The sequence below is a fragment of the Saimiri boliviensis genome, chromosome 4 (genome assembly GCF_048565385.1).
Source record: "Saimiri boliviensis isolate mSaiBol1 chromosome 4, mSaiBol1.pri, whole genome shotgun sequence".
Taxonomy (NCBI): domain Eukaryota; kingdom Metazoa; phylum Chordata; class Mammalia; order Primates; family Cebidae; genus Saimiri; species Saimiri boliviensis.
Genome location: NC_133452.1, coordinates 145,440,881 through 145,925,283, shown reverse-complemented (window position 1 = coordinate 145,925,283; position 484,403 = coordinate 145,440,881). Strand labels below are relative to the sequence as shown.

The window sequence follows — 484,403 nt, the reverse complement described above, 5'->3', positions numbered from 1 at the left end:
CTAACCCTTCCATCCCCATCCTTCTTCCTGTTTTTTTCTGGAATTCAGCTCATATTTTCAACGAGTAGGGGAAACAGATTAACAATTCAGTACAAAATATGATCCACAAACAGCAACCCACTACTTCCAGACAGCCCAGACAATCCAAGTTCTGGCGACTTTTAGCAAAGCTTGTCCTCCTTAACTCTCCCAGGAGTATCTGATCTCTCAGGTTTTGTTTCTTACAGGGCCAGCACCCTTTTGGAAGACCATTGACTCAGGTTGTAAGACTCAGTGTTTCTCAAACTTAAATGTGCATAAAAGTCACGAGGGATCTTGTTAAGCTGCAGCACCTGATCCAATCGGTCTGGGAGGAGCCTGAGGTGCGGATCTCTCCGAGACTGCTGCTAGTCTATGGACCACACTTTGAGTAGAAACGAGCTGGACCTAGGAAGCCACCTGTAGACAATACTCTTCTTGATAAATGACATCTGGAGCCTGACAGTTTCTTCCCTCACTTTCAGCTTTCTGTTAACTAAATTATTGTGCACCTTTAATTATTCCACATATAATTCTTCTGACTCTTTTGAGTTTTGCAAACCACCTAATGTTAGCACATCACAGCCCTGTGTAGAGGTAAGAAAATCATGCTTGTTTAAAAGCCTGTACTAACCTGGGAGACAGTATTATCTCTGATTGCACTCCACATAATTAATAGACATGCTTCTTTAAAGAGTAGTGCCAAATATAATTGTTTGCTAAGCAACATTCCAATGTGATAGACTGAAAAAAGAACAAAATTTATAGGAGGTCATTTGGGAACAAAAAGAAAAATTACCTTTCAAAACAACCATACCATATGTCTCAAGTACATAGTCCAGGCATCTAAGAGGTTTTACAATATAGTTAGTGTCTGATATGACCTTTCACCTCCACCACGTTATTTATTGGCCCTGTGGTTGTCATGGTAACACTGATAACCAGCTTCTCAATGCCCAAGGAATGCCAGAGTCATCAAAGCAATCTCAGTTTTTAAGTCTTCCAGCCTGTCACCCTATAAACTAAGAGCAGTTGAGGCTCTGAGGCACACTTTCTAAATAAGAGGGTAAATGGCAAAACAGGAGCCTCCCCAGAGTGAAGACCTCAAGGTCCGGGACAGGAGACCATTACCAAAGGAGGAGCCTTGGTTGTGCTTCTCTGGTCCAGACACCAACTGTGCCGCCCCTAGGATGAGGACAAAGTTTGCATCCGGCAGCATCTTACTGCCCACCAGCACCTCCCTGGATGAGTCTGCATGGTGAGGACCATGAGACGGGGCTGTTAACTCATCCATCATGTTCCACCCTAGGGTGGGTGGAAGAACAGGAGGAGGCTGAGGGGTGAGTAAGCAGCTCCCTTGGCTCTGGCTTCCTCTGTGCAGCAGATTTTCATTCTCTGCACAGACTCTCCTACAGCCTGACAACATAAAACTTCGCTTGGTTCTTTAGTATTGGGAAATATTTCACCTGTACTGAAAAGTGCAGCTAATATTGCAAATATGTCTGTTCCAGCTTTATCAAACATCAACATTAATTTTGTTTAAAAGAAACAAACCTGTAAAGGTATTGTTAATATTCTCCGGGTGCTCCTCCCAATCCTCTTTCTGTTCCTCTTTCCAGAGCTAACTACTATCTTGACTTTGCTATTTATCATTCCCCTGCATATTTTATGCTATTGCTTCATATGTTATATGATAATAAAAATGTTATTGTTTTGCATGTCTTTATAGAAACAGTGTCACACTGTAAGCATCCACTTGCAAACTTGAATTTTTTCACTCAACATTGTTTGTGAGATGTATCCATGTTGACACGTGCAACTCTAGTTCATTCTTTTTTTTTTTTGAGATGGAGTCTCGCTCTGTGGCCCAGGCCACAGAGCAGTGGTGCGATATCTCAGCTCACGGCAACCTCTGCCTCCCAGATTCAAGTGATTCTCCTGTGCCAGCCTCCAGAGTAGCTGGGATTATAGGCACCCACTATCATGCCCAGCTAATTTTTGTGTTTTTAGTAGAGATGGGGTTTCACCATGTTGGCCAGGCTGATCTTGAACTCCTGACCTCCAGTGATCCACCTGCCTTGGATTCCCAAAGTCCTGGGGTTACAGGTGTGAGCCACTGCACCCAGCCGAATTCATTCATTTTTTTCTTTTTCTTTTTTTTAAAGTCATTCATTTTTACTTGCTGAATAGTAATCCACTGTATGAAGAAAAACAATTTACTTGTTCATCCTCCTATCCAAGGGCATTTAAATGTCTGACTCTTTGGAGTCTAATTTGCAAACCACGCTAATGTTAGCACATCACAACAACACTGTATAGAGGAAAGAAAGTCATGCTGGTTTAAAAGCCTATATAAACTAAGGAGACAGTATTAACTCTGATTGCACTCCACCTAATTAATAGGCATGCTCTAATAGATAAGTAAGTTTTTGCTTAAATGTTTCACTCTTTAAAATAAGGTGTTCACGAACATACTTGTAAATGTCTCCCTGTGCCCATGTCCCCAGGTTTCCTACCTAGGACTGGAATTGTTGGGACAGAAATTAGGCGTATCTTTAACTCAGCTAGATGCTGCTGCCAATTAATTTGCTCTTCCAACATGTGCCAACTCACAATTCCGCCAGCACTGAAGTGAGTAACTGTCTCCTATCTCTCTACATCTTCACCAATACTTAGAATAGTCAGACATTTTATTTTCTGGTAGCCTCGTGGAAAGGAAATGATAACCCTACCCCTTTTACTCATTTATGTATCTTCCTTCTTTCTTTCTCTCTCTCTCTCTCTCTCTGTCTCTCTTCTTTCTTTCTTTTCTTTTTTTGCTAGGGTCTTGCTCTGTTGCCCAGGCTGGAGTGCAGTGGAATGAACACGGCTTCCTGTAGCCTCAACCTCTCACGCTCAAGCAATCCTCCTGAAGTAGCTGGGACTGCAGATGCACACCACCACATCCAGGTAATTTTTGTATTTTTTTGTAGAGACAGGGTTTCACCATGTTGCCCAGGCTGGTCTAGAACTCCTGAGCTCAAGTGATCTGCTTGCCTCAGCCTCCCAAACTGTTGGGATTGCAAGCATGAGCCACTGTGCCTGGCCTATTTATTTCTTTATTTTTAATTTTTTCACCTTTATACTTTGTCAAGGCATATGTGACAAAAATTGTCTATATTTAAAGTGTGCATCATGATATATATATATAAATGATTACCACTTTCAAGCTAATTAATATATCTATCAGCTCACGTTGTTGCCCTTGTGTGTGTGCTGAGAACACTTAATATCTATTGCCACAAATTTCAAGTACACAATATAGTATTAACTATGCCACCATTCTGTATATATGGTCTCCATTCACCACTTTTTAAAAACAGCTTTATTGAGATATAATTTATATACCATACAATTTACCCACTGAAGGTGTATAATTCAATGACTTTTAGTATATTCCCAGAGCTGAGTGTCATAATCAATTGTAGAATATTTTCATTACCCCCAAAAGAAATTTCATTCCTCTTAGCTGCCACCTATAATTCCTCTCTTCTCTCTCACCATCTCCCCTGCCTGACGTAATCACGGATCCACTTCCTATTGCTATAGATTTGCCTATTCTGGACTTTTTATATAAATAGAATCATACTTTCATTTTCTTCACAAATTCCTATAACCTGAAATGTAACACTTCACATCTTTTTTTAAATATTGAAAAATATTTCAATATTTTATTGGTACCTATTTTAAGTTTCCATTTCCCTAATTGCTTGTTAAGTCTAGCAGTGTTTTCGAATGTTTATTGGCTACTTGGGATTCCTTTTTTTTTTTTTTTTTTTTTTTTTTCTGAGACAGGGTCTCACTCTGTCACCCAGGCTGGAGTGCAGTGGCGGAATCTCGGCTCACTGCAACCTCTGCTTCCCAGGTTCAAGCAATTCTCCTGCCTCAGTCTCTTGAGTAGTTGGGACTACAGCTGTGTGTCACCATGCCCAGCTAATTTTTGTATTTTTAGTAAAGACAGGGTTTCACCATGTTGACCAGAATAGTCTCTATCTCTTGACCTCCTGATCCACCCACCTAGACCTCCCAAAGCACTGAAATTATAGGCTTGAGCCACCTCACCTGGCCTTCTCTTCCTCTATAAGTGCCAATTGTCATTATTTCATCCAATTTTTGTTAGGATTGCTTATCTTCTCCTTATTTGTAGGAATTCGCTAATTAATTATATATTGATCCTTTTTGGTTATATATGTTGTAGTTCTTGTTGGACAGCCATCCTCCCTAGAGTTCTGTGTTCCTGAAACTTCTGGACCTTTCTGAGCAACCGCGAGTGACACGCTAAAAAGATAAAGAATGCCTCCTTCCCCCGCCCCCCAACAATTGCCTTGCATTCCAAAGAGTTGTAAAATCCCAGAGGTCTTCCTCTCCTTTCCCCCAAGTGGATTTGTGTATTTGCATTGAGGATCAAAGGTCTCTCCGTCCACATCCGGTGTGGGAGGGAGGCACAGAGGTGCCAGCAGTATCTGGTTGTGCTCTGAGATGCATCATTTCCAAGCTCTTGTCTATGGTACAGATGCCTATATGTGCAGGGTATATCTGTGTCACACTGTGCTGCCCTGTGGGAAATTGAGGCATGGGGAATTGGCAATCAGACTGCTAGTCGAGCAAATAATTGGTCTGTTTTCTGATCCAGAAACCCTGTGTTTCCAGACAGGATAAATAAATGAATATAGATATAAAAGCCAAACAGATGTCTTCTACTAGTTTGTAGCTTGTCTTTTCCCATCATTTGTGTTGTCTTTTTAAATATATTGTGGTATCATATTTTTATATACATAAATTTTGCATACATGAAATTTACCATCATAACTTTTTTTCCCTCCCGAGACGGAGTTTCACTCTTCTTGCCCAGGCTGGAGTGCAATGGTGCAATCTCGTCTCACTACCACCTCCGCCTCCCAGGTTTAAGCGATTCTCTTGCCTCTGCCTTCGGAGTAGCTGAGATTACAGGCATGTGCCACCAAGCCCAGCTAATTTTATATTTTTATAGAGATAGGGATTCTCCCTGTTGGTCAGATTGGTCTCGAACTCCCAACCTCAGGTCATCTGCCTGCCTCGGCCTCCCAAAGTGCTGGGATTACAGGCATGAGCCACTGTGCCCAGCTCATATGACCTATTTTTAACTGCACAGCTCAGTGGCATTAAGTACTTTCACAATTTTGGGCAACCAGCACTAAAATCCATCTCCTGAATTTCTTCTTCTTCACAAACAGAAACTGTCCCCATAAAACACTAAGTCCCCTTTCTCCCCTCCCCACGGTGCCCTGGCGACCATCATTCTACTTTCTATCTCTATGAGTTGTACTGCTTTAAGAACCTGATCTAAGTGTAATGATAATATTTGTCCTTGTGTGTCTGGCTTATTTCACTAAGCATAATGTCCTCAAGATTCATCCATGTTGTAGCATGTGTCAGAATGCCCTTGTTTTAAAAAATTGTGGTAAAATACATATCACATAAAATTTACATCAGGCCCAAGGCAATGGTTCATGCCTGTAACCCTAGCACTTTGGGAGACCAAGGCAGGAAGATCGCCTGAGGCCAGGAGTTGGAAACCAGCCTGGGCAACATAGTGAGACCCCCTCCCCTACAAAATAAGAAAAATTAGCTGAGCATGGTAGTATGCCCCAGTGGTCCCAGTTACTCAGGAGGCTGAGGTGGCAGGATCACTTGAGCCCATGATCACACAACAGCACTCCAGCCTGGGCAAGAGAACATGACCCCGTCTGAAAAAAAATTTTTTTAGGCCGGGCGCGGTGGCTCACGCCTGTAATCCCAGCACTTTGGGAGGCTGAGGCGGGTGGATCACGAGGTCAACAGATTGAGACCATCCTGGTCAACATGGTGAAACCCCGTCTCTACTAAAAACACAAAAAATTAACTGGGCATGGTGGCATGTGCCTGTAATCCCAGCTACTCAGGAGGCTGAGGCAGGAGAATTGCCTGAACCCAGGAGGCGGAGGTTGTGGTGAGCCGAGATCGCACCATTGCACTCCAGCCTGGGTAACAAGAGTGAAACTCCGTCTCAAAAAAAAAAAAAAAGAAAGAAATTTTTAAAGCAGAGTCTTGAAGAGATATTTGTCCACTGATGTTCACAGCAGCATTCTTCACAGTAACCAGAAGATAAAAACAAGCCAAGTATTACATATGGATAGTACAATATTCAAACCTAATATTGAAATATTTCAGGCTATAAAAAGAAGGAAATTCTTATAGTCTACAACATGGACGAATCTTGGAAAACGTTATGCTCAGTGAAATAGGTCAATCACAAAAGGACAAATACTGTATGACTCTACTTATGTGAGATTCCTAGAATAGTCAGATTGATAGACACAGAAAGTAGAATGCGCGCTGTCAGGGGTTAGAGGGAGGACAAACGGGGCGCTATTGTTTAATGGGTACACAGTTTCACTTTTAGAAGATGAAAAAGTTCTGGGCCGGGTGCAGTGGCTCACGCCTATAATCCTGACACTTTGGGAGGCCGGGGTGGGTGGATCACCTGAGGCCAGGAGTTCAAGACCAGCCTGGCCTACGTGGCAAAACCCCATCTCTACTAAAAATACCAAAATTAGCCGGGTTGGTGGTATGCACCTGTAAGCCCAGCTACGTGGGAGGCTGAGGCAGGAGAACCTCTTGAACGCAGGAGGTGGAGGTTGCAGTGCCCTGAGATTGTACCAGTGTACTCCAGCCTAGGTGACAGAAAGAGATTCCATTTAAAAAAAAAAAAAAAAAAAGTTCTGGCAGTGGAGGGTGGTGATGGTTATATGACAGTGTGAATGTACTCAATGCCACTGTCTTGTGAGAACCACAAAAACGCTGAGCCAGAAAAACTTCATCTAAACCCCTCTCCTGAGAGCCCTGTCCAAATTCTCACATGGCTTCTAGCAGCCTACAGCCTGACCCCGGGGAAAATCCAGCCTCCCTTGAGTTCCTGTCTGGAAAATCTCAAGGCTGACAACTGATCTGACTGTTCCAGGCACCTGATGATAGGCCCCTGACCTCCATTTCTTAGTGCATTTACTTTGAGAAAAAAAAAAGAAAGAAAAGTTTACAACTGTAAATAAATCTTCCCTCACTCCTCTTTTTTTTTTTTTTTTTTTTTTTTTTTTTTTTTTGCGACAGAGTTTCTCTCTTCTTGCACAGGCTGGAGTGCAATGGCGTGATCTTGGCTCACTGCAACCTCTGCCTCCCAGATTCAAGCGATTCTCCTGCCTCAGCCTCCCAAACCAGCTGGGATTACAGACACCTGCCACCACACTCAGCTAATTTTGTATTTTTAGTAGAGATGGGGTTTCACCATGCTGGTCAGGCTAGTCTCGAACTCCTGACCTCAGACGACCCACCTGCCTTGGCCTCCCAAAGTTCTGAGAATACAGGCATGAGCCCCCATGCCCGGCCTCCTCTCGCCCCTTCCCCCTTTGCATTCCTAGTCCTTCTCTTCTCTCCCTCCTACGGAACACCTTTCTTTATTCCTTTACCATGCATTTTTTTTCATTCCCTGTTTGCCAAGGTGCACAATCATCATTGCCAAATTAACTCATCCTGGAAAAAATTGAAAAGTTGGCCTACCCAAGCTTAATTTGAATAGTCATTTTTGCCATGAGGTTTATTGAAACCCTCCCTGCCCCCAATCTTGGGGAAGTGTGAAGCTGTGGTATTTTTCAAGCCCTGGCATACTGAGCTCAGGAAGCTCAATCTCTCTCTCTCTCTCTCTTTCTCTCTCTCTCTCTCTCTCTCTCTCTCTCTCTCTCTCTCTCTCCCTTTTTCTTTTAAGACTAGTTGAAGTTGGTCAAGTGAAGCGCCAGGAGTAGAGAAACGAGACTCTCTTAACAGAGATTAGAATCAGCAGCAACTGGACAATGTTTAGCTCCAGGTTAGATCTGGAGGAGCAGCCTGGCACGGTGGCTCATGCCTGTAATCCCAGCACATTGGAAGGCCGAGGCTTGCAGATCACAAGGTCAGGAGTTTGAGACCGGCCTGACCAACATGGTGAAACCCCGTGTCTGCTAAAAATATAAAAATTAGCCAAGTGTAGTGGTACATGCCTGTAATGCCAGCTACTCAAGAGCCTGAGGCAGGAGAATCACTTGAACCGGGAGGCAGAGGTTGCAGTGAGCCAAGATTGTGCCGCTGCGTTCCAGCCTGGGTGACAGAGGAAGACTCCATCTCAAAAAATAAAAAATAAAAAGATCCAGAGGAGCAGGACATCTAGGAAAAGTCATACACAAGTGCAGACACACAACACACACATATACATGTACATGCATGCGCCCTCCCAAGGAATCTCTGCTGGGAGTTTCTCCTGAGAGTCAGAGTAAACTAAACCAAATCATTAACACAAAAGATAAGGGCTCTCAGTCTTTCACTGCCATTTGATTTCTAGAGAGAATTCCACTCACAGGGGAGAGAAGGCTGAATTTACAAGAATGGCATCCTTAGGCGTGAAAGGTCAATTTCAGATCAGCTCCTGTTTAGAATATGAGGCCATTCTACTATGGCCTGAATGAAACTCATGTGGGTTTTAAAATTATATGTGGCTGCTGGTCATGGTGGCTCATACCTGTAATCCTAACACTTTGGGAGGCCAAGGCAGGAGGATCGCTTGAGACCAGAAGTTGGAGACCAGCCTGGCCAACATAGTGAGACCTTGTCTCTATAAATAATATAAAAGATAGCTGGGCATGGTGGTGCATACCTGTGATCTTGTCTACTTAGGAGGCTAAGGTGGAAGGATCATACAGCTGAGGCTGCAGTGAGCCGTGATGGTGCCATAAGCCATGATTGTACCACTGCACTTCAGCCTGGGCAACAGAGCAAGATACTGTCTCAAAAGAAAAAAACTAACAAAAAAATAAATTATACATGTCATTGCCCTATCAGTGGCTATAATGTTCTTTTTTATTTTTTGTTTGATTTATTTTTTATTTACTTATTTTTTTGAGACAGAGTCTCACTCTTTTCACCCAGGCTGGAATATAGTGGTATGATCTTGGCTCACTGCAACCTCTGCCTCCTGGGTTCAAGCGATTCTCGTGCCTCAGCCCCCCAAGTAGCTGGGATTGCAGGCACCTACCACCATGCCCAGCTAATGTTTATATTTCTAGTAGATACGGGGTTTCCACAAGTTGGCCAGGCTGGTCTCAAAGTCCTGACCTCAAGTGATCTGCCCACCTTGGCCTCTCAAAGTGCTGGGATTACAGGTAGGAGCCACCACGCCTGGCTGACACATTTTTTAAACTGCATCTTCTGCTTTGAGAGTAGCCGTGTCATCCCCCCCGGCACTATTGGGACAGTCCTAATTGGCCTCCCCTCCTCTCATCTAATCCACTCCAGTCCACCCGACACTGCAGTGCAGGCTGTCCTTTCTCCCACATTGCCTTGTCAGAACCCTGCTCCAGAACATTCTGTGACTCTCTGATACCGACAGGACAAAGTCCCAATTCTCAGCCTAGTGTGTGGACAGACGGGACATGCCACAGTTGGGTCCCTGGCTATCTCTTCACTGTCCTCCCACACACACCTGACTCCAGCCCAACAGGTTGACTCACTTTCGTCTGAACACCCCAAGGCACGCAAGCACCACACTCTCCACTGTCTGTCTAGAAGACTCTTCATTTCCTCATTCAACAAACATTCACAAAGTCCTCACTGTGTACCAGGAGGTACACTTCACAATGACACAGCTCGTGAGGGTGGTGGGCCCGGAATCAGGCAGCTGTGACCCCCGTGAGAAGTGATATGAGGCTGGGGGCTGGAGAGCAGAGTTAGGGGTTAGACAGAGAAAAGTAACTTCAGCCACGCTTGCCAACCACTTTCTAACAACTCTGTTAGGAATAGATATTGGTGGTCTGAAAAGGAGACAGAGAGCCAGGGAGTGACCAAGGTCTGAGGCAGGAAAATAGGGTCTGAGTCAAGGGAACATAAGGCCCATTCACACTTCCGCTATGAGTGTGACAGAAAATATCCTCTCCATAATAAATGACTTTGCAACCTTCGTTCGTCCTCTTCATTTACATAGGGCATACCCCAAGTCCTCTAGAAGATATTCAAACTCCTAGAAATTCTGTAACAGGGCCTTTGAGCCCCTATGCTCAAGCCCGCTCCCACACTGTGGAGTGTACTTTCATTTTTTCTCTTTTTTCTGTTCTGAGACACAGTCTCGCTCTGTCACCCAGGCTGGAGTGCAGTGGTGCAATCTGAGCTCACTGCAACCTCTGCCTCCTAGGTTCAAGCGATTCTCCTGCCTCAGCTTCCTGAGTAGCTGGGATTATAGGCACCCACCACCACGCCCAGCTAGTTTTTTTTTTTTTTTTGAGACGGAGTTTCGCCTTTGTTGCCCAGGCTGGAGTGCAATGGCGCGATCTCGGCTCACCACAACCTCCGCCTCCTGGGTTCAGGCAATTCTCCTGCCTCAGCCTCCTAAGTAGCTGGGATTACAGGCACACGCCACCATGCCCAGCTAATTTTTTTTTGTATTTTTAGTAGAGACGGGGTTTCACCATGTTGACCAGGATGGTCTCGATCTGTCGACCTCGTGATCCACCCGCCTCGGCCTCCCAAAGTGCTGGGATTACAGGCTTGAGCCACCGCGCCCGGCTTAATTTTTGTATTTTTAGTAGAGATGGGGTTTCACCTTGTTGGTCAGGCTGGTCTCGAACTCCTGACCTCGTGATCCGCCCACTCAGCCTCCCAAAGTGCTGGGATTACAGGCGTGAGCCATGGTGCCAGGCACTCATTTTCAATAAATTCCCTTCATTCCTTCCTTGCTTTGTTGGTGCATTTTGTCCAATTCTTTGTTCAAGACACCAAGAGCCTGGACACCCTCCACCAGTGACAGGTTTATATGCCATAGTGCACCTCACAAGGCCACCTCCACGCAGAACCTTCCCAGATCACCACCACCCTAAGTGACCACTTCTGGGGAACAGGGGCTCTTCCGTTCTGTGTTTCCTTCGGCCAGGAAAGGCATGTGGCCTTATTTGCAGTGTTTCTAAACCTTTGCATGCATGCGTGTTCCGTCTTGCTCCCCAGCTGGACATGTTCCTGTGGGCAGGGCATAGTTTCATCCACACTAATTTGTACAGTGTAGGCAGTCAATTAAAATATCTGCTGAATGAATAGTGAATGAATGTACTCATAGTGCCTGGCTATCTACCCAAAGCCATCCATCCAATAAATAACTACAACACATGGTAATTGTCTTTCTCACTTCCCAGGACTGCTGGTTCGATCAATTCATTTGTGTCCATAATAAGAATTGAACTCTTGAGATGAAAAACACTAAATTTTCCTGGCTGAAGAAACAAAGGCTTACAGCAGGGGTCCCCAACACCTGGCTGTGGACCAGTATCGATGTGGCCAGTTAGGAACGGGGCCGCACAGCAGGTGAGCGGAGGATGGGTGAGCATTACCGCCTGAGCTCCACCTCCTGTCAGATCAGCGGCCACATTAGAGTCTCAGAGGAGGGCAAGCCCTATTGTGAACTGTGCATGGGAGGGATCTAGGCTGCGTGCTCCTTAGGAGAATCTAACTAATGCCTGATGATCTGAGGTGGTACAGCGTCATCCTGAAACCATCCCCACGCTCCCATCCATGGAAAAAATTGCCTTCCACCGAACTGTTCCCTGGTGCCAAAAAGGCTGGGGATGGCTGGCTTACAGGCTACATTTCACCCGGTAGTAGAGGCTCCATGAATCTCTTCAATGTGTGTATAATGCCTCCTTTAAACTCAAAATATAAGCCGTGGAGAGCCCAGAACAAGGGAGAAAAACCCATGTTTCCTCTTGAAGTATCTTTGCCTTCTTGCAGTGTCTAAATGATCTCTGAGCACTGCATATGTTTCAAAAAATCAGAAGAAAAATCAGAGGAAATGTACAAAGTAATGTACAGCTCTGAGTTGGCCTCTCTCTGCAGGGTGGGGCTGGTGGCTCCTCCAACTCGTTCTCCAGGACACCAGAGGATGGAGGAGTGCCTCACTCAGCAATTAGGGCTCCTGGAGCCACACCCAGGCCCCCAGCACCCTCCTGCTTTTGTCCCTGGGAGAAAATGCTGCTGAGCACTGACAAAATCTGCAAAGAGATTAAAAATAATTGAGGGAGATCCTTGGTTTTGCTCCCCTTGCCCTTCCCTCGGGGCTGCAGCTGCCTGCTCCCAGGAGGTGCAGTGCAGGGTGGGAGGTGGCTTTCGGGAAGGGCAGTGGGCCTGCGTGACCACACCCTTCTTCTTTAAGGCTGTCCTCCTCCCCAGTTTGGGGATACTGCGTGTTTTCCTTTTCCTCCCAACTCTCCTCCTTGCCAGTTTTCTGACCCTACCACCCTCTCCCACCCGCCCCATGCTCACTGTCTTACCTACCTTGAAGGTTGACAACGTCATTCTCTTCCATTCTGACTCCTCAGCTTCTGTCTGGGTGACTCACTTATTTCTACGATGTTCAGTAACACCCCATAAGGGGTGACCCCCAAATCTTCACATCTGTTCCCACATCTGCCCCCTGATAGCTCCCAAAGGATCTCATTCTGTCTCCAGTTCTGCTCCTCCACTGATTTCCCATCTGGATGGGTTGGGCCACTGCCAGTTGCTGTCACAGTCCAAACCTGGGTGCCATCGACGACTCTGCCCCCCTCACTACAGCTACACGACCACCGCATGCTGTCTGGTCTTATGCTTCCCATCCCAGCTCCCACAGTCTCACCTCCTGTCCCCACTTCCTCACGAGCCTCCCTCCCATGGGGCTTCCCTGCCTCCAGTCTCTCTCTCAGTCCAATTTCCACATTTTGGCCAAAGGGATGTTTCTGAAACGCCAATCTGATGATGTTCTCTCCTACTCGTGTTCCTTCAGTGGAATCGTACTGCCCAGAGAAGTGACTTCTAAGCCTGATTGATACATCTGGGAGCTTTAAAAAAACAGAGATTCCCGCCAGGCGCGGTGGCTCACGCCTGTAATCCCAGCACTTTGGGAGGCCGAGGCGAGTGGATCACGAGGTCAGAGGTCGAGACCATCGTGGTCAACATGATGAAACCCCATCTCTACTAAAAATACAAAAAATTAGCTGGGCATGGTGGCGCGTGCCTGTAATCCCAGCTACTCAGGAGGCTGAGGCAGGAGAATTGCCTGAACCCAGGAGGCGGAGGTTGCGGTGAGCCGAGATCGCGCCATTGCACTCCAGCCTGGGTAACAAGAGCGAAACTCCGTCTCAAAAAAAAAAAAAGTGAGAGATTCTGAGGGCCTAAGAAGGGCTGAGTGGGGATCTCCAGGGACTCTTAGTGTAAGGTCCTTTAGGCTGACCGATGGCGCCATGGACACTATGTTAACCTCTGTGACCTGCACAGACACTCCAGATGAGTTCCTGGAGAATCTGAAGTAACTGGAAGACAAGAGGAAGAAATGAGGCCGGGTGCAGTGGCTCACGCCTATAATCCCAGCACTTAGGGAGGCTGAGGCAGGTGGATCACGAGGTCAAGAGATCGAGACCATCCTGGGCAACATGGTGAAACCCTGTCTCTACTAAAAATACAAAAATTAGCTGGGCATGGTGGCGCGTGCCTGTAATCCCAGCTACTCAGGAGGCTGAGACAGGAGAATTGCCTGAACCCAGGAGGCGGAGGTTGCGGTGAGACGAGATCGCGCCATTGCACTCCAGCCTGGGTAACAAGAGCGAAACTCCGTCTCCAAAAAAAAAAAAAAAAGAAAAAAGAAAAAAAAACCACAGAGATTCCCACTTGAACCCAGGAGATAGAAGTTGCAGTGAGCCGAGATCGTACCATTGCACTCCAGCCTGGGCAAGAAGAGTGAAAGTGTCCCAAAAGAAAAGAAAAGAAAAAGTGAGAGATTCTGGCCGGGCGCGGTGGCCCAAGCCTGTAATCCCAGCACTTTGGGAGGCCGAGGCGGGTGGATCACGAGGTCAAGAGATCGAGACCATCCTGGCCAATATGGTGAAACCCCGTCTCTACTAAAAATACAAAAAAAAAGTAGCTGGGCATGGTGGCACATGCCTGTAATCCCAGCTACTCAGGAGGCTGAGGCAGGAGAATTGCCTGAACCCAGAAGGCGGAGGTTGCAGTGAGCCGAGATCGCGCCATTGCACTCCAGCCTGGGTAACAAGAGCGAAACTCCGTCTCAAAAAAAAAAAAAGTGAGAGATTCTGAGGGCCTAAGAAGGGCTGAGTGGGGATCTCCAGGGACTCTTAGTGTAAGGTCCTTTAGGCTGACCGATGGCGCCATGGACACTATGTTAACCTCTGTGACCTGCACAGACACTCCAGATGAGTTCCTGGAGAATCTGAAGTAACTGGAAGACAAGAGGAAGAAATGAGGCCGGGTGCAGTGGCTCACGCCTATAATCCCAGCACTTAGGGAGGCTGAGGCGGGTGGATCACGAGGTCAAGAGATCGAGACCATCCTGGGCAACATGGTGAAACCCTGTCTCTACTAAAAATACAAAAATTAGCTGGGCATGGTGGCGCGTGCCTGTAATCCCAGCTACTCAGGAGGCTGAGACAGGAGAATTGCCTGAACCCAGGAGGCGGAGGTTGCGGTGAGACGAGATCGCGCCACTGCACTCCAGCCTGGGTAACAAGAGTGAAACTCTCTCAAAAAAAAAAAAAAAAAAAAAGAAAAGAAAAGAAAAGAGGAAGAAATGATAAACCCCTGCGGCACCTAATTTACTTTGAGACATTCTTCTATTGTTCCTTACTCCCGCCCCAACTGATACACTGGACTCTGTAACCAACCTTGGTCAATCTCATGACTCCAGACCCTAGGACCCGCGCCCCCCTCCCCCGCACCCCAGCTTGCAAACCTACGACTCCCTCCCAGCTTGCAAAAAACCACCCTAAACTGTAACTTCTGTAACTTTCCACTGCCCACCACCGACCTATAAAACCAACTCCTATCCCACCGCCCTCCACTGACTCTCTTTTCGGACTCAGCCCGTCGCACCCAGGTGAATAAACAGCCATGTTGCTCACACAAAACCTGTTTGGGGGATCTCTTTATTCAGAGCGTGCATTTTAACATTTGGTGCCAAAACCCAGACAGGGGTACTCCTTTGGGAGACTGATTCCCTGTCCCTGCACCCCTTCTGGGAAGAGGCCCACCTGAGACCTCAACACGTCAGACTAGCGCAGATACTTTCGCTTCGTGTGCCAAACAGCTCTCTCGTCACCTCCAGATCCTGTAAGCAGCCTCTCTCTCCCCATCTTTCTCTCTCTTTTCCTTTAGAGAAAGGGAGACACTTAGGAAGTTATTTCTGCTGTGGAGTGGATTTTAGAAATCACTTGCCTGAAGAATCAGCTTCAGATCCCTTCAAAGGCCCCTTCCCCAGCACACATCCTACTCTGAACACTGAGTGATTTCATCTCCCCACTCTCTGCAGGAGCTGTTCTGCTCTCTGACGACCTCTCCAACTGAAGGCTACCCTGATGCCCCCAGGCCAGATCAATTCCACCCTCCTTTGGGCTTCTTTTGTAGCTCATAGTCAAGAAAACTTATGCTGTTCCTCTCATCACGCTGTCCCTGTATTGCAGTTTTTAAAAAGATGTCTCTCACCCAGGCTCATGCCTGTAATCCCAGCACTTTGGGAGGCCAAGGTGGGTGGAGCACTTGAGGTCAGAAGTTCAAGACCTGCCTGGCCAACATGGAGAAAACCTGTGTCTACTAAAAATGCAAAAATTAGCCAGCTGTGGTGGCTCGTGCCTGTGATCCCAGCTACTCAGGAGGCTGAGGCAGGAAAATCGCTTGAACCTGGGAGGCGGAGGTTGCAGTGAGCTGAGATTGTGCTATTGCACTCCAGCCTAGGCAACAAAGCAAGAATCCCTAGCTAGACTATGGACACTCCCCAAGGAAAGTCTTTTTTTTTTTTTTTTTAGACAGAGTTTTGCTCTTGTTGCCCAGGCTAGAGTACAATGGTGCAATCTCAGCTCACTACAACCTCAGCCTCCCAGGTTCAAGCAATTCTCCTGTCTCAGCCTCCCAAGTAGCTGGGATTATAGGCATGTGCCACCACACTTGACTAATTGTTTGTATTTAGTAGAGACAGGGTTTCACCACTTTGGTCAGGTTGCCCTTGAACTCCTGACCTCACGTGTTCCACCCATTGCAGTGGCTGACACCTGTAATCTCAGCACTTTGGGAGGCCAGGCAAGAATTAGAGACCAGCCTGACCAACATGGTGAAACCCCATCTCTACTAAAAATACAAAAAATTAGCCAGGTATCGTGGTAGGTGCCTGTAATCCCAGCTACTTGGGAGGTTGAGGCTGGAGAATTGCTTGAACCAGGGAGGTGGAGGTTGCAGGAGCTGAGATCATGCCACTGCACTGCAGCCTGGGCAACAAGAGTGAACTTCTGGGCTTCATCTGCCTCCCACTTCAGAGCTGATAATGTTCTAATTTCTTTCTTTTTTTCTCTCTCTCTTTTTTTTTTTTTTGAGACTGAGTTTTCGCTCTTGTTACCCAGGCTGGAGTGCAATGGTGCGATCTCGGCTCACTGCACCCTCCGCCTCCTGGGTTCAGGCAATTCTCCTGCCTCAGCCTCCTGAGTAGCTGGGATTACAGGCACGCGCCACCATGCCCAGCTAATTTTTTTTGTATTTTTAGTAGAGATGGGGTTTCATCATGTTGAACAGGATGGTCTCGATCTCTTGACCTCGTGATCCACCCGCCTCGGCCTCCCAAAGTGCTGGAATTACAGGCTTGAGCCACCGCGCCCGGCAATGTTCTAATTTCTTAAGACTTCAGGCTCCCTCTGCTAATTTATAAGGCAACTGGTGTGTCCAAAATGTTAGCATTCAATATGGGAGCCCAAGGGCTGAGAACTCTTATTTTCATAAAATGCAATTATTTGATGACAAGATCTATTTCCCCTACATGCACAAGTAAGTGGTAAATTCTTTTTTTTTTTTTTTTTTTTTTTTTTTTTGAGACGGAGTTTCGCTCTTGTTACCCAGGCTGGAGTGCAATGGCGTGATCTCAGGGCTCACCGCAACCTCCGCCTCCTGGGTTCAGGCAATTCTCCTGCCTCAGCCTCCTGAGTAGCTGGGATTACAGGCACGCGCCACCATGCCCAGCTAATTTTTTGTATTTTTAGTAGAGACGGGGCTTCACCATGTGGACCAGGATGGTCTCGATCTCTTGACCCCGTGATCCACCTGCCTCGGCCTCTCAAAGTGCTGGGATTACAGGCTTGAGCCACCACGCCCGGCATGGTAAATTCTTAAACAGTAAAAGAATACCCACCAGAGACAGGAGGGAGCTGACCAGAGAACTCTAACCCTTTTAGTATTAAAAAGGAGGGAGGAAATGATGGGCAAGGTGTGGGGAAAGCTGTCAAGCATACTCTTTAATTAGGAAAGGGAGGGATCTGCCCTTTGGAAGAGAGTGGAGATAAGGCAGAAGGCAGAGGAGACAGATGAAGGGGGCTGTCTGTCCAAATACCCTGGAGTCTTAGAAATGCATTCCTTCCTGGCTGTCAGAGGCAGAAATGGACATGAGGGTCAGGGGCTGGCCTCTGAGTTATGCCACAGGGCCTGCCAGCTTCTGCTGTGTCCTGGCTTGGATTAATCATGGACTCAGCCAAAACTAGGCAGCTCCAAGAAGTGGTGAGATGGTTGAGGGGCAGAATCCCCTGCTTGACATAACCAGCCTGTTTGAAGGTTTCTTGGCAATGCTGAGCCCAGTGTGTTATTAAAGGCTACATGTCTTAGTCCATTTTGTGCTTTCATAACAAAATATTTGAGACTGGTTAATTTATAAAGAACAGAATTTGATTTCCTCACAGTTGTGGAAGCTGAGAAGTCCAAGATCAAGCAAGGTGCTGGTGTCTTGTGAGGGCCTTCTTGCTGCATCTTAACATGGCAGAAAGCATCACATAAAGGACAACGAGAGAAAGAAAGAGAGAGAGAGAGAGAGAGAGAGAGAGAAACTAACACCTCTTTCCCAGCACCTTCTAACACTTTCACTTTGGGGATCAACACTTAAACTTTGGGGGACACATTCAAACCACAACACTACTTCTTCTTTCTGAAGTGACCAAGTCACTCTGTGCTTTGGTATAGGTAAGAGTTAAAGGCGCCGGGCGCGGTGGCTCAAGCCTGTAATCCCAGCACTTTGGGAGGCCGAGGCGGGTGGATCACAAGGTCGAGAGATCAAGACCATCCTGGTCAACATGGTGAAACCCCGTCTCTACTAAAAGTGCAAAAAATTAGCTGGGCATGGTGGCACGTGCCTGTAATCCCAGCTACTCAGGAGGCTGAGGCAGGAGAATTGCCTGAGCCCAGGAGGCGGAGGTTGCGGTGAGCCGAGATCGCGCCATTGCACTCCAGCCTGGGTAACAAGGGCGAAACTCCGTCTCAAAAAAAAAAAAAAAAAAAAAAAAAAAGAGTTAAAGGCAAGGCACATTTGACAAAAACACAGAAACAATTTTATCTGGACACTAAATGCTAACAGAAATAACACCATGATTACTCTAATGGTTTTACTAATTAAGTCCAAGTTTCTCCACTTGTCAATAAAGGCTTTTTTTTTTTTTTTTTTTTTTTTTTTTTGAGACAGAGTCTCGCTCCCTCACCCAGGCTGGAGTGCACTGGTGTGATCTTGGCTCACTGCAACCTCTGCCTCCCAGGTTCAAGTGATTCTCCTGCCTCAGCCTCCTGAGTAGCTGGGACTACAGGCACCTGCCACCACACCTGGCTACTTTTTTGTATTTTTAAGAAAGACAGGGCTTCACCCTATTGACCAGGCTGGTCTCAAGCTCCTGACCTTGTGCTCCACCCACCTTGGCCTCCCAAAGTGCTGGGATTACAGGCGTGAGCCACCTCTTCCCCACCCCACCCCCATCCCGCCAATAAAGGCCTTTCATGCAATGGTTCCATCGTCATGTGACCTAGCTAGGCAGACACTGTTGGTTGCCTAACCAACCCCATTTTCTCTCTCCCCCTGAGGGAATCCCAAGTTTTTCCAAGAATGCATCCTTCTCTGGATGCTATATATTTCCAAGGAAGTGGCTCATTCCTAGTCCCAAGGGGATAACCATGATTAATCCCAGACATGCCTGAGCCAGTGACTGAATGCAGTGCAATTCCTGTGGATATTTGCAGGGAGGCTTCTCATATACATATTCCTGGCTGATAACAAGACAAATGAAGAGAGGGAGTCATTTTCTCCACCTCTGGGTATTGTCACAAGAATGTGATGCACTGAGGAGGCAGGAGAAAGCAATAAAAGGAACCAGGTCCTTGATAAAGTCCAATAATTCTTAGATTTTCTTTCTTTCTTTCTTTTTTTTTTTTTTTTTTTTTTTTGAGACGGAGTCTTGCTCTCTCTCCAGGCTGGGGTGCAGCGGTGCAATTTTGGCTCACTGCAACCTCCACCTCCCAGATTCAGGCTGTTCTCCTTCCTTAGCCTCCCAAGTAGCTGGAGCTACAGGTGCGTTCCACCATGTCCAGCTAACTTTTTGTACTTTTTAGTAGAGACTGGGGTTTAACCATGTTGGCCAGGCTGGTCTCGAACTCCTGACCTTGTGATCTGCCCACCTCAGCCTCCCAAAGTGCTGGGATTACAGGCATGAGCCACCGCACCTGGCAGATTTTCCTTTTAAGTAATCTTCTAGATTTCCTGTAATGCACTGCTGAATTAATTTACCTCTGTTCTAACTACCAGAATAGTACTACCTCTAAACTTCCAGTGTGTAAGGTATGTTTGCTTTATTTAGGGCTCATATTCAGCAGGTATACGCTGGCCAGCCAAACCCGTTGTTAACATATTGAAATATTTCTGTGCTGCTCTGTTAATATCTGCACTCCTGAGCCCCCTGCATGCCTCCCCCAAAAAATCTTATAGATATAATAAGTTATTCTAAAAAGATGACAACTTAGATCACAAAGAATAGAAATAATGAAGAAAAAAATGCCTACTCTGTAACTCCAGCCTCCCTTAAATTTTGACTTTCAGTTGTCTCAATTTACTTTCTTTTTGAGATGGGGTCTTGCTCTGTTGCTCAGGCTGGAGAGCAGTAGCACGATCTTGGCTTACTACAGCCTCAAACTCCTGGGCTCAAGCAATCCTCCTGCCTTAGCCTCCCGAGTAGCTGAGACTGCAGGCACACACCACCAAGCCAGCTTAATCTGTGTGTGTGTGTGTGTGTGTGTGTGTGTGTGTGTGTGTGTGTGTCTGCATGTGTGTGTGTGTTTTAGGGGTGGGGGATCTCACTATGTTGCCCAGGCAGGTCTTAAACTCCTAGCCTCAAGTGATCCTCCCACTTGGCCTCCCAAAGTGCTGAGATTATCAGTGTGAGCCCCCATGACCAGCCGATTTAATCTGGTTTTTTGTTTTTCTGTTTGAGACAAGGTCTTCCACTGTTGCCTGGGCTGGAATGCAGTGGCACAATCAAGGCTAATTGCACCCTCAAACTCTTGGGTTCAAGTAATCCTCTCACTTAAGCCTTCCAAGTAGCACAGACTACAGGCGTGTGCCACCATGCCTGGCTAATTTTTAAATTTTCTGTAGAGGCAGAGTCTCACTATGTTTCCCGGGCTAGTCTCAAACTACTAGGCTCAAGTGATCCTCCTGCCTCAGCCTCCAAAAGCGCTGGGATTACAGATGTGAGTCATTGCACCCAGCACATATTTTTATATTATGTATTGCTTAAAAGGTTGAGGTAGCTATTATTATTTTTGATAGGTATGCCTTTTGGGCTTCATACTAGTTATGGGAGGGTTGCACACTGTTGGGGTTCAGGGGTTCAGGGGAGCCCTCAGTTCCCCTGAGAGGATGTTTCTCCAGGTTCTTGGTCTCTCACTATCTCAAGAATAAGAGAGGAGACCATGGTGCAGTGCGCGCGTAAAGGTAAATACCAGACTCCAAAGTGTTTGTAGAAAGTGATTTATTTAGGTAGAGAAAAAGGAGGAGAGAGAAACAGCTAACTCTCACGCTGAGAGAGAGAAAGAAAAGCCGTTGTCACACTGAGTGAGGAGGGTTCCCGGAAGGGGAAAACCAGAGAAGGAAAGCTCCTCCCACACTGAGTGAGAGAATCCAGAAAGGTGGAACCCAGGAGAGGAAAGCAGCTTCCACACGGAGTGGAAGGGAATTGAGAGAGAGAGATGGCGTTTAGGAGAGGAAAGACAGCTTCCACACTGGGTAGAAGGGGACCCCAGAGAGGAAATCCAGGAGGGAAAAAGAGAGCTCCCACTGTGTGGGAGGGGAGTCTAGAGAGCTGGAAATCCCATGTGGGTGAAGGAGCGGGGGAATTTATCCTGGGAGAAATTCCCACCTCCCAAGTTCCCTGGCCAATGAAAGGAGTTTCTTTAAACTTCAGCTGGGGTGATTGACTCTTAGTTTCTTCCCAGAACAAAATTTAAACATAAACCATTAAATTTCTGGATGAAGAGGAATGGGAGGAGGAGAAAATACGGTGCTGGGAAGTTCTTACCCTAGAAACTACGCCCCCTTGTGGACCCGGAAAGAGAATACATTCCCTCAACATCAAATTACATTAGAATATTCTAGGTTTTTCTTTTTCTTTTTTGAGAAGGAGTTTCACTCCTGTTGCCCAGGCTGGAATGCAATGGCGTGATCTCGGCTCACCGCAACCTTTGCCTCCCAGGTTCAAGCAATTCTCCTGCTTCAGCCTCCGGAGTAGCTGGGACTACAGGCGCATGCCGCCACGCCCGGCTAATTTTTTGTATTATTTTATTTTATTTTGATTGGAGGATGGACCTTGGGAAAAGAATCTAAGCCACATAAGTCTATGTTTAACATAAACATTTACTTGTAGCTTTCAAACCTCGGTTGCAACCTCCAACCAGGCTCCATGTAGTAAGTCTCTTTATGAATGCAGCATGAGGCCAGTCACGGTGGCTCATGCCTGGAATCCCAGCACTTTGGGAGACTGAGGTAGGGAAATCACTTGAGCTCTGGAGTTTGAGACCAGCCTGGGCAACATGGCAAAACCCCACCTCTACAAAAAAATTAAAAATAGCCAAGTGTGGTGGTGTGTGCCTGTAGCCCTGCTACTTAGAGGGTTGAAGTGAGAAGATCCTTTGTGCTCGGGAAGTTGAGGCTGCAGTAAGCCATGTCTACACCACAGTACTCCAGTTTGACTGACCAAGACTTTTCCTCAAAAAAAAAAAAAAAAAAAAAAAAAAAACGTGGCATAAAAGCTACATAAAAAGAGCCCAAGGAAGGAAAGAGTCCATTAGCCCCTTTATGCCTGGTGTTCCATTATTGGAATGCTAGGCTTGTGGGAGTTATTTACATTCTACTGCTTGAGGTCGTAGCCAAGGTCTGATTTTCCACAAAAAACAATTTTGCAACCTCTGGCATAATTGGGTTAACTAGATGACATTTTATTCTGCTGTTAATGTTTTCTACTTAGAAAAAAAACAAACTACAAAAATCTTTGCGGTTGGGTGCAGCGGTTCACGCCTGTAATCCTAGTACTTTGGGAGGCCAAGGTCGGCAGATTACCTGAGCTCAGGAGTTCAAGATCAGCCTGTGCAATGTGGTGAAACCCCATCTCTACTAAAAATACAAAAAATTAGCCAGGTGTGATGACACTCGCCTGTAATCTCAGCTACTCAGGAGGCTTAGGCATGAGAATCACTTGAACCCAGGAGGTGGAGGTTGCAGTGAGCTTCGATGGTGCCATTGCACTCAAGCCTGAGTGACAGAATGAGACTGTCTCAAAAAAAAAAAAAAAAAAAATCAGAGTAGACTCATGGGAAGCCGAGAGGCTTTGCAGTTCTGCGGCTTGTGGGTGCAGGAAGCAGCCCCAGAGCCGCACTGGCCACTCCCAGGGAAGGACGGACTGTCGACTTCGGAGCTAGGGCAGGATGCTAACAGTGAAGGCCACCACTTTTCAATGTCCCCTCCTCTTCTTGGAATTGTGTGTGACAGAGAAAAGCCCTAATAGGCCTTTCAGAAAGTGGATCCCATTTCCACATCTAGGGCACAGATCAGATGACAGTCCTGCCCCAAAACTGAGGAACAACCAAAGGAGCGGTGGCCAGGAGGTGCCTCCAGGCTCCTCCAGGGGCCTGGACCTCTGCGCCTTCCTTGTTCTGCTTCCAGGTGGTGAGCTGAGGCAGCCGTTCAAGGGGCGGAGACCATCAAACCCAAGAGCTGCGTTATTCTCACCCGCCCTCCCAGGGGCAACCCAAGCTGTGAGGTCTGACCTCTTGGTCCATCCACAGTTTCCACTCTGTGAACATGTTTTAACACTGGCCATCCACATTCCTAAAAGCCACAGGGTTCCCATGGCGTCAGCACCCACCCCTGTTCCCACACGCTGAGCGGCCTTCTTTCTTATCTGAATTTGTAGACACTTCCTTTTCCATCTAGGACAGGCGGTGCCTGCGCTGCCTCCACGCCCCTGCAGCCCCACCCGTACCCAGCCTCCACCAGCGGGATCGAAAGCCCCCCATAGAGTGCTGAATATGATCCTTCCCCTCCGAAACACGGTTCTGGAAAACCAGCGCTGTGCTTGCTGGGATGCTGACAGTGGCTGGCACAAAGCCCACACAAAAAGGGGTGAGGCCCCCCCTGGAGCAGGGAGAGCCGGCAGAGGCTGGGGTGGGGCTCCCTTTGGCTGGAAGATAGAAACAGCTGAAATTTCAAACCCAAAATATAATCATGCAGCGATCTTTTCTGGACCTGCCTTCTCGCAGGGGCTTTTTTCTTTGTTACAAAAAGGTTCTCCCATTGTTAACCTGTTTGAAGTTTTGTTTTTGTTTTTTCCCACAACTGCCTTGTCTGCAGTAAGCCCATCTAGTCAGAGGGCTGGATTTTTGTCTCTGCGACACCTCCGGAAACTTTGCCTCTCACTCTGGAAAGCCGTCCCCAGAGAATGTGCTCTGTTCCCCAGCCCCGGCCTCCAGAGCCAGGCGCATGTGAGCCCACTCCGCCACCCCAGGACTCAGAACCGCTCCCAAGGTCACCGGTATTTCAGAGAGACGCTGGGAGGGCAATCCAGCGAATGCTTCGGGACTGCCGCTGATTTTGTGGCCAAAACACTTTCTTCCCGGGCCACAGGCCGAAGGCAGCAAGCACCCGGTGTGCTTGTTCAGAAACCACCGCAGCACAGTCGCTACCTAAGAGATCCTAACGGGAGCCGGCCTTCCGCAAAGCCACAGCCCGGGCTTTCCACGCTGCACCAAGCTGGGCAACCAGATGCTCCAGGAGGCTGCCACGAACCGAGAACAAACGGAACAAAACAAACACAAGCACCCAAATCCACAGCCTGGCTCTCCGCCATAGTCCGAATGACCACTTGGCTTACATGCCGGAGGAAGTCTGGGATCCCAAGTGGAGCGGGGTCCGGAGCCCGGCTGGTGCCACAGCCCCCGCCCTCTGGGTGAGCACACACCTTTGCCTAACTGGGAAGGACAGCAAGACCTATTCAGGCTGCCAGGTGTGGGCCGGAACTCCGGTCCCAGCTCCACCTGAGGCCAGAAGCTGTGCACTGGGGTCCCCTGCCCCAGGTAGGGCGTGGCTTCCTGCCGCGATGAGGAGGCCCTGAAAGCGAACCAGCTCCTCCCGCTGGCTTAGGTCAGGGCAGGGCTGGTCCGGGTAAAACTGTAAAGTCAGTAAGTTTGGCTTTTGGATTTCTCCACCCCTTCCTTTCTGGACTTCTCTCTGGACTCCTCACAACGCCCCTTCCACTGCCCTCCACCCATCACGGTTTGTTCTACCCCTATGAGCCATTTACAAGGTAGTGTGAACAGATCTGCCACTGAAGTCAAGGCCCTCATCTGCCCTTGAGACCTCTTCCCAGCAGCAGTGTGGGAGGTGAGGATGGTATACATTATTTTTTAAAAGTTCAAAAGGATTAGCAGATCCTGGGCTAGAATTCAGGTTCTCTTAACTCAAATCTGGGACTTTTCAATTATAGCACATGCCGGCCTACTAACATTTGCATCAATATTAACAAAACTGTAGGCTGGGCGCAGTGGCTCACACCTGTAATCCCAGCACTTTGGGAGGCCAAGGCAGGTGGATCACCTGAGGTCAGGAGTTCGAGACCAGCCTGGCCAACATGGAGAAATCCTGTCTCTACTAAAAATATAAAAATAAATAAACATATTTATTTTTATTTTTTTACAATAGTCAAGACTTTCCATCCAGTAACAAGAAGAGAATAATTAAAATATTCCTAAGAAAATATAATTTTTTTTTTTTTTTGAGACAGAGTCTCGTTCTGACCCCAGGCTAGAGTACAGTGGCACGATCTAGGCTCACTGCAACCTCCGCTTCCTGGGTTCAAGCAATTCTTGTGTCTCAGCCTCCCGAGTAGCTGGGATTACAGGTGTGTGCCACTATGCTCGGCCATTTTTTTTTTTTTTCTTTTTGTATTTTACTAAAGATGAGTTCTCACCATGTTGGCTTCGCTGGTCTTGAACTCCTGACCTCAAGTGATCCGCACGCCTCGGCCTCCCAAAGTGCTGGGATTACAGGCATGAACCACTGTGCCTGTCCTAAGATAAAGATTTAAGGTGATAAATATCCCAATTGCCTTGATTTGACTATATGAATGTATCAAATTATCACATGTACCCAAAACATATGTACATCTAATATGTATCAATGTTAAAAATAATTAAAATTTAACAGGAATTTAGTATGAAGTGGAATGAAAAATTCACATGGACTTTTTTTAAGCTGAAACAAGAGGTTTGAAAGAAATGCCAGGCCTGGAAGTGGGGTGGAAACAGCTCTGGTGATGTTCTTCCATCTTTGGCAGAAAAGTTTGAGGAACAAACTAATAAGCTAACAAATACTGTTGGGGAAAAAAGAACAGATATTTTATGTCTCCTTTAATTTATTCTTAAGCAGTTAAATTTTCCCTCATGCTCTGTATATCATCTGTATTTAAACCAATTGGAATGACAATTTTCACTTTTTGTTGTTTTGTTCTTCAAGATTCATATCCCTGAATATGAAATCTTAAAGAACCTTTGTGTGTGTGTGTGACAGGGTCTCACTCTAACACCCAGGTAGGAGTGCAGTGGCGTGATCACCGCTCACTGAAGCCTCAACCTCCTGGGCTCAAACCATCCTCCCAGTAAGTAGCTGGGACTATAGGCATTCACTACCACGTCCAGCTGATTTGTAACTTTTGGTAGAGGTGGTGTCTCTGTTACCCAGGCTGGTCTTGAACTCTCGGTCTCAAGAGATTCCCCATCTCCCAAAGTGTTGGGATTACAGGTGTGAACCACAGCATCCAGTCAAAAAAAGTATCTGATGTAAGTTTTCTTACATACTGATTTAGGATTAACTCATTAGGAAAGGATCATGGCAATGTCACTGTGGGAATTTGTCAGGCTGTCAAGTAGGCAGATTCTGGGGGAAAGTCCCTTCCTTTGTATGTTGTTTTACCCTATATATCACATATCCACTAATGGAATTTAAGTTTTCTATCCCACAAAAAGGTAGTAAATAGGTGAAATTAATGTAAATATTTGACCCAATATATGCAAAATAGTATCATTTCAACATGTACCCAACATTTAAAAATTATTTACATTGTTTCTTTCATACTCTCTATCTGCAAGACCCAGTATGTATTTTATACTCACAATCCAAACTAGCCACATGCAAATGGTCAGTAGTCACATGTGGTTCCTGGCTCCCTACTGAAGAGGGCAGCTCTAGACCTGTCAGAGGCTTTAGCTGTTCAACATCTTCATTTTACAGATAAGGAAGCTGAGGTCCAAAAAGATGACGTGAGCCTCAGCAAGTTCACAGCATGCACACTACCAGGCGCAGGCCCTTTAGATGTCTATTTTTGGCATTGTTATTATTAAAGCATGTGTATTATTTACTATTATTGAGACAGAGCTTTGCTCTTGTTGCTCAGGCTGGAATGCTGTGGCATGCTCTCAGCTCACTGCAACCTCTGCCTCTTGGGTTCAAGCGATTCTTCTGCCTCAGCCTCCCAGGTAGCTGGGATTACAGATGTGTGCCACACACACACACACACACACACAGACCCTGCTAATTTTGTATTTTTAGTAGAGACACGGTTTCACCATGTTAGTCAGGCTGGTCTCAAACTCCTGACCTCAGGTGGTCCACCTGCCTTGGCTTCCCAAAGTGCTAGGATCACAGATGTGAGCCACTGCTTCCAGCTTCTTTTAAAGTAAACCAACTCCTGATTGGATGAACTACAACTTCTGAAAATGTTACTGAGGAATTAGTTCCTTGGGAGTTCTTTAATGAGGATTAATTTTTTAAATCAGCCACCAAACATGCACCACTCAACAGTGTCCGTTGATGTAATCCTTTTTTGAGGGGAATGCCTGCTGTTCCCACACAGTCTACAGTTCTGGCCCTCAGCAGCCTCTTCTCCGCTTGCTTGAGTACACACTAATAATCGGAACCCAAGAGCACACCTCCCTCTAGAGGAGCAAACGACATTGCAAGGCCAATGAACAATTCTGCCACAAAATTAAAATAGCAGAGTAAAAGTTGCCTTATGCGATTATGATTCATAGAAAAAGCAAACTTGACCTGTGTCATCATCGACACTTTCAACCATTTTATTTTTATTTTATTTATTTTATTTGAGACAGAGTTTTGCTCTTGTTGCTCAGGCTGGAGTGCAAGGGCGTGATCTCGGCTCACCGCAATCTCTGCCTCCTGGGTTCAAGTGATTCTCCTGCCTCAGCCTCTCTAGTAGCTGGGATTACAGTTACCCACCACTACATCCAGTTAATTTTTTGTATTTTTAGTAGAGATGGGGTTTCACTGTGTTGGTTATGCTGGTCTCGAACTCCAGACCTCAGGTGATCCACCCGCCTCAGCCTCCCAAAGTGCTGGGATTACAGGCATGAGCCACCGCACTTGGCCATTTATTTTATCTTTAATGAACAAGCCCTTTCAGGAGATAATTCCAACCTGGCCATTCCAAATCATTTCTGTTAAAGAAGAAATGTTATGACCATCTAGACCAAGTTGGACTAGAGAGTCTAATTCCCTCAATTCACAGATGAAGAATTTCCCCTGAAAGGAAAGAGGCTTGCCCAGTTCCATAGCCGGTTACCAGCAACAGCCAAGAGAGGGATCTTGGGCTAAAGTTGGCAACCCCATTTCCCTTGAACAAGTTTGACGATGTTTACATGCAGAGGCAGCAGGAGAAAACCTCCCAACATTGCTGTCATATTGATACCATTTAAGGAAACATTAGACTGGGCAAGACCAAGTACCCACTAACAATTGCACCAGTCCCCTGGGGCTGGGGCACTATTTCATACCATGTTGGAGGAAAGGATCATGGCAGTGTCACTGTGGGAATTTGTCAGGCTGTCAAGTAGGCAGAGGTCTTCTTTAAACTCAGGACCATCTCTTGGAATCAATAACTCTTTAAATTTTTCAGCCTATAACATTTGGGAAGAGATGGTGGAGTGTCTCGATTTCAAAAAGCCTCCCATTTTCCCATTTTCCTTTTTTTTTGAGATGGAGTCTCACCCTGTTGCCCAAGCTGGAGTGCAATGGCACCATCTCGGCTCACTGCAACCTTTGCCTCTTTGGTTCAAGCAATTCTCCCTCCTCAGCCTCCCGAGCAGCTGGGAGTACAGGCACCCACCATCATGCCCGGCTAATTTTTGTATTTTTGTAGAGACGGAGTTTCACCATGTTGGCCAGGCTGGTCTTGAACTCCTTATCTCAGGTAATCTGCCCACCTCGGCCTCCCAAAATGCTGGGATTACAGGAGTGAGCCACCGCACCCGGCCCATTTTCTTACATACTGTGGTGATTTAGGATGAACTCATTAGGTAATCTTTTTTCCGCTCAGCCCTTTTTCCGTGATAATCAAATGGTCTCACATGGTCAAGATTAAAATAGCAATATTCCTCAATTATCTTAGTCTAATTTAATCTTAATCAGTTCCATTGACTTGAGTGCCATCTACACCAAGGGCTGATGACAAAACAGGCTCTGCTGAAGGGCACAGCACTTGAGCCCACAGACCCAACTCCGGCTGCCATTGGAAAACATGGCCACTTGTCACAGGGCAGATGTGACTCCAGGGCACAGATCAACCCACATCGATTTCTTATTTTCATTTTTATGAACATGAGGGGTGTGATCCATGGATCAAATAGCCTCATCTTTGTTTAGGAAACACAACATATTATTCAGTTAAGTATTTATTGGGCAGTGACTGTATTTCAGGCACCATTCTAGGAGCATGGATATAAAACCGAACAAAGACAGAAATCCCTGCCATTGTGGAGCTCACATTGTTGGCAGAGGTGGAGGGTGAGGAAAGAGATGTGATATGAATAAGTAAATTCAACACGTGAGTTAGCTTGTTAGAAAAGCTATAGAAAAATAATGCAAATGAGCTGACGAGGCATGTGGGGCCTTCGGGAAGCGGACAGCACCTGCTATGTGCAAGACACTACGCCAGATGCTGAAGGCAAATATGGTCTCTACTTGTGTGCTCTTTATAGTTCATCAGGAGGACAAGAAAAAAAAATGTAACCACAGTAGCACTATCATATCCAATAAAATGAACAATTCCTTACTACCATCTGATACACATTACATTTTTAACTTTCCTTATTTTTAAAAAACCACCCCAATGTTTTACAATTGATCTCATCAGGATCCAAATGTAGTACACAGCATTGGGACATGTGGTCTGAGACCTCTTGTGCTTTCTATAGTGGTTCCCCACTCCTTTTTTTTCTTTTTCTTTTCTGTTTTAAATGAATGTCAAGTTCTTATGTTGCCCAGGCTGGCCTCAAATGCATAGCCTCGCCTCCTCAAGCGCCAGGACAACTGGCCTGAGCCATTGCGGCTCCCCTTTTTTTTTTTTTCTTATCAACTCTCCTTATTCCAGATTAGGTTGTGTCCTCATAGGATCATTTATCCTGTTCCTGTGTCCTGTATTTCCTGTAAACGGCTAGTTACATCTAGTGGTCACATAGTTCAGGTTCAATGGTTTTGGGGGCAGGTGAGGTATTTTATAGATGGCTCTATGTACTTCCTTTTACATCACAACAGGAGCACCTAAGAGGCTGGCTGCTCCACTTTTAATGACCAAGCAAAGGGTTCAGGTACTATCAGCCTGATCCATCCACTGCAAAGTTAGCCACCAGCTCTTCTCAGCGTCCTTCACAATAACCGATGAGGGAGGTACTACTATTACTTCCACAGTGGTTACAGCATTTGCCTTCTTAATAGCGTCAGGGTCTAAGATTCTGATGCACGCAACCCCACAATGTGTGCTGCACCTGGGGTCCAATAAAAAACAGACCTCTCAGCCGGGCACAGTGGCTCAAGCCTATAATCCCAGCACTTTGGGAGGCCGAGGAGGGTGGATCATGAGGTCGGGAGATTGAGACCATCCTGACCAACATGATGAAACAACCATCTCTACTAAAAGACAAAAGTTAGCCGGGCCTGGTGGCAGACGCCTGTAGTCCCACCTACTCAGGAGGCTGAGACAGGAGAATTGCTTGAACCCGGGAGGCGGAGGTTACAGTGAGCCCAGCTTGCGCCACTGCACTTCAACCTGGCAACAGAGTGAGACACCATCTCAAAAAAAAAAACAGACCTCTCTTCTCACCTTTCCGATTCCTGAAACACTCCCACAGTGCCCTTTGAAAATCAAAAAACAAACCTTTATTCCCAACTTCTCTTGAGGGTTCCCTTCTCACCGCATCTTCACTCTGGTTCTCCTCGTGGGCACCTCTTCCCTGCTGCCCTCTTCCACCCTGTGTCATCAGACGCCACTCACTTCCCCTCCATTGTGGGCATGGGTGACGCCCCCTACTGCAGCGCGCCACCTCTCACTCTGAATATTTTAAGTTTGTCTCCGACACTCTCGCTTTTTTTTTTTTTTTTTTTTTTTTTTTTTTTTTGAGATGGAGTTTCACTCTTCCTGCCCAGGTTGGAGTGCAACAGCATGATCTTCACTCACTGCAACCTCCACCTCCCAGGTTCAAGCGATTCTCCCGCCTCAGCCTCCCAAGGAGCTGGGGTTACAGGCATGTGCCCCCACACCCAGCTAATTTTGTGTTTTTAGTAGAGACAGGGTTTCTCCATGTTGGTCAGGCTGGTCTTGAACTCCCTACCTGAGGTGATCCCCCTACCTCAGCCTCCCAAAGTGGTGTGATTACAGGCGTGAGCCACCACACTCAGCCTCTCCAACACTCTCAAACATGCCCATCAGAACTCAAGTGACTCTCTACAACTCTACCACAGTCTTTACCCTTCTAGCCTTCAGTGCTTTTATTTGCTACGCTACTGCAGCCACTCACGTCCATGGCTGTACCCTAGACACCTCCAGCAAGGGCAACCTCCATACTACAACTTCCAATACCCCATTCTCTCACTGCAGCCTCTCCAGCTTAGCATTCTAGAATCCTGACTCCAATAATGTTTTGGCCCCAAAAGGACCTCCCACTACTTTTTCATTGCCAAGTTATATGACCTATGACAGATATATACTATACAGATTTTGTAATGGCTAAAAGTTCACCCAAAGATGAATGTTGACCAGCCTTTAAACAAACCCAATAGCACCAATAAAAGGTGATGGAAACTAGTCTCCGAGATCTGGAGATGGCTCTGCTTCATGCCAGAAGAAACTCAACATTCTGGAGAAAAAAAAAAAGAAAGCAAAAGGATTTTGTGGCAGTGAGGCTACTCTAGCTGCAAGGGCCACCTCCTCATGATCATGACCAGCCAGCAACCAAGGCAGGACCTGCAGTGACACAGAAAATGAAGGAAAGCTGAAAACCAAAGTCAAGAATTCCACAAAGGGAGTCTACAGTCTCCAAATTCAGAGGCTTCTACAAACCATCAACTGGGACTAACAGATGCAAGATAGTAGTAATTCTTTCCTTACAAAACTGGCTTTAATGATTTCATACCAATATTACGGTTTCCCCAGAAACACTTTAAAAAAACCTTCACGTCCACGGCAACACAAACCCAAAGGATATGAAAGTTAAAAACTCCAACCAAAAGGTAGGGAATGTGATACCCTGATCCCATTTAGGAGACAGGATGTAGAGAGTTCTTGGTTTTGATCCCTGTGCTTGAAATCTTCATGGGAAACTACATTTGAGGGGAATCTGCTCACGTTGTGGATCCTTTTAGCTCTTCCATCAAAGAAGTAAACCTCAGAAATCAAAGTAAAGCTCTGAATGTTCAAGGTCTTTATTTGCAACGTGTATGTATACATCACTAGAAATTAGAGTTATCAAGCTTTTGAAAAGGAAATGGATTTTTTAAGAGATATCATTCAGAGCTTGACATTTGAGATGTCCTTAAATTCCATTTTTACCTGCATCTGGAGGAACTTTTATTTAATCTCCTCATTTTCTGAGCCAAAAGGTTAATGAAATCAGTACAAAACAGGATGGGCCCACAGCCAAGAAACAAGCTGCCTGGACAGAATCAAATAGAATACTCATGAAAAGCAAAGATCTGGCCAGGCGCGGTGGCTCATGCCTGTAATCCCAGCACTTTGGGAGGGAGAGGTAGGCGGATCACGAGGTCAGGTGATCAAGACATCCTGACCAACATGGCAAAACGCCATCTCCACTAAAAATAACAAAAATTAACTGGGCGTGGTGCCACACACACCTGTAGTCCCAGCTACTTGGAAGGCTGAGGCAAGAGAATCACCTGAACCCGGGAAATGGAAGTTGCAGTGAGCTGAGATTGCGCCACTGCACTCCAGCCTGGCCACAGAGCAAGACTCCGTCTCAAAAACAAAACAAAACAAAACAAAAACAAAAACAAAAACAAAAAAACAGAAAAGGAAAGGAACAATTCTTAGTACCAAGCTATAGTATTTTTCAACATCTTGGGTCTGTCTTTGTCAAGTTAGAAGTAAAGCTAAAGAAAAATTGATGCTAGCCAAAAACCATGGATTCATATTTGACCAGACAGAGCTAGGCAAAGGGCTGCCACCATTCCTATTTCTTCACTAAAAGACCACACTCAAATGGTGGTGCTGGCCAGGAGTGATGGCTCATGCCTGTAATCCCAGAACTTTGGGAGGCCAAGGTGGGCAGATCACCTAAGGTCAGGAGTTCGAGACCAGCCTGGCCAACATGGTAAAACCCCATCTCCACTAAAAATACAAAAATTAGCCAGGTGTAGTGGCGGGCACCTGTAATCCCAGCTACTTGGGAGGCTAAGTATCACTTGAACCTGGGAGGTGAAGGTCGCAGTGAGTCAAGATCACACCACTATGCTTCAGCTCGGGTGACAGAGCAAGACCCTGTCTCCAAAAAACAAACGGTGGTGCTTTCAGGCTGAGAAACATTCTATTCCTAAACAGCTTTATCAAAGGAAGAATGAGGACAGCAGCACAGGAAAGAGCTGTGATTTGTGCTTCAAATAAGTTATCCAGATTTCTCATAGAAAACTTTACAAACATCTACATTATTCTGATAGATGAGAAAAATCAACAAAACATGAAATCAGATATATCTACAACTGACAAAGTAATGTCCACAGCTTTGGGTCAAGAGACCCAAACTTACCTTTCCAAATAGAAAGTAATCGTACAACCAATAATCCATTAACACTAAAACCTGCCAAACAATTAAAAGTCAACTGTTATCAAAGTCAGCAAACAGCCCTGCTAGTTGTTTGCCTAAGATTAGGCTCCTTGTAAGCCTTCTGATGATGACGACAATTTCAGACAAGGTTGGCAAGAATACGATGAGGGGCTGGCTATTAACCAGCCACAACCTTATGACCCAGAATCCAAACGAGGACACAGCCACATCAGGGAGAGGGGTATCAAAACAACTTTTCTGAGGTTAGAATCTTCCTGCATTACTAAATCTTGATGCTTTAGAAGTCACTTCCTCCCAGTAGTAATGTAAGAGAAAGAACTGCCCCACAATCCTGCTACTGCTACATCTGGCCAAGTGGCACCGATTCCAAACTTGGAAACCACGTGAGAGACCGCAGAGATAGCGCTGAGGAGCTTAGCCTCCTAAAGCACACATGCTGTGTCGGAGAGTAAGACCAGAACACACACGAGAATTGGAAGATTCTGAAGATGAACTCCCCAAATGTGTATAGGATTGATATCTGCTTTTGCTTTTGTTGTGCTAACTGTAGACTATTTTAGAGGGGCTATTTTTGTGTTTCATTGAAATTATATTTCATATTTTGAACTTTACAGTCAAAATATACATAATAAAGAGCTCAAATGATTTCCCCCAGTAACCCACTGTCAAATAAGCAGGGGTAAGCTTCAGTTTAAGTGAAAACTAGGGGTTGAATTATAGAAATTGTTTCTTAACGCAATGACTACAATAGTCACTTCTAACATAAAGCATATTATTTTTAAAAATAGTAATTTCTTTTAGCATCTGTGCTTTGTTGCAATATAAGCTTTCATTTTATCTCACCCTCCCACCCTCCCCAAGCCTGCTCCTACCCACGGTCCTTCTCATCACAGTAAGTGGCAACTCCAGTCATCTCAGTTGCTGCTTAGGTCGGAAATCCTGAAGTCATCCTTCACTCCCTGCAATCTCATCTCTTCCCTTAGAAAACGCAACCACTTCTCACGTCTGCTACCATCCTATACCAAGCCATTAGCATCTCTTGCTTGGGTGTACTTCAGTGAACATACCCACTGGTCTCCCAGCCCTACTTCTTGGTCAATTCTCCACAGAGGCCAGGGTGATCCTTTTAAGACAGAAGTCAGATCATATCACTCCCTTGCTCAAAACCCTCCCATAGCCTTACACTATCCGATTGCATCTAGTACTTTCTCCCTTGATGAGGATGTCCCAGCCCTGTTTCTGCAAGATGTTACGTATAACTCTGCCTCAAGGCTTTGCAACTGCTGTTCGCTTTGCCTGGCATGCTCTTCCTTCCTGATATGCACACCATTCACCTTCTTCAAGTATTTGCTCAAATAGTGCCCCTCAGTAAGGTCTTTCCAGGAACACTATTTTAAACTACAAACTCCCACATCTATTGACGCTCTCACATCTCTGCATTATTTCTCTCCATAGAATTTACCACCTGCTTATATGCTGCTTTTTACTTATTTTGGTTAAGGTCTTATCTTCCTATCAAAATGTAAACTACCCAAAGATAGTAATTCTTGTCTATTTTGTTTTCTGCTATAGCCCTAGCAACTAAAATTCTCAAATTTTTGAGGAATGAACATGCCAAATGATTGAATTTTGGAGCTAGGAACTGAGAAGTCCTAGCTCCAAAAAGATCATTAAAGATGAAGTGTAGAGGGAGGGAGGGAGGAGAAAAAAAAAAAAGACGAAGTGTAAGAGCATTACAAATGATCACCAATACACACAAGGGCAGAGCTGCAGTGAATGATTAAATCAACAGCTAGCTGAATTGTGAGTGAAATTCCCATTATATAAACATGGCCTTCTAATCAGATGACCTCAGATGGGTCTCTGGTGCATACAGAGAAAGCAAAACCAATTTTCCCATGAATGCCTCTGGACACTTATGTAAGAGTTACAGATGCTGTCTACATTTAAATATTGATCACGCTTCCAAAAACATATTTGTAGGAGAAAATATATAAAAATAAAAATGTATGAAGTTCTTAATTAAAATAATAGCTTAAATAAATCCTCTGTCAACACCAGACAGAGTCAGTGACTGGATCTAGACTCTAGAGCTTACATAATTACATGAAAACATTTGAATCAGTCTTCACAGACAGTGCTGTGAAGACAATCTGGTTAAAATCAGTAAGCCATCTTCCAGATGCAGCTTAGGGTTCAGGCAAGAAAAGTAATTGATGAAAATGACTGTACATAATACAGTTCTCATTCTATTTGCCTTTTTTCATCTTGGCTGTCTTCTCTTTTCTTTTTTTCACATGTTTAGGAATTTTGTTTTTTCTTTTCTCTCTCTGGGCTTCCTTGACCATCTTTTTTCTTTCCTGTAAAAAACAAACAAACAAAAACAAATTTCATTCATTTGAAATATGCATTTTTTGTTTTTTTGTTTTTTTCCTTAGACAGGGTCTTGCTCTATCATCCAGGCTGGAGTAGTAGCGTGACCATGGTTCACTTCAGCCTCCACCTTCTGGGCTCCAGCAGCCCTCCTACCTCAGCCTTCTGAGTAGCTGGGGCAACAAGTTTGCACCACCACACCTGGCTAGGCTTTTTTGGGGGGTATTTTTGGGAAGAGATGGGGCTTCACCAGATTGCTCAGGCTGGTCTTGAACTCCTGGGCTCAAGTGATCCACCCACCTCAATCTCCCAAAATGCTGGGATTACAGGCATGAGACACTAGGCCCACTGGAGTATTCTTATTATTATAACTAAATAAAATATATATGAAGAATAAAAGTGGATATAATGTAAAAAAAAAAAAAAAAAAAAGAAAGAAAAGAAAATGATTATGGGTTGGTAGAGAAACTTGAGGTGAAAACTGTCTTTGAGCTTTTTCTTTTTAGAGACAGGGACTCAATCACTCTGTCGCCCAGGCTCGAGGACAGTGGCATGATCATTGTGCACTGCAGCCTTAAGCTCCTGGGCTCAAGCAATCCTCTTGCCTCAACCTCCCTAGTAGCTGAGACTACAGGCATGAGCCACCATAACTGGCTTTGAGCTTCCTTAATAGAAATTTGAAGACAGCCAAACAGAAATATCTCTAAGAATGTTATTCAACATTTGCAAATACTTTTCTTTACAAGTTCCATATTCTAACAGAAATAAACACTGGAAAAAGACAAAATATTTGTTTCTAATAGACATACAAGAAAATATGCTAACAGCTGAGTATGTTTCTCAGGAGTCTTGGGACCCACATTGCATAAGGTTTAAAGGATTAGACTAAGATGGAAGAATAATAGTTACACAGCATTCAGTTAGCAGTGTCTCTTATGTCTATGGCTGGAGATTAAAGAAATACAAAAGTCCCTTCTTATCCATGGGGGATATGTTCCAAGACCCTCAGTGGATGCTTAAAACCAGGAATAGTGCCAAACCCTATATATACTATGTTTCTTCCTACATACATACCTATGATGAGGTTTTAGGCACAGTAAGAGATAATAACTAATAATAAAGTAGAATAACAATATAATAAAAGTTATCTGAATGTGGTCTCTCTCAAAATTTCCCACAATATCATACTCATGTGACAGTAGCTTATTAATTGGCAGATGCAGCCTCTCCAGTAATTTTTCTATTTTTTAGTCCAAATCTATTCCTGAATCTGTGTAGCTATTCCGATAAATGGTCTGGTGTCACTCATTTCAGGGGAACTCTTGCTGAAACCTTAGAACCTTTGTATAGGCTCAATGCTTTCTGGTACAACATGGTGCCATCGAATGCTTGAAGATGTTTTTGTTTACATGTTTCACCCATAAATTTAATGCCTTTTCCATCTTAACCAAGCAATTATCACATACTATGGCCCTAACTTTTCCAGTTTGGGATAAGCAAAACCAGCACAAACATCTTTTTCCTTCTTCACAGTTTCACAGATAAATGACTCTAACCACAGGTCTCAGCAACTTCAGCATATGATTCTTTTCCTTTCCTTATTAATTTGAGTCAGAATCTCACTCTGTCACCCAGGCTGGCATGCAGTGGCATGATCAGTTCATTATAACCTGAAACTTCTGGGCTCAAGGGATCCTCTTGCCTTAACCTCCCAAGTATCTGGGACTACAGGTGCTCATCAGCAATGTTTTAACAGAGATGGGTTTCACTTTGTTACTCAGACTGGTCTCAGAGTGATCATCCCTCCTTGGCCTCCCGAAGTGCTAGGATTACAGGTGTGAGTTCCTTGTTAAGAATGGTCACTTTTTTACTTAAAGGAAGAACTTTATGGCTTCCCTTAAGCATATCTGAAATTCCAACATCACTACTCTTGTAATTTATGGCTGTTATTAAGCAAAGTAAGAGTTACGCACACATGCACCACAACACCACAGCAGCTGAACTGAGCGCCAAGAGGACTACTAAATGACTGAGAGGGGAGTGCTGACAGTGTGAAGACGCTGGACCACGTGATGATTCACATCCCAGATGGGACAGAGGAGGACAGCATGAACTTCATCACACTACTTAGGACAGTGTGCAATTTAAAACCTACAAATTGTTTACTTCTGGAATTTCCTATCCATTTAATATTTGCAAACAATGGCTGACTACAGGGAACTGAAACAGCAGAAAGTGAAAGCATGGGTGGGGGGATTATTATATAGTCGTTCAGATTCCAGAAGCATCGAGCTGGGCTATAAATCTCCCTGAAATGAGCCAGGCGCGGTGGCTCAAGCCTGTAATCCCAGCACTTTGGGAGGCTGAGGCGGGTGGATCACGAGGTCAGGAGATCGATACCATCCTGGTCAACACGGTGAAACCCCATCTCTACTAAAAATACAAAAAATTAGCTGGGCATTGTGGCGCGTGCCTGTAATCCCAGCTACTCAGGAGGCTGAGGCAGGAGAATTGCCTGAACCCAGGAGGCAGAGGTTGCGGTGAGCCGAGATCGTGCCATTGCACTCCAGCCTGGGTAACAAGAAGTTTCGAAACTCCGTCTCAAAAAAAAAAAAAAATCTCCCTGAAATGGCTCTTCAGTATTTTTAGCTCTAACATCACTTGTGCTTCATGTGAAATATATTGAATTTAGTGTGTGCTCTCTTTAGGTAATGACCAAGGTGCTCCGATGAGCAGCCCAATCTCTAGATAATGTTACCACTAAAAGTCAAGTTCACACTTAGGTATTAAAATTTTAATTAGAGGTACTTACCAATAATGTTTTCAGCCATCATGATCTAGCTAGATCCTTGAGCAAAGAAACATGAGAGCGGCTGTGCTCCCACACTAAAGAAAAGGGGAGGTTGGGCGTGGGGGTTCACACCTGTAATCCTTGGGAGGCCAAGGCGAGCAGATCATGAGGTCAAGAGATCGAGATCATCCTGGCCAACATGGTGAAACCTCATCTCTACTAAAAATACAAAAATTAGCTGGGCATAGAGGTGCTCACCTATAGTCCCAGAACTCGGGAGGCTGAGGCAAGAGAATCACTTGAACCCGGGGGGCGGAGGTTGCAGTGAGCCGAGATCGTGCCACTGCATGCCAGCCTAGATGACAGAGCACGACTCCGTTTCAAAAAAAAGAAAGGAAGAAAAGAGGAATGTACTTCATTGCTTACCTTTTTATCAATGTCGGGGTCAGTGGTGTGTTTCTTGGGGTGGGCATGATCTCCCTGCTCTTCAGAGTCTGTGTCTGAGCACTCAGAGCTTCCAATATCTTCTGAATCAGAACAAGTCTTTTCCTCCACTTGATTTTCTAGGAGTGCAGGGACCTTGAAATTATTAAAGAAACATGTTATTCTAAACCAATTAGTTATGTTGTTGTTAAATGTGTTAATGCCAGAATTCAGATTTTCAGCTCACAAATAATATGTTAAAACTAACATCCTGTACTGAAACATCAAAACACCAGAATGAATATCAGGAGGGAAACATGAAAGTAGCCATTCCAAGTGAGGTTCAAGAACATACCCAAATGAAGGAACCAGGCTTGACTGGGGGACCTAGACCAATGACACAGCTGTTCTGCTACTTTCAGCTAATCGGGAGCCTTTAGTTGGGATTGGCAAAGAGGCGAAATACACATAGAGGTAAAAAATAAAGATTTATGCCGGGCGCGGTGGCTCAAGCCTGTAATCCCAGCACTTTGGGAGGCCGAGACGGGTGGATCACAAGGTCAAGAGATCGAGACCATCCTGGTCAACATGGTGAAACCCCGTCTCTACTAAAAATACAAAAAATTAGCTGGGCATGGTGGCGCATGCCTGTAATCACAGCTACTCAGGAGGCTGAGGCAGGAGAATTGCCTGAACCCAGGAGGCGGAGGTTACGGTGAGCCGAGATCGCGCCATTGCACTCCAGCCTGGGTAACGAGAGCGAAACTCAGTCTCAAAAAATAAATAAATAAATAAATAAAGATTTATACAGATAATTTCACAGCTGTTTTCCTGTGAACCACATTTCTAGCAATAAACTAATCCAATTGAGAGGGAAAACAATATTCAGAGACGAGAAATTTTCATTACTTCCTGAAATTTAGCAGTTGTCTAATACAGTGCTTCCTAGTAGTTTTTAAGAGTGAGGATTTCCTTTTTATAAGAAAAAAAAGCATATCTTTTTTTTTTTTTTTTTTTTTTTTTTGAGACGGAGTTTCGCTTTCGTTACCCAGGCTGGAGTGCAATGGCACGATCTCGGCTCACCGCAACCTCCACCTCCTGGGTTCAGGCAATTCTCCTGCCTCAGCCTCCTGAGTAGCTGGGATTACAGGCACTCGCCACCATGCCCAGCTAATTTTTTGTATTTGTAGTAGAGACGGGGTTTCACTATGTTGACCAGGATGGTCTCGATCTCTTGACCTCGTGATCCACCCGTCTCGGCCTCCCAAAGTGCTGGGATTACAGGCTTGAGCCACCGCGCCCGGCCCAAAAGCATATCTTTAGAAGTCAATTGTACACAAGATTGTCTAGCTAGCTGCAATAAAATCTTCATGCTCTGGAATCCAAAGTATAACTTCCTTATGACACCTGCTATAACTCAGAATTACAAAATACCAGAATTCCCCTAATTAAATTCATTCCACAGTTTGAACTAAATTCAAATCACATTTTGATTTTAAGAAAGCAAACTGTGATCCTTTATTTTAATCTTCAATTACGAGGATTTTAAAAAGATAAAGATTGCTTTTATGACTGCGTAAGTTAGAATTACTAAATCCCTACCCTTCTAAAATGTAAAACAAAACAAGATTGTTTTAAGAAAAAAGAACATTACAGGAATCCAGCACAGCAGGACTGCTGAACTCCTGAGACTGCTTTTTAACAAGTAATATCCTGGTAGGAGGCCACATTCTATACTGTTTTCCTAAGCTGGTTGTAAAAACCATCAAGAAGCACAATGGCTATCATTAATAACCCCACAAGTGACGACTAGGATACAAAAAGATAAACACCTCACCTGCAATAACAGAACAATTCAGAGACAGAATGAAAAATAAATCAATTTGTGTTTAGAAAGAACACAAAAAGGGCATTTCGGAAGATGCCCATGGACTTTGAAAGCAATGATAAAATTTGAACAACATAAAATAGCATTAATGTAGTTCTAATGATATCAGATAAAAAATAAATAATACAACTAGAGTTTTATAGTCTTTAAAAGTGTTTTCACATAAACAAACAGTAACACATGTTCTCCATACCTTCTGAACTCCTGACAAATCTTTCTTCAGTCCTGTGACAGTTTGGTATAGAATCTTGTAACCAAATGGAAAAAAAAAATAACGATCAACATAAAACTACACAGTGAAATATGCATATTGCACTATTAAGAACAATGCGGGCTAACTAATATCTCCTATGACTATAAAAAGGCATCTAAAATTAATCTCACTGTAACACAGGGAGTTTATAATATGGACACTATTTCTGTCTACCAGATGTACTGGACAAATCCAACCAGCCACCTGGTACTTAGCTAATTTTTGTATTTTTAGTAGAGATGGGGTTTCACCATGTTGGCCAGGTGGCTCTCAAACTCCTGACCTCAAATGATCCACCCACCTCGGCCTCTCAAAGTATTGGGATTACAGGCGTGAGCCACTGCACCCAGCCTACCTGGTAGTTTTACAGATAAATGTTTGCAACCAATTTGAAGATAGCAAACAAACTTTGAGACCCAACTAAGCAAAATATTATCTGCCCCCCATCGAATAATTCCATTCTTCTCTGGTATACCTGTATTACACAAAACTGTATTCAGTTATTATTAAAGTATTTCTAATTTCACAAATAAAAATTGAGGGTTTTTTCTTTTGTTACATAAGGACCTACATAATCACCTCAATTTTGTTTCTTGGCTTGCAAAGTCCGAAATATTTACTGTCTGGCCCATTACCAAAATGAAATTTTTCCTGAATTATGTACATTAAAGAAATATATGTAAATGAACCTAATATAATAACCATTAATAGCCTAGACTTCTATCTGAATCATCTTATTTCTATAATTATAGCTTGTTGGACTCATTCAAATGTGTTACCTCCTCTCATAAATTCCAATGAATTCCCTTTAAATTCAATGTGCACGCAAGTTAACGCAGATGGAGCTGGTCATCTCACTAGTTCAGAAGCCAATATTCAAGATTAGGGGGGCCGGGCGCGGTGGCTCAAGCCTGTAATCCCAGCACTTTGGGAGGCCGAGGCGGGTGGATCACGAGGTTAAGAGATTGAGACCATCCTGGTCAACATGGTGAAACCCCGTCTCTATTAAAAATACAAAAAATTAGCTGGGCATGGTGGCGCGTGCCTGTAATCCCAGCTACTCAGGAGGCTGAGGCAGGAGAATTGCTTGAACCCAGGAGGCGGAGGTTGCGGTGAGCCGAGATTGCGCCATTGCACTCCAGCCTGGGTAACGAGAGCGAAACTCCGTCTCAAAAAAAAAAAAAAAAAAAAAAAGATTAGGGGAACTTAAAAAAGGCCCAAATAGGTTTGGGACAGTCCCCTACTACTTTGAAGAGCTGCTTGCTACCTACAAACCATGCTACTTACATTGTCTTGTTGGGCATTCATGGCCATGTCCTCTTCCTTCAATTTCATAATTATGTCCATATCCCTCTCATAATTTTTTACTTCATTCAAGGTTCTAGGAATATATGCTCGCTTAAACACCTAACAGAGAGGAAAAGCAAAATCAAAACTGTTATTCATACATTTCTCACATTCACACAGCATACTCATCCATCAGGTTACAGGGGACTCTATATATTCATTCATACCCAACACTGATGTTGGGCCATGCTGTCTGCACACACTGGTGTCCCATCTGTGCTGCGGTGTCCCAAAAGTAATGCTACTAATGATAGAACACTAAACTTTGCATACGATTTATTTTAAGGAAGAGGGCAAAAAAACGCTAGAGCTGATTCACGGCTATCCTTAGAATAAACACTTCTCCTTCATTTGTGTTCCAAAAACCTTTTCTGAGCAGGAGGAAAAGGGGTAGAATTACAGTTGGCAAGCGCTGCCTGGCTATGCCTTACAAAACGTACCCAGCTGCTACAGTGAAAGAGGTGGAGAGCTGCCAACAAACACAGGGCACCTCACAGTCAACCACTGAGAGCTGTGAGAATTTTTTTACAAAGCCTACTATGGCTCCTTCACAAAAAAAACACCCTGACTCATTTTTATCAAAGCATAATAGTTAAAATCTACAACATTTCTAGAATCAATACGTAAGTCATTTAAAAACTCACATTTGCAAATTAAAAACAGGCTTTTCCTTCTTGACTCCTATATCCTAACAGGCTCTTTAAAAATTTTCTCCATCTAGGACAACAGTCTAACAAGTTGCTGAGTGGACCAATACAGTGAAATGTAAACTATCCAACTTGGCTCACTTAAATCATTTACCATAATACATCTCAAGGAAATATTATTACCATCATTTGAAAAACCTGCTTATCTATTTAAATCAAGTTTATGCTCTAGCAACATTTAAAAAATAAAAAATAAAAAATAAAAAAAGACCTAAAAACACGAGTATTTCCAAAGGCTGTAAAATGATAACAAATCCTACCTCTTCATCCACATGATCTTGGCTAGACCTTTCTTCCTTGGTCCTTTGAGATGCTATTTCCATGGCCTCGGAGAGAAAACAAAAATGACTTTCTTTTACATTCAAACTGCAGAAGACACATCCTGCCCTGGTTTTGGTATAAACTTGTTCCAAAGTTTATACCAAACTTTGGAACTAAGTGCTCCATTAGAGCACTTAGTGAGCTCTAATGGTAAAGGTTAGCTTTCTAGCACAGACCTCACCAAAAAGGCTGCCATCAACCCAAAAGTAACAGAATAAACCAAACTCTTCTAGCCTAAGAGTATTCCTAGCCCCCCTTTTTCAAAAGTTAGGCTACTTTTACTAATTTCAAATAATTAGCAAAAGCATTTACTGAGGAATACAGAGACCTAAAGAAAGAATCAATCCTTAAATCCTAAGCAGTCAGTGAAGGCAATTGCAAAGTAGGCTGGCTGGCTGTCAATCTTGAGCGACATGGCTCTATTGCTGCTGCAGTATGAACCACCAAAAACAGCTCTCTGAGCAAACAAAGACTGAAACAAAGGTGATAAAGATTCCAAAGGTTTCTTTTGGCTTGTAAAATTGAGAGTCTGTTCTCTTCTCTACATAGAAAGAAAGAAAAAAAGTGGGAGCAGAGTTTTTTATTTAAGTTTAAACATAACAGTCAGGCTGACCTGGGCATAGTGGCTCATGCCTGTAATTGCAGCACTTTGGGAGGCTGAGGCAGGTGGATCACCTGAGGTCAGGAGTTCATGACCAGCCTGGCAGCAGAGTGAAACCCCATCTCTACTAAATATACAAAAAATCAGTCAGGTGTGGTCATAGGTGCCTGTAATCCCAGCTCCTAGGGAGGCTGAGGCAGGAGAATTACTTTAACCCGAAGGTTGCAGTGAGCCGAAATTATACTCTGCACTCCAGCCTAGCCGACAAGAGCAGAAAATCTGTCTTTAAAAAAAAAAAAGAGGTTGGGTGCAGTGGCTCATGCCTGTAATCTCAGCACTTTGGGAGGCCAAGACAGGCAGATCACCTCAGATCAGGAGTTTGAGATCAGCCTGACCAACATGGAGAAACCCTATCTCTATTAAAAATACAAAATTAGCCAAACATGGTGGAGGGTGCGTACAATCCCAGCTACTTGGGAGGCTGAGGCAGGAGAATCACTTGAACCCAGGAGGCGGAGGCAGGTGGATCACCTGAGGTCAGGAGTTCAAGACTAGCCATGATCATCATGGTGAAACCCTGTCTCTACAAAAATACAAAAGTTAGCCAGGCATGATGGCAGATGCCTGTAATCCCAGCTACTCAAGAGGCTGAGGCAGGTGAATCACTTGAACCCAGGAGGCAGAGGTTGCAGTGAGCCAAGATTGCGCCATTGCATTCCGGCCTGGGTGACAGAACACTCTGTCTCAAAAAAAAAAAACAAAACAACAACAAAAAAACCTGTGTAGGGGTATACATGCCATGTGTTCAAAACTCTATGATGCAGAGACAAAAATAAAAATAGATAAACTGGATCACATCAAAATTTAAAACTTCTGTGCATCAAAGGATGCAATCAACAGAGTGAAAAGACAAATCACAGAAGAAATACTTGCAAATCATGTATCTGATATATCCAGAAAATACAAACAACTACAACTCAACAACAACAAAAAACCCAATTAAAATAAAAGACATGGGGCTGGACATTGTGGCTTATGCCTATAACCCCAGAACTTTGGGAGGCTGAGACGGGAGGACTGCTTAAGACAAGGAGTTTAAAACCAGATGAAAACACAGTGAAATCCTATCCCAACAAAATGAAAAAGAAAAAAAAAATTAGCTGGGAATCATGGTGTGCACCTATAGTACCGGCAGGCTGAGGAAGGAGGACTGTTTGAGTCTAGAAGGCTGAGGCTGTAGTGAGCCAGGATCGTACCACTGTACTCCAGACTGGGTGACACAGAGACCCGGCCTCTTTAAAAAGAAAGACATTTCTCCAAAGAAAATATATAAATGGCCAAGAAGCACATGAAAAGATGCTCAACATTACTAGTCATCAGAGAAACACAAACCAAAAACCATAATAACATGCACTCATTAGGGGGTCTCTCATTGTCAAAACAAAACAAAACAAAACAGAAAAATAATAGGTATTGGTGAGGGTATGGAGATTAGTAAGTGCTGGAGATGATGTGGAGAAACTGAAACCCTTGTGCCCTGTTGGTAGTAATGTAAAATGGTGCAGCCACTACAGTAAACAGTAAGGTGGGTTACTCAGAAACTTGAAAATAGAAATATCATTTGATACAGCAATTCTACTTCTGAGTATATATTCAAAAGAACTGAAAGCAGGGTCTTGAAGAGAGATTTATACATCCATTTTCTTTTTTTTTTTTTTGAGACGGGGTTTCGCTCTCGTTACCCAGGCTGGAGTGCAATGGCACGATCTCGGCTCACCGCAACCTCCGCCCCCTGGGTTCAAGCAATTCTCCTGCCTCAGCCTCCCTAGTAGCTGGGACTACAGGCATGCGCCACCATGCCCGGCTAATTTTTGTATTTTTAGTAGAGACGGGGTTTCACCATGTTGACCAGGATGGTCTCGATCTCTTGATCTCGTGATCCACCCGCCTCGGCCTCCCAAAGTGCTGGGATTACAGGCTTGAGCCACCGCGCCCGGCCTATACATCCATTTTCATAACAGCATTATTCAGAATAGCCAGAAGGCATAAGCAACCCATATGTCCATCCACAGATGAATGGATAAACAAAACGTAGTATATGCATACACTGGACTATCATTCAGTCTTAAAAGAAGAAATCCTAGGCCAGGCTCAGTGGCTCATGTCTGTAATCCCAGCATTTTGGGAGAAAAAAACAGAGAGAGAGACCTGGCTTTACCATTGGCCGTTGGCTGTTTTGCTCTATTTTTGATTCCTCATCTGCTAAGTAAGAAGGAAAAGGTCTCAGGAAGCTGTCAAAATGAATAAACTACAGTGTGCAATCTGAGTCCCTCAGAAGTGTCAAGCAAATGCAAATTATTACTGGTTAGCATCCCAAATCCAAACATCAAAAATCTGGAACACTCCAAAATCCAAAACTTTTTGAGCACCAATGTGATGCCCAAATGAAATGTGAAAAGAGCAGTGAGGAGTTTGGATTTTGATATTTGGGATGCTCAACTGGGGGAAGTTCAAAGCAAATATTTCAAAATTTAAAAAAATTCAAAATCCGAAACACTTCTGGTCCCAAGCATTTTAGATACGAGATACTGAACCCGCACTGCTATTTTCTATTCCTCCTTCCTTTCCCCATCTCACCTTTGAGAGATAAGCATCCATGTTCTCCTGTGTAATGGATGGATCTGTGACAAATTCAAAGAGCTCCCGCACAGTCATGACAGCAACACTGTGCTTCATAAAGAAATCTGTCAGAAGGATAAACATTAATGATAGCTTTTATTAGGAAAAAGGTTATTAATCCAACTACCTTTTAGAGAAACAAAGAGAGAAAATTATACACCATCTCCCAGCAAATGGTTTAAGTATCACTGCATCCAACAAGTTAGTGAGAAAATTTTATGCCAACAGTTTAAATGAGTACAAAACCAAGACAGACCAACAAGCTGTTTCGAAAATGCCCATTTCTACTCACCATTGACATTGGCGCAGTCCTTTCTCAAGAACTCCAAGGCATGTGGGTGGTCGTGCTCCACCGACTGAGAAACATCAATAATATACACGCCTCCACCGTGGTACCTGTGGCCAGAGACACAGAAGCTGTGGGATGCTACTACTTTACTATGTTTTTTGTTTAAAATAAATTCTACTCTTAAGAGCAAGGGAAGTAATTTACAAAATGACCAAGGTAGATAAGATGAGGCCATCTTGACCAACAGATGAAAACTGGGGAAATTTCCAAAGTCCATTCACTGTTAATGATCTAAGCGGTCAATTCCATGACTAAGGTCACTGAAAAAAAGGAATATTATCTTACACCATTTGGAAGCCAACAATAAAACTTCAGAAGGTAGTGTGACTTCTTGGATTGTGATTTTGGTTATCACTTTAAAGGACACAAAACAACTTACAGGCAGTTCCTAAGAGACAAAAATACACTCACAGCATGTTAAATTCACTGAGATCTGCATGGACGAGTCTGGCATCCTGATACATTCTTCTCATGTATTGAATGACCTGCAGGTACAACTCCCGAGCCTTGGATTCTGATAACTGGACATTTTTCAAGAGTGGTGCAGGCCTTGAATTAAAAGAAAATGAACTAAGATAAAATGACCGAGAACAAGTTTTCTCGCTTCTTACTATACTGCTACATGCCCTTCTCTTCTACAACTCATCATGTGAGCTGTATATGGGACAATTTGTCTCAATGCATATACACCAAGAAGGTACCAGCAAATAGATGCTTTCCCAACACACTGTATAAGACATCCCTCCAACACAGGACTAACTTGCTCCTCATTCTGAAGCATTTTCATACTTAAAAAAGTAGAATAAATTGATAACACTTACGCACTAATACAGTGGGAAAGATTCATAAAAGAAGCTATTCAAATAGGAAATACTCAGAGTGGATAAACTCAAAGCACCTAAAAATACATTTCTGAGAATGCAGTTATTAGGCATTCCCTGTACTTACATGTCATCTTTACCAATGAAGCTCATGAGAAGAACATGACTTCTTAACATTATTGGTTCTGGACATGGTATCTCTGCTGTGTTTAGCCTGTGATATAACAAATAAAAGGACAACTGAAAAGTTGAAAATGCATCTAAATAAATTACAATGACTGCAGGTCATAAGATTAATATTGCTGTTAAAAAACAGCACCAAGGCCTCTTAAGTATATTATTTCATAAACTCTAACATGATTTTAAGTGGCATCATTATGTACCACTGAGAATGACAAAAACACTAGCAATTAAGCTATTACATCCTATAACCTGTAATTCCCAAACCAATTCCAGAGATGTAAAATTGAGAAACGTGCATCTTACAATGGAGGAAATAGAGGAGATATGTCCAAAATATCTTTTGAGTTGATTAGCCTGAAAAATAGCTGGACTCATACCTAATAGCTTGTTGAACACAAAAGATTTTCAAAACGAGCAGTACTTGCTCAGTACTACACTATCCAATGCATCACCTGTGTACAGCATATAAAGTTATGACATTTTAAAAACTCCGTAATTTTCAGAAACCTTAAATCTCAACTAGATGAGGCCTTTACCTGATAAAAAGGTGTCAGTGAAAACAAAGGATATACAAAAGTGTCCAAAACTGGACTGAAATAAGACAAGAAAACTATGATAAACAAAGAGTTCACGACCTAACAAGATTCGCCTAGAACTCCAATACCTATGAAAATGTGACAGAGCATTATCATCATCTGATTGTTTCACTTTCCTGCTTAAAATCCTACAACAGGGCCGGGCGCGGTGGCTCAAGCCTGTAATCCCAGCACTTTGGGAGGCCGAGGTGGGTGGATCATGAGGTCAAGAGATCGAGACCATCCTGGTCAACAAGGTGAAACCCCATCTCTACTAAAAATACAAAAATTAGCTGGGCATGGTGGTGCGCGCCTGTAGTCCTAGCTACTCGTGAGGCTGAGGTAGGAGAATTGCTTGAACTCAGGAGGCGGAGGTTGCGGTGAGCCAAGATCGCGCCATTGCACTCCAGCCTGGGTAACAAGAGCGAAACTCCATCTCAAATAATGATAATAATAATAATAATAATAATAATAATAATCCTACAACAGTTCCTTATTATCCTCAGTACAAATTCTTTTTTTTTTTTAGTTATACTTTAAGTTCAGGGGTACATGTGCAGAATGTGCAGGTTTGTTACATAGGTATACACGTGCCATGGTGGTTTGCTGCATCCATCCCCCCCATCATCTACATTAGGTATTTCTCCTAATGCTATCCCTCCCCAGTCCCCCAATCCCTGCGATCCCTCCCCTAACCCCCTCACTTCCCAACAGGCCCCAGTGTGTGATGTTCCTCTCCCTGTGTCCACATGTTCTCATTGTTCAACACCCACTTATAAGTGAGAACATGCGGTGTTTGGTTTTCTGTTCTTGTGTCAGTTTGCTAAGAATGATGTAAGTACATGTAAGTACAGCTTCATCGATGTCCCTGCAAAGGACATGAACTCATCTGTTTTTATGGCTACATAGTATTCCATGCTGTGTATGTGCCATATTTCCTTTATCCAGTCTATCACTGATAGGCATTTGGGTTGGTTCAGAGCATTTGCTATTGTAAGCAGTGCTGCAATAAATGTTTTCAATGGCTTACAAGGCCTTCCAAATGATCTAGCTTTGTGGAATAAATATGAATTGTGGCAGTAATCTTCTGTAATGGATGCTCAGAACAGGAAACAACAGAACAGCAAACAATCTCTATTTGTCCAGAAATGTGTTTCTTCTGCTTCCTTCAGCAGATCTAACAAAAATGAAGCCCTAACAAGTCCCTACATTTGGGCAGAACCACACTGGGATCTGCCGGGAGGAAGGGCTGATGTTCATGTGCAGAGCACAGGACAGACAGACACACACCCCAGACAGTCACCTGATTAAGTTCCTCATTTCTTTTTCTGCCCAAGTTTTCACCATTTTCCTAGGGTTTCCTTTACAATAGCCATGACGAAATCTTGAATAAGAAAAATATTTATTATTTAAATCATTCCATTATTGTTTTAATGTTTTAGGAAATAGAAGTTAAACCAACTGGAGGGAAAAATCTGAACTTACCTGAATTCCCCACTTACATACTTATCCCGATCTTTGAACACCAAAATAGAAGTTTTATAAATTTTGATTGCTCTGCTCTCTCCATTGGCTGTGCTAGCATGGTATACATTAGCCTATTTTAAGACAAAAACCAAGAAAATGAAGTTTATGTTAAATAACTACTGTTACTTTTTCTATCAATTTGATTCTAACCTCAAAAGTCAAGTGAACTGGCCTTTTGAACATGTTAATTAAAATATGAAATATTATATCAAAAGGACAGTAAATATAGTTCCAATATACAAATATAGTCATGTGCCACATAACATTTTAGTCAGTGGCAGGTGACAGACTGCATATATGAGGTGATCGCGTAAGATTATAATAGGCATTTTTACTGTAACTTTTCTATGTTTAGATAAATATTTACCATTGTGTTACAACTGCCACAGTATTCAGTACAGAAATCTGCTGTACAGATTTGTAACCTAGGAGCAATAGGCTATACCATATAGCCTAGGAGTGCAGTAGCCTATACTATCTAGGTTTGTTTGAGTACACACTACAATGTCTGCATAATGACAAATTTGCCTAATGATGTATTTCTCAGAAAGTATTCATTAAGCAGTGCAAGATTGTACAGTAAAATCCAATTTAAATATATGGGAGAAGTGGTTTCGAACTTTTTTTATATCTCAAGTATATGCAAAATAATTAAAGACATTCTTAAATCCAGTGATTTAGGCCAGGTGTAGTGACTCACGCCTGTAATTCCAGCACTTTGGAAGGCCAAGGTGGGCGAATCACTTTAGGCCAAAAGTTTCAGACCAGCCTGGCCAACATGGTAAAACCTTGCCTCTACTAAAAATACAAAAATTAGCTGGTGCAGGCCTGTAGTCCCAGCTAGTCAGGAGTCTGAGGCAGAACTGCTTGTACCCGAGAGGCAGAGGTTGCAGTGAGCTGAGAACATACCACTATACTCTAGCCTGGGAGACTGTCTCAAAAAAAAAAAAAAACACTCTGTCAAGACTCTGTTTTAAAAATAAAATTTTTTTTAAAAATCCAATGATTTATAAATTGAATTTTACTGAGAACTGCTTCCAGCAGAATGGGTTTTACACTTTTAAAGAATTGCTTTAAACAAAAAGTCAATAAAAACTATATGTGAGCTACAACACTCACACGTATTTATTAGTTGGCCCTTTCAATGGTCTACAGACCCCCGCCATTATAGATGAGATAAGTAAATCATGATAAATTTCCTTCAAGCCAGAAAAGTCAATTTTGAGTCAAAAGGATTTCAAAGTCTTCTCTAACAAACAGAAAGCAGTATATCCATATGTAAAGAAAAAAATAAGAAAGATTTGCTGACTCATAGAAACATAACCATAAACCCCTGGCCCCATGAGTAATTTATTTTGTTAGAACTCAGGCCTATAATAATCTGAGCATCTCAACTTACTACTGGGGACAACTAGTTAGACTCAATGATACAATGCAGCAGCAGTAGTGAAAAGGCTTAGTTATATGTACGACTTCCTCTCTAACCATAAATATTAATGTGTATCACTTTGTTTTTCTTTCTTTTTAAAGGCATAATGTAGTACTAAGTGCCATAGTTTCATTTGGTATCTGAAATAAGAAAACTAAATATTCAATCATCCAAAGAAGAGCTCACTTCTTTTCCTGTGCTAATGCAGCCATTTATCTCTGTTATGATTCCTCTAGTCAACATCTTGAATAAAATCATTCTTGTTCTGGGATCCAACACCTAAAAAGAAATGCAAAAATTGAAAAGTTCTGAAAGACAGTACCAAATCTTTCTCATTAAAACCTGTGATAATGAATAAACAGCAGAGCTTAACTGTACTACACTATCCTGGTTGACCAAATGAGAGTCACTATTTGGAACTTTTATTCACTCTAATTGTTAATCAGTAAAATGTCAGGTAAAGGCCATAGGAACCAAAGGCAACCAAATAGCAAGTTCATCCAGTCATGGAAATCAAAGGTTACCAAGTCCAAGGGAAGCAGAAATGAATACTAGGCTATTAGCTAGTAAAAATATAATGCAAACTACATAAATAGTATTACATGTTCTAGTCACTACACTGAAAGTAAAAATAATCAGGTGAAATTATTTTAATATATTTTTTAACTCAAAATATCTAAAACAGTATCATTTCAATCTGTATTAATATAAAAAATCATCAGTGAGATAATCCTTGTTTTTGACGCCAAGTCTCCAAACTCTGGTGTACCTTTTGCATTTATAGCATATCTCAAGTGCCCAGTGGTTACTGCCATGGACAGGCAGCTTTAAATTAGGGGTTAGCACTCTCTGACCCATGGACCAAATCAGGCCACAGCTTGTTTTTCCTTAGCCTGCAAGCTAAGAATGGGTTTTACTTTTAAAGGATTGCTTTGAAAAAAAAAAAAAAAATCAATAGAAACTCATGTGAGCCACAACGTTCACATGTATTTACTAGTTGGCCCTTTCAAGAGTCTGCAAACCCCTGCCATTATAGATGAGTAAATCATGGTAAGAGTCTCCTTCAAGCCAGAGTAGCCAATCTTAAGTAAAACGGATTTCAAAATCTTCTCTAACAAACAGAAGGAAGTGAATTTAAAGGCTGTTCTAGTTCATCTCAGAAACTAAAGCAGCCAAATATTTGTATGCAATTTCTAAGGATACCAATCAGTAGCTCCTTAAGGCTCAGGGAGGCCCCCTAGCCCCATGGGGCGAGACAGTATAAACTAGCTAAACTCAGCTATGCTTTACAGTCCACCTTCAGTGAAGTGGCTGGGGTCACACCAAATATATTATATTTGGTTAGTATAAACAAAACCACCTGGGCAGACTACAGGACTAAAAGCCAAACCACAACCATTGCAACTAGAGAAGAATGAAAAGGCAGTAATTTCCATTCCTTCTCTACTGCACAGGTAAGCAAAGAGGGGAAGTCAGCTGGCTGAGCCTCTAAGTACAGAACTGTGCATCTGCAAAGTTGGCAGTCACACAAGGGGCATAGGAAGTAAGAACAAAACAGGGAAAAACAAATGTTAAATTTATACACAAGCATATATTTTATATAGACCTGGAGACTCAAGCTATGCACTTTATCATTCAAAATTAATTTTGAAAGAAAAAAAGAATTTTCTGCCAAAAATAACCCTAAAGTTATCAGGGTCTTCAAAACTGAAAGCTATCTCATCTTTCTGAGGTAAACCATACTCTGTTTTCAATTATGGAAATAAATCACAAAATAAGCTAGAGGACAATGAAGACACAGACCCCAGGCCCTGCTTCTGTCTAATGGTGGAATTCAGAACATATGTTTGTGTACATGGGTGGGGGAGAGGAGTGGTAAGTGGCAGAGGCAATGTTCTGACTCTTTTTATCATTTCTTTGAATCAAAAATCTGGGCCAAGGCTAACATCCAATCACATTCTTTCGTATGTGGGAAAATTAGGGGCCAATTTTTCCCCATTCTTGAATAGAAAAAATAAAACAAACATAATTTCTAAGCAAAGAAAGGATTTCTAATTGGAAATTTGAAGACATTATCTGACCCTCTCTCTTTCACACCCACCCTTCCTGCTTTGTGGCAGATAACCTACCCATCTTCTGGGAAAGCTCACAAAATTCCTATGGACCATTCCTGAAAGACTGATGGTCTGATAATCTCTCCAAGAAGGGGAAAGCATCATATGGTGGCTCTACAAGGCCACTGAAGGACCATGACTCTAATTCATCCAATAGTCCTATAAAAGCAAAATGTGCATCTCTAAACTCAAAACTATAAAAGGAGTAACTTTATATAGGAGTAATTTTAACATTAGCATTAAGCGAAATGGATAAAAAGCAAACTACAATTCAAAGAGAAAAGAAATGCTAATTAAAAAGAAGAGTTTGCAACACATTTAAATTGTACCTGTTCTACAGTTGCTCTGTCTGCCTTATCTTTGATGCGATACCTAACCAAAAACAAAAACGTATAGTTGACACATTCAAAATTCAGTCAGAAGCCAAAATAAAAAGCTTCTAAATGTAGGTAATTCCATAAAAATTCCTAAGTAAGTCGTTTCTTTAAATAACAGATTTTATGACATGACTGTAGATTTTTCACTACTCAGTGAAACTTCCTTCATTTCCTCTGAATATGCAAAATTCAATTCTGTATTTTGGCAAAAGGAGTATGTATGCAGTGAAAAGAAAAATCTAATCATATTTCAGAAGCATCAAAGAGTGCCAGGGTAAAGTGAACTATGCTGGAAAAGAGAAAACATTTAGAGTATATGTGTACCGTCCTTCAAATCTTTAATGATTCTATTAGTACAGAATTAAAGTCTTGCCTTTTCGTTTTTTAAAGAGATAGCATCTCACTATGTTGCCCAGGCCAGACATGGACTCCTGAGCTTAAGTATTCCTCCTGCCTTAGCCTCCACATAGAATTAGTCATTTACAAGCCTTTCTCTATAGTCATTTTCTAAGAAGACACAAGCTTTTTGTTTTTTAAAATCATTTCAAGACAGTCTTCTAATGCAGACTCTGATTTGTTTCTGCTTATACACTGAGTGTAACTCCACCTAGCACACTAATCTAAACTAATAAAGGTTTAGACACAAAGATTCAGACACCGATGAAATAACAAATGACTATAGTATATCTCAAAAAGCTGATACTTCTTGGACATAGCAATAAATCGGAAGAAAGTTGGCTTTTAAGTTCACTTCTCACAGTTAGTTGTATGATCTTAGTGTCATTTTCTATAATATAGTGATAATACTTTAGAGTTATTAGCATATCAGAGAAGTTAGCCAGATCTTAAACAACTGGTTTTGAGAACTGAAGTGTAAACAGAAACAGTTCTCAGTTATATCATTATTTAGTTTACAGCCTTCCCTTAAATTTTTAAAAATACTTGATGGGAAAGAATAATTCTTTATACATTTTAAGGGAATATTTTTGCACATTTTAGTTTAAACTGAAATCCACAAACACTGTTCCCCTCATGAGAACACATTTGTAAATTTCATGAGATTATAGTTTTACTATGTATTTTTAAAAATTCATTAATTTTTATTTTATTTATTTATTTTTGAGACAGAGTCTCACTCTGTCACACAGGCTAGAGTGCAGTGACACAATCTTGGCTCACTGCAACCTCTGCCTCCCAGGTTCAAGTGATCCTCATGCCTCAGCCTACCAAGTAGCTGGGATTACAGGCATGCATCATCATGTCTAGTTAATTTTTGTACTTTTTGTAGAGACAGGGTTTCACCATATTGGCCAGGCTGGTCTCAAACTCCTGGCCTCAAGTGATCCACCCACCTCAGCCTCTCAAAGTGCTGGGATTACAAGTATGAGCCACTACACCCGGCAAGATTCATTAATTTTCTTTTTTTTTTTTTTTTTGAGACGGAGTTTCGCTCGTTACCCAGGCTAGAGTGCAATGGCACGATCTCAGCTCACCGCAACCTCTGCCTCTTGGGTTCAGGCAATTCTCCTGCCTCAGCCTCCTGAGTAGCTGGGATTACAGGCACGCGCCACCATGCCCAACTAATGTTTTGTATTTTTAGTAGAGACAGGGTTTCACTATGTTGACCAGGATGGTCTCGATCTCTTGACCTCGTGATCCACCCGCCTCGGCCTCCCAAAGTGCTGGGATTACAGGCGTGAGCCACCGCACCCGGCCGATTCATTATTATTTTTAATTTACAAAGGCATAGGCTAACCACTAAGGAAAAAAAAAAACCATATACACATATACACTGAAAGATTGGTTTAAGTATACAAATGAATAACCTCTGTAAAAGAATTATGATCAAGATGCTGCTTAATCTAGATTAGTCTCTGTCATCCATGCTTATTATTAAAATATTACTTACATATCTGCTTCCTTTTGTCTAGACTTTTCGGTGACTTTATTTATGACAGAATCAGTAACATTTAGCTTATCTAAAATACAAGAAACCCACAATGTAAACAACATGTAAGACAAAAAGACATTAACAGAGTTGCTGAACAGGATATTTCTCCCCTCTTCCTTCTCTTCTATACTTTCTAAATATTTTATTGTAGATAGAATACAGTTTAATAATGAAAACAGTTTAATGTTTTTAAAGGTAGGCACTAAATTGTGTTTCCTTCATAAGTGCTGTCACTGTCGTCACTACAGCTGTAATAACTGAATTCTAGATGCAGAAATTCTTCAAAAATACTATATTTGCATAATAAAGTTCAGACACTTGCCAGTATTCCACATGACTAATATAACTGCCTGAATTTAAAGTTTAATTCTAAAAACTTGTTTCACTTCAAGTTACAAGTCTATCATAGGCAAAGATGATCCTAAAATACTTACATTAATTTAGCATGCATTGACAGCTTATATGAGAAACACTGTATTAGGTTTAGAGTGAAGATGCCCAAGAACAGAAAAACAGCCTTCCTTCCTTCCTTCCCTCCATCCCTCTCTTGCATTTTCTAAGAGGTGATAATTCAAATCAACATACTGATGCCTGGCATTGAACAGGTTACTAAATAATTAACACCTATATACAAAGTCTCTAGTGAAACAAAATGTAACTATATTAAATACCCTAATATTTTCAACATCCTACTATAAGATAATCCTATTACAAAATCTTGGCCGGGCGCGGTCGCTCAAACCTGTAATCCCAGCACTTTGGGAGGCCGAGGCGGGTGGATCACAAGGTCAAAAGATCGAGACCATCCTGATCAACATGGTGAAACCCCATCTCTACTAAAAATACAAAAAATTAGCTGGGCATGGTGGCGCATGCCTGTAATCCCAGCTACTCAGGAGGCTGAGACAGGAGAATTGCCTGAACCCGGGAGGCGGAGGTTGCGGTGAGCCGAGATCACGCCATTGCACTCCAGCCTGGGTAACAAGAGCGAAACTCCGTCTCAAAAAAAAAAAAAAAAAATCTAAAACAGGGTGGACACAGTGGCTCACACATGTTATCTCAACACTTTGGGAGGCCAAGGTAGGCGGATCACTTGAGCTCAAGAGTTCAAGACCAGCCTGGTCAACATGGAGAAACCCTGTCTCTACAGAAAATACAAATTAGCCCAGTGTGGTGGTGTGCACCTGTGGTCTCAGCTACTTGGGAGGCTGAGGTGGGAGGATTGCCTGAACCCCAGAAGTGGAGGTTTCAGTAAGCCAAGACTGTGTCACTGCACTCCAGCCTGGGTGACAGAGTGAGACCGTGTCTCAAAAAAAAATAGAACAGACAATAACTTACATGGGTTTTTGTAACATTATATTCCTACTAGTGGGAAAACAACTAAAATAGCATAAGCTAAAGTCTTTTCCTAAAGTTATGTTTTTAAATCACTAAGATTTAAATTTTCTCTAAACAGTATTGAGTCAGTAACACTTGAATACATTCATTTTTTCTTTTTCTTTCTTTTTTTTTTTTTGAGACAAGAGTTTCACTCCTATTGCCCGGGTTGGAGTGCAACGGCACAATCGCAGCTCACTGCAACCTCCGCCTTCCAGGTTCAAGGGATTCTCCTGCCTCAACCTCCCAAGTAGCTGGGATTACATGCATGCACCACCACACCCAGCTAATTTTGTATTTAGTAGAGATAGGGTTTCACTATGTTGGTCAGGCTGGTCTCAAACTCCTGACCTCAGGTGATCCACCCACCTCAGCCTACCAAAGTGCTGGGATTGCAGGCGTGAGCCACTGTGCCCGGCCTTCATTTCCTGATCTGATAAAATTATACAACACTTCATGGTTTTTGAAAAATGTCCTCTTAGCGCAGGGAAAGAATATATTTTGTAAACTCACCTAAATTAATTTTATTCTCAAATTTCCGTAAGACTTTGTCTGCTGGAGTAGACATTTTGGCTGAACTGCTGTTGGAAGTCTGTCGATTTGCCTAGAAGAGATGAGTTCCAGAGTCTTAGGTACTAGTTGTAAACACAAACCTAAGGTTCACCATCACATTTCCTTAGTTCATAGTTAGCTATTAAAGCATCAATACTTAGAGGGGTACCTTAAGGAAAGCTAAGAGTCAATCTAATTGGCTCAAAAATTATTTTAAAGAGCATTTGAAACAAAAGGTTAAAGTTACTGACTAAAACAGAGTCTGATTATTTTTTTAAACTTCTCTATGATTCCTCTTTTTAAGTAACAGACTAAAATTAAATGTATTTTTTCTAATTTTTTTTTTTTTGAGACAGAGTCTTGCTCTGTTGCCCAGGCTAGAGTGCAGTTGTGCAATCTCAGTTCACTGCATCCTCTGCCTCCCCAGTTCAAGCTATTCTCCTGCCTCAACCTCCCGAGTAGCTAGGATTATAGGCACCTGCCACCGCACCTGGCTGATTTTTGTATTTTTAGTAGCGACAAGGTTTCACCATTAGCCAGACTGGTCTCGAACTCCTGATCTCATTATCCACCCTCCTCAGCCTCCCACCAAAGTGCTGGGATTACAGGCATGAGCCACCACGCCCAGACTATTTTCCTAATTTGACTGGTTTATAGATTTAAAATTTGAGAATGTTCATTTACCCCCAAAGTATATAATAAAGAGCTAAGACCAATATTAAGCTGGTTCAGAATTTCATTTTGGGTCCAATGTCTCAAGAAAGAGAAAGATTAAGTAAAAGGCTTAGCACTTAGACTGGTGCTATGTACAAACTTAAATAATGAAATTGCTCAAAGCCTCACTATGAATCAATGAAGGAGTCACTAAAACAAGACGATCTGAAAATGCGAAATTTCTTGTTACTTACAAGATGGTTATTTAAAAATGCATGCATTCTGGTCCATGATACAGCCATTTTATTGTTGTTGTTGTTTTCTGAGGCAGAGTCTCACTCTGTTGCCCAGGCTGGAGTTCAGTGGTGCAATCTTGGCTCACTGCAACCTCCGCCTCCTAAATTCAGGTGATTCTCCAGCCTCAGCCTCCCAAGTAGCTGGGATTACAGGCACCTGCCATCACCTGGCTAATTTTTGTGGTTTTAGTACAGACAGGGTTTTGCCATATTGGCCAGGCTGGTCTCAAACTCCTGATCTCAGGTGATCCGCCCGCCTCAGCCTCCCAAAGTGCTGGGATTACCAGGGTGAGCCACTGCGCCCAGCCGATACAGCCATTTTAATAGTCAAAGGAAGACTGTTGGATTAACCTTTATGCTTTAGGAAGATGTACATTTTAATCCTATGGCCCTACAAACTCCTAACACACTCAGTACTTACAGTGTGAGAAGCAGCTGTACATGGTTTGGTAACTTGTTTTTTGCATATGGTAAATAATCATAAACATATTCCTATCTCATTAATAGTCTTCCATTACAACATCTTTTATGGCTGTATCATGCCTCATTGTGGGAATCAGTCCCACAGCACGTTTGATCCAGTTCAAGGTTGTTTCCAATGTTCCTCTACCATAAACAATCCTGGAGGATCATTCTTGTAATTAAGTCTTGGCACGCTCATAGAATTGCTAAGTCAAAGTATTCGGAAGTTTTTAAAGTTTTTATCACATATTAGTTTATTTCACAAGTAAATGCACCTATTTACTTGACCATCAATGATATATTTTGTCTTTAACAGTTTCATAGGTGAAAAAAATGGCATCTCTACAAATTGAATTTGCATTTCTTTAATTACTAATGAGGCTAAACTTTTTTACCATGGTTCCCAATCATTTGTAGTAAACTGCCAATTCATGCCCTTTCCCATGCAGATTTCAAGCTCACAATCTCATGAAACCTTAAAAAACTCTTTTTAAATTTATAGATTCTGGAAAGAATCCACACCCAAGAAATTATCAGAAATATAGAAAGGATGAAAAGTGAAAATCAGTAAAGGCTGAAGCTACAGGACAAGATAACATGAAGAAAATATTTTAGTTATTCAATTCCAGAATCACAAAGCAGCCTTTTAAAAAAGACGACATAAGCAGATTATATAAGGATGTGCAGAATCCTTTATAAAATACCTGTGGGTTGCTTCCTCCATTCCAGTCATAACCCTTAGTAAGTTTTCCAACTCCTTCATCCCAGTCCCAATCATCATCATCATCATAACCCTCCTCCTCCTCCTCATCTTCTATTTCAGCTTCACCATTCTCATTCACATTGTCTTGAAGGTCTTCAAACAGAAGGTCATCCTTCCCTTTGACTGTCTTCAAGTCTCTGTTTTCACTAGAAGTAATAATGTTTCATTATTTCAAAACAGAATTTACACATACCCTAACAGAACTCACGTATTTAATTACTTATGATGTAAGAGTTTAAAATATTGATAAAGCCAAAATAGATTATATATTTATATACAATACACCTTGCATCTTCTTTTTTTTTTTTTTTTTTTTTTTTTGAGATGGAGTTTCGCTCTTGTTACCCAGGCTGGGGTGCAACGGCGCGATCTCGGCTTACCGCAACCTCCACCTCCTGGGTTCAGGCAATTCTCCTGCCTCAGCCTCCTGAGTAGCTCGGATTACAGGCATGTGCCATTATGCCCAGCTACTTTTTTGTATCTTTAGTAGAGACGGGGTTTCACCATGTTGACCAGGATGGTCTCGATCTCTTGACCTCGTGATCCACCCGCCTCGGCCTCCCAAAGTGCTGGGATTACAGGCTTGAGCCACCGCGCCCGGCCAAGCTCCATCTTCTTAAAACCACGTCTCCTGTTTTCCCGTTCTGTTGCAGTTGTTTGCTCATTCTCCATGCCCAAATCCTACTAGTCAAGAAGCACATCACGTGTTAAATCTGGTTCTGCCTTAGTGAAGTTAGAATTTACATTGTTGTCTTCTCTGCTAAATAAACAACACAGGCCGGTATACCAGACTTGACTCTAGGAAAATCATTCACAGAGCTGCTTTAAGAAGAGGAAAATTTTTCTGTAAAAGGTAAAAAAAAAAAAAAAAAAAAAAAAAAAAAAAAAAAAAAAAAAAAAAAAAAAGACAGGGGGGAAAAAAGGCTGGTGCCGTGGCTCGAACTTTTTATCCCAGATAGTTGGGAGGCTGAGGCCATAGGATTCGCTTGAGCCCGGGTGTTCACGGCTACAGTGAGCCATGATTGTGCCGCTGTACTCCAGCCTGGGCAACAGAGTGAGACTCTGTCTCTTTAAAAAAAAAAAAAAAAAAGCTTTCTGACGAAAAATTTGGGAGTAAGTCTAAGGCAGCCTTACTTTGAACTCGGTAACACTTTGCAACAAAAGAAGTCACATCGGCCGGGCACGGTGGCTCGCGCCTGTAATCCCAGCACTTTGGGAGGCTGAGGCAGGTGGATCACGAGGTCAAGAGATCGAGACCATCCTGGTCAACACGGTGAAACCCCGTCTCTACTAAAAATACAAAAAATTAGCTGGGCGTGGTGGCGCGTGCCTGTAATCCCAGCTACTTAGGAGGCTGAGGCAGGAGAATTGCCTGAACCCAGGAGGCGGAGGTTGCGGTGAGCCGAGATCGCGCCATTGCACTCCAGCCTGGGTAACAAGAGTGAAACTCCGTCTCAAAAAAAAAAAAAAAGAAAAGAAAAAAGTTACATCAAGCTTCATGTTCCACGAAGAATTCCAAATCATCCTTGTTCGTGACGGGAAGAAATGGTGAATACAGAGGCCAGGCACTATAAATGAGTGAAGCAGGCTGCACGATAGAAGCGGGCACTGGCAAACTGGGGAAAGAGGTCTAGGGTAAAGGGAGCACAACTAGCAAGGACTTTCTTTTTTTTTTTTTTTTTTTTTTTTGGCCATATGAGGATTCAGGCCTAGTGTTACCAGATTTTAATTTTTCAAGAGAAGCTAGAAGTCTGGACTTCTGTGTAAAATCTATCCCTTAACTGGCATAGTCAATTTTTACAAATAACTGCATACCAAACACAACATGTCTGCAGGCCAAATTCAACAGGGAACTATCAGTTTTGACCTCTCCTGTACAGAATAAGGACAGAAACCATTAAAAAAGCAGCTGATAATATGAGCTACCAGCTGAAAAACAGACATGAGTTTAAGTAAATTCAGATTATCAATCCCAATTTATTAATTAGCCGTGGCTCCGAGGGCTCCCCATGGACACATGGAAGAAGAGAACAGATAATCATTAAACACTTGCTATTTACCAGGACTTCATACATATGCTTCATAGATTGATAGTATAATTGCCTAGAGAGGCATGTTAAAGTTATAACTTTGCCAGATAATTCTTCATTGTGGGAGACTGTCTTCTGTACTGTAGGATGTTTAGCAGCAAACTTCTGGCCTCTACCTACCAGATGCCACTAATGCACCACAGCCCCCAGCTGTGACAAATAAAAATGTCTCCCGAAATTGCCAAAAGCCCCTGGATAGAAGTCGGGATGCAACATCTTCCCTGATGGAAAATCACTGGTGCATCCTTACAATACCCTGGGGTGGATGGTAAATTAGCGCCCTCTTATTACCATTAACTACCCACCAGCTGTGCTGGCTGTGTTTCTTCTGCTGCTTAACTTCTTCCCTAAGGCTTTCTGTACACTTCTCCGGAACCATAAAAGTGGAATGCCCTTCCCCTTTCTCTGGCTAGCCCCTACTCATCCTTCAAGTATCAGCTCACTATCACTTGCTTAAGGAAGCCGTCCTTATTTTTCACCCACTTCTCTTTTGTATTACTTACCCAAATTCTAATACAAAATTTGTCTAATTATTTAATAATTTCGGTTTCCCCTGCCAGGATGCAAGCTCTGGGTCATGCAGGATGGTGTTTACCAACGTCTCCCTGCCACCCAAGACTAGATCTGACACACAGAAAGCAGTCAACATACATATGTTTATTAAAAACATCCCCAATAATCCATAAAATCTACATGTAATGAATCCTCACTGTAAACATAAAGTACAAACAGTTTTCTTGGAATTCCAAAATAACTCCAATATGTTTCATTTTGCTTGTAGGCAGGAGTTATCCTTCATTCCTCTTTTCCCCAGACCCCACGTCCAAACTACCACCAAACCCTGCCACTTCTACCTCCAAAACATATCTTTAGGATCCGAGCTCTAGTCCCCACCATTTTGAATCTGATTACCTTATTACTTTGAACTGGTCTGCTTCACTCCCGCCCTCCATGAACATCATCTACATAGAAGAATGATTCTTCCTTTAAATCGCAAATCAAATAATGTCATCATTCTGCTAAAATCCCTCCTATGGCTTTCCATAAGACCCAGATTAATATCTGAACTTTTCACCATCGCTTGTAAGGGTCTCCATGATCTGGCCCCCTTCTTACTTCTCTATCAACACCCTACCAATCTTCTCAACTACCTTCTCTGCGCTCTAGGCACTCTGGCCTTGGGGCCTTTGCTCTTGCTGTCCCTTCTGTGTGAAATATAGTTCCCTCTGCTCTTGCCAAGATTAGCTCTTTGTCATTAAAATCTGGACTTAACCTTTCCCTACCCATTCAGTCAGCACTTAGTATATCAAACGATTTGCATAGTCTAATCGTTATTTGGTTTTTTGTTTTTTTTTTTTTTTTTTTTTTTGAGACGGAGTTTCGCCCTTGTTACCCAGGCTGGAGTGCAATGGCGCGATCTCGGCTCACCGCAACCTCCGCCTCCTGGGCTCAGGCAATTCTCCTGCCTCAGCCTCCTGAGTAGCTGGGATTACAGGCACGTGCCACCATGCCCAGCTAATTTTTTGCACTTTTAGTAGAGACGGGGTTTCACCATGTTGACCAGGATGGTCTCGATCTCTCGACCTCGTGATCCACCCGCCTCGGCCTCCCAAAGTGCTGGGATTACAGGCTTGAGCCACCGCGCCCGGCCTCGTTATTTGGTTTTTAAATGGTGTGCCCTCCCTTTCATGTAGAAGGCAAAGTTCCAGGACATCACGAACTTGGTTCGTCTTATTCATCACTATCTCCCGCGCCCAGGACAGAACGTGATACATATTAAGTATTTATTGAACGCTACATGTGGTTAAAACGCAAACACCTGTGTTTCCTAATCGCTATCCCCAGTTCTGCCTCCCAGTGACGCTAACCAACCAACCTGGGAACCGCAGACTCCCTTGACAAGTAGCTTTCACTAACTCTGCGATGAACTGGGAAAAAGATCCGGCTGGGATGCAGACACAGGCAAAATGTTGTCAAGACGCTGAGTGATGAACCGCTAGTCTTCCTCTAAACCACACACAGGAGTCCACTGCCCACGGGGGCGGACAAGGAGACAGCAGTAACCAGACCCAGTGCACTGTACGGTCGCCTACCTGTCGGAGGAGTCCGCGTCGTCGAACTGCCCCGGGACCACCCTGCTCATAAGCAGCCGCCGGTAGTCCATGATTGAAAGGCGCCGCCGGAGGCCGCCGCTCTGCACTGGGACAGAAACGGCTCAGACGGATGTACCCGCGACCGATCCAACGGCTTCGGCGTGGATCTCCGCCTTACAAATCATTCAGAAGCCAACAGTAGCCACCATGTGCGACGGGAAAACCTGACCTACAGTTAAGCCGCCGCCAAGCCGCCCTGGCTCCCCGACCGGAAGCCCCGCCCCGCCCGGAAGTCTGACTTGAGCGGAAGTCCCGCCCCTGAGCCGGGCGGCGAGTTCCGAACTCTGAATGGAACGTTGTATGGGCTCCGTGGACGCTCCACGCTCCGAGGTAGGCGTGTTGAGTAGCCGGCACTGCGAGGCCGGTGCTGGCAGTTTCTTCCCGAAGTTTTCGTTTGTGTACTGTATTTTGTGTTTACTGCGGCAGGAGGCGCCAGCTAACTCACAGTGTTCGGCCTAGGGGGTCGTACCCTCCTAACTTCACTCTAGGGAGACGGACCCGGGGTCGCTCGGGTCTCGCGGGCTGCGCCTGTCCCCGCCGAGATCCGCCGGCGCGCGCGGACGTCACACTGGGGCGTTCCAGCGCCCAGGGAGCCCGATTGCGAGTTTGTGAGAGTCCCCGGTGGAGGAGGTTGGAAAGCGTTCTCTCTCCCGCGAAACCCGGTGCAGAGGGAGGAAGCGCCGAGGCTGTAGCGTGCGTCCAAGAAGCTCTGGATCCTGAAGTGAGCACACTTCTGTGTGTTGAAAAGTTTGGTGCCTCATTTTGAGGTGAAAATGTATAAGTGCTTTTTAAAAAGGTAAAGTTTGTTGTACGATGAAAAAACTTTTAAACAAAACTGGGTTTTGCCAGTAACGCCTATCTTAAAACAGCTGTAGAATGTCTTTGGAACATCTATACAAACATTTGATAAATATGTTAAAAGTCCACTATAAACCTGGTAAGGACAAATGAAAGATAGAAAAATAGAAAAAAATCGCCTTTTTTTTTTTTTTTTAAAAAAAAAAACAGAGTTTTGCTGTTGTTGCCCAGGCTGGAGTGCAATGGTGTGATCTCGGCTCACCGCAACCTCCGCCTCCCGGGTTCAAGCTATTCTCCTGCCTCGCCCTCCCGAGTACCCGAGATTACAGGCGCCCGCCACCACGCCCAGCTAATTTTGTATTTTTGGTAGAGACGGGTATCTTCCGTGTTGATCAGGCTGGTCTCGAACTGCCGTCCTCAGGTGATCCACCTGCCTCAGCCTCCCAAAGTGCTGGGATTACAGGCGTAAGCGCCCAGCCAAAATAGCCTAACTTTAAATTAAAAAGGTAAACTGGCAGATTGTGCAGTGCTATATGAGGGATGAACAAAGTTGTAGAAATGTAAGTGCTAGGTTCACAAAGAAAAAAAAAAACTAAGAAACAAGGCCTTTGCGCTTTTTTGCACTGGGCAAACAAAGCAAGAATTTTTCAGATCTCAACGCAATCCAGGCAGCATTATTTGAAAGACAAAGAAAAGGTGAGCATAAAGTTGAGCCTTTCACTGATCCTAACCTGCTTGACTTACTTTTTTACATTTTACCGAGTGATGTCCTAGGTTTGAAAACAACTAATTTTCAATAAACTATCCATTCAGAAATTCAATAAAATAATCCAGGCAGATGAGTCATGACTATAAATTGAGAGAGCTTGATAGAAATAAATCATTAGAATGCCGGATTCAATCAATAATTTGCTCTGTAGACAGCACTCAGCCATTTGCAGTAGTGGATATTGGTAAGCCACAAGTTGACTCCTCTCAAGGCATTTATGATCTGTAAATACAAGCACTAACACCCTTGAAACAGTGGTGAAGCTCTAAAACAGTAAACGAAGTCACTAAGTGCTGAATTGTAAGAGATTTAGAGACTGCAGACATTGTAGGAATTTAAAAAATAGATGAATGGGTAGGTGGGAAGGTTTTAGGAGAGAAGGACGTGCTAGGGCAGATGACTGAAGCTTAAGTCGTAAGGAACATAGTCTGTCTGCAGGGAAATGAGCCTGATCTGAGTTGAGCAGAGGAATACTGGGTAGGTAATGTCACTGCAGGCTGTGGATGGATTGGAAAGACAAGCAGGAGAAGTTAGACTCAATGTGAGTGGCCATCTTTTCCACTCTCTGCTCCAGACAGGCCTGAGGGACTCAGGAGAATGTGGACCGGTGTGGCAACATGGGATGGAAAGCAAGCACAGGTCACTGAAAGGCATTTTTAAAGGAGAAATGGATGAGACTTGGTATCTGAAGAGGCATGGATGATGAGGTAGAGGGATGCCAAGACAACTCCAGTTTTCAAACACAAGTTCTTGAGAGTGTAGGAACATGAGGAGGGAAAACTGATTTACAATGCTGGATTCGACTTGCTGGTGAGGTGTGCAAGTGGAAGGTATCAAGTGAACAAAATACAGCATTTTGTGGAACCTAATAGGTCTCTGATAATATTTTGTAAATATCCTTTGATTAAGTAACATAGAGATTCCTTCACCTTCTAGGTCCAAAGCCTTTTAAGGAATTATTGGATAGTAGCCAATACTGTTGTTTTCCAAATTAGTATTTTCTACCACACTAAATTTTCATGGTATGCTTAGACTAAAGTTTTTAATTTTTCTAATAACTTGACAGATGACATTTTAAATAACAGCAGTAAACTTTGCTACTCTGTTAATGAGAAGACGGATAGGGAAAAAACTTTTTTTTTGCACATACTAATAGGCATACTTTTTTTTTTTTAAGGAAGGCTTTTATTATTCAACAGTTATGAACAAGGACTATCAGAAATTTGGGGTGTCACCTTCAGATCCTGTACATTTTGAAGTGGATAGCATGTCAGAATCAGATACCATGAATGTCAGCAATCTTTCTCAAGGCTTAACGCTTTCAGATTCTCCCATCTGTATGGAAACCACCAGTACCACTTGTGATTTGCCTCAGGTATGCATTGCTTATAAGTTCCAGGAGGTTCAGATGTATTCAGAATTCACATTGTCTTCCATATGAAAACTTCTTCAGGTATATAAGGAACAATAAAAGAATTGTCAGTGGACACATAACAGGGGAATACAAGGTCTGGTTTTCCCAGTTTCACTGGTGTAAGATATATTTTGACCAACCTGGGCAACAATGGTAAGACCCCATCTCTGCTAAAAATATAAAAATTAGCTGGGTATGATAGCGAGCACCTGTAATCCCAGCTACTCTGGAGGCCCAGGCAGGAGAATTGCTTGAACCCAGGAGGCAGAGGTTTCAGTGAGCCGAGATCATGCCACTGTACTCAAGCCTAGGTGACAGAGCAAGGTACATTTTTACACATGGTGTTAAAATCCTTTCTAACCTCACTAAGTCCCAGGAGTGCAGCCAGGGGACATAACCACAGCAGTTCAGTTACATAGCCAGGACAAGAGCACAAGGAAACTGACGTCTAGTCTGATGCGTCTTCCACTTAAGTCAGGAGGCAAATGATTCAGTTATCCCTCATAATGACATTGACAGCACCCTGCATGTAAATGACAACTTTTCTATCTTCATGAAAATGCCTAGTTCCCTTTCTTACAAAATAAAAGATTGTAATATCCTAATAGCTTCATGAATGTTGTTCTAAACATTTGATAGTCAGTGACATGTGATTCCACTAAATAGGAATTTATAATACGCCTGTTTTATATATCTTCAGTGTTAATAGACTGGAATAACAAGGATCTTAATGCTGTTTAGACTAGATTTAATAAACATCAAAGAATTATCAATAAGAAAAATATGCTAACACATATCCCTAAGTTTATAGTCACATGATTTGACTTACCAAAAAACCAAAATTTTAAAATAGCAAGCTATGTGACATTTTTGTTTAATATTGTGACTCTGTTAGCATAGTTTTACGAAAAGGGAGCCAAATATACGGTGGGGAAAGATACTGGAAAGCACATTCTACCACATTCATTACAATGAAATATTCTAATAGAATTACATAGCAATGTGCAAATACCTTTAGAAGAAGCTTATGATGTTTGCTTAAAGTATTAATATTAATACCTTTTTTATTAATACAGAATGAAATAGAGAATTTTGAAAGGGAAAATGAGTACAAATCCACACTTCGTGAAGATGCTTATAGCACACAAGACAATTTGTTAGGCGGTAAGTATCTATTTGTTAGCAATATGCAAAAGTTTGAAAACTTTTTTTATGATCTGTGGTAATAACAATAGCCAGGTATTGTGCTAAGTACCTTATATACATTCTCACACTTAATCCACAAACAATCTTATTGAAATAAAGATTTTTAAAAATTGAAGTAAGGGCTCCGGGCACGGTGGCTCAAGCCTGTAATCCCAGCACTTTGGGAGGCTGAGGCGGGTGGATCACGAGGTCAAGAGATCGAGACCATCCTGGTCAACATGGTGAAACCCCGTCTCTACTAAAAATACAAAAAATTAGCTGGGCATGGTGGCGCGTGCCTGTAATCTCAGCTACTCAGGAGGCTGAGGCAGGAGAATTGCCTGAACCCAGGAGGCGGAGGTTGCGGTGAGCTGAGATCGCGCCATTGCACTCCAGCCTGGGTAACAAGAGCGAAACTCTGTCTCAAAAAAAAAAAAAAAAAAAAATTGAAGTAAGGGCTGTTTTTAATCTTCATTTTACAGATGACTTAAATAAGACTCAGAGAGTAACTTGCCCAGGATTGTGTAGCTTTAAATGAATGAGCCATGATCAAGTCCCAGTCTCAGACACAAGAATTTTTTTTTTTTTTTTTTTTTTTTTGAGACGGAGTTTCGCTCTTGTTACCCAGGCTGGAGTGCAATGGCGCGATCTCGGCTAACCGCAACCTCCGCCTCCTGGGCTCAGGCAATTCTCCTGCCTCAGCCTCCTAAGTAGCTGGGATTACAGGCATGCACCACCACGCCCAGCTAGTTTTTTTGTATTTTTAATAGAGACTGGGTTTCACCATGTTGACCAGGATGGTCTCGATCTCTCGATCTCGTGATCCACCCGCCTCGGCCTCCCAAAGTGCTGGGATTACAGGCTTGAGCCACCGCGCCCGGCCAAGAATTTTCTACTATACAAGTATCTTTAAATGTGTGTTGAAGTTGGATGTGGTGGATCATACCTATAATACCAGTGCTTTGGAAGGCTAGGTGGGAGGATTGCTTGAGCCAGAAAGTCCAAGGCTGTTATAAACTGTGATCATGTCACTGCACTCCAGTGGGCAATGGAGAACCTATCTCTTGAATAGAAAGGGGGCGCCAGTTGCAGTGACTCATGCTTGTAATCCCAGCACTTTGAGAGGCCGAGGCAGGTGGATCACCTGAGGTTGGGAGTTTGAGACCAGCCTGACCAACATGGAGAAACCCTGTCTCTACTAAAAATGCAAAATTAGCCAGGCATGGTGGCGCATGCCTGTAATTCCCAGCTACTCGAGAGGATAAGGCAGGAGAATCGCTTGAACCCTGGAGGCAGAGGCAGTGAGCTGAGATCGTGCCAGTGCACTCCAGCCTGGGCAAAAAGAGCGAAACTGCATCTCAAAAAAATAAATAAATAAAATAAAAGACCAGGTGCAGTGGTTCACGCCTATGATCCCAGCACTTTGGGAGGCCAAGGCAGAGGATTGCTTGATTCCAGTAGTTTGAGACCAGCTTGGGCAACATGACGAACCCTGTCTCTACTAAAAATACAAAAAATTAGGCCGGGCGCGGTGGCTCAAGCTTGTAATCCCAGCACTTTGGGAGGCCGAGGCGGGTGGATCAGGAGGTCAAGAGATCGAGACCATCCTGGTCAGCATGGCGAAACCCCGTCTCTACTAAAAATACAAAAAATTAGCTGGGCATGGTGGCACGTGCCTGTAATCCCAGCTACTCAGGAGGCTGAGGCAGGAGAATTGCCAGGAGGCGGAGGTTGTGGTGAGCCGAGATCGCGCCATTGCACTCCAGCCTGGGTAACAAGAGCGAAACTCCGTCTCAAAAAAAAAAAAAAAAAAAATACAAAAAATTTTCCGGGCATCATGGCATGTGCCTATAGTCCTAGCTACTCAGGAGGCTGAGGTGGGAGAATCACCTGATCCCAGGAGGCTGAGACCACAGTGAGCCAAATCACACCACTGCACTCCAGCATGGGCAACCACAGTGAGACCCTGTCTCAAAGAGATGTGTGTTGATGTAACCCCAAATCTGTACAGTGAAAAAAAGTACTGGAACATTAAAGTGTCACAAAATGAGGAAATCTGGGAACTTTATTCTTTAGGAATGATTATGTTGATTATATTATTTAGGATACATAAGTAGTAAAAGTAAAACAACAATGGGACGAATGAACACATATGGGCTTCAGTACAGTGGTTGTCTCTGGGGAGGAGGAAAGTTAGATTAAAATGATCATTAATTTGTAACATTTTGTTTTCTTATTCGCTTCTGATTTTAAAAAAATAAATCTGCATAATTTGTCATATTCAAAAATAGTATAGTGTAGCATTTAGAAGTAGTAGTCTAGAATCTCAGCTCTGTGACCTTAGACAAGTGACTTTAACATCTCGTACACTTCAGTTTCCTAACCGTAAAATAGAGATAATAACAGTACTGACATCTTGGGATTTTTGTGGGATTAAGCAAGTTTATATGTGTTTTCTATTATACTATCTCTGTCCTTTTGAAACATTTTATAATTTGAAACATCTTAAAGTTACGACAAAAGAATTTTGAAGACGTCTTGAAATGTGTTGTATTTGACCAGAATTACATATAACAAGCTTTGTTGTAGCAGTCATTTGGGAACTTCTTTCCCCCATGTAAAAAGTTGTTTTGGGCCGGGCGCAGTGGCTCACGCCTGTAATCCCAGCACTTTGGGAGGCCGAGGCGGGTGAATCACGAGATCAAGAGATCGAGACCATCCTGGTCAACATGGTGAAACCCCGTCTCTACTAAAAATACAAAAAATTAGCTGGGCATGGTGGCGCGTGCCTGTAATCGCAGCCACTCAGGAGGCTGAGGCAGGAGAATTGCCTGAACCCAGGAGGCAGAGGTTGCGGTGAGCTGAGATCGCGCCATTGCACTCCAGCCTGAGTAACAAGAGCAAAACTCCGTCTCAAAAAAAAAAAAAGCGTTTTGTTTTGTTTGCTAGCACAAAACCATGCTAAAATCCACACAGTAAGTAAGGTTGAAATGATACATATTTCTAAGTGGCTACAGCAGTTCATTTGATAAATATAAATACAACTGTTACTGCCCAAGTTTATGGTCTGCTCATTTTTATTTCCTTCTTTTTCTTTCTTACGAGATAACAACATTGAAAATTACTCAAAGAATATACTAATTCAGCCAGTTGACACTATCAGCATATCTTCCTTGAGACAATTTGAAACCGTTTGCAAATACCACTGGGTAGAAGCGTTTGATGATGAAATGACAGAGAAGCCAGAATTTCAAAGTCAAGTATATAATTATGCAAAAGACAACTATATAAAGCAAGACTCATTTAAGGAAGAAAATCCAATGGAAACTAGTGTTTCTGCAAATACAGACCAACTTGGTAATGAGTATTTTAGACAGCCTCCTCCTAGAAGCCCGCCTCTAATCCATTGCAGTGGAGAGACACTGAAATTTACGGAAAAGTCACTGGCTAAAAGTACTGCCAAGGAATCTGCCCTCAGCCCCAGTCAACCTCCAAGCTTCTTATATAAGGAAAGTGTACACGATAATATTGTGAAGCCATTTTATAAAGAGAATAGTTTTAGTTCATCTGAAAGTTAATTATAAAGCAGAGGAGTAAGATTGTGATGGTCAGTAAAGCCTATGGAGTATTAAAAGGATACATTTAAAATATATATATATATAAGGCTGTGCGCGGTGGCTCATACCTGTAATCCTAGCACTTTGGGAGGCCGAGGGGGGCAGATCACCTGAGGTCAGGAGTTCGAGACCGGCCTGACCAACATGAGGAAACCCTGTCTCTACTAAAAATACAAAAAAAGTTAGCCGAGCCTGGTGGCAGGAGTCTGTAATCCCAGCTACTCGGGAGGCTGAGGCATGATAATCGCTTGAATCCAGGAGGCAGAGGTTACAGTGAGCAGAAACCATGCCACTGCACTCCTGCACTCCAGCCTAGGCAACAAGAGTGAGACTTCGTCTCAAAATAAATGAATGAATGAATGAATGAAAAAATTTTAAATGTATACACACACACACACACACACACACACACACACACACACACATATATATATATATATATATATATATATATATATATATATATATATATATAAATCTGAGACTTTTTCCAGTAGTGTTAAATCACCTAGTTAATACAAGGGACTTTGCTTCTCCAACGAAAATGCATTCTGAGATAGCCAATTCAGAAATAAATTTTTCTAATAAAATCAAGTTCATACTTGAGGATTAGCTCTACCAAATGGTAATTTCTCTGAGGATCAGGACTCTGTCTTACTCACCCTTTTATGCACCATTGCATCTGAATGGTTCCTTGAATATAATAAGCTTTTTTCACTATAATTTTTTTCATCGAAAGCAATTTTATTAGAGAGGTAAAGAAAGAAAAGAATGGCTACTGTGTAGACAGAGCAGCCTGAATATAATAAGCTTTTGTATTTGTTGAATCAAACTGGCTGGAAGTAGCAGCGTTTACAGTAATGGAAAGGTTGAGAAGAGGAAGGAGTGCAGAGGCACTAATTAATTTTTCAAGAAAACAAGATTTCTCTGTCATACTGGATTTCTGTTGACAACCAAAAATATTAATTTTTCTGTTAAAGTGAAAATACTAGTTTATCCTTTGGTTTATTGATTCTGAGCATACATGTAGTATCCTAAGAGCACTGAAGATACCAACAGTATATATTCTATGTACTTTCTGTACTTCCTGAATCCAGGAAGATACCAATACTATATATTCTATGTACTTTTTTTTTTTTTTTTTTTTTTTTTTGAGATGGAGTTTCGCTCTTGTTACCCAGGCTAGAGTGCAATGGCGCGATGTTGGCTCACCGTAACCTCCGCCTCCTGGGTTCAGGCAATTCTCCTGCCTCAGCCTCCTGAGTAGCTGGGATTACAGGCACACGCCACCATGCCCAGCTACTTTTTTTGTATTTTTAGTAGAGACGGGGTTTCATCATGTTGACCAGGTTGGTCTCGATCTCTCGACCTCGTGATCCACCCGCCTCGGCCTCCCAAAGTGCTGGGATTACAGGCTGGAGCCACCACGCCCGGCTGTTTTGTTTTGTTTTTGAGATGAAGTCTCACTTTGTTGTCCAGGCTAGAGAGCAGTGGCATGATCCTCAGCTCACACCAACCTCTACTTCCTGGATTCAAACAATTCTCCTGCCTCAGCCTCCCAAGTAGCTGGGATTACAGGCATGTGCCATCATACCTGGCTAATTTTTTTTTTTTTTTTATATTTAGTAGAGACGGTGTTTCACCATGTTGACCAGGCTGGTCTTGAACTGCTGACCTCAAGTGATCCACCTGCCTTGCCTCCCATAGTTCTGGGATTACAGGTGTGAGCTACCACACCTGGCCAATAATAACTTTTCAATGTGAGTTTGGTGGGAAATGCTATGGCTGTAATGTTTTATTTACAAGTATGAGCAGTTTTTTCTTTTTTTGAAAGTAGATGACAGCATTTAAAAGAACTTTATTCGTTCATGTTGATTTCTGGAAAACAACATTTAAAAAATAAGCTTAAATAGGGTTTCTCAAGATTGTTCTTTCCTCTTTCCATTGCATTTAGCCATTTTTTATGCAATCAATAGATACCTTTGGGCATCTGTTACATGCCAGGTCTGTACTATGTATTAGTTAGGTAATGGTTAGACAAAAAGGTGTAGTTCTTGTCCTGATGAAAACAGCATCCTACTAGAGGAAATAGTCATTAATCAAATAATCCCACAAATAAATATAAACTTGCAACTATGGTAAGTTCAATAAGTTCTGTGAATAAAAGTTACATATAAAGTGTATGTAGAGCAGGTATAATGCTATATAAAGTTACATACCAACTTGCAACTATGGTAAGTGTTATAAGTAGGATGGGCATCTATGATAAAAAACTACCCTGATCAGGAAGTCTGGGGAAGGCATTCCTGAAGAAATGATCACTGAGCTGAGCTCTAAAAGATGAGTAAGAGTTAATTAGGCAGCTATGGGTGGGAGATCATTCCATACAGAAGAATGTCTACAAATCCTCTGGCCACAGGAAGGATGGTACCCACTAGGACCCGAAGGAAGCCCTGAGTCCAGGAATATCAGAGTTGGAGGGAGCAGGAGGGGCATAGCAGATGAAGACAGAGAGGTGGTGTGGGTCAGATACTGTTTTAGTTCATTTCTTACTGCTGCAACTGTATCACAGACTGGGTAATTTATAAGGAATAGCAATTTATCTGGCTCACAGTTCTGGAGTCCAGGTCTATGGTGCCAGCATCATGTGAGGGTCTGTGTGCTGTCATTCCGTGGTGAGAGGTGGAAGGGCAAAAGAGGGTAAGACCAAGGGAGCAAGTGAAGGCCAAACTCACTTTTGTAACAAATTAACTTGTGATAAGTAACACACTTCTGCAATAACAACATTTAGTCATTTTTTTTCACTTCTTACTAGGCCCCCTCTTCCAACACTGTTACACTGGGGATTAAGATTCTGGCACTTGCACTTTAGGGGATCCATTTAAACTATAGCAGATATCAAGAGCAAGATATCAGGGCCTTATAGGTCTCAGTGATAGTTATCTTTATCCCATAACAATGAAAAACCATTAAGATTCAAGGTTCTGCAGAAGAGTGAATTTGAGAAACAAAATGCAGAACATTGTCTCTAAATTCCAGAGAATTATACAGTGCACCACTACAGATACCTTTTGCTGGGTTTTTATTTTTTATCTTTTTTAGATACAAGGTCTTGCTCTGTTACTCAGACTGGAGAGCAGTGTGATGATCACTCACAAGCAATCCTTCTGCCTCAGCTTCCCAAGGAGCTAGGACTGGAGGCATGTGCCAGCATGCCCGACTGATTTTTAAAAGGTTTTTTGTAGAGATAGGGTCTCACTACATTAACCAGGCTGGTCTCGAACTCCTGGCCTCAAGGGATTCTCTCACCTTGGGCTCCCAAAGTGTTGGGATTACTGTGCCTAGCCTGGGTTTTCAATGTCATATTCATTTCACCATTTCTTACCAAAATGTACTGTCTTTAAAAATTCTTATTTATTGTTATTATTTCGAGACAGAGTCTCACTCTGTCACCCAGGCTGGAGTGCAGTGGTGTGATCTTAGCTCACTGCAACCTCCACCCCCTGTGTTTGAGCAATTCTCCTGCCTCACTCAGCTTTCTGAGTAGCTGGGATTACAGGCATGTGCCACCATGCCTGGCTAATTTTTGTATTTTGGGCACAGACAGGATTTCACCATGTTGGCGAGGCTGGTCTTGAACTCCTGACCTCAGGTGATCCACCGGCCTTGGGCTTTCAAAGTGCTGGGATTACAGGTGTGAGCCACCTAGCCTGGCCTATTGTCTTTTTATAAAAACTTCCCCAAAATCTATATTGTGGGCATAAAGTCAATCATGAGGCATGTTCTTCTGCCATTCTAATGTTCCTAAGAGTCACAGCATAATGAAGTAATGGTCTAAATGTGGAATAAAAAAATATTCAAAAGAGACCATTCCTCCCTAAAAATCTAAACTTTTGGCCCAGTAATAACATGTAAAGAAAGAGACCTTGCAGTCTGTAAGGTATTTGATACATTTATTTGTCTGAGTTCATTTGAAGTCGAACATCTTATATATGTGCAGAGAAGTTTGCTTGATAGAAAATGGTAAGAATATAAAAGTTTAATCTTCCTTTTGTCAAAGTCAGTGGGATATTTATCTGTCATCTACCTACTGCCTGTGCTCTGCTGTGCTATTAGGTGCTGTATGAACATTTAGCAATTAATACATAGGTATTACTTTTTGGGAATAGGCATTATTATTGGAAGTAGGTACTATTGCAGAGGAAACCAAACAGGGAATCTATTAATACAATTCAAGGCCAGCTGTATCTGACTTGAAAGCTTATGGCTTTTCTACTCATTCACACTTACTTTGTTTACTGTAATTTACAGACTTCAGTTCCTTCAAAAGAAATACAGAATTATGGGGAGATTTCTGAGATGTCAGTCAGTCACCAAAAGGAAGTCACAGCAGAGGGTATGGAGAGGCCAGAAATTGTCTCAACTTGGTCTCCGGCAGATATCTCCTGGAGGAGTAAAACATCTCAGGAGAACTGCAAGGTGCCTGACATGGAGCAAAGCATTGAAAGTTTACAACCTTTGGAAGAGGACATGGCTTTAAATGAAGTCTTGCGGAAATTAAAACATACTAACAGAAAACAGGAAGCGCGAATCCAAGAACTCCAGTGTAGTAATCTGTATTTAGAGAAGAGAGTTAAAGAACTACAGATGAAGATTACCAAACAACAAGTGTTTGTTGATGTCATCAATAAGCTAAAGGAAAATGTTGAAGAATTAATTGAAGACAAATACAAAATAATCCTGGAGAAGAATGATACTAAAAAGACATTGCAGAATTTGCAAGAGATTTTAGCTAACACCCAAAAACATCTTCAGGAATCCAGAAATGAGAAGGAAATGTTACAGCTTCAATTTAAGAAGATCAAGGCTAATTATGTGCGTTTACAGGAAAGGTACATGACTGAAATGCAACAAAAAAATAAATCTTTAAGTCAGTATTTAGAGATGGACAAAGCCTTAAGCAAGAAAGAAGAAGAGGTAGAGAGACTGCAACAACTCAAACAAGAACTAGAAAAGGCCACAGCTTCTGCTTTGGACTTGCTGAAACGAGAAAAAGAGACCCGAGAACAAGAGTTCTTGTCTTTGCAGGAGGAATTCCAGAACCGTGAAAAGGAAAACCTGGAAGAAAGACAGAAACTAAAATCTAGACTTGAGAAATTGCTCACTCAAGTTAAAAATTTGCAATTTATGTCTGAAAATGAAAGAGCTAAGAACGTAAAACTTCAGCAGCAAATCAACGAAGTAAAAAGTGAGAATGCAAAACTTAAACAGCAGGTTGCAAGGAGTGAAGAGCAAAATTATGTCCCTAAATATGATACAACTCAGTTAAAAGAGCAATTAGAGGAAGTAATGAAGTCAGATATTACCAAGGTATCAATGCACATTCTAAATCTCTACTGTGGAATCTCAAGAGTTTCTAGTGGTCTGGTGATGTATGTTTAGACATAGACTTACTTAGATTTGTTTGCAGAAAGAATTGTTAAAGAAACAGATCTCAGCTCTTTGGGAAACTGAGGTGGGAGGATCTCTTGAGGCTAAGAGTTTGACACCAGCCTGGGCAACATAGACCTTATATCTACAAAAAATTTTTTAAATCAGCCAGTCTACCATGCATGGTGGTATGTACCTATAGTCCTATCTATTCAAGAGGCTGGGACAGGAGGACTTCCTGATCCCAGGAGCTTGAAGCTGCAGTGAACCATGATTGTGCCATTGCACTTCAGCCAGGGTGACAGAGCAAGATCCTGTTTTAAAAAAAAAAAAAAGAAAAGAAAAACAGGTACGGAAACAGCACAGGTTTGAAGAAGTTTCTTTTGGTTCATGAATACTCAAGATTAACAACTATTCCTGCCTTCTGTGATTATTTTGGTAGAGGTGATAGTTAACATGGCGGTTTTGTGGGTACTCATTGCCAATCATCAGAAGCATCTCCCAGCACTTCCCTTTTTTTTTTTTGAGACAGAGTATAGCTGTCACCCAGGCTGGAGTGCAGTGGCATGATCTTGGCCCACTGCAACCTCTGCCTCCCAGGTTCAAGCGATTTTCTTGCTTCAGCCTCCTGAATAACTGGGATTACAGGCGTGCGCCACCACGCTTGGTGAATTTTGTGTTTTTAATAGAGATGGGGCTTCACTATGTTGGCCAGGCTGATCTCAAATTCATGACCCCAAGTGATCCACCCGTCTCAGCCTCCCAAAGTGCTGGGATTACAGGTGTAAGGCACCACACCCAGCCCCAGCAGTTACCTGTGAGAAAAGATTTTCTAGGTTGTCTCTCAGTCCTATTCATCAACAAAACAAAATAATATAATAATATGTTTAGTTTATAAGACAAAACCTATATCATATACTAGTTTTATACATTTAAGAACAGCATCAGAACCATATCAGTATGTTTGGAGAAGCAGTAATCTTTTATTATATGTAGTTCAAAAGGCTTTTTTGGCAGCCAAAAACCTGGAAACACATTCTGGAAGTGATAATTTTCACAAGACAGAGCACATCTATTTCAGTTGTGTAGGCCTGCCTTAAAGTATGTATAGTAAAATCTTATTAACTGACTACTTGGAAAGAAGACTAATCTGAACTAGAAAAAAGTGTAAGTTTATTTTTTGTATTTGTTTTATTTATTTACTTTTTAAGATGGAGTCTCACTCTGTCACTCAGGCTGGAGTGCGGTGTTATGATCTCTGCTCACTGCAACCTCCACCTCCCAGGTTCAAGCAGTACTCCTGCCTCAGCCTCCTCAGTAGCTGGGATTATAGGTGTACACTACCACACCCAGCCAATTGTTTTTGTATTTTTAGTAGAGACAGGATTTCACCATGTTGGCCAGGCTGGTCTCAAACACCTACCTCAGGTAATCCACCCGCCACAGGCTCCCAAAGTGCTGAGATTACAAGCGTGATACACCACACCTGGTCTATTTTTGTATTAGTTTTAATAACTTGAACTGAGCTAATGTTACCTTAAGATGCCTTTAGTGGACCCTCTTTTATGAATCTATAATCATTTTAAGTTATTTACAAGTAAATGATTCTATTGTTTTTAAGGATGCTTAGGAAAATATTCTTTCCTAAATTAAAAAAAATTCTAAGATCTAAGAAAAGAGAATTATCTAAGCCAGTGATTTTCAAACTTGAGCATTCTACAAAATTCCCTGAAACGTTTGTTAAAACACAGATTGCTGGCTCTACCCTAGAGTTTTCCGATTCAGTAGTCTGGGGTGGGGCCTGAGAATGTGCATTTCTAGCAAGATCCCAATTGTTGTTGATGCTGCTGGTCCTGGGACCACACCCTTAACTTGAGCTCCTAACCAAATCATGATGAGTTTTGAATTGGTAAGCTCTGAATGAATTCGTTTAATTGTACAGAAATTTGGCGTGGATATACTTTACTTCTTGAGCTTTTTTTTAAGTTCCTTATTTTATTTTGACCAATTTCTCTAACACTCTTAATTCATATTTACTCTGCTTATAGTTTCGCTTTTCATGAACTCTAGTTCTCTTTTCTCTAAGTATGGTCTGGGAGTATCTGTGAAATCAAAAGTAGTTTTATGGTAATATTAAGATATTACCGGCCGGGCACGGTGGCTCAAGCCTGTAATCCCAGCACTTTGGGAGGCCGAGGCGGGTGGATCACGAGGTCAAGAGATCAAGACCATCCTGGTCAATATGGTGAAACCCCGTCTCTACTAAAAATACAAAAAAGTAGCTGGGCATGGTGGCACATGCCTGTAATCCGAGCTACTCAGGAGGCTGAGGCAGGAGAATTGCCTGAACCCAGGAGGCGGAGGTTGCAGTGAGCCGAGATCGCGCCATTGCACTCCAGCCTGGGTAACAAGAGCGAAGCTCCATCTCAAAAAAAAAAAAAAAAGACATTACCTTTTTTACTCTCATTTTTTCACAAGTGTATAGTGGAGTTTTCCAGAAGCTACATGATATGTGATGATGTAATTGCTCTCACGACTGATGGAATGTGTGAAGCAAATATGAGAATCCAGCTGTCTTCAATTAAGCCAGCATTAAAAATATTTACAAAAAACATAAAACAGTGCCACTCTTCACTAACTTTTTTGTTTTAAAAAATGTGGTAATTGTTTTATTTAAAAATGGTTATTGGTTGGGCACTGTGATTCATACTTGTAATCCTAGCACCTTGGGAGACCAAGACAAGAACATTGCTTGAGCCCAGGAGTTTGAGACCAGCCTGGACAACATGGCAAGACCCCACTTCTACAAAAAATTTGAAAAATTAGCTTGGTGTGGTGGCATGCACCTGTGGTTTTAGCTACTGGGGAGGCTGAGGTGGGAGGATCATGTGAGCCTAGGCATTTGAGGCTGCAGTGAGCCATGTTCCCACTACTGCACTCCCACCTGTGCGACAGGGTGAGACTCTGGCTCAAAAATCAATAAATAAATTGTTATTTATATTTATGCATAATAGATTTATTGCTGCTTTAAAAGAATTAGTAAGCAAATATTTTAAAATATCTTCAGTTTTAATTTCTAAAGGGAACCTAAGATAAAAAGTTTGAGAACTATCACCCAGTGTTTTTAAAAGTGGGGTTTCATTCATTCAGCATTTTACTTAAAAGATATTTCAGGTTCTTCATCTTTATTTTGACAAATATGAATTATGTGCCTGTAGGATACAAAAACGACACAGTCTAACCTGCTCCCGGATTGCTCACCTTGTGAAGAAAAGAGCCTGAATCCTGAAGATAACAAAATATCTTCTCAGCTGGCCTCCAAAATGCACAGTCTTCTGGCTCTGATGGTAGGACTTCTTACGTGCCAGGTAATAAAACATATATATCAGATATTTTAGTAGGGGAGGAATAAATACTGGAGTTGGACTAAAAGAGAGGAAAAAAGGAATTAAGTTGTGGAAGAAAAAAATGAAGAATCGAAGATAAAATACAGACCCCTAAGCCATTCAGTTAGCCCTTCTTTGCCCATATGTCTTCTTTCTGTTTATCTCTCTTGAACACCTAATTTTCACAAGTGTACAGAAAGAGAAAATGTAATAAGATAAAGAGAACCCCCTTTATTTAGTACTTCCCACATTTCAGGGATGCCCTCCCAGAGCAGTAGTCTTGTACTCTGGGTCAGTCTGTGCCTAGTGATTAGTGATTGTTCACATTAATGAACTGTTTGCCCAATCTAAAATATTGCTTTTGGTTATGAGTGGGGGAAGGGCAGTGTAGAGTTGTGTACATTAGTAGAATAAAAAGTGAAGATGCTGTCAGAGGAGTTGAGATGCTGGCTTCATCATTTCCTTGCTATGTAACTTGGCCAAGTAACCTAACCTGTACCTCAGTTTCCTCATCTTTAAGATGGGGGAATGATACTGCTGTCCTCAGACCCTATAAACACTGCATTTAATGAAAATAACAAATTAAACAACATGCACGGCCAGGTGTGGTGGCTCACACCTGTAATCCCAGCACTTTGGGAGGTCGAGGCAGGTGGATCACCTGAGTTCAGGAGTTCAAGACCGGCCTGGCCAAAATGGTGAAACCCCATCTCTCCAAAAATATAAAAATTAGCCAGGCGTGATTGTGTGTGCCTGTAATCCTAGCTACTCAGGAAGCCGAGGCAGGAGAATCACTTGAAACCAGGAGTCGGAGGTTGCAGTGAACCAGGATCAAGCCACTGCATTCCAGTCTGGCAAGAGTGAGACTCCATCTGAAAAAAAATAATAAAAATAAATAAATAAAAGACATGCATTCAATAGATTCTCAAACTGGCTAGCTCTCTTTCTTCCTCTTCTATTATTGTACATTTCTTAGATCTTAAATGCACTCATCTGAGCCAGAAATTGGGGGTGTGGGTTTGTTATGTTCTTGATCCAACACAAATCCTATTTCCGTTTTATACTAGCTAAAATTTATTGAAAACTAGTATGTATTGCATGCTGGAAACTGGACCAAACATTTTATACAGAGATCACAAAGTGGTAGCCCACAGGCTATGTCCACCTAAATTTTGTTTTTTTAATATTTAAATTTTTTATCTTTTTTAAAAAATGTTTTACCTTTCCTGTGGTGCTGATAGTATTTGAATTTTGATATGGCACAGATTATTCTTTGCTGCAAACTTCTCCACCCCACCTTGTCCCTGTAGACATTTGCTTATTCACCGTATTTGCTCGGGTTTCCTCTGTCTCTGTGCTGGCTGCTTTTCTTTCACAGTCTTGTTTGCCGGTTGCTTCTTTTCTCCAGACTTTTCAGTGATAGGCATGTCACCAGCCTTCTTAGATCTCATCCTGCCCCAAGGAAATATTCTCTGTTTCCTTATTCTGTACCTCCTACCCCCACTGGAACAGAAGACTTCAAGATCAGAGGCTTGTATATAACCAGGCATATTAGCCATGCCTAATACCTAATATAGGTTTAATTTCATAATGGGCACTCATCAGGTATTTACTGATTTCCTGATCTTTTCTTGGGAGCACTTAACTTTCCTGTCCTGATTTTCATGTATTATCTCATTCAATCCTTACATCATTCTTTGTATTCTTAGGCTTTTTTTTTTTAAACACAGAGAAACAAACCAAGGGTTAGAATAGTTGGGTTTTTTTGTCCAAAGTCTCACATATGATTAAGTCACATAACTGAACCTATGCACTTTTGACCCCTAGGTTATATTGGGACAAGTACCCTCATTCAGGGTACCCTTAAAATACCTAGAGTTTTAGTACTGTTGAGATGTCTGATTGTTCTGGTGTCAGGTATAACAATCTGTTTAAATTTGAATTTGTAAACTGACTAAACTAAGGAAGGGAATGTATGTATTAATATGTAAGCATGCATAGTTATTATAGATTAATATTAGCTTCCCAGCAACTGTATCGGTCTGTTTCAATAATAACATGTACAAGTGAGAATCAATATGAAGTCTTGGGCCAGCCGCAGTGGCCCACACGTGTAATCCCAGTACTTTGGGAGGCTGAGGCAGGTAGATCACCTGAGGTCAGGAGTTTGAGACCAGCCTGGCTAACATGGTAAAACCCCATCTCTACTAAAAATACAAAAATTAGCCGGGTGTGGTGGTAGGCACCTGTAATCCCAGCTACTTGGGAGGCTGAGGCAGGCAATCGCTTGAATTCAGAGGGTGGAGGTTGCAGTGAGCCAAGATTGCACCACTGCACTCCAGCCTAGGTGAAAGAGTGAAATACCATCTAAAAAAAAAAAAAAAAAAAAAAAAGTCTTTCCATACTAATCCTGTGTTAGATGCCTTCTGATGAGTAATTGAAAAATGCAGTATACTATGATTTTACCTCTTTGGATTTGCTTGTTTATTGGAAGGTTTTTTGTTTCACGTGCATTTTTTGGCCTCATTTTAGCTTTTCTGAAAACTTTTTCATCTAGTTTCTGTAACTCTTACCCTTAGGACATCACCAACTCTGATGCTGAACGTTTCAAAGAGAGTGAGAAGGTTAGTGATACAATGCTGCAAAAACTGAAGAGTCTCCATCTTAAAAAGAAAAATTTAGATAAAGAGGTACTATATTTATTCTTCATCTAAAAATTATATTATTTTCAGTGAAAAAATAGTTTAAAAGTAGTGAAGAAGTAACTCTTAAAGTTGGAATCATTTTAAACATTATTTTGGGGGCCCAGATTGGTTTTACTGTGCCCCTCACTAAAGAGAGAAGATGTTCAACATTTGACTTATTTTATTATTTGTCTCTATTGGAAAATCTCATTCACCTAAAAATATTTAGTATGATAATTTTTTTCATTTTTGCATGGTACTGCTGATTCCTGAAGCGTAGTTTAGTTTAACTTTTTTATCTCAATTTCAAACTCCATCCTTTGGAATAATAGAAACATTGAAAACAATTTTATTTCTCAGGTGGGTGAAGAGTAAGGGCAGAGGTTCTTGAATTTTCTTTAGTTACTCTTCTCTTTCCTTTCCTTTCCTTTGCTCTTCTTTTGAGACAGAGTCTTGCTCTGTCACCCAGGCTGGAGTTCAATGATGTGATCTTGGCTCACCGCAGCCTCCACCTTCCATGTTCAAGAGATTCTCCTGCCTCGGCCTCCCAGGTAGCTGGGATTACCAGTGCATGCCACCACGTCCAGCTAATTTTTGTATTTTTGGTAGACAGGGTTTCACCATGTTGACCAGGCTGATGTCAAACTCCTGACCTCAGGTGATCCACCTGCCTTGGCCTCCCAAAGTTCTGGGATTACAGGCATGAGCCCCCACACCCGGCCTCAATTACTCTTCTTAGTGTGGTGGTTTAGAGATTGAAAGATAAAATGAAGAGAATTAAATAGGGAAGGTTATAACAGGATGTCGAATTGTACCATTTTGAATCTGAGAGGAATGCAGAAATGACAACTTTGTCTGGTTAAAGGAATCAAAACAAATTCAAACCTGGAATCTTGGGTCATAACACATTCGGTTCTGTAGCACTTGTCTGATGTTGCAGAGGTTCCTGGGGAATCTCTCTGCCTCCTAGCCAGCCTGTGGAGGACAGGGCCAAGGTATGAGCGCAGCCATGCAGAGAAACGACTGGCTTCCACTTCTGTAAACAGCTTTCAAAAATAAGCCCAACTGAGAATATTACAAAAAATAACATTTCAGGCTGGGCACAGTTGCTCACGCCTGTAATCCCAGAATTTTGGGAGGCTGAGGCAGGTGGATGGTCTGAGCCCAGGGGTTTGAGACCAGCCTGGACAACGTGGGGAAACTGCGTCTCTACAAAAAGTACAAAAATTAGCCAGGACACAGGTGGCACCCAGCTATTCCAGAGGCTGAGATGTGAGGATCTCCTGAGCCCAGGGAGTTCAAGGCTGTAGTGAGGCAAGTCTAAAACCCTGTCTCAAACAAACAACAAAAACAACAAAAGGCAAAATATATTTACTTCAAAATGCTTACTCAAAAATATTTACTTCAGATATTTATATTCTTTTGGCTAATTTCTGTGTAATTACTGAAGTACTGACAGGTGATAAGATGTCTGCAGTTTGATTCAATGAAGGGGAATGGAGGGAAGAGGGCAGTGATTGAGGATATAAATGACATTGACCATTAGCTACTAGTTATTGAAACTGAATGATAGTTACATGGGGTTTATTAAAGTTTTTTCTCTATTTTAAATATTGAAAAGTTTTGTTAACCAAGAATAAAAAATATTTTGTGGGCCGGGCGCGGTGGCTCAAGCTTGTAATCTCAGCACTTTGGGAGGCCGAGGCGGGTGGATCACGAGGTCAAGAGATCGAGACCATCCTGGTCAACATGGTGAAACCCCATCTCTACTAAAAGTACAAAAATTAGCTGGGCATGGTGGCACGTGCCTGTAATCCCAGCTACTCAGGAGGCTGAGGCAGGAGAATTGCCTGAACCCAGGAGGCGGAGGTTGCGGTGAGCCGAGATCGTGCCATTGCACTCCAGCCTGGGTAACAAGAGTGAAACTCCGTCTCAAAAAAAAAAAAAAATATTTTGTGCCCCACACTTCACTAATCATTTTGGAGAAGTTTGAATATTGGATATTATTATTATACGGAAGGAACAAATAAGAAATGATTATAAATTACACCTAGATTTGGCTCATTTTTTTTTTCTTTAAGGAAGAATTTTAATAGCCTGACTGTAACAACAGTTGTATGTTAGGATAACTCCTTGGAGACCTCAAGACCATCCCAGGTTTGGTGATTCGCTGAAGGACTGTGAGTCGTCCTCACTGCTGTGACTTAGCACAGCAAAGGGCACAAAGCAAAATCAGCCAAGGGAAAGACACAGGAGCATCATCCAGAGGAAGTGAGACTCAGTCTCCCAAGAGTCCTCATACAGTTACATGGGATGCATTTCATTCCCCCCAGCAATGAGTTGTAACCACAGATGCAGAAGTGTCAGCTACCAGCGAGGCTTCTTAGAGATCCAGTGCCCTAGGTTTTTATCAGGAGCTGTTCACATAAGCACCCTCTGCCTAGTGTGTATGAAAATTCCAGTCCCCTGGAAGGAAAGCAGATGCTCAGCTTAACTGAAATGCTTTGGGCAAGTAGGTTAAGCACCATAAGCCATTTACATCAGAGAATGGTGGAAAACTTCCCACAGCCCTTTTCCAAATGCTAGTCACGGGCAGCTTTGCCAGCAGGCCTCTCTAAGCCTAGGAGTCTTAGACCTTCTGTGTGAATTTTTCCTAATGAGAGCTGTAAAAATATATTTTTCATATGTTTTTTGAAGACTAGAGGTTAGACTGTGCATGGTTTGATTATTTTATTATAAATATTATAGTTGTATTTCCTCTCTAAAATACAAAATGTTTTTCTTTTCTTAGCTACTCAAACATAAAGATAGAATCACAACCTTCAGAGAGTTAATTGCTAATGAAAAATCATTTCAAGATCATGCTGTTGAGGTGAGTTTAATATTTACTATATACTGTCTTTAGCGCAAAAATACACAATTTCAGATATTTATGTTCTTTTGGTAAATTTGTTGAAGTCCTTCTAGTTCTGAGTTCTACAGTTTTATGATTCCAGCCACTGGTAATCTCTTTGATTTTTAGACTAATAAAGTACTTACTGTCAAGTATTCCAAGGAGTATGAAACTACTGAAAGTGAGAGGACATGCTGGGCGTGGTGGCTCAAGCCTGTAATCCCAGCACTTTGGGAGGCCGAGGCGGGTGGATCACGAGGTCAAGAGATCGAGACCATCCTGGTCAACATGGTGAAACCCCGTCTCTACTAAAAATACAAAAAAATTAGCTGGGCATGGTGGCACGTGCCTGTAATCCCAGCTACTCAGGAGGCTGAGGCAGGAGAATTGCCTGAACCCAGGAGGCGGAGGTTGCGGTGAGCCGAGATTGCGCCATTGCACTCCAGCCTGGGTAACAAGAGCGAAACTCCGTCTCAAAAAGAAAAATAAATAAATAAATTAATAAATTAAATTAAATTAAATAAAAAGAAAGTGAGAGGACATATATTTAATCTCAGGTGACAGACTGTGATTCAGATGAAGCCAAGAGTGTCCGAGATGTACCTACCTTGCTGGGAGCTAAACTGGATAAGTACCACAGTCTAAATGAGGAGCTTGATTTCCTGGTAAGGAAGACCTTTTGTTGCCTTACTATTATTTTTATACACCGCATTATTTTACTAACAAGTTTAAGAAATTATCATCCTTCAAAAAATTGGCCTTATTAAAATGGTCACACATTGGCATTACCCACAAGAATATAGAATTGAAGTTTGCGTTTTTGGATTTTGAAATTTTAAATATTTTTCTACCTCGCTTCTATTTAACCAGATTTATTTCTTTCCAAATGCATAAATAAAAATATGCGTGCTGTTTTTTCATAGTAGATGAAGTACACGTAATACTGTTGCATATGCTACATATAGCTGTGTACAACAACCATGTTTAAGGTATGCTTTAGGAACTAACACTCATAGTTTACTTTAGATGGCATTGTAAAGATAAAGGCAGATAAAATAGAAAAAATATGTTAGAAGAAAATGAAAATGTGATCTTACAATCTAGATAGTTACAGACCAATTTAGGAATTCAGTTGGATCTCATAAAATGAAAACGGCTAATTAACATAATGAATTTTTATAGGAGTTAATTAGCTAAGTCTACCATCATATTTTTTAGATGATTAAAAAGCAGCATTCTCTACTAAATTCATTAGATATATATTCACCTTTAATAGAAAAGAAAGTGTCTAATAATGTGAAGGTTCAAAGCTTTCCTCTTTTCTAATTTTTTTTTTTTCATTTAAGAAGCAATTACTGACTTCCCAGAAAAGATTAAACAAGCTAATCACTAAGGAGATAGAAAGTGAAACAAAACATAAAACCTGCTACTGGCTGGGCGCGGTGGCTCACGCCTGTAATCCCAGCACTTTGGGAGGCCGAGGCGGGTGGATCATGAGGTCGAGAGATCGAGACCATCCTGGTCAACATGGTGAAACCCCGTCTCTACTAAAAATACAAAAAAAAATTAGCTGGGCATGGTGGCACATGCCTGTAATCCCAGCTACTCAGGAGGCTGAGGCAGGAGAATTGCCTGAACCCAGGAGGCGGAGGTTGCGGTGAGCCGAGATCGCGCCATTGCACTCCAGCCTGGGTAATAAGAGCGAAACTCCGTCTCAAAAAAAAAAAAAAACAAAAAACCTGCTACTAAGAAATCTAGAAAAGAAATATTAAGAAATTATCGTTTATTTTAATAGATGTGATAGTGGTATCATTGTGTTTTAAAATCCTTATCTGTTAGTATTACATTTGTTTGTTTTTTGAGACAGAATCTCCCTCTGTTGCCCTGGCTGGAGTGCAGTGGCACAATCTTGGCCCGCTGCAACTTCTGCCCCTCAGGTTCAAGTGATTCTCCTGCGTCACAATCCTAAGTAGCTGAAATTATAGGCACCTGCCACCATGCTTAGCTAATTTTTGTGTTTTTTAGTAGAGGCAGGGTTTCAAGCTAGTCATGAACTCCTGAGCTCGGGTGATCTGCCTGCCTTGGCCTCTGAAAGTGCTGGAATTACAGGTGTGAGCCACCGCGTCCAGCCTGTTAGTTATTACATTTTGAAAAGTATTTATGAGTGAATTAATATGATGACAAGTTGTGCTGTAAAGGATTCCAGTAGAACAAAAAGGTGGCATAGTAGGGATAGAAAATGTGGATAGTTGTTGAAGTTATGTGATAGAAATATGGAGGTTTATTATGTTATTCTTTAGACTTGTGTGAAAATTTTCAAGACAAAAAGCGTTTTGTATACTTTATAGTTTGCCGGCCTCTCTGCCATTGACCAGTCTCCTAAGGAAGAGACTAGGATCATCACTAGAACTTGGGTCAGACAGGTGGAAGGGCTGTCCAGCCAGATGGAATCTGACATCTTTAGTTTACATAGGAAGATGTCAACCTTACCATCTGTTTTCTTGTTCTCTAAAGCATCCTGGCATTTTACAGTAGTTCTTCTAATACTCTGACCCTATTCCTCACCTCCCTGGTTCTGATGTTCCTAATTTTCATTCTAAAGCAAGTGTGGGAAACAATGTTTGCACTACTGCACCTTGCTGAAGGATATCACATCAATCTATTTCCTGACCAGCTCTTAGCAAGAGCTTTTTTAAGAGCTCCTGCATCTCTGAAGCATTATCTTTGCAGTTTTTTCATTCCTCTAGTAGTAATACTCAGTTTAAGAAAAAATACATTTTACATCTTGATGAAATATTTATATGCAAAAAAATACATTTTGCATCTTGATTAAATATTTATATGCAGACACACACACAGCTGAAACATTGGGTTTTTAAATTCTGTTTTGTTCTGTTCTATTTCATTTTTTTATGTTGGTCATAAATTCATTTTTCCACTTAAGAAAGAGTCATCAGGGCCGGGCGCGGTGGCTCAAGCCTGTAATCCCAGCACTTTGGGAGGCTGAGGCGGGTGGATCACAAGGTCGAGAGATCGAGACCATCCTGGTCAACATGGTGAAAACCCATCTCTACTAAAAAAAAAAAATACAAAAAATGAGCTGGGCATGGTGGCACGTGCCTGTAATCCCAGCTACTCAGGAGGCTGAGGCAGGAGAATTGCTTGAACCCAGGAGGCAGAGGTTGCAGTGAGCCGAGATTGCACCATTGCACTCCAGCCTGGGTAACAAGAGCGAAACTCCATCTAAAAAAAAAAGAGTCATAACCTGAATCATGTTCATGATCTGAAAGCTACTGCTTGGAGCATACTATCTTGGCCCTCGCAGAGTTGCTTTTACTGAGTTGTGCTTTGGTGTCTACCTTGACATACTTTCTTTCTAAGTTGGCACTACCAGAATGTAAGACAACCCTATATGAGGAAAGTGTGTTAATGTAAGTAAAAGCCTCTTGGGAAACCTTGAATTATGACCTAGATAGAGCTAAATACACTGGCTTTGCCATATGGCCAGGCCACCTGCATCTCAAATCATGGAAGGCCTCAGTGATCCTCATAACGGGTGTGTGGTAGCAGGATAATGGCAACCCCAAAAATTTCCACACCCTAGTCCCCAGAACATGGCAAAATGGACTTTGCAGATATGATTAAATCAAGGACATTGCAATGCACCAGTAGATTATCCTGCATTATCAGGGTTGGTCCAATGTAATCACGAGTTCTTCAAAGTAGAGAACCTTTCTCAGACGTGTCAGAGGGAGATTTGACTGCTAAAGAATATTCACAGTACAACACTTGCTGGCTGTGAATATGAAGAGAGGGGACCTAAGCAAAAGATGTAGGCAGCCTTTAGAAGCTAGAAAGTCTCCCTTAAGGCCTCCAGAAAGGAACATAGCCCTGTTGACACTTTGACTTTAGCCCAGTGACACCTGTGCCAGATTTCCCACCTGCAGAACTGTAAGATAATGACTTTGTGTTGTGTGAAGCCACTAAGTGTGTGATAATTTGTGATAGCAGCAACAGAAAGTAAATACAAGATGTGTTGACCTAAATTTTTTAGTGATTTGGATTTCAGTGCCTCATAATATATTGAAGCAACTTAATACGTTAAAATGTTACTAACTTGGAACTGTGTCCACCAATCAGGATACAGAGAGGACCAAACCCAGGATATCTTTCTCTGGAGGGTTGATGACTGAGCAGTCCCACCTGGACTGAGTGAACCTCATTCTGGCTTCTCTGCCTCTTGGTGGCTGTCATCCACACTGCTCATGTAGTAGCAGCTCTCCAAGAGGACTTCCTCCTCTATTGTGTCAAATGTCTGTTGCTGTGGACATGACCTGACGTGGGCATTCAGCCTCTGCCTAACTCATCCCTGACCTTAGGACCTACATCTTCAAGGCAGTCAGTGAGGCCCATCACCACTTCTGTGGGTCTGTGTCTGTGCTCTGTGCTGCAGCACACATGGGCAGGCCACACAGGAAAGGAGGTACTGAAGAGATGGGAGAGATAGCATCATTAAGATGCAAGTTAAAACCACAGTGAATACCACTGCACCCCTTCTAGAATATCTGAAATTAAAAAGACTGACTGTACCAAAGCTTGGAGAGAATATGGAGCAAATACAACTCTCATTCACTACTGGTTGGGATGTAAAATGGTACAACCACTTTGGAAAACATTTGGCAGTTGCTTTAAAAGTTAAACACACACCTACCATTATTCTACTCCTAGTTTTTTTTTTTTTTTTTTTTTTTTCTTTTTTGGTTATTGTTCTTAAGAGATAGGGTATGGCTCTGTCACCCAGGCTTAAGTGTAGAGGCACAATCTTGGCTCACTGCAGTCTCCCTCCTCACCCTCCAGAATACCTGGGACTACAGGTGTACATCACCAGCCCTAGCCAATGAAAAAAAAAATTTTTTTTTTTGTAGAGATGGAGTCTTGCTGTGTTGCCTAGGCCAGCCTTAAACTCCTGGGCTCAAGCAATCCTCCCACCTCCCAAAGCACAGGATTATAGGCATGAGACACTGTGCCTCTCCTACTCCAAGATACTTACCTGAGAGAGTGAAAGCATATGTTCATACAAAGATGTATGAGGTCTTTGTAGCTTTATTTATAATAAATAGCCCAAATCAGAAAACAACAAGGATATCCAGGACTTGAACTCAGATCTGGACCAAGCAAACCTAATAGACATCTATAGAATTCTCCACCCCAAATCCACAGAATATACATTCTACTCAGCACTACATCACACCTACTCTAAAATCGACCACATACTTGGAAATAAATCACTCTTCAGCAAATGCAAAAAAAAGTAGGTCACTAAGAACTTGCTTTATGTACCTGGGTGCTCCTTTATTGGGTGTATATATAGTTAGGATCATTAGCTCTTCTTGATGCATTGATCCTTTTACCAATATGTAATGCCCTTCTTGTCTCTTTTGATCTTTGTTGGTTTAAAGTCCATTTTAACAGACTAGGATTGCAACTCTTGCTTTTTTTGGCTCTCCATTTGCTGGATAAATCTTCCTCCATCCCTTTATTTTGAGCCTATGTGTGTCCTTGCACATGAGATGGGTTTCCTGAATACAGCACACCAATCGGTTTTTACTTTTAATCCAATTTGCCAGTCTGTGTCTTTTGATTGGGGCATTTAGCCCATTTACATTTAAGGTGAGTATTGTTATGTGAATTTGATCCTGCCATTTTGATGCTAGCTGGATGTTTTGCCCATTAGTTGATGCATTTTTTTTCATTGTGTCATTGGTACGTTTTTGGAGTGGCTGGTACTGGTTGTTCCTTTCTATGTTTAGTGCCTCTTTCAGGAGCTCTTGTAAAGCAGGCCTGGTGGTGATGAAATCTCTGAGTACTTGCTTGTTTGTAAAGGATTTTATTTTTCCTTCACTTATGAAGCTTAGTTTGGCTGGATAGGAGATTCTGGGTTGAAAGTTCTTTTCTTTAAGGATGTTGAATATTAGCCCCCACTCTCTTCTGGCTTGTAGGGTTTCTGCTGAGAGATCTGCTGTGAGTCTGATGGGCTTCCCTTTGTGGGTAACCCAGCCTTTCTCTCTGGCTGCCCTTAGCATTTTTTCCCTGATTTCAACCCTGGTGAATCTGATGATTATGTGCCTTGGGGTTGCTCTTCTTGAGGCATATCTTTGTGGTGGTCTCTGTATTTCCTGGACTTGAATGGTGGCCTAGCTTGCTAGGTTGGGGAAGTTCTTCTGGATAATATCCTGAAGAGTGTTTTCCAGCTTGGATTCATTCTCTCTGTCAAATTCAGGTACACCTATCAAGTGTAGATTAGGTCTTTTCACATAATCCCAGATTTCTTGGAGGCTTTGTTGGTTTCTTTTTACTCTTTTTTCTCTATTCTTGTCTTCTTGTTTTATGTCAGTGAGTTAATCTTCAGTCTCTGATATCCTTTCTTCTGCTTGGTCAGTTCAGCTATTGAAACTTGTTATGCTTCATGAAGTTCTCATGCTGTGTTTTTCAGTTCCGTCGAGTCGTTTATATTCTTCTCTAAGCTGTTTATCCTAGTTAGTATCTCATCTGACCTTTTTTCTAGGTTCTTAGTTTCTTTGCATTGGGTTAGCACATGTTCTTTTAGCTCTGAGAAGTTTGTTATTACCCACCTTCTGACGCCTTTTCTGTCAATTCATCAGATTCATTCTCCATCTGTCCTTGATCTCTAGCTGGTGAGGAGTTGTGATCCTTTGGAGGGGGAGAGGCGTTCTGGTTTTTCATGTTTTCATCCTTTTTGCACTGGTTTCTTTCCATCTTTGTGGATTTATCTACCTGTGGTGTTTGTAGTTGGTGACTTTCAGATGGGGTCTCTGAGTGGATGTCCTTTTTGTTGATGATGAAGTTTTTTCTTTCTGTTTCTTAGTTTTCCTTCTAACAGGCAGGCCACTCTGCTGCAGGACTGCTGCATGTCCACTCTAGACCCTGCTTGCCTGGGGATCACCCACAGGGGCTGCAGAACAGTAAGGGTTGCTGCCAGTTTCTTCTTCTGTTATCTTCGTCCTAGAAGGGTACCTGCCAGATGTCAGTCTGAGCTTTCCTTTATGAGGTGTCTCTTTGGGTATACGAGGTTGGGGAGCTGCTTGAGGAGACAGTGTGTCCCTTATAGGAGCTCAAGTGCTATGCTGGGAGCTCCATTGTTCTATGTAGAGCTGTGGGCAGGTACTTTTAAGTCTGCTGCAGCTGAACTCATAACCTTTTTCCCAGGTGCTCTGTCCTAGGAAGATCAGCTTTATTTATAAGTTCCTGTTGTGCTGCTGCCTTTTTTCATAGATGCCCTGCCCTGCACAGAGTAGTCTAGTCACAGTCTGCCAGCAGGGTTGTCACTGAGCTGCCACAGGCTCTGCCCCACTGCTGTGTGAACTGCCTCAGTAATGGTGGTCACCCTTCCTCCCACTAAGCTGGACTATCCTGTGTCCAGCTGTACTTGCTGCAAAACTCTCAATCCAGAGCATTTCAGATTGCTTGTTTTGTGGGGGTGTTATCCACTAAGCCAGGTCACCTGGCTCCCTGTCTCTGCCCACTCCCTATCAGTTGAATGGGTGGTTCTGTCTCTCAGGCGTTCCAGGTGCCAGTTAAAACCATGCCCAGATTTGTGTGAGTTTCCATGAGCCAACCCAGCACCAGATGAAACCGCCATGCTGAAAACTCATGGTGCTTTTCGGCCCGGGATTCTCCTGGTCTGTGGGCAGTGAAAGTTTGTTTGGAAATGCGGTGGGCACTCACCCTCTGTGTTGTTCTTGCTGGGAGCTGCACTCCAGAGCTGTTCCTATTTGGCCATCTTGAATCTTCCCCTTGCTATTCTTTCTTTAATCTGAGGTTAGCAAGTTTTAAAAAATCAATCTGCAGCTTAAAAGGGTTGTTACTTTGATCTTGAAAGCTATTAAAGAATTAAAAGTGTGCTATGAAGTCTGTAATGAAAAACAGGAACTGAGAAGGAATTCCACATTGCTTCAGTCAAGTGCCATGAAGCATGTGAAGCCAAGAGTAGAACTCCCCGCTCCAGTGAGGAGATGCAATGAGAAGAGCCAACATTAATAGCTGAGAAATATGGATTCTAGCATTTTCTACCTCAAAAATCTTTTACATGCTCTTTACTTTGGTTCCATCTGTTAAATTGAGGTAATAATAACTGCATTAAGTACCTTAAATAATGTATGTTGTTTGAGAAGTAGGACCACTGATTTGATTTTGTCCTCATTAGTTTATTCATATAAGAGAAAGAAAGTTGCTATTTCTGCCTCAAATTTGCTCTGCCATTGATTCCTCTAGGGTTCTTCTTGACAGACACTTAAATGTATTTAAAACATTAGGCCAGGTATGGTGGCTCACGCCTGTAATCCCAGCATTTTGGGAGGCTGAGGTGGGAGTCTCACCTGAGGTCGGGAGTTCAAGACCAGCCTGGCCAACATGGTGAAACCCCGGTCTCTACTAAAAACACAAAAATTAGCCAGTCATCATGGCATGCACCTGTAATACCATCTACTCAGGAGGCTGAGGCAGGAGAATCGCTTGAACCTAAGAGGTGGAGGTTGCAGTGAGCTCAGACCACTCTACTGTACTCCAGCCTGGGGAACAGAGTGAGACGCCATCTCAAAAAAATAAATAAAATAAAAAATAAAATATTAGTTGATTGAAAGTCATTTAACATTGTTATTTCATGGAAAAATTTCTAATTTTTCTTCTATAACTGCTCTGAAAATTAAGGTAACTGCTAGGGGAACTTGTGAATACCATTTCCTGATAATTTTAGATGTCACATAATTTTTCACTTTTAATGGCTTTCTTACAAATAAAAATTGGACAGTAGGTCAGAACATGAACTACATTAAGCCGAACCTTTTTTTTTTTTTTTTTTTTTTGAGACGGAGTCTTGCTCTATCGCCAAGCTGGAGTACAGTGACGCAGTCTTGGCTCACTGCAACTTCCGCCTCCTGGGTTCAAACAATTCTTCCACATCAGCCTCCCGAGTAGCTGGGACCACAGGCACATGCTACCATGCCCGGCTATGTTTTTGTATTTTTAGTAGAGACAGAGATTCACCATGTTGGCCAGGGTGGTCTCGATTTCTTGACCTTGTGATCTGCCCGCATGGGCCTCCCGAAGTGCTGGGATTACAGGCGTCAGCCACCGCACCCGGCCCCTAAGCTGAACCTTTTTAAAAACTTGCAGTCATTTATGCAAGGGAGAGTATTTCTCAAACTTGAAAACATCAATGCTTTACTTCATATAGAATCAAATATGTCTATGCATTGGCTGTATATGGTAAGACAAGAATTAAGATTTGGGGCTGAAAATATTTGTATGTACCAATAGGTGTTCAGTTATTTGAAAAGCTTTTCATAGTATAAAGAGAAAAGATAAAACCCCATTATAATTTTTGTTTATCTGTTCTAAGTGGAATCTAACCATTATCTGGTTCATAGCATCTCATGCTTCACCTACGGTTTGACTTGGTTTAGGATAATACTGGAATAAAGTGTTGCTCACTTTTCTCATTTGTTCTTGGCATCCATATGTAGCTTTCACAGCAGGTTCCAGGTTAGTATTTTTACATGTTTCTCCATAGATCACAAAATTGGAACATCTCCTAGAGTCAAAAGAAAACCACTGCAACAGACTCATTGAAGAAAATGACAAGTATCAAAGACATTTAGGCAACTTAATAAATAAGGTACATACTTTTTTTCTTTTGGTTTTTGAGACAAGATCTCACTCTGTTACCCAGGCCGAAGTACAGTGCAGTGCAGTCATAGCTCACTGCAGCCTCAACCCCCTGGGCTCAAGCAAGCAACCTGCCTCAGTCTCCTGAGTAGCTGGGATTACAGGCATGTGCCATCACCTGGCTAATTTTTTTTTAAATTTTTTGTGGCGATGTGGTCTCAGTATATTGCCTAGGCTGGTCTCAACCTCCTGGTCTCAAGCATTACTCCTGCCTCAACCTCCCAAAGTCCTAGGATTGTAGGCCTGAGACGCTGATCCTGGCCTGGTACAGATTGTCTTACAGAAGTATTTGTGCCTTTTAAAAACTATGCCAAATATTAATAGAATTTTAGAGCTAAAAAGGGTCTATGGGATGATGTAGCACATTTATATTGATCCCTTTTACTTCATAATGACATTATAAAACACCTCCATTATCCTTTTAGCTGAAAGCCATCAAAGATTGTCGTGTGTGTCTATTCATTCTGCTGTTGGTAATTTTAAATCTGAGTATTGCTACTTCACTTTCAGGATAATTCTAAATCTTGCCAACTTAGTGTTCTAGTTTACCTTATTAAAACGGCATTAACTTTAACCAAATAAACTATAACCCTTAGTTGATGAATATAGTACTTATTTGGAAGACAACTGGATTATAGTTGACTCACTACTGTTGTCCATTTTTTGGCACTTCACATTTTCTGCGTGATGAATGGGCATGCTATAATTCTTTTTTTCGTATTCCTAATTTCAAAATATAAGGAAGGTGTTTTGCCTATTGTGAAACTTTCATTAATAGTCAAATAATTAAACTTCAACTTATAGTAATAAAAAAGGAAAAAAAATAAAACTCTAGAATGAAAAATAATTAGTTTAGCTTATTTTTTTCCAGGTTACATCATATGAAGAAATCATTGAATGTGCTGACCAAAGGCTCACAATATCCCACTCCCAGATTGCACAGTAAGTTGAAAAAAAAAAAGGAAAAAGGAATCTTTAATTTTGTGAATATTTACTAATTTCTTCTTCTCTGGATTCTAAACTCTTTTTTTCAGACTCCTAGAAAGAAGAAAAATGTACAGTTTTATGAATTAAGACTGTTCTTTATTAATATAGCTGGACTGCTTAATGTCTGGACTACTTGAACAGTTAAGCAACCAGATTTTCATCTAAGTTTCTCAGAGCTCCTTTGATTTAAAGGGGTGATGAAGGAATTAATAAGAAACATTCAAAAATTTTAGAGGACGTTATCATAGTATTCAAGTAAAATCTTGGCGTGCTTAGAATTTACTCATGAAAAGTTATTGAATGCACACCAAATTAAACATATTCATATATATATCAAGAAGGAAATAAACTCTCATGAGAATGCGATTCAGCATGAAACACTGCAAAATTTGTGTTTTTAAATTCTGCATAGTTCTTAATTCATTATCCTCCTTTCTAATATGCTGCTTCTTCCATCTTCCCCGCAATTTCGTTTATGCTGTGCTGGCTATTGCTTGAGCTTAACAAAAGATCTAATGTTAATATGAGCTTTCTATAAGCGTGACTCACCCAAAATAATTTAAAGTGCATGCATTTGTATCTTAGAAAGTTTGCTTTTGGTTTTCACAGTTGTTTCGCAGCAGAACAAATGACAAAACAGTTACGTCTTTTTTTTTTTTTTTTTTTTTTGAGACGGAATTTCACTCTTGTTACCCAGGCTGGAGTGCAATGGCGCGATCTCGGCTTACCGCAACCTCCGCCTCCTGGGTTCAGGCAATTCTCCTGCCTCAGCCTCCTGAATAGCTGGGATTACAGGCACACGCCACCATGCCCAGCTAATTTTTTGTATTTTTAGTAGAGACGGGGTTTCACCATGTTGACCAGGATGGTCTCGATCTCTTGACCTCGTGATCCACCCGCCTCGGCCTCCCAAAGTGCTGGGATTACAGGCTTGAGCCACCATGCCCGGCCGGAGTTTCGCTCTTGTTACCCAGGCTGGAGTGCAATGGCGCGATCTCGGCTCACCACAACCTCCGCCTCCTGGGTTCAAGCAATTCTCCTGCCTCAGCCTCCCGAGTAGCTGGGACTACAGGCGTGCGCCACCATGCCCAGCTAATTTTTGTATTTTTAGTAGAGACGGGGTTTCACCATGTTGACCAGGATGGTCTTGATCTCTTGACCTCGTGATCCACCCGCCTTGGCCTCCCAAAGTGCTGGGATTACAGTCATGAGCCACAGCACCTGGCCTAAAATGGAATATTTTTTTTTTTTTTTGAGACGGAGTTTCACTCTTGTTACCCAGGCTGGAGTGCAATGGTGCGATCTCGGCTCACTGCAACCTCCGCCTCCTGGGTTCAGGCAATTCTCCTGCCTCAGCCTCCTGAATAGCTGGGATTACAGGCACACGCCACCATGCCCAGCTAATTTTTTGTATTTTTAGTAGAGACGGGGTTTCACCATGTTGACCAGGATGGTCTCGATCTCTTGACCTCGTGATCCACCCGCCTCAGCCTCCCAAAGTGCTGGGGTTACAAGCTTGAACCACCATGCCCGGCCGGAATTTCACTCTTGTTACCCAGACTGGAGTGCAATGGCGCGATCTCGGCTCACCACAACCTCCGCCTCCTGGGTTCAAGCAATTCTCCTGCCTCAGCCTCCCGAGTAGCTGGGACTACAGGCGTGCGCCACCATGCCCAGCTAATTTTTGTATTTTTAGTAGAGACGGGGTTTCACCATGTTGACCAGGATGGTCTCGATCTCTTGACCTCGTGACCCACCTGCCTCAGCCTCCCAAAGTGCTGGGATTACAGGCGTGAGCCACCGCACCTGGCCTGCCTCTTTTTTTTCAAACTAATACAGGCAAGTTTTAAATTTGAAGAGGGAAGAGGATATTGTATACTCAGGAGATGTAAAATTTGATTCCTCTTCAGCTTATAACCAAGGAAATTCAGCCAACACTCAATAATCACAAGTTAATGAAATACCAAAATTTAAAAATTGATATTTTAAAAATAATATTGCGCTATCATTTTGGTCATAATGCTTTGCCTCAGTTATTTTTATATTTTCAATTTTTTTTTTATTTTTTTCCGTCGGTTATTTGGGAACAGGTGGTATTTGGTTAGATGAGTTCTTTAGTGGTAATTTGTGAGATTTTGGTGTACTCATCACCCAATCAATATACACGCAGCATATTTGTAGTCTTTTATCCCACGTCCCCCATCCATCCTTCACCTCAAGTCCCCAGAGTCCATTGTATCTTTCTTTCTTTTTCTTTTTCTTTTTTTTTTTTTTTTTTAAGACAGAGTTTTGCCCTGTCACCCAGGCTGGAGTACAGTGGCGCGATCTCAGCTCACTGCAGCCTCCGCTTCCTGGGTTCAAACAATTATCTACATCAGCCTCTCCAGTAGCTGGGATTACAGGCGAATGCCACCATGCCCAGCTATTTTTTGTATTTTTTAGTAGAGGAAGGGTTTCACCATCTTGGCCAGGCTGGTCTTGATCTCCTGACTCTGTGATCCACCTGCCTCGGCCTCCCAAAGTGCTGGGATTACAGGTGTGAGCCACCATGCCCGACTCTCATTGTATCGTTGTGATGCCTTTGTGTCCTCATAGCTTAGCTCCCACATATCAGTAAGAACGTAACAATATTTGGTTTTTCATTCCTGAGTTACTTTACTTAGAATAATAGTCTCCAGTCTCATCCAGGTCACTGCAAATGCTGTTGATTCACTCCTTTTTATGTCTGAGTAGTATACCATCATATATATATGTGTGTATATATATATACCAGGGTTTCTTTATCCACTCGTTGATTGGTGGGCATTTGGGTTGCTTCCACGATTTTGCAATTGTGAGTTGTGCTGCTGTAAATGTGCGTGTGCAAATATCTTTTTCGTATAACGACTTATTTTCCTCTGGGTAGATACCCAGTAGTGGGATTGCTGGATCAAATGGTAGTTGTATTTTTAGTGCTTTAAGGAATCTCCACAATGTTTTCCATAGTGGCTGTTCTAGTTTACATTTCCACCAGCAGTGTAGAAGTGTTACCTGATCACCGCATCCACACCAACATCTACCATTTTTTGATTTTTTGATTATGGCCATTCTTCCAGGAGTAAGGCGGTATCACATTGTAGTTTCAATTTGCATTTTCCTAATCAGTAGTGAGGTTGAGCATTTTTTCAGATGTTTGTTGGCCATTTGTATATCTTCTTTTGAGACTTGTCTATTCATGTCCTTAGCCTACTTTTTGATGAAATTTTTTATTTTTTTCTTGCTGATTTGTTTGAGTTCTTTGTAGATTGTAGATATTAGTCCTTTGTCAGATGTATAGAGTGTGAAGATTTTCTCCCACTCTGGGGATTGTTTGTTGACTCTGCTGACTGTTCCTTTTTTCATGCAAAAGCTCTTTAGTTTAATTAAGTCCCAACTATTTATCTTTGTTTTATTGCATTGGCTTTTGGATTCTTGGTCATGAAATCCTTTCTGCTTAGGCTTCAATGTCTAGAATAGTTTTTCCAATGTTGTCTTCTAGAATTTTTTGTAGTTTCAGCTCTTAGATTTAAGTCCTTAATCCATTTTGAGTTGACTTTTATATAAGGTGAGAGACGAAGATCCAGTTTCATTCTCCTACATGTGGCTAGCCAGTAATCCCAGCATCATTTGTTGAAAAGGGTGTCCTTTCCCCACTTCATGTTTTTGTTTGCTTTGTTGAAGATCAGTTGGCTGTGAGTATTTGTGTTTATTTATGGGGTTTCTATTCTGTTTCATTGGTCTGTGTGCCTATTTTTATACTGGTACCATGCTGTTTTGGTGACTATGGCCATAGAGTATAGTTTGAAATCACGTAGTGTGATCCCTCCGGATTTGTTCTTTTTGCTTAGTCTTGCTTTGATTATGTGGGCTCTTTTTTCATTCCATATGCATTTTAGAATTGTTTTTCTAATTATGTGAAGAATGATAGTAGTGTTTGATGGGGATTGCATTGAATTTGTAGATTGCTTTTGGCATTATGGTTATTTTTACAATATTGATTCTGCCCATCAAGCATGGGCAGAATCAAAGAAGTCATCTATGATTTCTTTCAGCATTGTTTTGTACTTTTCCCTGTAGAGGTCTTTCTACTCCTTGGTTAGGTGGTTTTTGTTTGTTTGTTTTTTGCAGCTATTGTAAAAGGGCTTGAGTTACTGATTTGATTCTCCACTTTGTCACTACTGGTGTATAGAACTACTGATTTGTGTACATTTATCTGGTATCAGAAAACTTGCATATGTTAAACCATCTCGGCCGGGCGCAGTGGCTCAAGCCTGTAATCCCAGCACTTTGGGAGGCCGAGGCGGGTGGATCACGAGGTCGAGAGATCGAGACCATCCTGGTCAACATGGTGAAACCCCGTCTCTACTAAAAATACAAAAAATTAGCTGGGCATGGTGGCGCGTGCCTGTAATCCCAGCTACTCAGGAGGCTGAGGCAGGAGAATTGCCTGAACCCAGGAGGCGGAGGTTGCGGTGAGCCGAGATCGCGCCATTGCACTCCAGCCTGGGTAACAAGAGCGGAACTCCGTCTCAAAAAAAAAAAAAAAACCATCCCTGCATCCCTAGTGTGAAACCCACTTGATCATGGTGGAGTATCTTTTTGATATGTTGTTGGATTTAGTTAGCTAGTATTTTGTTAAGGATTTTAGCATCCATGTTCATCAGGGATATCAGTCTGTAGTTTCCTTTTTTGGTTATGTTATTTCCTGGTTTGGGTATTAGGGTGATGCTAGCTTCATGAATGAATTATGGAGGGTTCTCTCTTTCTCTGTCTTGTGGAATATTGTCAAAAGGATTGGTGCCAATTCTTTGAATGTCTAGTAGAATTCTGCTGTGAACCCCTCTCGTCCTGGACTTTTTCCATTGGTAATTGTTTAATTACCATTTCAGTCTCACTGCTTGTTATTGGTCTGTTCAGCGTATCTGATTCTTCCTGATTTAAGCTAGGACTGTTGTATTTTTCCAGGAATTTATCCATCTATTCTAGGTTTTCTAGTTTATGTGTGTAAAGGTGTTCATAGTAGCCTTGAATGATCTTTTGTATTTCAGTGGTGTCAGTTGTAATATCTCCTGTTTCATTTCTTAATGAGGTTATTTGGATTTTCTCTCTTCTTTTGTTGGTTAGTGTTGCTAATGGTCTATCAACTTTGTCTTTTCAAGACAGCTTTTTGTTTCATTTATCTTTTGTATTTTTGTTGTTGTTGTTGTTTCAATTTCATTTAGTTCTGCTCTGATCTTGGTTATTTCTTTTCTTCTGCAGGGTTTGAGTTTGGTTTGTTCTTGTTTCTCTGATTCCTTCAACTTAGACTGTCAGTTTGTGCTCTTTCAGTCTTTTTGATGTAGGTGTTTCGGGCTATAAACTTTCCTCTTTTCGCCGCCTTCACTGTATTCCAGCGGTTTTGATAGGTTCTGTCATTATTGTTGTTCAGTTCAAATAATTTTTTCATTTCCATCTTGATTTCATTTTTGACCCAAAGCCCATTCAGGAGCAGGATATTTAATTTTCATGTATTTGCATGGTTTTGAAGGTTCCTTTTGGAGTTGATTTTCAGTTTTATTCCACTATGGTCTAAGAGAGTGCTTGATATAATTTCAATTTTCTTAAATTTATTGAGGCTTGTTTTATGGCCTATGATATGGTCTATCTTGGAGAAAGTTCCATGCATTGTTGAATAGAATCTGTATTCTGTGGTTATTGGATGAAGTATTCTGTATATGTTAAGTCCATTTGTTCCAAGGTATAGTTTAAATCCATTGTTTCTTTGTTGACTTTCTGTCCTGCTGACCCATCTTGTGCTGTCAGTGGAGTATTGAAGTCCCCCACTATTACTGTGTTGTTGTCTATCTCATTTCTTAGGTCTATTGGTAATTGTTTTATAAATTTGGGAGCTTCTGTGTTAGGTGCATATATGTTTAGGATTATGATATTTTCCTGTTGGACAAGGCCTTTCACCATTGTACAATGTCCCTCTTTGTCTCTTTTAACTGCTGTTGCTTTAAAGTGTGTTTTGTCTGATATAAGAATAGCTATCCTTACTCACTTTTGGTGTCCATTTGCATGAAATGCTTTTTCTACCCCTTTACTTTTAAGTTTATATGAGTCTTTATGTGTTAGGTGAGTTTCCTGAAGGCAGCAGATAGTTGGTTACTGAGTTCTTTTTTTCTCTTTTTATTTTCTTCTTTTGAGACAGAGTTTCATTCTTATCACCCAGGCTGGAGTGCAACAGCACCATCTTAGCTCACCATTTTACTATCTTTTAAGCTCACTGCAGCTTTGCCTCCTGGGCTCAAGCAATTCTCCTGCCTCAATCTCCTGAGTAGCTGAGATTACAGGCATGCACCACCACACCTGGCTAATTTTGTATTTTTAGTAGAGATAGGTTTTCACTATGTTGACCAGGCTGGTCTTGAACTCCTGACCCCCAGTGATCTACCTGTCTTGGCTTCCCAAAGTGCTGGGATGAGAGGCATGAGCCACCGTGCCTGGCTGGTGAGTTCTTACCCATTCTGCAGTTCTGTATCTTTTAAGTAGGGCATTTAGGCCATTTAGATTCAATGATAGTATTGAGATGTGAGGTACCATTGCTTTCGTCATGCTATTTGTTGCTTGTGTACCTTGGTTTTTTGTTTTCGCTTTTTACGTTGTATTTTTGTTTTATAGGTCCTGTGTGATTTATGCTTTAAAGAGGTTCTGTTTTGATGTGTTTCCAGGATTTGTTTCAAGATTTAGAGCTCCTTTTAGCAGTTTTTTTTTGTTTTTTGTTTTTTTTGAGACGGAGTTTCGCTCTTGTTACCCAGGCTGGAGTGCAATGGCGCGATCTCGGCTCACCGCAACCTCCGCCTCCTGGGTTCAAGCAATTCTCCTGCCTCAGCCTCCTGAGTAGCTGGGATTACAGGCACGCACCACTATGCCCAGCTAATTTTTTGTATTTTTAGTAGAGACGGGGTTTCACCATGTTGACCAGGATGGTCTCAAATCTCTTGACCTCGTGATCCACCCGCCTCGGCCTCCCAAAGTGCTGGGATTACAGGCTTGAGCCACCGCGCCCGGCCTCCTTTTAGCAGTTTTTGTAGTGGTGGCTTGGTAGTGGTGAATTCTCTCAGCATTTATTTGTCTGAAAAATACTGTATCTTTCCTTTATATATGATGCTTAGTTTCACTAGATACAAAATTCCTGGCTGATCATTGTTTTGTTTGAGGAGGCTGAAGATAGGACCCCAATCCCTTCTAGCTTATAGGGTTTCTGGTGAGAAATCTGCTGTTAATCTGATAGGTTTTCCTTTATAGGTTACCTGGTGCTTTTGTCTCACAGCTCTTAAGATTCTTTCCTTTAGGAGGCTGTGGCAGGAGAATTGCCTGAACCCAGGAGGTGGAGGTTGTGGTGAGCCGAGATCGCGCCATTGCACTCCAGCCTGGGTAACAAGAGCGAAACTCTGTCAAAAAAAAAAAGAAAGAAAAAAAGATTCTTTCCTTCATCTTAACTTTAGATAACCTGATGACAGTGTGCCTAGGCAATGATCTTTTTGCAATGAATTTCCCAGGTGTTCTTTGTGCTTCTTGTATTTGGATGTCTAGGTCTCTAGCAAGGCCAGGGAAGTTTTCCTCTATTATTCCCCCAAATATGTTTTCCATACTTTTAGATTTCTCTTCTTTCTAAGGAACACTAATTATTCTTAGGTTTGGTTGACTTCTTTTTTTTTTTTTTTTTTTTGAGGCAGAGTTTCGCTCTTGTTGCCCAGGCTGGAGTGCAGTGGCACATTCTCAGCTCACTGTTGCAACCTTCGCCTCCTGGGTTCAAGTGATTCTCCTGTCTCAGCCTCCCAAGTAGCTGGGATTACAGGCATGTGCCACCACGTCCGGCTAATTTTTTGTGTTTTTAGTAGAGACAGGGTTTCACCATGTTGGCCAGGATGGTCTTGATCTCTTGACCTTGTGATCCACCCACCTTGGCCTCCCAAAGTGCTGGGATTACAGGCGTGAGCCACCGCGCCCAGCTAGGTTTGGTTGACTTCTAAGCCTCCCAGACTTCTTGGAAGCTTTGTTCCTATTTTCTTTTTTTTTTTTTTTTTTGAGACGGAGTTTCACTCTTGTTACCCAGGCTGGAGTGCAATGGCGCGATCTCCGCTCACCGCAACCTCCGCCTCCTGGGTTCAGGCAATTCTCCTGCCTCAGCCTCCTGAGTAGCTGGGATTACAGGCACACGCCACCATGCCCAGCTAATTTTTTTGGATTTTTAGTAGAGATGGGGTTTCACCATGTTTACCAGGATGGATGGTCACGATCTCTTGACCTCGTGATCCACCCACCTCAGCCTCCCAAGGTGCTGGGATTACAGGCTTGAGCCACCGCGCCCAGCCCTATTTTCCTATTCTATTTTCTTTGTCTTTGTTGGATTGGGTTACTTCAAAGACCTTGTCTTCTAGCTCTGAATTTCTTCCTTCTACTTGTTCAATTCTATTGCTGAGACTTCCCAGAGCATTTTGCATTTCTCTAAGTGTGTCCAGTGTTTCCTGAAGGTTTTCTTGTTTTCTTTAAGCTATCTATTTTCTTGAATATTTCTCCCTTCACTTTTATCATTTTTTGAATTTCCTTGCATTGGGCTTCACCTTTCTCTGGTGCCAGCCTGATTCGCTTAATAACTAAATTCCTGAATTCTTGTTCAGATAAATTAGGAATTTCTTCTTGATTTGGATCCACTGCTGGTGAGCTAGTGTGATTTTTGGGGGGATATTAAAGAGTCTTGTTTTGTCATATTACTAGAATTGGTTTCCTGGTCCTTTCTCATTCGGGCAGGCTCTGTCAGAGGGAAGGTCTAGGGCTGAAGGCCGTTGTTCAGATTCTTTTGTCCCACAGGGTGTTCCTTTGATGTAATACTCTCCCCCTTTCCCTATGGATGTGGCTTCCTATGGGCCAAACTGCAGTGATTGTTCATCTCTCTTCTGGGTCTAGCCATCCCGCAAGTCTCTCTGGCTTCAGGCTGGTACTGGGGGTTGTCTGCACAGACTCTTGTGATGTGAACTGTCTGTGGATATCAGCACAGATATCCTGTTCCAATGGAGGTGGCAGTGGGGTAAAATGGACTCTGTGAGGGTTCTTAGCTTTGGTGGTTTAATGTTTTATTTTTGTGCTGGTGGGCCTCCTGCAAGGAGGTGACACTTTCCAGACAGCATCAGCTGTAGTAGTGTGGAGAGGAACCCGTGGTGGGCAGGGCCCTAGAACTCCCAAGAATATATGTCCTTTGTCTTCAGCTACCAGGGTGGGATAGGGAAGGCCCATCAGGTGGGGGCAGGGCTAGGCGTGTCTGAGCTCAGACTCTGCCTGGGTGGGTCTGTCTGCAGCTGCTGTGGGGGATGGGGATAAGATTCCTAGGTCACTGGAGTTGTGTACCTGGGAGGATTATGGCTGCTTCTGCTAAGTCATGCAAGTTGTCAGGGAAGTGGGGGAAAGCCACAGTCACAGGCTTCACCCAGCTCCCACACAATCCCAAGAGCCTGTCTCACTTTCACCATGCCCCCTCTAACAGCCCCAAGTCTGTTTCCAGGCAGTGGGTGAGCAGGGCTTGAAAACTTGCCCCAGGCTACCTGCCTCCCAGTTGTGAAAGAACAGGGCTTTGGTTCTTTTCCTATCTATGGAGTCTGCAAACTGGATTCCTGCCCTCCCCCAAGTTCTGGAATAGCGGCCTCTTGCTCAATTCAAATTTTTACCGACTTCAGTTGGAGACTTCCTTCTCCCTGTGGCGTTCCCCGCCCCCTAAGCCTCTGGCTGCCCTCCCAAAGGATTCCTGTGGTGCCAGGGAGAAATGGCCTGCTTGGGGACCCAGCAAGCTCTTAAGGCCTTTCCCGCTGCTTCCTCTTCCCCTGTGTTTCGCTCGGCTCTCTAAATTGATTCAGCTGCAGGTAAGGTCAAAAACTTCTCTTGCAAACTAGACCTTCATTTTCTTCAGTTGGTGTATGGGTTTGGGAGAGGAGGGTCTCCCTTTCCCACTTCATAGTTTGGGTCCTCACAGTATTTGGGGTGTCTCCTGGCTCCTGCAGGAGCAGTCCGCTTCCTTCAGAGGGTCTATGGGTGCTCTCAGGATTCCTAACTTATTCTTGCAGTCATTCTGGAGCTAAACTTCATGATGTGAGCCTCCACACACTGCTCTGTCGGTCCTAGTTGGAGCTGCAGTCTAGTCCTGCCTCGCATCCACCATGAAGATGCCCCAGTTGTTTTTAAATTAAAAAATGAATATGTTCTGCAGGGCTTGGGTGGAAAGAAAGAAAAATTTTTTTAAGTATATTTCAGTTGAGTGGTTGATCCAATTTGTGTTGAAGAAGAGACCATAGGCTTCAGATATCTGAATTCTATAGGCTTTATCATAAGCGTTGTCAACTGTGGCTGCTTATTAGAATTTCCTTCCTTCCTTCCTTCCTTCCTTCCTTTCCTCCTTCTTTCCTTCCTTCTTCCCTTTATTTCTTTCTTTCTTTTCTTTCTTTCTTTCCTTCCTTCTTTTCTTTTCTTTTCTTTCTTTTAAGACAGAGTCTTGCTCCGTTGCCCAGGCTGGAGTGCAGTGGCACAATCTCAGTGTCCCAGGCTCAAGCGATTCTCCTGCCTCCGCCTCCTGAGTAGCTGGGACCACAGGCATGGGCTACCACACCTGGCTTTTTTTTTTTTTTTTTTTTTAAGACAGGGTTTTGCAATCTTGGCCAGGCTGGTCTTGAACTCCTGGCCTCAAATGTTCCACTTGCCTCAGCCTCCCAAAGTGCTGAGATTACAGGTGTGAGCCACTGCGCCTGGCCAACTTTTTTGTTTTTTGAGACAGGGTCTGGCTCTGTTGCCCAGGCTGGAGTACAGTAGTGCAATCTTGGCTCACTGTAATCTCCATCTCCTGAGCTCAAGTGATGCTCCCACCTCAGCCTTGCAAGTAGCTGGGACTACACGCATGCACCAGCATGCCTTTTTTTTTTTTTTTTTTTTTTTCCCCCCTGTATTTTTTTTTAGAAACGGGATCTCTCTGTGTTGCCTAGGCTGGTCTTGAACTCCTGGACTCAATCCTATCATCATGGCGTCCCAAAGTGCTGGTGTTACAGGCGTGAGCCACTGCACCTGGCCCTGATTTACTTTATAAAAAATCAAATCTAGTCTGTTATATCCATGAAGAACAGTCTTTCTGTTTAATTATAGTGAATTAGCTTTAGTCTCATTAAAAGGTATACGCCGGGCACGGTGGCTCAAGCCTGTAATCCCAGCACTTTGGGAGGCCGAGGCGGGTGGATCACAAGGTCGAGAGATCGAGACCATCCTGGTCAACATGGTGAAACCCCGTCTCTACTAAAAATACAAAAAATTAGCTGGGCATGGTGGTGCGTGCCTGTAATCCCAGCTACTTAGGAGGCTGGGGCAGGAGAATTGCTTGAACCCAGGAGGCGGAGGTTGCGGTGAGCCGAGATCGCGCCATTGCACTCCAGCCTGGGTAACAAGAGCGAAACTCCGTCTCAAAAAAAAAAAAAAAAAAAAAAGGTATACACTGCTTCAAAAATTATCAGATTGCTCTGCCTATGGAGTAGCCATTCTTTTATTCCTTTACTTTCTTGATAAACTTGCTTTCACTTTATAGATTTACCTAAAATTTTAAAAAATCATCAAATACACACATCATCAGAACAATGTTCTCTTAAATTGGTGCTAGTCTATTGACTCTGCTAAAATTTAATAGAGTTTGAGGTATTGTTCTTCAAATGTATTCATAGACTATACTATAATTTTTCTTTTTTTTTTTTTAAGACGGAGTTTCGCTCTTCTTACCCAGGCTGGAGTGCAATGGCGCGATCTCGGCTCACCGCAACCTCCGCCTCCTGGGTTCAGGCAATTCTCCTGCCTCAGCCTCCTGAGCAGCTGGGATTACAGGCACGCGCCACCACGCCCAGCTAATTTTTTGTATTTTTAGTAGAGACGGAGTTTCACCATGTTGACCAGGTTGGTCTCGATCTCTCGACCTCGTGATCCACCCGCCTCGGCCTCCCAAAGTGCTGGGATTACAGGCTTGAGCCACTGCGCCCGGCTGACTATACTATAATTTTTCAATTCGTAGGCCTTGGACTTTAGAAACGACTGTCTACTACAAAAGCTATTAGTGACATTTTATTTTTCTAAAAGACTAAAAGAAAAATGGTTGGTGAAGTCCATTCTGTATATGCAGCCAGAGTGATCTTTCTGAAATATAAATATGAGTATGCCATTTCATATCTTAAAAAACTTTGATGATTTTCCATCACCTTAGGTAAAAGCAAAAAATCCTTAACATGGCCTACAGGTTTCTTCATGATCAAGCTCCTCCCTGCCTCTCTGATCTCATCTTACCATTCCCTGACTTGCTTTTGCCACACTTGAAATACTACACTTTTTCAAATGTACCATATCCCTTTTGCCTCCAGGTTTTAGCATGTTGCTCTGCCTGGAACGCTCAGGCTGGTTTCACCCCCTTTATCCTGAACCGTCTTCACATCTGCTGAAATGTCATTTCCTTAGAGATGCATTCACTGTCCTCTGAGTCTGAGTCAATAGCTTTTCCACAGTTCTAGAGATTCGAGTAGCCATGCATCTCTCATTCCCGAATACCACTTTCTCTCTAACGCTCATGTCCAGATCTGTATGTTTCAGATGTAGAAGTCCCTGCTCTAAACATTTCTGGTTCTGAAACACCTTCCTACAAAATTTGAGACTTGTTCTTTCTATCGTAGTCCCCATCACAGCCATTACATCATTCTGGTGAGAGGTGGATCTTCTCATAAAAATGTCCCAGTTCTTTTCCTGTCCTGGACTCCATTTTATCAAGCCCTGCTACCTTGTTATTCAAGGTGATCATCTATTCCATTCCTACCCATCGTGTGATCTCTGATCATAATCTATAGGTTTTTTGTTTGTTTGTTTGTTTGTTTGTTTGGTGAGGCGGAGTTTCGCTCTTGTTACCCAGGCTGTAGTGCAATGGCGCGATCTCAGCTCACTGCAGCCTCTGCCTTCTGGGTTCAGGCAATTCTCCTGCCTCAGCCTCCTAGTAGCTGGGATTACAGGCACGCGCCTCCATGACCCACTAATTTTTTTTTTTTTTTTTTTTTTTTTTTTTAGTAGAGACGGGGTTTCACTTTGTTGACCAGGATGATCTCGATCTCTTGACCTCGTGATCCACCCGCCTCGGCCTCCCAAAGTGCTGGGATTGCAGGCTTGAGCCACCGCGCCTGGCCAATCTATAGTTTTTGAAGCCACTCATCAAAGTCTTCCACATTAACTTATTTACTATTCACTATCCACAGAGTGCCAACAGAGTCCTAGAAGAATACTTCCAGTGCCATATCTCCTACAGGCAACAATGAATTAATAAATGACAGCTCACTGCCCTGTCATAGCAACTGTGATTTCTCCTCACATGAAAGCCCTGTAAATGCTTTTCCATGCAAAACCATATCAAAAATCACAGAAGATTTTAGAGTGTAAATCCACAACTTTTCTTTCTAAGTTTCATTCTAGTTTGCATAAAGGATGATCAAAAAGTTTGATTGGATTGAACATTCTTTTAAAAATCCATGCGATTTTATACCTTGATCACAGAGAATAAGGTGAACATTTATTTACCCCTAAAACTTGTAAACCCCACAAGAAGCTGCATTTCAGTATATAGTAAAAATAATATTAGTGCTGCCTTTATTTATAGTCACAATCCTATTGTATTTCTTTGACTTCTTTTTCTTGTTTAATGAAAAAGTGTTGGCATAGATACAGCCAACTGATTTTCAATAAAGCAAACAAAAACATAAAGTGGGGAAAGGTCACCCTGTTCAACAAATGGCACTGAGATAATTGGCAAGTCACATGTAGAAAAATGAAACTGGATCCTCATCTCTCACCTTAAACAAAAATTAACTCAAGATGAACAAGGACTTAAGTCTAAGACCTGAAATCGTAACAATCCTGGAAGATAACATGGGAAAAACCCTTATAGACATTAGCTTAGGCAAAGACTTCATGACCAAGAACCCAAAAGCAAATGCAAAAAAAAACAATGATAAACACATTCATTGAGGAGGGGGGCAGTAGAGCAGGTCCCTGAGCGCTGACAGTCAAGGACGGTTTGCTCAGTCAGGCTTTAGGCTGGAGAGAAGATGAGTGGAAACAGACAGAGGTGCCAGCCAGCCTGCGGGGGACAGTAGAGATACCCGGAGTCTGAGTCATCAGTCAGACACCCTTCCTGTGCCCTCTGGCCAAATGAGAGGCCAGGTCCTCCTAGACCAGAGCATCCACACCTAGCTGTTGGAGATGATGCTGCACTTGCACTTGATGCAGCTGACAAGCAGGCAGGGCCTGCCGCTGGAAGAACAGAAGCACACACAGGCCATCCATGAGCAGGAAGCCCTTCTGGGTCACTTAATGTGCCAGATGATCAGCTCCCCTATAGTCTAGGGCCACAATCGGCCTGGAACTCCCAAGTACCTCTTCCTTCCCAGGACTCTAGGGGCAATGTCAGATTGGGCCCCCCCATGCAGGGGGCCCAATTGTTGGGGCAGTCTGATCCAGTTCCCCAACTGAGTGATTATGAAGCTGTCTTTGTCAGCCGTGACCTATCCAACTGTGGGATTAACATCTCTGTCTTCTATCAGTCAAGCTTCCAGGACTACAGTGCCTACCAAAAAGACAGCTATTGTAAGGACAAGAACACCTTGGGCACCAGTCAGAACAAGCTCTGCATTGATCTGACGACTGAAAGATTGCAAGAAAGTGACATGACCTGCATTGAGGACGCCTTGCTACAGTACCTTGATTGGAAAGGGCAGCTGTTCCTACGAGAGGACATGGCCCAGTTCCTGACCTGCTACTGCAAGTCACCTGGCTGACTCGATCCAGGAAAATGTGGTTGTTCTAAATGGCTGCTGCTCTGTCTTCTTGCCCTCGCCATGGTTCTGTGTGATCCAGGCGAGGCCTTCCTGGTCCCTGCCCCCTTCTATAGTGGCTCTGACTTTAGCCTCTGCCTGTACATGAAGGTTGAGTTGTCCACCTGGAGAGTGAGATCACTGATACAAACACCCATCCTTTCCAGCTCACTGTGAACAAGTTAGAGGAAGTCCTGCTTGAAGCTAGGCTTGAGCAGAAAAAGTTCCAAGGCGTTGTACTAATCAACCTTCAGAATCCTGTGGGTAACATCTACTCTCCAAACTTGCTGATGGAATACCTGGAATTTGCCAAAAGGTATCACCTACATATGATCATAGATGAGATTTACATGCTCTCTGTGTTTGATGAAGCCATCACATTCCACAGTGTCCTGAGCATGAAAACTTTGCCTGATCACAATAGGACCCATGTGATCTGGGACACCAGTGAGGAATTTGGCATCTCTAGCTTCCTCTTTGGTGCTCTGTACACCCACAAAGGAGGTGACCTTTGCTATAAGCACCTTCAGCTACCTCCACAGTATATCTGGCATCGCCCAGCACAAGCTGCGTCAGCTGCTCCAGAACACAGAATGGGTTGACAAAGTGTACCTGCCCACGAATCACTACCAGCTCTGAGAAGCTCACAAGTACATCACTGCCAAGCTGAAGGCCTTGAGAATCCCCTTTCACAACTGCAGCTCTGGCCTCTATGGATCAACTTGAAAAAGTACCTGGATCCCTGTACATCTGAAGAACAGCTCCTCTCACAAGCTGCTGTTACCCTGTGGCAAAGCTTACATGCATAAGGAACCAGGCTAGTTCCACTGCGTCTTTGCAGATGAGCTCCCCTGAATAAAACTGACCATACATCAGTTCCATAACGTGCTGCAGAAGCAGAAGCGCGCTTTGATAGTGAAGCAGTTGGAGGATGTGTTGAGGGAGTAGATTGTCTGCCTCGCAACCAGCCACTCCAGCACGTCACTTGCTCAGGGACCCCCTAATGTCAGCCTCTGATTCAGAAGGCTAGGGTGTCTTTGTGTCAGTGCTGCAACTGAGAAAATGGTGGGCTCCTCCGAGAAGATCTTATCTGACCCAGTCATCACCCTCCTTAAGCTGGGTGCCTGCTATCTTTGGAAGCTTTGCATCTTTTTAGTCTTTGTTAGCCATTGCATATGCAAAATGTTTTTACTGGAGTTGGGGTGGGAAAGCCTGGAGGCACCAAGAGAAATAAAGGAAGCTCTCTGGGCCCCTATTTAGATGGTTTATTTTTATAGTCAATATCTAATAAATTATATATTTTCTTTCTAAAAAACTGATAAATAGGTGGAACTTAATTAAACTAAAAAGTTTCTGCACAGCAAAAGAAGTAGTTAGCAAAGTAAACAGAAAACCCACAGAGTGGGAGGAAAGCTTCACACTCAATACAGTTGACAAAGGACTAATATCCAGAATCTACAAGGAATTCAAACAAATTAACCAGAAAAATCAATCCCATCAAAAAGCGGGCTAAGGACATGAATAGACAGTTCTCAAAAGAAGACATGCAAATATCTAACAAACACATGAAAAAATGCTCAACATCACTAATGATCAGAGAAATGCAAATCACAACCACAATGTGATGCCGGTCAATCAATGAGTGGATAAACAAATTGTGGTATATATATACCACAGAATACTATTCAGCCATAAAAAGGAATGAAATAATGGTATTTGCAGCAACTTGAATGGAACTGGAGACCATTATTCTAAGTGAAGTAACTCAGGAATGGAAAACCAAACATCATATGTTCTCACTCATAAGTGAGAGCTAAGCTATGAGGACTCAAAGGCATAAGAATGATACAATGGACTTTGGGGGCTTGGGGGAAGGGTGGGAGGGGGTGAGGGATAAAAGACTACATATTGGGTATAGTTGTATACTGCTTGGGTGATGAGTACACCAAAATCTCACAAATCACTGCTAAAGAACTTATTCATCAAAAAATAAAGAAATAGGCCGGGCGCGGTGGCTCAAGCTTGTAATCCCAGCACTTTGGGAGGCCGAGGCGGGTGGATCATGAGGTTGAGAGATCGAGACCATCCCGGTCAACATGGTGAAACCCCATCTCTACTAAAAATACAAAAAATTAGCTGGGCATGGTGGCACGTGCCTGTAATCCCAGCTACTCAGGAGGCTGAGGCAGGAGAATTGCCTGAACCCAGGAGGCGGAGGTTGCGGTGAGCCGAGATCGCGCCATTGCACTCCAGCCTGGGTAACAAGAGTGAAACTCCATCTCAAAAAAATAATAATAATAATAATAATAATAAAGAAATAAATTAAAAAAAAAAAAAAAAAAGAACTGCCAGGCGCGATGGCTCAAGCCTGTAATCCCAGCACTTTGGGAGGCTGAGGCGGGTGGATCATGAGGTCGAGAGATCGAGACCATCCCGGTCAACATGGTGAAACCCCGTCTCTACTAAAAATACAAAAAATTAGCTGGGCATGGTGGCACGTGCCTGTAATCCCAGCTACTCAGGAGGCTGAGGCAGGAGAATTGCCTGAACCCAGGAGGCGGAGGTTGCGGTGAGCCGAGATCGCGCCATTGCACTCCAGCCTGGGTAACAAGAGTGAAACTCCGTCTCAAATAATAATAATAATAATAATAATAATAAATAAATTTTAAAAAAAAAACTGCCAGGCGCGGTAGCTCAAGCCTGTAATCCCAGCACTTTGGGAGGCCGAGGCGGGTGGATCACGAGGTCGAGAGATCGAGACCATCCTGGTCAACATGGTGAAACCCCGTCTCTACTAAAAATGCAAAAAACTAGCTGGGCGTGGTGGCACGTGCCTGTAATCCCAGCTACTTAGGGGGCTGAGGCAGGAGAATTGCCTGAGCCCGGGAGGCGGAGGTTGCGGTGAGCCGAGATCGCGCCATTGCACTCCAGCCTGGGTAACAAGAGCGAAACTCCGTCTCAAAAAAAAAAAAAAAAAAAAAAGAACTTACTCATGTAACCAAACACCATCTGTTCCCCAAAAACCTATGGAAGTAAAAAAATAAAGAAAAGTAAAGGAAAAGTGTTGGCATAAGAAAAATGGTAGGTAAAAGTAAATGGCAAATCCATGTTCTAATCCCTGGAATCTGTGAATGTTACCTTACATGGCAAAAAAAGGGCCAGCTTTATGTGTAATAGCAATTGTATCTATCAATGTTAGCGTATTAAAAACACTAAAAAAGAAAAAACATATGATAATGTCTATAAGTAGGAAAACCATTTGACGAAATCCAACGTCATTCTTAATGAAAAAAACCTAAACAACCTATGAACAGAAAGGAACTTTCTCAATAGGGACAAAGAGCACCTACAAAAAGCCTACCAACCTTATACTTACTAATGAAAGACTAAATGCTTTCTCATAATCAGGAACAAGACATTTCAGTAAATTCACATTGTACTAGAAATTCTGTCTAGGACAGGCAGGCAAGAAAAAGAAAACTCATCCAGACTGCACATGAAGCAAAAAATGAATTTATTCACAGACACATGATTGTCTATGTAGAGAATCTGATGGATTCTACAAAAAAGTTACTAGGACTATTAAGATTAGCAAGGTTACAGGATCCAATATCAATATGTTAAAAGTCCACTGTATTTTATTGTATATACTAGCAACAGACAATCAGAAATAAAAAAAAAAAAAATCTGATAGCACCAAAAATATGAACTACATAAGGGTAAATTTGGCAAAAGTATGTAAAAGACTTGTACACTAAATATTACAAAACACCATTGAGAGAAATTAAGAAGAGTTAAATAAATGGAGAGGTATATCCCTTTCATTGGTCAATTTTGTTAAGATTTTCCCCAAGTTTATTTATTGATTCAGTGCAATTCCAATTCTAAATATTTTTTAGAACTTAAGCTGATTCTAAACTCATACAGAAATTCAAAAGGCACAGAATAGCCAAAAGAACTCTGATAAAGGTGGATAAAATGGGAGAGAAACTTTTTATAGAGCAACAATAATCAAAACAGTGTAGCATTGTTGTAAAATATAAAAATCAATGGAACAGAGCAGGCAATGCAGACTTGGACCCACATGTATATGGACAAGTGATTTTTGGCCAAGTTACAAAGGCAACAAGGTGGAAAAAGGATAGCCTTCTCAACGAATGGTGCTGAAATCATTACCCATTTTCAAAAAAAATTAACTTTGCTTTATACAGTCCACCACATACAGAGTAAACGCAAAATGGATAATATACCCAAAGATAAAGGCTAAAACCATAAAACACCTAGCAGGAAATGTGAGGAAATTTCTGTGACTTCGGGTTAGGCAACAATTTCTTAGACATGTCACTAAAAGCATGATTCATCAGAAAAGATTTTGATAAATTCGACTTCATCAAAATTTTAAAACTGCTTTTTTATTTGTTTGTTTGTTTTTGAGACAAAAATCTCACTCTCTTTCCCAGGCTGGAGTGCAGTGGTGCAATCTCTGCTCACTGCAACCTCTGCCTCCCGGGTTCAAGCCATTCTCCTGCCTCAGCCTCTTAAGTAGCTGGGACTACAAGCGTGTGCCACCAAGCCTGGCTAAATTTTTTTGTTCTATTTTTAGTAGAGACAGGGTTTCACCATATTGGCCAGGCTGCTGTTGAACTCCTGACCTCATGGTCTGCCCACCTCCGCCTCCCAAAGTGCTGGGACTATAGGTGTGAGCCACCTCACCCAGCCTAAAACTGCTCTTCTAAAGACGCTGTTAACAAATGAAAGGACAAGCCATAGTCTGGAGGAACGTATTTGCAAATAATGTATCTGATAAAGAACTTCTATCCAGATGTAACAAACTCTCAAAACTCAGTCATAAGAAAGCAAGTAACACAATAAAAATGGGCAAAGATTTTAGTAGAGAGTCCACCGAGAAAATATATGGATGGCAAATAAGCACATGAAATATGTTCATGTCAGCTGGGCATGGTGGCTCATGCCTGCAATCCCAGCACTTTGGGAGGTCAAGGTGAGAGGCTCACTTGAATCCAGGAGTTCCAGACCAGACTGGCTAATATGGCAAAACCCCATGTCTACTAAAAATACAAAAATTAGCCAAGCATGGTGGTGCACACCTGTCATCCCAGCTACTTGAGAAGCCGAGGCATGAGAATCACTTGAACCAGGGAGGCAGAGTTGCAGTGAGCTGAGATTGTGCCACTGCACTCCAGCCTGGGTGACAGATCAAGACTCTCAAAAAGAAAGAAAGGAAGAAGGAAAGGAGGGAGGGAGGGAGGAAGGCAGGAAGGAAGGATGGAAGACACTCATGTCATCACATGCAAATCAAAGCACTCATTACACTCCATTCAGTGGTGCTGCTTTGCTTGCCTCTAGCTCTCAGCAGTTCTCTCATTCTCTCTATGGAGGACATGACTTCCTCCAAAATAAACCAAGGACTCCATTTAGGTAGGCTTAGGTTATAGCTTTTTGCCCTCAGCTCTACACACAGGAGCACAGGATCAATATATTCCACTGTTGCTTTGTTGCACACTTGGAAACACTTTGCACTTTCTTTCCTTGGGTATCTTCCTCCTTCAAGAGTTGTGCTCATTTTTTTCAATTCTCGAAATACAAAAGATTTATTCCATGCTATTTCTCTACTAATAAAGCATGATAGACTCAGGATTTTGGTATATACAGTCTGTTTCACATTATCTTCTGTTCCTGGGTTTGACAACTTCTCTTTATCTCTTTAAAACAAAAGCGTGATATCTCTAAAAGAAAGAGTATAGGTTTCTTTTTTTTTTTTTTTTTTTTTTTCCTTGAGACAGAGTCTCGCTCTGTCACCTAGGCTGGAGTGCAGTGGTGCGATCTCATCACACTGCAGCCTCTGCCTTCTGGGTTCAAGCAATTCTCCTGCCTCAGCCTCTTGAGTAGCTGGGACTACAGGCATCTGCCACCATGCCCAGCTAATTTTTGTATTTTTAGTAGAGACGGGGTTTCGGCATATTGGTGAGGCTGGTCTTGAACTGACCTTGTGATCTGCCTGCCTCAGCCTTCTAAAGTGCTGGAATTACAGGCATGAGCCACCGCACCCAGTCAAGAGTATAGGTTTCAAAATGACAACCTGCAAGTTACATTCTGGGGCATTTGTGTTTTGTCCATATAATATTTAAAATGTTTTTGAAATTAATTGCCAAATTGAAAACGGAAGATATTTTGTAAAAATCTAGATTTCTATCTCATCTTTAAAAACAAGTAAGCTGGACATGGCGGCTCATGCCTGCAATACCAGCACTTTGGGAGGCTGAGGCTGGAAGATAGCTTGAAGCCAGGAGTTCAAGACCACTCTGGGCAACATAGTGAGACCCCCGTTTCTACAAAGTATTAAAACAATCAGGTGTGGTGCATGCACCTACAGTCCTAGCTACTCAGGAGGCTGAGATGAGACGATTGCTTCAGCCCAGGAGTTCGAGGCTGCATTGAGCTGTGATTGCACAACTACACTGCAGCCTGAGTGACAGAGTAAGACTCTTGTCTCTAAATAATAAAAATTCAAAAACTAAATAAAACAAGAAGATCTGATATCATGGTTGCAGCATTCTCATAGGGCAGCATTTGCCAAGAGCTAGGTAGCAACTTCTTTTAGGCAGGGCCTAGGGGTGTATGCTCTTTGGTTTGTCTGAATCACCATTCAGCTGGCTTCACTTATTTACCTCGCTGACCCTTCTATAGGCATTTGAGTTTAGACCTCTGCAGTAGAATTTCATCTCCTCTCAGGGTCTGTTTATCCTCTACAGTAGGCTAAGGAATGGCCCCAAAGATATCCAAGTCCTAATCACTAGAACCTGTGACTGTTACCTTGCATAGCAGAAGAGACTTGCAGATACGATTACATCCTGAGTTTTGGAGATTATTCTGGATTACCCGAGTGGGCCCTAAATGCAATCACAAGGGTCCTTATAAGAGGAGGGGTCAGAGAGAGAGTTGATGACAGAAGATGAAGAGTCAACCTGACAGTGGAAACTGGGAGAAAACGTAGTGTAATGTGGGGCCATGAGCTCCCTCAGGAATGAGGACAGCCTCCAGATGCTGGATGAGGCCAGGCAAAGGATTCTCTCAAGTTTCCAGAGGCAGCACCTCCCTGCCAACACCTTGATTTCAGTCTGGTGAAGCTGATTTTAGACTTCTGACCTCCAGAAGAAAATAAATGGGGTGTTTTAAGCCACAGAATTTGTGTTGATTTGTTGCAGCAGCCACAGGAGGCTCATACAACCTCCCTGGATGGAAAAAGGGATTTGTGATGGACCTGTAATGCTATCACACATTTTCCCATGTTAAGCCGTTCCTAGCTCAGGGTTTTTTGGTTTTTTGGTTTGTTTGTTTTTTTGCTTTTTTTTTTTTTTTTTTTTTTTTTTGAGACGGAGTTTCGCTCTTGTTACCCAGGCTGGAGTGCAATGGCACAATCTCGGCTCACCGCAACCTCCGCCTCCTGGGTTCAAGCAATTCTCCTGCCTCAGCCTCCTGAGTAGCTGGGGTTACAGACATGTGCCACCGTGCCCGGCTAATGTTTTGTATTTTTAGTAGAGACGGGGTTTCACCATGTTGACCAGGATGGTCTCGATCGCTCGACCTCGTGATCCACCCGCCTCGGCCTCCCAAAGTGCTGGGATTACAGGCTTGAGCCACCGCGCCCGGCCTGTTTTTTTTTTTTTTTTTTGAGACAAGAGTCTGGCTCTGTTGTAGGCTGGAGTGCAATGACACAATCTTGGCTCACTGCAACTTCCACCTCCTGGGCTCAAGCAATCCTCCCACCTCAGCCCCGAAAGTAGCTGGTATCACAGGCATGCACCACTACACCTGGCTGATTTTGTATTTTTAGTAGAGATGGAGTTTCTCTATGTTGGTCAGGCAGGTCTGAAATCCGAACCTCAGGTGATCCACCTGACTCAGCCTCCCAAAGTGCTGGGATTACAGGTGTGAGTCACTGCGCCCAGCCCAGGAGTTTTGTTTATAACATGTTACCCCTAGGAGCATTTTGGATCTACTCATACAGAGGGATCAGTCTGAGTATACCACTATGTAAGCAAATGGGAGAATATCAGAATGCTGCTTTATATCTGCTACTGTCTACTTTCCTTCGTCACCACTGGAACCTATAAAGGGAAAAACTGATAAAATAATTTTGAGTTGCTAGGAAAGAACCCCAAGTTTCTTTATGGTTAGGTAGTTAGATACTGTATAGATAATTAGATTACTTATTTTTATCTACTCAAATCCTCCAGTGAATCTAACAAAATATTGGTCTAGAAAAATCAATTTTAGTCATAAAATTCACTTGTTTCTTCTTTCAGTTTGGAAGAGAGAAATAAACATTTAGAGGATTTAATTAGAAAGCCCAGAGAAAAAGCCAGAAAACCAAGGTAAGTTTTCCTCTCTTTTTAAAATTAATAATGTCTTTAAAATATAAATAATATGCCCGGACTCAGTGGCTCACACCTGTAATTTCAGCACATTGGGAAGCCAAAGTGGGTGGATCACTTGAGGTCAGGAGTTTGAGACCAGCCTGGCCAACATGGCGAAAACCCTGTCTCTGTTAAAAATACAAAAATTAGCTGGGCATGGTGGCTTGTGCCTGTAATCCCAGCTACTGTCGGGGCTGAGTCAGGAGGATCACTTGAACCTGGGAGACTGAGGTTGCAGTGATCCGAGATTGTGCCTCAGCACTCCAGTCTAGGCAACAGAGGCAATCTCGCGCGCTCTCTCTCTCTGTGTGTGTGTGTGTGTGTGTGTGTATGTGTGTGTGTGTATATATATATCTTTGTGTGTATATATAGATCTGTGTGTATATATACACACACACACACACACACACACACACACACACACACACACACACAGAGAGACTTTTAAAAAAAAAACCTTTTTCTTATCTCAAGGTAAACAAGGCCGGGCGCGGTGGCTCAAGCCTGTAATCCCAGCACTTTGGGAGGCCGAGGCAGGTGGATCACGAGGTCGAGAGATCGAGACCATCCTGATCAACATGGTGAAACCCCGTCTCTACTAAAAATACAAAAAAAATAGCTGGGCATGGTGGCACGTGCCTGTAATCCCAGCTACTCAGGAGGCTGAGGCAGGAGAATTGCCTAAACCCGGGAGGCGGAGGTTGCGGTGAGCCGAGATCACGCCATTGCACTCCAGCCTGGGTAACAAGAGCGAAACTCCGTCTCAAAAAAAAAAAAAAAAAAAAAAAGTAAACAAGATAAATTATATGAAAGTGCTTCGTGTTTTGCCTATCATAAAGTAGTTGCTTGATTAATGTTTTTTGTAGAATCTGAAATGGAAAGCCTGATTCCCTGCTCTCATGGAATGTACAGTCCCTCTAAGGAAGAAACTATAAAGATTATGAGCTAAGATTTTTGTCTACAACAAAGCTACTTGCCTTGCTCCGTATTTTATGACCAGATTTTCTTACACACTAACACTAAGACTTGCAGTCTACTAGTTTAGAAGAGGGTCAATATCTGATGCTACAAGGTGTATGCACAAATCCTGTGGGGTTGATTAAGAACATAGCAATATGGGCAGGGTGCGGTGGCTCATGCCTGTAATCCTAGCATTTTGGGAGGCTGAGGCAGGTGCATCACTTGAGGTAAAGAGTTCGAGACCAACCTGACCAACATGGTGAAACCCCATCTCTACTAAAAATACCAAAATTAGCCAGACATGGTGGTGGCACCTGTAATCCCACCTACTTGGGAGGCTAAGGCAGGAGAATTGCTTGATCCCAGGAGACAGAGGTTGCAGTGAGCTGAGATTGTGCCACTGCACTCCAGCCTGGGCAACAGAACAAAAACTCCATCTCAAAAAAAGGAAAAAAAAAAAAAAAAAAGAACATAGCAGTATGTTAAAATCGTATTCTTTCTAGCCCAGTTCCTTAGGTGCTAATAAAACTGTTACCAGTTCCCAAAGTGAGAGGGGGTTTGTCCCATGTGCAGAGTTTCTGTACTAAATTATTTCAGAGAACCCATTCCATGACTCCTATCTCTTGGCCAGATCCAAGATATTAAAGTATGGAGAGTAGGGAAGACTGGAGAAGGATTTCTCCGAACCTGTCATCTCATGAGTTCCTGCTTCCCAAGTAATTCTACCTCTCTTACCTAAAGCCTTATGAGGGATTTCCAGGGAATCACTTAGAGAGCTTTGAAGTGTGTTCCCTAAAAGTTGGGAAACACAGAGGACTGGTAACTCATTCATGCCCGAGAAAACAGGCAAGCTTTGGCAGCTCAGCAGAGAGGCTGTGTTGGGTAGCTTTTCTCTTTGAGCTTGTGGAGACAAAGGATGGGTATGATAATCTCTTAAGGACCATGTAGTTGAGAGATGAGTTCTTGGGCTCTGCTCAAGGAGGCCTGGAAGCAGCAAGAAACTAGAAGAGAATGCCAGATTCTTCAGGGCTGATGAAGGAGTATCAAGTGATCCCCTAGAAGAGAAAGGAATCAGCCTAGGTCCAGGGAACTGCAGAACAGAGGTCCCTAGCAATGGCAAGCTCCAAAGAGAAAGAATCAGCATTAGCCATTTGCCAAGCCAGGACTCTGAAGCCACCCAGCCAAGTATGAGCTGTCCTGTGGCCCTTCACCTGTCTCCTACAAATGGAGAGGGAAATGAGCAAAAAGAGGAAACTGGCCTCCAAAGACAGTGGTGTCCATTAGCTACAGACCTGACCTGTAGAGGGGGAGGAGAAACCCTGCTTTTGAATTAAGATTAAAGGATTAGCCAGGCATGGTGGCTCAAGCCTGTAATCCCAGCACTTTGGGAGGCCGAGGCGGGTGGATCATGAGGTCAAGAGATCGAGACCATCCTGGTCAACATGGTGAAACCCCGTCTCTACTAAAGATACAAAAAAATTAGCTGAGCATGGTGGCACGTGCCTGTAATCCCAGCTACTCAGGAGGCTGAGGCAGGAGAATAACCCAGGAGGCGGAGGTTGCGGTGAGCTGAGATCGCGCCATTGCACTCCAGCCTGGGTAACAAGAGCGAAACTCCGTCTCAAAAAAAAAAAAAAAAAAAAAAAAAAAGATTAAAGGATTGATTAACATTAAGACAGGACAGTATACCTACTAAATTGAGACTGTTTATGCCCCGCAGTGAAGACTGACTGTCACCTTAGAGTGAGCAAAAAAAGCATTGAGCCTGCTGTGTATTCATCCAAGGAAGGGCAAAAGAAAAGCTTCTTTGAGTGCAAAAAGCTTAAAGTAGAAATGGAAGACCAAAATTAAAGTTGCATTTTGTTGTCATGAGTCATGTTTGTTCAACCTACCATTTGCAAATACAACTATGTTTTGAAAATCGGAGGCCCATTCCTTCCACCTCTGCTGCCACTGCTGCCAACAGTGCTGCCACTGCCACCTCCCGGGAAGAGAAGAAGCGGGAGAGAAGCCCAAGTTGCCTGTCACCCAAGGCCTCCAGCTGCAGCACCCCAAAGAGTTTAAGACGTTTGCCCGCACCAAGCTCTGCACCCCTGCTCTGAAGTTCTATCTTAAAGTCCATAGAGTTGCATACAGACCAATTTCTGCATCAGTGTTATCTCCACCAGAGGCAAGGACTGGAGAGGGCCCTGCAGTATTTAATGAGGCCCAGAATGGTGTGTCTCAACTAATCCAAAGGGAGTTTCAAACCAGTGCAATCAGCAGAGACATTGAGACTGGTGCCAAATGTATCAGTGCAGGCGCTGCAACAATAGGAGTGGCTGGTTCTCGTGCTGGTATTGGAACAGTCTTTGGCAGCCTAACCATTGGTTGTGCCAGAAACCAGCCTTGCCATTGGTTCTCCCCTTCACTGAGGTAGCAGCTGTTCTCATATGCTATCCTGGGATTTGCCTTGTCTGAACTTACGGGTCTCTTTCGGTTGATGGTTGCTTTCTTGATTGTCTTTGCCATGTAATATATTACTGCTTGACGTGGACATCCATATTAATTATGGATGTAATTTGGTGTATCTTACTGTGATCCCAAAAACTCTAGTGTTGGTGTCATGGAAATGTACGTTATTTAAAGATGAAAACAAGAAAGAAAGAAGGAGAGAAAAATGAAAGAAGGGAGGAAGGAAGGAAGGAAGGAAGGAAGGAAATTTTTTAAAAAGCCTTGGTAGATTTAAACTAGCATTTCCAAGTGACAGGTCAACTATGACTTTTTCTCCAAGATGAAAGAATGTGATCTGATCCTTGGCATACCACAGATGCTCAGTAAATGCTAATTTACACTGAAGATGGATCTTCTCTGAGTTGTTGAGAGAAACTATGGATTTTTTTTCCTAGACTTATTTTAAAATAAAAACATTTAAATGTGAACTTACATGTGTTTCACCAGTTCAGACCTCAGTATACTTATACTTGGCCTATTTTCTTTTTTTTTTTTTTTTTTTTTTTTGAGACAGAGTCTCACTCTGTCGCCAGGCGCCAGGCTGGAGTGCAGTGACACAATCTCGGCTCACTGCAACCTCCGCCTCCCAGGTTCAAGCAATTCTCCTGCCTCAGCCTCCCAAGTAGCTGGGACTACAGGTGCACACCATCATGCCCAGCTAATTTTTGTATTTTTAGTAGAGATGGGGTATCACCATGTTGGCCAGGATGGTCTCCATCTCTTAACCTCGTGATCCGCCCACCTTGGCCTCCCAAAGTGCTGGGATTACAGGCTTGAGCCACCACACCCGGCCTACTTGGCCTATTTTCACAATGAATTCTAGGCTCATTTATATAGATTTAAACTGGCCTAGAAGCCAGGGGGTAAAATGGGCAGAAGAGCTCTCAAAGCCCTGTCCAGCCAAGAAGGACGTTTGTTAGAAAACTCCAGACTTACGTCAGATTTCAGCCATCACCATCTGTGAAGCCTCTGATGATTGTCCCAATTGATCTCAGTATATTTGGCATGCAAAAAGCTTCAGCTTACCTCTGCAGGCTCTCAAAATTATGGCATTGCTTTTGCCAGTTGTCTTCAGTAGTGAAAGTAATGGGAAATAGGGATATAAAAGCAAGTAACTTCATAGCCTCAGATGTCTTATTTTTGCCTCTAGTTCTTGATGACTTTCAAGGAAATTCTTTAAGTTTTCAAGTGATAGAATTGTATCCTAAGTAAATGTATGAGACTGTTAAATGTAATGAGAGTGTGGCTCATGATTATTTAATTTTTATTTATTTATTTAATTTATTTGAGATGAAGTCTCGCTCTGCTGCCCAGGCTGCAGTGCAGTGGTGCAATCTTAGCTAACTGTAGCCTCTGCCTCCTGGGTTCAAGCAGTTCTCTTGCTTCAGCCTCCTGAGTAGCCGGGATTATAGGTGGGTGCCACCATGCCTGGGTAATCTTTGTATTTTTGGTAGAGACAGGGTTTAACCATGTTGGCAGGGCTGGCTTGAACTCCTGACCTCAAGTGATCCACGCACCTTGACCTCCCAAAGTGCCGGGATTGCAAGTGTGCGCCACCGCGTTCCACCTCATTATTTTAAATACTGTGAGAACGAGCCACATGTTACATACCGAAAAGCTTGATCTTAATCTCTGAGGGTCTCATGATTCTATCTTAAATGATCATTTCTCCTTGAAAGTGAGGGGAAAATGTGCTAAATAATGGCATACTTGCTCACCATGTTCACTATTTCAGTCCCCCATTTCTCCTTTGTACATTATTTTCTTTCTATTTCTTACAGATCGAAAAGCCTAGAAAATCATCCAAACTGCATGACTATGGTAGGTCACCTTGGTGATCATGATAAAGAATCTTGTATTTTCATGTAATTTGACAGTAACACAAGATTAAATATGAGTTCCTGAAGTCACATTTCCATACTGTGCAACGTAGCCTTCCCTGCCTCCTCAAATGAGGGCTGGTGCTGTAATTGGAAGCCCCTCCCTCTAACCTTGTAGGGCCCCCTTCACTCCATGCTACTGCTACTGCTTCATTGTAAGCCCCTGTTATTTCTTGTCTGACCTTTTGCACTTACCTGCTAATGGGTGTTTCTGCTTCCAGTTTTGGTCTCCTTCATGCCATCCTCCAGACAGTAGACAGAGTGATCTTTCAAAAGCAAAATATTGTCATGCCCCTCTCTTGCATAAAGCCCTTTAGTGGTTCACAATCACATTCTTGGTCGAATCCGAGCTCTTTAGCATGGCATGTAAAGTCCTCTCTGATCTGGCACCAGCCCTCCTATCCAGTCTTACCATTCACCGCTTTCTCCTTCTCATCATGCATATCAGCCATGTCTAACCAATTGCAGCTTTCTAAAAAGGTGATTTTTTTTCTTTTATTTTTAGTTGGCATATTAATTGTACATATTTATACGATACAGGCTGGGCGTGATGGCTCATGCCTGTAATCCCAGCACTTTGGGAGCTCAGACAGGTGGATCACTTGAGTTCAGGAGTTCAAGACTAGCCTGGCCAACATGGTGAAACCCTGTCTCTACTAAAAATACAGAAAATTAGTGAAGTGTGGTGGTGTACGTCTGTAATCCCAGTAACCTGGGCAGCGGAGGCACGAGAATAGCTTGAACCCAGGAGGCGGAAGTTGCAGTGAGTCAGGATCTCACCACCACACTTCAGCCTGGGCAACAAAGAGAGACTCTGTCTCAAAATAATAATAATAATAATAATAATAACAATAAGCACATATATATGATATAGAGTAGTATTTTCATGTATGTATACAATATGTGATGATATTTGATCATTCTGATTTCAGAATGATTAACCAATCTATCACTCAGACATTTATCAGTTGTGTTGGGAGGATTCAAATTCCTCTCCTCTAGCTATTTGAAAATATCCAATAAATTGTTCTTAACTATGGTCAGCCTGCAGTGCTATAGAACACTGGGACTTACTCCTCCTATGTAGCTGGAGTTTGTATCCATTCACCAACTTCTCCCTGTCCTCCCCTCACTACCCTTCTCAGCCATTAATAACCACTGTTCTACTCCCTACCTCTCTATGCATGGTGTGTTATTTCTGTGCCTTCCTGCTATTGCCCATGCAGCTTCTCCTACTTGGTATATTCTCCCTGACTCCTTTTCTCTCACTTACTCAGTTCCCACTTCACAAACACCTGTCAGCTCAAGCTCTGCCTCCTCTCTGAAGCCTTTCCTGCCCTGTCTCCCAGATGGAACTGACTTGCTTCCTCCCATGTGCCCACACTGTACCCTTTGACATAATGACATAATGGTACCTATGACACAGCATTCCACTTCTCTGTTTACATGTCCTTTCACTTGACTAGAACTCTTTGACTTCAGAAATTGTCTCATATTTATTTTGATATCCTCAAGTGCCTATCATAAAAGGTACTGAATAAGAATGAATGTTAAGACTTGGGACCAGGACCAATGCTACACTTGCTGGAGTGATCCCAAACAGCAGACACAGCTGCTGCCACCTCTGTCCCATTTTAGGCCATGGGTATGTTCATAAATGCCGTGGCCTATTTGTAACAAAGCTTTGTGGATGAGGAGACACTCAGTAGGACATGCCTCCATATGCTGCCATTGAGACCCAGCTTTTCTCATAGTCAAATTAAGAGGGTGCCTTAATACCATCAATTCTTAACTATGCCATGCTGGTAAGTCACATTTGGATTATTCAGATTCTTGCTTCTATTACTTTTTCTACATTCTGTCAGTTGCTAACCAAACTAAGGAAGACGAAACTCAATCCACCTTGTTCCTCATGGTGTTCCTTAGTGGGAGAAAGGTTGAAACAAACAAAAATATAGCGTTGGAGGCCAGGCATGGTGCTCACACCTGTAATCCCAGCACTTCGGGAGGCCAGGGCAGGCAGATCACTTAAAGTCAGGAGTTGGAGAGCGGCCTGGGCAACATGGCAAAACCTCATCTCTATCAAAAATACAATCCCAGCACTTTGGGAGGCAGAGGTGGGTGGGTCAAGAGTTTGAGACCAGCCTGGCCATCATGGTGAAACCTTGTCTCTACCAAAAATAGAAAAATTCGCCAGGCATGGTGGCGAGCACCTGTAATCTCAGCTACTTGGGAGGCAGAAGCAGGAAAATCACTTGAACCTGAGAGGCGGAGGTTGCAGTGACCCACTGTACTCCAGTCTGGGTAAGAGTGAGACTCCATCTCAAAACAAACAAGCAAACAAAATATAGTGTTGGTATTATCTGTGAAGTTCATCTATCTGTATGCTTACTTTGTACCCCTTTTCCATATGTAATAAAAAATTGGCTGTTTAGGAGTTCTGTCACTGAATGGTAGTCTTTCCCCAAAACTTATGAAACATTTTTCCTTTCCTATTTAGATGCCAGATATTTTTAAAGAAAATAGAAATGATTTACATTAAACAAGCCTGAAGATTCTTCAATAACCATTTTTGTCAACCTTTCCAGGAAGAGTCATTACTACATATGCAAGCCAAATCAATTCATGCAGATAATATATTAAAATCTGTATAAATGGTGAAGTCTTACATTCCAAAAATGTGATTAATTTTATTCTAATTTCTTCCTGTGAATAATTAAATATATTCTATTTAACATAAACAGAAGAATACAGCGACTTTTTTTTCAAATATTCTCACAGAACACCACTCCCATATTATCAGGCCTTTAATGACACATAAAATAGTCATAGATTTCACTTCAACTTTCTATTTCCGCAGAACATCCTTTTTCTGTCCAGGCTGGCAGACTCTTCATAATACCAACCAAATTTTAAAAGACACCAACTCTGAAATCCTTTGGAATTAAAACCCAGGTAAAAGAGCCTGGGCAACATAGGAAGACCTCATCTCTACTAAAACTCAAAAACATTAGCCAGGCATGCTGGCAAGCACTTGTCCCAGCTTACTGGGTGGCAGGGGAGGGAAGTGTGGTGGAGGGTAGGGGGGTGTGAATAGGGAGTTGCTAAGGCAGGCAGGAGGATGGCCTGAGCCTAGGAGGAAGCCACGGTTAGCCATGATCACACCACTACCACTACACGCTAACTTAGACAACAGAGTGAAAACAAAAACAGAAAAACCTGGATGAAAGGAAAGACTGGTCTCTTAAGACCTAACCCTTATCATTTCCACTTTCACATAGTTTTGAGGATTTAGTTCTGAATTTAAACAAAGGAGCCAGAGATAGCTGATTTTGTGAGATGCACCAGAAAAATAAACGTATATAACATACATATTATCCTTTTGATAAATCCCAGAACTAGACTGGAGGTATAGCTATTGATCAAAATATGCCTTAAGGCTGGACACGGTGGCTCACGCCTGTAATCCCACCACTTTGGGAGGCCAAGGTGGGCAGATCACTTGAGGTCAGGAGTTCGAGACCAGCCTGGCCAACATCTTGAAACCTTGTCTCTACTTTAAAAAAAAAAAAATACAAAAATTAGCCAAGTGTGGTGGTGTGCGCCTGTAGTTCCAGCTACTTGGGAGGCTGAGGCAGGAGAATCGCTTGAACCTGGGAGGCAGAGGTTGCAGTGAGCCAAGATTGCGCCATTGCATTCCAGCCTGGGTGACAAAAGCGAAACTCCATCAAAAAAAAAAAAAAAAAGGAAAGTGAAGCATTGAAAGCTTTGGAAGTTATTCACATTTTAAAAAGAGATACTATTATTAGTTTCATGGGATCTTCTGGGGAAAATTAAAATATGATAGGAGAAGGATGGCTAATGCAGCCTCAGACATCTGCACACAAATGTGATGAAACAGATAGAAAGGAAGCACCAACATGTTGTCTACGAGCAGGACTGTGTGCATGAGTGTTGTATGCAGTGTGTGTATTACGAAACACCTGTGGGGTTTTACCTAGAGGTTATCTCAGAATGAATGTGCCTGCCTTGGCTCAAGGATGCAGAGTTTAAGCCAGTCTTTCTTTCAATAAACATTTAATGACTTGCAATAAACACTGTGAGAGTCTCTGTGTCAGTCAGATGCCAAGGATACAAAGAAAAATGAAGGGACGATCCCAAGGAGGTGATAAATAAGTAGAGTATTCCAGAACAGAGCAAGATGTAGCAGTGAGAGGAAATGGCCCTGGGCTATGTGAGAAAACCTCAGGGAAGGGTTTACAGAAATGATGGCGCCTGAGCCAGATCTTCACAGTTGACGAGTTATCCCAAGACACAACAGGAAAGCAAGAGCACACTCAGAGCATGGAAGCCTGAGATGCCGGTTACGTTCCCTGAAGTACAGTTAGTGTCCAACACTCAAGCTCTTTAGAGGGTCAGAGAGTAAGATGATCATGAGAAGTCTGTGCTGTGCTAAGAAATTTGAACTTGGCCAGGCACAGCGGTCACACTTTTAATTCCAACACTTTGGGAAGCTGAGGCAGGAGGATCACTTGAGCCCAGGAGTTTGAGATCAGCCTGGGCAACATAGTGAGACCCTTATCTCTACAAAAAAAATTTTTTTTAATTAGCTGGGTATGTTGGTGCAGGCTTGTAGTCCTAGCTACTCAGGAGGCTAAGGCAGGAGGATTACTTGAGACCAGGAAGTCAGGGTTGGGAAGGCTGCAGTGGGTGGGAATTGCACCTCTGCACTGCAGCCTGGGCAACAGAGTGAGACCTTGTCTTTTTGTTTGTTTGCTTGTTTAGTTTTTCTTGTTAGACCTTGTCTTAAAAAAAAAAAAAGAGAGAAATTAATTAATTTGAACTTTATTCTGACAAGAGGCCCTGAAAGATTTTTTAAGTAGAGTAGTGAGGTGGTTGGGGTGTGCATTTTTGAAAGATTGCCCTAATAGTGATAGAAAGGATAGGCTGGTGGTGAATGAAGCTAGAATCAGGAGTACCAGTGCTATAGGCAAGAAAAACAGACTAGTAACTAAAATAGTGGCAGTTAAATAAAGAGGAAGATGTGGATGCTGAGTGATTTCAAAGGTAAAATGGAAAAGATGGAGTTATTAGTTAGCTAATAACTAATGTGTGAGTGGAGAGAGAAGGATCTGGGAAGCCTAGCAGAGCTCTGGATGAATGACATAGAAAAGACAAAGAGGGACAGCTGGTTTGTAGGAAGAGATACTCTGAGTTTGAGGTAGCTGCGAAGCATCTGAGTGGAGCTTTTTAATAAGCAGTTACATATATGCTGAGAAGGCTCCAGTGATCAGGGAAGAGACTGAAGATCAAGGAGAGAGGAGGGATCATTGATGAAGCAAGGTGTCAGAGGAGAAAAGAGGGACTGGGCTCCACAGCACAGCCTAGGGACGGCGACATCTCTTCCTCTGAGGCTGGAAGATAGGAAATCATAACAGGCATGTTCCGCGCAAACATGAGCAGTGGCATGGTAAGTTCAGGGAGCTCATGGCTGAGAGTCTCATTCTGTTTTCGTAGTAGGGGGACAGAGGAGAGAAGTGAAAGTTGGAAATAGCCACAGCTTCTGCCTTCAGAGTAAAGCTCTGGCTCTCACCACAGGAGACTGCATGGGGGCTCAGTTTCCTCTCCTGACTGTGGACTTACCCACATTCCTCTTTTTTTTTCTGTGGTCTGTTTAGTCTCTTGTCCTCTTGGATCTCCTTGAGGAATTGCTCCGTCAATCATTTTTATCTTCTCACACCTTACTTTATAACTCTTCTTTGAACCCTACCCTAGTCTGAAAAAACCCTTCCTGCAACCCTTTTCTTTTCTAAAGTGATCATGGTTCCTCTCTTTTTCACTCCCATCATCCCTTCCAAAAGATTGTTATTTGCAGTTTACAAGGCACTTTTTTTTTTTTTTTTTTTTTTTGAGACGGAGTTTCGCTCTTGTTACCCAGGCTGGAGTGCAATGGCGCGATCTCGGCTCACCGCAACCTCCGCCTCCTGGGTTCAGGCAATTCTCCTGCCTCAGCCTCCTGAGTAGCTGGGATTACAGGCACGCGCCACCATGCCCAGCTAATTTTTTGTATTTTTAGTAGAGACGGAGTTTCACCATGTTGACCAGGTTGGTCTCGATCTCTCGACCTTGTGATCCACCCGCCTCGGCCTCCCAAAGTGCTGGGATTACAGGCTTGAGCGACCGCGCCCGGCTACAAGGCACTTTCATATAGTATCCTAAGTAGGTCATCTGAACTCAGTGTTTCTGACAACTTCTTTCCTGTATCTCCAATCTTCATAACTCTGATTTTAAAAGGCTGTTTATTTCAAGGGGGATATATGTCATAATTCACTCCATTTTATACACAGGTTTTCAAATCCTTACTCCATAGTCACTGTTCATTGCCTTCCCTGCTCTGGGTCCAGACGTCTGTGCCTTTCCCCATATTGTTTCCGTTTTGGGGAATGCACTTTCCTTGTCCCCTAAATGTTCTCCTTTCTTCACCCCCACCATCCAGTTCCTCATGTTTTAAACATGGACCCTTTAAACATTTGGACCCTTTGAGGTCCAATTCAGATATCTCCCTCATCCTCATCTGAAATGCCTCTCTCCTCTGTTTTTATCTTTTTTTTTTTTTTTTTTTTTTTTGAGATGGAGTCTAGCTCTGTCACCAGGCTGGAGTGCAGTGGCACAATCTTGGCTCACGACAACCTCCACCTCCCGGGTTCAGGCGATTCTCCTGCCTCAGCCTCCTGGGTAGCTGGGACTACAGGTCCCTGCCAACATATCCAGCTAATTTTTGCATTTTTAGTAGAGATGGGGTTTCACCATGTTGACCAGGATGGTCTCAATATCCTAACCTCATGATCCGCCCTCCTTGGCCTCCCAAAGTGCTGGAATTACAGGCATGAGCCACCGCACCCGGCCTCTTGATTTCTTTAATTGCATAAATTTAGCAATGCTCTTGTTGGGTGCCCATCTATCTTGCATTTAGGAAGGTTTTTATTGACTATTACCGTAGCTCTCTACAGGTTACTCCCCTTGCCCATTCCCCAGCCCCTCTCCCCTATTCTGACCCTGCAGCTCATTCTGAGCAGTGTGCCCACATTGTTGCTGCCCATTAGGTGATGCCATCTGGCCTCCATTCCCATCCTCACTCCCACTGCTACCAGTGCAGTTCCGTAACAGCATCACTTGCCCTGAGGCCAGACCTCTGGAGCACAGCTGACCCAGGGTCTTCTGGGCCCCTCTCACCAGTGCATTTCTCACTGCTTTGTAAATGGAGTGTCCTCTAAGCCCTCTTACAGAATATAAGCAGGTGAATTTCCCAGCCTTATGTAGTACAGTTATCCCTCAGTGTCCAAGGGGACTGGTTCCAAGACCCTCAACATATACCCAAATCTGCAAGGGCTCAAGTTCCTTAAAATGACATACTATTTGCACATAACCTACACATACCCTTCCATATGCTTTAAATTATTTCTGGATTACTTATAATACCTAACTGAGCATGAATGCTATGTAAATGGTTATACTATATTTTTAATCTGTATTTTTTACTTACTTATTTTCCAATATTTTTGATCTGTGGTCGGTTGAATCCAAAAATGCAGAACCCATAGACACAGAGAGTAGACAGTATGCTCATTCTAGCAGGCCTGTATTTAGGTGCTAAGCAAAGAAGAAGGAGGGGTTGCTGAGGTGGAAGGAAAACCAGAAGCGTATGGTTGTCGCTGAGCCCAGAGAAATAAGTGCTCAAGAATGAGAGGAGGAATGGCTCATGAGGGCCATTAGACCTAGCACATTCTAGTGAAGTGTTAAAAATGAGAGCACAGCTGTAATAGACTGAGAAGAAAATGGAGGGGTGAGATACTGATGCTTTTCTGTGTCAAGGGGCAGAGAAATGAGACTGTTGCTGAAGGAGAACTGAGGCCAATGGAGAGTTTTTTTTTTTTTTTTTTTTTTTTTTTTTTGAGACAGAGTTTCGCTCTTGTTGCCCAGTCTGGAGTGCAATGGCACGATCTCGGCTCACCGCAACCTCCGCCTCCTGGGTTCAGGCAATTCTCCTGCCTCAGCCTCCTGAGTAGCTGGGATTACAGGCACACGCCACCATGCCCAACTAATTTTTAGTGTTTTTAGTAGAGACGGGGTTTCACCATGTTGACCAGGATGGTCTCGATCTCTTGACCTCGTGATCCACCCACCTCGGCCTCCCAAAGTGCTGGGATTACAGGCGTGAGCCACCGCGCCCAGCTGAGAGTTTGTTTTTTTAAGACAGAGAATATTATAATATAGTTGTGTGTTGATGTTAGAACAATGAGAGAAGTAGAAATGTATTGTGAGGAAGAAGAGAGGGGACTATTTTCAGAATTACATGTCCTTTAGCAGGAGATGGGGTCTAAGCCACAAGTGGTGGTTGGCCTTTGATAGGCCTGTAGATATCCTTTTATTGTAACTGAAAGGACTGGTGGCTCACACCTGTAATCCTAGCACTTTGGGAGGCCAAGGTGGGAGGTTCGCTTGAGGCCAGGAGTTGGAGACCAGCCTGGATAACATAGTGAGACCCCGTCTCTACAAAAAGAAAAAATAGCTGGGCATGGTATATGCCTGTAGTCTCAGCTACTTGGGAGGCTGAGGCATGAGGATCACTTGAGCCCAGTGTAAGGCTGGTTGCCTCACTGGGAGTTCGGAAACACCCATCTCCCTCTCCGCTTGAAAATCAGAATATGTCAATCATCTAGCCCCGCCTTGGAAATCCCCTCTGCACTCGGCACCTAACCCCACCCTTGGAAATCCCCTCTGCACTCAGCACTTAGCCCGCTCACCAGATGTCCCACCTACCTACCAATAGCAGCTCCCGCTGTCCACATCCTGTCTCTCCAAATCCAATTGAACGCCTTCACTCCCTATAAAACCCCACTCCTGAGAGGAAGCAGCGCAACTTCCCTGGCCCCTCTTTCTGGGACCACAGAACCTCGCCCAGGTGCTAAATAAATTGGAATTGGCATCTAATTTTCTTGTGCTGGCCTCAGTTTCCTCTTTTTAACTCGGCGATTCTCTGCAGAGAAGAAACTTTACACCCAGGAGTTCAAGGTTACAATGAGCTATGATTATTTCACTGCACTCCAGCCTAGGAGACAGAGCCAGACCCTATCTCAAAAAAAAAAAAAAAAAAAAAAAAAAGGCAGCAGAGCCTGAGCATAAGGATGTAGGTAAGTCGGTGGGGGTTTTGTGGTGAGTGATCAGGTAATTATGACTTCATCTGTTCTTTTCTATGAAGTACGGGCTGGGGAAGGACTAGAGGCCTGCTTAAGTGAGGAGGTGGGCTGGAGAGAGAGCCCTCCCTTTAAAGCCATCCTTATTTCTTGTTTCCTTTCCTGTAATATGCTTTTTCATAAGGATCATAAAGGAATTTTTTTCTTTGGAGGTATAGTACAAAAAAAGCTATTTTTTTTCCCTTGCTACATGAAAGAATGCTTAAACTTCTGCTTACATACAATAAACATAACTTTGGGGGTTTTTTTTGTTCAGTGTTTTTTTATTTCTTACTAGGTTTACAATCAAATGGGTTCAAATTTATGGAGGAAAGATGTGACTTGTGACAATACTATACCTTCATTGATTTGACAAATAGTTCACACTGGGTTTTAGGCACCCTCCTATAATATTAGGACACAAACTCCCTGGCTACAAGATGTTCACAGGTGACGGTGACAGACAGGAGACAGGTTGAACTATATTGTGAGGGAAGTAACCAGTGCTTATGAACAAGAGGAGACCAGAGGGAATGGAGGCAGGAGGGTTGGAATTTTATAGCAGAGGTCACGATAGGCCTCACTGAGAAGGTGACAGTTGAGCAGAGATTTAAATGACCTGAGGGGCCAGGTGCAGTGGCTCAGGCCTATAATCTCAGAACTCTGGGAGGCCGAGGCGGGTGGATCACATGAGATCAGGAGTTCCAGACCAGCCTGACCAACATGAAACCCCGTCTCTACTAAAAATACAAAAATTAGCCAGACATCGTGGCTGGCACTTGTGATCCCAGCTACTCGGGAGACTGAGGCAGGAGAATTGCTTGAACCCAGGAGGTGGAGGTTGCAGTGAGCTGAGATTGCACCACCACACTCGCAGCCTGGGTGATAGAGCAGGACTCCATCTCGAAAATAAAAAATAATATAAAATAAAGGACATGAGAGACTTTCTTGGCCACACAGTTACTTGGGAGAGTATAAAAGAATAAACACCAGTGCTTAACAAACCCATTTGTTCATGATGTGGAGGGAAATCTTAAACGATCAAAGAGAAGGAATGCTCTGCTTTCACAAATTCTAAGGGAATGAAATGACAAATGTGGAGAATCAACTATGGATTTGTCTGAGCTCTAGGAAGGAGAGTCACCAGGATGTGGAATATTCCCTGAAAAGGAATCCCTTTAAAGAGATTGCTGCAGGCCGGGTGCAGTGGCTCACGCCTATAATCCCAGCACTTTGGGAGGCTGAGGTGGGCGGATCACGAGGTCAAGAGATCGAAACCATCCTGACCAACATGGTGAAAGCCCGTCTATACTAAAAATACAAAAATTAGCCGGGTGTGGTGGCACACGCCTGTACTAGCTGCTCAGGAGCCTGAGGTGGAAGAATAGCTTGAACCCAGGAGGCAGAGGTTGCAGTGAGCCGAGATTGCACCACTGCACTCCAGCCTGGCAACAGAGCAAGACTCCATCTCAAAAAAAATAAAAATAAAAATAAAAAAAAAGATTGGTGCAGACATGAGAGTGAGAGAACATGGGGAAAGATTTGGAAGGACTTAAATAAATTAGTAGACGGAATTCATAATTCCATACATTAAGGATAGGAACCAATTAGGACAGAGAGCTCTGGGTGGGTACCAAGGAAAAGCTGCTTATGATGGGGAGCATGTGGGTCACAGTGATGTAGAAATGGTGAGCACACCGGTCAGGGCAAGCCCCTTCCCTGATCACAGCTATCATTTTTTATACTAAGTGAACAGACACACAGATCTTCTGTTTTTGTTTACATGTTCTTCTTTTTCCTAAATTCATCCCATCACTAATATCTAGAGTAGGGACACTTTATTTTTCCTGCTGCACTAATAGTAGCTGGTTGTGTAAAATTCAAGTCCCAAGTAAAATCCATTAGTAATCGTTTGAGGACATCATCATTGGAGTGGACATTCCAGCTTAAGCCTAAACTAAATTATCCTTACACGTTCAGGCTATATCTAAACATCTCCTGAGAAATGGTGAGACAGACCTAGGAATCTCTTTACCATAAAGAAAGACATCCTCCCCTTCAGAAATCAGTCCTCTGAATACGGGAAAGCAAGCCAGTAAGACACCCTGGTGCAGTGATGGAGAGCAGGTGTGATTTTGAGTACAGCATGAAGTCTATAACTTCACCACCTACTACAGTCCTCATCAGTTTGTTTCTGGTGTTAGGAGAGAGTAGCAAGTTAAATAGAAAGATGTATTTGTCAGAACACCCATCAGAGCCCAACAAGCTGAGAGAGGGTCTCATTTGAAACTCATGAAATGGTGCCTCAAAGTAGGGGAGGGAGATTCTTCCAAGTCAGTGTTGAACTCAGCAAGATTCAGTCACCTCAAAGCAGGGTCAGCGGCCCTGGTAGCTCTGACGTAGAATGGCACCATTGGTAGCATTTGCAGGAGCAGAGACAGCAGCAAAGTGGGAGGAGGCCCTCCACTTTTGCTGGGCACCCTAGTAGCAGCAGCAACACAGCGGTGGTGCCACTGGCTGCCTGGCAGAGTGGAGTTGATTCAGCCAAGCACTATCAGGCTGTGACATTAGCAGACAGAAGTAGGTAGTGGGAGCAGTGGCTACAAGCTGCATTTACAGCAACCCTGGGACAAGGAAACCTTAAGCAGAAACAATGCAGGAGTAGAACAGCAGATGTCCTAGGCCAGTAGTGTATGGAATCTGGAACCGGATTGCCGTGTTCAAATCTTGCATCTGCCATTTGCTAGCTTTTGGAAGCCTTGAGTAAACACTAACATCTTGTGGGGAACACTCCTGTGTGAAGCTCCCAGTAGACTGGGCTACACGATACGGTGGGCTTGAGCCCAGACACAGAGTCTCCAGTTGAGGAAAGTCGAGCTATGGGAAAGCAGGAACAGAAAGAGGATCTGAGTTAAAGATAAGCATTTGCGGACAATCGTCAGGTGGTCATGAGGTCATAAGATGCATTGTGTCCTTTAACTTAGTTCTTTCTCAATAAATATGTGATTACCTTTACTAACCCCCTAAGAATGTAATGACTAACTTCTTGTACTAACCCCCTAAGAATGTAATGGCTAACTTATTGTACTAACCCCCTCAGAATGTAATGGCTAACTTCTTGTATAAGATAATGAGACCCACCTGCCTAGTTTGATGGTCTAGCTGGCTCTTCCATTGTATAAGATAATGAGACTCACCTGCTTAGTTTGATGGTCTAGCTGACTTCCATTGTATAAGATCATGAGACCCACCTGCTATACCCATTGTATATCTGATCTTTCTGTTTTGCCCCTTTGATGATGTTCTAATTTGTTTTTCAACTTTAAGACTTTCTGTTCCCTTTATCTCAGGAAACTATGCAAGCAAGTACCCAAAAAATGTATATAAGCTGACCCTGAGACAATAAAGTGGTTGGTGAAGCATCAGCTTCTCAACCCTCTAGACCTCGTCTGTTCTGTCCTGTCGTTCTTTTCTTCTGCACACCCCACTATCCAGGTTGGAACCCTCTTGCTGGACAAGAGTTCCTGGCAGAAGTGCTACCCAACAACAACATCTCTGGGTCTGTTTTCTTCTCGGTAAAAAATATCCAGCTCATAGAGATGTTTAAAAAATTAAATGAAGCTGGCTGGGCGCGGTGGCTCAAGCCTGTAATCCCAGCACTTTGGGAGGCCGAGGCGGGTGGATCACGAGGTCGAGAGATCGAGACCATCCTGGTCAACATGGTTAAACCCCGTCTCTTAAAAAAAAAAAAATTAAATTAAGCACAGTTCTGAGGAGATGATTGGCAATAGTAAGCACATGATTTATTTCCTCATCTTTATGACATCTCACACTGGTCCAGTCCAAGATTACCTAATATGCAGATTAATTTCATGAACTAGTAGTATATTACTCCAGCAACACAAATCCAAAATAGACGAGAAGAAAACTAAAGAAAACTGGACAGCCATTGCTGCGCCTATTGTATAGTTAAAAATAATGACTATATACCCAGCACTGTTCTAGGTGACATAATTCTGGAATGTCGTATAAGAATTTAAAAATTGCTGGCCGGGCGAGGTGGCTCACGCCTGTAATCTCAGCCCTTTGAAATGCCGAGGCGCGTGGATCAACTGAGGTCAGATTAGCCTGGCCAACATGGTGGAAACCCCGTCTCTAATAAAAATACAAAAATTAGCCGGGCGTGGTGGCGAGTGCCTGCAGTCCCAGCTGCCCGGGAGGCTGAGACAGGAGAATCGCTTGAAACCGAGAAGCGGAGGTTGCAGTGAGCCACGGTCGCGCCACTGCACTCCAGCCTGGCTGACAGAGGAAGACTCCGTCTCAAAATAAAAAAAGAATTTAAGAAATGTCATTACTTAAACCATGGGAGAGGGTGTGGGCAGACAGGGGACAAAGATTTTCCACTATTTTCATGGTTTTTCCTTCGAACGATGTCCTCTCCACCAAAAAAAATTTTTGCTTTTAAATGCCACATAAAGACCGCTTATGTTCCTTATATCGCCGTTATGAAGTGGATCGTCATTCAAATAAAGTAACCGCCGACGACGCTAATTCATTGGGATAAAAGGGCCGGGCGGAGCGAACCGTCAACCACTGGCGGCCGCCCTCTTGCTGCAGCGGGAGGCCGACTCTCGCGGGAGCCCTGGAGGAGCCGGCAACCGGCCACGTGACTTCCGGCCGCTGAGGGGCCACGTCGGCGGCGTTCCCCGGCCCGGCAGGGGAGAAGCGTGGCGACGGCCCGTGCGTGCTACGTGTCCCGCCCCTCGCCGCCCGGAGCCCGGATGAAGAGTAACGCCATTACCGCTGGAGCCTCCGAGCGCCCTCGCGGACGGAGCCTGGATACTGGACCGGCAGCACCATGAGACTCCTCCCCCGCTTGCTGCTGCTTCTCTTGCTCGTGTTCCCAGCTACTGTCTTGCTCCGTGGCGGCTCCAGAGGTGAGGCTAGGGGGAGTGTGCGGAAGGGGAGCGCCGGGAACGAGATGCCAGCGACCGCAATTTTGAAGTTGGAGGCGGTGGCCGCTCGGGTCCTGGGGTTCGCGTCCACCCCGCTGGTCTCTCTCTGCCTCCTCCCTACGCCTAGGCTCGTAGCAGCAGGGGCCGCCCCGCGCGCTGGAGACCCCGCTGCGGCCTGCCCCTTGCAAACGGAGCGCGGGGCCATGCCCGGGCGGCCTTGCTTCGTGGCCGGCCGAGGGCTGGGCTTGCTCCTCTGGCCCTGGACCCACGTCTGCAGGAGCGGCCAGAGCTGGAGGGTCCTCGGCTGCGGCAGGAGGCGAGGGGGCGCTGGACACCGCTGCGCTCCGAGCGCGCCGCGGCCGGGCTGTTTCTTTTGGCCGCCTCTGGCTCTGCTCCACCCCCAGCCCCTCGCGCTCAGGGCTGACGTGTCTTTAGCTTCTACTGCGGGAGTTTGCTTTCATTCATTTACTAAAACCCTTGTTTTCTACACATCTAAGCCATCAAGAGTGCGGTTTTCAATGATTATGTGCCTCTTTCAACCCCTCCTTAACCCGTATGTGTTACTAGGCGGCTTGATTTCAGAAAAACTCCCCCACGGTCACCGCCGTTATCCGCCCCTGATGCCAAGCGGACTGAAGATTCCCTACGGGATGTCTCCCTTACTTACTTCTGCCTTCTATCTCTCCTTTTCTTTTCATGGATCCATTTTTTGTTTGTGGAAGCATCGTATTGGGCTGAAAAAAATGTAGTCTACTTCGAGTTTTTTTAATAACTAGATTTACACTTTGCAACAGTTAACCCAGTGTGAAAATAACTGAGCAGAACGTAAAAATGTGGCAACTTCCTGCCCGGAAGTTTTGTCATGAGCTTCGACTTTCTAATTTGTAAAGTGAAATAATTAGTTACTAAATATCACTAGCATTCCCTTTCATTCTGTAAGTTTAAGCAAGCCGTGTGTCTTAATGGTAGTGGCAGGTATCCAGTTGTTTTGCAATGAAAAGTGAAGTGACTGGCTTGTTTAATGGTTAGAAAACCAGGTGGGAGAATTAAACAGATCTATTAATGAGTTCATCTGCAGGTTCAACGAGTTTATTTTACTTTGGGCGTTGTTTGCTGGTTCTCTTTAAGCTTTTTAAAAGAAAACTTGACAAATCTAGATTTAGTTTTAGAACTATTTAGAGCTATTTTCAAGTTGTAAAAACTTCTTTTTTTTTTTTTTTTTTTTTTTTGAGACGGAGTTTCGCTCTTGTTACCCAGGCTGGAGTGCAATGGCACGATCTCGGCTCACCGCAACCTCCGCCTCCTGGGTTCAGGCAATTCTCCTGCCTCAGCCTCCTGAGTAGCTGGGATTATAGGCACGCGCCACCATGCCCAGCTAATTTTTTGTATTTTTAGTAGAGACGGGGTTTCACCATGTTGACCAGGTTGGTCTCGATCTCTCGACCTTGTGATCCACCCGCCTCGGCCTCCCAAAGTGCTGGGATTACAGGCTTGAGCCACCGCGCCCGGCCTCAAGTTGTAAAAACTTCTAAGAAGCATCAATTCATTATCTAAACGGAATTGATATCTTGAAAATATTTTTGGTGAGCAATGGTTTCACTTTTAAGAAAATGTTTATTCAGTTTTTCCAGTTGAATGAAGATTGTTAGACTTCATAGGGACAAAATTGTTATTGGTTAACATTAAAATAATAAAATTGTTTAATATCCGTTAAGTATACGGTGAAAGGCCTTTATATTCCGAAGTGCTCAAATTTAATAACTTTAAATTATTATGTCAGACAGTGGATTTGTTTTTTTTTTTTTTTTTACTGGTTTTTGAAAAGGACTTGTAAGTTGTGAATCCACTGTTTTAGTCTTTGTTCAGCAGGCAATGAAATCTATTTTTCAGTTCATAATGCATGGTTCAGTGTTCTTTAATATTTTTCAATAATCTTAGCCAGTGAAAACTCAAAGACATGGAAAAGACAGAAAATATGGTCCTTAATGTATAGTGTTTCTCTTGGGTTCTCTTGGGTAAAAAACATGCTTTCCTTTGCATGGTTTTTCTCCAAAGAATTGCCACATCATCATTTTTTCTGAGAGATGTTGGAAGACACTAGAACTTGGAAATTCTTTTTAGAGTCTGGCCTGAAATAGATTTAATGTGATTTATGTAGAGTACTATTGCCTATAAAACGATGTTTTTTTTTGTTTTTGTTTTGGCATTATAACTAATTTTATTACATTAAGTGTGAGAAATATAAAGTATCTTAAAACATGTTTGAAGCCATCTGCAAAAATAATTGGATTCTTTCTTTACTCTCAACCCTGAAGCTACCAATACAGTTTTTACTAAACAATGTTTTTCGTACAAGCTAGTTTTTACCATGGATATGATACAGATGTTTGTTCCTGGGACTTACAGACTATCAAGTTCTAAGAGTTTCAGCTGTAGTCACCTCTGGTAACAATGTTTCCTGCATAGAACTTAAGGATGCTTTTTTTAGAGAGTTCTAAGAGTTTCAGCTGTAGTCACCTCTGGTAACAATGTTTCCTGCATAGAACTTAAGGATGCTTTTTTAGAGACAGTCTTGCTCTGTCATCTAAGCTGAATGCAGTGGCATGATCTCCGTTCACTACAACCTCTGCGGTTGGGATTCTCCTGCCTTATTCAAGCGATTATCCTGCCTCAGCCTCCGGAGTAGCTGGGACTACAGGCGCGCACCACCATACCTGGCTAATTTTTTTTTTTTTTTTTTTTTTTTTTTTTTTTAGGCGGAGTTTTGCTCTCGTTACCCAGGCTGGAGTGCAATGGCGCGATCTCGGCTCACCGCAACCTCCGCCTCCTGGGTTCAGGCAATTCTCCTGCCTCAGCCTCCTGAGTAGCTGGGATTACAGGCATGTGCCACCATGCCCAGCTAATTTTTTGTATTTTTAGTAGAGACGGGGTTTCACCATGTTGACCAGGATGGTCTCGATCTCTTGACCTCGTGATCCACCCACCTCGGCCTCCCAAAGTGCTGGGATTACAGGCGTGAGCCACCGCGCCCGGCCTTTTTTTTTTGTATTTTTAATAAAGACGGGATTTCACTATGTTGTCCAGGCTGGTCTCAAACTCCTCGTGTTCTGCCCACCTGGGCTTCCCAAGGTGTTGAGATTACAGATGTGAGCCACCTCTGGCCAAGAATGCTATTTTCTTTTAAACACGGAGGTTGTTTAGTTTGCTTTATATTGTTAATGACAGGGATTACATTGAGAAGTTTCTTACCTTTGGAAAAAATTTATTTTCCTTGATTTGCTTAACAAAATTGCTTGAAGTTCTTTGTGCTTCAAGGCATCTTTAGTTTGTGCAGTTCATTTTTCTGTCTGTTGGATACTTTTTGAAATCAAACCACATTTTCCGTTAAAAATAATATGCAGGCAGGAAGCAGTGGTTCATGCCTATAGTTCTAGCTACCCAGGAAGCTGAGGTGGAAGGATCACTCGGGCCCAGTAGTTCGAAGCTGCAGCAAGCTATGACTGTACAACTACTCCCACCTAGGCATCAGAGCAAGACCCTGTCTTAAAAAGAAATTGACATGTAGTTGTTGAGACTGCTGGTAAAATAAAATAATATGAATATTCTTAGATGCATTGTAATTGGCATCATTCCGGTGAACTGGGAGATTTTCTTAGTCCAAGGGAAGATTTTTCTTTTTCTTTTTTGCCTATATCTCATAGTAAAAAAAAAAAAAAATGAGTATTCCAGGATAAAGGTTAACTGCTTGTTCTGTATTTTATCATTAGGTTCATTAGCAGTGGCACAAGATCTTACAGAGGATGAAGAAACAGTGGAAGATTCCATAATTGAGGATGAAGATGATGAAGCTGAGGTAGAAGAAGATGAACCCACAGATTTGGTTAGTGTTATATACTATTTAATATGTGTAAAATGTTTGTAATTATATTAATCTGTTCTCATGCTGCTAATAAAGACATACCCAAGACTGGGTAATTTATAAAGGAAAGAGGTTTAATTGATTCGCAGTTCAGCATGACTGGGGAGGCCTCAGGAAACTTACCATCATGGCAGAAGGGGAAGCAAGCATGTTTTTCACATGGCAACAGCAAGGAGAAGGGCAGAGCAAAGGGTGGGGAAAGCCCCTTATAAAAAGCATCAGGTCTTGTGAGAACTCACTGTCATGAGAACAGCATGGAGGTAGCTATCCCCATGATTCATTTACTTCCCACCAGGTTTCTCCCACAATGTGGGAATTATGAGAACTACAATTCAAGATGAGATTTGGCTGGGGACACAGCGAAACCCTACCAATAGTACATCTAGAATTTATCCTTATTTATTTATTTTTAGAGACAGAGATGTGCTCTTTTGCTGGAGTTCAGTGGCATGAGTGTAGCTTACTACAGCCTTGAACTCCTGGGCTCAAGGGATCCTCCTGTCTCAGCCTCCTAGTAGCTAGGACTACAGTCACGCCCCAACAAGCCTAGCTAATTTTTTGTAATTTTTTTTTTTTTTTGCAGCGACAGGGTCTTGCTATGTTGCCCAGACTGGTCTTGAAGTTCTGGGCTCAAGTGATGATTCTCATGTCTCAACCTCCCAAAGCACTGGGATTATGGCCATGAGCCACCACACCTGGCCTAGAGTTTATCCTTATGCAAAAATTTTAAATCCCAGCTTTTAGAGGTGTTTTTTTTTTTTCTTAAGACAGAGTTTCGCTCTTGTTACCCAGGCTGCAGTGCAATGGCGCGATCTCAGGTCACCGCAACCTCCGCCTCCTGGGCTCAGGCAATTCTCCTGCCTCAGCCTCCCGAGTAGCTGGGATTACAGGCACGTGCCACCATGTCCAGCTAGTTTTTTGTATATTTAGTAGAGATGGGGTTTCACCATGTTGACCAGGATGGTCTCGATCTCTTGACCTCGTGATCCACCTGCCTTGGCCTCCCAAAGTGCTGGGATTACAGGCTTGAGCCACCGCGCTCGGCCTAGAGGTTTTTTAATGTGATCAAAATGTACTGAAGTTGGGAGAATAGGCACCAGTCATTGAGAATAGAGCCTAAGTATTTTCTGGAACAGGGGAGGAGATGTAAAATAATTAACAATTCAAGATCATGGTGACATGAGTCTAGAAGAGTAACAACATAGAAATAGCTCTGGACCATGGGTTCATAGATTTGGGGTACTTGCTACTTAGCCTTCTGAGTTATCTCTGTGAGTCTCAGTTTCTTCTTCTTTTTTTTTTTTTTTTTTTGAGACGGAGTTTCGCTCTTGTTACCCAGGCTGGAGTGCAATGGCGCGATCTCGGCTCACCGCAACCTCCGCCTCCTGGGTTCAGGCAGTTCTCCTGCCTCAGCCTCCCGAGTAGCTGGGATTACAGGCACGCGCCACCACGCCCAGCTAATTTTTTGTATTTTTAGTAGAGACGGGGTTTCACCATGTTGACCAGGATGGTCTCGATCTCTTGACCTCGTGATCCACCCGCCTCAGCCTCCCAAAGTGCTGGGATTACAGGCGTGAGCCACCGCGCCCGGCTGTCTCAGTTTCTTTTTTGCTTGCTCGCTTTTATTCTGTTTTTATTCTTTTTCCTTGCTTATTTTTATTTCTGAGTCCTTATGATGTACCAGGCAGTGTTCTTGGTGCTGGGTGTGCAAACCAGATATTTTCTCTGCTCTTTTAGACTTTTTGGGGCAGGTATGTATGTTTTAATGGCAGGGGGTGAGAAGCAGACGGCAACAGTATGTAAAATATATCCTGTGAAGAGTAAGAGGGTTAGAGACGATCTCTCTTTTTTTTTTTTTTTTTTTTTGAGACGGAGTTTTCGCTCTTGTTACCCAGGCTGGAGTGCAATGGCGCGATCTCGGCTCACCGCAACCTCCGCCTCCTGGGTTCAGGCAATTCTCCTGCCTCAGTCTCCTGAGTAGCTGGGATTACAGGCACGCACCACCATGCCCAGCTAATTTTTTTGTGTTTTTAGTAGAGATGGGGTTTCACCATGTTGACCAGGATGGTCTCGATCTCTCGACCTCGTGATCCACCCGCCTCGGCCTCCCAAAGTGCTGGGATTACAGGCTTGAGCCACCGCGCCTGGCGAGATGATCTCTTAAAAGTTGTTCAGCTCTGAAATGTTTACCATGTAATTATAATACAACAGTAAGAATATTGGGCTGGAATTGGGATTATTGAAACATGCATCTAATGCATCTAGCAAAGTGTTTTCTTTTTTATCTCATGGTAGTGAATACGCATCTAGCTAATTTTATTTTCCTCTCTGAAACGACTATAACCATCCTACACAGTTTTTTTCTTTTTTTCTCTTTTCATTGTCATACTTGAACCTGGAACCTTTTATGATTCCAGATTTTGTCATTTCCTTCTAAATTAAATCACTAGTTTTCTATTTTCTTTTTTTTGAGATGGAATCTCCTCTGTTGCCCAGGATGGAGTAGAGTGGTGAGATCTTGGCTCACTGCAAACTCCACCTCTTGGGTTCAGGTGATTCTCCTGCCTCAGCCTCCCGAGTGCCTGGCACTACAGGCGCGTGCCACCACGCCCGGCTAACTTTTTGTATTTTTAGTAGAGACGAGGTTTCACTGTATTAGCCAGGATGGTCTTGATCTCCTACCTTGTGATCTGCCCACCTCGGCCTCCCAAAGTACTGGGATTACACAGTACCTGGCCCTGTTTTCTTATTTCAGTGTCAAAATATTTAGTCTTATGTGTAGAATCCTGCTTCTTTTTTGACTTATCTTCTTTTTTATGGAGTGTATCTTCCAACTAAGCTAATCTGTTGCTATTTTATTGGTGTTTTTGAGTTATTTTTATACTTCCGCACATACTGTTTTATCTGGATAGGAGGTCTCTAGTAATTTGTGTACTCTCCTAATTTCTCCCTCTTTAGGAACCCCTTACTGATTACCTGTGAGTCAAGCCTTTCATATATATGTAGACACATACTTTTAGGGTTTATGTTAAGACTCCACATCTTCAACTCAGCCTGCATTAAGTCAACAGCTTTAACTAGATTAATACATTTCTGCTGCATTGTTGTTAATCAATATTTAATCACTTGTGGTAAGATAACTTAGAGTGATAGTTGGAAGGGAATTCATCTAGGAATTTAGGATTAAAGGTGGTATTTGGGGCACTGAAATTTGTGCATGTACTGAAATTTAGTGAGGGATTATATCATTATAACCAATTTTATGAAATTACTTGGGCTCTCTGGCACTGGAATGTACTTACTGTGGAGGAAGAGGGTGGAAGAGAGATGCTGAATGCCATGAGGCACACCTGTAATCCCAGTTCTTTGAGAGGCCAGGGCAGGAGGATCACTTGAGGCCAGGAGTATGAGACCTCCTGGCCAAAATAGCATGACATCATCTCTACTAAAAAATTAGCTGTCCCTGTAATCCTAACTACTGGAGACAGGAAGGTCGCTTAAGCCCAGGAATTCAAGGTTACAGTGAGCTATGATTGTGCCACTGCACTCCGGCCTGGGTGATAGAGTCATCAGACCCTGTCTCTAAAAAAAATAAGTAAGAAAAGGGTAGAGGAGTAGAGAAGGGAACTGGTAGATGCTTGATAGCCTTATGTCATTGGCCAGAACTTTTCCATACCATAATCATTTCTCCTGCCTTAAGAAACATTAGAGGAAGAGAAAAACTCTGATTGTCCACTTTCTACCCTGGCCAATTAGTGCAAAAGTGTTAGTGCCCTCTGCTTTGTTGCTTATCTCAAATCAGAAAATAATTAAGGTAGATTGAAATAGGAAGGCAGGAAAAGTATTACCTTCCATTGGACTAGTCCATACCAGCAGGGGTAAGCTAGTGTGTAGACTGTCTAAGAAAGATGGTCCCTCAGAGCCAAGGCTGCTACAGAAGCACCTCAAGAACTGAATGAGCTAGAAGGTTCACCTACTGCTGCTGTTCCCAAGGTTTCTTTATCACCTTATTCTCAGCTGCCAAGTCATCAAGGAATTGGGAGATGTGGAAGGATCCTTTGCACTGGGCCTGTGTCCTGGAGTCAGGCGAAGGAAAGGGGGGTTTTTCATAAGATCTGAGATATCAACAGCTGGTTTAGATGCAGCTTACTCGTTCAGAATTTTTGAAGGCAAACCTTTTTTTTTTTTTTTTTCGAGACGGAGTTTCACTCTCCTTACCCAGGCTGGAGTGCAATGGCGCGATCTCGGCTCACCGCAACCTCCGCCTCCTGGGCTCAGGCAATTCTCCTGCCTCAGCCTCCTGAGTAGCTGGGATTACAGGCACGTGCCACCATGCCCAGCTAATTTTTTGCACTTTTAGTAGAGACGGGGTTTCACCATGTTGACCAGGATGGTCTCGATCTCTTGACCTCGTGATCCACCCGCCTCGGCCTCCCAAAGTGCTGGGATTACAGGCTTGAGCCACTGCGCCCGGCTTTTTTTTTAAGTCACCTTGGGGGTTTCTACCCTGCTGATTATTCTTTACTCTCCAAAACTGTGGGTTGCAATGAAAGGTTTTTTGTCCTTCCCATAGAAATGATAGAGGTTTTTGTGTTTATGTGTTTTTTTTTTTTTTTTTGAGATGGAGTTTGGCTCTTGTTACCCAGGCTGGAGTGCAATGGCGCGATCTCGGCTCACCGCAACCTCCGCCTCCTGGGTTCAGGCAAATCTCCTGCCTCAGCCTCCTGAGTAGCTGGGATTACAGGCACGCGCCACCATGCCCAGCTAATTTTTTGTATTTTTAGTAGAGACGGGGTTTCACCATGTTTACCAGGATGGTCTCGATCTCTTGACCTCGTGATCCACCCGCCTTGGCCTCCCAAAGTGCTGGGATTACAGGCGTGAGCCACCGCGCCCGGCTGTGTTTATGTTTATTAAAACAAGAGCTGTAGCAGTAATAACACTAACTTTTTTTAGGAGGGGACAGTCTCACTCTGTCACCCAGGCTGGAATGAATGGTGCAGTCTCGGCTCACTGCAGTCTCGGCTCACTGCAACCTCTGCCTCCCAGGTTCAAGTGATTTTTCTACTGTCTCAGCCTCCTGAGTAGCTGGGATTACAGGCGCACACCACCACACCTGGCTAATTTTTCTATTTTTAGTAGAGACAGGGTTTTACCGTGTTGGTCAGGCTGGTCTCAAAGTCCTGACCTTAGGCCAGGCGTGGTGGCTCACACCTGTAATCCCAGCACTTTGGGAGGCCGAGGTGGCGGATCACAAGGTCAGGAGATCGAGACCATCCTGGCCCACATGGTGAAACCCCGTCTCTACTAAAAATACAAAAATTAGCTGAGCGTGGTGGCACATGTCTGTAGTCCCAGCTACTCGGGAGGCTGCAGCAGGACAATCACTTGAACTTGGGAGGCAGAGGTTGAAGTGAGCCGAGATCATGCCACTGCACTCTAGCCTGGGTGACAGAGCAAGATTCCATCTCAAAAAAAAAAAAAAAAAGAAAAGAAAGATAAACTTGTACAGCTTTTCTCTCTTCTGCTCACTTCACATGTATTCTCTATCATGGTCTGGTCCCGTATATCTTGTAAAACTAGTATTGCTACGGTCACCAGCAACCTAATTGCCAAATTCCTTGTTTTCCATTGTTGTCCTGTTGTAGCTCTTTTCCAGCTCTTCACAGTATGGTTTCATCTGAATGCTCCATGAGTACTTCAAATTTTATATATCCAAAATGGAATTTAGGATTTGCCATGCATCCCATCCCCATAAACTCTTTGCTTTGCTGTTTTGATGTGGCTCTAGTGATTCAAGCTGTTGCCTTGTTACTTCTTCCATTGGTTTTTATTTGAAAACCCATTAATCAGATCTCAGGGATTTCCCTTAACTCTTTCTGAAGTAGACCCGTTTCCTCTTTATCCCTATCATTAATGGTTTCAGCCTCCTTGTCTCTGGTCTCCTTTCCTACTTGTGGATCTCTTTTCTCAGAAGTAGAAACTTGCTCTTAGTAAACGAAAGAAATTGTTAAGGATACTTAAACTATAACGTACAACACAGTTTCATAGTCACTGAACAAGCGTTTGAGTGCCTTCTCTCTGAAGTGAATGAGCTGGATGTGGGGGATTTTAAAATACGAGACACTCTTTGCTCTTGACAAGTTTTACTTATTGGGGGAAGGAGTATTTTATACAAGTAAAAAAGTTAAATGCCAGGAAACAATAGCATCTCAATTTATTAAAGACCTGGATGCTTCAAAGATGTGACTGTCCCTAATCCATATTGATGCCTGGAGAGATGATGCTGCACTGTGTTTAAAGTTTGTTTTGTTTTGTTTTGTTTTGTTTTTAAGAGATGGAGTCTCGCTGTGTTGCCCAGGCTGGAGTGCAGTGGCTATTCACAGGCGTGATCCCACTACTGATCAGCACAGGAGTTTTTACCTGTTCCTTTTCTGACCTGGGCTGGTTCACCTCCCGCCATACCCCCTTTAGGCAACCTGGTTGTCCTCCGCTCCCAGAAGGTCACCATGTTGATGCTGAACTTAGTGTGGACACCTGATCGGCATAGTGCATTACAGCCCAGAACTCCGGGGCTCAAGCGATCCTCTAGCCTCAGCCTCCCGAGTAGCTGGGACCACAGGCACATGCCACCACACCTGGCTTAAAGTTTTAAATAAAATTTGTTCACATTTTTAAAAACTTTGTTGAGATACAGTTTACATGTCATACAATTTATCTGTTTTAAACATATACTTAGTAAATTTACCAAGTTCTGCAACACAAATTCAGTTTTAGTACGTTTCTGTCATCCCAATAAGATCTCTGTTCACACACTTTTTTTTTTTTTTTTTTTTTTGAGACGGAGTTTTGCTCTTGTTACCCAGGCTGGAGTGCAATGGCGCCATCTCGGCTCACCGCACCCTCCATCTCCTGGGTTCAAGCAGTTCTCCTGCCTCAGCCTTCTGAGTAGCTAGGATTACAGGCATGCACCTTTGTATTTTTATTAGAGACGGGGTTTCACCATGTTGACCAGGTTGGTCTCGAGCTCTTGACCTCGTGATCCATCCTCCTCGGCCTCCCAAAGTGCTGGCATTACAGGTGTGAACCACCGCGCCCGGCCCGTACACTCTTTTTTTTTTCCTTCAAAATTATGCAACTGGTTCTCAAAGGAAAATTTTTTTGTTAATTAGAATGGAAGTCTTTGTAGGCTGTTATCAAGGTGCTTGAGAGCAGGGGTGGGCAAAAATGTGGCTGCAAGCCATATCCAGCTATGCCCACTCATTTACGTATTGTCTGGGGCTGCTTTCACATAGTAGCCCCAGAGTTGAGTAGTCACAAGAGAGACGTTATGGTCTGCAAAGCCTTATTTGCTCTTTGGCCATTTTCAGAAAAAGTTTACCAAGCCCTGTTGTAGAACCTTGCAGTTCACAATATGGTCTAAATACCATCAGCTTTGACATTTTCTAGGTGCTTGTTAGAAAGAGAATGATAGGCTTTGCCCTAGACCTGAATTAGATCTGCAACATCCCTAGGGAATTGGTACGCACATTACTGTTTAAGATGTACTACCTTAGAAGTTCTATTTTAACTAATGAGGTATGATGGAATTCTTAATTGCTAATCTCAGCAAAGCTATAGAGAAGCAATATTTCACCCTAACATAAAGTGAAGTCTTTATTTTTTTTTGAGACAGAGTCCCACAGTGGCACGATCTCAGCTCACTGTAACCTCCACCTCCCGGGTTCAAGCCATTCTCCTGCCTCAGTCTCCTGAGTAGCTGGGATTACAGGCACATGCCACCACACCCAACTAATTTTTGTATTTTTAGTAGAGACGGGGTTTCACCACGTAGGCCAGGCTTGTCTTGAGCTCCTGACCTCTGGTGATCTGCCAGCCTCAGCCTCCCAAAGTACCACACCAGGCCAAGTTGTTATTTTTAAATGATGATTTTTTTTTTTCTCCCGTAGTAATCTCCTCTTAATTGTTCCTTTTCTTAGGCAGAAGATAAAGAGGAAGAAGATGTGTCAGGTGAACCTGAAGCTTCACCAAGTGCAGATACCACTATCCTATTTGTAAAAGGAGAAGGTAATCCAGAAGTATTAGTTTTAATTCACATGTAGGAATTTTAAAATGACAAGCTTGCTCTTATATATCTGAATACCCATATCTGTAAAGTAGTATTGCTGGTGCTATAGACACAGTAAAAAATAAATAAACTAACAGGAAAAATAAACACTACCTAGTTTAAATTGACTGTCCTTTTCAGAAATTTTGTTTCTGAGACAGGGTCTCGCTCTGTTGCCCAGGCTGGAGTGCAGTGACTCCCTCAGGCTCACTGCAACCTCCACTTCCCAAGTTTAATTGATTTTTCTGCCTCAGCCTCCTGAGAACGATCATATTTTAAAACATTTTCAAACTGCCACAGCGAAGTAACTTTGTCATATTTTGAGTGTTAACCATTAGATACCTAATTTTTCCAGTATGGTCTAGGTTAGAGCCTAGGTTTTATTAAAAGAAAATAATTAGGCTGATTATTTATTGAGGGTTATATGGTGTGCGCTGTTCTCAATACTTGGCATGTATTATTATTTGTAATAAACCCAATAAGCATAGTCATTGCTGAATGAGATTTCGAGAAGTTAAGAAACTGGTTCAGGGCTCACAGTTCATAAATAGATTTGAGGATACAGGATTCAGACCTAGATCTGTTGACCTCACAGCCTGTGCTGTACTCGGTGAAACTCAGCTTTGTAGACTACAGTATAATTATTGAAGACTTAATATTGAAAGTTCTTAATTTTCTTGGTCTTCTCACATTTTCTGTTTTATTCCTGTGTACTTTTGAACTTTATGCCTAAAAGAGGTATAATTTGATTATGCTTTTTTTCTTCCATTTTTGTAGCTACATCCTTGGGTCTCAGCCTTCAAATTTGTATTTTGATTAATTGCTTAAAGTGGATAGGGATTGCCTGATTAATTTTTATGTTCTGACAGATAGTAGTTTCAGATGAAACTCTTGGACTTTATTTTTTCTTCGTTCTTCTATTTGTCTGCACAGATAACACTAAGTTGGAGGTGAAGGTAACTTCACCAACACATGTAACCCTGCTGCTTGATTATTTCACTGCCAAAAGTACACAACTCTTTTTACCACATGATTCGGATGTGATCTGGTCTGAAATTGAGACCCTTATTTGAATGCTTTTGTGGGAATGCTAGACCACAGACAAAAGGATTTCGGGCTGCACAGCCACTCTAATCAATTTCTAGTTAGTGGGTGACTGGTGTGCTCTGCTGTGAAGGATTCTGACACCAGGTCCATATGAAAGGGTGCCAAATCCATTAGTAATGCCTTTTTAAAAATTGTGTGCTCTTTCCATGCGTTCTAATTTTCTTGTCTCTCTTTTGTTTCTCAGATTTTCCAGCAAATAACATTGTGAAGTTCCTGGTAGGCTTTACCAACAAGGGTACAGAGGATTTTATTGTTGAATCCTTAGATGCCTCATTCCGTTATCCTCAGGACTACCAGTTTTATATCCAGAATTTCACAGCTCTTCCTCTGAACACTGTAGTGCCACCCCAGAGACAGGCAACTTTTGAGTATTCTTTCATTCCTGCAGAACCTATGGGTGGACGACCTTTTGGTTTGGTCATCAATCTGAACTACAAAGATTTGAACGTAAGATCCTCTAAACCTTCTTTTTGTTTAAGTTAGAGGTGGATGGGGACAGTGATGTTAATAGAATTCATCTGTTCCTTCAGGTGCCTGTTTTGTGGTTGAACCTGTGATAGCCACCAGGGAAGCAAAGATAAATTTCTTCTTCAAGTCTATAATCCAGTGGGAGAGATAGATGGAAACAGGCACTAGAACGTGCTAAGTGATGCATACTAGAGATAAGGGGAATAAGGTGCTATTGTGTGGGAGTGAAAGTGAAAATGGAGATGTAAATAAAGCTATGAGCTGGATCTTAATGGGAAAAGGAGCAGTAAGACACACAATAGAGTCTACTGCTTATTCAGATGTTAAGTTCTGTTGCCAGGCGCTGTGGCTTATGCCTGTAATCCCAGCACTTTGGGAGGCCGAGGTGGGTGGATCACCTGAGGTGAAGAGTTCGAGACCAGCCTGGCCAACCTGGTGGAACCCTATCTCTACTAAAAATACAAACATTTGCTGAGTGTGGTGGTGGTCACCTGTAATCCCAGCTACTCAGGAGGCTGAGGCAAGAGAATCACTTGAGAGGCGGAGGTGGCCGTGAGCCAAGACTGTGCCATTGCACTCCAGCCTTGGCAACAGAGCCAGACTTCATCTCAAGAAAACAAAAGATCTTTTGTTGCATGCATTTGGCCCATTTTACTGCTATTTGTAAGTTTAAAGACTTTCTATAACTGTTTTCCCATCATTTTATAGACTCCATAGATAAAATAGAACCATATGTTTTCAGTGTTTTAGTGGCAAGATTTATCATTTATTTTTTTATTTAGGAAAAACTTTTTATTTTTTATTTAGGAATATATAAGGCCTGATGCCTTATGACTTTTAATATGTATATTATGTATAAGTCATCAGTGACTGAATGAGAAACCCAGAAGTAGGTCCTCCTTCAAATGAGAGCACATCTAAACCATTCCTTTGTTTTTTGTGTGTGTGTGTTTTTTTAAAGAAAAAGAGAAAAGAATAATAAAGAAAATGAAAAAAAAATAATAATAAAGTAAATAAAAAAGAATGAAGGAGAGGAAGAAGGAGGAAGAGGGAGAGAGAACGGGGGTGTTGCTTTATTGCCCGGGCTAGAATGCAGTCTAAAAATGGGTATGCCTATAATTGTGCTTAATAATAGAGACATAAAAAAAAAGAGAGAGAGAAGAAAATAACAAGCAGCCAACCAATATTTCATTTAAACCTGTAAGTAGGTATGATGTGGTACTGATAAGAGTGTATATTTTGTGTATTTAAAGGGGGGAGTTCTATAAATGTTAATTGAGTTTACTTGTTCCGGATCTGAGTTCAAATCCTAGATATCATTGTTAATTTTCTGTCTCACTGATCTATCTAATATTGATGTTGGAGTCTCCCACTATTGTTGTGTGGGAGTCTAAGTCCCTTTATAAGTCTTACATATCTGGGTGTTCCTGTATTGGGTGCGTATATATTTAGGATCTTTAGCTCTTCTTGTTGTGTTGATCCTTTTATCATTATGTAATATCCTTCTTTGCTTCTTTTGATCTTTGTTGCTTTAAAGACTATTTTATCAGACGCAGAAATTGCAACTCCTTTTTATTTATTTATTTTTGCTCTCTATTTGGTTGGTAAATCTTTCTCCAAGTCTTTGTGTATCCTTGCATGTGAGATGGGTCTGGATGCAGCATACCGATAGGTTTTAGCTTTTCATCCAATTTGCCTGTCTGTGTCTTTGGATTGGGGGATTTAGTCTATTTAAATTTAGAATTAATAATAATATATATGAGTTTAATACTGCCATTTAATGTTAGCTGGCTGTTTTGCCTGTTAGTTGATGCAGTTTCTTCATTGTGTTGATGCTTTTTACCATTTGGTATGTTTTTGGAGTGGCTGGTACTGGTTGTTCCTTTCTATGTTTAGTGCCTCTTTCAGGAGCTCTTGTAAAGCAGGCCTGGTGGTGATGAAATCTCTGAGTGCTTGCTTGTTCGCAAAAGGTTTTATTTTTCCTTCGCTTACGAAGCTTAGTTTGGCTGGATGTAAAATTCTGAGTTGAAAGTTCTTTTCTTTAAGGATGTCGAATATTGGCCCCCACTCTCTTCTGGCTTGTAGGGTTTCTGTTGAGAGATCTGCTGTGAGTCTAATAGGCTTCCCTTTGTGGGTAACCTGACCTTTCTCTCTGGCTGCCCTCAGTATTTTCTCCTTCACTTCAACCCTGGTGAATCTGGCGATTATGTGCCTTGAGGTTGGTCTTCTCTTTTTTTTTTTTTAATTTAATTTTATTTTTTTGAGGCGGAGTTTCACTCTTGTTACCCAGGCTGGAGTGCAATGGCATGGTCTCAGCTCACCGCAACCTCCGCCTCCTGGGTTCAGGCAGTTCTCCTGCCTCAGCCTTCTGAGTAGCTGAGATTACAGGCATGTGCCACCATGCCCAGCTAATTTTTTGTATTTTTAGTAGAGATGGGGTTTCACCATGTTGACCAGGATGGTCTCGATCTCTTGACCTCATGATCCACCCGCCTTGGCCTCCCAAAGTGCTGGAATTACAGGCGTGAGCCACCGCGCCCGGCCGAGGTTGGTCTTCTTGAGGAATATCTTTGTGGTGGTCTCTGTATTACCTGGAGTTGAATATTGTCCTGCCTTGCTAGGTTGCGAAAGTTTTCCTGAATAATATCCTGAAGCGTATTTTCCAGCTTGGATTGATTCTCTTCGTCACATTCAGGTACACCTATCAAACATAGATTAGGTCTTTTCACATAGTCCCATATTTCTTGGAGACTTTGCTCATTCCTTTTTATCCTTTTTTCTCTAAACTTGTCTTCTCATTTTATTTCATTAAGTTGGTCTTCGACCTCTGATATCTTTTCTTCTGCTTCATCAATTCGGCTGTTAAAACTTGTGCATACTTCGTGAAGTTCTCGTGTTGTGTTTTTCTGCTCCATTATATTTCTCTCTAAATTGTGTATTCTTGTTAACATTTCATCAAACCTTTTTTCAGAGTTCTTCGTTTCTTTGCATTGGGTTAGAACAAGTTTTTTAAACTCACAGAAGTTTCTTATCATCCACCTTTTGAAGCCTGCTTCTGTTAATGGAATGCACTCGTTCTCCATCAGGCCTTGTTCTGTTGCTGATGAGGAACTGCGATCCCCTGTAGAGGGAGAGGCGTTCTGATTTTGGGTATTTTCAGCCTTTTTAGGCTGGTTTCTTCCTTTCATTATAGATTTATCCATTTGTGGTCTTTATAATTATCTTTATAATTGGGTTTCTGAGTGGACGTCCAACTTGTTGATTCCCAGCGCTAAAATCTGAGCAACCTACAGCGGCATTAAGACTGATGGTGCTTTTCTGACTCTGCACCAAGAACCACCGCACCAAGGTGGCAGCAAAACCGCCTTGCTGGCCACAAGAGTTGCACTGGCAACCCATGGGGTTCCTCCGCTGGGAATCTCCTGGTGCGTGAGAAACAAAAATTCATCTGAAAGTGTGGTGTCTTTTTCTCTGTGATTTCACTGGGAGCTACAATCCCGAGCTGCTAGTGATCAGCCATCTTGAATCTCTCCCATTCCTTTGTTAAAAAGTTTCCAGAGAAGGAAATTTTATTTTGTCTTGGAAGCTTATTCAACCTTTTCATTACCCTGGTGTTAACATGTTTACCTTATGTGTGAGTTAAATTTCTAGTGCTGCAATCAAGTTTTCCTTTGTTTTCTGATTACTTAGTTGAGAGGATTAAGTATTTTTATCCTGTCTTCAAAATAATTTATTAAGCATCCTCAACTTGATAAGTAGCTTGAAGAATTATTGATTTTATCTTGTTTTTGAGTAGAATTAAGTTTAATCCAACAAGTATATATGTAGTTTTAGTTTTTTTTTTTTTTTTTTGAGACAGTCTCACACTATTGCCCGGGCTAGAGTGCAATAGCACAATCTCGGGTCACTGCAACCTCCAACTCCCTGTTTTAAGCGATTCTACTGCCTTAGACTCCAGAATAGCTGGAATTACAGGTGTGTGCACTGCGCCCAGCTAATTTTTTTTTTTTTTTTTTGGTATATTTAGTAGAGATGGGGTTTCACTATGTTGGCCAGGCTGGTCTCAAACTCGTGACCTTGTGATCCACCTACCTTGGCCTCCCAAAGCACTGGGGTTACAGATGTGAGCCACCGTGCCCAGCCTAGTTCCTTTTCTTAAATTCACCTCTACCACTGTTTTTTTATCTGTGTGTTATTCCTGAAAATTTCAATAAAGGAATGCAAATTGAAGGATCTTGAAGTAAAACTTACATAATTACAGTTAACAAGTGACAGTTTTGAAAAAGTGCTAACCTTTGTGTGAAATATCAGACACTTAAGAATAGCTGTGTATTGCCCCAGTGAGTCTAATGCATTTTAAAACTAAAATTGCGAACTGCTGAAATGATTTCAAGACCACAACAGAAAAATATTTTCATACCTAAAGTGACCAATCCATTTATTATAAAGAAATTGGTTTCCAGCCAACTGTCATTTTAGAACATGAATTTGACTTTTGTTCTGATCTAGTTCTTAAAATGACCTGCTACTGCAGCTGCCACTGTACTTTTTCTTCCTTCCTTGTTTTGAAGGGTTGCAAACAACAGAAGGTAAAGCTGTTGGTGCATGAATGCTGTGACCTTTGTTTCTTTATGCACATTTAATCTCATTTTTATTTTACTTTCTGCGTCCTCACACCACTACCCCAACCCCTAATGAAAGTTCAGGGGAAAACTTTGGCAAAGTTGGTGACTTTTTTTTAAGGGGTGTGGGTCTCGCAATGTTTGTTGCTAGGCTGGACTCAAAACTCCGGTGTTCAAGCAATCCTCCTGTCTCAGCCCCCTGGAGTAGCTGGGACCACAGGCATGCGCCACTTCACCTGGTCCGGAGGCATTTTTATTTTATGCAAGAAAATAACAGTGTTTAGTCCCTGACAGAATAGGGCAATTACATATGAATTTGTTGAGTCTTACTAATCTTCTAAGTAATGGGAAAGCTATATTCAATCTGTTAGGGTAACTGTTTTAAGTAATGTTACAAGTTTTCCTTCCTTCATTGCATTTTAGATTTTTCTGATTTTTTTTTTTTTTTAAACAGGGCAATGTATTCCAAGATGCAGTCTTCAATCAAACAGTTACAGTTATTGAAAGAGAGGATGGGTTAGATGGAGAAACGTAAGTGAAAGTTGTAGTATTTGATCTTGATCTTGCTCCTAAAGTAAGACTGGAAGGCTTGCTTCTGTTTCAGCATTTTTTTAGATGGTGAAAATCAAATGGACTGTATAGATTTGGTGAAATCCTTACTACATTCATTCATACTTTAGGTGATTCTTATAACTATTAAAGTCAAATTAGGAAAGATAGTTGAAACTGATGGAAGAATCTCTTTAAAAGTTAGTATTGGCTCTCTGTCCTTCCTCTTGTCTAAATTTTCTACCCCATGCTTATAAACTGTTCACCAGCCTAAACTAAGTCTCATGCGTCTGAAATTACTGTTGAAAACATAAGTTAGAAGATTTTATCTTGAAAAAGTTAAGTGTTTGATGAATCTTTTTTTACTCTAAACTTACATGTAATACACTTAAGGTAATTTTTAAATTGGATTGTGCAAAATAATGTAATAGGCAGATGAAATTAGTGCAATTATTTTGTAAACTGAGCTTTTGAATATGTCAAATTTTAATTCTATTTTCAATCATAGTTTTGTGTGAGTGTGTTTTTTTTTTTTTTTGACTAATTGCTCTTAAAGGTAATTTATAAAACTTAACTGCCTGGATTTAAGTTGAATACCAAGTATTTTATTTCTTTTCTCCACAAGTTATTTGGAAAGCTTCTATCATGTATTAGAATTATAGTTGTAAGTAGCTGTGGTATTTCCTGTGAATTAAAGGCAGTTCATATTTTCTCCTTTTGTACCAGAATCTTTATGTATATGTTCCTTGCTGGTCTTGGGCTTCTGGTTATTGTTGGCCTTCATCAACTCCTAGAATCTAGAAAGGTAATTATGGATGAACACTTTTTACAGCCATATTTCCAAAGTTGTTAAGTACTAAGTTAAGCACAGTCTAGTTCTTTGTGGCCTCATACTGTCACTGTGGGTTTGTATGCTTAGAACTTTGTTGTACCATTTTAGAACAACACCTGAAGGTGAGACATCGGATATGTAAATTGATTCATTTGCACTGACTTTCTTCCTTTCCTTTCCCTTTCTACCTTGACCTCCTGGGCTCAAGTGATCCTCTCAACTCTGCCTCCCGATTGGCTGGGACCATATGTGTATGCCATCACACCTGGCTAATTTTTTAAATTTTTTTGTAGGGAGAGGGTTTTGCCCTATTGGTCAGGCTGGACTCAGACTCCTGAACTCCAGCAATCTGCCCACCTTGGTCTCCCAAAGTATTGGGATTATAGGTGTGAGCCACACATGCCTGGCTTCATTTAGACTTTGATACACACATAGAATTAGTGTCCTTTGTGCCCTTCAGAGTGATCTTTACCTCAGATTTTATTGTTCTGTTTTCTATACATTTTAATGGGTATATTATAGCATATATGTAGCATAATCTAGCTTTTATATTTTCTTTAATATTCTTTTTTTTTTTTTTGGAGACAAGAATCTGGCTCTCTCATCTAGGGTGGAGTGCAGTGGCATGATCTTGGCTCACTGCAACCTCCACCTTCCGGGCTCAAAGCTGAGCTCCCACCTCAGCTTCCTGAGTAGCTAGGACTAACAAGTGCATGCCACCACACCTGGCTAATTTTTGTAGAGACGGGGTTTTGCCATGTTGCCCAGTCTGGTCTCAAACTTTCAGGTTCAAGCTATCCTCTCACATTGGCTTCCCTAAGTGTTGGAATTGCGGGCATGAGCCACCATACCCAGCCTGCTTTAATACTCTTAATTATAGGAGTAATCCTTAATTAGTAAACGAGACCTTTCATTGGAAAAAGAAAACAAATTTTGTTGTATCAGTCATAATTCTGTTTTTGTGGCTAGAGTAATAAATGGTAACACTTAGGATCTGCCGTGGTCATGGTTGTCACTCTGGACTCATTCCTTACTACATCCTTATTTCCCTCCTCTTCCCCATTCCCTCACTCACCCTCCTCCTTTCCTTTCCCCCAGCCTACAGAAACAAAACCTATGTTGTTTCTCTCAGTGAGAAAGTATAAAATATTGTTATCAAATGTTAGTATAATCATTAAATCTTAATTGCTAGTCATTTTGATGAATATTTATTAAGCCTTAAGTCAGGGAGTCAAATCTATATTAAAATTTACAATGAATGTTACTATTAAGCTCTTTCTCTTTAAAAGAAACACTTTCGCTTAAATGTTAATTTCTAAAACTTAATGGTTGGAATTTTTGCTGTAAATTTATGTATTAGGGATAACTGCATCTCCATTTTTTTCCATCTAAATGAAACCATTCTTTTTTTTTTTTTTTTTTTTTTTTTGAGATGGAGTTTCACTCGTTACCCAGGCTGGAGTGCAATGGCGCGATCTCGGCTCACTGCAACCTCCGCTTCCTGGGTTGAGGCAATTCTCCTGCCTCAGCCTTCTGAGTAGCTGGGATTACAGGCACGCGCCACCATGCCCGGCTAATTTTTTGTGTATTTTTAGTAGAGACGGGGTTTCACCATGTTGACCAGGATGGTCTCGATCTCTTGACCTCGTGATCCACCCGCCTTGGCCTCCCAAAGTGCTGGGATTACAGGCTTGAGCCACCGCGCTGGGCCTTAAATGAAACCATTCTTATAAGTTACCTCTCTGTATTCAGGTTCTAAGTTGTGGATTATATAATTAATACTGTTTTTTATGTAGATAACTGAGGATTGTTGGTTTCTTGGGTTTTTTTTAGAGCAAGGCTAAATAATGAGTCACTTAAATTACTTTCTAGCAGTTTTGCTGTAAATACTCTAGGGAGAAAGTTTGAGGTTCTTAAATTGAGGTGGTTAGCTTAATGAGATGTTTTGCTTTGGTTTTGTTTTATCTGTGCTAATTGTTTAATTGTATTTAGCTTATGATGCTGGAACTGCCTGCATGTAACAGATGAGCAATTACCCTGAATTTTATTGAATATGGAAATAAATTTATTCTTTGATTACAATTTGATTCCTAAAGGGAAAGAAAATCATTGTATAAATAAACACTCTTATTTGGTTCACCAGTGGTACAATAACATAAACCTTTATATCAAGGGGAAAGGTCTTTAAAGCCTGAAAATAAATGTGATAAAGGTTTATTCTTTTTTTTTTTTTTTTTTTTTTTTTTTTTTTTGAGACGGAGTTTCACTCTTGTTACCCAGGCTGGAGTGCAATGGCGCGATCTCGGCTCACCGCAACCTCCACCTCCTGGGTTCAAGCAATTCTCCTGCCTCAGCCTCCTGAGTAGCTGGGATTACAGGCACGTGCCACCATGCCCAGCTAATTTTTTGTATTTTTAGTAGAGACGGGGTTTCACCATGTTGACCAGGATGGTCTCGATCTCTCAATCTCGTGATCCACCTGCCTCGGCCTCCCTAAGTGCTGGGATTACAGGCTTGAGCCACCGCGCCTGGCCAGGTTTATTCTTTATAGTTAGTGTTAGACGTGATTTTCTCCTTCCCTTTAATACTTGAGTAGGAGTGTGTTCTCGGAAGACTAGAAAAGAACATAACTTGTTTACTAAGATATTTAAATTAAGTAATTTGATAGGTTTTTTAAAAATTAGAGTAAACAGCTGGTCATGGTAGTATGTGCCTGTAGTCCCAGCCACTTGGGAGGCTGAGGCAGGAGGATGACTTGAGCCCAGGAGTTCCAGGCAGCATGGGCAACATAGCCAGACCTGAACTCTGTTTTTAAAAACGTTAAGTAAATGATATAATGGAATTCCTTTAAAATATGTCTTTATGTTCTTTTAGCGTAAGAGACCCATACAGAAAGTAGAAATGGGTACATCAAGTCAGAATGATGTTGACATGAGTTGGATTCCTCAGGAAACATTGAATCAAATCAGTAAGTAGTCTTATAGACTTGACTGGGATGTTTTCCTCCTAATTGGAAATTAAATAGCTTAGATTTAGTTTTAAAAAAAAAAAGCTGTTTCAGTACTGTTTAACGTTCATCTCTTCCATGACTTGTGTAGTATCTAGTATAGTGATTAATGAAGACCTTAAAGATTTATTCATTGTGTAGTTTTCTTATACTTTAGTTTGGAAATGCTTCCAAATCTGCAGCTTCTTGATGCATGTGTGAATTTTCTGTGTTTCTAATCTATTTACTGTCTCTTTTCTTTCTGTTGCTTCAGTGCAGAGTAGAAGAGGTGAGGCATTTAATTTTTTAAATCGTGTTTGCTAGAGTATTGGGGGCTCTCAAATAGCACAGAAATATTTTAAATAAAGCTTAATGAGTAATGGAACAGTTTTTCTTACATTTTACTAGAAAAACTATTAACTACCCACTATAACTTGAAAGAACCTAAAATAGTACCTGATAATTTACTTTACAGATACATTTCAGTTTTATTACATATTCAATTTGTTAAAATACTAATCTTTATAAAGGAATATAGAAAATTTTCAATTATAGAAGGACATTTTAAAAATGTTTATTATAAAAGCAATACAGTCTCATTATAAAAAATTAAATAGTACAGAAGTGAAAAATAAGTCAATTCCTGGCTTCATTAATTCTTTTTTTTTTTTTTTTAAGACAGAGTCTTACTCTGATGCCCAGGCTAAAGTACATTGGAGCGATCTTGGCTCACTGCAACTTCTGCCTCCTGGGTTCAAGCGATTCTCCTCCCTCAGCTTCCCAAATAGCTGGGATTATAGGCACGAACCACCACGCCCAGCTAATTTTTTTGTATTTTTAGTAGAGACAGGGTTTCACCATATTAGCCAGGCTGTTTTTGACCTCCTGACCTCAAGTGATCCGCCCACCTTGGAATCCCAAAGTGCTGGGATTATAGGCGTGAGCCACCATGCCTGGCCCTGTTTTCATAAATAGTATTATGTTTATAGTGTTCAAGAATTTTTTGTACATCTATAAGCATATACGTCTGTTGTTTCTATGTGAGTATTCAGTTCAGATTGTACCATGCTGTCTACACAGGTCTTCAGCTTCAGTTTTCATACCTTTGATATCTCTACAGCAGCTACATATATATTTACTTCACTGTTTTTAACAACTAGACAGTAATTCTTTCATATATATATATATATATATATATATATATATATATATATATGTAATGTTAGATTAAACCTGTTCTGTATTGAAGGATGTTGGTTACTTCTAGTTTTTCACTCTTACAGATAATGTAATGAATATTTTAATATTTAAATTTATAGGATAATTTCTTAAAGGTAGAATGACTAGGTCTAAGACTATATACACTGAATTTTCATGGAAAGGCCCCCATTTCCCTCCTAAAAGTGGGGGAAAAAAGATAGTGCCAATTTATATTCTCAGCAACGCACAGTATTGACTATTTCTCCTCTTTTCTTACTAATCGTTCTCAGGTGTTAAGTTCATCAGTTATTTTAATCTGTCAGTATGATACAAAATGGGTATCTTACTGTTTCATTTGCATTTCTTTAAGAATGAGATTCCACTTCTTTACACATAGTCGAAGTTGACCTTTGAAAGACACAGGTTTGAACTACTTGGATTTCACTTATATACAGATTTTTTTCAGTAAACGTAGTTGACCCTCAGTATATTGGTGGGTTCCACATCTGCAACCAAAAGCAGATGAAAAATACAATATTTAGCTAGGCATGGTGGTTTGCACCTGTAATCCCAGCACTTTGGGAGGCTGAGGCAGGAGGATTGCTTGAACCCAGGAGTTTGAGACTAGCCTTGGCAACATAGTGAGACCCAGTCTCTACAAATGATGAAATAAAAATAGGTATATTGATGTGGCTGAGGTGGGAGGATTGCTTGGGCCTTGTAGGTCCATGATTATTCCTTGATGGTGCCACTGCACTCCAGCCTGGGAGACAGTGAGGAAAGGAAATCATAGGGGAGCTAAGCTATGTGGACCCAAACGCGTAAGAATCGTGTAATGGACTTTGAGGACTCAGGGAAAGGGTAGGAGAGGAATGAGGGATAAAAGACTACACATTGGTATACATCGCTTGGGTGATGGGTGCAGCAAAATCTCAGATTATCACCACTAAAGAACTTACCCGTGTAATCAAACACCACCCGTTCCTCAAAACTATTGAAACAATAGTAAAATAAAATCAATTTTTTTTAAAAAAAGGAAATCATGATATTTGCAGGATACCAAACCTGAGTACAGGGAAGGCTTTTTGTATCCACGGGTTCCTCAGTGCTGACATCGAGACTTAATTAAGTATGCCCGAATTTGGGTGGGGTTGTGGTGGGGGAGTGGCCCTGGAACTAATTTCTTGCAGAGAATAGAGATGACTATATTGGCTAGTGTTTCTTTCCTGTGAATTGGCTGTTCAGGTCCCTTTCCATTTTTAAATTGTTTTCCTTATTGCTTTATGTGAGCCAGCTGCCTATTTGAAACACAATTACTGTATGGCAGTTGTTTTATGAAAAGTGGATACAAAGTATCAATAGCACAGGAGGAAGTCAGCATTAGATCTGAGTCTTGAAAAGTTGGGTGAGAAGGAGCCATTAAGGCTTTATGAGCTCTGCTAATAACATTTGACTCCTAGGTCAAAGACAGCCACTTTAAAGGAAAGGAATTACAATTTTGTGTTTTAAAAATTATGATAAGCTGGGCATGGTGGTGTGCATACATAATCTGAGCTACTGGAAATGTTAAGGCAGGAGGAGCTCTTGAGCTCAGGAGTTCAAATCCAGCCTTGGCCGCATAGCGAGACTCCCATCTCTAAGAGGAGAAAAAAAAAAAGGAAAACTTCGTATCACTTTGTGGAGGACTGCAAAGGAGCTGCTGGAAGTAGGGTTACAGTTCCATGATTTCAGTAAAACACAGAAGTCACTGGAGCCTAAGCCGAGGCAGTGGTGATGGGAGTAAAAGGGAGCAGAAAAATGTTTCAGAGGTGGGGAAGACGGGGTCTTTTGTGACTTGAAGTGTTCATGAGGGAGGAGTGAAAGCGTTCTGAACTTAGGCAATTGGGTAGAAGGTGATCCCATTAATGTCCCATAATCTAGGAAAGAGAAGCATGGAAGGGTGAGAGAAATGTGTTTGGATTTGCTGTGCTGAGCTCGAAAAGCCTTTGGGACTCCCAGATAAGGATGTCCAGAACATTTGAAAGTTCTGTTTCAGAGCACAAGTGAATCAAAATTTGGAAACGTTGGGACATATAGCATCAGTGGTAGCTCAAGTCATGGAAGCTACACATCTGCTTTTTTTTCATCTGAAACAGGGTCTCACTGTGTCACCCAGGCTGGAGTGCAGTTATGTGATCATGGCTAACTGCATCCTCGACCTCCTGGGCTCAATCTGCCTGCCTCAGCCTCCTGAATAGCTGGGACTTCAGATGCATGCCACCATGCCCGCCTAAATTTTTATATTTGTTGTAGGGAGGGGGGTTTCACCGTGTTGTCCAGGCTGGTCTAGAACTTAGGACTCAAATGATCTGTCCACCTCAGCTTCCTAAAGTGCTGGGAGTACAGGTGTGAGCCACCACACACAGCTCACATCTGCATATAGCAGTGATGCTCACACAGATGGCTCTTAAATCCTAGAGTACTTTTTGAATCCTCAGACTGTATTACATTCATCATATTGCTTATTTTAGAAAATTATTTAGAGATTGGTCAGCTGTGTAAGAGCAGTAGTTTCTAGTCTAATCTTTTTGAAAATGTGATAAAAGTTGTAGACTTTCTTAATCAGAAACGTGTTTATACTCACAACTCAGTTTTAGGTAAGTTGAAAAGCCCCCCGAAACCATCCATTAGTAACCTACTTGATGAAGTAGCGCGGTTTTTTTTTCCCCCCACACACTTGAAAAGTGAGGGCAGTGTTCATGTTACTTGTAGGCTCTGTCTTAATAATATTTTGGCCTTTAACTTTTTTTTTTCAAGACGGAGTCATGCTCTGTCGCTGAGGCTGGAATGCAGTGGTGCAATCTTGGCTCACTGCAACCTCCAATCTCCGGGTTCAAGTGATTCTCCTGCCTCAGCCTCCCAAGTAGCTAGAATCACAGGTGTGTGCTACCAAACCTGGCTAATTTTTGTGTTTTTAGTAGAAACAGGATTTAACCATGTTGGCCAGGCTGGTCTTAAACTCCTGACCTCAAGTGACCCTTGGCCTCCCAAAGTGCTGGGATTGCAGGCATGAGCTACTATGCCTGGCCTTAGCCCTTAACTCTTAAGCAGATTTCTTTGAAGCAGAATTTGTAGTCAAATATTCTTGGCCAGGCCAGGTGTGATGGTGTGTGCCTGTCTGTACTCTCAGCTACTCAGGAGGCTGAGGTACTAGAATTGCTTGAAACCAGGAAGTGGAGGTTGTAGTGAGCCAAGATCGTGCCACTGCATTCCAGCCTGGACAATTGAGTGAGACTCTCAAAAAAAATAAATGTTCTTGATAAACATTATACATTTTCTAGGAATGGTAATCTTATAATTTTGGGGGTGGGAGATCTTTTGAACAGATTTTTTTTTTTCCATTTTATGAAATGCTTACAGATAAGCCCCATGCTTTGGTGAAAATAACTTTCTAGCCCTTCACTTTTTTTAACTGGAAGAATGATTTTTATTTTTAACATATTCTACAATATACAAACATACTAAGAAAAAAAAATACAAAACCAATGAATGCAAAATGAATCAAAATCAATACAAGAACTTTTATACAAGTAATTTCTAACTAAATCTAAAATCTCCCCCCCCCCAAAAGTAAGACAAAGACAATACTAAAGAGGGAAGATACATCCAGCCTTTCACTTTTTGAAGAAACTTATAAATGACACACCTCTTACTGAATGGAAGTAGAAAAACCTACCACAAATGTATTTTCTGTTCAATAGACCCTACTGAGAATTTAGCATAGGAGGTACAGCTTGTGTGTGTAGAATAGTTTTCACATTAAAATACTCCATTTCCTTTATTCTGCTGCTTGTTCCAGGTGAATTTATAAAATTGGAAAACTGCATGACTGCATTTGTAAATACAAAATTTCTAATTTGTAACCAGCATGTTTGAGCTGTAACCTTGTAAACAATTTTTAAGTGTTGATTTATGCATGTATAAACTTGGTTACGTTGTAGAATTCAAGATTCTGTATGGTCTCTTCAGCAGTACAGTAATCAAGATTGAATCTCTTACCCTAATTGCAAAAACAGTTTCTTTTTTTTTTTTTTTTTTTTTTTTGAGACAGAGTTTCGCTCGTTTCCCAGGCTAGAGTGCAATGGCGCAATCTCGGCTCACCGCAACCTCCACCTCCTGGGTTCAGGCAATTCTGCCTCAGCCTCCTGAGTAGCTGGGACCACAGGCACGCGCCACCATGCCCAGCTAATTTTTGTATTTTTAGTAGAGACAGAGTTTCACCGTGTTGACCAGGATGGTCTCGATCTCTTGACCTCGTGATCCACCCGCCTCGGCCTCCCGAAGTGCTGGGATTACAGGCTTGAGCCACCGCACCCGGCCAATAGTTTCATTTTAATTGGAGTTACCTCTTGAAGGATTATGTTAAAGATTGTTTTTAAAACCTATAGCTAGATAGGAGGCATTTATTACTAGATGGTATTCTTGCATGTATATGTGTAACTTAGTTGTAAAGTTGAAAGCAAATACTTTTAAAATGTCTTCTGAATTCAATATACTTATAATAGGTAAGCTTAAAACTTTGTTTTCTTCCAGATAAAGCTTCACCAAGAAGGTTGCCCAGGAAACGGGCACAGAAGAGATCAGTGGGATCTGATGAGTAAATGTTCCTTTGTGCAACAATTCGGTCTTTACTTAACCTGCCCTAATGTTTTTCGGCCTGATGGGAATTAGTGCAGAGAAGCCATATCACCATAGAAGGCAACTACTACTTATGTGTGGACTGAGCAATCAGAGTCTGTGGCGATAATATTGCTGAAAATGCACTGCATTCATTTTTCTAAAGTAACACATTTGGTTTTTTTTTAAACCATTAAAATCTATGTGTGTGCATGTGTATGTATGTGAGCAGTTGGTCTTACCAGAATCATTGTTGAACTACCTGAATCAAGCCTTTAGAATACTAAATAGAATGCTATTATCTCTTCCTTTTTGACATTTTCTGATTTTTTTTTCTTCCCAAAACTCAGTTAATACTTGCCTGCTATGATTATTGATGTCCTGTCTTGAACAGTTTTAAAGAAAACAATTTATGGAATAGCTCAAATTTGAATTGATGGCACAAATTAGCATTTTGTTGTTGTTGCTGTATTACAATTAGTATTCTAAAGGCAGAAGCAGACGTAGCTGCTTTTTAGCGATAGAATTGTTTTGGTATTTTGCTGCTGTTTACTATAATGCGCACCTTCAGAAACCTTCCCAGTGGATTCAAGGAATTTGGGGATCTCTCTGGCAACAAATTAATGAAACATGAAATTTCTGCTGACTTTAATATATGAAATCCAATCCTACCCCCCCACACCTTTTTTTTAAACAAAAACTAGTACATTTGTGCAAATTGTGTTGCATTGTCCATTGTTGCTCTAGTTCTGACCCAGAGACAGCTCTGGCATGATTTTAGAGCTACTTCCTCAGTTATATGTGGGATTCTTTGTTTTGAGAGAGAATTTTTCTTTCCTTAAGAAGCATCCTTTTTAACAAAAAGTTGCCGTGGTCCACAGACTAAGCAGAAAATCAAGTTATCAGGACAGAGATATTTTTCAGTCACTCCTGATTAGTGAAGAAAGTGAGTTGGGTATTTTTAAAACAGTTAACTAATTCTTAACCTAATTTGGGAGCTTTGCTTGTTGATACAACCTTTTCAGTTAACCTGAAAAATTCCAAAAAATGTTCTTAAGTGCTTAAGACTACAACCAAAATTAAATTGTACTTCATAAAATCCTCTTATAGAGTTACTCTTGCCCTAGATTGTAAATTAAGTTTGGTGTTATTGTCAGACTGGATGGAGGGTGAGGTAAAGAAGTATAACCATTAAGAGGTGCTCCCCATCTTGTTTTTAAGCCATATTCATTCTCCCAATGTATTTTATAAGAAAATGTGAAGTCAAATTTTAGTGGCTCTTTAATTCCTGACCTGCTTTCATCCCCATTTTCAGTATAACCTCCCCTACACTTATGCCCACATAGACAAAAAGCAAAACGAATACACACAGAAAAAATGTCTTTCCAAAACGTTTAAGTATTTAAACATCTGAGCCAAAGCCGATGACAGTAGAATAGAAGATATTGTGTAATTGTTCATCACTTTGCAAATAGGGGCTATGATGTCAAATTGCCTATATTGGCATTGCTGGATTATAAACTCTATATCTGTAATATAAAGTGTGAGTTTTTAATTGGACTGTTAACGATCAGTAGTTTATTTTTTAAAAGCTCTATGAGCTCTAAGTAACTGCATGGTTTTTTGTTTAATGTAATATAGGAGACCCTTCACATTCCCAGGGAATATATTCCAGAACATTTTTGTGAATATCTTAAGTTTGTAAAACTACTAGAGCATGATGCAGTAAGGTGTAATTACAGAATTTACAAAATGAAAATGGTCTCTAGAGAGTTTTATGGAATACCTGGTAATAACATAGGCAGTTGCAAAACCACACTGAGTTACAGCTGCCAGCCCTCCTCATTCCTAAATAACTTGCCTTACATACCAGCCCTCCCACTTCTGAAGTTCAAATTAGTGCCTCGGAAATGTAGAATTTATTATTTGTCATGTTTCATTTTTTTTTTTTTTTTAGCATAGATTGAGAACAGTTGAACTCTTTAAATCCTCAGATGCCAGGGGTCTACTATAGCATCAGTAAGTATTTAGCAGAAATTAACTCCATAATGAATGGAATTCAATTCCACACATGGTTTGTTCAAGCACACTTAAAAAGTAGCCTATTTTTTTAATGTCTTTAAAAAATGTAAATATTTGGATGAAATTTTTCTTGGTTTTGATATATTCATTTGCTACACTAGTTATGTTTTCAGAACTCATCTTTTGAACAACTTGGTTTCGGAATATGTAAAATGACTTTAAGGATCTTGTGTATCAAAGCTGTTGCCCAGATGTGTGAGAATAATGTGTTCATAAAGCATGGATCTTGTGTTGGTTGTATAGCTTCCTCATTTCCTTCATGGTCTTCCATAGCTGGTGACTTTCAGGGCTAATCCTGCCCTCTGAAGCATTGTCCCAGGAGAGGAAAAGGGAAATGGGACGTCAGAAGTAGAAGCCTCAGGGAACGAGTAAAGTCGAAATCACAAGAAAAAGAGGCTTCACTTGATATTAATCAGGTTTTCAATTTTAAGTAACTGCAGAAAACGTGATTTTGATAGGAGGAAAGGGCAAATTTAGACCTTAAAGAAATACTGAAGAGCTACTACCTTAAAGGTACATTTGTAGCACACAGTGTCTTGGCTGTGTTGGGGAGAAGTAAATGGTGGTGATGTAACATTGCAGCCTTTATGACTTAATGACATATTTTTTAGGTACAGTAGATAAATATAATAATAGATAGCATTCATCTTGTAGTACAATGATACCAGTACCCTCGATATGAAGGAAAATTGACTTGGTTTTTGTGCATTTGAATAATAATTTTTAAAAACTTAGTGACACATAGCATCCCTTGCCAAGACTAGACCCTTTTTGTTCCAAAATTAGATGTTAGCTTAAATTTAAAAACATTTTCAGGTATAAATACTTCTACAGTACCTTTTTTTTTTTTTTTTAAGTGCTTTTTTTTCCCATATATAGAACAGTTGGAACACATACTCTTCACTTTTTGGCTGGCATCATTTTATAGCTGTAGAAGTAAAATCAGTGTTTGCCCCAGTTTTCTTAACTAAAACTCTACTTTGAACTCTTACCTCCAACTTAGTAAAGAACAGCTTAACACAGAAACAGGATTCTTATGAATGTAAGTGGAATATTAGGTTTCATTGTTAATTTAATCTGTGTATCTGTAAGATCATCCTTAGAGAATTATTACTATTATTTTTGAGATGGAGTCTCGCTTGTTGTTGCTGAGGCTGGAATGCAGTGGCATGATTTCCGCTCACTGCAACCTCTACATCTCAGGGTCAAGCAATTCTCCTGCCTCAGCCTCCTGAGTAGCTGGGATTACAGGCGAACACACCACGCTCAGCTAGTTTTTTGTATTTTTAGTAAAGATGGGGTTTCACCGTATTGGTCAGGCTGGTCTCGAACTCTGGATTACAGGTGTGAGCCACTGAGCCTGACCCATCAGAGGATATTTGAGGAGGAAGAACAAACAGCACCTTGCATCTGACTTGGAAACATCTAAATAATTTCTTTAGGATGCCTATGAATGTTACTAATTGGTTTTACATGAATTTTGGCTCCTTTTCATTTATATAAAAACCTGGGTTTTCATATTAATTATATCATCTGAAGTTCTAAGGTTTTTCTCTTTTTAGATTTTGAAATGATTTAGGGATATAGCTCTTAGGTTTGGGTACCACTTAGCTGCTTTTTAAGAAAGTGGGAAGGGAAATCATTTTTTAAACATCAGTCATGTGCTGTGTTCCATCAATTTTCTAGTCATGTCATACACCTTTACAACAGCTCACTGAAGGAAGGTGATACTGTTCCCATTTTGTAGATGGAATAGACAAAACCTGAATTTAAGTAGCTTGCTCAAGGTTGCATACTGAATGTGGAAAGTTCAAATAATCTCAGTAATGAATATGACATATATACTTGCTATACTGTATCTATGATAATTCAGTTACCCACAATACCCTTCTAATTTCTGTTAGTGACATGTCTTTAAATGTCTCCTTGATGAACAAAGTCGTGGTCTTTAAAAACATTTTAATAGGTTGATTGGATTTTCAAGCTGTAAAGGATTGAAAGATCTATCTTCATGTTAAAGATGAGAGGAAAATATCTGCTCTTGGGTTATACAACCAGATATTCCAAAAAAAGCCAGGGTAAGGCTGCTTTTTTCCTTTTGTTTTTAAGATGGGTCTCACTCTATTGCCCAGGCTGGAATGCAGTGGCACTCTCTTGGCTCACTGCAGCCTCTGCCTCCTGGGCTCAAGCGATTCTTCCACTTCAGCTTCCCAGGTATTTGGAACCACAGGTGCATACCACATGCCTGGCTAATGTTTTTGTTGTATTTTTTAGTAGGGACGGGGTTTCGCTAAGTTGCCAGGCTGGTCTTGAACTCCTGAGCTCAAGTGATTTGCCCATCTTGGCCTCCCAAAGTGTTGGGCTTACAGGCATAAGCCACAGCACCCAGCCAACAGGGTAAGTCTTCCCTCTGGTCTATTATATTATGGATTTCTTCTCTCTGGTCTGTTACATTATGGATTTTGCCTAATAGGCACAGTGAGGCATGAAAAAGAAAATTCACTATACCTGTAGAAAGGATAATCCTTATTTAAAGTCTCCAAATTACAGTCAAAGACATTTTGACTTTTTTTGTTCCTCTGCTGTCCCTTATGTAGACTTGTGTCAGTACCCACGGCAGCCTGTCTGTCACCTTGTTGACATATCTCCCTCTGTGAGCTCTGTATCTGGCTTGTTTTCCATCCCCAGCTTCTAGTTCACAATTACGTAGAACTCTATTACTGTTTGAAAAAGGAACAAGAAAATGTGGGCCAGTTTCATTTGCTATTCTTCCATGTGAATTAGTATGGTTCATAAGTATTCCTGGTGATGAGCCAGTACGATTGGCAATTCTGTGAGGGTGAACAAAGGGGTGGTATGCTGTGCTAGCATGGGAATTAGACTCTGGGTCTTGACAGTGCCCTGGCCACTAGCCAAAGGCAGCTCATCCTTGGGAGTCTCAGTGCTCTTTTGTGAATTGAGAGATGCTTGAAGTGTCAGCCCTAAATAGTCCGATTCTGTGACCTATAAACCCTTACTTAGTTCAGTGTTACTAAATGTAAATGATTCTTCCCTTAAACATAGTGGAGAAGAAAAGGAAGCGCTCATGTCAGGCTGCCTGGGTTTGAATCCCAGATTCCCCCTTAGTTGGAGGCAAGTTGTATGATGCTTCAGGTTTTGGTGCCTGCCTCCTAAGGTTGTTAGGAGTTACTATGTATAGCTGCTTAGAACATTGCCTGGTTCTCAGTAAGCCGCCTAAGTGACAGCTCTCATTTTCACTGTAAAGCACTATATTGTAATAACATCCCATGAAGCATGGGGCAGGGAAGAGTATGTGGTACCTGACAGACTTTGATGTGGTACAGTAGTAGTTCAATTCTGAATATGTAAGCTAAATAGTGTTCTTTTTTAAATTAAAGGATAAAAGTTTCAAGATGGGCATGTATATGGCTAGCACTGGATTTAATGATGAACCAGAGTAATAAGGCTGGCAAGGGGAGTTTTTGTTTTGTGGTAAATCTCTTATACCTACACATCCAGTACTTTTTTAGAACATGTTTGAAGAGGCTCCATATGTTCCAGCGAAGCTGTTGGTGTTCATGTTAGTTTTGAAAATGATCTCAGAATTTATTTCAGCATCAGACTGAACCACTCAAAGAAAAGCAGGCTATTTCTGAACAATATTTTCAGAAACCATATTGATCTGATCAACCAGCATTTGTAGAAACAGGTGCTTAAGGTCTGAAGGCATTTTAGAAAGGAGAATGAGAAATACCATAATCAAGAGCAGTGTTCAGATTGACTACCACAAGCATCTGCTCTCTGCTTTTCCACATGCATCCTCATTCATCTTCATAGCTGCCCCAGGTAACCTCGTTATCTGTAGTGAAACAGTCTCAAGGAATGCAGAGGAACCCACTCCTTCGGTTTGGTCTCTTGCTGTTTCCAGCTTGGCTGGAATAAGGTATAAGAATCCTTCAGCAGGGAGCACATTCTCAGTAATGCACAGAGTGCACTCACCTGGGTTCTAGTTGCAACACTTAGGATTTGCTTGATATTTTATATTCTCTGAGGCATTGCCTGTATTCTTTTCTGCTGTCACAGTCCAGAGTCAAGCTACATTTACAGAGATTCTGGGCAGAGCATGGTGGCTCACTCCTGTAATCCTAGCACTTTGGGAGGCCATGGCGGGCAGATCACTTCAGATCAGGAGTTCAAGACCAGCCTGGCCAACATGGTGAAACCCCGTCTCTACTAAAACATACCAAAAAATTGCCGGCCATGGTAGCACATGCCTGTAATCCCAGCTACTCGGGAGGCTGAGGCACAAGAATCACTTGAACCCGGGAGGTGGAGGTTGCAGTGAACTGAGATCATGCCACTGCACTCCAGCCTGGGTGACTGAGTGAGACTGTCTCAAAAAGTAAATAGGTAAATAAGTAAAAGCTATTAACAATTAAAAAAAAAATAAGTAAAGACTGGATAATGGCTCTCCTAAAAGGACCCGTTGCCGTCATCCACAGTGGAAGATTCAAAGCAGCTGGTCGTCAGTACACATGAGAACCAGATTTCATCCCTTTCAGTTCTCCAGAGCAGTTTATTAGAGTGAATGCATCTTTAGGCCTTGCATTTGATATGTCATCCAGTTCATAGTCAAGTTGCCTTCTCCTGGCTAAAACATAATGATTACATATTTTTCTCATTTGGTCCTACACTCTGCTGGCCCTCTGGCCCTCCACTGTTGGAATCAGATCTAGAGGCAGGCTGAGCCTGCAGACACACAGTGGCCAAAGAGTCACTCGTAAGTGTTTTATCTCAACTCGTTCATTGAAGTCCACTTGAATAGCATACTTGTGGTTTGTACTGAAGCCCCTGCCTAGAAGTAATCATTTTAGGACCCATAAGCATCTGTGACCCATTCCTCAGCACACAGGCTTTCTGACTGATGGCCCCTGGATCTGGTTCCAAGGGATAACCCTGTCTGGGTGCATCCATGGTCTTTGTACAGTGAGGACTTTGCTATAACACTTGTGGTCTACATGAGGGGCTCAGAGCTGAGTCCAAACCGCTTCATGGCCTCCAGCTCCTGTCCCTTCCAGTCTTGAGAGACTTTTCTCTCCAGATGTAAATCTTTCTTTCCTGCCATTCTCTCTGTCTGGCTGCTTTTCTCTTCTGCTCATCTTCATGGACACCTTCCTGGCTTCCATCTCTGTGTGGTTCTCCTGCCTCACTCGCTGCCTTCCTGTTGTGTTGTTTTTCCCCTTTGTCAAAATGGCTCCTGCATTCTTGGCTTCCCTTTCTTTGCCAGGCTTTCAGGCTTTCCTTCTAATGTGGCTTCTGCCCACAAAAGCCTGCTCTGTCAGGATCTCATGGGTCTCCGCTTGCAAAACCTTCTTCAGTCTCAATTCCCGGTCTCAACTTGTGTGTTTAACCTATTGACCACCACACCCCAGATTCACCTTTGTTTCTTTGACCCTGCTGCTCACTCCTTTTCTGTTGAGGACTCTGTTGACTAACACCAGGCTCACTCCGGCTCACCATCCTGCTCTCAGCACCAGCCTTCTGAGAGCGTGCCGCTTCTCATGGCTTCATCTGTTAACTGTTGATGACTTTAGTCCTGAATTTTAGGCCTAAATCATTTCCTAATGTCCTTCCAACTTCCCGGGATTTATTTTCACTTACAATCTTTATTGTAACGCCAAACCAACAAATCACAGGTGTGTGCTTCTCTCCATCAATCTCCCCAGTCTTTTTGTCATTAGATATGACTTGTTTACCCAACCTGAAATTGCGTAAAGCCCCAAGTATGGTGTTTTGCACTTAAGTATTTAATAAGTGACTTCCAAGTTTAGCTCTGCTGTGAATAAAATGAGATTTCAGTTCTCTTCACTTCAAAATCAAACAACTCAGAACGTTGAAGAAATCTATATTTAGTTGGGGCAAAATACTTCTGGCTTAAAATATTTCTGTTTATATTTTGTAATTAAGTGCAGGAGGTCTTGGGTTTTCTATTTTAATTCTAGTGCTTGCAAACTCACTGTGATTTCTGTCAGTGTATTTTAGTCAGGTTTGTTTCTTAGGAAACTTCTGCATAGTATGAAGTTCTGCCTGATGACTGTCTGAAAATGTTATTTAGCTATCTTTTGGGACTATTTAATGGAAGTGGGGTAATGAATCTGTAAGATTCTTTTGCAGCTTTGAGAAACGTTTCTGTGATTAGACTGTCACAGTTGTTTAGTGTGGCAAAGCCAAGATGGAAATGAGCACTTTCTTGGTTGGTTTTTTTTTTTTTTTTTTTTGCATTTTAGGTTGTGGGGTACATGTGAAGAACATGCAAGATTGTTGCGTAGGTACACACGTGGGAGTGTGATTTGCTGCCTTCCTCCCCATCACCTATATCTGGCTTTTCTCCCCATGCTCTCTCTCCCCAACTCGCTACCCCTCATTGTCCCTTGCCTGTTTCCCCCGACGGACCCCAGTGCATGATGCTCCCCTCCCTGTGTCCATGTGTTCTCATTGTTCAGTACCCACCTATGAGTGATAACATGGCAGTGTTTGATTTTCTGTTCTTGTGTCAGTTTGCTGAGAATGATGGTTTCCATGTTCATCCATGTCCCTACAAAGGACACGAACTCATCGTTTTTGATGGCTGCATAATATTCCATGGTGTGTATGTACCACATTTTCCCTGTCCAGTCTATCATTGATGGGCATTTGGGTCGGTTCCGGGTCTTTGCTATTGTAAACAGTGCGGCAGTGAACATTTGTGTGCATGTGTCCTTAAGTAGAACGATTTGTGATCCTTTGGATATATACCCAGTAATGGGATTGCTGGGTCAAATGGAATTTCTATTTCAAGGTCCTTTAGGAATTGCCACACTGTCTTCCACAATGGTTGAACTAATTTACACTCCCACCAACAGTGTAAAAGTGTTCCTGTTTCTCCACATCCTCTCCAGCGTCTGCTGTCTCCAGATTTTTTAATGATCGCCATTCTAACTGGCATGAGATGGTTTCTCAATGTAGTTTTGATTTGCATTTCTCTAATGACCAGTGATGATGAGCATTTTTTCAAATGTTTGTTGCCCTCATGTATGTCTTCTTTTGTAAAGTGTTCATATCCTTCGCCCACTCTTGCTGGGCTTGGTTTTTTTTTTGTTTGTTTGTTTGTTTTCCTTGTAAATCTGTTGTAGTTCTTTGTAGATTCTGGATATCAGCCCTTTGTCAGATGGGTAAACTGCAAACATTTTTTCCCATTCTCTTGGTTGCCAGTTCACTCTACTGACTGTTTCTTTTGCCGTGCAGAAGCTGTGGAGTTTGATTAGGTCCCATGTGTCTATTTTGGCTTTTGTTGCCAATGCTTTTGGCATTTTGGTCATGAAGTCCTTGCCTACGCCTATGTCCTGAATGGTTTTGCCTAGGTTTTCTTCTAGGGTTTTTATGGTGTTAGGTCTTATGTTTAAGTCTTTAATCCATCTGGAGTTAACTTTAGTGTAAGGTATCGGGAAGGGGTCCAGTTTCTGCTTTCTGCACATGGCTAGCAGTTTTCCCAACACCATTTATTAAACAGGTACTCCTTTCCCCATTGCTTGTTTTTGTCAAAAATCGGATGGTTGTAGATGTGTTGTGTTGCCTCCGAGGTCTCTGTTCTGTTCCATTGGTCTATATCTCTGTTTTGGTACCAGTACCATGCTCTTTTGATTACTGTAGCCTTGTAGTATAGTTTGAAGTCTGGTAGTGTGATGCCTGCTGCTTTGTTCTTTTTGCTTAGACTTGACTTGGCTATGTGGGCTCTCTTTTGGTTCCATATGAAGTTTAAGGTGGTTTTTTTCCAGTTCTGTGAAGAAGGTCATTGGTAGCTTGATGGGGATGGCGCTGAATCTGTAAATTACTTTGGGCAGTATGGCCATTTTCACAATGTTAATTCTTCCTAACCATGAACATCAAATGTTTCTCTATCTGTGTCCTCTCTTATTTCATTGAGCAGCGACTTGTAGTTCTCCTTGAAGAGGTCCTTTACGTTCCTTGTTAGTTGTATTCCTAGGTATTTTATTCTCTTTGTAGCAACTGTGAATGGCAGTTCGTTCTTGATTTGGCTCTCTTTAAGTTTGTTATTGGTGTATAGGAAAGCTTGTGATTTTTGCACATTGATTTTGTATCCTGAGACTTTGCTGAAGTTGCTTATCAGTTTCAGATTTTGGGCTGAGACGATGGGTCTTCTAGATATACAATCATGTCATCTGCAAATAGAGACAATTTGACTTTCTCCTTTCCTATTTGAATACCCTTTATTTCTTTTTCTTGCCCGATTGCTCTGGCTAGAACTTCCAATACTATATTGAATAGGAGTGGTGAGAGAGGGCATCCTTGTCTAGTGCCAGAATTCAAAGGGAATGCTTCTAGTTTTTGCCCATTAAGTATGATATTGGCTGTTGGCTTGTTGTAAATAGCTTTTATTATTTTGAGATACGTTCCATCAATACCTAGTTTATTGAGGGTTTTTAGCATAAAGGGCTGTTGAATTTTGTCAAAGGCCTTCTCTGCATCAATTGAGATAATCATGTGGTTTTTGTCTTTGGTTCTGTTTATGTGGTTAATTGCGTTTATAGACTTGGCGTTGGTTGAACCAGCCTTGCATCCCTGGGATGAAGCCTACTTGATCATGGTGGATAAGCTTTTCAATGTGCTGTTGTAATCAGTTTGCCAGTATTTTATTGAAGATTTTTGCATCTATGTTCATCATGGATATTGGTCTGAAGTTTTCTTTTCTTGTTGATTCTCTGCCGGGTTTTGGTATCAGGATGATGTTTGTCTCATAAAATGATTTGGGAAGGATTCCCTCTTTTGGGGTTGTTTGGAATAGTTTCAGAAGGAATGGTACCAGCTCCTCTTCATATGTCTGGTAGAATTTGGCTGTGAACCCATCTGGACCTGGGCTTTTTTTGGGGTGGTAGGCTTTTAATTGCTGCCTCAACTTCAGACCTTGTTATTGGTCTATTCAGGGTTTCAACTTCTTCCTGGTTTAGGCTTGGGAGGATGCAAGTGTCCAGGAATTTATCCATTTCTTCCAGGTTTACTAGTTTATGTGCATAGAGTTGTTTGTAATAATCTCTGATGGTTTGTATTCCTGAGGAATCTGCGGTGATATCCCCTTTATCGTTTTTTATTGCATCTATTTGATTATTCTCTCTTTTCTTTTTTATTAATCTGGCTAGTGGTCTGTTTTGTTGATCTTTTTGAAAAACCAGCTTCTGGATTTACTGATTTTTTGAAGGGTTTTTTGTGTCTCTATTTCCTTCAGTTCTGCTCTGATCTTAGTTATTTCTTGTCGTCTTCTAGATTTTGAGTTTTTTTGATCTTGCTCCGCTGGCTCTTTCAATTTTGACGATAGGGTGTCAACTTTAGATCTTTCCTTGCTTCTCATGTGGGCATTTATTGCTATATATTTTCCTGTAGACACTGCTTTAAATGTGTCCCAGAGATTTTGGTATGTTGTGTCTTTGTTCTCGCTGATTTCAAAGAACATCTTTATTTCTACCTTCATTTCATTGTTTATCCAGTCAACATTCAAGAGCCAGTTGTTCAGTTTCCATGAGGCTGTGCGGTTCTGAGTTAGTTTCTGAATTCTGAGTTCTAACTTCATCGCACTGTGGTCTGAGAGACTGTTTGTTATGATTTCCATTCTTTTGCATTTGCTGAGGAGTTATTTACTGCCAATTATGTGGTCAGTTTTAGAGTAGGTGTGATGTAGTGCTGAGAAGAATGTATATTCTATGGATTTGGGGTGGAGAACCAGAGTTCTGTAAATGTCTATTAGGTTTGCTTGGGCCAGGTCTGAGTCCAAGTCCTGGATATCCTTGTTACTTTTCTGTCTTGTTGATCTGTTTAATATTGACAGTGGGGTGTTAAAGTCTCCCACTATTATTGTGGGAGTCTAAGTCTCTCTGTAAGTCATTAAGAACTTGCCTTATATATCTTGGGTGCTCCTGTATTGGGTGCGTATATATTTAGGATGGTTAGCTCTTCTTGTTGCATTGATCCTTTTACCATTATGTAATGTCCTTCTTTGTCTCTTTTGATCTTTGTTGGTTTAAAGTCTATTTTATCAGAGATGAGAATTGCAACTCCTGATTTTTTTTTGCTCTGCATTTGCTTGGTAAATCTTCCTCCATCCCTTTATTTTGAGCCTTTGTGTATCCTTGCATGTGTGATGGTTTTCCTGGATACAGCACATAGATGGGTTTTGGCTTTTTTTTTTCTTTTTTTTTTCTTTTTGGGTTTTGGCTTTTTATCTAATTTGCCAGTCTCTGTCTTTTGATTGGGACATTTAGCCCATTTACATTTAGGGTTAATATTGTCATGTGTGAATTTGATCCTGCCATTTTGATGCTAGCTGGCTGTTTTGCCTGTTAGTTGATGCAGCTTCTTCATTGTGTTGATGCTTTTTACCATTTGGTATGTTTTTGGAGTGGCTGGTACTGGTTGTTCCTTTCTATGTTTAGTGCCTCTTTCAGGAGCTCTTGTAAAGCAGGCCTGGTGGTGATGAAATCTCTGAGTACTTGCTTGTTCGTAAAGGATTTTATTTTTCCTTCACTTATGAAGCTTAGTTTGGCTGGATAGGAGATTCTGGGTTGAAAGTTCTTTTCTTTAAGGATGTTGAATATTAGCCCCCACTCTCTTCTGGCTTGTAGGGTTTCTGCTGAGAGATCCACAGTGAGTCTGATGGGCTTCCCTTTGTGGGTAACCCAACCTTTCTCTCTGGCTGCTCTTAGCGTTTTCTCCTTTATTTCAACCCTGGTAAATCTGACCATTATGTGCCTTGGGGTTGCTCTTCTTGAGGAATATCTTTGTGGTGGTCTCTGTATTTCCAGGACTTGAATATTGGCCTGCCTTGCTAGGTTGGGGAAGTTTTCCTGGATAATATCCTGAAGAGTATTTTCCAGCTTGGATTCATTTTCTCCGTCACATTCCAGGTACACCTATCAAGCGTAGATTAGGTCTTTTCACATAGTCCCATATTTCTTGGAGACTTTGTTCATTCCTTTTTACCCTTTTTTCTCTATTCTTGCCTTCTCGTTTTATTTCATAGAGTTGATGTTCAGCCTCTGATATCCTTTCTTCTGCTTGGTCAATTCGGCTGTTGAAACTTGTGTATGCTTCATGAAGTTCTCATGTTGTGTTTTTCAGCTCCATCAGATCACTTATACTCCTCTCTGAGGTGTTTATTCTTGTTGGCATTTCATCAAATCTTTTTTCAAGGTTCTTAGTTTCTATGCATTGGGTTAGAACATGGTCTTTTAGCTCACAGATTTCTTATTACCCACCTTCTGAAGCCTGTTTCTGTCAGTCCATCACACTCATTCTCCATTCAGCCTTGTTCACTTGCTGGTGAGGAGTTGTGGTCCCTTGTAGGAGGACAGGTGTTCTGGTTTCGAGTGTTTTCATCCTTTTTACGCTGGTTTCTTCCCATCTTTGTGGATTTATCCACCTGTTGTCTTTGTAGTTGTTGACTTTGAGATGGGGTCTCTGAGTGGACATCCAGTTTGTTGATGATGAAGTTATTTCTTTCTCTTTCTTAGTTTTCCTTCTAACAGTCAGGCCCCTCTGCTATAGGACTGCTGAGGTCCCCTCCAGACCCTGCTTGCCTGGTGATCACCTGCAGCGGCTGCAGAACAGTAAGGGTTGCTGCCAGTTTCTTCTTCTGCTATCTTTGTCCCAGAAGGATACCCGCCACATGTCAGTCTGAGCTCTCCTTTGTGAGGTGACTCTTTGGATATACCGTGGTCAGGGAGCTGCTTGAGGAGACAGTCTGTCCTTTATAGGAGCTCAAGTGCTGAGCTGTGAGCTCTGTTGTTCATTCAGAGCTGCTGGGCAGGTACATTTAAGTCTGCTGCAGCAGAACTCATAAACCCCCCCTTTTCCCCCCTCCCAAGTGCTCTGTCCCAGGGAGTTAGGGCTTTATTTATGAGTTTCTGTTGTGCTGCTGCCTTTTATCAGGGCTGCCCTGCCCAGTGAGGAGGCAGCCTAGTCACTGCCTGCCTGCAGAGGGTTAGCTGAGCTGCTGTGGGCTCCACCTGGCTGTCATGTGAACTTCCCTGCAGTACTGGTTATATGGGTATAGTTAGAACAGCCTCGGCAATGGTGGCCCACCTCTGTAATGCGGGCTCTCTCTCTAATGGCGGGTTGACTTGGCAACAGCAGGCTCCCTCAGCAATGGCGGACTACCTCTGTAGTGGTGGACTGCCTCAGTAATGGCAGACGCCCCTCCCCCACAGAGCTGGACCATCCTAGGTTCAGCTGTGCTTGCTGTGAAACTCTCAATCCAGAGTGTTACTATTGCTGTTTTTTTGTAGAGGTGGAACCAGCTGAGCCTGATCACCTGGCTCCCTGCCTCAGAGCCTCTTTTTTTTTTTTTTTTTTTTTTTTTTTTTTTTTGAGGTGAACGGTCGACTCTGTCTCCCAGGTGTTCCAGTCACCTGTTGAAAGGCGCCAGGGTTCTGTGTGATTTCCCGTGTGACAGCCCACTGCGCCTGCTGAAACAGCTGCGCGCGTGGCGCTTTTTTGCCTGGGAATCTCCTGGCCTGGCTCCCTGTTTCAGTCCTCTTTTTAATCTCTTGAATGGGTGACTGTCTCCCAGGAGCTCCAATCGCCAGCTAAAACGGCACCCAGACCCATGTATTTTGTATGGACAACCACCGCGCCGGGGCGCCAGCCAAAACAGCCACGCTGGCGACCCATGGGGCTCCTCCACCTGGGAATCTCCTGGTCTGTGTGCAATAAAAATCTGTCTGGAAATGCGACGTCCACTCACCCTCTGCGCGTTTGCTGGGAGCTGCAATCCTGAGCTGCTCCTAATTGGCCATCTTGGATCTGTCCTCTTGGTTTTTCTTATTGGTCTAACCTTCCGCTTGATCTAGCCTGCTGTCCTGGCAAATGCATCTTTTTATTTACATGTCCCTTAAATTAAAGCTGATACTTGAAGTATTCGTGCAACATGAAATGTTACCTGAAGTAACAGTGTGTATTCCTGCCGGGTCTCAAGACACATGAGGAATGTAAAAGAAAAGATATATATATATATATATATATATATATATATATATATATATATATATATATATATATATATATCTCACAGTTTTGGTCAGAATTTCCTCCTGGAAATTATTTAAAAGTTCACACATGGCCGGGCGCAGTGGCTCACGCCTGTAATCCCAGCATTTTGGGAGGCCGAGACGGGTGGATCACGAGGTCAAGAGATCGAGACCATCCTGGTCAACATGGTGAAACCCCGTCTCTACTAAAAATACAAAAATTAGGCCGGGCGCGGTGGCTCAAGCCTGTAATCCCAGCACTTTGGGAGGCCGAGGCGGGTGGATCACGAGGTCAAGAGATCGAGACCATCCTGGTCAACATGGTGAAACCCCGTCTCTACTAAAAACACAAAAAATTAGCTGGGCATGGTGGCGCGTGCCTGTAATCCCAGTTACTCAGGAGGCTGAGGCAGGAGAATTGCCTGAACCCAGGAGGCGGAGGTTGCGGTGAGCCGAGATCGCGCCATTGCACTCCAGCCTGGGTAACAAGAGCGAAACTCTGTCTCAAAAAAAAAAAAAAAAAAAAAATACAAAAATTAGCTGGGCATGGTGGCGCACGCCTGTAGTCCCAGCTACTTGGGAGGCTGAGGCAGGAGAATTGCTTGAACCCAGGAGGCGGAGGTTGCGGTGAGCCGAGATTGCGCCATTGCACTCCAGCCTGGGTAACAACAGTGAATGAAACTCCGTCTCAATAAATAAATAAATAATAATGATAAAACTTAAAAAAAAAAAAAATTCACACATTTTTAGACATTTCAAATGACAAAGTGATGTCATAAAGAGACTCCCCCACACACAGGCATGAGTAAGAAAGGTCTACCACACATCCACCCGTACTCACATACTGAGCTTGGATTCCCAGTAATTGCAGACTGCATACTCTGTCAAAAAAAAAAAAAAAAAAAAGTTTAATAAGCAGAGTCTCAATCTTGCCCAGGCTGGAGTGCAGTGGAATGATCTTGGCTCACTGCACCTTCCACCTCCCAGGTTCAGGCAATTCTGCCTCTGCCTCCCAAGTAAGTAGCTGGGACTACAGCTGCACACCACCATGCCTGGCTAATTTTTCTATTTTTTTTTTTTTGTAGAGAGAGGGTTTCACCGTGTTGGCCAGGATGGTCTTGATCTCCTGACCTCATGATTTGCCTGCCTTGGTCTCCCAGTGCTGGGATTACAGGCATGAACCACTGCAACCGGCTGCTTATTAAACATTTCTAAGAAAGCCGGGATGGATCTTTAATTTAGTTTTCTCATCTGTAAACCCACCCAATAAATCAGTAGCACCTAAGATTTCTTTCTTTTCACGATGTTATTCTAAGCAGTAGAACTACATGTGTTCTTCATAGAAAAAGTAACTTTTAGGCCGGGCGCGGTGGCTCAAGCCTGTAATCCCAGCACTTTGGGAGGCCGAGGCGGGTGGATCACGAGGTCGAGAGATCGAGACCATCCTGGTCAACATGGTGAAACCCCGTCTCTACTAAAAATACAAAAAACTAGCTGGGCGTGGTGGCGCGTGCCTGTAATCCCAGCTACTCAGGAGGCTGAGGCAGGAGAATTGCCTGAGCCCAGGAGGCGGAGGTTGCGGTGAGCCGAGATCGCGCCATTGCACTCCAGCCTGGGTAACAAGAGCGAAACTCCGTCTCAAAAAAAAAAAAAAAAAAGAAAAAGTAACTTCATCAGAGGCTGTGTAAACTCTGGAGGATCAGTCTTTGTTACCAGGTAATTTTTTTAGCTTTTTCTGCTGAAAGGAAAAAATGCTTTGAAGACTAAAAAATACCAAGCTTGGGGAATTAGAAAAAATATATATTAGGGCAGTATTATGTCTTCTCTGCAATGCCTGAAACATTAAGTATTAAACTTTGGATTAATCCAGAGTCTAAAAAGAAATACATCAAAATGCTAAAACAGCTTTTGGTTAGGATGGTGGATTTTTTTTTTTTTCTTTTTCAGAATGTTTATATAATGTGCCTATAGTTTGTAATGGAAGCAATAAATGCAAATATGAAATTTATCTGAGCCTCCTACAGTGAGTACACTAATCACAGTGGTGTGGGCAGTTCATCTGTGGCCCCAAAAGAAACGAAGCCCATTTTTAAAACTTGGATACACTGTCAATACATAGTCAAGCAAAAGCAAGATAGATTCTTTTTTTTTTTTTTTGAGACCAACTCTCACTTTGTCACCCAGACTGGAGTGCAGTAGCACAATCTTGGTTCACTGCAACCTCCACCTCTCAGGTTCAAGTGATTCTCCTGCCTCAGCCTCCTGAGTAGCTGGGTCTACAGGTGCCCACCACCATGCCTGGCTAGTTTTTGTATTTTTAGTAGAGACAGGGTTTCACCATATTGGCCAGGCTGGTCCTGAACTCCTGACCTCAGGTGATCCACCCACCTCAGCCTCCCAAAGTGCTGGGCTTACAGGCCTGATCCACCATGCCCAACCAAGATAGATTCTTAATAGGAAGCCCTTGTAAGTATTTCTCCTTTTCAGGGACCCGGCCTTTCCCTTGGCTATTTGTAAAACCATGAGCTCCTCTCTGCTGCCAAGTTGGAGCCAGGCTGGTGCTCAGTACAGCCACTACTGCCCCACCCCTTTGCCTCTCAGGCCTGATGCCCACAAGAGTCCAAGCTGCCCCATCAGATCCTGACTCTGCCCTGCCAGAAATTCTCCTCTGGCTTCCACTGGCATTTAGGTGAACATGGGTGTTCCGCCACTGCCTGCAGGCTCTCCAGGATCTTTCCCTCCCTGCTTCGCCCCATCCTGTGCTGCCCTCCAGGCTTCCTGGCCAGCCACCTCCCCATTCTCTGCCCAGCCCGGCTTGTCCAGGAGCAGAGCCTTGGCAGTAATTCCCTCTGTCCAGGTCTCAGCCCCCATCTTCCCTGCTCTTAGCATTCCTGACAGCTCCCCTCAAGGAAGGCCCTACACACCCTGTTCTGTTCTCATTATCTTCAACACTATGAGAAGTTACCTTGGGCTGGCACAGTGGCTGATGCTGGTAATCCCAGCATTTTGGGAAGCTGAGGTGGGTGGGTCACTTGAGGTTAGTAGTTTGAGACCAGCCTGGCCCACATGCTGAAATCACTTCTAATATAATACAAAAATTACCTGAGTATGATGATGTGTGCTTGTAATCCCAGCTACTCGGGAAGCTCAGGCAGGAGAATCCACTTGAATCCAGGAGGCAGAGGTGGCAGTGAGCCTAGATCGTGCCACTGCACTTTAGCCTGGGTGACAGAACAAAACTGTGTCTCTCAAACACATATACACACACACAAGGAAGTTACCTTGTTCTTCCTTTGCCCCTTACCCCTTGTGAATGTAAGCTCATGACAACAAGAATTTTGTTTAAGTCACCAGCTCACCAAGTCTTAAAACAGGACCTGGCACATATGTTAGGTGTTTCATGTGAATTACTTAATTACCACACTGTGAAGTAGGTATCTCCATTTTGCGAATAAGGAAATTGAACACAAGTTAAACAACTTGACAAAAATGCCTCAACTGTTAGGTGGCAGAGCTGGACACAGGTTTGTGTGTGTCCAGAGCCTTCATGGGATGGTGTCGCCTCCCTCATTTATGGAGGTTCTTTCTCCAGGGCACCATTCACTGAACAGCTGGAAGAGGATAGAGGTTGAACTGCCATGCTTTGGGTTCACAGATGTATGGCTCTCTCGTGGGGACCTGAAGGGTTACGGATCACACTGTTGCACCTTGAGAAGTTGAAATGGCATCTTGGTGTACATTGCAGCTAAAGTAGGAAGCATTTACTAAAACAAAAGCTTGTGGAAACTGGCAAGCAAGTGTATAGGCATTGCTATAGATGGTTTCTGTGAAATTTCATTAGGTGAGTTCCATAAAGGGACTATTTTCTCCTTAAATGGATAGTGAACAAGTTAACCAGATTCCCAGTGGAAACAACTATGTAACCTATCACAGGCACACAACCAAAGGAAAACTGCTCAAGCCCCTGTTAGTAGAGCCTCGTGTCAGGATACCAGCTGTGTCTAAGCATTGATAAAAGTAGGCTGGGCAGTCACGTCTGTAATCCCAGCACTTTGGGAGGCCAAGGCAGGCAGAACACCTGAGGTCAGGAGTTCAAGACCAGCCTGGCCAACATGGCAAAACCCTGTCTCTACTAAAAATGCAAAAATTAGCCAGGTGTGGTGGTGCATGCCTGTAGTCCCAGCTACTTGGGAGGCTAAGGCAGGAGAATTGCTCGAACTTAGGAGGCAGAGGTTGCAGTGAGCTGAGTGTGGCATTGCACTCCCACCTGGGTGACAGAGTGAGACTCCATCTCCAGATAAAGAAAAAAATTGTAAAAGTTGGCTGGGCACAGTGGCTCATGCCTGTGATCCCAGTACTTTGGGAGGCCAAGGCGGGAGGATCACTTGAGCCTAAGATTTTGAGACCAGCCTGGTTGACATAGTGAGACCCCCCCATCTCTATTTTAAATTACATGTATGTATTTTTTAAAAAAGAATTTATAAAAGTATACTTCTGTGTTATTGGGTCAGTCTCACTCTGTTGCCCAGGCTGGAGTGGAGTGCGGTGGCATGATCTCAGCTCACTGCAACCTCTACCTCCCAGGTTTAAGCATTTCTTGTGCCTCAGCCTCCCAGGTAGCTCTGATTACAGGCACATACCCCCATGCCCAGCTAATATTTTGTATTTTTAGTAGAGACAGTCTCGCCATGCTGCTCAGGCTGGTCTCGAACTCCTGGCCTCAAGTGATCCTCCCACCTCAGTCTTCCAAAGTGCTGGGATTACAGGTGTGAACCACCACACCAGTTCTAAGTTTCTCATAAGGGAATAATTAGTTACTTGTATCTGTGTTTTTTGGTTTCATCATTTTAAATCTGAGTGTTTCCCCTCTGCAGGAGTTCCCCAAATGATGTGAAAACATTTTAAAACATACCTGGTTATCCCCAGGCTCCCTTGATGCCCGTCAGATGAGTGTTTTGCTGCCCTCTGCTGTTCATGGATGGTACAGCAGTGACTCAACAACCCATTCCCAGGTCTGCCCCTTGGTATTGCCTGAACTAGCTGGAGAAGCCTGGGAAGAAGACAAGATTGTTAGGAACCACACTCTCCTAAAGCAGACCACCTACTCCAACGGGTCCGACAGCCTGTGCTCCACCCTCACCCCAGAATTAAAATGAAAAATGCTGCTTTTGCTAAGACATGAGTGAAATCATCTTGGATTTGAATTTGAATGGTTTGTGTTGGTAGAAGATGAATGCTATGAGCAAGCCTGCAGCTCACCTCCTGAGAGCGCAGTCTCTGAGGACAGACAAAGCTGGCCTCTGTCCTGTCCATACTCGTATACACACAGGATGACTTGGATGAATAAATCAGATATTTTCAGTGGCTGGACAGTCAGTAGTGTAGTATGATGGTTAATAGCTGTTGGAAGTGAAGCACGATAGCTCCAACAGTAATCCTAGCCTGTAATTCCAGCACTTTGGGAGGCCGAGGCAGGAGGATCTCGAGGCAAGGAGTTTTGAGACCAGCCTAGGCAACAGAGTAAGACCCCATCTCCACGAAAAAAAAATTATAAAAATTAGTTTTTTATGTATTAAAAAGAATGGCTGTTGGAATGAGCCACTGTTTGAATCAGAACTTACCCGCTCAATGGCTAGATAACCTTGGGCCAGCCACTTGTCTCAGGCTTTCCATCTGTAAAATGGGGATAACAGTAGCTGCAGTTATTACTAAATCCTAGGAATATAAAGCTCTTGCTGTATGTCAAATGTCGTGACTTTTTAAAGGTTCCATATGTTAAGGAAAAGCTGATCCCAATGGCTGGCACAGGGTAGGCTTCGCATTTTCACCACTAAAAATACTTCGTTACATAAGCCATGTTTGTTTGTCAGCCAACTGCAAACCACCATCAGCAACTTACTCCTCCCTGTGAACTTCCGGTAGAGGCCTCTCACCTTCTACTTAATCCTCAAGTTGGAAAGAATATTAAGCGTCATCTAGTCCAGCTCCTTATCCAGTGCAGACCCTCTTCTTTAACCGCCTGTGTGCACACCTCTACCTGGCCGGGTGGCCTGTGTTTGGACAGCTCAAATTAGTTCCTTCTTGAACCCAAACCAACTTCCCTGTTGATATCCTGGTTCTGCTCTGCAGATCTTAGGGGAAAAAAAAAAAAAAAAAAATTTGCCCTCTCTCCCTTATAACAGCCCTTTTTATATGTTTGAAGAGAGCTATCACATCTTCCTTTGTCAAAAATTATGTTATCCAGGCCAAGCTAAAACATCCTGCTGCCTACATGGATCTTTTAAAAAATATATTCCTGGGCTGGGCACAGTGGCTTACGCCTGAAACCCCAGCAATTTGGGAGGTGAGGTGGGCAGATCACAAGGTCAGGAGTTTCATAAGACATGGTGAAACCCCATCTCTACTAAAAATGCAAAAATTAGCCAGGTGTGGTGGCACACACCTGTAATCCTAGCACTTTGGGAGGCCAAGGCGGGTGGATCCTGAGGTCAAGATCAAGACCATCCTGGTCAACATGGTGAGACCCCTTTTCTACTAAAAATACAAAAAATTGGCCAGGCACGGTGGCTCAAGCCTGTAATCCCAGCACTTTGGGAGGCCGAGGTGGGTGGATCACGAGGTCAAGAGATCGAGACCATCCTAGTCAACATGGTGAAACCCCACCTCTACTAAAAATACAAAAAAAATTAGCTGGGCACGGTGGCACATGCCTGTAATCCCAGCTACTCAGGAGGCTGAGGCAGGAGAATTGCCTGAACCCAGGAGGCGGAGGTTGCGGTGAGCCGAGATCGCACCATTGCACTCCAGCCTGGGTAACAAAAGCAAAACTCCGTCTCAAAAAAAAATAATAATAATAAAAAAAATTAGCCAAGTGTGGTGGCACATGCCTATAATCCCAGCTACTTGGGAGGCTGAGGCAGAAGAATCGCTTGAACCTGGGAGGCGAAGGTTGCAGTGAACCAAGATTGCACCATTGCACTCCAGCCTGGGCAACAGAAGGAGACTCTTGTCTCAAAGAAAAAGCTGGGCATGGTGGCACGCGCCTGTAATCTCAGCTACTCGGAAGGCTGAGACAGAAGAATTACTTGAACCTGGGAGGCAGAGGTTGCAGAGAGCCAAGGTTGCACGACTGTACTCTAACCTGAGCGACACAGTGAGACTCTGTATCAAACACACACACACACATACACATATATATTCCCATACAGCAGTTTTGTTTTCAAGGAAACTGCCTTCATTAGGATGATGGGAATTGTTTGACTCCTTGAAACCTTACAGATTTTATTGAATTTTGTAAATTAAAGGGTCCAAGTGATGACTTGAGATAAAAGATGAAAATGAGCCAGGCGCGGTGGCTCAAGCCTGTAATCCCAGCACTTTGGGAGGCCGAGGCGGGTGGATCACGAGGTCAAGAAATCGAGACCATCCTGGTCAACATGGTGAAACCCCGTCTCTACTAAAAATACAAAAAATTAGCTGGGCATGGTGGCGCGTGCCTGTAATCCCAGCTACTCAGGAGGCTGAGGCAGGAGAATTGCCTGAACCCAGGAGGCGGAGGTTGCGGTGAGCCGAGATCGCGCCATTGCACTCCAGCCTGGGTAACAAGAGCGAAACTCCATCTCAAAAAAAAAAAAAAAAAAAAAGGATGAAAATGATTGTCATCAGCTCTCCCTCCAAAAGCAGGACTTCAACAATTCCTCCCTGCTCATGTTCCCTATTTGAGATAGGTTCTATTATCACCATTTTAGAGCTGACCAAACTGAGGTACAGAATGGTGAGGCCACTGATGTAGTGAGAAAGGCAGCCAGGCTATGGACGTGGGTAGGCTGGCCCCAGGAGTGCCCTATCTCCAGCAAGCAGAGAGAGGGTTACTTCCTTCCCTAAACCACTTTTTCGGCAGTATTTCCTGTCTCAGTGCGATCACTTCCAGAAGAAACTTCCTTTTCCCAGACCCCCTCCATCCCCCTGCCTCCTAACATCTCATAGCCAGTTCTTCTGCAGCCTGCCTTGCTCCAGGCCTTGGGAATGTCGCAAGCTTGGTTCCTGTGTGCTGCCCTGTGTGGGTGTGGTGCCAGCCTTTGCCTGCAGTGCTGCGAGAGCCCTGCCCCACTCTCCCAGCTGCAGCCAGTCTGGTCCCCTTCCAGCCCACTACCCGAGCTGCTTGTGTGGTCATTATCAAATGGCATTCTGACCCTGTCGCTCTCTCCTGCTGAAAACCTTCTAAAGGTTCCCCACAGCCATCAGGACAAAGTCCTCCACCATTTGCCTCTGCCTGCCCTTTGGCCCCTCTGTGTCACTGGTCCTCCTGTGAGTTTGTACTCCAGCCCAACAGCTCATTCCCTGTGCACACCACACTGGTGCCAACTCCTGCCTTCACAGGCTGCTCTCTCTCCCAGACACCCTGCCCCCTTCAAACTTACATAAAAGTTACAAAATAGTACAAAGAAATGCCCTATACCCTTCACCTTCACTCAGACGGTGCTTAGCATTTCACCACATACAAATGCACACACCCACCATGCGTATTTTTTTTCTGAGCTCTTTGGGAGTAAGTTGCAGACATACCATGTCCCCTTTCCCCCAAATACACCAGTATTTAATCTCCGAAGAGCAAACATTCTCTTACGTAACCAAACTGCAGTTATCAAAATCAGGACATTTAGCATTTATGTCACGTTTTCTAAGCCACAGGCCATGTTCACATTTCACTAATTGTCTCTAATCCTCCTGACAGCTAGTTTTTTCCTGGTTTGGGATCCTGCAATACATTTAGTTGTCATGTATTGGCCTTCTTTGTTCTGGAACAGCCTCTCTGTCAGCGTCCCTGGCATTTGTGAAGAGTGCAGGCTAGCTGTTCTGCAGAGAGTACCCCCGTTAGAGTTTGTGTGATGCTTCCTCCAAATTAGATTCAGGTTCTGCCTTTCTGGCAGGAATAGCCCTGAGCAACGCTCTGGCCTTCCCAGCTCAGCAGCTCGAGGGCCACATGGTTGCTGCTGGCTTGGCCTGTTATTGGTGATGTGGATACCGATGACTTGGAAACAGGGGGTCTTACTTTTTGCAACCTCCTATTCATGACCCCTCTCCTAAGAAAGCTTTCGTAGAGCCCTCCAGGCACCCACAGTTAGAGGTGTCTGGTCCCTCACCTGAGTGTGGGTACAGAGCTTCAGCTGCACTGACCAAGCCATCGTGGCACATGTCTCTTCCCCCGCTGCACTGCCAGGCTTATGGGACCACATCTTGCTCACGATGGCATCCCAGCTCCAATGCGCCCACCACATAGTAGGTGCTTAATAAAGGTGTGTTGAGGCCAGGCATGGTGGCTCACGCCTGTAATCCAAGCACTTTGGAGGCCAAGGTGGGCGGATCACCTGAGGTCAGGAGTTCAAGACCAGCCTGACCAACATGGTGAAACCCTGTCTTAATAAATAAATAAATAAAGGTGTGTTGAGTGAATGAAAGAATGAGTGAGATCTGGGAGCTGATTCCGTTGCAAAGCAGAAACCTCCCAATCTCTCCAGATTGGTTTTTGTTTGTGGTTTTCACTGCTTTACTCGTGAAGCATGGCTAAATGTTGGGAGTTCTTTTTATGCCAGATTCTCACTGAAAGCATGAAAGTCTGATCAAATCCCAAGAAAAAAGCATGGTATTTATCCTTCCTCTGGGAAATCACAGAATGTACCAGTTTTAGAAACTTTGAACCCCATCCTAGATTGTTCCATGTTCTTCATGGGAGGATGCGTGGGTGTGAGGGGAGAGTCTCTGGGTCTTTGATCATGGGAACTATTTGGCCGGGACAGAGCAGCAGAGAGTCCTGGGCCCCCTGCCCTGCTGCCTCTCTTCAGCCACATGCTTCATGCACCAGTAGGGAAGTGCCTGGCGGGGTGTCCAGAAGCCTCTCAGGAGGTCACTGTCTCCCTTTGCTCTTTCAGGCGCAGGAGGAGGGAGACGCACTGATGGCATCTGACCGCTCTGCACTTGGGCGCCTCGTGGTCTCCAGGTGCAAGGCCTGCGCTTCCACCGTGGCTGCTCCAGGACCTCCCCCGGAACAGCCATTCCTGGAGACCCAGCCATCTTTTCTGCACCGTTTTGCAATTTGGGAAACTTAGGACAGCAGCAGCCCACTCAACTGGGTCCTCCACCAGATGGCTCTGGGAAGTCACCGCTGGGCATGGCTGTGTCACTAGGCCTTTGTGGCTGATGACTAACAGCTGTCGTGTGCTGTTTCTGGGTGGGGATTTCCCAGGAAACCAGTCCTACTCTGCCAGGATGGGGATGCAGGTCCCGCCAGTGAGGACTGGCTGAATCATGTGACCCATGCAGTAGGCCCCTTGGGTCAGCTGCCCCCACCCACTTCACTGATGGTGACTGAGGCCAGGAAATGGGACTATGTGAAGCCTGCCAGCCCCTGCCATGTGATGGTTCAGCGCATACCTTAGAGCTTCCAGTTCCGTCTCAGGACATTTTCAAAGATGAGCGTCCTCAGAAGAGGTGGCTGGGCAGGGGGCGCATCTGGAGGGACCTGAGGCACAGGGAGAGCTTGGTGCCCAGGCCGAGCAGTGCCACGCGTGCACACGAATTATGCCTGCAATATAAGTTACATCTGTAAGACCAACGGGCTCCTTCCAGCCGGGCTGCCTGAGGCCACTGTCTATGTGCTGGTGCCCACTGTGGGCTCCGGGGCCCTCTGTCCTTGTGCTGGCGTGAATGGAGTTGAATTGTCCTGAATTGAATTAGAGTAAAATAAACTGAATTGAAAAGCCTACCAATAAGTATGCATCTCTTGTTGAGTGCCAGGCCCTGGGCAGTCACAGCTGAATAAGACAGCACCTGCCTGTCTTCACTAGCTGGGCCCGTAACTAGTATTATGGACTTGCAGCAAGAACACACTGGGGGGTTGCAGGTGGCAGTGAGGAGCAGGGTGAAAGGTTTCAGGAGCGGGGATCTCTGAGCTGAGCCTTTGAGAATGGGAGTGGGGCCGGGCGCGGTGGCTCACGCCTGTAATCCCAGCACTTTGGGAGGCCGAGGTGGGTGGATCACGAGGTCAAGAGATCCAGACCATCCTGGTCAACATGGTGAAACCTCGTCTCTACCAAAAATACAAAAAGTTAGCTGGGCATGGTGGCGCGTGCCTGTAATCCCAGCTACTCAGGAGGCTGAGGCAGGAGAATTGCCTGAACCCAGGAGGTGGAGGTTGCGGTGAGCCGAGATCGCGCCATTGCACTCCAGCCTGGGTAACAAGAGCAAAAAACTCTGTCTCAAAAAAAAAAAAAAAAAAGAAAAACTAGAGAATGGGAGTGGGGATTTTGGGAAGAGGTGAAGGTAAGAAGGACACAGGGGACTGGGCGCGGTGGCTCACGCCTGTAATCCCAGCACTTTGGGAGGCTGAGGCAGGCGGATCACGAGGTCAAGAGATTGAGGCCATCCTGGCCAACATGGTGAAACCCCCGTCTCTACTAAAAATACAAAAATTAGCTGGGCGTGGTGGCGCATGCCTGTAGTCTCAGCTACTCGGGAGGCTGAGGCAGGGGAATTGCTTAAACCCAGGAGGTGGAGGTTGCAGTGAGCCAAGATCGTGCCACTGCACTCCAGCCTGGGTGACAGAGCAACACTCTGTCTCCAAAAAAAAAAAAAAAAAAAAAAAGGGACACAGGACACGGGACCAGGGAAGCAGCAGGAGCAGAGGTGAACTGCATCTGAGGAGAGGACAGGAGGAGGTGGAGACGCAGGGCTCACCTGCCACCTGACAGAGGCACACACAGTCATGGGTGGGGAGAGGCATCACGCAGCCTGTGAGCCGCATCGGAACCACCCAGAACGCACCACATACCTACTCCAGCAGAATCTCAGGAGCCGGCCCAGGAACCTGCATTTCCAAACAAGCTCTGCGAGTGAATTCAAAGTGACACTGTGTTGGGGGTGGGTGCTGCGCCTCGGTCAGCCAGTGGGGTGGGGGCAGGGGTCGGGGGCATTCAGTGATTTGCAGGCCTGGCCTGCCAGGATTCGCCCCTGGCAGGTAAGTACTTGCTTCACCACACAGCACAGTTGCCTGGAGGACTCGTCCACACACAGACCTCGTGATCCGCCCGCCTCGGCCTCCCAAAGTGCTGGGATTACAGGCTGGAGCCACCGCGCCCGGCTGAGAAACCCCCTTTAAATGAATAAATATTCCCAATCAAAGAGAGCTCAAGACACACTGTCTAGTTCTAGGACAGAAGAATTTCCTGAGTTTCCCGAAACAAAAAGCCCGTAACTTTTCATGTTTCTTTAAATTCTATAAAGACATTTTAACGATATGTGAGGCCCACGCTGAGTGCAGTGGCTCAAGCCTGTCATCCCAACACTTTGGGAGGCCGAGCCAGGCAGATCACTTGAGGTCAGGAGTTCGAGACCAGCCTGGCCACCGTGGTGAAAACACCCATCTCTACTAAAAATATAAAAATTAGCCTGGCATGATGGCGGGCGCCTGTAATCCCAGCTACTCGGGAGGCTTGAGGCACAAGAATCACTTGAACCCGGGAGGCAGAGGTTGCAGAGAGCTGAGATTGTGCCACTGCACTTCAGCCTGGGCAACAGAGCAAGACGGTCTCAAAAAATAAAAAAAAAGTGAGGACCAGCCAGCACTTTCCACACTCAGTGTGGTATTGTAGGAGCCCCGTGAAGATTTGTGGATTTGATTTTTTTTTTTTTTTTTTTTAAGCCTATGGCACCCGGTATTCCCAGGCAGTCTCCCATCCAAGTACTAACCCTGCTTTGCTTCCGAGATCTGACGAGATCCGGCGCATTCAGAGTGGTATGGCCGTAGTCTGTGGATTTGATTTTTTTTTTTTTTTTTTTTTTGAGACAGAGTTTCGCTCTCGTTACCCAGGCTGGAGTGCAATAGCGCGATCTTGGCTCACCGCAACCTCCGCCTCCTGGGTTCAGGCAATTCTCCTGCCTCAGCCTCCTGAGTAGCTGGGATTACAGGCACACGCCACCATGCCCAGCTAATTTTTTGTATTTTTAGTAGAGACGGGGTTTCACCATGTTGACCAGGATGGTCTCGATCTCTCGACCTCGTGATCCACCCGCCTTGGCCTCCCAAAGTGCTGGGATTACAGGCTTGAGCCACCACGCCCGGCCCTGTGGATTTGATTTATAGCTTGCCCAGCACAGGCCCTGGACCTTGGGCCTTGGGTCATATGTTCTCCTGTGAGCATTAAGAGAAGGGTTTTTGGCCAGGTGCAGTGGCTCACGCCTGTAATCCCAGCACTTTGGGAAGCTGAGGCGGGAGGATCACCTGAGGTCAGGAGTTTGAGAGACCAGGCTGGCCAATAGGGTGAAACATCCATCTCTACTAAAAATACAAAAATGAGCCAGGTGTGGTGGCGGGCACCTGTAGTCCCAGCTACTTGGGAGGCTAAGGCAGGAGAATTTCTTGAACCCGGGAGACAGAGGTTGCAGTGAGCCAAGATTGAACCACTGCACTCCAGCGTGGGCAACAGAGTGAGACTGTCTCAAAAAAAAAAAAAAGAAAGAAAGAAAGAAAGAGAAGCGTTGTCATTGTGCTGGTTGTGCCAGTCCCTAATGCTGATGGAGTGTCCTGTGTGCTGTGCCCGCAGCATCTCATGAGACTCCACAGTGAAGAAGCCCTGTTGTCATCTGTCTATCAGCCATATCAGGGACACGCAGAAAGGCCACCAGGGCAGAGCCCTAGTCAGGGCTGGATGCCGCAACAAAGCCCTCCGTCCGGGGGGGGCTTCCACAGTAGAGACGGATTTCCTTGCAGTCCGGGGGCTGGCAACCCAAGAGGAAGACTGACAGGGTTGGTGTCCCTGAGCCTCTCCTGGGCTTGAACCGTCTTGAATGGAATTACCTTTTTAAGGGTCCTATCTCAGATACGGTCACATTCTGAGGTCATGGGGGCTTCACCATATGGATTTTGGAAAGTCACAGTTCATCGTATGACAGGCAGTATTTCCTACAGACTTGGCTATCTGTGGATAAGGGCTTTGCATACTATTTAAGGGATACCATCTGAGTTTAAGTCGCCCTTCCTTACCTCATGATCCAGTTAACTTCATCTTCAGATAAACATGCGGCTGGGCGTGGGGGTGGGTGCCTGTAATCTCAGCTACTCAGGAGGCTGCTGGAGAATCGCTTGAACCTGAGAGGCGGAGGTTGCAGTGAGCCAAGATTGTGCCATTGCACTCCAGTCTGGGCGACGAGAGAAACTCCTTTAAAAAAAAAAAGAAAAAGTTTTTGGGAGCCTTAAAAACTCTGTGTGGCACGTAGCCCCACTCCAGAGATGCTGATTAAATTGGCCTTCCGGGAAGCCAATCATCATCACCAGGGATCTGAACGCTCCCAGCTCCATGAGAAGCACCTGGGAAGGGCAAACCTAAAAATACGCCCAGCGGGAAGTCATTAACTGGAAGCTTTTGGATCAGCTTGGTCTGGGCAAAAACATCAGTCCCTGCACCAACCTTTGAGTGTGAGGCCAAAGCCTGGTGTTCCCACTCACTGCTCAGAACACGTTGAATCTGCAGGGTCTGAGAGTCAGAGCTCTGTTACAGTCTGTGAAAAGACACAGACTGGGCCGGTCGTGGTGGCTCACGCCCAGCACTTTGGGAGGCCAAGGCTGGTGGATCACCTGAGGCCAAGAGTTCAAGACCAGCCTGGCCAACATGGTAAAACCCTGTCTCTGAAAAATACAAAAACATTAGCCAGGCATGGTTGCAGGTGCCTGTAATACCGGCTACTCAGGAGGCTGAGGCAGGAGAATCACTTGAACCCAAGAAGCAGAGGTTGCAGTGAGCCGAGATCGTGCCATTGCACCCCAGCCTGGGCAACAGGAAAAAAACTCCATTTCAAAAAAAAAAAAAAAAGACGTAGACTGAATAGACGCTCTGTGGACGTGGTCACCACAGGGCGAGGCTGCAAAGCGTGACTGTCGGTGGGCCGGTCATCCGAGGCCGTGGTCAACTGGGAGTCAGGGTGGGTTTGGGCCTGCTTGGGAAACAGAGTTTGGATGTCATTCCCCAAGCCTTAGAGGCCATTGGAGGTGTGGGGCAGGGAGGCGCATGGATAAAGAGGTGCTAGAGGAACACTGACCAGCTGTGTGCCAGCGGAACACTGACCAGCTGTGTGCCAGCTTCAGCTGTCCTAGCGTCCTCATCCCTAGGTGGGTGCTGGGAAGAGGACAGGCGTCAGCAGGTCCCATCCAAATCCCCCCACCGCCCTGTCCTCACCTCTCAGGTTTCACTGTGAAGCGGGTCAACTTTTTCCAGGGGCAGGAGAATGTGTGGGTTCCCTGCTGCTTGAGGCGCTCCGCAGGCCGAAGGCAAGGAATGCCGCTCATTCTGCCCTGCGGAAACCGGGTCCAGCTGGTCCGGCAACCTTCTCCCTTTTCTACGCAAAGTAGGGCTGGGAGCGGAGCCCGCACAACAAACCCAAGGCCTGTCTTCGGTGACAAGAGCTGCCCTTGGGACTTTCCTCGCTGGGGGCTGTTCCAGCACTCAAGTCTCAGCGCTGCCATGTGGCGCCGACGCCCCCTCTCCCCTTCCCCAGTCGGGGGGTCGACCCCTCTGGAGCTGCGGAGGCTTTCAACCGCGATCTTCCCTTCTCTGGAAACAACCAAATCCCACCCCCTGCCCCAGGCCAGGCCAATCAGACGCGCTGGCCTGGGAATTCCGCCGCAGCAGGGAGAGCCCCAGACCTTTCTTGCGTTCTTGGCCACGCAACCCCCTGCCCTTACCTAGCGATTGCAGCCCCCTTGGTCTTGGGTGGAGACCTGGATGTGGAGGTAGAGAGGGTTGGGTGGATGTGAGACCTCAGGCATCTGTGGGCACCTGCGTATAAATATCCCTATGCCCAAGGTAATGTGGGCTTGGAGAGACCATTGGCAGGGCACAGTGGCCCACGCTGTAATCCCAACACTTGGAAGGCAGAGGTGGGAGGATTGCTTGAGCCCAGGAGTTTGAGACCAGCCTGGGCAACATGGTGAAACCCCATCCCACAAAAAAGTATAGCCGGGCTTGGTGGTGTGCACCTTGGTCCCAGCTACTTGGGAAGCTGAGGCAGGAGTATCACTTGAGCCTAAGAGACTGAGGCTGCAGTGAGCTGAGATTGTGTCCCTGCACTCCACCCTGGGCAACTGAGTGAGACCCTGTCTCTTAAAAAAAAAACAAAACCAGGACAGGTGTGGTGGCTCACATCTGTAATCCCAGCACTTTGGGAGACCAAGATTGGCAGATCACTAGGCCAGAAGTTCGAGACCAGCCTGAGCAACATGGTCAACCTTGTCTCTACTAAATCTACAAAGAAAATTACCCAAGTGTGGTGGCATACACCTGTAGTCCCAGCTACTCTGGAGGCTGAGGCATGAGAATTGCTTGAACCCAGGAGGCAGAGGATGCTGTGAGCTGAGATCATGCCACTGCACCCCAGCCTGGGCGACAGAGCAGGGCTCCACATTTTCATTTATCCATATGGATCCCACCATTATGAGCCAGGCCTGGCTGAGGAACAAGTGTGTATCAGGAGACCAAGGACCCAAAGCTCCAGGAAGGTGAGCCAGGTGGAGGCACCTGCTCCTAGATTTGGTGCTAATGTTGAGCCCAGCCGAAGGTTCTTAGAAGTTCCCTTCTGGGGGTAAGTAGTTCCCAAAGTTGAGTGGGAGCACCTGTGCCAATATAGGTAGGGGCGTGGCTGCAAAAGCAGGGAAAGAGGCCAGACAGGAGGCTTGAAGGAAGGTTCTGGTATATGTCCTAGATACCAGAGTTACCCCAGACCAAACAAAGCCTCCAGTGCAAACAATTTGTCTTAATGTTAGCTTGAGGGGCACTAGAGGTACAACTGAGGGGCAGGAATCTGGAACAGTCTTTAACAGAGAGCCCTGGTTTGCAAGCTTCTCTGGGCTTTTGCAAATTCTCTAGGAATTTGCTAAAAATGTATATGGCTGGGTCCCACTCTCCTAAGATCCTGAATCAGTAAGTAGATCTGAAATGCAATTTTTTTTTTTTTTTTTTTTTTTTTGAGATGGAGTCTCACTCTTGTCACCCAGGCAGATGCAGTGATGCCATCTCAGCTCATAGTAACCTCTGCCTCCCAAGTTTAAGCAATTCTCCTGCCTCAGCCTCCCAAGTAGCTGGGATTACTGATGCCTGCCACCATGCCCACCTGATTTTTGTATTTTTAGTAGAGACGAAGTTTCACCATGATGGCCAAGCTGGTCTTGAACTCCTGACCTCAGGTGATCCACCTACCTTGGCCTCCCAAAGTGCTGGGAGCACAAATGTAAGCCACTGCACCCAGCCTGAAATGCAAATTTTAACAAGCAACAGAGAATTCTCTTTTGGTGGGTGGGTTGCCCACACAGAGGCACTTGATATGAATGAGAAAAAATGGTCTTGGAGGCTCTACACCAGCTAATGTCTCACGGAGCACAGATGAGCCATCCCTGCAGAGCCCTGCCCAACCCACCAAATCCAAAGAACACCCAAAGTTTTGGTGTTCTTTGTTATGTAGCAAAAGAGAACGGGAACAGTTGGGAATTTACTCAGTGACCCTGGGAATATGTGTGCCAAATATATATGTGCCAAATCGAATCAGTTCCTTGTTTCCTAGGGGCCACGCATTCCTAGTTTTCAGTAACTCCCCTTTCAGTGGAGGACACACACCACCCATACTCGGGGGCTTTTGTTTTAGGATTTTTCTGGTGGAGAATTTCATCCCAACACGAGCATTCAATAGCCAGCTGACCTGGGCAAATTATTTCAATGCTCATCCCTGCTCTGAAGGAATAAGGATTTTTTTCTTCACAGCTCACTGAACTTGGGTGAAGACAAGAAACAAAAACCGCAGGAAAACGCTGCAGTGTGCAAAATCCTATACAAACGCATCTGAGAATGAGGAAGGGAAAAGTGAGGCCCAATGAAAGCAACACTCACCGAGTTAAAACGGTGTTTGAGAAGCGAGATGACTTCCTTTTCTTTGTATTTTCCCGCAGCTCCTAAATTTTCCACACTGAGCAAGGCGTTACTTTTATGTAAATTCCCGTAAAAGGGTCATATCAGATCCGTGGAGGAAGGCGGGGCTGGGGAGCAGCTGAGCCCCTTGCTGGCCCCACAGCCTGGGAAACAGATGCCACCATGGGGACATTAATTCCGGCCCTGACAGCCAGGCGAGGCTTGAGGTGGCGAACAGCAAGGGCCAGGGATGTCACTTCCCATTGGGCTGTGGCTTCCTTCCCCTAAAAGTAAAATGGGAAAGAAGTGACCACTTGTTTCTTATTTAGGACACTGACTCCGGCAGCCTAGAATTGGAGGGGACTCTTGTTGTTGTTAAAGAGCAACCTTCAATTACAAGCTTAAAATAAGCTCAGTCATCCTCCCTTGATCCTGGCCTCCTCAGGGAGGTGGTTATGAAGGGGAGAGGCCTGAGCACTCCAGGCCCAAGGCTTGGCGCCAGGACAGGCAAGCAGGCAGCTGGTGCTGTTAGCCAGTGGCCGCTGGCTCCTTGGCTCTTTCAAAGTAGCCTTTGGAATCTACAAGGATAGCAAACAAGCAGAAACCCCAGACAAGACTTTTGGGGCACTCGGGTTTAGGCAGCAGCTGGGTCTGGAGTAGGGACTGTGGAAGGAGCCTCTGGAAGGCCAGGATCAGCAAACTCTAAAGCCACGTCTGGGCTCTGCCCGCTCCTTCTGAGATGGAGTCTGTTTTCGGCAGGGAGAATCCACAGCCACCTCTGCAGCCGGCTGCTGGGTCCACCTTATTCTGAACCAAGCTTTGGGGTCTAGACTGGAGCTTCTCAAACTTTAATGTGTGCACACATCCACTGTGGCTCTTGTTCAAATTCGGATTCTGACTCAGCAGGTCTGGGTGGGCCAGAGGTTCTCATTTATTTTTATTTATTTATTTATTTTAAATTATTTTTGTAAAGATGTGATCTTGCTCTGTCGATCAGGCTGGAGTGCAATCATAGCTCACCGCAGCCTTTAACTCCTGGGCTCAAGCGACTCTCTTGCCTCAACTTCCCCAAGTGCTGGGACCACAGGCGTGCACCACTGCACCAGGTCAACCCGAGGTTGCCATTCTTTTTTTTTTTTTTGAGACGGAGTTTCGCGCTTGTTACCCAGGCTGGAGTGCAATGGCGCGATCTCGGCTCACCGCAACCTCCGCCTCCTGGGTTCAGGCAATTCTCCTATCTCAGCCTCCTGCCGAGGTTGCCATTTCTAACAAGCTCCCAGGGATGCTGATGCTTTGGGTCTTCAGACCACACTCTGAGCAGCAAGGTAGCAAGGGGCTAGGCCTCATCCTAGGTGCTAGTCTGTGGCGCCAGCTCCCCTATCCCTTGCCCCGTGCCCTCCTCCAGTGGAGGAAGCTCTGGTGCAGGGTGGGGATGTTGGATAAGCACCAAGGCCAAGGCAGAGTCCTGGGGCTATGCAGAGGCCAGAGGCTGAGCAGGAAGGTAGTGGAATTACAGAGCCAGAGGAGGCCAGGTAGAAGGTGGCAGGACTTTCTGGGGTTTGAGGACAGTGCCTGCATCTTGGTGATCTCCCACAAGGCCCTCCTCTGGCTGTTCCCTGCACTGTGCCATGAATTTGTGTGGTGGAAATTGTACCAACTACCTCCTCAGGCAACCAACGAAGCAATCCTATGAGAAGACTCTGTAGAAACAGTAGTGAGAGCCCTGACATGCACCTTGTGTAATTAACTCATGGAATCCACACAATGCCCATGAAGCAGGTACGAATGCTGTCCCCTTCTTAGGGATGGGGAAATTGATGCACAAGTCCATTCACCAGCCCCAAGAAGCCGAGCCGAGATTTTCCTACCAGCCAGCTTGTCCCAGCGACATAGCTCGTGGCCACTTCTCTACCCTGTGTCTCTAACACAGGGGCAGGTGGATGGCTATGTCTTCAGGCTGGAGGACCTGAGGTTCGAGATCCACTTATCCATTTCCACCTGCCACTGCCCACGCAGGCATGCAGATCCACCAAGCTCCCACATATAAATATGTGTTAAATTCTCCATATTTCAACAGAGGGGCCTGAAGAAGTTTAAGGACCACAGCCACAGCTCTGGTCCTACAGTGAGCTGGCACTTAGCGGCTGTGGTACAGTGCATTCAATGCATTTTAGCATTACTCACAAAACTTCTTTCAGGGCTTTTTTTTTTTTTTTTTTTTTTGAGACAGAGTACCGCTCTGTTGCCCAGGCTGGAGTGCAGTGGCGTGATCTTGGCTCACTGAAACCTCTGCCTCCTGGGTTCAAGTGATTCTCATGCCTCAGCCTCCTGAGTAGCTGGGATTACAGGCACACGCCACCATGCCCAGCTAATTTTTTCTGTTTTTAGTAGAGACGGGGTTTCACCATGTTGACCAGGATGGTCTCGATCTCTTGACCTCGTGATCCACCGGCCTTGGCCTCCCAAAGTGCTGGGATTACAGGTTTGAGCCACCGCGCCCGGCTAGTGTTTTTTTTTTTTTTTTTGAGATGGAGTTTCGCTCTTGTTACCCAGGCTGGAACGCAATGGCGCGATCTCGGCTCACTGCAACCTCCGCCTCCTGGGTTCAGGCAATTCTCCTGCCTCAGCCTCCTGAGTAGCTGGGATTACAGGCACACGCCACCATGCCCGGCTAATTTTTTGTATTTTTAGTAGAGACGGGGTTTCACCATGTTGACCAGGATGGTTTTGATCTCTTGACCTTGTGATCCACCCGCCTCAGCCTCCCAAAGTGCTGGGATTACAGGCTTGAGCCACCGCGCCCGGCCTGCTCATCTAGTTCTTAAATTTTTTTTGTAGAGATGGGGGTCTCACTATTTTGCCCAGGCTAGTCTTGAACTTCTGGTTTCAAGTGATTTTCCTGTCTTGGTCTCTCAAAGTGCTGGGATTATAGGCAAGAGCCACTGCCCCCGCCTCCAGCACTTTTTAAAAACACTGCCTGGGTGACAGAGCTTTCCTGTGCACCTGCGACTCCCTCAATGGCACTGCACACCCGTGACCTGCCCCAAGTGGGCTGTGGGTCTGGGGATGGGATCACAGCAAATCACAGGACGGCCACGTGACCGGCAATCTGCCGCTTTTAAAATATAGCATTTATTGCTTAGATGGTTTGATACAGAACAGCTTTCTTCTCATTCTGAATTTGGAAGTTCTATACAACTGAATATAAAGAGGAACAAAAAGTACCAAAACCAAACTTGTGATTCTCTGTTCATGTGGCATAAACCAGTTTTGTACATAACATGTAGCAGCAGTTTTTAAGTTCCCTTTAGAAAAATATGAATTCTACAAATTATTGTTTCCTGTTTAATGCATGGGCTGAAATCACTAGGATCAATTTCCTTCTGAAGAAAGAGGAGAGGAAAGAGACGAACAGAGGGTCAGAACGGTATGGTGAATCTTTCCGAAACTTGCATCCGACTGTTACGTAGCTTCCCCAGCGGTGCCTGGAAAACAGCCCTCTGGGTTTTCTTTTGTTTTCACAGCCAGGTGTTTCATGTAGTGATTGAATCTCAGCATCATGTCCATTAATCAATGAGAAAAAAAAAAAAAAAGAAAAAAAAAGAAAAAACTTGCACCTCAAAAAACTTTTCAGAAGATCCATATATATATATTTTTTTGTAAAAGCCCTGAGAGAAGGAGAAAGAGAATCAAACAAAATGTATAGAAACAAATTAGCTGGACATGCAAACTAAGCTATGATTCACCCAGAGTTTAAACAAATCACAAATTTCACAGTTTAATATTGGGGGGCGGTGGGAGGGCAAAAACAACAAACAAATAATACGTTTCTCCACCTCACTAATGTGGCAAGACCTTATTGACTATGAGGGTACAGATCATGGCTAAGTAAAGCTTTAAATCAATAGTGATTATTGCGAGCGGCAGCCCCGGCTACACACGTCGCTGGGAGCTGATTACTGCTACATCTCACCGCAGCGTAGAGTTTAGTCACAGCTTCTCCCCACAATATTGCGAGTTTAGTGTGGAGAGTCGCAAAGAAAAAACACAAGAAACCCCAAATAATAATAACAAAAATAACAATAACTGTAATAATAATAAAAAAAAAAAAAGCCTAAGGGATGTATGAACTGGTTTTAACTAAGTAGACCAAGAAATCATTGGTTCTGATTTGCATTCATCTCTACATTAAATAAAACCTTGTTTTTAAACTGGTTCATACAACCCTAATACAGTTAAAAGTCATATATACCGAAACCTTTTTTCCTTTCATATGCAAAGATATCACTTTTCATTATCTCAAGAATATCTATCTTCCTTTGAAGTCTGGGAGGTTGGATTTCAGAAATCGGTGAGGTGGTGGAGAGAAGGGGCGTGCATGTTTCTGTGAGAACAAGTCTAAGAAAAGGAGGAGCATGTGGGGCCAGAGAAGGCCCGGGGAAGGCAGCTAGGGCGCAGGGGTGCCTCCCCAGGGGAAGGCAAGAGGCTCCACGCACTGCAGCAAGCCAGGAGTTCCGGGCAGCAGGCTGACTGGGCTCCCCCTGCCCCGAGGTCTCGGCTGAGAAACCAGAAGCTCAGTTGCAGCGGGCTATATTCTCCTCCCTGCGGGCAGCGACAGTAAAGGAAGTCTATTGCCTGCATAGGATGCTCATGAGTAAAAAGAATCCTGCTTTTTTGCACCCAGGGGTTTGGGCTATTTAGAAACAGCACATTTATCTTCAAGCACCAACCCCACATCACAGGAAGGTAAATATAAACCTATTTCTCGTCTGACATCTTGCATGTGTAGTTTTATTACCAGTAGTAGTATTTCCTCGCTTTGCAAATGACAGTAGCACAGCCGGGGAAGGCTTGGATTGGGCTTAGCGGGAAGACTGGGAATACCTCGCTCATGAGTAACGTGCCTGGTCACTGGGTCACTGCTTTGCTTTCTCCAAAGCCATCTCTGCAGTGCTCCGGGCACAACCCTGGCTTCTCGATGCCCGTTCCCTGGATACACACATCCTCACTCCACCCTCTCTGAGCTGCTCCTGGGCCATGCTTGGGAAGACTGCTCATGGCCAAATTCTGCAGTGACAGAAGAAAGGCTTGTCTCAGTACAGTAGAAGAGCTACCACCCGAAGGTGCCAACCACAGCCGCAGGCACACGTTTACTCGGGGACCTGGGTGCGGCACAGGTCTCCCAGGACAAATATTGCCCATTTGATACTGCTGACTGCAGAGACCAGCAAACTGATGAACTAATAATATTAATAATATTAATAATACATATACTGAAAGGGAAAGGGGACAATCAAATATATGCCATCCGTGCTTGTTTTCCATAGGTTAAGTTGCCAGGGGAGTAACTCTTCTCTGTAGTTAAGAACGGATGTCTTGAAACTTGAACAGTGACCATGTCTAATGCTGACAGAGTGGAAACGGACAGGAGGCTGAAGCTAGACTCTTTCCTGGTTTTGGCTTGAAACCATATTGGAAACCTTCATCGACCACATCCTGTAATACCAAGGACCAGATGACAACTCCACGATGAAGCACACAGGAAAAAAGGAAAATGTCTATTTGAGAAATTATCATCTTAGCCATCTCTCCTCTGGTCATTTACATGAAATTCACATCATTGTCTTCCAGTTATTGGCTATGGGTACCCAAGGGTATGTTTTTTTTTCCTTCTGTTTCCAGCTCACAGAACAAACGGTGCTATCAGATTCACAAGAACAAGCTCACACACACCAACACAAAATAACGCTAATGCTCAAATGAAGAGGTCCTCTCCAGACAATTCATTACAATGTATGTCTTAAGAAGTCATTTTTGGAAAAATATAACACCCATGATGATATGGAGGGATCCGGTAAGTAGTGAAGGCACTGGGATCGGCAGGGGCTGGGGCCTCCCACGCAGGCTGCAGTAAGGCTGTGGCACTGAGCGGCGGCCACACTCCTGCTTGTCTCTCGCACTCACTCTCTCTTAATCCCCAACAGCCTAAGGGCACTGAGGAAGCCCCATGAAGTATAGACTTGGGACGCTTTGCTCTGCTGGCTTTTGTCTGTGCTGAGGGGGACTGAGGCTGTCACTCCATCCCCAGGAGCTGCGAGGCACCGTCAGCTGTGGCCAGGATGGGGTGGGCGGGCCTCTTGCTGCAGGGCTCCAGCAGGTCCTGCCCCAGGGCCGCGGGGCTCTCTGGGTTAAGGTCACCCTGGCCAGGCTCGGATGCCCGCCCTGCTGTGACCTTCTCCTCCCTGTGGCTGCTGTCCTTGGTGGCATTGGCCAAGCCCTCCTTCCGGTTCCGGGTGACGGCCACGTGGTTGCTGGTATTGGGAGCCAGCTCAGCTTCATTCTCCGAGATGGGGTTGTTGCCACTGTGGGTGGACTCATTCTCGCTGTCCTCCTCACCCCGCTCGTCTTTGTCACTGTCCTTCCCATGGTGTTTGGCATGCCTGGCTTTCTGGTGGATCCGCTGGTGGCGAACCAGGCTGTGCTTCAAGGTGAAGGTTCGCTCGCAGGTCTGACATTTGTATGGCCGTTCCCCTAAAACAACGAAGAAAGAAATTATGTCCATTAACCAAAAGGCACCAGTGCCCACCACACCCTACTCTGCACAGGAAGAATGAGGCTCCCGGGCTGTGTGCAGGGGGCCAGGACTCCTTCCTACTCAGCCAGAGGCCTCTTACTTGAACCAGCAAACTGAGGATGGACAAGCACTGTTTGCTGGTTCGAGCTCTCAGTTTGAGACGTTCCTTCTGATTCCTCTCTCAATCCAGGCACTCTACATATTCATCCAGAAAACCTGAGTCTAGAAGCAGAACCCTCAGGCGATGTGCAGGCTGGCCTCGACCGGAGCCTGGGAAGGAATCTAGCAGGGACCCCTCCTAGGGCTCTGCGTGGACAGCAGCACCTAAGTCCGAAGCCCCAGGTACCCTCTGCATTGTGATGTGGTGCAGGAGGGGCTTTCCTGATGGATCACATGCCAGACTCAGGGCAGTAGGGCCCACCAGACTTGTTGGGAGCCCAGGAATAACCCACATCTGAGAGCCAAGGACCCTGGGCAGAGCTGGGCTGGGGGACATGTGTTCACTGTGGGCTATGACTGTGACAGGGAGGGAAGCTGCGGCTGAGAGGAGGGACTGGGGTTATTTGGAAGAAAAAAGGGCGTGTCTCTTGACTTTATGAGCGTATCCAGGTCTTTGTGCCAAAGTGACCACCCCTGCTCTGGGGTCTGCAGCTCCACCCTGCAGGGGGTGGGTGAGCTCGAGGAGCAGTGTGAAGGGCAGTGGCTAAGGGTCCTGTCCCGGTCACCTCAGCTGGGCTGCATGGCTAAGAAAGGCCCTCCTGACCCTAATGGATCACCCACAGTGTCTGCCCCACAGTAGCCTGGGGCAGTGCCTGTCTACCAGGCCACAGGACTACACAGGGCCAAGTGGCCCCAAATGCCCAGCACAAGCACCCTCTCCTAGACACCTCTATGAAACAGGGCAGCTCTCACCTCACTCTACGGATGGGAAGACAGAGGCTCAGCAGAGCTAAGAGATGGATCACAGCCCTCTCAAAAACACAACGGGGAAGTCACCTCCTGCCTGGCTGTAAGAGGCTGTACGGTCTTCAAGGGCTAAGAGAGCAATTCCTTAAAACTCCTAGTTCAGGGACTCAAAACGGCACACCTGCAATGTAAGCAAACATCCTCTCGGTGGCCTCCGGCACCGTTTCAGGGGAGCTCCCAGGACGGAGGTGCCCCACTTGCCTCCTCTTGCTGGGCTGGGGCCCTGGCCTGCCCTGGTTACCTGTGTGGGAGCGCATATGCCGGGTCAGGTCCTGCAGCGACCAGAACCGCTTGTTGCACACGCTGCAGACCTTCTTCCTCTTGTCTGCCTTGCTGGCCACGCTTTTGGGGATGTCTGTCTTTGGTTTCTTGTCATCATCGCTCTTCTCCCAGGACCTCTTCTCAGCCGCGCCCTCCCCGTCGGAGGGGCCCTCAGTCTCCTCCGAGGGCTTTTCTACCGGGGCCTCCTCGGCACCTGGGGCCGACTCTACCACCCCCACAGGGGTCTCGGGGGCCTTTTCCTCCTGCTCAGGGGCGGGCTGGGGCCCCTCCTCCGCAGTGCTGGCTCCTTCGCCCTTCTCGTCCTTGGGCTCCTGGCGGCCGTGCGCTTTCCGATGGCGGCTCAGAGTGCCCAGGAACTTGAAGCTCTTCCCACAGGTGTCGCAGGCGAGCTTCTGCTCCTGTGCGGCCGCACCCTCGGCGCTCGCCTCTCCCTCGCCCTCGGCCAGCTTGAAGTCCATGAACTTGCTGGCGAAGTCCAGGTCCAGGCTCTGGTTGCTGGCCGCGTCCTCCTCTGCGCCATCGGCGTCACCGGTGCTCTCGGTGCCACGCGCTTCCTCCGGCTCATGGCTCTCCCTGGGCCCCTGCTCTTCCTGCTGCACAGGGGAGGCCGTTTCCACCTTAGCCTGCTCCGCAGGGGCATCCCCTGTGTCATGGTGGAGTTCAGTGGCGCCCTCCGAAGGCTGCTCTCTGTCATGCGAGGTGAGGTCTAGCACTTCGCTCACGGCGGCCGCTGTCTCCGCATCCGACTGGCTGTCTGCAGGGCAAGCACAGCAGGGAGGGCTCAGAGGGGCACCACCAGGTACACCTGTGCCAGGGGCGCCGCCGGGATGGGCTAGACCCATGCCGGCAGCCTGAACCCCAAACCAGTGAGGACTTTTTTCAGCCCAAATCCTCACCACCCGTTACATCCCCTAGGAGGGCCAAGATGACCCTGGGAACGTAAGAAAGGCCAAAAAAAAAAAAAAAAAGAAAAGAAAAAAACCAGCCCCCACATCACCTCTGTTGTGTTTGCAGGGCTGGCTGTGCCTCTGAACCCCTGGCTTCCACTGCCCCCACCCCCAGGAAGGTGTGAGTGACTCAGGCAGGGCAGACAGGGGCTACGAGATAGGAGAGGGATGCATTCCAGAGACTCGCAGCACTAGGGAAGTTGAGGAAGCTGAGTTATAAGTTATTTTTCCAGTGCAAAGAGATCATACAAACATGCAACATACACAGGCCCACCCCACCCCCAATCCTCCAAAGCATGGTCTCTGAAACTCAGGAAGCCACGCCAAGCCTGTATTCTGTGTGTATGACACACACACTCTTGCCTGATGCTCATCTCCAGGCCGAGGCTGCAGAGGCCCAAAGGGGCGCAGGCAAGCCTGTAGGCTTCCCAGCTGTCAGCCTCCCAGGAGTGGTGGAAACCTTTCAAAGGAAGGGCACTCCTGATGCCAGGCTTGGCAGTAGCACACAGGGAGGGGAGTGGACTGTCAATGCCTGTGAACACAAGGGGTTCTGGGTACCAGGCATCTCACCCACCCAGACTTCCTATCTCTTGATTTGTTCTTATCTGTCCATTCCCCTCAGGAAAACTCAATATGGCTAGCCCACTAATTTTCAATCATCCTCTTACAGGATGACAGTTGCAACATTCAAGACATGAAAGTGTCAACTAAGGTTGAAATAGGACTTAATAACTTCTTAAAGTTATGTGCTACGACAGTGCATCAGAAGCTGGTGGGACCTACCTATTTAGCTGCAGATCCTATGTCTGATTTATTTATTTATTTGTTTTTCAAGATGGAGTTTCACCTTGTTGCCCAGGCTGGCATGCAATGATGTGATCTCTGCTCACCACAACTTCCCCCTCCCGGGTTCAAGTGATTCTCCTACCTCAGCCTCCCGAGTGGCTGGGATTACAGGCGCCCACCCACCATCTCAGCTAATTTTTGTATTTTTTAGTAGAGACAGGGTTTAATCATGTTGACCAAGCTAGTCTCAAACTCCTGAGCTCGTGATCTGCCCACCTCCACCTCCCAAAGTGCTGGGATTACAGGTGTAAGCCACTGCACCCGGCCACTGTCTGATTTATTACTGCAGGGATTCAGAAGTTCCTTTGAGAATCAGGTGGATGAAAGTCATTGTTTCGTAGAACAAGGACAAGATGCCCCTCCCTCAAAAGCCCAGATGTGATTGCAGTCCTTGAGCCAGCAGAGTCACCCACTTAACCTGGATTCCCACTTAAAGTGATCAGGCATAACTACAATGTCAACCTGCATCCATCGCTCCTCCTCAATGTCGCATGCTCAATTATACGCCATCAAGGCAGTCGGGGGGGTGGGATAAGGAGCTGTCCTGTCCTCTCCTGAAGTCTGAGTAGATACTACCTACTGTTCACACCTGTTGGGGCTTTAGGCTTACCCACAACCATCTGCACAATGCATCCACTTACAGCATTTCACCTCATTAGTTTTACACTGTCTGCACTTTTTGGCAGCCACTGTTTGGGTATCTCAAACAGATTTCAGAAGGAAATAATTATGGTATGATTTTTTTTTTTTTTACATAGTTTCGCTCTTTTGTCCAGGCTGGAATGCAATGGTGTGATCTTGGCTCACTGCAACCTCTACCCACCAGGGTTCAAGTGATTTTCCTGCCTCAGACTCTCGAGTAGCTAGGATTATAGGCGTCTGCCACCACGCCCAACTATTTTTTGTATTTTTAGTACAGATGGGGTTTCACCATTTTAGCCAGGCTGGTCTCGAACTGCTGACCTAGGTGATCCACCCATTTTGGCCTCCCAAAGTGCTAGCATTATAGGCGTGAGCCGCCGCGCCTGGCCATGAATATAAAATTTTAAAGAAGAAATGATTCTGGAAAATTATCCAAAACCTTAAATATATGACTCCTGAGATACGCACACCAATATCTGGGTCACATGCCAAGGAAAAACTAGAAGTTCATTTTCTTGAATCATTTCAACAGAGAGCATCTATAGAATGGATACTGGTATAAACTCTAGAATAATATTCTAAATACAAAATGCTCAATTTGTTTGGTGGCGTTGTGGGTAGTGTCCCTCCCTAGAGTCTGGGTCTCCCTATATTGGCCCAGGCTGCTCTCAAACTCCTGGGCTCAAGGGATCCTCCTGCCTTGGCTTCCCAAAGTGCTGAGGTTATAGGCATTAGCAACCATGCCTGGACTTTTTAGGCAATTTTTTTTTTTTTTTTTTCCCCGAGATGGAGTATTGCTCTGTCACCCAGGCTGGAGAACAGTGGTGAGATCTTGGCTCACTATAACCTCCGCCTCCCTGGTTCAAGTAATTTTCCTGCCGTAGCTTCCCAAGCAGCTGGGATTACAGGGGTGAACCACCAGTCCTGGCTAACTTTTTTATGTTTAGTGGACCAGGGTTTCACCATGTTGGCCAGGCTGGTCTCAAACTCCAGACCTTAGGTGATCCACCCGCCTCGGCCTCCCAAAGTTCTCGGATTACAGACATGAGCCACCACACCCAGCTGGTAATTTTTAAAAGAAGATTTAATCACTGGTTACTTCCTCTTTGTCCCAGTATATCCTAGACTACTTCTATTAAATTTTTTTCTTTCAGCAAATAACATGCATTATTTTAACTGCATAGAACATATTTAAGATGATAAACCTTGTAAAAAAATTAAAATAAAAATTGAAACCAAACCCAAATAAATATACTAAGATTAAATTCTTCCTGCTCTTGGGCCCTTCCTTTGCATGGATAATGGAGAGAGATCACCTGGAGTACAATGAAAAGCCAACTCCCTTTGACACGGGCTTGATTGTATTCTACCAAACTCCCACTAGGGGGAGTGTTTTAGCAGGGTAGGCTGTGCCCTTCACATTCTAAGCAATGACTGATTTTTATCCGTGATTCTCATGAACAAAAAACTGCACCCTTTCACATAGCATGAATAGCCAACCTATTAAGGCCAGGTGCTTTATAATCCCCACTCTCAACACCCAGCCTCCCAAATGCAGGTAGCTGAGCTGATGACTTTTTATAAGCAATGCTACCTTAAAAATACACAGTTCTCTCCTCTCTCTATCAGTCCCTCGGTTTGTGTTGTTCAACAACTGAGAAAACAGCTAGACGAAGCAGAAGGAATCCTGGTAGATAATAAACCTGCAGCTCCTCCTACAGGACAGCGGAGGCATCCCTAGTGCTTCCTAAAAATTCCATGTGCCTCAACCGATGAGACTACCAACCTAATTAATTATCTGACCTGGCAGGGGTACCTCTGTGGGGGAAGCCACTGTGTCTGCACTCCATCCAAAGCATTCGAGGGCTGAGAGGGTTTCCTGAGGTGCAGTCCATGCGACTTCTGAGCTGGTAAAGGTGGCCACCATTAAGGGAGAGTTTAAACACTTTCATGTTTATATGGATTAAAAACAGCCCTATGTAGGTGCCTAGGAACGCAAAGATGAGGCATCACTGGAGGAAGGACCAAGGGATATCGTCAAGGGCCGAAGGGGCCAGGGTGCCTTTCTGTCCAGGACAGTGAATGAAGAATTTCAGTTGAAATATGAATATTCAAAATAGATCTTTAAGGCAGAACTGCCCCCACTGTGGCATTTTTAGCATTCTTTTGGGGGAATATGTGGAGAACATTTTCATGAAAGACCTTACGTGACTGAAAAAAGTCAGACCATGGGCCAGGTGCGATGGCTCACACCTGTAATCCCAGCACTTTGGGAGCCGAGGCAAGCGAATCACAAGGTCAAGCGCTCAAGATCATCCTAGCAAACAAGGTGAAACCCCGTCTCTACTAAAAACACAAAAAAAGTAGCTGGGTGTGGTGGCGTGTACCTGTAGTCCCAGCTACTCGGGAGCCCTGAGGCAGGAGAATCGCTTGAACCCAGGAGGTGGAGGTTGCAGTGAGCTGAGATTGTGCCACCATCTCAAAAAAAAAGTCAGATCTACATTATAAAACATGTTTAGGAACTTTAAGAAAAATGCCACCTGGGCATATAAGCCTAGAAAACCCCTCAAGGACTTCCTTGGTCATTTTTTTTTTTTTTTAAGTGGTCTTCTTTCAAAGCCTTACTTTTTTAACTTCATGTGGGGGGTAGCCCAGAATGACGCCTTCACCTCATGCCCATCAAGCTCACCTGGTTTTTTAAATCCTCCTTGAAATCACTAAATTCTGCCTCCCTCACCTCCCTTCTTCTCTCCCACTTAGATCTCAGTCCCGTTCTAACCATGGACTGTGACCACAACTAAACCAAACACTTTCTCTTTGCTGGTTTCACATTACAACTTTCACTGACTTTTCTTTTTCTAGAGGCTTTGTCCCTTCAAGAAAAACGATATAACTTCCGAGGTGGGGTGGAGGTGGGAAAAAGCTTTGCTGAGATTTGGAAAACAAAACTTAACGACTGCAAACTTATATACTTGGTGCTGAACCGAAGCTAAGGCCATATATTTCGACTCAGCTTTGTGTCTGCACATGTCAGCAGGAGCCCCAGCCTTTGTTCTTCCCTTATGACAGAGAAGCTGAATGCAAAATGCACCCAGCACGGAGTTACTAAGCCTTATTTGTAAACACGGAAACCCAAGGGCTCCCTCTCAACTCCTTCAGTTACCAGCTGCTTTCCCTACTGTGGGACCACTATGGGAAGATCACAAGGCTGCTTTCTAAACCAGACTCAAAGAATATGTTCCAGACTAATGTGGTGGCCGATGGTTAAACATTAACAGGCTGGTCTGCAGCAAACACATGCCTGTCAGCACTGGTGTGCACTTCCCGTGGGCTATACTGCAGGCCATCTTTGGCTCACGGGGGTCCGAGTTAGGGGAAGATTCCGTGCACACCCATGTCTGTCTTCACTCAAAGATCCTGGTGAGTTACGTGGAAGTGGAAGCTGGGGAAGCATTAAGCAAACCAGCTTACATTTTCGTACCTTTAGAGGGTCTGATCTAGACTGGCAGCCAAGCAGTCAAGGGCACTCACAGTTGGTTTCACTAGGGCTCAGTGGGAGGCGCAGGGAGGGGCAAAGGTTGGCCTCTCCGCTTCAGAGGCAGCCTGCATCCCTGTTACTAAGGTAAGGACAAGGGGGCTGAGATTAATGCCCAACCCTCTGTCTACACTGACTCCTGAGGCAGGCATGCCTCCCAACTAGAGGGTACCCCATCTTCACCCTAGTCTGAGGAACAGAAGTCACAGGATGCAATGACAACCCTAGAAAAACACAGCTGGGTGATCTCTTTGCAGCCATGAGGTAGTGTCAGATTTTCAAGACCTGCAGAACTGGACTGAGCACCAAGATGCTGTCCCTGTTACGAACCAGTGCCAACTGGCGGGGTGTCTAAGTGGCCTGCAGCAGGCTGGTTTTTGTTTTGTTTGCTCTTGGGGGTGAGGATGGAGAACCCCAGCAGTCCAAGCGGATGGAGTGTACTGATAGAGGACATGAGTAAGTTCAGAAACTGTAAGGGAAAAAACGTGGCGGGAGACGTATCAGGCAGCCGTTAATTGCTCTTTGGGTGCTGCAGGGAGGAAGCACACATCAGCACAGGAGAATAATACCCGGATTCAGGTCAAGCAGAGATGTGATTAAAGAAAGGACATGCACAGTGCTTTTTCAAACAAGGACACAGTTTTATACCAGGAAGAGAGTTATTGAAAAGAAGAACCCCACATCCCTCCGTGCCCCTCCCAGTCAAGGGCTCAGCACCCCTAAGTTCCTCCAATACCCTGATATCCCAGAAAGCCCAGGCCTGCTCCCAAGGAGGCTGAAGAGGCTAGGGCTCCCCTAACCTTTAAGGTTTCATATCCCCTTTAGCTGAGTTCATACCCAGGGCTCAAGTTGCAGGCCTTCCCATATATCCCACCTCCCAACATCGAGAACAAAGGCCTCTTCTGCCAGGAGGGTGAGAGATCTTCCCTAGCAGCCCTGAGAGTCACCGAGGGGCACTGTCACTGTTTCCTGCTGTATGTCTAGGTGATCTGACCCAGAAGTCACACTCCCTCCCAATCGTCACTAGGGCCCACCTTTCTATTAGTAGGCTGTGGGCTCCGATTCCTACGAAGACGTGAACAAGCAGCCCCACAGCTTGGACCGGAGTTTGCTACAACTCCTAACTGAACTCCTCTCTCTCCCTCTCTCTGGGTTCTGGTTCACCTGGCGGCACTACCTGTGCTATCATGGGATCCAACATCACTCTCTTTTGACTGGGGGATAAGCCCGTTTCTTCTCAGGGAACAGGTGGTAACTCCGTGTTTGCGCAACTGGTGGCGTTCACAGTTAGATTTGGTAGAAAAGAAGGCATCGCATTTTTGACAAGGGAAGGGTTTCTGACCTGAGGCAGGAAAAAAAATATATATTTATCTGGCTTTCTACTGCAATGGAAAAGAAAAGTCGCTTTTGTTTATTCTCTGGGATCACTGGCAGTTGTTCCCCCCTCCTCCACCCCTTCCTTTTAAGAAAATTAACAAAGCACATTAAAAAAAAAAAAGAGAGAGAACATCAATGACTAAAATGACTATTCTCCCTTTTCCTAAGTGGAATGGAATATAAGTTTTTGTCATCAAAATACTAAAAGAAATGAAACTGAAGTAGATACATTTAAAGTAAAATAATGGTCTATTAAAATATTAAATAATGACATGAAAAAATAAAAGCGAATAAAGAGATTTTAGAGCACGGCAAGAAAACACCTATGTTCCACCACAAAGAGCGAGACGACCTCTAACAAGTTCTAGTGTGGCAAGGACACTGTAATATGGATGTTAGGAAATCCAATGGGGAGCTCCGGCGTATCTCTGGGGGGCCCATGAAGAGAAGTCAGGGAGAACTGCCGGTCAGGGTGGCCAGTCCCCCTTCCCGGCCTTGCTGGCTGTGTCCCTCCCACAGGAGAATAGCAGCAGTGAGTTCTGACTTCCAGGACAACTCCTGTCTGACTTGCCGAGACCTCCTGCAGTGACCTCTGCTCAAGGTCACTGTGATCCTAGCTGGCAAGTCAGGAGGTCTTCTCATTACACTAAAGGCTCTTTGTTCCCCCTGCCCCAAGCATGGTTGCAAATGAGTGACCAATACATAACTATGTCTGCATTACATCATGTGCTTCACTCAACAGATACGCATGTGAAGACGACACACTGACAGCCCTGCCTCGCCCCGAAACCCATCCCAAATGCACAGATAGGTGAGCCACTGTGAGACGCACAGTCCCCTCCTGCTTCAGTCTGCCTACCCTATCCTTTTCCTTGGAATCCTCTGTGCTATATAAACATCATGTTTCAAAACGTAATCCAGGCTCCTCTGCAACTTGTCCTAAGTTTGTGTGGATGCATGTGACGGAGAAAGCAAGCACAAGGGAAAACGGAGGAGGAGAGGAGAGGAAAAGAGAGGAACAGGCAAGGGATCAGGAGCCTTCAGGAGATGAAGTCGGTGGTGCATCATTTGTGTATCAGTCAATTCCTCCCTTTCTCCCAAGTTGCTAGAGTTCAAGGTCCCAGTTGCTAATGTTACAGGGTGAAAGGTTTTATGTGTTAACCAACGTGACTCCAGAGCTGGGGCCCAGTACTTTTGTCTCATAACCTTGGGATTGCCACAATTAAACACAGCTCCCTGGAAACACAGATCACAGGGGCCTCCGGTGTTCGTTTAATGTCGATAGAAGTCTGAACTAGTGCAGGTGCCCAAGGCCATGCACCCCCCTGCAAATGCACAGCAAGGGCCTGGCACCTGGAGACCAGTCAGAAGGGGCCATGTGTTTTCCCAGGGGAAGGACGGACTAGCCTTGACAGGCACTGCTGTGTCTCATGACTCCAGGGGGGCACCTTTCATACAGAGCCTGAAGGTGTGGGCCTGGCACTGTGCCCATGACAGCATGGCCACAATTTCACATCAGGAGTAATAATCAGAGACAGGGGACAGTGATTTCCTCCCGAGCTGAAAGGCCCTTTTAGACGATGCTTACAAACCTCCTTGGGAGCTTTTAACAAAAAAGATACTTGCAACAATCGAAGACCACAAAGGGCAGAATCAGAAACCCAGAAACCCCAGCCTGCATGCTTCTGAGGAGCTCCACAAGGCGCCCTAAACAGAAATGGAGAACCCACTGACTGCTTTCAGGGTCTCCTCATATCATTTTGTAGGTGTTTTCTGCTAAATTTATTTTTAAAATATTCACATTTTTAAACAAAGTATGAATAGTTGTAGTTACCATGTTTATGGTGCACCTTCCTCCAAATCACTTCTTGCCGTTATGCATTGCGGCTCATGCCTGTAATCCCAACGTTGTGGGAGGCTAAAGTAGGCGGATCAATTGAGGCCAGGAGTTCAAGACCAGCCTGGCCAACACAGTGAAACCCCCATCTCTACTAAAAATACGAACATTAGCGAGGCATGGTGGTGCACACCTGTAATCCCAGCTACTTGGGAGGCTGAGATGCGAGGACTGCTTGAGCCTGGAGGCAGATACGTAGTGAGTGGAGATTGTGCCACTGCACTCTAGCCTGGGTGACAGAGAGACTCTGTCTCAAAAATAGAATAAAAAGAAAAAAATCATTCTTGTTTTCCATTTAAAATTGAGCACAGTATCTAATAATTTCAAGTGAAAATGAAGTACTTTTAACTTTTTATTGTCAAAAGGCAACATTGCTGCTTCTCTGAGTCTGGCCAGATTGAGAAGAGGAAAACAAGAAGCTACTATGACAGGAATCTTAATTTCAAAGAAAATGATCGGCTACACTCATGGTTTACTCTGTAATTTCCACATTAGTGAGTGCGTCACCTTTACAGTCGGTTAGGACTGCCAGGCTGATGTCCCCATGAGAAGGTCCCTATTACTGCTAAATTCAGAAGACAATCCATGATGCCAAAGTATTGCATCAAATTATGAAGGTTCCCAAAATGACATGACAACTCACACGAGTCATTAAAAGCTCACATTTCACTGTGTTAAATCGACTTTTTAATAGCAGTGGGCTCTCTGGATCGTAGGGATGCAGGAAAACATGGGCCCTTTTGGTATTTTATAACACAGGTTTCAAAAACACTTGTTGGCCAGTCATCTATATGGCAAGTAGCAAATGATTTTATTTGGTAGTTGCCACGAATGACTGCTTTAGGAGGGGTATTTGTAAAAGCACCTGTAACCACAGGGCGTTATCTGCACACTCAGGACCTTCAGCATTCCGTAACCCCCAACATGAGTATTTAAATCATCAGCCAGCTGGGCAGAGTGGCTCATGTCTATAATCCCAGCACTTTGGGAGGCCAAGGGAGATGAATTGCTTGAGCCCAGGATTTCATGGCAACATAGTGAGACCCTGTCTCTACAAAAAATTTAAAAAATTAGCTACGCAGGGGGGGTGTGCACTTGCAGTCCCAGCTACTTGGGGGGCTGAGGCAGGAGGATCATTTGAACTCAGCCAAGAGTTCAAGGCTGCAGTGAGCTGTGATCACACCACTGTACCCTAGCTGAGGTGCCTGGGTGACAGAGCAAGACCCCGTCTCAAAAAAAAAAAAAAAAAAAAAAAAAAAAAAAAAAAAAAAAAAATCCCAATAAAACAAAAACAAAAAACTGGCCAGTATTTACTCTCCCAGAACAGTCAAGAAATGAAGAAGGGCATTGGGGCAAGAGAAGAGTGAGCAGTGAGAACAGTTTGATGAGGAGGCTGGGCCCTTGGCCACCGAGATGATCAAGAAAACAGAACTGAAAATGCTTCCGTTCATTTTTCCAAGACAATCAAGGTTAAAAAGGTAGGGTCTAACTAGCACAGACCACCTTACAGTTGCTTTTCTTTCTGTTAACAAGATGACAGCCTCAGTTGCCCAGCTTCTCTCCATCGCTCCTCTACCCCTTTGTGAAGGCATCTTTCTTTGGGGATTTTTCTCTCTGTGTTTGGCAGAAGTGCACACAGGACTGGGTAAAAATGGCCAAAGCTGTCTTTTAAGAAAGCTCAAAGTAGCCAAATACAAGTGGTGTCCCAGGTGCTTTCCACGTGCATGTTTGGACCACTCACTGACTGAAGCTCTGACCCTCACTGCCAGGTAGGAGCAGGGAGGAGGTGGTGTTGGGGGAGAAGTCCAAGCCGGCTCAGAAAAGGCACTCAAAGCACCAGTGAGAATGTGAGCAAGCCAGGAAGCCCAGAACGGACATCCCATGGTCCCAAGCCCATCACTGCAGGACAAGGAACCAGAGCAAAGAGGAGGAGGAAGAAAATGAGGACAAAGGCTGGAATAGACTGGCTGTGTTTTCTGGCACCCTCTCCTCCACCTGTGGCCTAAAAACACACGAGATGCTCCCGAGGGGTAAAGGCAGGAACAGTCCACTCTTGTTTCCTATGAGGTGGCATGTTTAGGTACAGAAAGGTAAGGAACCAGGAACTGTCCTCATCAGCAGGAAACTATGGGCTGGGAGAGAGCTGGAGAGGAGTGGGAGGAGGAGGAAAGGCAGGTGCCTGTGGAGACTGTGCCAGGGGGCATGAAAAATGACAGTTATGCCAGCTTCCTCATCAGGTTCCTGGAACCTGAGCCAGGAGCAAGAAAAGGTTGAGGCCACTTGCTCCTTGCCAGCAGCCAGCAGATACACCCCTCACTGGACAATGAATACCGGATCTGCTTCTTGCTGCCCCTTTGAGGATTGAGTGGACTGCAGAATATGTGTTTGAGACAAAGTAGAGACAGTATTATAGTAATTTGCTAAGTGGGTAGGAGGAGGCTGGCATTCAAGGTGTAGACAGTTCGTTTAAATGCAGTCCAAAACCGTATGCTGCTCAATGCTTCCGGCTGGAACGCAGCTAGATTTTAACACTATACTCAAAAACACAAAACGGCCAGGCACGGTGGTTCACACCTGTGATCTCGGCACTCTGCAAAGCCAAGGAGTTCAAGATCAGCCTGGGTAACACAGAGAGACCTCGTCTCTACAAAAGCAAAAAATTAGAAAAAACAAAAATACCCCAGAAAACATCTTCCCTGATTAACAGCTTTGTTGGCAGGGTGCCTGCAGAGTCAATGTTTAACATGTGCACATTTAAGGCTTTTTTCAAAGTTTTAGAGACAGCATCTCACAGAAGCCTAGGGAGCCAAGGATCCATGTGGCTCTGAGTGATACCAGAGCTGCCTACCAGGAAAAACATCAGGGCTGTGGGGAAAGGAGGCCCATCAGATGACTTCCTAGGCAGCTTTCAGCTCTAATGCTCAATGAATGAAAAATGCTCTAACATGACACTGGATGTAGCCAAGTGCTCGATATAACATGATTTAGTGGTGGTGACGCAGAACATCCCTGGAAGCTGAGAGTGAAGCACAGCAAAAAAGGTAATGAAGCTCAGTGGGCACCAATCTTCACACAGCGTCTATGCATGTGGCTAACACGATCCTGTAGTCATTAAGTCTCAAATTAGTTAGTAACATTCTGATCCACAGCAGCGTCCCCCCTTATCTCAAGCTACTTCCCAATCTTCTGCATGTGCACATGTGGAAACACAGCGAGGCACGGAAGTGCACCCTGCCCGCCTTCCGCCTTCACACAGAGGACATACCGGGCACACACACCCTGACGGGGGCAGGGCAGCTGCACAGAACCTGGCCCTGGCTTGGAACAGTAGCTCCATCTCTTATTCCCTATATGGCTGCAGGCAAGTTGCTTAGGTCCTTAAGTAAACCTCAGTCTCCTCACGGCAACAAGTGGATGACATCACCCTCATAGGACTGTCATGAAGACTAGCTCTACCGAGAACATATTATCATAGTATACAGGGACTGGGCCAAAGCAGACACATCTAGCGAGGTCATCAGTAACTTTGAAGGCACAAGAGGCAGAATGTTTATATTTATATCTACCCCATCCTATCTCAAACAGACCTCCTGCTTTCTTGCTCAGTTTCAGATGCTACTCAATTTTAAGCCAATGCTGACATTTTGGCATTCCAAAGCCAGGCAATCATGACTGGATTCACAGGTGGGAACACGTATCAGGCATCTGCAAAGATCTGGGCACAACTCTTAAAAAAGGAAATACTGGAGGAGGATGGGAGGCCAAGGAAGGGCCGGAGCCAGGCCAATCATCAGATCCAGACCATCTGCTTTCCGAAAAGTGGTAACAGAAAGACTCACTTCTCCATAGACTCTCAGTAGGCGACCAACAGGTGGCACCCAAAAAGGGTAACAAAAGAGACTGCTGTAAGGGGCACCTTCTGTGGAAGAGGCATTTTCTTTTCTGAACTGCTGTCTTCATTAGAATGGTTGCTTTCCCTGTCAGGCTTCGACTAGACAGTGGTCTGAAAGGGCGGCATGTACTTTACCAATCTAGAAATCTTGGTTATCCTTGAGTCCTCCCCCTGGATAGGCACTCCTGACTCGCTACTCCTTAATCCCTGGATTCGAGGACCCACCATACCAGAAAGAAATGCTTGTCTGTGTGGCAAGCTCTGGTGACCAGGGTAGCCTCTGAGAGACCTATCACTCCCAGTCACGACTCTCTCTGCCCCCAGCTTCCTCTCCCTCCCCAGGCTCCGTTCTGCACTGTTCAGGTATCCAGGGGTGACTCCATGACCTCCCTCCTGCTGTTCCACCTCATCTAAGAGAAACAGCCTTTCACAAGCTTCTCCAAAGCTTCCTGGGATGATCAACTGTATGTAATGCGTTTCCAATTGGATACATAGCACAGCTCACGCCAATTCCCACAACCCACCCTCAACATCCTGTCATAAACCTCCTGACTACCTTGGGTTACCATATTTAGCGCAAAAAGAAAAACCACAAAAAAACCAGGATGCCCAGAGCTAAATTTGAATTTTGGATAAACAAATAATTTTTTTAGCATATACCAAGTACTACATAAAAATACTTACACTAGAAATTATTTGTTGTCTATCTGAAATTCAGATTTAACTGGTGTTCTGCATTTTATTTGCCAATCCAGTACCATTTGGTTTTGGGCCCTATTTATTAATATTTTGGTTGTAAACTCCAAAAAGGTAAAGGCTCTCACTTAATTTGCCTGTAGTTCAATGACGTAAGTCATTGAATATTGAGACTGTTCACTGAGAAAATTCAGAAAATTATATTTCAGATGAGAATTGTACTAGAAGTACCTGATTAAAAAAATTAAAGTATATTCATATCCTAAACTTCTCTTTAAAAACCAACTTCTAGAAACTGACATTTGAAAAACACTTTTGGGCAGGCCAGGTGTGGTGGCTCATGCCTGTAATCCCAGCACTTTGAGAGGCTGAGACGGGCAGATCACCTGAGGTCAAGAGTTCGAGACCAGCCTGGCCAATATAGTGAAACGCCATCAAAAATACAAAAATTAGTTGGGCATGGTGGGGCATGCCTGTAATCCCAGCGACTTGGGAGGCTGAGGCAGGGAAAATTGCTTGAACCAGGAGGTAGAGGTTGCAGTGAGCCGAGATCGTGCCACCACACTCCAATCTGGGTGGACAGAGCGAGATTCTGTCTCAAAAAAAGAAAAATACTTCTGGGACCAGATGTGGGGCTCATGCCTGTAATCCCAGCACTTTGGGAGGCACAGGCAAGAAAACTGCTTGAGCCCAGGAGTTTGAGGTCACAGCAATATAGTGAGACCTTGTCTTTTATCTAAAAAAAAAGAAAAAAGAAAATACTTTTGAGGTATCATTTTGACAATTTAAGTCTGTCACTTAGAAATCAGAATTTTTTCACACTTGGGTGTGAATTCTTGGGGATGGACAGGTCGATGGGCTCCACAGAGCAGTCGTAGGGGGCCAGGGAAGAAGGGCTCAGGAAGCAGGAGATGTTTTCCCTGCTTCACTTGGGACCAGCGCCAGGCACTTCTGAGAGACGTTTCTCAGAAAAGCTTACAACTGTAGTATAAACAAAAATTTTAAAACATTCTACAACCACTCACTGCTGATTTTCACAATCAACAGGGGAAGACGTGACTGCCTTAGTGAACTGTAAGAACGGCCAACATCACAATTTGTAACATTTCTCTTTAAGAAGACATGGCATACCAAAAAACTTCACAGATTTTTCAAAATTCAAAAAGCGCACTGAGGACACTGGAATGGAATGTCTAGTGTCAAAGCACCAAGCTCATTATGCCCCAATACCTTAATACAAAGTCCCACTTCTCTGGAGCCGCCTCCTTGCTTAAGCCAGTAGACAATCCAGCTACCGCCTCCAGAAGGGATGGGGCGACGCCGTGAGTCATCTGAAGGCCTGTGACCACTTTCACCTCAAAACGCCCTGGGTGAACACTCACTAGACTGCTGCCCCTGGAGGGTTCAGCCCCTGTACACAGGCCATGTGGGTTCTGAGAACACATGGGAATTCCAGCACCACTAGACAAACTGGGGCTTCTGAGACTGGGGAAGAAGCCAAGCTAGGAGTAAGTGGAGCTGTGGGAGATGGGTCTTGCTGTGGACCTCCACCCGTGGCTCCCCCTGCCAGGAAGTAGGACTCACTGCCTGGGAGCCGGGCGGCCCTCTTACCAGTGTGTGTGAGCATGTGCCTCTGTAGGGAGCTGGCCCAAGGGAAAACCCGGGGACAGTGGGGACAGGTGATCTTCTGCAGGCAGTTGGCGTAGGAGTTCCGCTTGGCCCTCAGCAACTTGTCTTCTGGGGGACTGCCCTGCTCTTCGTCACTGGGCCCATGGTGGTCAGCTGGGGCTCCAGCCACCTCATCCTGAATGTCGTCCTCTGCTGTCTGCAGAAAGGGACTGAACTTGTTGGTGTCAGTGGTGGCCAGCATCTTCTCGATGCTGGCAAACTCTCCACTGGAGTCCAGGTCCACACCGCCACTGTTGGCACGGGGTCGGCTCCTCGCCCCCCTTTTCCGGCCCCTCTTCTTTGAGGCGCCTGATGGGCCCTGGTCGGTGGGAGAGGTAACTTCTGGGCTGCTGGTTGGAGCAGGAGGCTCGCTGGACTCTCTTGGGTTGGTGGTGGCAGCAGGGGTGGCGGCGGTGGTGGTGGCAGCCTTGGGGACGGAGCCTCCTAAGCCGTCTGAAGCCGTGGTGTTACTGCCAGTGCTAGTGGACCCTGGGTCCACCACCTTGGTTTTCAGCAGGGTGGGGGCAGAGGACACAGATGAGATGATCTGGGCAATGGAGGCCAGTGGGGGCAGCTCTTCTGTCACGGGGGGCTTTGGCAAAAGTAGGGGGGGCTTGGGCCTCAGCGGCCGCAGCAACGCTGTGCCACTCAGGAGGGCTGAGCTGCCCACAAGGGGAGGGCTGCTGACCAGGGCTGAGGAGTAGATGGGGACCGCCAGCTGAACAGGGCCCTGCAGGGGCTGTGCTGGAGGCTCTGGGGTGGCTGCCAGCGCAGGGGCCATGGGGCTTTCCAGGATCCCGCTGGGCCCCAAAGCCACGGGAAGAGAAGGGCAGGGTGGTGGGCAGGGAGAAGGCTGCCCGCTGCTCCCTGCCTCCTGCTCAGCCTTCTTGGCTTCACTTGGAGCGGCCACATCCTTGTCCCCTTTCCTGAAGTTCTTGGGGATGGACAGGTCGATGGGCTCCATGGAGCAGTCGTAGGGGGCCAGGGAAGAAGGGCTCAGGAAGGAGGAGATGTTTTCCTGCTTCACTTGGACCAGCGCCAGGCCCTTCTGAGAGAAGTCCAGGGGCTCGTTGCAGTCCACTGCAAAGCTGCTGGCAGGCTCCAACTTGACTGAGACATGGGGAGGCAGAGGCTGGGTGGGGCCCCTGTGAAGAAATCCGTTTTGGGGCTCCAGGAAGGTGCTGAGGGGCTTGCGGTCACCAACGGCAGCACAACCACCATCCTCCCCGTGCCCCGAGGCCTCCGTGGGTGGGGCCTCTGTGGAGCCCAGGCTGTCGGCGGCCAGGACGTAGCTCTCGATGTCGTGCTCTGGCACATGCAGGTGCTGCTTGAGGATGTGGTGGATGCAGTTACGCTTGGCGGCGAACGCGGCATTGCACTCCTTGCACTCAAAGGGCTTGCGGCCCTTGTGGCCCCCACCCAGGCCACGGCCGCAGTGCGTGCGCATGTGGATGCGCAGGGCGCGGTAGTGCTTGAGGTCTTCTCCGCAGAGCCGGCACACGGTGTCTGGGGCGCAGAAGGCATCCACCAGCTCGGCCGCACTGCTGCTGACGTACTCAATGTTCTTCTCGATGTCCTTGCGGGTGGCCTTGAGGTGCTTCTTGCGCAGGTGCCGCTCGCAGTTGGCCTTGACAGTGAAGGGGTAGTGGCAGATCTTGCAGATGTAGGGCCGCTCCCCGCTGTGCGTGCGCAGGTGGCGGATGAGCGCGGCTTTGTCGGCAGCAATGTAGTCGCAGATGTTGCACTGGTACGGCGAGATGCCCAGGTGGGAGCGCACGTGGGCGCGCAACACCCCTGAGAAGGCAAACACCTGGTTGCAGAAGCGGCAGGGATAGAGCACCTTGCGCATGGCAGGTGCCTTCTTGCCACTGGGCGCTGTCATGAAGGCCTTGAGCTCCCCCTCGGTGATCTCCTGCTTGATCTTGGCCTCCATGCTCAGCGGCAGCAGGGCCTCGATGATGCTGTCCTGTTCCAGCTGAGTCTTCATCTCGGGCTGGCCAGGCAGCTCTGCCCGCGGCTGCTGCAGGGAGAGCCGCGTGGCCTCGTTGGGCTGGATCCCGGACTTGGACTGCAACAGGTGGGCGTTGGAGGCTGCCTCCACTGAGCCTTTGAGGAGCTTCAGGGGTGGTGGTGGCAGGCTAGGGCTGATACAGCCGGGGGAGGCCTGCTGGGCGTTGATGAGAGGCGGGGGTGTGGAGGTGGCCACCACCGTCCTTGGTGTGACCAGGGGCTTTGGCTTCAGAGGGGGCATGTGCTTGAAGATCGCCTGCAGTGGGGTGGCGGGGGCCTTGGAGAAGGGCGGAAGACTGATTTGAGGGGGAGCCGAGGCCGCCATCTTCAGAATCTGCTGGATGTCCGCCAGCTCGATGGCAGACTCACCAGAAATTGGCTTGACCACAATGCTGCTGTCAGGCTGGATGATGAAGCCCTTCTGGAAGGGCTGCAGGGACAGGTGCTTTATGCTGTCCTTGGTCGCGGGGAGAACTGTGAGAGAACCGCCTAGAGAAGCAGCTTCAAAAGGAGACAGGCTCAGTATATTGGTGCAGCCAGGGTCCTGAGGTAGCTGACACTTGAGTGTCTGGAGCTGGATTGCCTGGTTGTCGTCCGGCAGAGGCTCCTCGGTGGCGGCAGGCCTGACGTCTTTGGTGTGCTGCAGGCCCAGCAAGGCCAGGAAGCCCTTCTGCTCCAGGGCCTCACCAGGCAGGGTCATGGCCTGCAGCTTTTCTTGACCCTGGTCTGTGGCCACGTGGGTCTGCTTATGCAGCGCCAGTGAACAGAGCATGGGAAATGCCTTGTCACAGATGTCGCAGACAAAACGGTGCTGCTCGCTGATGCACCTCCGCAGGTTCGTTTCGCACCAGGCCTATATAGAATCCACCGGTAAAGGAAAAGGAACACACGTGAAGATTGAAAAATAATCACTAAATGGAGATTCACAAAGTAGTTGTTGTACATAATGTCCCAGTACACAGCCTTTCCTCCTAACATAAAAAGAGTTCCCAGCCTGGGCAACATAGCCAGATCCCTACCAAAAATTAGCCAGGTGTGGTGGCTCATGTCTCTAGTTCCAGCTGCTCCAGAGGCCCCAGGAGGGAGAATCACTTGAGACCAGGAGTTTGTGACTCGCCTGGGCAACATAACAAGTCCTCATCTCTATTAAAAAAAATAAGAAAATAAGTGCAGTGGCTCACACCTGTAATCTCAGCACTTCGGGAGGCTGAAGGGGAGGGCATATCACGAGGTCAGGAGTTCGAGACCAATCTGACCAACATAGTGAAACCCCATCACTACTAAAAATACAATCATTAACCAGGCATGGTGGTGTGTGCCTGTAGTCCCAGCTACTCAAGAGGCTGAGGCAGGAGAATCGCTTGAACCTGGGAGGCGGAGCTTGCGATGAGCCAGATAACGCCACAGCATTCCAGCCTGGACAACAGACGGAGATTCCACTCTCAAAAAAAAAGAAAAAAGAAAAAAGAAAAGAAAAGAAAATTAGCCAGGCATGGTGGTACAGGCCTGTGTCCCAGCTACTTGGGAGGCTGAGGCAGGAAGATCACCTGAGCACAAGGAGGTTGAGTCTGCAATGAGATATGATCATGCCACACTGCACTTAAAAAAAAAAAAAAAAAGAGCTGACCTCCTACTTACTAACACTTTGGATTCAATAAGGCAATCCAGAAAGCATCTTAACAATCATGTTTGCATGATAAATTATATCAACCCACAGGGTATCTCACAAGAGATTCTGAGGTATAGTTAAGTAACAATACCGTAAGAGTAGAATTAATTCTTTTTAAAAAATGGGTGCCTTGCAAAACTGATGGTCAGATAAACTGGAGAATCAGCTACCCTACCTCTATGATTGTGGAAGGGAGACGCTGCCTAGGAGGGCTTTAAGGAATGTCACCTGGGGGGTTTAACATGGGTGTGCACACGTGGGTGTGGGCATATAGAACAATCCACTGAGTTTGTAGTTTGCACACCTGAAGAACACCACTGTTGATACCTTCTATCTCAATTTTTTTCTAATGGGAAGAAAATAATTTCCAAGTAGGTTATTTATTTTTGAGATTGAGTCTTGCTCTGTCACCCAGGCATGATCTTGGCTCACTGCAGCCTCCACCTACCGGGTTCAAGAGATTGTCATGACTCAGTCTACCCAGAGACTGCAGGCTTGTGCCACTACGCCTGGCTAATTTTTTGTATTTTTAGTAGAGATGGTGTTTCACCACGTTGGCCAGGCTGGTCTTGAATTCCTGGCCTCAAGTGATCCACCCACTTGGCCTCCCAAAGTGCTGGGATTACAGGCATAAGCCATCACGCCCAGCCAATTTCAAAGTAGTTTTAGCAGGTGTTTTATTAGCAGGGAATATATATGGCTCTTTTCTTATTCAGGTCAATAATGTCCCAAATTGTTTTTAATAGAAACTGCAATGCTAAAAATATCTAGCTATAATGCAGATAGTAAAGAAAGATTTAAAAAAAATTCCAATTATGATAGGGCTGGGGTGTTTCACAATTCTTATTGTAGTAAAAATTTTATTTTTGAGGCAATCTCTCGCTCTGCTGCCCAGGCTGGAGTGCAGTGGCACATTCATGGCTCAATACAGTCTCAACCTCCTGGGTTCAAGCGATCCTCCCACCTAGGTCTCCCAAGTAGCTGGGACCACTAGGTGCACACCACCATGCCTGGCTAATGTTTAAATTTTTTGTTGAGACATAGTCTTGCTATGCTTTCCAGGCAGGTCTCAAACTTCTGACGTCAAATGATCCTCCTGCTTTGGCCTCAAAAGTGCTGGGATTACAGGTGTGAGCCGCTGGCCCTGGCCTACAACTGACAACTTTTAAATCTCAAAGACCCAAGAACGGGCAAAAGGGCTAGAAGAGCTAGACGGACACACAAGTTTATAGGTTAATCAATCAATCCCAAACAAGACTATGCATCCTTCTTAACCCAACAACCCAAGAGAGACTACAAGGATCAATGATAATTTTAAGGAAAAATGTGTTACAAAAAAGACAAGCCCAACTGACATTTTAAGGAAAGAAACCTCAAGGGGAGGAAGTTTAGACTAACTGCATGGACCATGGAAGCAGCTACTGGTTGCTTCCATGTGCTGATCAGAATACCTGAGAAATTCGAGGAAACTTCCTACAGGAGAAATCAGTAAATCCTAAGTCGTGGAAGCCAGCGGGAATTGAAGGGTTGTTCTGTATGAAAGGTCTGCCCATTGCATCCCTGGGAAGTTGTTTGTGGACAAGCGCGTTGTGACGCAGCAGCCCTCGATGTGTTCGAAAGGTGATGCAGCAAATGTCACATCTAGGAGAGCAAAGGGAGAACACAGGAGTCAGTTACATCGAGGTCCCACTCATCCATTAGCCTTAGGTTTTTGTTGCTTCATTTCAACTGAGTAAAATAAAAATGATATGATGCCAAGAAGCCAGTCTGCATGGTTAGCACCAAAAACTCTTCCTTTAAAAAAAATGACATTCAATCAACTTCTGGATACCGAATCTTTGCAGGCAGCACAAGATGTACAAATGATCTGAACATCCACAGTCTGAGACAACAAGAAAACACCTGGGAACCTGCGGCCACCATGACAGACCTGCTCACTCTCACCTGGATCATGCATTAGTGGGATCATGTCAGAGGTTTCTCCTTCCCTCAGTTTACTGGATTCTAATTATTGTAAATGTTTAAAAGTCAAAAGAGCATCCATTTAAGTAGCATCTAGGGCAATCAATCAGTATCCCTGGCATGTGATAGGGATATAAATAGTTATTACAATCTAATTCGTAGTCACAGTGATTGTTATTTAAGTTGTAGTATCATTATCATCATTATCTGAATGATAACCACGGTCAAGTACTGAGCCCAGATACCCTGACAGCACAGCACTTATGACAACCCCAGCAGACAGGTGCATATCATAACCCTCTTCTTCCAGATGAAAGCACTGGTGGATCAAAAATAGGAAGCAATGTGCCTCAGGCCACATAGCCAGTAAGAAGTACAGATGAAATGTCAGCCTGAGTTCCTGCTCCCACCTATGCCTGTCACAAGGCTATCTCCCCTTCCTTGAAAGACTCCCACAGATGCTGTCCACTTCAAAATCATGACCCTTCACTTCAGAGATCATCTTTGACATTCGGTATGCTCTGGGCTATACAGCTGCATAGCAAACACCACTTTATAATATTGTCTCTGCTTTTCATACCAGTATTGTCTTCTAGGTCTTCACTGAGGCCCATATTAAAAACTTACATCGCCGGACGCAGTGGCTCACGCTTGTAATCCCAGCACTTTGGGAGGCTGAGGTGGGCAGATCACCTGAGGTCAGGAGTTCAAGACCAGCCTGTCAATATGGTGAAACCCCATCTTTAAATATCAAATCAATCAAACAAAAAAAAACCTTACATCACGCCGGACCAGGTGCTCATGCCTGTAATCCCAGCATTTTGAGAGGCCGAGGTGGGCGGATCACTTGAGGTCAGGAGTTCGAGACCAGCCTGACCAACATAGTGAAATCTCATCTCTACTAAAAATACAAACGTTAGCCAGGCGTGGTGACAAGTGCCTGTAATCCCAGCTACTCCGGAGGCTGAGGCAGGGGGATTGCTTGAACCTGGGAGGCAGAGGTTGCAGTGAGCAGAGATTGCGCCACTGCACTTGAGCCTGGGCGACAGAGACTCCTTTTCCAAAAAAAAAACAGTAAAAAAAAAAAAAAAAAAAAAGAACTTTTATCAGTGTGCAGATCGGTGGATAAAAACAAAATACCATCATTATGGTATTATCAACATCCCCTAGACTTGCATGGAATGTTGTAGCCACCAAAGCCACATGTGGCTATTCAAATTTAAATTACTTAAAGTTTACTCAGTCACATTGGCCTTCTTTTAAGGGCTCGACAGCATCGGGAAGCACAGACACAGTACGTTTGCACAATCACAGGATATTCTGTTGGACAATGCTGTATGCCAAGCATCATTCCATGTATTTACATATGCAAGTGCACCTGACCCTCACCACCTCTAAGGTAGTTCCTTTTATCACTGTTTGAGCCAGGCAACGCCACTTGCTTATGTCCACACTGAATGCACCTCAGTGAAAACGTTTTTGAGTTGAGAGTCTTCTCTGGAAATGGAGATAACAAAGTCAGCCACAAAGCAGCTGAGCTTACTCAGTAAGCTCTGAAAGAAAGAAGCGCCAAGTACATGCCATCTTGCTTGCCTTATTGCACTGTAGTGGGCACAGCAGCCTGGTCCTGCTCTGCATGCTCCTCCCCTGGCTCCCCTGTTCACGAAGGGGCCTCTCCTGAGCACTCTCTTGTCACTGCTCAGCTACCCTTGGAACCCCAACCTCAGGTTCCCAGGAGCCACTCAAAACACAGTGCTCCTTTTGAGGGAATTCTGCTGAGCTCAGTACAGTGGTCAAGGCCCAGGGAAGGGACTGGTCAGAATAATGAAGAACACCTTTAGGGACTGGAAGTCCCCATGCTGTAGGCCCAGACGTCAAAGTACCCAGCGGTCTAAATCACAGGCCATGAGACAGATCCTGCAGGAAGCAGAATGGACGCAGCCCCTCTGGGTGAGGTTCTTTCTGACTGAGACACGTTCAAGCTCTGAGCTGTGCACACAGTGAGGACAGTGACCCTTGGAGGCAACAAGAGCCTCTGTCCTGTCCTGCCATTCTGGAGATGGAGCTCCTTCCTTCTCCCACCCTCATTTCATTCCCACCTTGCTCAAGTTGAATTGCACCCTCCCCATGAACACCAACCCAACACCTCACCACCAGTTGGCAGAAAGATTTATATTGGACTGAAAGGATAAGAGAAATGTCGGAATTGGGGAAATCTAACTCTGATTTTTGAGACGAAATTTCGTGCTTGCTGCTCAGGCTAGAGTACGATGGCATGATCTTGGCTCACCGCAACCTCCCCCTTCCGGGTTCCAGCGATTCTCCTGCCTCAGCCTTCCAAGTAGCTGGGATTACAGGCATGCACCACCATGCCTGGCTAATTTTGTATTTTTAGTAGAGATGGGATTTTTCCATGTTGCTCAGGCTGGTCTCGAACGCCTGACCTCAGGTGATCCATCTGCCTTGGCCTCCCAAAGTGCTGGGATTAAGGCATGAGCCTTTGAGATATTTGATATATTCACAAATGACTGTGAATTTTTTAGTCATCATATTATTTTGGTTATGCTTTTTTAAAAGATCCTTTAAAAACAAAGTAATGAAACATTTATAAATAAAATGTAGGGTTATCTATTTGTTTTGAAATTACCTGGGTTGGGGAAGAGATGAAAAAAAATTGACTGTGAGTTGATCATCACTAAAACTAGATAAGGATACACCAAACTTAAGCGGAATCCTAGATTTTTACAATTATGGCACTCAACTGTGCACAGGGGTCTTACCCACCCTAAATTTGACAGCAACTGAAAAAAACACTCTGTCTAATCTGCACTATAAACAAGGCTTTCCAATGTTAAGTTTCCACAGAGACTGTTCCTTTTTTAAAACAACATTCCATGGACTTACACAAAATTTAATTAAATTATAATAAATGATTACAAGTATTATCAACATAAACAGGTCGGGAAGAGACTTTTGGTAGCATGCAAGTCAACAGCAAAAGGCAGGCAGGTAGGCCTGAGAGCTGACTGCAAACTTGCTGAAATGTGCACCACTTCTATAAAAAAGTTTTGTGCATGTGGTCCATATGTGTTTGTAGTTTAGCTGAGAATGTGAATGTGTGTAGAGATTTAGTATGTATATATACTTATGATATAAATGTAAAATTTCAATTTTTTAATGTACCTGGCACGTGATATATATTTATATCACGTGCCAGGTACATTAAAAATTAGAAATTTTAAAGGTTGAGATTTAAAAAATGCTTTTTTTTCTTGTACTCTGGAGATTTTCCCTGAATACTCTTCACTTTGGCGTGATCATAGCTCACTACAGCCTCAAACTCCTGGGCTCAAGTGATCCTCCCACCTCAGCCTCCTTCAAAGCTAGGACTATAGGCATATGCCACTATGCCTGGCTAATTTTTAAAATTTTTGTAGAGACATGGTGTCACCATGTTGCCCTGACTGGTCTTGAACTCCTAGGCTCAAGCAGTTCTCCCAAACTGGCCTCCCAAAGTGTTGGGATTACAGGTGGGAGCCACTGTGCTTGGCTATTCTCCACTGTTGAGACTTCTGTACTACTGCATAACCTATTGGCTATGAATATTTAGTGTGACTGGCATTAACAAGTAGGTTTTATAAAGGAAATGGAGAATGAATACCTCTTAATATGACAATCAGATTTAGAATTTACGGTACCTCTATGGTTATAGTAATTTTTTTCTCTTTTTTGAGGCAGGCTCGCTATGTTGCCCAGACTGGCATTGAACTTTTGTGCTCAAGCAATCCTCCTATCTCAGCCTCCCTAGCAACTAGGGCTACAGGTGTGCGCACCCATATACCTGGCTAGAAATTTTAGTAACATTGAGGGTTTTCGTTTTTTTTTTGTCTTTTTTGTTTTTTGTCTCTTATGCCTGTGTCTATCTTCTCCTTCATTCTCTCACTCACCCTCAAATCCCTCCTGTTTCTGGACAGTTTCATACGTAGCAGGTGATGAAGACACGACAATAAGGACGTGACAGAATTATCCAGTACTGAACACAAACTCTGCATCCCTGGGAAGGCAGCTGTGGAGCAGTGGGTGGTAGAGGGTGTGGGCTCAGGGACCAGAGACACCAGGTAGGGATTGGGGAGTTCAGATTGTGTGACCTTGGACAACTTATTTCCATCTGCACTTCAGTTGCCAGCTATGAAAAATTTCCCAAACATGCCAAGAGATAAGAATCCCCACATGACCTTGTTAAGAAAAGCAGACTCCTAGATCACCCCAGACCTATTGAAATCAGAATAACTAAAGGACAGGCCTAAGAATCTGTATATCAACAGGCACACCAGCTGTCTCTTATAGTTAGACAAGTTTGGAGAACATTTTGAGAGGCATGGGTGAGAATCTAGAAACATCTTAAGCTCAATCCTGTTAGAACATTAGCACCCTCAGAGAAAAGTAATTACCAATACTTCACTTATCTTTGTTACTTCTCTCCTGTTCCTTTCCTTCTCCATACCTCAGTTTCCCTTCTCATCTAAAACAGGGAGATCTTTTGCAGTTACTGTGAATAACAGATAACAAAGTGCTTTGAAAACTACAAAGTACTTTTCCAAATTTAATCATTATGTTATTGTGCTAGGGGAAAAAAGAAACCAGGAAAAGCCCATTTCCTGGCACGTTTTAGCCAATACGGAAAGTCAGGAAAAACTGAGTTTTAATTTCAAAGGAATGTATTCTCTTTTCTTACTCTCAAGAACTTCACAATGGTCCTTAGTACTTCTGTCTAATTGCAAGACTCATGGGAAGAAAAGTGTCCTTTCTGGCCAGTCTTCTCCCACCCCACCTGCTCCCTTCACCCACCTCCTAAAAAGAAATGCATGCTCTCCCAGCCTGCACATGCACTCAACCTCCTAACAGAGTCTAAGAAAGGTCTAGATCCCCACTTCACACCCTTTTCATGAGATTTCAACTAAGGCACTTCTATAAGGGAAAAGATACAAAACATGAAAGTGGCAGAGAAGAAAAACATGCTTTGAAACCAGAAGCCTGTGGTGCAGTTGGTTAAAAGGAAAACACTTGCCTCCCTGCCTCATGCTCAGCACCATTTGAGAGACCTGAAATAAAACCAATGTGGAAAATCACCATCCAGAAACACTTGGATCAGCCCTATCAGGCAGCCTTCCCAAGGCCCCAAGGAGAAAGCTTTGCAACCTTGTTTCTAAGCAGCTCTTCAAGGACAGTGGAGGTCACTGTAAATCTGTGGACCTAGCTGCTGGATGCAAAGCTGGCTTCAGGCACCAGGGTATTTGCAAACCTCCATTGGGCTTGTCAATCTTCATTAAGACCATAGCCACTGGCCAGGTGGTCCCTAAGACTCTCTCTTCACCCCTGGTCTGTGGCGCGTCTCCACTCTGCCAGGGGCTCATAAAGAGCACGATTGCAAAATATTAATGTTTAGATGGGACAGAACTGCACTTAGAGCCACAGGAGAGGGGAGGGCTGTAGGACAATTTCATTTTGCAAGAGATCTTGACAAGGCGCCAGAGAGAAATTTACAAATCTGATTGGCTGCCTTTTGATTTTCGTTGGAAACAAGGTAACTTTTCCAAATGGAAACTAACTTTGCTGTCAGAAAAGGTAAATGTATTTGGGGGAAGTGTATCTCTTTGTAGGATGTAAAGCCCTTAACAGAACTCCACTGACCCTTTCAAAAACAAAACTTCCTTTTTCTTTTAAAATCACACTCAGAAATAGATTACTTTCAGGAAGAAAAAAAACATCAGTGGAAAACCCACCAAATGAAAGATTAAGGTGAGATTACACATGGAATGCAAGATGGACATTCAGCCTGACCTCAACTTACTGCTCAGCATATGTGAACTCCAAATCACCTTGCTCACAGAAGTGTTTCTGTACCAAGACAGTGCACAAGAGCCTGCTTCACCCAGAAAACACCTGCATTCTAGCACATGTTAGCCAATGTTTCTGTAAGAGGATAAGAAATTTTAATTTAGAATGCTGGAGTGGACTGGACCATTCGCCAACCCATGTATGACACTCCACTCCCTTAACTGTGGGTCCTGCCTCCTGTGGGGCTGCTCCACTGTGGAGGTTCCTATTATGGGGTGGAGGGGCTCCAGCAGTTTTTAGGGTAGATGATAGGAGGGGGCTGTGGTGTTACGGTAGGTGGAGTTAGGGCTCCCTGGAACAACAGAGGTGAAGCAGCTGCCTGCACTTATCTCCTTTATCCCTTCCTCCCTCCCTTAGTACCAACTGTAACGTCCCTGGTGGCACTGGGTAAGATGAAGCAGAGAGAAGGGCCTGGGAGGCCCAGGGGAAGGAAATGCTTCCCAGCTCACAAGGTGAGCTGTTTCTACACGGCCACTGGTATGTAACAGCACAGATGGTAGGAAGGGGGCTGCCAATGCTAGAGGCCAGGAACCACGATCACAGAGTCCTTGATATGTGCTTAGAGAAGTGCCTGTGGTTGTCAGTGGCTAGACAGGCACTATCACAGCCCTTCCTGTCCTTTCTCCAAAAATCAGACAAGCAAAATCCCAGAGCACACTGGCTCTGACCCTTGTCAGGCTGGAAAGGATACAGTGCTAACAGGGTCAGAGAAGTCTGACTCCCATAAGAGCCAGTGAACTCCATGCTGTCCGAAAGTCACAGAGATCCAACCCGCCAGCCACTACCCGACCACGTGCCTGAGTCACCAAAGGCAGGAGGTACATAGGGCAAGGGGTGGGACGAACCAGCGCCAACAGGTCAAGAAAATACACTCAGTTGCTAGCTGGGGTTTTGTCCCTGCAACCCTCAAGGGACTTTAATGCAACAAATAATGTTCTTATTCATACTCAGATTCACTAAGTCTTAAGATAAAAGTAAGTTAAAATTTTATTTACTTAATTTATTTTTGAGATAGCGTCTCTCTCGCTCACTCAGGCTGGAGTACGGTGGCACAATCTCAGCTCACTGCAACCTCTACCTCCCAGATTCAAGTGATTCTCATGCCTCTGTATTTGGTAGAGATGAGGTTTCGCCATGTTGGCCAGACTCATGTCCAAATCCTGGCCTCAAGCGATCCACTTGCCTCGGCCTCCCAGAGTACTGGGATTACAGGCATGAGCCACCATGAGGCTCTAAAATTTTAAAAAGTCATCAAATTGACTGCCAACTGTGCTACAGATCCTGCCAACTTAGGCAGGGCACAGATATCTGTTCTTCTGACAGCAAACGTCCTTGGAAGAAGACAGGACATCCTTTATTTTATTTTATTTTATTTTATTTTACTTTAAGCAAGTTGCACAATTCTGAGCTGGGATAGAAATGCGGTGTGATAAATATGTTATGGTACGGACATTCCCTGGAGGGAGTAACGGTAAAGAGTCCGTCCAAAATAGATCCAGCAGTTTTGATCGCTCACAGCACAGTTAGGGTACTTATCAGAAATAACTATCATCATTAAAATCATCAGCCCTGAAAAAGGAATCCAGAATCTGTAGCCACTAACTGAGCACTGTACCTAAAATGGGCAGGGAGCATGCCCAAAGGCAAATTTAACAGCAATGTGATTTACAGAAATGGAAAACGAGGACATCAAAAGTCTTTTTTTTTTCCTCTCTTTTTAACTTCTTAACCTTGTGGGTAAACAGTTTTGGGATCAGCTCCCTCAGGCTCACTAACAGTGACTGATATTTTATTCATCTCGTGACCTTAACTCTCCAGAACAAGATGAAAATCCTGAAGTCAACAAACAAGCTTAACAGAGAGGCCCAGAGACGAAACACCATCCAGGTGCTTCTTTGGGATCTCTTCTCTGTCATATAAGTCTATCAGCTCTACCATTGTGATAGCTGAGGGACAGGTGACCTCCCCACAATCAGCAAAAAGGGTGAATTAAAAAACAAAACAAACAACAACAGAAAAACTATGCCACGCATATATTTGAAAGACTGCATTGACAAATTTCAAGCATCAGGAAACTCACTTCTTTAGAACCCCAGGGTTCCTCAACAATATAAGGAAAGTGATGTGTGGTTCTGTTACATAAAGGTGTCGAGTCCCTTCACGTTTCTAAATGTCTGCTTTTCACAAAGTTGGATTAAGAAACATGGGAAGCAGGACTCAAACCAAACTTAAAGAGTCACTCCATTTCCTAATCTTTACAAAAGCAAAACTAGATAAAAACAGCTATTTATAAGAGTAAAGAACAAATTGTTTTTATGTTCTCTGCCAAGTAAATCGTACCTATAATTTGATTCCTTTTCAATTTCATTGGAATGGGATAGCCATAGAGTAACACAACATCTCTAACTATAAATGTTGGAAGGTTTAAAATATTCAAAAAGACATGCATTCTAAATAACAGTATCGGAAGAAAAAGTTCATTAAGTATTTGTTACACACTGAAGATTGTGGATTATCTCCCTTCATCCTCGGGATAGTCTTCAAATCTGTTTTCTAGATAGGGAAACTGAGTCACCACTTGCACGAGGTCACAGAGCTGCCAGGTGGTAGGCTGGGACGGAGCCGGCTGGCTTCATTCCACTCTGCCGGGCTGTGCGTTCAGAGGACAGCTATTTGCAGATGCCCTGGCTCCTTATGTGACCCACACATCCTTAATGCCCCATGCTGGCTCAGCTGGGAGCATTTCCTAATGCTGACGCTCCCTGCTCCCTGCAACCCTGATCAGCAGAACCTATGAAATACCTGCCGAGAAGCTGCCACTCAGCTTGGCCATTTCCTTCAGATACTGAATTCCTTCCTCATTATCGTGTTTTAATGGAGACACTGGCATTCCTTCTCAACAGGGATTTCATGCTTCGTTTTCCCTGTTCTGTCTCCAGAGGCCAGAAGGAGTAAGTGCAAACAATCTCCCCTCTGGAGTCCCACCCAACTCACACATTCCTCTCCCCTCAGCCCACCCTCCCCTGCCCATCTCAGGGCAGAGAACTGACATCCAACAGCTGCACTAATCTCTCCCAGTTGCTGCAAGCAACAGTGATGACTCTGTGACAGGGCTTTGGCCAGGCAACCACCCCTTGCCATGTCCCAGGAACCCGTCCCGGCTGCACACAGCAACCCAATGCCCTGCTCCAACTGTTCAAACCAGCGTAGCGTGAAGCACTGGGCAGTCTGAGGGACTTCAGGAAGGGTGTATGGTGGGCACTGAAGCAGGATGGGCCACTCCTTGCTCTGGCCCTTGGGTAGGGGGTGGGGTAGTCCCGACCGAGGCTCCTGTACCTATCAGGTGGAGGGTGGGGACAGTCCTCCCCTTTTGGCGGGACCTCTGTTCGCAGCCCCCAGAAGCGTTTAAAATCTGTCTCTGCCTGCCCAAGCCTCAGACTCACACACTCCTGAATACAAGATGCTGACAAATATTTTATTCCCTGTTTTTAGGATGACATTTGACAAGGGTGGGATCAATGCTGGGTAGGTGAGGAGTCTTGGGGTCTCTGTAGGTGATGGGCGTGCAGTGAAGGGAGGTGAACATTCCTTGAAACAGTCAAGAATACAGAAAAAAGAAGGCATTTCCCTCTGGTGGCCCCACTGCTAAGATGCAGACAGGGAGTGTTCTCAGCTGTCCTCCCTACTCATGGAGCCGAGGCGCCTGCCAGAGCCCCCTTGGGCTCCCTATGCACTAATTCCCAACACAGATTTCAGGGCATCACCTTGAACTCAAGAGATGACCAGGGTCAATGAAGTACCAGACACTGGAGGGCCCTGACCCAGAGGAAATTAAGTGAAGCACCTCAGCCTCTGATATAAAATCCCAAGAAGCTCTGCATCCACGAGATCCCTCTGCCTGGAATTTGAGGGAAACGTGCCCTCCTGGGCCCTGAACTTTGTTTTATAACCAACCACCCGTTTGCTTGCTTTGTGCCTAGCCCGTACCCTGTCTCAAACATCATTGTTTCCTTCAAGCCTGGGCAAGTGCCTGGCACACAGTACGAACTCAATCATTTGCTGGATACATTTTAACTGAAATGATGTTAACATTACTTATTACCCGATCTTCTTTCATCAGGGGGCCATCTAAGATTACACAATAACTTCGGCCAAGTCTCACCCTCAGCAGTGCTGTGCCAACAGGGTGACCATCCAGCTGCTACCCTCGGGCCTTCACACAGAAGACACGACTCCGCATCAAAGCTGCCGCCCTCCCTGCCATAGGTGGCTCGTCTGAAACCTCTCTGTGGGCTGTTAAGCACCTGAAACGTGGCTGGTACAGCCAAGATGGGCCAGGGTCGTACCACACAACGCACCAGATTTCAGAGTCAGTACATGAAAGCAAGAATGTGAACCACATCACTCACAGTTTTTCTATTAATGATGTGTTGACATTATATTTTGATAATACTGGTATACTCAATAAAGCATTATTATTCATTTTGTCTCTGTTTTTACTTTTTAAAAACATGGCTACTAAGGCCAGACAGGGTGGCTCACACCTGTAATCCCAGCACTGTGGGAGGCTAAGGTGGATGGATAACTTGAGCCAATAGTTTAAGACCAGCTTGGGAAACACAGGGAGACCCTGTCTCTACAAAAAAGTACAACAACAAAAAAAAATTAGCTGCACGTGGTGGCACACGCCTGTGGTCCCTGCTACTTGGGAGGCTAAGGTAGGAGGATTGCTTAAGCATGGGAGGTCAAGGTGCAGTGAGTCATGATCATGCCAGTGAACTCCAGCCTGAGTGACAGACCAAGATCCTGTCACAAAAAAAATAAAATAAAATGTGGCTACTAGAAAATTTCAAGGACATGCATGGCTCGGATTCTCCTGCTGGCCAGGGCTGACCTGGATGTTCCTCCCAGCTGACTTCATTCACAGCAGGGTATGGCCAGTTGCTCTGTTCTATTCTGATGGACATTCAATGCCCAGCAACATCCTCACACAAAGGATGTCCTCTGTGTAGCCACCTGCTCTCTGAACACTCCGTCCCTCACCTCCGATCCAAATGCCAGCTCTCCATAGCCTGACGCCACTCCCTCCTCTGCCTTCTCTCCCTCGCGGGGGAGCTGTGGGGGAAGGGGGATGACTGACCACTGATCATGTCAGAGTGAAGCTAATACCCAACCCTAAGAGCTGGCATCTCCATAGGCAGCTTTGTGTCTTCCTTTCATTCTATGACAACACTTCATTCATTTGAAACAGTGGAATGGAGGGAAACGGAGTCGAGATTTACATGAGTTTGGATTTCCAACTCTTTTTATTAAGGAACAACGGCACCTTGCCAACGCTGGTGGGAGGGGAAGGGGGACAAGTGCAGGAGAGAGAGAAGGCAACAGCTGTTTTGAGTCACGAACCTTCAGTCTAAGTGGGCAGCAGCCCACTGCGGTTCTTTCTGCTGCCTCTGGGGTTTGAAATGGAGCTGGTGTCTATTTTAGTTCTGGGTTAACAAGCTGTCTCTCCCACCAGCTACTGTCCCAGTTCACCGCCAGGCTAGGCCCCGCTGGTGTAGGCTGCCCCGGGCCTCCTCTGATAGCAGGCTATTACGGGGATCGGCAGAGCAGAGAGAAGCAAAGGGACATTAACCATGTTCTGTAATCAGCTCTTTTTGGTTTCCAGATGCCAGCCCCACCCCACCTAGCAACAGTTATAGCCAGAGCCACAGAGCAGGGACGGCCTGTGTGCCCCCACAAAGGATGCCTGGCAACCTCTTCCTACAGGCCACCCTTCAGCTGCAGCTGTGGGGCCAGTAAAATGATAGGCTGCTCAGAGGGGCCAAGTCCCTGCCAGGCTACAAAACTGCCTCAGCCAACCCCTCAGCAAACACAGGGCATTACTAATCAACAGGTGAGGAAAATCCTCTAGGTGTGCTAGCTGGAAAAGCAGGACTGAAGGTTCAACTTCGCAGCCTGTCTACACCACCAGCCCTACCATCACCGTAGATTAATCACTCACCAAATCCTGCCCATCCAAACCATGAAAAAAATGGTAAGCGTCTGATGCAACGTCCATCTTTGACCTCTCTGCAGAGGAAGCCCGGTCTCTCCGTGGAGCAGGTTCTTTTCAGAGGGCTGCTCCAAGAGAACCCCATCCCTCACCCAGGTCGGCGTTTAAGAAGGCGACACCCGATCTGCTTCTATCACTGCCACACACCACATTATGCAGGCTTGGACTGCTCAGAAATCTCTTGTGGGACAAGGTCGAGAGATCGAGACCATCCTGGTCAACGTGGTGAAACCCCGTCTCTACTAAAAATACAAAAAATTAGCTGGGCATGGTGGCGCGTGCCTGTAGTCCCAGCTACTCAGGAGGCTGAGGCAGGAGAATTGCCTGAACCCAGGAGGCGGAGGTTGTGGTGAGCCGAGATCGTGCCATTGCACTCCAGCCTGGGTAACAAGAGCGACGCTCTGTCTCAAAAAAAAAAAAAAAAAGAAAATCTCTTGTGGGAGCCACATTATTTTTCCTATAGAATAAAATTATCTAGAAGGGAGTAAATGATAGTTCCTAAGGTGATATCTGATCACACAATAAAATATGAAGTGAGATAAAGTATACAGAGGGGATCAGAGACAGCTTGTATTCACTGTAGCACTGGCTCTGAAGGCTGCTGGGCAGGAACATGAGCAGGAGCTGGGGTCCACTGTGCTGTTTCTGCCTCTGCTCATGATTCTCTTTGGGAGGCTCAGTTGGTAATGTCATCTCTGCTCACTCAGGTCACTGCACTAGAGAACTATTTCAGTATTCACCACCCACTACAAGCCCACATCCTGGGGACGCTGTGGACATTCCTGAACCTGTGAAGTTTCCCAAATCTCTCAGAACTAGAGGGCCTGCACAGGGAGGAACCAGATACCTTTTCCTGGTAGACAGAATAAAACAACTGTTAAGAGACAGGCTTTGGGCCTGGGCATAGTGGCTCATGTCTATAATCCTAGCACTTTAGGAGGCCAAGGGGGGACAGATTGCCAGAGGTCAGGAGTTCAAGACAAGCCTGGCCAACATGGTAAAACCCCCATCTCCACTAAAAAGTCAAAAAAACTTAGCCAGGCATAGTGGCACAAGCCTATAATCCCAGCTATGCAGGAGGCTGAGGCAAGAGAACTGCTTGAACCCAGGAGGCAAAGGTTGCAGTGAGCCGAGATTGTGCCAGTGCACTCCAGTCTAAGCGACAGAGCAAAACTTTTCTCAATTAAAAAAAAAAAAAAAAAAAAAAAAGAGAGGAAGGCTTTAGGAACATAAAGATTATCTGGCCCCACTGTCCTTCAATTTGAAGGATGAGAAAACAGGTTCAGATGTAGCTGGCAGAGGAGGAGTAGAGTCCAGGCCTGACAACCAGTCTGGGCCCATCTGAATGATCAGGCAATTTCTTGAGACTGGGGAGTTCCGTAAAGACATTTTATAGCATTTCAATTGCTCGGCAGTTTAAATTCTTCGTGAGTTCCTTTTTCCCTCCCCAACAGCAAAATGTCAGGATAATGTGATTAAGGATAATCATATTTGACCTGGCATCAGGTTACCATACAATTTGGCTTTTCTCTATAACGTAAGTCTTTAGCTTGCTTAGACCTTCCTATTCTAAGTCACAGCTAAACACATGCCCTCAAGAAGGAAATCTGGTCCATATATCAGGGATTCAAGCAAACAGATGCCCAAATTCTTGCATTCCCAAGCTGTCTTCTAAAACTCAAAGCTGCACGCGTGTATGGCCCCTTCTGCGCTTGTGACCCTGCAGCTGTGTGTGGCTTCCAGGATGGGCTACTTTGAAATCTCTCAACAACAGCAGAGGTTCCTAAGTGGTTCTTTGTTCTTTTCAATGCGTAAAATCTCTGGCAGTTACATATTTAAAATAGCAATTCTCTAGGAAAAACTTCCAAATTATCAGTTCATTAAGAACAAAGGACTGGTTGCCTGATGATTTATCAGAGAAGGTAGAGAAAGAAAAACAAGTCCTCTGAATTCTTCTGGGAAGTCCTGTCACTACGCATGTTTTCTGCCTGGCAAGGCTGAGGATCAGAAACACTGGAGCTGGGAAGCCCCTACAATTGAAGCTGGATGGCAGAGCAAATCACCTATTACTTTTTTATTGAAACCTATCAGGCTCCATTTTTGGCCAAGTGTCCTGAACTAAGCAGAAATTTCTCTTAACCCAAAATGGCTTCTCAGGTTTCTGTGCTATCAGGCCCAGCTCAGTTCAAACACTTCTGAGTGCCTACGATGCACCAGTGCTGTGCCGGGGGCATCCAACACGTGGGCTGTCCCCGTTTAGGCCATGTATCCACCCACCGCTAAGAGTCATTTGAGTTGCAACATCTTTTGTACAGAAAATCTATCTGTTGTCCAAGAGCACCCGTGACAGCAGACTCCCCAGTGCTCAGGGGCTCACTGGTGACTACTCAGGGGTTTTGCTGAGAGAAAGAAAGCACAGTGAACCATGTGAACATCCTGTGGCTACAGAGACCTTCTGATAACTCTCAGCCAACTTCTTCCCCACACCAATACTTCCTTAACTGCCTCTCTAGTGCTGCTGTGCACAAGTTCAATCACTGGAGCCCACTGTGAAGTAATGGAAGTTCAGAACATGTCACATGCCAGAAGAAACAAGAATGAACAAGGTCTAGTTCACCCTTTCTTCTACCTTAGTGGGTTTTCTGAATGGGTCTCCATGTGGGTCTCCAGTCCATACTTGCAAACGAACTCCTTGAAACATACTGGGCAGTGGAAGACTTCATCGGCCTTCTTCTCCAAGTCACCTGACTGCCCATCTTCTACCATCTGACGGAAAAGGAAAAAAGTGAAGTCACAAGGGAGGTCTCCCTCAGGGGATGGCTTCGGAAGAGAGACTAACACGAAACCCACAGATTTACAATAATAAAAGGCAAGGATTGCATTATCCAATGCTGATTATTAAGGACCTGACCATTCATTCATTCACTCATTCACAAAACAAATACCCCCAGAACACCACCTACCATCCATCCATCCATCCATCCATCCACCTACCCACCCACCCACCCATCCACCAACTTGACAAGTACTTATACAGCACCTCTTATCTGCCAGGCACTGGTAATAAAAAAAAAATAAAGACAAAAGAATCCTGAATGCTTATGAAGCTTCCATTTTAGATAGAAAACCATGTAGAAAGCATGGAAACAATTGTAAAAGCTCTTCATTTCATCTCTGGGCTCAGCAGAGGGGCTCCAAAGAGGAAGTGCACTCTGGTAGTCTTTTCTCAGACACTTTACAGAAACAGTATGGGAAAACACAGGTTAAGAGCTTAGGATGGATGTCTGCCAAGTCTCCACACTGGGAAAATAAAGATTAGTGGTATTTCTGACAAAAGTCCCATGAGCAGGTACATCTGTGCTGAGAGCCAAGAGGACCTTTTTAGCTGGTGCTGGGTCTTCTCTCTCTGACTCGGCATCATGACTCAGTTTCCTCTTGGAGGAAAGTCGCCTACGCTTCAGAGGGGATGGAGGGGCTGTGGCTGTGGCACTGTTAGGGTCCTTCTCATGGATCTTCATATGTCTGAAAAGAACACACACACAATGTTATCTAACAGAAAAGTTCATTTATGTTTTTAATATTTTATATGTAGGCATTGGTACTTAAATTTTCTTTAGTTAAGATATGTAAAGTATAATTTATATACTGACTTCTATCATTTTTAAAACTCTATTTCTCCTTGACCCTCTCGTAACGTTCTTGCAAGTGCTATCCCAAAGTGTTGCTCAATGCCTTGCTGTTCACTGGAAGACATTCATGAACTTAACTCGCATTAACAAGATGAAAACACACTATCTGGTGACCTGTTCCAGTCATGCAGACAAAAGGCACTGTTTCAGGACATGCAATCCTATAGAATAAAGAATTCCCAGATACCTAAACTGTTCCACTGGTTCATAAACGAAGTGATAATGCTGCCCTTGTCCCTAGAACCGACCTATCTACCTGTTGTACCTATCTCTCTCGTCTGCCTTTGGAAGCATTTTGGTGGTCAAATTTGAGACATGCTAACAGAGCAGATGTCCAGAGTGTTTAAGACCTGAAAGCAGTTCCATGTTGTTCATAGTGTTATGTGGATTTATAGATCACAAGAGTGACTTGGACAATGGAATGAAAAAGTTACATGTGGTAACTCTGATATCTACAGGACTAGGCTACCCACATAAGAACGTATTACAAAAAATATGTGTATGTCTATTCCAGAAAGAGTCTTATGGGTTATCTGACTTAAGTAACCTTACTTTATTGAGTTGTAAAACAAATATTCTAAGAAAAAGGTCCCAAGATACGTGGGAAAGAATGACATTACAAATGAAGAGTCAGCCTTAATTTCCTAATTTTGCAACATAAAAAAAATTTAGTTTGACCAATGACAATCATCATCACCATCAGCGTTGAACTGTGCTATATTTAAGACTGTAGCCACAGCTTTTTATGAATAACTATTTTATAGGATTATCTTGTTTGAGAAATTCTGGAGTAGGGAAAGACCGCAAAATTTTCACAAGTGATCCTGTTACTCTTCTGAAAAGAAGTTCCACTCTCTTTTTAGCTGTACCTTCTTTTTTGTTGTTGTTGAGACGGAGTCTCGCTCTGTGGCCCACGCTGGAGTGCAGTGGCACGATCTCGGCTCTCAGGAGGTCATGGCTGCCATGAGCTATGATCATGCTACTGCACTCCAGCCCAGGAGACAGACTGAGAACTGGTTTAAAAAAAAAAAAAAAGAAAAAAGGCCAGCCAGGGTGGCTCACGCCTGTTTAATCCCCGCACTTTGGGAGGCTGAGGCAAGCAAATCACAAGGTCAGGAGATTGAGACCATCCTGGCCAACATGGTAAAATCTCGTCTCTACTAAAAATACAAAAGTTAGCTGAGCATAGTAGTGCACGCCTTTAATCCCAGCTACTCGGGAGGCTAAGGCAAGAGACCCACTTGAACCTCGGAGTTGGAGGTTGCAATGAGCTGAGATTGGACCATTGCACTCCAGCCTGACCACAGAGCAAGACGGTCTCTAAAAAAAATAATAATAATAAATAGAACGATAAAGAATCACAGACAACCATTATTTAGTTCTTGGCCTCCTAAAGCCTTGAGAAAGTTAATGGAAACAAATAGCTTTATTCTAAGCACCACCTCTATTACAGAGTGATTATGATTTGAGGGGTCCATCCCTCAGCATCAAGCATTAGGAGCAAAAAAGAAAGACTGGCAAGTTTTTGACACTCCAGTTTTTGAAGTGCTCATTTTAAAGAAAGCATCTAAGAGTTGCCAAAGTATCGTAAGAGATGTAAACTATCATCGAATGTGCCCTTTCCAGAAATTACTCAAAATTAATTTTAATTAAATTAACAACACCCACACGCTTTTCTACGATTGATACGAGAATGTAAGAAATTAGAGGCTGACAACTGTAAACAGTTCACAAGCCCATTTCAAGCTATATCTTTTGAATCATATGACACAATATTTATAGAAATACAAAATGACGCTTTATTATTTTGTTCTTGGGATTTATGAGAGAAGCTGTTTTCATAAAGGAGAGACTGGGGCTAACACTTAGTAAGGGCCTAGTAGGAATCTTAGTTCATTATTTCCATTGTGCAGATGTGGCACCTGAGGTCTAGGGAGGCCTATCTGCCCATAGCCTCAGAGCTTGAGCCGACCTACGTGCACCGCCTCTGAGCTCATGCTCTTTCCCTAACCCCAACCTATGTCCCAAGGCCACGCCAGTCAGTTAACTCCATTCTGGATGACCAGCTGGAATCTTAGGGCTATAACCTGAATCCAGACACTTCCTCTTTGGTGGACTGTGGCCATGGGTGGCACAGTTACGACCAAACTCTCATCAAACTTCAACAGGAGAAAGAAGGGGGTGAGACCCCCATGTGTAAAAAGCACAAGCACTGCTCCATTCCAGGGTGAAATCCCCAGCTCCTGGCCACAACATGGCCTGGTTCCCACTTTGTCCTTCCAGCCACACGATGAGCAACAGCCACAGGTGCACTGATGACCTCAATTCAGCCCACAGGTGAACTGCAGGGTTGGAAAGGTCTGGCTGGGTCTGACAACGGATGTGATGTAGTGAGAGATTCTCCCCACCCTGACTCCTGCTCTGCTTCCCTGGCCTCCAACAACAGGAGCGGCAACTTGAGCTCTTCATTTTCTCCCACAAGCTTACAGGAATTAGAGCCAGAATGATCATGATGGGATACCAATGGCCCCTTCCCCTCAAGGTGTGGCCAAAACAAAGCAGGGATGTTGGGGAAGAGACTATTCTAACCCTTAGAAGGCTTGGGTCTGTCTTTCTCTCAGGGTTGATTTCAAGGGCTAAACTGTCTAATTTCCATGCATCCTGAGAGTCAATAAAAGACAAGGAGCCCATGAACTGGATGGGAGCTGGGATGGGATTCAACCCCCTACCCTGCACAGAAAGTCCCTCTCCACAGCAGACTGGAGGGATCACCACTTAGTTCTGCTTGAACACTTCCAGCAACAAGGACTTCTCCATTTTCACTGGCTGTTCGAATTGTTAAAACCATCTCCATCACACTGAGTCAGAAATTCTGTCCTTGCTTTAAATGTCTACCTGTCCTCTGGGGAGATGCCGTGTTACAGCATCAGTCCATGTTCTCATCGGCCTGGCAGCTCTTCAAATAGTGCAAGAGGACTACTACATTTCTGTAATGTGTTCTCTTTTCAAAAGAGAACCACCCCCTCAAGCTCTGCTTGCAAGTCTGTGGAATTATGCTGGTCCTAAGGAACTTTGGAATGCTCTCCAGTGTACAGGTATCCTTCATGAAATGTTGGATCCAGATGCAAATTCCAGTCTGGATGTAATCTGACAGCTCAGGGAACATGGCTGGCACTACAACCTCCAGAAGCTACGTAAAGGGAGCCTGGGTGGGTTCCACTGGGTGTGTTTATACCCTCAGTTCCTACCAAGTTTGCTGTCAATCACGATCCCCACAATTCCTTCATTTACTGCTCTCAAACCACGTCTCCTCCATTCTGCACCTGAGTAGTACGCATCTTTTCAACTTCCAGACTGGCAAGGGTGAGAAAGCCTTACAATACCAATATTCGGTGTTGGCGTGGTTCAGACAACTGATATTCTTCCATCGTTGGTGGGAGTAGAAATGAGTGATCGCCATTCTGCAAAGTGGCTGAGCAACAGGGATCTGAATTTTAAACATGTATGCTCTTTACTCGAGTAACTCCACTCCTAGAAATCTGTCTTAAGGTCTAATAACTGGACAAGTGTGCAAATATCCATACATAAGGATTCACGTTTCATTACTATTCACCAATGGATACACTGCACAAACACTAGCAATGGCAGGAATTCCCACCAGCTGGTCTTAGTATCTTTAACTGACCACTCTGCTTTTCCTCTTGCTCTCTTATTGTCCATTTTCTATCCAGCAGCCAGACTGAACGTCTAAAACACAGGACCAATCATACCACTCCCCTGCTTAAATTCCTCTGACAGTCCCATTCTTAGAATTACATCTGGCCTCCACCTATCTCCTATACTTCAATAGTAGAGCACTCTGCCCTCTTCCATCCCAAGGCCCTTTCAGACAGACTAGTCCCCGTGGGTCCCTTGAACACATCCAACTAGTTCCCACCTCTGGCATTCAGGTACTTGCTGCTTCTGACTAGAAAACTGCACCCCAGACTTTCCCAAGCCTGGCTCCTATTGTCCAGGTTTCGTGCTATGCACCTCTCCCGCAAAGCCTTCCCTGAGGCCCCACACCCCACCTGTGTAGATGCCCTCAAGCCCACTATTCAGTGTTCCTTCCTCCACAGCAACAGCAGTGCTGAAGATACCATGTATTTTACTCATCTCACCGTCCCCTCACCCTCGATTGCAGTAAGTTCCATTACATCAAGAACCAGGTCTCTGCTGTGCTCTGCATGAGCCCTGGTAGCACATAGGTGTTGGTATCTGCTAAATTGCTGGGTGGAAGAACAAACAAATAAATAAATATTTGTTGAATTCCTAAATGGACAAAAGGGAAGGAATGAAGTGTATGTGGAAAATGTTTGCGTCACTCAGGGAATTACCACAACATACGGTTCTCAGGTCCCAGGACACCTTGTAAGTTGTCTTGCTAGGATTTGGTGTGGGCAAACATGACATGAGATTGTGAACACTGACACACTCAAGGGACTTCAATCAAAAACACCCCAACAATGAACACTGAGGACATGTGTTAATATTTTCTTATTGGAATTCATAACAACACCTATACTCATTGCAGAGAGAGGCTAATGGAAAAGCAAAGTATGCTTCTGATTTTCCATAACATTCTGTAATGTTGTTTTGGAAGCATGACACTTTCAACAGCAGAAATCCTGCCACACTATGGTCTAAGGAAGGAATTTTATCAGACCTTTTGGAGTCAAGAGAAGTTTTATCCTACTCATAACACCCAAAGAGGCTTTTACATTGATGAATGAACACAAATATTACAGATGTTTTTTAAACTTGGGAAAAACAAACAAACAAACAAATCCGAGTACTTTTTGGCATGGATCAGAACCTACTTTAAATCTGAGAGTAAATGCTGATTTTCAACTTAAAATGGTTTTTCTCCCACAAGTGTAATCATTTGCTTTCTAAAGTTTGAGACGGTCCATTTTAGTAGGGTGGGCTGTCGGTGAGAATACTGAAGACATCAGAGTTAAACCAAAGAGTACCCCTGTGCTAGGGCTGAAGACTGGTCAACAACTCTAGGGAGACAGACCAGTCCCTAAAACCTGACCCTCCCTACCTCCCTGAATGTTCTCCTTACCAGTTCCAAATACAGGAACTTTCTGCTGACCTTTCTTAGTTATGTAAGTCATGAAATTTGGGAATGTGGTAAAGCTCTTAGCTATTCAAGCATTGGTTTGCTCCGAGTCGCAATCGGGAATCTGGGTGGAAAGATGGTATAGACAGATAACCATGTGATGCAATGAAGCTTCTGGGTGGTCTCTGAGAAGTGACACATTTGAGATATGAGATCTTTGTTCCGCCACCTAGTAATCCTGGAGACTCCAGAGAATCTTGGGCTACCTCAGCTTCAGTTTTCACACTGGTAAAATGAGGACAATCCTGCTAGTCTCGTAGAACACCAGCGTTCACACCGTAGGGCTCTGACCAGCAGCATGGGAACCAGCTGGGAGCTTGATGCAAATAAAAGTCCCTGCCTGGGCCCACCCCAGGCCTGCGGACTGGTAGGCGCTGGGTCAGGGCCCAGCAATCTGGCTTGCACAAGCCCTGTAGGTGACACTAAAGCCTGCTCAAGTGTGAGAACCATGGGATCACAGTGAATTTCTCCAGCTCTCTACACTGTTTGCAGGTTCGGTTAATCATCTGACCAGGACACTGACATTTTTTGGATACCAGCATTAAACATCTCCCAGACGCATCTTCCAATATACCAGCAGTCTCTGCATCAGTTTACCAGGCATAAATGCTTAACCAAAAAGTTGGGAAATTTAACATTCTTAAAATTCTTTTGGAGGCAAAATCCTTTGGGAAACTCTCAATGAGTTTAAATATGACTGAAACCAAAGATCACTCAGTCATAGCTGCCCTCATAGCAGGTCTCAGACATTCTTCAAGCTCTCCCGTATGTAATTTACCTGCGGAGGATAAACCTCAGGAGAGATCTAGACACTTCCGGTACTTGCTAACTTTTCAGTCTCAATTTCCTCCTAGGTCTGTTAATGAAGGAGCGGACTTATTTGATCCTCTGAGTGAATGGCACTATAAGGAAAGTCACTCCGTCAGGACGCAGGACACTGTACACAAAGCACAGCTGGCACGGCCCTGAACTCGGCAAGCTGAAGACAACAGGTTCAGAGTCTAGCAACCTGGGGAGACAGACACCCCCATCTGTACCTGGTGCTCACTTTTCTTGACCAACAAAGCCTTGTGGTAAACAAAGAGGAAACGAGTAAGAACCCCCACAGCTGCACAACCTACATTTCTGGCCAAAGTACATCTCTAGGAAGATGTGTGTATGTTTTCTTAACAAACGCCTAGGAGAGGAGTTCAGGGTAGAGGGCTGTGGATAATGCTTGTAATGCCAATCAAGTTCTACGCAAGCAAACAGCGGATGGAGAGCAAACACAGAGTGGGAGGGGGTCGGGGGAGGAGAGCAAGACAGCAAGAGAACAATTCCTGGTGTGGCCCCACCTGTAAAGTGCAGAGGCACCTTCTAGTAATTCAGGTGTTGTTTGGGTTCAGTCATGCTTGTCCGGAAGGCAGGTTGCACCAGCTGTGCCAGGGTGTGGAGGAAGGTTAGACGATGCGTAAGCACCTGTGCTGACCCCAAAGCCAGCCCTCTTGGAAAAATCTAAAGTCATCCTGGCACAAAGTGTAAACCCGCTGTCTGTAGGCTCACTGTGGGAATGCGTCAGCCAGGTGGCTCCCAGGACTCTCGGGATACTCCTGGTGAAATGCACTGGACACTTCAGCTGCCACTACTGGCCAGTTAGATCCCACAGCCTCTGATGTGGTCAATGTGGCCCAAAGAGGCCATGACAAAGTGAAGCTCTGCAGCTGATACTGAGGTTTAGTCCTACTGCCTCCCTTCAGGGAGGTGTCTGTAAGACCACGTGCTCCACAGCACAGATCTCCTCCACAAGCCCTGCTTTCCCTGGTATTCTAGGGCAATCCATCCCCAGAGTAGACAATGTCTCTCATCTGCTGACTGTAGCATAGCATTCCAGTGGCGCCAGTGTAAGGATACAGTTAAATTTTATGAGGAGGAATCTTAATTTGATGTCTGGATGTACCAGGGGTTCGTTTTCATGTTCCTTGTAAGCAAACGCTTTGGCGGGCTCTCAATCTCCACTGCTTGTCAGCCCAGAGCGTCTCTCCAACCCCAGGCGTGGGGCCACGGTTCTCTAGACTGGACCACCAGCTCTGCTCTCCTGCCTCAGGTTCCTTTGCAGTGTTTGGGAATGGCAGTTCCTTTTCTGTCTTGGTCCTGGGTAAAGACCCTTCTAGATTCTTGGTACAGATACGTCCTTAATGATGGATTGAGCTAGAATTATAATGCCTGAATATATATTCTTTTCTTTTTAGAAATAGAATCTTGCTGTGCCGCCCAGGCCAGAATGCAGTGGTGTGATCCTAGCTCACTGCGGGCTCAGAGTGGAGGGATGACAGCTCCTTCCTCCTCGCATGACTTTCAGATGCAGTAGTGTGTAGGGAGGTGTTGGCAGTCAGTCCACATTAACCAGCACCAACCCTTTCTTTCTTTTTTATTTTTTTGAGACGGAGTCTCACTCTGTTGCCCAGGCTGGAGTGCAGTGGCGCAATCTTGGCTCACTGCAACCTCTGCCTCCCAGGTTCAAGCGATTCTCCTGCCTCAGCCTCCTGAATAGCCGGGACTACAGGCGTGTACCACTATGCCCAGCTAATTTTTTTGTATTTTTAGTAGAGATGGGATTTCACCATGTTGGCCAGGCTGGTCTCAAACTCCTGACTTTGTGATCCACCTGCCTCAGCCTCCCAAAGTGCTGGGATTACAGGCGTGAGCCACCACGCCCAGCCCAACCAGCAACAACCTTTTAAAAATCTTTAAACGTGATTCCTCACTGCCCTACCCTTGAATCAGTAACACTCTACATCCTCTTGTGCTTTGTCTTTTTCCCTTGCCTGCTTATGTTTTGCTAAAATAAATCATCATATGTTATTTGGTCCCATGCCTGTTTATAAAATCCACAAAAATACATAGTACATATTTCCATACAAAACCAGACATTCTGAAGAACAAACAAAAGACCTCAGAGGTTGGATGGTTGACATTTCTCTCACCCAAAGAGAACTCTCATTCACAAGGAGCTGCAATCAGGCAGCTAGCACCTTCCCTGGGTGAGTCCAGAGACATCAGTGGAAGGCTTCCATTTCCCACAGACAGGCCTGAGACACTTCAGGGCAGCCACTGTGCTGTCATGGCCTCTTCTTCCCCAGGCTAACCTCCCTCAGTTTCCTCAATGTTTACATGCACATCCACGGCTGGCCTGTCCATGGAGGGGCACTGAATATCCCCGTCTCAGGTGACGGAGCCCCAACTGAAGTCGCCATTACCAAAGTGACCTCAAGAGCTTAGAGCTGTCCCCTCTAAGCGACACCATCGCCAGCCACCAGAGACCAGCTTCCCAGAGCAATGGCTAAAATCATACACACCAATCCCCACACGTAAGATTCGTGGGAGGAGGGAAGTGCCAAAGTCACAGGGCCATTTCCCACTTCAACTTGAAGGGAGATCGCTTGAGGTGTCTTCAAGAAGACAGGATCTAGTCTCTTACTCACTTTCTGTGCAGGAGGAAGAAATGACTATCTTCATGATAGGGCAGTCACTGTCACTCCTCAGCTAGTTCCAAAAGAGGAACAAGAAATGCGCGGGTGGGGCCATCCCAGATGGTTGGCCATGCACCCACGACGAAAGTGGAAGGTGCAGTGGGCGGGTGCAGGAAGGAACACAGTGAAAAAGGAAAACCATCCACTCTGGGGATGTTGTGTTATATTGCTTAGGGGCTACTGAGAAACTGCTGGCAAGGAAAGGGGAACCAAGATCAGAGAAAGAATGAATACAAATGAATCCAAAGAGAAATGTCATCTCCCAAGACCAACCAAGCAGCAGAGCCCTTTTGCATGACCAATGCTGTTTACAGCCATTTTTATCTAAAACGGATGGACACGGTGCACACATGGCCTCTGTTCTCCAGAGATGTCAGGGGAGGAGCAGCACATCATCTATCACCAGAAACTAGACAGGAGAGCCCAGGAAGAAACTGCAGCATCACAGACCTCAGTATTCCCGCCCATAAAATTGGAACAACAGTCCTCTTGAGCAAGCTGGGTTATATAAGCATGAAGAGGAAGAATTAAGTGCTGACACCACAGGACCAATGAACTCATTATGCAACTGAATCTCCGGTTTAAGGAAATACAGAATCTCTTTCTGCTCAAGGCCAACAACCTTTCCATTAGGCATCCCAGAGCCCCAAGAGCAGCTGAGGATAGCCCACAGGCACACAGACATGCCAAAGGTGAGATCAGGATCCATGTCACGAATACACAGGCTAAGACTTCGGTGCTTCTTGTTCACGTTTCAGTGGGGAAGGTGGATGGGGTTGGGAGTGGGGGGCAATGTTGCCACCAATCACCTTCCTTAACACATCAGAAAAAAGTTGACAGTGAGTGGGCACGCTTCAGTGTTTGCTAGCACCAGCTTGTTCAGCCCGAACAGGTCGGACAGGTTGGATATTTAAACAAAGGCGGAAAAATGTAAGGTATAAAGCCCTGTGAAGTGCTCCGGTGGAACTGCTGCCAGCTCCCTGCAGGTTTCATTTTGTGATTTAATGCTGGAAGTTAGGCTCCCTCTCTTCTCCTCTTTCTCTTGACTTTGTCACTTTTGTGTTATGAAACTAAACTGGACACATACTCAGAACCTGTTCAAAGTTCTCAGTGCATCAGACAAGAGGCATGGTCGGGGAGCACACCAGGGCATGTGGCATTCCGGAGCAGAGGCCAGCTACCCGCTCCTCATCCTACCCCCAGCAAGCCCATCCCTTACCTTCCCTGACCTAATTTCTCACTCTCACCACTGCCTGCTGTTCAAGTGTGGACAAGCATGATGTTCCAGATTCTGCTGCCATTCACCAGTTTTAGCTGGTAAGACTGAGCTACTGAAATATCTTGACAAGACATGTCAAAAATACTGTACTGCCTGAATTAAAGATAAAATTTCTTTTGTATCTCCTTACTTTCCAAAAAAACAAACTAACAAACACCAACTCTGCTAAAACAGAAGAAAACTGAAGTTATTAGCATCCAGTTGGCCAAATGATAAAAAAAAAAAAAGCAACTAAGAATTAGATCATAAATTTGAGAACCAGTGGTAAAACAAAAAAGGCTTGACTGTTGTTTAACATATCCATGTGCTTGGACAGTTTTTTTTTTTTTTTTTTTTTTTTTTGAGAAGGAGTTTCACTCTTGTTACCCAGGCTGGAGTGCAATGGCGCTATCTCGGCTCACCGCAACCTCCGCCTCCTGGGTTCAGGCAATTCTCCTGCCTCAGCCTCCTGAGTAGCTGGGATTACAGGCACGTGCCACCATGCCCAGCTAATTTTTTGTATTTTTAGTAGAGACGGGGTTTCACCATGTTGACCAGGTTGGTCTCGATCTCTCAACCTTGTGATCCACCCGCCTCGGCCTCCCAAAGTGCTGGAATTACAGGCTTGAGCCACCGCGCCCGGCGTGCTTGGACAGTTTTATGATTTTTATGCTCTTTGGCATAAATGAACTTGAACTTGGTCAGTTCAATTCAGAAAGAAATTGTGAATCAAAAGTAAGCATCTGCCACAAGTAGGTTTTTCAAATATTCCTTCAAAAATATAAAACAGGTCAGGTGTGCTGGCTTATACTAGTAATCCCAGCACTTTGGAGGTTGAGGCAGGCGGATCACTTGAGGTTAGGAGTTTGAGACCAGCCTGGCCAATGTGGTGAAACCCTGTCTCTAATAAAAATATAAAATTAGGTGGGTATGGTAGTGTATACCTGTAATCCCAGCTACTCGGGAGGCTGAGGCAGAAGAATCGCTTGAACCCGGGAGGCAGAGATTCCAGTGAGCTGAGATCACGCCACTGTGCTCCAGCCTGGGCTACAAGAGCAAAACCCCATCTCCAAAAAAAAGTGTACACACACACACACACACACACACACACACACAATCAGCTGTGCTAATTATTAAAGGGTATTAGAAAAGAAAAAAACAAACACAAAGTAAAAGGGAAAATATTTTGAGGAAGGTCAAGTCTAGCAAACAAAAAAAACAGGTTACACAAGGCAAGAAACAGTTAAAATTGTCCAACTTTCAGCTTTGAGAATTTTCTTACACTTTTTATCTTACTTAATAAAATTCAGTGACAAATCACACGTGTCTACTCTTTTTCTCAGACGATAGTGGTAGCTTTCTACTATTCACAGATTTCTAAACTGCAAAGTAAAAATTCTGGAAAGAAACCACAGAATCTCATCTAATAGTATATATGCAAATCCACGATAAAAAAGTATAAAAACAGGCCAGGCATAGTGGAGTGTGCCTCTGTAGTCTCAGCAACTTGGGAGGATTGCTTCAGCCTGGGAGGTTGAGGTTGCAGTGAGCTATGGTGGTGCCACTGTACTCTAGTCTGGGAGACAGAGTGAGAGCTTGTCTCAAAAACAAAACAAAACACCATACACACAAAAAAACAAACACACACACATACATATGTAAACATCATAGAACAAGCAATCAAAAAAGAAAAGTACGTGTTCAAATAATAATAAGGATTTGCACAACTTGGCCATGGAAATTCAGCACATAATACATAGCTACTCTTACACAGCGTTGTTACCAGGCTCCTGGGTTCTTAGAATGGAGCCTATGTTGCTAAGAAGCAGGGAGTCTCTTTTCTCATGTAGTAAATCCACCTGCTGAACTAGAATAGAAAGGAAAGCCTTGAACTACCATTTGTTGAGCACCTAACTTGAGCCAGAGGCCTGAGTCTATGTTACAGCATTTAATCCTTCTAATGGATTTTGTGAGTAAACGTTACCCCTACTAAAGATGAAGAAATTGAGGCTCTTGACCATTCCAGGGAGTGTCCTTTATCAGCCCTGGCCAGAAAAATTAGGCAGAGCTATCAGAGGACTCAGAAGCACCACAGAAAATGTCGCCCTTCTTTAAACCACTACTGTAGTAAAAATAAAAGCACATAGGTTTCAAATCCAGCCAATGAGATGCAAAGAAAAGCTAAATTTGCTTAAATATAATCAATAAACTTGTGTGGTTAAAGCCTAAGAACGCTACTGGGGGGAACTGGTGGTCCAGACATTCTGCTGTGATAAACAGATTTGTACATGTGCGGTCTTTTTCTTCACATCTTATCTAGTAGAAAATGTCCACTCTGGAGGGAAGATTATGGGCCTCTTACCAAGGTGTACTCTCAAGAGAGGAAAAACATATAAAGTGGAATGATCATGGGATGGGATATTACACTTAAGTATATTTTATCTGCCTAAAAAGAGAAGTTCCAGCCTTTGTTAAAGAAAAACTTCCTAAACTATACCACAAGTATGTCTATTTTAGTGTTCAGAGCACTAACATATGCTGAAAACTGCTTTGATACCCAAGTATTAGCATGATGAAACTACAGTACCAAATATTCACTAAGTACCTAACACATATAAGGAGATATACGTACAGTTCATACAGCTATGCTGATGACTTATATCCCATTGAAATCACATTTACACAAACCCCTCAAACAGTCTTTGTACAGAACATTTATGACCTACTAAGTGGAGTTAAATGTGTTAAGATCTCTGAGCATCCCTAAAGGGCATTTACTTTTGATTTGTCTTTCCCTGTTGGATGTAGACAACTAAAATGCTTTTAAGATTTTCCTTTCAGCCGGGCGAGGTGGCTCAAGCCTGTAATCCCAGCACTTTGGGAGGCTGAGGCGGGCGGATCACGAGGTCAAGAGATCGAGACCATCCTGGTCAACATGGTGAAACCCCGTCTCTACTAAAAATACAAAAAATTAGCTGGGCACGGTGGCGCGTGCCTGTAATCCCAGCTACTCAGGAGGCTGAGGCAGGAGAATTGCCTGAACCCAGGAGGCGGAGGTTGCGGTGAGCCAGAGATCACGCCATTGCACTCCAGCCTGGGTAACAAGAGCGAAACTCCGTCTCAAAAAAAAAAAAAAAAGATTTTCCTTTCCACACAGTCTTGGGCAGGGTGACCCACAGATGTTTATCCTATAAATAATTTATTCCCATGTGAACTGTCCTGATACCTTCCTTCCTACAGAAGAATATTTCAGGAGGAACAGGCAGCTGGTGATTATGAGATGATTTTTAAGGTGGGACTGACTGAACCTTTGAGTGGTCACCTCCACCCTTGAGAAGCAGCAAGTGCCAGAACGAGCCGGGTGTCCTCAGAAACTTGGTATGACTATGATGGAAGTTCACAGGACCTTTCTTATTCCTGGGCACTGAGGATAAAGCAGCAACTGTCCCCTGTTTTCAGAGACACTGTGCTACCTCTCTGCTCCTCTCATTTAATACTGGCCACCTGTTCCAGATACCCAAGCGCAGTTGTGCGCCAAAGGCTGGCTTAGCCAAAGCATCTGAGAGTAGTATGCTAAATTCAGAGCCTTAGTGGTCTCATTTATCATGGAGTAGGTCACATTTCTGTGTAGCCAATATTTCCTTCAAGCACAATAGGAACATATAAGCCTCTGTTCCTGAAGTCTATCCTGATGTCCAGAGGCATCCTCAGGACCTCTATGTCTCCTATACTTGGCGACAGAAAAAATCGTGCCTATGGCTGCAGGAAAAAAAAGCCCGCGACAAAACTAGGTGATGTTACAAGGATTTCTCTTCTTCATCTTCACCCTTCTTCTTGAGCCAGAGTCTTGCTTTGTTGCCCAGGTCTGTGGCCAGGGCTGATAAAGGATACGCCCAGGCTGGAGTGCAGTGGCGCGATCTCGCTTTACTGCAGCCTCTGCCTCATGAGTTCAAGTGAACTCAACTTCCTGAGCAACTGGGATGACAGGTATGTGCTACCACACCTGACTAATTTCTGTATTTTTAGTAGAGGTGGGGTTTTACCATGTTGGTCAAGCTAGTCTCAAACTCCTGGCCTCAAGTGATCCACCCACCTTGGCCTCCCAAAGTACTGGCCCATCTTTATCATGCCTTGCCCATCTTCACCACTCCAATGACAGATGAAATCAGAACACATCCCTACTCTTCAAAGAATAAATTAAGTTAGTCACAAAAGCTTGCCCCTGCCAGGATCTTAAGCATGTCCTTAAATGGAACACATGCTCCACAACACTCTTTAAAAGTCTACAGTGTAAAATAAAGAGCAAAGCGAAAATTAATTTCCTATTTTCCCAAAGCAATTTTAAAGGAACAATCCCAATTTTAGAAACAGGCTTTGTTCCAAATGAGGCATATTTCAATTCTGTTTCGAGTATCATTTCTTCGCAGCTTTGCAGCCCAGCACTTTCTGGAACAAGCTTTGCAAATTGCAAAGCTCAATGCCCTTTTTCCTACATTGAGCTTTCCCAGAGGCGTGCGCTGGCTCAGTTTCCCAAGTTTGTTTTGGAAGACGAGCACCACTCAATCCAAATTTTCAACGTGGGAGCAACTGATAAAGAGTTCTGGGAAGTTAAAAGCTGGAGCCACGGTGATGTTTCCGTGATACATGTTTTGTACTTGATGGTAACCTACTATTCTGCTCAGCAACTGAGCTGTGGTAAGAAAGGCTTGGGACAAAGGATTTTCAAACCTCAAAAACATGAGAATCCACATATAGGGAAGTGGCAACTCACAAAGCTATACCAGATACAGTAATAAATTAAAAAGGTCTTTGCCCCAACCTTTCTCAAAATAAATGGAATTAGCATCACTCTCACCTCTCTAATTGCCAGAATATAATTACTTTTAAAAGATCATGTAAATTTATTCACCGGAAGAAAGCATAAGAAGTTACAGGCTTTATCAGTGCTACAAACCAACTGTCAATAACGACACATAATTTATTATGCTACCTTCATTCTGTGAAGTTTATTTTACCAATATAACAATTCTACCGAGGGTCCTCTTACAAAACTAAGATAAACTCCACAGAAAGACTGAGTAGCATTATAAATGCAGATAACTAACACATACCCATAAAATGACTATAGCCAAAGGAAACAGAGTAAGTTGCTTTATAAAGGCACCTCAATATCATCTAAGAGTAACTTGAGCCGGGCGTGGTGGCTCAAGCCTGTAATCCCAGCACTTTGGGAGGCCGAGCGGGTGGATCACGAGGTCAAGAGATCGAGACCATCCTGGTCAACATGGTGAAACCCCATCTCTACTAAAAATACAAAAATTAGCCGGGCATGGTGGCGTGTGCCTGTAATCCCAGCTACTCAGGAGGCTGAGGCAGGAGAATTGCCTGAACCCAGGAGGCGGAGGTTGCGGTGAGCCGAGATCGCGCCATTGCACTCCAGCCTGGGTTAACAAGAGCGAAAGTCCGTCTCAAAAAAAAAAAAAAAAAAAAAAAGAGTAACTTGAAACTTAAAAGGATGTAGCCCTCAGAGTCTGTGTTATGAGGCCCTCTGAGTGTTTCAGCAAAAAAACAAAAAACTTTGGGGTGGAGCCCAGATCTGCCTCAAGCAGCCAACGCTGGAGGGCTGGGCTCATCTGGAAGAGTGTGCACATACATGGAGGTGTGCATCCCACGTGTGCTTCAGAGAGCAGGCGGTGAGCATAAGGATGGGGAAGGGTGAGCTGTGGGGTCAACTGTGCTGTTGAGGACCATAGCGCAAACCAGCCTTGTGGAATCAAGTCTTCAGATAAATGCAACTCCAGAAATCCACGCTACAGAGAATCAAGCCACAGCAGAGGCCCTACCCAATCTGTACCCCTTAGGGGAGGGGCCAAAAATCAGAGTACAGGGCCATGTCAGACAAAACTGGCACAGTTGAGACAGAGCCTCAATCAGGTTATAGACGAGATGGAACAGAGGCACCTGGGTGTGGGTGCCCTGGGAAGCCCAAGCAGAGGTTCTCTGAGCCCTCAGCTTACTATCGGCTCTGGAGACCCCATGAGGGAATTCCTGTGCACTACCCACTCCCAGCAGGTGCCAACGGACCTTAGGAAGCAGTGGTAGTGGAAGACAAACAAGAAAAAGAACTTTGATCTTAAGCACTAAACCCTCACAAGTAGACTGATTTCTTTCCATGCTTCTCACAACCTGGGTTGCATTACATGTTTTAATTCCTGCACACACATCCCAGGGCAGTTCTGGCCCCTGATTAATGTAACAGGCCCACAGGTATGTGCTTGGGAGAGATCACAGCTCACTACTAGAGTCTCAGATTCTGGAACAGATCCACCGGGGCAAATAAATCTAACTCCACTCTCTATGGCACATTTTTGTAAGTGTTCTCACATTTTTATAATTTTTTTCAAAAGTACAGTTTTGCTAACAAATGAAATGGCAATGACTTTTACGTGATTTACCAAAACCCAAATCTTCTTTTAACCCATTATTTGCAACTTTCTGCAAAGACATAATAAATGTAGTGTGATAAGCCCCAATACTTCAAATACATTGTTACAGTAAATTACAGATTCAGTGTAGCAAAAAGTAAAACAAGCAAACTTAAAAAAAAAATCGCTTTTAATTTATTATCTGGCATTATACAAATATTTACTCAATATTCCCTCTCTGGCACATACAACAAATAAAATAGTAATAACCATTATTGATATGTACCATTTAACAAGCACTACCCCAAGTGCTTTGCATGTAATATTTACTGATCATCACAACATCCCCATACAGGAGGTACGGATGAAACTACCTTTTACAGATGAAGTAATTAGGACACAGAGGTGTTAAGTAACTTGTCTGGGATCAAACAGCTAGTAGTGGAAACTGACACAAGAAGACACAAAATCTGAGGCCAGGTGTGGTGGCTGTCACCTGTAATCCCAGCACTTTGGGAGGCTGAGGCAGGAGGATCACCAGAGGTCAGGAGTTTGAAACCAGCCTGGCCAACATGGTAAAACACCATCTCTACTACAAATACAAAAATTAGCCAGGTGTAGTGGCTTGCACCTGTAATTCCTGCTACTTGGGAGGCTGAGGCCAGAGAATTGCTTGAACCCAGGAGGCTAAGGTTGCAGACAGCTGAGATCGTGCCACAGCTGAGACTGCATCACTGCACTCCAGCAAGGGTGACAAAGCAAGACTCTGTCTCAAAAAAAAAAAAAAAGAAAAGAAAAGAAACAAAATCTGAACAGACCTATAATAGGCAAATAAATTAGTAAGCTCAGATGGCTTCACTAGTGAATTCCACCAAACATTTAAAGAAGAATTAATACCAACTCACCACAAACTTTTTCAAAAAAACAGAAGCGGTAATGCTTCCCAGCTCTATAAGGCTATATTTTTCTGATACAAAAACCAAAGACATCACAAGGTAGGAAAAAAAAAAAAAAAAAAAAAAGCCACAGACCAGTATTTCTTAGGAATATAGATTTAAAAATCTTCAACCCAATACTCACAAAACAAATCCACGAACATGAAAATGATTATATCCTAGAAAAAAAGGTAGTTTAACATCCAAAATAGAACAGAATAGGCGGGGCAGGGTGGCTTATGCCTGTAATCCCAGCATTTTGGGAGGCTGAGAAGGGTAGATCACCTGAAGTGAGGAGTTTGAGACCATCCTGGCTGATACGGCAAAACCCTGTCTCTACTAAAAATACAAAAATCAGTTGGGTGTGGTAGTGCATGCCTGTAGTCCCAGCTACCCAGGAGGCTGAGGCAGGAGAATCACTTGAACGTGAGTGGTGGAGGCTGCAGTGAGTCAAGATCACACCACTGTACTCCAGCCTGGGTGAGAGAGACTCTATCTCAAAAAAAAACAAAACAAAACAAAACAAAAAACAAATTAAAAACAACAACAACAATAGAATAAAGGACAAAACCAACCCAACCACAGATGCAAAAAAAAATCATCTGACAAAAATCCAATGCCTTTTCATGATTTAAAAAAAAAACCACACATACATACTCAAAAAACTAGGAAAAGAAAGAAACTTTCTCAAACTGGTAAGGGGCATTTATTTTAAAAACCCACAACTAACATCATATTTAATGGGGAAAGACTGAATGCCTTCTCCTTAAGATCACGAACAAGAAAAGATGTCCATTCTCTTCACTTCTATTTGAAATTGTACTGCAGGTTCTAGCCAGACCAAGTAGGCAAGAAAAGGAATACAGACATGATATAGGATGACTGAGGAAATCCATTAAGTAACTACTAGAATGAATAAATGATGTCAGTAAGGTTGGAGGAAACAACATCAATATATACATTTAACTGTATATCAATATACTAGCCATTAAAAATTGAAAGATTAAATTATAAAACTCTACTTACAATAGCCACAAAAATAATCAAACACTTAAAATTAATAGATATAAAACTTGTACTCTGAAAACGAGACGTTGAAAGAAATTCACTAAGACTTAACAAATTGAAAAACATCCTATGTTCATGGATCCCAAGAGTTACATTGTTATGATGGCAATACCCCCAAATTGGAACTTTGAACAGTTTGTCAATTCCTAGACTTAAATATGAATTTACCATATGACCCAGCAATTGCATTCCTAAGTGTTTACCAAGAAAAATAAAAACACAGGCCTAGACAAAAAGTTGTGCAACAATGTTGATAGCAGCTTTGATCATAATAACCAAAAAGTTGAAATAACCCAAGTGTCCATCAACTAATGAAGGGATAAGTAAAATGTGGTATCATATCCATACAATGAAGTACTATTTGACAACAAAAGGGAAACCGAAGCCCACCGAAGTGTACACTTTACCTGGTGTAATGTATGATGTATGAATTATATTGTAAGATGAAAAACAAAACAAATGTAAACGAATACGGACATGCATGTATTCATGTAATACAGACATGACACCCAGAGCACCACAGCTTCAGCAATGATTATTTGTAAAACACATTGCCACACAGGTTATTCTAGAAGACAATAACTACGTTTTTTATAGCTGTGTTTATCTCAATCATGTCTCAAAATGGAAATTTTCTGAATCAGGAGTGACTGGCCCTACCATCAAGAGATGTCTCATGGAAGATCCCAGCGGTCAGTGGTCAGGGCCAAAACGCCACTGGGAGGATCCTCCGCACCAATATGCCCACTGCCACTGCCAACCTGGAGCTGGCCCGTGGGGAGTTTCACTAAGCAGGGGCTCAGTAGGAAAAGGTGACGGAACCACCCAGGAGGGGAATAGGCAATACCTCTAGGACCAAATTCTGAGAAGGGCAAATATGTAAAGGACAAAGACTTAATGGAGGCGGGGCACGGGCAGAACTAAACAGAAGGGATAAATAAATGACACCAACGAGCCAACATGGTGAGAAAAAAAAAAAAAAAAAAAGTGCCAGGTGGGGTGGCTCATGCCTGTAATCCCAGTACTTTGGGAGGCCAAGGTGGGCGGATCATGAGGCCAGGAGTTTGAGACCAGCCTGGCCAAGTGAAACCCTGTCTCTACTAAAAATACAAAAATTAGCCAGATGTGCTGGCACACGCCTGTAGTCCCAGCTTCTCGGGAGGCTGGGGCAGGAGAGTCACCGGAAGGTGGAGGTTGCAGTGAGCCAAGATCATGCCATTGCATTCCAGGCTGGGCGACAGAGCAACTCCATCTCAATCAAAAGAAGAGATAAATAGCTAAAATGTGAAATAGAATCGTAAAGTAGTGACACTACTCAATTTCTTTGCACCCAAAAACACTCCCAGGAGGAGATGGGGACAAAGAGAATAACCCACCAGGACTGAAATTTATGATAAAAAAGTAAAACACTTTGTAAATTCCTAAAATATTCACACTTTTCATGAAGTCATACTATACCTCACTTCTAAGAGTTTAGACTGAGATATTCACAGGCTTTAAATTATTTGCAGCATGACTTAGAAATGTAAATAATAATAAATAACATTGAGTTCTTACTTTGTGCCAGGAACTATGATGCTAAACTAGTTATCAGCTAATCCTCATCCTTATCCAATGAAGTAGATACAATTAAACACCTCATTTTTAGGGGGTCAAAAGAGCATGAAGGAAAATAATAAAACAAAAATCTCATTTTAAATGAGAAAACTGGGCTACAAAGAGTTAGGTAACTTGCCTGACGATAGAAAATTTACAAGTAGCAGTTGAGACTTGAATTCACGTACCTAGTTCCCAAATCAAGAAACTTAACCACAATATCGGTATGTCCCAAGTGTACGTATAATAAACTGGGCCATCTCATTTTAGTGTTTATGTAACCAAATATAACTAGCATATCAATTTTATAATAGTTACATAAAGTTTTCTTCTGAAATAAACATGTAAGAAATGTGACTCAACTTTTTTTTAAAAGCGAGCAGAATAAGGACTGGACAGGAATACGGAAAAGTAGACCCCTCAAAACACGTATGATCAGCCTATGAACTGTATTTTCCATAGGTTGACCCAACACAACTTTAGTATGTCTACCACTCTGCTGTGTCCCACTCGAGTGAGCATCTTTCTCTCTCAAGAAGTGATGTCCTGATGTTTACCAGATTTTCCTTTTCTTCATTTTATCCTAACTTAACCTGAAGCTCCAGGGCGAGGCCACTTAACTATTGAAAGGTCCCAGGCTTTTTTTTTGCAATGAAAAGATCTGTGAGGAATCTGGTAGGCATATGCGAGCATTTTTTAAATGGCAGGGCTACATGGATGCTATTCTTGGAGGGTTCTTCTTTTAAATGTGATAATCTGCCCACTTCTAGCACCCAAACAAACAATCTCCAGTTGGCAGAGATGAAATGAATCTGTGTTTCATCCTGAAGAACTCTCAAGGGCCACAGACCTTGCCAAAGTACTTCCATTTCCCATGATCCAATATCTCTAATACTCCAGAGATACTATGCATCTCTGGTTTTTCCATGCAATGGACAGAACTCCAGAACTCTCTGTACATTTAGGCAAGTCTTCTGAAGGCTCAGGGGCCGCTGTCCTGCCTGCCAACCTCCAGGTACCAGCCAGCTCCCCAAGCAAAGGGCACCCTGACCCACCTGTGCATGTTCCCATTGGTGGTAAATGACTGGCCGCACACTGTGCACTTGTATGGCCTCTCACCAGAGTGCACCAGCATGTGGCGATCGAGGGAGCTGGCCGAGCTCAGTGACTTCCCGCAGATGCTGCATGAGTGGTCAGCTCCTCCAGTGTCTGTGTTGTGCTGCAGAAAGCAATGATCACAGTGGTCACTTAAGAAAATGCGTCAAAAGCTCAGCTCTTGAGAAAAGCAGATCCAGAGCTTTATTAAAAAAACCAATGAACTTTCTTGGCTATGCGTTTCTGTTTCATTTTAAATATCTTCCTGAAGGAGGAAAACGTATCAGGAAAGCAAGCAAATAAATATTTTGTATGATCTTCCACTCCCACGTTCTGTTTTGAAAACTACTTCTATTGAAAGGCTCAGAAAGAAGTGGAGCCTTCCCAGGTCTTTTTCCGAACTACCTACTGATTCACTGACCACATATATAAACTCCTATGAGCAGAAGGACTCTCAACAGTGAAGCAAATATGTCCTCACATTGAGAGTCAATGTCCCCCTTCAGATTTGATGACTCAGGCCTGCCGTCAGAGAAAGAGAACTGAAACCTGCACAGGGCAGAGTTTCAGCCTTTGAAAGACAGTAAAAATGAACATTTCTATCCAAAACCAAGTTACTTTAGTGACTTGATGTTATTCAGTGCTATGTTACGATTTTACAGGGTCATCAATCCTTCACTGTTATACATTCATCAATATTTTTTCATGAATTGGACATAGCAGAAGAAGAAGGATGAATCTCACAATAAGGGAGAAAAGCAAAAAAAGACCCCAAGCCAAGTAGATTTTCTGCTGTGTGATGTACATTTACACTAATATAAGGAAGAGGGTTGCAGCTATGATCTCATTATGTTGTAAGGAATTTGATTCGGACCAACAAGCAACATACAATGAAAGGTCCTTTAACTCGATGTTCGTTCAGATTTAAAAGTGGATTTTATTTTATTTATTTATTTTGAGACAGAGTTCCAGTCTGTCAGCCAGGCTGGAGTGCAGTGGCGCAATCTCGGCTCACTGCAACCTGCTCCCGGGTTCAAGTGATTCTCCTGCCTCAGCCCCTGGAGTAACTGGGATTACAGGCACATGCCATCACGCCTGGCTAATTTTTGTATTTTTGGTAGAGATGGGTTGGACAGGCTGTACTCAAACTCCTGACTCAAATAATCTGCCTTTGGCCTCCCAAAGTGTTGGGATTACAGGTGTGAGCCACCACACCCAGCCAAAAGGGAATTCTGTGTTGACCTAAGACTGTGTCACAGGAATACACATACACAAAAATCATTTCATAACCACCCCCCAAAATTATTTAAAATACTAAATTTAAATTAGGCACAGCTACAAATCGTCCATTAAAATCTAATTACCACCTGAGTACAGTGGCTCACACCTGTAATCCCAGAACTGTGGGAGGCCAAGGTGGGCAGATCACCTGAGGTCAGGCGTTCAGGACCAGTCTGACCAACATGGAGAAACCCTGTCTCTACTAAAAATACAAAATTAGTCGGGCGTGGTGGCACATGCCTGTAATCCCAGCTACTCGGGAGGCTGAGGCAGGAGAATCACTTGAACCTGGGAGGCAGAGGTTGCAGTGAGCTGAAATCACGCCACTGCACTCCAGCCTAGGCAACGAGCAAAGTTCCATCTCAAAAAAACAAAACAAAACAAAACAAAACAAAACCACCACCACCACCACCAAAAAGCAAAACCCAAAAACCCAATTACCCTGCCCTCTGCTTAAGGAAGAATAATTTAAATAAAAAATAGGCTGGTCTGGCTGGGTGCAGTGGCTCATGCCTGTAATCCCAGCACTTTGGTAGGCTGAGGCAGGTGGATCACAAGGTGAGATGTTCAAGACCAACCTGGCCAATATGGTGAAACCCCGTCTCTACTAAAAATACAAAAAAATTAGCCGAGCGTGGTGGTGCATTCCTGTAATCCCAGCTACTCAGGAGGGTGAGGCAGGAGAACTGCTTGAACCCGGGAGGCGGAGGTTGCAGTGAGCCGAGATCATGCCACTGCACTCCAGCCTGGGTTATAGAGTGAGACTCCATCTCAACAAATAAACAAACAAAAATAGGCTGGTCTGAAGGTAGTGAGTTATCTCAATTGATTGCTCACTGTGAGTGTTTAATTCCTTGTTCTACTCTTTCTCCTCTTCTCACTACTGTACTTCACTAAAAAAAAAAAAAAAAAAAAAAAAATTAAAAACAGAAAAGCAGTAGCCTACCTGGCGAATGTGCATGGTCAGCTGGTGCTGGGTAGTGCAAATCTTCTCACATAGGGGGCAGTTATAGGAAGACTTCTCCTCTTTCGTTTCCTAAAGAGATTAAAAAGGAAGATACATTTCAAATTACAGTCAACGAGTGCCTTTTCTTTCTGTAATAACCACTTGTGTCTATGTAGCTGAGAGCATGGGCTCCAGAACCCGCCCAGGTATGAGCTTGTGCAAGTCACCATCCTGTCTGCCTCAGTTTCCTCATCTGAAAGATGGGAAAAACTGTACCACCTACCATACCATGCTGTGATGCAGGTTAAATTAACACATGCAAAGCACTAGAACAGTGCTCAGATTATAGTAAGTGCTCAATAAATGCTAGCATTCTAATTACAGATACCACTCAATCATCTGTGACAGCAAAAAATTAAGCATCGACTCACAGAAGAGCCAGAAAGGAATACATTTCTCCCCAAGTCCAACCTGGGTTCCAGGCACAATTTTCCATCAGGTTTCAGGGCCTCCAAGAACACATGAGAGATAATAAGATTCTCACCAAAAAAGCCCACCCTACCAAGAGGGAAGCCCTTAGTGCCAAGCTGTGCACCCAGTGGGCACGCTGTGATTCCTCTGCCCACTGCTGCATCTGCTTAACACTGCTCATAAACAACCAATAAAAACATCACTCCAAGAAGACAGCTGTCCTCATCACGACAACTTTGATCGGAATGCCAACCCAAGCTAAAGATTTCCACAGAAGGTAACAAAAGAACCGACTCAACCGACTCACTACTTGGTGAGGGGGCTCCTTTCATGTTCCCTCGGAATGCACAGGTCAAGTAGTATGTTTTGCCTTTTTAAGGAAAAGCCAATGTTGTTCACCAATCCTGTGCTACAGATCCTCTTTCTAAATAATTCGTGTAGAGTTCTACGCTGTGTGCATCACTGACTCCTCACCCTCACAGCCCCTAAGCAACACGGTTCCTGTCTCTATACCCAAAACTAACTGGACCTAGGCTTGGATACCTCTCTCAGGAATTTGGAGTTGGGACACTCGGATATTTCTAAAGATCTGCAGAATCACCTGGGGGGCTTCTTCTATGCATTTAACCAGATTCTTGACATGCTACATCACATCAGTCACTGGGGGACTGGGGTTGGAGGAGTAGAACCCCAGAAATCTGTTTGTCTCACAAGCTCCCCAGATGATGGTGATATGTACCCAGGTTTGAGGATGGCTACGTTACTATGCTGGGTGATTATGAGCACTTGAACTGAAAGTTCATGGAGAGGTGGGGCCAAACCCAAGAAGGCTTGCACCTTGGCAAGCCCAAGCCAGGAGAAAGTAGTGTGGAAGATGTCAGGGCTAACCCAACAGGATGGAGGGTACTGTCCCTAGGGTGGGATGCTCCATCTAGACTCTGAGTCATTTCCTGTCATCGGGCATCTTTCAATAGATCACTTTTCACTTGTATTCATTTGAATGAGTTTCTGCTCCTTGCAAATAACACCAATTATTGAGCACTTACTATGTGCTAACTCTGTATACAGAACCATCAGGGTTTTTTCACAACCATTAAGAGACGAGCACTATTATGGATCCCATTTTCTGGATGAGGAAACTGGGGTACAGAGAGATAAGTAACCTGCCCCAAGTCAGAGAACTATTAAGTGGTAGGCACAGCATTAAAACCCAGGCCAGCTGCTCCACAGCCCATGCTCTAAACCACTAAGCTATATAAAGTCTGACCAAAAGAAGGATTAACCCCAAGGCACTGAAAGAAAACACTCTTGTGGTTGCATATGAGAGATGATGAAAATAAAAGTCACCCTGAAGACTATAAAAACAAATGGCACCATAAACCAGATGGGTGGAATGAAGGCATGATGATGTCTCGCTCACAGCCACCTTCTCTCTAGCTCCTCTTCAAAGATAAACAAGTCTCATTCTGAGCAACAGGAACTTAAAACAAAAACAAAAACGGAGTCTCAATGTTGCCCAGGCTGCAGTGCAGTGGCACAATGTGGGCTCACTGCAACCTCCGCTATCCAGGTTCAAGTGATTCTCCTGCCTCAATCTCCCGAGTAGCTGGGACTACATGTATATGCCACCACACCTGTAGAGATGGCGTTTTGCCATGTTGGCTAGGGTGGTCTCAAACTCCCGACCTCAGGTGATCCACCCACCTCGGCCTCCCAAAGTGCTGGGATTACAGGCATGAGCCATGGTGCCCGGCAGGAACTTTTTTCTAATCCATGGAATTGGGTCTGAGAACTAGGCATGCTCCACATTTTCTCACTTTCAAAAAGAATTAAGGATATGGATTCTACAAAAGATGAACATCTTAGAGAGTGGGGAAAAAAATTCCCAGTCTTACTTATTCATCATACTAATAGTTGTTTCTGAGGTATAATGAGGGGAGGGGATGTCACACTTTTTCAGCCCAGCTCTACGACAGCAGTCGGAGTAGAGCTGGCCAAGGACTCCCATGGGGATGGGGGTGGCGGTGGGGAGAAACAAAAGCAACAGCAACAAAGTAGGAACACTTGGTATAACAAGGATGGATGTCTCACAGCCAGGCCAAAAGTTGGGGATGAGTTCAATCACTGGGTTATTGTTGTCAAATTAGTAAATAGGTAATTTTATATACACAACATTTTTTAAGTCACCAGCAGAATGTAAATACATGTTTCAAAAAAATCACCAAGTCTCCAAGTGACCAGCCACAGGGAAAACAATTTTTTTTTTTTTTTTTTTTAAATCATCTTGCATTCACCTTGCAATAGACAGCAGGCACACTGTGCAGCTGGTGGGGCTGACTGGTGTTGATGATGGGGTGAATCATGAACTGACACCCAAATCTTCTCTGAGGCTGGCAGCAGTGTGCTAAGACCATCATACAGGTCTACAAAATCCAAGGTGTCTGAGAGGAGGTCTACAGACCCAGATGTAATCTTTTAAAATGAACCAGGCCAGGAGTGGTGGCTCACTCCTATTAAGCGAAGCACTTTGAGAGGCTGAGGTGGGAGGATCGCTTGAGCCCAGGAGTTTGACACCAGCCTGGGCCATATAGTGAATCCTCATCTCTACAAAAAGTTTTTTTATAAGTTTAAAAAAAACAAAGCCAGATCTCACAGTAATTAAGACAGCTTACACAGATTAGCTGTATAGTTTATTAAACTAGGAATCAACCAAGTTCTGGTGAGAAATAAAGACCCTGTCTCTATTTAAAAAAATAATAATAATAAAATGAACCTAATAGAAAAGAGAGCACTGTGATACTGGAAGAGAGGTCCTACTGGAGAATTTTGTTTTTGTTTTTTTATAGGACATGAGGGTCTCATTATATTGCTCAGGCTGGTCTTGAACCCCTGGGCTCAAGTGATCCTCCCACCTCAGCCTCCCAAGTAACAGGGTTTACAGACATGCCATCATGCCCAGCACCCTAATAGAGAATTTTGAATCCAATTATTGCAGCCATGCTGGTGGAAGGAGCACACTTCCTGAGATGAAGGACAAAATTAGCGGCTAATGTGATAACTATCCATTCCATAATGAAACAATCTGGCACCCTTGTCAGCATCCGGCTGTGGCTAATCTCTCCTAGAACCCTGAGCTCACACAGACGGGGCTTTCCCCAGGCTCCCTCTCTCAGCCCTCCCTGTCTAGTCCACAGGTAAGGAGAATGCTTCCTTCTCCCCCATAATCTCTCCCCACTGAGTTTTTTTTTTTTTTTTTTTTTTTTTAGATTAATAACTATATTTATCAGATTGCCTCTGGCCCAGACCTCCATTTCAAAAGCAAAGTTAGGACACCAGATCCCTGGAGGAGAAAGGAGGGGGATGAAAGGTGACCCTGCCCTACCTGCACAGTTGCCTCCTCATACCTTAAGAGGCAGCCTCCAGTTAGCATGCAAACATGGGAGATGCTGTGGGCATCCTTCAGGGCCCTAACCATGGTCTCTGATCTGGAGCCTGGACTTGGGACAGCTTGGAGCTATGTGAGGAAAAGCTCTTCCTGTCACTCCACTTGTTCCTGGTAGAGCAGAAGGATGAGGGCAACAACCTTGTCTCTCTTATTCTTCCCCAAATGCCTGGCACCTGATACAGCAGCTAGCTGGATATAGGAACTGGGTACATATTGTCCAATGGGTTGATGGATGGAGAGATGGATGAATTGACAGTCACATGAAAGTGGAAATAAACCTTTTCTTCCCAGAGCTAGCACTCCTTCTCGACTCAGGCCACAGTCATACAGGCTGAGAATTTTCTCAGGCACCCATAGGAAGAGAGGCACAAGGAGAAAAGGAAAAAAAGAGAGAGAAAGGAATCAATGTTCCAACCCTAAAACATCATGGAACTCTGGCAAGTTCTCATCCTTGAGCAAGATGTGGAGAAATGCACCTTCCCACACACTGCTGGCAAGGTTTGGGGCTGGTACAACTTTTCTTGGAGGGCAAGTTGTATTGAAAGCCTTAATTAAGTCTCTATTTCTAATAATTTATAGAAAACCATCCTATTAATACTTGGAGAATTCTGTATAAGGACAGCCACAGTAGAATTATTTATAAAAAAGAAAATTAGTTCACAAAAGCCCAGCAGGTTTGCTTTCTCATCCATCTCTGGTTCCTAAACAAACGCAAGACCACCTTCTCTCCAAGGATTTAGTATAGTCTTATTAAATCAGTTAAACCGAATTATAAACATAAGAAAGTAAATTCATATTACATGGATCCAGAGATGAAATGAGAATTATTCACTCTCTGCCACCTTCCTTCTGTTCAACAATATGTTGCCAAGACAGCAACAACTTTTTGAAAGTGTCTCATTTATATATACATTAAAGATTCATCTTAATTCCCAATAGAGAAGATGTTCAGTTTTATAGCAGCATTAACCCTTTCCAATTCCACCTATTTACTTTCCCATGTCTCCTGATCCAATGAAAAATCAAGAATAAATACCATCTTAAGTGGAATTCTCTGAAGCCAAATTTGGTGCTTTTCAAGGATAGAAAGCTGAACAACAGCCCTAGCACAAGCGGTCCTTATTTGTCACCTAATCTGCAGACACTGAAAAATACCCAGGTATATGAATGGAGACAAACTACATCACAGTTGAGAAATCAGTCACATTCCCTGCCACAGCCATCACACGAAGAAAGCTTGAGTTAAAATCCTATGGTGGGGCCAAAAATAAGGGCGCTTCCACCAACATTGGCACCACAGCAAAGAAAACTTTCTCCATGAAAGGAAATTAACATAAGCTGTGAAAATTTTGCTCTTGAAAAATGATTAAGTCCTCTGGGTATGTCTGTTTTATTCCAAATTCTTCTAAGATTTTATCATAGGAAACTGGGAAACATCTCCCAATGTCTCACGGATTGAACCCACCGGAGGTCACCACCAGGTACGAACACTTACCTGGTTCCTTCTGCCAATCCGATTTGGTCCTGGAGGCTTCGAGGGGGACTTGATGCCCTGGGGGCTCCTGCCATTCTCTGTGACCTTCCCTACACTCATGACCGCCGACATCATGGTGTTGATGGAAGACAGGTCTGAACCTTCCAAGCCAACAGGCGAACTTGACGTCATTGGGACAGGGGTTTAAGCTTCTAAGAAGCCTCTGCCATAAAACTGAAAATCGGAAATTGCTGATGTGATCATGGGGAAGTTTAGGCTTCTGTCATTGCCAGGGGCACTGGCCATGGCTACTGTAATTGTAATTCGGGGCAGAAACATCCAATATTCTCTTTTTCCAGTTAACAGCCACATTCATGCCCAGAATGATGGAAGCTTTCAAGGACTAAATAACCTTGCTTTTCTTCTGAGTGTGCACTACCAACAGGACTCAATGTCATGAGAGGCTGGTTTCTTTACCTTTTCTAATCGAGATTAGGCAAAAGTGGGAAAGACCAAGCCAACAATTACAAGGTCCAGAAAGCTGCCACCCTACCAGTACTCTCCTAAGAACCTAGACTCATTTACTACTATAGGAACGTTCTAAACCTAGAACTAGTAATGAGAAACACAGGTTTCATTTAACTCCACTGGTAATACAGTGACTTTGGTGGGGAGCCTGAATTTTGCAAGAGATTTGAGAAGCCAACGCCATCAGAATTACAAACAAATTTCAAATTGACATATAAAAGCCTGTTTCTTAAAATAGATACATATACATAAACAAGCAGGTCGCATAGCCTAGAAAATGGAAAGAAGAACCCCCCTACCACCACCACACTGCTGATTACCTCCATTTTCTGACCCAACTGATAGACTATGAAATTTCCCCCTGCTGTAGCTATCATCCACATGGAGTAGGAAATGAGTCTGTGTTGACCTCTTTTCTTCTCTTGGTAGCACTCGTTGACACTGGAAGGGAAGCAAAGGTCCAAAATGAACATCTTTTCACTTAGTGAAGAAAAAACTGAAATTGTTTATTTGCTGTAATCTTAGACCACTATATTCACGAAGATGCAAGGAGCACAAATGAAAGGCAGTGCCTGCCTTTCTTTCTTCCAAAACCACATTCTGTAGCTGTTTCTCAACCTTAACTGATCTTAACCCTTGCAGTGCTGCCTGCCACACATACTCCCAACAGCCAAAAGAACTCTGCAGTATTTTAATTTCTGAAGCTCATATGTATACCCAAGCACCAAATTTTCTTTCATACTGTGCCTCAGTCCCTTGCAAGGATGCTCAGGCTCCACTTAACCCATCTCATGCCTCTACCTAAAAGTGACCAAAGACAAAACAGTTCAGGCATTTGCTAAAGGCTGAGTTGAGACACTCTTAGGACAGAACCAAAAGAAACCTGACGACATGAAAAGAATGACCAAAAGGAAAACTATGGCCCATGGATATGTCACAATTCACTTCTTCAGGCCATGTGCATGTGTGTTCCTTGCAACTAGAACTATATGGCTACAGGTCCGGCCAGTAGGTATGAAGTCTACTGCTTCCCTCAGTTTATTTAGGAAGATATCCTATAGCTGAAGCCCTACCATAGGTATTAGGACATTAATATCCTATTATCCCACAATGTGTGCTAATAAATTCTACAAGTCCACAACAGCAGCTGAAGATCAAGCTCATCACCTCAGCTGTAAAGAGAATGTGCAGGAACAACACAAGAAAAAATACGATTTCTCATATCTTCCTCCTCCAACTTAAGGGGATACGACCTAGCATATAAGAAATGGTACCAACCAGAGCAGCTACAAACACGCAGTACCAGCCTAAATTCTTACCAAAAGGGGCAAAGAGAATCTTAGGGAAAGTACTTGTCTTGTAAAGAGACAAAATATGCCTTCCTTGTTTTTTTTTTTTTTTTAGACGGAGTTTTGCTCTTGTTACCCAGGCTGGAGTGCAAAGGCACGATCTCGGCTCACCGCAACCTCCGCCTCCTGGGTCCAGGCAATTCTCCTGTCTCAGCCTCCTGAGTAGCTGGGCTTACAGGCACACGCCACCATGCCCAGCTAACTTTTTGTATTTTTAGTAGAGACGGGGTTTCACCATGTTGACCAGGATGGTCTCGATCTCTTGACCTCGTGATCCACCCACCTCGGCCTCCCAAAGTGCTGGGATTACAGGCTTGAGCCACCGCGCCCGGCCCACCTTCCTTGTTAATAGACATTTTTAAGCTGTGAATCAAATGGTTTTCCAACCGGTAGGTAAAAGCACTAACTGCAGAAACACACAGTTTGAGACTATGGATCCAGCCTCTTTGCCCACATCTTCTCTATGAAGAGAAGAAAGCTACAGTCAAAATTTAAAAAAAAAAAAAAAAAAATTCTATACTGTCATCTTTCCATGATGTTTCCCCATGCTAGCAGACCTTAAATTTATAGAAAATTGTGCTTTAGGCTGGACACAGTTGCTCACAATTGTAATCTCAGCACTCTGGAGGCCAAGCTGGGAAGATTAGTGGAGCCCAGGAGTTCGAGACCAGTCTAAGCAACACACCAAGACACCAACTTTATAAAAGATATTTTAAGATTAAAAGAAAAAGAAAACAGAACTGTCTTTCAAACTTCCTGTTTTTAACTGTCTTTGAAGGTTTATTTTAGGTGATTTCTCTATAGGGATAAAACAAGTACACACACAGTGCATACATGAGTGTGTAACAATACTTTTTTGCTTAATGGACTACTAAAAAGAGAGTCATCAGTTCCCTAGAATTTTTGTAATTGATCATATAATTACGTACTTGATTCATAAATGGATATCTTCAATACTGTTCACTTCATTCTTTTAAATATATATATATATATCTCCCTCATAATTTTAATGTACAGAGAATTATAAACTAACTGACTAGAAATCTAGCTTTCCTATAATTGTTACAAACTTTCCACCAATTTATACCATGAGGTTGGAAGATGATCTTGCTTATTACACGTAGAAAAGAGGGCTACTCCCGGCTACTTCAGTGGCTGAGGCAGAAGGACTGCTTGAGCCCAGGAGTTCAAGTCCAGCTTAAGCAAAACAGCAAGACACCATTATAAATGTTAAAAGCAACAACAAACAACCAACAACAAAATGCACGTGTGTATGTGTGTGAAGAAAAAGAGAAAAACGTGGTAGAGTTTGCTCAAGTCGGGGAACACGTTAAACACCTTTAAGACTAAATGCAAAACAGTAAGTTATAAAAAAATTGTATCATTGAATAAGGGAAGAAAGTGGAGAAGAGGGAAATAATAAGGAAACTGACAAAAAATATACTCGCTAAACAGAGCCAAACTGCCAGTTTCTTTTCAGTCATGCTACCAAAGACACATTCTTGCAAACTACCTAAGTGGCTTAAATACAGGAAACCTAGCAAGTCAGTACAGTTAACCAGTGTGAGGGCTGAAAATTGCAAAAGCTATCCCACTTTAAAAGGATAAAAGCCTCGAAAACTTGTTGTTTCCCATTTTGTCTGGACAGGAAGACATTTGCTAACTGTATTTCTTCCTCGGGGATAAAGTGTGACACTACCCACTGATGACACCAGGATCACTTACATTTACTTCCTTTTCCTATTTTAACTTTAAGTAAACAGCAATTAAAAAAAAAAAATAAAGACTCTTATCTCTAATCTGAAAGTATAATTAATAAAATGAAACTCCTAGCTACATTGCTTGAAAAAAAGAAAAGAGTCATTGGACTCATCCCGGAGAATCTGTTCCAGAAGCAACCAACAACCAGCCCCTTGGGCTGTGACAAGATTGTACTTCAGTTTGTTCTTATTTTTCTATTTGAGATCTCCCTTCAGTACCACAGAGCAGGGCAGAAGGGGAAGAAGCTGTTTCAAGGCACAATGAAGCTCATTGTTCTATGTTAGAAAAAAACGTACTGTAACATGTGGGCTCTTCTACATGGATCATCTAACCAGAGCAAGCTAGCCAGTATTAGGTGGTCCTATGTATCCCATACTGCCACCCTGGATAGTTCTGGAACAATAACCCAAACTAACCAACCTAAATCCTCCGATACTCAATCTCAGGGAATAAAAGATCATTTCTAACACTTTAAAGCACTTTTTTCTTTCTAGATATTTACAATTCTAGACTTCTCATTCTTTCCTCTGTACCATTTCTTCTCCCTGACATCACCCCAATATTAATAACTAATATTACTATAAAATAAGGCCAGGTGTGGTAGCTCATACCTGTAATCCCAGCACTTTGGAAGGCTGAGGTGGGAGAATGGCTTGAGGCCAGGAGTTTGAGACCAACCTAGGAGAAACACAGCAAGACCCCATCTATACAAAATAAAAATCAGCCAGGGCCAGGCACAGTAGTTTATGCCTGTAATCCCAGCACTTCGGGAGACCAAGGTGGGTGGATCACCTAAGGTTCAGGATTTCAAGACCAGTCTGGCCAACATGGCGAAACCCCATCTCTACTAAAAATACAAAAAATCAGCCATATGTGCTGGCGCATGCCTGTAATCCCAGCTACTTGGGAGGCGGAGGCAGGAGAAGTGCTTGAACCGGGAAGGTGGAGGTTGCGGTGAGCTGAGATTGCAACATTGCATTCCAGCATGGGCAACACTGCATTCCAGCATGGGCAACAAGAGTGAAACTCCATCTCAAAAAATAAAAAATAAAATAATAAATTAAAAATAAAAATCACTGGCCCTATTCTAATATAATCCCTTCCAACTAGAATCAGAGAGCACTGGAAACCCAAATGAAGTTCCCAAGTCATAGATATAATCAACGTTACCAAGCAGAACAACCTGGTATTCCAGTTTTTAACACACATGGTCTGGATTTGGGCAGGGGTAGAGAAAAGAAAAAAAAAAATGAGATGTTCCAGAGTGTGGCTTCCCGAGACAAGCCCTTGGTACCCTTTCTCACCCCACATTTCAGGCCCATCAGATCAAGAACTAACAAGTTATAGCTATAATTTCTTTCTTTCTTTTTTGAGACAGTTTCACTCTTATCGCCCAGGCTGTAGTGCAGTGGCATGATCTCGGCTCACTGAAACTTCTGCCTCCCAGGTTCAGCGATTATCTTGCCTCAGCCTACCAAGTAGCTGGGACTACAGGCACGCACCAGCACATTTGGCTTATTTTTTGTATTTTTAATAGAGGTGGGGTTTCGCCCTGTTGGCCAGGCTGGTCTCAAACTCCTGGCCTCAACTGATCTGCCCACCTTGGCCTCCTGAAGTGCTGGAATTATAGGCGTGAGCCCGTGCCTGGCCTAGTTATAATTTCAACACAATTTTGCACCAAAGCCTCAGGACGACCTGGAATTGGGTGGTGGGGGGGGACGACAATGATTAAAAGGGAGGTGGGGAGGGCATGGGAAGACTCCACGTTCAACATTGTTGTGACTCACTGAGAGTCAAAACCGTTTCACTAACCTGTTTTCTTTGTGTTATCAAACTGCCCTCCTTACTGGGGGGCTGAACCTGGCTGGGCCCAAATGTGGGCAGGATCACACCTCAGAGCCACCAGTCCTGGAGCACACAGTTGCAGCAACCTACAAAAACAAGAAAAGGTGATGTTAAAAGAGGATTAAGACCAGAAATGGTCCTCTGCTGAACATCACCCACTGGGAGTCATAAATAAGGAATAGAAAACATTTCTCATCCCTTGCCCGCAATTACAAACAAGCTGCCTGGAGCCAGGCTGATTCCATCCAGAGTTGTACCATTAACGTCCAAGTAAGAGCTTGGAGCTGAGTGTACTTTGAACAGACAGAAACACCCCTCTCCCCGAGGCAAATTCCAACAACGTCAAGGGAAACACCACGTGAGAATGGCTTGGACCACTGGCTCCCAGGGGAGCTTTGTGCATCCTGATGGCATGTTCACAGCAGATGCCTACAGACTGCCAGGTTAACAAGAAGAGGAAAGCAATGCAGCAATTAGTGCTATCAGAAACACAAGGGGAAAAAAGGAGATAGTTGAAGAAATTAAGAAATATGTAACTAGCAGTGGTTCACACCTGTAATACCAGCACTTGTGTAGGCCATGACTGGGCAGATCATTTGAGTTCATGAGTTCGAGATCAGCCGGGGCAACAAGGTGAAAACACTGTCTCTATAAAAAATGCGGCCGGGCGCAGTGGCTCAAGCCTGTAATCCCAGCACTTTGGGAGGCCGAGGCGGGTGGATCACGAGGTCAAGAGATCGAGACCATCCTGCTCAACATGGTGAAACCCCGTCTCTACTAAAAATACAAAAAATTAGCTGGGCATGGTGGCACATGCCTGTAATCCGAGCTACTCAGGAGGCTGAGGCAGGAGAATTGCCTGAACCCAGGAGGCGGAGGTTGCGGTGAGCCGAGATCGAGCCATTGCACTCCAGCCTGGGTAACAAGAGCGAAACTCCATCTCAAAAAAAAAAAAAAAAAAAAAAAAAAAGGATGAAAATGATTGTCATCAGCTCTCCCTCCAAAAGCAGGACTTCAACAATTCCTCCCTGCTCATGTTCCCTATTTGAGATAGGTTCTATTATCACCAGCAAAAATTAGCTGGGTGTTGTGGCATGTGCCTATAGTCTCAGCTATTCTATAGCTGAGGTGGGAGGATGGTGTGAGCCCAGGAGTAAGCTGAAATTGCACCACTGCACTCCAGCCTAAGCAACAGAGCCAGACCCTGTCTCAAAAAATAAATAGCAAGAATAAGAAATACATAACCAAACAGTGCTTTAAAGGATAGATTATTACATCCTTGCCTGGGTGTAAGGAGGACGTGTTGGTAATATATGTCAAATACGACCAAATGCAGACCTTTTTCCTTTCTGTAGGAAGATGCAGAAAATGTCTCAAATTACACATGCCCTTCAAAAGTTTGAGCAAGTCTGTTCTGGAGCGTCAAGGGCTTCAAGGCCCCGTGCTGGGAGAAAACTAGAATGCAGCATTTCCCAGAGCTACACCATGTAGCCACATTCTCTGGCTTTCAACACAGCTTCCCTCAGCTAAGGTAAAGAGCACAAAACTGGAAGAAAACTCAATAAACCCGACACAGACAACACCTACAGAGAAACAATTGCTTGGCATATTTTCTCACTTTTATTCCACTTTTGGAGCATCTAGAGATGAGCTGCCCATCTGTGCCAAACAACTGTCACCACGAGTCTCAGGACTGACCCACAGGGATGGCCCCTGTCCCACAGAAGGGGATGCTGAGTACCTCAAGCTGGACATTATGGCCACCCCCCACTCCCACCCCACTGAAAAAATGCACATACTCTATACTCAACAATTTTGTTAAGTACCAGGAGGGCCAGGGACCCTAGAAAACCACCCAGGGAGAGCAAGGTAAGAATCCCTGTTGCCTAATATATAACCTGCCCTCTTGTAAACTATGAATAAAGTCCATTTTATTAAAATACCTGTGGAGTTTTCAGAAATGCACAAACATCCTTTCAGACTATCTTCACCCATCTAAGGTGAAATTAAATACTGTTTTTAAAAAAGAAAGCAAAGTTATTGTTTTTTCATTTTTTTTTTAAGATGGGGTTTCACCATGATGGCCAGGCTGGTTTCCTAACCTCAGGTGATCTACTCACCTCAGCCTCCCAAAGTGTTAGTATTACAGGCGTGAGCCACCGTGCCCGGCCTCTTTTTTCATATTTTAATTAATGACAAATGTTATTAGGAACAAAGTTGGGAGAGGAAAAGTCCTTTGGTTTTTTTCTAGATACTGTCAAGATCTTCAAATAAATAGCGTGAACCACAGTTTTATTCATAATTAATAAAAACAACTTGAAAATTTTCAAAAAATTAAAGAAACAAAAATAAATAGGCCGGGCACAGTGGTTCACGCCTATAATCCCGCCACTCTGGGAGGCTTAGGCAGGTAAATCACCTGAGGACAGTTCATGACTAGCCTTGCCAACATGCCAAAACTCTATCTCTATTGAAAATACAAAAATTAGCTGAATACATGGCACATGCCTGTAATCCCAGCTACTTGGGAGGCTGAGGCAGTAGAATTGCCTGAACTCAGGAGGCAGAGGTTGCAGTGAGCCCAGATTGCACGACTGCACTCCAGCCTGGGCAACAGTGAGAATCCATCTCAAAAATAAAAGTAAAATAAAATAAACACACTTCAGAGTCAGAACAAGTATCTGTAATTAAAAATTTCCAGCATATAGCTAAGGCTTCCATTAAAATTTAGACCTGCTGCCTCCCTTCATTTTAAAAAGATGACTTTAAAAAAAAGGTCCACCAAGTGGCTTCCTGGACGCACACAGGACAGCAAAGAAGAGAGGATGGCTTTAGAGCAAGAGGGCTAGGCTGAGAGACTTGACCTTGAAATTTCCATCCTCTTGCCCTTGGGTATAAATGATTTGAATATTGAGAATGTCTTGCAATAAGGCCAAAGTCACTAGGTTGTTTGTTTTGGGTTCTATTAGGCCTCAGGGATTCACAGAGCTTGAAGAGTGGAAAAATACAAGAGTTCTTAAGAAGAAACTTTAAGATACCTCTTACCTCCATCACCAATGCCTCAGGAAAAAAAAAAAAAAAGACTAGTTGCATCCTAAAGATGACACCTGTAGGTGAAATGTGACAGAAAGACTGGGTCTTTGCGGTGTTGGTAAAGGCTGCTAAATTTTTGGATTTGCCCTCCCACAAGATTTACGCAAAGCCAATGAAGGCAGGAAGACTAGGAGAGGGCGGAAGTCCCTCTGTTGGGGGAAGGAAAGGCCAGTCCCCAAGCCCCAGGGGAGATAAGGAACAATGCTCTGTGAAGCCAGACACAGAAGATTAAGGGGCGGGTCTCCAGGTCTAAGAAGATAGCAATGAAGAGATGAAAGATAAGAGCTGCATCCCAGTTTCTGAAAAACCTAAAGGTGCTTTGTTTTGTTTTGTTTTGTTTTTGAGACAGTCTCATTCTGTCACCAAGGCTAGAGTGCAGTGGCACGATCTGTAACCTCTGCCTCCCTGGTTCAGGTGCTTCTTGTGCCTCAAGCCTCCCAGGTAGCTGGGATTACAGGCCTGTGTACCACCATGCTCAGCTAACTTAAATTTTACATTTTTAGTTGAGACTAAAACTGGGTTTTTAGGATTTAGCCAAGTTGCCCAGCTGGTCTTCAAAGCCTGGCCTCAGGTGATCCACCCACCTCAGCCTCCCAAAGTGCTGGGATTGAAGGCAAAAACCTGAGGGTTCCTTTTTTGTTGTTTGTTTTTGAGACAGTCTCGTTCTGTAGCTGAGGCTGGAGGGCAGTGGCATGATCTTGATCTCGGCTCACAGCAAACTCTGCCTCCCAGTTTCAAGTGATTCTCCTGCCTCCTGAGAACCTGGGATTTCATGTGTGCACCACCATGCCCAGCTAATTTCTGTATTTTTATTAGAGATGGGGTTTCGCCATGTTGGCCAGGGTGGTCTCGAACTCCTGACCTCACATGATCCACCTGCCTTGGCTTCCTGAAGTGTTGGGATTACGGGCGTGGGCCACTGCACCCAGCCTCCTGAGGGTTCTTAAAGTGAAATCTAAACTCTGTCCTAAGGCCCCCAGGAAACATGGAATAAGTTTAGATTCCTAGAATGATGGTTGAGACTCTGGAAAAACGTTCTCATAACGATAGAACAGTGGGTTTTACAACATTTGAGACCAGGATGGGCACGCACAGTGCAGAGCCTCCACAACGCCCACAAATACTTGGGATGGCTGATCCATGCTATGTACAAGCCTAGTTGATCGGTTCAGGCCAACCCAGGACAGGCTCAAAGTTTGAGTTAACACTTTAGACACTAAAATGGTCTGAGCTATGAGGGAACTTGATGAACAGCAAAGGCATCTCTTGAAGGATGGGCTGAGTCTTGGCTAGGCTGGGAGCAGAACCAAACCAGGCTAAATGTTCCACCAGGGACATGACTGTTCTCTGCCTACAAAGCTCGGGGCAAAACTGTCTCTTCTAACCACCTCGCATGTGCTCTGAAGGCTGAGACAGCTGTGATGACGAGTTTTGAGTTCCAGGAAGTTGATGTGTTTCTTGGCTTAGGGTTCAGGCTATGCCCTGGATAGGGCAGCAACCCGTGAAAGTCACCCCCCTCACCAACAACCCGTGGCTGGCACAGGCTTTGGTAAGACAGGAGCCTTAGAATGTCACACAGCACCTCTCAGCATCTAAGCAGGATCTACACCACGGGGCACCGTAAGCTGCTTCAGCCAACTCTGATTTTCTCTTCTTGGGTAAGAAGGGACTCCTAGGAGGTAGAGGGGAGTTGACCATGGTGGCTCTTGCCTAAAATCTCAGCACTGTGGGACACAGAGGCAGGAGGATCACTTGAGGCCAGGAGTTCAAGATCAGCCTGGGCAACACAGCAGAACCCCTGTCTCTAATTAAGAAAAAAAAAAAAAAAAGAGGTGGAGGGGATGCATCCCTTGGTACAGGCCACATTCAAGACACAAGTGCAAGAGGTAAAGCGGGGCAACAAATTTGGGACCCAACATATATATGTCGGCCCCCTCTGGGTGTCTTCTGAGCTCCAAATCATTCCTACACTCTCATCCTCTTATTAAGACTACAGCAAGCCAGGCACAGTGGCTCACGCCTGTAATCCCACCACTTTGGGAGGCTGAAGTGGGACGATCACTTAAGACCAGGATTTTGACATCAGCCTGGGCAACAAAGTGAGACGATATCTCTACAAGATATTTAAGTATTAAGCAGGTATGGTGGTACCCTCCTGTAGTCCCAGCTATTTGGGAGGCTGAGGCAGGAGGATGACATGAGCCCAGGAGTTTGAAGCTGCACTGAGCTAGGACGACGCCACTGCACTCAAGCCTGGTCAACAATGAAGACTCTATCTCAAAAAAAAAAAAAAAAAAGGACTAATGGTCAAGCTCTTTAACCTGCTATTCAAGGGTCTCCATGCTCTGGCCTCAGTCTACCTTCTGGCTCCATCACACACCAGACCCCATGGTCAGTTCCTTTCCCCAGAATATCTGCCTGCACTCCTCTCACAACCCTATCCCTCATGGCCACGTTCCACATGACTCCCACTGACTCATGGCTCTTGGTTCCAAATTCCAAGACACACTTAACCGCTAATTCTGCCATCACACTTAATCATGGCTAACAATTTTTGAGCACCATGTGCCACATGCCACGTGTATTGTCTCATTTGATCCTCGTAACAACCACCATATGAGGATTATTCCCACTGTGCAGCCATAAAAACAAAGGTTGAGAGGGACTGAGTCACTTGTCTCCGAGCTGTTGCGTGGTACAGCAATGTAATAAATCCAGTTTCTGAACTCTGTCAAATTTATTTTAGAAAAGCGTGTGACTCCTGGCCCATGGCTAGAAAGCACAGGTATGCTCCCTTAGTCACATTCTCTGACTTCTAATAATCTCACTCTGCATCATCGCTACCCTTACAGATGCTCAGCACCTGGCTTTCCATTTCCGCCCCCTGTCAAGGCAGGAAGGAGGAGCACTCTCCTCCCCTTCACCTCTCCCTGGCAAGAGGCAGGACTGGACTTTCACCACAGTCTAAAAGGTTCACTGCAGCGGGCAACAGTTTGGAAATACTATGCTTGCTCTGCAGAGTGATGGGGCACTTCATGTTCTATACTCTTGTGTTCTAGAAGCAGCCAGGCAAGGGAGGCTCTGCCTGAAGCCTGAACAGTCCAGTCCTATCTGATAGGCTGACCTCACAGAGAAGACCACCAACATGACGCAGGGAGAAATTAACTACTACAGACCTTCCACCAAGCCCCAAGGGCAGGAGTATCCAGCCCTTTACTAGAAATGTAAATTCTCAGTTCCCTACCCCAGACCTCCTGAGTCAGAAAACCTCTGGGGGCGGGTGCAGCAGTGTGAGTTTCTGAGTTAACAGCTCTCCAAAGGCTTCCATCCAGCCCTGAGAACCAGCTCATGAAGACGTGCAGGATTTCCCTGAAAACCTTCCTTTAGCAAGGATTTGGAAGAAGCTGCTTGGCTTATTATATACCTCCAGAGTAAAAACCAAGGCCCTGGAACAGAAACAAAGATCCATTCCAACTTTGGTTTTACCTACCACAATAAAAAATAGTAAGAAATAAGGGATAGGGAGGAATGAATCTATGCAGGGCTTCTTCAGAAACAAAAACACATGAGAGGTGGGCTTCAGGCAGGCAAGGCCAGCCTGCAGCGCATGGCTGGGAAAACCATGTGGCCTGGGCCTTCTTGCAACCCTGGATCCTAAAAGCCTTCTCTCCAGCAAATGGCAGTTGCCAAGCCTGTGCTACTTCCCGAAAGGCTCCTTGGAGGGGGCTGTGGAATCAATTACCTCCAAACCTGAGCCCTTCAGCCAAGACTCCTGATGGCCCCAGTTATCTTCCCCAGACTCTCTGCTGCTCCTGGGCAGCGAGGAGTGAGCAACAAGGGGCAGGTAAGGGGGAGAACAGTTAAGGAGATGACCTCAAGGGGAGGCAGGCAGCCCTGAGGTTCCCTCCTACAGCCTTAGAAACAGCTCACCATCTACTACAGTTTGTCTCTTAATGGGACCTGAGGGTGGAGGAAGGAAAATCAGAGGTCATTTCCAACAGGCCAGAGTGGCTGCTCCTTACTCTGACTATAATTTCAGGTATCCCACTGATCTTGACCTGGAGCATTTTATTAGAAATAACACAAGCTACTAATGCTCCTTTTCAGAAGGAATGTCAGTTGTTCTTAGGTAAAGGAAAACTGCAATATTTTGTAAAGTGTGGAGGAAGGGGCAGCTTAGGGCAGAGTCATAGGTTCCATGCAGGAAGCAGCTTCTCTTAAAAATCTCTTGGACATTTAAATTGTTACATTAAATACAACTTCAGCAGGGAAGCACACGTTAACTGGGAAGGCAGGGTCCCTGCCTACCAAAGTTATCCACGTCAGTCAGACTATTTAAAACATGAGCCTTGAGAAAGGTGGGGAGATTTTCTGGACGATGCCAGATAAAATCATCCTGTGGTACCCCGTTCTTCTTCCTGCACCTCTCTGCAAGGATCTATGATTCTTTAAAGGAAGGAAATGGGCACAGGCCCAATGATGATAAGCTTTCTTGCTAGTACATGAGGACTATGAAGGAGCTGACTCCATTTCTTGTAGCTCTTCTCCAGGGAGCGTATCTTCCTGCCAGTCTCTAACTACTGCCAGATTTCCAAGGCCAAGACACAGCTGCTAAATGGCAGCCATTTGTCACACAGCACCCTGCTCCCCTGGGAAGGGACACAGCAGCCCTCGCACCCAACTGTGGGAAGAGCCGAGTCCCTGGCCCTTTCCCCAGGAAAGCCAGACTTTTCCTAAACATTGTTTTTCAGCCTGCCTGCCAGGACCGGGTATTTCATCACTTTCTTGCCTAACTCAGCAGAAATGTGTATCATTCTCTGAGTAGCCAAGGTGAACTATGTTCTAATAAGAGAGCACCCATGCTGGACCACAGGGGCAGAGGGCCCACAGGGCATCCTCACCTACCCCAGGGCAGGGCAGGGTCTCCTGGGCCAAGGCAGAAGCTTAATCTCTTCAGGAGATTAAGCTGAGTAGCATCCCTGCCCCGTCCCACCCTAAGATCTGCTCTCCTGGCTTATCAGGTAGACACCAGGTACAAGAAAGGGTGGGGAGAGGCCTCCACAACACACCTTGGTTGAGGAATTTAAAAACAGAAAAGAATGTTGCATAAGTAACAGAAAATAGGATTCAAGTCAGAGTACACTGGAAGTCTACTATGCATCTAATCATGTTTTTTCCAGAGCACATCTCTCCCTGATAACCGAGGGCACTGGTACTTGTGACATCAACTCTATGTTAGGAGTATGCTAGGCTATTTACATATCTTTAATCCTCTCCCAACTCTCCTAAAGTAATAATTAGGCATTTGCTAGATGTAACACAGCTCTTAAAGGTCTAGCCCAGGGTTGTCTGACTCCAAAAATCTTGTATTTTCTACTGTAGCACAAAAAGGGTATTTGAAAAACCATTCAGAGAAGGGTCATTAGCAAGCTAGAGGACTGAGAAACCAAGTCAAGGGGAAAACTGGAAATGGCTAACAGATGAAGACAAGAGCCAGCTACAAAAGCTGCAGAACTGATGTGTGGAAGAGGGGCACACTCGCCGCACGGGTCCACCATGGCAGGAACGAGGCACAAACAAGCAACTCTGGAGCTCCACAATTCTTTAAACCAGAGCTTTGAACTAAGCCCTCAGATGGAAAGAGCCCAGATAAGGTAATGAGCTTGCTGTCCCAGGAGTCTTCAAGCAGAGGGTGGGTAACCACTAGTTAATAAAAAGCAAACAAAAACCCCAGTCAGGCAATGGACAGGAGACCAGGTTAGAAGACTCTTCTGACTTCCAAATTCTGCACTTCTAAGTGGACAATCCTTTATGCGTAACACTTGCCCTCTCTGCATAATACCTTAAGATTCCAGACACATGCGCAAGAATAAACCATCACAGTATAACTTAAAAAGCACATGACATGAAGAATCTTTTTTTTTTTTTTTTTTTTTCAGATGGAGTCTCACTCTGTCACCCAGGCTGGAGTATAGTGGCACAATCTTTGTTCCCTGCAACCTCCGCCTTCCGAGTTCAAGCGATTCTCCCGCCTCAGCCTCCCAAGTAGCTGAGATTACAAGCGTGCACCAGGATACCAGGCTAATTTTGTATTTTCAGTAAAGATGAGGTTTCAGTGTTCCAGTTCTTTTAGAATTTGTCTAGCAAGCTTTCCGGTTTTCGCCAGAAAGTCGCCCACCGCCCCCACCAAAAAAATAAAAATTACTAAAAAAAAAAAGAGGAGGTTTCACCACCTTGGCCAGGCTGGTCTCAAACTCCTGACCTCAAGTGATCCACTGCCCTGGCCTCCGAAAGTGCTGAGATTACAGGTATGAGCCACTGCGCCCGGCCTGACATGGAGAGTCTTAAATCTTAGCCTGGAAACTCAGCTTGCCACTAGTGGAGCCACTGAACTCTGAGCCTCAGTTCTCCCAGCTGGAAAATGAAGCTGGTAACACTGCCCTCCTTACCATACAATACAGAAATCAAAGAAGTGATTATTAAAATACTTTACAGCCCGGCGAGGTGGCTCATGCCTGTAATCCTAGCATCTTGGGAGGCTGAGGTGGGTGGATCACCTGACTGAGGTCAGGAGTTCAAGACCAGCCTGGCCATCATGGTGAAACCCCATCTTAAATAAATAAATAAATAAATACTTTACAAATATTGTGGCATCCTCCAGTATGCAAACTATTGATGCTACACTATTTATCCTCCAATATTCCAGGTAGTCCCTGGGCTGATCCTCCCAATTCTTCAATTCACCCATCTGTTTCCTCTATTGGATTGCCAAAGCTTTGGAGGCCAGAGCTCAGCTTGATGGTCTTCTAAAAGAATTCCTGCCCCAGTCCACAAGTTGGACAATTTAAAATAAATATAATTTGGCTTTTCCCAAATGCAATTCACTGGACAACGAGAACAGCTGCTGACAGTCGCCATGCTGTATGACAAGCAGGAAATAAAACCCCTCTGACTTCAGTTGCTGCTGAAACCAATCCTGGTCAGCTTCACATTGGGTTAATTACGGAAGTACACACTGCCGGCTCCCACAAAGATGAAGCTCTTTCTTCCCCATATTCACCAAGCTTCTTCTCTCCCAAGTAACTGCGGCACCTGAATACAGCACAGCTGAGGACACCATGACACTATATGATAGAAATGGGATTGTTCTGGACACATCTCTGGAGTTAATCTAAGTATCTTGTCACATTTCCAGCTTCTGGTAAGAAGCTAGGGTAAAGTTCAGTAGCAGTTTGCAGAGAGTTTTAGGCAATATCCTGCAACTCTTTCATAGGCCCTGAGGTCGCAGCGCTGGCCTTTCTAACGTGCTCGGGGAAAGGGTGCAGCAGCAACAGGATTCTTCACTTTTCCCCAGAAGAGGAGCTGTCTGCAAGTTAAGCAACCCCAGGGCAGGTGGTTTACCTTAAATCTGGGCTTCTAATTCCCAGAATTCAGGGGAATTTCAGGATGATACTCCTTAGAAAACCAAAATGACTTGTGGAAGATAAAAATGTGTTTGAAATGCTTCTCCCCTAACAGCTTAGAGAAGGCAGTGGAAGGAGGGGATCACATCTTTCCTCGCCCATTGGAAAAGTGGTCAGCTGTGGTCAAAATTTCACAGTGCGTAATCAGACATTACAAACCATCAGCTGGGAATGACTGTGTGCGGTAAGGTGACCATGTCCAGCTCCCAGGAGCTGGATGGGCTGTCCTCTATGCCATATCACAGAATGCCTTCCATTTCCTCACCCCCAATTTCACCTCTAAGAAAAGTATTCACTACTATGCATATAAAGGAAAACAAATGCTCTGACATATAAGTGGTTGATAAGTGTTTATCATAAGCTAGCCAACCCAAAACACTAGCAAGCAAGCAAATTGGTTTTCTTAAAGTAAACTGAGCAAACCAAAAAGAACTAGCAGGCAGGATGGGCCCTTTTGGAAAGCCCATGTGCATGGGAGAGGAGGTGACATGTTCCTGGACCAGCAGAGGCACCTTGGAAGGAGGGGGCCGGAGGCCAGGGCTGGCAGTGGGGGTGGGGAGTGGGGATTAGTTGCAGTCCTGGAGGAAGTCTCAGGCACACAGGCCCTCCAGGCAGTGATTAGTTCACAACAACTGAACTCCCTGGGGGGTCTAATTGCACAAAGGGCCACCCCAAACCACAGCCCAGGCCCCCAGGCCCAGCCTCAAACAAGCATCATGTCCCCCAAGCACACTTGTTCACTTGCTTTGGATTGAGCTCACACAAGGCACCGAACAAGCCCAGGCTCTTATTGTGGGTTCACATTTACAAGCTCCACCTTGAGAAACAGATAACCCCTTTGGAAGCCCCCAGACTCCCTCCAAATGTTACAAAGAACAGGAAGGAAAACTGGAAGGGGAGATAAACAGCAGCAGTATGGTCTTTTCCTTTCAACTCTTTCATACCTGGGTGATAATTCGGCCAGCACCAAAACGACTAAGAGAAGATGGGCACACTTGAGAGAAGCACAGCTGCCCTGCCTGCTTATCTGCTCAGTCCAAGGACAGCTGGGCATGTCCACCCAGTCCCCATGGGTCAGACACACCTCAACAGGGAAAATCTCTGTAGCACACAGATTTGGAAACCCAAGCTGATGCCCATTTAACGTTAAGCTGTTTAATGGGAACAATCCCAATCAAAAGCCTACCTCTACCAATATTTTCATGACATGAAATTGTTTTGGCATACTTGTGAAGCCAACTCCTGCTCCTCAGAGTCTTCAACATGCTTGTGATCATAAAACTGAGCCATGTCTTGCTCACCCCCTTTAATTTACTTGAATGTATGTGACAAAGGCACCTTCATGTTGTTCAAAAAGAACATCGCTACTCTTTCCTTTTATCTTCCCTTAACAGTTAGTCATCCAGTGATAGGAGGGGCCTAGCCTCCAACAGTCCACACTTTTATCTCCTGCTGACCACACGGAAGGCAAGGGCTGGACTTCCTGCTGCTCGCCTAGAGGGGCTGTTTGACTTGCTTAAAATACTTGCCTCCAGAGCCTCTTGGAACAATGCCCGAGCAACACCTACCCGGCATCCATTGCAGCTCCAGCTCTTAACCGCCTTCAAGTACAACCGACTAGCACTCCCTGTGCCTCTGTGTGGGAGAGGCTCAATGCTTCCAAGAAGAGAACTTACTTTCAGGGCTCACTTGGGTATTTGCTTTCTGTCTGCAGCAAACACAAGAGTTATCTTCATCAAAGGCCAGAAACTCCAGAAGTTAGTTACAGCAGCTCAAGTTAAATGTAGTTTACACTACTATTTTTAAAATTATTCAGTAGCGTTTAACAGCATCCTTTAACCATCAGAACTGAAATCACTACACCATGTGCTTGCACAAGCAAATGGCCTGGAATACACTGGACCCCTGGGCTATGGAGCAAGCCAGACCGTGGTCTTTGATGTTCCTCCTGGCCCTAACTTTGCGCCTGAGATCTGACTCTGTGGGAATGTCTAGGTGTTTTTAGGTTCAGATTCAAAAGCACTTCCACCTGCCTGGTGCTTACAGCTTTCCCATGAATATCCAGGACTCAATAAAGAAGCAAAATCCACTCTTTTGTGCATCAATCAAGTGGGTTGTGAGACTGTGCATGTCACTTATGAGATGGGATGACCTGAGGGAATTCACACATCAGTGGACAGAGTTCCCGCCTCCCTGCCATACAAGGGTAGGGGTTCCATTTTCTTGGTATCCCATCAGTATACATGAGGTTAATGTGTTCAGAAAATGATGAAATCAGCCGTTTACCACAGTCCCCCTGGAGTTCCTTTCTGGGATATAAAAGATCTTCCTAAAATCAATTAATGAAAGGAGAAATTTCCTTGCCCAAATACCTATCATTTAGTCTCTAACAGTCACAGAGGTAAGAGAGCTGGGTAGGGAATAGTGATAGTGGGTAGGGAAGGCCACGGATAAAAGGGTGGGAGGTAAAGAACAGAAGCCAGCTTATAGAATGAGTCCGCAATCCCAATTTCTGTGCCAACTATCCAGAATAAAGCCAGTATTTTTTAAGATCTTTTTTTTTTTTTTTTTTTTGAGTCTAGGTAATAGATGAGTCAGATGGCATGTGCAGCGACCAGAGGAACCATGCTGTCCCCATGCAGAACTTAGAACAGTGCCTCTATGTGGCCCCTCTCCTATTATAGCCACAGGACCCAGCCCTGAAGTGACCCATGGGAGAACAGGAGCCAGCTTTTCGGCTCAGCCCCACTGGCCAAACAGCAAGTATTCTTCAGCATCCTCAATTCCCTCCCAGCCATGAAGTCAGGAACAAGCTGTACAGACAGAAAGAAAACAGAAAACTTGCGAAACAATGGCATCTACCTTGCTCACTGGATATGCCTGAGGAAACTTTTTCAAAGCCCTTGAAGATGCTTCATCACAACTCTGCAAAGAAAACGTGGTCTGCTATACCCAGGCACACACATGTTCGCACAGACCCATTTTCATGCTCTGCCAGCCCCAGAACTAAAACACAGAAGTCAAAAGAGCAGCCTCAGTTACTAAACCAATTTAGAATGGGAACTAACACATTTCATAAATATTTCAGAGGCCAGTGACATCCTGGAGTGTTCCCAAACTACAAACAGAAGTTTTCTAAGGGGGAAAGAAAAGGCTTAACAGATTAATCAAATGGCTACCTGGCTACAGTGAAAATGTGAGAAAAAACTCACCGTCTCTTTATTCCTTGTGGTTAACCTTTAATGCTCTGCTTTCATCAAGGGAAAAGTAGTTCTTTCAAGGCTTCCCCCAAAACACACTGCTAATTGTGGTGATGGCCTTCTTTTACCCCACTAATCCAGATTCACTTTTAATGAATGAGAGTTTGGAAGATAAGATATGTAAGTGTGGTGGTGTGTGCCTGTAGTCCCAGCTACTCGGGAAGCTGAGGTGGGAGGATTCACCTGATCCCTGGGACGTTGAGGCTACAGTGAGCCTTGATAGTGACACTGTACTCTAGCCTAGGCAACAGATGAGACACTCTCTCAAAAAATAAAAAATAAATAAATAATAAAATAAAGGGGAGCAGTCTGCTCAGTTTCCTGCAGCTGGAGTTGTTGTAGGCCCATCCTTGCTGCTTTCAGAATGTGTCCAATCCACAGGCAGAGAAAAATGGGCATTCTCAGCATGTTGTTTAAATTAGTGGCTTAAAATATTCTATACTATTTGTGTACCCTAGACATAGGGCAATGTTTGGGATCTGTGCAAAAACCTGGGATATGATGACGATCATCCTCAGATATCCAAGGCTACTAACATTCCAGATGTCAGAACCACCAAGAGCTGTAAGACAGAGAGCCCTGGCTTCCTGTGTGAGAACAGACACAGAGAGCGAAATTTCAACTCCAGGGAACCTGGAGTATGAGCCAAACACCTCTAGAACTGCAGGGGCTCACCAGAGGTAAGCATCACAGAGCACGAGATGAGGGCAGCAGAGCAAAAGCAGACCTATACTTGAAGAAGAGATTCGCCTCCCAGCCTTATGCAGAGAGCTGGAACACAGTATGCAGAAAAAGCAGATGATTTGCTTAGTTTCTCACAATGCTGAGTTCATTCTTTTTCTTTTTTTCTTTTTTTTTTTTTAGGGTAAACTGCGGTCTTTTAAAATGAGATGATAAAGACTATAGATGGTGGAGATCATTTTTTAATGCACTTACTTAGCAAAATAAAAAAACAGCAACCTTGTGTCTAAATGCAAAAGTTTTGCCTATCTTGCTCATGAGAACAGAACCCCTGGGAGCCATCAGAATGAACCAGTGTGTTATGAGAAAGGAGGGAGAGTGGAGTGGGGGATACGGCCAAGATGGGGCTGGGAGAATGATGCTGGGCTCCAGGTTCCATCTAAGAGCCATGAACTTTATCCTGCTGTTCTGGAAACCCACTGAAGGGCCCCTCCCCACCATTTTTAAAGTCCAGGATAAAATAATTGTATCCACAGTTTAAAAAGCTCTTCGGGCAGATTTTTAAGTGGACAATCAGAGGCATATAACCCAGTTAGGAGGCACTGCAATACTCTTAAGGGACAGGAGCATTGCAGCTGGTGGGTGGAGGCAATGCTGCAGAGGGGGAACCAAAAGGAGGCCAGGCAGGTGTCCAGACTGAAGGGTAGGAGTTACGAAGAGAAATCCGAGACAGGAGAGATGAAGAGCCTGGATGGTTATCAATAGGATTTAGAGGAGTTTTGTTTTAAAGAAAACCTCCAAATAAATGTCCACAACCAAAATGCAGCAGATGGAGAAAAACAGGTGGTTTTGAGAGAGGTGGGAAAGGAGGGCTTGGGGGCCCCCAGGCACAGGAAGACGAACCACAGCAAAACATAACACAGAACACAGGTAGCCATATCAATATACATGTCAACTGTCAAACTGAACTCCATGAACAAAACTGACCATCGGACACTGCTAACTGGAGGGTGGGTGTAGTGGGGAGAGGACTCCTTAAAAAGATTATATAAAACTCTATCAAGTTTAAAACTTAAGAGAACAGTAATATCCACCCATGTGACTCTTTCAAAGTAGCTAATACGACCAAGGGATTCAACTTTATAAAATTTTATTGGAGTCTAATTTAAATTTGAATAGTGATGTATGGCTAGTGGCTACTGCGCTGGAAAGAACAGGTCAACGGTGTACTTTTTTTCTTCCACTAATCTTGGATTGCTATACTATACAGATGCTCTCTGACTTACAATGGGGCTAGGACCCCATAAACCTGTCGTAAGTTGAAAACAGCCTAAGTCAAAAATTTATTTAATTCACCTAACCTACCGAACATCATAGCTTAGCCTGGCCTACCTTAAACATGCTCAGAACACACACATTCGCCTACAGTTGGGCAAAATCATCTAACACAAAGCCTGTGTTATAATAAAGTGTTGAATGTCTCATGTAATTTATTGAATATTGTAGGGAAACAAAAACAGAATGGTTGAATGGGTACTTCAAGTACTGAATGTTTTCATTATTGCTCCTGAATATGTATCTCTCTCTTTCAAATCAAGTCAAACCATCCTAGGAACATCTGCAGTCTTCGTTTGCCTCCAGGGGTTTTTAAACCCTAAAGCAGGAATAAAGATAGGATGGTTTTACCTGCAGGCATGGGAGGGGAGTTAGTGGATTTCAGAAGTAACTTACTTTGCCTAGTGTTTACTAGTTTCAGTTCATAGAGGGAAGTAACCTATGAAACCAAAGATAGAGGGACATGTCCTAAGCAGGCTGATCTCTCCCAGGTGAGTCATCACCACCCTGCCCCATCTACCCTAAACCTGCTTGAACTGGTCCCACCTCAATCATAAAGGTCAATGTGGGCTGGACAGTGTGCCTCATACCTGTAATCCCAGCGCTTTGCAAGGCCAAGGCGAGAGGATGGCTTGACCCAGGAGTTCGAAAGCAGCCTGGGCAACATGGTGAAACTCTATCTTGATAAAAAATATAAAAAGTTATCCAGGTGTGATGTTGCGCCCCTGTAGTCCCAGCTACTTAGGAAGGTGATGAAGGAGGATTATTTGAGCTCAGGAGGTAGAGGATGCAGGGAGTGGTGAATACAACACTGCATTCCAGCCTAGGTGACAAAGTGAGATGCTTTCTCAAAAAAAAGTCACTGTGTGAAAACATGGGAAAATGTTTAAAGTTGGGTCAGGTTTAAAAAGCGAGTTGCCACATTGAAGATTCTATGCTATGATATATTTATGGATAGTCTAGAAAAGGTAGTGTGAAACAATGTATGTATTATGAGAATACGGTAATTTTTAAAAGATAATTTGATGTTACTTTTTCTTTTTTAACTTAACATAATCTTTGAAAATATACCAGGAAGACCCACTATTTGTGAAGCTGGAGTTCTAGACCAGCTTGGGCGGCATAGCAAGACCCGTGTGTCTGAAGCATGCTCTATCATGCCTGACTAATTTTGTATTTTTAGTAGAGATGAGGTTTCTCCGCGTTGGTCAGGCTGGTCTTGAACTCTAGACCTCAGGTGATCTGCTCGCCTCAGCCTCCCAAACTGCTGGGATTACAGGCGTGAGCCACGGCACCCGACACACATTTCAGTCTTTCTTAAGATATGGAATTGCTCCCTGTCTTCCCTCCCCCAATTTATATATCTTTAGTCTATAGCTCAGTGCCTGGCACATAGTAGGCACTGTTTCTCTCAATCTGTAAACATTTACTGAAAACCTACTATGGGCCAGCTGAGCTGGACAGATGACGTTCTTAGGCTGATACGCCCTGCTCTGTAGAAAAGTGCAAGAGTCAAACCTTGAAACCACATGTAAAGTGTGGATGGTATTCAGCTTTAAGAAAATAGTTCATACGGCCGGGCGCGGTGGCTCAAGCTTGTAATCCCAGCACTTTGAGAGGCCGAGGCGGGTGGATCACGAGGTCAAGAGATCGAGACCATCCTGGTCAACATGGTGAAACCCTGTCTCTACTAAAAATACAAAAAATTAGCAGGGCATGGTGGCACGTGCCTGTAATCCCAGCTACTCAGGAGGCTGAGGCAGGAGACTTGCCTGAACCCAGGAGGCGGAGGTTGCGGTGAGCCGAGATCGCGCCATTACACTCCAGCCTGGGTAACAAGAGCAAAACTCCGTCTCAAAAAAAAAAAAAAGAAAATAGTTCATCAATTTGATCAGCCTTTCAAAAGGATCTGTGATTCCCAGAAAAAGCCAGAACTACAGCAATGGCCTGAGCCTCAGCAGCAGATTTAATCCAACCTTTGGAGAGTTAAGGAGACCTGAAGGCTTTTTTCCTTACTATTGCCATCAGTTTCAGGCAGGCTGCCAACAATAAGTAAAAACACTGGCAAGACCAAATCCTCTAACCTTCCCTTTTCTTATAAAGATGAGATAAACCATCTCATCAGTGTTTTGATAATTCACTCAAAACATCAATACAAGGCAATAACCCAATAAAAGTTAGTTAAATCAATTCCTAAAACAAGCCCTTCCCCAATGCCTGTCATAAACAGTTACAATTTTAAAACAGAACTCATTCTCTGGAAAGGAACAAGAGGGGAGACATCACTGTGAGCCCCACCTCTGCGGTGCCTTTGTGTGGTTTTTTTACTCCTCTTCCCAGTTATTCCAGGAATGATGTTGGGATTCGAGTTAGTTTCTTAATGGTGACTATTAGGTTAAAACTTTCTTAGTGTGACTATGAACAAATCTAGGCCATCAAAGATATTGAGGTCTTCTGTAAAGAATTCCTCTCGTAGGGGTAAATATGGCCCACAAACTATCATTTCCTAGGAACCTCAAAGGGGTCACAGGAAAGGGAATGGTCTTGTGGAGAAACAGAGGCTTTAGCGAGCCTTTTAAATTTAAGCCAACAATTATTAAATCTGAGTCCCCCTATGCACTGAACATTTCTGCTTATTTAAATTGCAATGCAAAAATTGGCTATAAAAGGAGGGATTCTATCAACTATAAAATTCAAAACTTATGGGATTGGGAAAGTAACTGTGATTAAAAGGTGTTTGGAGAGTAGGGATGGGCTGGCTCAGTCCTTGTTTCATCCTGTGTCCTTTGAAGATGAAAACTAATCAATTTTTTCCTGCCCTTTAAGCTATCAAGTTTAAAAAAGTTTGAAAAAAATAAACAAATGGGACCCACAATCTACCTTCAAATCATTTGGGAGTCAGGGGGAGAGGGGGAAATACTCTACTTTAAGCCCTTAAATATTTCTTGATGATAAAAACATACACCAGTTACTTCACTTAGTAAGTACTGATCCACCACTAGGTTGGGGGTGGTGGACTCCATAAGCTTACCACTAGGTGAGTATGGTAAAAAGAAAGCTTGGGAAGGTAAGAGAATTAAGTGCTATCTGTACAATTCTAATTTTAGGTCTAGAAAAAGCACAGATTGGTGGACGGGGGTAGTGTAAGAGGAAGGGTATGGAGGTGGAGGCTGGAAGGAGCTGATACCCAGGAAGTACAAGAAGTCCAGAAGCCAGGTCCTGCGGAAGGGCAGGGGGATCATTACACAGGGTGTGTGTGGAGGGGGCAAATTACAGGAGCTGGGAGAGCTGGGGTTGGGTCTGGAGCGGTAGCGGGTATAGGCTGAGAAAGGTGATGTAAGAGTTTTAAGAAAACCTGTTTGAACACGGTGTGGGATTGCAGGGAAAGGGAGACCTGGCTAGAAAGGGGAGCAAAGGGAATAGGGAGGGAAAGTTAAACCTGAACCACTTTCAAAGGGAAAGCAGGTGGGGCAGATAATACAAAGGGCAGATAGGAAGAGAGGTGCTCTGGCCACAGGCAAGTGTCCTGAGGCACTAAATGGTGATTGGGAAGAAGTTTTAGATTGTTAGGGGGGTTGGGCTACATTCTTTTGTAGAGATTCTTGAATGTGAAGAAATGGAAAGGGATCCAGAAGGTCTTGGTCCTGTGAGATTCATACACTGAAGAATGCACGTGGGATGAATCCTTCCACAGAGAAGCCAGGCCTGAGCCAGCTGATGAGATTCCGGGATAAAAGGGGTCACTGATAGGCCGGGCGGGGTGGCTCACGCCTGTAATCCCAGCACTTTGGGAGGCCGAGGCGGGTGGTTCATGAGGTCAAGAGATCGAGGCCATCCTGGTCAACATGGTGAAACCCTGTCTCTACTAAAAAATATTAAAAATTAGCTGGGCATGGGGGCGAGTGCCTGTAATCCCAGCTACTCCGGAGGCTGAGGCAGGAGAATTGCTTGAACCCAAGAGGCAGAGGTTGTGGTGAGCCGAGATCGCGCCATTGCACTCCAGCCTGGGTAACAAGAGTGAAACTCCATCTCAAAAAAAAAAAAAAAAAAAAAAAAAAAAAAAAAAGCATATATCTTGGCCGGGCGCAGTGGCTCAAGCCTGTAATCCCAGCACTTTGGGAGGCCGAGGAGGGTGGATCACGAGGTCAAGAGATCGAGACCATCCTGGTCAACATGGTGAAACCCCCGTCTCTACTAATGGTGCAAAAAATTAGCTGGGCATGGTGGCGCATGCCTGTAATCCCAGCTACTCCGGAGGCTGAGGCAGGAGAATTACCTGAACCCAGGAGGTGGAGGTTGCGGCGAGCCGAGATTGCGCCATTGCACTCCAGCCTGGGTAACAAGAGCAAAACTCCGTCTCAAAAAAAAAAAAAAAAGTGGGGGGTCACTGATGTGAACATGAAAACACCCCTGGTAGAGCACAGGCACAGCAACAGGGGCTGGCAAGGATGATGTACCCAGGAGGCAGGAATCCAGATAAACAGATAAATGTGAAGGCAGTAGTGGTGAGTGGTAGAGCCCTCCCTCTTCTGGAATCAGGAGGGATGAAAGAGCAAAGAGGAACACTGGAGAGGGAACACCAGAAACCTTGTATGTTGGGTGGTCTTTTTTTTCTTTCTTTTTTTTTTTTTTTTTTTTTTGAGACAGGGTCTTGCTATGTCAGTCAGGTTGAAGTATGGCTCAGTGCAGCCCTCACTTCTCAGGATCAAGCAACCTCAGCTTCTCAAATAGCTGGGGCCACAGGTGTGTACCACCACATCCAGCTAAGTTTATTTTTTTGTGGAGAGATAGCATCTCACTATGTTGCCCAGGCTGGTCTTGAACTCCTGTGCTCAAGCGATCCACCTACCTCAGCCTCTCAAAGTGCTGGGATTACAGGCAAGAACCATTGTGCCTGGCCCATGGTCACACAGTGTGCATGTGCACACAGGAGGCACTTTTTTTTTTTTTTTTTTGGAGACGGAGTCTTACTGTCACCCAGGCTGGAGTGTAGTGGCACAACCTCAGCTCATTGCGACCTCCACCTCCCAGGTTCAAGCAATTCTTGTGCCTCAGCCTCCTGAGTAGCTGGGACTACAGGCATGCCCCATCACATATGGCTAAGTTTTTGTATTTTTGGTAGAGGCAGGGTTTCAACCATGTTGCCTAGACTGATCTCCAACTTCCTGAACTCAAGCCATCTGCCCACCTCTGTCTCCCAAAGTGCTGGGATTTCATATGTGAGCCATTGCACCCAGCCAAATATTTTACTAATTAATTAGTCATCTCCAAAAAATGGGCAGTCGGGTCCTATGCTGTCAGTAAGAAGAAAAAAAGATGAGCTGTAATGGATTAAGGAGCCAAGCACCCCCAGCCCAGTGGCAGTCAGACAAACAAAGCCTTCTCCAACAGCCAGGGATGATGAAGCTGAATGGAGGGGCAGTTTTGGTAAGCTTTGGTATTTAAGACCATGAAATCTCAAGGTGCTCCTGAACAAGAATGGGCACACAGGAGCAGCCAAGTGGCACTCTGGAACCCTCTCCTCCCACTCAGGGTATGTATAGCATCCCATTTCCTACACTGGATGGCTGGCTAAGGAGAAGGAAGGAAAACCAACTGTCTTATTTCAAAGGGCTGCAACTTAGCCCAGCTGTTACAGACAGGCAAGCTTATTACATTTCTTCTAAAAGATGCCCAATTCACACACATTGCTCCTCTCCTAAAGAATAAACAAGTGGATTCTATATACAAATACTAAAGGCACCAAGTCTCCAAAAGGAGAAAAAATGTTTTCCAAATGCCCAACCTAAAATGGCTTTCGCATTTTTTTTTCAGGCTGAATTTTGCATTTCTAACCCAGATGTGGCTCAGTGTGGAAGGTGGCTGGGAGAGCCACAAGGAACTGGCTGGTGTTCCCTCTCAAGAGGCAAAAAGCTCCCGAATGGCACAATGTTCCCTGGCCTTCCTCTCAGGTTAAGTTGGTCTGGGCAAATCTGTGATTCAATTAGTGTGAGTTCAGTTGCTCTTTTTTAGGTCAGTTCTTTCTTTTGTTTAGATCTGACTCAAGATTTACTTCAATTATCTACACCTCTGCTGGAGTACCTAAGCAAATTAAACCATTTAAAGTGATGAAGAGAAAGGAAGTGGATGGAGCTTTAAAACAACTTATGCAAATAATTCCCTCCCTCTCCCACCTCTGTTCTCTTAAATTACTAAACTCCAAGACAAGCAACTGCTTCTCAAAGGAAAAGTCTAGACTCTAAGTCTGAATGCAAAAAAACCCTGTGGTTAAGCCCTGGCTTGCAGAAAACTAAAAATTTCAGCAATTCTGGAATGAAATGTTACGTTCTGAGTTATACAAAGCTTAGCAGCTGTTCCCAGCCAACATGAAACCCGAAAGGGGTGATGCTATCTTTATCTTCTACCTAGAATTAAAGCCGGTACTGTCCAGGGCAGAGCTGCCAAGGAGCTGTCTCAGTTCTAGTCTGCTGAACACAAAAGACAAAGAAGCCAAGGGAATGCATGGGCCAGCAAAGGACACCTAAACAACAACAAATAATAGACCCACCTGGAAGAAAGAAAATGCAGTTAATAATTAAAAATTTTAAAAGGATGCAAGGAAACAAGCAGTTCTCAATGTCATCTGGAAAATCCTTTTCAATCAGTTCAAAATTCAAAAGATTAGATCACACCTAACTCTATCTGGATTTCCCAAGTGCAAGGGGTGGGGGTGGGGGACTATTTTATCAAATTTCTTGGAAAGGAAAACACATTTTCTCTATTAAAACTAAAGTCCTAAGCTGGGCGCCTCACGCCTGTTACCCAGCACTTTGTTGGAAGCCTTAAGTGGGTGGATCACAAGGTCAGAAGATCAAGACCATCCTGGCTAACATGGTGAAACCCTGTCTCTACTAAAAATACAAAAATTTTGTTCAGTTTTAAATGATTGGCCAGCTGCTGCCTAGCCATGCCCTTCTAAGATTGGCCAACACTGTCACTAGCTCCCACATGCGTAAACCAACAATGAATGAAGCCCCTGGGGTAAGGGGGCTTAACTTGGAATGTGAACTGTCACCAGCATACCACACTTCCTACGAACTCTGATAGACTGTCTCCATTCAAGAAAAAAAACGAAAAGACTATCTTAAGGCCTAGTGGGTTACCACCCAAAGATGAGCAAGAGGAACTGCACAGTGGTTAAGGAGCAGGCTCTGGAGCCACATCACTTAGGTTCAAATCCTGACTCTACCACTTGCCAGCAGTGGTAAGTGGCCTGACCCTTAGATAGATAGGGAACCTCTCAGTTTTGCAATTTCCTCATCTGTGAAATGAATACAATAGTAATACTGCATACGATTGTTGAGAGAAATAGATTAGTCAAATCTGTAAAGTGCTAAAACCTGTCTAGGACACATACCACCTCTCAGTGCTTTTTATTATCATATACATGCTCACACCTGAGCACATACACTATATGTTCACACTAGCACGTGCCTATCAGTCCCTATATTCACTGTACATTCACACTAACAAGTGCCTATCACATCCCATCATGAGTTCAGCAGGTGCTACAAACATTGTACTCCCATTGAGCAGTCATTTTCAGACTTTACCATGCACCTTGGAAAGCTTATTGTAACAGATTTCGGGACCCCACCTCCACATTTCTGATTCAGCAGAGTTGGGGTGGGGCCTAGGAATCTGTTTCTAACAAGTTCCCAGGTGATGCTAATGCTGCTTGTCTGGAGACCACACTTTAAGTACCACTGCTCTATGGTGGTTAGATCATTATGTTCTAGGCTTCAGGCCTAAGCTTCACCTAGTTTATGTGTATAGAGAACCTTACAGAGATGAAATGGAACAGGAAAGCAAAGCAAAGACGTCTACTGCTCAAAGAAGATCCATGTATTCTTGATATTTTCTGGCAACCCTACACCTCTGTGGTCAGGCAGGTCACATGACTAGTCCTGGCCAATGAGCTGTGAGCACAAGTGCCAGACATCTCTTCTAGGCTGCAGCCTTTCAAAATCCATATGTAACCCACTAGCTCTTTCCTTCCGGTGGCAACCTGGAAGCATGTGTAATGACAGAGTAGCTGTAAGACATGAGCAGCCTGGATCCCTGGGTTACCACTTGGAAGGGAGCTATACTAGAGAGCTGCCAGACCTGCAGAGAATTCTATAAAAACAAGTTGGCATTTTATGGGTTGAGCCACTGGGGTTTCAGGGTTTGTCTAATACTTCAACACAGCTTCACTTAACCTGACTTCATTATAAAAAGGATGACCACATCATCCATCTTATATCAAACAGATCTGAGGTATTTCATAAAATCAACAAGAATTTCTACCCTACTCTCATTCAGTTCTATTCACCAAAATAGATGGTTTTTAATGTCCTATTTTGGGTCTGTTTCTCACTAAATATAAAAATTATTCACTGCAATATGATTACGTACTAGTTGCTAATAATTTAGAAAGCTTGGTCTGCTAAAATGTATTAAAAATGTGAAAAGTAAATACGCTGGAATCAAAAGCCCTGTGAAACAAGGCAGAAGTGTGTGTGTGTGTGTGTGTGTGTGTGTGTGTGTCTGTGCACACGCCACTACTGAAATCCCTTGACTCTAATTCAGTAGGAAGGAGGAAGAGTAAAGAGTTTCAATTTTATTTATGTAATCACGTGTGAATTGATAACCTGTTTTGCCAAAATAGGAGAAAGTGATCTCTTTAAGAGCATCAGAATTTAACCACAAAACTACTTTTTCTTTTTTTTTTTTTTATAAGACGGGGTTTCACCATGTTGGTCAGGCTGGTCTTGAACTCCTGACCTCAGGTGATCTGCCCGCCTTGGCCTCCAAAGTGCTTGGATTACAGGCTTGAGCCACCATGCCCGGCCACAAAACTACTTCCCCCCCGCCACCAAAAAAAAAAAAAAAAAAAAAAAAAAAATCATAGTTCTACTAACCTAGGAATATTTTGCAATTTAACATGTAGGTGATGAGCTGTCAACAGTATACTACTATGTGGAATGAAACATTAAAGATCCTCTCGCAAAGATTAATACCCTCTTCACACACACACACACACACACACACACACACACACGCGTGCGCGCATGCGCGCGCACGCCAAAACACATTATAATTCAGAACACCTCAAGAATTGGGGAAAGGGAACTAAGAAGTATATGAGAATCGCACAGGTGTACAAGAGCAAAGCAGCACTTCTCTGGAAGGCTATGTTTGAGGACTTTTAGTGGGATTGACAACTAATCTCAAAGGTGACAGAATTCTCTGCTGCAATTCTCCATAGCAGTTTCTACAGAGAGCAGTAGAACTCCTTTGTGTACATGCATTTAAAAAACTCACTTGCTAAGGAGCTCAGTGACTTCTGCTTCCCACTTAGCACTGGCAAAGCTAAGCACTGAGATGAAGGGACCCTGCTGCTCCTGGCCTTCTCAAGTTCATAGGCCACTTGAGTGCCTCATTCTTTGGGTGTGTCACATTCCATCTCTTTAGATACTTGCATGGGGCCGAAAAGAAAAGAAAAAAAAGGTAAATACTCATGTGATTCATTTGGTCATATTTATAGCTCAGCTTGTAAAATCAAAGTTGAGAATAATAAAAAGGCCCCAATACTAAAAGCTGAATTTCTCTAATATTTTTCATAGCTATTCAGCAACTATTAGGTTTTTTGATGAGTGGATTATTTTCTTTTTTGTTTTTCAAGAGGCATAAATGAAAACCTGAAGATCTAACATTAGTGAGGGTCTTTTTTTTTTTTTTGAGATGGAGTCTAACTCTGTCACCCAGGCTTCAACGGTGTGATCTTGGCTTACTGAAATCTCCACCTCCCGATCTCCACCTCCTGGGTTCAAGCCATCTTCCTGCCTTAGCCTCCCAAGTAGCTGGGATTACAGGCATGTGCCACCACACCTGGCTGATTTTTTTTGTATTTTCAGTAGAGACAGGGTTTCACCATATTGGCCAGGCTGGTCTCGAACTCCTGACCTTGTGATCCGCCTGCCTCAGCCTCCCAAAGTGTTGGGATTATAGGCATGAGCCACTGTGCCTGGCCAAAGTTCTATTTTTTAAAACAACATAATATACCACTTATAAGAAATTGGGGAGACCAACAAAGTCTTTATGTATATCCTAAAACAGGCTTATTTATTTACTTAAATAAGGAGCTAATAGTGGGGGAGATTCCCTTAGGATACTAGAAATAACAGGAATAACGTGCAATTAGATACCAAGTGGACTTATACACATAGCTAACAAACTCAGAATCACATCTTACTATCACTCTCCCATAAAGCCCCAGAACTCCCTATTACTTAGCAAGGTGATTGTCTAACACTCATAATGCACCCTCAAATCAGTGTCCTTGTGTATGTGTCTGCAAGAGAAATATAGTAAGAATATCCAACGTTTTGACAACGAAAGCATATAGAAGTTATTTTACATCGTGTGATCTCGCTTGGTTTATTTCATCCTCAGTCCTGTTCATCAAAAGAGACACTCAAACTATAATTCCTGGGAGCTTATAAATGGTATGCTTTATATAGCCAAAATGTCCAAAGAGCTTTGTGGTTTCAGACTTTTATACACTGTCTATGTGTCAGTAATTGATCTGTGAGAACTTAACAAGATGATCTCCATTCCCAGCCCCAACCTGGCAAGGTCACCTTCTCCTGGGCCCTGCAAGGAACTGCTGGGTGTGCTCAGCAGTGGGGCTGCTGCCCATTGACCTCACTAACATTACCTCCCCTTTAAGTTTCTACCAAACTGCATCTAAATTTCAGGCCATTCAAATGTGCCTGCAATACGCAACTTCTATGCAGATGTTAAGGCCATGACCAAAACCAGTTCTCAGCTAAATGACTTGCAAGCCAGCACATCCCACCCACTTAGAAGTCCCTCCTCTGTGTGGACTCCATAGCACAGAGGTTGTCAGGGCTTGCTGCTCCTGGGGGCTGGTTTGTAGATCATATGACTGCTGAAATCCCTCAGATAAAAGCAGGCATTGTCCACATTTCCTTGAAATCTTGAAATCCTGGATAAGACCAGCAATCAAGTAACATTTCAATCCTCCAACAACCTTAAATCAATTAATCAAATCCTTCTCTATGGTCTCAACTCCCCCCTTATAAATAATACGATGTCTAGTAAAAGAAATTTTAGTCAGTGTTTAAGGCAGACTGACAGCATTTATATTAAATAAAAGATAGGATTGTGTGAAGAGGGCAAAGCTTTTAAAACAATGAACCACCCAATGTCTTTAAAGTGCTCTGGAAGCATCAGAGTATTAACTGAAAGCAGCTCCCGGCTGGGCGTGGTGGCTCACACCTGTAATCCAAGCACTTTGGAGGCCAAGGCGGGCGGATCACCTGAGGTCAGAAGTTCAAGACCAGCTTGACCAACATGGTGAAACAACAACAACAACAACAAAGCAGCTCCCTTCCTTCCCTCTCCATGTTCAGCTTCCAGCTGCACAGATGAGTTCTCTGTGTCTACGATTCATGGAGGCTGATCTCTGGGCAGCCAGCAGCTGTTCAAATCCACACGTGGATGCTTCCTTGCCTGCAACTCCTTGCTCCACCATCCGAATCTCCCAACATTTGTCCTTGAGGCTCCACCTACCAGGCGGATGTTACAAGCACATCATCTCGAATGGAGTCACCATCTCAAATGGAGTTGCCATCTCAACAGGCTGCAGGTCATTTCCATGGGTTATCGCAAGGCACTGAAGACAAGCTTTTCCACCCTTGGCCACATCTATCCTCCAAGTCCCCTCTGTGCTGTCTCCAACCCAAAGAGTCAGCACACAGACCTGCTCCTTGGGAATGGTTTTTCTTTTCCATCTGCCCTGAACATCTAACAGTCATACAATTTTATTTTTTTTTATTTTTATTTTTTATTTTTTTTTGAGACGGAGTTTCGCTCTTGTTACCCAGGCTGGAGTGCAATGGCGCGATCTCGGCTCACCGCAACCTCCGCCTCCTGGGCTCAGGCAATTCTCCTGCCTCAGCCTCCTGAGTAGCTGGGATTACAGGCACGCACCACCACGCCCAGCTAGTTTTTTTTGTATTTTTAGTAGAGACGGGGTTTCACCATGTTGACCAGGAAGGTCTCTATCTCTCGACCTCGTGATCCACCCACCTCGGCCTCCCAAAGTGCTGGGATTACAGGCTTGAGCCACCGCGCCCGGCCTGCAGTCATACAATTAATTCCCATTTCTGGTATGCAATTTCAGAAACACAAATTAGTTGCATTTCCCTTACCTGACAGTGCAACCAATGTCTACACTACAAGAGAATACTTTCCACCTTTGGCATAGCAATTGGGAGGTATAGTTGCCATGGATATGTGCAAGACCAAATTTCAAAGGGAACAATTTCTCTTATGGAGAAAAAAACCCAAAACACATGAAAACCCTATTTGAATCAGGAACAAAAAATTTCTATAACACTACGCGTTAACAGCAAATCTAAGTGCACAGAAGACTTAAAGAAATTAAAAGCTAATATGACAATGTTTCAAATTTATCTATCTATCTATGAGTCTGATTATTAAAACCTGGGTCCAGTAATGCTCTGGACTTATGTAGATAATATCAAACCACTTGAGAATCATTAGCAGGTATTAGCAACTCTGGGGAATTTTCCACCCTGGGATTTCCATGAAAATGTCCATTATTACTTAATGAGACCAAGAAAGAGTCTGGTATAGCATCGTGGAGTACTGAAGTGTTCTCTACCTGTAAAACAGAACTATGGAGAATAATAAAATTAGCAAATAACCTTAAAAAAAAAAAAAACAGGTCGGATGCAGTGGCTCATGCCTGTAATCCCAGAACTCTCGGAAGCCAAGGTGGGTGGATCACCTGAGGTCAGGAGTTTGAGACCAGTCTGGCCAACATGCTGAAACCCTGTCTCTACTAAAAATACAAAAATTAGCCGGGTGTAGTGATGCATGCCTGTAATCCCAGCTACTTGGGAGGCTGAGGCAGGAGAATCACTTGAACCTGGGTCAGCCAAGATTGCGCCACTCCACTCCAGTCTGGGTGACAAGAGCGAAAGTCTGTCACAAAACAAAACAACCCAACCAAAACCTAATAATTTCTGCTGAGTAAGCATCTTTTATTTTTCAAGTTAGGATTATTCTTCATGGCTGAAAAGCCATGTGGACTCTATTCCAGGTGACTTGTTCAATTCTGGGCACAGACATGAATTGTGAAAGAATACTGAGTAAAATGAAGACAAACTCATAAAAACAGAACAAGTGACCTTGCAAGTCCATTCCAGCTCTAAAATTCTATGGTTTTTAGAGTCTTAATTAAGATGAGGGCCCTCCTTTCTTCCAATTCACCATCTGATGGTTTAAACTTAACTTGAGACTTCCTTTAAGTTCAGGATTCCTTTTCTACAGAGACTATGTTTTCCAAGATGTCTATGATTTCTCTGGTATCTAGGGATCTTCTATATCATTTGCTTTTAAAAATCCATGATATGGCCGGGCGCGGTGGCTCAGGCCTGTAATCCCAGCACTTTGGGAGGCCAAGGCAGGTAGATCACCTGAGGTCAGGAGTTCGAGACCAGCCTGATCAATATGGCAAAACCCTGACTCTACTAAAAATACAAAAATTAGGGGAACGTGATGGCACATGCCTGTAGTTCCAGCTACTCAAGAGGCTGAGACAGGAGAACTGCTTGAACCTGGGAGGCGGAGGTTGCAGTGAGCTGAGATCGCACCACTGCATTCCAGCCTGGGCAACAGAGAGAGACTGTCTCAAAAAAAAAAAAAAAAAAAAAAGGCGGGGGGCGGGGGGGCGGGAATACAAACAACCTACAGACAACAACCTGGTATGGTATTGGGACATCATCTGAAATCTGTTAATGAATAACTTTTTTCTACAAATCTGGGCAAAATAAATAATATTTTAGTATATGTCTAACTATACCAAAAGGTTTATTCTAACACGTCATGTTAACTCATGAAGCAGCTGCACATCACTGAAGGGGAAGGGAAGTATGCAGAAATCAATTTTCCATCTAAAACTCCTGGGTGTAAATCATTCTAAGTATCCTTCGAACTTCCCTGTCTCCTTAAGTATAGCATGGTGAATCAATGTATGATTAATTCAACCTTTTGTGGGGGTGACTCAGGGCCGTCTTTGGAAACTAATGACATAGCCTCCCCTACTTTACTTTTGCCACTATACCATGTGGCTCTGTTGGCCATGCTTTTTTCTCAATTAAAAATTTTACTAAGATAATTGTGGATACACAGGTAGTTGTAAGGAGTAACTCAGAGGACTCCTCTGTCCAGTCTGCGAAACTCCCGCAATAGGAACCCGCCATGCGCCATGCCATGTGAATTCTTGGCTCATCCCCTGACATCTTTTCTGCTTGCTGTTTGTGTCTCCTTCTAATGGCTTTTATACACCCTCAACATTGGCCTTTGAAGTGCTGACTGGAAAATGTGAGAGACAAGGTGGTCGAGACTATACCTACAGTAAGAAGAAATAGTGCAAAAGTGCAGGCCTAAAGGATCCATAGGAATTAAAGTAGGAGTGTTAGTACCCAGACCTCCTAACACCTTTGTGGCTTCGAAAGCTTTATTGTATATACCTCTCCCCTCACCTACACCCTGCTGGCTCTTACTCACAAGCATATCCATTGAATATTCTGCACCGAAGCATGCCAAATAAGTAACCTCTACATAAGCAACATATTACTTGAGTCAGCTAGCTAATCAATTGCTATATCCACAACGGTAACTGGCACTCCAACAGTGTCCAGTGTCTTACTCTTAACACTATCTACCAAGCCATTAACAGTTTAGAATAAATACACATAGCTTAAAAAATGAGTAAGTGTTTTATTTTGTTTTCCTGAACTCACTGATGTTTCTGAGGAAGTTTTAACTTACCAATTACCGGTACTATGGAACAATTCAATTACATAAGCTGAAGGAATGAAGCTATAAGAAAGATACAATGAAGAGTATTATAAATGTGTTTTAGAGACTTCAGTAAGAAAACCGTCACTTTGTTCTACTGCATTAGGAACTTCTCAAACAAAGAAGCTTGATGGAGGCAGACAGAGAAGTGCTTATCAGCTTAGAACACGGGAAGGATGGTACAATTAACTGTCACACAGTCAGATATAATCCACTCTGATGAGGCCAAAGAAAGAAAACAAGGCAAAGAACGGGCCCATGTTGTCCCTTTACATAATATCCAAATATCCCAGCACAGAAACCATCTTTTCCTCAAGGGTTATCTATAACACACGTGGCCTGAGAAGAAAGGCAGTAAACCTTTGGGGAGTGGGGGAGAAGGAAGGAAAAGAAAACAAGAGAAGGAAAAAGGAAGACCTCTTATCTAAACCACAAATGCCTCATGCTGCGCACTCCAAGCTGAAATGCAGTATCGTAGGTATTCTAAGGGGACAAAGAAAAAACAACTGCATTTCTTTCCTATTCCTGACTGCTCTCTGCCTCACAGACCCAGCTCAGCCAAGTGGAAAACGGCTGCCTTGAGTTCTGCAGAAGCTGCATGTCCTGCCCCAGCAGTCTGAAGGTGAAGCATGGTAAAGAGAGGTGGACAGCTCAGCGAGGATCCAGAGAGGACACGGAAAAGCACACCAGGTACCTTCTCCACTAGCCACCCACAGTCCATGGTACAGGCTAGATGGAGCTCATCCTCTCAACGTTAGAAGGTGCTCCGGAAACAGCTGGAGAAAATGCCTGTTAAGATACTAAGAAAAGCACGGTTTTATTCTAAAACAGATGCACACAGAGAATTGTTTCTTCTGCCATGACAACACAGTTCCTTAGCGTTCAGAGTGCCAGACAAATTAGAATCAGAAACATATTCCAAACAGTGTGAAGATGGAAGGAAAAAAGAGCTCCTTTCTCTCCCTCCCCCATCTCCCCCCAAAAAAAGAAAGAAGAAAGCCACGACACACCAGAAATAGCCTATGTGAGTCTGTTTCTAAGAGCCAAAGGATGTGTGCACTACTAGTGGCTCCCTTGCGATGTGTGTTATAGTGAGCTCAAGCATGACTATATATGGTATGTTTACAGAGTGAATGGACACAAACACAAAGCAGAACTTATATCAGACCCAAACTGGCTTTTAAAGAGCATGGTCCTCCACCTTTATGGCCACAAGACGTCCCATAAGTCAGATGCTTCCAGCGGCAAAGTCTCCTGACTTACTGGCACTGGGTTTTAGTGACTCCACCTCACCGCCCTCCCCAGCTGTCTGCGTGTGCACACACTTCCTTCTCCGTCCCCACCTCGCCTCCTCCCCTCCCATCTCCTGCCTTCCCCGCTCTCAGGCCATCTACCCCACAGTCCCACAGAGACATAAATGCACACTCAAGAATGCTGCTGCTGAATGGGGCCTATGTTACATGACAGAGGGCACGGCAAGCGGGCCATCGACTAGAAACAGCTGGCAAGGCCGAGGCCCACAGCCACTGCCTGCTTCTCACACAGGCTCCACAAAGTATTTTATTCACATCAATGTTCTGCCTAGAAGGAAAGCCAGACACTGGTGTGTGTGTGTGTGTGTGTGTGTGTGTGTGTGTGTGTGTGTGTGTGTGTGTTGGGGGGAGTCTAGTCTGAAGATGTGTGAAAGTCCTGGGAAGGTTGTAGGGGGCACAGAGCAGAGAGAGAGAGAGAGAGAGAGAGAGAGAGAGAGAGCGCGAGCGAGCGAGCTTCATCACTGGCTTTAACAGTCTTGTCCAACCTGTTCTGCGGTATGTTCTGTTAACTCCTTTCTGGCAAATAGATGCAAACAGCAACTCTTTTCTTCCCTCTTCTTTTCCCCACAGGCATAGGGGCAGTTAAAGGCACAGAAAAGTTCCAAAGAAAAGACGGGCCCATTAATGACTGAAATCAACCCATAATTTTGATCACCTAGAGTGAAACCTCCACTATCAGCTACTAGGGCTGACATTTCACTGGAAACAACCAACCCTACAGGCCCTCTCCATCTCCCAATTCTCCTCCTACCCTGCAAAATAAGTAAATCGAGATTAGGTCCTCTAAAACAGATATATCAAAATTAGGCTGGGAAAGGTCCAATTTTCACACACTTGAACAAAGCGCTAGGTAAAAAAGAAGCATCAAATTCTTTTCTTCTTTCTTGGTTGATGTTAGGCATTTACAGGGTTAAGAAGGGCAGTCTGAAGACCAGAAATTTACCTGCTTAGCAACAGAAGCATCAGCTAAGCTGTACTGGTTGTTTTGATACAGAAAAGCAGTTTCTACCTGGTGAAAATTCCTGGTGATGTTTCAGTTGCCATTTTAAGCAACACACATATTAACCACAGGAAGAAGCCAGCAAGAAACTATGGGAAAAGGAGAAAAGTCCAAGGAGACTGCTTAGTTGAAAGGTGCAGATCAAAACCAACCACCAAAACATGGGACCAAACATGTAAACCTGCTGTGAAAATCAGAACAGATCAGAGCTGAGAAAGCTGCTCTTGGAAGCACTAATACGCAAGCTCATTTCTCCCTAACTTGTTTATGGCCACTTAGTCTTCACATGGACCTTCAGGGTTCTTCAGGTAGTGGGAAGAGTGGGTGTCTTTTTTAATTATAAAAAGACAGACCTTCCCCTCTACACAAAGAGATGAAAAACAAAGCATGACTATTAAAAAGATTACACTTTACCCCTTAACTATGTTTGTATGTCGCAATTTTATAAAAAACACAAATGTAACCCAGGGCCTCCATAACCTCTCTGAAAGACAACAAACAAATATATATACTTAGAAACTCAACTATAGAAAGCTGCTTCATCTTCAACAAGTGACTGTTTCATTTTTGGAAGCTCCAGGATACTGAGGCTCATACAGTTGGTTGCTGTAGGATGTTTACTGCTGCCTTAACAGAAATTTATCTCCTTGGCAGAATCAAGGCCTACAAGCAGTCAGAACCAACAATTTGAACCAGTTGAATATGCAAAGCACAGCAGAAAAAGATTAAAATGTACTTTATTAACTAAAATACAAAGAAATAGAAATAACTTGTAAAAAGAAAAAAGAATGCCAATGTATATAACCAGAGAACACAACACCTATATAATTACACAGAGTCAAAGAAAGTATATGTGAGAGAAACAAAACAGAAATGAAAATCCTAACATTAATGCTATCACCTTTGGATGAGAACCTGTTTCAAGAGCAGAGGAACTTGAAATTAAACAGTTACTTATACTCTTCATTACCACATGGTAAAGTTTGGTTTTGACAGCTTCCCTTAAATTCTTTTTTAAAGATTAAATTTTACATTATAATATAGTTGACAAAATTGTATATGTATGGTGTACAGGTGAGGTTTTGATATATGTATACATTGTGAAACGGTTAAATCAAGCTAACGTTATCTATCGCCTCAAATATTTATTTTTTGTTATAAGAACATTTAAGATCTATCTTAAGTTCTAAACTAAAAACAATTATTTGTGCAGAAAGCTCAAAAAGAATATAATGACTTAGGAAATAATAAAACTTTCTAACTTCAACACAATTTAAAGGAAAATTTGGAAGTCACGTTTGAGAATGTAAAAAAAAAAATATGTGCAAAACCAAGCCGCAAAAACAATCCCTCCCTTTAATAAAGTAAAATATTTGCACTTATTCAGGATCCCTAGACCAACAGTTTGAGCCAAGTGTTACACACTTATTTCTGAAGCTTACATATGAAAAAATACAAGCTGGGTCAAAGAAATTCTAGTGTGGACAAAATGGTGGTATTTAAAGCAAAAATTTGGCCTATGCAAAAAAAAAAAAAAAAAAAAAAAAAAAAAAGAAAAAAAAGAAAAAAAGGCTGCAGTGATGCACACTGAGTGCCGGCAGAGTGGGCTGCGGCCGCCAGTTGTATCTAACAGTTGTGCTCAAAACAACAAATGGTGCATTCATAAACTGCAAAAGCAGAGGCTGTTCAGAGGCTGTAAAGTCTGCATCCGAATGATGAGCGGCCGACTTAGCTGTTGTTCCACAGTAAGGGAGTTGAAAAAAAAGGACTGAATTCAGTTAGAAGCACAGACTGTCACTTCAGTTGTGGCAAAACGGTCTAGATAAAGAGGCCCTGAACACCATTTACTCTTCTTCTAACAGGAGCTGGGCCTAATGATAATTAAGTCAACACCTCTACATAAGATAATACTGCAAGAGCCAGTGCTGGGGGAAAGACCAACTAGAAACGAGAACACGCACCTCCCCACACCCTTTTTGGTTTAAGAAAATATTCAGCACCACGAAACCCACAGTGTCAGACCAACAGAGTGAACAGCTATAGCCTGATTACCTGTGACCCTGCCTCTCCGTGCCCTTAACAAAAGAAACATCTGGTACCAGCTACTCAGCATCCCTGAAAACTGTCAGAGCTCCAACTTCTTAAAAAATTAATGAGCCGCATTTACACCTGCCAGTGCTGAAGGCCTACCAGAGTTAGCACAGGAACCACAATGCCTCACTTAATAGAAAACACTCAGGTCTTCAGCAAGCAAGCATCAGATGGGAGAATTTCCTTAGGTATCATTTCCTAACCCTTTTAGTTGTATTTTCCCCCAAAATCCCAGTGGCTCAAAAGTATTCATTTGTCTCAAGACAAGTTTCCAACACGAATGTAAAAGTGACCTGTTTCTAATGTACAGTTTGGAAAAGCTTTATTAGGGCTGTGCATTTGCATCGCCTGGAAAGTTTCCAACCGCCATGCCCCAGCCGATGGTTCACGCTCCACCAGAACCTCCTGGAGCGAGATCCTAGCATGTGCAGAAGGGAAGAGTTATCCCCCCTATGAAGAATGAAGAATCAGTTATGAGAAAAGCGACCACCAAAGGTGGTCCAGCAAAAGGGAGGTAAGTCTCAAAGAGAAGAGAGGCCGTGCCACATAAAGTCACTGAATTCCTTTTAGGGTCCTAGAGTGCCTGGCACTGGGGTCCTCCCTGCCCAGCCTTGGGACCGAAGTCAGGGCCTTGGCTTGGTAAGCTGCCCCAGCTCATGGAGCGGGCCTGATGTGGGGGTCAAGTCTGACCCCACGGACTGTCTCAGAGTAAGACAGGGTACACTCAGCAAAGTGCCTGGCAGCAGGCAACCTTTAGCCACCGGGAATGGCCTGATGGTTCCCAAACGGCGACCCGCTGCCCGCAGTGGTGATGTACTTCCAGTACAGAACACCGAGCAACCGCGTCCCGGAGGGAGACCTGACAGAGGGCAGGCGGGAGAGGACAAGGGCGTCCAGCTTTGGGGGTGCTGGGAAGGGGATGGGAGCCGGCTTCCCGAGGAGGGTGTGAAAGTGGAAGCCACTGGAGCTGGCTGGGCTCTGTGTGGCCCTCCACCTCCATTCCCAGAAAACGGCTTTTTTTTTCCTTTGGCATGGAGTGACACTCCCGTCGCCTTGGCTGAAGTGCGGAAGCCCCATCTCGGCTCACGCCTCCAGGGTTCAAGCCATTCTCCTGCTTCAATCTCCTGAGCAGCGCTGGGACTACAGGCGCCCAGCACGCCCGGCTAATTTTTGTATTATCATCATTTTCAGTATAGACGGGGTTTCAGCATGGTGCCCAGGCTGCTCTCAAACACCTGACCTCAGATGATCCGTCAGCTCAGCCTCCCGAAGTGAGGAGAGGACAGGCGTTGAGCCACCGCGCCCCGCCCTGAGACAGGCACCAGAACGGCTCTTTGCACAAAGGGGAAGGACCTGCCCGGGCCTCTGCAGAAGGAGCCGGACAGGCGCCCGACGGTCCTCCCGGGCTCTGCCCCGCACGCGGCCCGCTCCTTCCAGGTCCACCGTGCCGAAGGCAGTGTCTGCACCCCTCCTCCTCGCCAAAAAGGGCTTTGGGGAGCATTTTCGAGATCCCTGGGTGTGTGTGTGTGTGTGTTTTTTTTTTTTTTCCTTTAAAACAAATTTTTTTTGGAGCTACTCATCATGAAATACCCAGCTACATGGTTTTATTCCAAAACAGCCATCAGGGAAGTCCGATGTTTCAATGGAGACGTCTTTGGGGAGAGAAATACAAAATGCAAGTGGTCATATTCCTGTCTATGCAAATCCTGTGAAAATTTAAGTGGTCACAGGCTAAATGCTCTCTAACTGACGAAGAAAGGCAGGAGGTGCGGGGCGGGCACGGATTCACTCCGAGCACTCATCTTCTAATCTTCCCCTCAGAGGAACTTATTATTATTATTATTATTATTATTATTATTATTATTGAGACGGGAGTTTCGCTCTTGTTACCCAGGCTGGAGTGCAATGGCGCGATCTCGGCTCACCGCAACCTCCGCCTCCTGGGTTCAGGCAATTCTCCTGCCTCAGCCTCCCGAGTAGCTGGGATTACAGGCACGCGCCACCGTGCCCAGCTAATTTTTTGTATTTTTAGTAGAGACAGGGTTTCACCATGTTGACCGGGATGGTCTCGATCTCTTGACCTCGTGATCCACCCGCCTCGGCCTCCCAAAGTGCTGGGATTACAGGCGTGAGCCACCGCGCGCGGCCTGGAACTTATTATTTTTAAGAAGCTGAGTTGCTAAAGACATCTCTGAAAAGCTCTGGTTGCTCATTAGGTTGCGTCCCCCGCGAACGAGCCCTTGGCAGCGGAGGAAAGCGCGGCAAGGACCGCGGGAAGATGCGGCGCTCCTCACTGCGGAACGCCAGCGGGAACCAGCGCTGAGCCCCGCCCCGCCCGGCCCCCGCCCGCCCACCAGCCAATCAGCGCGCGCCGCCCTGACTGATGGCCTCGCTACCCGCTCACACGGCACCCACCCCAGGCGCCCTGGGGGCGGCCCCATGAGGCCCCCCGCGGCAGTGGAGCCCTGACGCTAGCCGACGCGGGCAGTCCACCTCCCGCTCCCCGCCTGCAGCTCCCGGACGAGGAGAGCAGGGACAGACCCTCGAGTCCCTAGGAGGGCCGCTGGGCACCTTCCTCTGTGCGAACGCAACTCCACTCAGACCGTGTTCCCGAGGCACAATGGCTGCCCGGCTCTGAGGGAAGGCACCCGCTGTCTTCCCCACGCCCCGCCCAGAAACGGAACAGGGTGAAAAGACCGTCTGAGGTGGGGCACGGGTCACCCACGCCGGCGCTCCAGGGCCAGGGCGCGAGAGCCCCCACCCGAAGCCTGGCGCGTGCAAGCCCACCCGCAGGCAGCACCGAGTTCAAGTCCAAGTGTAGGGACACCACCCTGAGGAACAACGCTCGTTCGATGTCCGCAACTTCCCACTTCAGGGTCAGCTGCGCTAGTCACGGGGCAGATCCCGGACCAGCTGCCCAGCTAGGGAGTCAAAAAGCGAGGCCCGGCGGCTGCCATAGTTCCTGGACCGGAGGGGCGGGAGGAGAATAATTTTTGTCAGTCATTTGTTAAACGTTCATGTCCTTTTCTCTAAAAATAAGCACACATCACATTCCTGTTCTCAAAAATGATCGGCAAAAGTTGGGGAATGTCACGAGATCTCAAAACACACGTTTATTCTATATCTGCGTTTCAGATTTCACCCTAGCACTTGGTTTACGAGTGACTGACTGCGCTAGCTCCAGAAACGAAATTGATGATCAGAAGGCAATCCTGAACAGTCTTTAAGAAAGGGAAAAAGGGATCCCTAGAAAATTCAAAGGGGTCTTCAGAGTCACCATGATTAAGTGTTGTGCTGTCTTTGATAGGTCCTTGAGAATCTTTCATCCTAGAAAGAAGCCCTCAATAATTTTTTTTTTTAATTGAAAGAAAAAAACATGTTTTAAAGTCAGTTGCCTTACCACTCACACCATGAACAAATGTTTTAGCTTCAGTACATAAAAAAGCTGGCAAAGAAGCCCTATGGCAGGCCCACATAAAGAGATTTAAAGTGTGAGGCCTGATGGTCTTTCCCCTAAATTCTCAATAATTAAAAAAAATTCAACATCCCTGTGACCTTGGACTCTCTCATTTTCATCTGTCTCTTGCAGTACACTCTCTTTGCTAAACCATTCAGCACACGGCAAGTCCTGATAAAAGTAGTTAATGTTTATTGAAACCTGCGCATGAACTGTACTAAACCTGATAGGAATGAAAAAGCCAAAGTTCTGTTAACAGCATCTATGCACAATAAAAAAGAGTGGGTGGGGGAATGGACCAATCAAGGATTTTTTTTTCTAGTCTGAATCTAAAAGTTCTGACTGATAAAATATGAATTTCCAAAGTCAAATAAATTAAGTCAATATACATCACCAATGAAAAGATTATCTATTTTATCTTTTTGGAAAATTTTGGACACAAATATACCTGAATGATTTTTACAGATTTTCTTTTTTTTAATGAAACTTGAATCTGTTTATAGTTCATGTTCTCTCATACTTTTGTTTGAAGGCCCAACTACCTGATCAATAACCAGTTAAATTAGATTGTCAAGTATGTATTCATCTGAATAGCCACACACAGGTTATAGCAGAAGAAAACTATTTCATGCAAAAATGAATTTAACGTTTCAACAGTCAGCATCTAAGACATTTTTTCTCCCCTAAACTCCAAATGTAAACAGTTAACTTCAGTCTAACCAGATCTTTAACATTTTGGACCATTACATTCTCTCAAAGTATACTGAATTAAATATCAGAACCTACTAATATTTTTAGCTGACTGATGCTCTGTCTTTTCCTCCCATTTCTATGCTATTCCTTTCTTGCCAGTTACCTCAGTTAAAATAAAATTTCAACTTACACACATATACATACACACACTGTACTCAGAACAGGATGCTCTCAGGTGTTCAAAGCCAACTTTCTCTCCCCCCCATCCCCCCCCCACCTTGCTTAAAGGGCAGCAATAGAACCAGTCACCTTGGAAACAAACATCACCCAGTGTTTGCAGAACAAACAATGGTACCTTTTCAGCCAGTACCAGGCAGGCAGGGCAAGGGGCAGCCAAGCAATTCTGGGCCTTACAGGAGTGTTAACATATTGTATTCATTCAGTGCATGAAAAAGTAGTTCAGTACTAAAAGTGAAATGCTCTCAAATGTGTGAACCTTTGGCTAGAAAGCATACACAAAGTGAGTAAGGTTTAAAATCAAATACAGCTACCCACTAGTCAGAAAAAACGTATTTTCATTATTTTTGTAATTATTTTACCTTAACTCATGAAAAAGGTAAACTATACTCGTTATGGGGGATTACCTTCTCCAGCAACTAGGAACAAGTTGCTTTAAAAAACAAAACAAAGTGTCATCTAATTGCTCCCATGAAACAATCATATTCATGTCACTTTTGTCCCAATATGCTATCACATATTGATTTTAAATGTGTATACTGCTGGGTGCCTTAACCCACTTGTGAATTTCTGGTATTAATAAAGAAACATAAGAGCTAGAAAACTGTCAATGTTCAGAGCACTTTTTAAAACAAGGCCAAAGAGATACATAAATCTATAAGGGCCTTGGGTAACAACCACCACTTTGACCTTGGATAACAGTAATTACTAAACTTTCATTTTCTGAAGACTTACCAAAGCTAATCATTTTGGGTAGCTCAAGTTTTAAGGGAGATTCTTTTGTTACTGTTTTAAAAAAGCTCAACTGGATAGTTAATTTAAAAAACATTCAAATGTCCTTCAGATCCTTCAGAATGAAACTTTAAAATGTTCAATGTAAGTAACAGTTTCCTCTATTCTGGGTGTGTGTCGAAGCTTTCCTTCCCACCAATTAAAAGAGAAGGCTGGGCCCAACTGAATTATTTGGACAGGAGTTTGATGTCAGTTAAATACCACAGTAACTGGCATTTTCTATCACCTCCAGACTAAAGGACAAATGCCTAATTAACATGGACCAACATGCAGCTTAAACTGGAAAAGTGCCTGTCCTTTTTCTTTCTTTTCTTTTTTTCTGAAAGATTTAGGTCTTTAACATCCTTGAGTTAAAGTGCACAAAGAGCGTCTAATGCCATCTGACTGAGGTGTAAAAGTCTAATTAACTAATGTTTTTTGCAGCGATAGTAAATCCGTTAACATTATTAATCTTCCTGACTGGGCATAAGTGAGTGAGGAGGGCTATTGACAAGGAGCTAAACAGTTAAGACTGGGTACCCTTGAAAAAGAAAAGAAACTCTCTAAGTGATGACTGATGATACTGAAAATAACTGGGAAATACTTAAAATCCAACCGCTCACGGGGCCTAGCACCAGCCAAGAGACTCTGGAAAGCTGTGGCTGCCGCTCCAGGGCAGGGAGAGGAAGAGGAGGAGCCGAGCAGCGGTGAAATGACTCTCATCTCCCATCCTTCCCTCCCAGCATCACCGAGAGAGGCACGACTCTCACGTGCTGGAGGCTTCCCTGCCTTAAATTAATGCTGTACCTTTCCAACTAATGTTTTTAGCAGACCCAACAAAAGTCTGGGGCAGTTTGGGCAAATGACTCCAACCGTGCGGCCAGTAAGGCTGGTTTCAATTCACGATGACTATCTTAGCGTTTGGCCTCTTAGTTTTACTATCTGCCTATAAGTTTGGCATCCAAATGTGCACATGCAGAACATACTCAGGTTAGCAAACCATACTTCATTAAGGGCACTTCCTGCAGGCGAACAGCTTAAGAGAAAAGGCCAAGGCCAAACGATTTCTGCACCAGGGCTTGGTCTGTCCTCAGACAATGGCAGTAACGGCAGTCGGGCCCTCCACCCTCTTTTCTGGATTCCAACCCTCTATTCTCTGCCTTCCTGTACCCCAGTCCACAAGGTAGCTCCTTCCCTGATGGCCTGGGGGCGGGGAGGGGGGGTTGTGGCAGGCAGCATTAGGTCTAGCAGGTACTCTCATGGTCTCTTCCCTGCTCCTGCCTCCTCACTCAGGCCTTCCCCGGAAAGCCAAGGGACAGGACTGCCCAACTCTTGCCCACAGCTGGATGTGATGAGTTAGCTCTGGGCTTTGGGGAGGGAACTCCCAGTGCTGAGCCATTCCCGTCGCCAGACCGAGGGTGATGACCCTAAGCACAGCAAGCTTCCTCCATCTTCTCAAAGAACATCTCAAAGGGGCAGAATTGGGAACGGAAGTGAAAGAAGGAGTCCAGGTGCCACGGTGGCTTCATCTTTTCCCCTCCTCAATATTTCTATCAAGTTTCTGTTTCAGTGCCCCTTCACGTAAGGGGGATGTGAACCTATGCATACCTTTTTAATGAAATTCTGAGGGAAACACAACACAGATTTAGCTAATGACAGACTTTCACAAGCCACCTGATTAAAAAAAAAAAAAAAAACCCTTGAAAACATCAGGCTTCAGAACTCAGCTCAGTCTGAATAAAGATATTTATACTTTATTTATTGTTTTAAATGTCTTTAGAGACTGTTATTCATTACTTTGCACGTTATTATACCTAAAAAAATCACCTCTTTCCCTGATCAAAAATGTAGGTTCAAGAGAAAACTTTACATATGTACTCCTAAGTTCCTTATACATTCATGATCTCCTACTCAAATAATGTCTCAGGCTGAGGGTAGTGGTTCATGCCAGTAATCCCAACACTTTGGGAAGCTGAGGCTAGAGGATTGCTGGAGCCCAGGAGTTCGAGACCAGCCCAGGCAACATAGCAATATCTCATCTCTATTTAAAAATAAATAACATCTCTTACGAAAAGCTTAGTTTTTCACTATTATCTTCATTTTGCCTACCTATTGGGATCTGAAGCTACTGAAAGGAGAAGAAATCCTAGCCAATTAAACAATTCTTCAAAACAAAATCCTTAAGATATAATTTATAATTCATTTCTACTTTTAAAAATACTGGCATTACTGACATCTATAAAACAAAGGCAAGAGAGAAGGTGCAGATGGAGTCCCTTTTCAAACCAAACCTCTACTAAAATCAGAATTGTGAAATTGTTTTGGAATTCTTAAAATAAAAGTTTGGTGGGTTTTTTTCCCCCCTGTGGAAACCTGTGTGAGGTCAGTTCCATCAAAAGTCATCATCTCCCCAATCACCCGCTCAGACATGGGAATCTCACTCAACTGAGAGCAACAGTTGGACGAGGTACTGGTTCCATTGTATGGATGGTCACAGCCCTTTAACTGAGGTCACCTGACTTACTTAGTCATATGCCACCTCTCCCACCTGGTCCACCACATGACAGTAATTCTCCCTGCCTGTGTTGTAAAAACCCAGTTTTAGTATTAGCAGAAAATCCAAACAATACGGTCTTCCCAAACCCCATTCTTTCCTGGACTCAGTTGATTCACACTTCCTGTCTATCTGTTTTGCTAAGAAACTGCTGAAGGTTCCCTAGAGCAACTTGAAAGAGCTATAAATGCTTGAAATAAAGATCATATTAAATGTTTTTGAAAACATACAGATGGCACATAAAACTTAAAACTGAATACCTGCTCCCAACCCCAACTCCTAGACAAAGGTAGAACACTGGGATGCTTTTGCTGCAGGTAATACAGGCACATCAGAAATGAGGCAGCTGCCTCCCCTGCCTACATCTTGGAGAGTTAAGTGGTGCAAGAATGCTGTTGTTGTCAGAACTGTAAGAATAGCAGTAAAAGAGGCATCACTGTAGAATAACCACAACTAAGCCACTAGACCCCATTTGAAAAGAGGAAAATGGAACCACAAGAGAACAAAGTCAGGTTTTTGAGGAAGGTCTCACTCTACCAGCTGGTCTTTTGGCTGCTGCCCTGCCTAAAAACAGCTTTCAGAATGCTTAGAATTTCCCTAGATTTATGGTCCTATTCCTTTATATGGTACTTTCTAATAGCTTCTACCTTCACAAAGGTTTTTGTTTACTTTTACTGATTAAAAAGAAAGAAACTGCTGCTGCCTATGGGTATCATTGTGTCGCATCCTAAGAAGATGCAAGGAAGATACTCTGCCCGTTTTAGAGATGGAAAAACCAAGGTGTGAAGCTTATCTTTTTCTTTCATCATAATCAAGGTTGGGCTTACAGCCAAGACCTTATGTTTGTGAGTCTCCTAGCTGACAAACCCAGTCCTCTCTCTAATAGATCACAGTAGATTAATTAAAAGGGCCAAGGGAGTGTCATTAGGTATGTCCAAATGTTTCTGACAATCTGGCTCATTGTGTTCTCTTCCCCAATTGAATTCTTTGAAATGACGAAAATGAGGTGATATCAAGGTCTGCTCTGGAAACCATTCAGTGTATGAACAGGTGGAAGAAAACATATCTTTCTAACTTGTCATACAGTGGCTTTTAGCTCTGGAGTTACAGAACTCCACTTGCAGTTCAGAACCAGTCTAATCATTCTTTTCCTGACATTAGGCTTTAGAATTACATATGCAGGATATGTTTTCCTCTAGAGCAGAGGCCCTCCAGGGAGCTATTTCAAGGGATCCACTTATTCCTTTGCTCATCAAGCATCTAGAAATCAAGTAAATTTACACATATAAGTACTATTATTTTGCAAGTGTATGAAGAAGCTGCTACATTTAATAAGGATAAGCTGCACTAAAATGTTAATAGAGTTTTTCTGTCATTAGAGCTTCTCAACAGAATCTAAAAAAATAATTAAAATCATACTTGAGTCTGGAAATTTTTTACATTAAAAGAGTATCTTACTTTTAAAAAGACTGAGAATAACTGCTCTAGAATGTCCAAGTAACATGACATTGATTTAAAGAAAAACATTCAATAAAAATACAACCACAGGTCACTGGCTCATCAGTGCAGTCGCGGCGAGTGTGCTAAAGAAGACCACTGGCCTTGTGGGATTGGCTGTGTGCAAGAGTCCATACAAGAGGCTAAGAATATTGTACAGAAAGATTCTTTTTTTTTTTTTTTGGAGACGGAGTTTCGCTCTTGTTACCCAGGCTGGAATGCAATGGCACGATCTCGGCTCACTGCAACCTCTGCCTCCTGGGTTCAGGCAATTCTCCTGCCTCAGCCTCCTGAGTAGCTGGGATTACAGGCATGCACCATGATGCCCAGCTAATTTTTTGTATTTTTAGTAGAGACGGGGTTTCACCATGTTGACCAGGATGGTCTCGATCTCTTGACCTCGTGATCCACCCGCCTCGGCCTCCCAAAGTGCTGGGATTACAGGCGTGAGCCACCGTGCCCGGCTCAGAAAGATTCTTGATGTTCTTGAGGAAATCCCTAAAAGTGCAGCATACAGAAAGTATACAGAACAGATTACAAAAGAGAAGCTGGCTATGGTTAAAGCAGCTGAATATGAACTAAGTCTGGCAAGAAAAAGATGACATAGAAACCATGGGAGCTGTTAGTGGAAGAGCCTCCTGCCAATCAGTGGAAATGGCCAATATAATTCAGTGACTTTGGTGGGCTGATGGAAAACTGATGTAATCAAATGCTCTGTTATATTAAGAACATGTTCATATTACTGACATAAGCAAGAAAAATGATATAGAAAATATCTAGGAGACTGTTAAAATTAGTGATTATGGTAATATGATCATGTGCATCCATTTTTGATTTGTAAAGTATTCACACAAATTATTTCAAAGATTATATTTCTATGAACAGAGAGGTCATAGGAAGATTTGAAAATAATTAGAAAAATTCCTACAGATCTTCAATGTAGAGGCCATAATCAAAAAGTAAAGTTCCTTTAGTAGTATGTTCAACACATCATTTAATTTTTTACGTTATCCTGAAGTAAACAAATTTATAGATTGCTGTTTGAAGTAAATAATAAGAGTGAATATTTTCACATGTGATAAAATAGCACAAGTGACTTGTGATAAAATTTGAAATTACGGTGAACCTCCTTAGCTGTGATCTTATGTATGTAAAGTAAAATTTAAATATATAATTATACATTGATTACAAAATCCATAATGTAATTTTATTTTTGTCATTATTTGAATTATACCATTTACTGTTTTCTTATAGTCTTAATTTTATTATATTTTGTTGTTACTGCATTATATTTGAAAACCATCAAATTAGAATACATTTACAGTTGAAGAAATTGACTTGGTACTTGAAAGATTTCCCATTGCATAGAGGTACTTGGAAAAACTTTTCCTTTTGTTGCATTTGTGGAAGTTAGTTTTCTGGCCTGTGGCCTCTAATTTTCTTAACCAACCTAATTACATCAGGATAGAGGTAGAGTTTCTGAAAAAGAAGAGACATTAAGAGTTCCTGCCGGGCGCGGTGGCTCAAGCCTGTAATCCCAGCACTTTGGGAGGCCGAGGCGGGTGGATCACAAGGTCAAGAGATCGAGACCATCCTGGTCAACATGGTGAAACCCCGTCTCTACTAAAAATACAAAAAAATTAGCTGGGCATGGTGGCACGTGCCTGTAATCCCAGCTACTCAGGAGGCTGAGGCAGGAGAATTGCCTGAGCCCAGGAGGCGGAGGTTGCGGTGAGCCGAGATCGCGCCATTGCACTCCAGCCTGGGTAACAAGAGCGAAACTCCGTCACAAAAAAAAAAAAAAAAAAGAGTTCCTAAAATTTATATCGGGTATATGGATAGGCTTATATTCAAAGCATCCTACTCATATGACTATAAATTCAAAGTGGAATCACTAAGTAGTTTTCAGTATGTTTCTAATATAAGTGTAGGTGGGTATCAAAATAAGACAAATACTGTTGAAGCTGGCAAGCTTAAGGTTAAACAAAAATAAAATTATGTGTGTTTCTGCCTTTTAAAAATAAAAACCACCACCACCACCGGTAAAGGACACAACACACCAATCCTACGTTCACAACACAGTGCCCTATATAAGAGGACAAATGCCTTCCTCACAAGAGAGGCCAGCCCTCTAGAGGAAGGACTTTTCAAACTGCTCAATTTTTTTTTCATCAGTAACCCTCACGTGTTTGAGGTAATAAGATGACAGATCACATGCTATCCAAAAATAAAGACGTTTTGTCAGTTCAGTATTTTCCTCTTTAAAATAAATTTCTGATGAATTACGTATTCACGATTTACCATAAAAAGTTTAATACTATATTAGTTTCACGTAACCTAGAAGAATACCTTACCTTCACTCACACAATGAGTGCCCAGGGAATGCAAAATAATTAAAACTTTAGCCTATGACCTTGCTCCCCAAATTATACCACATCAAAATAATGTGATTTTCATGTTCAAGAATATTTGAATACACCAAAAAAGCCTTGTTATATTAAAATTCTAAAACATATGGTATAAAGACATGTACAAAAATAGGTTTTTAAATTGTCCACAATAAATCCCATTTTTCTTATATGTGTATATATCCATGGAAAACCATCTAGAAGGAGATATACAGTAAAGTATCAACAATGGTTTCCTCTTACTTGAGGGCATAAATAATTTTACTTTTCTTTTTCCTCTTTGCATCATTAGATGTTTTTTCCTTTAAAGTTCATTTATAATTCTTCTATTGTGGTCATATATGCAGTAAAATAATTAAAAATCTGATGAGAAAAATAATTTTTAATCCTTAGGACTACATACTTTATAATCTTAATTTAGTGTGATAACTTGTTTTTTCTTCATATTCCTTCTTATTATCTACAGTGAATAAGAACATTCATTCATTCATTCAATCATTTACTTATTTAGAGATGGAGACTTACTGTGCTGCCCAGGCTGATCTCAAACTCCTAGGTTCAAGAGAGGCTGCCTCAGCCTCACAAGTGGCTGGGACTTCACGGGTGTGCCACCATGCCTGGCTAAGAACATTATATGACGGGGGAAAAAAAAATGTTTATATGACGGGAAAAAAAAAAAAAAGTTTAAACAGTCCTGGTTTTGCCGGGCACGGTGGCTCAAGCCTGTAATCCCAGTACTTTGGGAGGCCGAGGCGGGTGGATCACGAGGTCAAGAGATCGAGACCATCCTGGTCAACATGGTGAAACCCCGTCTCTACTAAAAATACAAAAAAATTAGCTGGGCATGGTGGCACGTGCCTGTAATCCCAGCTACTCGGGAGGCTGAGGCAGGAGAATTGCCTGAACCCAGGAGGCAGAGGTTGCGGTGAGCTAAGATTGCGCCATTGCACTCCAGCCTGGGTAACAAGAGTGAAACTCCGTCTCCAAAAAAAAAAAAACCAGTCCTGGTTTTGACTTACTGGCTCCTGGCAGATTATTGATATAATCTGCTATTAACATCAGAGCAGGAATAATTGTGGCTCCGGCATGCAAGTGTTCAGACAAACCCATTGAGGACAACACTCCAGGCATCTGGATTTGGCAGGGTGGGCTGACTTCTAAGAGAATCTGACATGCAAGACCAGAGTTCCACATGCAGCTTGCCCCCTGCATCTCTAGACCACATTTTCCTCACCTGTAAGTTAAGGGGGTTTAAGAAAAAGAAAGAAACCATGCCTCCCTGAGGCCCCTTCCAGTGAAATGTTCTATGCTTGTAAACAGGGAAAATGCAAATACCATTAATCAAATCTTGCCAGTCATAACCACTTGTCTACCTGCCCAAGATAGATGTGAACTCATTTTACCAATTTGACTACTTGTATTGCTTGAAGGATAATATAGCCAAGATGGAAACACTAGATTAACTAAACACGTTTTTAAAAGGTTTCCATGGCTCACAAATTTTCAACTTTCCTAATCTGTGTGGCAATCCTGCCCCAAATCAAGGCACATGCAGAAAAGAAGCTCCAACCACAGCAGAGTCACTTACTGAATGTTTACAGTGTACCAGACACTGGGTAAGTATTTACAGTGTGTTATATCACACTCTACAATCCCATGGCTAAGATCTAATGCCTTCCATTTTATATGTATTTTTAAAAATCTGTTAAAAAAAAAAAAAGATCTGTGTGTGAAAAGCAAAAGCTGTTTTCAACAACTGTGCATGCCCATGGGCAGGACATGCAACCGCTCTGTGTCAATATCGCCACCTGTGAAACACGTCAAATAACCCCTTCCTCATTCATTCCTTCAACAAATACTCACTGAGCACCCAGTATGTGCCAGGCACTAATTATGGCAAGTGCTTAGGATGTATCAGTGAATAAAATGCTTAAAAAGAACAAGCTGGCACAAAAGTATTCATGAGAAAGAAAAAGAAAAAAGAAAAAGAGCATGGTGGTTTACACCTCTAATCCCACTACTTTAGTAGGCTGAGGTGGATGGATTGCTTGAGGGCCAGGAGACCAGCCTGGGCAACATGGTATCTCAGCTGGGTGCAGTGGCTCACATCTGTAATCCCAGCACTTTGGGAGGTGGTTTCAGTTACCTAACTTAATAACAGGAGGCACTGTACCTCTTGCAGTCTGTATTTCATCTCACTCAATTTTGGGACGCAGTGGATCACCTAAGGTCTGTATTGCAATCTGTATTTCATCTCATTTAAAGTCGGGAGGCAGGTGGATCACCTGAGGTCAGGAGTTTGAGTCCAGTTTGACCAAAATGGTGAAACCTTGTCTCTACTAAACATGCAAAATTCAGCTGTGTGTGCTGGTGCATGCCTGTAATGCCAGCTACTCCGGATGCTGAGGCAGGAGGAGAACTGCTTGAACCCAGGAGGCAGAGGTTGCAGTGAGCCAAGATCACGCCATTGCACTCCAGCCTGGGCAACAAGAGCAAAACTCCATCTCAAACAAACAAACCAAACCCAATCTACTAAAAATACAAAAACTAGCCAGGCATTGTGGCACATGCTTGTAGTCCCAGCTACTTGGGATACTAAGGCACGACAATCATAGGAACCCAGGAGGTTTAGGTCGCAGTAAGCTGAGATTAAACCACTGCTTTCAGGCCTGGGTGACAGAGACTCTGTCTCCAAAAACAAAAACAAAAAAGAACAAAAAGTTCTCAAGGAGCTTACACTGTAGTACATCACCTCCCTCTCTTCCCCCATTTAAAAAGGAGAAAGCATTAGAAAACAAATCCAATAGAAACAATTAGTTTTGGCCAGGTGTGGTAGCTTATACCTGTAATCCCACCACTTTGGGAGGCCAAGATGGGAGGATCCCTTGAGGCCAGAGTTGGAAGAGTTATCAGATTTGTCAGCCCCAAAAGTAGATATTTTTACTTAATAAACAAATGCAGAAGAGCAAAGATGAAGAGCACTTGTACTGGCCGGGGTTTGAACTCAGACTCTCACTAATTAGTTAGAGCAACCTTGGGCAAGCTATTTAAACTAAGCCCCAGCTTCTTCATCTGTAAATAGAAATAATAGTGAACTTACAAACCAATGCAAAGATTAAATGAGATGAAATACAGACTGCAAGAGGTACAATTCCTCCCGTATATTAAGTTAGGTAACTGCAAAGATGAGGGCAACCTACCCAATTGCCACCTTCCAAATCTGCAAAATAAGGATTCTTTTTTTTTTTTTTTTTTTTGAGACGGAGTTTCACTCTTGTTACCCAGGCTGAAGTGCAATGGCGTGATCTTGGCTCACCGCAACCTCCGCCTCCTGGGTTCAGGCAATTCTCCTGTCTCAGCCTCCTGAGTAGCTGGGATTACAGGCACGCACCACCATGCCCAGCTAACTTTTTGTATTTTTAGTAGAGGCGGGGTTTCACCTTGTTGACCAGGATGGTCTCGATCTCTTGACCTCGTGATACACCCACCTTAGCCTCCCAAAGTGCTGGGATTACAGGCTTGAGCCACCACGCCCGACCAAAATGAGGATATTGATAAGACTGTTTTGAGGACCATAAGGATAATGCATGGAAAGCATTTAACATGACTGGCTTATGATGGTACATATTTTCTTCTGAAATGATTATTAATGGCCAGGCGTGGTGGCTCATCCCTGTAATCCAGCACTTTGGGAGGCCAACGCAGGCAGATCATGAGATCAGGAGTTCCAAGACCAGCCTGGCCAATATGGCGAAACCCCCATCTCTACTAAAAATACAAAAATTAGCCAGGTATGGTGATGGGCGCCTGTAATCGCAGCTACTTGGGAGGCTGACACAGGAGAATGGCTTGAAGGTAGGGGAAGGCGGAGATTGCAGTGAGCAAGATCTTGCCACAGCACTCCAACCTGGGTGACAGAGCAAGACTGTCTCAAAAAAAAAAAAAAAAAGAAAAGAAAAGAAAGAAAGAAATGATTATTAACAAAAGTGAATGGGGTGGGTAGACATGGCAGCTTTCACTAATGAACCCTATGGCCAAAGCTACAGAGAAAGAGCTGGGAAAAGCAATTCTGGAAAAGAACGCTGTGCTCCCAAGACCAGGCACCAGGCAGAGATTCCCAGCAGAGAGTTTGCCACACAGTGGGATCAGATGCAGGTGGTTGTGAAATGACAAATGCAACCAAATCTGAGTCACCAAGGATGACGTCCAGAGCATGTGGATTATGGCAGCCTTGGCTTTGGTTGCCTCTTTCAGGCACTTCCAGCTTTACCAGAGGACTGAAAGAGTAAAGGAGACGAATGGAAAGGGATTCTTTGCAGGTTTTTAAGGGGAAGGAGTGTTGGCTATGAAAATAAAATTATTTGGGGGAATTATCAGTAAAAGTCATTTATCTAGATGGGTGAAGGCACTCCTTGTCAAACCTTCTGGACTGAGGCAGAGAACAGCAACAGGTAAAGACTCAGCATGATTCCAAAATTGGGCTGGGGAGGGGAGAGTCAGTAGCGTGGGCTCAAGTCCCACGCTACAACACCTGGGACCACGAGCAGGTCCACCAGCTCAAGGTGCTCTGGGCCAGGTGTCCTAACTTACCTGGGGCTCCATTCAACACAGACTGTGGGAAAGCTCTTGGCTCTACCTTCGGTAAACCAGAGGTATTCGCATATATACTCATCTATCAACATTATAAACATGATATACATCATTTCAGTAAACAAGCACCCAAAAGGGGCCTTATCAGACCAAAGGAATATGAACCAAAACCTCCTATGTCAGGACTAAAGTAGAACCCAGGTTCCCTGCTGCCTGGCTGCACCTTTCCAACATCAAGAGGATGTTACCCCTCTTGAAGGGGGCTCACCTGGAACTGGTAACCACCAAGACACATATTAAGCCAGAGTATGTGATTCAGCTTTTCAACAAGTCCATGGCTGTAAAGAAATAAAGCTTTGCTGTGTATGTACATCACTGCAATGGCTTTAGGCAATTCAGATATCCTGGGTGCTGCCTCTTGGTTCATCCTGTACCAGCTGCCATGGGATGCACTCTGCCTCAGGTCAAAAGTAAACAGTGAAGTGAGCCACGGCAGCCACCGAAAGCACAGACACCCAAACCACGTGCCCACTGTTGTGAGTGTCTCCAAGTTCTTAGTAGGCCAACCTGTCACTTCTCTACTCACTTTGGACTCCCTACCACTTAAAGAAGAAAAGGTCAAATCCTGCCCCACATTCCACCTTGCCCCGCTACCATCTTCTCAGACACCTTCCTCAACACCAAATTACACTGTAAACTCAAAACCAACCTGCTTTCCGCTCCCCCCCACCCCCAGGCTCTTAACCCGTACTTGTGCTTTTCCCAGAAGTGCAGATCTACTCCTCTGAACTTCTGTGAGCCTTGGTCCTCCCATGGGAACTTGGCTCAGGGTCCACATGGCAGAAGAATTCCTTTCATAATGTAAACTCCCCAAAGGCAAGAACCACCAAACTCTACCATGCCTAAACCTAGCAATTGCTCAATTAAGGATATTTCAGATGAAACTAGAGACATTCAAATAATGCATTATGCTCGACTCTAAGCTAACTGAGAAGAATCAAGACAAACAATTTTTTTTTTTTGAGACAGAGTCTCAGCCTGCTGCCCAGGCTGGTGTGTGGTGGCACAATCTCAGCTCACTGCAACCTCTGCCTCCTGGATTCAAGCAATTCTTCTATCTCAGCTTCCCAAGTAGCTGGGATTACAGGTGCCCAATACCACGCCTGGCTAATTTTTCTATTTTTAGTAGGGACGGGATTTCACCATATTGGCCAGGCTGGTCTCAAGCTCCTGATCTCAGGTGATCTTCCCTGCCTTGGCCTCCAGAAGTGCTAGGATTACAGATATGAGCTACCACACCCAGCCCCAAGACAAACAAATTGAGTCAAGTGGTAGAAACTCTCCAGGTATCAAGGTATATTGAGATTATCTAAAAGAACTCCTCTTAAAGCTTGCCATAAAGCTTCCTGATCATGTGTCACTAGCTGCATGATCTCAGAAACAGAAGCATCTCTAAGCCTCAGTTTCCTGTCTTTAAAAGGGGGAAAATAATAGCTATACCTCATGAGGTTGTTGAGATGATTACACAGAGACATACATGGTGTTGTGCTTCCCCTGAATAGTGGGCCCTAGTCAGATATGCAGAAGAAACCCACAAAAAGCAGTACTTTCAGACACTACTCTCAACCCAGCTCCCCTCTAGGTCCCCCAAAAGCTCTCCTTCAGCTTTCCAGCACCCTACTTTCTCTTGCACAATCCTAGCTCAAATGCGAGAAAGAACACATTAAAAAACAAAACTAAACAAAAAATGCCAACATTTGGAAAAATCACAGAATGAATAAATCCGTTTTCAGTGACGAAAATGACTGAGGTATGTGTTCTGTTCAACCCACATTTACAGGAGGCCTACCTACATTTTGCACAACCTTCCCATCCAAGTCCCTTAGTCCATGAGTATAAGCTTTGAAATGTAGAGTCAGACTATAAAAAAATTAGTATTTCTGCCCCAGAGGACAGAGCAGTCTGAAAACCTGAGAGTACAATGCAATGTTGTAGCTCTACAATAATTGCTACACCATTCATTGTCTTTGGGGCCTGCAGTCTGACTTCCTTCACATCCACTCTAACTTTTCAGGCCTTAGGCACAGGATGCTCCTTTGTTGGCTGTTTCAGCTGCAGTGAGCGGGGTGGATCCAAGCAGAGGACCAGGAACATCTGAAGGGCAGAGCCGTGACCCAGATGAGGGCACACGCTCTGCAGGTAAGCAGCAAGCTGGCAACCACTTTAAGGCAGCTCCACCTTTTGAGCAGATTCTATTTCCACCAGATACTGCCAGCCCCTAAAGCCGGCACCCACAGAGTCATCAAGACGGCAAATTAGCTGGCCCTCTGCTCACACCCAGTCCCACCCAACAGTCACTCCCAACCGACACACCAAACCTGTGGTTACTAGGAATAATACATCGTCCCAGTTCAGCTCCCAGTGTCCATCCCTCAATATTTTTGAGAAAAGAAATGAGTCCCCCTCCTCTAAAGAATTCCACTCTCTGATAACCTTAAGTAAGTACCAATTGGTAAAATCCAATTAAGGAAGTCTAAACATTGTTGAATTCTATTTGCTTAAAATAAATCTTCCCACCTTTCCACTATCATTTAACAAGGCTTCGGAAAGCAGCCCTCATGTCCTAGGCTGAAAAATCTCTTTTTTAAAAAAAAAAAAAAAAAAAAGGGAAAAAATTATTCTGTTAAAGAAAGTACCAAATTCCTAGTTCACACTGCATTTTGGTAAACACCTTGTCTCCTCTCCGACTTAAATTTTCTAAAGGGTCAGCAGTTCTCTGAACCACGGAGCTGCTCATGTCACAGTCTTGCTCCAAAGCAACTGATGGCTCACAGTGGCCTCTACCACCAAGCCCCTGCCCATTTTTCCAGGGCCAACACCTCTCAACATCCCAACTCAATACAACACGCCTAAGCCCTATCCTCTAGTCACATCCCACTTCTTGCCCTACCCTGTCCTGAACTAAGCCTCTCACTCTGTTGCCCAGGCTGGAGTGCAATGGCCCAATCTTGGCTCACTGCAACCTCCACCTCCCAGGTTCAAGTGATTCTCTTGCCTCAGCCTCCCGAGTAGCTGGGACTACAGGCACCTGCCAGCAAGCCCGGCTCATTTTTGCACTTTTAGTAGAGACGGGGTTTCACCGTGTTGGTCAGGCTGGTCTCGAACTCCTGACCTCATGATTGGCCCGCCTCAGCCTCCCAAAGAGCTGGGATTACAGACGTCAGCCACCCCACCCGGCCAAAACCTTGTATTTTCTTACTCAAGGGCCTGTACTTAAACTTTTTGCCTAGAAGGATGTTTTCCCTTCCCCACATCCTTCTCCTCCACGTGGCAAGCCCTGCACATTTGAGGGCATCACTTCCTCTTTTCCCAACCACTTCATACTCACAGGCCCCTCCACTTGTCCTTGCTGGTTATGAGGCACTGATGAGTTTTAGGGCAGGGACCATGTTTTACCCATCTTTGAGTTTCCGGAGCAGGTGTCAAGAAACAGTTCCTGATGCACGCTCGCTGATGGTGATATTCCACAGATGGGAAAAAACGAGCCCAGAATGCTGGCCTCCTAATACAGATTGCTTTTCACTATCATTTAGCTGAAACTACCCAGCTGCCATGGGCAAAATAACAATGATAATAATAGTAGTAAATAAAGAAGATAGGTCAGTTATAACTGAGCTGGTAGCATACAAGACGTAATTCTCCGTTACTAGTTTCAAAACAGTCCTTCTCTGCAGACAGGAAGAAGCAGGAAACGGATCTTGAAGAACTCATCGCAATGCAAGATCTGCCAGTTCCATAACTTGCTCCAACACCCTAACAAAGGAGCAAGGCACACTGGGGACCCCCATCCCAAACACACTCTAAGAGACAGGGCAGCCTCCTCTCATTGCCGTCCAGTCACATGGCTCTTTCTGCTCAAAAAGCAAAACAACAAAGAAACAATACCTCCCAGAGACTACACACACTTGAATCATGCCACATGTCTCTGGACCTCATAGAATCACCCCAATACCAGTTCTGAGGCAAAACCTTGAGTTTCTATATTACGTAAAACAACAATAAACTATTATAAAACAACAATGGACCTGGCCCTACCCAAAGCAAAACTCGATTCCCAAACGCTTATAGAACTTAAGAGTCTCTTCAAAAGTGGGCAACCAATGAGTCTGAAACAGAGCTGAGTGCTTTCAGGGAGGTTAAAAGTGGTGCCCACATGAAAGGTTTCAAGAGACAAGGGAGACCCTCCATTAACCACATGGAAGACCAGCAGAAGCATGGAGTCCAAGCCTCAACTCTTCCACTTCTGGGACATCTCAGAATGTCCCACCATGCAAAAGATCATCTCCGTTCCACACTCAAGGGGAACAGGGTGACAATTCCTTGCTCGGCAGGATTTGTCCCGTGTTTCACCCTACCTCTCCATCAGGTCTTTCCCTGCCAGCCTTCTGCTTTAGTGTCTTGTTGCCCTCCCTTCTCTAAGGGCACCCAAATCCCAGTCAGCTATTTTGTGTACTAACACCGCCTTTGCAAGCCTTTCCCTCCACAAAACACCAAATGTCCCCTCCTGACCATCAGAGAAGTGAAAGTCTACGTTATGCTGTCAAATACCAGCTAGAGTAAGCTGTTCCACTGGTAAGCTATAATCTGCTGTTTACACAAGCCAGAACAGTTTTCCCCTGGATGTGGCTCACAAGGAGGGCTCTGCACACAGCAGGTTTTCAGTGAGTACTTGTTCAGTGAATGGATCATGTCCCTATGGTAGTCTGGCAGGGCTCAGAAGCACAGCTCTGAATCACACTTCACAGTTTGAGCCCTCCTAGCTAGCTGCCTCTCTGGGTCTCAATTTCCTCATCTGAATCATGGGGATAACAACTGCATCTACATCATGGGGTCAAAGAATTGTGATGAATGAATGAGATGATGCATGGAAAAAATTTAAGCTGCTGTTAACTAGTATGGGCTCAATAAATGTTAAATCTTATGACTGCTGCCCCTACTGCCATCATGGAAGTACTTCTACATGAAAAGCCTAACAACCAACAAAGGGTGAAAACTAAATTACAACTTTAGATTGTTGACATGTCAGAATGGAGTCCTATGAAGTAATACGTCCAGCATGGGCAGAAGAGAAACTAAAATGCCTAACTTCTGGTTTACCTGATTTAAAGCAAATATAGGAAGGCCTGGACCAGGGATGTTTTTCACCAATGGTGGCCTGTTAACTTGAATGCTGTGAGTTGAACTTAAAAGTACTCTAGGGCCGGGCACAGTGGTTCATGCCTGTAATCCCAGCACTTTGGGAGGCCAAGGTGGGTGGATCACGAGGTCAAGAGATCGAGACCATCCTGGTCAACATGGTGAAACCCCGTCTCTACTAAAAATACAAAAACATTAGCTGGGCATGGTGGCGCATGCCTGTAATCCCAGCTACTCAGGAGGCTGAGGCAGGAGAATTGTCTGAACCTAGGAGGCGGAGGTTGCAGTGAGCCGCCATCGCACCATTGCACTCCAGCCTGGGTAACAAGAGCGAAACTCAATCTCAAAAAAAAAAAAAAAAAAAGTACTCTAGACAGATTGATTTGTAATATAACCACTTGCAGTTTGTGGTATTTAGGACTGGATTTCTGTGTACTCAGTTTTCTGCACGTGAGGCAATGCTACCAACTATGAGACTTCTTAGAAACAAGCTGGCCAAATGAGCCCTTTGAAAATTCCATTTCCTACAAAGATAACAATGAAATAAATCATGATCTCTAAATATAATAATTTGGCCAGTGCTGCCAGGCGCAGTGGCTCACGCCTGTAATCTCAGCACTTTGGGAGGCAGAGGCGGGTGGATCACCTGAGGTCACAAGTCTGAAACCAACTTGGCCAACATGGTGAAACCCACCTCTACTAAAAATACAAAAATTAGCCAGGCGTGGTGGCAAGCACCTGTATCCTCGCTACTTGAGAGGCTGAGGCAAGAGAATCACTTGAACATGGGAGGCAGAGGCTGCAGTGAACAAAGATCACACCATTGCACTCCAGCCTGGGCAAGAGAGAACACTCCGTCCAATAAATAAAAAAAATAATTTGGTCAGTGCTAACCACACCATCTTTCCAATACACTTATACTCCTCCCCCTTTTCTTGAGCACACTGCAAAAGAACACATGACCACAGGGGCATCTACTCTCTAGGGCAGAATGGAGGGACAAAGGCACAAAGAAAGCTTCAGAACACACAGGCCACCATGTTCTCCACATCTACATCAAGATCTGCTTAAACAAAAAGTAAAATCGGCCGGGAGCAGTGGCTCAAGCCTGTAATCCCAGCACTTTGGGAGGCCGAGGCGGGTGGATCACGAGGTCAAAAGATCGAGACCATCCTGGTCAACATGGTGAAACCCCGTCTCTACTAAAAATACAAAAAATCAGCTGGGCATGGTGGCACGTGCCTGTAATCCCAGCTACTCAGGAGGCTGAGGCAGGAGAATTGCCTGAACCCAGGAGGCAGCGGTTGCAGTGAGCCGAGATCGCGCCATTGCACTCCAGCCTGGGTAACAAGAGCAAAACTCCGTCTCAAAAAAAAAAAAAAAAAAAAGTAAAATCAATGACAAAACTCTCAGACAGGTGACCAACCCGGTCCAGCGCGTACTGCTGCAACAGAACCAAATATGCATACACTTCTCTTTCTAAGGCAGAGTGTCCACCCTTCTGAGGAAAAAGTAATTTTTACATCATGTATCCCAATCCCACGTTCTTAGCAAGATGACAATGCATTTGGATACACGAATAAGGGACACATCACAGATACCCTTAAGACACAGCACATGGCCTAGCCTAACTGATGCCACTCTGAACTTCTCTAAGGAAAACTCACAAAAATTCCAAAACATGTATTTCTTTATTAACGAATTTCAGTAATCTCCTCAGGTCCTCAGGAGCTTTACATCAAAGACATTCAATTTTCATTCACAGATGATACAACAATGGTCTAACATATCCAGAAAACAGCTGTATGTAAGATCTGCCAATACCCCAAAGCCTAGAGAAACCAACACACTAGGGCCCCGAGGGGCAACATCACAGTGATGCAAAAACACAAATGTTTAAGGTAAAATACATCACCCAACAGAGACTGTGTGTGGTCACCACTATTCAGGAGTCTCCAAAATAAGTAGCTGTGGATAGGCTATCTGAAAGTGAGCTGATCTATGCTTGTCACCAGAAACTGGTTTCTAAATGTACTATGGACACCAATTTTGGATATTCATAACAAGGCAATTATCTAGTATGCCATATTTATAACACAATTTCTCATTTGACCTCTAAATCTACACACCTGCTTAGGTCACACTGAGGTGAAAGACTCCAAGTTGTTTGTAGAGTACCTTAACATTTAAATTCTCAAAAATATGCTTAAGTCCAGTATTTAAAGCTTTCTTCCCAGCATCTCCTCACCAACCTATTCCAATCAGACAAAGTGAAGAGCAGAAGGTCTTTGTTGAGTTTTGTTCCTGTCTATTCAAGTCACCTGATCAAATACAGGACTGGGCCAGCTGTGGTGGCTCACGCCTTGTAATCCTGGCACTCTGGGAGGCCAAAGCAGAAGGATCACTTGAGTCCAAGAGTTCAAGACCAGCCTTGGCAACACAGTAAAACCCCACCTCTAAAAAAGAATTTAAAAATTAGCCAGGCATGGTGGTGCCCGCCTGTAGGCCCAGCTACTCAGAATGCTGAGGTGGAAAGATGAACCTGGGAGGTCGAGACTGCAGTGAGCCATGATCACAACAAACTCCAGTATAGGTGACACAACAAAACTCCATCCCTTAAAAAAAAAAGACAGAGAGAGATGGAAATTCATGTTGTCCTCAATATAGGAGGAACACTACCTGGGACCCAAATGCATGTTCAGGTTATATCCATCAGGGTTGATAACTTATAAAAGAGAAGCATCTTTAGAGCAGAATGGGGCTCACCTGAGGTTTTGATGAGTTATTTGGATGACATTAGAGAAAAGCATTATCCAAAATGGGAACCCAATAAGACTTTCATGTGATACCATCTCAAAGGCTGGTGGCCCAAGTCACAGAAGAGGGGATGGGCCATGCATCCAAGTAAGGGAGGCACCTTCCCTTGGGAAGCAGAAATCCTAAGTAGGAGACAGCCACTTGCTGGGGAGCCAGAGCACACCCTGACGGAGGTCTCAGGGCCAGACTGCACCCTGCCTCCCTGCGTTGCATAAAGCAGGGCAACACACCTGCACTCCAGCTTCTAATATGCATCAACCCAGTGCAAAACATGTCACTGTCAGTTTGCTCCAAAAAGATTTTTTTTTACCATTAAAAAAAAAGTTGAAGTAGTAGAAACCACAGGACTGCCTGGGGGTAGGGAGCAGGTCAGCCATTACCAGAGTTATTTAAACACTGGCTGGACAATCACTCCACGGGGACAAGTTCCACTCTTTGTGGAAGGAGTCAAACACATCTTTTCCTATGGCCCCCACAGATCTAGTGGAGGGCCCAGGACAGTAGACACACAAGTGCTGTTGACTGAATGAAATTTGTTTTCACAAAGATTACAAGTCAAGCAAAATACTGATGTAACTAATACATTAAGGGGATTGGGTGACCACCGAGGTCCCTTATGTGGTTCCAACTAAGAAATAACTCCGAAAATCGGGTCATGAAAGGAGTTCTGATGCTAAATCAGAGGCCTGAGCTACTGTGAGAGTCCTAGCTTGGTCCCTACCCAAAGGCTCTTCCCATGAACCCTATGCTCAAGTCAAACAGATAAAGCATCACTAAAACAAACATCAGTGCTCTTAAGATTTAGATTTAAGAGCAAGCGCTGTGGCTCACGCCTGTAATCCCAGCATTCTGGGAGACCGAGGCAGGCAAATCACAAGGTCAGGAGATCAAGACCATCCTGGTTAACACAGTGAAACCCCATCTCTACTAAAAATACAAAAAATTAGTTGACCTTGGTGGCACATGCCTGTACTCCCAGCTACTTGGGAGGCTGAGGCAGAAGAATCGCTTGAACCTGGGAGGTGGAGGCTGCAGTGAGGCGAGGTCACAGCACTGCACTCCAGCCTGGGTGACAGTGTGAGACTCCGTTTAAAAAAAAAAATTCCTTAGGCCAGGCATGGTGGGGCTCACGCCTGTAATCCCAGCACTTTGGGAGGCTGAGGTGTGCAGATCTTGAGGTAAGGAGTTCGAGACTGGCCTGGCTAAAATGGTGAAACCCCATCTCTACTAAAAATATAAAAATTAGCTGAGTGTGGTGGCAGGCACCTGTAATCCCAGCTACTCAGGAGGCTGAAGCAAAAGAACTACTTGAATCCAGGAGATGGAGGTTGCAGTGAGCCAAGATCCCAAGACCACACCATTGCACTCCAGCCTCGGCGACAGAGCGAGACTCATCTCGGGGTGGGGGGGGGGGGAAGACGACTTAGGTCTAGGCTGGGTGGTAGCTCACACCTGTAATCCCACCATTTTGGAAGTTCCAGGTGGGCAGATTACAGATCACTTGAGCCCAGGAGTTCAAGACCAGCCAGGGCAACATAGTAAAATCCCATCTTTACACAAAGGCCAGGCACAGTGGGCTCACGCCTATAATCCCATCACTTTGGGAGGCTGAGGCAGGTGGATCACCTGAGGTCAGGAGTTTAAGACCAGCCTAGCCGGGCGTGGTGGCTCAAGCCTGTAATCCCAGCACTTTGGGAGGCCGAGGCGGGTGGATCACGAGGTCAAGAGATCGAGACCATCCTGGTCAACATGGTGAAACCCCGTCTCTACTAAAAATACAAAAAATTAGCTGGGCATGGTGGCGTGTGCCTGTAATCCCAGCTACTCAGAAGGCTGAGGCAGGAGAATTACCTGAACCCAGGACCCAGGAGGCGGAGGTTGCGGTGAGCCGAGGGCGCGCCATTGCACTCTAGCCTGGGCAACAAGAGCGAAACTCTGTCTCAAAAAAAAAAAAAAAAAAAAAAAAAAGACCAGCCTGGCCGACATGGTGAAACCTTGTCTCTACTAAAAATACAAAAATTAGCCAGGCTTGGTGGCAGGCGCCTGTAATCCCAGCTACTCTAGAGGCTGAGGCAGCAGAATCACTTGAACCCAGGAGGCAGTCTGCAGTGAACCAAGATCATGCCACTATACTCCAGCCTGCGTGACAGAACAAGCCTCCAATTAAAAAAAAAAAAAACAAAAAACAAAAAAAACTGAACCAGGTGTGGAGGCGCACACCTGTGGTCCCAGCTACTCAAGAAGCTGAGATGGGAGGATAGCCTGAGCCCAGGAGGTCGAGGTGCTAGTGAACTGTGATCTCTTCACTGCACTGCATGCACTCTGTTGACAGAGCAAGGCCCTATCTGGGGAAAAAAAAAAAAAATTAGGTGTACATCTCATCTAAAAACCAGTCAAAAGCTCAGACCATCTACAAGAAATTTTTCCTGTTCCTTTTTAGCATCAGGAAATTAAAAGAAAAAGAATAGAGTAGGAGGCAGCCATTGGTTTCTTCCCATTGGTAAGTACATAAAGTCTGTTTCTCACTGTTATATAAGGACTGTTCATGCTTCATCAATGCTATGCACTTTTTGTGGTTGTTTTTTTTTTTTTTTTGGAGAAGGGGGTCTCAGGCTGGAATGCAGTGGTACACGGCTCACCGCAGCCTCAACCTCCTGGGTTCAAGTGATCCTCCCACCTCAGTCTCCTGAGTATCTGGGACTACAGGTATGTACCACCGTGCCCGGCTATGTTTTATATTTTTTTTGGTGTAGATGGGGTTTTACCATATTGCCCAGGCCAGTCTCGAACTCCCAACCTCAAGCAATCTGCACAGCTTGGCCCCCCCTCAAAGTGCTGGGATTACAGGCATGAGCCACCTCGCCCGACCTAGATACATAATTTTTAATCAACTAAAACACGGTGCAAGTAAAGAAACAGCTTTAAAAAAAAAGAGAGGGTGTGGGGGGGGGGAGAAACAGAACTTTTTAAAAGGTAGAGAACACAGCTTGTTCAAAATCCTTGATTGATTCAGCGTTTCACTGTCAGAGGCATCACCATCCACTCAGCTGCAGAAGCTAGAGACCAGGAAGTCATGTTTCCCTTCCCCCACCCTGCCTCATCACCACGCCCCTCCCACCTCTTAAACCTTTATCAAATCCTTCTAAGCTCCCTTTTCTCTACTGCCACCACTGGTTTTCAAAGTTTCAAAAACTAGCTCTCTAACTGATAGAAGACAAACAGTTGCTTCCTTCTAGCTAGGTCTACTCTCAACTCTGGGTAGAAATAATCTTTAAAAATGCAAATCTCATCAAGCTACACTGGCCTAAGGCTTTTCATAGCTTCCCAGAGTTCCTAGCAGCCTGCTCTAGCCCTTAGCTACCACGCCATGCCTCTCATTCACTGGTTCTGTGTCTTGTCTTCCTCCAAACACACTGTGCTGCTCTCATTTCCCTGGACGCACACCTCTCTCCGACCTCAGGGCCTTTGTACAAACTGTTCTCTGACATACTTTCTTTCCGTTCACCTACCCTTCAGCTATCAGCTCAAATGTCACTTCGAAGGGATGCCTTCTTTGACCTGCCTCCCAGCATCTTCCACTCCTCCCATACAAAGGCCAATGTATTTAACTTGTAGTACTTAGCACATATCTAAAAATGACAAGGCCGGGCGCGGTGGCTCACGCCTGTAATCCCAGCACTTTGGGAGGCTGAGGCGGGTGGATCACGAGGTCAAGAGATCGAGACCAGCCTGGTCAACATGGTGAAACCCCGTCTCTACTAAAAATACTAAAAATTAGCTGGGCATGGTGGCACGTGCCTGTAATCCCAGCTACTCAGGAGGCTGAGGCAGGAGAATTGCCTGAACCTAGGAGGCGGAGGTTGCGGTGAGCCGAGATCGCGCCATTGCACTCCAGCCTGGGTAACAAGAGTGAAACTCTGCCTCAAAAAAAAAATAAAAAATAAAAATAAATAAAAATGACTTAGTTGCTGAACATGTTTATTTTTTTTTATAGAGACAGGGTTTCACCATGCTGGTCAGGCTGGTCGGGAACTCCTGACTTCAGGTGATCCGCCCACCTTGGCCCCAAAGTGCTGGGATTACAGGCATGAGCCACCATGCCCTGCCTCTTCTATTTTTTCTTTGAGATGGAGCCTCACTCTGTCACCCAGGCTGGAGCGCAATGTCATGATCTCGGCTCATTACAACCTCTGCTTCCAAGTTGCAAGCGATTCTCCTGCCTCAGCCTCCTGAGTAGCTGGGATTACAGGTGCCTGCTACCACACCCTGCTAATTTTTGTAGTAGAGATGAGGTTTCACCATTTTGGCCAGGCTGGTCTCCCAAAGTGCTGGGGTTACAGGTGTGAACCACCAAGCCCACTGACTCTTTCGATGCAATATATCCTCCATGAGCCTTTTTTTTTTTTTCCCCTAAAAATGACTTCTCGCAACACCATGAGGCTTTCAACTGTCTTTCCCATACCAGTAAGCTTGGTGCTTAACACAGTAGCCTTGCATAGTACATATTCAAATATTTATTAAATTAATAAAACTCTGTAAATGTTAAAATAAAAATAACACCATGGGAAAGGCAAATTTGGTGGTAGAAAACTGCCTATTTCCAAAAGGAGGCTAAATCTGATAATCACACTTAGGGACAGAAGGTTGTGAAGCCTTGTTAAGCTTTTGAACAAATGGGTCTCAGAAACCTTATTTTCATGAATTAAATACAAATCAAATTCAGAGACATGTAAGTTAAGCCTCCTTTAAATTATACTTGGATTTAAACTTTTAAGTAAAATACTTTAGCTAAATACATACAGATTTAACTGACCAAGTCACAGAAAACCTGTTTGAGATGTTCACTAGTTTTTAAAATTAGCGTCCAAAACATTTAAAATTGCTAAAGTAAAAGAAAAAAATGACTTTAAAAAATATATTTTCTGGGCTGGGAGCAGTGGCTCACGCCTGTAATCTCAGCACTTTGGGAGGCCAAGGTGGATGAAATCACTTGAGGTCAGGATTTTGAGACCAGCCTGGCCAACATAATGAAACCCCATCTCTACTAAAAATACAAAAATTAGCCAGTGTGGTGGCGCGAGCCTGTACTCCCAGCTGCTCAGTAGGCTGAGGCAGAATTACTTGAATGCCGGAGGTGGGGATTATAGTAAGCTAAGATCACACCCCTGCACTCTAGCCTGGGAAACAATGCAAGACTGTCACAGGAAAAAAAAAAAAATCTATTTTCTGTATTGTAAAGGAAAATATACAAGCCTTATGATAAATATGACTACGTTAGATGGGAAGCTGAGGCAGAAGAATCACTTGAACCTGGGAGGTGGAGGCTGCAGTGAGCCAAGATCATGCCATTACTCTCCAGCCTGGGCAACAGGGTGAGATGCCGTGTCAAAAAAGAAACAAATAAACAAAACCCTATGTTAGAATATTGTATCTGAACATATCTGCCAGATCTGAGCCTGAACTCTAGCTAGCAAGTAAGAGCTTATTTTTCTTTTCTTTTTTTTTTTTTTTGAGACAGAGTCTTGTTCTGTTGCCAGACACCAGGCTGGAGTGGCAGCGGCACGATCTTGGATCACTGCAACCTCTGCCTCCCGGGTTCAAGCAATTCTCCTGCCTCAGCCTCCCGGGTTAGCTGGGACTACAGGCACACGCCACCATGCCCAGCTAATTTTTTTATATTTTTAGTAGAGATGGGGTTTCACCATGTTGACCAGGATGGTCTCGATCTCTTAACCTTGTGATCCCCCCACCTCGGCCTCCCAAAGTGCTGGGATTACAGGTGTGAGCCACCACACCTGGCCAGTAAGAGCTTATTTAAAAACATTTAAAGTTAGTAACATATTTTTAATCAACCGGAATTTCATCTTATATCAAGAACTTCCACACATTGTCATTTTTTGGTTTTGCTTTTTTAAATTCATGCCAGGCGCAGTGGCTCATACCTGTAATCTCAACACTTTGGGAAGCTAAGGCAGGAGGACTGCTTGCTTGAGTCCAGAAGTTTAGGAGTTTGACACCTGCCTGGGCAACGTAGAGAAACCCTGTCTCCAAAAAAAAAAAAAAAAAAAAAAATTCATTGTTTGAAAAGGAAACCCATTCACATGGGTCACACCTTTGTATTTCACAACACCCACCCATCTTCCTGGTTATCTCTTCTATTTCTGAAAATATATCTACCTCTTTCAAGAGAAAACTCAGATTTTGATTTTGTATATTCAGAGAATTTTTTTTTAATAATAAAGTGTCAGAATAAAGGAAGCTCCCCCAAAACAGTAAAAATGATTTTTTACAAATATGATCTATAATCAACTACTATCACACGTGTATATACTGCACATATACACACACATACAAACACAGAAAGCAAGATTTAACCCTGTAGGTTTCTGGCTTGGTATTCTGTTTTAAATCCTAAGAGTAACGGAAAAAAAACAGAAGTTAAATTATACACAGACCAACACTCCTATTAACTCATACCACTAATGAAACAAAACTCTAAGCAGAGAAAATGGGTCCACACATTGGAGCTCTGAAATGATTTTGGTCTTTGATCTGTGTGCCCATCTCTCCTATTTAATGTAAACTTCAAACCAAGAGCCATGAAAAATGGTTATAATTAGTAAAGGTCCCAGTGTGACCGCTTTAAATGCAACCAGGCATTAACAAGAAGTTTTTTTCACTTTTAAATTAAGCTGAGCCAACTGTTATTTTAGAATTTCTGTAATTCAAAATTATTTCCCACCAACGCACTTAATTCTTTCCCACCTAGCACCACCTTCTGCATGACGGGTATGCTGAAATGGTTAGTTCATATCCATTTCCTTCACTGAATTTGTAGCATTATTTAGGCCTTAAGCTTCCAAATTACATGTGGCTGTTCTCCAAAATATTAAAAAACTCATTTTTGTATTAGAAATCAACACACAGTGGCGAGTGAGCACCAACTTGCCGTCATTCTAAGTACAGGAGATGGAAAAATATTCTTGAAGTGAGAGAAACATGTTAACAGATAAATTATAACAGACAAGGCTTGACAGATGATGGCAAAAGTTATTCACGACCAAAGAGCTAATTCTCCCCACAAGAGGTAGTATTTGAGCTGGGTCTTGAAAAAAAGAGTAAGAAATGTTTACTGCTGGAGGAAGGGGATGCGGATGCAACAGAATGAACAATCCAACCAACAGGAAGCAGTAAGAATCAATTCAGTGTGGCAGTGGGGTAGAAGACTGACAAGAGCTGAGACTAGAAATTCGGCTTGGAAGCAGACGAAGTTCCCCGTGTGCCAAGTTAAGGAGTTTGGATTTCTTCCTGTAGACAACAGAGAGCCAAGAGATGTTTTTAAGCAGGCAAACAACACACACAGCTTTAGTTTTGATGATTCTGGCAGCAGAGTGGATGATGAACTACAGTGGGGAGAAACTGGTGGCAGGAAATTAACTTGGGAGGCATTTGTGACTTGATGAGGGCCTTAGGTCAGAAGCGACGGAACAGCCAATGCCAGGGCCAGACTGGTGTGTGGTTTTGCAGAGGGCCTGGTGACTGACTGAACACAGCGGCAGGAGAGACATGTGTCAGGACAGCAGTAAGGTTCCTGGCCTAGAAGGCTGGGTGGATAGTGATCACCTTCCAGAAAGAAGGGAGAGGACTTTCATTTTTACAAGTACCTGCAGGGTGAGGTACTTGCAAGGTGATCAGGGTGACAAAAGGTTCAAGCTTGGGAGAAGTTGTAAATGGAGATACAGAGTTGGGAGTTGGCAGTTTATAGTTTAGAGAAGGCAGAAAAACACCAGAATGGCGGGAGGGTGTTCTGCAGGAACAGGACTCATTTCCCAGGTATGGGAATCCAAAGGTGGCTGCAGAGCAATGGCCCTGAGCACCATCAGTGCGAATGACACCAATGGGACACAGAATGACTGCTGGCTTAAGAATGTAAAAAGAACTGTCTTCAAGTATTGCACGTACCTATAAGGTGAGTGGGAGCTCAGGCCCCTCTGGGGGTAACTGTCTACTACTGGCAGTCCTCTTTCTGGAACTCAGTCCCTCTGTCTCCCCGTTCTTTTTTCGCCCCTCCATGGTTTCCTTACCTCCTGTCTGTGCCATAGGCTGCGGGGAGGTGGGGGAAGGCCAACGGTCAGATCAATAGCACTTGTTGGCTAAAAGATCACTCCTGTCACTGTAGTAGACATTTCTGGTCTGAGGCCTGGGGTCCCTTAACATAAAAAGAATCACTACCTCCTACCCTGCATCCCCCAACCACAGCAGCTGGTAGCCATCCACCCTTTCAAGAAGGGATGCATGGACAGAGGACCCAGCTCAGAAACACTGCCCTACAAAAAGGGCAGATGGTTATGTAAGAATTTTGCAAAAATTTGAAAAAATTAAATAAGGGAGACAGCAAAAACATTAACTGTCAAGCAAGTAAGGGCTAGTTCCAACAGAAAGAAAGAAAGAGAGAGAGGAAGGAAGGAAGGGAGGGAGGGAAGGGAAAGGAAGGGAGGAAGGAAGGAGGGAAAGAAAGAAAGAAAGGAGAGAGAGAGAGAGAGAGAGAGAGAGAGAGAGAGAGAGAAGCAAGCAAGCTGAGCCATCTAACCAGAACAGCTTCACAGAGCCAATGAATCTGGTTTGTTTTAGAAGTAGATGACTTCTAGAACTTTCATTTACTATGGGGTTTTTAAATACATTTAACGTCACTTAATGTTTTCTTCAACCTCAAATTTTCTGTGAAACTTCGAACTTGCCAACTATGGTACCTTAGAGGCAAATAAGAGCTTATTTGCTTTATGGAATTTCAGATTTCTAAATATATCGCAAGCAATACAGGGAGTGCACCCAGTGGGCTTGTAGATGAGACCCAGGCCACAGCTACCGTATCTTTCAAGCAGGCTTTCTCAACCTCAGTTCTGCTGACATATGGGGCTTGCTCTGTGCACTCGGATGTGGAGCAGCTTCTCTGAGGTTTATGCGCTAAATGCCAGTAGTAGCAACTCCCCCTCTACCCCTCCCCAGAAACACTTAAAAATGTCTCCAGACATTGCCAAATGTTCCCTGGAGGCAAAACCACCAGGTTGAGAACCACTGCTTCAAAGACTAAGCTCCAAGTTTGTCATCTGCTTTTTCCTTAAAACTCATCCCTTAGGCCTGACCAACATGGTGAAACCCTGATGCTACTAAAAATACAAAAATTAGCTGGGTGTCGTGGTGTGTGCCTGCAGTCCCACCTACTCAGGAGGCTGAGGCAGGAGAATCACTTGAACCTGGGAGGCAGAGATTGCAGAGAGCCCAGATCCTGCCATTGCACTCCAGCCTGGGCGGCAAGGCTCTGCCACACCCCCTACCCCCCCAAAAAAAACCATCCCTAAGAGAACCACGTTAAGAATTGCTAGTTCTGTTAGTCTCCCAGCACTAAAAGCAAAAACAAAGTGCTGCATTTCCCCAATTTGAACATAAACTCCTAGGCAAAGTTTGACTAAGATAATGGAGTTGTGCAAAATTCTAGAAAGGAAATCCAGAGTGGATACCACAAAGTTTCCTGAACTCAAAATATACCACTTTCTTCTATATATAGATTTTGACTTTCTGAAACACTTACTTTATCCTTACAATCCCACGAGGTAGAAAGGCTACTAAAAAGATACGTTATCATCACATTCATCAACAAAAATGCTACCAAGAGCTAAAGTGCTTTTTTAAAAAAAATTTCCTTATAACTTCAAACTCAACTGGGTTTATTTTGAAGAGGATCTGGTCTTATTTAAAAAACACACACACTTACACATGGAGAAAAATAGGCAGTAATATATATTTAATGCTGCTAAGTCCTCTTGAGGTCAAGCTGACTCTAAAAAGCAGCTGTTCTACAGGGCTAGACTGGAGTTAGGAGTTCTGGGTTTCACATTTGATTTATTATCAGCCCCTGGGTGGACCACAGCACAGCTGTAAAATGGGTCAACATACCCACCCAACTCTCATAGTGTTCCTCTAAGCATAAACTTGGAATCTTTGCTAAAGGCCATCCACAAAAGCAGGGTGAAGTTAACTAAGTCCTAGAAGGTATAGCTGAATAAAAAAATAAAAATTTTAAAGTGATTAAACCACCAGAAGTATCACACACTTTTATAACAATCCTATCCCATAGTCTCTGAAAAGGGGAAAATGAGATGAAATACCAAGCAAGCTAGGGAAAAACAAATAGAGCATTTAAAAGCTTTATCTAATTACCCCTACTGAGACGTTTTCTCTTCAGCCTGGCTGTCTGACAATGCCTGTGGGGGTTTTCATTCTCTTTCTCCACCCACCCTCATGATGTCTGCAAGCCCTCAGGTGAATCCCTGCAGGAGCAGTCAGTACCCAGTCCTGGGACTTTACAGAGGTTTTCAAATTCTCTTAGCATTACTTGCTTGAATCACACTGAACAAACAGTCTCCACCCTCTCCCACTGCTTTTGTCTGAAGTACCTATTCACAGGCAGCCACCTTTACTGATGGGCAGACTGGCTAACTTCAGTACCCTTGAAGTCCCACTAAAAACAAGATGCACCGGTCGCTACCAGTCTCCTCCTCCCCCTCCGACTCACCCCCACCCGCCACTGCCAACAGCAGAGTGCAATCCCCAGCTATACTCGGCTGCAGTTCAGACCAGACTGAATACGAGGGAACGTGACAAGAGAAACTGACTGGAGCGCAGTCAGTGACACTGCCGGCAGGACTGCTAAGATAAAAGGAAAAACCCCTCTCTACCTTCCTCATTCTTCCATCTCCGTAATAATGAAAACATCAGCAGTTTTCCTTTCTATATTCTGCTATGGAAGTGGGGGAAATTCAAACTAAGTGATGCATTTCAGAGCGCACACCGTATGCCTCCCTCTGGGTTTCACATGGTGCACCTTTTACCTTTGATATAAGGGGAGGCCCCCAACCCACACCCCCGTGTGGAAATCACTACCAGACCCTTGCTCTTTGCAAAGTGCCATGGCTACTACTCAAAAATCACTCACTCTCTAAATCAGGAAAGAGAAAAAAAAGAAAAGTCATTTATCAATTTCTTAATCATATTTGGATATAAAAATATGACTCAACACTGCCTGTTCAATAAGTCAGATGTACACAAATTAACCTTGAAGCAGGGAAACTTCTGGCTCACAACAGGCTTACTATTCAACCAAGAGATGATGGTTACCAATCACGGCTTCAATTAGATTTCAACCATTTTATCTCACTGAAAAACTTAAAAGATCCTTGAACATACTTATGGCAGAAGTGTAATGTACATCACACCTATTTTTATTTTCTAACATTTGGCCAGTCCTTCCAAAGATACTGTGAACCTAATATAATCATTTTTAGAAAGTTATCTATGAACTGAGGGGAATAAGCTGCAACAGGGAGATGGAATGAAATGGAAGAGCCCCAACAAAACCTAAATCTAAGGGAATAGTAATCTCAGTAAAGGGGGAAAGAAAGCTATTGCGCCCTTATCAGGACAGACTATATTGCATACTTTCTATTGATCCTAAATTGTATTTCTATTTCTGAATACAAATCTGTTTGATTCAGAATAAAAGACATAACTTTATGGATTATGTAGAATTTTCAAAGCAAACCAAGGAATCAGTTATTAACACTAGAAATAAGGGGATACTATACACACAAATCCTCAGGAAGGTTTAACCTGAACACATTGGTAATAGACAAGAAGTCCACCAGACAAGTTGCCATCTGACACCACAAGGCTAGTAGAGAGTACTGAACTTCAATTAATGACACTTAGAAAAGAACGAGATTATTTAAATAAAATAATATAAACAAAACAAACTTTAACATCCTACCTTCCCAGGTCAAAGGACATAGAAGATTCAGAAATTAATTAAACCTAGTAAATAATGTAAAACAGGGAAGGATTCCCTTTCAAAAATGCTTCGGTTAATTTTAGCATCCTTCTGTTTAGCTGCTTAGCAACCCTTATCCTATGACCTTCTAAGCACCACCTACTTTTCAGAAGGATAATGAATAGAAACATCAAAAGAATTCACTTCTGTTTCCAAAGAATATATTTAACCAATTTTTATAGGAGTTAAATTCATATTAATTATGCCGTGCAAAACCCTAGAAAGGTAGCATTTTAAAATTTCATTAACTGGACATTTCCTTAGCTGAAGGTGATAAATGATGTTAGCAAGTGAGCATAAGATAGCACTTAAAGACTTCCACTGAACTCAGAAGTGGAACAACACAACGGTTGAAAACTGAATAACAAAAACCACCTAAGGGCAGCTACACTGTACAGTGCCTGGGACACAGCAGGTAACCAATAAACTGCTGTTGATCAGATGCAAGACTAGTAAGGTTAGGTTTACTTTCTTCCTTCAACATGCTGTACCTGTGTTGGATACAAATAAGACCTTGGGAGTCTGCCTGAAGAAATTTAAAAGACCCTTCCATTAAAAGGTCACTTGGATGATGTAACTAGTTAGGAATGGATACACCACCTGAACCAGCTCAGTAAGACCCATGTTCTCCACCACGTAACAAACACTTGTCTGCCATAAGGGCTTAGCATCTGATTTTCTGAAAAGAAATAAAGGAGTATCTAGAAAAACCCAGAGAATGATACTCCACATAACAGTAAGCATCAGCAGCATTTCTTAAAGAGTATTACACATCCAGCAAATCCTCTTTAAAGACAAGACATTCTAAACTGCAACCAGTTTAGCAGTATTTTTAAGAATAAGACAATGCAAGTTCATTAACCTAAAATGGAGCAAAACCTAAGCAAATAACTAAATCAAAGAGTTCTTCTCTCCCTTTATTTTGTAAAAATGGGGGAAAGGTATTTTTTAACACATTTAAAACTTGATTAAAGCTATTCAAATGTTTAATTCATCAGTGTAACCAAAGCTCAAAGCACATCAAAGCAGGACCCATCAGCGGGTACCCAGAAGGCTCCCTCCAAAAGGCAGAGGTAAACACACACACACACACACCGCCCCTAAAATTAGTGATCCGTCTTTGTAAAAATTACCTGTAGAATAGTTTGAACGCATTCCTTCAAAAGTTCTGTGGACTCTTGAAGGTAGTACGTTTATTTTTCAAAGAGGTTTTAGCCAACACTTTGGCCTCTCTCTAACTCAGACTTCCGGGTTGAAATATGTTAGAAACTATACCTGCCTACTTGAAAAAGCACCAAATCTAGAGGATGATTTTCACGAGTGTGAAAAAACAAAACCAAACCTTACTCTTTTCTTGGCAGTTCTATTTTCCCCACCTTCCACTTCTATTAAACTTATTTCAGAATCAACTCGTGCCCATGCAGGGTCCCCTACATATATAAAGGAGAAAAAAAAAAAAATCTCAAAACTATGGTAATGCACTAGCAACTCTGCTTTTACAGAAATCATTTCAAGTCCTCTTAAGACAGAAATTCCTCGCTATTTCCAGCAACCCCATTCAACAGGTAAACTTTATTTCCACTGGCCTTTAAAGAGCTAAGCTTAAATCTAAACTCTAAAACAAGAACGAGGCTTCAATTTTCTACTAAGGAAAACCCCCGGACAGGTTTTTCAACATACCAAAACGTATTTTTTTATTCACCCTTCTGCCTCTCTCCACGTCCACCACCACCACAAGCAGCAGTAGCAGCATTAGGAGCATCCTCAAAAGAAGAAAACCCCTCCAAAGTGCCCCGAATGTGTGCTGCTGCTGGCTCTGAAGCCGTGTAGAATTTCGTAATGGAATGTGAACTGCTCGTCCGGATCTGGGCTCACGTTCTATCTCCTAACCAGTAAGGAGCGAGGGAGGGCAAATCTGCTGAGCAAGGAGAAATACTTTTCCTCCTCTTTTATAACCCATCACGGATGCACCGAGGCCGAGGGGCGCGAGCTGCACGCGGCGCCTGTCAAGCGACCCGCCCGCCAGCCCAGCCCGCACCCCGTGGGGTTCCCGAGCCCCCCAGCTCCCTGCCCCTCCCGGAGAGGAAGGCTGCCCCGCCGATCCGTGGGCTCCGCCGACGCGCCCCGCACTCACGCGCGGCCGCGGAGCAGGTCACATCCTCGATGCGCCCTTGGCCCGGTCCAGAAAACACGCCGCTTTCAAGGGAGGGGGTCGGCGACGGGAAGGACCTCCCCTGCTCCTTAGCAACCATTAAGGTCGCAGTTTCCTAAGAGACCGCGAGCGGGGAGGGGGCGCGGGGGGCCGGGCCCGAGGCTGGTGCGGGAAGTGGGGAGGCAGCAACAGGCCCCCTCCCCCCACCCAGCTCTACGCCGGGGGCCGGGATGGGTGGAGGAAGGGAAGCCCCAGAACTCCCGAAAAATTGGTCCAGCGGGCGGCGGACAAAAGTTTCCAAGCGCGCTCCACAGCTGGGCTGCGGAGCGGGCCCCGGCGGCCGGCCCCGCCTCGGATGCTCCCGGCCTCCTTCCTGTGCTCGTGACGGCGCCGGGCGCCGAGCCCCCCACCCCCCTCGCGATGCAGGCTAGCTCCACACCGAGAGCTCCCACGAAAACACGCACCCCGCCAACGGAAGGGCGAGTGAACAATACGCGCCCGCACGACTCAAGCCGGGTTCCCTCCTCCCCTGGCCCCCTGGGGCGGTGGTCGGCAAGACCACGACCGCCAGCCGGGAATCCGTGAGGGCGCGGGGCTGCCCGCGGCCCCCTCCCGGCGGGCGCCGTCCGCCCGGGAGGATCAAAGTCCGCAGAGCAGGGCGCGGCGGATGCTCCCACCGAGCAGCCCCGAGCAGGCACCCCCACGCGAGCACCCAGGGCAGGCACCCCCAAGCGGGCACCCCCGGATACCTTGCGGCGGCGGCAGGCGGGCGGGTGCCGTCATCTCCGCGCTTCCCGGCCCAAGAGGGACTCGAAAGTATGTAGAAGAAAAGTTTCCCCTCCCACATGGGGGGGAGGATGTCGGGGGAGAAAGGGCGGAAGATGGAGAGCGGCGCTGGGAAGATGTTTCTGGCCGGCGGTGCGCGCACCATCCGAGTCCCGGCGGTGCTGGTTAAAAATAAACTCGGCGGCGCGGGTCGGGCCGGATTCCTGCGCTCGGACGGCTAATATGGATGCGCATCAGGTCCTGCTGGCGGGGCGCTACGGCGGCTAGCGCTGGGAGCTGGTTGGCAGAGCCGGCGGCTCGGGAAAGGGAAAAGACCGGAGGAAGGGGAGGAGGAGGAGGAGGAACGGCCCGGCGCGCAGCCCGAGGGGAGAGGGCTGCCCCGCTCATCCCTGGCCGCCCCGCCGATCCGAGCGCACGCTGCGCAGCGTGGGGCGTGCGGGTCCCCGGCTCCGGGACACGCCGAGTTTCAAAAGTACAACGCGCTCTGCAGACTTCACCCTCCCCATCCCCAAAGTTCTTTTAAAGGTCGCTCCGGCTGTGCCCCAGACGTCTCGCTGCCGCCGGAGTACCGGGAGTAGGAACCCGGGGCACGTACTTACGGCCGGGCAGGGCGCTTGGCTCCCAGACATGATGCGTTGGGGACCGGTGGGCTTCACGGAGAGACCGAGGAGAGATGCAAACTTGTTCCGGAAAAGGAATCAAAATGGCGTTTCTGGATGTGCAAAGTTCATCAACTCCGCAGTCACTTCCCCTCCTCCTCTTCTCCCACAGGGAGGGAGGTGGGCGAGGAGCTGGCGACCCCGGCGCCCCAGCCGTCGTCCTGGCCCCCGTCTCGGCCCCCCGCCCAGCTTCCTCGCCCGCACGCTCGGAGTCTCGCTCTCCCCCTCTCACCCTGATAAGTAGACACATCACGTGTTGCTCCTGCGAGTCTCCTGGGGACGTGTTACTGAGCGGCCGCGGCGGCGGCGGCGCTCAGACTGGGGGGGGTGAGGGGGAGGACCGCGGTACCCGCCTGTCCCCACCGCCGCCCCTGCCCCGACTTTAACAGGGTGACTGCAGTTGCCATCCCAAGAGGGATGGAGATGGAGTCCCCTCCCCACCCCCCACCCCCGCCCCAGGTTTGCCCTAACCCTCCCTAGGCGCCCGGGCCAGGCAGGGGAGGGCCGGGTTGCCCGAGGGGAAGGGTCCGGGAGGCTGCGGTTGAGGGCGTTCCCCGTCGGCCCGTGGCTCGCCCGCCACCTTCTCCAGCCACCGCGGCCCCTCCCCTGCAGCCCCTCGCCGCGGGCGACTCCCCGCCCCCGGCTTTCCATCACTTCACTCCGCAGTTTGTTTCACTATTTTAACGTAGGCGGGGGAGACACCGTGAAGCCCCGGAATTGCGAGAGGGGCGCCTCGCAGCCGCGGGGATTGTGGGGATGAGGGGCGTGGGGCTCGGGGTCCCTGGCCTGGCGCCGCCCCTCTTGAGTCTCCGAGGCATCTGCGAGGAGGAGCCCCGCCCGCGCCGTTTCCTTTACACGCGGTCCTCGCTCTGCATCCAGGTGGGGCGAGTGGATGATGGGGCAGGAGATTAGGGAACAGGCGCTTCACCCCGCCCCCAGCTTCGAGCTGTTTCTCTCCCGGGGCCATCCTTCTTACTCTGGGGCTGCCGCCCTGAGCGTGCTCTCCGTCTAACAAACGCAACTCCGACTCGAGTTTGGTCCCCTTCCCTTACCCACACCCGACAAAGGATGCTTCAGCGGGGAACTGCGTGCCCGCCAGAGGCTGAGGACGGCTCCTGCTGCCACTGTGTCCCCACCCCGCGATGGAATGGCTGATGCTGTGTCATCCACGTCGCCCTCCAAGGCTTCAGAGAAGCCACACGCAGTATCTCTTTCTCTCAGAGGGCTCCTGTTTCAATTCTGAAAAGCAGGGGCCCTTCTCCAAGCCGCTCTCCAGCTCCAGCTCCAGCCACCACACTTCGCACGGGCTGCCTTGCCCCAAGTTATCACGGAGCCCAGAAAAACCAGGCCTGGGCTCTGCTTCCTCCATAAAGCAGCTGACATGTTTCCAACTGTTAATGCTTCTCCTACTGAGGTTCTGAAAGGGGCCTGTTCTCGGCCTTTGGAAACATCTTCAGAAAGATAAGGATGATTGTGGTTGTTGAAAATAAACACCGCCACCCCCCAATTCTAAAGAATGTGCAAAGAATACTGTAGAATTATGCGTTTGAGTCTGGTTAGGCAAGATGATGTTATGCAGGCAGAAAGCTGGCTACTTTCTATTTACTATGACCTTTGACCCTGGCTCCTCTGAGAAGGCTTGAACACCGCGGAGAGTTGGAGAGTTGTAAGCCCAATTGTGGGCCTTTAATTTGAGGCCTTCCATTGACCTGTAGTTTTCAGGACTGCAGACAGAAATGTCTGTCTTGGGATGGGTCCTGGCCAGAATGGAACGCGTTAGAAAAGCAGCTGGACCATTAGGTCTGATATGAGATGAGTAGGCTAAACCACTGCTCAAGAAGGAACTGATTCAGCTGGCTGTGTCTCTGACTTTCAGTCATCAAAATTAAGTTTTCAGAACCTGTTAAGTTTCCCAAGGTCTACTGTTTACTGAAAACTTCATCCAGAGAAATTTCAGCAGTTGTATTTTTCTGAGCCTCTCCCTGCCCCCTCCCCCCAAATGTATTAATCAAATGCTTTTTTGAAGACAGGCCTGTCATGAAGGAGATGAGCAGGTCTCTAGACAGGAATAATAGTTCACATAGCCATCACAGAATAGGTGTCTTGTGTTTCTAACTTGTAATGTGTTCCAATGAGGGCAGAGGAAGGGCCCTGTGGGGAATGCTACTTTATTTACTCTGCCTCTGATTCAGGAGCTAGCCTTTCCTAATCTCCCCATTCAGGGATAAGTTTTGAATAGGGAAAATATCAAAGTTGGAATTTTATGCATAATTTTGCTATTCTGTAAAGTCTATTCAAATCTCCAATTCTACATGAATTTTCATGACGAACTGCCACCTGTATAATGCCATCTAGAAAATATTGGCAACAAAAAAAAGAGTGAAAACAGTTTTACTACAACTTTAAATTCTGTGTGTGTGTGTGTATGTGACAGGGTGTCACTCTGTTGCCCAGGCTGGAGTGTGGTGGTGGGATCATAGCTCACTGCAGCTTCAAATTCCTGATCTCAAGCGATCCTCCAACCTCAGCCTCCCAAGTAGCTGGAACTGCGGTGCATGCCACCGCATCTAGTTAATTTAAAAAGTTTTAGTAAAAAGGAGATCTTATTATGTTGCCCAGGCTGGTCTCAGGCTCTAGAGCTCAAGTGATCCTCCCAGCTCAGCCTCCCAAATTGCTGCCATTACAGGTGTAAGCCATTGTGCTCAGCCTATTACAAGTTATATTTTATTTATTATTTTTTTTTTTAAGTTTTGAGACAGAGTCTTGCTCTGTCGCCCCATCTGGAGTGCAGGGGCATAATCTCTGCTCACTGCCACCTCCACCTCCCAGTTTCAAGTGATCCTCTTGCCTCAGCCTCCTGAGTAGCAGGAATTACAGGCACCCGACAACATGGCTGGCTAATTGTTCTATTTTTAGTAGAGACGGGGTTTCACCAGTATTGGCCAGGCTGGTCTTGAACTCCTGACCTCAGGTGATCCACCTGCCTTGGCCTCCCAAAGTGCTGGGATTATAGGTACGAGTCACTACTGCACCTGGCTACAAGTTTTATTTTTAAAATTGGAGTTATAGGCCAGGCGCAGTGGCTCATTCCTGTAATTCCAGCACTTTGGGAGGCCAAGGCAGGCAGATCACCTGAGATCGGGAGTTCAAGACCAGTCTGACCAACATGGAGAAACCCCGTCTCTACTAACAATTCAAAAAAAAATTAGCCAAGCCTGGTGGTGCCTAACTGTAATTCCAACTACTCAGGAAGCTGAGACAGGAGAATCCCTTGAACCCAGAAGGCAGAAGTTTCGATGAGCCAAGGTCACACCACTGCACTCCAGCCTAGGAAACAGGAGCAAAACTCCATCTTTAAAAAAAAAAAAAAAAAATGGAGTATAATGATGCTGGCTGAGCCCTGTGTTTCTCATTTCTAGCTAATTAATAAACTTCAGTCAAACCACCTGTGCAAGAGTCATGCCATCTAAACCATGATGAAATGCTACTTCACACCCACTAGGTGTTTATAATAATAATTAAAAAACAGATAACTGTTGAAGAGAGTATGGAGAAATTGAAACCTTCATACATTGCTGATGAGAATATACAATGATGCAGCCACTTTGAAAAATAGCTTGGCAGTTCCTGGAAATGTTCAACATAGAGTTACCATATGACCTAGCAATTCTGCTCTTAGGTACATAAACAAGAAATGAAAACATATGTCCACACAAAAACTTGTACTCAAATGTTCATAACAGCACTATTCATAATAGCTAAAAAGTAAAAACAATTCAAATATTCATCAGTTCTTGGATGGATAAACAAAATACAGCCATAAATGGACCGTTATTCAGCCATCAAAAGGAATGAAGTACTGATGCACAATACAACGTGGATGAATCTTGAAAACATGATGCTAAATGAAAGAAGTCAGACCCAAGAGGACAAATAATGGATGATTCCATTTATATGAAATGTCCAGAATAGGCAAATCGATGGAGACAGAAAGTGGATTAATGGTTGCCTAGAACTGAAGACTTAGGAACAAGCGGGGATTGACTGCTAATGTGTGGAGTTTCTTTTTGGGATGCTAAAAATTTAGTAGGCCAAGCTACCCCTCTCCTCCTCTCCCCACCCCTCCTTTTTCCCTCCCCTCTCCACCTCTCTCCCTCTCTCTTCCCCCCACCCACTCTCCCACTCCCTCTCACTCTGCCATGTAAGAAATGTCTTACTTCCCCTTCACAAAGCAAAACAAGAACAGCGTAGTAGACCAGGCAAGGTGGCTCCTGCCTATAATCCCAGCTCTTTGGAAGGTCAAGGCACAAGGATTGCTTGAGGTCAGAGATTTGAGACCAGCCTGGCCAACATGGTGAAACCCCGTCTCTTATAAAAATACAAAACATTGGCCAGGTGTGGTGGCAGGTGCCTGTAATCCCAGCTACTAGGGAGACTGCGGCAGGGGAATAGCTTGAACCCAGGAGGCAGAGGTTGCAGTGAGCTGACATCGATCGGACCATTGCACTCCAGCCTGAGCGACGAGCAAGACTCTGTCAAAAAAATTTTAAAACTTAGCCAAACATGGCGGCACATGCTTATAGTCCCAGCTGCTTAGGAGTCTGAGGCAGGAGAATCACTTGAGCCTGGTAGGTCAAGGGTAGAGTGAGCCATGCGTGTACCTCTGGATTTCAGACTCGGTAACAGAGTGAGACCCTGTCTCAAAAAAATTAAAATTAATTAAAGTAAAAATGTTCTAACATTGATTGTGGTTAGGGGCACAACTCTAAATATAGTGAAAATCCATTGAATTGTACATTTTAAATGGGTGAATTGTATGGTATGTGAGTTACATCCCAATAAAGCAGAGATGTATATACATATATGGAATTGTGCTAGGTTCTATAGTAGAGAACTGATACAAAAGTGGGTAATTTATAATCTGTGCCTTAAAATAGCTTGCAATCTAATCTTTGCATCCTCATGATATAATCATGAAATGAAAAACAACATATAATAAAAAACATTAGGTCAGGTGCGATGACTAACACCTATAATCCCTGCCTTGGCACTTTGGGAGGCCAAGGCAGGCAGCTCACAAGGTCAAGAGACCGAGATCATCCTGGCCAACATGGTGAAACCCCCGTCCCTACTAAAAATACAATAATTAGCCAGTTGTGGTGGTGCATGCCTGTAATGCCAGCTACTCAGGAGGCTGAGGCAGAAATCGATTGAACCCGGGAGGCAGAGGTTGTGGTGAGCCGATATCATGCCATTACACTCCAGCTTGGGCAACAAGAGTGAAACTCCGTCTCAAAAACAAAACAAAATGGCCAGGTGTAGTGGCTCATGCTTATAATCCAAGCACTTTGGAGGCCAAGGTGGGCAGATCACCTGAGATCGGGAGTTCAAGACCAGCCTGACCAACATGGTGAAACCTGGTCTTAAAAAAAAAAAAATGGCCGGGCGTGGTGGCTCACGCCTGTAATCCCAGCACTTTGGGAGGCCGAGGCGGGTGGATCACGAGGTCAAGAGATCGAGACCACCCTGGTCAACATGGTGAAACCCCGTCTCTACTAAAAATACAAAAAATTAGCTGGGCATGGTGGCGCATGCCTGTAATCCCAGCTACTCAGGAGGCTGAGGCAGGAGAATTGCCTGAACCCAGGAGGCAGAGGTTGCGGTGAGCCGAGATCGCGCCATTGCACTCCAGCCTGGGTAACAAGAGCGAAACTCTGTCTCAAAAAAAAAATAAATAAATAAAAATAAATAAATGCATAAAAATTCAGTTCAAAGCAAAGATACCACTTTTTTTCACTTTTTTTTTTTTTTGTGAGATGTAGACTAACATATTTAAAAAATTAAATACATATAAAAGCCAGGAGTTCAGAGCAAAGAGATCACTTTTTTTTTTTTTTTTTTGATATGTAGTCTCACTCTGTTGCCCAGGCCGGAGTGCAATAGTGCGATCTCAGCTCACTGCAACCTTTGCCTCCCAGGTTCAAGCAATTCTCCTGCCTCAGCCTCCTAAGTAGCTGAGATTACAGGCGCCCACCACCATGCCCAGCTAATTTTTGTATTTTTAGTAGAGATGGGGTTTCACTATGTTGGCCAAGCTGGTCTCGAACTCCTGACCTCAAGTGATACTCCCACCTTGGCCTCCCCAAAGTGCTAGATTACAGGTGTGAGCCGCCATACCCCGCCAAAATCACTTCTTTTTTTTTGAGACATGGTCTTGCTCTGTTGCCCAGGCTGGAGTGGAGTGGTACGATCTCAGCTCACTGCAACCTCCACCTCCTGGATTCAAGCAATTCTACCTCAAGCCTCCTGAATAGCCTGAATTACAGGCACCCACCATCATGCCCGGCTAATTTTTGTATTTTTGTAGATACGGGGTTTCACCAGGTTGGTCTTAAACTCCTGACCTCAGGTTATCCACTCGCCTTGGTCTCCCTAAGTGCTGAGATTTCAGGTGTGAGCCACCACGCCCAGCCAAGATCACTTCTAGGAAAAGTGATCAGGAAAAGCTTCATGGAAGGGAAAGTAATGGATCTGGGCCATGGAGAATGGCTAGAAATTCAGTAGATGAAGACTGGGAATTAAAAACAGCAGCAGATGCAAGGGCACAGTTGTCACAAATTATGGGTCCCATTCTGAGACCAGTAAGGATTATAGCTTGAGTGGATATAATATTTACAGGAATAGATAGGTGATGAGACTAAAAGGTAAGTAAGCTGAGGCTGTCCCACGGAGCATTCTGAATATTGCTCATGGAAAAGCTTGGGTACCAAGGGCCTGAACCAGGGTGAGGGTAGAGGAGATGAAGAAGCATGTCAGAGGAAGAACTGACAGAACAGTTCTTCCTCTGGGGGGGAACAAGGGATGGAGGTGAGGTGCAGAAGTCAGGGCCAAGATGATGCCTGGGTCTTAGCTGGGTAGCTGAGACGAGCACAAAACTGAGAAAGTCAGGGAGGAGCGGAGCCCCTTTGAGGTAGAAGGTGACAGAGTAGGTGATACCGAGTGCTAGGCTGTGGAAGAGGATCATGAAGATGAAAGGTGTGGATGCTGGAGAAGGCTGCTTGGATGAAGTCTCACAGCTGTGTAGGCGTCCCCAGGGCGAGAGGAGCGGACAGGGCACTCAAGCCAGAGGGGGCAGGGAGCTGCAAGCACAAGGGCATGGAGGCGTAAAACAAGGTCAGTTTCCTGAACTGCAAATACTTCCCTCTGGAGCTGGAGCAGCGGAGGGAGGAGGGGAGGCAGCCAGAGAAGGGGCTGCAGGAGTGGCCAGTGGGCCAGATCACCAAGAGCGCTGTGCACAGCAGACTTGGACGTTATCCAGCGGTGAGGCCGGGAAAGGGCTCACGGAGGAGGGTACCATGGAGGATGGTCTGCAGGATGGCAGGACAAAGCAGGAGGGGGAGTTGGGAATTAATAGTAATAGAAGAGTTTAGTTAAGCAAGAATAAGGTCCGAGGGAGGCACTGGCTGTGGGGGTGGAGAGGAATGGGTTCATCTGGGACATAATTAGGCCATAGAATCAACAGAACTTGACCAACTGAATATGAGAGAAAAGGAAACAATCCGTCTGGAGCACTGACCAAGGTGTCTGGCAACAAAAGAGACGAAGCTGCCGCAGCGGTTAGCATGACCCATGGCAGTGCAGCAGGGACCAGAGGCAGGAGATGTCAAGGGAACTGATCCACAAGGCTTGGTCCTTGTTGGCTGTGGAGTGAGAAGTCATGGGGTTAAGAAGGCCGATTCTCTGGGCTTGGCCTTGGGTAACTGAAGGGAGGGTGAGTCCATTCACCAGTGGCATGAGTCATGGAGAGGGGTGCTAGGTGTGGAACTGGAAAGGAGGGGAACTCAGGTGGGAGGCATGGAGACACATCTAAGTACAGAGACCATGGACAATAAAAGGCTAGCGCAGGACCCAAGGAAATGCCTGCATTTCAGTGGAAAAAGAAGAGGGAGTAATAAGAGCTCCTTCTCTTTTGCCTCTAAAGAGGAAGAACAGCTAAGGAAAAAGGTGGCCCACAGTGTTAAAACAGAAATCACACAGAATGTGGGATAATAAACATTGGAGACTTGGAGGAGTGAGAGGGTGGCAGCAGGTAAGAGATGAGAAGTTACGGCCTGTAATCCCAGCACTTTGGGAGGCCGAGGTGGGCGGACCACGAGATCAAGAGATCGAGACCATCCTGGCCAACACGGTGAAACCCCGTCTCTACTAAAAATACAAAAATTAGCTGGGCGTGGTGGCGTGCGCCTGTAGTCCCAGCTATTCGGGAGGCTGAGGCAGGAGAATTGCTTGAACCCGGGAGGCAGAAGTTGCAGTGAGCCGAGATTGTGCCACTGTACTCCAGCTTGGCGCCTGGCGACACAGTGAGACTCTGTCTAAAAAAAAAAAAAAAAGATGGGAAGTTACTTAATGGTACAGTGTACATCTTGCAGGCGATGGTTACACTAAAAGGCCACACTTCGTCACTGTGCAATATATCCATGTACCAAAACTGCACCTATACCCCTTAAACCAGGCGTCCCCAAACTACGGCCCCCTGAGGCCATTTATCCGGCCCCCCGCCGCACTTCAGGAAGGGGCACCTCTTTCATTGGTGGTCAGTGAGAGGAGCACAGTATGCGGCGGCCCTCCAACGGTCTGAGGGACAGTGAACTGGTCCCCGGTGTAAAAAGTTTGGGGACGCCTGCCTTAAACTTATGCAAAAAGCAAACAAACGAAGAGAAACCAAGGCAAGGGCAGAAACAAAGGCTGACAGCTGAGAAAGTGAGTTCGTGTGAGTATGGAAGACAGGAGCCAGAAAGCAAGGGGTTAAACACTGAGTAGAAGAAAAGGAAGTGAAGGCCTGGTGCTCCGGTGCTCAGTCCGGTGTAAAGTTAGGTGAGAAAGGAAGGGAAATAAAGAAAAATAACAATAGCAACGACCATGAGCAGTTAGCATTTTTGGAAGGGCTGACTCTGCCCAGACCCTGCTCTAGGGCCTCCCCTGCGTAGTCTGGCTCTCTGGCCTCCACCCTCACTTAGGTGGGTGCCATTACCATCCCCATTTTGCAGCTGATGAAACTGAAGCAGACAGATTCCTCAGCTGCCCAACATCTCCCAGCTGGGAAGGGGTAGCACTGAGATGCAACCAGACAGCCTGGCCCTTGAGCCCACACTCCTTTATTGTCACGGTCTCAAAAAAACAAAACAAAAAAACTACTTAATTGTCTTGACTAATCTCAATAAAACCCTCTTGATTGGAGTTGTGCAGAAGGGCCATTGTTTTACAAGGATTAATTAGAAGGATGAGTGAGTATACATTTTTTTTTTTTTTTTTTTTTTTTTTTTTTTTTTGAGACGGAGTTTCGCTCTTGTTACCCAGGCTGGAACACAATGGCGTGATCTCGGCTCACCGCAACCTCCGCCTCCTGGGCTCAGGCAATTCTCCTGCCTCAGCCTCCTGAGTAGCTGGGATTACAGGCACGTGCCACCATGCCCAGCTAATTTTTTTTGCACTTTTAGTAGAGACGGGGTTTCACCATGTTGACCAGGATGGTCTCGATCTCTCGACCTCGTGATCCACCCGCCTCGGCCTCCCAAAGTGCTGGGATTACAGGCTTGAGCCACCGCGCCCGGCTATACATTTTTAAGTATTGCTAATTTGGTTTATAATCATCCCTCCCTCACATGAAGATAAGGTACAAATCTCTTTCTGTTCTCCAAGTATTTCGTTCCATCAGTGCAGAATACATTCTGAAGCTGTAGCTTGGGATTTTGGGAATTCCAATATACCTAGCATAGCAGGGCTAAGGATGAGCTAGCACAGTAGAGTCACATTTTCAGTGTCTACACCAGTGGTTCTCAACCAGGTGATTCTGACCCCTAGGGTATGTTTGGCAATGTCTGGAGACAGTTTTGGCTGTCACAAGCTGGGAGAAATGTGCAACTGGCATTTAGTGAGTGGAGGCCAGGATGCTGCTTAACACACTGCACTGCACAGGGAAAGCCCTCAAGCAAAGAATTATCTGGTCGCAAAGGTCAAGAGTGTTGGGGTTGAGAAGCCCTGATCCAGTGCCTAGGAAATTATCTCTAGGAGCTGGGTGTGGTGGTACACACCTATAATCCCAGCTACTCAGGAAGCTGAGGCCGAAGGATCCCTGAGCCCAGGAGTCTAAGACCAGCCTGGGCAACCACGTGCAAGACCCCATTTCTTAAAAGAAAATTTAAAAAAAAATCTCTGTGAGTATCAGATTGTGGAGAAGGGCTTTTAGAATGGGTAAACAATCCGGACAATTCATGTCAACAGGAAAGGAGTGCAGATCCAGAGAAGGAGCATACGGAGATGTATGAAACAACGTTAGAGAAGGGAGTGAAGAGTCTACGGCACAGGAGGAAAGGCAGAGATCAGCCTAGGAAGGAAAGCAGGGAGACTTCATCTTCTAAGATGAAAGAGAAGGCGGAAAGAATAGTAGGAACACACTGAGAAATATTAGTGGGAAAAGGCAAGTTGTGGGAGCTGGTATCTGCTGGCCTTGACTGTGTAAGGCAGCACTGAGAAGAGCACGGGCGGGGCCTGGGGCTGAGCGTGAGGAGTGAAGAAGGCAGGAACTGGTGGTGGAAGACCAGCTGTTTCAGCTTCCTTCCAATGCTATGGGCACCACAGAGGGGAGGAAACTTACAGTGGGAATGATGACTGGCAGCTGGAAATTCAAGTCAGCAAGGCAGACACAGAAGTGTCCAGAAGGGACAGGGCAGGTGTCCAGAGGTATCTGGATGTGATTGGGTGCTAACATGGACATGCCCAGGTCCAAATGGAGCCAGGAGGACGAGGCGGCAAGGGGCTGAGCCCTTGAGATCTGGGAGTGGTCGAGGGGCCTGAAGATGTGAAAGGAGATAGGCTTAGTGGCTGGAGGGTGGCTGGGGGGTGGGCAGTGAAACAGGTGCAGGGAAAGCAGGAGGGGTGAGGGTGGGAGACACAGGGTTAGAGCCCTTGGGGGGCCATGCCCCAATGACTCTAAGATGGAGCAGAAATCCCAATTACTGGGCTGAAGAGGTGGAGCAGATATGAAGCCAGAATAGGGCTTGGTCCTTGACAGAGATGGTCCTGTCACTGAAAATGAGGAAGAAGACAGGGTTAGAGGAAAAGTATTGAGCAGTCACTTAGGCTTTTGTGAAGGAGGTGTGTCTTAGAGAAGAGGAGAAGAGGCAGGTATCAACAGATGACCCCAGCTTTACCGTACTTGTGATGGGCTGAAGCATCCCCCAAAATCCGTATGTTGAAGCTCTAAACCATAGGACCTCAGAAAGTGACAGTATTTAGAGAGAGGGCCTTTATTTATTTATTTATTGAGATGGAATCTCGCTCAGTTGCCCAGGCTGGATTGCAGTGGCATGATCTCAGTTCACTGAAACCTCCACCTCCCAGGTTCAAGCGATTATCCCGCCTCAGCCTCCCATGTAGCTGGGATTACAGACATGTGCCACCACGCCCAACTAATTTTTAAATTTTTAGTCGAGACGGGGTTTCACCATGTTGGCCAGGCTTATCTCTAACTCCTGACCTCAGGGGATCCACCTGTCTTGGCCTCCCAAAGTGATGGGATTATAGGTGTGAGCTACCTTGCCCAGCCAAGAAAGGGCTTTTAAAGAGAGGATTAAGGTCAAATGAAGTCTTCAGGGTGGGCCCTGATCCAATGTGACTGGTGTCCTTATCAGAAGAGGAGATGAAGACACAGATACAAAAATGAGGGAAGACCACATGAAGGCACAGAAGATAGCCATCTGCAAGCCAAGAAGAAGCCTCAGGAGATGGACAACCCTGCCCACACCTTGATCTTGGATTTCCAGCCCCCAGAACTGTGAAGAAATAAAATCTCAGCTGTTTGGCCAGGCACGACGTATATATAGTACACATAGTATTGTGTCTATACTTTTGATAGTATATAGAGTATACAAAGTATTGTAAGGCCGGGGCGGGCACAGTGGATCATGTCTGTAATTCCAGCACTTTGGGAGGCTGAGATGGGTGGATCACGAGGTCAAGAGATCAAGACCATCCTAACCAACAAAAATTAGCTGGGTGTGGTGGTGGACTCCTGTAGTTCCAGCTACTAGGGAGACTGAGGCAGAAGAATCACTTGAACCCAGGAGGCGGAGGTTGCAGTGAGCCGAGATTGAGCCACTGCACTCCAGCCGGTCGACAGAGGGAGACTGTCTCAAGAAAACAACCAAAAATCTCCAAAGTATTGTATATATACTTTTCTAGTATATATGCAATATGTATATATACTTTTCTAGTATATATATGTTATGTATATTTATACTGTGTACATAATTATATGTATGCTATGTATATAAACAAATACACCTTGTATATACATAATACATATATATATATATAAAATACCTATGCACGTGAAAGATATACATGTGTAACATGCACACATATAATATATACATATATACGCAAAATATATTTGTGGCCGGGCGCGGCGGCTTACACCTGTAATTTCAGCACTTTGGGAGGCCAAGGCAGGTGGATCACCTGAGGTCAGGAGTTTGAGACCAGCCTGACCAACATGGTGAAACCCCAACTCTACTAAAAATACAAAAAAATTAGCTGGGTGTGGTGGCACACATCTGTTGTAGTCCCAGCTACTTGGGAGGCTGAGGAAGGAGAATCACTTGAACCTGGGAGGCAGAGATTGCAGTGAGCCAAGATCATGCCACTGCATTTAAGTCTGGTGATAAGAGCGAGACTCCATATATATATACTTTTTTTTTTTCTTTTCAGAGGTGAAGTTTTACTCTGCCCTGGAGGCTGCAGTGCAGTGGCCTGATCATAGCTAACTACAGCCTCAAACTCCTGGACTCAAGTGATCCTTCTGCCTCAGTCTCCTAAGTAGCTAGAAATACAGGCATACACCACTACACCTGGCTAATTTTTTAATTATTTTTATAAAGGAGGGGTCTTGCTGTGTTGCCAAGGCTGATCTCCAACTCCTAGCCTTCAGTGATCCTCCCACCTTGGCCTCTAAAAGTGTGAGGATTATAGGCATGAACCACACTACACCCGGCCATTCATATTATATATTTTAAAATTAGATGTTTTTTTTTTTCTGCTGGAGCTACCAGTAAAATAATAAAATAAATGAGATTTTTTTTTTTTTTTTTTTTGAGACGGAGTTTCGCTCTTGTTACCCAGGCTGGAGTGCAATGGCGCGATCTCGGCTCACCGCAACCTCCGCCTCCTGGGTTCAGGCAATTCTCCTGCCTCAGCCTCCTGAGTAGCTGGGATTACAGGCACGCACCACCACGCCCAGCTAGTTCTTTTTGTATTTTTAGTAGAGATGGGGTTTCACCATGTTGACCAGGATGGTCTTGATCTCTCGTGATCCACTCGCCTCGGCCTCCCAAAGTGCTGGGATTACAGGCTTGAGCCACCGCGCCCGGCCTGGAAGGATTTCTTTTTAAGGAAAAAGAAATAAAGCACAAAGGAAAAGGTGTGTATTTTCATTTACATATTTCTATATATACTACTATAGATTAAATTGAAATGGAAATTCAATTTAGGGAATTCAAGCTAGGGAAAAAAACATAGGTACAGACAGAATTAATTAAGAGCCTCAATATAAGAAAAGCTTCACTTTACTGATCTGTTGTTGGGTATAAGACATGCTAAGCACTTGGCATATAATATCTTATCATAATCCTATAAGGGAGGTACAATTAGTCCCCCCCCCCCCCGCTTTTTTTTTTTTTGAGATGGTTTCTTACTCTGTTGCCCAGGCTGGAGTGCAGTGGCACGATTTCAGCTCACTGCAACCTCCACCTCCCGGGTTCAAGTGATTCTCCTGCCTCAGCCTCCTGTAGCTGGGATTACAGGTGTGTGCCACCACACTCCAATAATTTTTGTATTTTTAGTAGAGACGGGGTTTCACCATGTTGGCCAGGCTGGTCTTGAACTCCTGACCTCAGGTGATTCCCCTGCCTTGGCCTCCCAAACTGCTGTGATTCCAGGCGTAAGCCACCACACCCAGCCTAACTCCACTTTTAAAATAAAGAAGCAGACACCAAATGGCTACTAAGTAACGTGCCATGGTCTCATCACTAATAGGTAGCAGAACAGAGATTTTAACATAGAACTTTCTGAGTTCCATGCCTTTGATCTTAATTATTATGTTGTACTGACTCTTACAAATCAACATGAAAAAGAACACCTCAATTGCAAAATGGAAAAAGGATGAGAAGGTACGATTTATAAAAGAAGACGTATACATACTAAAGAAATACCTTTTTAATATTCAATCTCAATAGTAATAAAATAAATGCAAATTACAACAGGCAGTAAGTTTTTTTCTTCTATCAAATTGGCAAACAGTATTTTAAAATCTGAATATCTAGTTTTAGTGAAGCTGAAGATAATGCAAACGCTTAATACTCATACATTGTGGAAATGATACCATTTTCAATTGCTCTGAACAAAAACTTGGAAATGTAAGGATTACTTTTTTTTTTTTCTTGAGACAGAGTCTCACTCTGTCACCCAGGCTGGAGGGCAATGGAGCAATCTCAGCTTACTGCAACCTCTCCCTCCCTGGTTTTAGCCATTCTTGTGACTTAAGCCTCTGGAGCAGCTAGAATTACAGGTGCCTACCACTCTGGGCTAGTTTTTGTATATTTAATAGAGATGGGGTTTCACCATACTGGCCAGGCTGGTCTTGAACTCCTGACCTCGAATGATCCATCTACCTCAGTCTCCCAAATGTGCTAGGATTATAGGTGTGAGCCACCATGTCCAGCCAGGATTACATTCTCTTTTTTTTTTTTTTTTTGTGACAGAGTTTCACTCTTGTTGCCCAGGCTGGAGTGCAATGGCCCAATCTTGGCTCACTGCAACCTCCGCCTCCCAGGTTCAAGTGATTCTCTTGCTTCAGCCTCCTGAGTAGCTGGGATTACAGGCATGCACCACCACACCTGGCTAATTTTGTATTTTTAGTAGAGACGGGGTTTCCCCATGTTGGCCAGGCTGGTCTCAAACTCCTGACTTCAGGTGATCCGCCTGCCTCGGCCTCCCAAAGTGCTGGGATTACAGGTCTCAGCCACTGCGCCTGGCCTGGATTACATTCTTTAAAATGTAGAACTCAGCCAGCCACTCAACTTCTTAAGGAGATACATACTATTTCTGTAAGAACAATTGTCATTAGATGATTTGCCATCATGAAAAACTGGAAACCAGCTAAATGTCTACTAATAGAGTTCTGGTACAAAAATATTTTTTTTTTTTTTGAGGCGGAGTTTCGCTCCCAGGCTGGAGTGCAATGGCGCAATGTCGGCTCACTGCAACCTCTGCCTTCAGGGTTCAAGTGATTCTCCTGCCTCAGCCTCCCAAATACCTGAGATTACAGGTGTGCGCCACAGTGCCCAGCTAATTTTTTTGTATTATTAGTAGAGATGGGTTTCACCATGTTGTCCAGGCTAGTCTCGAACTCCTGACCTCAGGTGATCCACCCACCTCGACCTCCCAAAGTGCTGGGATTATAGACGTGAGCCACCAGGTCCAGCCATTACATAAATTTAAATGTATCCACATGATGAAATGTCATGCTAATCATTAACAATCATGAGGTGTAAGGCTATTTGAAATTGGAAATTTTCAAAATACAGTAAGAGAATAAAAGCATTTTACAAAACTGTATGTGCTATTTATATTATTTTATTTTATTTTATTTTATTTTTAAGACTGAGTCTCTGTCACCCAGGCTGGAGTGCAGTGGTGCAATCTCAATTTACAGCAACCTCTGACTTCTGGGTTCAAGTTATTCTCCTGCTTCAGCCTCTTCAGTAGATGGGATTACAGGTGCCTGCCACCACATCCAGATAATTTTTATATTTTTAGTAGAAACGAGGTTTTACTATGTTGGTCAGGCTGGTCTCGATATCCCAACCTGAGATGATCTGCCCACCTCGGCCTCTGGAAGTGCTGGGATTACAGGCATGAGCCACTGCTCCTGGCCCTGGCTGATTTTTGTATTTTTTGAATAGACAGAGTTTTGCCATGTTACCCAGGCTAGTTTTGAACTCCTGGGTTCAAGCAATTCACCTGCTTTGGCCTCCAAAGTACTAGGATTACAGGTGTGCACCACTACACTCTGCTAATATATTATTTTTATATCAATAAAAGTTATTAAAATATTAATAAACTTTAACCAGAAGAATAACTAGTTTATAGAATTACTTAAAACAGACAGATCCAGTCCGTGGTCTGCAGGCAATGTAAGGCCTAGGACAGCTTTGAATGTAGCACAACATGAATTCATAAACTTAGCTGGGCTCACACCTATAATCCCAGAACTTTGGGAGACTGAGGTGGGCAGATCACTTCAGGTCAGGAGTTCAGGAGCCTGACCAACATGGCAAAAGCCCATCTCTACCAAAAATACAAAAGTTAGCAGGGCATGGTGGCGGATGCCTGTAACCCCAGCTACTTGGGACGCTGAGGCAGAAGAATAACTTGAACTTGGGAGGCAGAGGTTGCAGTGAGCCGAGATCATGCCACTGTACTCCAGCCTCGGTGACAGAGCAAGACTCCGTCTCAAAAACAAAAAACAAAAAGCAAAAATCTAACCAAATTCGTAATCTTTCTTAAAACATTATAAGATTTTTTTTTTGCTTTTTTTTTTTTTTTTTTTAAAGCTCATCCAGTTATCCTTAGGGTTAGTGTATTTTACGTGTGGGCCAAGACAATTCTTCATCTTCTGAGGTGGCTCAGGGAAGCCAGAAGATTGGACTCCCCCTGATTTAAAACGTAAATGTTCCACGGTTGCATTATACATGGGAATCAAAGATAAAAATGTGCCTGTAGGACCCAAGCCAGATATAAAAGTAAGGTACCAATTTCTTTTTTTTTTTTTTTTTGAGACGGAGTTTCGCTCTTGTTACCCAGGCTGGAGTGCAATGGCACGATCTCGGCTCACCGCAACCTCCGCCTCCTGGGTTCAGGCAATTCTCCTGCCTCAGCCTCCTAGTAGCTGGGATTACAGGCATGTGCCACCATGCCCAGCTAATTTTTTTTGTATTTTAGTAGAGACGGGGTTTCACCATGTTGACCAGGATGGTCTCGATCTCTTGACCTCGTGATCCACCCGCCTCGGCCTCCCAAAGTGCTGGGATTACAGGCTTGAGCCACCGCGCCCGGCCTGTAAGGTACCAATTTCTATAACAGAAAGAAACTGGTGATTCGGCCAGTAAAAGGAAGATGTCACCTAAAACCCACCCCTAGGCAAATTACATTAATTTCCTTTCCGTATTCATATCCCTAAAAAAAACTTCACACATGAAGAAAACATTCATGAGGGTCTGAAAGCGTGCACGCGCGCATGCGCGCGCGCGCGCGCACACACACACACACACACACACACAAATCCACTTCAGAATGAACAGTCTAAAAAGAAAAAAAAAATGCTTCACTCATAAGCCTCAAGTCATTGACAAAAAAATAAGCAGGCTGGGTGCGGTGGCTCATGCCTGTAATCCCAGCACTTTAGGAGGCCAAGGCAGGTGGATTGCTTGAGGTCAAGAGTTCGAGACCAGCCTGGCCAACATGGTGAAATCCCGTCTCTATTTAAATAAATAAATAAATAAATAAATAAACAAACAAACAGACAGGATAGGATTAATCCTTCATCTCTTTCTTCTTAGGTAACATTAATATTTTAATTTATAAAGTTGTTATATTGTATAAATCCTCTAAGATAACTGATTTCTAATTTAAAAACACTTAAAAAGTAAGAACTTATATATACTTCTCCAACCTATAAAAAGTATCAATTTCAAGCTATAGTCAACATTATACTTAATGGTAAAAAGTTAGAGGCATTACTTTTAAAATAAGAAAAAAACTCCCCTAGAATGAATATGTTCACATAATTGTACAGTATTGTTCCACAAGTTTTTCTGGTGAATACAATACGACATGAAACAGATGTGAGAGATTTAAATATTGGAAAGAAAAAGTTAATATTATCATTAATTACAGATTATATCATTGTGTAACTAGAAAATCCAAGGCAATTAATGGAAATTATTTAAAGAGAAATCTAACTGTAGTCATCATCATTTATTCAATTCCTTTATGTAAAACACCACACTGCAGTTTTCTCAGTGTCATGCATCTGGTAAGTAGCAGAGCTGGGATTTGAACCCAAGTCTAACTGACTACAAAGACTGTGTTCTTTTGGGTATCTTATTGCTTTGTTCTGCCAAGTAGACGGTTACAACACACACTCTTAGACACACACTCCTATATGAAGGCAATACCATCACAAAAATACAATGCTAATACCTCAGTCACAAAGCAGTAAATTCAGGAAGGTTTGTCTACAACCAATAAATGAAAAAACAAGTCAGGTTCAGTGCCTCACACCTGTAATCCCAGCACTTTGGGAGGCTGAGGTGGGTGGATCATCTGAGCTAGGGAGCTCTAAACCAACATGGAGAAACCTCTAAAAATACGAGATACAAAATACAAAAAAATTATCCAGGTATCATGGCGCATGCCTGTAATCCCAGCTACTCAGGAGGCTGAGGTGGGAGAATTGCTTGAACCAGGGAGGCGGAGGTTGCTGTGAGCCGGGATCCTGCCATTGCGCTACACTTCAGCCTGGGCAATGAGAGCAAAACTGTGTCTAAAACAAAAACAAAACCAAACAAACAAAACCCAGGCATACATATAAGAAGAGAGATGAAGGAAGACTGAGATAGGAAGACCAAAATTTTATTTTTAAGATGTTCATTCTACATTGATATGCATCTTAAATGCAACCCTAATCAAAACCCTAATTGGATAATACAACTGTACAATATTTGATACAGGGAGAAATATAACAAAATAATTCCCAAGTGCATCTGAGAAAAACAAACCGATGAGAACAGCAAATAAAATTTTGCTAAAGAACTATAGGAAGGAGTACTAGACATTAAAACTAAATCTATAATAAAAGAGTAAGGGGGCATGCAAGAAAGGCCAAATGAGAGCCCATCTCACACCTATTAGGTGCCTATTATAAAAAAACCAAAACAGAAAAGAGCAAGTGTTAGCAAGGGTCTGGAGAAATAGGAACCTTTAGGCACTGCTGCCCGGATTGTAACATGGTGTAGCCTTTATGGAAAATATGGCAGGTCTTCGAAAATTAAAAATAGAATTGCCATATGATTCAGCAATTCCACTTCTAGATACATACCACAAAGAACTGAAAGCAGGGGCTTGAAGAGAGAGACATCTGTGCACCCATGTTCATAGCAGCACTATTCACAAGAGCCGAAAGGCAGAAGCAACTCGTGTCTATCAACAGATGAATGGATGAACAAAAAATGTGGCCTCCCCATAAAACACAGTATTATTCATCCCTAAAAAGAAAGGCAATTCTGACACATGCTACAAGTGGATGTAGACATTAGCTCAGTGAAATAAGCCAGTCACAAGAGGAAAAACATTGTATGATTCTACTATAGGATGTATCCAGAGTACTCCAATTCAACAAGACAGGAAGTAGAACGGCAGCTGCCAGTGGCTGGGGTGCAGGAATGGGGAGTTTGTGTTTAATAGGTGCAGAATTTCAGTTTGGGAAGCTGAGAAAGTTCTGGAAATGAACGGTTGTGATGATGCTTCTATCACACTGTGCATATACTTAATGCCACTGAACTGTCTACTTAAAAATTGTTAAGATGCTCAATTGGTATGTAATTTACATTTTACCACAATTTTAAAAAAAATTGCCACATGGCTGCTGAAGGCACAGTCACATCTAGTATTTTATTCAAAGATGCACCTTGCACTCAAAACATCCCAGTGATACAGCACACAGCTGTGGCTGGACAAACGGGCTGTCCTCGGCACTGCAGCCATGTCTACATACCTAGCCGAGAGCAGGGTGATACTTGCTTCTGAGGCTTCTTCTCATGACTGAAACCAAAGACCAGGGGAAGCCACAGGAAACCGAACACTGGAACCATAAAACAACGCAGAGCAATTTCTTTATTGCCACCTCCTCAACTTAGAACTTTTCACAAAAGTAATTTATGAAGGGCAAAGTTCTCAGCCCATGGAACTCCAGGGGTTTGGCTCATCGGGGGCAGACGGAGTTCTTTCCTGCTCCACAGAGAACACTTAAGGGGCTTTTCTGTGGAGCTGACACCATGTCATAAATGAAAGGTGAAAATGAGGTTCGCCTGAGAGGTCTGCCCTGAGTACTTGCTTTAACAGTCTGAGCTCCAGTTTCAGGGATTATTTTGAGAACTTAATTTAGCTATAGTCAAACATGCCCATTTGTAAGGGGCCTAAATAAGTCACCTGTCTTTAAGCCGGAGGTCTGAAGCACCATTCAGCTCCCCGAGCATTGTCTGCAATACAAAGATACAAGCACACTTTTCTTTCGAAAGTGTGGTCCAATGGCTCTCTGAAGCTGCCTTTAGTCTTCTAAAGGCTCTTTGGCCACCTACCGGATTTTTTCAGTGCCAGAGCTGGGCAGAAAAAGAGCAATTTACTGCCCTTGTTCAAAGAAAAGTGAGAAGAGTCGCAGACTGGAAGCTAGACAGACTGTTATTCAGGACCCTCGGGGATTTGCAAGAGAATAGCTCAGACGCAGTCTGTCACTACGCTTCTCTCAAGGAAAAGCTAATTATTTCTCCGACCTAAGGAGTCCAGGAGGAGTGTGGAATGGAAAAGCTTCTATGACATCTTTATTGTGGGCAAAGGGAGGGTAAAAGAAAAGGTGACAACATTCAAGCACTTTAGCTTATTTTTTCTAAGTTACCAGGGGAAAAAGGTTTTAATTACTTGCCAGGTTTTTTCCCCTTCATATTTAAAAAAAGGATTATCAAGTACTTTCACTTTCTAATGAACAGCTCTAGTCTTCTAAAGGAATCTGTGTAGGACATTTAATTTAAACTGAAATTGTTCTGATTAATAGAGAAAGGGACGTGGAAACCTCCTGCTTTTTTTTTTTTTTTTTTTTTAAATATATTAAACACGTGAATTCTGTTAGATGTGGCCCTTGAGATCAGAGAGCGAAGCTAGAAAAAAAATGGAAGTTACGACTCATTCAGGAAGAACACACCGAAAGTGAAAGACTCATTAAGAACGTGTCTTTAATGCTCAGAAGGTGCAGGGGAAGAAGAGCAGGCGTGCAGGTGGAAGCTGAGGAAGGCTGGGCTGAGGGGGTCGCTGTGGGTGCAGCCAGGGTATAGGGTGTGCTGGAAACTCATCAGAGTCATTTGAGCAACCTTGGTCACAGTTGTGGACATCGGGCTCTCAAAGTTACAATTTTTCAAAATCAGATCAGAGTCTGAGAGGTGCTGGTTGATAGGGACTGTGTCTCAGGTACTGCCCCTGACAGGTGGTGCTGCCTTGAAGGAGGCTTGGGGAGGTGACTTCAAATGAATACAGGCCAGCGGGGGAAGGACACAGAGCCAATCTATTAAATAAGTAGAACAGGCCGGGCGCGGTGGCTCAAGCCTGTAATCCCAGCACTTTAGGAGGCCGAAACGGGTGGATCACGAGGTCAAGAGATCAAGACCATCCTGGTCAACATGGTGAAACCCCGTCTCTACTAAAAATACAAAAAATTAGCTGGGCATGGTGGCGCATGTCTGTAATCCCAGCTACTCAGGAGGCTGAGGCAGGAGAATTGCCTGAACCCGGGAGGCGGAGGTTGCGGTGAGCCGAGATCGCGCCATTGCACTCCAGCCTGGGTAACAAGAGCAAAACTCCATGTCAAAAAAAAAAAAAAAAAAAAAAAAAAAAAGGTCTAACAGTCATTTAAGGAAATTGGGATTCTGAAAGCTGATGCGACTTGCTGAAGGTCCAAAGCTACTCAAAGCAGCAAAGCTAGGCACAGCTGAGACTAAGATTCAGACCTCCTGACCCCAAAAGTTGAGAGGTAAGCAGTCTTCTCTGTGAAACCAAAAAGCATCCACTGGTGCTAGCCTCTGTCAGAGAGAGGCAGGACAAGGCCAAGGCCACGGGGCTGTGAGCTAGTATCACCAGCCTCTGCTCTGTCATCAGGAGGCGTGGCATTGGTACAGATCCCTGGAACCCTGCCAAGTGCTCCAGCCTTTGAGGACAGCCTCTTCAGCAGTGAAAGAAGTCAGGGAAACACAGGAAAGCCCCTTCAAGGCCAGCGGGCTAGATGCAAACCACTCAGACAGCCTCCCGGCTTATATCTCTCTTAGGGCTTTTCATCTGCCTCGGGTCTTTCGAGGTGTTCTAGCATATTAAGTTGCTTGAAGCATTGCTTTTTTTTTTTTTCCTTTTTTTTTTTTGAGACGGAGTTTCGCTCTTGTTACCCAGGCTGGAGTGCAATGGCACCATCTCAGCTCACTGTAACCTCCGCCTCCTGGGTTCAGGCAATTCTCCTGCCTCAGCCTCCCAAGCAGCTGGGATTACAGACATGCGCCACCATGCCCAGCTAATTTTTGTATTTTTAGTAGAGACGGGGTTTCACCATGTTGACCAGGATGGTCTCGATCTCTTGACCTCGTGATCCACCCGTCTCGGCCTCCCAAAGTGCTGGAATTATAGGCGTGAGCCACCGCGTCTGGCCATTGCTTTTACTTATCTCTCTGTTTTCCTTCCCTTCTGTCTTCCAAGCAGCTAAGGATACCCGTCATAGACCTGGTCTCCTTCAGTTTCCTCAACCCATCTATAGTGAATTGCAGGGCAACAAAACATTGGATTCTCAGTAAACCTGGATTATGAAGTTGGATACAAATAAAAGTTAACACGTGCTGAGAGCCCTGACTCAATTTTGAGTCAAGTGGTTTGCCCATGTGACCTCATTTAACCCTTGCAATTGCCCTTCGTGGCAGATAGTCTGCCCCCATTGACAGAAAGAAGTTCAGAAAGGTTAAATCACCCAAGGTCCCAGAATAAGCCAATCCCGAGTCCCCACTGTGGACAGTGAAATGACAAAGTACCATTTGCCAACACCCATAAATCACACTACTGAGGTGAACTTCTGACTGACTTGGTCCCTACTTGAAATAGTGATTTGAATTTAATCTTGTTTTGTTTTGTTTATTTGAGATGGAGTTTCCCTTTTGTTGCTCAGGCTGGAGTGCAGTGGTGTGATCTTGGCTCACCGCAACCTCTGCCTCCTGGGTTCAAGTGACTCTCCTGCCTCAGCCTCCTGAGAGTCTCCTGCCTCAGACTCCCCGAGTCTTGCTCTGTTGCCCAGGCTGGAGTGCAATGGTGCAATCTCAGTTCACTGCAACCTCTGCCTTCTGGGTTCAAGCGATTCTCTCTGCCTCAGCCTCCCAAGTAGCTGGGATTAAGAGGGCCTGCCACCACACTTAGCTAATTTTTTGTATTTCATATTGGCCAGGCTGATCTTGAACTCCTGACCTCAGGTGATCTGCCTGCCTCAGCCTCCCAAAGTGCTGGGATTAAAGGCGTGAGCCACTGCACTCAGCCTAATTTTTGTATTTTTAGTATAGACGGGGTTTCTCCATGTTGGCCAGGCTGGTCTCGATCTCCTGACCTCAGGTGATTCATTTGCCTCGGCCTTCCAAAGTGCTGGGATTATAGGCATGAGCCACCCTGCCCACTCAAGTAAGGGGCTTTTCAACAGAAGAAACCACCTACAGGAAACTGCGGAAACAGAATGCCGTGAACTCATATATATGATAAATGTTGCTCCTTTCTGCATCTTCAGCCATCACCAGCATAAACAGTTTATACTTCATCCACTGCACAAATAATGGGTATTTCAAACGACAACAATATGGGTCAAGGCAGGGTATAAGTCAAAAATCTGGCAAGCAGAGGACCTAATTCCATCCTAAAATGAAGAGGGTGTTATGTTTATGCTCTCCACTTAGAAGAGACTTATTTCCAGTTCCTCAGATTTCTGAAAGATTCCAGAATGGTACTGTTTTTCGGTACAAAGCCATCACCACTAAGCACGGCCATAAGTCACAATGTCTTTCTGGCAGTTGATGGAGAAAGTTCTCTGGGAGGGTGGGGAAGGGAGAGAAGGTGGTGCCCAGGCAGCTCAGAGGAGGCTCCTGTCGGAACAGAAATATCTGCTGTGGTAGGTGCCACACAAGCAGTGGAAACTGGCTAGCTTTGAATCCAAAGGTTCTCCTAGATTGAACCTGCTATCTCTGTAAAGGTCCAAATTAAAGCCAGAGACGTCACCTCTAGAAGATAATTTATAATCATCTGCCCTGGCAATGAAAGAAAAAATCTGAAATCTTAACTGGCTGTGGCACAAATACAGACCTTGCCATGGATATTTTCTTGGAATTCAGTGTCATGTCAGCATCCCTGTCGGTGGGCTCTCCCAGTTAACTGTGTTCTTCACCGTTCCCAACCACACGCTTTGTGCACTCAATATGCACAACAGATTTGTAGATGTCCCCAGCTGCTTTTGCAGTGGAAGAGTCCCAACCTGGATATGAAAGTTTCTGCACCTGTGTGAGAACATGGTCCAAAAGTTACCTTACAAATAGGTAAGTATGGCAAGGCCAGTCCCTGTCTCGAAAATGGATGGTGGGCAGTTAAAGGGGAAATTTGCTTTCTTAAAATAGGCTACTAGAACAAGGGTGTTATAAAAATGCACAAGTTGGCTGGGTGCTGTGCCTCACGCCTGTAATCCCAGCACTTTGGGAGGCCAAGGCAGGCAGAACACGAGGTCAGGAGTTTGAGACCAGTCTGGCCAACATGTTGAAACGCTGTCTCTACTAAAAATACAACAATTAGCCGGGCATAACAGCGGGCGCCTGTAATCCCAGCTATTCTGGAGGCTGAGGCAAGAGAATTGCTTGAACCTGGGAGGCAGAGGCTGCAGTGAGTTGAGATCGTACCACTGCACTCCAGGCTGGGCAACAGAACAAGACTTTGTCTCAAAAAAAAAAAAAAAAGCACAAATCCTGGTTCTACCTATCTCTTATTAGCTGGCAACCAAGAAAAATTATCTAACCTCTCTGGGTTTCCATTTGTTTACCTATAAAGATATACAACCTTGAGTACCAGACAGGATTGCTATATAAATAATGCACACATGCACTCAGCACAGTGCCTTGCCCACGGTGAAGAACAGGATTTGTTCCCTCAGAGGTTCTCCTTCTATCAATTCCAGAGTCACGCCGGGCGCGGTGGCTCAAGCCTGTAATCCCAGCACTTTGGGAGGCCGAGGCGGGTGGATCACGAGGTCGAGAGATCGAGACCATCCTGGTCAACATGGTGAAACCCCGTCTCTACTAAAAGTGCAAAAAATTAGCTGGGCATGGTGGCACGTGCCTGTAATCCCAGCTACTCAGGAGGCTGAGGCAGGAGAATTGCCTGAGCCCAGGAGGCGGAGGTTGCGGTGAGCCGAGATCGCGCCATTGCACTCCAGCCTGGGTAACAAGGGCGAAACTCTGTCTCAAAAAAAAAAAAAAAAAAAAAAATTCCAGAGTCACAAATACCAACTGTATCTATTGATCTTTTCTGATTTTGTGATGTACTTTTATTATAAATAACCTCCACAGAGACTTTCTCTGTTTCATCAAACAGCCCTAATCCCAGTGCTAAATAAGTATCTGTTTTATGAACACATTAATAAATGGAGATGTCAATACTCTTTGGAACAGTTGTGGGTATTTATTTGTAGGTATGTATCCAGTGGTTCATGGTAGTATGTCTTGGATCTTAGGAACCACAACTGCTTTGTGTAGCATAATTAGTGCATGGTGCCAATACAGTCTATATCATATTGATTGGCTAATTTTTATATTTTTAGTAGAGACAGGGTTTTGCCATGTTGGCCAGGCTAGTCTCGAACTCCTGACCTCAGGTGATCCACTCGCCTCAGCCTCCCAAAGTGCTGAGATTACAGGCATGAGCCAGAGTGCCTGGCCCAGTCTGTGTTAATTTTCATTACACCATACATATGCCTAACACAGAGGTTCTCAAACTTTTTGGTCTCAGGATTCCCTTACACACTTTTTCTTTTCTTTCTTTCCCTTGAGACAGAGTCTTGCTCTGTGGCTCAGGCTGGAGTGCAGTGGCATGATCTTGGCTCACTGCAACTTTCAGGTCCCAGGTTCAAGCAATTTTCCTGCCTCAGCCTCCTGAGTAGCTGGGATTACAGGCGTGTGCCACCACACCCTTGTATTTTTAGTAGAGACAAGGTTTCACCATGTTGGTCAGGCTGGTCTCCAACTCCTGACCTTGTGATCTGTCCGCCTCGGCCTCCCAAAGTGCTTGGCATTACAGGCATGAGCCACCGCACCCAGACCCTCTTAAAATTACTGATGGCCCCAAACAGTTTTTTTTTTTTTTTTTTTTTTTTTTGAGACAAAGTTTCGCTCTGTCACCCAGGCTGGAGTGAAGCAGTGCAATCTCAGCTCACTGCAATCTCCACCTCCCGGGTTCAAGAGATTCTCCTGCCTCAGCCTCCTAACTAGCTGGGATTATAGGCACCCACTACCACACCTGGCTAATTTTTGTATTTTGTTGAGACGGGGTTTTGCCATGTTGGCCACGCTAGTCTTGAACTGACCTCAAGTGATCCACCCACCTCGGCCTCCTAAAGTGCTAGAATTACAGGCTGGCTTTTATTTTTTTATTTTAAATTTCTCCTAACTCCCCAAACTTGTTATTTATTTTCTTAAATAAGATTATTTGTTTATTTTTTAGACACTGTTGTTCAGGCTGCAGTGCAGTGGTGCAGTCATGGCTCACTGCAGCCTCAAACACACGGGTTTAAGCAATCCTCCTACCTCAGCCTCCTGAGCAGCTGGGACTACAGGCATGCACCACCATGCTTGGCTAATTGTTTTATTATGTGTAATTTTTTTTTTTTTATTAGGCTCATTGCAGCCTCAAACTCCTGGGCTCAAACTATCCTCCTGCCTCGGCCTCCCAAAGTACTAAGCTCTTTTTCCTAAGTACTTCCTAAAGACCATACTTCCTCCCTGGGGCCTTTTTCAGAACAGTCATAGAAAGTGCTTCTTTCCCCATCTGGCCTACACACAGAATTTCCATTTGCCATGACATTGCTTGGTAGGTTTAGAATTTTGTAAATGAATTTATCACAGGTTCCAGGTAACCAGTCTGTGTTAATTTTCTTTTTTTCAGATGGAGTTTCACTCTGTCGCTCAGGCTGGAGTCCAATGGCACGTCTCAGCTAACTGCAACCTCTGCTTCCCAGGTTTAAGCAAATCTCCCTGCCTCAGCCTCCTGCGTTGCTGAGATTACAGGTGGCTGCCACCATGCCCTGCTAATTTTTGTATTTTTAGTACAGACAGAGTTTCACCATGTTGGCCACCATGTGTACAATGTACAACGATCAAATTATGGTAATTAGCATATCCATCACCTCTAGCTTTTATCATTTGTTTGCATTCAAAATCTGCTCTTTGAAAATATATAATACATTGTTGCTACTTCTAGTCACCTATAACGCTGTAGAATGTAGATCGCTGGGACTTACTCCTCCTGTCCAGCTAGCATAACAGTGTTTAAAATAAATAAGTGGGTGAACTGAGGCTAAACCTTAAGATATAAGGTTGATGCATAAAATGTATATCCTGAGATCCAGAGGGTCTACTAGACCTGGTCTGCAGGGTTGACTTTCAGCTTCCTAAGAGCACTCAAAGCAAGGAGGGGAAATGATTAATGATACAATTTGGAAGGTCCTTATAATATGAAAACAAACTGGTTGTGCAGGAGAAACTCAGTTTTTTTCTTGGCCCCAAGACCTTCCTTACATGGGTCTTCACAAAGAGAATTTAATGTAAACTAGCAGGATTCCCTGTAATAAATAAGAATATCTGATTTATTACACTGTGCCTCTGTGTAGACAGGTGGCACAAACCCAGTGCTTCATTTAATAAAAACAGTTTGAAAAATGACTGTAAAATATATTAAATTCTATTTCTAATATTACAATGGTGTAATGAAAATTAACACAGACTGGCCAGGCACTCCGGCTCACGCCTGTAATCCCAGCACTTTGGGAGGCTGAGGCGAGTGGATCACCTGAGTTCAGGAGTTCGAGACCAGCCTGGCCAATAGAGTGGAACTCCATCTCCATTAAAAATACAAAAATTAGCCAGGCATGGTGGTAGGCGCCTGTAATCCCAGCTACTCAGGAGGCTGAGGCACAAGAATCTCTTGAACCCGGGAAGTGGAGGTTGCAGTGAACCAAGACTGCACCACTGCACTTCAGCCTGGGGAACAGAGCAAGACTCTGTCTCAAAAATAATAAAAATAATATGAACAACGTGAAAAAACTGGGTGGGGTATAATGAAAGAAACTTTTAGCAAATAAACAGAATCTGAAAAGATTACAATCAGGTCCCCAGAAATTCATAACACTATTTAAAACAGCCCGGTTGAGGTTAAAATAGACTCATTAGTCTTTATAAGTTTAATATTTTGATTCCTATGAAATTTTACCTCATAGAGAAATAAATACGATTGTAGTTACTATGTGTATTTCCATCATCCCTTTTTGGGATGAGGCAGGGCATGTATGAGTAAGTAGCATGGATCTTTTTTTTTTTTTAAAGACAGAGTTTCACCATGTTGGTCAGGCTGGTCTTGAACTCCCGACCTCAGATGATCCATCCGCCTTGGCCTCCAAAGTGCTTGGATTACAGGCGTGAGCCACCGCACCCAGCCGTAGCATGGATCTTTATTTATTTATTTACTTACTTACTTACTTACTTACTTACTTACTTTGAGATGAAGTCTTGTTCTGTTGCCAGGCTGGACTGCAGTGGCGTGATCTCAGCTCAGTGCAACCTCTGCCTCCTAGGTTCAAGTGATTCTCCTGCCTCAGTCTCCTAAGTAGCTGGAATTACAGGTGCCTACCACCATGCCCAGCTAATTTTTATATTTTTAGTAGGGACGGGGTTTCACCATGTTGGCCAGGCTGGTCTCAATTTCCTGACCTCAGGCAATCTGCACGTCTCAGCCTCCCAAAGTGCTGGGATTCAGGTGTGAGCCACCATGCCCAGCTGGAATGAACCTTTAATCTACTACTTATAGTTTTAGTTTTAATCTTCCTTCCTCCCTCCCTCTCTTTTCTTTTCCCTCCCTTCCTCCCTTCCTTCCTTTCCTTTCTCCCACTCATTCATTCTCATTCACTCATTTTTTGATTCAATGTCTCACTATGTTGCCACAGGCTGGCCTCAAACTCCTGGGCTAAAGCAATCCTCCAGTCTTAGCTTCCCAAAGTGCTGGTATTACAGGCATGAGCCACCACTCCCAGCCTAATCTACGACTTTAATCAACATTTTCACATGAGTCTCTGAGATGAACGGTCAAAAATCAGTTGTAGCAAAGTAACAAGTAAAGAAACTTTTAGCCATTTGTTTTCCATAGTCCACATTATTAACTACATTTCCACACACAAATGAGCTGTTATTTAACATTACAAATATTCAACTACCACACATCTAATGCACTTTGAGGGTGTCTGTTTGCAAAAGATCTCCTGGGATTAGAGGAAAGGAAGAAAAATGCCAGTTAAATGATATGTATTAGCTTTTACTCCCTACAAATACCTGTGAAATGCTATTATTTCTTCCCCATTTGACAGGTGAGAAAATGGAGGCCCCAAAAGGTTAATTTTCCTAATGTTACACAGATGGTATTGGCAGAATTTGTAAATCAGGTCTGTGAGGCCAGGCATGGTGACTCACGCCTGTAATCCCAGCACTCTGGGAGTCCAAGGAGGGCAGATCACGAGGTCAGGAGTTCAAGACCAGCCTGGCCAGCATGGTGAAACCCCCGCCTCTACTAAAAATACAAAAATTAGCTGGGCATGGTGGCACGTGCCTGTAATCCCAGCTACTCGGGAGGGTGAGGCAGAAGAATCATTTGAAGCCAGGAGGCGGAGGTTGCAGCAAGCCGGGATCATGCCACTGCACTCAGCCTGGCGACAGAGCAAGACTCTGTTGCAAAAGAAAAAGGAAAAATAAGAAAGAAAATCAGGTCTGTGGCACTCAAAAGCTCATGAGGGTGTGTTCATTTTGTGGAAGTTCAGGGAAGTGTAAGTTTATGATCTGTGCACTTTTCTGGGTGAATATTATACTGCTATAAAATGGGAAAAGAAAAAGGCCACAAGGTTTTTCTGATGTAGCTCAATTCAATGCCAATGGACAAAATTAAGAATCTAGGTAGAGCAGAACAAGGTACATATTGTCCCTTGGCATCCCCAGCAGGTTGGTTCCAGGACCTCCACAGATACCAAAATCCATGGGTGTTGAAATCCCTGATGTCAAGTGTCATAGTATGTGAAATAACCTATGCACAGTCTCTCATATTTTTTCAAAATATACTTTTTTTAAATTTTTTTTTTTTTTAAGATGGGGTTTCACCATGATGGCCAGGCTGGTCTTGAACTTCTGACCTCAGGTGATCCACCCACCTCGGCCTCCTGAAGTGCTAGGATTACAGGCATGAGCCACCATGCCTGGCCTTAAATATACTTTTTATTTGTTTTCCAGTCTCAGTTTGTTGATCTGCATTTTTTTTTTTTTTTTTTTTTTTTTGCGACGGAGTCTCACTCTGTCACCCAGGCTGGAGTGCAATAGCATGGTGTCTTCTCACTGCAACCTCCACCTCCCCGGTTCAAGTGATTCTCCCACCTCAGCCTCCCAAGTAGCTGGGACTACAGGCAGGTGCCACCACACCCGGCTAATATTTGTATTTTTAGTAGAGTCGAGATTTCACTATGTTGGCCAGCCTGGTCTCAAACTCCTGACCTTGTAATCTGCCCGCCTCAGCCTCCCAAAGTGCTAGGATTACAGGTGTGAGCCAAGGCGCCTGGCCTTTTTAATTTTTTTTGGTAGAGATGGAATCTCACTATGTTGCCCAGGCTGGTCTTGAACACCTGAGCTCAAGTGATCCATCTGCCTCAGCCTCCCTAAATGCTTCTATTATAGACATGAGCCACTGTGCCCAGCCTTCTCACATACTTAAAATCATCTCTAGATTCCTTCTAACACCTAATGCCATGTAAATCCTGTGTACATAGTTGTTGCACTGTATTGCTTTTTATTTGTATTACTTTTATTTTTATTTTTCAAATAAATTAAAAAAAATTTTTTTTTTAAAGACAGGGTCTCACTATGTTGCCCAGGCTAGTCTTGAACTCCTAGCCACCTCAGCCTCCCAAGTAGCTGGGATTACAGGCATACACCACCACACCAAGCTCTGTTTTAGAATATTTTGGATCCTCGGTTGGTTGAATCCAGAGACGGGAAAGCCGTGGATACGGAGGGCCAACTATAATGAGTTAGAGGCTCCTGATGTTACTGTCTTAACTATTCAATTTTGGTGGGATTATTATTGCTATTTTTTTTGACACGGAGTCTTGCTCAGGCTGGAATGCAGTGGCATGATATTGGCTCACTGCGACCTCCACCTCCTGGGTTCAAACGATTCTCCTGCCTCAGCCTCCCGAGTAGCCAGGACTGACTACAGGTACCTACCACCACACCCAGCTAATTTTTGTATTTTGAGTAGAGATGGGGTTTCACCATGTTGGCCAGGATGGTCTCGATCTCTTGGCCTCGTTTCCTGCCGGCCTCAGCCTCTCACAGTGCTGGGATTATAGCTGTGAACCACCAGGCCCGGCTAGGATTATTTTTATGAATGAAATAAATCTAATGAATGGATTATTTATTAAGTTTGCATCTCTCATATGCCCATTCTCCAAGGATACCGGGTCAGAGGGATGGCATTAGTGACAACCCACGCTTGTGTGTTTGAGGCCTCCGCAGTAAGGGAGCGGATGGAGAATAGATCAAAATGCAATAATAATGATTAACAACAATATGTATCTCATCTTTTATTATCTTTTTGTTAGCTTTCCTTCTTCTTCTTCATTAAAAACGTGTAAGCAAATGTAATATCAACAAGTGGGTTTTCCACTTTGCTGGATATTAAACTCTCCAGCTGACCTGATAATATTTTAAGAGAGCCTCTGCCATCATCTGCCACTGTTTATTTAGAAATGTAAAGTAACTTTATCATTAACCTAAATAATTTGTAATTAGGAAGGAAAGTAATCCTGTCTCTAAATACAAAGCCCCACCATAAGAATTATTTTGAAGTTAAATTTCTTACAGCTTATTCATGACACGATTCAGTCTGATTAGGGCAGTCTCATGTAAAATCAGATGAAAGGAGTAAAAGGAAGGTATTGAACGGAGTGTCCAGAACTGGATTCCAGTCTTGCTACTAATTAGTTGTTACCTTGAATAAATCACTTAATATGCAGGTATTTCCTTCTTTTTTTCAATAAAGTGGAGACATCAAAGTAGATGATTTCTAAAGCTTCTTCCATTTTACCCTTCTGAAGTGGCTCAAAAACAATTATATTGAATATCCATCTGCATATGGAAGAATACAAAACATTGAACATTCTCTCGTGAAAATGAAGACGCCTAAGTAGGGCACAGAAGGCCCCTCACCTCTGCACAGCTGTGAGCCTGTATGGGCAAAGCCATGATGCTCCTTCAACAACAGTTCCTGGCTTCCTCCAGCCTCTAGACATCTTCCAGTCTGCTTACAGGCCATGGACACGGCCTTGATACTAACATTTCTGAAGGATTCCCAAGGGGCCAGGTAAGGACACCAGAACCAGAGGACAAAACAGAGAGGCCAAGCCAATGTTGACTGACATCATAAGCCCCTGCAATGATCTCTCTAAAGCCCAGAGTGATCCCAGTGGCGGGGCCATCTGGGTCACTATCAGAGGGATGGTAATTCTTTTCTAGAAAACAAAATCCTATTTGACCGAAAGCAGAAAATTCAGTGGATGAAAGACAGGGTCTAGAGAGAGATACGCATTGCCGGGCGCGGTGGCTCAAGCCTGTAATCCCAGCACTTTGGGAGGCCGAGGCGGGTGGATCACGAGGTCGAGAGATCGAGACCATCCTGGTCAACATGGTGAAACCCCGTCTCTACTAAAAGTGCAAAAAATTAGCTGGGCATGGTGGCACGTGCCTGTAATCCCAGCTACTCAGGAGGCTGAGGCAGGAGAATTGCCTGAGCCCAGGAGGCGGAGGTTGCGGTGAGCCGAGATCGCGCCATTGCACTCCAGCCTGGGTAACAAGGGCGAAACTCCGTCTCAAAAAAAAAAAAAAAAAAAAGAGAGATACGCATTACCCTCATATTACAACCATGGGGCTGAAGCCATATGACCACAGGCAAGTTTCTTTATATCTCTAAGCCTCAGTTTCATGTTCAATGGATTATTCATAGAATTTAACTCAGGGGGTTCTTGTAAGAAATTAATGAAAAAAATATACCTAAAACATTTAGCACACGGCCCAGTACAAGAGAACAGATCTCTGGACAGTAGTGCTCTCAGCACCACTCGCTGCCCCAACCCAAGTCCTCTCATTCACACAGAGGCATCTGCTAAGAAGTTTCTAGTTTGTCTGTATAACTTCCCATACATCCCTCCCTTTTGTGGAATACCTGTCCCAAGTCATGGGGACTCTAAATGCTCAGTAAGGACTTGCTAAAAGAATGAATAATTTATGGCCGGACATGATAGTTCACACCTGCAATCCCGGAACTTTGGGAGGCTGAAGCAGGTGCATCACCTGAGGTCAGGAGTTCAAGACCAGCCCAGCCAATGTGGTGAAACCCTGTCTCTACTAAAAATAAAAATGGGCCCAGCATGGTAGTGGGTGCCTGCAATTCCAGCTTCTTGGGAGGCTGAGGCAGGAGAATTGCTTGAACCTGGGAGGCAGAGGTTGCAGTGAGCCAAGATCACACTATTGCGGCCTGGGCTACAGGAGTGAAACTCCCTCTCAAGAAGAAGAAGAAAGAATGAATAATTTATAAGGGACTTAATACTAATATAGCACCAAGACATGGTTATGATCCAAGTAGACTCTTTGGGCCTATTGGTGCCAGAGACTTGGTAATTTTGTAATTAACAAATATCAGGAATTTGCTTTTAAGATTGTCAAAGAACATGACAATTCTGCATCAGGTGTTTGACTCAGGGAAAGCATATAACCTCTATGTGCCTCAGTTTCCTCTTCTATAAAGTGGGACTAACAACAGTAGCCTACACATAGGTTTAAGTGTGAAGTGCCTGCCTGACACATGGCACTTAATAAGTGTTAGCTATCTTAGTTCATTTATTTTATTTTGTTTATTAATTTTATTCACATAGACATGCGGTTTCGCCATGTTGCCCAGGCAGGTCTCAAGCTACCAGGCTCAAGCAAACCTCCTGCCTCAGCCTCTCAAGCAGCTGCAACTACAGGTGTGGGCCACAGCATCTGGCATTAGCTATCTTATTATAAACCCAGTAAAAAAGTTTCCATTAGGTAGGGCATAGTGGCTCATACCTGTAATCCCAGCGCTTTGGGAGGCTGAGGTGGGCAGATCACTTGAGGTCAGGAGTTCCAGACCAGCCTGGCCAACATGGTGAAACCCCATCTCTACCAAAAATACAAAAATTAGGCCGGGTGCGGTGGCTCACGCCTGTAATCCCAGCACTTTGGGAAGCTGAGGCGGGTGGATCACGAGGTCAAGAGATCGAGACCATCCTGGTCAACATGGTGAAACCCCGGCTCTACTAAAAATACAAAAAATTAGCTGGGCATGGTGGCGCGTGCCTGTAATCCCAGCTACTCAGGAGGCTGAGGCAGCAGAATTGCCTGAACCCAGAAGGCGGAGGTTGCAGTGAGCCAAGACCGTGCCATTGCACTCCAGCCTGGGTAACAAGAGCAAAACTCCGTCTCAAAAAAAAAAAAAAAAAAAAAAAAAAAAATTAGCCAGGCATGGTGGCTAATGTCTGTAATCCCTGCTACTTGGGAGGCTGAGGCACAAGAATTGCTTGAACCTGGGAGGCAGAGATTGCAGTGAGCTAAGATCACACTGTTGTACTCCAGCCTGGTCAATAGAGTGAGATTCAGTTTAAAAAAAAAAAAAAAATTTAGTTATAATATAGTGATCAATAAAAATCTGAGCCTATAATAACTTCATCATTGTTACTAAGTCCTGTTTGACTGTCAGTGCCACTAGGGAGTCAGGAGACTCAAATCTCTGCCTCCTCCTCTTCCCACTGTCTTACTCCCTTAGTCTAGATCCGGTCCAGGAATCTGCATTTTAAATATCTTCCTTGAGTGAGTACACAGGTGGTAACGGAACTGACACATATGAGAAAAAAGACAAGACAAAATACAGACAAGTATAGCCTTGGAACTTACTGAAGGAACTGGGCCAAGTTTTGGGTGATTCCCCTCTCCATCGAAGAGAGGGATTTATGGTTTGGGTAAAAACCATTAAGAACACATCGGTTTTTTTCATTGGTTTCACTTTGAGTTTCTGCCTCCTGCAACCCAAAGCAAAGTCATACAGAGCTTCACAGCGTGGGTCTGGGCCCCGCGTGAGCAGAGCCATGTGACCGACGCTGCCTTGTGCTGAAGAGCTGAAACCAGAGGAACATACAGGCAAGGGGACCTACAGACTGGGCAACATAGCGATTTTCCCGTTTACTTTCTTTTCTTTTTTTTTTAAAAAAATTCTAACTCCATAGAAACATATGTGACATATCTGACAAATGGAAAAAGGAACAACGTTTGCTCTCATATAGAGAAAGCTTGCTGATGCTGGATGTGTGTCAATGTACAAAGCTGCAGCTCTACAGCCAAGGACATAGAATCTTTTTTTTTTTTTTTTTTGAGACGGAGTCTCACTCCCATTGCTCAGGCTGGAGTGCAATGGCGAGATCTTGGCTCACTGCAATCTTTACCTCCCAGGTTCAAGTGATTCTCCTTCCTCAGCCTCCCGAGTAGCTGGGATTACGGGCACGTGCCACCACACCTGGCTAATTTTGTTATTTTTAGTAGAGACTGGTTTCACCATGTTGGCCAGTTCTGGTCTTGAACTCCTGACCGCAGGTGATCCACCCACCTTGGCTTACCAAAGTGCTGGGATTACAGGCATGAGCCCCACGCCTGGCCCTTTCTTTCTTTCTTTTTTTTTTTTAATTTAAAAAAATATACATAGATAGATGATAGACAGATAGATGAGGACTTCCTATGTTGCTCAGGCTGGTCTCAAATGCCTGACCTCACCTTCTCATATGCCAAGACAGTAGGCCTGAGTCACCGTGCCTCCCAGCATAGCATCTTTCTTACAGGATTTAGGGAAGCATAAGAGCACTGGAAATAAAACCTAAAAGGTGGGTGAGCTGTAAGTAAACACTGAAATATCATGATCTAATTAAAAAGAAAAAAATGAACCCAAACAACCTGATATACAAGAGAAAATGAACCACAACGTTCTTGGGGCATTGAAGAAGATATACATAGTTGGTATTCATGCACTTAATGTAATTTTACTATGTGCCAGACACTATTTTGAGCACTTTACACATATTACATATAAGACATGTAATCACCGAATCCTCCCAATTATTCAATACAGTAGGTACTATCATAACCCTATGATCCCCATTACACAAGTGAGACACTCTAAGGTCAAATTCTCCAGAGTCAAGTGGCCAATGAGGAGTGGAGCTAGGATCTGCACCCAGGAGGCCGGGCTCCATCCTTTTAGCAATTCTGCACACTGCACTTTCAGTGTGGTAGACACCCTATTGTAAACGTGCCTGTTCGCCCCACATTGGTCTACAGTCCAGGCATCCCCAAACTTTTTACACAGGGGGCCAGTTCACTGTCCCTCAGACCGCTGGAGGGCTGCCACATACTGTGCTCCTCTCACTGACCACCAATGAAAGAGGTGCCCCTTCCTGAAGTGCGGTGGGGGGCCAGATAAATGGCCTCAAGGGGCCGCATGTGGACCACGGGCCGTAGTTTGGGGACGCCTGGTCTACACATTCAGTGGCGTCCCACAGGTTCTGTAAGGGAACTGGAGCTGTTTCTAAAATTTATATAGAAGCACAAAAGGCCAAGAACACCAAGACATCCTCGAAGAAGAACAAGGTGAAAGAACATGCCCTCCCAGATGGCATGTCTCCTTAAAGGCTGTAATAACTAAGATGGTGTAGAGCTGGGTCCAAGGTTGACAAAGGGACAGATGGCACAGAATAGAGAGCACAGAAGCAGACGGAGCACACACATGACACAGGTGGCATTCAGAGTGTGTGGGAAGGTGGAGGCTGCAATAAACACTGCCTGGACAACCACATATCTATCTAGATGAAAACTGAGAACGGACCTCTACCTTCCAACGTTCATAAAAACCAGTTCCAGATGAGTGAAGCACCATACAAAAAATGTGAAAGGGGGAAAAAAACTATAAAGAATAGAGGAGAGTATCTTAGAAAAACTATGAAGAATAAAGGAGAACTTCATAAATAGGGAAGAATTTCTTAAGATATAAAGGCATTAACCAGAAAGAAAAAGACTGATAAATTCCACAATATTAAAATTAAGAATGTGTATGCATTCAAAGGCACCATAAATAGAGTAAAAAGACAAATCACAAAGTGGGAGAAGATATTTGCAACAGATATACTCAATGAAAGAGTTATGCTATATCTTCTGATGCTGGGCACTGAAAAACAAAGAAAAAAACAGACTCATACCAGAATATATAAAGGAGTCCTACAAATCAGTAACAAATCAGTTTTTAAAAAGAGACGATTTGGGCCGGGCACAGTCATTCACACCTGTAATCCCAGCACTTTAGGAGGCCGAGGTAGGCAGATCACCTGAGGTCAGGAGTCGAGACCAGCCTGACCAACATGGAGAAACCCTGTCTCTACTAAAAATACAAAATTAGCCAGGCGTGATGGCACATGCCCGTAATCCCAGCTACTCAGGAGGCTGAGGCAGGAGAGTCACTTGAACCTGGGAGGCAAAGGTTTTGGTGAGCCGAGATCACACCATTGCACTCCAGCCTGGGCAACAAGAGGGAACTCCATCTCCAAAAAAAAAAGAAAAAAGAAAGAAAGAGAAAGAGACAATCCATAGAAAAATGGGCAAAATGTTTGAATAAACACTCAAAACAAAAAGGGTATACAACAAATCTATTAGTAATCAGGGAAAAGCAAATTAAAACCACAATAAGATACCATTTCGTCATCACCGTTTTGGCAAAAATATAAAAATCTAACAATACCAAGTTTTGGTGAAAATTAGGAATAAAAAAAATGCTCATTCAATTTTTTTTTTTTTTTTTAAAGACAAGGTCTCTCTGTTGCCCAGGCTAGAGTGCAGTGGTGCAATCATAGCAGCTCACTGCAACCTTGAATGCCTGGGCTCAAGAGATCGTCCTGCCTTAGCCTCTCAGCTAGCTAGCACTACAGGCAAGAACCACCATGCCCAGCTAATACCTTTAAAACTTTTTGTAGAGAAGGGGTCTCATTACATTGCCCAGCCTAGCCTCAAACTCCTGGCCTCAAGCAATTCTCCTACTTCAGCCTCCTAAAGTGTTAGGATTAAAGGCATGAGTCACCCCACACAGCCAAAAAAAATTTTTTTTAAGATAATTACGTAAGGTTACAGATGTGTTAAATTGATTTTGGTAATCATTTCACAATGTATACATATATGAAATCATTCTTTGTATATTTTATTTTATTTACTTATTTTTGAGATGGGGTCTCACTCTGTCACACAGGTTGGAGTGCAGTGGCACAATTTCTGCTCACTGCAACCTCTGCCTCCCAGGCCCAAGCCGTCTTCCCAACTCAGCCTCCTGAGTAGCTGGAACCACAGGCATGTGCCACCATGCCTGGCTAATTTTTGTACTTTGGTCTCGAACTCCTGAGCTCAAATATTTAGCCCACCTCGGCCTCCCAAAGTACTTGGATTACAGGTGTGAGCCACTGTGCCCAGCCCCTGTTGTACAGTTTAAATATATATTAACATTTTATTTTTTTAATTAATTAATTATTATTATTATTTTTTTAGAGGTGGGGTTTCACCATGCTGGTCAGGCTGGTCTCGAACTCCCAACTTCAGGTGATCCACCCGTCTTGGCCTCCCAAAGTGCTGGAATTACAAGCATGAGCCACCACATCTGGCCGTATATTAACACTTTATTTGTCAATTATACTTCAATAAAACTGAAAAGAAAAACTCTTTTTAAAAACCCAACCTCAGCCAGGCAGGGTGGCTCGCGCCTGTAATCCCAAAATTTTGGGAGGCTGAGGCGGGTGAATCTCCTGAGGTCAGGAGTTTGAGACCAGCCTGGTCAACATTGTGAAACTCCATCTCTATAGCCAGGCATGGTGGCACATGTCTGTAGTCCTGGCTACTTGGGAGGCTGAGGCAGGAGAATCGCTTGAACTCGGGAGGCAGAGGCTGCAGTGACACAAGATTGCACCACTACATTCCATCCTGGATGACCAAGTGAGAGTCCATCTGAGAAAAAAAAAAAAAAAATAGCAACAAAAAACCCCAGCCTCTTATTCGCTGTTACAGGGAGAATAAAGTAGAACCACCACTTTGGAAAACAGTTTAGAATTATAGTACAAAGCTAAAAATACAAATATCCAACAATCCAACAATCCACTTTTCACCTATACCCTAGAAAAACTTTTGCATAACTGTACCAGGAGATGCGTACCACAATGTCCTTGACAGCCATTTTCATGAGTCAAAAGCTGGAAGCAGTTCAATGTTCACCAACAGTAAAACAGATAAATGCACTGTGGTAGTACATAGGAATACTAAATTATGAAGACAAACCAATGATAGCTATTGGCATCAATGTGGCTCAGATTCGCCATCATATTGTTGGCAAAAGCAAACATGTTAAAAGTAATATATATTATTCTAATTTATATGTTAAAAATTGCAAAACTAGATGAAAACTAGATTATGTAGTCTGGGTGCGGTGGCTCACGCCCGTAATCCCAGCATTTTGGGAGGCTGAGGTGGGAGGATCACCTGAGGTCAGGGGTTCAAGACCAGCCTGGGCAACATGGTAAAACCCCATCTCTACTAAAAATGCAAAAAATTAGCTGGGTGTAGTGGCAGGCGCTTGTAATCCCAGATACGTGGGAGGCTGAAGCAGGAGATCTGCTTGAACCCGGGAGGTGGAGGTTGCAGTGAACCAAGATCACGCCATTGCGTTCCAGCCTGAATGACAAGGGCAAGACCCCATCTCAAAAATAAATAAATAAATAAATAAATAAAATAACAAGAAAGAGAAAAAGAGGCCTGGCATGGTGGTTCACATCTGTAATCCCAGAACTTTTGGAGGCTGAGGCTGGTAGATTGCTTGAGCCCAGAAGTTGGAGACCAGTCTGGGCAACATGGCAAAACTTTGTCTCTACAAAAAAATACAAAAATTAGCTGGGTATGGTGGTGCATGCCTGTGGTCCCAGCTACTTGGGAGGCTGAGGTGGGAGGATCACTTGAGCCTGGGAGGCAGAGGCTGCAATGAGCCATGATTTCACCACTGCACTCTAGCCTAGGGGACAGAGCGAGATCCTGTCTCAAAAAAAGGAAAAAAAAAAAAAGTATGTCATAATCAAATTTTATTCAAGACATCAAGAATGTTCAATGAGAAGAAACCCTAAATAAACAACAGCAGCTCACAAACAGTAAAATTTGATTTTATTGCCATTTTTATAAAAGTTAGAAGATGAAGGTTAAAAATTAGCATAGATATTGAGTTGCATTATGCGCTGGAGGAATTATCGCAAAAATAATTAGAAAAGAGGTAGGAAAGTTCAGAGCAGAGCAAACACCTGATGATGTTTGAGTTGTAAAGGTGACTACAAAATTCAAATACAGCAATATGATGATACCTTATTTTTATTTTTATTTATTTATTTTTTTTGAGATGGAGTCTCACTCTGTCCCCCAGGCTGGAGTGCAATGGCACGATCTCAGCTTATCATAACGTCTGCCTCCCGGGTTCAAGGGATTCTCCTGCCTCAGCCTCCTGGGTATCTGGGAGTACAGGCACGTGCCACCATGCCTGGCTAATTTTTGTATTTTTAGCAGAGATGGGGTTTCACCATGTTGGTCAAGCTGGTCTCGAACTCCTGACCTCAGGTGATCTGCCCACCTCTACCTCCCAAAGTGCTGCAATTACAGGCATGAGCCACCACATCAGGCCCTTATTTTTATTTTTTTTTTATTTATAGAGATGGGCCTTTTTATGTTGCCCAGGCTGGTCTCAAACTCCTGGGCTCAAGTGATCCTGCTTGCCTTGGCCTCCCAAAGTGCTAGGATTACAGTTGTGAGCCATCACACCTAGCCAACACATTTTATTTAATAATTCTTGTCCTCCTGTACCCTTTCCCATCAGATCTGAACGTTGGTCTTGGTGGTCGCAAAAGGAGGAAAACTAATACTGAAGCCAGCCTCAATGATGTAATCTGGTATATAGCATGTGGGCTAGTTTCAAACAGGTTCATAGATGGTTGGGTCTCTGAAATTGTAAAATGAAGTATAACTTTGGCTAAGGGAAGGATACATGTGAAGCTCTGCAAGTTGGTATAGTAATTGCTGGCCGATTACTGCATTTGGGAGCGATCTGTCATAGCATTCTTGCCTCTTAAGGGTGTCCTTTTTTTCTTGTAGAAAAAAAAGAAAAAAAAAAAAAATAATTCTTTTCTATTGCTTCCTTTCTTGCCTCAAAAAAGAATTAAGTTCCATTCTCCAAACCTAAAACTTTTTCACTCTGACTGCAACTAATCACAGAACTATACAGAAAGTATAAATTATATCCCTGAAGGTCTAAACTCACCCGCTAACAGTAAATAGATTTCTGCTCAGCCCTAAGTTTTCTGAAAATGGTTTCTACATTTGCTTTTACTAGTGGGCCACTTAAATCTTACCCACTTGTTCAGCTGCAAGGATTGAAACAAAATGTTTGCTGGCAAAACAAACACTGGTTTTTAAATTCTCCACTTGGGCTGCTGGATAAAACACTTGTTTACTGAAACAAATGTTTTATTTGGAAAATGCTTGCCAGTGTGAACACTTTCCAAGAAACACACCAGGATGTACCAGGATAGTGATGTCATGCCCTTGATAGAAGCTAGCATTTTAGGGCAACTTCACAAAGTTTACTTTCAGAAACTAGGACAACAATGGGAAAATCGAGCTGTTAAAAATTCAAGCCCCAGTCAGGCACTGTAATTCCAGCACTTTGGGAGGCCCAGGCAGGAGGACTGCTTCAACTCAGGAGTTCTAGATCAGCCTGGACAACATGGCAAGACCCTGTCTGTACAAAAAAAATAAAAATAAAAAAAATAGCCAGGGCAAGGTGGCACTTGCCTGTAGTCCCAGCTACTTGAGAGGCTGAGGTGGGAGGATTCCTTAAGTCCAGAGGTGGAGGCCGCAGTGAGTCATGTCCGAGCCACTGCACTCCAGTCTGGGTGACAGAGTGAGATCCTGCCTAAAAAAAAATAAATAAAATTCAACCCCAAGGCCTAAAACGCTCTCACTGGATCTTAGGTAAGCTGGTTCCATACCCTTACAGCTAAATTCTTTATATAATCAAATTAGTTTTATAAATGATAGTCTAATAAATAATTTTAGAGTCAAGAAGTCTCTTCCTTTAGATTTAATCTGTGCCTTCTTTTTTTTTCTGGAGACAGAATTTTGCTCTTGTCACCCAGGCTGGAGTACAGTGGCAAGATCTCAGCTAACTGCAACCTCCGCCTCCCAGGTTAAAGTGATTCTCCTGCCTCAGCCTTCCGAGTAGCTGGGATACAGGCACCTGCCACCATTTCTGGCTAATTTTTGTAGTTTTAGTAGAGACAGAGTTTCACCATGTTGGCCAGGCTGGTCTCAAACTCCTGACTTCAGGTGATCTGCCTGCCTCAGCCTCCCAAAGTGCTAGGAATACAGGTGTGAGCCACCGTGCCTGGCCTTGTTCTGTACCTTCTGGTTCTCATACTTAACATGTACAAAAAACCATTTCTATCTCTTTTTAAAAAATTATTATTTTCTTTTATATAGATGGGATTTCACCATGTTGGTCAGGCTGGTTTTGAACTCCTGACCTGAAGTGATCTGCCCGCCTTGGCCTCCAAAGTGCTTGGATTACAGGCGTGAGCCCCCATGCCCAGCCTCATTTCTATCTCTTAATAACATATACTGGCACCCTAGAACGCCACAGTTAACCATAAAATGGGACTGAGCATATGGCAAGTCTATGTTAAAACCCATCCAAGGAGATTCACTTTCTTTTTTTTTTTTTTTTTTTTTTTTTGAGATGGAGCTTTGCTCTTGTTGCCCAAACTGGAGTGCAATGGTGCTATCTCAGCTCACTGCAACCTCCGTCTCTTGGGTTCAAGTGATTCTCCCACATCAGGCTCACCAGTAGCTGAAATTACAGGTGCTGGCCACCATGCCTGGCTAATTTTTTTTTTTATTTTTTATTTTTTATTTTTAATAGAGATGGGGTTTCACCATGTTGGCCAGCCTGATCTTGAACTCCTGACTTCAGGAGATCCACCTGCCTCGGCCTCCCAAAGTGCTGGGATTACAGGCATGAGCCACCGCACCTGGCTTGACTTTCGTTAAGTACCAAAAGGAAACATCATAAAAGACAGCCTTGGGACCCCAGGGTTAATTTAATATGGCGACCCCAAGAAACACATATTTAACCAAATACGATTCTCCTGATAAAGCTTAAGGATTCTTATCAATAGTTTCCTGCTAATGTTAGGCACTAAGAAAGAACACGGATCATCGTTATGGTCCATTACGATGGTCTTGTAACTTTTAAAAATTATTCCTCCTATCTTTAAAAAACATTTTGCATATACTGGAGCATATCCCTATTTTTATTATTTATATGTAATGCATACAATTACACACTGCTGTTATATATTATAAAACCTGCAAAAATGGACAATGCAAAGGACTATTTTTTAAGATGGAGTCTTGCTGTCTCCCAGGCTGGAGTGCAGTGGCACATTCTCGGCTCACTGAAACCTCCGCCTCCTGCATTCAAGTGATTCTCCTGTCTCAGCCTCCCAAGTAGCTGGGACTACAGGCAACCGCCGCCACACTCAGCTAATTTTTATATTTTTAATGGAGAGGGGGTTTCAACATCTTGGCCAGGCTGGTCTTGAACTTTGACCTCAAGTTATACACCCGCCTTAGCCTCCCAAAGTGCTGTGATTACAGGTGTGAGTCACTGTGCGCCCAGCCCAATGCAAAGGACTTAACACATTTCTCCAAACAAGATATACAAATGGCCAATAAGCACATGAAAAGATGCTCAACATCATTAGCCATTAGGGAAATGAAAATAAAAACCACAATGTGATACCACTTCACATCCAATAGGATGGACAGAATTTTTAAAAAACAGAAAATAAATATTGGCCAATGTATAGAGAAACTGGAACCCTAATTTGTTGCTGGTTGGAATGTAAAATGGTGCAGCCACCATGGGAAACAGCACGGAGGTTCCTAAGAAATTAAACACAGAAGGTCAGGTAGGATGGCTCGTATCTGCAATGCCAGCACTTCGAGAGGCTGAGGCAGGTAGATCACTGGAGGCCAGGAGTTCGAGACCAGCCTGGCCAACCTGACAAGGCCCTGTCTCTTATTTTATGTAAAAATTTTAAAAAGAAAGGAAAGATTAGAGGTTACCAGGGACTGAGGGACGGAGGAATGAGTTACCGCTTAATGAGCATAAGGTTTCTATTTGGGGTGACGACAAATTTTGGAAATAGTGGTGATAGCCGTACGATACTGTCAATGTAATTAGTGCCACTGAATTATATATGTAAAACATGAGGCCAGGCATGGTGGCTCACGCCTGTAATTCCAGCACTTTGGGAGGCTGAGGCAGGTGGATAACCTAGGTCTGGAGTTCAAGACCAGCCTGGTCAACATGGTGAAACTCCATCTCTACTAAAAATACAAAAAAATTAGCTGGACATGGTGGCAGGCACCTACAATCCCAGCTACTTGGAAGGCTGAGGCAGGAGAATTGCTTGAACCCAGGAGGCGGAGGTTGCAGTGAGCTGAGATCGCGCCATTGCACTCCAGCCTGGGCAACAAGAGCAAAACTCCATCTCAAAAAAAAAAACAAAAAAACGGTTAGAATGGCAAATGTTGTTATATATATCTTGCCACAATAAAATCGTTATTTAGAAAGGACAAAGCTAAAAATACAAACAGAGGTTATAATATTTTACTTTCACACTCCATTTGGTCACCCTGCATGCTATGAGGGCAAAGAGACGAGAGGAACTTTCCAAAGCCAAACCCAAAATTCATGAATCGGATGTGGGGTCGAGGTAATACTAGAGAAGATAAACATATCTGAGCCTTGGTGATGCCTAAAACTGAAAAAGAATCTTATTTTTAGGTCTAAATGAAAGAGGACCCTCTTCTGTAACCTTTCTTTTTTTTTTTTTTTTTTTTTTTTTTTTGAGACGGAGTTTCGCTCTTGTTACCCAGGCTGGAGTGCAATGGCGCGATCTCGGCTCACCGCAACCTCCGCCTCCTGGGTTCAGGCAATTCTCCTGCCTCAGCCTCCTGAGTAGCTGGGATTACAGGCACGCACCACCATGCCCAGCTAATTTTTTGTATTTTTAGTAGAGACGGGGTTTCACCATGTTGACCAGGTTGGTCTCGATCTCTCGACCTCGTGATCCACCCACCTCGGCCTCCCAAAGTGCTGGGATTACAGGCTTGAGCCACCGCGCCCGGCTTCTGTAACCTTTCTACAGAACTAAATACACACCATCTGGAAGGTCTCAGCATCCCTCACACCACACACTCAGACTCCTGAGCCACCTGAATCACACACAAACTCCAGGAAAGCCCTCAGCACTCCTAGTACCAAGCGCTCATTATTAGCACCCCTACTCCCTCACTGCAAAGACCTATGCAGTGCTTGACAAAATGTAACGTGCGATTTTTCAGTTGTTTTATGGTCTCAGGTAAGACTCATGTCCAACTTAAAATACTCCTTTTCAAAGCTGTTTCCAAAGTCATTTTCATCACTTTTCCCTCCTCTGGCTCGAGAGTATCAATCATGGGGAAAAGTGACAGGAAATAATAAAAAGATTAACAGCTCAACATCAAGAAGGACCTTCACCACCCGTGCTGAAAGTGTCAAATATGTGGCTGGCTGAGGACCAAGGTAATCACAAGTAGAAGAGACATCAGTTTGAGGGCTAAGCTGACATTTCAGGAGGCAGAAAGTCCTGTTAAACACAGTCATGACAAAGCAAAGGGCTGTCGCTGTAGAATAATATATTTCTGTACCAGCATGCAATACTTGAATTTCCTGTTTGCGATCACAGAATTTCACTGTAAAAATTGGCTCCCACAGATTGATAAATTTTTTAATTTTAAACGAGAGCATTTTCAATTAAAATGTAAGATCTCTCACTTTCCATTTGGTGTGTTAAAAATAAATAACAAAAAAGAAAACAGAAAAGAAAATGTAAGAGCTCAGCTTTATAATAAAAGTTAAAATTAAGATTTGCTGGATCCTCAGAGCCATCTCAACTTGCCTTTTGTATAGATTTGTGATGCAGAAATATGAATCAGCTGCCCCTTTCCTTCAGTAATTCCATTGAAACTCACATATATAGTGCACTGGGAAGGACAGACATATCCTAGAACTGCAATATGAAATAGCTGATTCATACCTTTCAAATTGCTACAGTGACTTTACCTTATTTTTTTTTAACTTAAAAAAAAAAATTGACACCAGGTCTCACTATGTTGACCAGCCTGGTCTTGAACTCCTGGGCTCAAGTGATCCTCCTATCTCGGCCTCCAAAAGTGCTGGGATTACAGCCATGAGCCACTGTGCCCAGCCTTATTAAAAATAACTGTGACTCCCAAATGAAGCCTTTAGAGAGAGTTCTCATTTGAAATACTGTATGCTATTACAGTACAAAGTATTCAAATATCTGTGTAAAGTCTGCTTCTAAACAGATTCCAGCAAGTTTTATGGAACGGAGTGGAGGGCGGCGTTGTGAATACATAGGTATCTTACAGAGTAAACAATCTCCTGAGTTCTTAACAAAGCTCTAGACTAGACTGCCTGGGCTAGATATGGATTTACCATTGAGAAATCTTCCCCGTGGTAATTCAGTCCTATCACAAAATCTTGGCTTTTAAAAGAGGAGTTCTCCAAATACAGAGAAATGTACATCATGAATGTTCTTGTTTAAAAATGTTCCACTTTGGGCCGGGCGCGGTGGCTCAAGCCTGTAATCCCAGCACTTTGGGAGGCAGAGGCAGGTGGATCACAAGGTCAAGAGATTGAGACCATCCTGGTCAACATGGTGAAACCCCGTCTCTACTAAAAATACAAAAAAATTAGCTGGGCATGGTGGCCCGTGCCTGTAATCCCAGCTACTCAGGAGGCTGAGGCAGGAGAATTGCCTGAACCCAGGAGGCAGAGGTTGCAGTGAGCCAAGATCGCGCCATTGCACTCCAGCCTGGGTAACAAGAGTGAAACTCTGTCTCAAAAAAAAAAAAAAAAAAAAAAAGTTCCATTTTAGGCCAGGTGCTGTGGCTCATGACTGTAATCCCAGCACTTTGGGAGGCCGAGGCAGTGGATCATTTGAGATCAGCAATTCAAGACCACCCCGGCCAACATGGCGAAACCCCATCTCTACTAAAAATACAAAAATTAGCTGGGTGTGGTGGCGCATGCCTGTAATTCCAGCTACTCGGGAGGCTGAGGCAGGAGAATTGAATGAACCCGGGAGGCGGAGATTGTAGTGAGCTCCAGCCTGGGTGACACAGCAAGACTCTCTCAGAAATAAACACATAAATAAATAAAAGTGTTCCATTTTAGTTCCAACACTGATACTGGTTCAAAACTCTTCTCTCAAGGCCTTCCAGCATGCTATATTTATAAAAAGTCGCCAAACTGGTTTTAACACATCTTTTCCAGACTGATAAGCAAAAGTCTACTAAAGCAGTTTTGAATAAGATCAACTTAGAATTATTCTATAAATTTTCTCAAATCCAGCAGCCCTTTTTCAATGGAGGGTTGCTAAATAAGCTGTAAATTTCCAAAGCCACAAGACACATACATATGTGAAGGCATTTCTCCTTTGTTAAAACACAAACTTACACCTTCTTTGGAACTGTAGCTCATATCCTGTTGGACTGACTGCCTTCAAACCTGTTTTGTAGGTATTATGAATATAGAGCAAACAGTAAGTGGTTGTGAAAAGAAATTTTCTAATGTGAAAAAAAAAGTGAACTTTTTTTTTGTTTTGTTTTTTAAAGATGGGGTTTCACCATGATGGCCAGGCTGGTCTTTAACTCCTGACCTCAGGTGATCCACCCACCTCGGCCTCCCGAAGTGCTAGGATTACAGGTGTGAGCCACTGCACCCGGCAAAAAAGAGTGAACTGTTAATACAGTTTGGGTTGACTAAGAACTTCAGCAAATGGCAATAATGTTTTCAATCTTTCTTGTCAATTTTATTTTATTTTATTTTTTCTCTTTTTTTTTTTTGAGACAGAGTTTCGTTTTCGCTCGTTACCCAGGCTGGAGTGTAATAGCACGATCTTGGCTCACCGCAACCTCCACCTCCTGGGTTCAGGCAATTCTCCTGCCTCAGCCTCCTGAGTAGCTGGGATTACAGGCACGGGCCACCACGTCCAGCTAATTTTTTGTATTTTTAGTAGAGACGGGGTTTCACCATGTTGACCAGGATGGTCTCGATCTCTTGACCTCGTGATCCACCCGCCTCTGCCTCCCAAAGTGCTGGGATTACAGGCTTGAGCCACGGCGCCTGGCCTCTTGTCAATTTTAATTAAGATTTATTTAACTTTAAAAATTGTTTCATTTCACGATGTGGTCACTTACCTGATAACAGATTCAAGGTTCCTGCTCATTTAGATTTTTTTGGCCACTGATATCCATATTTTTATATGTAACAATAAGCTGTATTTCACTAGGAAAACAGTGGCAAATACTACCTACTCTCAGTGTCTGTCAAGAGAATATTTTCATACAGTATAGAACAACAAAAGGGAAGCTCTAGGAAATTGTGTAAATTAAATTCTATAAATTCACAGTTGACTGGGTGTCTCTTCTCATTGTATATCCAGTTTCAAGAAAACTTGAACATCTGTATCAATGCCGGCACTAGGGCAGGCGCAGCGGCTCACACCTGTAATCCCAGCACTTTGGGAGGCTGAGGCGGATGGATCACTTGAGCTCAGGTGTTTGAGACCAGCCTGGCCAACACGGTGAAACTCCATCTCTACTACAAGCACAAAAATTAGCTGGGCATGGTGGCAGGTGCCTGTAATCCCAACTACTCTGGTGGCTGAGGCAGGAGAATCGCTTGAACCTGGGAGATGGAGGTTGCAGTGAGCCGAGATCACGCCACTGCACTCCAGCCTGGGTAACAGAGCGAGACTGTCTCAAAAACAAACAACAACAGAACAAGATGCTAGCACGATTTCTGGCTTCTTAAAGCCATCTCAAGCCCCAAACTGTCTTTTTCCTCTGTACTGATTAACTCTACAATTAGTTACTGTGAAAGGACAGACTCAGGCAAGCCTGTCCTACAAGAAAAACATTCCATGTGCCTTCTCCTAGGACAGAATACAAATGCTGTGTCTGCATGTAAAACTATTCTCTTTCATGTATAGTTTTTATTTTTAAATAGCCCTGGGTTTCATTTTCTGACATTTTTTTGAATACCCTCTTATATTCCAAATGGATTGTTAAAAACTAGATTCTCTTGCAAAACAATTTGAATACACTTAACACTACTGAACTGTGTGCTTAAAACTGGTTAAGATGGTAAATTATTTTATTTTTTGACATGAAGTCTTGCTCTGTCGCCCAGGCTGCAGTGCAGTGGCATGATCTCAGCTCACTGCAATCTCTGCCTCCCGGGTTCAAGTCATGATGGTAAATTTTATAGGTATACTTTCCCGCAATTAAAAAAACTCCACTAGACTCTATTAACTTCCACTGTTTTCTTGCGTGGGGTGGAGCGGGGAAGCTCAGTAACAAAATGACCAACCCTTGGCTTCAACAGTTAGAGACTTAGAAAAATGGATGCTTGAATTCTGTGTATGTGAATTCACAGAATGTGGGGTGTGGGGTGTAGGGGTGATGCTGCCCCTCAAACCCTCCACCATCAATTTTAAACATTCATTTCTGCCTCCTCATTCACCGGACATGCAATAATATAGACATGTAAATTTGTCTCTTTACGGCTTATAAACCAAACAGGAAAATGAAGAGCAAATGATAGTTTGTAGGCAGATCATCAGCATCAAACTAATTCACAGTTGGCTGTGACACGTGTGTAACTGCTGCTCCATAGGACAGACATTTGTTTTCTGACAGTAAAGAAAGAAACATATACCTAGAGAGCCAGGTACTCCTTGAGGAAGGTGTTCATACTCATCACCTGTTAGAAATCCCCCTCCAAGTTGTTGACAATCCATCTATCTCTAAAGTAGAAACCTCTGTGGGTTCAGGGCCTGCAGCCTGCCTGGCCTTACCTCTGACTACTCAGCTCCCTTGAAGAGGATCAACCAGCCTGCTCCTGTGAGTACTGCCAAATACCACACCCTGGGTCTGCATATCCAAAGGTACAGGAAGTGGTCTGTCCAATGCCTGGGTGATTGCGTCATCCCAACATGCTTCAATGTACAAAGTTTGAGTCACTCTCCACTCTCCACATAGCTCTTAAACCTAAATCTCCTTCCAGCCTAGCAGCAGGGCAGAGGACTTTTGACACAGCCCTCCACTCTTTCAGACCAGTGCTAAATTGGGAAAGCAGCAGGTCATTCGAATAAAAACAACTTTGGGCACCACTCTCAATGACCGTCCATCAGATACAAAAACGAAAGAAAAGGTTGAAATGAACACATGAAAAGTCTGAAGTTTCTCTCTCCCTGGGAGAGACACAGGAGCCTCATGGGCAGGTGGGTCTCAGGCTGTACAACAAACCGCCTAAGGAATTGGTTCCCCAAAATGATCCATACCAGAGTGACCTGTAAAGCTTATTACAATTACAGACTACTGGCCCAGGAGATTCTGGTGCAACCATTATGTGGTATGGCCCCTTAATCTGATGAGGCAGGTCAGGGAGCCACCGGGTTAAAGCACTTCAGTTGGAACAGTGCTGAGTCAGCATACCAGCTCTAACTAAACCACAGGAATGACTAACTTACGCTCTATGAGGAAGGAGGACAATCTGCAAAATTACATATATACATACGTATTTTTTATATATTTTTATATATATATATATATTGAGTCTCACTCTGTCACCCAGGCTGGTGTACAGTGGTGCCATCTCAGCTCACTGTAACCCCCGCCCCCTGGGTTGAAGTAATTCTCGTGTCTCAGTCCCCAGAGTAGCTGGGATTACAGGCAGGTGCCAACATACTCAGCTAATTTTTGTATTTTTAGTAGAGATGGGGGTTTCGCCATATTGACCAGACTGGTCTCCAATGCCTGGCCTCAACTGATCCACCCGCCTCAGCCTCCCAAAGTGCTGGGATTACAAGCATTGAGCCACTGCTCCTGGCCTGCAAAATCATATTTTGAGGCAAGTTCTAATAGTGAATGTTCCCTAAAACCTGTTCTTTGCCACCAAGTTCAAATTTAGGTGTTCATTCAGGCTTGTGAATGATAATTACCTCTATATAGATGACTCACAGCTTTACTTTCAGACCTGACCCATCTTTTGCCCCTAACTCACTTAAACCCAGCTGCCCCTCCTAGCCTTGAATTCAAATCAACCCTTAACCTACCTTGAACACTGGCTTCCTGTTCTCATTTCTGTTGAGAATCCCACCTTTCAAGGTCTCTCTAGATTTAAATCCTCTGTCATCTTGGATTCTTCACATCTCCTGCCTTCCACATCTAAACACTAGAAAATGAAATGATGACAATTTTTCTTTTTTTTTTTTTTCCTTTTTGAGACGGAGTTTCACTCTGCTGCCAGGCTGGAGTACAGCGGCACTATCTCAGGTCACTGTAACCTCTGCCTCCCGGGTTCAAGTGATTCCCGTGCCTCAGCCTCCTAAGTAGCTGGGATTACAGGCACACGCCACTGTGCCTGGCTAATTTTTTGTACTTTAGTAGAGATGGGGTTTCACCATGTTAGCCAGGATGGTCTCGACTTCCTGACCTGGTGATCCATCCACCTTGGCCTCCCAAAGTGCTGGCATTACAGGCGTAAGCCCCCGCACCCAGCAAGTTTTTCTTTCATAACAACTCACAAAGCACTGTGTTCCAAGCACTTCCCATTGACACTATCCTTGTCCAGGTCCCCTTGGTTCCCTGCAATAGCCACTCAGGGTCCCGCAACTCCCACTCCAATCTGACCTACAAGATTTAAACTTCCCCAAATCCAATTCTGACCACGTATGTCCCCTGCTCAAAAATCCTTTCATCATTCCCCATTACCTGCAGATAAAGTCAACACCAAGCTTGGCCAGGCATTCACAGTCCCTAATTGGTCTGGCCAGAATCTATCATTAAATGACAGATTTCATACTTGATCCATCTCTTCTAGCAAAGCTGACCTATTCCAGTCCCCCACAGCTGCCCTGCAACTTCCTGCCTCTTGGCTTATCTCACTAGGTTTATGCCACCAGGAATGCCTTTCCCTCTCTAGGTATAAACTCATGTACAGCCTTTAAGGCCTAAGTTCAAGTCCTACCGTCTCCCTCTGAAGCACTTCCTGATGGCTGCCACCTAACAGCCACCCTCCCTGAACACACCCAGCATCCTGCAACTTCTGAACCTTTCATCCTTCCCCTCTCCCGTCCCTCGTTCCCTCTGCATTCTACCTTTGACAAAGCTGAACTTGGTTCCTGGCACTCCACACAGTCCTCTTGGCCCAACCCGCTTTGCCCTTTGCCCTTTCTAGAAGTTCTTGGGCACTTTTTGTCTGACTCTCATTGACAGTCATTCATACACTGGCTTTCGGGCCACGTCTCCCTAAAAGGAGCAAATCTCTTATACAGAAGCAGTACAGGTATTACTAACATTTTAGAGAATAAATAGAAGCAAGAAGGAAAAACTTTTTTAAAAAACTCTTATTATTCCACTTCTCAACTCATTGAAACTTTTGTATGTGAATCCATCATCTCTGTTTATGCATCCTTTTTTTTTTTTTTTTTTTGGCAGGTTCTGCTTCTGTCCCCCAGGCTGGAGTGCAGTGGTGCAATCTCTGCTCACTGCAACCTCCGCCTCCTGGGTTCAAGTGATCCTCCTGCACAGACTCCAGAGTAGCTGGGATTACAGGTGTGCGCCACCCCGCCAGGCTAATTTTTGCATTTTTAGTAGAGAGACGAGGTTTCACCATGTTGGCCAGGCTGGCCTCCAACTCCTGACCTCAAGTGATATACCTGTCTCAGCCTCCCCGAGTGCTGGGATTATAGGTGTGAGCCACTGTGCCTGGCCTTATTGGTGTTATGTTTTGGTTTGTTTTTTGAAAAGGAGTTTCACTCTTCTTGTTGCCCAAGCTGGAGTGCAATGGCGGAATCACGGCTCACTGCAACCTCCACCTCCCAGATTCTCCTGCCTCAGCCTCCCGAGTAGCTGGCATTACAGGTGCCCCCCACCACCACCCAGCTAATCATCTAGCTGTTGAACCCTTTGACTCTTTTATTTTTTTAAATTTTAAGACAGGGTTTCACCATGTTGGTCAGGCTGGTCTTGAACTCCCGACCTCATGTGATCTGCCCACCTTGGAAGATCCAAAGTGCTTGGATTACAGGCGTGAGCTACCGAGCCCGGCCTGAACCCTTTGACTCTTAAAGGAACATGCATATACCTCTCTGTTAACTCTTAAAGTGTTAAACATAGCTCTGAACACAGAGTAGATGGCTCAGATGTTTAAAACATACATTCAAAAAATATTTTGGGGGTGTCAGTGAGTAAATGGTTCCAAGTGCATTGCCCACAGCAATATATGTGAAAACCTGCTGAATGGGCATGGTGGCTCATGCCTGTAATCCCAGCACTTTGGGAGGCCGAGATGGGTGGATCATGAGGTCAGGAGTTTGAGACCAGCCTGACCAACATGGTGATACCCCCTCTCTACTAAAAATTCAAAAATTAGCTGGATGTGGTGGCACGCTCCTGTAATCCCAGCTACTTAGGAGGCTGAGGCAGGAGAATTGCTTGAACCTGGAGACAGAGGTTGTAGTGAGCCAAGATCATGCCACTGCACTCCAGCCTGGGTGACAGAGCGAGACTCCATCTCAAACAAAAAAACAAAAAAAAACCCTTCTATATCTAAATGATTACTTGAAAAGCGCCCCAAAAATGTATATATCGAACATTCTAAATACACAAGAACACTTCATAATATTAAGAATCCTATTGGTAATCTTTTCTTAACAGATGCTTATTCTTTAATTTGCTTTATTAATCTGATATATAGCTAAAATGCAGATTACCCTTATATAAATGTTTCATGAATTCAGACATGAAATATAGGGGTAGGGATAAAGGATGAGAGGAAAAAGGAAGTTTGCCACTTCACCGCACTTAAATTTTCAATTCATTTATATAGCAACAATTCTGGTTTGAATCAAAATTTTAAAGTCTAATTATCTCACATAGAAGGAAATCCTGCTCCTTAACAGGGTGATAAATTCTAAGATCAAGAATGTGTTAATTTTTTTCCAGTTTCAAGAAAACTTTTGCATAACTCTGCTATTTTCATTCAGAATGCAAGACTGTTCAAAGTATAGAATTTGTCACCTTTCTATAACAGCTGATCTGCAGTTTAAGCAAACACCATAAATGAAAATAATGACTTTTGCCAATTGAACTGATGATCCTCTATCGAGAAAATAATGTAGAAAATCCAGGCCAGGTGTGGTGGTTCAATCTAGGCCAGGTGTGGTGGTTTGTAATCCTGGCACTTTGAGAGACCAGGAGAGGAGGACTGCTTGAGCCCACGAGTTCAAGACCAACCTGGGCAACATGGTGAGACTCCCCCATCTCAAAACAACACCAAACTAAAAAAGTCCAATCCCCCATCTCAAAATTAAGACAACAACAGACTAAAAAAGTCCAATCTACTTTCCCAAAGAAGGCTAATTGTTATTATTATTCCCATTCTACCAGTGAGACAACTTCAGCAAGGTTTACCTAGTTATTAAAAAAAAAAAAAAGTAGACTGGGGATAATTACATCTCCACAAAAGTTTTCACAACAAAATAACCTCTACTTTTAAATATTTAGAATATAATTCAATTGACCAGTTTTGGTCTCCCAGGAATATACTATATATTCCTTAAAGTAAAATACATCTCAATGTATGTTTCTTTATTTAGAGTGCCTTGGAGACAGAAATTTAATTCCTAAGTCAGCTTTTCAGATAACCCTTAAGAGGATAACACACTCCTTTTTGCTTCTGAATAAAAACTCCCAGCAGCTGTGTATTTTTTCTGGGTTTGCAGCTTCACTGCTCTTTGGGCCTCGGTTCAGCAGCCCTGCCTACACCTTGTGACTAAGGTCCACTGGACAAAACCAAATGCAAAAAAATGGGACAAAAACCAGGTAGGGTGCAAAAACCAACCAGATTAAAAAAAAAAAAGGGACAAAAATCATTTATGGTGTTTGCTTAAGAAGGGTATGGGCTATAAACACACAAGGCTAAATTTCCCTTTGCAGTCTCATCTTTTTTTTCCCTTAACTTTGCTTGTCTCGCTAGCATTCAAACCCAAAGCCCATCTCTTTTAAATCTCCATCCTCCCTTTCCTGATCACGTGCCCGGGGTGTGAGGTGCCACTGTGCTCTTGAGGGAACTGGGCTGCTCTCCTTCTGCTTTGAGGAGGGCTGGGTTTTTTTCTTCTTCTCCTTTTAATAAAGGCCTTTTCACGTTTGTTTCTCAGGCCTTCCCCAAATACAAAACTGTCACTGTCCACTGCTCCTTCCAACTCTAGGGTATCAACTTCAAACCTTTGTATGAACTAAGTCAGTGAGTATCAAAACTTCGGAAAATGTATGGCAACCCCGGGCTTGCATTTGGAAGACTCAAACCCTAAAGCAAAAACGTTTAGTTTGTATTCTCTGAAATAGTAAAAAAATAAACAACAATGCACAAAACACAGCAACTCCACCTCCTGCTCAGCTTTCCTTTCCCGTCTTGGTTCGGTAATAAGAAAAGTTAATCCACCCCCTAGTGCAGCGGCAGCCTCCTCCTCGGCCAGGCTCACCTAGAACATTCACTGCATCATTGCATCCAAGCCAAACTCGGTTACTGAGGCAACTAAGTTTTCCTTCCCAAAGGGTCACAGGGAAACACATCCCTCGGGATCCCCTGGTAACCGTCCACCGATAATGCCGGGGAACCACAACAGCAAATGACTCGCTTTCCAAGGCTGGAGCTGGCCGCCTCGGTCGGCCACAGCGGGGGTGTGCGTGGGGGGTGTGCAGCATCCAGTTACATTCCTGACCCACTTTCGCGTTCCCTCCCTCCCCCTCTTCTTCCTCCTCCTCCTCCCAGGCAGGCCGCGAGGGCGCCAGCGCTCCGAGTAGCCACCCGCGAGCACTCCCTAGACCGCTGCCGGCTGGGTGCACCCGGCGTTGGGCACTCCGCGAGGGTGGGGGGACCCCGGGGGAGCCTGCCCCCACCCCCACCCGCGGCTTCCCTGCTCGCTCCCTCCTAGGTCACATGGACCCGCGAGCACCTGTTGGCGACCTCAGCCCCAGTCCGAGCCCCCGCGCCGTCCCCCTCCACCCTCACGGCAAAGCCCCCTGCGGGAGGGAATGGGAACACTGCCCAGTTCCCGTTCTGCAAACCCCGCTTTGCTAGGAGGGCGCAGGGGCCGGCGGGCTACTCCTGCACAGCTGCTCAGCTTAGCAAAGCGCAAAAGTGCCGCGGCTGAGCGGCGACTGGGTAGAGGGGATCCTAACCCCCCCCATCACCCTCCTCCCCCGAGGCGGAGCGGGGAGATGGGGTGCGCCCGCCCCCAGCCCAACTCCGCTGGAAACCTGGGCTCCTCGCGGGCGCAGGGCGGGGATGCTGTGGAGTCCGGGCCGGGGCCGCAGGGGCGAGGGCAGGTAGCGGGTGGTGAAGGGTGGGTGTGCGTTCCAGGCAGCCGAGTGCAGGAAGGGGGCGGGAAGCTGCCGTCGCAGCTGCAACTTCTGAGCGTGCAGAGCAACTCAGCAACTTTGCCTGCGCCGCGCGCCCCTCCCCCGCGCCACCGGGCCGGGCCGGGGGCTGCGCGGCGCCTGCGGGGACAGACTGGAGGTGCCGGCCAGTGGGGAGGGGGCTGGGCTGGGGCCGCGGAAGTGGCACAGCCTCTCGTGGGTCAGGAGATGGGGGCGCACCCACGCGCCCCCCCCGCGCCGCGCACGACCCCCACTAGCCAGGCCCTCCACTGCCTCCGGGCTCCGCGCGAGGAAGGGGGCGGAAGGATGGCGGCGGAACCATGGAAACTGCGCCGGGTGGATAAATAAGGAGAGGGCCGCGCGAGGCCGTCCTGGGCTGCCAGCATCTCGGAAGGCGGATGCAGCGCCCTGGGGAAGCGCGGCCCTGCTCGCACAAGTTTTTCTTCCCGAGCCGCCGCAGGCTGCTTGCCCTCCTGCCCGGCTCCGCGCCGCAGCCGCCCTCGGGGGGCGCCGCCTGGAGAGGCAGGCCCCGGCCGGGAAGCAGGCCGCCGGCGAGAGCTGCGAGGTGTGGGGCAGAGGAGAGTGTGAAGGTGACCTCGGGGTCATCAGCTGTGTGTACCGGGCCCTGAGGACTGCGCGAAGCCCTGGCCGCTCTCGCTAGTCCCGAGAGCTTGGAAAACCCCAGGTGCGCGTCCCGGAAGGTGGATTCAGGTAGTTCAGACATTCAGAAGCTTTAATGGGGCTAAATCCAGGAGTACAGGGAAAGACTGGGAACTCGGGACAGCCTGGATGGTACCCGATGTCCCCGAAGTCGTGCCCACACCCCTTCAGGGCGGCTGCCGGGAGTCGGATTGGCAACAGGGAAGCAGGATGTAAACCGGGAGGCTCGGGCCAGGCCCCTGCGCTCAACCGCACCCATTCCCTGCAAGCAAACTTATCCTGCAACCTTCCTCCCCGGAGCTCACACATTTCATCTGACTCACTGCAGAGTTACTGATGCTCTCTGGCCAAGCCTATTGCCTGTAAAGCTAGAGATTTCAGTGGTGGTGTTATGAAGTTGAGTCACTTCAGGGTGTGGGGATCTTCAGACGCAAAGGGGTTATTTCAAGTGAAAGTAAACTACCTGTGCGGAGAAGCCTGGCAACCAGCTGAATGGTTTAATTACATGCCATCTTAATTTAAAGAGATTTGCATGCTCATGAGGCCAGCTGGACAGTTACATGGTGATGTGTACCTGGAAATTACCTTTTAACTGGATAAGGTCAATTTATTTCACACCACAAACGGGTGAACGGTATTTCTCTTTTTTGAATTCAAAATTCTTGATTCTTTTACTTCTTTTTCTTATTTCTCTAATCCCATGACATTATTTTCTTTTACTTTTTAATGGAAAAAAATCACCTACCCTTTTCCTCTGAAATAATTATGGAAGTTTAGGCTAGAGCATAGTTTTCCAGAATATCATTCCAAAGAGCTAAATTTTCAGTATGTCCATAAGTTATATTTGAAAAAAGGGTTCTATGGTCATATATCGCATCACATTTATTCCCAGATACACATAGTTTTGAATGTTAACATCTCTGATGTCTTGTATTTGGTGCCATCTTAGCATTGGGTCATAGTTTAATTGGCAATGGTTTTCTTTCTTAGTGGTCCATGAAATAAGGAAGTTTGAGAAATGCTGAGTTAAACAAGTTAAATAAGTGTATTTGTTACACAAGAATTAAATATAGCAGCGTAAGGCCTTTCAGAATCTTCGATGTGCTAAGGTGTTTGTGAATCACCACAGTTTATAATATGCAAACTTTCTTAAATGTATTTGTTCAGTCACTTTTTTTTTTTTTTTTTTTTTTTTTTTTGTGAAGATTTTGCCTGTGGCTAGTATTCTTTTCGGGAACTGCTGCTTTGCTGCTCTAGGGATTGTGCCAGATTTGAACAGCATTAAGGGAAATGTTCACGTTTCAACATGATGTCATTAGGAATCATCAACTGATAAACTAAATTTAGTATAATTACCAAAAAGAGAGAAAAAGACTATTTGAGGAAATATTTAAAAGCAGAACTGTTCACATTTGGCTATAATAGAAACTGAATCAGGACCATCTTTAGAGCATTGGTTCCAGTAAGTCAGAAAATTTATGTATCTGATCTAATCCGTGCTATACTATCTCCTGCATTATTTTAATTTGTAGGAGTTAATAAAAAATGTCTTATTTAAATTAGATTGGCACTAAGCTACGCCCCAATTACTTACAGAAAGTCCCTCAAAACGTTGTTACAGAAAAATAAGAAATGGTGGTGAGCGCATAAAAGTGTACTCTAAATAAAAAGAAAAAAAGAGCAAGAGGCATTTCCAATTTTCCAAAGACAGATAAAACTGGGCATAAAAAGCCAGATGTGGTGGCTCACATCTGTAATCCCAGAACTTTGAAAGGCTGAGGCAGGAGGATCTCTTGAGGCAGGATGAGACCAGCCTGGGGCAGCAAAGCAAGAACCCATCTCTACAAAACATTTAAAACAAAAAATTAACTAAGCATGATGTCAGGTGCCTGTGGTCCCAGCTACTCGGGAGGCTGAGGTGGGAGGATTGTTTGAGCCCAGGAGTTGAGGCTGCAGTGAGCTGTGATAGCACCACTGCACTCTAGCCTGAGCGCAGAGTGAGACCTTGACTCTGAAAAAAAAAAAAAAAAAAAAAAAAAATTGAGCATAGGAAAGAAAAATCTACCTCACTGATCCCTTACTAAAGGTAAGAAGTAAAGCAGATATTTTTATAAGCAAATAAAATATCCTACTTAGAATGTTTAAAATACAAATATAAAATGTAAATTTATGTACCTTAGCTCATTTTACAGTACAGTAATCCTGAAAGGTAGATGGAGCCACCATTCTTACCCTGATTGTATACTCTCTCATTCATTTATGTAACAAACATTTATTGAGTACCTACCAGGCTCCAGACAGGACACTGTACTTTGATGATAAAAAGACAAATATGAGAAGACCCCACTCTCTAGAAATTCACTTCTGATAGAAGAGATGATCCATAAAATAAATAATTGTAATAGAGTGTGACATTAGGGCTTAGAGAGGTTAACAACTTACCCAAGGGACAAGTCGTAAGATTCTGTAAGACCCACTCTCTTCTACAATAGACATGCTCTCAATTTTGCAAATAACACCATGCAGATATAGCTTTTGAAATAAACATAAAACCATATGTGTTGAAGCTTAAAAGCCAGAAAGAAATTTAGAAATTATATGGGCTAACCCACTCATTTTACAGGCCTGGAAACTGAGACAAAGAAGAGAGATATGCTCCAGGTTATACGATTATATATCAACCACGTTAAATTAGAATCAAGACTTCTCCATCCCCAGCTCTGTGCACTTTAAGGTACTGCCCTACAGTAAAAGAGAGTGAGAAGTCTCAGTTGAGCCTGTTTCCACTGCCTTGCAGTGTTTGGGCCCATCTCAATAAAGACCCAAAGTGATTGTTGAATCAGTGATAAAATGTCGCATGACTAAGCACTTATTTAAAGACCTATTTCTCAGAGGAACTGTAAGGGGATTTCAGCTATGCGAGTTCCTTAAAAACATCCACTATCCTTAAAAGTTGGAGATATAATTGATTTTTAAAAGTAAACAAATACGGAATGTTTGGGGAAATTTGAGCACTATATATTAAAGACTATTAAGGAATAATTGTTCCTGGTTTGAGTATTAGTGAATTTGTGATCATAGTATTTTTTCAAAGTGTTCTCATGTCTTAGACATATGAAATATTTGCACCAAAATGATGTGATATCTGGTATTAAAATAATACAGTTTTTTTTTTGGTGGGTATGGAAAATGAAAAATATAAGTGAAATAAGTTGCCATATGCTGAAACTGGGTGGTAGGCATGTGTGAATTCATTATGTTATTATCTTTTTTTTTTTTTTTTTTTTAAGACGGGGTTTCACCATGTTGGTCAGGCTGGTCTTGAACTCCTGACCTCAGGTGATCTGCCCGCCTTGGCCTCCAAAGTGCTTGGATTACAGGCATGCGCCACCACGCCCGGCCTATACTATTATCTCTACTTTTGTGTGTCTTTAAGAATTTCCAAAATAAAAAGGCCTTCTCTTTTGTCAATATGAAACAAAAATATTTTCCCTTCATTTGAGGTATGCACAGAAAGGGATACGCTCTATTTATTTCAGCCAGCTAGCATTCTTCCTATGGAATATTAAGTTAGTCCCGAAGCCACATCATCATGGAATCTATAGTATCATTAAGGGCCTCTTTGTGGCTAAGAAGAGTTGGTGCATTACTGTTTTTATTATAAGATTTATAGAGCTGGTTTATAATACTGTATTCTTAATTGTGTGGGTAATATATTTAAAACACATGTGGTAGCTACAGTTCTGGTTCTATTTTGAGTGACTTTGGATTTTTTTCCCCTTTCTATTCATATAAGGTGTATCTGCATCTGGAAACGATCAAAATCTCACAAAGACAACACAATGAATGTGGTTAATTTAAGGGATAGACACCACTGAGGTTATAAGCAAGATCACTATCATTCAATAAATATTTGATTGGCAAAACTTCTGGTTTTGTAGAGAGCTGGAAAACTGTAATGTGGGTGGGATTTCCAAACACATGGAAATGAAACTAATTGCAAGATGAGACTAACTTCACGTGCTCAGATGCTTAGGGGAAAAATATTTTTATTTCACCTTGCTTAAATTACAGAAAAACACTTTAAGGATGTGTTGAGCATCCCATCCTGCTTTCACATCATGTTTCTGCTCCAAGTCAGTGGTTCCCAGTTGGTGGCTGAATACTCCGTCCGGGACACCGAGTTATTGCAAAGGGTCAGTGGTGCTTAATGTGCACCCAGCACTTCCTGCAAACGGAGTTAATAGTACTGGCATATAAAGGCACTCTGTCCCAATATGTGTCTTTGTCATTAATTAATAAACCACAAATTCATTTAAAAGCATTTTTACATTTAAACATTTGTACATTTTACATGATTACTTTGTTGTTATGTATTAATTTATTTTGAAACAGTGTCGCTCTGTTGCCCAGGCTGGAGTGCAGTGGCATGATCTCGGCTCACTGCAACCTCTGCCTCCCGGGGTTTGAGTGATTCTCCGTAGCTGGGATTACAGACACATGCCACCATGCCCAGCTAATTTTTATGTATCTTTTAAATTAATGAATTTTTTTTTTTTTTTTTTTTTGAGACAGAGTTTCACTCTCGTTACCCAGGCTGGAGTGCAATGGTGCGATCTCGGCTCACCGCAACCTCCGCCTCCCGGGTTCAGGCAATTCTCCTGCCTCAGCCTCCTGAGTAGCTGGGATTACAGGCACGTGCCACCATGCCCGGCTAATTTTTTGTATTTTTAGTAGAGACGGGGTTTCACCATGTTGACCAGGATGGTCTCTATTTCTCGACCTTGTGATCCACCCACTTCGGCCTCCCAAAGTGCTGGGATTACAGGCTTGAGCCACCGCGCCCGGGCTAAATTAATGAATATTAAAGTACCACTATTATCTTATATATATGGTGGGGGTCAAAAAAGGAAAACCGACTCTGGTGAGAGAGAAAGTTTAGTAAAGCAGACATTCTGTGTCTCTCTCTCCCCGCCTCGCTTTTTCTCTCTGTCCTTATTTTGTAACATCATTTTTTGATTTATTTTATAGGATATACTATAAGAGATAAAATGGTGTTGGGGATAACTGTATGCTCTCATCACATTTGTTTTATCATTTGGCTGTCAAAATTGGAAGCTCCAAACATCTCTTCTTTGCAACTTCTTTCTTACCTAATCTACTTTGATGCCCAAAGCCAAGAAAAGGTTTTACAATCCATGCACATTATCAGGCCTGAAATACTCAGGATATAACGTCTCTGCTGGAACTTTTTACAGTCATGAAAACAAAACGGAATGGTGCTTGTCAGAAACACAAATGGTGTTCACAGTGACTCAGAAGGTTCTTATTACAAAGTAAATTTTTGCTCTGAATTTCTCTGCTCGCCTTGTATACTTTTCCCTTCAGCACGGTATGTTTTTTTTTTTTAAGGGTCTTTAGTCTTGGATTATTATGGCCAGCAAACAAGCAGATGGCATCATTGCTGAGCAGGGTTCTAGTGTGAAGGATGATACACTGAGCTCTCAAATCATAATTGAAGGTGGGATTAGTTGGAAGAGTCTTGTTTATTAACAAAATCCTCTTCATTTCTTTTATTCCCCAATAATAACTTACCGCTTACTAAGCCCTTACCCTGCACCTGGCATTTTATGCTAATCTTCACAGCAACTCTAAGAGGCAAACCTTCTTCCGTATTTTACAGATGAGGAATCTGACAATTAACAAGGTTAGGTAATTTAAGGTCATGCAGCCAGTGAGTGACACAATTAGAATTAGAACCCAAGTCTATGACTCCAAAGCCTTAACTAGCACAGACAGGGCTTCCACACCAGCTCTTAGGTCTAATGCTTTGAATCCCTGGTTATCTTTGCAAAGGCAGGAATTGCCACAAACTGAGCCCAAATAAGGACAGCTGTCTCCTTAGCATCATTAGTCATTTCTTCCTTCATCACTTCCCAGTGGATAGGAGGTTAGTAAGTGGCTTAACCGCTACCGAGATCATCCGCATACTCCATGCACAGATGGCACGGGCTAGATGTGACTTAACCTAATTATTCTACCCTTTCTGGCTTTTACTTTAGAAATAGTCATCAAAAAAAAAGGAGAGGGGGGAGACTTTGAAAGCCTTATTTAGGTCCTTCTACCTGAAAGAAGAGGAAAATTATTTTTGCGGCAAATGAGTTCCTAACTTTCCTGAAAGGGAGATGATTTATTTGTGATTTGTCTGAGGAGCAGTCAACAAAGAGGCCATTGCACGCAATAGCTGTTAAGTTACAAATAATGTGTGGACTCTGGAAGATTCCACTATTTGGCACGTATGGTGGCTAAAAAAGTGGAGAATCTTCTTAGTTTCACTTCCCACCCAGCCTTTCTTAGGTACTTTGAAGAGAACTCACCTCTCACTTTCTATGTGCTTTTTAAGACCCTGAGCCATATATCCATCAGCTAAAGTCTTTATTTTATTTTTATTTCTGTTTTATGAGATGGAGTCTTGCTCTGTCACCTGGATTGGAGTCCATTGGCACAGTCTCAGCTCACTGCAACCTCCCCCTCCCAGTAAAAGGGATTCTCCTGCCTCAGCCCTCCCCGAGCCCCCCGGCCCCCGAGTACCTGGGATTACAGGTGCCCACCACCAAGCCTGTCTAATTTTTGTGTTTTTAGTAGAGATGGGTTTTCACCATGTTGGCCAGGCTGGTCTCGAACTCTTGACTTTAGGTGATCTGCCCATCTCAGCCTCCCAAAGCGCTGGATTTACAGGCATGAGCCACTGCGCTCGGCCGATAATAAAGTCTTTAACTGGCCATTTTCCTCCGTGTATTTTTTCCTCAGCATGTCTACTTTGAGATGGATGAAAAAGCAGCCTCTCTAACCACCTCAACTTTCTAGTAGGATTGTCTGCCAGAAATAAACCCCTTTAGGAAGACAAAAACCAAGTCCAGGCTGACAGCTTCTGAGATCACCCCTGTACTATGTAGATTGTCACCACTCACTAGGCAGAGAAATGAGAGGAAGCCACTTAAAAAGTTTTTCAAAAAGTAGAAAAAGTTATTCAAAAAGTAGAGTTGAGGTCTTGTTATGTTGCCCAGGCTGGTTTTGAACTCGTGACCTCAAGTGATCCTCCTGCTTTGGCCTCCCAAAGTGCTGGGATTACAGTATGAGCCACCGTGCCTGCCTGGAAGCCACTTATAGTTGAGAGTTGGGAGGAAGGGATGGCTTTCCGGACTCAGGGAAGCAGCAAGGCAGCAGGGCAGGGAGCAGGTGCCACTGGCAGATAGCCAGCACTGCTGCTGGCCTGAAGGGCGAGGGACAGGAGGAAGACAGGCAGACCAAGAGGCTGCGTGCTTTGTGGAAATAGCAGAAAATAGACCGTGAGGTTAGGCCCTGAGAATTGGACTCCTGCTAACGGCAAAGAGAAAAGCCAAGGCCTTCCATACATAAGACCAAGGCAACAAACAGGGAGTTTGCACACCCTGAGTCTGGTCTGCCTGCCTAGGATGCCAGCTCTCAGCCCTGACTTGTTGAAAGAGCGCAACTTTTTATTATTTTATTTTATTTTATTTTATTTTTTTGAGACGGAGTCTCGCTCTGTCACCAGGCTGGAGTGCAATGGCATGCTCTCACCACAACCTCCACCTCCTGGGTTCAAGCGGGTTTCCTGCCTCAGCCTCCCATGTAGTTGGGACTGCAGGCACTTGCCACCATGCCCAGCCAATTTTTATATTTTTGGTAGAAATGGGGTTTCACCATGTTGGTCAGGCTCGTCTCGACCTCCTGACCTCAGGTGATCCTCCCGTCTCGGCCTCCGAAAGTGCTGGGATTACAGGAGTGAGCCACCGCACCTGGGGACTTTTTAATAATTTTTCTTCTTGCTGAATAGCAAAGCGATCTAATTAAAAATGTGTGCGTGTGTCTGCGTCTGTGTGTGTGTGTGTGTGTGTGTTTCACCTACTAGGTTGATTCGGGTCACAGTTGCAGTTTACACTGTGCCTCTAAATGAGCTTCAGAAGAGAAAGCAATTATTTCTTTTCTTTCTTTTTTCTTTTTCTTTCTCTGTCCTGCTTTTAGGCAAGAAAGCAGTATTTCAAATCACAAATTCAGCTGCCGCTGCTGAAAGACAGTTTGCTCTGACTATTCTTCACCAGATGAGGCAGGTTAAACTCTTGTCAGCTGTATGTTGATTTATTAACACTACCCATGTCCCAGGTAGCAGGCTCAGATGGGTCTCAAAATAGATCAGGCACACATGGCTGATAAGATCCCAATGGGCAGAAGGTAATGTTACACCATCTATGACATAACCTCTAGAATAATCACTGCTGCCCTTTGCTCCAGAATCCAGCTCCAATGCATGCAAAAGTGGAAAGTACTCAAACAGCAGGGGGTTTAGTGTGTGTGTGCTTTCCTTGAAATTGGTTAAACTTCCACTCAGCTTTGGAAGCTTCTAACAAGCGGTTCATAGCCTTTTCTTCTCTTTCTTCTCCTTTTTTGCTTCAGTGGGATGGATGGCCAAACAAACTTTCTGGTGGCCGTTAAGAAGAACAAAATTCTTTGCGGAAGCACGTGCCAGTGTTTTACAATGCACAGCACACATCGAGGCTTGTGGCACACACTGGAACACAATCGGATTCCGGAGCTCTAGGGACAAAGAGCGCTGCTAATTTGTGCAGCCGCTGCTTTAGAATGGTGAGCAGGCGGGACGCTCCTCTAAGGAGAGGAAGTCAGGGCATCGGCGCAAATTGGTTTTCCAGGCGAAGGAAGGGGAAAGCCCCATCTTGGAAGAAATTTCAGTTTCTGTGGACCTGTGGACCTGATGTCAGGTGGCCTCGCCCCTCCCCAGCAGGAGCCAAATGCCCGTGCCTTTTCTCCTGGAAAACTGCCTTTCTAAGCTAGATAATTGCCGCCACAAACCGATTCTGAGAGGAAGGGAATGTACTCTTCATATTTATACAGAAAACCAGGAAGTGAGGAGTCGCAGCCCCGGCTTCCTGGTTGGGCTGTTGACTCACACTGTCATCCTTTAGGCGATTTCCTTCATTTCTTTGCACCTCAGTTTCTCAGTTAAATGAAGGATGAAAATGGAATTTCCCTAGAGGCACTGGGAATACCTCATTAATGTTTGCATTTCTTTGTGATAACTGGGATTCAGGATCTGATTACTGCAAAGCAGCATTACATGGAAGATTTCATCTTTATTGTCAACTCGAGGCCATCTTCAAATTGGTCACCTTTCCCACTACTCTCCATTCCATGATGTCCCCTTCCCACTCTATCTGTTCTTTTCTATGCTGACTTCAAATGATGTCCGTTGCATGAAGTTTTGTCTCTGAAGAGAGGAGGCTTTAATTTCTCCTGGTTCATTCCAGAACATGTGTCCTTCGATCACCACAGGCTTGACTGGTTGTGAGAGATGGGACTGAGAGGCCAGGAATGGGATCGCAGTCACAACCTCCCTTCTCTTTTAAGGAGTTTAGGTTGTCCCTTTGTACTCGGTTTTGTTTTTCCCCTTCAATGTGTCGACCTCATTGTTTGGCTGGGGTGAACACATCACTTCCTCTTTGGGGGGTCTGTGTTTTGTCTCCTGCTGCGTTTGAAATGTCATGTAATTTGTTGGGTTTTCACGGGATTATGTTTGGAGTTTGTTTGTTTTTTTGGTGTTCCCAAATCATCACTGCTCACCAGAACCCTCCCTCTTCTACCTCCTGATTAATGATGTGATAGAAATGTGCACTCCTCAGCATTTACCAAGAGAGACACATTCATCTTTAACTGCTCTGTCTGTTCTGTTGCCGATGAAGGGAGTTCCCCTGCAAGGACAAAAAAAAAAAAAAAAAAAAAAAACCCAACAAACCCCACAGTGCTGTTATCTTTCCTTCCTGCCGTGCGGTCTGGCTGCTCTGTCACTTGGCTCATTATCTGGCCAAACTTCATTTCAGAGTGGATCTCCACGCTCCTCATCCAGAATATGGTGCAAGCCTCAGGTCCTTCTCTCTTCAGACTCACCAGCCTTTCCTTGGCTCCTCATTCCTAGAAGCAACATTTATCTGCTATAGTAAGTATATTTTGGGAGATGAACTTAGAATTTATTATTAATTGATCCCACAAGCATTATTGATGTACTGCTACGTGCCAGGCACTATACTAGACATCGGGTGTGTAATAAGAATAATGAGGCCAGGTGCAGTGACTCACACCTGTAATCTCAGCACTTTGGGAGGCCAAGGTGGCAGATCACAAGGTTAGGAGTTCAAGACCAGCCTGGTCAACATGGTGAAACCCTGTCTTTACTAAAAATACAAAAATTACCCAGGCATGGTGGCGAGCACCTGTAATCCCAGCTACTCAGGAGGCTAAGGCAGGAGAATTGCTTGAACCCCGTAGGCGGAGGTTGCAGTGAGCTGAGACTCATTGCATGCCAGCCTGGGTGACAGAGCAACTCCATCTCAAAAAAAAAAAAAAAAAAAAAAAAAGAGGCCAGGCACGGTGGCTCACGCCTGTAATCCTAGCACTTTGGGAGCCAAGGTGGGTGGATCACGAGGTCAAGAGATGGAGACCATCCCGGCCAACATGGTGAAAACCTGTCCCTACTAAAAATACAAAAATTAGCTGGGTGGCGCCCACCTGTAGTCCCAGCTATTTGAGAGACTGAGGCAGAAAAGTCACTTGAACACGGGAGGTGGAGGTTGCAGTGAGCCGAGATCATACCATTGCACTCCAGCTTGGTGGCAGAGTGAGACTCCATCTCAAAAAATAAAGTAAGATAAAAATTAAAAATGAGATAAAATAATGAGACTCATCTCCTGCTTCTAAGAGCAGGGCTACAGGCAGAAAAGGGGTGGCGGAGGTGCAAGTCGGGATGGAGACGGCTGAGAAAGACCTGCAGAGTCATGAGTTACAAGGCAAAGAGAGACCCTTTTGTAGTTCATAAGCATAATGATTGGGTTTTTGCATGTATGTGAAACCTTGTTAAGATGTTGGCACTGCCGGGCGCGGTGGCTCAAGCCTGTAATCCCAGCACTTTGGGAGGCCGAGGCGGGTGGATCACGAGGTCGAGAGATCGAGACCATCCTGGTCAACGTAGTGAAACCCCGTCTCTACTCAAAATACAAAAAATTAGCTGGGCATGGTGGCGCGTGCCTGTAGTCCCAGCTACTCAGGAGGCTGAGGCAGGAGAATTGCTTGAACCCAGGAGGCGGAGGTTGCGGTGAGCCGAGATCGTGCCATTGCACTCCAGCCTGGGTAACAAGAGCAACACTCTGTCTCAAAAAAAAAAAAAAAAAAAAAAGATGTTGGCACTTTACCCATAAGACATGAAACAAAAACACACCCAAAAAACAGTGCAACAAGAAAGATTTCTGATGGTGCCTTGAATCTAGTAGTGATAATATTCATTGTAAAACTTTACTATCATAGCAAAAACATTCCCCTAAACTCTTACTGTGTGCCAAGCACAGTGCTCAGTAATCTGAATCCTTAGCTCTTTGTGGTGAGTTCTAGATTCACCCTTATTTTACAGATGAAGTAATGGAGATTTGAGGAGGCTAAGTAATGAGTGCAGGGTGATGAACTAATATCAAACTCAGGCATTGAGGCTATTCTGTCCAGAGAAAGAAATACATGCTACAGACTTTCTGGACAGGATTCTGCTATACTTATGACAGCACTAGAAATTAAGTCCTCTCCCCTTTGTTTCTCTGAAAAGAAATAGTTTGTTTCCTGTGTTCTGGAAGGACACTGAATGAAGCTGGTTGTGTGTGTGTGTGTGTGTGTGTGTGTGTGTGTTTCCTTCACTTATGAAGCTTAGTTTCGCTGGATTTGCTGGTTGTGTTTTTTTTTTTTTTTTTTTTTTTTTGAGACGGAGTTTGGCTCTTGTTACCCAGGCTGGAGTGCAATGGCGCGATCTCGGCTCACCGCAACCTCCGCCTCCTGGGATCAGGCAATTCTCCTGCCTCAGCCTCCTGAGTAGCTGGGATTACAGGCACGTGCCACCATGCCCAGCTAATTTTTTGTATTTTTAGTAGAGACGGGGTTTCACCATGTTGACCAGGATGGTCTCGGTCTCTCGACCTCGTGATCCACCCGCCTCGGCCTCCCAAAGTGCTGGGATTACAAGCTTGAGCCACCGCGCCCGGCCTGCTGGTTGTGTTTTAAAGCATGTCCATGAAAGCCCGTTTTGGCTCCTGAGCCTTTAGCAGGAGGCTCCTGCTATGTTTCACATGACCCTGTCTTAGTGAGCTCTCTGTTGGCTTTAGGGAAAACATGGGGCCATTGCGCTAATCCAACGAGGAGCATTTGCTCAGAAAGAGATTTTTTTGGGTGATGCCAGTGGCTGAGTAGCTCTCCCTTCATCTGTTCATAAAAAAAAGGTCTTTCTAATATATTTAAAACTATTAAGAACTTCTTATTGACCTTAAATGAGCATCCTTGAAATTGACATGCTTGCCAAGGTCTTGGATGATGTCTTTGTTGCTGTAGTTAAGGGGCACATCACAGTTCTTATCTGATTTCTCTACATCATTTGCTGCTGTCATCTTTTAAACGAATCTATTCTCTTGGTTTCCTTCCTCTCTCTCTGAACGATGCTTTGCTTGTCTCTTCAGGGTCGGTGGTTTCCAAAGATACATTTATTCTCTCATCTCAGGGCACTCTCATTTTCAGAGATCTCATTCATTATCAGGGCTTCCACTGTCAGCTCTATGTGAATGGCTTCTGAGTCTCTATCTTCAGACTGTATCTTTCTTCTTGGGTGCACATGTATGCACAACAAGTCTGCGGCTTGAGTAACCTCAAACTCAACAGGTCCAACACCTAAGTTGTCTTCTTTGCCCCAAGCCCTCTTGTGTTATCCCTGAGAAGGGCACTACTGGCCATCAATTGGCCAAAGCTAGGGGCTTTGGCATCATTCTCCATTATTCCCATTCGCTCGCCCAACAACAGCTGATCCTTCAACAAGTTCCATTCCATAATGATGCCTAGCCATTTCTCTCCACCCTATCACTGCCACCTCAGTTCATGTCACCATCATCTCTTCCCTGTGTGGATCCTTGATCCTGCCAATCCATGCAACTCGGATGATGTGAGTCCCCTTCTTAAAACTCTCCAAGGGTTGCTACTCCTCTTAAGATAAAGTTTAAATGCTTTGATATGGCTCACAAGGCCCTGTGTGGCCTGGCCTCAGCTTTTGCTCTACGCCCTCACGTTACTCTCATAATTCTCCACTTTCACATGCTGCATCTTGCCTATGTAGTCTTCAGTACGTGCTAATCCATCTGCCTGGACTGTTCTCCCTTCTCCTTGTATGCTTTAGCTTAGCCAATTCCTGCTTATATTTTAGATCTAAAGCTTAGATGTCACTTAGATATGACCTCCCAGACGGAGCTAGGTGGTTCTCCTCTCTCCCTTTCCTCAAACTCCCACGCGCGGGGGCCTCTTTCTTCCTATTAGAGCATTTGTCACTGAATGTGAACTGTTTTTTTTTTTTTTTTTTTTTGAGACGGAGTTTCGCTCTCATTGCCCAGGCTGGAGTGCAATGGCGCAATCTCGGCTCACCGCTACCTCCGCCTCCTGGGTTCAGGCAATTCTCCTGCCTCAGCCTCCTGAGTAGCTGGGATTACAGGCACACGCCACCATGCCCAGCTAATTTTCAGTATTTTTAGTAGAGACGGGGTTTCACCATGTTGACCAGGATGGTCTCGATCTCTCGACCTCGTGATCCACCCGCCTCGGCCTCCCAAAGTGCTGGGATTACAGGCTTGAGCCACCGCGCCCGGCATGTGAACTGTTTTTTGTCTGTGTTGTCTAATAGAGTTCTGTGAGGCCACAGAGCTATCCTATATACCATTATATCTCTAGAGCCTTGCACACAGTAGGGTAGAGGCCTATATTAGTTATGTTTGGCTGCATAACAAATGACCCTAAAACCTAGTGGCTTAAAACAGCAAGCATTTATTATGTCACCGTTTTCTGTGGGTCAGGAATTTGGGAGCAGCTTAGCTTTCTCATGAAGTTCCAGTCATCTGAAGGCTTGACTGGGCTGAATGATCTTCCAAGATGGCATGCTCACATGGCTGTTGGCAGGCGGCCTTAGCTACTAACCGCTATGTGGGCCTTTCCAAATGTCTACTTGAGTGTCCTCATGACATGGCAGCTGAGCTCCTCCAGAAAGGGTGATCTAAGAGAAAGCAGAGACTGCTATGCCTGCTATGTCCCAGACTCACTTGGATCATTATTTTGGCCATTTTGGCAACATTTAATTTGTTGGGAGAGACTAAATACAGCCCACACTTAGTAAGTGTCTCAAAAAAAAAAAGTACATTTTCTCATTTTATTTATTATTTACTTATTTTTGACACAGGGTCTTGCTCTGTTGCCCAGGTTGGAGTGCAGTGGCATAATTACACCTCATTGCAGCCTCAACCTCCCAGGTTCAAGTGATCCTCCCACCTCAGCCTCCTGAGTAGTTGGGACTACAGGCGTGCACCATCATGCCCGGCTAATTTTTTTGATTTGTAGTAGAGATGAGGACTTGCTATGTCACCCAGGCTGGTCTTGAACTCCTAAACTCAAACAGTCCTCCTGCCTTGGCCTCCCAAAGCTCTGGGATTGCAGGCATGAGCCACTGTGCCCGGCTTTCATTTTTTGTGTCTTAAATCAGCAACCCCCAAATGTCTTGTGTGTGTGTGTGTGTGTGTGTGTGTGTGTGTGTGTGTACAATATACATTGTCTTCACCTGAAGTAGAAAGCTTTCTAGGAGCCGTTCCAACAGTTGAAGATAAAGGTGGTAGTGATGGTGTGTGTGTATTGTTTACTTGACATTTTACAGAAAGTTTCTTGTTGTCATCTTTTGGTTTATGACAGTGGGTAGAGCCACTCCACTGTGATCAACTGATTGGAGATTTTTTGTGTACCCACTGGAAAGAAAGAGAGAGAGAAAGAGAAAGAGAGAGAGAGAGAGAGAGACAGAGAGAGAGAGAGAGAGATACAGACAGATGTATTCTTGAAGATTTTGCTTGACACAGGCCAAAACTTACGTTGGGGCAGAGGTTGGATATTTGATGCCTGAATCATGGAGTGCAAAAGGAGGGGGCATGCTCTCAATTATTTGGATAAGGAGAGAAAAGAGAAAGAAATTTTTGTTTTTAGGTGGGTGGCAACATCTGAGAAAGGAACCACAGAAATAAGGCAACAATTCTCTCTCTCTCTCTCTCTCTCTCTCTCTCTCTCTTTGAGACAGAGTCTCACTCTTGGAGTGCAGTGGCACGATCTCGGCACACTGCAACCTCCGCCTCCTGGGTTCAAACAATTCTCCTGCCTCGGGTTCTGGAGTAGTTGGAAATACGGGACCAGTCACCACATTCAGCTTATTTGTGTATTTTTGGTAGAGATGAGGTTTCACCATTTTGGTCAGGCTGGTCTCGAACTCCCAACCTCTGGTGATCCACCTACCTTGGCCTCCCAAAGTGCTGGGATTACAGGCTTGAGCCACCATGCCTGGCCAATTCTCATATTTTTTGAAGTTTGTTTCTTATGTTGCTTTCTGTTTGACTTAATGCCTTCTCACCTCTGCTAATATTTAAAAAATTAAAACGAATTAAAAATAATTTTATTTGAGAATTGAACTATATCACAATTCCCTAAGATGATAAAAATATGTGGTTTATTCAGATTAAGCCCAAGAACCCCACGGTAACGTCGCCTGCTAGGTGTTTAATTGTTTGTGTCACCATACCCACTCCCTTGGTGTGTTACCCTTCTCATACCCTTTCTTGGGTTTCGTTATTTTCCAATGCAATGGTGACATTTTTTCCCTTCAATTCTTCCAAAGGGGAACTTTCCCAGAGAAAATTCCCTCGTAACTACGTGTTGTTGTTGTTGTTGTTGTTGTTGTTGTTGTTGTTGTTTGCGACTGAGTCTCGCTCTGTCACCCAGGCCGGAGTGCAGTGGCACAATCTTTGCTCACTCCACAGCCTCGACCTCCTGGGTTCAGGTGATCCTCCTGCCTCAGCCTCTCAAGTAACTGGGACCACAGGCATGCACCACCACACCCTGCTAATTTTTGTGGAAACAGGGTTTCACTGTGTTGCCCAGGCTGGTCTTGAGCTCCGGGACCCGAGTAATCCACCTGCCTCTGCCTCCCGAAGTGCTGGGATTACAGGTGTGAGCCCCCATGCCCAGCCCCTTGTAGCTACTTTATTTGGCAGGAAAAAGTCTATCTTCCTGCATAACCCCACTAACTTAAACATGTAGCTTAATTTTCTTCGATTCTTGTATCCCCATGCAAATAACTTATCCCCACATAGGCAGAAACTCCCGACAAGGTCAGCGTCAGTAAATAGATTCCTTGTGGCATAGATTGGAGAGGAAGGGGTATTTGGATGGCTTTATTTCACCCTAATTCCAAATTTATTTTACTAAAGACATTTGGAGATGGAGAGAGGAGGGTGGGGACGGTAATTTGTGTTTCTGCTTTGAAAGTGCTGAGAGGCCTTTTCCCTTGCTTCCCGTTTGTCACTCGGCGTGGCTCTTCTGCAATCCAGCATAGTCTTGTTTCCAGAATGCCTCCTGACAACCGCTGCACGTTCCTCTCTGCCTAGTAAAGGCCCAAAGTGAGGGCTAGGGCCGATGTTCTTGAAAATCTGAATGTGCTTGTTAGGTAAAATTTATGTATGTATGTATGTATGTATGTATTTATTGAGACAGAGTTTCACTCTTGTTGCCCAGACTGGAGTGCAGTGTGATCTTGGCTCACTGCAACCTTCACCTCCTGGGTTCAAGCAATTCTCCTGCCTCAGCCTCCCGAGTAGCTGGGATTACAGGCACCCGCTGTTACGCCTGGCTAATTGTCATATTTTTAGTAGAGACGGGGTTTCACCATGTTGGCCAGGCTCGTCTCGAACTCTTGACCTGAAGTAATTTGCCCACCTAGGCCTACCAAAGTGTTGGGATTACAGGCGTGAGCACAGTGGTCAAGCTTTTTTTTTTTCTTTAATTTAAAAATTAATTAATTTATTTAGATAAAGTCTTATTTGTTGCCCAGGCTGTAGTGCAGTGGTGCGATCATGGCTCACTGCAGCCTCAACCTCCTGGGCTGTAGCTATCCTCTGCCTCAGCCTCCTGAGTAGCTGGGATTGCAGGCACGCACCACCATGCCCCGCTAACGGGGCGCCAATTTCAGTAGTTTACAAAGTCTACTTTCAGCTTACACCCCTTAAAAGGGTGTTCATGCCTTGATTTTCCTGCTCTGCACTCAATCACTTTCCCTTTCACTTCCCCGCCCCTGATGCCGCTGGGCTCTTCATTATGTAGACCCTGCAGCTGAGGAGGAGGGGCTTGCAAGCCAAGGGGCAGAGGGGAAACTGCTCAGAAAACATGAGTTTGGAGGGCACATAAATCAGTGTCAAGTGTCCATTTCTGGCCTGTGGACCAGCTGGGCACAGTGCAGGGACCTGGGATGGGATCTGTGGGGTCCCTCTCTGATGTCTCACTCAGAACAGAGGCTTCCCTTGGGGCCCCTCACTGTGTGGGGCTCTTCTTGCCTGGCGAGACACCATATTCCTTGCATTGGACCTCCCCAGGGCTGACTACGCTTCCCATCGCCTGTTGTCACACTCACTGTTGCCATCTTCTTACTCCTGGGAAGGACTCTTTCTCTCCCAGCCACTGCAGTGGTCTGTGCCCCCAGAGACTTTGCCACCTCCATGCAGGAAGAACGGCTGCTTGCCTCAGTGAGCCTCAAAGACCCAAGGCCATCCCCAAACAGGACATCTACTGGAAATAGTGGAGATGATAAGACAGGCACATTGTTTGTCCATTCATTCTCTCATTATGCATTGACTGAGCTCTTCTCTAGAGTGAGCACTGGGCTGAATGCAATGGGAAAGAGGAGTTCAGACTAGGAGGGACACTTTGGTGTGTGAGCCAACAATCTGGTACAGGACACTGAGTACCCAGAGACAGATACACATCGATGAGGGGGTGTCTGACAAGAACAGAAAGACCAAGTTCCCATGAGAAGGGGGACCTCGAAGACTGAGAAGGGAATTCATTCGATGCTTCATGAAGCAAATATACATTTTTGAAGATGTTGAGAATTATTTTACTTTTTATAATTATGAAAGTAATAGCTACTCATTGCAAAACATTTAGAAAGCATAAAACAGAAATAAATATCACTTCCAATTTCACCCGTCATTATTCACATTTTGGCATTCTCCCTCTTGATTTTATCTTGGCTTCAAGCGGGGCCATTGCAACTGGGCTTTGCAAAATGAATAGAAGTTTGCCAGGCAATTCAAAAGTGGAAAGGCCTTCTAGAAAGAGGAAATGACATGCCCAGGCCTGGAGATGTGGAAGTGCATGGGCACGGTGTGCAAAATCTGATGAGAAAGGGACAGGACGGCCGGAGTCATGGAACAAATACTGATTGAGCCTCTGCTTGGTGCCAGATAGCACGGCAGGCACTGGAGGCACAATGGTAATCACAGCCAGATAAGGTCCCGCCCTTGTGGAGGTGAAGGTCGTTTGGGGAAGACAGATATGGATCTGATAAATGGTCTGATCCAGGCACACATAAATGAAGCCTTACTGACTCTAACTGTGGGAGTGTGAGGGAGCATGGGTAGAGCTTGTGATAGGGTATCTGGCGGGTCTGTGGGCAGACGGGATTTGGGAAGGGAGAGCCATGTGAACTGAGATTTTTTTTTTCTTTCCTTTCTTTCTTTCCTTTCTTTTTTTTTTTTTTTTTTTTTTTTTGAGATGGAATCTCTCTCTGTGGGCCAGGCTGGAGTGCAGTGGCATGATCTCAGCTCACTGCATCCTTGGCCTCCCAAGTTCAAGCTATTCTCCTGCCTCAGTCTCCTGAGTAGCTGGGATTGCAGGCACATGCCACCACGCCTGGCTAATTTTTGTATTTTTAGTAGAGATGGGGTTTCACCATGTTGGCCAGGCTGGTCTCGATCTCCTCAACGCGTGATCCATCCACCTCAGCCTCTCAAAGTGCTGGGACTGGGATTACAGGTGTGAGCCCCCCCGCCTGGCCAGCCCACCTGCCTGCCTGCCTGCCTTCTTTCCTTCCTTCCTTCCTTCCATTTCTTTTCTTCTTTCCCTCCCTCCCTCCCTCCCTTCCTTCCTTCCTTCCCCCTTCCCTTTTTCTTCTTTCAAGACAGCGTCCCACTATGTTGCCCAAGATGTTCATGAACTCCAGGCCTTAAGTGATCCTCCAGCCTCAGCCTCCCAAAGGGCTGGGGATTATAGGCGTGAGCTGCTGTGCCGGGCTAGAATTGAGATTGGAGGCATGAATTGAGTTGGCCAGGTGAAAGGGGGATGGCTAGAGAGCATTTCAGCAGAGAAGTCACTGGTGAGGCTTAGTGGTAGAGGGAGAAGTGTGTACCCAGATTGCTGTGGCTGGAGCATGGGGTGGCAGGGAATGGCCAGGGCCACATCCCAGGCTACGATAAAGATCTGTTTAGGCTTTATTCTAAGAATGAAGGGAATCCAAGGTCAGATTTTAAGCCTGGAGGCAGGGTGGACGCAGGGGCTGGTGGCCTGATCAGATCTGAATTTTAAAAAGGCCTCTCTGGCAGCAGAATAGAGGATTTCAGAGGACACAGGTAGAGGCAGGAAGCTAGCATTTATTTATTTATTTATTTATTTATTTATTTATTTATTTATTTATTTTTGTGAGACGGAGTTTCGCTCTCGTTACCCAGGCTGGAGTGCAATGGCGCGATCTCGGCTCACCGCAACCTCCGCCTCCTGGGTTCAGGCAATTCTCCTGCCTCAGCCTCCTGAGTAGCTGGGATTACAGGCACGCGCTACCATGCCCAGTTAATGTTTTGTATTTTTAGTAGAGACGGGGTTTCACCATGTTGACCAGGATGGTCTCGATCTCTTGACCTCGTGGTCCACCCACCTCGGCCTCCCAAAGTGCAGGGATTACAGGCTTGAGCCACCGCGCCCGGCGCATTTATTTGTTAATACAAACATGGGCTGGTACTGTATGTACTATTCTGAAACTTGCCTTTTTTATATTAGTTATTATGTCACCTTGATCTATTTCATTCAATTTTACAACTCAGTTCAATATTCCGTAGTATAGATGTGCATAGTCTATATAAGCATTGACAATATATTTAACCATTTCTGTATTGTTTCCATTTTTTCATCCTTACCAACTCTCTACTGGCAGGAACATCCTCGAACATGGGGTGGCAGGCAGAATTCTGAGATTAAAAAAAGGGTGTTGGCCGGGCAAGGTGGCTCATGCCTGTAATCCCAGCACTTTAGGATGCCAAAGAGGTCAGGAGTTCAAGACCAGTCTGGCCAACATGGTAAAACCCCGTGTCTACTAAAAATACAATTAGCCAGTCATGGTGATACACGCCTGTAATCCCAGCTACTTGCGAGTCTGAGGCAGGAGAATTGCTTGAACTGGGAGACAGAGCTTGCAGTGAGCCAAGATCATGTCACTGCACAACAGCCTTGGAGACAGAGTAATACTCCATCTCAAAAAAAAAAAAAAAAAAAAAGGGTCTCACTCTGTTGCCCAGGCTGGAGTGCAGTGGCACAATCTTGGCTCACTACAGCCTCAACCTCCCGGGCTCAGGCGATCCTCCCACCTCAGCCTCCTGAGTAGCTGGGACTACAGGCACACACCACCATGCTTGGCTGATTTTGTATTTTTTGTAGAGACAGGATTTTGCCATGTTGCTCAGGCTTGTCTCAAGCTCCTGGGCTCAAGTGATCCTCCTGTCTCAGCCTCCCAAAGTGCTAGGATTACGTATGTGAGCCATTTTGCCCAGCCAGAATTCTGATATTGCCCTGAGAATCCCACCCACCTCGGTTCCCCTTCTCTGTGTCATCCCTTCTTCTTGAGTGTGGGCAGGACACTGAAACTGGATGGCGTACAACCCTGTGATTGGGTTGATTGACTGGGATTATCCTGGGTGGGTCTGTCCTCATCAGGGGATCTCTTAAAAGGGGATCACTAAGGGGAGAGATTGGAAATGTGAGGGGGCATAAGGAAGGCAGTTATGAGGCCAGGTCATGTGAGCCCTCCCAGGACCTCTAGTTGCTGAGAGTGGGCCCTCTCTGACATCTAGCAGGAAAATGGACACCCCACATAACCACGAAAAAATGAATTCTGCCAACAACCTAAAGGAGCTCCGAAGCAATCTTTCCCTTGCTGAGCCTTCAGAGGAAAATGCAGTGGGCCGGCTGGTACAGTGACTCACTCCTATAACCCCAGCACTTTGGGAAGCTGAGGTGGGAGGATCACTGGAGGCCAGGAGTTCAAGACCAGCCTGGCCAACATAGGGACACCTCATCTCGACAAAAATTAAAAAGTTAGCTGAGGATGGTGGTGCACGCCCATGCTCCCAGCTACTTGGAAGGCTGATGTGGGAGGATTGCTTGAGCCCAGGAGGTTGAGGCTGCAGTGAGATGTGATTGTGCCGCTGCACTCCAGCCTGGGCAACAGAGGGAGACCCTGTCTCTAAAGAGAAAAAAAGGGCTGAGTGCAGTGGCCCACGCCTGTAATTCCAGCACTTTGGGAGGCTGAGGTGGGTGGATCCCTTGAGGTCAGGAGTTCGAGACAGTGTGGCCAACATGGTGAAAACCCATTTCTACTAAAAAAGTGCAAAAATTAGCCGGACATGGTGGTGGGGTGCCTGTAATCTCAGCTACTCAGGAGGCTGAGACCAGAGAGTTGCCTGAACCTGAGAGGCGGAGGTTACAGTGAGCTGAGATTACGCCACTGCACTCTAACCTGGGTGACACAGTGAGACTTCGTCTCAATTTAAAAAAAAAAAAGGAAAGAAAAAGAAAGAAAAAGGAAGGAAGGCAGGAAGGAAGGAAGGAAGGAGAAAGAAAGAGAAAGAAAGAAAGGAAAGAAGGAAAGGAAGAAAGGAAGGAAGGAAGCAAGGAAGGAAGGAAAGAAAAAATGCACCAGGCTAGTGGGGCAGAGAGGTACATGCCTATAATCCCAGCACTTTGGGAGGCCGAGTCAGGAAGATTGCTTGGGCCCAGGGGTTTGAGACCAGCCTGGGCAACAAAGAAAGACTCATCTCTAAAAAGAAAAAAATAAAGTAAAAATATTAAGAAAAGAAAATGCACTGGGCTGATACCTTGACTTAAATCTGGTGAGATCCTGACTGGAGGACTCAACTAAGCTGCGCCTGACTCTTAACCCTCAGAAGCTGTGAGATAGTGATTTTGTGTTGTTTGAAGCTATTTCGCAGTAATTTGTTACGTAGCAGTAGAAAACACCATGGTCATCTGCATACATTTCCCAGTGTTTCTCCCGGATAGAATAGGGAAGTGGATTTGCTGGAGTTCAAAGCTATGCACTTTAAAATTTTTAATAACTGTTTTCAAGTTGTTCCATAAAAGGTTGTGTCAATTTAAATGCCAGGAGGACAAAATATAAGTATCTATTTTCCCAAACTCTCACTGACTGATTATTAAGATTTTTAAAAGTTTTTAAAATCTGATGGGTAAAATGATTTCTCATTTTTGTTTAAATATTTGCTTCCTTCAATATTATTGAATGTGAGTTTCTTTTTCTTTTTTTGAGACAGAGTCGCACTCTGTCACCAGACTGGAGTGCAGTGGTATGATCTCAGCTCATTGCAACCTCCACCTCCCGCGTTTTGCCATGTTGGCCAGGCCGGTCTTGAACTCCTGATCTCAAGTGATCCACCCGCCTCAGCCTCCCAAAGTGCTGGGATTACAGGCGTGAGCCACCGTGCCCAGCCCAGCACTTTATTTTCTGTTGCTAACTAATGTTCTGTTGTATGGATAGACCCATATTTTGTTTATCCCTTCATCAATTGGTGGGTATTTGGGTTGCTTTCACTTTCTGACTATTATGAATAATGCTGCTGTGAACATTCTTGCGCAACTTTTTGTATAAATACATGTTTTTATTTTCCTAAGACTTGAATTGACGGGCCAAGTGTTCACTCCGTATTTCACATTTTGAGGAACTACTCAACTGCCGTTCAAAGCAGCTGCAGCGTTTCGAACTCCTACCATCGGTGTGGTAGAGTTCCAAGTTATCCACATTCTCTCCAGCACTTATTTTCTTTCTTTTCTTTTCTTTTTCTTTCTTTCTTTTTTTTTTTTTTTACTACAGCCATCCTACTGGTGTGAAGTGGATCTCACTGTGGTTTTGATTTGCATTTCCCTATTCGCTAACCATGGTGAGCATCTTTTCATGTACTTATTGGCTATTTGTATGTCTTCTTTGGAGAAATGTATGTTCAGATCCTTAGTTCATTTTTCATTTGAGCTGTTTGTCTTTTTATTGTGGCATTTCATTGCTTTCTTGGGAATAATTTCTTTAAAAAAATGCGTTAATTTTCACAGCTGTATTATTCACAATTAATTAGACCAGCACCATCTGATTGAAATACATTGCTAGCCACAAATGCAACCTGCATAGGTAATTTAAAATTTTCTAATAGCCACATTATAAAGGGAAGAAGAACAAGTAGAATTAATTTTAATAATAATTTTCTTTAACAATATAATTTATGGCTGGACGTGGTGGCTCACATCTGTAATCCCAGCACTCTGGGAGGCTGAGGTGGGTAAATCACTTGAGGTCAGGAGTTTGAGATCAGCCTTACCAACATGCTGAAACCCCATCTCTACTAAAAATACAAAATTAGCTGGGCATGGTGGTGCATGTCTTTAATCCCAGCTACTCAGGAGACTGAGGCAGGAGAATCACTTGAACCCCGGAGGCGAAGGTTGCAGTGAGCTGAGATTGTGCCATTTCACTCCAGCGTGGGCAACAAGAATGAAACTTCATTTCAAAAAGAAAGAAAGAAAGAAAGAAAAAACCAAATATATGTATATTTTTATTTAACCCATAATATTCAGAGTAGTATCATTTCAACTCAGACTCTATATAAAAAAATTATTTACAGGCTGGGCATGGTGGCTCATGCCTGTAATCCCAGCACTTTGGGAGGCTGAGGCAGGAGGATCACCTGAGGTCAGGGGTTCGAGACCAGCCTGGGCAACATGGTGAAATCCCGTCTCTACTAAAAATAGAAAAATTAGCCAGGCGTGGTGGCAGGCGCCAGTAATCCCAGCTACTTGGGAGGCGGAGGTTTCAGTGAGCTGAGATTTTGCCACTGCACTCCAGCAAGCCTCCGTCTCAAAATAAATAAATAAATAAAATAAAAATTATTTACATTGTTTTTTCTTGCATAAAATGTTTTAAGAGTACGTTTAACACTCTCAGCACCTCTCAATTCAGACTTAATTACATTCCAGGTGCTCAGTAGCCATGTGTGGCTCTTGATTGCCATTTTGAATGGTAAACATTCAATGGTTGGAATGTGGAGTACAGATGAGGCGATCAGGTTGGACTGGAGGCGAACAAAGGGTAAGTGCAGCACATGTTTAAATTTTATCATAAGTCTGTTGTTTTACTTGCCACTTTTCTTGAATTACATTTTGTTTTCTTTTGAGATGGAGTCTTGCTGTGTTTCCCAGGCTGGAGTGCAATGGTGCCATCTCTGCTCACTGCAACCTCCGCCTCCCGGGTTCAAGCGATTCTCCTGCCTCAACCTCCAAAGGAGCTGGGATTATAGGCACCTGCCATCACGTCTGGGTAATTTTGTATTTTTAGTAGGAACAGGGTTTCACCATGTTGGTTAGGCTGGTCTCGACATTCTGACCTCAGGTGATCCACCCACCCCAGCCTCCCAAAGTGCTGGGATTACAGAAGTGAGCCACTATGCCCGGCTGAATTACATGTTTTTATCTCTCTTGGCTTCATATTTGTTTGCTGAAGTGTATAATCAGGTTATTCTTTCTTTTTAAAATTTTTAAATTACCACTTGGTTAGGCTTACAAGATTACTCTTTCTGAAAATAATTTTAAGGGATAACTTTAAGTCTATGTCTGAATATGTTTATTTTACCTACATTGCTTCAACGCTAATTTGCCTGGGTGTGAATGTCCAATTTCAAAAAAACCTATAGAATTTGTAAGACAGTCCTCAACTGTCTCATAGCTTCTTGTATTGTTGATCAGATCTTTAATACAAATCTGATTTAATACAAATCTGATTTTTATTTTATTTTTTATTTAAAAAGGCTCACTAGCAATCTAAGGCAGCATATCTAACTTTCATTCCTTCGTAGGCAATCTGTTCCCCCCACCCCTCTTCCCAGGAAGTTTAAAAATATGCCCTTTATCTTTGGAGTTTTAAACTCTAACCACATATTTACAGTGACTTTTTCATTATTTTTGTACATTATTTATTGAGCCCTTTTAATATGGAGACATGAATCTTCTTTTTTAGCCCTGGGAAATAGTCTTCTATAATTTCTTTTTTTTTTTTTTGCGGAGGACAGAGTTTCGCTCTGTTGCCCAGGCTGGAGTGCAGTGACTGGATCTGAGCTCACTGCAATCTCAGCCTCCTGGGTTTGAACGATTCTCCTGCCTCAGCCTCCCGAGTAGCTAGGATTACAGGCATGCACCATCATATCCAGCTAATTTTTGTATTTTTACTAGAGACGAGAGTTTCACCATGTTGGCCAGGCTGGTCTTGAACTACTGACCTCAGGTGATCAACCCATGTCAGCCTCCCAGAGTGCTGGGATTATAGGTGTGAGCCACTGTGCCTGGCCTTCTGAAATTTCTTTGTCTTCTGAATCCTCGCTGTCCTGTCCTTCTGGAATCCCGTAAGCTTTGAACTTTATTTTCTTTTTTCTTTTTTTTTTTTTTTGAGACGGAGTTTCATTCTTGTTACCCAGGCTGGAGTGCAATGGCGCGATCTCGGCTCACCGCAACCTCCGCCTCCCGGGTTCAGGCAATTCTCCTGCCTCAGCCTCCTGAGTAGCTGGGATTACAGGCACGAGCCACCATGTCCAGCTAATTTTTTGTATTTTTAGTAGAGACGGGGTTTCACCATGTTGACCAGGTTGGTCTCGATCTCTCGACCTTGTGATCCACCCGCCTCGGCCTCCCAAAGTGCTGGGATTACAGGCTTGAGCCACCGCGCCCGGCCTGAACTTTATTTTCTATTTAACGAGTTCATTCTTCATGGACACCCGTCTGTGGTTCATTTCATCAGCTGAATTTTCCCTCGGCAATTATTGGAAGTCTTCAATTTCCAATGATTCTGATGGCTTCTTTTTCTGAGCAGCCAGTCATTCATGGGTTTGGCATCCTTGTGCGTCTGTCTTGGGAAACTAATTACTCTTAATTAAAGGTTCTCATCCTTTTCCTATGGCACTTATTTCCTCAAGGTCTAATTTCTTCAGTGCATCAAGTTTAGTGTTTGTAATTCATTCATTGTTTTTCTCAAATGTGTGTGGATCACTGGTTATCTTTTTTTTTTTTTTTGAGATGGAGTCTCCCTTTTGTCACCCAGGCTGGAGTGCAATGATAATCTCAGCTTACTGCAACCTCCATCTTCCAGGTTCATGCGATTATCCTGCCTCAGTCTCCCGAGTAGCTGGGATTTCAGGCGTGTGCCACCATGCCGGGCTAATTTTTGTATTTTTAGTAGAGATGGGGTTACACCATGCTGGCCAGGCTGGTCTTGAACTCCTGACCTCATGTGATCCACCCACCTGGGCCTCCCAAAGTGCTGGGATTACAGGCGTGAACCACCACGCCCATCCCTGGTTACATTTTACATGCTAGATGGGGATCTGGAGACCGGCTGGCTATTGGTAGCTGGTGCATATTGTTCAGCCCTACTGAGAATCACTTAGTTTCTGGCAGTGAACCTGGGTACTGACCATGGGAATCAGAACTTGGTGGCTGTATGGGGGAAGAGAAGGGCAGATGAGATAAATAGAGTCTGGAGTGCAGACGAAAGGGTTGGAATGTGGAATACAGATGAGGGGATCAGGTTGGACTGGAGGAGTACCAAGGGTAAGTGCAGATGTAGAGAGGTTGTAGTAGGAGTAGGCTTGGTGAGGTGGAGGGTTGATAAAATTCAAGCCTTAATGGTGTCTTTTAACTGTGAGCAGCACAAAGCCAGTGTAGAGATTGCGCTTAGGAATTAAGATGAATTGGCTGGGTGTGGTGGCTCACACTTGTCATCCAAGCACTTTGGAGGCCAAGGCGGGCAGATCACCTGAGGTCAGGAGTTCAAGACCAGCCTGACCAACATGGTGAAACCCCGTTTGTTTGTTGGTTTGTTTGTTTTGTTTAAAGGAATTAAGATGAATTGAAATAATAAATAAATGTCAAAGGCGAGGAGACCATTTTGAGGTGGTTGCAACAGTTAAGGTGAATGACAGCTGTAACTAGGATGGTGGCCATGGCAAAGGAAAGGCGGGGGGCATATTCTAAAGATGTGGAGGAAATGACACAGCCTGGACTTCATTGCTCAGTGGGGAGTAGAGAGCAAGGAAGAGGGCGAGTGGCTGGGGACTCTAGTCTGGATACACGGGCGACTGCACTCACACAGAGAACTTCAGAAGGAAACAGTTTGGGGAGGACGGTGAGCAGTTTGGGGAGGACGGTGAGCAGTTTGGGGAGGACGGTGAGCAGTTTGGGGAGGACGGTTGAGCAGTTTGGGGAGGACGGTGAGCAGTTTGGGGAGGACGGTTGAGCAGTTTGGGGAGGACGGTGAGCAGTTTGGGGAGGACGGTGAGCAGTTTGGGGAGGACGGTGAGCAGTTTGGGGAGGACGGTGAGCAGTTTGGCCCCACTGAACCTGAGCGGCCCTGTGACATCGGGTGGGCAGCCAGGTCGGAAGCGTGGCTGCCGCACTCAGCAGGGAGGTCAGAAGCTCAGAGATAGCCTGGAATTTATCTGCATAGAGCACCCACAGGGGTGGAACTGCTGAGAAAGAGATCCAGGCCAGAGCTTTGAGGAACTCCTAGAGGGTGAGGGGATAAAGAGGAAGCAGTAAAACAATCTAGAAAGGAAAAAAGAAGGAAAACCAGAGCAGTCCAGAGTCATGGAAGCCAAAGGAAGGAAGTTTAAGAAGGAAGTGAGTGGTCAGTAGCGTGAAATGCACTAAGAAAGTAAATTGCAACGACAATAAAATAATGATAGTGGCCAGGCGTGGTGCCTCACGTCTGTAATCCCAGCACTTTGGGAGAGCAAGGAGTTTGAGACTAGCCTGGCCAACATGGTGAAACCCCCTCCCCCGTCTCTACTAAAAATACAAAACTTAGCTGGGTGCAGTGGTACATACCTGTAATCTCAGCTACTCAGTTGGCTGAGGCATGAGAATCGCTTGAACCCGGGAGGCAGAGGTTGTAGTGAGCCACTGCACTCCAGCCTGGGCAATAGTGCGAGACTCTGTCTCAAAAATAAATAAATAGAAAGAAAGAAAGAAAGAAAGAAAGAAAGAAAGATAGTAATTGCATATGGGTGCTTACTCTGTGCCTGGCTCTGGTCTAGGCCCTTTACTTATATATATTTATGTAAGCCTTATAACTACCCCATACAGTGGGTATTGTATTGTCTCCCATTTTACAGACAGGGAAACAAACCAGAGAGGTAAGCAACTTGACCCACACGTCACACAGATGGCGAGCTGGATGCCATGTTGGCTGTAGGACCTACATCCTTATGAAATACTGCATCTCTTTTTAAAGGACTAGCGTATTTCTGATGTAAATCTGTATTTCTGACATAAGTCTATATTTTATATCCATAGATCCTAAGTTGGAATAATCAGCTTCTTTCCTTTACCCATTGAGCTTTGGAGAATGAGAAAACCATGGCTTCACATGGAAGAATGTGAAGAATGTTAATACATTTTAGTAACTGAAAAACAGTGTAAAATTTGGATCTTTAAACAGAGAATTTATTCCACACACTTGGTCCTTGTTATTAGGGGAATTCATTGCCTCGACACTACCCACAATAGAAAAGCCATCAAAGCCGGGCATGGTGGCTTACGCCTGTAATCCCAGCCCTTTGGGAGGCCAAGCTGGGAGGATCGCTTGAGCTGAGGAGCGTAAGACCAGCCTGAACTATATTGGCGGGGTCCACACACACACACAAACTGTCAAGTGAGTTTAGTAAATGATGATCATGTCAGTCCTGCTCTGAGGCCCCCAGATGATGCCACTGTGCTTGGCATGGTATGTGAGGCGTGGCACATGAGAACCTTGGTGTGGCATGGGAGAATCTTGTTGGCCTTGCCCTGGCCCACGTCTCTGGGCTTGCCTCTCTCCATTCCAGCTGATGCTCGGCACCCAGAACGGCCACCCGGAATGGCTTTGCATCGCCGGGGCCACCTCTCACGGGGCCTGTGCACATGCTGCCTCCTTCAAACCTTCTTCCTTCCCCCACTCCCTGGGCTGACCATGCAGCTAGTTGACCACTCTAAAACACAAATTTAGGCTGGGCACTGTGGTTCACGCCTGTAATCCCAGCACTTTGGGAGGCCAAGGTGGGCAGATCACCTGAGGTCAGGAGTTCGAGACCAGCCTGGCTGACGTGGTGAAACCCTGTCTCTACTAAAAATTAAAAAAATTAGCCAGGCATGGTGGCTAACGCCTGTAATCCCAGCTACTCTGGAGCCTGAGGCAGGAGAATTTCTTGAACCCAGGAAGTGGTGGTTTCAGTGAGCTGAGATCATGCTACTGCCCTCTAGCATGGGTGACAGAGGAAGACCCTGTCTCAAAAAAGAAAATAAAAACCACAAATCTGATTTTGTCACTCTCTGGCTCAAAACCTTTAATGATTTCCCACAATGCACACAATAAAATCCGAATTTGTAATCATCCAACTTTGTAACCATCCAAATTTGTAAGCTTTGCTGGATCTGGCCATTGTTTGAACTGCTGACCTGAGCGCCTTCATGCTTCCTTGGCCCACTTAAATTCTGGCCACACTGCTCTTTTTTTCTGCTACTTTAACAGCACAGCAAGCTTGTCCTTGGCTCAGGCCATTTCTTCTCTGCTTGAAAAGTGTTTCCTGGCCAGATGCAATGGCTCACACCTGTAATCCCAACATTTTGGGAGGCCAAGTCAGGCTGATTAAGGCCAGGAGTTCGAGACCAGCCTGGCCAACATGGTGAAACCCTGTCTCTTCAAAAAATACAAAAATTGACTGGGTATGGTGGCACACACCTGCAATCCCAGCTACTCAGGAGGCAGAGGCAGGAGAATCACTTGAATCCAGGAGTTGGGGGTTGCAATGAGCCAAGATCGTGCCACTGCACTCCAGCCTGGGTGACAGAGCAAAAAAAAAAAAAAAAAAAGAAAAGCATTTCCTTTCATCTTATCATTAGGGTCTCAGCATGAAAATCACCGACTCACGCCTGTAATCCCAGCACTTTGGGAGACCAAGACTGGGGGGGATATCTTGAGCCTTGGCGTTTGAGGCCAGCCTAGGCAACATAGCAAGACCCCAACTCTACAAAAAATTAATCGATTAGCCAGGCGTGGTGGCACATACCTGTACTCCCAGCTACTCAGGAGGCTGAGGCAGCAGGATCGCTTGAGCCCAGGAGTTCAAGGCTGTAGTGAGCTGTGATCATACTACTGCACCCCGCCCTGGGAAACAAAGCAAGACCCCTTCTCTCTAAAAAAAAAAAAAAAAAAAAAAAAAAGTGTTTGTGTATATATATATATATATATATATATATATATATACACACACACACACACATATATACACACATACACGTATGTATATATATATATACACTTGTGTATGAGTATGTGTATATACACAAGTGTGTGTATATTTGTGTGTGTGTATATATACACACACATATTATAATATATATATTTTATAAAATGTAGATTTTCTATTTATATCATTATATATAAAATATTTTAAATGAGATATGTGTTCTATACTTTGTTTTTAAAAAGTATATATATACCTCCCTGGCCCCTGGAACACTCTCTGTCATATTCCTCTATCCATTAGCGACCTCTTCCCCATGCTGTATTTCAGCACTTAGAGCAGTGTCAGGCACATGATAATCACTCAGTTAATGCCAGTTGAATGGATGTAAGTGTTAGGGTCACCTCCTCCAGGCACTCTTCCCTACCTCCAGCTGCTCAACCCCTTTCTTGGTTTAGGCTCTGCTCTGATGTGCTCACATGGAGCCTGGGCTTCTCTAGGTTCTAGCACCTTCACACTGGGTTGTAACTGTGTCCTGGCACGATTGCCCCATAGCCCATGAGCCTGGAGGTCCCAGGTAACTCATCTTGATACTCATTCCCAGAGTGTGGCAGAGCACAGACCTGCAACCAATGTCTGTTAGATATGAAGGAATGAGGAAAGGGGAAGTGAGAACGATTCTCAAAGTTGAGAGTCCCCTCCTCCTGTGACTCCAAGAAAACGTGCGGCTCCTCCTGGCAGAAGCAGGAAGTCACCCTTGTTCCAAAGCAAAGGCCCGGCATCTGCACCCCTGGCTGCTCATTTCTAGATCTGTCAGTTCAGGACAAACGTTTGCCAACCTTTCTGGGAGAGGCAGGTACTGGAGGGTCCCTGTGAAGGCAGGCCAAAAGGGACAGATTGCCCTGGGCCGTGTCCTCTGGAGGAGAGGGTATTGTCCAGAAACCAGCCTGGCTGATATTTATCTGCCTTTCGGTGAAATTGTAGGGTGTAAAGTGGAACAATACAATGGTTTAACAATCGCCATCTGCAAAACTATTTTGGACAAAAGCCTAGACCAGAGCCAGGCACAGAGTAAGCACCCATATGCGATTACTATCTTTATTTATTTATTTATTTTTGAGACAGAGTCTCGCACTGTTGCCCAGGCTGGAGTGCAGTGGCTCACTGCAACCTCTGCCTCCCAGGTTCAAGCAATTCTCATGCCTCAGCCAACTGAGTAGCTGAGATTACAGGTATGTACCACTGCACCCAGCTAAGTTTTGTATTTTTAGTAGAGACGGGGGGGTTTCACCATGTTGGCCAGGCTAGTCTCAAACTCCTGACTTCAGGTGATGTGCAAATCTTGCTCTCCCAAAGTGCTGGGATTACAGACGTGAGCCACTATGACTGGCTAGCTTTTGTATTTTTAGTAGAGACAGGGTTTCACCGTGTTGGCCAGGCTGGTCTTGAGCTCCTGACCTCAGGTGATCTGCCTGCCCCAGTCTCCCAAAGTGCTAGAATTACAGGAGTGAGCCACCGCGCCCGGCCCATAAAATATTTTTAGTACAGATGGAGTCTTGTTATATTGCCCAGGCTGGTCTCAAACTCCTGGACTTGAACGATCCTCCTCCCTCAGCCTTCCCAAGTGCTGGGATTTCAGGTGTGAACCACTGGCCTGGTCTCCTGGACTCTTCAAATCTGGCAGACCAGCCCACACATCATACCCCTGATACCCCTGCCCGCGTTTGCATTCCTCCTGCTCTTGGTTCGGATCCCTTGGTCCTGGCCTCCTGCTTGATCTACCCTGTCCTCTTTTGGCCTCCTAGATGTGCTACCTTCTCTCATTGGCTACCTTTATTTAGATCTCTGGGTCCCAGTGTGGTTTCTGGCTTTCCTGGAGCCCAGCCCTCCTGCCAGAGCATGTTGTAGAGACAGGCAGCCCCTTTGCTTTGATGCGACTTTCCTTCAAGTGAGAGGGGCTTGATGGAGAGAACAGGTTGAAGGGACAGGTTCTGAGGAGCATTGCAGAGGCCAAACCCTCTCTCATAGCCCTGCTAAAAAGCCTCTAGGAAACCTGCAGAAGACCGAGGATCTGAGCCATATTTGTTAAACAAAAAACTCTAGTTGCAAAACAGGGTATAAACCACATATGTAAATGCTTGGAAAAGGTGCTGGAAGAATATACACCAGCGTGATCAAAGGGATATTCCATGCCTCCCTTTATTCTCGTAATAGCAGAGGTGTGCTAATATAATGTGTCTTGTGTATATACTTTTTCTTTTTTTTTTGAGACAGTCTTACTCTTGTTGCCCAGGCTGGAGTGGCCTGACCTTGGCTCACTACAACCTCTGCCTCCTGGGATCAAGCGATTCTCCTGCCTCAGCCTCCTGAGTAGTGGGGATTACTGGCATCTGCCATCACGTTCAGGTAATTTTTGTATTTTCAGTAGAGACAGGTTTTGTCATGTTGGCCAGGCTGGTCTCAAACCCCTGACGTCAGGTGATCCACCCACTTTGGCCTCCCAAAGTGCTGGGATTACAAGTGTGAACCACTGCACCCAGCCCCATGTATACTTTTTTTTTTTTAATGGAAAAATAAAACCAAGCTTACAAGTGCTGGAAAGGGCAACCTTTATTGGTGTCTCCGACAATCGCAATCCAGTTCTGGGGGTTGTCCATTCAGTGGTAAGATCCTTAAGAGAGGACTGCAGTGTGGGCTCTGTGGTTAGGTGCTAGCTTAGAGCAGTCCAGTGTGCTTCCTTAGGCTGCTGAGACACAGAATAGGAAGCCTCTGGGGAGCACTGGAATAGGTCATATGAGCTTGGCCTCCTGGGACATGGGAGAGGATAAAGCCAATGTTGGCTCAATGAACAATTACCTTGCCAGTGAAGCAAGCCAGATATTACCACCATGGGAATTGGAGTAATGCCACTATTTTATTTTATTGTTTAGATTAATTTGGTATGAACTTATTATATTTTGTTATTGTGGACTTTACTTAATCACATACTATAGGCATCACAATGGCAGGGCCCCAGAAATACTGTTTTCTGGATTCTCTCCAGAGCATGGTTGATTCCAAGTTTAATAAACTATACAGGTAATGTGTGTAAACTGTCTTAATTACTGTGATATCTGGCTGTGAAAAAAAATTATAAAAAAAACTTTTTGTAGAGATGAGATTTCACTATGTTGCCCGAGCTGGTCTTGAACGCCTGAGCTTAAGAGGAGGGGTAGGCATGGTGTGAGTGGCCAGGCGTGAGTCATCATGCCTGGCTAGGCTTCTTTTCTTTTCTTGTCTTGTCTTGTCTTTTCTTTTTGAGACAGGGACTGACTCTGTTGCCCAGACTGGGGTGCGGTGGTGCAATCTCAGCTCACTGAAACCTCCACCTTCCCTGCTCAAGCCAACCTCCCAGCTCAGCTTCGCTAGTAGCTGGGACCATAGGCACATGCCACCATGCCTGGCAATTTTTTTTTTTTTTTTTTTTTTAGAGATGGGGATCTCATCATGTTGCCCAGGCTGGTCTCAAATTCCTGGGCTTAAGCAATCCTCCTGCCTCAGCCTCCCAAGGTACTGGGATTACAGGTGTGAGCCACCAGCTCCACGACTTTTTTTTTTCTTTTTTAAAAATAGAGACGGGGTTTCGCCATGTTGGCCAGGCTGGTCTTGAAGCCCTAACCTTGTGATCTGCCCACGTTGTCCTCCCAAAGTGCTGGGATTACAGGCATGAGCCACCTTGCCTGGCCTTCCTCTGACTTTTTAATTTAATTTAATTTATTTTTTTGAGACAGGGTCTTGCTCTGTTGCCCAGGCTGGAGTGCAATGGTGTGATCTCTGCTCACTGCAACCTCTGCCTCACAGGTTCAAGCAATTTCCAGCTAATTTTTATATTTTTAGTAGAGATGCAGTTTCACCATGTTTGCCAGGCTGGTCTCAAACTCCTGACCTCAAGTGATCCTCCTGCCTCAGCCTCCCGAAGTGCTATGATTACAGGCATGAGCCACTGCACCTGGCCTGACTTTGTTTTAATTACTCAGTTTCTACATTCTCTTGACTCACCTGCAGATATAACAGTAAATCTCATATCTTATTGCCCAATTAGCTGTTGTTTTATTATTTTATTATTTTATGTTGTTTTATTATTTTTTAACAAATAGCAGGCTTTCTGGTCTCATCGGCCTTGATGTTGGGATTGCAAAAGGCTCTATCCATCATTCGTGGTTATCGTGAAATATAGTTGTAGGTATGCGCTTTCCTTGGTCTACCGTAATTCTCTTTTCAAATCTCGTTCTTCCGCAGGCGTAAGAGGGAACCACTTCACGGCTTTGGAACTGGAGGTAGAAACAACACTCTGCCGAAGAACTGAGCTCGGTTGCTGTGTTTATAGAAAGCAGTCTCTGACCCGAGGACTGTCAGGTGCTCGTGCCCGTAAGCCGGGTCATAGTGGAGTTCTCTTAGTCTTAGAACACTGCATTTTGCTGACAGAATTCCTTCACCTCTATCATGAAACACATTTGGGTGCTGGAGAGATTGAAATCTGTTGAAACAAAATGATTTCCTCAGTTGATGATGCATTTGGGCATTTTCCATTCTTGCTAATGAAAAAAAGAGTCTTTGCTCATGTGACTGAGAAAGCCCAGTGAAAGGATACCACAAACATCCAGAACTGACTCCTGGCCCCAAACCATGGGTGGCGAAGTCCTATATTTTGACATGAAGCACAACATGCAGTGACGAGCTGCCTGAGTTGATCTTTGGCCTTTTCTAGCTTGACTTTTCTGGGTCTTTCGTATCTGAACACTGGGGATTGACTACCCCTGGATGCCTGACGCTTTTCAAGAGGCGATTGTTTCCTCATGGCGTGTCTATGCTGACAATTCCTGGAGACTCCGCTTCCTCTTTGAGTTCCCCTGTGCAGGCTCTATTCCCTGCAAGCCCCACTCTAAGCTTAAATTGTTTCATGGAAAACCAGTCTTGCAAGACAAAGGGTTGTGGGTCAACAATGGCTTTCCCTTGGAGCTATTTTTATTTTACTAGGAGATTCCTGGTAAAATTACCAGTGCCTTCATCTAAGTAAATAAATCTCTGGTGTAGGGAATTTGAGGTATGTGGCATGACAAGTTGGGTAGATAATTTGGCCTGGGAGGGGGGTTCTTTTCAACAGCCCCCTCTCCCCAAATGTAGGAACTAAACATTTTACAAATCATTCTAGTTAAGTCTCTTCCTGTCTGTTTCCTTGTCTATAAATAAATAGAGATGATGATTTTATAACTGTTTCCTGCTCTAACATTTTCTGATTCCATGAAATAAGTGATTTCCTGGTCCAGTGAGATAGAAGTCATCTACTTTATTTTCTCAGACACATATGGCTCACCAATTTTTAGAATTTGTATTGCATTTTTGTACGCCCGGGTTTCTAGTAGCATTATTCACAATAGCCAAAAAGTGGAAGCAGCTGGACTGTCTACTGATGGATGAATGAATAAACAACACATGGTATATACCTACGTGGACTATTATTCAGCCTTAAAAAGGAAAGAAATGCTGTTAAATGCTACATCAGTGAACCTTGGAGACGTTATACTAAGTGAAGTAAGCCAGTCACAAAAAGACAAACATTGTATGCTTCTACTTTTTGTTTTTATTTATGTATTTTTTAGATAGAGTCTCACTCTGTCACTCTGGCTGGAGGGCAGCTGTGTGATTTCTGCTCACTGGGACCTCCGCCTCCTGGGTTCAAGTGATTCTCCTGCCTCAGCCTCCTGAGTAGCTGGGATTATAGGCACATGCTACCATGCCGAGATAATTTTTGTATTTTTAGTAGAGACGGGGTTTCACCGCATTGGCCTGGCTGATCTCAAACTCCTGACCTCAAGTGATCCTCCCACCTTGGCTTCCCAAAGTGCTGGGATTTAAGGCATGAGCCACGATGCCCAGCTCCTTTTTTTTTTTTTTTTTTGAGAGACAGGGTTTCTTTTCTTTTGAGACAAGGTCTCACTCTGTTGCCAAGGCTGGAGTGCAGTGGTGCAATCATGACTCACTTCAGCCTCAACCTTCTGGGGTCAAGTGATCTTCCCACTTCAGCATCTCAAGAAGCTGAGACCACAGGCCTGTGCCACCATGCCTGACTAATTTTTATTTTTATTTATTTTTTTGTAAAAAATGTCTTGCTATGTTGCCTAGGCTAGTCTCAGACTCCTGGGCTCCAAGCCATCCTCCTGCCTCAGCCTCCCAAAGGGTTAGGATTACAGGTTACAGCCACTGTGTCCTGTTGAGACTGGGTTTCACTGTGTTTCCCAAGCTGAAGTGCAGTGGCATGCTCATAGTTCTGTGTAGCATCGATCTCCTAGACTCAAGCAATCCTCCTGCCTCAGCCTCCCAAGTAGCTGGGACCACAGGCACGTACCATCATACCTGGATAATTTTTTAATGTTTAGGTAGAGATGGTGGTCTATGCTGCCGAGGCTGGCCTCAAACTCCTGGCTTCAAGTGATCCTCCTGCCTAAGCCTCCCAAAGTGCTGGGATTATAGGGATGAACCACAGTGCCTGGCCCAGATCAATTTTTAAATTGTAGATCACCGAACAGGAAGGCACGTGATATATTTTGCCAAGTTTTACTACTCACTTAAATGGAACAGATGTGCTATGATACAGAAAATGTGTAGGTAATGTATGTAATGGTATCCTCGATTTCTCATTCTTGTGATTATGAAAAAAAGATCTAAGCAAGCTCTTTGTACCCCTCAAGCACTAAATTTAGATTTGGAATTTCCTTTTAAACAAACACTTAGTATAAAACATATAAGAACTTATTAAAAGGAAATAATGAGGCTGCATTCATTCCTTCTAAATAAGAGTCTCTGCATGCATCTGAGATGAGTCCAGAGGTCACTGTTTAATGTGGCCTTGGACCAGTCATCATGTCGCTATACAGATAGGAACACAGCATCAAGGCAGGGCAGGCGGGAGCTGAAAGGGAGGGAGAGCATTGAGACAAAACCAGCATGGTCATTTAGTTTTTTTTTTTTTTTTTAGATGGAGTATTGCTCTTTATCCAGGCTGGAGTACAGTGTTCATGATTTCAGCTCACTGCAACCTCCACCTCCTGGGTTCAAGCGATTCTCCTGCCTCAGCCTCCTGAGTAGCGGGGATTACAGGCATGTGCTACCACAGCTGGCTAATTTTTGAATTTTTCTGATAGAGACGGGGTTTTGTCATGTTGGCCACATTGGTTACAAACTCCTGACCTTAGGTGATCCACCCACCTTGGCCTCCCAAAGTGCTAGGATTACAGGTATAAGCCACCACACCAGGCCTAATTTTCTCTTAATGCAACGTTTTTTTTTTTTTTCCTATCAGAGTAAAATACACATTTACAAATAATTTTTCTTAACTTTTTTTTTTTTTTTTGAGACAGAGTTTTGCTCTTGTTGCCCAGGCTGGAGTGCAATGGCGTGATCTCGGCTCACTGCAACCTCCACCTCCTGGGTTCAAGCGATTCTCCTGCCTCAGCCTCCCGAGTAGCTGGGATTACAGGCATGCGCTACCACGCCGGGCTAATTTTCTATTTTTAGTAGAAGCGAAGTTTCTCAATGTTAGCCAGGCTGGTCTTGAACTTCCGACTTGAGGTGATCTGCCCACCTCCGCCTCCTAAAGTGCTGGTGTTGCAGGAGTGAGCTGGCTGGGAGCGGTGGCTCATGCCTGTAATCCCAGCACTTTGAGAGGCCGAGGTGGGTGGATCACAAGGTCAGGAGTTCGAGACCAGCCTGGCCAAAATGTTGAAACCCCCATCTCTACTAAAAATACAAAAATTAGCTGGGCGCGGTGGCATGCGCCTATAATCCCAGCTACTCAGGAGGCTGAGGCAGGAGAATTGCTTGAACCTGGGAGGCAGAGGTTGCAGGGAGCTGAGATCGCGCCATTGCCTGGGTGACAGTGAGACTCTGTCTCAAAAAAAAAAAAAAAAAAAAGGAGTGAGCCATTGTGCTGACCTCATTTTTTATTTTCGTAAAATATACATAATATTTGCCATTTTAGCCGGGCGCGGTGGCTCAAACCTGTAATCCCAGCACTTTGGGAGGCTGAGGCGGGCGGATCACGAGGTCGAGAGATCGAGACCATCCTGGTCAACATGGTGAAACCCCGTCTCTACTAAAAATACAAAACATTAGCTGGGCATGGTGGCGCGTGCCTGTAATCCCAGTTACTCAGGAGGCTGAGGCAGGAGAATTGCCTGAACCCGGGAGGCGGAGGTTGCGGTGAGCCGAGATCGTGCCATTGCACTCCAGCCTGGGTAACAAGAGCGAAACTCCGTCTCAAAAAAAATAAAAAAATTTTTTTAAAAATTATATATATATATTTGCCATTTTGACCATTTTTAAGCATGTGGTTCAGTGGCACTAAGCACCTTCCACACTCACATTGCAGTGCAGCCAGTTCCACCATCTATCTCTAGAACTTTTTCATCTCCTCAGACCATCCCCGTTAAACACCAGCTCTCCATCGCCCCTTTTCCAGTCCCTGGCAATCACCATTCTACTTTTCTCTGTGAATTTGATGGCTCTAGGAACCTCGTACAAGTGGAATCATACAGTACGTGTCTTTTTGTGCCTGGCTTATTTCACTGAGCGTAACATCATCAAGGTTCATTCGTGTTGCAGCATGTGACCGGATTGCCTTCCTTTACGGGCTGAAAGATATTTTATTGCATCCATCTACATATTTAGTTTATCCCTTCGTCTGTCAATGTATATTTGGGTTGTTTCTCATTATAGATGATTTTGAAAATTACAGAAACATGAAAAGAAAAGGAGAAAAGGAGCTGTGTCATCTCATTGCTGGAGGCAGCTGCTGTTAACATCTTATGGCAAACCCTGAGCTTCATGGGCGACTCTTCACAATTGTAAGCAACGAATATCTTCGTCTGAATTTCTGATCATGATTCTTATAAAGGGAATGACTGGGGGAGGGAATGATGGAGGTGGGCATGGGTTCAAAAACCATCTTATCAGGTAGTATGTTCACTACTTGGGTGACAGGATTATTAGAAGCCCAAACCTCAGCATCAGCTAATAAATATATCCATGTAATAAACCTGCACATGTACCCCCTGAATCCAAAATAAACAAATAAATAAATAAAAGAGAATCGCCGGGCCAATGGCTATGGATGACTTAGAGCACTTGATGGACAATGCCAAAAGGGCTTCCAGAAATAACTCTGAAATTTTAGCCCTAGGAAACTGAGGAGCACAGAGGCTTCCTTTGTGTCTTTGTGATTCTCTTTATAGTGAGAAAATATGCCAATAAAAAGCCGAATTTATGCATTTAGCTGAATAGTGTTACATGTGCACACTCTTGGTAACAGACAAATAAAATATTGAATACTTATTTGATTTGTTTTAGAGATGGGGATCTTGCATGTTGCCCAGGCTGATCTTGAACTCCTGACCTCAAGCTATCATCTTGCCTCAGCCTCCCGAGTTGCTGGGATTACAGGTGTGAGCTGTTGCACCCAGCTGATTTTGTTTTCTGCATGAGATGTGTCCAGGAGAGAGTTACTGCTTCTATGTGCAGGTCTTGTGTGGATTTGGGATCAGGGACTGGAAAGGCTCAGGGGCTTATATCATTGCAGTGATTTACAAGAGGTGTTGACAGCGAGAAGGAGGATCTGAGATCAGGGACATCACGAGGCTGTGCTGAGCCTCATTTCCTGCTGCCTTGAGCAGTGTGTCCCACTCCAGTGACTGTGGGAGGGCTGTGCCTCATGGCAGAAGGCTGCTTTATAGTGTGGGCGCTCTGCCCCATGCTCAGGGACTCTCCACTGAGGTTGCAAACCAGCCCAGAAATGGTCCGGGGTCTGGATGAGCATTTGCCAACTATGGGCAACCACTTTGAGATACCAGTTTGCCCAGACTGGGCAGTTTCTTTCCAGAGGCAGTGTGGTTTTGTTGATGGAAAACCTTCTTACTGAGCGTTGGAAGTCCAGCCCTGCCGTTCTTTAGCTTGATGACTTTGAGGATGTTGCGGGCTGCTTAGAGCGTTGATTCTCCATTGGTTTCCTTGGTGAGAATCAATGCAGATGTTGTATTAAAGGCACTTGGTAACCAGGAAAGGTCTAAATAAATGTCTGATATTATTATTCCAGAAGCAATTATTTCATGCTGCAAAGATGGAGGTGTTTATCAACTTGGATAGCAACTGGCTTTCTGTGATTTTATAATCATTGTAACAGTATCACTTTCAAAAGTATAGCATTTTGGCTGAGTATGGCAGCTCATGCCTGTAATCCCAGCACTTTGGGAGGCCGAGGCAGGTGGATCATGAGGTCAGGAGTTCAAGACTAGCCTGGCCAATATAGTGAAACCCTGTCTCTACTAAAAAATACATACAAACAAACAAATAGCCAGGCATGGTGATGCACACCTGTAATTCCAGCTACTGGGGAGGCTGAGGCAGGAGAATTGCTTGAACCCAGGAGGTGAAAGTTGCAGTGAGCCGAGATTGCACCCCTGCACTCTGGCTTGGGCAACAGAGTGAGACTTTGTATCAAAAAAAAGAAAAAAAAAAAAAAAAAAAAAGTGGCCAGGCGCGGTGGCTCACACTTGTAATCCCAGCACTTTGGGAGACCAAGACGGGCAGATCACCTGAGGTCAGCAGTTCAAGACCAACCTGGCTAACATGGTGAAACCCCGTCCCCGTCTCTAAAAAAAAAAAAAAGGTATAGCATAGCATTTCTTACTTATATTATTGCTTGATGTATTTCATTTAATGTCATTTTACATTTACCAAATTCTGTTACCCGTGCTGTCTCATGCAGCAACACTGGGAATAGGTGCTGCCACTTCTATGTGCAGAGGAATGTGACGTCCCGTGAGAGTTAGGGTTGTATTCGAGCTCACACAGCAGCAGAGCTAGGCAGAAACGCAGGGCTCCTGGATTCAAGCCCAGCATATTCTACAGCAAACCCCCAAACCATAACTTTCTCGGACTGGAAGATTCCCATGGGCATTTCCTGCTTTGCCTCGTGTAACCTCGGATAAGTCACTGCACACTGAGAACCAGACAAGCTGTGGTTCAAGGGACACAAAAGTTCTTTCCAGATGTAAAATTCTGAATTTCTCTGGCGTGACCTCTCCAGGCAGTGTATGTGGGTTCTGCTTTTGCCAGGGCTTTACAGGACTGTGCCTTCCCACTGTGCCAGAAGTAACGGTTAGGACAAGAGCTGAGTCGTGAACACAGTGTTGCACCCCCTCTGCCCAGGGTAGGCTACACACAATATGCTTCTTTTTTGTTGTTAATTTTAAAGGCAAGAGGCTTATTGTTTATTAGCCATTCCCAGACAGTCTATTTCAAGCCGTTATTGCCTATTTTGCAAACACTCTTTAGGGATATGTACATAATGTGGTGTTTGACCCGGCAAATAAGGGTTTATTATTATCCACAAAGACTCACACTGCCATATGAAAAAGCAACATTAATATCTTACATTTTCCCTCCCTGTGGCTGATGCTAACCAGCAATCTGTGCTCACCATTTTCAGACTTCTCACAGGGAGGAAGAACAAGGGCTTCTTATGCTATTTGTGAGTGTGGGACATGGCAGAAAGTTGAAGGAAAGGTAAATGGTTAAGGTTTTAGTGCTCCTTCCATTTTCAGATGTGTGGAACCCCTGTGGAAATCCTTGCTGGGCATAGGAGTGGGAGTAATCAAACTTTGGTGTGCTGGGCCTGACATTATGTGCATTTGTAATGCTGCCCCAACTTGGCTTCAGCATGGGCCATCCAGACAGCCCTCCATGAGCGTTGGCTGTGGAAAACCATCTGCTGAGACCAGCAAACCCAGAGTCTGCTCAATACTAGCAATTGTCCCGCCCAGAGCAGTTCTGAGCTCTGTGTGGCTGGGTGATGCTAGTCAAGGAAATTATAGGCTCTCCAGCCACCAGGCCTTCTAAAAAGATTATGGGGTGACTTACTGATCTTGAGGTGGGTAAGGGGTGTTGAGGGAAGGTTATATGTTAAGCCTGCAGTTAGCCTTGAAAAGGCTTGGCTTAGACTCTCAGGGTTCAGGAGATAGGACTTGGAATCTCAGAGAGATGTAGGTACCATGGAGGAAATAACAGACCAAAAGAGATCAACCTGGGCTCTTGTCCTGGTTCCGACTCAGCCAATGAGTGGATTTGGTCACTTACCCTGTTTGAGCCTTGGCTGTCTCATTGTCCAGCCCTTCCTTCCTACGGGGCAGAGTCCTGCAGCTCAGCAAGCACAGTGACGTCTTCAGATTTCCCCCGTGGAGAAGGGTTAGAGCCGGGACTACAGCCCACGTGTTCTGATGCGCAGGTCAGGACACCTTCCATGACCAGTGTCATTTCATTTCAGTGATTTCTCCACCAGATTTTGACCCGATGTCATTTCATTTCGGTAATTCTCCATCAGATTTTTCCACCCGTTTGGCAGCTTTGCTGTTACTTTAGCGAATCTACTTCTAATGCATTTCCTTTGTAATGAAAGAGGTGTCACTGGGTGTCACAACCACAAAAAGAGTGAATACAAGAGAAGGAGTTTGGGAGGCTTCAGTGTGCATGATGAACATTACCCCTGTTCTTGTGCTCCCTAAATTCGTATCTTGAAGTCCTAACCTCCAGTACATCAGAAGGTGACCTTGGAAACAGGGTCCCTGCAGATGTGGTTAGTTAAGATAAGGTCACACTTTAGTTGGGTGGGTGCCTAATGGGATATGACTGGTGTCCTTTTGAAAAGGGAAATTTGGACACAGAACACACACACAGGGAGAATGCCATGTGAAGATGAAGGCAGAGGCCAGGTGCAGTGGCTCACACCTGTGATCCCAACACTTTGGGAGGCTGAGGAGAGAGGATCTTGAGCACAGGAGTTGGAGTCCAGTCTGGGCACCATGGCAAAACCCTGTCTCTAAAAAAAAATTCAGCTGGGCCATGGTGGCACTCACTTGTAGTCCCAGCCACTTGGAGGCTGAGGTAGGAGGATGGCCTCAGCCTAGGAGGTCAAGGCTTCATTGAGCTGTGATCACACCACTGCACTCCAGCCTGGGTGACAGAGTGAGACCCCATTTCAAAAAGAAAATTAAATAGGCTGGGCATGGTGGCATTTACCTGTAATCCCAGCACTTTGGGAGGCTGAGGTGGGAGGATTGTCTGAGCCCAGCGAGTTCAAGACCAACCTGGGCAACATAGTGAAATCTCATCTCTAACAATAAAAATAAAGAAAATAAAAAGATAAAGGCAGAGATTGGGAGGATGCTTCCACAAGTCACAGGACACCAGATTGCTGGCAAACCACCAGAAGCTGGGAGAAAAGCGTGGAACAGATTCTCCTTCACTGCCTTCAGAAGGCAGAGCTGAATTCGATGAGCAGGAGGCTGCTGACCTGAGGCTGTCTCTAAGAGTTCCCACACAGCAAGCCACAACCTAACTTAATAGTACATTTTTGTAACAAATAGGTTTCAGCCAATCACAAGTAGCCAGCAAATCACACCATGCCTAGACAAGGCAAACGCCTACTTACAGCCAATGAGGTGATTTGTCTACTTTGCTCCCCACCCCCATCTTTGGCCTATAAAAGCTCTATGTTCACAAGGCTGGGTGGGGTTCTCTCAACCTCTTCTTTCTCAGAGGGCTGCCCTGTTCATGAATCATTCTTTGCTCAAGTAAACTCTGCTAAATGTAATGTGTCTGAAGTTTTCCTTTTAACAGAAGCAACTCTGCCAACATCTTTATTTTGGACTTCCAGGCTCCAGAACTTTGAGTTGGTAAATTTCTGTTGTGTAAGCCTCCCAGTCTGTGAATTTGTAATACAGCCTGAAATTTGTAATGCACTAGCAAAGTAATACACCCTTCCTGTTCCATACTGTTCTCCAATGACCACTTCAGTGTTGCCCATGGCATTGTTTTTCTCAGTTCTCTCACCCACATATTTAACACTCTCTAAAATATGTTTTCAGTACTAAAAAGAGCTTGGTAACAGGCGAAAGAAGTTAAGGAAAAAATAAACACCCATTTAATTTTAAGACTTTAAATCAAGTTTAGTTTTAGTGTTACTTTAGTTTCTTTTTTTTGGAAAATGCAAAAACTCTTTCTCAAACAATGTATTTGATACATTTTCTCAGTGATTTTTTTGGTGTTCTGCTGTTGAGGAGAATGAGCTAGGGTCATTTATTCCTTAGTCCAGTCCTGGAGTTTCTATAGCCTGGGAGCTTTGTGTCAAACTCTGCCTAACGGAGAATGTGCTCTTTAGCTTTGGCCTAAATATTCCACACACTTGGGAGCCCCGTCAGAGGGCTGTCATGGCATCAGGGTGGCTGCTTCTGTGGAGCAGCTGCTGAGGGGTCCTATTTCTCCTCTGCATCTTTTGAGGTCCACCCTCCTGGTTGCGTCTTTGGTCAGTGCTGACCACTCAGAAGCCATGTCAGAGAGAGTCTGGCTGACCCCAAGGGTGGTGCTGGCTTGTGACCACCGCACACTTAAGAGTTATCCTCAGCTTTGTAGGACCTGAAGCATAATGTTGTCTACTCACCCAGAACTGTTCCAGCTGCATATCTTTTGCTAATAAAACTTTTCAGGGAAGGATTGTCAGCCTGCATGTCCAGAGCTGCGTATCTTCCCAGGGAATGGGGAGCCCATGTTCCCAGCACCAGTGCTGCCTAGAGAGGGGGGTCCGAATAGAGGGAGCTGGAACCCCATGACCACAGCTGCCCCTTGAAACAGTGAAGTCCTCAGCTGACTTGCTGAATTGAAGCTGTAGTACTCCACGCAGATGGCCTCCATCTGTTGCCAAAGCTCTTTCAGACAGCTTCAAATACAGTTAATCCAGCTACACCATTTCCTAGATTAACTGTATAGTTAACTATATGAAATCGTCATATCTGTGGGTCAAAAAGAGTCCAATATTGACCACTTCATGTAGTTCCACCTAGTAGTTTTCTTTTAAAACTTTCTTTTTTCCTTCCGAGATGGGTTATGCTCTGTCACCCAACTAGGGTGCCGTGGTGAGATCAGGGCTCACTATAGCCTCCACCTCCTGGGCTCCAGTGATCCTTCCACCTCATCCTCCCAAGGTGCCAGGATTACAAGCATGAGCCACCATGCTCAGGCTCTTTTTAAAATTTCTTTTCCTTTTTTTTTTTTTTTTTTTTTGGAGACAGAGTCTCACTCTATTGCCCAGGCTGGAGAGTAATGGTATGATCTCGGCTCACTGCAACCTCTGTGTCTCAGGCTCAGATGGTTCTGATGCCTCAGCCTCCTGAGTAGCTGGGATTATAGGCATGTGCCACCATGCCCAGCTAATTTTTGTATTTTTAGTAGAGACGGGGTTTCACCATGTTGGCCAGGCTGGTCTCGAACTCCTGACCTCAAGTGGTATGCCCACCTCAGCCTCCCAAAGTGCTGGGATCACACAGATGAACCACCACACTTGGCTCTTACTTCAGTTTTCAATTTCTTGAAAGCAAGAGGTTGCAAAAATAGGACCAAGAGGTACCATGCACTTGCTTAGCTTCCGCCATGGTGGCATCTTATGTAATATTATGTACTAATCAAAACGAGGAAATTGGTATTGGCATCATATAGTTAATTAGTTTACAGATCTTGCAGTGAACTGGTTTACAGGTTTTGCTTAGATTTTTACCAGCCTAATAGCTTTTGGGGGCTACCTCCTAGTGACTTCCACACTAACACTGAACAATTTTTTTTTTTTTTTTGAGACGGAGTTTCGCTCTTCTTACCCGGGCTGGAGTGCAATGGCGCGATCTTGGCTCACCGCAACCTCTGCCTCCTGGATTCAGACAATTCTCCTGCCTCAGCCTCCTGAGTAGCTGGGATTACAGGCACGCGCCACCATGCCCAGCTAATTTTTTGTATTTTTAGTAGAGATGGGGTTTCACCATGTTGACCAGGATGGTCTTGATCTCTTGACCTTGTGATGCACCCGCCTCTGCCTCCCAAAGTACTGGGATTACAGGCGTGAGCCACCACGCCCGGCCTGAACAATCTTTTACAGATAATAGATCCCTTAAGTTTTTGTAAACATTATGTTCTCAAGATAAAAATTTAAATAATTGTGTATAAAATAGAACATGAGAGCTTCCTTCCTCTCTTTTCTCTTTCTCTGTGTACTTTGGGAGGCCAAGGTGGGTGGATCATGAGGTCAGGAGTTCAAGACCAGCCTGGCCAATATGATGAAACCCCATCTCTACTAAAAATACAAAAACTAGCAGGGCGTGGTGGTGGGGACCTGTAGTCCCAGCTACTTGGGAGACTGAGGCAGGAGAATCACTTGAACCTGGGAGGCGCAGGTTGCAGTGAGCCAAGTTCATGCCGCTTCCCTCTAGCGTGGGCAACAGAGCAAGACTCTGTATTAAATTTTTAAAAAAGCTACTATTGGAAAGCTGATGTAAATTTCTCTTTGCTTTTTCCTATGAACACACACACACACACACACACACACACACACACACACACAATTTCTTTTACAAAAACAATCATATTTTGTAAACTTTTCCTTAATGTTATGAGCACATTCATTGCAACTGTACCACGACTTTTGTTTATTACCATTTGCTTTTATTTGTTTCATGGAGTGAAAGATGAAGTTTTGAGAGTGATTTATTCTGCCCTGGGAAGTGACTCATCCACCTTGAGTGCTCTCGTTTTAATCCAGCCTCCACGCTGCAGATGACAGTGTCTTCCTGGCAGGCTATTCCGTCTCTTTGTCATTTCAAATTCCCAAATGGATTGCATCGTTCTTCACCAGAGCTATGACCTCTGCAGCTTCTGGGCTGTCCTGCTTCACCCCTCTCACTCTCTCCATTGTGATCAGGTGGGTTTGCTGAACCATCTGTGATCTTTTTTGAAACTCAGCACATTGGCTGGGTGCAGTGGCTCATGCCTGTAATCCCAGTACTTTGGGAGGCTGAGGCAGGAGAATCATGAGGTCAGAAGATCGAGACCATCCTGGCTGTATTTTTAGTAGAGACGGTGAAACTCTGTCTCTACTAAAAATACAAAAAAATAAGCTTGGCATGGTGGCACATGCCTGTAGTCCCAGCTACTCGGGAGGCTGAGGCAGGAGAATCACGTGAACCTGGGAGGTGGAGGTTGCAGTGAGCCAAGATCATGCCACTGCACTCCAGCCTGGGTGACAGGGCAAGACTCCACCTCAAAAAACAAATGAACTCAACACACTTGCCATTTAGGATTTCTCATTTTTCAGACCTGCATCTGTCCCAGCATTGTTTAATTTGGGACACAGTTATTAAATCTCTGTGGACTTTTGTTTTCTCATCTATAAAAGGATCACCTACAGGGCTATAGGATTTAGAGCAGAAGGTGGCACACTTTTTCTGTAAAGGTCCAGGGAAGCAGGCCAGGTGCAGAGGCTCACATCTGTAATCCCAGCACTTCAGGAGGCCAAGACAAGAGGATCACTGCAGACCAGGGGTTTGGGGCCAGCCTGGGTAACATAGTGAGATCCCATTTCTACTTAAAAAATAAAAAATAAGAGGTCCAGGGAAGTAAATAAGTAAATACTTTAAACTTTGCCAGCCATATGTGTGTGTGTGTTTGTTTTTTTTTAATTGAGATGGAGTTTCACTCTTGTCACCCAGGCTGGAGTGCCATGGCACGACCTTGGTTCACTGCAACCTCCGCTTCCCAGCTTCAAGAGAGTCTCCTGCCTCAGCCTCCCAAGTAGCTGGGGTTACAGGCATGCACCACCACACCCAGCTAATTTTGTATTTTTAGTAGAGATGGGGTTTCACCACATTGGCCAGGCTGGTCTTGAACTCCTAACCTCAGGTGATCCACCCACCTCGGTCTCCCCAAGTGCGGGGATTACAGGTGTGAGCTGCCGTGCCCGGCCGCCATATGGTTTTCTTTTCTTTTTTTTTTTTTTTTTGAGACGGAGTTTCGCTCTTGTTACCCAGGCTGGAGTGCAATGGCGTGATCTCGGCTCACCGCAACCTCCGCCTCCTGGGTTCAAGCAATTCTCCTGCCTCAGCCTCCTGAGTAGCTGGGATTACAGGCACATGCCACCATGCCCAGCTAATTTTTTGTATTTTTTTTTTTAGTAGAGACGGGGTTTCACCATGTTGACCAGGATGGTCTCGATCTCTCGACCTCGTGATCCGCCCGCCTTGGGCTCCCAAAGTGCTGGGATTATAGGCTTGAGCCACCGCGCCCGGCCGGTTTTCATTGCAGCCAATCGGCTCGGCCGTTGTTGTGCAAGCGTAGCACACACGATAGGTAAAAAGACAGACAGGGCTGCGTTCCAACAAAACTTTATTTGTGGACGCTGAAATCTGAATTTCATATCGTTTTCATGCATCACAAATTATGATTTTTTTTCAACTGTTTAAAAATGTAAAGAACATTTTTGACTCAAGGTAATACAAAAACAAAGGCGGTGGGCAGGATTTAGCTGACGGGCTGTTGTTTGCCAATCCCTGGTCTAACAGGAAGCATCTAGACTTTGGGGTCAGATAAACTGGGATTTCAGTAGCCTTCATTATCTATCTTTTGTCACCTGCTAACTGTATGACCTTGAGCACGTCATATAAGCCTCTTAAACTTCGGACCTGGAAGGGTTGCCACAAGCATTAGAGATAACCTGTGTAAAGTCTGCTACACGCAGAGGGCTCTCAGTAAGTGTGAATTCCTTTTTCACTTGCTGGAGGATATTTCCAAAACGAGAATTCAGTAACCCAGAGCAAAGTCTATTTTCGTTGCAAAGGCTTTTGGGGTGAAGAAGACTGAGAGAGGTGTGTCTACACTGGTTTGAGCACACTCTACAGATTCTCTGCCCTAATTGCAAGTGTACACATGTGTGCACAGATATTTTATGTTTACATACAGATTCCATGCCTCTCCGTGGCAACAGGGAGCAAATGACTTTGCTCAACGGGTCCTGAATTTTAGATGGTACAGGAGATGCCTCTAATTTACTAATTTCTTACTCTTTTATACCTTTATAGCACGTTGTAGCATGCTTCTTATATCAAGAAGTTTAAGGCCGGGCGCGGTGGCTCAAGCCTGTAATCCCAGCACTTTGGGAGGCCGAGGCGGGTGGATCACGAGGTCAAGAGATCGAGACCATCCTGGTCAACATGGTGAAACCCCGTCTCTACTAAAAATACGAAAAATTAGCTGGGCATGGTGGCGCGTGCCTGTAATCCCAGCTACTCAGGAGGCTGAGGCAGGAGAATTGCCTGAACCCAGGAGGCGGAGGTTGTGGTGAGCCGAGATCGCGCCATTGCACTCCAGCCTGGATAACAAGAGTAAAACTCCGTCTCAAAAAAAAAAAAAAGTAAAAAAAAATAAAAAAATCAATATGCATGATATATTCTATAAAGGACACACTTCAGTAACTCAAAAAGTCTATGTTCTCCAAGTGCCCTGCCACAAAAGTCAGGGGTTTCTAGCCCTTGGATGAAACATCTTTCTATTCCTCTTCTGAATTTACTCATTTTTCTGTTCAGACAGGCCCCATGCTGGGGCATTTCCACCCACTGCAGGATTGAAAGTGACTTACATGTTTTCATAGCCCATTTTGTGCCACTATAACAGAACACCCGAGAGTCAGTAATTTATAAAGAAGAGACATTTATTTCTCACAGTTTTGGAGGCTGGGAAGTCCAAGATCAAGGCTTCAGCATCTGGTGAGGGCTGCTCTCTGCTTTAAGGATGGCACCTGCCGTGTCCTCTGGAGGAGAGGAACCTGTGCCCTCACATAGCAGAAGAGCAGGAGGGAGTGAACGCACTACTGAAAGCCCCTTTTGTAAGGGCACTCATTCATTCATGAGGGCAGAGCCCTTGTGACCTGAAGGTCTCTTCAGAGGCCCCACCTCCCGACACTGTTGCATTGGGGATTAAGTTTCCAACATACGAATTTTGGGAAACACATTCAGAACGTAGCACATATATTATTTCATTTGACACCCAGAACTGGTTTTATGAGTATCTTTTTGTGTGATGGAACAGGCTCAGAGAGGTTGAAATGATTACCAACAGCACACAGCTGTAGGAGGGACTAGAATGCAGGCCCTGGATTTCTGGTCTAGTGCTCTGTCCAATGTGCAGCCTTCTTCTAACACTGCTTCTAAGTCTTCCATTTGGTCCATTTCACCTCTTTATTATCTAATTTTTGAAGACGTGGTCTGTATCTTTTTTGCATCACATGAGAGATTCTAGACAGCTTTACTTAATGCAGTTTTCAATTAGTATTCAACAAATACAGATGCTCCTCTACTTATGACGAGCTTATGTTTGGATAAGCTCATCCTAAGTTGAAAATATCGTGCCTTTTGTTCTGTTGTGTTCTGAGACAGGTCTGGCTCCGTTGCCAGGCTGGAGTGCAGTGGCATGATCTTGCTTCACTGCCGCCTTCACTTCCCAGGCTCAGGTGATCCTCCCACCTCAGCCTCCGAGTACCTGGCACTGTAGGCATGCACCACCACACTGGCTAAGTTTTGTATTTTTTTTGTGGAGACAGAGTTTCACTGTGTTGTCCAGGCTGGCCTTGAACTCCTGAGCTCAAGTGACTCGCCTTAGCCTCCCAAAGTGCTGGGATTACAGGTGTAAGCCAGTGCGCCTGGCAAAAATACTGAACCTTTTGACTTATGGTATTTTCAAGTTAGGATGGGGTTGGGCTGGGCACGGTGGCTGAAGCCTGTAATCCCAGCACTTTGGGAGGCCGAGGCGGGTGGATCACGAGGTCAAGAGATCGAGACCATCCTGGTCAACATGGTGAAACCCCCGTCTCTACTAAAAATACAAAAAATTAGCTGGGCATGGTGGCGCGTGCCTGTAATCCCAGCTACTCAGGAGGCTGAGGCAGGAGAATTGCCTGAACCCAGGAGGCGGAGGTTGCGGTGAGCCGAGATCGCGCCATTGCACTCCAGCCTGGGTAACAAGAGCGAAACTCCATCTCAAAAAAAAAAAAAAAAAAAAAAAAGGATGGGGTTATCAGACATATCCCCATATGCTAAGGTGTGTAGAGAGTACCTACTGCTTTCGTACCACTGTAAAGTGAAAAAATTGTAAGTGGAACTGTTGCAAGTCAGGAACGAGCTGAGGTCCTTTCTTCACTCACACGTTCACCAGCTGGGCTTTATTCATTTGTAAGCATTTGCTGAGTGCTTTCGTGAGCTCGGGGAACAGATCACAAATGCTGTGGAGGATACGCCGGAGGTTTTCCAATGGGGTTTTCCAACATGAGGCAAGAGCCTTAGCATTCAATGGATTCAGGCCCAGGTCTCAAAGCTGTTTAAAATCAGGTCTGAAGTTCCTACACCTCTACGGGTCTTGTTTCCTCACCCGTAAAGTGGAGATATGAATATCTACTTGATAATAATTTTGTAAGAACACAAGTGCTTGGTTTACAAACAGTGCTGATGAAATAGTAGCTGTTTGCAATCATAAACGATGAATACCGCACGAGGCAGGATAGGGTAGGGCAGGTTGCACGGGATTCCCCATCTGAGTGTCTTACCACGGTATCCCTCATATATTGACTCCCGTTGTCCATTGTGGGTGTGCTGAGGCTCAGCTCCAAGTCATCTTCCCTTGGGACTCAGGCTGACTGAAAGGTTGTATCTGGAACACCAGAGAGAAGCCGAGGAGAGAGCGAGCTTGGCAGAGCCCACACTGGCTCTTAGAGCCCGGAGTGACCTGTGTTACTTCTCCTCACCTTTCGTGAGCCAAAGCAAGTCACATGGCCAAGCCTGACAGGACTAGGAGGAGAAAATAGAATTCTCTCCTGGCAGAGACAGTGAATATTTTGGAACACTGTTACTGTTTACCAAAATATATATGCAAAGTAACCTGTAGGGACTACAAGAAAGTGTGGTATAGAAAAGCCATGTAAATATGGAATAAATGGTAACATTGAATGGGCTTTTAGACTTAATTGCTTCCAGAACAAACAATTCTTTTTTTTTTTAATTAAAAATCTTTTTTGGCTGTGTATGATGGCTCATGCCTATAATCCCAGAACTTTGGGAGGCCAAGGAGATGGATCCTTTGAGCCGAGGAGTTCAAGACTAGCCCTGGGCAAGATGGCAAGATCCCATCTCTATTATTTTTTAAATTAAATAATAATTATAAATGAATTCAGTTTCTGAGTCAGAGTCTTGCTCTATCATCCAGGTGGGAGTGCAGTGGTGTGATCATAGCTCACTGCAGCCTCTAACTCCTGGGTTCAAGCAATCCTCCCAACTCAGCCTCCTGGGTAAGTGGGATTGTAAGCAGGAAGCACCATGCCTGGCTAAGTTCTAAAATTTTTTTCTAGAGATGGGATCTCACTATGTTGTCTAAGCTGGTCTTAAACTTTTGGCCTCAAGCAATCCTCCCATCTTGGCCTCCCAGAGTGTTGGGATTATAGGCATTAGCCACTGTGCCCAGCTGAGAACAAATGATCCTTTCAGAATTTTCTGAGAAAGGCTTGTCATGCTCACTCTCTTGTCAGGCTTTTCTAAAGTCAAAGATTACAGTACATACACTTCCTCAGTTGTCAAATACAGAGAGTTCCAGGACAGCCAAGCTCCTGTTTATCTTCTTCAAGGCTTTCCGAGGCAAACATCCATCAAGTCAAATAACTTCTTGTCATTCGACCTAGGTTTTTCAAATGAATTTGGAGAAATCAGTAGCATTTTGGAGGCCCATTAGTTTGAATGTGAGGGCATGTGTGTGTGTGCTCGCGCGTGCGCACACACACACACTCTCACAGAGTTGTCAATTTTTGGATCCTGTATCAGTCAAGGTCTTTGAGTTACAAACAACAGAATCCATGCTAGGAAAAAAAAAAATGTAGTAATAGCAATTAGGTAGCTCAGAAAATTTCCAGGAGAGCTTTCTTCTTAGAAACAATAGCTGAATTACATTGATTCCATTGCCAGATTGTTCCAGTAGAATACTGACTGCTGCCAGCACTGGGTGTGAGGCACTGCTGTGAGAATCTCTGCCAAGTTCCCCGTGAAAGGTAGATGTCTCCCTTCCTTGTGCTCTGCCACCTTGCCAGAATGGATCCTGGGTGACTTGAAAAAATCTCTCTTTTATTTTTAAAAATAATCTTCTCCAGGTCAAAATCACATGCATTCACCACCAAATTAACCAAGTGATCAAACTTAGCATAATGGATCACATTATGACAGATGTACTTTTTTTGTTTAAAAGAAACTCAGTATGACTTCATGCATTAAAACATATTTGAGCTTCAGTCAATTGTAGTTTTTTTTTTTTTTTTTTTTTTTGAGACAGAGTCTCGCTCTGTCACCCAGGCTGGAGCACAGTGGCACAATCTCGGCTCACTGCAACCTTTTTTCAAGTGATTTTCCTGCCTCAGCCTCCCAAGTAGCTGGGATTACAGGCACACACCATCACGCCCAGCTACTTTTTATTGTATTTTTAGTAGAGACAGGGTTTTGCCTTTTTATTGTATTTTTGGTAGAGACAGGGTTTTGCCATGTTGGCCAAGATGGTCTTGAACTCCTGACCTCAACTGATCCACCTGCCTTGGCCTCCCAAAGTGCTGGGATTACAGGCATGAGCCACCGTGCCTGGCCCCAGTTGTAGTTATTTATTTATTTATTTATTTTTTTGAGATGGGAGTTTCGCTCTTGTTACCCAGGATGCAGTGCAATGGCACGATCTCAGCTCACCACAACCTCCGCCTCCTGAGTTCAAGCAATTCTCCTACCTCAGCCTCCTCAGTAGCTAGGACTACAGGTGCGCGCCACCATGCCCAGCTAATTTTTGTATTTTTTTTTTTAGTAGAGACGGGATTTCACCTTGTAGCTCATTTTTGAAGCTCAAATTGTTCTATCTTTTTCTAGTGGAAACTTCTTCAATTTGGTTCTTGAGTTCTTTTGACAAGACTATTGTGGTCTTTACTTTCAAAAATTATTTTTATTATAAAATTTTTTTTAGAGACAGGGTCTTGCTCTGTCCCCAGGTTAGAGTGCAGTGGCGTGGTCAGAGCTTACTGCATCCTTGACCTCCTGGGTTCAAGGGATCTTCCCACCTCAGCCTCCCAAGTAGCTGGGACTACAGGTGTGTGTCACCATGCCCAGCTGATTTTTTGTTTGTTTTGAGACAGTGTCTCACTCTGTTGCCCTGGCTGGAGTAGACTGGTGTGATATTGGCTCGCTGCAATCTCCGCCTCTCAGGTTCAAGCAATTCTCGTGCCTCAGCCTCTCCAGTAGCTGGGACTACATGAGTGCACCACCATGCCCGGTTAATTTTTGTATTTTTTAGTAGAGATGGAGTTTCACTATGTTGGTCAGGCTGGTCTCGCACTCCTGACCTCAGGTGATCTGCCCACCTAATTTTAAATTTTTTTGTAGAGATGGTGTCTCATCACATTGCTCAAGCTGATGTTGAACTCCTAGGCTGAAGCAATCCTCCAGCCTGGGCCTCCCGAAGTGCTGGGATTACAGGCAGGAGGCACTGCACCCAGCTCTTTGTGGCCTTTAATGGCTTCCTCACTATCCGTTATGATAAGAAGTGTCAGGCTCATTCTGTACATTTCTTGTGTCAGATCAGAATTAGCTATTTCTCCAAGAAGGCCATTTTCTTTTAGTGAGAAATGTCATTTCATGACCACACACAAACACACGATATGTATGTCATGTGTATACACCTGTATGTGTGTGTGTGTACCTACATGTGTATATGTGTGCGTATATATACAATTATATATATTTTAAGGTGAAAAATAAAGCAATGCATGGGTTCGTATTGCTATTTCCAATTCAGATCTAGATTAGGTGTTTAACTTTTGCCTTTTCTTAATTGAATGTGTGCATCCTTTCTTCTGTACTGAAAATCCTGGTTCTCAAAAATACATGGGGGCTGGGAGCAGTGGATCACCCCTGTAATTCCAGCACTTTAGAAGACCAAGGCAGACAGATCACTGAATGAGGTCAGGCATTTGAGACCAGCCTGGTAAAAATGGTGAAACCTGTCTCTACTAAAGTTACAAAATTAGCCAGGTGGAGTACATGCTTGTATTCCAGCTACTTGGGAGGCTGAGGCAGGAGAATCACTTGAACCTGGGAGGTGGAGGTTGCAGTGAGCTGAGATCATGCCACTGCCCTACAGCCTTGGTAACAGAGCAGGACTCCGACTCAAATAAATAAATAAATAAAAGAGTACTCTTTCTAATTTGAACTCCTACGTAGTGTGATGTCAGGTGCCTGTAATCGCAGGTACTCTGGAGGCTAAGGTGGAAGGATTAAAGCCCAGGAGTTCAAGACCAGTGTGGGCAATGCAGTGAGACTGATTCAGTTCAAAAACACAGATTAGGCTGGGAGCAGTGGCTCTTGCCTGTAATCCCAGCACTCTGGGAGGCCCGTATGGGAGGATCTCTTGAGCCCAGGAGTTCAGGGTTACAGTGAGCTGTGATTGCACTACTGCACTCTAGCTTGGGTGACAGAGTGAGATCCAGTTTCTAGAGAAAAAATATTAAAACAAATTTTATCTTCTGCCATTTTCATGTAGTATTAAAAAATATGCTAGTTTCATTTCCCAAGATTTCCCAACTCTCTTCTTCATTCTCACTTTGTGTGTGTGTGTGTGTGTGTGTGTGTGTGTTTGAGACGGGGTTTCGCTCTTGTTACCCAGGCTGGAGTGCAATGGCACGATCTCGGCTCACCGCAACCTCCGCCTCCTGGGTTCAAGCAATTCTGCCTCAGCCTCCCTAGTAGCTGGGACTACTGGCGTGCCCCACCATGCCCAGCTAATTTTTGTATTTTTAGTAGAGATGGGGTTTCACCATGTTGACCAGGATGGTCTCGATCTCTTGACCTCGTGATCCACCCGCCTCGGCCTCCCAAAGTGCTGGGATTACAGGCTTGAGCCACCGCGCCCGGCTCATTCTCACTTTTAACTGGACTGTTTCCTCTGTCCCTACCCAACTTTAAAAAAAAAAAAATTCCACTCCTAGAAGTGTCTCAGTGGGAAGTCCTGTCCTGAAAGGGAGCCTGACTTGCTGGTTTCTAGAATTCACAGGAACAGGATTTCTGCAGACCCACTGATCCTTACTGAAAGCACCTTACACTCAGCTACTCAGCGAAAGCCCTCCCAGTTCAGCTGCTGTTCCCAGATGGCCTCACCGAGCTCTCTCTTAAATACCATAACTACTTTCAGGTTCTCCAATTCTCAGACTCACCGGAACACAGCTTGGTGTTGCCCCGCCTCTTCCCACAGAGACGACGCAGATTATGTGACTGTCGGTGCTGTATCCTCACGAGCTTGTATTTTGGGGTCCGTCGGGGAGAATGTTGTCATCTAGTTTTGTTGCAACTGTCCGTGGCAACCTGGTTTTGCTTTCTAGTTGTTTTATCTGTTTTTTTTTTTTTTTTTTTTTTTTTTTTTGGTGGCGGGGGGAGGAGGGTTGGCGGCAGGCAGAATTCAGAGATTCACAAACAGTGCCCCTGCCTCCATTGTCTCCCAATTTCTTTCTCCACATTCCTGTTTGAAACTCTTTGTAACACAACTGGAAAAATAAGGCATGCAGGTATAGCTGATTGGTAAGGCATGCAGGTATATGTGATTGGTTGAGGTCAAAAACGCATGTTTTAGCCCTAGTTGCAGAGAAAGGAGGCTGGCTTCCACCTTGGGAAGGTGGGGCTCGTAAGACTGGAAAAGCCCCAGCGTGGAAGAATATTGGAAGTGCATGATATACATCCACTATGGATCTGTCTGCCCAGGCGTGGCTCTTGCACACATCAGCCAGGCGGATACCTTTTCAGTGTGATTTGAAGGGCCTCAAAGTTTCCAGCTGCCTAAAATATTTGTCCTAATAGCCTCTCAGTAATGAGGGGCAATAGAGTTACTCCTAGGATAAAGACATTGTCTATTAAAGATTCCAAATTTCATTTTATTAATGAAATTAGGATATTTACCAGGCTAGGTTGGTATATCTGATCAGAGGACTGGGAAACCAGTTAAATGTTCATCTCATAAACTGGTCTTTGGGACAAGTGGGTTTTGGATTGACTTGATCCTCATCAATTAGCTGTATGTATACACAGAACGTTTGACTGTAGCAATTAACGGAAGCACTTTGAGTTTAATCTTGCACGGTAGAAATCTCGACTATTTCTATGGACCAAGGACAAAGCAGTCTGCTTCTCTTAGGACCCTGCATATTGCAGTTCTGGTCGTCTTTCTTGTGTGTGCTAGTGCTGCTGTTCAATTTCTTTTTGACCCTTCCTTGGCATATCCCAGCATGTTTAGCTTCCCCACTGGCCTGCCACAGGGGTCCTAACATGCTTTGGAGTGAACTCTTACAGCTTACAAATCAAGACATTTAGGAAAATACCTTTAAAATCTGTATTTATTGGCTGGACGTGGTGGCTCACACTTGGAATTCCAGCACTTTGGGAGGCTGAGCCGGGCAGATCATGAGGTCAGGAGATCCAGACCATCCTGGCCAACATGGTGAAACCCCGTCTCTACTAAAAATACAAAAATTAGCTGGGTGTGGTGGCGTGTGCCTGTAGTCCCAGCTACTTGGGAGGCTGAGGCAGGAGAATCACTTGAACCCAGGATGGGGAGGTTGTAGTGAGCCGAGTTGGTGCCACTGCACTCCAAAAAACCAACCGTATTTATCTGTCAGTTAACTAAAAGACACAAGGTTTCCTTAATCCTTTCATCACAACGGCCTAAGTTTCATAGGGATTAAATAAGCATCCTGGAGATGAAATCAACAAGTTTGCAATGTATGACATCTGTCTAATCCCTCTCAGTAAATGGACCACTCATTTTTGCACCAGCCAAGCTTTCCTGGTAGAACATGTTATTTATAGCATCACATACATGTGCCTGCCAGTACCATGTGGGCATTGAAACATGAATGCAAGTTCATTCCTGGGGGAGAGAGTCTTCCTTTAACATGGCCTTGCTTCCTGTTTTGCTGCTATATTTACAAAATGTGTCCAAAGCATGTCATTTTATGAATACCTAGTCTGAAAATGCTTTTCACCAAGACAAGCCAGGACTACTACCGACTGTCATCTAAGGAGTTGTTTCCCTGCAGTGGAGATCACTACTGCTTCTGAGAGCAGATGGAGCTGAGCAGCGGATGAGAGGTATTGGGCTCCTACTGATTAAGGTTCACCGTATACACATGCTTCGTATTAAATTCTCCCTAGCACATTACGAAACAAGCACTATTAGCTTCACTTGACAGAGGAGCACTTTAAAGCCCGGAGAGATGAAACTGTCTGAACTCACAAACCTGGCAAGTGACAGAAGAGGAATTCAAAGCCTGCTCTGGCTGATTTCAGATTCCAGGCTGTAAATGGCTACATTACCCTGGACCTCAGAGCTGAAAGGCAGGTCTAGCTTCATGGGCAATGCACTGGTTCCTGCACTTAGAACATCTTGGTGTTTGGTTTAAGGCTCTCTATCACAATCTTGAATTTCTTTTTTGTTGTTGTTAAGATGGGGTTTCACCATGTTGCTCAGGCTGGTTGCAAACTCTTGGGCTCAGTTGATCTGCCCACTTCGGCCTCCCAAAGTGCTGGGATTACACACATGAGTCGCCATGTCCCTGGCCACATTTTTTTTTTTTTTTTTTAAAGGAGGCTTTGCATTCTTATTTTGCAGTGAGCCCGGGAAATGATGCAGCAGTAACCAAACGACTGACGTTTGCACTTACCAAATGCCCACGGCTCTTTCTATGGTGGGGCTGCTTGCGCTCCACCTCCCAGACCTCAGGAGGCAGCTGAGCAGCTCTGCAAGTGATCACGGGGGTTTCCTGATTGGAGAAAGATGGTTATAGGGGCAAGAAGGAGGTTGGAAGGAACTCCTATAGGTGCTGCCTTCATCCTGCACTTGGCCAACACCTTTCTCTCCAGCTCTGCTTCCTTTTTCCCCAACTCTGCTTGCCCTCACTATACTGGAGTCCATAAGGTGTGGAGTAAGAATGCTGGAATTGGGACCCAGGTCTCCTGGTTCCAAAGCCCACACTGTCCTCACTAAGGCTACCTATGGACAGAGAGGTGTGCTTCTGACTTCCAAAGGTCTTAGTAATGTTGAATGAGCCCAGACTCATGCCCCCTGCATGCAACATTTTGTGTTCTGCCTGGACTCCTTTGCACCTGGGAGGACGTCTATCCCAGAACTCTGTTCTGAACTCCAGACATTTATTTCTGGAAACGAACTGGACAAGTGTTCCTGAAAGTTCTGCAGGCAGCTCAGGCACATTGTCCCCTCTCTGGCAATTTGCTATGATCTCGCTTAAAGGGTCACCTCTGGGCATCAGCTGACTGTCTTAAAGCTGTCTTAGCTCTTTCCTGTCTCTTATTTTCAACTTCACCGAATCTTACTGAATCCTATGGACTTTTTTTTTTTTTTTTTCATTCCTGGAAAAGCTGGATCCCTTAGACTACTGTCTTCGTGTGTTCCTTGGCTACGTCTGTTGGCTTCTACAGCTGTGGAACGGGTCTCTTTGTCCCATAATCTCTTCTTCCAGGCCATGCTCCATCCCACTGCAGAGTTGTCCATTGACAAGACAATTCTGATCATTCACTCTCTGGCTCAAACCTTCATAAAATCTCCATGGACTCCCTGATTGCTGCAGGACAAAGTCCAAACGCCTGGCACCGTCTGGTCCCCATTCTGCCTTCTCAGCTTCATCTCCCTTTATTCCCCTCCTGTACTCCACACGTTGCGGCCTTGGAGTCTGCATTCCCCTGGACACATAGCATTGAAGCCTCTCCGGGCATGTGCTATTTCAGCCTGGTCTCCGTCATCTTGTCCTGCTCCAACCTCTTAGTTATATGTGCATTCTCCGAGGCTCAGCTCCAACATTGCCAGTGGCAGGACGCTTTCCCAGACTCCTACCCTCCCACCCCCAACCTCTTCTGCCTCATTGCCTCTCACACTGTTCTGTAAGCATTGGGTCAAGTGTCTGTCTGTCTTCATTTGGATCGTGGTTCTTCACCTTTGTATTCCCAGTGACTAGCACGATGCCAGCCACACAGAAGACGTGAATGATGTGTGCACGTGTGTAACATTTGGAGGGTCTATATAGTTCTTACAAATTATTGTGATTTTTGCATTTTCTTTTTTTTTGTAGGGGCGGGGGACAGAATCTTGCTCTTTCACTCAGGCTGGAGTGCAGTGATGCCATCTCAGCTCACTGCAACCTCCACCTCCTGGATTCAAGTGATTCTCCTGCCTCAGCCTCCTGAGGAGCTAGGACTACAGGTGCATGCCACCACATCCAGCTAATTTTCATAGTTTTAGTAGAGTCGGGGTTTCACCGTATTGGCCCAGCTGGTCTCAAACTTTTCACCTTGTGATACACCCACGTTGGCCTCCCAAAGTGCTGAATTACAAGCATGAGCCACCGCACCCGGCCGAAATTTTTGAATTTTCAAACAGATAATTGACACATGCAGTAATTTTAAATCAGAAAAAACACCTGTCAGTAAATGCATTTCAAATGATATATATGTAATTATATTATATATAGAGATATATATACATATATCTATATATATATCTATATATATATATATATATATATTTTAGATAGGGTCTGACTCTGTATCCCAGGCTAGAGTGTAGCAGTGTAATTTTGGCTCACTGCAACCTTGCCTCCCAGGCTGAAGCGATCCTCCCACCCTCAGCCTCCCAAGTTGCTGGGACTACAGATGTGCACTACCACACCCGGCTAATTTTTGTATTATTTGTAGAGACAGGGTTTCACCATGTTGCCCAACCTGATCTCAAACTCCTGTGCTCAAGCGATTTGCCCACCTCGGCCTCCCAAAAGTGCTGGGATTATGGGCGTGAGCCACTGTGCCCAGACAGGTAAACTGTTTTTAAACGGTGTACAGTTAATAGACAATAAAATGGCTGAAGTGGCTCCTGGATGGTCCCTCTAGGCAGTGTGGGTCTCTGAGCTCCAACTTCCCGCTGCTCTGAACACAGGCCTCCGTGCCTGCCGCCCATGCCTGCCACCTGCTCTCTGCCTGCCCCAGCCTGCACACCCTCCATGCTCGGCCTGTCCTCTTGATTAGCATCCTCAGCACTGACCCCAGTCTCCTGCTTCTATATTGAAACTCGTTTGTGTTCCTGAGCCCAACTTGGTGTTCCAGACCCTGCCCTCAGCTTTGCCCTCATGACTCATGGCACAACCCTTCCTGGCCTGCATACCCCGTCAAAATGGAAACATAGGGCCACCGTGTGAAGCACCAGGATTGTCCAGCCGCACGCTGGCTCATCAAAACCTGCCCATCACCCCTCCTGATGCGGCAAAGTACTGGCACTGCACACTCACACAGAGGGAATCCCTAACCTCACAGGGGAACTCTGAGGCTAGTGATAGTGTCCCTGCTTTAGGACAAATGCAGAAAGAAGTGCAGAAAAATGAGGTGACTTAACCAAGAAGAAACCCCCCACCCACAAAGGCCACGCATCCGCCAATGCTCAACAAGTTTCCCATCATGGAACTGGGTGACCAGCTGTCCCCATTTGCCTGGGACTCTGCCAGCTTTACCACTTGACGTTCTGCGTCCTGAGAAAACCCCTCAAATTCTGCACAAACTAGGATAGTTAACCTAGAACTTAAAGACAACTTTGAGAACACAACCTGTTTTAATGAGAAGATCTCTTGCATTTAGTACACCCATTGAAACAATGATATTGTCATCTCGACGTGCATTTATTAACCCAAAGGAGGTAAATGTGTAAAGAGTATAGCTTGTGTAGAGGGTGCCTGTCCACAGTATCCACCAGCTGCATGTCTATCAGAGCATCAAAGTTCGGGCTAGGCTGGACTGAGAAGGGATCAGGGCTCGCCTCCCCAGTGAGTCCAATAACTTGTGTGTTCACATCTGGAATTTAACACATGGTCCAATCACTACTGCTTCGGACACTGTGTTCCTGAAACGTGTGTAATACACAATACTGCACTACGGGAGGGGCGTTCGCTCCATCTCCCGGTACTCAGGAAGTGCCAGCTTGCAGGATCCCTTTATTTTGGAAAATCTCCTAGAAGAAAGCACAAACAAAAACAAGGAACACTTTCCATTCTTCTTGCACAGGGACACACGCCCTGGACGAGGGAGATGTGGCCTTCTGGCTTTCAGACGGCAGAGATTTGTAGCTCTTGGCTTCATGTTTTCTCAGCCTTGGGAGAAGGATGTTGCAATATCACCAAGATTTAGGCTGTTATCAATAAAATGATTTTTTCTCCACAGAGAAAAAGGTTTGGGGAATATGTAAGGTTTGGGGAAGACTTATTTGTTACATTTGTATTATTTTATTTTATATTTATTATTTTTTTTTGTTTTGTCTTTTCTAATTAAAAAAAATTTAAATTTTTTTCTGTTTTCTGGGGAAGACTTTTAAAAACAAATCTGGGCTGGGCATGGTGGCTCTCACCAGTAATTCCAGCACTTTGAGAGGACAAGGCAGATGGATCACTTGAGACGAGTCTGGGAAACATGGTGAGAGTCCACCTCTACAAAAAAATACAAAAAATGAGTGAGGCTTGGTGGTGGGCGCTTGTGGTCCCAGCTGTTTGGGAAGCTGAGGCAGGAGGATCTCTTGCTCCCAGGAGGTTGAGGCTGTAGTGGGTGGAGATCGCACCACTGCACTCCAGCCAGGGTAACAGAGCAAGACTCCATCTCAAAACAAAACAAAAACCCCCAAACAAACAGAAAATCTGGGACCGTTGCTGCCAAGAAAGTGCAGAATGGAATTAGACTTAGGTGCAAGCAGGGATGGCAGAGATCCATGAAACTGAACCGTATGCAGAAAGGGATTTGTTTTCAAGCAAATGGTGGAGACATCTCAGAGTAGGGCAAGCTCCTCGTGGGCTATGAGGCCTTGGGGAACAGGGGGTCGCCTAATTTCTATACAGAAGGGAAACTGTATATGAGAGAAGGCAAGAGGGCAGGGAAGTGCGGCATTGTGGACGCATGGGCACAGATGTCTGTTTCTTTTTTTTTCTTTGAGACGGAGTTTCGCTCTCGTTACCCAGGCTGGAGTGCAATGGCGCGATCTCGGCTCACCGCAACCTCCGTCTCCTGGGTTCAGGCAATTCTCCTGCCTCAGCCTCCTGAGTAGCTGGGATTACAGGCACGCGCCACCACGCCCAGCTAATTTTTTTGTATTTTTAGTAGAGACGGGGTTTCACCATGTTGACCAGGATGGTCTCGATCTCTTGACCTCGTAATCCACCCGCCTCGGCCTCCCAAAGTGCTGGGATTACAGGCTTGAGCCACCGCGCCCGGCCCAGATGTCTGTTTCTGACTCTCGAGGTCACCTGCTTTTCCTTCCAGTGGGGCCTCTTGCTTTTGTACTCCCCTCAGTGAAGTGTCACGCAAGCGTTAAGTACATTACATATGCTTTTACAGGAACCAGTGACTTTTAAAATTTTTGTGAAGAATCTCGGAGTCCCCCAGACCTGGATTTGAATTCTTGCTCTGCTACTTAGCAGTGTCCTATCCCTGGTGAGTTGTGGACTCCCCTGGCCCTTGGATTCCTCCTCTGTATAATGCCTGCTTGTCTATCTCCAGATGTGTTGCAAATACATGAAATGAAATATGAAAGTGTTTTGAAAACTGTAAACTTCTGGGCAAATAGTGCAGCAAGTTGTGATGGGTTGGACTGGATTTCCCCAAAGTTCCTACGTGGAAGCTCCAATCCCCAGCGTGACTGTATTTGGAGGCAGGCTTTAAAAAAGATAATTATAATTAAATGAGGTAAGAAGGGTGGGGCCCTAATCTGATAGAATTGGTGCCTTTATAAGAAGAGGAAGACAGCAGTGGTCTCTCTCTGTGCAATCACAGCGGAAAGGCCACACGAGGATGCAGTGAGAAGGTCGCCGTTTGCAGGCCCAGAAGAGAGGCCTCGCCAGGAACCAGCCTTGCTGGCACCTTGATCTTGGACCTCCAGCCTCCAAACTGTGGCAAAATAAATTTCTGCTGTTTAAGTCACCCAGCCTGTGATCTTCTGTTCTGGCAACCCTAGCGGACCAATAAACAAGTTAACTAACAATTACAAGTTTATAGCAATTTAAAGTTTGCAGAATACTTCCTTTATGCACCTTTTTAAAAAAATTGTTGTTTTGTTAAAGGGGTAACAAAATACTGTCAGGTAGTATGTAAAAATATGTTTTCTTTTTTAAAAAATAAAATTTTAGCCGGGCGCAGTGGCTCAAGCCTGTAATCCCAGCACTTTGGGAGGCTGAGGCGGGTGGATCACAAGGTCGAGAGATCGAGACCATCCTGGTCAACATGGTGAAACCCCGTCTCTACTGAAAATACAAAAAATTAGCTGGGCAAGGTTGTGCGTGCCTGTAATCCCAGCTACTCGGGAGGCTGAGGCAGGAGAATTGCCCGAACCCAGGAGGCGGAGGTTGCAGTGAGCCAAGATCGCGCCATTGCACTCCAGCCTGGGTAACAAGAGCGAAACTCCGTCTCAAAAAAAAAAAAAATAATAAATAATTTTTTTTTGTAGAGACTGGAAGTGGTGTGGGGGTTCTGGGGGTTGGGCAGCAAGTCTCACTATGTTGCCCAGAGTGGTCTCAAACTCCTGGGCTCAAGTGATCCTCCTGCCTTGGCCTCCCAAAGTGTTGGGAATACATGCATGAGCCATCTGCAGGTGTGGATGAAATCTATCTTAATTAAGTGCATAAATTTCTTGCATCATGGAGTATTACTGAGAATGGGTTTGCATTCTGTAAAGCGGGTGAAAATAGTTGACGATTCAGTAGTGCAGCTGAAAGTGCGGTACGATAGGTATTCCTTCGGAGAAGCTCCTTGTGCTCTTACCCTAAATCTCCCGCTCTGTGCTTTCCTGCATGTTGCTAGTACTTCTGGGGTTGATGTAATTTTTTTTTTCAGCTGTGGTAAAGTGGTGTGCGATGCTGGTTCAAGACAAGAGGCATCTGAAGGTGAGGGACCGTCTCCTGTCCCCATACTTCAAAAGGCCTGGGAAAGGTAGGAAAAAAGTGTCACCTTTGTCCTGCCAGTGAGATACTTACGCACTTACGGAGTTTGGCTCATGTCAACACTATTAGGGTTATGAGTTCAGCCTTGGAAGATGAGGTCTCTTTGGGTCCTTTCTTTCCCCTTCCTGAAATGTGTTTATCTTGTCCAGCTGGGGTAAATTCCCATCCTCCAAAACCTTTGAGCATCTCCCTGTTGCTATGAGCGTGATGGTTTTTAAGGTCTGGGTGGCCCCAGGCATTAAGGGTTTGGAGGATTGGATTATCCTCAGGGCAGGCTCTGCTTTTCTTTTCCTTTATTATAGCAAAATATACATAAAATTTACCATTTCAATTATTCTTACAACTCAGTGGCATTAAATGCATTCATGTTGTTCAGCTACTATCACCACCATCCATCTCTAGGACTTTTTCATCTTCCCCAACTGAAACTCTGTCCACATTAAACAGTTGCTTCCCATTTTCCCCTCTCTTCAGCCCCTGGCAACCACCATTCTGTCTTCTGTCTCTAGGAATTTGATGATTGTACGTGCCTTGCGTGAATGGAAGTACATTTGCCCTTTTGTGTCTGGCTTATTTCACTCCCATAACATCTTCAAGGTGCATGCATGCTGTAGCATGGGTCAGAATGACCTTCCTTTTTAAGGCTGAATCATATTCCATGGGGTGGATAGACCACATTTTGTTCATCCATTCACCTGCCGATGGACACCTGGGTTGGGTCCGTCTTTTGGCTATTGCCAACAGTGCTGCTATGAACATGGGTGTACAAGCATCCGTTCAAGTCTCTGCTTTCAATTCCCTCCAGTGTAGACCCAGAGGAGAATTGCTGAGTCATATGGTGATTATCTGTTTAACTTTTTGAGGAACCTCAAACTGTTTTCCACAGAGGCTGGGCCATTTTACATTCCCATCAGCAACGGTAAGCAACATTAAAAAAAAAAATTTTTTTTTGAGACAAGAGTCTCGCTCTGTTGCGCAGGATGGAGGGCAGTGGCGGGATCTTGGCTCACTGCAACCTCTGCCTTCTGGGTTCAAGTGATTCTCCTGCCTCAGCCTCCCGAGTAGCTGGGATTACTGCCCTGGTCCTCCCATGGGAGAGAATGCCACTTCCGATGGTGACTTTGGCTCCACTGGTGAATCTGCCTTCAGTCTGAGGTTTCTTTTTGTCTCTTTGATAAGGGTACTTAAGAAGCCACCAAGGAGGTTAGGCTCAGTCTAATCTGGGGACTTAGAGACAAGGGTTGAGGATTCTTTTGCAACTCTACTACTATGGAACTTGGTCTACTACCATGGAACATGGCTTCCACAGGGGCGACTGGGAACCAGCAGTAACCTGAAGGCTCTTGACAACAGGCACAGACCTCTTCGTGATCCCTTTGCAAAATGAACATGAAATCCATGCGTGGGAAGGTGCGTGGTCTCCAAACAGCTTCTTTGGTGCTGAGTCTGTCTGTCTTCTTCCTCCTGCTTACTGACTTCACCTTTTGTGATTAATGTCTGCACTTCCTTATCCAATGGTCTGGGTGACTGCCTTGTTACCAAGTCACTTGGATAAAGGGCATTTTTGATGCTGACGGTATTTGTGTTGAGGCTTGGGGATACCAGCATCTTCAGAATTCTTTTTTTTTTTTTTTTTTTTGAGACGGAATGTCACTCTGTCACCCAGGCTGGAGTGCAGTGGCTCCGTCTCTGCTCACTGCAACCTCCTTCTCCTGGGTTCCTCTGCCTTCTGGGTTCAAGTGATTCTCCTGCCTCAGCTTCCCGAGTAGCTGAGACTACTGTATTTTTAGTAGAGATGGGGTTTCACCATATTGGTCAGGCTGGTCTTGAACTACTGACCTCATGGGATCTGCCCTCCTTGGCCTCCCAAAGTGCTGGGATTACAAGGCATGAGCCACCATGTCCAGCCCAGAATTATTTCTGATGGTATCAAGAAGGCAGGCAGACTGACCTTGCTCTAGTCAAGGACCTAAAATTTTGCCCTTTCACTGCAGTGGCCTGGGTTCCACTCTTAGTCAGGTAAGAGTCCTTCCTGGTTAAATTTTTAAGAAAGAAAGAAAAGGCCGGGCGCGGTGGCTCAAGCCTGTAATCCCAGCACTTTGGGAGGCTGAGGCGGGTGGATCACGAGGTCGAGAGATCGAGACCATCCTGGTCAACAAGGTGAAAACCCGTCTCTACTAAAAATACAAAAAATTAGCTGGGCATGGTGGCGCGTGCCTGTAATCCCAGCTACTCAGGAGGCTGAGGCAGGAGAATTGCCTGAACTCAGGAGGCGGAGGTTGCGGTGAGCCGAGATCGCCATTGCACTCCAGCCTGGGTAACAAGAGTGAAACTCCGTCTCAAAAAAAAAAAAAAGAAAGAAAAAAGAAAGAGAGAGGGAGGGAGGGAGGGAAGAAGGAAGGAAGGAAGGAGGGAAAAAAGGAAGGAAGGAAGAGACATTTGGTTAAGCCAGGTGGAATCACAGCAGGTTTGGTTTACATTTCCCTGTTTCTCACGTTGGCTTCCCTACCAATGCGCTTGAACTGGCCATTGGAATCAGGGTAGGTCAGCTGTGTAGAGGACGCTTTGCTTTGGGGAAATTGTGCCCCGTTCCTTCTGCAGGTTTCGTGTCTGCTTTGTGGCCAAGTGGAAGGGTAGCTCCTCCTAGGGTTTTTTTTTTTTTTTTTTTTTTTGAGACAATCTCACTCTGTTGCCCAGGCTGGAGTGTAGTGGCATGATCTTGGCCCGCTGCAACCTCTGCCTCCTGGGTTCAAGTAATTCTCCTCAGAATTAAGGTGTCAGCCTCCTAAGTAGGTAGGATTAAAGGTGCCTGCCATCATGCCTGGCTAATTTTTATGTTTTTAGTAAAGACAGGGTTTCACCATGTTGGTCAGACTGGTCTTGAACTCCTGATCTCAGGTGGTCCATCCGCCTCTGGCTCCCAAAGCGCTGAGATTACAGGTGTGAGCCACCGCCACCGGCCGCAACTGTGCCCCGCCCCCTCATAGGGTTCTGAGGGCTTTTTCTTTTATACAGTCTTCCCAAGGATATGCTCTTCTGAGTGACATTCCCGCCTCTGTTTCCTCACTTTTCTCAAGACAGCACACGCACTGAGCGTGCATATGTATTTTTTGTGGTTGGCTAAGAGCAATAGTTGGTATTTGAAATACTCTTTTGACTTTGATATTCTGACTCACCCGCTAGTTTTAATGTGTAAGCTAAAGTGAAAAACAATCGTGTCTAAAATCTGTGTTCTTTGGGATACTTGGCACATGGCAGTCTTCAAATGGTAAATGTCACTAGTGATTATATGTTGCTTGTCACTCGTGATAGTGTAAATAAGAGATTGTGTGAATTCTGGTGGGTAGATGTTATTCTTACATGCATTATATAATGACTTCTGACCTTGAGCAGATGCACTCATTTTTTTCTTTGCATGTCAGTCACTGAGACCTTATGGTGTGCCATGTTCTGTGTCATAAAGAGATGAAGGCCAGGTGCAGTGGCTCATGCCTGTAATCCCAGCACTTTGGGAGGCCAAGGTGGGCAGATCACGAGGTCAGGAGTTCGAGACCAGCTTGGCCAACATAGTGAAACCCTGTCCTTACTAAAAATACAAAAAATTAACCAGGCGTGATGGCAAACACCTGTAATCTCAGTTACTTGGGAGCCTGAAGCAGGAGAATTGCTTGAACCTGGGAGGTGGAGGTTGCAGAGAGCCAAGATCCTGCTACTGCACTCCAGCCCTGGCCACAGTGTGAGACTCTGTCTCAAAAAAAAAAAAAAAAAAAAAAAAAAAAAAGCGATGAAGAAGACGCATTTCTTGCCCTCAAGGAATTTAGGACAGGGGCTGAGAAGAAAACAGTCATGGTCAATGTGATCACTGCTGCGGGAGAGGTTTGGACTTGAAGCAGCAAGTCTGCTGCAGGGCTGGGGAGAGTGAAGCTGAATCTGGACCAGGGTTCTCCCCCTCACACTGTGGACATTCTGGGCTGCATAACTCTCTGCTGTGGGGGCCGCCCTGTGCGTTGTAGGATGTTTAGCAGCATCTCCGGCCTCTCCGCTCGAGATGCTGGTGATGGCAACCCTGTTCTCCGGGTTGTGCTTGTTAAAAAAGTCTCCAGGCATTGCCAAATGTCCTCTGGGAGACAGAAATCGGCCCTGATGGAGAATCACTGGGCCACCAGGGAAATCCGAGCGAACCGCATCATGGTCAGGCATGGAGGGAGAAGACAGCGCGGTCCTTTCTGAGAACCTCAAGTGGATCAAAACTGAGTGGAACTTAGTGTACCTGGAGGTTGGAAGGTAGCTGGGCCTGACCTTGAAAGGCTCATCTGCAGATCCCAAATGAATGACCTGGGTGCAGGGGCAGCCACAGGAAAGCGCACTTTCAAATCAACTAGGAGCGTTCTTGGGTGGCCTTCAATGGGTGTCATTAACAATATGCACCATCTGGCAGCTTCCTATTTTAACTAATTAGTCTTGCTAAGTGCATGCTAAGCTTTTAAAATCATTATTTTAAAATGCTGTGCACATGACAGTTTGGTGCCTTGGGGCAAAGCCCAGGTCTCTCTGTTTATGGCCATGCTTTGAAGAGAGGGATTTTTTTTTTTTTTTTTTTTTGAGATGGAGTTTCGCTCTTGTCACCCAGGCTGGAAAGCAATGGCATGATCTTGGCTCACCGCAATCTCCGCCTCCTGGGTTCAGGTGATTCTCCTGCCTTGGCCTCCTGAGTAGCTGGCACATGCATGTGCCAGCATGCCTGGATAATTTTGTATTTTTAGTAGAGACGGGGTTTCTCCATGTTGACCAGGCTGGTCTCAAACCCCAGACCTCAGGTGATCTGCCCGCCTTGGCCTCCCTCAGTGCCGGGATTACACGGGTGAGCCACGGTGCCCAGCCTGAAGAGGGGGTTTCATGTACATTCACCACTGAAGGGTTTAGTAGAAGATTATTATTATTATTGTTTGTTTGTTTGGTGCTGTTGTTGTTCGAAGACAGGGTCTTGCTCTGTTGCTCAAGCTGGAGTACAGTGACATGATCATGGCTCACTGCAGCCTCAAACTCCTGGGCTCAAGGGATCCTCCCGCCTGAGCCTCCTGAGTAGCTAGGACTACAGATGTGTGCCACTGTGCCCAGATAATTTTTTATTTTTTGGTGGAGATGGGGTCTTGCTAAATTGGCCTTGAACTCCGGGGCTTAAGTGATCCTTCTGCCTTGGCCTCTCAAAGTGTTGGGATTACCGGTGTGAGCTACCATGTCTGGCCAAACCAAAGACTGTTTTAGCAAGACTGACCTGTTATGAAAAGTCAGAGGGCACAAAGACCAGGGTCTGGGCAGCCCAGGAGAAGGCGACAGAAATAACAAAAACTTGAGCCGACGGCGACATGCACCTGGGGTGGTGAAGAGGGCTGGCCTGTCAGTCAATTTGAGGGTACAGCGGGCTGGGCTTGGCCACGGGGCAGGGGGGAGGAGGGGTCTGGGAGGAGCCCAGGTTGTCTGTGTGGGTAGGTACACAGCAATGGGAGACAGGAGAGCAGGCACATGGAGAGAAAAAGGCTGGTAAGTTAGAGTCTCTAGTTGAGATGGAGGGAAGTTACCTCACAGACCACTGG

At 44.3% G+C, this 484,403-nt stretch overlaps 4 protein-coding genes, 1 long non-coding RNA gene, 2 other non-coding genes and 1 pseudogene across 22 annotated transcripts; 6 read left to right on the top strand and 2 right to left on the bottom strand.

The window, feature by feature from the left end:
• Positions 1-29,414: 29,414 nt before the first annotated feature.
• RIOK1 (RIO kinase 1) lies at positions 29,415-64,872 on the bottom strand. Its single transcript, XM_003927370.4, has 17 exons — positions 64,597-64,872; positions 60,355-60,559; positions 58,200-58,290; positions 56,268-56,337; positions 54,311-54,353; positions 52,054-52,146; positions 50,397-50,509; positions 50,215-50,295; positions 48,281-48,367; positions 47,744-47,881; positions 47,276-47,379; positions 46,942-47,048; positions 43,643-43,708; positions 42,616-42,735; positions 41,269-41,322; positions 39,191-39,343; positions 29,415-35,960 (listed from the first exon to the last, which is right to left on the bottom strand). Exons 1-17 carry the CDS (start codon positions 64,665-64,667, stop codon positions 35,850-35,852), a joined length of 1,707 nt encoding a protein of 568 aa, XP_003927419.1. The 5' UTR covers positions 64,668-64,872; the 3' UTR covers positions 29,415-35,849.
• A 30-nt stretch (positions 64,873-64,902) lies between these two features.
• Positions 64,903-129,046, top strand: CAGE1 (cancer antigen 1). The gene is made up of 14 exons (XM_039462575.2): positions 64,903-64,986; positions 67,401-67,598; positions 68,714-68,801; positions 71,928-72,337; positions 76,751-77,809; positions 81,088-81,237; positions 83,835-83,945; positions 86,731-86,811; positions 87,390-87,497; positions 96,422-96,526; positions 97,448-97,518; positions 120,809-120,877; positions 126,154-126,193; positions 128,753-129,046. Exons 1-14 carry the CDS (start codon positions 64,945-64,947, stop codon positions 128,792-128,794), a joined length of 2,574 nt encoding a protein of 857 aa, XP_039318509.2. The 5' UTR covers positions 64,903-64,944; the 3' UTR covers positions 128,795-129,046.
• LOC120361117 (putative inactive 1-aminocyclopropane-1-carboxylate synthase-like protein 2 pseudogene) lies at positions 111,484-114,489 on the top strand (annotated as a pseudogene).
• An 11,196-nt stretch (positions 129,047-140,242) lies between the features above and the next one.
• On the top strand, positions 140,243-194,810 carry SSR1 (signal sequence receptor subunit 1). Of its 4 annotated transcripts, XM_010338068.3 has the most exons (9): positions 140,243-140,422; positions 144,208-144,320; positions 152,339-152,426; positions 153,758-154,020; positions 159,118-159,194; positions 159,939-160,017; positions 162,919-163,012; positions 168,803-168,866; positions 193,971-194,810. In XM_010338068.3, exons 1-9 carry the CDS (start codon positions 140,344-140,346, stop codon positions 193,993-193,995), a joined length of 882 nt encoding a protein of 293 aa, XP_010336370.1. In that variant the 5' UTR covers positions 140,243-140,343; the 3' UTR covers positions 193,996-194,810. The 4 variants fall into 4 exon arrangements, with proteins under 4 accessions (XP_010336370.1, XP_074254521.1, XP_074254520.1 ...); XM_074398420.1 differs by lacking the exon at positions 162,919-163,012; XM_003927371.4 differs by lacking the exon at positions 193,971-194,810 and having other exon boundaries at positions 140,244-140,422; positions 168,803-171,198.
• A 10,274-nt stretch (positions 194,811-205,084) lies between these two features.
• RREB1 (ras responsive element binding protein 1) lies at positions 205,085-355,994 on the bottom strand. 11 transcript variants are annotated; one of them, XM_074398415.1, is made up of 13 exons: positions 355,848-355,994; positions 280,706-280,824; positions 276,104-276,224; positions 275,277-275,489; positions 269,866-269,955; positions 267,599-267,762; positions 246,277-246,421; positions 245,529-245,665; positions 230,439-230,628; positions 225,252-228,171; positions 216,956-217,120; positions 209,768-210,562; positions 205,085-208,517 (listed from the first exon to the last, which is right to left on the bottom strand). In XM_074398415.1, the coding sequence occupies exons 4-13, from the start codon at positions 275,445-275,447 to the stop codon at positions 208,060-208,062; spliced, it is 5,235 nt and encodes a 1,744-aa protein (XP_074254516.1). In that variant the 5' UTR covers positions 275,448-275,489; positions 276,104-276,224; positions 280,706-280,824; positions 355,848-355,994; the 3' UTR covers positions 205,085-208,059. The 11 variants fall into 11 exon arrangements, with proteins under 11 accessions (XP_074254516.1, XP_074254514.1, XP_074254518.1 ...); XM_074398413.1 differs by lacking the exon at positions 355,848-355,994 and adding an exon at positions 355,552-355,840; XM_074398417.1 differs by lacking the exons at positions 275,277-275,489; positions 355,848-355,994 and adding exons at positions 279,505-279,571; positions 355,556-355,840.
• LOC120361193 (U7 small nuclear RNA) lies at positions 289,945-290,009 on the top strand. Its single transcript, XR_005577537.1, has one exon. It is a non-coding gene; the product is annotated as a U7 small nuclear RNA (small nuclear RNA).
• A 40,834-nt stretch (positions 355,995-396,828) lies between the features above and the next one.
• LOC120361197 (small nucleolar RNA SNORA61) lies at positions 396,829-396,958 on the top strand. The gene has a single exon (XR_005577541.1). It is a non-coding gene; the product is annotated as a small nucleolar RNA SNORA61 (small nucleolar RNA).
• A 26,228-nt stretch (positions 396,959-423,186) lies between these two features.
• Positions 423,187-452,912, top strand: LOC141584171 (uncharacterized). Of its 3 annotated transcripts, XR_012517107.1 has the most exons (5): positions 423,187-423,307; positions 437,539-437,650; positions 446,122-446,234; positions 448,107-448,223; positions 452,602-452,912. It is a non-coding gene; the product is annotated as an uncharacterized LOC141584171 (long non-coding RNA). The 3 variants fall into 3 exon arrangements; XR_012517106.1 differs by lacking the exon at positions 452,602-452,912 and having other exon boundaries at positions 448,107-449,444; XR_012517108.1 differs by lacking the exon at positions 452,602-452,912 and having other exon boundaries at positions 446,103-446,234; positions 448,107-449,444.
• Positions 452,913-484,403: the final 31,491 nt, after the last annotated feature.

Excerpts from the sequence above, each read along its gene's own strand:
- RIOK1 (XM_003927370.4), bottom strand. The coding sequence starts at position 64,667 with ATGGACTACCGGCGGCTGCTTATGAGCAGGGTGGTCCCGGGGCAGTTC. Across the intron at positions 47,882-48,280 it reads TTCATTGGTAAAGATGACAT|GCCTGCACCACTCTTGAAAA; the intron begins GTAAGTACAGGG and ends TTTTAATTCAAG. Across the intron at positions 41,323-42,615 it reads TGAATGCCCAACAAGACAAT|ATTCTATACCAAACTGTCAC; the intron begins GTAAGTAGCATG and ends TTTGGTTACAAG.
- CAGE1 (XM_039462575.2), top strand. The coding sequence starts at position 64,945 with ATGGAACGTTGTATGGGCTCCGTGGACGCTCCACGCTCCGAG. Across the intron at positions 68,802-71,927 it reads ACAAGACAATTTGTTAGGCG|ATAACAACATTGAAAATTAC; the intron begins GTAAGTATCTAT and ends CTTTCTTACGAG. Across the intron at positions 86,812-87,389 it reads TTCAAGATCATGCTGTTGAG|GTGACAGACTGTGATTCAGA; the intron begins GTGAGTTTAATA and ends ATTTAATCTCAG.
- SSR1 (XM_010338068.3), top strand. The coding sequence starts at position 140,344 with ATGAGACTCCTCCCCCGCTTGCTGCTGCTTCTCTTGCTCGTGTTCCCA. Across the intron at positions 154,021-159,117 it reads TGAACTACAAAGATTTGAAC|GGCAATGTATTCCAAGATGC; the intron begins GTAAGATCCTCT and ends TTTTTTAAACAG. Across the intron at positions 159,195-159,938 it reads GATGGGTTAGATGGAGAAAC|AATCTTTATGTATATGTTCC; the intron begins GTAAGTGAAAGT and ends CTTTTGTACCAG.
- RREB1 (XM_074398415.1), bottom strand. The coding sequence starts at position 275,447 with ATGACGTCAAGTTCGCCTGTTGGCTTGGAAGGTTCAGACCTGTCTTCC. Across the intron at positions 267,763-269,865 it reads TGACCATGCACATTCGCCAG|CACAACACAGACACTGGAGG; the intron begins GTAGGCTACTGC and ends TGCTTTCTGCAG. Across the intron at positions 246,422-267,598 it reads ACCAATGGGAACATGCACAG|ACATATGAAGATCCATGAGA; the intron begins GTGGGTCAGGGT and ends TGTTCTTTTCAG.